Source organism: Sarcophilus harrisii, chromosome 3 (assembly GCF_902635505.1).
Source record: "Sarcophilus harrisii chromosome 3, mSarHar1.11, whole genome shotgun sequence".
Taxonomy (NCBI): Eukaryota; Metazoa; Chordata; class Mammalia; order Dasyuromorphia; family Dasyuridae; genus Sarcophilus; species Sarcophilus harrisii.
In genome coordinates this window covers 355,419,055-355,919,907 of record NC_045428.1, presented here as the reverse complement: position 1 = coordinate 355,919,907, position 500,853 = coordinate 355,419,055, and the positions used below count along the sequence as shown (strand labels likewise).

General features: G+C 33.0%; 2 protein-coding genes, 3 long non-coding RNA genes, 1 other non-coding gene and 1 pseudogene across 14 annotated transcripts; 3 read left to right on the top strand and 4 right to left on the bottom strand.

Moving 5' to 3' along the window:
- Window positions 1-28,083: 28,083 nt before the first annotated feature.
- LOC111719747 lies at window positions 28,084-30,020 on the bottom strand. The gene is made up of 2 exons (XR_002769746.2): window positions 29,897-30,020; window positions 28,084-28,240 (listed from the first exon to the last, which is right to left on the bottom strand). It is a non-coding gene; the product is annotated as an uncharacterized LOC111719747 (long non-coding RNA).
- A 1,017-nt stretch (window positions 30,021-31,037) lies between these two features.
- On the bottom strand, window positions 31,038-32,325 carry LOC100919057 (annotated as a pseudogene).
- A 24,281-nt stretch (window positions 32,326-56,606) lies between these two features.
- On the bottom strand, window positions 56,607-278,283 carry LOC111719746. 3 transcript variants are annotated; one of them, XR_004233042.1, is made up of 5 exons: window positions 277,420-278,283; window positions 268,144-268,211; window positions 149,808-149,863; window positions 79,050-79,143; window positions 56,607-58,210 (listed from the first exon to the last, which is right to left on the bottom strand). It is a non-coding gene; the product is annotated as an uncharacterized LOC111719746 (long non-coding RNA). The 3 variants fall into 3 exon arrangements; XR_004233043.1 differs by lacking the exon at window positions 268,144-268,211 and having other exon boundaries at window positions 277,420-278,276; XR_004233041.1 differs by lacking the exon at window positions 277,420-278,283 and having other exon boundaries at window positions 268,144-268,693.
- Window positions 278,284-278,364: 81 nt separating this feature from the next.
- Window positions 278,365-340,930, top strand: ORC4 (origin recognition complex subunit 4). 6 transcript variants are annotated; one of them, XM_012544706.3, is made up of 15 exons: window positions 278,365-278,640; window positions 285,583-285,666; window positions 301,780-301,851; window positions 306,695-306,771; window positions 307,018-307,108; window positions 316,569-316,644; window positions 317,680-317,765; window positions 320,007-320,055; window positions 320,613-320,764; window positions 322,958-323,131; window positions 326,608-326,694; window positions 337,828-337,936; window positions 338,486-338,581; window positions 338,683-338,750; window positions 340,375-340,930. In XM_012544706.3, exons 3-15 carry the CDS (start codon window positions 301,795-301,797, stop codon window positions 340,561-340,563), a joined length of 1,311 nt encoding a protein of 436 aa, XP_012400160.1. In that variant the 5' UTR covers window positions 278,365-278,640; window positions 285,583-285,666; window positions 301,780-301,794; the 3' UTR covers window positions 340,564-340,930. The 6 variants fall into 6 exon arrangements, with proteins under 6 accessions (XP_012400160.1, XP_012400159.1, XP_012400156.1 ...); XM_012544705.3 differs by having other exon boundaries at window positions 278,365-278,931; XM_012544702.3 differs by lacking the exon at window positions 285,583-285,666.
- On the top strand, window positions 310,244-310,349 carry LOC111719748. Its single transcript, XR_002769747.1, has one exon. It is a non-coding gene; the product is annotated as a U6 spliceosomal RNA (small nuclear RNA).
- A 4,684-nt stretch (window positions 340,931-345,614) lies between the features above and the next one.
- On the bottom strand, window positions 345,615-480,613 carry ACVR2A (activin A receptor type 2A). Of its 2 annotated transcripts, none has more exons than XM_003763845.4 (11): window positions 480,294-480,613; window positions 400,199-400,406; window positions 393,952-394,061; window positions 393,597-393,751; window positions 370,965-371,108; window positions 369,073-369,216; window positions 363,226-363,371; window positions 361,466-361,580; window positions 358,989-359,127; window positions 349,467-349,597; window positions 345,615-348,824 (listed from the first exon to the last, which is right to left on the bottom strand). In XM_003763845.4, exons 1-11 carry the CDS (start codon window positions 480,346-480,348, stop codon window positions 348,630-348,632), a joined length of 1,542 nt encoding a protein of 513 aa, XP_003763893.1. In that variant the 5' UTR covers window positions 480,349-480,613; the 3' UTR covers window positions 345,615-348,629. The 2 variants fall into 2 exon arrangements, with proteins under 2 accessions (XP_003763893.1, XP_031815897.1); XM_031960037.1 differs by lacking the exon at window positions 480,294-480,613 and adding an exon at window positions 468,474-468,579 and having other exon boundaries at window positions 345,620-348,824.
- LOC116422417 lies at window positions 378,648-383,953 on the top strand. The gene is made up of 2 exons (XR_004233040.1): window positions 378,648-378,719; window positions 383,616-383,953. It is a non-coding gene; the product is annotated as an uncharacterized LOC116422417 (long non-coding RNA).
- Window positions 480,614-500,853: the final 20,240 nt, after the last annotated feature.

Genomic DNA, 500,853 nt, shown 5'->3' with positions numbered 1-500,853 from the left:
AAGCATAAGAAAAAAGCCAAATCAATTTTGGTCACTGCATAGAGCACTGTGATCATCTTTAGGAATACACTGTCTATGTATTACCAAATGAAGTGCAGAATTAGTTCAATAAATATTTATTGACTGCTTAATATGTGCAAGGTACTCTGCTAGGAAGTACTGTTGAAATAAGCAAGTAAGTCCTTTGAAAATAATGATACTCATTTCACAAAAATAATAGCTTTCAAGCTGGAGGGGATCTCCATAGCTACCTAGTCCAAATCAAACTTCAACAGCATCTCAAATAAGTATAGCATTCCCAACATTTGGTCTATACATCCATCACATTAACTCCTGAGGCAGGACATTCAATTTTTAATAACTCTAATTATTAGGAGATTATTCCTAACAAATATAAATTTGCCTTTTTTAAACTTCCAACCATTACTCCTAGTTTTGCTCTCAGGCCAAAAAAAAAAAAAAAGGCTAGTTACACCTTCCAAATGACAATACTTTAAAGCCTTGGAGAGAGAGAGAGAGTTCTCATACTACTTAGTGTTTTCTTGACATCCCAATTCCTTCATACTAGTCTCCTAATACTTTCATAAAATTGTTTGTCCTTTGGCAAAAAAAAAAATAATAATAATAGTTGTTTGCCCTCCAATCCTTACAAATGGAATGTAATGCTATAAATGTGGTCTTACCAGTGCAGACCAATTTTCTTCTTACTTCTGGAAACTATACCTCTCTTAAAGAAGCTCAAGACCATATTCATTTTTTCTAGTAGGCACAGAACACAGCTGATTTATACTTTTTGCAGTTCACTAAAATCCCAAATTTCTTTCAAACAAACTTCCAATCTTGTCTTCACCATCCTGTACTTATGAAACTAATTTTTTTGAACCAAGGTGTGGAACTTTAAGGATTTCTTGATTTTCATCTTATTAAAACCAGTCTGATACTCTACCTTATCAAGATTTTTGGATTCTTCCAGTCTTGCAGAATCTTAGCCATATTTCCTATCAACATCTCATTAACAAACTGTCAAAGTGGTATTTCTAAAGCACAGGTTTGTCACTACTCTCTATCCCTCTTCTCTATCCCTCCTGGACCAAAAATTGACCTTTCTCTTTGGCACTAATGCCTTTAACAACTAAGGTTCAGCCTACCTTTCTAGACTTTTTATATATTCCTCTTCCTTTTCAGTCATTCTGAGTGACAGCCACATTGGTCTTCTCGCTGCTCCTTGCACATATCATTTTATCTCCAGCTTTAGATTCTCTGTACAAGCTGTCTTCCATACCTAGAATGCTCTCCCTCTTCCCTCCAGCCTCTCAGAACCCCTAGTTTTCTTCAGAGCTCGGCCCATAGCTGCTTCCATCTCCCACTAAAAATTACCCTGAGCCCTGGGTTTCTTTTGCAAATGCATATATATGTTTATATATGTACATGTGAGATCTACCAACAGAATCTGAACTTCTCAACTGCAAGGACTACTTCATTTATTTGTCTTTGTACTCACATTGCATAGTACAGTATATGGCATACTCTAAGTACTTAAAAAAACTAATTTATTGAAGGATCATCATTTATACTCATATCAAACTTATTGATAAAAATGTTGAACAGCACATATCCTTGAGGCACTCCATTGGAGGCCTCTTACCAAACTGAAATTGAAACATTCATTATTGCTTTTAGAGACCAGATATTCAGTTAGTTTTCAATTCACCATTTTATATTGTTACTTTTTCTAAATTATTCCATATTTTCTGCAAAAATAGTATGAGCTTTGTTACCAAATACTTGAGTAAAATCTAGATAAATTATCTCAGTGAGTTGAAGTCCCGTCCACTGGCATGTCTGGATTTTGTCAACTCCATTTCCTTTTCTTTTTTCAAAACTGGGACATCTGTCCTTCTCAAGTCATACAGGAATCCTTTCTCCTTTTCATTTATTTTTGGTCACTGATAATGACTTGATAATTCTACCTGCCAGTACTTTTAGAACCTTAGAAGATGATTTGAAGCCATCAGAAGTGATGAGGTACTTTCTATCTCTGGTCATCTAAGCCATACTTCCTAGCTGTAGATTCTATCTCCCTCTAACTTGCTCCTGCAGCTCCTGTCCTGAGTCCTGGGCTCCTCACTGTTGAGTTTTCCATAGCTAGACCGGACCCTGACTCATCATACCAAAGAATGTGTAATTCCAGCTCTCCACATACCCCAGCTCCCACTCTTATTTTGTTACACCAAGTTTTAGAAACAGTAATCAAATCAACCCTACCTATTCCTGAAAAGTAAATTGTACTCACAATTTCCTAGATGTATTTGATGAAAATCACCCTTCATTGCCACTACTCCTCTATGTTTTCTTTCACTATTAGAATATATAAGCCTTGTGACGCAGGAACTCTCTTGCGTTTGTATGTTTGCATGCCTACACTTTAGTTGATTTTTTTTCTTTTAAAATTTATTTTATTAAAAAAAACACAATAGAAAAACGAAACGAAACGAAACAAAACAAAACACTGTCAAGTATGCATCAGGGAGTATTTAAAATATATAACAACAAATTACCAGAAAGGATATATAATAGTAGAAGAAATTATGTTCATGAGTGTCTTTGCTTCCTTATAGAGTATTATTATTTTTTCCTGCTGTGCACATTTTTTACTTTATTCTCTTTTTCCCCTTTCCTGACATCCCCCACCTTCCCAAGCAGGCTATAGTTAGGCACAGAAATCTGTTATATACATATATAAATTGTATATTATATGCACACATACAAACACACCCTCCCCACAAGCCATCAACAAATATATCTACATATACATTCACACCCAACCACAGACCCTCACATATATATATCTATATACACATATATATATAGAACAATATCCATATATTTCTACATATACTCAGATACCCACCCATTTATGAATACATACATTTAGCCATATGTAGACATGTATATAAATATTACTGTGGCTGACATCTAACATAGATTTCTCTCTTGACTGAATCTTATCTCTTCTTTCCCATCCCTGCTAACTCTTCTGCTTTAATTCTGCTCCTTAACATGCCTTGTTATTACTTAACCTCCCCCTACCCAGGGATCCCCTTTCCTTATTTTCTTCCCCCACTCTTTTTATTTTTCCCTCTACCATTTCTCCCCCCCCCCCTTATTTCTTTATAGATTTTGGAGAGTGCTATAACTTTCATGGTATATATGTAGTGTTGTTTATTGAACCCATTTCCAAGAGTAGGTTTTCAGAACTATGAGCTCTCTTCCCCTGCACTAATACATCTGTGTCTATTTTTCCTTTGACCCTCATTTATATAACAGAATTACCAATTTTTACCTTTTTCTAGGCTGTTTTGCTTTTAGGAGTCAGATCATACTTAAACCTGGCACAATCTTTCTTTTGAGCTACCCAATTCTTAGTATCAATCTTAAACATATGGTACACATTTCCATTTAAAAAAATATAAACAAGTTGTGTATATTAAATTCCTTGAAATTAATTTTGGATATTGGCTCTTATATGTTAAATCTTCTATTGAGTTGAGGTTTGGTTGAAAATCGTTGGATGCCCATTTTTTTTTTCATTCAATATTATGGATAATTTTTGCAGAACATGATATTTTAGATCACAGGCCTATCTTTTGATTGTCAATAGATAAGATTCCAGGACCTACAATCTTTTATTGTGGCTGCTGTTTAGTCCTGTACAATTTTAATTGCAGTTCCAGTGAATTTTTTTTCTTTTTTCTTACAGAACTTTCTCCATGATATGGGGTTTTTGAAATTTGGCAATAACATTCCTACATGTTTTCCATAAAGAATCTCTTTGAGGTGATGATCAGTGGATATTATCTATTTCTACATTCCACTTTCGTCTTTTTGTGAATTATATAATTCTTATAATATATAATATAATTCTTATTCTTACATTTTCTCTTCTTGATTTGTTTTCCAATTCTTATGTTTCACATTTTGTTCTATTTTGAATATATCTACATTCTTTGTATTTTGTTTGTTATTTCTTAGTTCCCCTTGCTCAATTCTAATTTTCAAAGCATTATTTTTATCTTTAAGACTCTGTATCTCTTTTCCTAGATGAATAACTTTCTTCATAATCTTGTTTTTCTTAGATTTTTTTTTCAGCATTTTCCCAATGTCTCAATGTTTTGATTTTTAAATTCTTTTCTGAGTTCTTCTATAAATCCTTTCTGGACAGGAAGTCATTTAACACTACTCATTTATGTGAAAGAAGTTTTTTTTTTTTATTTCAGTGTCTTCTGAAGATGAATCCCTATTCCTATGGTAAGTTTGTAATGGTTGGGATCTGTCTACTTTGCCTTTGCCAGTTTATTTTTTTAATGAGAAGCACTAGATTGTGGGGTAGGGGGGAATGATGTCTCTGGCTTCACTTCAACTCTCCCCTCTGACCAGGAATTCCAACCCAAAAGCTCCCCCGTCTTGTAACTGCCCACAGCCCATGTCTCTGCCCCACAGCCACGGCTCTCTGTGCTGGTTCCTTCTCACCCAGGGTAGAGTCTCTACAGCACAGCTGGTTCTGGTATTTCTAATCAGCGGAGGTTCCCTCAGTCTTCCCAGACTCAGAGACCAACTCCACAAATAATTCAGGAGGTGAAAATTTCTAAGGTTCTCGTTGATGCTCCAATCATACTCAGGTAGCTTCTGGGGGCCTTTCTTGGTGTTTCCGTGGAGCTAATCTGGAGGTGTCTGCATTCCACATGGGTTAAGCTCTGGTCTGGGAGCTTTCTTTGGATCTTCTTGGATTGTACCAAGTTTGTTGTACCCTGTTCTGCATCAAGTGTTCTTGATTTTTCACCGGTCTATATTTGCCCTAAGGTGCAAATATGTTCTGTTTGTGGGAGAAAACTGGAAAGCATGTAATTTACTGACCTACTCTGTCATCTTCCCAGAATCTTGTCCTTTTTTTTTTTTTTTTTTTTTTTTTTTTTTTTTTTGGTATTCTAGCAGTTACATAGCACCTAGCATACAATAAGTAATTGAAATATTTTTTCATTCTTTCAATCAAGCTGATTGCCTGAGACAGGCAACTCACTTCCTATATATCTATATAAGCAAAACCCTAAAGTTCATATCCCAGTGAATAATCATCAATAAAGGCAGGTACAGTGGACAGAGCACAAGACCTGAAGTCAGGAATACCTGATACCTATAAAATCCTCAGTAAGTCACTTAACCTCTAAACCTCTATGCATCTCAGTTTCCTTATGGGTAAAATGGGGATGGTAATAGTGTTTATATATCAGGGTTGTTGTGAGAATAAAATGAGATAATATTTTTAAGGATCTTTCTTTTGCAAGCCCTAAAGCACTCTGTAAGTGCTAGCTATAAATTTAATGATAAATGATAAACCACAGAAATTCAATTCTTCCCTCTAAGAACTGCACAAAAAAGTCAGATACCCTCTGGGCAACAAGAAAGGGGGCTGCCAGCAAATCCAATGCCATAGCATGCAAACAAATCAGAGAAAGGCCTTTGAAAAGAGTCACCAGCAGGTCTTGCTATATGTGGGTAGTAAGATAGGAGGGTTCTCAAAAAAGACTTGACAACTTCTACTAAAAATTAGAGGAGATATTGGAATACAATACTGCAAAAGGCAAAAATTTGGGGTTTATGAAAAATAATAATTTATTTTACAAAGCTGAGTAGAATCATCAAATCAATCCTAAAAAAAAAATGGATCTTTAATTGAATAGAGGATTATCAAACATTTCTGATAAAAGACTTGACCTGAATAGGAACTACAATAGGAATCTGAATAGGAAATGAAAACACAAAAATCAAGAGAAACCTAGAGAGCCGAATTTATTTGTGCATCTGGAAGAGACTGTATGTAACCTTTTAAAAGAGAAGAAACAAGTATCCCTAAAAAACAAATGATCTTCCCTATAAGAAAAATAGAGTATTTAAGGAGTAGATTGTTTCTGTTTTCAGGGTTTAAGGAGAGAAAAGGCAGAGTAAATGAATCTACTAGTAAACAAAAGTAGGAAGAGATGGAAATTGCAGTTTCAAATAATTGGGGTTATTAAGAAGTATAAAAGGGCAGAGTATGAAAAGCAAAAGATGAAGGGCTTATTCTCTAATAACAGGCAAACTATTTGAATACAGAAGAACTGCACAAATAAAACTGAGAACAGTAAAATGAAAACACCAAAAAAGTGACCATTTGCCAGGGGCTCTTGGTGATCCAATATTTGATTCAAAGAAGATAGAAGAAGGTGAAAAGTAGACTGAAGAATAGGTAGGATTTCACAGTTGAAAGAGGACTTTCAGGTAGTACCATACAGGCAGAAAAGCACAAAGTATATTTTCAGGGATAACGAATAGGTAGTCTGATCAACTAAAGTGACTAATGGAAAAGGAAAAGGAGAAATAACGTCAAAAAAAAAGATTTGAACCAATCTATCACAGGATTTAATTTCCAGAGGAAACAATCTGAATTTGTCCCACACACGTCAGGAAGCCAAAGAATGACAGAATTTCAGACCCCAGAAGTCCTCTACAGCAAATGGGAAAGCAGGAGAGCTTCTTCCAAGTCATATATACCCATCTTCCTTAAATGACCTCATATAAACATGAACTGAAACCTCCTCATTACTTAAATCCCAGAAATGAATTGAATTCAACATCCCAGATTTGGAGAACGTGGGAGAAGTCCTGACCACAGCAGAGTACAATGCAATTATTAATCTATTATTTCAAGGTTTTCTATTTCTATACTACTTCAGATTGTTTTGAAGGTCCTTGAATAGGTAAGATGATCAAAGCTGTATCTTAAGAAAATTAATGTAGAATCATATAAAATGTACTGTTATGGTAAGATACTGGCAGCAAGAAGTCCAAATAAGAAGCTTGTCTAGGAACAAATTATGAAATCTGAAAGTGAGAATATCAACTGAGAAAATCACTTGAGAAAAAAGTGCTCAAAATTAATCTTCAATAAATTAAGGGATAGAAATTAATGAAATAAAATATTCTACATGGCACAAAAGTGTTCTGATATACTTAATTTTTAAAAATAGCAGGTGGCGCAGTAGATAGAGCACTAGCCCTGGAGTCAGGAGGACCTGAATTCAAATCCTTCCTCAGACACTTATTACTTCCTAGCTGTGTGACCTTGGGCAAGTCACTTAATCCCAATTGCTTCAGTCAAAAAAAAAAACAGCATTTGATAAAATGTATGCTAATTAAAAAAATTAATTAACTTTTTTCCTTTAAAGATTTAAGTCAACATATAAAATAAATGCAAGGACAAAAACATAATATATATGAATTAAGACAACAATAAAAAAAATCATTCATATGTATACAATTGCTCAGGAGAACCTTGGGAAAGTTTCTCTCCTGCCCTTTAACACTTCTGTTTTATCCTGTTGAGCTACTGTGGCAAGCATATCTGCTTGAGAGGTAGCTATAACAAGTTTACATATATTAGTTAATGAATATTACTTTCTTTGTTTAGAATCTTGCTTTTTACATGTTTAGAAAGATTTTCTGGCAGGGTAATCTTATTCTTTAAAGAAATGAAAGGGTACGAAAACACTAATGAAGGAAATATCAATTTGTTGGTTTTACTATTAGATATTTTTTGCAATGATTTAGTAAAATGCTGGGCACCTATGTGGCACAGTGGATAGAGTGTAAGGCCTGAAATCAGGAAGGCCTGAGTTCAAATTGGCCTTAGCCATTTACCAGTTATGGTACTATGGATAAATCACTTAACCCTGTTTGCCTCAGTATCCTGATCTGTGTAATGAGCTGGAGAAGGAAATGGCAAAGCACTTCAATATCTTTGCCAAGAAAACCCCAAATGCAGTAATGAAGAGTCAGATCCAACTGAACAATAAGAAATACAATGCTAAGATTCAGAAGACATAACTAGTTTGAGTTAATAACTTATTTTTGTTATTTGACTGGCAATATTTGCATTCTATAATTTTATTCCATTTTCCTAAGCTAAGATATAAAGTGGTACAAACTGTACATTTTCTTAATACAATTTTAATAAGGACTGAGGTAAATATTAATTTAGGCATACTCATAAAATAATTTTCAAAAATTAAAAAAAAAAAGGAGGTAAAATCCTTTTATATTCTTATAAGAATGGTTAAAATGAAAATTTGAATGTCTTTAATTTCTTGAATATCTTGAATGTACTGGAATATAATAAGAGTATACTCAAATGATGAATTTGTATGAATGCACATGGGCTGTCAAAAAGTACAAAGTATCATTAAATGTTAAATAACATTTAGAGAATAAAAAAATGAAATTTAATTTTATATCAAGAGAACTGGAGTATAGTTTGTGACTTTGTTAGATGACTAGGTACCACAGTAATACATATGTAGAAAACTTTTATATTTATTCCTATATGTTTATATATGTTCATAATATATGTATGTGTGTATGTGTGTGTATAGCATATATATACACATAAAAATGGAATAAAAGAATAAAGGAAAATGCCCTACCCATAGAAGAGTTAAGAACAAAATTTTAATAGGGAATATTTCAAAAGTTAGAATTAGATGACAGTTTAAAAAATCTGTACAAATGAATGCAAGCAAATTGTTGTTGCAAAATTAAAATGAAAATCTTAGACTGCATTAAAATAAATAAGAGAATCCCTATTAAAGGAGATAACATTCCCCCAGATTCAGAGCTGTCCACATGACATTTAGAGCACTGTGTCTGATTGGTATGATTTTTTAAAAAAAGGACACTGATAATTAGAATGTATCAGTTGAAGTGACCAGAATGGTGAGGTCCTATATAGAACTGAGGTTTGTTGATTACAAGTTCAATAAGGTAACAAATTGTGATGTGAAAGCCAAAAAAAAAGCGGATTTAATATTAGACTTAATTAAATATAAATGAATAAAAACAGAACAAAAGAAAAATTTTGTGGAATTTGATTTGGTCAGATCAGAAACCCTAAGTGCTCAGTGCTGTTGCTATACTTTGAGAGACACTATCAAGGAGAAATACTTAAAGAAAGAAATAGCACAAAAATGGGACTTGAATCTACTATGCCCAATAAAATGCAGGCAAAGTAATTTATTTTATATTAAAAAAAAAAGAGATGGGGCATAGGACATCTTGAAAATTGCCTTCTAAGTATGAAGGGTTATGGACTAGAAGAGGAAAGGTATTTATTCTGTATTACTCTGAGGGGCAGAATGAGGCATAATGGGTAGAAATTAGAAAGACACAGATCTAGACTCAGTAATAGGAATGACTTTCTAATAATCACAGAAAGGATTGACAAAGTACCATTTAGTTGCTAAAAATGTTCATTATTGTTTAAATTCTTGCTTTTTAAAATGTTTAAATTCTCTTCTGGCAGGGTAATTTTCCAGGCTGGATGACCATCTGTCATAGATAAGAGTAGAAAGGACTCCTACACTGGGAGGGTGCTAGACTAGATGTCAATATTCTAGAGAAAATATAAGTTATCCCTCAAAACCCCAAAGTTATCAACAGACATGGAGGGAGATAAATAGGACAGAGTTTTAAAAATATTTTGTTGAACTTATCATAAGAAAGGAAAGAAGGGAAAAGCAATACACTAGGGGAAAAGAAGTGAGAAGGTTGGGAGAAGTTCATCTCTTGTGAAATCAAAGAGAAGAGAATAAAAACTAGGTTGAAGGGGTTGGGGAAGCTATTGTTACTTAAACATTACGTTCATCTGAAGCAAACAAAGGAAGGTAGACCAAATGTGTGCGCACTTGCGCACACACACATACACACACAAACACATTAATGTAGAAATACAATTGATTCATCAGAGAACCAATGTGGAACAAGGGGAAAGGAAAGGAGGGAATAAGAGTGAAAGTATACTAAGGAAGGGATTAGTCATAAGCAAAACAAACTAAGTTAAGACGGTTAATTGTGAAGAGATTTTAAAAAGAAAAAAAAAAGTTAAGTACCTGTGACTGGAATAGGTGAAGAGAAGAGCCGTGCATATATGAAGGAAAGAAACAGTGGCAATTAAGAAGGAACACTGGTGCTAATTATCCTCTTTCAATCTTTGTTTGCTATAAAAACTCCACAAACATAAAACATGAGAAATATTGGGCTGTGATTGATCATATTAAAATAAAAATCATATTCAATAAAATGGCACTAAGAAAAGAACTGCTAATTGGCATAGTGGTTATAGTGCTGTACCTCAAGCCTGAAAGATGTTACCTTCCTGAATTCAAATTTAGCCTCGGACACATACTAGCTGTGTGACCATTGAGCAAGTCACTTAACCTTATTTATCTCAATTCTTCATCTATAAAATAAGCTGGAGAAAAGAATAGCAAACTAGTATCTTAGTCAAGAAAACTTAAAATGGGATCACAAAGAGTTGGATATGATGAAACAACAATGGCAAAGAAAAAAATTTAAAACTGATTGGAGATTAACTTAATCTTAAGAAACAAATTACAGAAACAGTAGATAAATTTATCAAAGGAGATGATACCAATGAGACAACATATCAAAATTTGTGAAATGCTACCAAAGCAGTCACAGGGGTGGGGGGTGGGGGAATTAATTTAACTAAACACTATCATCAATATAAGTTAGAAAACCGACAAATGAATTGGACATGTATGTAAAAAGAATTAGAACACTACCAAATCAAATACTAACGTATAAATTCTGAATATTAAAGAGATTAACAATTGAAAGAAAAAATCCATTTGAATTAATAAATAAAACTAGGAACTAAAAGATAAATCAACAAATTTGCTTTAAGAGGAAAACCAAATCATCAGTATTATAAATGAAAAAAAGGGAATTCACAATAAAATAAAATGAAATTAAGGAAATTATTAGAAACTATATGGCAATAAACTTACAATTCAAAAGAAAATCATTAATACAAGAATATAAGATTATCTGCTTATCAGAAAAAAACAATTTAATTCACAATTTTAGAAACAAATTGAAAAAAATTATAGATGAACTTCCAAAGGAAAAAACAAAACAAAACTTTAGGATCACGTGACTTTAAAACAAATTCTTGCAAAGAACAATATTATGCAAACCATGCACAAAAAGAAGAAAGCATTCTTTCAAATTTCTTCTATGATAAAAATATGGTTGTGATATTTAAACTGAGGAATGTCAAAACCTAGAAAGCCACAGATATCTCTATTGGCTAATAATCGAAAAATTTCTCTCTGTCTTTCTGTTTCTCTCTCTCTCTCTCTCTCTCTCTCTCTCTCTCTCTCTCTCACACACACACCACACACCCACACACCCATACACCCACACTGCAGCCTAAATTTGAATCATCCTCATCCTCATCTTTCTACAATGTGGACTTCTATTAAGCTTGTAATCTATGAAAACTTCTCAGATTTTTTTCATAATCTGGCTATTGAGCCAGACCTCTAATCTTATAATTATGAAGTTGATTTTTTTCTGAAACCAAGAGTATATTTATCCCTATTAAACTTCATTTTACTTGATCACAAACTGTCCCAAAGATTAAAGGAGCATAATTTACAAAGGATATCAGATATTAACTTAAATGTATATCCTATCAATATGTGCCAAATCAAGAGAAAGTATCTAGGCTCTGCTTCTAAGAAAATCCAGACTAATAGAGCATCAAAAAGAAACTGATAGGGCAGCTAGTTGGTATAGTGGATAGAGCACTAGGCCTGAAGTCAGGAGCACCCGAGTTCAAATCTGATCTCAGACACAGCACTTCCTAGTTGTGTGAGCCTGGGCAAGTCACTTAACCTCAATTGCCTCAGGAGGGGAAGAAGGTACTGATAACTTTGAGATGATGACTTTAAAGTTTTATAAATAACTTTGTGATGATTTGGATACATTAATGAACTAACTCAAGGTGGCACAAATAAAGAGTTGGACTGTCCCTCCCCCAAAAAACTCTATAAAAATGAGACGTCAAATTCCTGTCCCCAGAGCACTCTTCGATCTCCATTGATTCCATGCTGCCCAGTGCTTTCAACTCCAAGCCATACTTATCTGAGTGACAGTCTGTGCCTCTTGCCCTCTGAATCCTGTTCCCCATGCTGTCTTCCTTCATTAACCTTAACCCTTGTCACCATGCCACCAAGTGCCTCTATGCCATTTTTGTCACTTGTCTCTGGGTTTTATTAAAGTGTAATTGCTGCCCTGTTTCCCTCTGCCAATTGTGGGCTTTTCTGGTAAGTATCCAAAGAACCGAGGTATCTACTCCCATTGAATGTTTTCATAAATTAAATCAGATATAAATATCATCTGTTTAATAATATGTTCAATAATAATAGAAGGCAGGTTCACTGACTTTGATTATAAAAAAGAAAAAGAAATCGTTTTCAGCTGATCTCTGTATACACTTTACTCAAGTGTTTTCTCATCCTCTAGATTATAAAGAAAAAAATGCATTCTTCATACAATCATACCACTGTCTTTTTGTTTTCTGTTTTCAGATAATTATTTCTGCTTCTAATAGAGCCTTATTTAAATGGAAAATCCTTTGTGCATGTTATATCAGCAAAAGAATTAAAATAAAGTAATTTCTAGTTGCTTACATTGTATAGGATGATGAATGAGTTAGTTATTCATCATCTTCTCTTTTCTAGATCCTTTTAAATATCTTTCTTACTCTTTCCCACCTTTCTAGTCCACAGGGCTTTTAACATTCCCAATAAATGACCAATCCTAACAGGAGACACAAGTAACAAAGTAATGCTAAATGCTTTGGATCTTTTTTCCAGTCCAAAGTTATCAAATCAGGAAATTAAAAAGAAAAGAAAAATTAAAAGTAGATATCACATTTTAATCACATACATGGTATCATTTGCCTTCCTTATGTAACAATTATATATCCTTGTTTAAAGCAATATATTTCCCTCTAAGCAGATAAAGAATTGCTGAAATTAGGGAGAAATAACAGAAGTTCTACATTTCAATTAATCCCAATAACTATTGCTGAATAGCTATGGATGATTATAATTATTCTTCTTCAGTAAATAGACTCAAGGACTTATAAATCCTGAAAAATCCCTCATTATTTTCTTTTTCAACTTTTAAATACATTTGAATATGATACAAGACCTTGTGGTTCAATATTGCATTTCTACAATGTTTTACTTAATTGTGCTAATTTTAGAAAGTATGAACTAACTTAATTTTCTAATATCTTTATTTTATTGTCCTATGACAAAAACAATAGTTAAAAACTTTTGACCTCATATCTAGAAGTATATTGAAGCATGTTTAAATATAAAGTATATTTAAGTATAAAGAAGTATATTGAAGTATGTTTAAATGTATGTGTGTATGTGTATGTGTGTGTGTGTATGTCATATCAGCATCTAGAGTAGACTATAAACTCTTTAAGAAGACTGACTCAGCTAAAATCTTACTTTCTACAAGAAATCTTTCCCAGTCCTTTTAAGTGAATACTTCTTTTTTGAGATTATTTATCTTTTATGTATCTTGTTAATGAACAGTTGTTTGCATATTTTCTTCCCCATTATAAATTACTATGGCTTCTTTGAGGACAGAAACTTTTTTAGTCTTTTTTTATGTTCCAGGTGTTTAACACAGTGCCTAGGCACTTTTAATAAAAACGCATAAAATTCATTAAAATAATAGATATACCTTAGAAGCACAAAATTAAGTTAAATAAAGAACAAACTGAATTGTAGACTAGAGCTGGGAAGGACTTTGGCAACCATTTAAAGCTTAGAATGGGGAGCTGACATATCCAAGGTAATAAAGTTAGTGTCAAAACTCTATTTATAAGCAATCCCATATATCTATTGAATCAAATGAAATATTTCTTTACCAATTAAATTACTAATTAAAGTTATTAACTCTTTATGATGAAACTTGAAATGTCTGTAAAGTTACAAAACAAAAAATATCTAGCATGATCTATGTACATGATTGAGCTTCAAACAGCACTCACGGGGCTGAGTAAAAATTTAGAATAATGAAATATGTCTTCCTCAATGTTTTGGATAACTTCTCAATGAGGACAGGGTAGGGAGGAGGGAAGAAGTGAGATAATCTGGAATTCAAAGTTTTAAAAACAAATATTAAAACTTATTTTATATGTAATTGGGAAAAATAAAATATTAAATGAAAAAAGAGATACATCTCTCTTCAAAAATTTGTCCATCAAAATCTATTGATCATATCAAGATTTGGCAATAGAGCTAGAAGTGGTGAGCCATGAAACACTTCCTACTATCAGCTTACATCTTTGAACTCCAAAATGAAAACCAATGGAAAAGACATAGATTGGTTTTTTTATATCCAGGGAAGAAGAGCTTAAAGTGCTTTTGTCTTGTATTGGTCCTACCTACTATGGAAAAATGAATGAAATTAACTTTATTCAAGTGCTGAAGAACAGATCTATTCTGTTTGGTCTCTAAAACTTTATTTTGACATTTCTCAGAACATTCTCTTCTTAGGGAGTCAATAATAGTTCAGGTAAGGGCTGAAAGAGAGGAGGAAAGAGCAACATATGGCAAACATATAAAAGAGAGAAAAGGTCAACAAATTTAAAAGAAAACCAAAACAAGCTGACATATTACTCTGCAACAATGCCTTTAAAATATCTATTTTTTTGAAAATGATCTTTTAACAAATTTAAACTGTTTTATTTGCATATTCTTTATATAATAAAATGATTAATTTTATAATAAAAGCAAATTATGGATCTTTAGATTAAGACTGCCTGTTTAATTTTAATGAGAGTTGTTTTGTGACATTCTTGATTTTTCTTTTTTATTTAAAAGTAGTAGCTTATGTTATCAAATGGACCTATTTTCAATCTTTAGACAATTAAAAAAACTTTTAGACAACTATTTGATCTTCCTATGATATGGAGAACAGAAAAATAAAAATACTTCTCTTTGATAAAGATAAAATAAGCAAATTTAGAAAGAAGTAGGTCTATCTACTTTTACTGCCATTTGTTAATATTAGTTGAATACTGTTATTTGCTATCACAAATGTAAAAACTCACATGATCCTCTAATAATAAACTAAAATACAATGTGAGGAGAAACTGACCCAGAAAAGCACAAAATTCATCAAAATAATGGATATGTCCTAGAACCATAAAATCAAATGAAATAAGGAACAAAGTAAATATTACTTTAACATAACTTATTGACATGGATACTTGTTCTATGGAGTGAGAGATGGCAACTGTTCCCTGCTCTCTCCTTTTGTGCAGCTGTTTTCCATGTTCTTTTGCAAATCCTCCATAGGGAGTACATACAATATCATGAAAGCCTTTCTTTGGAAGTCTTGACACTGACATTGTGCAGCTACTAATGGAGCATGTGGGCTTTCTGTTTGTTATAGCATACTCTTGTAGTTAACCTACAATCAATCACACAGCATTCTAATCTGATTCAAAACTCTACCCATCGTGAATCTTTCTATTGCCCTAAATCGGATATACAACTTTAATTTTTAAGAGAATGTGACATTCTAAGCTTCACAGACTTATACAGCAGTACCAGAAAGAGATGGATAGAAAATGATGAACTTTTGTTTTAGTGTGAAGCTTGGTGAAATTAAAAGTACACAGGCAACTCATTTTCCTTTTTTTCTATCATTCAATTCTGGTTCATTGTCGAGTTTTACATAGCTTGTCCAAGATAAATGGATCAGTTCTATAAGCTATACATCTCATGGGGTAATATTCTGGACAACAAGCATTTTTCTGTTTTTTTTTTTTTTTTCTTATGTGGATAGTTACATTAACATTGTTTAAAATTATAGCTTTTTATTTATAAGATATATGCATGGGTAATTTTTCAGCATTGACAATTGCAAAACCTTTTGTTCCAATTTTTCCCCTCCTTCCCCCTCATACCTTCCCCCAGATTACACTAACATTTAAAGTAATATTTGTGAAATGTCTAAAAACAGTGTTTCTTATTACCTTATGACTCCTTTCCTATTACTCTGCCACTGTTAATACTCCACCAAACATTTACCGAACAAGTAATCCCAATACTATGCAAACTATTTTAAAAAATAGGGAAAGAAGTTGTTTTGCCAAATCCTTTCTCTGAACCAGGATCTCCTATACTAAGGAATTATTGTAAAAGCCATTTGAAGGAACTACAGCAGAATACCATTTCCTTACTAGGCCTTACTCCCAGAGTCCCATGACCATGACATTCTTCTCTACTAGGGGATAATCTCTATACTTCAATTTACTGTGGTATTACAAAGTACTTTATGAAAATTATAAAGTTTAATATCATAGGTTTAGAGCTAAAAGGGTCCTCTGAGGTAATTTTTACTGATGAGGAAAATGAGGCCTAGTATCTGCAAAGATATTACATAGTGTTGATGAAAATGAGACAGTAATAAGTAGGATATTACATATCTATTTTTATGGAAATTACTGCAAAACCTAAAGAAGATGAGCTTCAATAGTTTATTGATTAAAAAAAAGATTTGGTTTAGTAGAGCAAAAGATAAAAAAGAGCTTTAAAGAGCTTTCTCTAATAAGGTTTTTCTTTCCTGAATATTTTAAGAGAATACAAGTTTACATTAAACATTTAACAGATGATTTACTTTAAAGATGCACTGATCACATATAAACAGTGATTGGGTATATGCCCATTGAACATCTCTGATATTTTCATTGGGGAAGTTCATAAATAAGGTCCAAATGAAAAAGGGATTTTCTAGAAAGGGTTAAGTGCTTTAAATGCTCATGTTGGCTGATGATACTATGCTGATTTTATCAGGTATAAGAATATTACAGTCTCCGAATGAGATTTGTAAGCATTTAAGAATCTGATCTAATATTACAAACATAAAAAAATCAAGTAGGTGAAGAATGTTTATTGTATAGAATGTGATATATAGTTGGAAGGGCAGTCCAATTTATTGGTCCATTAATATATATTATTATATATAAATAACATATATAATACAATAATATATATTACACACACACACACACACACACACACACACACACACACACACACCAAAAGACAATGAGCTGAGCCTAGAATTTGAATAGAAAAAAGGAGAATGAATGGATTGTGCCGCTTTCAGAAAATATTGTATAGAACACAATTAATTCCATAAAACCTCTCTCTCTTTTTCATTTTCTTTCTTTTCTTTTAAAACAATAACATTCTTCTAATGATGACATGCCTATGAATCAAGGAAATGTAGCATACTCATTAAAGTATCAAACATATGGATTATCTCAAGAAAAATGGCAAAGCCTAAATTCGAAGTATATAGGTAGATAGGAACATATTACCATCTTTGACTTTCACATACAAAGTGCCATAAAAGATACCATTCAGGAGATGTATTATCCAAAAAGAAGGTATTTCACAGACATGTATTGAGAATAAGGGATAAGACAAATGATGTAATGGTATTGACATAATGTTAAAACACAAAGGGAGAGGCCTCCAGCATATCAGGGAGATTCCCTACAGTGGATTTATATGGTGCTTGTATAGGAAAACAGAGTGAGACAGCATAAATGTATTATAATCTAACAATGGAGAGTATATCAGACTGATGAAATCATTGCTTATTTGAAGCCTAAAAGCACATCCACTAAAATATCCAACTTGTTTCAATATCCAGCTCAAATGAACCTTAATTTGTTTTTAATACTCTCAAACATCTCCTCCAGAACTCACTTTTTCATTACCTGTCATGTTTATGTTGCACTAGAAGCACATTCTAAAAGGCAGTATTGTCTTTCAATATGACTGGTTTTTTTCTGCAATTCTAATCACAGGTTTCAATAACATCTTATCAATTTTCAAATGAAAATGAACTTGACTTGTAACTCTTGGATTTCTATGTTTCTCTTCCCATTAAAACTGGAACTTCTAAAAAGCACTGTGAAATCACATGTTGCAACTTGCTTTATTAAACATGTAATGTTTGGTAGCAGTTACACATATCCCACTTCATTTATAATTATCTTGTTTATTAATAAACAATTTAAGTATATTCAAAATGACATATCTTCACGTTTGACATTCTTATTTCTCTGATAAAACACTATAATCACAGGCTATTAACTACACTAGATGTTATTATATTATATTATTATTGTATAATAAGTATCACAACGTAATATACAAGTTTAAATATCTAATACAACAAAGTTTTAAAGTAGAATGCACTGATATTAAAGTCATTCAATACTAAATTCTGGCTATTCTTATACAACTGGGAAAAATAAAACCTCTATAACACGAAACTGTCCTCTGACAATATTATTCACATCTATTTTCTTCTTCAGAGGCAAGGAGACCAATTAGGAGGCACTGACCTGATAAAATGTTATGATGGTCTGACGAAGGGTGGTAGCTGGGTAGAGAGAAGGCTAAAAATAGGATACATGCCATGGAGGCAGTTATGTGGCTTTGAGGAAGTTGAGGAAATGAAGGAACTGGAGATTTCTGTTTTGTCTTATGTTCCCTTCCTACAGGTATAAATTGAGGATACTGAAATACCAAGATTTGAGGACTGATTAGAAATGTGAAGATGTGAAAAACAAAGTGCAGAAACCAGGATGATTCTGATCACTAACTAGGATAACTCATGGTATCCTTCATAGAAATTGGATTTTGTAGAAGTAGAGTAGATATTTTTGGGAAAAGATTTATTTTGGGATTTCACTATGTACATATGGAGTTTTAAATGGTTGTGGGACATCCAATTCAGAATTTCTGATGGACAGTTGGTGATAAGGGACCAAAGTTCAAGAATGAGACCAGGATTTGCTCTATTTATCTATCTACTTCAGAATCTATTTAGGGACTGAAAGAGGGCTAAGACCGATCCCTAGGACAGGAAGCATCTATATAAGAATGTTTGTCACCTGGAAGCTCTTGTGACCTGCCCTGAATTTGGGTCACAGGTCCAGCATGGATTGAGGAGGGGACTAACACCTAGAGGTGGTAAAGAGGAGTGATTGCTTTAGCTGTGTACTGAGAAAGAAATAAACTTAGGAACCCACAGGAGCTGTGTGCTCTGACTCCAAGGGCAGAGGAAGAGCTCCTTTCTTAACTTTAGCCCATACTGAAGCCTGCAAAAACAAGCGGGCAAGACCCCCAAAACAATGAGTTGCTCTAATCCTGGAGATTTCCTCACTAATCTAACATTGGCTGAATCCAAAACTGGGTATGAAAGTTACAGAGCTCAGGATGGGAAGCCAATGAGTAGACTTTACTCTAGATATATTGAGTGCACTCAAAACTAACAGGTCTCTAGCTCAGCTGTGAAATTGGCAGAGGAACATAAGAAAAATAAACAGCTCAGACAAAATATTCACCTACCTCCCCACTCTCATTTCCCAGCTCAAGAATACCTAGCTCAGTCCTAAAAGCCCAAAGTCAAATTCAAGAAGTAGACTAGAAGAATGAGAAAAAACAAAAAGCCTATTATTGACAATTATTAAGGCAACAGGAAAGCTCAGGACAAAAACCACAGAAAAATAGAATAACTCAAAACCGTTTACATGAACAGCTTCCAAGTAAAATCCAGCTTAGACACAATTACAATCTGGAAAAAAAAAGATTAAAAATTATTAAAAACAACAACAAAGAATGGCAGCAAAGAGAAAAAAAGTGGGAAAAGAAATGAGCACTATGGAAGAAAGATACATAAAAAGAATCACTAGCTTGGAGCAACAGGTACAAATTCTTACCAAAGAAACAACTGCCTAAAATTAAAATGAACCAAACAAAAGCTAATGACTCCATGATATATCAAAGTTCAAAAACCCAGAAAATGTATGTTCTTTTTAAGCAAAACAATTGACTTGGAAAACAAATCAAGGGAAGATAATTTAAGAATCACTGGACTACATGAAAATCATGTAGTCCAAAAAAAGAACCTAAATACGCTCTTTCAAGAAATTGTAAAAGAAAATTCTTAGCACCAAAAGATAAAATAGAAAAGGAAAAACTGTATTGGTTACTCCTGAAAGAAATCAATGCAGAAAGACTTCCAAAAACATTACAGGTGGGGCAGCTAGATGGCGCAGTGGATAGAGCACCAGCTCTGAAGTCAGGAGGACCCGAGTTCAAATTTGACCTTAGATACTTAACATGTCCTACCTGTGTGAGCCTGGGCAAGTTACTTAAGCCCAATTGCCTCAGCAAAAAATAACAACAGCAACAACAAACATTACAGGTTAAATCCTGAGCTCTTAGATCAAATAAAAAAAATAATTCAAGCAGCTAAAAAGAAAGAATTAAAGTATGATCTGTTACAATGGGTTCTATAAATTCCTGTTCCGGGTAGGGAAGAGCCTCATGATGTGGGAGGTGTGGGTGGGAAAGGAGGAGGCTGAGAGGAATTTGTTCACCCTATCTCTATCAAATTCTTGTGCAGTTCTGTTTGATGGAGAGCACAGGTGTTACATGTGCAGACCTATATTAGTGCCCAGGGCCATGAAAGAAGACAAAATGGCAATTCTACACAACAAAAATGTGAGTGCATTTGAAAAATCTTGAGCAACAGCAGATAAGAAACAACATACCTAAGAGTCACAGTAACAAACATGACTGGTGATGATGAAACATCATGTGTTTGGTAGAGAGGTGTTGAATTAAAATAGACATAAAAAGTGTATTTCAGTGAACAGTATGCTAGTCTGCTTGTTTTATTGTAAAGTTTTTAAAATAAGGGAGGAGGTTTCTGGGGGAGTAATTGTTAGGTGACAGCAAATTTTTTTTTTAAGCACTGACAAAACATTTATTAAAAAGTACCTGAAATCCTAAATTTATATCAGTCTCTTAACAGTCATGGCCACAGTCCAGTAGACTGACCAGCAGATGGCAGCGTGAGACACAACTACAGGGAGATAGGAAAGGGCAACAGAGGGGAAACAGCAACTGAAAGAAGCCCAGCAGAAATGCTAGCAGAGAGCAGAGAGGTGGGAAGGGACTAGCACTTAACCCAAGTCTCATTGAGAAAGCTGCATGGAGACACCTAGAGAAAACACCTGGGACTTCTAAGGGGGTGGGGAGGAGGGGAGAAGGTGCTCTACAAAAAAGAACTGGAAGTTACAGGGCATACGCCCTGTATGTATATTGCTACTATCCTGGTAGTGTGTTATCCTGGTATATATACACACACTGGCATGATCAGGAAACGAACCTTCTGACACTCTTCTCCAGAAACTGTGCTATGCATTTATATTAATCTCCCATTTCATGAGCTTTCTTTGACTCTATATATTTAAAAAGTCTAAATTGCTTAAGTTCCCTGTAAATAGACCTAGCAGGTAGACCTAGCAGGATAGGTAGAGTATTATGCTCACTCAAATTTTATTCTTAAGAATTTTTCATTTTCTTTCTGCTGATGATCTTCAGAGAATTCTAGTCCATGAGTTCCTAACTATTCCTCCTCTGAATTTATCAAAAATTCTAATCCATTATGCTTTGCTTTTCTCTTCATCAGAAATTCTTAAGATACAATCATAACTTTTCTCCAGTGTTCTCATAATTTTCATTTTATCAATGCCAATTCTAAAATTTTCAGTCATCACTCTTTCCATTTGGTAAGTAACCTAGTGTTAATTCAAATTTAGCTGACCAGTCAACAATATGTGTTGTATGAAGTACCTATGAGGCACAGTACATAGACTGCTGGGCTTGTTATCAAGAGAACCTAATTACAATTCCTAGGCAAGACATCTTTGTCTGTCTCAGTTTCTTCCTCTGTATTATTATTTCTTTAAAATGAGGTCTTTGAAAGAAAAGCACTATGGCTCAGAATTGGAAGAGACCTCAGTGGGCATCTGCTATATAATCTATGTCAGAACAGAAAAATAAAATAATAATAATAAAAATAATAACATACCTATGCTTCAGGAGAGGGAGAGATCCTTACTTGCTGAAGCAGGCCATCGCACTTCTGGAGATCTCTAATTGTTAGAAAGGTTTTCTTTTTTCCCCATGAAATTAAGCCTAAATTGACCTTTTAACAATTTGTACTTAGTGTTGTTAATTTTATTCTCTGGGATAAAATATAATCCTTCTTCTGCATATAAGTTCTTACATTCTTGAAGACAGCTAAGACATATATACATACATACATACATACATATAGAGAGCCTTGATTTCTACTCTGAGAGTTACAACTGAAAAGTGACTTGAGGCCTCCCCCATCTAGTTGCTCTTAATTGGTTACTCTGGTTATCAATGGCTTCTTAATATGGTGTTACCCCAAAACAAACATAATACTCTATATGTGTCCTGGCTAGGGTAGAATATGAAGAAACTACAATTCTTTACTTCTTTGGATCCTTTCAATATAAATACAAATCTCATTTTTTCCCCCCTGGCTGCTATATCAGTCTGAGGATTCATATTGTGCTTGGAGTTAATGAAAACCTGGGAATTTTGTTGAGGCAATACAGCTAATCTAATAGGTACAGTAGATTTATGGAGAAAAGCACCCTAAATTGTCAAATTTAAAAATGATTTCTAAAGTTGGATAGCTATAGAAGAGCGAATCAGATTATTCAGAGTGAGAAGTTATTCATCCAGCCAGGGTAAGGGACACTACTCTAAATGTATTATTAATCTATCAATTTTTAAAAAATTGATTGAAAAAAGTTATGATAGAAAGGAAGAATGAGAGTCCTTGATGGGATGTATAGGACTTCTATAGGAGACTAAAAGAAGAGGAACATAAAAGTTATTCTGAGTGAGTGCATAAGACAAGCTCCTGCAGACAAGTTTTAGGGGAAAAGTATAGTGTTTGTATTGGGAAAATATGCTATAAGTGAAAGTCTAATTCCCATAGAAACATATAAAACCGTAATCTGCTAAACTTGACAATGCTAAAATTGTTTCAATCATTCTTCACATGCTATAAAACTAAGTAACATTCTGTAAATAATATGCATGCTTTATAATCTCAATTACTCTATATTCATTTGCATGTTTTATTCTTTCATATTCTTTCAAAATCACTAATATAATTAAAGATCTTTGAATACGTGACTATTAAAAATATGTCACGTGCTACTTGGAGTCTTTTTATTTTTATTTCTGATACTGTATGTTGCTCCTCAAGTGAGATAAAATTAATTTGAAAGTGCAGCTTTCAATCTCAGATATTAATGGATTTGTGTTTGTGTATGCACGCGTGTGTTAAAAGATATATGACAATCCATATTATGAATTAGAGACCTAAATAGGTCCTTTGTCTACTTGATTAATAAGTTTCTATAAGAATAGGCATAATTATGCATCATAACTATAATATTTACAAAAAAGAAAGCTGATTCATTTTAAGAAGGAAGGGAGAAGGAAGGAAGGGAGAAGGAAGAAAGAAAGGGCCTATTATGTGCCAGGTACTGTGAAAATATTTTACAAAGATTATCTCATTTGATCTTCAAAACAATTCTGTGAGATAGATTCTTTTGTTAACCCCATTTTTACAACTGAGGAAATCAAGGCAAACAATGACTTGTTAAAAGTCACACAACTAATGTTTAAGGCTTGATTTGAGTTCATGTCTTCCTAATTACAGGCCCAATGCACTTTCTATTCTGACACTACCTGCCTCATTTTAAGCATTTAAATACTTCTAAGTATAATATTTTTCAAAACCACACCTAGAACTGTATACCTTAGTTGAAAAAAAATTAATTGACTAAAACATGATTCTTAAAAACGGAGAAGAATGTAAACCAATGAAACCACAAGACTGTTTAAAAAAAAAAAAAAGAACCAGGCACATAATAGGTCCTTAATAAATGTTGAATTAAATATTGTATATTCTGTTGGATGATGTTACTGTGGTAGTCTGTTTGGTGTAACTGAATTTCTTTGCTGAAAAGGAGCTTTCTATGTGGGGATATTCATAGGAAAAAAATCATAAGACTTCAAAGAAACACTAAAAAATAATATAATATTATATTTACTTTCAAATATTTAGCTTTTGGTGACTATATCATTTGTCTTCAGTTAAGTAGAGCAGGGGGAAAATTACAGAGCCACTTTCACTTAAAAAGCTTACTCTCTTTCCAGCTGCCACTCTTACACTACCCAAGACAACACCATCTTTAGACTACACTATTTCAGTTGTTAAGTGGGAAAAGGGTATGTATGAGCTTTCAATCATAAAAGTGCAACCCTTCTATTTTTTGAATACCATCTCAAACAATGAGAAAAAAGTGCCCATTATCCTCCTCTGCTTCATAATTTTAATGGTGATTATAACTATGATGCAGTTTGGAAAAATGTTACCAAGAAACAGTCTGTAATGGAAAACAAAAAAGAAACACTGGAGCTACTTCATAAAGAAGTGCCCATTGAGACTTATTTCTTTCCTTGAGGAAAAAAATGCCATTTTTCATATCTGTTTTCCTAATGAAAATCTTTGTGTTAGCATGGTATTCTGATTATAATAGAAACAAGAGGGACTTAAGAGGTTAATACTACTTGATTTTTAATAATTATAAATATTAATAAGTAATTGCTTAGGAATATAAAATCAATTTTTTAGCCTGTTAGTAAAATTTACACAGTGAAGATATATGTCATACAAATATGTAATAGTAATATCAGTTCATATAAGTAAAATTTGCTTATTCGCAGAACTGTTGTGAAAAAAAGTGCTATGTAAAACTGGGTGAGAATTATTACTCCATTTGAGAAAAGGAGAAAATTTCAAAATCCTATTTTGACTTTCAATGTAAAATTATTGTGATAGATTGAAACAATAATAAAATATTCTTTAAAAAATTTTAAATGAATAAAATATGTTAAATTCATGAAGAAAGCTAGCCTTAGGAAACCTGTGTTGAACTATTTTATAAGGATAATATTTTTATGTTTTACTCATACCTATTTTTAAAATATGGATTTTTGTATTTCAAGGCACATCAATCAATCAACATTTATTAAGTTCCTATTATGTACTAGGGATTTTGATAAGAGCTGAGGATATAAAAGGAGGCAAAAGACAGTTTTTGTCTTCAAAGAAGCTTGCAATCTAATAGGGAAGACAGCATACAAACACATTTATGTAATATAATATGTGATATGTAAAATATATGTAAAGTAAGCTATATATAGGAAAAATAGGAAATAATAGATGGAAGGTACTAGAATGAGGAGGAAATTGGGAAAGCTTTCTGAAGGTAGTATTTTAGTTAGGACTTAACAGAGGCCAGTAGTTGGAATGGAAGAGGGAGAGCATCTAGGGAAGGAGGAAAGTCAGAAAATGATGGGAAATGGAAAGATAGAGTCTCTTTTTATGGAATAATTAGGAGGCCAGTGTCACTGGTCTGAGGAATATGAGTTTTGGGAAATGAAGTATAAGAAGACTAGAAAGATAGGTAAGAGTTAGGTTATGGAATATGAAAAAGAATATTTTGTATTTAATACTGGAAACAACAGGGAGACAATGGAGTTTATAGGGAAGATGAAATGATTAGACCAGCACTTCAGAAAAATCACTGTAGTGGCTAAATAGAGGATGGATTGGAGAGTGGAAAGACTTGTGGCAGGCAAACACAGCAGGAGGCCACTATAATAGTCAAGATGTGAGGTGATGAGAGCCTGCACCAGAGTGTAACACTGTCAGATGAGAGAAGATGTTTTTGAGAGATGTTGCAAAGGTGAAATTTATAAACGTTGGCAACAGATTTGATATGGACAACGGGAAGAAGAAATACTGAGGAGTTCAGGATGACTGGTAGGCTGTGAGCCTATGGGACTGAGAGGATGATGTTGCCTTTTACAGTAATAGGGAAGGGGAAGGGAAGTGTTTAGGGGAAAAGATTATGAGCTTGCTCTGAGTATAGACATATTGCATTTAAGACGTCTACTGGGCATCTGGTTTGAGATGAGATGTCTGAAAGACAGTTGGAGATGCAAGACTAAAGGTTAGCCAAGATTTAATATCTTCAAGATAGGTAGATGTGAGAATCATCTATAATTTTTTTTTTTTTAAGGCAATGGAGTTAAGTGACTTGCCCAGGATCAGCTGTACCTGAGTGTCTGAGGAAGGATTTTCTATCTTCCAGGGCAAGTGCTCTATCCAATGCACCACCTAGTTGTGCCTGTAATCTTTTTTTTTTTTTTTAAACATTTGTAGCTACTGATACAGTGTGCAATAAGTATATTCACTGCTTATAAATAACCTCCTAATCCGATATACGGAGAAACCAAACACTGTATTGGAATTCTAAAAGTTTGTGGCAAACTAGAGAAGTTGTCCTAAGTGCATGAAACTAAATTCTTCTATTAGATTTTTAAACCTAAAAAGTATAGAGCATACACTTCTTTAATTGAACAGGACAAATATTGGGCAATACTTTCATAAGGAAATACAAATTACATTAATATAAAACAAGGCTATTTGCAGTATTAATTGAAAAAGATCTAAGGACCCAAGTAGATAATAACTTGAATAAGTTAATAATGCATTAATGTGAAAAGAAATATGCTATTTGTTTATCTGATACCTGCAAAGTTTGAGAACTATAATATTTCCCCTGTATTCTGGGAATTTACTGTAATTTAACTAACTAAATCATTTAACTAAGCTACTCAACATAAATAATATAGAAAACAGAATTCAGAAGAATGTCATACCATGACTAATATGTAACTGAATAAAGAAGATATTAAGAAAAGTCAAAGTGACTGAGGTTATTAGAGAAGGCTTAAGACTGATGATAAAAGAGCTACAAGTTGGAGAAGAGCTTTTATTCAAAAGTTGTCAGAAAGGATCTCTGGAAAATGAGAACAGAATTGCTGCACAAGATTAGTTTACTGAAGGAAGAGGTGAGATTTGTTTTTCTGGAAGTCCTGACAAATATTAGGAAGACTTCAGAAAGGTTAAGTGCATACCTATAAAAATATGGTGGGATAGAAGGGTGAAGTGGTGGTGAAATATAACCCAATAATTAAATGATAATATGTTAATTAAATATGAGACAGAGACATTTGGCTGCTTTACTCCCCCTTTTTTATTTTGGTGATCAGTCTTATAGTGCATTTCAAATGTAATTAGATATAATTCTCCTTATTAGAGTTAAAAGTTCAGTTGAAGAAAGGAGACTGGATTCTACTGAGAAATTGTATATGGCAGTAATATTCCATTGTTTCCTTTTCCTTAAAATAAATGTTTTACAACCAAAATTTTTAAAATATGTATTCACTACATATGTAATTCTTTGGAATTATTTTAAAATAATATGGTTTTAATTCATTCACATTTATATTTTAAAACCTTAATTTTGCATTTGGAGAGAAAAAGGCATTCTTTGTTAAGTTTTTTAAAAAAACATTCCTAGTTTTTCTAAGTTACATTTTTCTTAAAGGGTATTGTAATTAATCTAAATGTTGAAGGCAGATCTGTGGCCTATGATCCTTACCTGACTGCTCTCCTAGGAGTAATAGAAGCTGCCATGATTTAACTAAAAGTTTAATGAAAGCTTCTGATGCAGCATTACATAAAAATGGCTTATAAAAAGAACAGGATTTTAACTTTTTCATCAATTCAGAAAAGTTATAAACAGTCAAGAAAAAATTCTAGAATGCCATGCCATTGGAATTTCATAAATGGAATACTCTGATAGAAGTGATTCTTAAGTTTAAAAGAAAAAAAAATCTTATATTTTCTATTTGCATAATATTTGGAGTAAAAAAGATAATGCAACAAAGGAATTTCTAATTAGTCTGAATCCAATTTACAAATATTAGTGGCTAGTTCACATTATTAAAATTAAATCTGATGTTTAGGTGTTCAATGAGACCTTCTGCATCTCCTAATAATCAACAGAGTTTCAAAATAAATCTAGCACAGTGTCATTATTTATGACAGTAAAATTTAGTTAGGGTTTATTTAATACATTAAACATTTAATACATTAAAATTTAAATACATTAATAAATTAAAGTCATGTTTTAATAAATTTTACAAGATTATCGTTAAAATATTTTTATTTGTTGTTAAAATATACCTTAAACTTTTTATTATATTTTAATTAATATTTCATTCAGATTTGTTTTTCACTACTTGCCTTATGAGTTGATGTGACATCTGGAATCTGTGAATATAGGATGAGCTGACTCTTCTTTTTTGTTTGATAAAACTGAAGAAATGTCAGGTTTCTATGAATTTGAGAGAAGGGAAATAATCCTTGTTCTTGGCTTCTGGTATGATATGTTCCCTTGGTCCTGTTCAAAAGAAATAAAAAATGAATAATAGTACTGAATTGGATAACTTCCATTTATTTTTGCATTTCTAGGGAATCTTATTTAAACAAAACACTATTCTCAGATAATGGTTATCTGACATTAGATGCACAGGATTTTATGGCTCAGAAGATGTCTTGAAGGTCATCTAGTTCAATTGCTTCATTTTACAGGTAAGCAAAAAGAATTACAGAGAAGTTAAGGGAGTTGTTCAGAATTTAACAATTAGAGCTCAGATCTCCCATTTCAATGATTTTTCTGCTACATATTATTACTTCTCAACAAGACAGAAATAGAATGGGTTTCTCCTTAGGAGGAAATTTAAACCAAAAAACCATAAACATTATAATTTCTGGCATAAAATCTTGCTAATACTTTCATTCATGAAATAATATTTGATAATAAAGAAGAAATGTAAGTATTATATCATGATCTTGAATTTTTGATGCCAAATTATTTAAAGTTTTGTTTCCAAAAATAGTACTTTTTCTTCCTAATTTCTCTGTGAAAAAAGTGGAGGTAGCTTACATAAATTATATAATTTTTTCTTGATGCTAGGAAAAATGTTTCAAAAATCTTGAAAGTACTGTTGTCATATCTATAAGTCAGAAGGAAAGAAAAAGTAAGAATGTGATAAATATCCTAGAGTATTAGAATGATACAAGCATATTAAAACAATCTGAAGGTAGCAAATAAATCTTCCATAGAGACTGATTGACAAATCTGGAAGTAAGATGTTTATTGATGGAATAACTTAAAAATTAAAATTCTAAAAGTGCATTTATTTGAATATAACAATAAACAAATTAAGAGTGGGAAAAAGAAATAGCTAAGACAACCTAAATATTCATTAAAGCTTGCAGTATTAGTTCCTCAATTTATAAATTATACAAACCTAAATTTATTATACTGGTCTTCTACATGATTAAGGTTGTCTAGATTTTCTTACTTCATTACTTCAGTAATATTCCCATACAAGTGTAGATCATAGCCCCTTTCCATAGACAAGCACTGTTCTTTTTGATGTAAACATAATAAAAGCCTTCAAAATCATAGTACTTCATTGAAGCAGTTTTTTCCTTGAATGCAGCTTCCCATGGTCTTTTAAGATGCAATCAATTACTCCATGTAACCTATGTAGTCATTCTGACTGGAATTTTCCAGCTTTGGCCTGTACAAGGATCAAGATCATCTACCTTGGAGCTGGGATGTGCCTTTGTAGCTGTGAGGCCTGATTTCAATCTAGTATATACCTTTGTAATTTAGGAGAGCATCTTTGAAAGATATGACCAAAACAAATACAAATTCATCACCCTCAGGCAATCCTAGGTATAAGCAGCTTTATATTTACATTCACTGGTCCTCTGAGGACAGACATAGTCTATTACCAAGCATGTATCCTAAGTCTTTACAAATGGGAGAACCTGCTATTGCTTGAATCATACTGGCATAGTATTTGATAACTCAGGTTTTCACTTCCATACGAGAATGAAGCATAAGAATACAACTTTAGTGGAAAGATGTAATATTACAATTTCAAAATAATAAAGATCAGCTTGCTTGGCAGCATATTATAAATCTAAGATGGGAATAAATGGCTATTCTCAAAATCAGTAAAGATCTTGATTCAAGTCCCACCTGGCACATTCTGCTATGTGATATTGGGAAGGTCACTTATCCTCAAGAGGGCAGCTAGGTGGCACAGTGGATAAATTGCTGGACTTGGAGTCAGGAAGACATAAGTGCAAATCTGGTCTCAGATAATAGCTGTGTGATCCTCGACAAGTCACTTCACCTCTGTTTGCCTCAGGTTCTTCAACTGTTAAAAAAAAAATAGGGATAATAATAACACAATGCCTAGCACAAAGTGGGCAATATATAAATGGTAACTAGCATCAGCCTCTTTTTTCTCCTCCAGTGCCCCAAGAAATTATAAGACTATTAATTATAGAGAGGTAGCTGATCTACATTTATAGAGCTGATTGCACATATTTATCTTGCAAATTGGAGCTGACCAATTATTTCCAGATGTCAGTATGAATGAAATAAAAGTATTGCTATCACTAAAGCAAAACAGCTGTATGAATTCATAAAGTATAAGATCAAAGGACTATGTCTGTTACCTTGTTTTTATAAAGCACAGAATGACCCAAGTTAGCCATTTCTCATCTATCTTTTGAAGACTGGGTACAATTCTTCAATGTGGGACCCAACTAATTACATATCTCTTTTAAGTTGTTTTTAAAGTTGTACTGGACTGCATCTTTAGAGATCAAAATATTATCTTTAAAGTTATCCCTTACTTTTATGATGTTATGAGGATATATATAGAAAAAAGATGATGATGTGAATGATGTCTATTTTATTAATAGATAGGTAAATATGGATGTTGAATATAGAGCATAATTTTTATTATGTGATTTTGGAAATATTCACAATATTTTCAAAAAGGTTTTTATTATTAGACTAAAAGATGAGACAATATGGGGTGTTACTACCATAACATAGTATTTTCATCTCTGTTGTTGTTTTTCTTGTGGTTTTTTTTTTCTTTCACCTCTTGATCTGATTTTTCTTGGGAAGCATGGTGAATATGAAATATATTTAGAAGAATTGCACATGTTTAATCTATATTGGGTTGCTTGCTATCTATGGGAATAGGGAAGAAGAAAATTTTGAAACACAAGGTTTTGTAAAGGTGAATATTGAAAACTATTTTTGCATGCATTGGGGAAAAATAGAAAGCCATTAAAATGTTTTAAAAAAGAACATAACCTTTAAATATTTGGAAAGCTTCTAAATATTTTTAATAGTAATACTGGTTTGGGGAGGCAAGCTAACATTGCTCCTTTATGATATTTAAGCAGAGGACTGGTGGAGCTAGCTCATACTATCTAGCATACTGTTAAATTTTCACTGCGAACATTTATATCTTGGAATCTGCAGATATTACAAGTCAAATTTTGATGTAGTGCTTTGCCCATTATCTAGACTTAAGATAATGATGGAGAAATTGTTTTTGCCTTTGTTACAAAACAGTTTTATTTGTGGGACCTAGTGGGATGGGAGTGAGAAGCATGAGAGCAGGGTACTGTACTTGGGGCCAGGTGACCTTTTCAAAGAACACAGAAATATTTCAGAAGTGAATTAATTTTGTGTAGAGGAGAAAGGACAAAGGATTTACAGGAGTGTCAGGAAAGGGATATGGAATTGGACCAAAAAAAACTCCGCTAACACTCTAAGAAAGTGACCAGCCACAGATCACCAAAGCCAACTAGGAATGACTTCTGGGACATATGGGTCCTTCCATCTGCCACTGTTGAATATACAACTAAGTTGAATTAACAACTGAAGGAGGCATCTTTTAGGGATAGGAATTAAGAACAGAATTATAAGAAATTCAGGTCAAGTAGGAGAGATTTCAGGCCAAAATACTCAGGTCACCGACTGGCTTCAGAAGCCAATACAGTAAGTCATCTTCTCCTCAGATGCCAGCTCTTGACCAGATTGGGCACTGCCCAGAGTGATTGCATTGGCATTGGTACTGATTCCCACTGCTTGGAAACTGTGGTGAAAATCTTTTTGAGGGAAGTTTTGAAGGCCAACTTAAAAGCTGGGGTCTCAATAAATAAGAGTCCATTGTTTTCAGCAAACTTGGAAACCTCATTGCTGGGTACCCCTCTTGCATTGCTCAAGTCACTTTTGTGGCCCACCAGCATGATAATGATGTTGGTTTCTGCATAGTCATGTAGTTCCTTCAGCCAACACTCCACCAAAGTGTAGGTCTGGTGTTCATTTAGGTCACATACTAGCATGGCCCTAACTGCTCCTCTAATGGTATTAATATCGTTCCAGCTCTGCTGTGTGCCAGATTTGGGCTTTGACAGCAGCTATACCTAGCAGCACAATTTGAGTAGGGAATTCCACTCTTATGTCTGTCTGACTATCATGGCTGAACTCATTTCAAATGAATCCTGACAATACGTTAGTATTTCCAACTCCAGATTTCCCTATCAGTACTACCTTTAAGACAAAAATATAATCCTCTTCTGTACTACTTCCCATCTTGATCCAATAAGTAAGTGTGTGTGTGTGTGTGTGTGTGTGTGTGTGTGTGTGTGTGTGTGTGTGCATGCATGAATATATAGAGTTGGGATGAAAGGGTGGGGAGAAAATGGGGTTGGGACATTGGCTCTATGCCCTCAACCTTCTGCTCTAACTTTCATAACCTGATTCTCCTCTCCTTGGAGATAGTTGGCCTTTTCAGTGAGAAGGGAAAAGTCAGACTTGGTCACCATTGGTGGCCTGGATTCTCAACCAAGAAAACGATAATAATGTAAATTAAATTAAAAGTGGATTCATAGTACTTTCCACAAAATCTGCTCCTAAACATTTATCATCACACTGCTGAACAAAAGGTGTTTTCTCATCTTTTCTTCAAGAATAAGCAACATTACTATAATAACACAACATTTACATTCTATATATCATTGTGATTATTCTTTCTATTTTCAAAGTTATAGCCATTATTTTCTTAGTTATGCTTATTTTAGTCTATATCAGTTCATAAAGCCTATGTTTTTCTTTCCATTCTTCATGTTATCAGTTTATAATAGAAATTTACCATAATTTGTTAGCCATCCAAGTAACTGATGGCCATCAATGTTGTTTCTAGTTCTATGCTAGCATAAGAAGTGCTACTGTAAATAGCACTATAAAGGGTGTCATTGAGATACTTCTTTCAGAATTTGATCTTGTATGAAGTATGGCAATAGGATATGAATTAAAGGTACAACCATTTTGGTTACTTTAAACAAAATATACTCCTACATTATTTTCCAGAATGGTGGGATCAAGTAATAGTGCTATCAAAAGTCTATTAATATCACGATTGTCTATTCATAGCCTGTTAAACGTTTACTTCTAGCATTTTTTTTGTCATCTTTATCATTTTTCCTGGGTGTGCAGTTAAGTCTCAGGTGTGTTTAATTTTGTATTTCTCTATTTACTCAACCACAATAAGACAGACTTCAGAACTTTAATCAATGCAATGATCAATTTGTGATGTTAGAAAGCCAATGGTGAGGCATGTTGATCTCTTCAGGCAGTTAGATAACTATAGGACAAGATGAGACATACACCATAAAATATGGTAATCTCAGTTTGTTTTGCTTATTTGTTTCATATAACTAAATTTTATTAAAAGGAAGAGTGCCATTTGGCAGAGGAAACAAGGAAAAATTGAGAAATGACAGTGAGACTGAAAAGAAAAAGAGCATGAGTAAAACAATTAAAAAAACATGATTTGAACAAGGAATGATACATATCAGGAATAATTTCTCCAAGAAAAGAATCAGAGGTATTGGGCACAGGAGGCACCAAATGATATAACAAAGAAAAAAATGAAGTCAGTTTAATTTTAGCAGATATAAAACAATTTGTTACTGACAGAACAAAGATCAATTGATACAAAACTAAGTATAACAATGAGAATAGATGATTTGCAATGAAAACAACTCCAACCTGATCTGTTTTTCAAAAGTATTTGACAAAAAGAGAAATGCGTAGAAAATAATAACAATGATTATAACAATTTCATATAAAATTTAATTGATAAAAATTCAGGAGGCTGAAGGAACTTAGAAACTGACAGCAAACACCTAATTGTTTTTACCAAACTGAGTGTTATAACTGTTAATGCTTACAATGATTTAGAATATAAATTTATATTGAGAGTTATTTCAAAGAGGATAATGGAATATTATGAATATAAATACCTAGTAAAACAAAAAGAGAAGCAGTAGAGGGAAATATAAGTTAAAGGTAAGTGTGATTAGGTACCAATTAAGAGACCCCTGATGAAGTTTAAGGATGGAATGACAAGGTAGAGAACACTTTGATGAAAAAAAAAAAAAAAAAAAGCAAGATTTTTGTAACAATTCTTTCCCTCTCTAAAGTAGAGTAGGGCCATCACATCTGGACTGTCACATTCCACTCTTCAGGACCACTTGAAGAAGAAATGGCACTAAAGAATACAAAGTTCAGAAAAGCTGTGAGATTGGACTCATGCCACAGAAGAGGTTGACCTAAGATGTGACACAACATTCATGATACTGAAAAATGGGTTCTCGATGTACAAGAGTAAGTAAACATGGAAAAAAAAACTATTACTAAAAAGGCAATGGAAACAAAATCAGTAACTACTGAACTATTTCTGTCTTCTCATTTACACAGAATTTCTATAAGAATAATGTAGGCACATTAAAAGGGGAAAAGTAGACTTTCATATTAATAGAAGTAATATTCCACAACAGATCACATTTTGAAGATTTCAAAACTGATGTAACATTACTGCTTCTTACTGCATCTTATTCATTAACTCAAAATATAACCTGAAATGTTTTCTTCTTTGAAGGTATTACCTATAAATGTCAAAATTATGCAAGATTCCTGGAAAGATAAAATAGAGAAAACCTTAATCAACATCAGTCTGATAACAAAGAAAAAGATGAGAGATGGATACTTGCCAAAGTTGTTCATTATTGTCATGGAAATCCAGTGCAGTACAATTTGAAAATGGCTTCTCTACGTACAAGAACTCTCTACTTTGTAGATGGCCCTGTAGTTATTGCATGAAGCCCAAGTCATGCAAAGACTCTAAAATAAGAACTATCATCACTAAAAAGTTATATTTAAATTATTTAATGTATTAGTTTTAGAAAGGGTGATACATTATCTAGAAGATATCTTAGTCCAACTACCTGATTTTTCAGATGAGGAAATTAATAGATTAAGTTACTTTTCTAAGGAAAAAAAAGGAATATACCTCACCAGAGCCAAGATTTTTAGTTAGTATATTGACTCTAAATTTGATTCTCTTTCCACTACACAACTCTTGAAGATTCAGATAGGCTGCTTACTGTTCAAGAATAATATTTGAGTATAGAAGGAAATAGAAGGATGTTCCGATATTTGATATGCATATTGAATATACAGATAATTTAGCCAGGAAAAATTAGAATCCAAGTGAAAAAAAATGAAAAGTTTTCATTTATGAATGCCAAATCTCTATGTTGAAAAAGGCTCAGGAAGTTTCAGAAACTCTTTGGGTATCCCAAATGAAAATCTACAACAAAGAAAATATGTGAAAAGAACTCATAATTAAGGGGCTTAGTATCTAACAGCATTGAACTAGTTTTTAATACCTAATTATTTTCAAGTGGTAAAGAATTGAGAATTAAGGGCTTTAAATCCTGAAAACGGCAATAAAGACATTTTTCTTCCTTATTTCTTTCCTGATTTCCAGAGTCGAAGTTCCTTTCAAATCTAGATGAAGCATGACAAATGTCTCAACATAGAAATAAAGTATGATTTTTGCTAAAGGAGAAAACATAATGGGAAAGATACAACAAATTAACTAGAATCCATGTCAGAAAGTCATTTAGGTAGTCAGACATTTCAAACCAAAGGTAGGAAGATATCAAGTGGGAAGAAAAAGGAAAATAAAGGGAAAAAAGATAATGGGATAGAATAAGTTTACCTCTATGCAAAACAAAACTATTTCTTGTTGGTAATCTAAAATGTCTGTATTTGTCCTGTTTCTGGTGCTCTATATGTTGTGGGATGAAGTTATTATACACCCACTAAGGTTTAAAATTTAAACTGCTTGATGAATCGGGCATATCTGTAGAATGAGCTCTTCCCCTGGCAGATCACTACTATTCAGACATGCATAAAAAGGAGTAAATTACTTCAGCAGGCCAGCTAAAGTTTATATTGAGTGAAATACTGCATAGTCTTCTATTGTACATTAGGAAAAAAAACCCAACTGAAAACAGGGACATTAATATATAGTTGGTGGAATTGTGAATACGTCCAGCCATTTTGGAGAGCAATTTGGAACTATGCTCAAAAAGTTATCACACTGCATACCCTTTGATCCAGCAGTGTTTCTACTGGGCTTATCTCCCAAAGAGATCATAGAAAAGGGAAAGGGACCCACATGTGCAAAAATGTTTGTGGCATCCCTGTTTGTAGTGGCCAGAAACTGGAAACTGAGCGGATGCCCATCAATTGGAGAATGGCTGAATAAACTGTGATATATGAATGTTATGGAATATTATTGTTCTGTAAGAAATGACCAGCAGGATGATTTCAGAAAGGTCTGGAGAGACTTACACGAACTGATGCTGAGTGAAATGAGCAGGACCAGAAGATCATTATATACTTCAACAACAATACTATATGATGATCAATTCTGATGGACCTGGCCATCTTCAGCAATGAGATGAACCAATCAGTTCCAAGGGAGCAGTAATGAACTGAACCAGATACACCCAGCGAAAGAACTCTGGGAGATGACTAAGAATCATTACATTGAATTCCCAATCCCTATGTTTTTGCCTGCCCCTCTCCCTCCCTCCCCCCCCCCTCTATTTTTAATTTCCTTCACAGACTAATTGTACAATATTTTAGAGTCCAATTCTTTTTGCACAGCAAAATAACAGTTTGAACATGTAAACATTCTGTATTTAATGTATACTTTAATATATTTAATACGTACTGGTCATCCTACCACCTAGGGAAGGGGGTGGGGGGAAGGAAGGGAAAAATTGGAACAAAAGGTTTGGCAATTGTCAATGCTGTAAAATTACTCATGCTTGTAACTTGTAAATAAAAAAGCTATAATTAAAAAAAAAAAAACAACCAACTATAAAACCAAGAGGTTTTATGGCATTAAAAAGTAAAGCAAAATTTTTAAAACAGGCCTGACTGAAACTTTAGAGAGAACAAAACTAATACCACATGTAATAGCAGAGTACAACTTAAGATTCATATGAAAAATTTAAATTGTTATAAATTGAAATGATTTTCTCAATTCTTACTCATATTACTAATAATAACTAGTTTTGGTATTCAATTTACATGCTTTTTTGGGCAATTTGTATTTTTCTTAAAACTACAGCATGAAAATAGAACAATTTCATTTTGGTAATACATGTACTAAAATCCTGATTTGCTCAATCTAAGAGGTCCCTTTTGCTGGCATTTAAAAATCTACTAGTTTCCTGAATTTTATCACATTTACAAATTTTTGTTATTGTATTTGGCATAAAAATTGCTGTACAAAATAAATCTCCTACTTCTAATTTCAAACAAATCTGCAAAGATTGATTTTATTCTATTAAAACCCAATTTCTATCTAAAACATATTTATTTATTAAACAGTGGATCACTTTTAATCTTTTAAGTGGGAGCAATGACATTTCAAAAGAGCTATGCCAAGATTATGACTTTCTTTTAGTATGCAAAGGTGGGTATTGTGTTTTGATTGATTTTTTAAATAAAGTTCCTAAAGAAGGAACTTGTAAATTTACTGATCACTCAAAAAATAGAGAAGGAAGGAGTAACCTGCTTATAAGTCAATGAGAATGAGCTCAAGTAAAAGGATGGTAATCCTAAGTGCAATAAGAAAACTTTACTTAAAAAATGGAAAAGAGATTCAAGACCTCCAAGAGTTTTTATTTTAAAAATAAAACACTAAAACCAAGTAAATAACATGCAACTTTATGATAACCACACAGTATTTATAATGCACATTAAGTACAAAAAGTTTATATTAAAATTTTAAATCAAAGATATTATCTCAATTATTTTAACAGTGCCAAATTAAAAAAACAACAACATAAAACTATTATCAGAGGTAATCTTGATTAAAAATACAATAATGAAAATAATCAATGTTAATTATAAAATTGCTGAAGCCATGATAGTCTAAAAATATTTGTTGAAAAGGATAAAAATCAGGTTTAAATATGAGCAAAGGCAATTTAATAAACAGAAAGCTATAAGATAGTATATACACAAAATACACACTAAATCAAAAGTTAATTTTCTTCACATAAATTCTTTCAGTAATCAGAAGGACAAGAATGATTTTCATTCTTTTTAATTCATTAAAACTTTGCTCTGCAATTAAAAGATTAATTTAAAAGTTTCCTAAAACACTAAATGATGAAAAAGAACCTTAGTTCTATTTTTTTTTTTAAAGGAGTATTAATATTGAAAAGCTGCACATTGGCTGTAATTTACACCATAAGTAGGTATCAATATTGATGACAACATAGATTCTTGGAAATAGAAAAGTAGGGAAAAACAGGAATGACACAAAAATATCTGTAAGAGTTAAATAAGTCATCAATGGGAAATGTTACAAGATTGAATCTGAATGTTGCTCATATTTTATCAGAAACTTCTGGCCCTGTGAATGGACACAATGATTAGAGGGCAGTGCCATTGATTCCATGAATTTTATTTAAAGAGTCAGCCCTTAACAGTTTTTCTCACCACTTCTCTGAGCTACCTTGCTTCTGTACTTCTCTGGAATTTTCCATCATGACCCAGGGCCAGGTACTTGGAGGTCTTTATATTATTATATATTTGCAGACAAAAAATCATATTAAATGCAACTGGAAGTGTGATACAATTAATTCAAAATTAATTATATACAGCTAAGGTAGCCATTAGAGGAAAATTTATACTTGTGAACATGTGTATTTAACAAAAAGGAAGACTAATAAACTAGGAATATAATTTAAAAATTAGAAAATAAATAAAACAAGAAACAAACCAAAGGAACAAAACTTATTTCCTTAGTATAAAAAATAAAAAAACAAAACAAAACGGAATATTTAAAACCAAGAGTCACCTTCGAAAAAATCAGGGAGATTTCACCAATAAGCTCAAAAGATGCCTTGTCATTTCTACTATTGAGAAAGTAATAGCAACAATAGTTACAGCAGTAAGATGAGAACTAAAAAATTAAGGATACAAACTGAAAAAAGAGATGGAAGAATCATTGCTATGTAAACAGTATAATTGTAAACATAAACTTTAGAGATCAATACAAATATAAGTGACACAACTGATAGATAGATTCCTGGAAATACAGTAAAGGAATGGTTGGTTTAATCACTTTTTACTCTAAGTATACTTGCTTCTGACTTAAGTGGGGAACTTTCAGAATAGAAAAATGTAAGAATTAATAGTTGGTTTTAGACAAAATATCAGATTTTATTACTGGGTTTCATTATTCTCTTAACATTTTTTTATATGTTCCTTTTTCTATCAGGAAGTTTTCTAATTAAATTCCTGACCAGAAAAAAACCAAAGTATGAGAACAGAACGAGGGGGGAAGAGAACAAACAACACTGCCCAACTCAAATTGATCAGTTGTGATCCTACTACTACTCACTGATTATTTGTCCTTCATTCTCTCTCTATTTTCTAGTATAACTGCAATAGCTAGAGTTTCAAATATTTGTTAACAATGGTTTTCTTTACTTTTACTGTTAAGTAACTGGACATGATTTGAATTACTCATTATAGAGAAATGCCTGCTTTTTGTTTTAGGTAAGTACACATTATCAAACTAAGGATACGTCCATTTATTCTGTTTTCTAATGTTCTCAACTTAAGATATTAAATTTTCAAGACTTCCTATATCTAATGATATAAATACTGTTTTTTAATTAATTATTATTTTTATAATTTTCTAACACTGAAACAATACTATATTTCAGGTATAAATCCAATAATGAATTATTAATATTCAATTATATTAAAAATATTCAATTATAGTAACATGTTTTTAATTTGTTGGTGTTTATTAATATTTAAAAAAATAATTCATTAGAGATAATTGCTTTAAAAATTTTTTTCTGATACTTCTCTTTGGTTTAAGTATCAAGAACATATTTGTTCCACAGATAGAAATTTGGCATTTCTTTTCTTAATTTTATAAACAAATTTATGTAAAATTTGAATTAGTTGCTCTTTAAAAGTTGGCGGAACTAATTTTTAAAATCCATCATATCTGGAGTTTTCTCTTGGGAATTCATTTATGGATTATGCAGTTTCTTTGATAACGGGCTATTTAAAATTTAAATTTCTTTTCATGTTCTTCCAGGTTGTTCAGTTGTATCCAACTTTGTAACCTTCATTTGGGGTTTTCTTGGAAAACATACTAGGATGATTTACATTTCCTTCTCATCTTACAGATGAGAAATTGAGGCAAATTATTGGTTATTTTATTAATTTTCTTTATTTCTTCATCTGTTGCAACTATTTTGACAGACATTTTACTCTTTCTGATAAAACCAATTAACTAATTTTATTAGTTTTTAAGAAGTTATTTATCCATAAAATTTTTTGTTTTCAGTTTTATGTCTTGATTTTCACAATTTTTATTTTGTTATTATCTTAAGGCTTTTGATTATTGTTTTTCATGTTTCTTAGTTATATAATTCATTTCTTTCTCATATTTCTTTAAAATGTTTGCACATATAAGTGTTGATCAAGAATTGCTTTCACTGAGTACTTCTGATATGTTATCTTAGTGTTATCACTGCCTTAGATGAAATTAAGTATTTTTCAATGATTTTTTAAAAAATCCATCAAATCTTTAGGCCTGGATTAATCAGTCTTAATTTAAACTAGAATATTTTCATTAAAGACAATTTAGTGATCAATTTTTATTGCTTTGTGGTCAGTCATAGAAAAGTTTTGTTTCTACTTTTTTCCATTTGTTTATGGGATCTTAATGCTCTGAGACATGAGCAATTTTGGAAAGGGATCATGAAAAACTGATAAAAGCCGAATCCTTTTGAGTCTCCTTCATAATTATATCTAACTTTTCTCAATTCTACTCATATTCTTAACTTTTTTTTTCTTAAGATTCTTTTCTAAAAATGAAAAGGATACATATTAAGGTCTTTCAACACTTCTAGTTCCTATTCATTCTTGAAATTAAACTCGTTTTTCCCTTTAATATTTAAATATTTCACCTATCAAGAGATTAGGCTTTTATTTCATTATTTATGATGATATAAACAATATAGCTTAGTTGCTTTATCTTTTTAATCATGCCAATTTTTACTAAAGCTTTGTTTGAGGTGATATTAAATCTCTGGTTTAAAAACAAACAAGAAAATCCTCTTCCCCACCAAAACAAAAACAAAAACAAAAAACCAAAACAAACCCTAGAAGGGTTAGGCAGTGGAAAACAAAACAAAACAAAACATAACAAACAAACAAAAAACCCAAACTGTTAAGATTCTGGTTTCTTATTAATTTTGCTACCTTCTTCCTTTTTATAAGTTCATTTAACACATGGTTTATAATCAACAATTTACTGCATCCTCTTATACTATTTTCCCAATTGGTCCTCCAACACCCTTTACCAAAAAAAAAAAAAAAAAAAAAAAAATTCTGTGAATCTGTACTATAAGCCTATAATTGAAATGGCACTAGTTCTTTTTCCCTCTTTGTTTCTCCTTTTGATGTTAGATTATTCTCCTCTTTGTTTAACTCTCCTCTTAAAAGCTATCCATCAGGGTCTCTATCTGTTTTCTAAGGCAAATTATGTGTGTACCTCCATATTCAACTCTGCTTAACCTAGTTCAAGTAAGACTGGGTTAATGAGATATACTCTCTTGTATCCTCTTCTTCATGTTTATATCCTCATCTTGTTCACCCTAACTATTGGAAATTGTATCTACTTTTTTGTTACTTCTTCCCAAGTATATTCTTTCATTCCCGTTTTCCTACTTGCTGGGAAAACTAATAATAATGACACAAGTTCTTCCCTCTTGCTTGATTTTATTTTTTCAAGGAGTCAACTACTTGAGCAATTATTTTTTAATTAAAAAAATTCCTAATTTAAAGGCAAAAAAAAAAAAGGTGGGGGGGAGAATATTCCCATTTACAGATAGAATAGAAAATGAACATTAAAAACAAAACTGAATATTATGTATAGTTTAATTTTTTGAAAAGCATATAATTAAACATTTTACTTTCAAAGCTGTCCTGTTTATCTGTGTTTCCATCTGAACTTCCTTCTGTTATCTTCTGTGCACTTAAAATATGATTCAATTATCCTCTTTTCATTTTTGGGAACACCATCACTAGCTCTTCTCTTTTTACAGTGTCCTTCCGATAGAAGGGAATAAAGTATAATTCTTGTAACAAATAAGCACAAATAAAATAAATCCATACTTTGCTATGTGTAAAAAATATGTCACATGATGAATCCGAGGCCATCACTCTTTTAACACAATGTCAATCAAAATTCTAATCACCTCCCCCTCCCCCCCGTTTCTGTGATCTTTTCTATCATTTCACTGCTCATAAATTTTTTCCCATTCATAAGTGAAAAACTTATTTTCTTTCTTGACCCTATAACTTAAATATGTCACCTTTTATATCTAGGTGATGTCAATTTGGAGCTTATTAATAAGGTAATGTGAGATCTTAGTCTAAAAGTAACTTCTAACATGCTGCTTTCCAGTTTGGATTTTTTTTTTTAATAGCAGTTTTTGTTGAATGACTGCTACCATAGTACATGGAATCTTTTGGTTTATTGCTATATTTGCCAGCTTCTTTTATGTTTGAAGTATAATAAACTACTCTAACTTTACTTTGTTTTTGATTACTCCTTTGCAGTATAATTTGAGATCTGGTACTACTTGACTTGTTTTCCTTATTTTTTTTTTCTTTCATTAGTTTTGGGTTAAGACTTTCCATTTTCTGTTCTGAGCAGTTTATTTTCATTCTAATTTCCTCTTCCAAAGGTCTTATTTCAATTCTAATTTAGTTTTTTTAACCTTGGCTTGATTTATATTAGTCTTATACACAGTCCTTACGGCCAAGGGATTTTTTTTTCCTTCTGTATTTAATGCAGAATTTCTCTTTACTTCAGAGTTAATTTCTTGTATTTTTTTAATTCATAGTATTTCTTTACCAAATTCATCTTTTTCAATTTATATGATTAACCTCTGTTTCAGAATTACACCTTTGTGCTTAGGTCTGAACCTATGACTTGGCTCACAGCTTGTTCCCTCTTATGATCTAGATGAAAACTATCTCTGCCATACAGGATATAGTGGCTAGTTCTGGGCTCTGAAGGAAGGAATCCTACCTTCTAATTCTTTCTTCAGACATTTGAGCTTAGGTTTTAGGTTCTGCTTGGTCTCAGTCTCTTTCTGGCACAGTGTCTGATAGGGAGTTGGGTCCAGCCTTTCATGTGACCCTTACAGGCAACAATTAGACATTGTCGATTCAGCTACTTGAAGGGCTCCTGTAAAATCCCTAGTGTTTGTGCTTTGGAGATGCTCTTTTGGCTTTTATACTATGGCTCTCACAGCCTGCTTTGGAACTGTTTTTATGAGCACCATGGGAGTCTTTTCAGTCACTGTTTCTACTGTAAGGGGTGCCTGAAAATTGAAGGCTTCTGCTTTCCCAAATGCTTTTGGCATTTTTCTTGGATAGAATGGATGATTTTGTAGCCACTTCTCTGGCTGCCTTAATGTTGTTCTTTCTGGTGCATTTTTAGAAATTTACAAGAGTATTTTGGAAGGATTGGGCTCTTCTAGTAATTTTCATTTTGTCATCTTAACCAAGAAATACAAACAAGAAATCACAGTGATCTATTAACTGTTAAATCTAATAGTCTTTTCTTAGACTTACTTGACCTTTGTGCTGCATTTATTACAGCTGACTAGAATTGTCAAACTTCAGACCCATGAAAATGATCTGCAAAACTCCCGAGTTCTTGGGGCAGTTAGTTGGTACAGTGGATAGAGCACTGGCCGTGAAGTCGGAGGACCTGAATTCAAATCTGATCTCAGACACATAACACTTCTTAGCTGTGTGATCCTGGGCAAGTCACTTAACCCTAACTGCCTCAGCAAAAACAAACAAAAAACTCAAACCAAAAACTCCTGAGTTCTTAAAAACCAGATGAAAATATGATACTAGAAAAATGATGCTAATTTGTGGTTTTCTAAATTACTATATAGCCACTAGGGAATCCATTTCTATTTAAGTTTTATATCCTATCTGTTGATTAACTCTCTCCTTCTGGATATTCTTTCAAATTTTGTGAATTTATTACAATATTCTCTTTTTGTTCTCCTCCCACTTACTTATATACTTATTCTTCTTTGTTACGACATCATCCAAATCCCCTAAATATGAGTGTTCTACAAGGACATCCCTATCTTGTAGCATTTTCTCTCTAGTAATTTTCTTTTAGTTATCTTATTAGTTCCAGTTATTATTCTTATTAGTTATTATCTTATTAGTTCCATATATAATTATATGAAGACAACTTAGAGTTTGTACATGTCTAGTTCCAGTCTTGCTCCTGAGATTTAGTCCCACATCACCAACTGTGTTTGGTTATTTTAATCAAGATAATTGGGACACATCTCAATCTGAACATATTCAAAACATAACCTCTTCTACCCAGAAACCTACCTTTTATCCAAATCCTCCTATTTCTACAGAAGGGTCTTTTTTCCAACTCTTAGGTTTGTATTCTCACTTTCCTCCCTAACTGTCCCTCCCTTCCCCCTCTCATGTATCCAATAAACTGATAATTCTTGCCTTTTCTACCTCCACAATGTTTTTTTCTTCCCTTCTGTCTACTTATAGCCACCATCTTTTTGCAGTTCCCAATAGCACAGCAATCTCTTCTAACAATTCCCCTTTTGCTCCTTTCTCAAACTCTCTTTTACATTTCTAGAATTGTCTTTAAAACTTTCCCTTTTCTCTTAGGTTGACTTTCCCTGTAGTACTTTAGTTAGGATATAATATTTCTTCTCTGAACCTTTTCCAATCTATTTTCCCAAAATTCAGAACCCATGTAATAATTCTTGACTTTCCTTTCCTTTTCTGAAATAAACTGTAACATAGTGTGATCATTTCTTCCCAAAATTCCCATCATTTGTACCACTCACCATTTCTTCTCCATTAAGAATTGGATCCAGAATAAAGTTACTTTCTATTGGTATATATATATATATATATATATATATATATATATATATATATATATATATTTTTTTTTTTTTTTTTTTTTTTAGGATAAAATGAACTTTAGGAGAGAACATCAAGAAATCATTAGGCACTTTGCTTTGACTTAAGGATGTACAGGTATCTAAGTTTATAAATGACATGCCAGGATTATTTCCCCAGCTCCTCAATGACATAACAAAATTGTTTCCCCTGATTAGATCTCAAATAATTTCCGGGAGACTTTTCCCCTCTATTTCATAGATTTTCTTACAGAAGCAGATATTTTTGCTTTTTTGACTTGGTTTTGTTTTTATATTGAAAAATTCCACTACCTCTTCAAATGGGTAGGGTTGTTTTTTTATATCAAATCTTTGGGATCTGGCTTCCTCTTTATAATTTTCCAACATATACTTTTGATTAATTTGTGACAATTGTTCTTTCCATTTTCACTGTTATGTCACTATTTTTTGCTTTCTTTCTAAGTTCCATTTTATTTGTCATTCTTTATAAAATAGTAAATACTTCATTATTTTCATATACCATAATTTGTTCATTCTCCAATTAATGAGAATTTATTGTGTTTCTAGTTTTATTGTTATAAATATTTTGGTGTATGTGAGTTTTCTTGTCAGTCATCTCCTTGGAGTATTTTTTAATACAAAAAACTATGCTACTTCATTGGTCTTTTAACTTTTCCTTGTCATTCTGAATAAATAAAATTATTTTTAATTATTCTGATAAAATATTCATAGAGAAATCCTAGTTTATGAAAAACCTAATTTTTAGTGAAAAATTTTAAGTCAAATCACTCTCCTCATGTGTAGGTCATTTTGCCCATATTTTGTGCCTTTGTGAATAAGCATATGCAGGATTAGGATTTGGATTTTTTTTTTTTGTCTCCTGTGAATTTTTGGACTTTACATCTACTTCTGTTTTTCCTACATAGTTATTGTTCTCTACCTAACCTGGCTTGATGGATATAATAGAGGCAGATTTTGACCTTCTATTTCCTATTCAGTTTTAAATCCTTTTGATATTGTGACATTAGTCAAGTATATTCTTATTAGTACTTGTTAGATACACCTTCACTGGCCAAGAGCTTGGTATTTCTACATTTTAAGCCATGGCCTAGAAATTCAAAACCAATAAATCCTATTAACATTATAATCTTAAATAGATATCAACTCTCCAAATTTGCTTTTTATCTTCTAAATTCCTTGACTTTAATGGCAGAAATGATAAAAATTCCATGCACTTCTGTGATCTCCATTATTGGCCAAAACTTAATTATCTGTTAGTGCCTTCTAGAATTCTGTTAAGCTTTATCATGAAAAGTGGGTCATAATAACCTGTCCTTGATTTTACAAGCTATAAATGGTTCTCTATCAGTTCTTGGAAACATGTTTCTAGAAAGCAACAGAACCCTCTCTATTATTGTTTTTGATTGTACAAAAAGCTTCTGTATTCCTTGGTAGGGGTTTACCAATCATGCTGCTACTAGTCTCTTTGACAAATCCTTACTGTATGATTTCTGATTAAAAATAACACGAGTCTTTATTATTCCTGCTTCCTCCTAAACTTATTCAATTTCCTTTTTTTTTTTTCCAAAAACGACTTCTGATTTGAAATGAGTCTTTATTATTCCTGCTTCCTCCTAAACTTATTCAATTTCCTTTTTTTCCCCCCAAAAAACGACTTCTGATTTGAAATAACATGAGTCTTTATTATTCTTGCTTCCTTCTAAACTTATTCAATTTCCTTTTTTTTTCAAAAAAGACCAAACCTTTCTTTCTTTTTTTGAAGTTAGCATTAATTTCTTTGTGGCATCATAATAATTTTTACATATATTTTCCCCCCTCAACTACATGAACTTGCCTATATGATGAAAAAAAAAAGTTAGGCAAAACCAATTAACACAACAACTATATCAGACATCACCAGTGATCATTTATATTAAGGAACCTGTATTTCTACAAAAAAAAAAGTAGGGAGAAAGAATATCCTATTGCTTTTCTAGGATCAAATTGGTTGCTATAATCACCGTTGGTTTTGCTTCATTTTAGGATAGTTTTCATCTCTACTTTAATGAAATTACTATGTATATAATTTTATTGCTTCTTATTCTACTTTGAATCATTTCATACTGATCTTTCTATGCTTCTCAGAATTCTTCAAATTGTCATTTGTTACAGTACAAAATTATACTTCACTAATTTATATATAAACACATAAAATATAAACAGATGGTCTATTATGTGATGACACATATGCTACACACATACACACTGAAAAAACAAAACAAAACAAAACACCTGCATTTAGAGTCAGAGGATTTGGTGCACATCACAGTTTAGTACCATTTATTCTTAGAGAAGTTAGGTAATATGAGGAAAGAGTACTGGGCCTGGAGTTGAATAAATCTGAGTTGAAACCTGGATTTAGATATTTCCTAGCTGTGAAATCCTGGGCAAGTCAAATGGGAATAGTAACAGTCACTGAATCCCAGGATTGCTATGAAAATTAAAGAGATGATATTTGCAAAGTGCTTAGCATAGTACATAGTACACATAGTACAAGTTATATTAAATGCTAACTGCTGCTGCTCCCACCACCACTGTAAAACTAGATTAGTTACTTTATCTCTTGGGGCCTCCATTCTTAAGTGAGGATAGTAGAACAATTTGACCTCAAGGTTCCTGATAGCTCTAAATTTATGACTTATGACACTTATTCTTATGAGCCAGAACTTTGAAACAAGGATTCTTACAAGGTGTTAAGTCAGTGGAATTGATAATACAATGGTTATCTAGTTTAGCATGGTGATGAATAGTTCTCTAGTTGTACATGTACTTAGTTCTTAATATAGTTCCATAAGATGCACACCTATGATAATTATAATAGAGAATATAAGCTGGGAGCCTCAGCCAGGAGGAGAACCAGACACAGATTCAGAAGGGACTCAGAGCCAGATTCATTCATTCCATCTCACACCACTGTGGTGGTAGACCTCTCCTCCTTCCCTCCACTGAAACCAAGACTCCAGAAGGCCTCTAAGAAAGCTAGCCTGGGCCCCAGGCAAGGAAACTAGATTGTGAAGGAGATAATAAAGGATTTGGACTTTAACACCTGGCTATTCTTGTGGTGATTACTGAACTGAAAGGAAGGCTGCTCCCAAGACTTCCAGAAAACTAACAAGAACACTATATAATCTATAATCTTTTTTTATCCTTACATTAAGAATAAGGATCTGGGCATCATTTGGAGAGATGAAAAGTGAAGCCATGTGAATGCATGTGAGTATCAGACCACTATCATCAAAATTTATTGCAAACATCATTTCCCCAGATAACTGCTTGCTGTGCTAATTTTATTTGTGTAACCTTGTTTTTGCATAAACCTAGAATGATTTTCCAGAGGAAGCATCTCCAGAAAATTCCTGCTACATTAGTGAAGGATACACTAGATGGTACATATAAGGGACACATGATTTTACATTGTTGGAGGACCTTAAGAGAAGCAAGTGTAGATATTTATAAACATGGTAGAGAGATTCTGAAGGAATACCAGATAAAGAGATATTGATGTTAAACAGGTCCTTTGATTCCTGAATCTGTCACCCTAAAGAGTGCTAAGAATAGGGACGTCCCGCCAAGATGGCGGCGAGGAGGCACACAGCTGTGCAAGCTCCGCATTTTCTCTCAGAACTCATTTCATGACAAGCCTCTGAATTAATGCCTGACTGAAAAAAACCCCACCAACAGTTACCAAGAGAAGACATCCTTGAGATTTCGCCAGGAAAGGTCTGTTTTTGCTAGACAGCGGGGACGGTTTTAGATCGGGCACAGGCTGAGGGCACTGGCAGCGAGCACAGGCAGCTCAAGCCGGGAGACCGAGGGGGTTTGGGGGTGATTCAGCCATCCCCTGCAGGGAGAGCTTTGTACAGGGATTGGAATTTGCCCCCAGCAAGTCGAGCCCAGGAGAAGCTAAAAACACTGGGGGGAAACAACCCCAAACAGCTAGAGCTTCTCGGGACCTGGCCACCCCCTCCCCCACAGCATCTCAGCATGTCTCAGAGGTCCAGAGCACAGGCCCAGCAAGTCCCACTGCCCCGCTGCTGCCCCCGAGTCTGTAGAGGAAGCCCGAACACCACCAAACCCTCCCCCAAAAAGCAGATTCCATTTGAAGTTTTTTTTTTTTTCTTTGCTAGTTTGTCCGATTCTTCTGACAAAATGAGCAAAAAAATTGAAAAGGACCTTAACCACTGACAGCTTCTACATGGAAGAGAGCAGAATGAACCTGAGGAGACTAAAACAGACTGTCCTGGGGAATCCTAAAGGAGGAGGATACTGTTCCTCAGCACAGGTGAATCCTAAGAAGAAATTAAAAGGCTCCACAAAAGAGCTAAGAAAATGGGAAAAGGAGAGGGAGGCTTGGCAAGAGGTCTGAAAGTTATCCCACCCATTTAAAGACAAGAGTGGATAAAGAAATCAAACCTTGAAAAATAGGATTAGTGAACTAAACAGAAAATAGCTCTAAATAAAAATTGGCAAAATGGAAAAAAATCATGGGGGGGGGAACCCAATCTGACAATTAGAAAGATATTAAAAAGTGGGGAAGAAAACACTTCATTGAAAATCAGAATAGAACAAATGGAATTGAATGACCAAGGAGAAACAAGAACAGTCAAAAGACCAAAAAAACCAAACAATGGAGAAAAAATGTGAAATTCCTTCTGGGAAAACAAAGACCTAGAAAACAGGTCTAGGAGAAAAATCTTGAATCATTGACCAAAAATATGATGAAAAAAAACTTTCACATTTTCCAGGAAATTATCAAAGAGAACTGCCCAGAAGTCATAGAAACAGAGGGGTAAAAAGATTGAAAGGATTCAAGATCACCCACGAAAGAGATCCAAAAATCAAACACAAGAAATATAGTGGCCAAAAATGCCAGAACCCAAACAAAGGAAAAATACCCAAGGGCTAGAAAAAACCTAATTAAATAAAAGGAGCCCAATAAGGCCACCCAAGATCTAGAAACATCCCATTAAAAATCAAGGGCCTGAAATATGATATTCCAAAAGCTAAGGAACTCGGTATAACCAAAAAATAACTTACCCACAGAATGAGCATCTTTTTCCAGGGAAGAAGATGGACATTAACAAATAAGGAATTTCACCTTTTTTGGTGAAAAAGAACTTAGCAAGAAGTTTGATCTGCAAAATATAGAACTAAGAAAACCTTAAAAAGGTAAAAAGAAATCTTAGGGAACTATATTTCTGCTGTAAAGATGTATAAACAATACATGTATACCTTTGTTTAGAAATTAGAGGAGGAAAGGAATAATGAAAAAAAAGGGGGTTACATATCTCACAAAGAGGAAGGAACCTATTATATCTGAGAGAAAGAATGAGGGGGGATGAATATAGGGGATTTTTCTGACCCAAAATTGACTTTAAGGGAAAAATTTTAGACATATTAATATAGGGAAACCTTCCATCTATTGAAAAGGAGAAGGAAAAGGAAAAGGAAGGAATAAGCACAGAAGGGAATACTGAAATTGTAAGGAAAGGAGGATAGGGGAGGAACCCCCAAGGTGGGGAGGAGGGATACTAAAAGGAGGGCGGTGAGGAAGCAAGGGCTACAAGGTAAACTGGGAAGGGGGGAAGGGGGAAAGAAGGGGAGAAAAGCATAAATAGGGGAACAAGATGGGAATCAGAATTAGTAATTTTAACCATAAATGAACGGGAAACCCCCATAAAGAGGAAAAGCAATTAAGAATGGATTAAAAGCCAGAACCTACAATATTTGTTTAAGGAAAACACACCTGAAGCAGGGAGATACATGCAGAAAAAAGGAAAAGGATGGAGAAAACACTATGCTTCAGGTGGCAAAAAGAGGGGAGCCATCCTGATCTCAGATGAAGCAAAACCAAAATTGATCTAATTAAAAAGAGATAAGGAAGGGCAATTAATTTTAAAGGGAGATAAATAATGAAGCAAATCAATATTAAAATATACACCAAGTGGTGAGCGCCTAAATTTTAAAGAGAAATTAAAGAGCTGCAAGAAGAAATAATAGCAAAACATAATAGGGGATCCCAACCTTGCACCTCAGAATTAGATAAATCAAATCACAAAATAAATAAGAAAGAAGTCAAAGAGGTAAAAGAATACTAGAAAAGTAGATATGATAGACCCTGGGAGAAAAAAAATGGAGACAGAAAGGAGTACACTTTCTTTTCAGCAGTTCATGGAACCTATGCAAAAATAGATCATATATTAGGACATAAAACCCCAAACCAAAATGCAGTAAGGCAGAAATAGTGAATGCATCCTTTCAGACCAAGATGCAATAAAAAACACCAAAAAAAGGGAAAGTAGACCAAAAAATAATTGGTAAATTAAATAATCCATATTTAAAGAAATTTGGGGAACAGCAAATCATAAATAATTAATAATTCACCCAAGAAAAACAATAATGGAATCATATCAAATTGTGGATGCAGCCAAAGAGAATAAGGGGAAATTTTTAATTCTAGAGGTTACTTGCAAAAGTAAGAAAGAGAAAATGAATTGGGCTTTAATAAAAAAGAAAAGGAAAACAAATTAAAAACCCCCAGTCAAACACTAAACTTGAAATTCTAAAAATAAAAGGAGAGATCAAAAATTGAAAGTAAAAAAACTATTGAATTAATTAATTCTACATGGACAGAGAGCAGAGACCAACTCTTAGTTGGTTCTATGAAAAAACCAACAAAATAGACAAACCCTTAGTAAATCTGATTAAAAAAAGGAAAGAGGAAAATCAAATTGTTAGTCTTAAAAATGAAAAGGGAGAACTCCCACAATGAAGAGGAAATTAGAGCAATAATTAGGGAATTACTTTGCCAACTTTATGGCAATAAATTCGACAACTTAAATGAAATGGAAGAATACCTTCAAAATATAGCTTGCCCAAGAGTGCTAAGAATAGATCTTCTCAACTCAGATCAGACTTTTTGTCCTAATTGGAGCTGAAATTTTAGGTAGCTCCCAATCAAAAAGCTCATTTACTCTAATGTATTCACTTATCTATGCTAATATTTATTATTTTCTCTATTTCTATTTATTACTTACTTTAATAAAGAGGTTAACTCATGATATTCTTTTGGGTAACCAGAGCTGAGAGAGAAGGTTAAGCTGGTGATTATGTGATTATAAACTAAATATAAAACTTCCTTTTTGATTGATAAGGGAAAATGCAATTTATGCTGACATATAATAACCCTACAAAAAGATATGGTTCTCTCTCTTATAACCCAGGTGGAGATAGGAAAGATATAGGAGGAGATATAGAAAGATAATCAAGACAAGGTGGGCCTATGACCCTGCCTTTCTTACCCCTACTAGAAGCTCCTGGTGGTACTGGTTATGAGGCCTTATGATCTGTAAAGAAGGAAATCACTAGCTTCCTTGGAGACTAGGTGGATCGGATCCAAGGTCAGATATCTATACATAGAACTTAATAATACAATCACACTTATAATTAGAGAGCAAATGCATGTTTTTCAAAAACTTTTAAGTTTTACTTAATAAAATACTCTTATTTCCTGTGATCTTCCTTATCTCATGTTTGGTAAAACAAAACAAAACAAAACAAAATACTTTCTTCATATCTGACTCTAAAAACTTTATCCTCCAATATATTATGATATGGCCTTTAAATCATGGATACTAACAATATTCTCATTTCATTCTGACTAGAGCTTTGGACTTTGTTCCTAGGATACCAAACTCTGCTAAGTGAGATTATATCTAACCTTGCCAAGAAACAAGTATCTACACCAACTCCACTTCCACTGTATGCTATGTACACTCAGGGCTAACTCTCATTCTCCTTCCACTGGAAACTTGGACTTTCTTGTCTCTAGGACAACTAGATCTAACATGTGATCTTTCATTTGTTCTGAAACAAAGCTTCCAAGTCACTTCTAAGTCATCTCCAATTATAGTGTGTGGCAACTCTCCCTTTTCCAGCTCTTCTTTATGTTGTTGTCTTCTGGAGCAATGTCTGGGTTGTTCAGAAGTGAAATAGTACTTAGTTCACTTTTGGATACTTATTAAGTATTTAATAAATGCTGAATTTTTCAATCAATTTAGAGCATATACTCATTTCAAAATAATTTGGATATGATAGATGTTGACTTAAAACTATTAACTATCAGTTTTCCTTCCCTCAGGTTTCTTAGCAGTTTTTATGAAATAGTGAGTCTGTAGCCCAATAAGTTATCCTCAGATATAATGAACACTTGGCTATTATGTTTGATTGCTTCTGGGTCTGGTGTACTTAATCTTTCCATTCATCAACTATTTTATTTATTCACCAGTATGAAAGAGTTCTGATGATTATTACTTTACAGTAGCTTGAGCAGTGTTACTGCTGCTAGGCCCCTTTCATTCCTAATTAATTTTTTTCTTCTTTTGAAATTCTTGATCTTTTCCCCTCCAGATACATTTTATTACAATTTTATCTAGCTCTACAGAGTATGCTTTTTGTAGTTTGACTGGTATGGCACTGCATCTCTTAATTTAGTTAGTCATTTTGATTATACTGGCATAGTCTAAGGATGGGCAATTAATAAATCTTCAATTATTTGTCTTTATTTCTATAAAGTATATTTAGTAGTTGTATCCATATTATTATTTCTAAGTAAATGAACTCCAAGGTATATGTAGTTATTTTGAATGTAAACTCTCTCCTTCCCCCCAACTCATTCTGCTTTTAATAGCAGTGAACTGAAAAGATTGATGATTTCTATGAGGTTATTTTATACTTCTTGCTACTTTACTTAAGTTGGTAATTGAATTCACTTTTTTTTTAAAAGTTTTATCTGAGGGGTTTAATAAATAAAACATTACATCTACCAAAATGGTAATTGTTTTTTCTTTATCTATGCTAGTTTACTCAACTTATTTTTGCTTTCTTTACTTTTCAGCTAGCAATGCTAAAATATATATTAAATATAAAGTGGTAACCATGAACATCCTTCCTTTACCTCGGATCATATTTAAAAGGCCTCTATCATTTCTTCATTATAGATGCTAACTACAGGATTTAGAATGATATTATTTACATGTTAAGAAAAGGTCCAATTATTCATATCTTTGGTGTTTTAAAACTATAGTTAAATTGGTGTTTTATTTTGAATCTTTTTATTGAATGATTTGGAACATTCATATGGTAAATTGTGAATCATCTTTTGCAAACTGTCAGTTTATCTCTTTTGACAAAGATTCTATTTTGAATTCACTGCAGGTTATGTAATGTTGATTTGAACTGAATTTTGCTAAGACTGTCTTCTAATTCTAAGAGCTCTCACAAAATAAGGAATCCTTTACTAAGTGATTTAAATGTTATGACTTAATGCGTGTTAGTTTATTGAGTTCAATTACTTTTCTTTCTTCTTATCTAATCCATTTCATAGATTTAATTCTTTTTTGGGGGGTTAATACTAACTTGCTTTGGTGATTGTTGCTCTCTTTAAAGCCCAACACTCTTTTTCTTCCTTCATTTTTACCGTTTTTCAGCATTTTCTTTGATATTCTAGGCATCTCAACACAATACATGGAGTGCTAGATTTGAAGTCTAAAATCTGAATCTTGCCTAAAATAACTATTACTCATGTGACCCTTAGCAAGTCACCTAACTTCTTAGTCTCAGTATTGAGTATTAAATTATGAAATAGTGTATAAAAGTACTTCATGAATCTTAAAGTGTGTTATGAATATTAGCTATTATCATTATTTTTTATTTGATTAGATGGCACAGTGGATAGAGAGCTGGATCTAGAGTTAGGAAGGTTACTGTTCAATTCGGGATTCAAGACACTGAGCAGCTATGTGACCTTGGGCAAAATGTAAACTTTGCCTGCCTCAGTTTTCTCAATTGTGAAATAAGGATAATAATGGTACCTCCCTAACAGTGTTTTTATTAAGATTATTTGAGATAGTACTTGTAATGTACTTAGCACAATGCCTAGCCACTCTCAAGCCCAATCTAGCTTCATAAAATATCCCTTTGGTAATTTGATTGGTATCATGCTAACTGTGGCAAATGTTTATGGTAACATTGGCATTTTTATTATATAAGCATGCATGGCCCAGTCATGACTACAGAATATTCTCATTGATTTCTTTAAGAAGAATTTATTGACAAGTTCATTCATTTTCTTTGTTCTAAATAAGTCAGATGTTGTTACATTTTTGATAGTATCTGATGAATTAGCCAGTATACAAATAATGAAATGATATAAAAAAAATTTTCTAAGAACTGCAAATTAAAGCAAAATCCCTCTAATTCATAAATAATAAAAAATTGCAAATTAATACACTCCTAAAGTTTTACTTTAGAGTTATTCAACAAGTATTTAACAAATACTATATGCTAGATACCATTCTATGTGCTGATAATGAAAGAAAAAATGAACAGATAGCATCTTCCATCAAAGAGGTCACATTATAGTGTGGGAGATAAAATACAGATAATTGTACAAAATGTGTATGTATGTGTATGATATACATAGTGTATATATATCAACACATAAAAATAATATATGATGTATATTTATATATATCAACATATACACAAAATATCAACATGTACATATAAATGTAAAAAAATCTGTATCTCTTTCTCTCTCATACATCTAATCTCATAAGGAAGGCAATGGCTACAGAAGAGATTGGGAAAAGTTTCTTTTAGAAGGCAAAATACGAGCTGACTTCTTAAGAAATCCAGGGAAGGGAGGAAGAAAATTTGAGGAAAGAGTGTTCTTTCTAGGTATGGAGGGCCAATAAACACCAAGGCATGTGTTAGAAGATGAAGTGTTTTGATAGAGAAACAGCAAAAAGACCAGTGTAGCTGGATCACAGAATATGTGAAAGGGATGTTAAGAGTGGAAAGATAGGAAGGAAATATGTTGTAAAATGGGTTAAATCCCAAATAGGAGAGATTTTTTTCCTGGAAGCAAGGGCAAATCACTGGAAATTACTGAGTAGGGAGAATGACATTGTTAAACTTGTACTTTAGGAAAATCACTTTGATGTAAAACTACGTAAAGGACAGACAGGAACTAGCTACAGAAAAGACAAGGAGACAAAATTAGAAGTTTATTGCAAACACTATCAGAGAGATGTTAAGGATCGGTATGGGTGAAGAGAAAGGAGCATAAACAAGAAATATTGTGAAGAGAGAAATAACAAGATTTACAAAGAAATGGAATATATGGGATCAGTGTGAGTAAGGAGTGAAGTATGTATGATATGAAGGTTTTAAACCCAGATGATTTGCCTGAAACAAAAAAAGGAAAAGATGGGATCATCTTTCATTATTTTGAGTGAAGCACTGTGGGTGTCAAACATTACATATAATGTTGGATTTTCTTTGATGTTAGTTTTATGAAATATTTTTATTCTACTTTTAAAATTCTTTTATATTATAAAGATGGTTTTACATCCATCTATCTATCTATCTATCTAGGCATTTATATATATAACGATTATAAGAGATGGTTTCCTGGGAAAGTGAAGAGAGGTACAGTGGAAAATATTAGTGGCATACAAAACAAAAGGTATCAGTAAAATTTTATTCAAAAAACACGAAAGGATGTGGAATTTTGTTCAAAGCCTCTTATGTTTCCATTGATATAATGGGATTTTTATTGTTTTGTTATTAATATGATATGTTACAGGCATAGTTTTTACATTAATATTGAACCAACCTTGTATCCTACCTATAAATCCAACCTGATCATAAAGTAACATTTTAAAAATGTTTCTACAGCCTCTTTGCTAACATTTCATTTAATCTTTTTGCATTGATATTCCTTAGAGATATTGTTCCTGCTTCAGAGGGATCCAAGATGGTTCTGGTTCTAATATTTTGAATTAGTTTGAAGTTAACTGGCTTGTTCTACTTAAGAGTACCTATAAGCATGTAGCTGTTAATTACAACTCAGGCTGATTTTTTTTCTCCCTTTCTCTGAGGACTGATGGATTTCTGGCTGCTATCTTAAACAGTGCTCATCATTTTTGGCTATATTTGACTGAAGTATATGTCAGACAGCTGGGCTCCTCTACATGTTTTAGGAAGCTATTTTAACTGGAAGCATGTGTGTGTGTATATGTACAGTTATATCTATACAAATACAAATACACACCAAATATGGGCGAACCAACAATTGTCTTTCATTTTTGTTTAACTAGCAATGCTTTCTGAATGATAAATTTTATTTCATTGCTCGAGTAAAAACTGGTAATAATCTGTAGCCCACATAAGACCACAATGCACTTGCCATTCTCCTCGGGTGCCACTATTTTTCATCTATGTAGTTTTTCTCATGCATTTTGCTAGACTAAAATTTTCTGCATTATTATTGATATATAATGTTCTGGGGTTGACAGAATGGACATAATATCATATCTAATAAGATAAATTGGGGGAGGAAAGGTCCATGAACTTTCATGATAAAAAATTACATTGTTATTTTCAGTAACCTTTAACTCATATTTAGCATTTCCAACAAAACATTATTCAGAAAAGGGGTCCATAAACTTCACTGGACTGTTAAATGAGGTTCATGACACAGAAAAAGTTGAGAACCCTTGATATATAAACAGAATCTAACAGAGGACCTGGATATAGGGAATTCTTCTATATGACCTCAATTAAGAAAACATATTTTTGTAACATATATCTTCTAAATTATTTTTGTTACTGCAACTATGAAGGAATTCTATATATGTTCAGCATACTCAAGGGTGACAAAGTTATGGAGAAGAACTTTTAATCCATTTTGCTCAAACAAATACAATATTAGTTTCAAATGAACAACAGAAACAAACAAATTCTATAACCTGAAATTTTGCTTAGAATGTGATGATATGGTGAAATGTAAAAACTATTTTGAACAACTTCTGGTTCCAAATTTTGATCAAGGATACCCTCAATACATTTTGTAGATCATTTAATAGTATTAGATAAAATAAACTTGAGGATGAAATATCTATCCCGTGTCATTTTGAAACATCAGTGAATAGGTTCACAAAACTGGTATCTAGGATAAAAAAGAGGTTGACTACATTAGTCAAAACATATACCTTGAAGTCAATGAAAAGACAGATCTCCAATCTCCCAAAACTATGGATTTTTTCCAATGAAGAACTAAAATCACGTATATAAATGTTTAAGAACTTATTTCACTTCATTTTTTCAAGCACTGGATTAACATAGCAACATTAAAACACCTTCAGTATTTTATACACTTACTTGTTAACAATTTCTTCTTAGATTTTTTTTTTAAAGCAAAGAAAGTAAATTTTAATTTATAATCTTTTTACCCTCCCCCCTTAAAAGGTAGTCAAACTTGTAAGAGTTTCAAAGTGAGCAGAACTAGGAAAACTATATATATAATGATCATAAAACATGTAAAGGAAAATAATATTGAAATACAGCAGTATTTTGATCAATGAATATACAATTTATTTTGACAGAGGGCTTCTATTTTGGGAAACAAAAGGCAAGTAAGATGTTAGTGACAGAAATGCAAAAAAATAGAAAAAAAAAGAAAATTATCATAATATTAAGTAATTCATAGATGAAAATAAAAGGTTTTGACGGGGACACATTTTTTTTACTAATGTGTTAAATTATATATCAATATCTATATGTTTATGTTTATATATATATATATATATATACACACACATACACACACACACACACAAAGTACATGTTTACTTTTTTAGGCAATCTTTTTTTCTTAATATGATGTTTCTGTTGGGCAATTAAATTCATAATTTAAAAAAATAAAAAAAATTTGAATTGAATCATTTAAATTTTTAACCTTCCCCCCAAATTTTTATAACTTATTTTTTTAACAAAATTGATAAGCATTTTTATTTTTAAAAATGAGTATTAATGAGATATTTTAGACTAATCATCATAAAAACGATCCATTTTTCTCAATAGCTTATTTTCTGATGTTTCTAAGTCTCAATACTGAAGGATAATTCTTTAGGATTTTCTTGGTTTCTATGTGTCTATCTTTTATTTTCAAACTAAAGCTTTATGATACACTGGAAAATTATTCTTAGATTGAGTACTATAAACTTAAAAAAAATGTTTTTTTTATATCATCCAAAGTCTTTGTCCATTTCTGCGTTTTGCAGGGGAAAAAAATAAATTGTATTTATTTTGAAAGTGAGAAAGGCCTTTTTTTTTTTTTTTTTGGCTTCAACATCAAACTTCAAAACTAAGATGTGCTAGATGAACTGACTTGAGTTTCTCCTTTCTTAGGTTTTGTAAATTGTTTTTCTGTACAGAATGTCATTTTCATCTAGATTGCTTTCTAATCTTTTTCCAGTTGAAGTATTTTCTGATCTTGCTTTTCCATCTCAGCTGTACCATCTGCCATTCTCTCTACTCCTCTCTTGATACAACTTGATATTTTTATAGTTTTGAGCCATAGCCATACCTCTGAATTTCATTCTATGCTGTGAAGATTCTTTAGCTATATGTAGGTCCCCTTTATCCATCTCATTTTTTAAAATCAATTTAATTTCTTCTATCAACTGTTACATTATGCATGCTTTCTATCCAAACATTCATATCTTTTGTCACCTCAACTTCTTATGGATGTAAATTTGAAACTGTTTTTGTGTATCTTTCTTTTAACATTCTCTTCTACTTTTTACTACTTCTCTTACTGCATCATATTTTGTATTTTATCAGTCTCTTTGGTTTTCTCATCTTTTTGGTTTTAGTTTTATTGTTAAGAGTTTCTAAGAAATTTCTTTATCGCTTTATAGCATTTCTATTGCTACTTCAGAGTTATTAAGAAGTGATCTTGTTTTTATGATACTCCCAAAATATTTTATAAGATCATAGAATTTCAAATTATAAAGGACCTTAGAAATTATCTAGAAATCATATGTCCATTTTACAGATGAAAATACTGAAGCCCACAGAGGTTAAATGAACTCAAGTTTGATAAAAAGGTAAGTATAAGAACTGGAATGTGGAATCAGGATTTTGGACACCATTTCAAAACATCTTTTCACCAAACCACAATGTTAAATCACATTTAAATCTCTAAAGTTAAACCCAATGCTTTAAAAGATAAGTTATATAAAAAAAGATAGTTATTAGTCATTTGACCCTATACAAATCAATTCAACTCTTCAAATCATATTCATCTCTAAAAATGGATATAATACTAAATAAAATACTTGGCTCATAAAGCTGCCAGAAGGAAAACACTTTGTAAACCTTAAAAGTGCTAAGGAAATGTAAGCCATTATTTATATGCAAGTGTACAACAACAACAAAGTAGGCCTTTTGAGAGCTATAACCATCCTTAAACATTTTTGTGTGACTTGAGTTCCTAGACAAGTACACTGAAATTTGGCAGAGGCTCAATAAGATATTTCTGATTCTGAATATAATCTTTTACTAATTAAGCAATAAATAGAAGTAAAATATTTTCTTTTTGCAAAATGTTTTTCTCTAGTGATACTAATCTTCTTAAGGGGGGAGATCTATGATATCACTGGACAAGGAATTGGCAATTAGAAAAATTCATCTACCAAATGCAGGTTAGAACCTGCTTTATCATTCATAATGTTAGGTAGTTGTCTTGAAGCACTGAGGAGTTAAATGACTGGATAAGGGTCACAAAGTCATTATGTCAGATGGAAGACCTGATGCCATGGAGTCCTATCTTTCAAGGATAGCACTCTATTCACTATGCCAAACTTCCTCTCTATTATTCATCTTTAAATGTTAAAAAAAAATTTTGTAAATCATCTATTGTGAGAAATATATTAAACTCAGAGATAAGATAAATAAGATATGTTCTCAATTATAATGTACATGGAATAAGAATTACAGTATAAAAAAGCTAAAATTTCCATAAATATGAATGTATAATTCAGTAATAATTGTCTCTGGCTATTAGGATTGGGGGTAGGACATGCAAAAAGTATACTCTGAGATATCACATCAGTAAAGTCCAATGAATTCAATAGCAAATTCAAATCACTTATCACTGAATTACAAATTTAAGTATCTTGGTCCATCCCCTTACCCAATTAATGAGACACAGTCAGGAATTTTGCTAATATGGAACAGAGATACTTTGCTTCTGAAACATCTTCTGAAGCAATAATCCAAATAGAAAGACATAAAAGGATAGTACATGGTCCCTTACCAGACCCTTAAAATACTAAGTCCTGTAAAACAGTCATTACTTTGTAATATCTTCTCAGAAAAGTTTGGAAGGGAATAGACAAATTACTAGTATTGAAAAACATTCCTTATGGCTCATATAGTGTTGGTTCCATTGTTTCTAGATAGGGGCAGAAAACTAGAGAATAATCTACCAGTAGGTAGTTTGAAGAGGTTTTTGTTTTTCTTTTTTTTCTTTTAAATAGGTGGTCATTTCTATATCCCTAAGGTGCCAGGATTTCTATGGTACAGAAAATGACTATTGTAAGATACAAAAATCCCAACACGACAGTTCCATACTTATAGTTAGAGGAGAGACTATTTTTTTGCTGGGGGGACTAGTGGTTTGGGAGAGAGGAAAGAATAAGGGAAAATATAAGACTGTATTTCAAAGAAAGAAAAAACATGAAGAAAATGTCCATATATCAAAAATATTTATATCAACTCTTTTTGCAGAGGAAAATGACTGGAAACTAAGTATTATCCATTAAGTGAGGAATAATTGGATATATAATAGTAATATGAAAGTAACAGAATAGTATTGTGCCATAAAGAATAATGAAAGAGGAAGAGAACCAAGATGGTGGAATAAAGGTGGGAATTTATCTAGCTGTCCTCCAAACTCCCACAAAATCATTTAAATAGGATACTATACAAATTTTAAAGTGTCAGAAACTACAAGTGTCTTCCAGCTGAAGATGATTTAGAAGGTCAGCAAGTAAGGTCTGTGACACCAGCAAAGCAGAAACCAGCCTTGGGATCTCTGAATCAGCAGCAGTACCGGCAGTCTCTAGACTTCTCAGACCAAAAACACTAAAGACGACTTGGAAGGTCATCAGGAAAGGTCTGTCAATCAGCTAACCAGGAGTAGTGGGTCTGGGTGGTGGTGGCAGCAGCAGCTTCCTGAAGCTTCAGCTCAGAGGAGATCCCTTTACTAGTAGCCACAGTGGAGTGGGGACACTCCTCACAGTTGCAAGGTAGAAAAGAGCGTTTGTGGAAACAGATCCCTATTCTAAGAAAGAATTACAAGCCAAGTAGAAGGCTGGAATGAAAAGAAAAAGATTCTGACCATGCAAAGTTATTAGGGTGACAAAAATGATCAAGACACACACCAGAGGATAACAAAGTCAAGCCTCCAAGAAAAAGAAGAATTGGTCTCATACGTGGAAGAGCTCAAAAGGGATTCTGAAAATCAAGAGAGGGAGAAAAAAAAAAAACTGGGAAAAGAATTGAGAGCAGTGCAAAAGGAAATACAAAAAGCTAATGGGGAGAAGAATGTCTTAAAAAACAAAATTGGCCAAATGTGAAAAGGAGGTACAAAAGTTGACTGAGGAAAGTAATTCGCTGAAAATTAGAACTGAACAAATGGAAGCTAATGATTTTATGAGAAATTAAGAAACAATAAAAACCAAGTCAAAAGAATGAAAAAATAGAAAACATATGAAAATATGTCACTGGAAAAACAACTGACCTAGAAAATAGATCTAGGAGAAATAATTTTAAAATTATTAGTTTACCAGAAAATGATGATCAAAAAAAAAGAAGGTAGACATCATCTTTCAAGAAATTATCAAGGAGCGGGATAGAGCCAAGATGGTGGAGAGGACACATGCTTCTTTCTGAGCTCTCCTACTACCCTCACTCTAATTATGAAATTAAGCCTCTGAATTAGCTCTGGACTAGCAGAATCCACCAATATTGGGAGTCCAGCAAAATACTAGCAGAAGATAATTTCAAAGATTGCCAGAAAAGATCTGTTATGGTGGGACATGGGAAGAGATCAGGTGTAGGCAGGCAGGCAGAGGACAGAAGCCAGTTGACCCGGGGCGGGGTGTTGTCTCTATGGCGTGGTGCAGACCCTGCACAGGGGAGAATCTATGAGGTGGAAGCTACAGCAGTATTGGCCACTCTGCCCTGGCTGCAAGCCAGTAGATCAGCAGAGAAGTTATAAAACATCCAACACAAATGGAAAGGGTAAAGAGTGAATCCCAAAATGCCAGAGTCTCATGGAACTTGGCCACACCCACTCGACACTGGGAGTGAGTCAGCACAGACCCAACACAGCCACTGCCATTTCACTGACACTTGTAGAGGAAACTTGGAAAACCCCCCTTGCACTAAAAGCAGATACTATTTTTTTAAATGAGTAAAAAGGGAAAGATAACTCTAACTATAGATAGTTTCTATGGTGAAAGAGAAGAACAGATTTCAAACCCTCAGGAGACTAAAAGCATATTGTCTCCAGATGAAGTCACAAAGGGTGATATGATATAACCTGGTCCCCATCACACAAGGCTCTCAAAGAAAATTTTTAAAAATCTCAGAAGAGAGCTAGAAGAAAAATGGAGAAAGGAAAAGAAAACTCATTAAAAGATAGATTTGACAAAATGGAAAAAGAAAACAACTCCCTGAAAAACAGAATTTGTGAAATGGAAAAGGTAAATAACTCCCAGGAAAACAGAATTTGTGAAATGGAAAAGATAAATAATTCTCAGGAAAACAGAATTTTTGAAATTGAAAAAGAAAACTCCTTAAAAAAATTTGTGAAATGGAAAAAAATTTCCATAGAACAAAACAACTCATTTAAAAACTCAATTGGACAAATACAAAAAGAAGTAAAAAAAAAAAAAAAGTAAATGAAAATAATTCACTAAAAATCAGGACATTTCCAAACAAATGGAATTGAATGACTCAATGAGATATCAAGAATCAGTCAAGCAAAACCAAAAAAAAAAAAAAAAAAAAGAAAGAAAAATAGAAAAAATGTAAAATACCCACTTGGGAAAACAACTGATCTGGAAAATACATCTAGGAGAGATAATCTAAGGATTATTGGAGATTATTGGACTCCCTGAAAACCATGAGGGAAAAAAAGGGCCTAGCCACTATTTTTCAGGAAATCATCAAAGAGAACTACCCTGGTGTCACAGAATCAGAAGGTAAAATAGCCATTGAAAGAATTCACAAAACACTTCTGGAAAGAGACCCCAAAATTAAAACTCCAAGGAATATCATAGCTAAATTTTTAGAACTATGGAACCAAAGAAAAAATACAAGCAGCCAGAAAAAAACAATTCAAATACCGAGGAGCCACAATAAGGATTACCCAGGATCTAACAACTTCCAGATTAAAGGATCAAAGGGTCTAGAATATGATATTCCAAAAGGAAAAGGAATTGGAATGCAGCCAAGAATAAACTACCCCAATAAACTGAGTATTTTCTTCTAGGGAAGAAGATGGGCATTCAATGAAACAGGTAAGTTTATTTATTTCAGATGAAAAGACCAGAGCTAAACAAAAAATTTGACCTCCAAATATAGAATTCAAGAGAAGCCTAAAAAAAGTAAAAAGAAAAGAACTCTTGAGAACTGTATTTCTGTTATGGATACACATTGAGAGTGCATATAGAGTCTGATTTACTATTATAATATAAAAAAGAAACTAGAGATGGAGTGGGGATTGTACCAGAAAAAAAAAAAAAAAAAAGGGAAAAGTGGAGGTAAAAAGAGGGAAATTACATCTCACAAAGAGGCAAAGGAAACCTATTATATTTGGGTGAAAGAAGGGAAAGGCATAAACACTGTGTGAATCTTACTCTCATCAGATTTGGCTCAAAGAGACATATTTGGTTTACAAAAAGACTTCTATCACCTTACTGAAAAGTGGGAGGGGAAAGGCGAAAACAGAAGGGATAGGCTAAACAAAAGGGAATACAGAACTAATAGGGGAAAGGTATAAGAAAAAGAGAGGGATTCTAAAGGAGAAGGCTGCCTGAGGCAAGTGGTACTCATAAGTTAAATACTGGGGAGGAGAGAAAGGGGACAAGGAAAGAGAAAAATATAATCTGGGGATAATATAAATACAGAATTAGGAGTTCTAACCGTAAATGTGAATGTGCATTCTCCTATAAAGAGGAAACAGATAGCAGAATGGATTAAAACCCAGAATATGTTGTTTACAGGAAACACATTTAAAGCAGAGTGATACATACAAAATAAAGGTAAAAGACTGGAGCAGAATCTATTATGCTTCCAGTGAAGTAAAAAAAGCAGGGGTAGCCATCTTGGTCTCAGATCAAGCAAAAGCAAAAAATGATCTAATTAAAAGAAGGAAGGAAACTATATCTTGCTAAAAGATACCATAGATAATGAAGCAATATCAATACTAAATATGCACCAAGTGGTATTGCATGGAAATTCACAGCAAAACGATAATAGTGCAAAATCTCAACCTTATATTTCAGAACTAGATAAATCAAACCACAAAATAAATAAGAAAGAAGTTAAAGAAGTAAATAGAATACTGGAAAAATTAGGTATGATAGATCTTTGGAGAAAATTGAATGGAGACAGAAAAGAGTACACATTCTTCTTGGCAGTTCATGGAACCTATACAAAAATTTACTATATATTAGGATATAAAGACCTCAAAATTAAATACAGAAAGGCAGAAATAGTAAATGTATTTTTTTTCAGATCACGATGCAATAAAAATTACATTCAATAAAAAGTCAGGGGAAAATAGACCCAAAAGTAATGGCAACTAAATAATCTCATCCTAAAGAATGAATTGGTGAAACAGCAAATCATAGACACAATAATTTCATCCAAGAGAATAATAATTATGAGACAACATACCAAAATTTATGGTATGCAGCTAAAGTGGTAATAAGGGGAAATTTTATATCTCTAGAAGCTTACTTGCATAAAAGAGAAAGAGAAGATCAATGAATTGGGTTTGCAAATAAAAAAGCTAGAAAGAGAGCAAATTTAAAACCTCCAATCAAATACTAAACGTGAAATTCTAAAAATAAAAGAAGAGATTAATAAAATTGAAAGTAAAAATTGAAAAAAAATATTGAGTTAATAAATAAAACTAAGAGTTGGTTTTATGATAAAACCAGCAAAATAGATAAAGCTTTAGTAAATTTGATTAGACAAAGGAAAGAGGAAATCAAATTGTAAGTCTTAAAAATGAAAAGGGACAACTTTCCACTAAAAAAGAGAAAATTAGAACAATAATTAGGAGTTACTTTGCCCAACTTTATGCCAATAAATTTGATAATCTAAGTGAAATGAAGAAATACCTACAAAAATTTGGTTTGCCTACAAAAATAGGTTGCCCAGATTAACAGAGGAGGATGTAAATCACTCAAATAGTCGCATTTTAGAAAAAGAAATAGAACAAGCTATTAATCAGCTCCCTAAGAAAAAATCCCCAGGATCAGATGGATTTACCATGTATTCTACCAAACATCTAAAGAACAATTAACTCCGATACTATATAAAGTATTTGAATAAATAGGGAATGAAGGACTCCTACCAAATTCTTTTTATGACACAGACATGGTACTGATACCTAAACTAGGTAGGTTGAAAACAAAGAAAGAAAATTATAGACCAATCTCCCTAATGAATATTGATGCAAAAATCTTAAATAAAATATTAGCAAAGAGATTACAGAAAATTATCCCCTGGATAATAAATACACCATAACCAAGTAGGGTTTATACCAGGAATGCAGAGCTAGTTCAATATTAGGAAAATTATTAGCATAATCAATAACCAAATTAATAAAAAGCATATGATTATTTCAATAGATGCAGAAAAAGCATTTGATAAAATCCAACACCCATTCCTATTAAAAACACTAGAGAGTATAGGAATAAATGGATTTTTCCTTAAAATAGTAAGTAGCATCCATTTAAAATCATCAGTAAGCATCATATATAATGGGGATAAACTGGAACCATTCCCAATAAGATCAGGGGTGAAACAAGGTTGCCCATTATTACCATTACTATTCAATATTGTATTAGAAATGCTAGTTTTGGCAATAAGAAATGAAGAAGAGATGAAATAAATTAGAGTAGGTAATAAGGAAACCAAATTATCCCTCTTGGTAGATGATATGATGGTATACATGGAGAACCCCAGATAATTAACTAAAATGCTATTAGAAATAATCCACAACTTTAGCAAAGTTGCAGGATACAAAATAAATCCACATAAATAATCATTTTTATACATCACTAACAAAATCCAATAGAAAGAGATACAAAGAGAAATTCCATTTAAAATAACTGTCAATAGTATTTGGGAATCTATCTGCCAAGGGAAAGTCAGGAACTATATAAGCAAAACTACAAAACGCTTTCCACGCAAATAAAATCAGATCTAAACAATTGGAAAAATATCAAGTGCTCTTGGATAGGTCGAGTGAAAATAATAAAAATGATAATACTACCTAACCTAATCTATTTATTTAGTGCTATGCCAATCAAACTTCCAAGAAACTATTTTACTGACATAGAAAAAATAACCACAAAATCCATCTGGAAGAACAAAAGGTCAAGACTTTCAAGGGAACTAATGAAAAAAAATCAAATGAAGGTGGCCCAGCTGTACCAGATCTAAAACTATATTATAAAGCAGTGGTCATCAAAATCATAGGTACTGGCTAAGAAAAAGAGTAATTGATCAGTGGAATAGGTTAGGTTCACAGGACAAATGTAGTTAATTACTATAGTGATCTAGTGTTTGAGAAACCCCTTTTAAAGCGGTTTGTCTTATCCCAGCTTTTGGGATAAGAATTCATTATTTAACAAAAACTGCTGGGAAAATTGGAAACTAGCATGATGGGAACCAGGCATTGACCCATACTTAATATCATATACCAAGATAAGGTCAAAATAGGTTCATGATCTAGACATAAAGAATGAGATTATAAATAAATTGGAAGAACATAGGATAGTTTCCCTCTCAGACCTGTGAAGGAGGAAGGAATTTGTAACCAAAGAAGAACTACAGATCATTATTGATCACAAAATAGATAATTTTGATTATATTAAGTTAAAAAGGTTTTGTACAAACAAAACTAATGCAGACAAGATTAGAAGGGAAGCAATACACTGGGAAAACATTTTTACATTCAAAGGTTTTGATAAAGGCCTCATTTCCAAAATATATAGAGAATTGACTCTAATTTATAAGAAATCAAGCCATTCTTCAATTGATAAATAGGAAAAGGATATGAACAGACAATTTTCAGATCAAGAAATTGAAACTAGTTCTAGTCATATGAAAAGGTACTCCAAATCACTATTGATCAGAGAAATGCAAATTAAGACAATTCTGAGATACCACTACACACCTCTCAGATTGGATAAGACAACAGGAAAAGGTAATAATGAATGTTGGAGGGGAGATGGGAAAACTAGGACTCTGATACATTGTTGGTGGAATTGTGAATGAATCCAACCATTCTGGAGAGCAATTTGGAACTATGCTCAAAAAGTTATCAAACTGTGCATACCCTTTGATCCAGCAGTGCTACTACTGGGCTTATATCCCAAAGAGATCTTAAAGAAGGGAAAGGAACCCACATGTATACAAATGTTTGGGCAATCCTCTTTGTAGTGGCTAGAAATTGGAAATTGAATGGATGCCCATTAATTGGAGAATGGCTGAATAAATTGTGGTATGTGAATGTTATGGAATATTATTTTTCTGTAACAAATGACCAGCAGGATGATTTCAGAGAGGCCTGGAGAGACTTACATGAACTGATGCCAAGTGAAATGAACAGAACCAGGAGATCAACATACATGGCAACAACAAGAGTATATGAAGATCAATTCTGATGGACATGGCTCTCTTTAACAATGAAAGGTTTCAAACCAATTTCAATTGTTTAGTGATAAAGAGAGCCATCCACACCCAGAGAGAGAATCATGGGAACAGAGTGTCAGACACAACAAAGCATTTTCACTCTTTCTGTTATTGTTTGCTTGCATATTGTTTTCCTTTTCAGAATATTTTCTTTCTTTCTAGCTCAGATTTTTCTTGTGCAGCAAGATAACTGAATAACTATGTATACATATATTGAATTTGACATATATTTTAACATAGTTGACATATATTGCACTACCTGCCATTTAGGGGAGGGAGTGAGGGGAAGGAGGAGAAAATTTGGAACAGAAGGCTTTTGCAAGGGCCAATGTTGAAAAATTACCCCTGCATATGTTTTGTAAATAAAACCTATTAAGAAAAAAAAAAAAGTATAGTAACTGGTACATAAATGCTTAATAAATATTTAATGACTGACTGATTAGTAATTGACCAGAGCCTTTCAAATCAGCATTTCCACTAATACTTTGCAGCAAATATGTAGTTTTCTACTATGGGTACAATAAATATTCAGATGAAAACAAAACAAAACAAAACAAAAAAAGAAATTATCAAGAAAAACTATCCTGATATTCTAGAACCAAAGAGGAAAATAGAAATTAAAAGCATCAGTGATTCCAAGATGAAAACTCTCAGAAATATTATAGCCAAATTCCAAAACTCCCAAGATAAGAAGAAAATCTTACAAGCATTCAGAATGAAAATATTTAGGATATCATATAGTAATAGAGAAAACAGAATAATGCAAGATTTAGCAACTTCTTCATTAAAGGGCTTATAATATATTTCAGAGAGCAATGAGCTGTATTACAACTAAGAATTGCCTATCCAGCAAAACTATAATCCTTCACGAGAAAATGTGGATATTCAATGAAATAGAGGACTTTCAAGCATTTGTGATGAAAAGAGCAGAGCTGAATAGAAAATTTGATTTTCAAATACAGTATTCAGGAGACACATAAGAAGGTAATCAAGAAAGTGTTATCATATCATAATATACTTATTAATGTTTGTCTGTTTACATTCCTACATGAGAAGATAATCCTTGTAACTCATAAGAACTTTGTTAATATTGTGACAGGAGTATATATAGAAAGAAGGCATGTATCAGTTGAATATAAAAAGAAAATATGTAGAAAAATAAAATTAAAGGGTGAGAGAGGAATGTTGCTCTCATCAGAATTGGCTCAAAGAGGAAATAACACTTACATTCAATATCTAATTTACCTTGCAGGAAAGTTGGAGGGGAAGGGGACAGGGAGATAGAAGAAAGGGCACGTTGGACAAGGGAATAGTCAGTAACAATACTTTTGAGAGGATCCTTTTGGATCCTCTTGTACTGCCTGGTACAGCAGAAGAAAAACCTGGTACACTAAAGAAAAACCTTAGGCTGGGATTAACTTGTGTGAAGATGGATTAGCTCCATGGAAACACCAAGTGGGGATCCCAGGAGCTACCTGGGTGGCTGGAGACTCAGCAGGAATCTTAGAAACTTTCACTTCCTGGACTGCTTGAGGAGTAGAAATCTAAGTGCAGGAAGATTGAGGGAACCTCGAATGTCAGGCCCATTGATGCAGTACTTGATAAGTATAAAGGCAGGGAAGCAAAGATGCTGCTGGTTGTGGACACTTGCAGGAGCAAGGAGTTTTTGATTTGAGATGTCAGGTCAGAGGGGAGAACTAGAGTTACCATCCCTCCACTCCATGATTAGAGTTACTTACACTAATACTTCTCATTAAAAAGAAAAAACAAAACAAAACAAGAAATGAACCTGCAAAGAAGAAATAACCTAACCATACTATGGGAGTAGGGAAGACCTTCAGAGGAGAACACTGAAGTAAAAAGAGCTTCTTTTACCCCAAAGAATAAACATTAAATGGTTCTCTGCCCAGAGAGAATTTATAGAAGAACTAAAAAGAGAATATAAAAATCAAATGAGAGACACGGAGGAAAAACCAAAACAAACAAACAAACAACAACAACAAAAAACCCAAAGCAAAACAAAAACCATCCAAGAAAAAAAGATTATGAAAAAAAGTTATCCCACTAGCAAATGAGATGCAGAATCTTAAAGACAAAATATCTCTGAAAATTAGAATTGGGGAGGGGAAGTCAGTGAAGATTTGAGACCAAGAAATAACAAAACAATAGAAAGCATCAAAAAAGAGAACAGAATGTGAAACATATAAGAAAAACAACAGATCTGGAACAAGATCACAACAACAAGAAGAACAATTGGACTACCTGAAAGCTGTGACCAAAAAAATAACCTTGATACAATAATGCAAGAAATAATCTAAGAAAATTGTCCTGAAGTGATAAATTATGAGGAAAAAGTAGAAACAGAAAAATCCATTGATCATTACACCTCAAAAAGATCCATTGTGGAAAAATGTAGAAATATTATTGCCAAATTTTTAAATCCCTAGATCAAAAAGAGAAAAATTTGCAAGAAACAAGAAGAAAGCAATTCAAATATGCTAGAGGTACAATTAGAATTGTATAGGATTATTAGCAGCCATAATAAAAGACTGTGGGTCTTGGAATCACATCTACTGGCAATCAAAGGCCTGTAGCCAAAAATATCATAAACAAGATAATAATATTCAATAAAAAAGGACATTCAATGAACTTGCAGATTTTCAGGATTTTCTAATAAGCAAATCAGAACTCAGTTGAAAATTTAACATATAAGAGCCAATATCCAAGATTAATTTTAAGTAACTTAACATGAACAAATTGTTTTCTCCACAGAAATGTATATCATACATTTATGACTGATATCAAGAATTGGGTAATTCAAAAGAAGATTTATGCAAATAAGATGTAGAAGAGGAATAGACACATAAGTATTAGAGTAGGGAGGAGGGCTTGTAGTTCTGAAAAACCTACTCACATAGAGAATGGGTAAATAGGCAACATTACATTTATATCATGAACGGTATAGCAGTTTCCAAAATAAAGAAATAAGGGGGGAGGAAAAGGCAAAGGGAATGCAAAAGTGATGGAAGAGGAGAAGATAAGGGAGGGATCAATAGGTGGGAAGTTAAGCAACAGCAAGGCAAGTTAAGGAACATAATTAAAAGTATAAGACTGCAGAGATAGGAAAGGGAAAATGTACATTAACACTATGACATATCAGAAGTTGAATGTATTAGGGAAAAAAAAGTACTGTTAGTAGACATTGATCTTAAGACTCTACAAGCTTGAAGAGTCAATTAAGAGAGAAATTTAAATTATGCCAATCATACTAATATTGTTTTAGATGCATGTTTTCATATGGGAAAATGTATCCATATATATATATATATATATATATATATATATATATATATGTATGTATATATGTTTGAATTTATGTAAATACACACACACACACACACACACACATATATATACATACATATTGCTCTATGTATGATTGTATATGTATATGTATATATGTGTGGGTCTGCGACTAGGTATGAACATATATGTGTGCACATGTTTGTGAATCTATCAAATATAGCTGTGCTTAACTATAGCCTGTTTGGAGAAGGTAGAAAAGGTGAATAACGGTAAAAAAAGAACATATTTTTAAAAGTACACAGGAGAAAACCAAAAAACCCCCTATAAGACAGTAAAGAAAAAAATGGACTCAAAAAATCTCATAAATATAATTTCTTTTACTACTATATATCCTTTCTTAAACTGGACGTCCATTGTTATATTCTGAATCCTTTCTGATGTTCTGCTAGGAGACTGACAATGTTCTGCTTTGTTTTGTTTTATTTTTCTTTTCTGTACTTCTATTAAATTAAAAAATAATAAATAATGATAATAAAAAGAACTCTGATTTCTAACATTATGACTAATCATGATTCTACAGTACAGATGATGAAGTATTCCACCCACTTCCTGAAAGGAAAGTGATGGACTCTAGATGCAAAATGAAGAATACATTTATGGACATGGCTAATGTGAGAATGAGTTTTGCTTGAGGGTATGTATTTCTTGAAAGCTTTGCTTTTTTTGTGTGTCAATTGTGGGAAGAAGGTGAGAGGAAAAGGATGACTAGAGCTAGGATCTCCTCCAAAAAAAATGAGAAGATAAGAAAGGCCAGAGAGTATCACAGATAAAATTAGGTTAACATTGAAAGTTGTTGAATTTATTATTTGACCAATTAAAAAGAAAGGTAAGCTCTATATAAAAGAGAGCAATTTCATAGACAATGCTCATTTTATTTTGTAATTGTTAAATAAGTGTTATTATTTTTTTAAGAGTAAGGGTAATGTAAGGGTTGGAGGAGGAGTCAGACACTGCACAGTCAGGAAGTAAACAGGCAAATAATGCCTGAGATCCCAGGAAATGGTTTCTGTGAATAAGCAGGGACCACCTCGTAGTGGGGAACTCTAATTACATTGAGATCGCATTGTTAACGGGAGGCATCTCCTTCTCTGATTGGCTGTGCATATGACCTCATAGACCCTATTTAAGCTGTGCGGAGAGGAAGCAGGTCCTCTTTGACCTGGAGTTCATAAGGAGTCAGCAGGACGTCAGCAAGGGAAGAATGTAAACACGTGAATAAAAGCTGTTGCACATGGCTGTCCTCCAGCGCTCTATTGCGTATTTAAACCATCATTCCTATGAAATGATGGCCAGAGATCTCTGAAGACTTCAGACAGAGAGGTAAGCTTGGTAAAACTGGTTTAAGCACTGCAAACGACAGTAACCTGGGAATTAGGAGAGACTAGCAATAGTGAATGCAGAGTAGGCATTAACGGTATTCACAAAAGTAGTGAATGCCTTGTGGGCATTCACAAGGTAGATGTCATGTAAGAGATGTCATTTTAACTGAATCTTGAAAGACTTTAACAGGAAGAAATATAGATGGGGAGGTAATTCAGACACAGGAAATACTATAAGTAAAATTAGAGAGGGAGATTGATGCTATTTTTAAGGAATAGAAAGTATTCCACACTGGAATACATTTGAAAATACAGAAAAGGCAGATGATGACATAGTACCAGAGATCAGAAGCCAAGCTAAGATTAGATATCTGAAAACATATTCATGGAGAAGAACCTGTGGAAGATGGTGATAAACAGACTAAAGGATTAGAAATGAGAAAAGACCAGAATGCAAGTGAGAAATCAATAGCAACTCTGAAGAGAACAGACTGCAGAAGGTTAAAAAGAGGTTAAAAGGAGAGAAAATAGAGTTACTTTTCCTAGAAAGTAAAGAGATATAGCATGATAGCTGGCAGATGCTATTAACTATTTGTTTAAAAAAAAAAAGAAAGAACTGGGAGGAGATAAGGACTTAGAAAACAGGGAAGGGGCTTATGAACAGAGAATTATGGATAACTCAAGAGTAGAAATGATAGTGAGGAGCAATCTGCCAGAGAAGTATGGGGTTGGAATTAAGAGTGCAGATAGATGGGTTTGCCATGTCTAGGAAAGGACATAGTTGGGAGAGGATGCTGTAAGATGATTGCCTCAATTTTTACAATGAAATACAAAAAGGAAGGATAAAGTCTGGAGAAGCCATTAAGGAGAGAGGAATAATTTAATAGATTAGGAAGGAAGAGAAGTGGGCATTGAGGGCCCACTTCAGAATAAAAAAGAAACAAAAAACACAAATCTGAAATAGTCACAAAAATATAGGTTTATGATCTTTAATTATGTTCAACAGCACATATATAAAACAAAGTAGAAGGGAGGTTGAGAATTATACAGTTGGTGTTTAGCACAGTATGGCTGGTACCAGGACAAGGAAATAAGAGATATTAATGTAGAATAGAATAGAGCCGAACTGATTGATCAAAGAAATCAGATAATTTGCACAGGAGGACAGTAGGACTGGAGGGTCATGGTCTGGGAAAGAACTAAGGGATAAAGTGATGAAAGACCATAATGAACAGGATCAAGAGTCCTAAGGTTTAAAGAAATATGGCATAATATAGGATTATGATCAGAGAAAGACATCTAGGAATTCATGAACATGGAAATAAAACATTTTCAGAGTGAGGTCAAGATCAAGGAAATGACCATTCCTTTGGGTAACTACAGTGGAACGGAGGAGTAGGCCAATTAAGAGAATCAGTTAAGATAGAATGAGGAATTGAGAAGTTAGGAAATTTGCAAAAGTATCCATTTTTATGTTGAACTTCAAGTTGGGGAAAATGACAATATATGGAAAAGCATTTTAAAGATTTCTTTGACCACTTTTATTCTCCCATCAATTATGGAAAAGAGCATATTTTAAATGGCAAAAATGAAGACTAAGATAGGAAGTATATAGGTAGACTAAATCAATTATAGTATACTAATTATATTTAAATTAAAGGAGGTCTGTGTATAAAGCACTGAGAAATTGTTTCTTAAAGTACCTATAATTGGGAAGGACAAAAGGGCTTAGAAAAAAACATCTTATCATCAACAAAAAAAGATGAAGGACAAAAAAGCTGTAACCAAAAACTAATACAAATATTTTCTCCTATCTACTAAAAATAACAGGTAGATTTAATGAAAAAACATTTCATAGATGACATTTTTAGTCACAAAGTTGATTGAAATGCACACTTGCAATGTCTTTAGTCTTTTTAACTATACAACAGACAAAAATGCTATCTTAAAGGTAAAACAACAATAATCATCAAGTGTGGTGAATAGTAGTAAACCAAGTCTGATGATCTAGTTACAAGTCACCTAAAGGGCTGCATGATTAGCACTCAGCCAATTAATTAATGCATAGGAGATACAGTATAAAAGATGCCATTAGAAAGGTAATGACCAGAAAAATCAAATTATAAATCAATCATAAAACATTGGTTAAGTACCTACTATAAGACTAGGGATACAAAGGCAAAACAACAATTCCTACTCTCATAGATCAGACATTCTATTGAGGGAGACAATATACAAATAAAGATATACACAAACACAAAATATGTATATATGTATATATAATACAAATACATATATATATATGTGACAGAAGATATACATTACATATGTGGAATAAATTAAAAAATAAATACAAAGAGGTTTTTAAATATAAGACAGCTATGGAGGAATTACATAAGCAACTGGGGAAAGGAAAATGAGGAAAAGCTAAATGTAGAAAGTGGTTCTTGAATTGCATTTTGAAGGAACATAGGAATTCTAAGAAGAGGTGAGAAAGGTATATACATTACAAATTTGGGGGGCAAGAAGTATAAGATGGGATATGGCAAACAAAAGTATCATATGTAAGGAACTATAAAGTATGGAAGAGAAGTCTGGAAAGTCTGGAAAGATAGACTGGAGAGAAGTTATCAAAAGTTCAAAAAGCCAATCAAAGGAATTTATATTTTATGCTGAAAACAAAGGAAAGCCTCTAGAGTTTATTGAGTATGGGATAAGATTGTCAGATTTGTACTTTTGGAAGTTGTATTAATGATAAACTAGACCGAAGAGAAACTTGAAGCATGGAGACCAATAAGGATGCACGTTCAATAATCTAGACAAGAAGAGTTTGAATTAAGGTGATTTAAAAGTATTGATGAGAGATGTTATAGAGGTAGAAATAGCAATTTCTAAATATGCAATGTGAAATAGACAGGAATCAATTATGTCACTGAGGGTGATTTACTAGAGATTGGAAAAATGAAGGTACCTATGACAAAGAGAAAATTTTGGAAGGGGGTAGATTTGAGAGTAAGGAAAGATGGCAAGTTTTGTTTTTGACACAATGAATTTGAGCTGTAATGTGATGTGATAGAATGTAATGTAAGTGATTCAGGAATGAATTTTTTTTGGGAAAAAATGTAGATCTGGGTGTTAACCAAAGAGAGAAGACACTTAAAAATCATGAGAGCTGATGAAATCATTAAGACAAAAGATGTGGAAAGTGAAAAAACTTGAATACAGCCATAAGTGGACACAAAATGAGGAGTAAGGAAAGGAGGCAAGAAAGGTAAGAGGACCAGAAGGAAGTAGTACCATGAAAACCTACAGAGAGGAGAATATAAGGAAAAGAGGGTATTCAACAGCAGGAAATGAAAAAGAAAAAATAAATGAGAGAACTAAGACAAAACCTTCAGATTTTGTAATTTGGAGATTGTAACAGTGAGAGCAGTAGAATAAAAAGCTGTTGATAGAAATGTGGCTAAAAAAAGGGGAAAACTATAGGATGATAATCTGAGTGACCAGAAGGTCTAGTGAAGGCTTTTTAAAGATGAAGGGGACATGGACATATTTGAAGGCTTTAGGGAAGGAATCGGTAGACAGAAGACTGAGGGGGAGAGTGTGACAGCAGTGACAAAAGTCAAAATAGGAAAGGGATAATATATTTTAACAGTCAAGCCTCCATATCCCACATTGTAATATGAACAAAGAATCAGTTTTGGTTTTTTCTTTCAAGAATATATTTACTTCTGACATTCAATATTTGCTACTAGAAGATTAATTTCAAATACAGAGTATTATGAACGTGATCAAATGATGGCTATTTTCCCAGGGAAACAAAGCCTACTGGATATATATTTTTAATGATGACAAAAAAAGTTATCTCCTAAAGATATGTTTTTGTTTGTTTGACTACTCATCTTTTGGTTTCAAGGATCCCAGTTTTTATAAGAAACTTCTAGTTTATTTCAGTGAATTTACAACATGCAGTAATTATCTAATATCTTGGCTTATAAAAATACTTGCATGCATGCCAAAGAAATTTTTTCATGCTATAAGTTTAATCTGCCTATGAACTTTTCACGAATTTCCCTTCATGGCTGAACTTCTTCCTGACTGGCTGTTTTCTCCTAGAACCTCCATTTGAAGAACATTCAGGTTAGCATTTATTCACTCTTGGCAGCATTTTCCAGACTTTTTCTATGATGCTTCTGTCCCTTTTCTCCTTCTTTCCTACTTTTTAGCTTTCTTTTCTGTGTTGTATTTCCCCATGAGAAAGTAAGGTCTTTGAAGGTAAGGAATATCTTTTGTTGTCTTCTATTTGTATTTCCATAGTTTGAGACAGTGACCAGCATATACTAAAAGCTTAATAAATGCTTTTTGACTTCTTGTCAAGATTTCCATACCACTTGATAATATAAAAAAAAATTTAATCATACGATGTGCTCTTTATTTTTGGCAGAAACATTCAGAAGAAAGGGAACAGATGATGAATGGGTTTGAAATATTAAAAACAGATTTGCATTAACTAATCATCTATATGATCAGAATAGACATCATTTTCCCAAAGAACAATGAAATACTTTTCTTTTTCTCTCTCACTATGAATTAGAATAATAAATAGGTCTCTGAAAAGATGCTAAATTCAAATAATCATATTTCAAATATAATTTGAAATGTTCTTTATCTGAAAGTTTTAGGAAGCCACAAAGACAAAAGAGATTAAAAAAAAATCAGAAACATTTGTGAAAATAGTGTCAAATATCAACTCAAAATAACTAGGTGGGGATAAGAAGAAGAAATGATTGAGACTTATTTTATTAAATTTTTAGTTAGAAGTTTTTGATGATGATAATAGTAAAGAATGTAATGAGCCAAAAATATCAAGCTACAACTCTATCAATTAAAAGGTTAAAATGGATTATATTTTAAAATATTTTTTATTATTAAAACATCAGGAAAAGGGGGAAAGATTCAATTCTTTCCATATCTGACTCTGCATGAACCTGAAATCTCAGAATACTTTTTTGAAGTTAAAGCTAAAACCTGAAAATCATACTGAAAAAAGCTGAGAGCTTGGAATGGCTAAGTGTAAAATGAAGGGGAAAAAAAACGATGACAGGAATTTTCAAAGAGGGATTATTTACTTTTATTTTATTATTTTCACCTATTTCACTTCTGCATATTAATATGTCACTTACTTGGTACCTACTTCCTCTCAAGACAAGTTAAAGAGAAAAATGATGTGTTTCAATGTGAAGCCATAAAAGATATGACTAATTGACCATGCCAAATGAAAATAAGCCTAAAAATTTTAGGCTTATTACCTACCTTGGCTGGCTAAATTTGAGAGTTTTTGTTTATAAACAATAAAAGTTTCCACATCTGCTTCATATACCCAAGAAGTAACATTCTCTGTGAGTTCCTAAAGGAAAAACATAAAAGTTCACAATTAATTTGAGAGTAAATATATTTCCCCATATAAATAAACTCTATAACTGTCCTTCACTATTTTCTTTAACAAATCTGGGGAAAATATAAAGGTTTTTTCTTTTTATTTACTTAGTACAAAATGTTCTATTCAAAAGTGTAGGTGAAAGATTGCAGCTTCACACAAAGAAGAACATAACAGAAAGAGAACTAGATATGGGATGAGATTACCCAGATTTGAATCCTAGTTCTTCTATTTAATACCTTCTATTTTATCCTGGACAAATCATTTAGCCTTATGTGGATCTTACAGTATTTGTCTACCTACTAGATCGAGGGTTTATTCCAGATATAGAACCTTCTCCCCTGAATAGATTTTTACTTTTCCTGTAACTGATCAATAGACACCATTTAGACCTAGACTTTGACCAAATAACTTTTTCCCCCTTTTTCTTCTTCCTTTCCCCCCTCCTTCAAATGGCTACTAATATTGTAGTAGATCAAGAGAATTATGTACATATAAAATACTCTATTTTATTAAAGATACTGGTAAGATCCATTATGGTATTCTTGTAGAAATGATGGACAATGACTTGGTTAAAGGAAAAGGCAATACAACTGAAAAACACTCTACAAAAACAATGAAAAACTTTAAAAATTGGGGAGATTTTAATCACCTGTGGTTGGGCTGTGCTTAAGTAAGGAAAAGGACTTTATTTAGAGATTTCAATGTGATACTTATCAGAAGTAGAAAAAAAAAAGAACAATTCATTTGGCAGAAGCACAAAAGAACAAAAATAACAAAATGTTAAGAAAATGGGCTTGCATATTATCTCATTTCTAGAAAGCAATAATCTTTAAAACTATTTGGTTCTAAAGGAAAAAAGTAGAAAAGATAAGATATGCAAATTCGAAGAGTTAAGTGATCACAGTTACATAGTAATTGATAAAACCAAGCATTTCAACTACTAGGGCTAAGCACAAAAGATTTGTATCAACACCTTGCATCCTGAGTTGCATATCAAGGTATGACCTAAAAATAAAAAGTTGTATAATTAACAAATAAGAATTAAAGAGGTGAAATTATTTAGAGCAAAGTATAAGAAGTACATTTTTGATTGTCTATAAGAGACAAAGAGGCTAGCAATAGGTTATATAAAATCATAAACCTTTTCCACATTAAAAAAAATCAGTGCAATTAAAATTTAAAGAGAAAAAGTTATAAGGAAAAAATCTTTGCAACAAATCTCTCTAATAAAGATCTGAGATAGTAAGTATGAAATGATTTGATTAAAAAAAAAACATTCTCTAGCATTCAAATGGTCAAAGACATGATCAGCAAGTTCTCAAAAGGAAATGGAAACTATTAGCTACAATAAAAAAAGAAAATTATTAATGAGAGGTGTTAAACATGCCGCCCTCAGCAATCACTCATCAGAATGGACTATGGCCTAAAAACATGACAAGGTAATGTTAGTATGTGGTTTTCTAAATAATATGCAAGTAAAAATCTTTTGGCATAGTTTAGTGGCCCCATTTCAATTTGAGTTTCATATCACTGCTCTAAATCAACAATCTATATAAGATAAATCTAAAATAAAATTTACTAAAATTTAATTATTACAAAAATGAAAATAGTTTGATCCTGGTATCAATCATGCTTTCAGAAGATTAAATCAGCATATTTCCCAACTCTTGGCCAAGACAACGGAATGTAGATGCATTGTGTGTGAACTTGTTTGCTTGGCTATATATTATTTTTCATAAAGGAAGACTTCTAAGGGGAAAGGAGTCTGGGGGAGTTGGTAGGTAGCAATAATGCTTTTTAAAAAAGAAGAAGGAGAGGAAGGAATTTATGACCAAAGAAGAATTAGAAATCATTATTGATCACAAAATAGAAAATTTTGATTATATCAAACTGAAAAGTTTTTGTACAAACAAAACTAATGCAGACAAGATTAGAAGGGAAGCAATAAACTGGGAAAATATTTTTACAGTCAAAGGTTCTGATAAAGGACTCATTTCCAAAATATATAGAGAATTGACTCTAATTTATAAGAAATCAATCCATTCTCCAATTGATAAATGGTCAAAGATATAAACAGACAATTCTCAGATGAAGAAATTAAAACTACTTCTAGCCATATGAAAAGATGCTCCAAGTTATTATTAATCAGAGAAATGCAAATTAGTAGGTATAGTAAGAAAGATAAGACAATAAATTACCTAAGAAGGTAACAATTTTGTTATACTCTGCATTGGTCAAAGCACATCTGAAGTACTGTGTTCAATTCTCAATGCCACACCTTGTGAAGGATAGTGATAAATAGAAGAGAATCCAGAATGGCAAAGGACTTGAATTCATGTCATTTGAAAAATGGAAATCTGCCTTGGAAGATAGAGGATTTCTCTTCATTTGAAGTATTAAAGCAATGAACAACCATTATGAAGGTTCTATAAGTCTTTTCTAATTCTGACCTTCAGTGATCCTTCAAAATTGTAAATCACAGTCCTAACAAGCCACATGAAAATACTTTGGACAACATCACAAGACAGAGTATACTTTTAAGTTTGGATGCAGATAAAAGAATTCTAAGTGAAATTTTGAAACTATCAGTTTCTGATGTGCTACAAAAAGGCACTAACACTCACTTTCAAAAAAAGTATGTCTTTCAAAACTAGCCAATTTTATGAAGTAGTTGGATTAAATTTTAATTGCCCACAAAGACTAAATTCATGAAGCACTAATATAACCAGTAATTATTTTATCAGAAAAATAATCAATTTTTCATTGAAACAATCACCTACTGTACTTACTTAATAACTATTTCATATAACTCTAATCTAGTAAGGATTATATGCAATCTGTTTATCAGATGATCCATGACTTCATGAAACATCTCATTTTATGATTCAAGTTTTAAGAGATAATTTTCTACCCTTCATTTACAGTAACTTAGGAAAGGGCTTAAAAAAGCATGTCCATAAAATAGCAAAAAACCTGATTTATATATGGCAAATATGCTGTGTAATATGCTGAATTATAAAAATGACAACAATAACAATTCATTTATTTATGCTTCGGAGTTTACAAAGAGTTTTCCCTGACAGATGCCTTGTTAATAAATAGGATATTATTATCACCATTTTACAAAAAGAAGAAACGAAAGCTCAGAAAATTGAAATCACATAGCTAATACGTTTCTGAATTAAGACTTGGACTTTTGAAGAATTCCCAACAAACCATACTACTGATTTTAGGAAAAAATATATAACAATTTTCATTGCCTTCAAAAAAGACAACCAATATAACTTTTAACAGAACAAAAAACTCAACCAAACCAATCCCAATTAATTTCATTTATATGACTAAAAAAATTAACCTGAAACTTCAGATATACCTAAAATAATATCCTCTTATTGTTTCTAATTTTTAAATCTTTTTTATTTTACTTAGCAAAGACAAAACACCTGTTCCCAAACATATGAGCTGTGCAGATCTATTTTTATTTCACATTATACATAAAGTACAATTTAAAAAAAAGGAAAAAGGGTAGAATTATTTTTCTTGAATTTAGAAGGTACAGTCATACAAAGATCTATATAATACACTAAGAAAAACATGAAATAGAATGTTAACATTTTAGATTTTAACATTCTTATAAAGAGGTACAACTTTACTTTCTAATCAAAAATAACATATTTTTGTCTTTACATACTAAAAGATTTCTCTTGAAAAACTGCTGGCTGTTTCTGTTAAAGGCCTCATTTCTAAAATACATAGAGAAATGAATCAAATTCATAAGAATACAAGGCATTTCCCCAGTTGCTATAAGGTCAAAGGATATAACAGGAAGTTTTCAGATAAAGAAATTAAAGTAATCTATAGTTATGTGAAAAAATGCTGTAAATCACTATTGATTAAAGAAATGCAAATTAAAACAAATGTGAGATACCATCTCAAACCTATCCAATTGGTTAAGATGACAGAAAAGGAAAATGATAAATATTGGGAGAGATGTGGAAAAACTGGGACACTAATGCACTAACTGATACAACCATTCTGGAGAGCAATTTGGAACTGTGCCCAAAAGGCTATAAAACTATGCATAGATTTTGAGCCAGTAATATCACTATTAGGTCACTATCCCAAAAAGATCATAAAAAAACTCTGAAAAGTACCCACATATACAAAAATAGTTACAGCCACTCTTTTTTGTGGCAGCAAAAACTGGCAATTGGGGGCATACCCATCAATTGGGGAATGGCTGAACAAGGTATGGTATATGAACTAACAGAATACTATAGTTCTATAAGAACTATGCAGATTTCAGAAAAATACTGGAAAGATTTATATGAACTGATGCTTATTGAAGTGAGCAGAATCAGAACTGTGCATAGTAACAGTAACATTGTGTGACAATCAACTATGATAGACTTAGCTCCAATGATCCAAGACAATTCCAAAAGACTTGAGATAGAAAAATGCCATCCATATTCAGAGAAAGAATTATGGAGACTGAATGGAGGTCAAAGCCTACTCTTTTCACCCTGAAAAATTTTTTATTCTTTCTTTCTCATATTTTTTCTTTTTGGTCTGATTTTTCTTTTATAACATGACTAATATGGGAATATATTTAATGTGATTGTATATGTACAGCTTATATTGTATTGCTTGTTGTCTTGGGGAGGGTGGAGGGAAAGAGAGAAAAATTTGGACTCAAAACCTTATAAAAATGAATGTTGAAAACTATTTTACAGGTAATTGGAAAAAAATGAAATAACTATTAAGTGAGGGAAAAAAAAAGAGAAAAATTTTTGGCCAGAAAGGAGAAAAAAAAAGTTGAAAGAAAATTTCTTACATGTAGGAGACTTTGAAAGCTGGCTAGCACAACTGCCCCATTTTTACAGATAAGGAAAATGAAGTCAAGAAAAATCAAATGATTTCTTCAATGTTACACAGCTAATGTCTGGAAGAGCTAAGTGCGTATCTGTTACACTTTCCAAACATGTAGAAGTATGCATCATTCACACTGCCTTTCATATAAAGTAAAAGGAGATAGAGTAGGAATGGTAGTAGTAAAGTGCACCAGTTTTCTTTAAGGAAGACATCCATATTGACAAATCTGCTCTAAAAGAATGAGAAACTAATGCCTACTAAACAAACTGAGGAGATTGTTTCTAATATATTAAGCACCTTATTAACCTATATTTAGTAAATACTATTTCAAGGTGATCTTCAAGCTTTGATGTTAAATTATTTAAAAATTATATTCAAAATAATTTGAAATACTTTGTCAATAGCTAATCACCATTTTATATAAATCTACCAAAGAAGATAATGCCAAACAAAAGAAGAAATAGAAATGCCTTCCTCTCTTCCCCTCCTCCCCAAAATTCAGAAAATAACTTCAACATAAAATACTAAAAAATTTAACTTGTGGCTAAAATTACAAAGATACTAGAAATATTCTCTTTTTCCGATTTTAAACAAACTTTTGAATCTATACAGGAATGGAAAGAATAGACAAAATAATTCAGAATTCAAGAAAGTCCACTCTAACAGGAAAAGAACTTGATCATGCAGACATTTTAGACATCTCCACAAGAACAGTTTTTGCCATGTCACATTTTCGAATTACAGCCAAAGACAAGATTTTAAAAAGCGTCGGTGAGGAAACAGTTCTGGTTTATAGAGTGTCAATCAAGGGATTTATCTGATCTATCTTCACTGGTGCTTACGTGATTCTAAAACCATTCCTGTGCTAAGTAAGTAGAAATAAAATTATATAGACATGTAAAATAGTATATACATATACACACATTTATTTTTAATGTTTCTGATTAGGGGCTACCAGATGCAACTACAAGAAAAGGGAGAGCCACTGAAACAATTTAATTTTTCAAGAAAATATTAGATACTAAGCAAGCAGGATGAAATAAAGATTCAAAACTTTAAAAATAAGATTCAAAATTTAATTTTTTTTTAAAGTTTAAAAGTCTTTCTGCATAGAGTAATTGATGTAATCAAGATGTTTGGGGTTATAATAGTAATTATACTTTAAAACAATCATAAACTAGCACGTAAAGACCACAGAATAAAACTTTAAAATATCAGATTTAATTTTTTTCAAATATGAGGATTATATTGTTAAGAACAATGTTCTATTGTTCCAATAAAAAGGGAATATGGGAATTCCATAGATTTTTGAATCTTTATTTCATACTGCTTATTTTTTAAGGAATCTAATACATTCTACTATGACTTTCTGAATTGCCTTGTTCTTTTGTACCTTCTGAACTTCTTTGATTCTCTTTCGTCCATTTAAAAATGTTTCAATAGCTCTCTCTTTTGGGGGGAACGCTAACAGCCTTTTGTTCTACTATATTTTGGAAGTTTTCATTTATGTTACTTGAAATATGTCTAAGTTTAAAAAAAAATCCCATTTTTTGGTGGAGATCAATCTTTCTTAAATGATTGCTCTTTAGCCTCTACTTCAAGTCAGCTATTTTTTTTTTATATCAGACATTATATTTTCTTATTTTTAATGTATTTTGTTCTCGTTGTCTTTTGGAATCATTGATTTCTATTTGGTTTAGTTAAGTATTTAAAGATTTCATATGCTGGGTAAGGCTGACCACTTCCTCTTTTTAACCTACTTATACTCTGAATTCTTTTATCCAGAAGTTTTATTTCACGCTTTATGTGTGTGTTACAGGCATTCCTATAGTCTTTGTGGAAAATCTATTTCTTTGCCTAAGTCTCTACTGATAGCTGTTTCGGAGTTAGTTTTGCAATTTTTTTTTTTTTTTTGTACAAGTTGTTTTATTTATTTATCACTCTAGTTCTAGTTCCTGAAAGGGGTCTTTGTGTCAGGCCAACCTACACCCTTTACTATATTTTTGAACAAGTAGGTTTTGCTTTTTTTTAAAAAAAATTAAATGTATTCATTTTTAAAATTTATAGTATAAAACAAGCATTTCCATAACAGTATAATAAAAAATGATGACTACATGAAACTGCAAATTCAACTTGATAGTCATTTTAAATATACAACAAAATTATATAGGTTGGCAGAAAAAGAAACACTATTTTAATAGACTTATTTTAGAAAACTAAATTGAACAAACCATAAATGACCTTTCTAAGAAAAAAGCATCAGGACCAAATGTTTTTACAAGTAAATTTTATCAAAAATATAAAGATCAATAAATTCCAATATTAAATAGTTTGGAGTAATAGGCAAAGAAAGGATCCTACCAAACTATTTTATTAAAAAAATACATACTTAAACCAGAAAGAATAACAGAAAAAATGATAGAAATTTCAATTTCATTAATGAATATAGATACAAAAATCCTAATACTAGCCAAAAAATTATAACAATATGTTACAAAGTTTATACATTATGATCAAGTGGGATTTATAACAGAAATGCAAGGATGGTCTGATAGATAAGGAAAACTATTAACAATTGATATCAATAATAAAAGTTAAAAATCATGAAATTTTTTTTGACTAAGTACAACCCTTGTTTCTATTAAAAAAAAAAAAACTCTTGAAAGTATTGGTATAAATGGATTTTCTCTTAATAAAAGTCAGTTATTTAAAACCATCAGCAAACATTATTTGTAATGAGAATAAGCTAGAAGCCTTTCCAGTAAGATCAGGTGTGAAGGATGTCCACTGTAATCAACATTGTTCAATAATGTTTGCTCTTGCTCTGGGTCCAAAAGGATCTTATCTTAAGCTACGCCTTTTGAGACTTCTGAATTTCAGAGCCCAGAATCTTTGGGTTCCCATTGGTTTCTCAGGAGAATGTTAGAAAGGTGAAAGGGGAAGGAAATAAACATTTATGTAGCAGCTTTTATGTGCTAGCCACTGTATTAAATTCTTGATAAATATGATCTCATTTGATTTCATCATCAGTGTTGGTATTCCCCCTTATCATCACTCTATCCCCTTTGAATGGAGAATGGAATCATGAACTTCAAAACCTCCATTTAAAGACAGGCTTCCCTTCATCTCCTGTTTTTCAGTTTCTTTTTGTGTGCTGCCCCATTGGTTATATTATATGCTCCTTGAAAGCAGGAAATGGCTTTCTTTTTTTCATATTTGTATCCCTAGGTATTTAGTACAGGGCTTAGGCATAGCAGGTGCTTAAATAGATGTTTACTGACTGATCCTTACAACAATTCTATGAGGGAGATGCCATTATTAACCTCATTTTAAGGTGAGGAAACAGAAGCAAAGAGAAATTAAGTTTTATGCCAGGATCATATGGATAGTAAATGTCTGAGGTCACATTTGAACTTGTTTTCCTGACCCTAGGCCCAGTGTTCTAGACGCAAAACCACATGGTGAATGAAGTCTAGGTTGTACCCTTTTGTACTTCTTGAAAAAAATCTCAACTATCCTCTTTTGGGAGCGTTTGTGGTTGTTACTAATTATTAGCTCAAAAGGTATCTTTATTATTTTTTTTTTCTTTTTAACAATCTCTGGAGATGGAATGATTTGTTTCATTACTCTTATGCTTTCCTTCTCAGTTGTATTTATTTTTTTGTATTTCTGCTGCTTAAAGTATTTATACGTCATTTTAATTGTGAATTTTTTTTGTAGGGATGCTTTTATTGAACCATCCTTTTTTCCCAGTAAAAATCAGAGTCTAATTTAAAGGCCACGTCATTTGGGTTGTAGACTGTGCCCCTATGCTCTTCTGAAATTTCTTGTTCCATTCATTTCGTGTTTTTGGTTGACTGTGTTGAATTTTGTTTCCTTTATGTTTGCAGGTTTTTTCCAATTGTCTGCAGAATTTGTTTGTTATTAGAATTGTGAAGCTCAACCAATACTTGTCTTATAATTTAATTAATAGGATGCTTTCCTACAATTTGTGCCTACTTTTAAATGGTGCTTTGCTTTCTGTATTCAGAAGTTCTAAACAATTTTCTTACATTAATTTTCATATTACCATGCTCAAATTTTTTGACTTGTCATCTTGTCATGTTCTTCTGGGAGGCCTAAATTGTCTCCCCACTACATCCTGTGTTCGAGATCAATGTACTTTATTTGTAGATAAATTATGTGTTCTTTTGCATCTTTTGCTCAAATGGCCTTCACTTTATAAAGTCTGTATTCTCAACCTGTGCTCTCATACTCTCTTTTGGCTAGAATAACCACTGTGAAGTCAAGTTTTTCTATTTTGCTAATTATGCTGGGCAGGCCATGAAGCTTAACAGCTATTCGCTCAACTCTTCTCTCACAACTCTAAATTTTCTCTTGAAGCATTCTGAAACATCCTATTATGGTTCAATAATCTTTAGGGAACATATGGAATTCTGGGTTTTGTTGGATACTGACTCAATTTCTTATCTTGCAATAATTCTTTTTAAACTGGTCCCATGCTCAAGCATGTGGATTAATTTATATGATCTGCTGGACTACAGATTGTGGTGGGGGAGAAATGATGTACTGGTTGGGTAACAGGGAATTATTATTCTCTAATGTTAATTAATCAGACTGTCAACACATGTAGCTTCTTGGTTTTTTGTCCTGTGAAGATACTTATAATTGTTATACCGTTCCTTATTTTTAAATAGTCCATACTGTTAGTCATATGTCCTGGATGAACTATGCGGTTTTGCTGAAGCTGGTGTGGGCAGTTGGTTAGACTACCTCCTGTTCCTGCAGCCATGTTCAAAGAAAGTTTATTATATTTATTTCATCCATAACCATTGGATTCTTCTAGAAATTCTGATCCACAAATCTTATATATGGGTTGATTCTAGGTGTTCCAAAATTACAGAGGTAATCATTTGAAAATATTCTTAAAAAAACAAAATTTGTCTTTCTTTAGTGAAGACAACTTTAAAGTATTTCACTTAATGTTTACTTTAAAAGAGATTTAGAATTTCTGTCACAGAAACTCAATCATATAATTCATTAAAAGATTTATTTTCTTGATAAGCTTTATTAATTTACAATTTTAACTTTAGTATATCCCTAATCTTTTCTTGATAAATCATTATTTTTTACTAGGCCACATCCCAACTAAGCTTTTTATCATCTTTGTATTTCTTTTATTCAAAGCACATAAAGGTATAAAATAGGGCTCCATTAAGAAATTCTTAAGATGGTAAACTGACAAGAGGGTCCTTAGATCAGAGGATCAACACAGACTTTCTAGGGCTTTGAGGTCTCTAGTCTGTTGTTAGGTGATATCATTGAGGGTCCTAGAGAACCAGTACTTTCTGAATCAAAGATTCACACAGGAACTTAACTTTAAGGTAGGGTGAGTGGGGAAGTATTCTAGGTATTATGAAATGATGGAGTGAAATGAGAAGAACAAAGAATACAATTTATACAAGAACAACAATATAAAGAAAAATATCTTGGCAAGACATCAAAACTCTGATCTATGCAATGTTCAACCTTGTCTCTAGCAAACCTTTATGATTTATTCCTTAATATTTATTATTCCTTTTCTTGAGAGAAAGAACAAAAAGGCATGTTTTGGGGACATGGTCACTGTGTCATTTCATTTTATTTGATTGTGGTTTTTTTTTTTTTTTTTTAATTTAATAGCCTTTTATTTACAGGCTATATGTATGGGTAACTTTACAGCATTGACAATTGCCAAACCCCTTGTTCCAATTTTTCTCCTCTTTCCCTCCACCCGTTCCCCCCGATGGCAAGATGACCAGTAGATGTTAAATATATTAAAATATAAATTAGATACGATTGTGTTTTTTTAATAGAAGTATTCCTTCCCCCATTTCTTTGTTTTTTTAAATGACAGGTAGGTGGGAGAGGAAGAGTTAGTAATAACTATATGAAAAAAGAGGTCACTGAAACATTTTAAAAAAATATACAGAAGAGACCATATGCAAGTTCAAAAGAAAGTACAGACAACAGGGCAGTTTTGAAAATAATGTGTGGAATTTACTATATATTTTTTAAAAAGTGATATGAAATGGAAATTCACTGTTTCATGTAGAAGAGCCTTTTAAAAATTTCTGCCGTGTATGTAGAAAGGCTCTTTATTTAATGTTTAACTTTAAATGTAAAAGAAAAAAGGCCTCATAACAATCCCTGTAAATTGTCACAAGCTAAGTATGAGAGAAGCTCTTCACAAATAAGAAAGCTGGCTGCTTACTCAAACTTTTTGGCCATGGCAATCTGAAGCAAAGAGAGATACAAAATGGCTTCTAGTACTAGACAATTCCACTTAGTAGGAAACTAATTTTTTCATATTCAGTTGAATTCAGACCCACCAAACTGCCTGCTGCACTCTAGAGATTTTCATGGCATGTTTTCTTGCTTCCACCCTAACTTTCCATCTTCTGAATTAGACCTCTTTCTTCCAGATTGGTGAAAAAGTCCCCTTCAATTAATCTGAGCCAGAGAAATCAAAGTGCTTATTTCTGGTCATCTTGATGCCATGCTCCTAACCATGTTCTCCCCCTATGATCCCTTCTTTTTCTAGTTTTCAGGTGAATAAACATGCCTGGATTCCAAGAAATCACAATTTCTGTGACTTCCCAGGCTCCAATATTCATTCCTTTATATGTGTAGTCTTCTTTTATTAAAATATAAGTTTCTTTAGAGTAGTGACTGCCTTTTAATTTCTAGTGATAGCTTAAATGACTGACACAGAATAAGAGATTAAAATAAATGTTTTAATTCCCTCCCTGTCCCCATTCATCTATTCATTCAAGAGTTATGGGAAAGGGGAGAAGACTTGAAAATCATAGTATGTAGATCACCTATGTTGAGGGGTGGGGTGGGGTCACTCAAATCCCATTATCTTAATAAGGAAAAAAAATCACATTGCCATGTACATTGCAGAACATAAGAACATAAAAAACAATGAATTTCCATTTCAAGAAAACCAATCATAATTACTATATAGTTTTCAAAGTGGTCCATCTTTTCTTTGCTTCCTTCTAGTTTTTCTTTTGTTCTCTGCTGTATACTTTTTATCTTTTTCTCCCTTTCCTTCTACCCAAAAGGTTGAGTTCTGACAAAATAAAACTTGTAACTCATTGGACAGTTAATAAAAAGTGGTTTGCTTTGCCCTTATACAATAAAGATGTGCTTCAGAGTTACAATGGCATTTTGTTTCACCTTGGGCAGAAGTGACTTCTCTTGTCTTTATGGAACAGATTAAGGAACTGTGACTCAGGAGATTTCAAGTATTCAAGTAAATGTGAAAGGCCAAATCTTTATGGGTATGAGACTTTTTATGTCCCTTAGGTGACTGAGAATCTATGTCAAGGAAAATAGGGGCCAATCAGTGTCCAGAGATACTCTCCTCTCCTTTCAGGGAAATTTCTTCCTTCACCCCTGGGGGTGGGACAGAAGAGAAAGAATAGGCCTAACTCAGGCTTTCTTTGTGGGTGGTGGGGAAGCAAGTGAAGAGATACAATGACCCATGTTTTAGGGAAACCCTAGATCGGGGTCCTCAAACTTTTTAAATAGGGGGCCAGTTCACTGTCCCTCAGATTGTTGGAGGGCCAGACTATAGTAAAAACAAAAACTTTGTTTTGTGGGCCTTTAAATACAGAAATTTCATAGCCCTGCGTGAGGGGGATAAAACATCCTCAGCTGCTGCATCTGGCCCACAGGCCGTAGTTTGAGGATCCCTGTCCTAGATATTTGTCTTATCACTAGATATACCATATCATGGTAGCATGGAACCTTTTCATTAGACTTGCTATTGAAATCCCAATTAGTATGTGAGCTCCTTGAAAGCAAAGACAATCTCTATTTTTCCTATTTGTACCTGCAATGCTTAAGACAGAATTTTACACCTAATCAGGACTTAATAAAAATGTTTTCATTCATTGATTCAATAACGTATCAATTTTATCTTTATGTAATAGGTCATAACAAGATATTTGAAAATACAAATTAAGTGAACATCCCTGATTCGAAATTTTGTTTATACCATGACTGTAGTTAGAAAAAAAATTTTTTGTGGTACAATGAAAAAGTAAATTTTAGCTTAATTTCTGAAGGATGCCAAATTATTAAGGTTATATTTTAATGAAACCTTTTAGTGATTTCAATAAATTAAGATAAAGTAGATAAAAGAATGACACAAATGAACTACATGAATATAGAAATAGATATATTTTGATCACAGAGATAGAAAAAGACAGGAAAATGTCAAAATAAATACTTTAATGAGTAGCCAAAACATTCTATTAAGACTAAAAAAACACTTGTTATGACTATAAGCATAACTTAAAATCAAGGATCTCTATCACAGTATGGAAGAGCCTGTATAATATAAATGCTAGGTTCAAAAGGAGACCTGAGACTCAGTACTTATTTTTCTATTTACTACCTATAACATTTTGATTATGTCACTTTAGTCCATTTCTTCATATGCAATGCAATAATACTTAATTTGCATATTTCACAGATTATTAAACTGTAATAGAGAGGCAATTCAGTTGAGGAGGAAGACGAATGGATTTGATATATCCTTGGACAAATTCCAATGTTGTGCAAGGACTCCATTTACTCATTAGTAAAATGGGATGGCTGTACTAAGGATGTCAAAGATCTGTTTAGGTTCTAAAATCAGTGATGATATATATTCTTCTTCTTTTTTTTTTTATTTAATAGCCTTTTATTTACATGATATATACATGGGTAATTTTACAGCATTAACAATTGCCAAACCTCTTGTTCCAATTTTTCACCTCTTACCCCCCCCACCCCCTCCCCTAGATGGCAGGATGACCGATGATATATATTCTTATCAAAACTTGTATCATAACTTGGTATGTAAAAGTGAAAATCAATATGACTAACTCAAGAAAGATCAAAATTTCTGACAAATTTACTGATCCACATGACTAGCAAGATATCAAATAATTAAATTCAGCATAAATTTCAAATATAATCATCTCATAACAAAACAAAATGTGTGAAGACATGAAGGGAGGAGCATTTATTATGTACCACAAACTGTGCTCAGTTATTTTTACAAATACCTCATTTTAAGTCTTATAGTTATTCTGTGAAGTAAGTGTTTCATATTCTCATTTTTACAATTAAGGAACTGAGACAGTCAGAGGTTATGTGATTAGTCCAGAGTCATAAGGTAAGTGTTTGAAGACAGCTTTGAACATAGATCCATGATTCCAGAATCAGTACAGATCCACTGTGTCACCTAGATGCACAATACAGAAGAGTGATAAGGGATGGGGCCCAGGAAAGAAACTGAATGGTAAATATGAAAGAATCTGATCATTGGAAGAGAAATGAGTAGAAATGGACCAATGATTTGAGACAAAGCAATATTTTTTTTTCCCCCCATGGATAACAGTTATAACCACATTACTTCTCTCATGAATTCAATCTTTAAAGAGTGAAGCACCTAGAAAAAAGAAACTGGAAGCGTGGGGCAAGTTTCACAAGGCAATTAACACAGAGGCTGTTTAGAAGAGGGAGAAGAGAATTCATGAATAGAACAAGTTAAAAAAAAAATCAATCTTAGGAGAGAGAGAAAGAAAATCATATTAACAAAAAAAAGAAGGATGAGAATCTGAATTAACCACTTAATTGAGAAAGGGAAAAAATGAATTAAATAATCAAATAAAAGGAAGAAAAATAAATCATTAAGTTAAAGAACACTGTAAAATTAAGGAAATGGTTGACAAATGAGGAGAGTTGAAGAAGTAACAAAGTTCATGCCTAAAAGCAGATTGGACAAAACTAATTTAAGGGACAAAGTGCTTACAGAAAAGTGGAAGGAACAAAAAAAATCTTTTTCTAGAAAAGACACAATATCAGAGCCACAAATGGAGGAAAATATAATTTTAAATATGAATAGATAAAATGAAAACAAAGAGAAATACAGAGTAGAAGAGAAAACAATACCCTACAACTCAATGCTTAGAAGAAACATACCTAAAAAGTTAGACAGAGGGAATAAAAATAAGCAGCAGGAATAAAATTTACTATATGGCTCAGTTAAAGCCAAAAAATTAGAATGCAATCATATTATTAAATAAAGCAAAAACAAAAAACTGAAACATAAACAAAGGGGAATTACACTGAGAACCAGGGACCAAAGCAACAGTGCTTAGAATCTAAATGACATAGTACCTAAATTCATAAAGGAAAACTCAACTGAATTGCACCAACACTCTAATAGTAATATGTTAATAAAAGATTTTAACAATCATCTGTCAGACAAATCTAAAGGAAAGATTTTTTAAAAATAAGAAAAATGGAGAATTGAAAAAATTTCTGAAAAATCAGAGCTAAAAGACATAGTTCCTTTTGAATAAGAACATTAAGAAGTATACAATTTTTTTTTTTGGCACCTTATGGAATCTTCAAAAACTGGGAACTCAAAAAATATGCAAAAAGGCAGAGATAACACAAAAACTCTATAGATTATAGAGTAATAAAAATAGTAATTAATTCAGGAATGATACCTATCTAAAAGAAGACAATGCTGAAATCTGAATAATAAGTAGCTCAAAAAATTACAGAAAACAATTAAAAATTATGTCAGACAATGATTAAAACATAGCATTCCAAAATTTGTGAGTTGAAACTAACACAGATCTCAGAGAATAAAAGATTAAATCCCCAAATTACACATTAGGAAGTAAAAAAAAAAGATTAATTTGGACACACATTTAAAAAATTATAAACCTAACATATAAATAAAATCAAAATAATCACATGCGATGTAATCTTGAAAATTAAAGATATAAATGAGAAACCAAAAAAAGTATAGAACTGATTAAAAAACAACAATCTAAAGTTGGTTCTTTGATTAATGAAATTGACAATACTTTAACTAAACTGATTTAAAAGGAAGAAGGCATAAAAATCAACTTAAAATGAAAATGAAATTAGAAGAAGCAGAGCTGGGGAAAAATTATTTCTATGTAATCAAATGTAAGAGTTTTACCTGCTACTGTAAAAATATGAAATTCTTAAACTAAATGAATACCAAATACTAAATTAGGATATAATTATCTGTAAAAGAACTATGAAAGGGAAAAAAACCCCAAAATGCTTGATGCTGAAGGATTTACAGGAGAACTTTATGAAACTTTTAGAGAAAAAACTAACACCAATAACCTTAAAATATTTTAAAATATGCTACATTTTTTTCAAATTCTTTTTATGAGACAAATGTCATGTTAATAAGCCCAGAAACATTAAGCACTTCAATTGTGGAAGGCCAATATATTATTTATGAATGTTCATTCAATTTTTTTTTCTAATTTTCTGTTTATTTAAAAGAAACAGAATAGAAAGAAGAAAATCAGAAAAGGAAAATAAAACAAAACAAATCACAACAGAATATTGTCATGTGAATAGCAGAATATCAGGGAGATTCAAAATAAAAAACAATTACTAATTCAAGAAATAGTTGAAGAAATTATATTCATGAATGGCCATCTTTTCTTTGTTGCCTCATAGGTTGTTTTTTTATAGGAATACTTTTACCTCTGTGTTTATTCTTCCTCTGCACCTCATTTGTATAATATAATACTATTTTTTACCTTTTTTCTAGGCGGTTTTGCTTTTTAGAGTCAGATCATACTTAACTCTTCTACAATCTTTCTTTTGAGCTACCAATGTCAATCTTAAACATATGATATACATTTCCATGTAAAAAAAACAAACAAAAAAATCTGTCCATGTTAAGTTTCTTGAAACCTGCTCTTTGATACTAGCTCTCATATGTTAAATTTTCTGTGGACTTCAGATTTGGTTGAGACAAAAGCTTGAAAATCTGCAAGATCAGTGAATTTTTTTCCCCATCTAATATTATGGATAATTTTTGCTGGATATGATACTTTTTTTGGCCACAGGGCTAGTTCTTTTGAGTTTACTCATACATATGACTCCAGTACCAACAGTCTTTTATTGTCATTGCTGATAAATCCTGTACAATCCTAACTGTAGCTCCAGCATTTGAATTGTTTTTTGTTTTTTTTCTTGTTTTTTCGCAGAATTTTCTCTTTGATCTGAGGGTTTTGAAATTTGGCAATAGTATTCCTACATATTTTTCAAATAGGATCTCTTTGAGGCGGTGACTGGTGGATTTTTTCTATTTCTATTTTACCATTCTGTTCTATCACTCTAGGACAATTTTCTTGGATTATTTCTTGTGTTATTGTGCTAAACTTCTTTTTTTGGTCACACTTTCAGATAGTTCAATTACTCTTATATTTTTTCTTCTTGATCTGTTTGTTCTCCAGATCTGTTACTTTTCTTATAAGGTGTTTCACATTTTGTTCTATTTTTTCATTCTTTATGTTCTGTTTTGTTATTTCTTGGTCTCTTAAAGTTTCTATAGTTATGTTCTTTCCTCTTTGCTGGATCATGTTTTTTTTTTTTTTTTTTTTTTTTTTTTTTTTGTTTTTTTTTGTTTTTTTTTTTTTTTTTTTTTTTTTTTTTTTGTTTTTTTTTTTTTTTTTTTTTTTTTTTTTTTTTTTTTTTTTTTTTTTTTTTTTTTTTTTAAAGCGTATTAATATAAGCAACTCTAATCATGGGGTGAGAGGATGGTGTCTTTAGCTTCATGTTAGCTCACCCCTCTGATCTGGAACCCCAAACTAAAAGTTCTACCCTCCTGCAAATTCCCACAGCTAGCAGCATCCTTGCTCCCCACCCCCCACTTCTGCACTCATGGGTATGCTGGTTACTTCTTGCCCAGGGCTGCAACTCTGCAGCACAGTTGGGTCTGGCATTCCTAACCAGCTGAAATTGACTCAGTCTTCCCAGACTCTTGACACCCAGTATCCATAAGCTGTCTGGGAGGGGAAAGTTTTTATGGTTCCTGCTGAGGTGTCACCCAGATCCAGCTGGCTCCAGGGTTTCCCACTTGGTGTTTCTATGGAGTTAGCCTGAAAGTATCTGAATACAGTGGTTAATGCTGGGTCTGGGATCTTCTGATATTTTTGTGTTGTGCCAGAATAACTTCTATTCTGCCCCAAGTCTTGATTTTTCATCAGTCTGAGTTCACCCTGAGGCATGAATTTTTTCTATTTGTTGGGGAAATCTGGAGAGCTTGAAATTTACTAACCTATTCTGCCATCTTCCTAGAATCATACCCTTATCAATATTTTAAAATTATGAAAACATATTGATACAAGAGAAATTTTTCATTGTAATCAATTGGATTATTTGAAAGATGCCAAGGTGGTTCAACATTAGGAAAAAGAATCATTATCATTAATCACATTAAAAAGAAAAACATATTTCAACCGATAAAACATTTTTGACCAACACTACAAAATATAAGCACATATAGATCTTTTTTTTTTGGAGTCATTCAAAATGAATTCTCGCATCATTCATGTCAAAAAAATGTATGTCTCATTCTATACTTTAATTCTTACGGATTTTCCATTAGAAAGAAGGTATTCTGGAATCATTCTTAGTCACTGAATTGATCAGAGATATTAAGGTTTTCCATAGTGATTTTACCTTGGCAGTAGCTTTTTTTTTTTTTTTTTTAATATTAAAGCTTTTTATATACAAAGCATACGCGTAGATAATTTTTCCAGCATTGACTCTTGCAAAACCTTTTGTTCCAAATTTTCCCCACCTTCCCATCACCTTCTCCCGTAGCTGGCAGCTAGTACATACAGTACATGTTAAATATGTTAAAATATATGTTAAATCCAATAGATGTATACATATTTATACAATTATCTTGCTGCACAAGAAAAATAAGATCAAGAAGGAATTAAAAAGAAAAACTGAGAAAAACAAAATGCAACCAAATAACAACAGAGAGAATAAGAATGCTATGTTGTGTTCCATACTCTGTTCCCAGAGTTCTCTCTCTCTGGGTGTAGATGGCTCTCTGTCACTGAACAAGTGGAAATGGTTTGAATTATCCCACTGTTGAAGAGAGCCACGTCCATCAGAATTGAACCTTGGCAGTGTTCATGTGCAAATTATTCTCCTGCTTCTGCTTAGTTTATCTTCAACTTTTCACTATAACTTATTTCCCACATCCAATCTATTTTTGGGGTCTATTGAATTCACTTTTGCAATATTTCTCAAATATGTCCATTTATTCTACTTGGTGCATTACCTTGTCATCTCATTGCAATAGCCTAGTGGTTGGTCTGCCCAGGACAAATTTCTCCCTACTCTAGTTCTTCCTCCATTGAACTGCTAAAGTGATTTTCCTAAAGCCTAAGTCATCTGTCTCATTCTCCAAAATCTAGTGGCTTCCTGTCACCTCTAGGATCAAATACAAAGCTCTTCATCATATAATTTCCAATTACTTTTCCAGTCTTCTGACATCTTACTTCCTACCACAAACTCTTTGTGCCAGAAATTGTGGCCTCCCTGCTATTTCATGAACAAGACACTCCATTTCTGGGCTTGGAGTTGGAGAAATATTCTGTGCTCATGACTGGACCCTATGAATATAATTAAGATGACAATACTATAAAAGTTAATTTACGTTAACATAATAGCAATGAAACCACCAAAGGGATATTTTTTTATAGACAGATAAAATAATAAATTTAATCTGGAGAAATAGAATATAAAGGAAAATAATGAAAAAAAAAAAAAAAAAAAAAAAAAAGAAAAAGAAAGAAAGGAAAATAGCTTCCAGGTCTCCAACTATTATGAAGCAGCAACCATTAAAACTATTTCATATTGATGAGGTTTAGATTAGGGGAACCAAAATAAAATTAGGGTTTTTGGTGGTCAGGGAGTTAAATGAAGTCTAGTGGAAGGTTTGGGGTTCAGGGAATCAAATGGAGGAGTTTGTCTGCCCTGCAACCCCTTAGGATTTGGTGCAAGGGTAGGGAGTTTTGGGGACTCCTTTCTGGCGGTGCAGAAGCTCTCTGTAAAAGAATTTACAGATCTGAAAACTTAGATTGATAAAAGAGGTTTATTATGGGGATTGGAAGTAAGGTTAAAGTCTGGTTAGGGAAATAGGTGAGGTAAAGAGAGGATAGCACTGGAAGTGGGCAGAGGCTCCTTGGGATGCCAAGCATAGTTATAGCTGGCATGTTTGGAACCTCTGCAAAGCGAGGATTTTAGTTTGACTCTTTTTATAATGAGAGATTTAGCTAAAGGGGTCCTGTGAGTGGAGTCCCAAAGGCTCCTCTCTGGGTTTCAGCTAGGGCTAGAATTTGAATTGAATTCAATGAGTTTCAGGACTGAGCCAACCCCACCTAGATAACAAAGATGAAACTGTCCTTGGGGCAGAATCCCTCACTGAGGCAGAATTGAAGGAAATTTTCTCCTTCAAGGATTTTCAGAGTTCTGGGGTCCCCTCTTCATTCCCCCCTCAAGCAGTCAAACTTTAAATTCATTTAAGGGAAAAAGGACTTGGGGTAGGGTCTCTTATTTAGGCAGAGTTTAAGGAGATTTTCTCCTTCAAGGATTTTCAGAGTTCCGAGGTCCCCTTTTCAATATTGGTTAAAAAAATCAGAATTTAATCATATAGAATAGACAAGGAATAATAGCAAATAATAGAACTCTATAATCCTGTGTTCAATAAAACCCCAAAATAGAAATTACTTAGCAAAACAATTATATATTTGATAATAAATGATGGGGAAATTGAGAAGTAGGTCATCAGAAATTATGTTTAAACAAATATATTATCCCATACTATACAATAAATTTAAGATGAATATGTAGCCTGAATTTTAAAGAGAAGAAAATTACCTACCTTCTATATGTATATAGAGGAGATAAATTCTTAACCAAACAAGCCTAAAAGTGGCAATTGTGAAAGAGACTACAGATAATCTGGATTATATAAACTGAAAAGCTTCTGCCCAAAGTCAGTGTAGTTTGGAAAAGGGAAATTGAATGACTGAGGAAAAAGAAATCTCTACTACCAGTATTTAGCACAATGCCTAGTATATAGTAAGTGATTAATAAATATTTAGATATTGACTATCAAATTGTGAGCATTTCTAGAACTAAAATGGTTAAAGGGCATGAATAAAAATTCTAAAAAGAACTGCAAACTGTTAACAGTTATATAAAAGAATGTAATGAATGACTGATAAGAAGGTAATAAGGTCATGCTTAGTAGAGAGAAAATAAGCTTAGGGACTAGAAGAATGATTTAATCAGGCAAGGGTTTTTAAGATGGGATTTAAGAATCTCATTGATAAATTTCAGGAATTCCACGAATTGGGATGGGAAAAATATTTTTAAAATTTAATTTGATTAGTTTCCTTTGTAATTCTATATATTTCATTTTATGCCTTTAAAAACAGTGTTCTGGGGAAAGGGATATACAAAAAAACAACTGTTAAAAATTGGGAATTCCCAGGTGAGTAAACTCTGCCAATTATCTTCTACACACCTAACTGTTTTAGAGGATTGTCTAAACCACATGGAGGTTTAGTACAGAGTCAATAAATACAAGATTTTGAACACAGATCTTAAGGGCTTCATAAATCATTATCTATCCACTGTATACTGCTAAAGGTCTCAAATAATTCTGATCTGCTCAAGATCACACAGAATAACAGACAGGCAGTTCAGTGGACAGAGTGTTAGACTCAGTCAGGAAGCCACAAGTTCAATCTTGTCTCAGACACAAAGTGGCTTGCTGACCTAATCTGTTTTAGCCTCAGTTTCCTCTTTTGTAAGATGGGGATAATAACAGCTCCTAACTCAGTGTTGTCTTAAGGAGGACTGAAATGTGTGTGTGGAAAGGATGCTGCAAACCTTAAATGCCTTTATACATACTAGTCATTAAGCATTAGCAAAACATGGATTAGAACTGAAGGACTAAATCCATAATTCTTTCTGCTACAAATCAAACAATAAAAAGGATTAAGTACCTACTATGTGAAAAGTATTGAGACACTCATAAAAATAATTAAACAATCCTTACGCACATAAGAAGCTAACTTTCAAATAGAGGAGATAATAATTATTGTTAATAATGATACTTTTGGTGAGAACAATGTAACTGAATAGATTCTCAGTTCCTAAAATTTTGGTTGAATATTCTATGACAGTCAAAAGACAAAAGTTCAGCATACTCTTATATTTGCTTTTCATGACTGTCAACAAGACACAAAGACATGAAGATTGAGACGTAAGAATATCATGCCTATATTTATTAAATCATGATATTCATTCTACCATCCCATTAACCCATTATGTAAAGGGTTTTTGTTTAAATTACTCATTATATTTTCATTCATGTCAATTAGCTATTCTTGAAAATTAGCCAAAGGGTATTATATTTTTACATTTCTTACAAATTGTTCAATAGCCAACAAAACTCATTATCAGGAAGATTTTTAAGCAGGTTAGAATATGCTGTTTCAAACTTTTTTTTTTTAAACAGACAACAGGATCATAAATAGAACATACCAGGGCATTTCAAGACAACTATTCCAAATCCTGCATTTTATGATAAACTGAGATCTGAGAACTATTAAGTGCCTTGTCCAAGGTCACAACAGACTCCGCACCAGAGCTCTAACCATGAGGCAAGGTCTCAGACTTCTCCAAGCCACTCTTAAACACCTCTGGTTTTGTGTCTTCTCCAGGTATTGCAAATAATAAAGTCCACTACTAGCTTAAAGTCATTGTCACTGCATTCAATGTATAGTGTCTCAAGTGTTATGCAACCATTAAATATTTTGCCATAATTTCCTCAGGCCCTACTAGTATCTTCCTCTGGCAACTGTTAAACTAATGAATATCTGTTAATATCATATAAACTTTCCTTGTGGACCTCACTACTAGTGCAAGAAAAATCAATCTAATGCATTTTAATGGGAAAATTAGTTGCTAGGCACAAATAGCTGATTTACAAATTAACTTGTGGAAACACAATCCATTTCTAAGATGAGGACTTGCTATGTTTACTATTGAATAGTGTCAGGACATGCCACATCATCTTAACTGTGTACTTTTGTACAGGCTTTTTTGGTCCCCATTTTTCCTTCTTAGGATCCCTTCTGTCCTTCAAGAGTTAACAATTTTCAAGTTGCATGGACCTCCAATAGTGTTACCTACTTCAAGAGGCCTTTCATATTCTACCAACTGTTAGTATTAACTTGGTATATATTTAAATTGATTTATCTATACAAGCTATTAACTCTCAGTAGATTGAGAACCTTGAGGGCAGAGACCGTTTCATTTTTGTCTGAGCATTCTGTCTAGAACATTTCCTGACACAAAATGCTTATTTTGAAATATTGAAAATGACTAATGAGATGACTGATAGCACCTTCTTAATATTAAGAATTTTTGAAAACGAACAGAAGTTTGGACAGCTAGGTAGCTTAGTGACAGTGACAAACCTGGAATTAGGGAGACTTGGACCCTTACTATCTGTGTGACCCTAGGCAAGTCACTTAACCCTGCTTGCCTCAATATCTTGCCAAGAAAACCCCAAGTGAAACCACAAAGACTCAGATAAGAATGAAATGACTTTTCTTAAATCAAGTTTTTGTCCAAAATACTTATATAATTATCTTAGTAAGTACTTGAACTAGAGTAATGGAACCAAAGCAAACTAAGAAAATAAAAATCATAAGAAAAGTTAGAAACTCTAAGAAAAAATCAATGAATGTTAATAAATAAGATTTTCAGACCTTTTAAAACTAAACTTTCCAAACCAGTTTCAAAAGTATGTTCTGAATAAATTATTTATTTAAAAAAAAAATCAAGATGGGGGCTGCTAGGTGGCGAAGTGGAAAGAACACCAGCCATTAAATCAGGAAGACCACCAGACTTCAAATCTGACCTCAGACACTTAACACTTCTTAGCCCTGTGATCCAGGGCAAGTAGCTTAACCCCAATTGCCTCAGGAAAAAAAATCAAGACAATATCATGTTCCAGGACAGAGGAACTGGGATCAATTAACATAAAACACAAAACCACTGTGCATTTCTCCATGTACTTTACAATCTGACCATATACTTTTATTTCTTAGTAATGAGAAAGTGAATAATCAGACACATTATAGATGTTATTAACAAACAATGCTCAATTGGGTCAAAGATTACTTTTTAAAACTCCAACTCACAGCTTCTTAAGTGATTGGTATAGCAGAAAGGGAATGGAGGAAGAGGAGCATACCTGGTCATGAATATTTATGAGATATGTTATGGAGGGCATGCATTTTTTCAGTATAGTAGCTTACAAAAATTTGGTGACTTAAATTTTGTTGCTAGCTTTGTCACTGGACACTTGTGAATGACTTTTTGTGTTTTGCTTTATGCTTATATATTTTTTAAACCCGAAAAATTGGGATGATAAAAATTGATTTAAAGAAGGTCCCATGTATCCTATAACCTCAGAACATTTTTAGGGAACACTGTATGTTGACTTTTTTCCCTATCCATATTATTTTTCCAGCCTTCATATAACTTCTGAAATAATATATCCAGGAAATTAATTGCAACTGTTTCTGGAGACTGGAATTATTTTTTGTGATATGAAAATTTGAGAAAGCCCACAATATTAACTATTTTATATACCTTCTACTTAATGGAAACACTTTTAATTCAGTTATGTGCTTAACCTCTTTCTTTCTTCCTTGCCCACATCTCTTTTGCTGCAGATTCCTTTTGCTTTTACAGTTTAAACTCCTTGAAGGCAGGGGACACCTATTATATTACACAAAGATAAGAAATGTTTTTGATGACAACTGACAACTGTAATTAAACTAAGATTAATTAACTGTACCCATGGAAAAAGGCATCATGACTTCTAATGAAATGCCTTTTTATAAATGGATTATTAAAAACCATTTGGTACTGGCTAAGAATCTAAAAGAGTGGTAGATCAATGGAATAGATTAGATACATATGACACAATAATCAACACCTATAGTAATCTAGCTTTTTAAGTGATTGATATAGTAGAAAGGGAATGGAGGAAGAAAAGCATACCTGGTCAGAAATATTGATGATATTATGTTATGGAGTAGAAAATTGAATGTAAATCAATACATGCTATGTTCACTTCTTTTTGCTGCTTTTTTTTTTTTAATCTCCCATGGTTTCTCCCCTTTGTTCTGATTTTTTCTCCCAACATGATTCACAAAGCAATTACTAAAATTAATTAATTAAAAATGGATTTTAAAGGTACAGACCATTTTAAAGATGGATCCAGAATGCCAACATTGGTAGGCATCATTATGTTTATATTCAAATAACTATTATATTCCCCTTAAATGTTTTTAGATTAATAATAAAGTGTTTTAATCAGTGGTTATATTAAAAAACTTGCCTACACAAATCTTTGGCCTATGATTAGCTGAAGAATAGCAGAAACGACACTAAAGAATTTAATCATCAATTGAAACTTTATTGAGATTAAAAATGATATGGTTAATCAGTTCCAATAGAGCAGCAATGAACTGAACCAGCTACACTCGGTTAAAGAACTCTGGGAGATGACTATGAACCACTATAGAATTGCCAATCCCGCTATTTTTGTACACCTGCATTTTTTATTTTCTTCACAGGGTAATTGTACACTATTTCAAAATCCGATTCTTTTTGTACAGCAAAATAACTATTTGGACATGTATACATATATTGTATTTAACTTATACTTTAACATATTTAACATGTATTGGTCAACCTGCCATGTGGGGGAGGGGGTGGGGGGAAGGAGGGGAAAAGTTGGAACAAAAGGTTTTGCAACTGTCAATGCTGAAAAATTACCCATGCATATATAAAAAAGCTATAATAAAAAAAATGATATGGTTGAAATTTTGTTGTATTGGGATTCAGAGGATCTAAACTAAAATCTTCAGCCACTTGATATTTATGTGACACTTAAGACATTAAAGCTTTGTGACCTTCAGTTTTTATCAGTCTGATTCAGAATTTGAATCATATTCCTGATAAGGTCTTTTCTAGCTTTAATCTATGCCAGCAAAACTATGAGACCAGGAAACAGAAAGCTATGATCAAAAAAAGAATCTTGATGCAATAATACAAGAAATAATTAAGAAAATTGTCCTGAAGTATCAGAACCAGAGGGGAAAGTACCAATAGAAAAAAAAAAAAAATCCAACTATTACCATCTTAGAGAGTTCTTATTAGGAAAACCTGCAGGAATATCATATTCAAATTCCAGAACCTCAGCTCAAGAACAACAAGAAAAAAAAATTCAAATATGTCAGATCTACAAATAGAATCACAGAAAATCTAGCAGCAGTTACATTGAAGGACACAAATCTTGGAACACTATATACTGAAGAGCAAAAGAACTGAGACTGTGACTGGAACTATCATAACCAGCAAAGTTAAGCATAATCCTGAATGGAAAAAAAAATGGCCATTCAATGAATTGCCAAACTTTTAGGAATTTTTTGCAAAAAGTACTGAACTTAATAGAAAAATTGACATACAAGATCCGAGAGAAATAAAAAGTGAACATCAAATTCTAACTACAAGGGACAGACTGTTTACTTTTTATACATGGAAACATGTAAATCATATTTTTTTTAATGTGACATATTTATTGTTTTAAGAATGAAAACTAGCAGTGACCTTATTCATTTTCCCTACTCCTCCTCTAACTTTCTTGATCTCAGCAACCTTTTTTTCCTAAAAGATGCCTATATCCAATGTAGTCTTTTCAACTTGGATTTTCCCTCTGACTTTTGAGGCTCCTCTTCTTTTTTTTTTATTTATTTTATTTTTTATTTTTATTTTAATTTTTTAATAGCCTTTTATTTACAGGTTATATGGATGGGTAACTTTACAGCATTGACAATTGCCAAACCTCTTGTTCCAATTTTCCCCTCCCCCCCAATCCTTCCCCCAGATGGCAGGATGACCAGTAGATGTTAAATATATTAAAATATAAATTAGATACACAATAAGTATACATGACCAAACTGTTATTCTGCTGTACAAAAAGAATCGGACTCTGAAATATTGTACAATTAGCCTGTGAAGGAAATCAAAAATGCAGATGGGCAAAAATATAGGGATTGGGATTTCAATGTAATGGTTTTTAGTCATCTCCCAGAATTCTTTCGCTGGGCGTAGCTGGTTCAGTTCATTACTGCTCCATTGGAACTGATTTGTAAACCATATTTCTAAGACTGTCATTGATAATTGGGTAGTTTGAAAGAAAGACTGAGGTAGAGCTAATTATGATGTGATTTTTTTTTAAAAAGTAATACCACAGAGCAACAGGCGAAAAGTGTAATTATCTGATAAAAGTGAGGTGCAAGAAGTATTGACACAAAAGAATTAAATGGGAAGAGAGAACAGCAATTCTGGAATCTTACTCTGAGAATGAGTTAAAGAACGAACAATACATATACATATAGAAGGGTATAAAAATACAATGTTTATTATATATGTTTTCTTGAAATGGAAACTTATTGCTCTATATTTTGAATCTTCTCAAGTTCTGGTGTACATATAAAAATAAGAAAAAATTTCCATAAGTACTTAATAAAAATAAAAAAGAAAAAAAGAATTAGCAGCAGCACCATTCATATATGAGAAGTCAGATATTCATAAAATCTAGAATTGTCTTTAATATAATTTTAACAACTATTGGAAGTATTTCATATTTAAAAGAAATGAAGGATTCTTGGTTTTGATTTAGAAAAATAAACATTAAAAATTTTGTCACAGACAAAATTTTTTTATAAAAAAGTAATTTATAATGGGGCAGAGCATGACTATAAGGTGAATTATTACTAAATATCAATAAAGTTGAAAAATACAAAAACGACAAACTCAAATACCAAAAAAATATCTGTAGTATTTTCTAAAATCACAGACTTTATATGAAGAAATGTCTTTATGTCTACAGAAAACTATAAATACATAATAGAGATACTTATAACACATACTATTATTAAAACATATAATAGTTATTAATTCCAGGTAACATAATTTGGAGCACATTATAGAGTCAGAGGAGGTGAATTCTGATGTTTATTACCTTAATTACTTAACCTCCTTTGGACTCAGTTTTTTTTAATCTATAAAAAGAGTGGGTTGATCTAAGTTTTCTTTGAAGCCCCTTGTTAAATATATATTATCATATATAATTAAATTCAATTTGCCAATTCTTTACGTATTTAAAATAATTTTCAATATCTTAAATGAACATTAGCTAAGCTAAGCTTATATTCTTTTTATAGCCATACTTCAATCACTTGACATTCTTAGAGATTGTGGTGTTTCTGTCACTATTTTGGAGGAAAATATTTTTTAAATGTCCAAAATATTTCCTTGGCTTACTAAAGAAACTATAATATGAATATTTTCTTAGGACTTTGGAACAATTACACTACTTTGTAAAATAGTGAATGTTTCAGAAGTTACTAAAGTGTGCAAGTTGCTTGCTTATATATTCAGTGTTCCCAGGCTGCTGAAATTATGAGTTTTTGTGTTCTTTGGTATAGTTTTCCTATTGAGGCCCAAATAATAGATCACTAAGTATGTTTTTGTAGCTATGGTCAGCACATCTAACCTTCTTCTAAATGTTCCATCTCAAATAAAAATTGCTGCTTATAATAATTCTAAGGCCTCTACAAATTAATCAACTGAATTTGTTACAAACTGTTTCCAAATGATGAAAACTAATTATTTAATACTACAAGTATTGAGGATTTCTGATGTAACAGTTTAAATTACATGACTATATTTATTATCAAGCATTTATTTTTTCTCACTCCTGACTCACCTCCAGTTAAAAAAAAAATTTTACAAAAAAGCCAAGTAAATCAAAGTGAATTTTCACATTACCCACACACAAAGAATTCCATATTAGTCCAATACTTTTTTTTATTAGTAGGTGAGCTGCATTCTTCATTATGGTTCTTCTAAAATTATCATTAATTATATTGATCACAATTCTTAAGCCTTTTTTTGATATCTTTGGCATACAGCCCTAGTTATAGTACTGCTAGGTCACAGGGTATGCACTATTTAGCAATTGGGACAGTGTTCTAAAGTGGTTTTTTGTATGACTAAACCAACTAAAGCCTTCACTAATAATGTACCAATTTTCCAAGTTCCTTCAATATCTAAAATATTCCTCTTCAACTTTTCCAATCTGGTAGCTGGAATTGCTTCAATATTCACTTTTCTAATTATTTTGGCACATTTTTCATATGGCTACTAATAGGCAAACATATCTTTCTTAGTAATTTAACTGTTCATATATTTTGGCCAATTAATACCAGATGAATAAATCTCATAAAACTAGTAGAGCTAAGTGCTAAATGGCACAATACTGAGTGATGGCTCTGGCATCAGGAAGATGCATCTTTGTGAATTCAAATATGGCCTCAAATATTTAGAAGTTGTATGATAACCCTGAGCAAGTTATTTAATGCTGTTTGTCTCAGTTTCCTAATCTGTAAAATTAGTTGGAGAAGGAAATGTTGAACCATTCTAGTATGTTTGCTAAGAAAACCCCAAATGGAGTCATGAACAGTCAAACAAACTGAAAATGACTGTTTTAACAACAGCAGAAGAGCTAGCATTATTTGCAACGTAAAAAATCTTAGAACTTTCCCAGTAAGAAAGTAAAAATATCCATTTTAGCCACTGTTTTTTTTTTTTTTTTTTTTAAATATAATCTTAGAAATAGAAGATAAAGCATCAGGACAAAAAGCAATATTATTTTCTTTTGCACATATACTAGGATTATTTTTAAAAGAATCCAAAGTTCAACAAAGATTAATTGAAAATAGATCATTATAATTAACAGGATAAAAAAATTATCATAGGTTATTAATCTTTCTGTATTTTAGTAACAAAATTCTTACAAAGTCCAGGAAGGGTAACCAGGGTAATACCAGCTGATCAAAAATACACTAATCAGGATCCCTGATCCATAATAATGGGGACCATAACAATGAAGTTCATCAGGGTCACATGCAAAATATAATGGATTTAATAATTATAGCAATTAAGAGTGCAGTGTCCAAACTACAAAACCTGAAGAAAACATTCGACATAATGCCAGGAAAGGAGGAATTCTCTTCTGACTTCTTAGAGAAAAGGAAAGAAAGTATGAGAAAATACTCAAGTCTGAATCCCTCAAATCTGGCCAATAAGTCTATGCTGAAGGTACACTTTGTAAGAAACACATGGCCAGACATAAGAAGGAAGTTAGACAGATGGGTCTATGATTCCATCTGTCTGAGATCTATTGAAGAAGGCAACCAAACATATGTGAGAAGGGATGATGAGAAGCAGAAGCAAAAAGCTAAGATGTTAATACAAACAGGGAAGTTAATAAATCAATGGGAGGACAACAAAGAGTTAAACATTGGCAGAGCAAGAGGAAGGCCCACCTCCTAAGCGAAGTGTATTACCACCCAGCAGACAGAACCAAAGCAGCCTATTCCAGAACATGGGAGGAGACAAGAGGAAACTTTTAACCTGTTGGGAGTGTGGAAAGGAAGGAAATTTAGAGATTGCCCTGAATGGGAGCAGGAGCAGAATCTGTAATCCCTAAGAGAACTTGAAAATTGGAGAAGTAGAGGGCTCCAAGATATAGATAAACCCTACTCAAACTCTAGATAAATATAAGAGTGGGACCCAAAGGCAATGAATTGGAATTCCTGATAGATTCAGAAGCAGCCAGGTCATTAGGACCTTAATCACACATCTACCTCAAGGAATGGGATTATCCTCAAAAAAAATAATTATATCTGGAAGAAGAGTGGAGAACTTTTCAGTTCCCCCTCACAAAAATCAGAGAAATAAAGTATCATGATACTCAAGTATTAGGATAGTTACCCCTTGTTCCAGAAGCAGAGATTAATCTATTGGGAAGAGATCTAGTAACTAAATTGTCTATCAGCTTGATACCTTTGGGGTTTCCTCTTAGTTCCTACCAGATTGAGTCTGATGAACATAAGAAAACAAAATTGATCCTAGAGTCTGGGCCAGCTCACTATCAGAATCAGACTGAGGGATCCAAAGGCTATAATGAGAGTAAAACAGTATCCTGTCTCCTTTGAGAGAAGAAAAGGAATGAACCTAGTAATAGACTCCTTGTCAGGATTTACCTGCATTTTCCTATTCAACACCCCAATACTCCTTGTAAGAAATAAAGATGGGAAATACAAGAGGGTACAAGATTTAAGAGAAATCATTAAAATAGTATTGCCCTCTTACCCAATAGTTTCAGATCCCTACTCTATTTTGGGAAAGATTCTGGAAGATAGTACTTGGTTTAGTGTGGCAGACCTAAAGGATGCCCTTTGGAACTGCCTCCTCAACCCAGACAGCCAGGATATATTTCCCTTTGAGTGGGAAGATCCCAACACTGGAAGAAAATAGTAATATAGTTGGTGTCACTTATCATAGGGCTACACAGAATCTCCTAAACTTGTTTGGGCAAGTCCTGGGAAAACTCTTGGAAGACTTTGACTTCACCCAGGGATCAGAGTACCGTAATATACAGATGACTTAATAACTGGGAAAAAGAGAGAGGTGGTCAGCCAAGCCACTGTTAAGATGTTAAATTTCCTGGGATCACAGGGACTGAGGTGAATAGTAAAGGAAAAGAATTAACACATACCATTCTGCTGTCACAGGTTCTAGATAATTTATTGTTGTCAGAATCTGTAGCTATTATACATGTGAGAGGACACCAGCCAGGGGCTACTTTTGAGGGCAGAGGCAATCATCCCCTTGGTGATGAGGAAGTGAGAAAAGTGGAGATGGAGAATCTGGCCAACAAATGTTCCAATCCCCACTTTACCTCCAAGTCTGCTTTCTCCATCCTATTTTCCAAATGGACTGTTTACCCAGAGCAATCCAATGACTTGAAACTGCAAATCCAATGCAATTCTCTCCCTGGGTGACCTCTCCATAACCTATGAGAAACTGGAGTTGGAACTACTGGATTATTTAATTCTTGTCATTCTTATTCTGTTGACTGTATCTACTTTCCGCCTTTTTCATTTGTACATGCCATACATGACATAGGGGGTATTTACTGACCGTTTTTAATCATAAGCAGCCTCCCTTAAAGGAGAATTATTGGGTTTGTGGCCTGATTGCCTACACATACATCCCTGTCAATTGGATGGGGTCCTGTTATATAGGATTAATTTGGCCCAATTTTTTTTTTTTTTACCAGGGTTGGAAGGCCACATAGGTATCGAATTATATGATGATTTAAAGAGAAGTAAAAGCAGTATACATTTCTCACTAAAATGGGAGATAAAGATGGATTGGGGGTATACCTGGCCATCTGAAAGGATAATCCAGACATATGGACTGGCTACTTGAGCCCAGGATGGGAGTTGGAGGTACAGAACTCATATATATATATTTTCTAAACCAGTTAATAAGGTTACAAGCTGTAGTTGAAATTATCACTAACCAAACCACCAATGCTTTGGACCTACTAGCAGATCAATGGATCTAGGGAAACCATATTACAGTATAGATTAGTGCTAGATTATCTCTTAACAGAAGGAGGTGGGTTCTGTGGAAATTAAATTTATCAATTTGCTGTATGAAAATTGATGATAATGGGAAAGCAGTAAAGGAAATTACTAAAGATATTAGGAAAATAGCTCATGACCCTGTACAGACTTGGTCTTCCCTCTTTAATGCATCCTGGTGGTAATGGTTCGGTGGGAACAAGTCTTTTGGTTTTTACTTGCTATCCTACCCACTTGTCTGCCTTATATGATATAACCAATCACTAGGGTAGTTGAAAATTCTTTAGCTAAAATGGTCTAAGACCTCTGCTGAATGCTGGTCTTGAATGTACAAGGGTGGATTCCCATAGATACTGAATAAAGAAATGAACTGCAGAGTGAGGATAACACAGAAACCTTAGCAGAAGAGATGTATTAGGATTGGTATGAGAACTCTTCAGATGAGTATTAATAAGAGGAGGGACTGAATGAAATAAATGAATTTTCTCAAAAAGACTATGAGTTGGAGTGGTTCAGACCATAGGCCTAAGTCACATGATTCCTATTCTTAAAGGACTCTAGGACAGAAACATCAAAGCCTAGGGCTGAGCTTCAGAGGGTCATGTGACCCACAAGAAGCAGACAGCATCACTGACCATTCCAGTTCATTCAATGAATTTAAAAATCAATAGGAAGGGGCAAGTGTAATTTTTTTGTACTTCCATCCTACACATGGACCTTTGAAACAACATAAGGAATATGAAACAACATAAGGAATATGATCTAATAGCCTTGAAATAATGAACTACAGTTAAAGTGGAAGATTTACAATGAAGGACAGAGGAATATTGATGGGGGTGAACCCTGAAACTGGCCAAATGAGGAAGATGAACCCTGAAACTTTCCTCTGACAGAGACCCACCCTTCAGGCCAGTTAAGAGATCTGGCCAGAGATGTGGTCACACCGCCAACTGAGTTGAAGACTAGTCTGGGACCACTCCTGGTAACTCAAACTTCTAAAATAAGTGATGTCTTTTCTATTAGAGATCTAAGCCTGGGGACTGTGAACAATCAAGGAATTCTCATTCAATTTTGAATGGAAGCCCCAGCCTTAGATGGCTAATAGAAGACAACTCTGAACCTCCACATCTTTGCAGAAGTTTGAAACAGGAATTTGCTTTACCAAGAAGCTCTCTTCTTGGCAAAGCTGCCTGCCAGAACTCTTGCCCACTGTGAAGATATTCTCTTCTCAGTGTTAACCTTTGTTATTTCTCTGACAGAACCTTATCCACTGAAAAGTCTGTCTTCCTAGCAAAGCTGGCTTCTCAGTGCTAACAATAAATCTCTCTTGCCATACAGTTTTTGGGTTTGCAAATTTTTTTGCATTGGACCTGCTCCGACCAGAGAGGATTCCTCACCCCAATTCTCCACCACTAGCCTCATAATTTGTACCTAATCAATGTTAGGGTTGTTGTTATTTGTCCTTCCTTCTGGAAGAGCACTATGACATCAGGGAAGGGATGCCATGACATACAAGTGAATTGGATTTAAGTGAGGAAAGCTATGCAAGGTCACCTACCTCACTTTCCTCTCCAGAGCCACCAGGGTCCAGTGACAAGATAAAGATCAGGATGACTGGAGATGGCTTTGGGTGCAGTGGGAGACCTTGGCCTTTTTGAACTGAAATGTCTTCTAGAAATCTCAGTTTGCCTGAGGCTGAACCCATTCAGTGATTAAGGCTAGGTAGCAATTGACCCAAAGAATCTCCTCTTTCACTTAGTCCAAAACAATCCTCAACCAGCCACTAAGCAAAACAAACAAATAAATGAATGAATTTGGGAGGAGAAGATCCTCAGGGTTTCTGGCCAAAGTAGAAATGATTGCTATTTACATTCAATCAGAGTTAATCAGGACTTAAACAAGATCAAGCCCCATTTGGTCCTGATTTGTTTGGGGTGAAGAAGAAAAGAATACATATGAGTTTCTATTTCTGCCTTTTCTCTCTTCTTCCTTTTGAAGAGGAAATCCCCAAACTGAAAATCCTTAAAGGAGAAAACCTCCTTTGACTCTGCCTCAGTGATGGGACTCCACCCCAAGCACAAACAGTTTCATCTTTGTTATCTAGGTGGGGTCCACTCAGCCCTGAAACCTACTGAATTCAATTCAAATTCTAGCCCTAGCTGAAATCCAGCCAGGAACCAACCTGGGACTCCATCCACTAGCCCCTTCAGTGGAAGCCTCCTATTATAAAAGAGCCAAACTAAAATCCTCTTTTTGCAGAAATTCCAAACATGCTGGCTATGCCATGCTTGGCATCCCAAAGAACCTCTGTCTACTGGAATACAGTTTGCAGTGTCCCTTCTCTTTACTCTCATGTATTTCCTTAACTAGAGTAGACTTTAACCTTACTTCCAATCCCCATAATAAACCTCTTATCAATCTAGGTTTTCAGGTCTGTAAATTCCTTTACAGAGGACTCTTGCGCTGCCAGAAGGGAATCTCAGAACTCCCTACTCTTGCGCTGCCACTAGACCTCATTTAGACCTTATTTAACTCTCTCACCACCAGAAATCATAATTTCATTTGGGTACTCCAAATCTAAACCTCATCACTTTTGCCTCATTGGAATTACAGGGTTATAGAGGTAAGAAAATATATTAATAGGGAAATGTAGATATAGACCTTCACAATGGAAACTCTCAGAGAAGTCAATACAACCTTTCATAAAATGGCAGAGCTAGAAATCAAACCCATTTCTTTTAACTAAACCCAGACTTCTTCCTCCTTTATCAGTCTGCCTCCCATTCCAGAAAGACTGTAGTGGAAGAAATTAAAATTTGCAACCACTCAAACTGGAAGTTTAACCTATTCTTTCAAACTCTTGACTATCCCTACCTTCCAGGCCTTGCCTACTCTCAGTGTCTTCTGGCTCCCCCACATTCTCTTTTTCATTCTTACTCTATCTTTAAGCCCTCAAAGTCTTTCATCTACTCAAAAATCTAAACACAACTCCCATTTTCTGAATGTTATTCAGCTAGATATAAATATGATTACTTGATTAAAGCAATTCATTAGGAGATTTTTGCATTTTAAAAGGAGACTTCCAAATGAATCTCTTAGAGAACAGAGCTTGGAGTCAGAGGTCTTAGATGGAATCATGGCTCTGAAAAATCCTGGTTTAGTGACTTTGAAAAAGTTTATTCAGCTTTTTGCCCTCACTTATAAAATACAGTAGAAAAATCTTGTATAATCCTCCTCAAATATATTATGGGCAAATGGTAGCATTTAAGAAAATAGAGGATCCCAGATTCTTCCAAAATACCATAGGTAAAACTTTAATATCACACCAACAAAAACGAAGATCAAAAGAACATAAAAGACAGTCATACACTTTTCTGTCATGTACAGAACTGAAGAAAAGAATGCCAGAATCGCAGGAAAACTCTTAAGGAGAGACAAGTCAGAGTAGGTAGAAGGCAAAACACATTCTGGCAACTGCACAGCAAGTGATAAGGTAAAAGTAGTGTCCAGTATAATGTAACCTGGAATCCCCAGTCACAGTGATAAGGAACAAGTCAGGGTCTCTGACAAAAGAGAAAGCTGTGCCAGACCAGGATCTAAGCAGTCTGTCCAGCTAGGCAAATTAAGCTGATCTAGTATTTAGGGGGCTTGCCTAGCATTCAGGTAAACCTATGACCAAACCCAATATCAAGACAGCCTGGGCCTGAGCCACAGGAAGAGATAAGGATAAACAATTTCTTCAGTAGGAGCCCAGTCTTAGATAGGCTAAGACTTAACTGAATTCAGAAGTAAATAAGCTGGAAATACCCACACTTTCTAGGAGTACAAAATCATCCAGGAGTATGGTTTGCATTTGACATAAACTCCTTGTTGAGAAAACAGAGGTGAGGGGAACATATGAGGACTGTTGAAACCTCAAGGGATAAAACTCAACAGAGGATATTAAGCCCCAACAAATTCAAGTAGAGCATCAGAAAAAAAGTATTTTGATTACAAAACTGCAAGATGAAAAAATATCTGGAAGAAAAAAAAAATCAAAACTCCTAGGTACATAAAAGCCAAATACAAAATTTGTAGATCAAAGAAAATATACTGTAAGCAATCAAAAATAAAGATTTTAATTAAAAAGGATTCATAATCATGATCACAGAAGACTTAGTTGTTTATATGATAAAGGAAAGAAGAGTTCAGAATAGAGTATTCCAAGAGACAAAATATAAAGAACTTAAAACAGCAAAATTGAGCATAACACAATGGGGGTGGGGGAGGGAAGAAACAGACCTTTAATGAAAAGGAAGAATTTATATGCATTCTTGATTAAAAGTACAGAAATGATCAGACATTTTGAAATTGATAATTCAGGAAAATTGATATGTATATCTAAGGGGACACAGAGTAGCTTATAGTAGTTAGAATCCTTAAAAAGTAGAAGTGAGGGGATTTTGTAACTATTCAAATAATCTAGTACAAAGGCAAGAATTGATGAAGGTAATAAATCAATTGCTAAATTCTTCCAACAAATTTGGCAGAATGCCCTAGGAATAAGTACCCTATAGTCACCATAATTTAAAATAGGTAGAAAATTTGTATTTATTAAAGTCAAGGAAGAGAAGGTGGCCAAATGAGTACTGGAAGACTATGGTGCAACATTAGGAAAAGTACACTGTAGTAGAAACAAGAGGGATCAGGAAAGAACTCATGCAGGTAATGTTACTTCATATGACATTTCAAGAAAACTAGGAATTCTAAATTCTAAAAAGTGGAAAGAAGGTGAGAAAACATTGTAAGTATGGGAGCCAGATGATAGAAGATGGAATATTATGTACAAGAAACTATATAAAAATTAGTTTGATTAAGTTGTAGAGTATATGAAATGTACTTTTATAATGAAATTGAAAAGAATAGAGGAAAGATGCAAAGAGCTTTAAAAAAGAGTTTATGTTAGATTACAAAGTTAACCAGAGCCTATTGAGTTTGGATGGTAACATGATCCCTCATGTGCTTTTGGAAAATAACATGTTGCTTTGAGAGAAGAGATATTAAATTTGCTAAGAGGTGATAAAAAATTGAACTAGGATGATGATAGGAGCATTGATGAGACCATAATGTGTGAGAAGAATTTGTTTTGGTTCAGGATAAAGAAGATTTAGGCATGTTTATAGGCAGCTGGGAAGAAACAGTAGGCTGTGAGAGAAAGAAAATGGAGGAGTCATTAAAAGGGTAAACTGTTGGAGGAAATGGGAGGGGAATCAAAGGTACTTAAAAAGGATATATAGATTTACTGAAGAATTACCTCTTTATTGAAGACTAAAGAAAAAGAGATAGTGTTACATGTTAAAAGGTTTTAAGATAAAAAGGGAAAAAGAGACAACATATGAAAACTGGCCTAAATTTTATTGGTAAGGCCTCCAGGTGAGAGGCTGGGAAAACAATGGAAAAACAGGCCTGAGAAAAGTGGTTTGGAACAGCTGTTTTAGTTAAATGAAATAAAAGATGAAATGGGAGGAGTTAAAGAATTGCTTTACTACAAAAGGGGAGAACTGATATTAAATAACAAATTTATAACAGACTAGTTCAGCATGATGTAAGGAGTTGAAGGAAGAGACAGATGATGACAACAACAGTCATCATGGCTACAGTCTAAGTCTAATAAGACAGCAAGGGATTGGAGACTACTAGATAACATAAAATTGAAAGGTTTAAATAAAAGGTTCAATTTGTAAAGAAAGTATAGTAAAGGCAGAACAAGTTTGGTGGTATGGGGTAAGTATTGATGGTAGGAGGGAAGACAGGCATAGTGAGAACACAGATTAAGTTTTAGGCGGAGAAAATTTTTGCAAATTATGATCAGTTACTGAAAATTTTGAGTTCTTAGTAAGACATATGAAAAATTCAAAGATAATGGCAATATCAAAGATGTGATCATCTACTTTGTAGTACAGCTTACAAAGCTGAGTAATAAGTCATGGGAAGTAAGTAGATTAAAGAACTGTCACTTTAGACATGTACAAGTGATCAAGGGAAGCCAACTGACTCTTTTTCAGGGCTGCTCAACTACCTTTGATATCTACCTAACATCTCTCACCTGTGGCTCAAAGAAACTTTAGCATGTACAGTGGTCACACTGTGGCAAACCATTTTAGTAGATAGATAACACAGTTTGAGGGTAACTGACAAGCTAAAAAGAGTTGGGTGATGAGGGCTGAGATGTCTACCCAAGCATGTGAAGACTTCCTTCAAACAATGGGTAGATGAAAACAATTTATTTCAATGGGTCATTAAAGAAGTAGAAACAGATGCTGTGGAGGGCTTAGAGTTTAATTACACATCTAAAATGCTGCTAGGGCTTAGAGTTTAATTACACATCTAAAATGCTGCTAAGGTATGGGACCCTGTTGAGAGGAAGTACAGAGGCCACCTAGACCTTTGGTGCACAGTTTTCTGCCACGTTGCAGAAACACCCTTGTTGAGCAAACAGCAGTGATGCACAATTGGGAAAGGTTTGGTCTGAGGGTCACAGCATAGTTATTCATAAACAGGGATGCCTTGACAGAGACTCTTGCCTGTGAGTGGGTTGCTACAAGGCTGGATTGGCTCTCCTCCTATTGGCAGATACCATGCAAATGCAAAGCCCATGAGCTGCTTCTCTGAATGGTGATTGGGGATTGCCTACTGTTTACATGCTGATCATGCTTGCAAAAATGTCTATCAACAAAGCTTAATAGATTAATAAACTGGAGCTCTTATCACACTCTGAATCTCCCGCCTCATTCATCTTGCCTCTGAGATCAAAGGGCTCATATACTTTGAGTTTTCAATAAAGATAGCTGTAACAACTGGCGCCAGGGAACAGAGACTTCAAATGGCACCAGAGTGATCATTGTGTAGTCAAGCACTGCTATGTGGTCAATACAACCTCCAAGAGGACTCCAGAGGGACAGCCCGCCAAGCTGTGCTGTTTCTGGACCAGGTAGAGTGCAGTGGAGATGGTTAAGTTACCTAATGGGGCAGAAAATAGGCACTCTACTCAATTCAGACAGGGACGCACATGTCAGAGATATATATAAATATAAAAAAGAACAGGGATGCACAGTTCAATTAGGAGATATTAGGAAATTCCTGGACATTGCTCACAAAGTTTCTCCATATTTACCTGAGGAAGGCTGTTAATAATGATAAGAGATGGATTGTTTTTGGGGAACAACTCACTGTTTATGATAAACAATGCCCAGAAGAAATGGAAAAAAAGCCATTTTACTATATAAAATTTCATTAAACAAAATATCCTACACACTATCAAGACTGATCATGAACCCTCATATACTTCAAAAATATTAAAATAGTTCTTACAGGAATTCTCTATACATCATATTTTTGGGATCCCTTACAATCTCACAGGACAGGCCATCAAAGGACTAACGAGATCCTGAAGAGATTCATCAAAAAACAAAAAGAGGGAGATGGAGATGAGGTCACTCAAAAAGATATAGATAAAGCAGTGTACACAATAAATAACTTAAAATTTGATTCAAATGATTTAAGTACAGCTATAAAATACTCTCTGGTAAAAAAACCAGAATTAATAAAAGATAATACCTCATTTTCCTTAAGAAGGCCCCCTAAAAACTAGATCATGGTAATGAAAAAGGGTCCAGAAGGACAGGAACTCTATAGGGTTCTAATGTGAGGGCCAGGATATGCTTGTATCTCCACAGGACAAAAGCTTCAGCAGTGTATTCCCACCAGACATCTCAAAGTTGTCCATAAAACTGAAGAGAAAAAGGAAGGAAGAAGAGGCGACTGTCAATAGGAAGAGAAGACGTGCCTCCAAGACAGGTAACAAGATGTTTTCTCTATGTATATGTGGGTTTGTGTTACATACAATCAGGATTGGCAACAGAGGATAAAAGGTGGGCTATCATGACGGACCTATCATGGCCTAGGATTGTCTCAGGATGAGCTATCATGTGACACACATGCTGGGTATACAGGGGATGCCCTGACATAGCGACACACTCATCCATGTGAGAGGGTTGCAGTGGTGTGTCTACATAATGGGCCATCAGATTGGCACCTTAGAAAGCACAAATCTCCATGGGATACATTCTTATCATTTGGCACATGGAAAAACATTTTGGGCCCTGGTTCTTGGACAAATGGCACAAGAATTGAATACCAGTTCTACACTAAAGCCTTTCTGGGAGGGAAATATGCATTCATGTGGGGAGACTCTGTAACTGTTACCAAAGAAACATTAGATTTTTACAATGTTATTTGTTGGAATTGTACAGACAGTGATTGTTTAGAGAATGAAATTGAAAATCAGACTGTATTTGTTATAACTCACGTAGCAATGCTTTCTGTAAAAAAGTGACAAATGGTATCATACTAAGACTGATCATATGCTCAATACTATAATAGAAAAGAAACAGACCTAAGTCCCATTAAAAAAAAAGAGATGTATCAGCTGTATCATATCAGGTTTCAGTATCACTATGCTGATTTCTTGTAGTTTCATCAGTCTCTCTTGAAATGTCCATCTTTAATGTACAAAACAGTATAATACAAGCTAAATGTATAGAGGAACTAGCTAGAAATGTCTCAGCAGGTTTTGCCTGACAGGCTAAGATAGATGAATAATTGTATCAGATAATAAAAGATTTAAGGAAAGTATCACTGGAAATAGGAACAGAAGTGGAGTTATTGAAACTCCAGGCTCAATTACAATATGACTACAGATATACAAAGGTTTGTGTAACCTCTTTGCTGTATAATCATACAGGACAAGATTATGACTGGGACAGTATCAAGAGGCGTTTGAATGGTTTATTTCTCAATAACATAATGGAAGGTGACATAGAAAGTTTATATAAACTAACACCTGACATAGAAAAAGCTTCTTATAAAGATTTGAATCCAGATAAAACTGCTAAAAAAAAAGTCTTACACTTATGGTGGTTAAAATTAGAATCATGGATTGCCCTGTGTGTTATGTTGTTATTGCCCTGTAATATTATTAGAATATCTTTATAGATCTTTCTCTACTGTCCATTCGGAGGTTGCAGCTCAAGAAAGAACTTTCTATCTAAAAAGGAGGAATTGTCAGGTGTGGGACCCTGCCAAGAGGAAGTAAAGAGGCCACTTCAACCTTTGGTGCACAATAAGTTTTCTGCCACCTTGCAGAAATGCCCTTGTTGAGCAAGTAGTGATGCATAACTGAGAAAGGTTTGGTCTGAGGGTCACAGCAGAGTTGCTCATAAGCAGGGATGCCTTGACAGAGCCTCTTGCCTGTGAGTGGGTTGCTACAAGGCTGGATTGGCTCTCCTCCTATTGGCAGATACCATGCAAATGCAAAGCCCATGAGCTGCTTCTCTGAATGGTGATTGGGGATTGCCTACTGTTCATGTGCTGATCATGCTTGCAAAAATGTTTATCAACAAGGCTATATGGCATAATAAACTGGAGTTCTTTTCACGCTCTGTAAGTCTCCCTCCCGTCTAATATATCTTACCTCTGAGATCAAAGGGCTCACATACTTTGAACTTTCAATCAAGATGGCCATAACAAGATGCCAACATCATCTACTTTCATCCTAAGCCATCTCCAGTCATGATGACTTTTGTCTTGCCACGGGACTCCTATGATTCACGAAGGGATAAAGCTTATCCTAACCAAAGGTTTACAGAATTATGCTGACCTTATTGTTATATGATACTTGTGAAACCTGGACAATCACTTCCATTTGAACTGTCTTTGGAAGATTCTGAAATCTTTTGAGCAAATCAAAAGACATCACTCATATAGTTTTACTATTTTTTTACTTACCCCAAAGTCATATGGTGACAGACAAATGATGAAGCTGTAGTGCAATACACTGGGAGCTGTAGTCACAACCCACAACACAACTCAGGCCATAAGGTTGTCTTCTTATTGGATTAATGTGGCTGTGGAGCTTGGTAGGCAGCTAGGTGTCTGAGCAACCTTTTTTAAGGAGCACATTTAACCTTCTGGAGTGAGAAAAGGGTATATAAAATGTGCCCTAAAAATTGTCTATTTCACCTTACCTAATCCTGGCCTGCTTACCAGACAACAATTTTATCTTGAGATGAAAACAAAAAATTTACAAAAACTTCTGGGAGGATGATTCCAATCATCAAAAGCACATAGAATGCTTATGGAAACATGCTAATGGACAATGAGAAATTCAGTAGACCTGAAAGACAAACAGCTCTTCTTGCAAGAGAATTTAGCAGATATTGCATCCAAATAGCAATCCCAAGTAAAACAAGGCTGGCAAATGAAGGTCAGCTATTGAAGTCATAAATATCAGATAAATGTTTTCCTGGAGAGGTTACAGTGAGAGGGAATGCTGTGAAGCTGGTATAAGCTTTCCAATCAAAATTGGTATAGTCAACAAGCTTGCAAGCCTCTTAAAAAGAGATGAACTCCCAACATGATGAACTCTGATGGAGTCAAAGAAAAATTTCATCAAGACCTGGATTCTCTTATCATTGATGTGCCAAAAGAAGGCAAGCTTATAATTCTGGGTGATTTTAATGCTACAGTAAGCACAGACTAGTAGACATGACAGGGAGTACATGGGAGGACTGGAATTAGAAATAGAAATAGCATGGTCACTTACTATAGAAGATTTGTGTGTCTAACAACCTGTCTTCTATTTACCTCCACCTAATAAAACTCTGTGGATGTACCCTCAAAGCAAACGTTGGTATTTAATAAATGATGTTATTGTAAGGAGAAAAGAGACAGGATGTGAGTAATGAAGTTGACGTGTGGCACAAACAATAGATTTGTCTAACCTAAATAAATGCATTCAGCAAAAGTGATGGCTCCAAGGTAAGATGATTACCAGAAGATTTAATGTCAAAAGATCAAATAGCTTTTCTGAGGAACAGTTCATTATGTATCTGAAGGACAAGCTAAGACTACACAAGGTTGGCAACAGAGGAGCAGAAAAGGAGTGAGTAGCTTTCAAACATTTGGTATACAGCAGTGTTATTTATTCATCTCAGACAACATTTGTAAACATCAAGCCTGGTTTGAAAAAAAATTCTGTGAAAATTCAGAAGCTTCCAAATGAAAGAATAAGATCATCACAAGGTTTACCAATAGGATAGTTTGACCACTTCTAAGAAGGTAGCAGTGCTTAACTTCATTGAAAATAAAATGAAAATGAAACAGGATACATGGAGAGTTCTTGGCTCATTAAGAAGAAAGATGAAATTAATTTTATGCTGATATTAATAATCCAAAGTGCTTTTGGGGTGATGCCTTGAAGACTATTTATGGACCAAAAGCCCATGGTGCATATCAATTATGCACCATCAGTGGAGCCATTCTGCTCAATGATTAGGACATGATTCTGGAGAGATTCTTGAATACTTCCATAGTGTTCTCAACAGACATGATGAAGCCACTAACTGGTTATCTGGGGTTGAAATTAATCGCACTCTAGCAAAACTGCCAATTGACTCTTTGACTGCTCTTATGTGGCAAAGCCCTAGATGTTGTTTCTATTCCAGCTGAGCTTTACAAGCTAGGGGGTGTGTTGCTCATAGAAAAGCTGACTAAAATTTTCTGGGCTATATGACAAGAGGAGGTTATTCTCCAGGAGTTTGAAGACACTTCCATTGTCCATCTCTAATAAAGGAAAAGGAAATAGGTTGTAATGTGACAATCATAAGAGAGGAAGGTTCAAATTAGCCATGACCAGCAGGATTCTTGCTAGAGTCCTCCTTAATAGACTAGCTGATCCTTTACCTGAAAGATGGTTATCTACCTGAGAGCCACTGTAGTTTCAAGAAAGCTGAAAAACATGGTTTTTGCTGCCTGATAATTCCAGGAGATATGCCAGGAGCAGAACAAAGGTTTGTATTCAGTGTTTGTTGATCTGACCAAGGCCTTTGATCCTACTAGTTATGGGGGCTTGTGGAAGATTATAACAAAATTTAGTTGCCTAGAGAAGTTAAACAGTATTGTAAGTTATTTTTATGATACTAGATTTGCAAAGGTTATAGATAATGGACGATGCTCTCCTAGTCATCAATGGAGTGAAACGGGGGCTATGTTCTTGTTCCCCATGTTTTTAGCAAAATGCTTTCAGCAATGTTAGATGAGGATGAAAATGGCATTAATATCACCTACCACACTGTTGACAAGTTATTTAATTTGAAAAAGCTATAAGCTAAGACCAAAATGCAGGAAGAGGTAGTGTGTGATTTTTCTATTTACAAATGATTATGTACTCAGTGCAGCCTTTTAGGCTAAGATGCAACACAATATGAGTCAATTCTTTGCTACCTGTTTTAGTTTTGGCTTCACAATTAGCACCAAGAAAACAGAAAACAGAAATTATCACTAGCCAGCACCACATTATCCATATATGGATCCACTGGATATACCAAATGAAGAAATTCTGAATTCTATGGATAAGTTCATTTTCCTAGGTACTATACTTTCCAGGTATATATACATAGATGATGAAGTTGATATATGTCATATTTGAGACAACTCAGTGTTTTGAAGGCTCCAAGGGAAAGTGTGGGAGAAGAGGGCTATTAACTGAAGGTTTACAGAGTTGTGCTGGCATCATTGTTGTAAGTATACGAAATCTGGATAATCATTTCCATTTGAAATATCTTTGAAAGATTCTGAAGGTCATTTAGCAAGATAAGTTATAATGAGGTCCTTTCTCAAACTAAACTACCAAGTATTCAAACTCTACTACAGAAAATGCATCTCTGATGGGCTTGCTAAATTGTTCAAATGCCAAACACAGGTTTGCCTATTAGATTACTGTACAGACAACGCATAGAAGACAAATGCTCATGTGGAGGTTAGAGGTAGTGATGCAAGGACACCCTCAAACCATTGCTAAAGATCTCTGGACTCAACTGTGAGAATGGAAGATATTGGGACAGGATCACCCAGCATGATAGTCCGTACTGTACTCTAATAAGCAAAGCAGAATTGCAGTGACTTAAAGAAAAAAAGTGAGATGCACAAATTTAGAGACATCTCTATTCTAAATATTCCTTTGGATAACTGTGTCTAAACTGTGGTACAACTTTCTGAGCTTGTGTTAGTCTGAACAGTTGGATACACTGTACCTTGATGCCAACACAAGGATGTCACTTTGATCCTATTCCAGCACAAAGGACAACTGGTGACTGTCACTTCACTCACACATATAGATGATTACAAGCAAATAATCTCATGATTACCTATAATTGGCATTACAGAAACAGCAAGTAACCTTGAGGCTGAGACAAGAGGGTAGCATGTGCCAGGCAAGTGAAATACCTACCATCACTTCTCCTCAAGACTCTGATGATCCCATGATCCCAATGTACATCTTAGTGAATTCCTTTTTAATTCTCCACATAAGGAAGTATCCACACTAGCTATGCTAACCCTCATTTCTTATTCATGTGTTGCCCCCTCTTTCTGCTCTTGCTTTACTTCTCTCTCCTAAAACCAATCTTTATCTTCATCAAGATTTTAAATCTGTACATCTCTGTACCTTCTCTGTATTTTCTCACATCCCTTATCCCCCTCTCTAATTTTACTTCCCTTACCTTCAAATGCTGACATGATAGCCAATTCAACTTGTCACTATACTCTCAAATCCCATACCTCCTTGTTCTATCAGTGCTCATCTTCTGCCAAACTTCAATTCTGGAATATTCTCACAATCTACCACTTTTGCTTCATTTCTAGTCTGATGAATTAAAATAGAAAAATGATGACTTCAACTATATCTTGTTTAAAGCATACTTTCCTCTTCCAAAATTCCCTATTTCAAAGGGACCTGTATGTGCACGAATGTTTGTGGCAGCCCTTTATGTAGTGGCTTAGAAACTGGAAACTGAGTGGATGACCATCAGCTGGAGAATGGCTGAATAAATTGTGGTATATGAATATTATGGAATATTATTGTTCTGTAAGAAATGACCAGCAGGATGATTTCAGAGAGGCCTGGAGAGACTTATAAGAACTGATGCTGAGTGAAATGAGCAGGGCCAGGAGATCATTATATATTTCAACAATAATACTATATGATGATCAATTCTGATGGACATGGCCAACTTCAACAATGAGATGAACCAAATCAGTTACAATGGAGCAGTAATGAACTGAACCAGCTACACCCAGGGAAAGAAATCTGGGAGATAACTATGAACCACTACGTAGAATTCCCAATCCCTCTATTTTTGTCCACCTGCATTTTTTATTTCCTTTGCAGGCTAATTGTACATATTTCAAAGTCCGATTCTTTCTGTACAGCAAAATAACTGTTTGGACATGTATACATATATTGTATTTAACTTATACTTTAACATATTTAACATGCATTGGTCAACCTGCCATCTGGGGGAGAGGATGGAGGGAAGGAGGGGAAAAGTTGGAACAAAAGGTTTTGCAATCGTCAATGCTGAAAAATTACCCATGCATATATACCATTTCTGTTGAAAGTGTTACCATTCCCTCAATTTTGTAGGTGTGTAACCTTGGTATTATTCTTGACTATTGATTTATCTTTATCCCACAAATCTAATCAGTTGCCAAATCCTGCCATTATGAACTCCACAATATATCTAGTATTGATAATGTTTCTCTGTTCACAAAGCTATCATCTTAGTTCAGGCACTTCTGTTCACAAAGTTACCATCTTAGTTCAGGCACTTAGCTCCTCAGCCCTAAATTATTTTAAGAGCTGTATAATTGATCTCCTTGCCTCTAGTCTCTCTCCACTCCATGACTTCCTCAAACATGTCACTACAGTAATTTTCTATACAGATCTGACCAACTAAATCCATTCCTGACACCTGATGTAATAATATTTTTCTACTCAATCCATTTATAATGACTTACTCCTGAGGGAAAAAAGAATCAAAGAGTGTTGTCTCACATTTTAATGGATCGTACCTTTTAAGAAGTCCTTAATTAAATCCAGGAGCTGTGACTGAAGATGAGGATAGAAAAAACTGCTATGACGAATACAGGTTTTCATTTTATCCTAGCACTGATTTGTTTAAAAAAAAAAAAAAAAAAAGGTGTTTATGTGTCTATATATATGTATATATATATATATATATATATGTATCAGAAATGTTTATTTATGAAAGGAAATCTCTTTCATTCTCTTCATACATGGAATGTCTAAGTCCAACTTACCTTTGATCTTAAAAGTTCTAAATGAAAATATCACATTCATAAGTCCTGCTTTGGGAAAATAGTAACAAAAATACTTCCTACTCAGTTTCCATGTGAGCAAAATAACAGGTAGAATAGAACGATCTCTAAAATAATTTCTGGTTCAAAAATTCTATTCATAGCTTACAAGTAACTCTGCAGTAAGATTTCCTAATCAAAAATATCCTGTGTATATAAGGCAACTTTAACCTTGCTAGTAAATGGAAGGGGAAAAATCTACAGAAAAATGAAGAACTTCAATTATTATGTTGAATGTGAAGTACCTTTACTTATAGTAATGGTATTTGTATTATCCATGTAAATCAATGAATACAATGAATGATATATAGTATTTTAAATATGTTAAACTCATCAATATATCTTAAGAGAATCTAGCTATTGCTTACTTAGAAAATTCAGTCAAAACTAAGAAATACTAAATTAAAAATTGGCAATTACGGGTATTTAAGTTCTGTTATGCCACAGTTCTCTTTTATTGTCTTGACTCAGTTTCCCTAATTATCCTGACCCAGTCCTGACTCAGTTTCTCTAACTGTTCTGCTTCAGTTTATAATTGTCTACTCAAAGTTCAGTCCACCCCTCCCTCTTTATCAGAATATTTGATAAGAATAAAAGATCTTATATTTTAGAATATCAGAATGCCACTTCCCATTCCCAGCTATTAGAATGTCAGATATCGCCTTATCAAGATGCCTCTCCTCATCTCCTGGGTTCCTCCCCCCATCTCCAAGGTTCCCCCCCCCCCCCCCCATTCTGGTTCTCAACATCTTGACTCCATCCCTGCCTCAGTCTACCTCCCTATGTCTGAGCCATGTGTATAAAGGTCATTGAGAACTTACATTGTTTGCCGGATTCTTGGAGACAATAGTCTCATTCAGCCCTGGAACCAAACCATGGATCTATTTGGTCCCATTAAATCTCTCCCTTTTAAATAAATTAAATACTCTCTAATCTTTATCATGCCTCAGTTTCTCCAGTATTGCATTTATTCACCTCTATTCTTATTCTCTTTCTAAACCTTTTGCATTCTGGCTCCCAAACTAACCATTCAACTGAAACTGATCGCTCCTTTTATCAATAGTTCAATGACTTCTAAATCTTTGCTTTTTCTTAACTTCTCTATGGCATTCTACTATTTTTTTTCCTTTCAGACATTTTCTTCTCCTCTAGGTAATTGTTTCATTACTTTCTCTAGGAAACACACAGACACACAGACACAACTATTGCTACTACTATTACTACTACCACCATCTATTTTATTTAATATCCCACAATACTAGGCATCTCCAACTCAAATTGTTTAAAAAATAATTCATTCATGCTCCTCCTGAAACATGCTTCTCTTCTGAATTTCTCAATATCTTCAGAGACACTGAGGCTCACAACTGTTATTTTAAAACACTTCTCTTTCATCTGCTTATCCAATGTTCACAAAAATTCTAATACACAATTCCTTCTTTGAAATCATATAATCCCTAATTAAGACCATCATTGCTTTCTTGGACAAGATTATTATAAAAGTACTAATTAAGCTCCACTTTCAAAATCTGTCCAGGAGGGCCGTAGAGACACCTTCCTTGAAACTTATAACTTCTGAAGATTTTTTTTAAAAGAAAAAAAAAACCTTAAAAAAGAAAAGCAAGAGCTATGGAAGAATATTGTAGAAATATAATTAATAGCATATGAAGAGATAAAAAAACATTACTAAAGAAAATATCTCTTCAAAAGTTAGATTTGGTCAGACAGTAAAAAAGAAGTAAAAAACCTTAATGAAGAAAATAACTGAAGCATTGAGCATCACAATAAGGATCATACAAAATTTAACCTCCACCTATAAAGAAAATATGACCTTTTGGAAAGAAGGATCTTGGATTATAGTTAACAATAATTTATCTAGCAAAATCTGAATATTTATGGTGGAAAATGTACATTTAATGAAAGAAAAGATGTTCAAGCATTTCCAATGAAAATAGCAAGATGTAAAGAAAATTCGATATTCAAACACAGGACAAAAAAAAAAAAGGCATAAAAAGGCAAATGAAGGTGAAATCAAAATGATTAAGTATGGCTAATGGGGCACATTTGTTTTCATGATTATAAATATTTGTAATGGTTTTTTTTTTGTTTGATGTTCTTGCCTCAACAGGCAGAGGAAGTTGGGGGGGGGGGAGGGTAGGAGTGTTTGGATATGAAAATAAAAAAAAAATTAAGTCTGCTTACAAAAAAAAAATTCAGAAAAGCTTTGAGAATGACTGTTATAACTAATGTAGAAAAATAGACAGAACCAATAGAACGATTTAAGAAAGAACAGAAAGTCAAAAGGAAAATAGCACTGAAAGACTGCAAAAATTTTATCAATGTAGAGAACAATCATGACTTCAGAGGCCTGATCTGATAGTGAAGGATACCTCATTTCCACAGAGAGGTAATAGACTACTGCAAAAGACAAGATGTGTTTTCAGACATGGTACAGAGTTCTGAGAGGGGAGGGTACTATGATATAAAAAGTTAAGAATATCAGTAAAATGCATTTAAAAATCTACTAGATGTTTCCATTTTATAAAAGTAGTCTTCATTTCATCCCTTTTTATTGATTTTTAATAGCATTTATATGTCAGTTGATAGAATCCAAAAAGTATCCTTCAACATGGGTATCTGTTATTCTAATCACTTTAAGTGGCTAAGAATAAGCCAGAAGTTGCTAGGGTAGGATATGTATCATAACTAGTTTTTGTCAATAGAGGCTAGCATTTAATCAATATTTTAACAAATTTAATCTTAACATAAACATACATATACACACATTTTTAAAAATCCATGTAGGTGGAAGAAAAAAATCCATGTAGGTAGGAAAAAAAATAATTTCTATAGGCACAAATTCATTCTTTTGCAGCTAAGTGAACAATGAAATAAAGAAAAAAGTTAAAAATGAATGTCTAAGATAACAAAATCTAGAATATCTTTAAAAATAGTCCCTGAGTAAACTGATAAATTATAAAAGCCTGTCAGGCTATTTTCATTGGCCTAAACATACATTAAGAGCCTTATATTTCAGTCAAAATGTTTATATTTCACTTCCTTATAATTTTTTCTTTGGGCAATGTCTCATCCTTAGTCACCATCCAAATGTGATTTTTTAAAGGAGAGAAGGCAATTAGTTATTTTTGTGTTATGCAATAGGAAAAAGATAAATGAATATTCCTTTTTAGGTACTAATTTTGTTTTCTGCTTATTGAATATAAGAATTTCATTCTTAAATTTCAGATTTGCTATATAAATAATTTCTCACTGAAGACTGTTGTCTGTTGTTATCTTGCCCCAAATCTCCTTACAACTTATCTTTCTGCTAATGGCACTGCTATCTTTTGAATTACATTTCCTGAAAAAATTATACTTTACTCCACTGCCTGCCTCACCTTAGACATCCTATTAGCTGCCACTTCTTTTCTATTCTACAATACACTAGCTTTCATGTTTTCTATTTACTATTTCTATTTCATATAGTCTATTAAAGCCCGAGTTACTTTCTTGTTGGGACTACAAGTTCAGAAACAGCCTTCTTGTTTTTAACCCATTTTCCACACCAGTTCTGAGTGGTCCCCTCCCACTACATAATCTGCTTTCTAAAGAAACTTTTCAGTGGCTCCTCAATGAGGTTAATTAGGCAAAACATGCATTTCTATTTCTTTCATTAAATGCCTCCTATAGGCTTGTCTGAATCCTAATTTTTCACCATTACTACTCAAATTTTGTTACAAGCCTAAAATCTGAGGCAGAAGTTATATGATATTTTTCAAAGAAGCCATACTTGAACTGATATTAACCCGCCTCCTCCAAACACCAGCTACTCACTTCCCAGGCCAGATCAGAGTTACTTTTCCTTTCTCAAATTCCTCATTATAATTCTTCCCTAACTTTTCTTCTCTTCTTATGTTTTCAGATATTGCTGTTTCTCTTCTACAGAACCATAAACTATATGGAATAGATTAAGAATCATAACTGTTTTTACTAACAGAGGTTAGCACAATGACTCGAATTCAGCAAATACTTTGATATCTTAAACATTCTTATGCTGATGCTTTAATCATGATTTTTGGTACTTGAAGATTTCTGCTAACAGAGTACAAAGACCTGAATGTTCTTGCATGTCAAGGAAGTAATAAGTATGGACCATGAGACAGATTACAGAGGCTTCCAGAGGAGAATTTAAGTACAGAAGTGCAATACTAGAAGATGTGTTACTGGATAATGATTTTTTTTTCACCATGACAATCCGTGAAACAAAAGAAAAATGGAATAGAGATCTTGAACTCTCTACTTCTGTGTCACACTTAATCTAGTGTTATTATGAGGAAAATGAGGGAATAGGCTTCTTAGAGTCTCTTGAGTTTTTAGGTAGTTTATAAACATAAAACTAGTTGTTGATACTCTAATTATGAGAACTTTATCTAAGGTCCAACTGCTAGACAAAGAAGTGAAAGAACCGAATACTATCCTACCAGTCTCTATATGAATTAAACCAGAAAGAAAAAGGAAAATGAAGGATGACTCAGAAGTTTCTATAAGAGGTAAATAAAGGAATTGGAGAAACTGGCTTTATACATATTTTAAAGAAAAAGGAAGAGGAACACTGGGGCAATTTATAGTGTAGTAGTCTTTATGGGGTTAGGTTAAAAACATATCTTGAAATTGCTGCAGAGGATGAGCATGTTTTAAAAAAAATTCTAATGGTCAAGACTTGCTAATAAAAGTTACGATGTTATACGGCAAAAATGTCACATGAAAGCCCAGAAAAATCATTTCCTCCCTCCAGTTGCCATTAACTCAGTTAAAGACCCTAATAAAATGAGTTATGTGGTTAAAAATAATTTCTGTGTTAGGCTAAGAAAACAAGAAGTCTAACATGTAACAATATAAGGAAAAGTGGAGAAATCTCATTCCTGGCACTTGGAATCCATCTCTTTACCTCCACTCCAGGTGTTTTACTTGCACAGAGAACAAATTGTCCTCTGAGAAACACTAGACATTTTGCCTTCTGCAGCTGAACTGTCCATGGGCCCACATTGTCCTTACCCTAAACTCAATCTTAGGGTGCAACCATCAATAGATATTAATTCTGCCCATCCAGCTAAGAGGTAGAAGAGATTTGAACATTTGTAGAAAGAACTCGGTAAAGGTGTTAGTATTGTACAGAGATTCATCAGCCAGGAAGAAAAGGGGACTAGCAAGCAGATGAGGACACTTTTTTTTCCCCACAAGACAAGAATAGAGGTGGGAAAAGTGATGGGAGGAGGCTGAGAAAGATATGAGGTTATTTCAAGGATAAACACAAAAAATTAAAGAAGGTGTAAGAAAAATAAGACTAAATAACCAAAATCTCTGAAGAAAAAATTTCTTCATTATCTTATTTCTTCCTCTTTCTTATTCCTATAGTTAGTGTTTCTAGAACTATATCAGATTATAGTTAGGATGAATTTACTAGTTTCAAACATTGCTTGCTTTCAATTCTATTTTTTATTATACACCTATATTAATTTTTAAAAATACACATTTTTTTATGAATCATGTTGGGAGAGAAAAATCAGAAAAGGAAAAACCATGAGAAAAAAAAATAACAGAAAAAAAGTACATGTGGCATGTATTGATTTACATTCAATTTCCATAGTTTCTCTTTCTGGATGCTGATGGTATTTTCTAACCAAAGTTAATCAGAATTGCCTTGGATCACTGAGAATCACGGAAAGCCCATAACTGATTATCACATATTCTTGCTGTTACTCTGTACAATATATTCCTGGTTCTGCTTGTTTCCTTCAGCATTAGGTTTATATAAATCTTTCCAGGACTTTCTAAAATCAGCCTGTTCATAATTTTTTAATAGAACAATAACATTCCATTATCTTTATATATCATAACTTATTTACCATTTCCCAATTGATGGGCATCTACTCATTTTCTAATTCTCTACCACCATAAAAAGGGATGCTCCAAACAGATTTGTACATGTGGGTCCTTTTCCCTCCTTTATGATTTCCTTGGGATACAGACTCAGTAATGGCACTGCTAGGTCAAAGAGTCTGCACAGTTTTGTGGCCCTTTGGGCATAGTTCCAAATTGCTCTCCAAAATGGTTAGTCTCAAACTCTACCAACAATGCTTTAGCCAGTTTTCCCACATTCCCTCCAACATTTGTCACTAAATTTTCCTGTCATCTTAGCCAATATGAGAGATATGAAGTGGTACTTCTAGAGAGATACACTTTATAATATTAAAAACAATTCCATTTATGTCTATACTAGTTTTTTTTTTTTTTTTAATCAATGAGTATTGTAATTTGAAAAAGGATATGTTTTATCACCGACAAAACCATGAGGTTTGGGATCTTTCTTCTTTTCAATATTATGATGTCATTTGTTTTTATAATGTTGATACTTCCTTGCATTGCTGGTATAGAGATAACTTGGTCATAATGAATGACTAATTGAATACACTGCTGTCATATATTTGTCAGAACATTACATAAAAAAATTCAATTCAATGTCCATTAATGTTATTTGTTAGGTTTTAGATTTTGGTATTAAGATTATATTTGTCTCATAAATGAAGCATGGAAGAGTACTTCAGTAACAGTAATGATTTTTTAAAAAGTTTGATAATCATTCTATGACTCAGGAACTAGAGCTTGTGCTTTAGTAGAACCTTTACAAGTGTCTATTTCCTTATCTGATATTGGTCACTTGTTTTTTTTATAATGCTTATTTTATATTTTTGGAGTTACATCTATATTCCTTTCATGTTCTCAATTAAGTCAGAATCTAACTTTTTAATACGTCATAATTTTTTTTTTAATTTCTTTTGGTTCTGTTACTAATTTACTTATTTCCTTACTCATTTCCTATTTTCTTAATTCATTTTTCTGTTCCCCTCTTTTTAAACCTTAAAGGTTGATCAAATTTATTGTCCTTTTCAAAGAATCAGCTTTTCATTTTGGTTATCATGTCTATAGACTCTTTCAAATTTAACTGTTTCTCCAAAGCTTTCTTTTTTTTTTGTTTTGGGGGTTTATTTCTTGGCATTTTTATTTTTAAAATCCATATTCAGTTCATTAATCTTCCACCCCTCTCATTTTGCTAATGATGTATGGAGGGATATAATTTTCCCTTAAGGATTGATTTTGGTACATGGTTGCATCATAATCTTTATCTTTCACATAATTATAAATTATTTCTATTTGTTTGTTTCTATCGTAAGTTATTTCTAAGGTGTTTGGCCACCTCATCATTTTGAAATTCATTTGGCTCTTTCTTTTGTTTGTGCTCCCGCAAGAGTTTAAAATTTTTATATTCTAATGGCCTTAAAGATTTGTTTATATTTAATTGTAAAATTTCTGTGACCTAATCCCATGGCATGTTTTTGTAAAAGTCTAAGCGAGGTTAAGAAATAGAGTATTTAACAGTCACATTCAGAAAATTAAGTGTTTAAGCTCTTTAGATTCATCAGCAATTTTTAAAAGTCTATTTTCTTTTAGCTCTGTCCAAAACAGGAAAACATTTAATTCCCTTAATAATATTATTTTACTATCCTGTGTTCTTGTAAACTAGATAAATTTTGAATTTAAATATTAAAATTGTTATCTGTTTGTGGTTTATGGCTTTCCCCTCCAGTATTTTGTAATTTCCTTATTTATCTGTTGTAAAGTTTTATTTTTGATGTCAGATGGCATGATTACACTTCTGTTGTGTTATTTTTTTTAAATTCTCCTGACACATAGTAAACTTTTCAGGCTGGGGTGTGTGTGTGTGTGGTCACGTGTTTTAGGTTATGTTTTTCAAAGCAACACAATGACACAATTTATTATTTCTTCATTTTGTTGGATTATTTAATCCATTCACTTTACAAATTGTGACACACACACACACACATAATTGTTCATTTGTTTGTAATTTTTTTTAATTTAGGAATTTTTTGTTCCTTTTCTCATGTAACTTACAAAAATTGACAGAAATTTTAAAGCATGGGAAAACTACAAGTAAATGAATGAAGTTTGAAATTTTAAACACACCCTATAAAAACAAAGGATAAAAATAATAATCAGTACAGAGAGCCCAAATAAAAGTGACAAAGATAACAATGAAATCTTAATAAGTGATGTAAAAATAAATACAAAATAAAAAAGTTATTTTGATAAAGAAGACAATAATGAAATGACACACCAATAATTTTTGAATGAAGTAAAATAAAATCCTTGAGGGAAATTTTATACTGTTAAAATAAAAGTTTAGGAAATACAAATGAACAATTCCGGCATAAAAAAATTCCAGAAAAATTCAACAAAATCAACAAATAATAACAATAAAACATAAATCAGAAACTCTGTAAATCAAAAAGATTTAAAAAATTGAAAATAAGATTGAACAAGTCTAAAAATGGAATTAATAAAATTAGGAGTTATTAAAAATCCAACAAAATAGATCTACTATTTGATCATTGTTTTAATAGGAAAATTAAATTAACAATATTACAAATAAAAAGCAGTAGCTCACAACAATTCATAAAGCTATAAAGGTAATTAAAAGAAAATATTCTGTCTAATTAAATGACAATAAAATTGATAATTGAAATGAAATATTAAATAAAATACAATATTAAATAAAATACAATATTAGCAAACAGACAAAAATATATCAAAAAAGATTATCCATTATTATTATGAGACTGAACTTATAAAAGAACAGTAGGCTAGTTGAATATTAGGGAAACCATTATTATAATTAGACTACATTAACTACAAAAACAATAAAATTCCTATGATTAAAAAAAAAAACAGATGCAGCAAAAAGCTTTCAGCATAGAAAACCCATTCCTGTTTAAAAAATAAATATAAAATAGCAATAAATGAAGCTTTCCTTAACATGGTAAATGTAAGGAAAGTCAACATGGGAATAAACTAGAGTTCCTTTCCATAAGGATCAGAAAGAAAGGTATGGTTGTCCATTATCATCATTACTATCTAAAATTAAGGTAGAAATGCTGATTATAGCAATAAGAAAGAGCAATTGAAGGAATAAGCATAAACAAGACGAAATAAAATGATCGCTTTTGCAGAGATGATTAGTTTAGAGAATGCTAGAATCAATTCAAAATTAAGCAATACAATAATTTTAGTAAACATAATACTTGAAAGTCTATCTCAATATAATAAAAATGACAATATTGTTTTTTAATTGTTTTGGTTGTGTCCGATTCTCTGTGACCCAATTTGGGGCTTTCTTAGCAAAGATAATGGAATGATTTGCCATTTTCTTCTCCAGTTCATTTCACAGATGAGGAAACTAAAGCAAAATAGGTTAAGTGACTTGCCCAGGTTCATAAAGCTATAAAGTATAGCAAGATTTCGGGAAAAGGAGTCTTTCTGATTTTAGGCCCTTGCTGCCACCCTAGCTGTCCCTACCTCCCACCCTGAAATAATAATACTATCTAAATTTATTTATTCTATACAGTACCAAACTAGCAAATAGTAATTTTATATAGCTTATTATGTTGAAATAAATAAATTACAGGCACAAAGGAGAAATTACTTTCATAGCAAAGAAAATGGAAAATTTTGATTACATAAAAGTTAAAAATTCTTATATCATATAGAGAAAAACACGTAGCTAAAATTAGAGGAAAAAGACAAAAGGGGAAATGATTTTATAGCATTTTTCTGATAAGGTTCTCATTTGCAAGTCATCTGCAAGATTTGTAAGGACTTGATTAAAATTTACGAGAAAGTTACCCACTCCATGAAGAGAAGGAAAAAATCCAAGCCATCAACAGGCAAATGAAAAAAATATTCTAAGTCTAGCCTAAGTCACTAATAATTAAAGAAATTCAAATTAAAATAACTCTAATATTCTACCTCATATCCAGCTGATTGGCAAAGATAACAAAAAAGAAAAATCACCAATATTAAGTTAGAAGAGTTTCGGGAAAACAAGAAAATTAACAAACTCTTGGTTGAGCTCTTAATTAATCTGGCCATTGTTCAAAGCAATATGGATCCACATTTCTTAAATCACTAAATTGCATAAGTCCTTTGACCCAAGGGCACCAATATTTGGCAAATATTGGAAAGATATCGAATAAAGAGGAAATGGACCAATGTGTAACAGCAAAGGGAACAGGATTTTTATATATTTATATCATGTCTACTATATAACTGGCATTGTGCTAAATACTTTCTTCAAGTGTTATCTCAGTTGATCCTCATAACAATCCAGTAAGATAGGTATAATTATTATCCCAATTAAAAAAAAAATTCAGGAAATTGAGGCAAATATAGGTTAAATGAATTGCCTATGGTCACACAGCTAGTAAGTGACTTGGGACATCCTAACTCTAGGCCTAGAACCCTATCCTCTGAGCCATCAATTAATCTAAATGTAGCTGTTTCCACAGGTGACAAATAACTAGAAAATAAGATGCCAAACAAATTAAGAATGGCTGAATGAATTATATTATATGAATAATAAAATATTATTTTGGTGTAAATAAAAGCACTTAGCCAGTGTAAAGAGAGTAGAATCAGAACAATTCACATTATAACAATATTTTAAATAAGAACAACTTAAAAGACTTAAGAACATGATGAATGTAATGACTAAACATAATTCCACAAGATCTCCACAAAAAAGATCATAAGAGATGACAGAATGAAAAAGACTTAGCAGATATGAGGAAGGGAAAATAGATTTTTAAAAAGTAGAACAAATTAAATTTTTATAATTACAAAAACAATGAAATATGTAAAAGAAAATTATAATGAAACAACATAGCAAATTTTTTGGATTTGCTAAAGCAGTTTTCAAAAAAAAAAAAAAAAGATCCCTACAAACATGCATCAACAAAATAGAACAAGTGAAGATTAAAGAATTAAATACGAGTATTTTTAAAAAATTAGAATGCCAATAAGCACATTTAGAATAAGCACAGAAGTGAGTTATCAAAAACAGGAGAAACAGATAAATCGAAAATCAAGATAATAAAAGCTACAATCTGTTTCTTTATAATGAAAATAAAATTGATAAGCCTGTAGTCAATTTAAAAGTTCACAAAAATCTAATAAACATAAGAACAAATTAATAAGATGAAATCACAATAAAACACAAAAAAGGGAATTTTCAGAACCTATTCTACAGAGATGTCAATAAAACTGAAAACAGAAAAAATAAAGATTACCTTAAAAAATATAAAATAGCCAGAATAGAAAACCTAATATAGATCTTAATGCAAGAAAAGTAAAAGAATTGTGTGTAAAAGATCTAACAAAGAGGAGATGAGAAGAATACCTCCTACTAAGGCAGTAAAAATTTTTTAAACTAAACTTTTAAAGGAGAATTAACATTAATTATACAGAAATTATTCTAAAATATTGAGAAACTAATTTACCTGATTCTTTTTATTAGACAAATATTGTCATAATACCCACATGAGGTAAGTATAATGCAAAGAAGAATCATAGGCCAATTGTATATTAATTCAAAAATTTTAAATAAAATCCTGTTAAAAAGATTACAACAATGTATACAATAAAGTATTCATTGTGACCAAGTTGGATTTATATAAAAAATGCAAAAAAGTATCATTATTATGAAAAATACTATTAAAAACTTATTAAAAACAAAAGCATCAAAACATATAATTATCAAATAGTTCCAGAAAAAGACTCAGACCAATTATACATGGAGGAGGTGCACATTAGAGTAATGACCCAATTTGGAGAATACTGAAGGATCACTTTTCAAGGTAAATTAAACAAAGAATGATAACACAGAATAATATTGTTTAGTTTTTAAAAAAGCATAATGCTACTACTTTGCCCCCCCCTCCCCAAAAGGAAGTATGTAATGCCTAACTTATAATTCTTTCCCATCTAAATAAGATCTTTATTAGAAAAATGTACCTATACATAAAGATAATGTTTGAAAAGAGAATGGATATTCTATTATAAAGAATATTCTGTAACAAATCTTCTAGTAACATATTAGAGCTTAGTTAGACTGAAGACACAACGGTTAGGTTATCCACTGCACTTTGAGCAGCACCAATTGTCTTGACTCTGTTCTACCACTGTATGGCGATAATTCTGGAAGACAGAGTGAGGCAGATGACTTTATTCAACCTCCTCTTTAGTTAGAATTTCAGTTAGGGAGTAATTGATTTCAACTTGAGGTGGTCATTTCAGTGGCTTCAGTACCGATTGATAATCTGTTGAGAACACTATATTCAGCCCATCTCTATAGGATCATGTCCTTATTACTCATCACTGTCATTTTGTCAGCACTAAGTAGTTGAGATGTAGCATAGGCCTTTGAACTATATATAAATAGCTTTATTTTTTCATTATTTATTTATTTATTAAAATTTTAATAGCTTTTTATTTACAAGTTATATGCATGGGTAATTTTACAGCATTGACAATCGCCAAACCCTTTGTTCCAATTTTTCCCCTCCTTCCCCCCACCCCCTCCCCTAGATGGCAGGATGACCAATACATGTTAAATATATTAAAATATAAATTAAATACAAAATAAGTGTACATGTCCAAACCGTTATTTTGCTGTACAAAATGAATCGGACTCTGAAATATTGTACAATTAGCCTGTGAAGGAAATCAAAAATGCAGGCGGGCAAAAATATAGGGATTGGGAATTTAATCTCCTATAGTCTATAATCTCCTAGTCATCTCCTATAAATAGCTTTTAAGGCATCATAAAAGTGCGTTGGATTTTTATTACCAGCATAAAACTGAATTTCACCTGCTTTTATACTGATCTAGACAACACTCTAAGCTTTGTTTAATCTTTATTTTTGATGAAACTGAATGCTACTTTCTTAAAGATGGATGAACTATCCTACAGGTATATCCTGTAATTTCTTTCTTTTTTTTTTTTTTTAATAGCAGCTTCTGAATTTCCTCATCATTTTCACCAAACCAGTCATGATTTTTGCAAGTGTTCTGACCCTGATAAGGAAATGCAGTACTTTACACCTAATCTCTTAAAGCCATCTATTCCTTTTCTGCTCCATTGTTGCCAGCTGTATATTAGCTCAATTTGGTCAAAAAGAAAAAGAAAAAGAAAAAAGAAAAAAGCAATACAAGGACACTTGCAAAGTATCTCTTAAGCACTTTAGAATTGATTGTATGACATAGGAGACACTGGCACAGAACTGCCCAACAATCTGTGCCTTTATCACAGAAAGTGCTGTCTTCTATGAGTAAAGTAGAATTGAATTAGTTCAGAAGAAACATGAGTTGCACGAAGTTAGAAAATCTACCCCAACTATTTATTTATAGGGACTATTTATGTTCAATCTGTAGCAGAGCATTTTGAGCTTGTATTGATCTGATCAGCCATAGTCAGAGACACTAACTTGACTCCAATGAAGAGAAGCCATTTTGGTTGTCTTCAACAAAGAAGGACAATAACTCTTTTCTCTGTTTCTGTGCTCTGTATTCATCTTAATATATGTAACAACTATGTAACAACAATAAAAAAAAATTACCCTCTGGGCTTTGTTTCTAAGCTATGGAACTCTACCAAGGCCACCTCCATCTTTGGTGCACAATAAGTTTTCTGCCACGTTGCAGAAACACCCTTGTTGAGCAAGAAGCAATGATTTGTGATCATGGGAACGGGGGGTGTGAGCCTGAGGGTCACAGCCAGTGGCAGTGGCTCATGAAGAAGGATGCCTGAACATTGCCTCTTTCCTGTGAGTGAGTTATTGAATTGCTTGCTGGATTGAGTCTTCTCCCATTGGCAGATACCATGCGAACACAAAGCCCATAAGGTGCTTTTCTGAATGGTGATTGGGGATTGTCTACTGTTCATGTGCTGATCACGCTTGCAAAAATGCATATCAATGAGCTTGTATGGCTTAATAAATTGGAGCTCTTTTCACACCCTATGAGTCTCCTGCCTCATTCATCTAGGATCAAAGGGCTCATATACTTTGAGCTCTTAAAAGATGGCTGCAATAACTGGTGCCTGAGCAGGGACTTGGAATGGTGCCAGAGTGACCACTCCGCAGTCAAGCACTGCTATGTGGTGCTATGCCTAGCATCTGAAACTTAGCAGGAATTTAATAACTATTTATTGATCAATAGGCTGAAATAGTACATACTTAAAATTGTGTAGACCATGTTGGTATGAGAACACAGAATTTAGAACTGGAAAGGCCCCTAAAGATGTAGAATATAAAATTGTTACAAAAAAAGTTGCTAGTTATAGAAAAATATACAGTTTTGTTAGCAAGATAAGAATTTGGACATATAAATTATGAAAAACAAAGAAGTGTAAATTAATGAAGATATCATGAAACTATGATAGTGGTGAACAGATTTCATTTATTCAGAGGACATTGTTTCCTACCCTAATTTGGACAGTTTCTGTTTTTCTTTTAGCAACTTACAACCTCTTTAGTGTTATTTTTCTCAACATGTAAAATGAAGCTGTTGGACTATATGATCATTAAGGTCCTTTTTCAGATTTAAAACTGATTCGATGTATTAAGCTGCATGGCTGTTCTATAAGCACTATAGTTAGTAGAGAGTATCAGGTTTTCAAGTATTCAAAGGCAGCTTCATAGAAAAAGATTGTTGAAGATTGGATGGGATTCAATAAGCAGAATATATGAAAGGTCTGCACAAAGAATTGGAAAAGTCAAGAGATGGGGATAAATAAAAATTGTGTGATAGTGTGTTTGTAGATGTATTTGTATATGTATGCATATTAACTGTCAAGTAGAAAAACAAAGGAGTGTAAGGAGAAAGAGAATTTAGAGAAACTACCTTTATTAGTGTAGAGCAATATCAACGTTGGGTAACAGAAGAATATAAAAAACATTAAGTAGATAAGGCCAAGTTATGAAGGGTTCTGCTGGCTATCAAGCAATTCTCAAATTTTGCTAGATGTTCCTTCAAGAAACATTTATTTAACTTACTAAGTGTAAAGCATGGGTTTGATGAAAGTAGTTTTAATGAATTTTTTGGCAGCTGTGTGCAAAATTGATTTTGTGTACAGACACACAAACAAAATCAAAATAAAAGTCAAGGTTAGAAAACAGGAAATTAAAAAAACCCTAAAAAACAAAACAAAAAAATCTGGTCAGTGTTGTATCCCTACTGGCCATTTAGCTTAAATTATAAGTTTTTATAAAACTTCCTAGGTGAGAATTGGGAAGAAGTAATATTTGAAAGTGAGCTCCTGAGGCATATAGACAACATGAAAAAGAGGATTACTCTGAGTATTTTGCCAATAAATGCAACTTCAGTCACTTATCATTTTATTAAATTAGAAGTTTTCAATTTAAATAGATATCAAAAATGGACATAATTATCATATAAATAGGACAACAAATAAAAAATAACTTTTAAAATAATTTGTTACAAATATTTTATAAACAAATTTAAAATACTAATAAAAAGATTCTATACAATTGTGCATATGCAGTTACCAAGTTATATTTTTATGTAAGATTGAACAATATATTATCAATGGAATATCAAACATTAAATTTTAGTGTATTTTTTTAAACCAACACCACACCAACACTTATATATGTTACATATGTTCTCTAGAAGGCAGGTAATATTTTTATTTAAATTTCTTGGAATAGCACTTAATATTGACCTTTGTATAAACAGGTACTAAAGAAAGGATATTTTCAAGATGATTCTAAGGATATACGAATTTATCTGAAGGGATTACTTTACTCTTTAGATATTTAAAGTGTTGTCCTGAATCTTTAAAGAGATTCTTATAAAAAAACAAGATATTAGTTATGAACAGTATAATGGTCATTAATATGCTTTCATTGAAAAGCAAGGATACTTAAAACATCATTTTTTTTTTTAACTGTTAAAGTGGGATTTTTAAAGAAAGCAGTCTAATTTATAACTTATGAAAGTAAATGAGATTTTGTGGAGTTCCTAGGGCAGAGTCAAGATAGTGGGGTAAAGCCAGGAAGCTGATCCAGCTTTCCCAGTTTCCCTCAAAAACCACAAGCATCTGGACAAAGTCGGATGGAATGAAACCAATCTCCACTTCAAGACAAACTGGAAGGACTTCAAGAAAGGTCAGTCCCCACTAAGGTGAAAGAAGTGTTCAGTCCAGTTCACACAGTATCCAGGAATGCCAAGTAAAAGATCTTAATCACAGCAGGCCAGCAATTGAGATCCTCAGTTCTAACTCAGTGGCAGAGGAGACAAGAGGGATATATCATCTAGTCCTGGTGCAAAAGGCAAATTGCCAGCTCAAGAAACTAGGCTGTTTCTTGGAGAGAATAAGTAGGGCTATCTCATGCTATGAGAAAGATACTAAGTACAAGGGGACCCTGTACTAAAGTCAAGGCTCAAAATGGCACAAGAAACTTGGGATAGGACCCTCTGTATCCTAGGAACAGAGATTGATCTTAAAAGTCACAAAATAGGAAAAAGGAAAGAAAATTAGCCAGAAACAGAAAAGAACCTTAACCATAGAAAGCTACCATAGTGACAGAGAAGACCAAAATATCAATTAAGAAGAGGACAAAAAGGTAAATGAGAAAGGTAGAAGAAAAATTGGGAAAAGAAATGAAAGGTATGTAAGAGAGAGTCAACAGCTTGGAAAAAGAATGACAAGAAATTGGCTGAAGAAAACAATTCCTTAAAAAATTGCAATTGGCCAAATGCAAAAATAAAAAATCCACTGAAAAAATCAATTCCACAAAACACACAATTGGCCAAATGCAAAAAATAAAATAAAATAAAATAAACTGAAGAAAACCATACAAATGCTAAAGAAAATCATACATTAAAAACCAGAGGGTAGCAAATAAAAGCTAAAAACACTATGAAACATCAAGAATAAGTCAAATAAAATAAAAAGAACAACAACCAAAAAAAAAAAATTAAAAAAAAAAAGTAAGAAAATATAAACTACCTCATTGGAAAAACAGCTAACCTAGAAAATAGATCCAGAAGAGATAATTTACAAATTATTGATCTACTTGAAGGCAAGGACCCAAAAAAGGAACAGATCATCATGGAAAATCTGTCCTGCTTTTCCAGAAACAGGAGGAAAAAGTCATTGAAAAAATTTAAAGAATTCATTAATCACCTCTGAAAAGAGATCACAAGAAAAACCCTAAGAAACATTGTTGCAAAATTACAGAACAAAAGCCTCAAGGAAAAAATACTGCAAGCTGCCAGAAAAAACAAACAAACAAACAAAAACAAAAAACAACAACAAAAAACTAACCAACCAAGCAAACAAACAAACAAACAAACAAAAAAAACAATTCAAGTTTTGAGGAGCCAGAGTCAGGATTACCTAGGATTTGGCAGTTTCTACAATAAAGGATCCTGGACATGGAATACCATATTCCAAAAGGCAAAAGACATAGGGTTACAACCAAGAATCAATTACTAAGAAAGACTGAACATCATCTTTCAGGGGAGGAGATAGATTTTCAATGAATAAGAGACTTTCCATCATTTCTATTGAAAAGACCAGAACTAAAAGAAATTTTGATCTTTAAACACAGGACTCAAGAGAAGCATAGAAAGGTAAACAGAAAAAGGTTAAAGATTAAAATATTTACATTCCTCGGTGGGGAAATGATACTTAAACTCTTGAGAACTGTATCTTTTATTAGGGTAGTTAGTGGGGGCATATGTAGACAGAAGGTGTGAGTTCAAATTGACTAATGTGATGATATGGAAGAAAAAAACATTAAGGGGTGAATAAAGAATTATACTTGAGATGAGGAAAACGAGGTAAAATGAGATAAATTAGATCCCATGAAGAAGCATAAAAGACCTATAACAATGGAAAGAAAGAGGGGAAGAAATTGATGCTAAATGAAATGAGCAGAACCAAGAAAACACTGTATACAACAACAGCAAGATAATGTAATGATAAATTTGAATGGATATGGCTCTTTTCAACAGTAAGGTGATTCAGGCCAATCTGTATCCAGAAAGAGGACTGTGTGGATAGAGTGGGGATCACAACATAGTATTTTTACTTTTTTGTTGTTTTGTTGTTTGCTTGCATGTTGTTTTGTTTCTCATTTTTTTCCCTTTTTAATATGATTTTCTGTGTGTGTGTATGTGTGTGTGAGTATAGCATGATAATTGTGGAAATATGTATAGAACAACTGCACATGTTTAACATATATAATCACATGCAGTATAGTGAAGGAAGAATAAAAATTTAGAACATTACATTTTGTAAGGGTGAATGCTTTTTGAAAACTATGCACATGTTTTGAAAATCAAAAACTTTATAATAAATTAAAGATAATAAAATTTTCTTTAAAAAAAGGGAGGTGAATGAGCATCGTCTGAAGCTTAATTTAATCAGTTTTGGCTCAAGGAGAGAATAACATATTCACTCAGTTGAGTACATAAATTTATCTCATCCTATAAGGAAGTAGGAGGAGAAAGGGGAGAGAAAAGGGAAGGATTGGACAGAAGGGAGGACAGAAATACTAGGAGAAAGGAATAAGAGAAAAAAAGGAGGAGTGACAAAAAAGGGAGGGCAGGTAGAGGGGCTGGGTGGGTTAAAAACCCACTAAGGAGGGACAGAATAGAAAGAGAAAACAAAAGTATATGCAGAAGAGAAAATAGGATACATGGAAATACATAGCTGATAATCATAACTGTGAAGGTGAATGGGATAAACTCTCCTATAAAGTGTAAGCAGACCGTTAAGTGGATTAAAAACCAGAATCCTACATATGTTGTCTACAAGAAGCATATGTAAACAGAAAGATACATACAGAGTAAGGGTAAAAAGTTGGAGAAGAATTACGCTTCAGCCAAAGCAAAAAAAAGTAGGAGTAGGAATTATGATCTCAGGTAAAGCAAAAGAAAAAAAATAAATGTAATTAAAAGAGATAAGGAAGGAAACTATATCTTGATACTAAATTTATATGCATCAAGTGGAAAGGCATCCAAATTCTTAGAGAAGGCAGGTATCAGAAGCAATAGCACAAACAGACCAGCAGGGGACCTCAATTTATCCTTCTCAGAATTAGATAAATCTAACCACAAAATAAATAAGAAAGAAATAAAGAGTTAATAGATTCTTAGAATACTTAGAAATGATAGACTTCTGTAGAAAATTAACTAGTAATAGAAAGGAATGTGGTTTCTTTTCAGAAGTATCATGGCACCTACATACAAACCAATCATGTATTAGGGTGTAAAAATCCATAGAGATTGACCAAGCCATCAATGAACTCCTTAAGAAAAAAATCTCCAGGACCAGATGGATTTACAAGTGAATTTTACCAAACATTTAGAGAACAATTTATTCCCATACAATGTGGAAAAATGGCAAAATAGTCCTGCTAAATTCCTTTTATGACAAATATGGTGCTGATATCTAAACCAGGAAGAGCTAAAAAAGAAAATTATAGACCAATCTCCTTAATGAATACTCATGCAAAAATTATTAAAAAAAATTTAGCAAGGAGATCACAACAACTTATCAGCAAGATAATACACTATAGCCAAGTGGGATTTATAAGAAAAATGCAGGGCTGGTTCAGTATAAGGAACCATTGGCATAACTGACTACATTAATAACAAACTAACAAATCTTATGATAATCTCAATAAATGCAGAAAAATATTTTGACAAATAGAGCACCCATTCCTATTAAAAACACTAAAGAGCATAGGAATAAAAGGAGTTTATCTTAAAATGATAAGCAGCATTCATTAAAAACTCAGCAAGAACCTTCTGTAATGGGGAGAAGCTAGATGCATTCTCAATAAGACTAGGGATGAAAGAAGAATACCAATTATCACCACTATCTTTTAAAATTATACTAGAAATATTGGCTTTAGCAATAAGAAAAGAAAATTAATGAAATTGGAAAAGGAGATAAAACTATCACTCTTTGCACATGATATGATGGTATGCTTAGAGAAACAACAGCTTTAGCAAAGTTGCAGTACATAAAATAACTCTACACGTTATCAGCATTTCTATTGTTAGTAACAAAAGTCAGCAGCAAAAGATAAAAAGGGAAATTCCATTTAAAATAACTGTATATTCAAAAAAAATATTTGGGTGTCTACCTGTCAAGATAATACAAGAACTATATGAACACAAGTATAAAATACTTCTCACACAAAATCAGATCTAAACAATTAGAAAAAATCAATTGCTCAAAGGCGGCTTAAGCCAATATAATAAAAATGATAATTCTATCTTAATTGTTGTCTCCTTGTTCAGTGTCATACCAATCAAAATACCAAAAGTCATTTTATAGAGGTAAAAAAAAATAATAAAATTTATCTGGAAGAATCAAGGATCAAGAATAAAAAGAGAATTAATCAAAAAATTACACAACACAGTAGCCTAACAGTACTAGACCTACAATTCTATTATAAGGCAGGAGTCATCAAAATCATATGACACTGGGTAAGAAATAGAGTGGTGGATCAGTGGAATAGATTAGATATACATCTCACAATAATCAATGAGCACTGTAATCTAATATTTGATAAATCCCCAAACTCCAGCTTCTGAGATAAGAACTCATTATTTGTGTGAATAATAGTGGTGATAATTGGTAATCTGGTCTTATTGGGAATGCATCTAGCTTCTCCCCATTGCAAAAAAAAAATTAATAATTACTGGGAAAACTGGAAAAATAACATGTCAGAAACTTGGCACAGACCTACATCTCACACCCCATACAAAAATTCAAAATGGTACATAATTTAGGTATAAAGAGTGATACTATAAACATATTAGGAGAGGAGCAAGAGATAATTAACCTATGAGAGTGTTGGAGAAGGGAGGAATTTATGACCAAAGAACTAGAAAACATTATGAAATGCAAAATAGACAATTTTGATTACATTAAATTATTATTTTTTTAAAACAAAATCAACAGAAACAGGATTAAAAAGGAAGTACAAAGCTGCGAGAAAATTTTTTAGTCAGTGTTTCTGATAAAGGCCTAATTTTTAAAACACATGATGAACAGAGTCAAATGTATAAGAATACAAGTCATTCCCCAATTGATAAATGGTCAAAGGATATAAACAGACAATTGCCAGCTGAAGAAATTAAACCCATCTATAATCACATGAAAAAATGCACTGATTTGAGAAATTTGAGAAATTAAGACAACTTTTGAGGTACCGCCTCACAACTTGCAGATTGGTTAAGATGACAGGAAAAGATACTGATAAATGTTAGATGTGATGTAAGAAAACTGGAACACTAATGCATTATTGATGGGGTTGTGAAATGATCCAATCATTCTGGAGAGCAATTTGGAAGTTATGCTCAAAAGCAGAAAAACTGTGCATAGTCTTTGATCCAGCAGTGCCATTCATTACTGGGTCTGTATCTGAAAAGAACCTACATGTGTAAAAATGTTTGGAGCAGCTCTTTTTGTGATCGCAAAGAATTGGAAAATGAGTGGATACCCAACAGTAGGGAAATGGCTGAATAAGTTATGATAGATGAAGATAATGGAATATTAGTTCTATTAAAAAATTAAGAATAGGCTGATTTTAGAAAGGCCTGGAAAGATTTAAAAACTGATGCTGAGTGAAATAACCAGGAATATATTGTACAGAGTAACAGTAAGAATGTGTGAAAATCAATTATGAAAGATTTGGTTCTTCTCAGCTGTTCAATGATCCAAGGCAATCCTAATAAACTATGGATAGAAAATACCATCTACATCCAGAAAAAGAACTATGGAGATTGCATGTCAATCAATATATGATATGTATACTTTTTTCCCTGTTATTTTGTTTCCTCATGGTTTTTTCTTTTGTTCTGATTTTTCTCTTCCAACATGATTCATATGGAAATATGAAAAAAAACCAAACCAAAAAAATAAATGTACCTGTGTAACAACAACAACAAAAAATGTAATTAGGGAAAAATAATTAAAAAAAAATTTTTTTTAAACGAAACTTTGTGAAAAATACGTACCAGAATCAAGTCAATAAGTATGGACTTCAAAAGAAAGTTAAAATAAGCTTTAAACATAATTCTAGCATTGTATTTGGTATCACCAAGTGATATAAACATTGAAAAATAAGTCTCCTGTCCTTAATTAATTTCAAATCTAAATCACTGAGGCTACAGTCTAATTATTTTTTAAAGTAAAATGTTTAAAAGAAATTTTGTAAAAGCAGCAAAAATTAAATCAACAATATTTATTATAATTGGTCTCCATATTGTTTTACATTGACAAAGGTGGGTTAAATATTTATTGAAAATGTTTATGATTTAACCTGATTTGAATTTTTTGTGATTTTACTCTTAAGTAGAAAGTGCATTTCAATGTTATTTTACCTTAATAGAAAGGCTCAAGAAAACTAAATTTAAAGAATGTTAATCATGAGAGGAATACCATATGAGCCACTGAACAGAATTACAAAACAAGTTGGAAAACAGTTCCTGATCCTTAGGACATACTTGCCTAGAAAATATTCTCTCCTTCCCCTCCCCACCCCACTCCTTTTTTTTTTTTTTTTTTAAATAACTCAGTCCCTCGAGGGAGACATATCATATACAATAGATATTTACAACTCAGGTAAGAAATGTGGTTGCTAAACTTTTTTTTTTTTTTTTAAAGAAATAAACATAGCTATTTAAAGAAGAGAGACGGAGAAAGATGATGATGAAAAGTAGCAGAATAGAAAAAAAAAATTGGGATTTCTAATATACCAAAGAATCCTTTAGTTGGCAAGATTGTTACACAAGAAAATGAAATGAATTTGAAAAAGAAAAAAACCAAAGCTCAAAGTAACTTAAATGCTGGTGACAGACATGGGAAAAATGCTTCAAGTTTCCTTGAAAATACTGAAGAAAAAAATCTAATCACTCTATTTTGGGAAATATGCAAAAATCTTAAAAACAATTAAAGAAACTAACCAAACAATTTTCTGGAAATAAACAGGATTAAGAGATTTGTAACAAGAAGAGACTCCAAATTCAACTTACCCAAGCACATTATCTTCAGACTTCAAAACTGGGATGATAAAAAATCTTTCAAGCTGCTAAAAAAAAAAGAAAAGATATAATCACTTAAACAAGAAGCAATAAAACTATCAAATAAATTTTTTTTTTAACAAAAAGTAAAAATGACCAAAGATATTTTTAAAAATTTTATTCACACTCCTATTATACATGTAGTGTCTAACATATTCTCAATTTCTAAGTAAAGTTAAGAATTCTTTTAAAAAAACAAAAACATGCATAAAAAACCCAGAGAAGTGTGAATGATATGTAGATCAAGCTAAATAATGTTAAAAAAAATCTTACTTGCAGTAGCACAAGAAGCTTATGAACTTAACTGTAGTTTTAAATAGTGATTTAGCTGCTTTAATAGTAGACATTTTTTCTATAAGATAATACAGAATAACTCATCTTACATTGGTTAAATTATTGATTTTTATAGTTGATTTAGAAGAATAACAAGTATGGCAACAGAGATGAAAAACAAAAAAATAAAACGTGCTTTACAATTACATGTAAGTTAAAAAGATAGGTGAATATGGAGAAAAGTCATTGTTAGAACTACTCCTTCATAAGAGAGTGAGGAAAACATGAGTTTTTATATGTATTTGAATCAAAATTTAAAAACAGTACTTTTTCCTTGTATTTTTAATTTTTGGCTTAGGACTAGAAATAATTTTTAAAATTAATTTTAAAAATGTGTACAAAAATCAATGCTAAAACATATATAGATTTAAATAGAAATAAAGGAATAAGTATTATAATTCACATTAGATTAAAAAAAAGTACAATAAAAATATGTGACAAAATGAGATGCAAATCAGTTTTTTTTTTAAATCACAAAAATTAAAAGTAACACCAAAAAGAGTGATTTTTTAAATACCATCAATTATGAACATTGAAAAAATTCAAATCCAGACATCTCATTTCATTATGTCGGGGAGACTGCCATAAGGAAACTTTCCATATCTCTGCACAGCTGCTACCTGATATTCTAGAGAGGATTTAGGGGTTTGAGTGGTTAAGTAAAAGTTTGCCCTCAGTTATAAAGTTAGTTTCATTTAGAGCAAAGACTTGAAGAAGCCCTGTTCAATCTAGGTTGATTTTAAGAGGAATAAGCCCTTTTTCCACTACCCATTCTATTTTTCTATTAAAACATATGCTACAAATAATATAGAAATTAAATTAATAAAGAAGAATCGTAACACTGAAGAATTATAAGAAAATCAGTAATAATCTGGGAATTTCAAATCACACACGAGTGGAACATAATAAACTAAGAAAAAAAGGATAAGAAGTTGTATATTTGAACAGGATGAACTAGATTTAATGGATATATGGAGTTGTACTTAATGAAAAAAAAAAAAAGATCACGTAATTAACTCTCCCTCCCTGCCCCAACAAACATGTAATATTCACTAAAAATGATCACCTTCTAGGTCATAGCAAAGTCTTAGGAAAATGCATAGTAGCAGAAATTTTAAATATTAATTCATATATGGAGTTTCAGGATATGCAACTTAAAACAGATATTAATATGATCAAAAATTCAGTGGAAATAAAAAAAATTAAATAATGATTTTTTTGGGTTAAGGAAGAAAATAATTATAGCATATTATACAAGAAATAAAATAAACATGAATATAACATATTAATGGAATATAGCTAAAGTAGTGTTAAAATATTTATAATACTATTACTACGAACAAATTAGAAAGAATAATATTATTATCAGAGACTACTTTTATATAGCTTAATGGTAATATATTTTAGAATTTAAATGATATATCTATAAATATGTGAATGTACATCCACAAGATAGCAAACATAACGTACATCCACAAGGTAGTAAATATAACCGAAAAATCTATAAGGAAAATGGAAATAGGTTGTTGGTTAACAAACGATGTACTTATATTAGAAAAGGTAGAAAAACAGCTCAAATAAACATAGGGATAAGATTTGGAGGGATGAAATTAACTGAAGACTTTCAAGCCATCAAGGGAAAAAAGAATATTTAGATACATTTTTCTTAAAAACCAGGAGAGAATGGCATATTCCTACTTATGAATCAAGTGTGGTTTTATGACTAAAAGATAGCAAATGTAAGACTTAAATAGGTAACTATGGGTTAGTATCAGTAATGAACATTTTTTTGACGAAAATTATTCAATAAAACATTGGGAAATAAGATATAGCAACATCTTCAAAAATTATTCATTATGACCAATTGGAATTTATATCAGGTTTGCAAAATGCTTTACTAATAATGCTTTATAACACAATCATTTAAGTAAAAAAAAATGTCATCATTAAAATTGAATATTTAATTATGCAAAAACAGTAATCTATTAATTTTATCTTAATATATTAAAAAGTACCTATTAATATAACCAAGAAACAGTAGACAATTTCACTAAAATAGGTAAAATAAATTATATCTAATTTTAGTGGATGAAGATTATAAAGTTTAAGATAGCAGAAACAAAATTAATATAAATTGAAAGAACACAAAGACTTAAAAAATGGAAAAAAAAAGAGAATGGAAATATGGCATGACATCTATGGAAGTGGATGAGATCACCAACGAAGTCGTACCAAATGAAGGAGAGGACAAAAGGACCAAGATGCGTCCTTGAACAACATCCAAAGTTAGAGGGCTATGTCAAAAACAAAGAAAAACCCTTTAGGAGAGCCAGTAGAGAGCTAAGATAGAAAGAGAGTTAATAGAAAGTACTAAAGAGAAGAGGGAGACAGACAGATGTCAAAGGCTGCAGGCAATGGAGACTGACATTTAAGAACATGTTGGTAACTTAAGAAAGAGTGGTTTCAAATGAATGATGAAGTCAGAAGACATACTACTGTTTAGAACAGAATAAGAAGAAAGTAGATATAGATATTTTAGATAGTTTTCTCAATAAATTTACTATCAAAAAGGAAGGGGAATAAATACTAGCAAGGATGGTCTGATTAAGTAAGGAATTTTAAAAAATTTATTGCAAAAAATATTATCAACACATCAAAATGTATTAGTATTTACTAGTAAAAAAAAGATCAAGAAAACATATTTGGGGAGCTCTCTGGTTGGAAAATTTACTTTATCAGTTCAGGTCAGTGACTTCTTAGCTATTCAAAGAACAGGCATGTTTTGCTTAAGGGCACCACTGACTGTCATGGCCAGGACTTGAAAGTGGTCTTCCTCAACAGGAGCATTGCTTTCTATCCATTACATGACTCTGCCCTATAGAGATCAACATTGATTTAGTAATAATCATTAGTATCCTTATTGTTTTGTAGTTCTATCTATATATATAGTTCTAACATTTACCTCAACCATTTTTTTTCAATTGCAAACAAAAAGAAAAAAAAAAGGATTTAGATTTAAGTAGTAAATAACAACAACAACAAAAACCTCATTGCACCAAATGAGCAAATATTGGGCAATTATATTTATTATTCAGGAAAAAGATAGGACTTACATGGAACAATTAGTAAACTATATTACCAAAATAAAGATCTAAGTAATTGTGAAGGAATTCAGTGTTTTGAATTAGGTGCTTGAATTTAGACATTTTGAATATAAAAATGCAGTAATATTCCCTAGGACAATATAATAAAAAGCAGAAATGCCAACAAAAATGCCACTTTTACCAGATAAAATTTTAATAAAGTTTTATGGAATCCCCTCCATTCCTGACACTTAAAAATTTTAAATTAAATTTTATTTTTCTCATTTAAAAAAAACTATTTTTTATTATTATAGTTTTTTATTTACAAAACATATGGGTAATTTTCCAACATTGATCCTTGCAAAACCTTCTGTTCCAAATTTTCCTCTCTTTCCCCCCATCCCCTTTCCTAGATAGCAGGTAGTTCAATACATGTTAAATACATTAAAATATATGTTAAATGCAATATATGTATATATATTTATAAAGTTATTTTACTGCACAAGAAAAATTGGATGTAGAAAGAAAAAAAACAAAAATAAAAAACTTGAAGAGGAAAACAAAAATACAAGCAAACAATAAAAGAAAGAGTGAAAATGCTATGTTGTGGTCCACACTCATTTCCCATAGTTCTCTTTGACTCTCTTCATCATTGAACAATTGGAACTGGTTTGAATCATCTCATTGTTGAAGAGATTCCCAACACTTTTTGTCAAGGTGGATAGGCTTGCATATATGAGCTATGCTTTGCAAGGTTACATGTGAGATTACATGTGAGACAGACAGGTCATACTGGAGAATTAAAACAAAAATTTGTTTTCTCCATGGGAGAAAAAAAAAAGTAAATCATTCCAATATTTTTGTTAAGAAACCCCAATGGACATCTTTTAACATCACAATGTTAAAAGAGATGCTTAAGATTGGAAAGTGTTCAATAGACTACAGGGGAAGAGTAGAGGACAACTATAATTAGCTCCAGTAATAAGGAAGCACCTGAACCAAAGCTGAAAGGAAATTGAATTACTGATGCATTTAGAGATGAAAGTGAGATGCTGTAAAGATCACAATCACATAGTAACCTGGAATGTAAGATCTATGAACCAAGGTAAACTGGATGTGTTCAAGCAGGAGATAGAAAGAGTAAACATTGATATCTCAGGTGTCAGTGAAGTTAAATGTTTAGGTGTGGGTGAATTTAATTCAGGTCATCTCTACTTATAATTCTGTGGTTAAGAAATACCTTAGAAGAAAGGGAATAGCCTTCATAGTCAGTAAAACATTGAGAATAGCATTGCTGGTGTATAATTTCAAAAATGATAGAATGATATCTACTTGAATACAATGCAAACCATTCAATATCACAGAATGCAAGCTGATTCTCGAACCACTGATACCAAAAGGCCAAAAGTGACCAGTTCCAATGAAGGCCCACAATGAAAACAAATAGAAATGAGAGGCCAAAAAAAAAAAAAAATTGCCCCCCCAAAAAAATTTGTCACATTCACCACAGGGGATTAGAAGGTAAAATAAAAAATCAGAAAATAAGTGCTCTAATAGGCAAGGTTGGTCTTAGAAGTCAAGAGAAATGAAGCAGGGCAGAGACCAATGGAATTTGTGAAGATAACCTGCTAGTCATAGCAAAAACTTTTTCAACAACCCAAAAGGGACTCTTCATGGACTGCACCAGATTGGTCAACACAGAAATTAGACTAATTATATATACTTTGTAACTAAAGGTGGAAAGACTTTACATAATCAGTTGAAGCAAGATCTAGAGCTGACTATGGATTGAATTATGAGCTTTTTGTTGCATCCCTTATGCTTATGAAGTAGAGGTGGTAAATATATTTAAGAGATTAGATCTGATATATGTAGTGCCTGAAAAACTATGGACAGAGGTTGACAATATTTTACAGGAGGTATCACCAAAAAACATCCCAAAGAAAAAGAAAAGCAAGAAAGCAAAATGGTTGTCTGGTAAGACTTTACAAATAAAGAGAAGTACAAAGTAAAAGGTAAATGGGAAAGCAAAATTTTTATCTCAGTGAATACAAAATCCAAGGGAATGACAAGCAGTGATAAGATTATCTTAAATGGATAATGCAAAAAAATTAATAATAATAGAATGAGAAAGATGAGATCTCCAAGAAAATTGGATATTGGGGAACATTGCACACGATTAAAAATCAAAAATGTCTTAGACTTAACAAAAGCAGAAGACAAAAAAGGGGAGTAAGAATAAACAAAACTATATAAGATCTTAATATCAGCAATAACCTGTGAGAATATGATAATTGATTTACAGCCCAACATGCTAGAAAATGAAATCAAGAAGGTCTTAAAAAGCACTGATAACAAAATTATAATTAGTGGAGTTAATGGAATTCCAGATAAGCCATTCAAAATCCTAAAAGATGATGCTTTTAAAGTATATCACTCAATAAGTCAGCAAATTTGAAAAATTCAATAGTAGTCAGTAGACTGGAAAAAAATTGCTTTTTGTCTCAATCCTAAAAAAGAGCAATGCCAATTAATATTCAAATAACTGAGCAACTGAGTTAGGAATTACCAGGCTGGTTTTTGATTAAGCAGAGAAATTAGAAACCAAACTGTCAACATTTGTTAGATTATGGAGGAAGCAAGGAAGTTTCAGAAAAACATCTACTTTTACTTCATTGACTATATATAGTAAAAGCTTTTGAATGTGAGTCAGCCCACAAAATGTGAAGTCCTCAAAGACATGAGAATACCAGGATCATTTTACTTGTCTCCTGAAGAACCTGCATGTGGGCCAAGAAGCAAGTTAGAATCAAACAACTGATTGATTCTGAAAAAGTAATACATCATGGTTATATATTGTCACCTTATTTATTCTATTTACATGAGAGCAGTACATTGTATAAAATTCTAGGCTGATGAATAAAAAGTTGTTATTAAGGTAGCCAGGAAAAATATCAACAATTTCAAATATGCATGATAGCACTCCGATGGCAGAATGTAAATAGGAATTGAGAAGCCTTTTGATGAAAAAGAAAGAGAAAGGTGAAAAAGCTGGCTTGAAGTTTAATAGAAATAACATCAAAAAAAACACCTAAGGTTTTGGCAACTAGTTTGGTGTCAGATTTTATATTCTTGGGATCAAAGGTCACTGTAGATGGTGTTTGCAGTCATGACAGTAAAAGAGGCTTGCTCCTTGAAAGCAAAGTATGACAGCATACTAAAATGCAGATATTTCCTTACCAACAAAGGTTCATATTGTCAAAGCTATGACTTTTCCAGTAGCAATATATAGTTATGAGAGTTGATATGTAAAGAAAACAATGCTGCAGAACTGACACTTGAAATGTGGGGCTGGAGAAAACTTTTGAGAGTTCTTTGGACAGCAAGGAGATGAATTAGAAATTATTTCAGACTATTCATTGAGAGGTCAAATACCACAGATGACGCTTAAATATTTTGGCCACATAATGAGAAGATGGCACTCCTTGAAAATGACGGTGATGTTGGGAAAGAATGAAGGCAAAATAAAAAGGTGATGGCAAAAGAAGAGGTGGATGCCATCATGGAAAGAATGAACATGAAACCAGGATAGATTTTGAGAGATGGTGGAAGAAAGAAAAGTGTGATATATTATTGTCCATGAGATCATAAAGAGTTGGACATGACTGAACAAAACAAACCATGGAAAAACAAATAGGAAAAATTATGAAGGGACAGGCTTTAAAAAAGTTCATTTGTTTCAGAATCAGTGAATCAACCCATAGCTACACAAATAATGAATTAGTATACCCACCTATCTATAACTTCTTCCACATTGATTATTTCTACCTTTTCTTACCTCTGCAAATTTAGTGAGTGTAAAATGAAACTTCAGAGTAGTTTGGTTTGAATTTCTGTATAAATGATCTGAGCATTCATTTATATGATCTTTAATACTTTATCATTCTTCTGCAAAATGTCTGTTCATATCATTTAATCACCTGTAGTTTCGGAGCTTATATTATTTCTATCAGATGTCTATATACTGTAAATACCAAAAGCTTCCATTTGATACATAGTTTTTTTTTTACTGTTTTGATTGCTATGTGGTTTTCCTGTACTCTGTGAAATGATTACAATTTTTGTTTTATTAAGGTTTGTTCTTAATTGTCGGAGGATCTTAAAAGTCTTTTACTTCTAAGAAGGAACAGAATGATTGCAGAGAGACATGTAAAGATTTATAAAAACTGATGCAAAGTGAAACAGAGACAGGTAAATAATATACACAATTAAAGCAGCAATGTAAATGAAAAAAAAACAAAAACCCAGCACCATAAAAAATTCAAGATGAACACTCCAAAATAAGTATGGACAAATTTAGACTCAAAGGAGTTATGAGAAGACTTATTTCCTGATTCCTTTTGGTAGTATGGGTCCAGGAATGTGTAATATTGCACATATAATGCTAGCTATATTGGATACAGTAATTGGTTTGATGAATTTTTCACTTCTTTTTCTTTCTTAAAAAAAAATTAAAAGCATTCTTTGTTATATGCATAACAAGGGCTCCCTCAAGTAATCACAAATCTCTTCTAGGAGGTTCTTAAATGGCTTGGGACTGTATTTAATCAATATCATGTAATCAATAAATAGGAGCTTCTGGAAGATTGCATACCATTCATTTCTTCAAGACTCTCTCCTGAAAATCCTAAACAACAGTGGTGAGTACTATAGAAATCACATGTTATTTCCATATTTTATACCTCACCTAATATTTATTGATTCATTGCCTTCAGTTAGCTTTCTTTAGACTCAATTGCTTTCCCCACTTCTGGAGGATTGAATACTTTAATTCATTGTTGACTTTCACATCCATTTTCCTTGATCTGACAAGTTGTTTGTCCTTCCTTCTCAAAGTTGACCATGATACCAGAGAAGTGATTCCATACATGACATGCAAAAGAAATTGAATTTATGAGAGGGCTAAACTCAAATTTCACATCTGGATTCAGTGGCAAGATTTAATTCGGGACAACTGAAGATGGCTCTGGATGCAGAGCAAGACTTTGACTTTTTACTTATTTGTCTTCCCCCCCCCCCAATTATTTATTTATTTTTGCATTTATTTATTTTTTTTTTTTAAACAAATCATGTTGGGAGAGCAAAAAAGGGAAAAAACATGGGATAAAAAAAAAAAACAAAACAGAAAAAAGAAGTGAATATAGCATGTGTTGATTTACATTCAGTCTCTTTACTTCTTTTTCTAAATGCAGATGGCATTTTCTGTCCTAAGTCTATTGGGACTGCTTTGGATCACTGAACCACTGAGAAAAAATCAAGCCTTTCAATTGTTGATCATCACACATTCTGGCTGTTATTGTGTACAATATATATCTGACTCTTCTTGTTTTGCTCAGAATCAGTTCATGTAAAATGTCCAGGGCTATCTAAAATCAACTTGTACATCATTTTTTATAGAATAATATTCCATTACCTTCATATACTCCAACATGTTCATCATCCATTCCCCAATTGATGGCATTTGCTCCTTTTCCAATTCTTTGCAACCACAAAAAGAGTTGCTACAAACATTTTTGCACATATGCATCCTTTTTCCTTTATTATTTCCTTGGGATACAGACCCAGTAATGGCACTGCTAGCTCAAAAGATAAGCCCTTTGGGCATAGCTCCAGATTGCTTTCCAGAATGGTTGGGTTATTTCACAACTCCATCAACAATGCATTAGTGTCCCAGTTTTCCCACATCCCCTCCAAAATTTATCATTATCTTTTCCTGTCATCTTAACCAATCTGAGACATGTGAGGGACTACCTCAGAGTTGTTTTAATTTGCATTTCTCCAATCAATTAAAGCATTTTTTTCATTTGACTATAAATTAATTTCATTATCTAAAAATTGTCTGTGCATATTCTTTATTTATTAATTGGGGAATGATTTGTATTCTTATAAATTTGATACAGTTCTTTATATATTTTAGAAACAAAACTTTTATCAGAAACACTGGCTGTAGTTATTTTTTTTCCAGCTTTGTACTTCCCTTTTAATCTTTTTTCTGTTGTTTTTTTTTTTGTGCAAAACCTTTTAAATTTAATGTAATCAAACTTGTCCGTTTTATCTTTTAGAATATTCTCTAGTTGTTCTTTGGTCATAAATTTCTCCCTTCTCCAAAGATCTGATAGGCAAATTATCCCTTGTTTTCCAAATTTGTTTATGGTATCCTCTTTTATGCCCAAATCTTGTATCCATTTTGACTTCATTTTTGTATGAGGTATGATGGGTCCATGCCAGGTTTTGAACATTATTTTCCAGTTTTCCTAGCAATTTTGGTCAAATACTGAATTCTTATTCTAGAAACTCTAATTTGAGGTTTTATCAAATACTATTATAAGCAATGATTATTGTGTCATATATACCTAATCTATTCCAATGACTTACCACTCTATTTCCAATACCAAATGGTTCTGATGACTGCTACTTTATAATATAGTTTTAGGTTTGGTACTGCTAAGCCACCATCCTTTGTATTATTTTTTCATTAATTCCCTTGAAATCTTTAGCCTTTTGTTCTTCCAGATGATTTTTGTTATTATTTTTCTAGTTCTATAAAATAATGTTTTGGCAGTTTGATTGGTAAGGAGGCACTGAATGAGTAAACTATTTTAGGCAGAATCGTCATTTTTATTATGTTAGCTCAGTCTAGCCATGAACAATTGATATTTTTCCAGCTATTTAGATCTGCCTTTATTTGGATGAGAAGTTTTTTATAATTGTGTTCATAAAGTTCTTGGGTTTGTCTTGGCAGGTAGAGATACTGACTTTTTAAAGTTAAAGTTTTTAACAAATTCCACCTTGACAGAGGTAAAGCCTAATCAGTGATTAAGGGTGGGTAAGAAAAAGATGAGACAAAGAATAATGGCCTTTTTCACCTAGTCAAAAAATACAAGTGTAGAAGAAGCTCAGAGTTTCTGGCCAAAACAGAAACAATTGCTATTTACAATCATCCTGTGCCTATCAGCACCCAAACAATGACCAAGAGAGCTTTAGTCTTTTTTCTTTTTTCTTGGCCCATAAATGCGAGCCAGAGTGACTTGGGTTTAAAGCATGGTCCTTAAGTCCCAAGATATCTAGCCACATTTCAGTGATCAAAGACATATTTCCTGATGAAAATATTTCTTGGGTTAGTTTATCTTTTTGTAAAGTGAACAGTTTATGTTTCTGTAACTTCTGCAAAAAAAATATAGTTGTCAATGTTACTGGTATTTCCCATTTCCCATTTCTAATTTTCAATAATTTGTTTAAATAATTCAAAATTAATTATTGTTATAGACCATATCTTCTCCATTTCTAACTTCTTTCTTATTAATTATGAAATTCTGATGATCTAATCTGTGTATTATTAGCCAATGGTCTGACTGTGCAAAGAAAACTGACTCAAGAATATCACATTCAAAATAAGGGAATTCGGTATTACAAAAATTACATTAATTTAAAGAAAAACAACAGATCTAAAACATTTATGGCAGTTATTATTGTTACAAACTTGACTTATTCATACACACACACACACACACACACACACACACACACAACAAGAACTGAAAATTTACAAAGGTATTTTCCAGTACAAAATATCTGAATTTAATCAACGAATAGAAACAAAATTTTCCAAAGAGGAGAAACAAATTATTGTTATTTTATTAAAAATATTCTCTCAAATACATGAGCATAGCAATATAAATTCAAACTGAGGTACCACTTCATACATATGTAAACTAAAAAGCAAAGAAATACTAAGTCAAAGAGAAATATGTACATTTATACAGTGATCACAGAACTGAAAAGGTAGAATCTGTTAAAAAATAATCATACTCTTTTAGCGAAAAATTGAATGATTAGAAATATGTCTTGAAAGTGCAAGTGAAAAATAATCTAGCCAAACAGACATGTATGAATAAGAATTTAAAATTCTGAATAATTCTCATGAACATTATTTGTAATTATATAAAATTGGGAAAAACCAAAATGTTATGCAACAGTGCAATGGTTTTAAAAACTGGAATAATATGCAGTACTATAGTATAATGAAATTAAGATGGGCCAGCATGAAAATATGAAGGAATCTAGATAGATTTTGAATATTGCAAAGCAACAAAAAAGGAGGAATAATAACAGAGTACATATTATGAACATACATGAGAAACAGAATGCTGATAGAGATTTAAAGGGAGTGACTGAAAAGTTTTCCTTACTTTAGAATTAATATATTTAAGTGTAAATATTTGTAGGAGACATGATAGAGGAAAAAAAAAGTATAAATTGTTTTTCTGACAATTACAATCCATTAAATACAGAAAAAGGAAAATTAGGCATGCAAATGTGACTTGAATACAGGTACATATATGTCAGTAAAGTGAAATAAATTTGGAAAAGATCAACACAAGTTGAAGGACACTATATTGCTTTGTTTATTGATTTGATAGAATATTTTCTATAAAATAACAATAATTTGCTTTTCCTCTAGTAAATTTTTTGTTCCTGTTCATTGATCAGTTTCAACTATTTTGTACTGGAAAATACCTTTGTAAATTTTCAGTAGTTCTGTGTATGTGTAAGTAACATGTCATAACATGTCATCACATAACTGTAAGATGAAGGAATTGTTCTTCTTAAGCCAAAAACTTCAGAAAAAGAAGCTGTATCTCAGATAAAGAATAATTAAAGATGAATCCACAACATGAGAAGATAGAAGCACTATAGAAAGTTTTAAAACATCATGTAAATTCATAATTAAAGCATTCAATAACCTCAAAAACTCAGGAATTCATACTCATTACAAAAGGAGTTATCTTTAACTAAATAAATTCAAAATAAATTCAATTATAATTTTTTAAAAAAAGTTTAAGAATGTAGAAGAAATAATTATCTACAAAATATAAAACACCCTAATTAGGATAATATGAAAAAGAAATTTTAAACCAAAATTCCAAAAGTAAAACTGAATGTTTCAAAAGGAATTAACAAAGAAAAAAATACCCAATCTAGAAATATTAAATGGTTGAATTCTATCAAATATTTAGAGAGCGATTAATATTTGTAGTATGCAAATTATTTCCACATTTAGAAAAAAAAATGCATCGAAATTTCTTTTATGTATATAGTCATAATTCCTAAACTAGAGGAAACAAATCAAAGAAAGAAGAGAAATCAACATCACAAAATAATTCTTATAAAAATATTTAAAATAATAATATCCTAGCAAAAAGAATATAGAGACATACCCAAATGACCATGACCTAATAGCTCTAATAATAGGGATTCAAGGATGATTTCAAATTAGAAAAAACATACTAAGTCACCACAGAAACATTAAAAATGTCTCAGCAATTAAATAAATAAATATATGTATATCTATACATATATATTTAAAGTTTAACATTTTATTTTCCTCAGTTCTATGCAACACAACTTTTAAACATTTATTTTTAAATTTTTTGAGTTCTAAATTCTCTCTCTTCCTCCCTCCCCAACCCAACCTTAATGAGAAGGCACATGTGAAGTTTTGCAAAAAAAATTCCATAAAAGTCACTTTGAATCACATTATATACATCAAGTCTTTGACAAAGTATAATAGACATCTAAGTTAAAAATCCTACACAGTATAGAAAAAGAATGGGTTACCTCTTAATATAAGTTCATATCTACAAATAAAATACAGACAATTGCTGTGGAGAAAACACTAGATGTTTTCCCAAAAATTAAATTAGCAAAGCAATGACGGTTCTTCTCCCCCATAATAAAGGGCATAGTTCTATAAATGAATAAAATATCTGGGAACCAATTTACATATTTAAGACATCTAAATTCATTTACAAAAACACTCTTTAAAGACATAAACAACAGTTTATATAATTGTAGTTATTGTTCAACAGTAGGCTATACCAATATGATAAAAAGGATTTATTAAAACTATACTAATTTATTTGATTTAGTTCAATACCAATAAAATTATCAAAGATATGACAGAGCTAAACAAAATATCATTCAATTAGAGGAATAATCTAGAAAGGTTTATTTTTCAAGGGAAATACTTTTTTTAAAAGTAAGAATGAAAGCAAATTAGCACTTCTGGTACTCAAATTATACTATAAAGTAGCAATCATTAAAAATAATTGATCTAGTCAAAAGACAGATGAGCAGGGGAATGATTGAACAAATGTGGCATATTAATGTAAAAATATTATGTACCAAAATACATAATGAGAGGGAGCGAATCTGAATAATCTGGAAATTCTTGTACAAACTGACACAGAATAAAGTGAATCGTTTATAAAAATCAACAAATTTGAAGTATTTAAATTCAGATTAATTTAATCATCAATCATTATTTGATTAAAAATGATGATTAAATATACCTACGTGGGCACAAAATAAAAATGTTTTCAGACACAAACAAGAATTGCTTCTGCCTGACCATTAAATAGGAGGTAGAGGGAGCTAAGAATAACAAAAGTAAAAAAAAAAAGAGAGAGAAAAGAGAATTTAATGAAACACTTAAAAATAAGCAAAAGTGTAGAGGGCCAGAACTTAGGAGAAGTATACGTGAAACAAAATGTTAACTCAGTGGAGATGACGGTTCTCTAGTTCACATATGTTCAGTATGATGTAATTGTACTAAGGTAGTTAAGGGCTGAGAGTACTGGAAATGAGACATTCTATCTTTTACCACCCTCCTGGTGACTCTCCTGCCTTCTGCCCTCCTCCACTGAGACCAAGGCTATTCCAGGTCCTCCAGAAAGCTAGCCCAAACATTACACAAAAGAGAATGTGGAGGGTCAGAAGAAGTTGAACCATATATTAAATTTATGTTTGTTTGTTTTTTTAAAACTTTATATTAAGCACTTACTCTGTGTATAGCACACAGTGCTAAACTCTGGGGACACCCACACAAAAGATAGTCTGTTTTCAGGAATCTCATATTATAGTGGAGACAGCACATGTAAGGAGTTGTAGGTACAATTCAAATGGAGAAGGTACAGTGATAAGATGGATGGAAATACATCTTATTTAAGTTATTTATACTGCTAAAATCATATCAGTTTCTGACTTGGGCTGCAAAGAACTTTCTTTTCTGAAGCTGTAGTAGCAATGGCTGTGAGTTAAAGCCCTCACAGAAGCAGATGCCAGTTCACACTGAGGTGTGTGCCACCACTAGAGTGGGTCTGAGGCTTACATGTTTGTTGCTGAGACTCTAATGAGAGAAATGATAATTCCATACCGAGTTTTCTATTTTACCTAACAAATTTGCAAATATAATGAAAAATAGAAATAGTTTGTGTTGCTGAAATGTAAGTACATTAAGACCTTACTGGTAAAGCTGTAGTTTATGTATAGTCTAAATCATTTATTAATTACAATAAAATTTGTGTAAAAAGGTACTCTTCTTGACTAAAATCCTATTCTTATATATATGCCCAAAAGAAGTTAAAGAAATAACCAAAAATTAAAGCAGAATTTTATTTATATTTTATATTTTCCCCAATTAAATGTAAAAACAATTTTTTAACATTTTAAACGATTCTGAACTCCAAATTCTATCATTCTATCCTTAACTCCCTCTCCTTTTCTCCCCTCTCACTAAGAAGGCAATTTGATGTAGATTGCAACAAACATGTACATATTTCCATATTAGTCATGTTTTAAGGGAAAACAAAGACCTCAAGCCCCCAAAATCCCCACCAAAAGGGGATGAGCATAAAGCAACACTTTCAGTAATAGTGAATAATAGGAAAGAAAAGTAGGACTATCAATTAGGGAATGGCTAAATAGTATATGAATATAAGCCATGATGAATATGTAGAATTTATAGAAAAACAAATACAAAATAACTTTTTGAACTGATAACAGCATGAAGTTAGCAGAACCATGAAAACAATTTATATATTTGTTCAAATAATGCAAACCAAAAGAACAATGAAATGAAAGGGAATGCTAGGTTATGTTAATCAAGTTTTGTCTCAGAGAACATTGGGAAATGGTTAGCTAAAAGAATTCTTAATGAAACAAGGGATATTGTTCATTATAGAAGACAAAAATGTATAAATTTCAATGAGAAAAAAGGAAAATCTTTTGCATAAAGAAAATTAATATATGTACTTAGAATTAGAAGGGAAAAAGTAAAGTGGAGAACTTTTTTTTTTTTCTGAGGAGCAAATTTTAATAGGGGCCTGATATCGATCAAAGTGATTTTTCCTAAACTGAAAATCCAATCCAATCTACCAAACTTCCAGTGTCCCTGTTACTTCTAGGACCTAAAATAAACTTGTTTGGCCTTTAAAACTCTTCACAATGTAGCCCTTCTTATGTTTCCAGTCTTTGTACTCTGTACTCTGCCAGTTGTCATCTGTATCTTTACACTGGATCTCGTTTTTTTAACCAACTTCTTGAATTCTCTAAATTCCTTCAAAACTCAGCTTGGACAATTTTATTTGAATTCTTTTTTTTTACATGAGTTTTACATGAAGTCTTTCCCAATCCCACTTTCTAGCCACTGCGCCCCTTTCTCCAAAATTATCAAAAATTCATTTCATATATTTTGTACATACTTTTCTATATGTATGCACACATATCTCTATATAATCTCTATATGCTGTCTCCATCATTAAAAGTTAAGTACCTTAAGTACTGAGACAATTTTACTTCTTTTCTTGCACATTCAACACTTAGTATGATGTTTATGCTACCAATGGCTATATTAATAATATGCCCCAACTCACTAATAAGAAAAATGCAATTAAACTTGAAACTCACACACTCATTAGACTGACAAAAGTAACCAAAAAACAAACAAACAAACAACAACTACAAAAGAAAAAAGTTGTGTGAATGGATAAAGAAAGAAAAACACTTAACTTGGGATGTAGCAATTGGAATTTATCTTCAAAGTCATTAAACTACTCATATCCTTTGATTTACTTTTACCAAGAAGAAGCACATATCCCCAAATGATCTAAAACCTAGATTAAGCATATATAAGCACAAAAACATTTATAGCAGGTCGTTTTGTTGTAGAAAAAAGGATATACAATTGGATGGCCATCAGCAAATGGCTAAGCAAATTGTGGAACATGAATATAACAGAATAATTACTACACCAATCTATCCAGGATGCTAACATTACTCTGATTATCCAAGTTCATGAACTGTGAATGCTTCCTTTTTTTTTTTTTTTTAAACTGTTCCTTTACCCCATATTCAATCAGTTGCCAAATCTTGACAATTTACCTTAACAGTAATTCTCCCATATAACCCTTTTTCACAATTCATTCAGCCCATACTTTGGTGTAGGTCCTTATGTTTTCAAATTTGTCATTCCAGATAATCCTACAGGGATAGCTGTCAGTGACTATCCAAAATCCCAGATACAATCAAATTACTCCCTTAATAAATTCGAATGGCTCCCTATTGCGTCTACCTTTTATTTTTATATCTGGTATGCACTTAAGCATTTGTTTTCCTGATAAGATTTAAGCTATTTGAGATCATGAACCATTTCATTCCTTGTATTTGTAATTATTTTCTACCACAATGCACTATATCAAGTAGAAGGAAATTAATTTCATTATGTGACTGATTTCTAGGGCCAAGACTAGTCACTGTAATTAATCTGGTGTCATCTGGTTTTCATCAGTGCAATTAGTTGGCATAGTGCAAGAGTGCAAGATGTGGAATCAAGATGACTTGAGTTTAAATTCTGACTCAGACACATCTTAGTTCTATTGACCCTACACTTACACATACTCTTTCATTCTCAATTTCCTCATCTTTAAAATGGGTAGAACAGTACTTACTTCAAAGAATTTTTATGAGAATAAGGTGAAATAGACACAAAGTCCTCTGTAAACATTACAACACTAAATTAGTGATTATTTTTACGTTGCTATATTGTATAGGCAGATCATAGGATCATAGAGCTAGAATTAGAATGAGCCTCAGGATGAGTTAGTCTATTCCCTGGCTGCCTCTTTTGACAAATAAGAGTAAAGAATTTGCCTGAACTCATGCAGAAAGAAAGCATGGAATTTTAACATTCACCTTAGCTAGAGTAAGGAATCTTTTTACTTCCATAAATTGTTTGTCTTGCTGACATTATTCTCTCTCTCTTAATCGTCAATTCACACAAATCATTTCATGATTCTACAAATTCTGAATATTCAATATTTTTAAATTCAAAAAACATGTATATTTTTGCATGGCAATTTGGTCTATTATTTTTTTCTTACCAGAAAAAAGTAATGATATGAGTTGTGTGTGTGTGTGTGTGTGTGTGTGTGTGTGTGTGTGTAATTCAGAAAAAATTCAGTCTAACAGTATATGGAAAATTTCACATCCAAGATGTCCTATCTTTGCATCAACAACAACAACAAAAAAGAATAAAGCACTTTTCCTCATTTCTAATTTCAAATTGGTTCATTATAACTATGTAGCATTCAGATTTTTAAAAATTCTGTTCATTCATATCGTTTTAGTCACTCTATTTATTGTTTTGCTGTTTTTGTGCATTTCATTCTGAAATTAGATGCCAACTTCTCTTCTCACATTGGGTGTTTTATTGGTTGATGTCAAAAACATAAAAGTGTCCAAGACAGTTTCTACAACAAAGATTACTTTGTTCAACCATCTGTGGAGTACTGAATATATAGCAAGGTTTTTTGGAGAAAAATGTTTGTGACAGGTATTCACTGTTTCAAACAAATTCTTAATAAAAGATGGGATGAATTGGTGGGCAATACTATTAGATTATATCTAGAAAATTTCAGTATTTCCTATGATAATGAATATGGCCATAAAAGTCTTTTTATCATTATTCTTCCAGTGATCTGATATGAATGCAAATCATAAAACAACATATATAAGAAGCACAATGACAGACACCACAAGAAAACCTAAGGGTACACAATAGACAGATTCTGGTACAGAGACATGAAAAGAGCCAACTAAAAGACATTCACATGGACATGTGTATAAGAAGAAAAGAAATCTGCTAATTAAGATGGCGATGTGAATGATGGTAGACTGATAAGATAAATGCAGAAAAACAGAAATAAGCTCTTCCATCCAGTCTAAAAATGCATAAAAAGAGAGCCAGAAGCCAAAGAAAAGGTAAAAGATAAGTATTGGAGAAGCTAGTGCTTATTTTAGCAAGCAAGTTACAAATACAGATGTTGGGAAAAAGGCACCAGCAGAGAAATCACTTCAGGTAAATGGGATGCCAGGTAAAGGCTCAAAGAAGTATTATATCAAGGAGTCTAGCATAAAGTCCAGTAAACAAGCCAGAAGGCAGAAGCTGGGAGAGGAGTCCCACGAGGAAAGCCAATGCTGTCTCTAGCAAATAGATCTGAAGTATTCTGAAATGCTGATGGAAGAGGGTCACAAGACAGTGTAAGCTACAAAAAATTGGCATCCTGAAACCAGACCTAAGTTCTTCCCTTAAGAACAGAAGTTGGGGACAAAATCAAACCTTCTAAGTCACGAGTAGGAGAAAGTATGATCATATATTTCATATAGTACTGAGAGGCAGAACAGGAGAGAGAAACAATTCAAAACCTGAATGCCAACACAAGGAAGACAGTACACCAGTGTGATCTGAAAAAGGACAGCTCCCAAATGTTGATTGCAAGATTAAATAGAGAAAAAGGCAAAGCAGCATTAAGACCCAACAGTAGACCATAAGAAGATTGAGACAGTAGTGGATTAAGGATAAAGATGTGACAATGTCAGCCTCCTATTTATGTGAACAGAAACAGCAGTAATGACTACAGAAAGGCCAAGTTAAAAAAAGGCATAGAAAAAAGGCATATCCAAACCATCTAACACTTTCAGAACATACATACAAAGCCTAATCTAAGAATTAAAGCTACAAATGAGTAAATAGAAGAAAACACTGAAGGTAATGAAGAAACATTTTGGATTTCGTTAAGAGATGCCCAAGAGATAAAGAAAATAAACCTGCATTAACTGTAAGCAGAGCTTCAAAAGAAAAAAAAAAAGTGGTTTGTCTAGAAGGACTTATAAAAGTGAATATAAAATATTATGAAAACTAAAACAAGGAATTGAAAATGTAATGTGACTTTGAGGTAAAAATTAAAAGAAGAAAAAAAAGTAGGATGATAGATAGAATTGAACAATATGAAATCAGTGATTCCATGAAACAATAATTAATATTAGAACAAAATTAAAAGATTAAAAAAGAAAAGTTACCAAAAACAACAAATTTAGAAAGTAGGCAAAGAAAAGATAAATTTAAGAGTCACTAGATTCCCTACAAATTATATTTAAACAAAAAAATGTTTAAGTATCATATTTCAAGAAATTATAAAATATTACCCAGATACATTAGAAAATAGTACAAAGTAAAAACAGAAAGACTCCAGTGTTTTCCTCCTAAAAAAAATTTCCAAAGAAAATATTCTGAATGTCAGTTAAAAATGAAAGCTTCCAAGTTAAAAAAAAAATTCTTGTAAACATTCAATAAGGCAGATAAATATTTAGATAAATAAGTGACAAATGCTTACTGATTGAAAAAATAAATAAAAGAAGTGAGACCATGCCTAAATGAAACAGGAAATATGAAATAACACCATTGCCTAAGAAATATAAAGCATCTGAATACTTGAAGGTAAAATTAAGGAAATTATAGAAAAAAAATAGAAAAATTATGTATAGCTGAAGAATTTAATAAGTTCCCTTTAGAGTTAAAGAAATCTAAAAAGTAGTAGTAATAGAGATCTGAAAAAAGTTTTTAGTAAGCTAGTTATATCAGATCTCAGGCAATTAATGAATAGAAGATACCATTTGACATGGAATACATTCCCTGTGGGGGGGTAAGTCAATACCATTGCACAAGGAAACTGGTTCACTATTGCCATTATTATTCAATAGAGTTCTTGTTGGTTTTTTGCCAGATAATTAGGGTTAAGTGACTTGGCTAAGGTTACACAGCTAAAATTTGTTAGATGTGTGAGGCGTCATTTCAACTCTGGTACTCCTGACTTCAGGGCTGGAATTTTCTATCCACTGGTGGGGACATCTAGTTGCCCCGAATATTCAATACAGTTCTAGAAATACTAGCTATAGCGACAGGATAATTAAAAAAAAAAAAAAAGAATGAATAAGTAAAAGAAGAAATTAGTTCTATGATGACATCAAAACAGATGTAATAATAATAATAATAATCAAAACAGCTTGCATAAGTTTATTTGCTTTAAGAGATTTTTATATGTGTGTGTGGATGGGGTAGATAAAGACTACTAGAGATGTAAGCTAAAATGACACTAAAATAAAACAAAGAAAATTAAGAGCATCAGTGAGTTATTCTTAAAAAAGTGGAAGAATGAATTTCAAGAGAGAACACAAGTTCTCTCTTGAGCAAGTTTAGACCTACTGTGTTAATTCAATATATAATAAAAATACTTTAAAATTATTCATAAGCACTAAATAGTAGTAATGGTTTCATATGCAATCCTATCTTTTCTATCTTTGGCTTCTTTTATATCTGTCAACTTCTAAGGAAAATAAATCTTTATTTAAAGTAAAAGAATAGATAGGTGCTCTCTTACAACATTCCAAGGACATTTTAAAACAGCTTTAACTTAGAAAAAATGTAGTAATGATTTTAGAATTTTGATCTAAAATTTATATAGATGTTTATTTTATATCAAGTACATGAATTATGGTAATATACAGACTGGTTTTTAAATATAATATAATTTTCTAACTTTGACTAAGTTGAACAAATGTTTTATGCACCTACTTGAATCATATAACTTAAGTACCACTAATACTAATAATGATTCAAAGATCAAACTCTATTATCCAAATGTTCATAGTTAGTTTTGAAAATTCAAACAATGTGGTCTCTGAGTTGTATAAGATTTCCCGACAATCTGAAATGCAAGGGCTAATATTTTAAAAATATTATGAGTTGAATCCTTAACTCTGGTCCAAAATAGCTGCCTGAACTGAGTTCCCACTGGTAAAACTCTAAAATCTGACCAGAATAAATGATCAAGAAATCCACTGAAAAAATTATAGTGACTTTCACATCAGAGTTGCACAAAAAGTCACACAGGAGATGCAGGCTAAAGGAAAAGAAACTACCAGGAGAGCCACCATGAACACTCTTAAGATGTGTATCATTAACACCAATATAGAACATTGACAAATATCACCTTGCAAGGCCTTGAAGTGAAAGCCTTCAAGAAAACTTCAGATTGTTCAGAAACTTAAAATGGGAACTCTGAAAATGAACATGAGTAGTAATAGTGAGTGCAAATACAGCAGCATTCAGATGTGGATGCCCCAGGTCAGACACTCAGAGGTCAGTGGAATCTGAAGATCAGGTCCTCTGAACCTCAGAAAAATAAAAGATGAAAATTTTTATTTCCTTTAAATTAGAAGCACATCTATATGTATATATGTACGTATACACATAAATGTGTACCCGAAATGTGTATTCGGGTACACACATAAATGCATTCAAGTAGCCCAGTCAAGAACAAATGACAAAATTACCTCACACAAAAGGGCAGATGAGGTGGAACCTGGTCCTGGAAAAAAGCCACAATTACAGGATTAGGCTGAAAAGTTCAATAATATGAAGACACTAATGATTATAAAGAATTAGTGTAGATCCAAAGATATCCAAAAATCCAATCTAGAAGGAAATAGTCAATATTTAACAACTCTAAAAAAAGAGATTTAAAGGAAAAAGAATGGATTTTTATAATAGGCCAAGACAATATAAAGACATAAAATAAAGAATGAGATTAAAGAAGAAAATAAAAGGAAAATAAGTAGAAGGAGAATAAATACATTACAATGGAAAGTAGAGAGAAAAAAGGGAGAGTGAAACCCTTAATGTTTGACTCAGGGAAATTCCAGAACTGTAACCTCAAAAACCAGATTAAAAGTCATAGGTAAATGTTTAAACATAAGTAAAAATACAATACCGATAATGTTCATTTGTGATCTTCTAAATCAATAAGTGGTGAGCAGATATCCATTTCTATTTGACTTTGATATCATAGGCTGATTGTCTTAAAAAAACAAACAAACTCCAAAACAATATAATGGATATGATTTGAATAAACTGAAACTACTGGTTGTTATTCAGATTAGTAAAATGATTGAAATTAGCAAAAAGGCAGTAAAACTTAAATTCTGGTACCATTTCTCTTTCCTTAAGTCTGCAACCAGAAGGCATTTCTATATTATTTCTCCATTTCTTTATTATATTTCCAATTCTTTATTCATTGCATATAAAACTGATGGATCACAACTTCTTAGCACTTCATGTCTGTTAATTGACTGCAGACAGGTGGAATGAAATGGAAAAAGCCAATGACTCGGAATACAAAAAAACTAAACACAACAGAAGTTTAACCAAAATGCTAGGGCTTCCTTCCCCCACTTAACTGAAGTTTTAAGTGAATGTTAAAGATTTTGATTTTATCAAAAATCAAAATTATAAAATACATTTTGCTTTTATTAATCATTCTTATAAGCACTAAATATCAGAGCAAGACAAACTATGGAAATCTCAACCATTGATCTCTAGTAGAAGTCAAAAGTAAGCATGATTCATCTAGATGAGAGCGATTGACATTTCACTGAAATATGAACTAAAAAGAAGGTCATGTCCATGGAGCCAAGAAGTGTGAATAGAAATGTAGGTATGGTCTGGGAATATGGGCATTCGGGGACTCTTTACCCACAATTCCAAAGGCCATAAGTGTACATCCATCATCACCTATGAACCCAAACTATTCCATAGTGCTGCCTAATACTTGAAAATAAAAAGGAGGCTTGATGGGGGGAACCCTGAAACTGTCCTCTGACTTTGGGGGGGAGAAATTTTCCTTGAACTCTTGAGAACCTCTCCTCTGGGAGAGGCCCAGCTCAGGGAATCAAGAAAAAGTGTATTCATTCTGTTATCTTGGTGGGACTATTGAGTTGAGTCCAGGACCATTCCTACTTAGCTGAAACTTAAATGGTCTCATTCTACTGGAAATCTAGGCCTGGGGGAAGTGACAATTTTGAAGGAATTTCATTCAATTGATCTCTTATAAAAAAGGCAATTTTAAACTCATAATTAGAAGAGGTCTGAAGTGGCACAGCTGCCTACCAGGACCCCTGATCTCTGAGAAGAGACACCCTCTTCTCACTGTTAACACCTTTATCTCTCTGTCAGGACTGATTTCTCAGTGCCAATAAAACTTCCCTTTTGCCAGTCAAACTTTTCGGGTTTGTGAATTCTTTCACGTTGAACCTGTGCTGACCAGAAGGTGATTCTGTGCTGCATCTCTTACAGCATACATTATAGTTCAAGTGAGCTATCAATAAAAGTTTATCAAATTAGAATGCATCTATTTATTAGTATATTGTAAATTATGACAATAATATTGAAACAGGTCTTAGATACCGTAAGATTAATTTAACATTCTGTTTGAATTTTGCTCCAAAACAAGTAGATCTCAAAAATTATTGAGGATTTGCTCAAATTAAAAAAAAAAGTCTGTCAAAAAGTTTTTTTTTTGGTTCTTGATTTTGAAATTCTTTTTCTTAATTATATGCATCTTGAATTTTTAAAATAAAAATGCTCTTTAAGTAGTCATAATTCCAAATTCTGATATGGAAAAAAAATTATTTTTTCTTGATAGGAAATTAGATGAAAACAACCTTTTATTTCAGAAGTTTCTATGAGTATTACTTCTATTACTTTCACTAACCCAACAATACAAGAAGATTTTTCTTCACTTCTAAATAACTTAAACCTCCTAAGATTATGTCATAGATAGTCCAAGTAATTTTATCATACAATATAATCAAAGAAATATGTAAAGAGTTAAATGACTCATCTAATATTAATAACAAAGTAAGAAAAAGAACTTTACATTTGACTACATTGAGTACATTAAATCACTACATAAAAATCTTTTAAAATATGAGGTTAAATATCAATCTGGAAATCGTTAAAATCAGAAAAACTCTTTAAAGATGTTATTTAAAACATGTTATTTTTTTCTTTCTTTTTTTTTTTTTTTGTATAATCAAAGATATAGAGAAAAACAACAGTTTTGATTCATCAAACTAATCCAAATGAAAAATGCCATGGGATGTTTTTCATGGGAAACGACAGAATAATGACCAAGTATTAAACTTATCCTAGAATACTGCACTTATCCCCTTGGTGGGAAAACAAAAGAAAGATATCCTGACAAACACATATTATACATTTCTACTTGATGTTTTTTCTATGGGTTCTGTCATGTTACTATCATATTTTACAGAACTAACAGCCTTCTTACTTGTCAGGAATCAAGCATACACAATGGCTGACATAGTATAAATAATAAGGAATCAGCTTTTCTCAAATTTAAAATTTAATTTAATTTAATTTTTGCTTCCAAGTTCTCTTCTGCCCACCCCCTTCTACTCACTGAGAATGTGAGAAAAAAGTCACAAATATGCATAGTCATGAAAAACAAATTCCCACATCAGCTATGTATGCAGACTAAAGTTGTTGCACAAATCTTGATTTAAAAGTCATAATCTTATTCATCATCTTAGAGTCCCATATCGTACCAGACCCAGAAAGTTTAAAATTAACATAGCATTTTAATCATATTTTAAAAGCTAAACCTTGTAAATATTTTACACTTTAGAAACAATGAATAAAATTAGGGAGAAAATATAGAAGATTTCAGTAAAAAACTCATGACTTTTCAGATACTAACAAAGAGAAAGATTAGTAGAGCTAATCAGAGTAAAAAGACTAGTAATATGTTAACTATAGCAGGATGAAGATATGGCTATTTTACTTTAGGGGGTCTTGTGACTTTCAGGGTGAACAATAGGAATAAGGATTACTTGCTAATCTGTAGTTAGACACTTAAGGAAACCTTTCTACTTGAAATCATTTGCTTCTCGCTTGGTATTTTTCCTTATTTTGTTTTCCTCTTATTACTCTATTAAGAGTTTCTTTTGAAAGTCTAACTTCATCTAACAAAAACTAGGGACAGAATAAAGAAGTAACACTGTAATTTAATCTTGTTATTCTTAGTTGAGCTTTTTTTTTTTTTAAATTTTCCTTCCTGATTGGCATTTTCTTGGAAATTCTGTATTTAGAGTCAGAACTGTTGAGTGTACTCAATAGAGTAGTTTAAACTTAAACCAAGGGGAAATTATGGCTAATCAGAGAAAGGAATTTGTTTTCTCAGGTACTAATGGAGTAGAGAGAAATAGTCCTAGCACTAATGCATGGAGGTTTGCAGAAATGGATTGAAATTATCCAAAAGATTGGATAACAGAAAGAATGAGATAAAGTCTGGAATTGTAATTTGTTGAATGAAGTTTAAATGATTTTCTAAAACAAAGAATTAATGCTATTACCTACACTAAAATATTTTCCTTGTTGCATTTGGGGGGAAAAAGTCCTCATCCTTGCATTTAAGGTCCTTTACAATATGGATCCCACCTACTTTTTAAATCAAATTTCATTTCATTTCAAATACTCTCCAGCATGTACCTTCTAGTCAAAGAAGCCTGCTAGCTCTTTAACCAAAACAATATTCTACCTTCCATTACATCTAGACTGTATCTGCTCCAAACTGTTACTCTCTAAAATCCATAGTTTCCTTCAAAAAATAATTAAGGTGCCGTCGTTCACAACTTAAATGATTAACACTCCCTCTAAAAATTACTTTGTATGTATCTGACGCAAATTTGTTTATGGACATATCACATTCCTAAGTAGAACATAATGCAGTGTATGAGAAAAGTATTATTTCAACTCTGCGCCTCACACAATTGTATAGTGGATAGACACTGGACTTGGAGCCAAAAAGACTGAGGTCTTCCTGATCACTTACTAATAATGTTACTGTGAGCAAGTTAATTTACCTTCCTTGGAGTTGTTTCCTCCAATGGAGGAATGAGAGGATTAGATTCAGGCTTTAAGATCCCTTCCAATCTTACATTTAAAATTTATGATTTATATAATGTCTAGATCCCATGCTTCCAGAAGCATGGACGTCAGTAACATCAGAAAAAATACTTTAAGCTGAGGCTACTTTAGGAATCTTTATAAAAGTTATACAGATGCTGTGACCAGGGAGGAGTTTGGACAATTTAAAGCTAACATTTGATGCACCTTTACTTAACTCCAAAACTGTATTTTTGATATAAAATTCCTGACTTTGGAGAACTCTTTAAAGTCAGAAAAAGATTTCATATTTTAACCCTATGAAACCATCTTTTAAATTTTTGGCTGTGTATGTTTTATTTTACCTTAAATTCAATATATACTGAAAAATTCCATATTTTGCTCTCATAGAACAATAGAATAAAAGACTGGTTATAATAAAAGAATAGGATTTTACTTCCATGGGCAGCATGGGGGTCATTATATAGGAGTTCCGGAAAGTACTGAAGACAGTCTGGCCTCAATTTTTCTTTTTCAACTCTGGGTCCAACTCATTATGCATCCATATAATCAATGCCAGAAATTGTTACATTCTAATGGATAAGCTCTATAGCTTACCCATGCATGTGAATTTCCCCCAGGTTGCAACTAAGAAACTTTGATTCATCATCCAACTGGCCTTTCCTATGTGGACAATAAGGATAAACTATTGATTGATTACAGATCTCATGGTGAAGACTCTTGCCACATTGTGGGATTTGATGCAACTAGTTCAAATAATGTCATTTACAAACAGAAACAACTTGAGAACCTTGTCATCCACAGGGAATCACTCTTCAACTAGAACTTTGCATTAATTCCTTCCATGCCAGTGGCAAATAGCACTGACATGTACCTATCTTCCTTTATGTTTTTTCATAAGTTTATGATTAGAGGAATACTGAATATGGTCATTTCAATAGTTAAGATCTTTAGAAGAATCTTGACAAATTTCAAAATGTGAATAGGAAAAAGAGCCTATAAAAATGGCTTTGTATTCTACTGAAGGAAATGTTCCCATCTCCCTACCTTCACTCCTTACCCAATTCAACAACAACAAAAAATAGTAGCCTCTTACATTTTTTATATTTTCCAGTTGGCTGTAAAATGGTAAAAGATGTGTATATCACCTGAAAAAACCTGACTGTTCTCTACTAAAACTCTTACTGAAGACACCCTTAATTTATATATATACAACTCTTATAAAGATTTTGTATGGATGATAAAATAGGCATAAATAGCAACTGATATTTTCGTGGTTGACTCTTTTTGGTATTAATACTGGTCCAAGAGTTTTCCTATAAACTAATTATCTTCCCTTGCTGTTAGACAACGTATAAATTCCTCAATACTGTTAAAAATATGTTACCTCTCTCAAGGATATCTTCCATATACACTTAAATTCAATTACATAATGTTCCCGTCCTTGTTCAGTTTAGTGTCACATTTATTTCAAAATGTGTTATTAGGGTCAACATGTGATAGTTTCACTGTTATTGATAAAAGCTATAAACTTTTATGCCTTTTTTTTCCTTTTTCTTGTCCTTTCATTTTCATTTTAAAATGTTCATGGGATGATTCTCATAGATGGATATGTAGCCAAACTTGCTTTAATCTGATTTTGGCCTATGCTATTTCTCTCTTCTTTATGAACTGATATTGCTCATAATACTTCATTTTTCTCTGTAAAAATTTAGAAATGAGTTTACATTCTTACCTGATATTGCCCTTGATAGTTACTTCTTCTTCTTCTTTTTTTTTTTTGAAATTATAAATTTGCTAAGGCACATCTTGGGATCTTTTATTATAGTGATGCAACCAATTCATATGGTAAAATTTCTTATAATTGCTGTGAAGAATCATTTCTGTTGTTCACTTCCCATAAAAGATATGTAACACACACCACACACATACATAAAGTGATGGGGAGAAAAGGAGAAAGGAGAGGAAGGAATAAGGAAAAATTTCTTCAAAGAGATAGCAGTTTAGCAAAGTTTTAAAGAGATGTATGAATTCCAAGAGAAAAGGAAAGAAAATTTAGGGGAACATTAAGGAAGATAGAGTAAAATGTATTGTGTGAGGAGTAGAAAGGCTAGTTTATTAGAGATGTACATGAGAAGTAATATGTAACCAATTTGGAAAGATGAGGTAGAATGAGATGTGAAGGATTTTAAACAGAAATTGGAATCTTAACCTAAAGGTAATAGGTGGCTACCGAAAGTTTCTTTAACAAGCGATATAAGGGATATAATCAGACCTGCTTTAATAATTTAAATTCTTTAGCTGTGGGGACAATAATATTTGAGAAAGAAGAGACTTTGTTCACTACTGATAGTGATATACTGGCTCCTTTATGGAAAATGTAGTTTCCTCATCTCCTTTAGTTTGTTGTTTTCCTTTTTCTAAGATCAGGATGGCCATCTGTTTTTTTGTTTTTTTTTTTAATTTAAGTTGATGCATAATAAATTCTGCTTTTGCCTTTTATTTTAAGTGTTTCAAGTGTATTTCTTGTAAACAAGATATTGTTGGATTCTGTTCCATTCTATCCTCTTCTATTTTATGGGCAAGTCATCCCATTCACAGTTATGATTGCTAACAGTGTATTTCCCTCCATTCTCTTCTCTTATACTTTTTTCCCCCCCTTTTTTTATTTAATCCCTTCTTTGAATCTATTTTGCTTCTGACCACTGTTTTTTTTTTTTTTTTTTTCCTTTCCTTCTGCATTCTTCTCTCAACTCAATCTCCTTTCCATTTTCCTGTTTGGTAAGATGAGTTTCTGTACCCAAAATATAATGTTTATTCTTACCACCTTGAAACAGTTCAGATAAGAGTGACCTTCATCAAGTATTGTCTCCTTACTCCCCTGTCAAATTTAGCTTTATTTAACAAACATAATTATTAAGAATCTATTTTGTGGGATGGAAGAAAAGACATTCATTTAGTGGCTACTATATGTTTGGCATTGTGTTAAGTGTTTTAAAAATATTATCTTATTTATGTCCAAAAACAATGTTTTTGGCCTTGAGGGAGATTCAAGTCCTTATTAAATCTTACTTTTTGGGAAAACTAACTTAAATACGTTCACAAGAAAACAGTGAAGACTAAAGATGAATGATGTCAATAGTTCTTACCTCTCCAGGAGAATAAATTATCTTTGAGACAAAGGAGCATGCAGTTTCCAGTACAGAATTAATTGTCCAAGTCTCAAATGCTGAAGAAAAGTCAACAAATATGAGAATTGAAAAATAGGATTTAATGATCATGAGATCACTGTAACCTTTGAAAGAACAGTTTTCATAAAATGATGGAGATTTTAAGTCAAGACTGTAGAAGGTTAAGGAAAGAATATATATTATTAATGCTGAGACAGTGGAACACATTAATGATATAGAGACTATTTTTCGGAGGGAAGATCTGACATTGTGACTAAATTCAAAAAGGAAATGCAATGTTATCATCAGACTAAGGAAAAACAATCTCCTTCCAGCTGTTAAACTTCCTGAATTTGGAAAGGCTTTAATTCATAATACCTTTAATTAAAATTCAAAACCATTATAATAACTATTGGATGCCATTTTAACTTATTGGTTCTGCAGTTGTTCATTTATACTCTAGTCCTCTGTTCCCATATATTTATGAAATAAGTTTTTCCCTATCTCTCATTTCTGAGATAACCCAATAAGTTGAGAAAAAGATCCATTCCAATATCAAATTATGATTAATAAGATTATTTCAACAAAGGTCTAGTGCTTATATTGAAATAGTATTCCAGGTCAAAGGTAAAATACATATTAAGGATATTTAGATCTTGTATAGCAATTAGGAATCTTTTATCTGGCTACAAGTAAGTTGAATTAGCATATTTTTTTTTCATGAGTATCACTTTAAAAGATAATCCTTTCATAATCAAGGCTTAAGTTTTTAACTACTGAATACAGGAAATTTAATCAATAAGATAAGCTATCACAAATTTTATTGTTTTCATTAGGATATTTTTTGTTGGTTTAAAACTAGGACAAAAAACTATTAAGTATAAAAATCACATATGGTATTCTACTAAAACTAAAGATACTAGAGTCCTGTCTCATCTCTAGTGTATAACTTATTATCAATCATGTAACTTAAAAAGTTAACCCTATAGATAAAATAAGTGATACATGGGTAACATTGAGACTTTATCAGATTTTTGAGGCATATCAAGAAAACGAATTAGCTATATAGAGAGTCTGAATGGATGAAAGAGTTGATTGAAACCAGTTCTATCATTTAATAGCAATGTATATTTCAGAAAATTCATAAAATAATAAATGAGTCAATTACTCTACTAATTCCTGAATTTCTAGGTATTTTAGACAATGCTTCTTAGATAAACAATTGCTTTGCTTGTTCTAGGGAATGAAAGATTGGACAAGATTCCAAGATACTGACCTTAAAAAGATTTAATATCTGTGTTAAGGAATAGTATTTTCTGATGTAGCTAATTCCTTCTATGTTATCTTCCCTTTATCAAAGATTAGGAAATTTAACCAGAGTCTATAGGAGTGATCCAATTTATTTTTCAGACTTAGGCAATGTCTGTAAGGCCTTTTAAATTACTTTTCTTAATTGTCCCATATCCCAAGTCTTAATTTAAGGCTAATTTTGCAATATTTCTCATGAGCTATGCTACTACTTCTAATCCTGATTATATTCAGAAGAAATGTCTTAAATTACTCAAAAAATACATTGCATGTGTGTTATGGGCCAGAACTTGAAACAAGGATGCTTACAAGGTACTAAGTGGAATTGATGAGACAATGGTTATCTAGTTTAGAATAGTTCACTATGACTGATTTAATCCTACAACAAATAATGGTTTCCTAGAGATATAATGACTGGTTGATACTCAGTGTGGAGCATATAAGCAGGGACTGAGAGCTAGAAAAGACAAGCGTACTAGAAGCTCTCGGAGCCAAGGAGACAGAAATTCATTTCACCTTCTCAGACTCCTGGTGGCTGGCCTGGTCTCCTGCACTTCCTCCACTAAAACCAAGGCCAGACTGAAAGGCTCTCCAGAAAGCTGCCCAGACCCAGGCAAGGAGACGATAAAGACTTTTGGACTTTAACACCTGACTGTCCTTGTGGTGATTACTGAACTGAAAAGAAGGCTGCTCCCAAGAACCCAGAGACTCCAAGAAAACAAGAAACCAGAGAACATTACACACGTGCAATTTTTAATAGAGATATGTATTGATTATTATTATTTCACAAACAAAAATATGAGTTAATAAATAAATGAAGATTTTATGATTTATTATGTGGCAATACTGTGTTTTAGGTTAGGAGGATACAATTGTAAAAGTAAGATAATCTTTGCCCTCAAGTACATTACATTCTAAAACTAAAAAACAACACATATAAGAGGAGGGATCAGGTAGAGGTGTTTTAGCTTGCAAAATCACAGGAATGAAATAAGTGTCACAGGGAAGCAAATTATACTTTATTTTGATACACAATGGTGGTTGTTTTGATGTAATTACTGTTCCTTATCCCTACATACCAAGCATTGCTCAAGGCAATAGTGCTAAAAAGTTAAAAAAAAAAAAAAAAAAAAAAAAGCACTGAGCTGAAGGATCTCATCCTGATCCTGATGAGATCCTACACAATAAGTTTAGTAAACACTCAGCAATGCCAGATTTTAAACAATATTACAAAGTGGCTATTATCAATAAAATATGGTATTGCCTAAGAAATAGAGGGGCATGGATCAGTGGAACAGAATATATACACAAAACATAGTAGTCAATGACCACAGTAAACTGGAATTTTGATAAAACTAAAAATCCAAGATTTGAGAGCAGGAACTCACTATCTTCCAAAAAATTGGTGGGAAAACTTCAAAGAAGTCTGGCAGAAACTAGGTGTAGATCAATCTCACATCATATTCTAAGATAAAGTCAAAATGGGCACATGACAGACATAAAACATGATATAAATTAGTATGAAAAATTTTACCTGTCACATCTATGGATAAGAAGTTTATAAGCAAAAAAGAGATCGAGAAGATCATGGGAAATACAATTTGGATGCCATGAAATTTAAAAGATTTTTGCACAAACAAACAATGCAGCCAAAATTAAAAGCAAAGTAGGAAACTGAAAACTTTTTTTTTTTAAACAGCAAGTTACTCTGGTAAAAGTAAAAGAAAAAATATTTCTTAAATATAAAAGCAACTAAATTAAATTCATAAAAATAAAGTCATCCCCCCAGTTAATAAATGATTAAAGGATATAAATTGACAATTTTCAGATGAAAGCGAAGTTATTCAGACTCATATGAAAAAAAAGTCTGAATCACCATTGATTTTAAAAAAGGAAAATTAAGACAACTCTGAAATAACCACCTCACAATTAATATTGGATAACATGACAGAAAAGGAAAAGGACAATGCTGGAGAGGATGTGGGAAAACAAGGACACTACTGCATTGTTGTTGGAATTGTAAATTGGTTTAACCATTCTGGAAAATAATTTGGAATTATGCCCAAAGCGATTCAAAATTTTGTGTACCCTCTGATATAGCAATACCACTATTAGGTCTGCATTCCAAAGAGAACAAAGGAAAAAGGAAAAGACCGATATTTACAAAAAAATTTATAACAGCTCTTTTGTTGTTGTTGTTGTTTTATTTTGCAAATATATTTTTTAAAATTTTATTTTTTATTATAATAGCTTTTTATATACAAAACATATGCCTGGGTAATTTTTCAACATTGACCCTTGAAAAACCTTCTGTTCCAACTTTTCCCCTCCTTTCCCCCACCCCGTCTCTCCTAGATGGCAGGTAGTCCCATACATGTTAAATATGTTAAAGTATATATATAACAGCCCTTTTTATAGTAGCAAGGTGGCTAAAAGAATGTCCAGCAATTGAGCAATGACGGAACAAACTGTGATATGATTGTACTTTGAGAAAGGATGATGGGTGTGCAGCAAGATAACTATAAATATATACACATATATTGGATTTAATATGTATTTCAACATATTTAACATGTATTGGACTACCTGCCAGCTAGGGGAGAAAGTGGGGAGAAGGAGGGGAAAATTTGGAACAAAAAGTTTTGCAAGGATCAATGTCGGAAAAATGGGTCCAAATTACCCATGCATATGCTTTGTAAAAAAAAAAAAAAAAGCTTAAAAAAATGATGATGGGGACAGCTACATGGTGCAGTGAATAGAGCACCAGCCCTGAAGTCAGGAGGACCTGAGTTCAGGCCTGGCCTCAGACACTTAATATTTCCTAGCTGTGTGACCCTATGAAAGTCACTTAACCCAAATTGCCTCAGAACAAAAAAAAAAAAAAAAAAAAAAAAAAAAAAAAAAAAAGGAAAAAGAAAAGAAAAAAAAAGAAATGACAGTGAAGGGAATGATGTTAGAAGAACTTGGGAAGACTTACATGATAATTGATGCAAAGTGAAGCATACAGAAACAAATATTGTAATAATATAAGTAATATTCTATAAATAGAATATTTTATTAATAATATATTATCAACAAAAAATAATTAACAATAAGTCAACACAATACAATAATTCAACATAATTGCAAAGAATTCATGATGAATTCCTCTACGAGAGAGAGAGAGAGAGAGAGAGAAGGGGAGAAATGATTAACTCAAAAGAAGTTAAAGCATTTTTTAAAACTTTATTTTTCTTGTCTAAAATTTTTGTATTGATTTTGTATGATTTACCAAAATACAAATGATACAACACTACGTGCCTTCTCAATGGGATGAGAGGCCTGAAGAAAATCTGAAAATCAAAATTAAAAAAAAAAAAGTAAAAAATAAACAAAAAATTTCAAAAAGATACTATGCATATGCATGAATGGACACAGGCATATACAAAATAAATTCAGGATAATTTTTTGTGTGTGTACAGAAGGAACTAGCAAGCAGCTGGGGACATTAGGAAAAGGCTCATGTAAAAGATAGCAATTAATTGAATTAGTTCAAAAATACATGGCCATAGAAAAAGACATGTAATATTAGGAATTGAAAGAAAACCATACTGACCTATCTATGGAGTGTGAAGGATCGTTCTAAGTAACAGGGTGAAAAAAAGTGATTTGAATGCCAAACAGAAAAGTTAGCATTGGATGTTAGAACAATAAGGAGCCAAAGGAGTTTATTAAGTATGGTCATGATTTACGAATATGACTTCAGCATCTATGTGAAGGACAGGATGGGGAAGGGAACAAGGAATCAAATAAGAGGATAATTTCAATAATCTAGATGAGAAGTAATAAGCAAGAGAGCCAAAATGATGGCAATTTAAGCACAGAATACTGGGAAAACATAAGAAATGCTCATAAAGATAACTAAAATAAAAGTTGGTAAATGACAGGATTTGAGAAAGGAGAAATTTTGAGAAGTTGATTGTGACATTTGAGGGTTTACAAAGTTGGGTGACTGGAAAGATGGTGCCTTTCATAGATAAAGGAAAAGTTAGAAGAGGAATGAATTTAGAGGGAAAGATGATTTCAGTTTTGGACAACTGAAGTTTGGGATACCTAAAAGACATCCAGTTTGAAATGTCCAGTGGAGAGTTAGTAATGTTTGGGAGTGGGTAGTGAGTAAGTAGAGCTAGATAAATATCTAGAACTTATCTGACTAGAAATAAAAATACAATGAATGAAATTATAATGTGAAAGGCAGAGCCAAGATGGCAGAGAGTAGACAGATCTTTACCTCAGCTCTTCCAGTCTTTCCTCAGATCCACACCAGATTCAAGTCTCTGAACGTGTTTTGGAGTGACAGAACCCACAAATATTTTGAGTGTAACAAATTTCCAACAGAAGTTATTTTGCAAAAACTTTAGAAAAGGCCTGCTTCAACCAGGCGCCCAGGATGGAGAGGTCTTAGTATGCTGGGGGAGGTTCTTAGCCAAAATACAGCAGCATTGGCTATTCTGCCCTAGTTTAGAAGCCAATGAATCAGCAGACTAGCTGTGAGAACTCCAACTCAAATACAGAAGGCAAATATTGTACCTCTGAACCCCAGCGTAACAAGCAGGACTTGACCACACTCACTCAGCACAGAAAAGAAGCCATTAGCATCTGCTCCAGGGCACCATGTAGTCCCACTGTTGTGATGTAGAGGAAGCCAGGGGATAATCTTCCCTGTGCCCTAGGACCAGACCTCAACCTTTAAAAATGAGCAAATAAAGCAAAAAGATCTCTGACTATAAATAACTAATATGGAGACAGGGAAGAACAGATCTCAAATGCCCGAGTATACTAAAGACAAAACGTCTCCAGATGAAGCCTCAAAAGGTGATATGAATTGGTCTCCAAGACTCTCTTGTAAGAATTAAAAAAATGATCTTAAAAGACAAAAGAAAAATGAGAACAGGAAATGCAAGCATTGCAGGAGAGTTTGGAAATAGAAACACAAAAATTGTCTGAAGAAAACAACTTTGAAAAAAAGATTTGGCAAAATGGAAAAAGAGAACTGTCTACATTGAAAACTAGAATGGGGCAAATGAAAGCTTATGACTCTATGAAACATCAAGAATCAAATCAACTAAAAAGAATGAAAAAATGGAAGAAAATGTAAAATACCTCATTGGAAAAACATCCGACCTGGAAAATAGATCCAGGAGAGACAATTTAAAAAGTATTGGTTTACCTGAAGGTAAAAAAACCCCAAAACAAACAAACAAACAAACAAACAACAACAGCAAAAACAAAACAAAACAAAACAAAAAGGCTTGATAGCATTTGTTAAGAGATCATCAAGGAAAACTGCCCTGATATTCTAGAAATAGAGGGGGAATAGCATTGAATGAATTAAAAGAACCCATTAATCACCTCTGAAAAGAGATCTCACAAGAAAAACCCCAAGAAACATTATTGCAAAACTATGGAACAATAATCTCAAAGAAAAAATATATTGTAAGCTGTCAGAAAAAAACCAAAACCAAAACCAAAAACCAATTCTAGTATCGAGAAGTCACAGTCAGGTTTACCCAGGATATGGAGAAGCAAAGAGCAGAGTGAATTAAAAATCTGAATCCTAAAATGTGGTGTTTACAAGAAACACATTTGACACGGAGAAACATAGAGAGTAAGGTAAAAGGCTGGAACAGAATTTATTATGCTATTAAACTGAAGTTAAAAAAAAGCAGGAGTAGCAATTCTGATCTCAGATAAAGCAAAAGTAAAAATAGATCTGATTAAAAGAGATAAGGGAAGAAAATATATCTTGATAAAGGATGCTGTAAACAAAAAAGTACTAACAATACTAACTGTATATGTACCAAGTGGTAGAGCATACAAATTCCTGGAGAAGATTTAAGCCAGCTACAAGAAAAAATACACAGCAAAACTAGTGGGAGACCTCAAACTTCCCCTCTCAGAATCAGATAAATCTAACCACAAAATAAACAAGAAAGAAATAGAAAGGTTAATACAATCCTAGAAAATCAAGCTATGATACACCTCTGGAGAAAATTGAATAGGCATAGAAAGGAATATACTTTTTTCTAAGCAGTACATGGCATCAACACAAAAATGGACAATGTTATTAGGGTATAAAAACCTCACAATCAAATGTAGAAAGGCAGATATAGTAAATGGTTCCTTTGAAGATTATGACGCAATAAAAAATACATTCAATAAAGGGCCAGACAAAGATAGAATAAAAAAATTAAATAATCTAATTATAAATAATGAGTGAACAATACATCATAGAAACAGTCCATAGCATCATCCAAGAGAATGACAATAATGAGACAACATATCAAAATTCATGGGATGCAGCCAAATCAGTTATTAGGGGAAATTTTAGAGAAAGAGGAAACAAATGATTTGGACATTCAACTAAAAAAGCTAGAAAGAAAAAGAACAAATTAAACCCTTCTAATTGAATAGAAAATTAGAAATTCTGAAACTTAAAGGAGAGATTAAAAAATTGAAACTATTGAATTAATTAATAAAACTAAGAGTTGGTTTTATGAAAAAATCAACAAAATAGTTAAGTTGATTAGAAAATGGAAAAGAAAAAACCAAATCACCAGCATCAAAATGAAAAGGTTGAACTTACCACGAATGAAAAAGAAATTAAACAAATAATTAGGAACTATTTTGCCCAACTGTATGGCAGGAAACCTGACAATCTAATCCAAATAGATGAATATATATACCTTTTAAATTAAAGCCTTTTATTTTTCAAATCATACACATGGACAATTCTTCAATATTAACCCTTGCAAAACCCTATGTTCCAATTTCCCCCTCTTCTTTCACGCCTTCCCCTAGATACTAAGTAGCCCAATATATGTTAAACATGGTAGAAATATATGTTAAATCCAATATATGTATACATATTTATATAATTATCACATTGCAAAGAGAAGCAAAATGAAATGCAAGCAAACAACAACAAAAAGAATGGAAATGCTATATTGTGAACTACACTCAATTCCCACAGTCCTCTCTGGGAGATGGCTCTCTTCATCACTGAGCAATCGGAACTGATTTGAATCATCTCAAAATAGATGAATATTTACAAAAATGTAAATTGCCTAGATTAATAGAACAGGAAGTAAATTATTTAAATAGTCCCATTTTAGAAAAAAAAAAATTGAACAAGCCATTAATGAACTTCTTAAGAAAAAATGTCCAGGATCAGAAGGATTTTTAAGGGCATTCTACCAAAAATTTGAAGAACAATTAATTCTGACACTATATAAATTATTTGGGAAAATAGGTAAAGAAAGAGTACTACCAAATTCTATGACACAAATATGGTACTGATAACTAAACGAGGAAGAGCCAATATAGAGAAAGAAAATTATAGCTCAATCTCCATAAAGAATATTGAAGCAAAGATTTTAACTAAAATATTAGCAAAGAGATCATAACAACTTATCAGCAGGATAATACATTATGACCAAGTAGGATTTATACCAGGAATGCAGGGCTGGTTTAATATCAGGAAAACTTTTACTATAAGCTACCATAACAATAACCAAACCAACAGAAATCATATGTCAAAAGCTTGTGACAAAATACAGCACCCATTCCTATTAAAAACACTAAAGAGGGGCACCTGGATGGCACCAGACTTTTAGTCAGGAGGGCCTGAGTTCAAATTCAGCCTCAGACACTTAATGCTTCCTAGCTGTGTGACCCTGAGCAAGTCACTTAACCTCATTTGCCTCCAAAACCAGAATAAAACACAACACCAGAAAGCATAGGGATAAAAGGACCCATCATTAAAATAATAAGTAGTATCTATCTAAAATCAACAGTAGGCATTATTTGTAAAGCAGAAAATCTAGATGCCTTCTCAATAAGATCAGATGTGAAACAAGGATAAACATTATCACCATTATTATTCAACATTGTACCACAAAGGTTAACTTTAGCAACAAGAAAAGGAAAAAAAAATACGGGAATTAGGATAGATAGTGAGGAAATAAAACTTTGCAGATGATATGATGATACACTTAGTGAATCCTAGAAAATGATCCAAAAACCTACTGGAAATAATTTGTAAAGTTGCAGGATATAAAATAAACCCATACAAATCACCAGCATTTCTATATATTCTGTACAAAGCCCAGCAGCAAGAGATAGAAAGAGAAATGCAAAATAAAATATTTCGGTATCTACCTTCCAAGACAAACTCAGAAACTATATGAACACAATTACAAAACACTTCTTACACAAATAAAGTCTTAAACAAATGGAAAACTATCAATTGCTCATGGGCAGACTAAGCTAATATAATAAAAATGACAATTCTGCATAAAATGGTGTATTTGCTCAGTGCCATAACAATCAAACTACCAAAAAGTTATTCAATAGAACTAGAAAAAACAATAGCAAAATTCACATGGAAAAACAAAAGGCCTAGAATATCAAGGAAATTAATGAAAAAAAATTTACAAAGGATGGTGACTTAGCAGTAATAGACTTAAAACTATATTATAAAGCAGCAGTCAACAAAAATCATTTGGTACTGGATAAGAAATAGAGTGGCAAATCAGTGGAATGGATTAGATACATACGAAACAATAGTCAATGCCTATAATTAATACTCTAGTATTTCATAAACACCCAAACTCCAGCTTATGGAATAAGAACTTGGCATTTGACAAAAGTTGCTGGGAACACTGGAAAATAATATGTCGGAAACTTGGAAGAAACCATTTCAAACAATACACTAAAATATGGTCAAAATGGGCACATAATTTGGGCATAAAAGGTGATATCACAAGCAAATTAGGAGAACATAGAATAATTTACCTATCAGATTTTTGAAGAAGGGAGAAATTTATGACCAAAGAATAACTAGAACAAAACGGACAACTTTGATTAAATTAAATTAAAAAGTTTTGTTATAAACAAAACCAACAGAAATAAGATTAAAAGGAAAGTACAAAGTCGGGAAAAAACTTTTACAATCCAGTGTTTCTGACAAATGTCTCATTTCTAAAATATGTAAAGAAGTGGACCAAATTTATAAGAATACAAATCATTCCTCAATTGACAAATGGTGGAAGAATTGAAGACAAAAAATGTCAGATGAAGACAAAATCATCTATAGGTATTTGAAAAAATGTTGTAAATCACTATTGATTGGAGAAATGCAATTCTGAGGTACCACCACCTCATACCTTTTAGACTGGTTAAGATGACAGGAAAAGATAATGATAAATGTTGGAGGGGATGTGGTAAAATTGGTATACTAATGAATGCCTTGTTGGTGGAGTTGTGAAATAATTCAACCATTCTAGAGAGCAATTTGGAACTGTGCCTCAAGAGCTATCAAATCGTGCATACCTTTTGATCCCAGAAGTGCCCTTATTGGGTCTGTATCCCAGGGAAATAATAAAAAGAAAAAGGACCTACATGTGCTATGTAGCAGCTGTTTTTGTGGTAGCAAAAAATTGAAAAATGAGTAAATGTACATCAATTGAGCAATGGCTGAACAAGCTGTGGTATAGTAAGGTAATGGAATATTACTATTCTATAAAAAATTAAGAACAATCTAATTTTAGAAAGGCCTGCAGAGATTTATGTGAACTGATGCTGAGCAAAACAAAAAGAACCTAGAATACATTGCATACAACAATAGCAAGAATGTTCAATGATGAACTATGAAAAAAAATCTGGTTCTTCTCAATGGCTCAGTGATCCAAATAGACTTTGGATAGAAAATGCCTTCTGGATCCAAAAAAAGAACTCTGGAGATTGGATGTAAATCAACACAGGCTATATTCACTTCTTTTTTCTGTCTATTTTACTCCTTCCCACGGTTTTTTTCCATTTTGTCCTGATTTTTCTTTCCCAACATGATTCATAAAGCAATGTGCATGAAAAATAAATTTAAAAATATTAAGAAAAAAATGAAACAAAATAAAATATTAGCAAAGAAATTACAGCAAGTTATCACCATGACCAAATAGGATTCATACCAGGAATGCAGGGGTGTTCCAGTATTAGGAAAACTATTAACACAACTGACTATATCAATTACTAATCTACAGAAATCACATGACTACCTCAATAGATGAAGAAAAAACAATTGACAAAATCCAACACTCATTCCTATTAAAAACACTAGAGAACACAGGAATAAATGGAGTTTTCATTAAAATGATCAAAAGCATCTATCAAAAACAAACCCTCAGCAAGCATCATATGTAATGGGGATAAACTAGAAAAATTCCTAATAAGATCAAGGGTGAAAAAAGGTTGCCCAATTGTTAAGGTACAGGTCAGTTCTCCAAGAGCCTCCACAGCTGTGGATCATAGCATCTGAAGGAGTTGCAAGGCAGCTTTTGCTGACACAGGTGTTGCAGACTGGGAATGAGATAAATTGGAGGCAGAGGGAAGAGGAGGGAAGTCAGACAATGCAATGGCCTCTCAGCCAGAGAACAGCAACTGCCTCTCAGTCTCCTTGTATCATCCTCTCACAAAAGGAGATTCATTTTGGGTTGGATCTCCAGCAGCCACTGTCAGGTGGCTCCTGTGTATTCCAACAACCGCTATCAACCATTAATATTCAATATTGTAGTACAAATATTAGTTTAGGCAATAAGAGAAGAAAAAGACATTAAAGGAATTAGAGTAGGTAATGAGGAAACAAAATGATTCTAAGTATGATGGCAAAGTTAGAGAATCCTTGAGAATCAATTAAAAACTTACTGGATAACAACAGCTTTAGCAAAGTTGCAGGATACAAAATAAATCCACAGAAATCATAACCATTTCTGTATGTTACCAACAAAGTCCAGCAGCAAGAAACACAGAGAGAAATTCCATTTAAAATAACTATAGATAACAGAAAATATTTGGGTGTTTACCTGCCAAGACAGTTAGGAACCATATGAACACAATTACAAAACACTTTCCACATAAATAAAGTTAGATTTAAACAACAGGAAGAATATCAAGTACTCATGAGTAGGTCGAGCTAATATAATAAAATGACAAGAGTACCTAAGTTAATCTACTTATTCAGTGACATACCAACCAAACTGCCAAAAAATTACTTTACAGAGCTAGAAAAAACAGTAATAAAATACACCTGGAAGAACAAAAGGTCAAGAATTTCAAGGGTATTATTGGGAAAAAAAAATGCAGGGACAACCAGGTGGTACAGTGGATAGAGTACCAGCCCTGAAGTCAGGAAGAACTGAGTTCACATTTGGCCTCAGCCATTTAACACTTAGTAGCTGTGTGACCCTGGGCAAGTCACTAAACCCCAATCGCCTCAGCAAAAATAAAATAAAATAAAATAAAAATTTAAAAAATGCAAATGAAGATGGCCTAAAACTTATTATAAACCAGTGGTCATCAAACCCATTTGGTCCTAGCTAAGAAACAGATTAATCCATAGTAGTCCCTTGACTACAGTCAATGATATAGTAATCCAGTGTTTGATAAACCCCAAGATGTCAGCTTTGGGGATAAAAACTCACTCTTTGACAAAAACTGCTGGGAAAATTGGAAAATAGTATGGCAGAAACTAGACATTGACCCCCACCTCACATCGTATACCAAGATAAGATCAAAATGGGTTTATGATCTAGACATAAAGAATGATATTATAAACAAATTAGAAGAACATAGGATAGTTTATCTCTCAAAACTATAAAGAGGAAAAAATTTATGGCCAAAATGAACTAAAGAACATTATGAAATGCAAAATAGATAATTATGATTATATTAAAAAGTTTTTGTATAAATAAAACCAATGCAGAAAAGATTAGAAGCAGAAAAATGGGAACATTTTTTAATATCCAAGGATTCTGATAAAAGCTTCATTTCTAAAATATGTAGAGAAATGACTCAAATTTGTAAGACAAGTTATTCTCCAACTTATCAATGATCAAAGGATATAAACAGACAATTTTCAGATAAAAAATTAAAACCTTATCTAATCATATGAAAAAAATGCTCTAAATCTATATTTATCAGAGAAATGAAAATCAAGACAATTCTGAGGTACCACTACACACCTCTCAAGATGACAGGAAAAGATAATGATAAATGCTGGAGGGGATAAACTGGGACACTAATACACCCTTGGTAGAACTGTGAACTGATATAACCATTTTGGAGAGCAATTTGGAAATATGCCCAAAAGGTTATCAAACTATGCATATCCTTTGACCAGTAACACTACTACTGGGTCTGTATCCCAAGGAAATCATAAAAAAGGAAAAAGGATCCATATGTACAAAAATGTTTATAGCAGCCCTTTTTGTAGTGGCAAGGAATTGTAAACTGATGTCCATCAGCTTGAGAATGGCTGAATAGTTATGGTATATGAATATATGGATACTATTGCATGGAATATTGTAAGTATGTAATATTATTGTTCTGTAAGAAACAACCAGTAGGATGATTTTCAGAAAGCCCTAGAGAGACATGAACTGATGATGCTAAGTGAAGTGACCAGAACCAGGAGATCAATGTACACACAATAATAGCAAGATTATGTAATGATGGATTCTTATGGACTTAGCTGTTTTCAACAATGAGGTGATTTAAGCCAATTCCAATAGAGAGCCATATGTAACCATAAAGAGGACTGTGTGAACTGAATATGAATCAAAATATAGCATTTTCACCATTGTTGTTGTTGTCTGGTTGCTTTTTGTCTTTTTCCCCTTTTCGATCTGATTTTTCTTGTGCAGCATGATAAATGTGGAAATTTGTTGAGAAGAATTGGACAAGTTTAACATATGCTGGATTACTTGCTATTGCAGGGAGGGAGGAAGAAAAATTTGAAATACAAGGTTTTGCAAGGATGAATTATGAAAACTATCTGAATATATTTTAGAAATTAGGAAGTTATTATATTAAAAAATAAAGTATACTGTGAGAAGTCTTTAAAACATCAAATATGACATTGATGCATTGTTGGTGGAGTTGTGAACGAATCCAACCATTTTGGAGAGTAGTTTGGAACTATGCTCAAAAAGTTATCAAACTGTGCATACCCTTTGATCCAGCAGTGTTACTACTGGGATTATATCCCAAAGAGATTATAAAAAAGGGAAAGGGACCTGTATGTGCACGAATGTTTGTGGCAGCCCTTTTTGTAGTGGCTAAAAACTGGAAACTGAGTGGATGTCCATCGGTTGGAGAATGGCTGAATAAATTGTGGTATATGAATATTATGGAATATTACTGTTCTGTAAGAAATGACCAACAGGATAATTTCAGAAAGGCCTGGAGAGACTTACACAAACTGATGCTGAGTGAAATGAGCAGGAGCAGGAGATCATTATATATTTCAACAACAATACTATATGATGACCAGTTCTGATGGACCAGGCCATCCTCAGCAACGAGATCAACCAAATCATTTCCTATGGAGCGTAATGAACTGAACCAGCTATGCCCAGAAAAAGAACTCTGGGAGATGACTAAAAACCATTACATTGAATTCCCAATCCCTATATTTATGCACACCTGCATTTTTATTTCCTTCACAAGCTAATTGTACAATATTTCAGAGTCTGATTCTTTTTGTACAGCAAAATAACATTTTGGTCATGTATACTTACTGTGTATCTAATTTATATTTTAATGTATTTAACATCCACTGGTCATCCTGTCATCTGGGGAGGGGTGGGGGGGTAAGAGGTAAAAAATTGGAACAAGAGGTTTGGCAATTGTTAATGCTGTAAAGTTACCCAGGCATATATCTTGTAAATAAAAGGCTATTAAATTAAAAAAAAAAAAAACAAAAAACAAAAAACATCAAATATACTTTGAAATATGGACAGTAAGTAATTTCTTAACTTTAATTTTAAGATAGTTTTATCTTATCACTTTAATTTAAAAATATATCCTTCTCCCTTTCAAACAAGGCAGTAAAGACTAGAAAAAACTTTTTTGGAGGGGAAGTAAATAGTTCAAGAAAAATAACCACCAGACAAGACTGAAAATATACTCAGTATTGTAAATTCAGGTTGTAAATCCAACCTTTGCAAAGATGTGAAGGAGGTAGATTTTCTTATCATTTTCAAGAATAAATTAAAATTAAAATATTCAATTGTGTTTTATTGTTGTTCTTTCCATTTATAATGCTGTAATTACTTTGCATAATATTTTTCCTGGTTCTGCTTAATTTACCTCTCAATTCTTAAAATTCATAGTTCCCTTAGATATAACAGTCCATTACATTTATGTATCACAATTTGTTGAAGGTATTCCTCAAATGTTGAGGATCTACTTTCTAATCATTCCTGACTAGCATAAAAAGTGATGTTAAGAATATTCTGGAGTTTATGAAATCTTCCTTTCTCTGATCAACACAATGTACATTTGTAGAAATGGAATCTCTGAGTCAAGTAACATGGACATTTTTATCTACTTCACAGGGAAAATTCATATTGTTTTTTAGAATGGCTGGAGCACTGCTCAAGCAACCAAGTACTTTGTCCTATCTTTCAAATTTCTGGTATTTGGTGAATCCCCCTAAAGTCGTTTTGATTTTCATTTTCATTTATTTTGAATTATTTAGAGAACATTTTTCTTCATAGCCACTTATCTGGGAAAGACCTGATGATCTTACACATCTCAGTTCTCTACATATCTTGATGTTAAACTAGTTTTAAGTTGAGTTTCTCAGACACCACTTTAAATGTATAACATCATTTAGATTTAAGAAGGTTAAATATATCTGAGACTTCACAGTGAGATATTAGGATGACTTTTCCTTATTCAGGTCTCAGAAGAAAGGAAGAAAAACTGGTCACCATCATAACAACCCATAATATACACGAACACAACTATTATTAAGTCAATCGGCATACTTTTCTTTAAACTTAATAATCTCAGTTCTTTTATCTTTTCTTCATTATTCATGGTCTTCAAAAGATCCTTTACATATATTACTACTCTCTTATTAAACTTCTCCCTGAGCTGCCATTATTATGCTAGATTACAGAATGGAAAGTGTTAGTACAGTGAAAGCTTTTGATTTCTAAAACATAATGTGCCCTGTATTTATGGATCCCAGTTTTGGAATAGATTTTCTAACAAGTTTTTTGAGGCATGATTTTATTAGAATACTGTCTTTCTTCCCACCTAGAAAATACATACACACACACACACACCCAGACATCCCACCAACTAGATTCTTTATATAAAACTGAGGCCAAGTGATAGAAATTATTTAAGAAAAAGAGAAGTAAGGTACAATGGCACTTAAGTCACTAAATTTTTTTTTTATTTCAAGCCCTTCTTTGATTCTTCCAATTAGTAAATCTATGTACTAAAAAAATTAGTACTCTATGTAACTAACAAAAAGGACAATGCTGAGACACCCATGAGTAAAAGAGCAATGAGTTTAGGTAAGCTAAATGAATCAATTAACTGAAAAATATTTATTAAGTGTTTAGTGTGCCTGCTAGTATAATGTATATTAGACCTCAAGATTCTCTTTTTATTTCCATAACCCTAGTCTTACTTAGAATGATCAAAGCAGAACACTGGGGAAATAAAATGTTGAAAAGACAATTTGTAGAATACACTTCACAAAAGAGAAAAAACAGTCAATAAGCACACACATACTTGGTTCTTGTTCTAAGTTTCTAAATTCAGGAATGCATTTTTTTCCAAAAGTCTCCTATAAATTGCCACTTAGCTTTCCTCACTTCAACTGAAAACAAAGAAAAATTAATTTGCTCCCCTAAACTAGTTCCAGTTCCATTTCTCCATTTTTTGTCATTTTCTCAATATAGTATTCCATTTTTGAGGTCTTTTACTGAATGCTTTCTCTTCTGACAGTACCAATGGAATTGATATAATCATTTTAGATGACAAAGAGCAAATTCCTTCTCAAAGTTCTATCCTCCTCTTTCTCTTTAGAAAGCCCTTCTTAACTACCAATGTTCAGTGGTTGTTCTTTTTCTTTTTCCTACTCTGAAAGCTCTTAAAGTATATCAGAATTCTCTTTAGCCTGTTAAGATCCTTTTACTTATTTTCACAATAAATTCCTTCTTTTTTATTTAAAGAATACTTTAGATTGCCATTTAATCTAGAAAATGCAGAGGCATTCTTTGAATACTACTATTAACTTCACTTTCAAAAAAAGAAAATGCTTATGCCATAAGAAAAAGACATATATCATGCTACCTAAATTACTATAAAACTCCTTCAGCTTCTGATACTTCCTGGAAGCATGATCCCCAGTTATTTCTGTTATTTAGAATCCCATGCTTTTAGCTCCTAAAATACAAAGTTGACTTTACTATCATATTAGAAAGGATCCTCCATCTATCTGTAGTTAATGAATAAATAACGTTAACAGGACCAAACTTTTTAATTCAAGAAAAAGTTCTTCAAGATTATCAGGGCCAACACCTTCATATTTATTATTCCACCCCTACTTTAACAATCACTACATGAAATTCTCTATAACAAAGAAAAACACTTTATAAAACTACCCAAATAAATATCCAAAAGTACGTATACCATTTAATATATCTGTAGTTCTGCACATCTCTTTCATAAGAAACAAGGGCACTTGATAATCATGTGGGAACAACAGCAAAAAAAAAAAAAAAAAAAAAATAACAACAGCAATATAATAATGGCTAGCATTTAAATAATACTTAAGGTTTATAGGTATTTTATATAATTAGCTTATTTTAACTTCACAACAATGCTGTTAGGAAGGTGCTATTATTCCCATTTCACAAAGGAAGGATTTGAGGCAGACTATTATGGAATATTATTTTTCTGTAAGAAAGACAAGCAGGGTGCTTTCAGAAAGGATTGGAGAGACTCACATAAACTGATGTTAAGTAGAGTGAGCAGAACCAAGAGAACACTGTACACAGCAACAAGAGGATTATGTGATAATTAAGTGTGATGGTCATGGCTCTTTTCAACATTATGAGGTTATTCTGGACAATTCCAATGGTCTTTTCATGGAGAGAGCCATCTGCATCCAGAGAGAAGACTGAGGACTGAGTGTGGATCACAACATAGCATTCTTACTCTTTTTGTTGTTTCTTTGCATTTTGTCTTGTTTCTCTCTCTTTTTTTCTTTTTTTGATCTAATTTTTCTTGTGCACCTTGATAATTGTGGAAATAGGCAGAGAAGAATTGCACATGTTTAACATATACTGGATTACATACCATCTAGGGGAGGGAGTGGGGGAGGAAGGGGAAAAAATTTTTGGAACACAAGGTTTTGTAAGGGTGAATGTTGAAAATAATTTATGCATATATTTTGAAAACAAAAAGCTTTAATAAAAAATAAGAGAAAGACATTAAATTTTAAACAGTTACAGTATGTATTGACAACAATAGTTTCTTCAACTGGGAATTCCTAAAATTTATGAAATCACAAGTCCAGTCCCAATTTTATATAGATATATATATAGATATATATCTATATAAAAACATATATGTTTAAGTACATATTCATATATGTGGGTATGCATACACTCAGATATAAGTATTTCTTTGAAGACAACTAACATCACGAACAATGTTTTTCCCAAATTTTCCAAAATGACAAAAATTGGATTTTATATAAGGAAGACAAATGATCAAGTCAAGATCTTGGAGAAAATATCCTTCTAAATTTAAACGAATATTTTAAAAAGCTTCAAAATGAACTTAATTTATTATGTACTTAGATTTCTATATGTTCCCAATTATGAGATGTTTAAACTTTTGTAATATTTCCCCAATTTATACATTTCATTTTTTGTCATATATTTTAGTTATTGCTTTTAAGTACATAGCATTTTGGGGACTGAAGTAGTAGTAAAATTTCATCCACACTTGTAATGCCATAATCTCCTTGAATTACCTTACCTCAGTTATTTTGTCCCAAACCTCAGGCTATCATACCACTCTTCCCTGTTGATCATCAGAATAACTGATAAGGATAAAAAATCTTATATTTCAGAATATCAGATACTGCTCCCCATCACAATCTATTAGAATATCAGATACTTTACCCCATATGAGATAACCTTCCCCATCTCCAGTGCCTCCCCATTATGTCATCCCCATCCTCTACCCATTATGTCATTGTTTCTGTCACCCTATAAAGAATCTCTGTACCCCACATTTGATACTGGATACTTGGAGATGAGAGCCTGATTCAGTCAATTGATTTACTCTCCAATAAATTAAATTATTATAACTCTCTAACCTGTATCTTGCCTCAGTTTCTCTGGCATTACATACTTTTATTGTCATTTACTAATTTATTGAAAATATTGGCAATGTTATATAACAAACACTAGTAATATGATTCTCAGGAAATATTTCATGATAAAAATCAATGTGAGGTCCATCATGTGGTAATGAATCTTGACATTGTATTACTTTGGTGAGTAGATATACACTTGCCATGGAAAACAGTGGTGAGAACTCTCCAGATGAAACAACTTTAAAAGAAACTGAGGGGAAAGCTGACATGTGGTTATCCTTAGAAAGAGCAATGCATTTATTTACTTAAAATTTTTATTTCCAGTTCTGAATTCTTTCACTTCCTTTTATTCCTCCTCCACCCACTGAAAAGGCAAAAAAAAAAAAAAAAAAAAAGATACCCATTATATTTGTGAAGTCATGCAAAACATTTACATATTAGATATGTTGTGGAGGGGAAAGCAAGAAAAATAAGGAAAATGAAAGCAAATATGCTCTCTCTAGAGGAGGATAGTATTTTTCATTACAAGTTCTTTGGAAGTGCTATAGATAATAGTTTTGATTAGAGGAGCTAAAACTTCCATAGTTGATCATCGATACAATATTGCTGTTACTGTATACAATGGTCTCCTAATTAAAACAGAGATTAAAACAAAACAATATTATTTTATCAACGTATCTAAAACAAAAGCTTCCAAAGATATCCCTGTAGATAAGAAATGTAAATAGTGGTGAATTCACAGAAGAGAGATTGTGTTAATATGAACTGGCAATAACGATGATAACAATATCTAGCATTTACACAAAAGTTTAAGGTTTGCAAAATTTCACAAATCTACAAAAGTGATGTCTCTGGGAGATAGCTCATTGCCTTAACCCTAGGCCTTAACTTGATGGATACTTCACAATTACTGAATTAGATAAAGGCACAAAATAAGATGAAGGTAAAAGGGGAAACCTGGCTTCTTGATCTGTAGGTTTTATCTGGCCAGAAGCTTAAGATATACCTTGTACCAATCATGTGGTACTAAAAATATAATTTGAGGCTTAAGTTGCATCAATAGGAAGATTATATCTAGATGTCAAGGGGCAGGTCAGAATATCTATTGGGTATTGTGTCCAAATCTGAATGGATATATATATATATATATATTTTTTTTTTTTTTTTAAAGGGACAATTGGGGTTAAGTGACTTGCCTAGAGTCACACAGTTAGGAAGTGTTAACTGTTTAAGGCTGGATTTGAACTCAGGTCCTCTTGACTCCAGAATCTGTGTTCTATCTACTGTACTTATCTAGCTGCCCCATGCCATTCTTTTTTTAAAAGGCACTTTGACAAATTAGAATGCATTCATGTTGACCTGAATTGAAGTGACCTCAATTATAAATATGAGAAATGGTTGGAAAAACAAAAAACTAAGGAAAAGACAGAAGCATATTCAAATATTTGACAGGCTGTAAGACATAAGTAAATAAGGTAGCTATTTCTTCCAAAGATCTAGCATCTGTGGTTTAGATATCATTGTACCAATGAAAACTACAAACTTAAGAAAATGATTTTCACTAGCTTCCCAATGTGAGGGGCAATATAATAGCTCAAAAAGGTCTTTAAAAATATAATATTATACATTGATATGTGTGTATATGTATGTAAGTTTACATATACACATATAGCTATTATTGTAAACTGGGCTTGTTCGGGAAGACATGAATCAAATCTAGCCTTAAGCACTGACTAGCTGTGTGACTCTAGACAAGTCACTTAATCTTATTTGCCTCAGTTTTCTCATCTTTGAAGGTGATGATAAAGAAAATGTCAGACTATATCTTTGCCCAGAGAGCCCCAAATGGGGTCACAGAGTTAGACACAACTGGAACTTAAAAACAAATGTCCGTCTCTGTGTATGTATAAAAATAAATTCAAGCTTCATCAAAATATATTTTACCATTGAAGACTCTGGCATAATACAAATCTATTTCAATCTTAATTCAGTGGGGAGGGGGAATTAAATTGCTGCAAAATTTATTATAATGCAATCCAACAGCATGAATTAAAATATGATATCATAATGACAAATATAAAGTGAATCAACAAATATTACTTAATATCCCCATATCACCAATAAAAATATATTAGGAGCACTATTCCTATATCAATCACCAAACATTTCTTAGAAATATTTAAGAAGCAAAAGGAAAAACTATATATATATATTGTTGATTTGACATTCATACAAAATAGTTGTGATGATCAAGAGAGTAGTAGCACAATAACTTTTAAAGTTTTAATAGTAGTTTTCATCTCTTCAAATATGAAAAATCACAGACTATTGAAATTTCCCAGGCACGTTGAACCTCTTCGCATTACAACCTTAAAACTTAACATGTAAATAAACCAAATTAGGAATCACTTGATTATGTAGAAGAAACAAGATATATTGTAGATCCAGACAAATTCTATTTCAAATAGTAATTCACCCAGAACTTCTACAACTTGGTTTGTCTTTTGGCTCATTGCTCAAGAATATTACAGAAAACATGGATGTTGGCTTCATGTCAATTAAGATAAAAATTAAGTTTATTGTAACTTTGGACTTTGTTCCTGATTTATGTCAAAATTTGTATTTGGTCATTTGTAAATTAGTGTTTTATTTGAAATAACAAAATTATGTAACTCAATTTGAAGCTAGTGCTACTCTGTGTGATATATTATATCTCACATTACACTAGTCATTAATCCTTTTATATTTTATTCCATGTATTTTTGTATCTATTATGCCTATACTGCAAACTCTACTCTGAACATGCTATCTGTTTACAAGGCAAAGAGACTTAGTTAACTAAAATGGATTTAATTGTTATTACTAACAAAATCCAATTCAACAAAATTTTACTAATTTCTATTGCACAGAGGGTATTGTATTTTGTACTAGGAATACAAAAATAGATGCAATACATTTTATTCTCCAGGAATTTATAAAAATAATAGAAATCTTTATAGCTTACAAAGGAAGAAAGGTATTTTTAAATTGATTAATGTGTACACTGATAATTATAATATGGAAGAGAATGAAATATATGAAATGGAGAGATACAGGATAAGTACGACAAAAATTTTGACAACTATTCTTTAAATGAACCAACAATAACTACAGCATATATACTTCTATCTACTTGTCCAATATTTAACAGTATTTATCTAATGTGTAGAATAATTGGATTTCACACTTTTGCAGAAAAATATATGTGTAATCTACTTACATGTTATGATTATTTGTTTTACATATTTTTGAATTCAGCACTAAATTTTTGAACAAAATCTTGTTAACATAGACTTCACATTTTAAATAGATTCATGTGAAAGTCTATATTGATATATTAGACTAAGAAGATACTGCTGGTGAAATTATTTATTCCCATGAATTTCATTAGTTTTCTTAAATGTTAAAAGTTCTCAAAGGGATGTCTATCATTTTCTGTAGCATCTTTTAACCCAAATACTTCATTCCATAATCTACATCTTTCCCTATATTTTAAGGCTTAAATAACTCATTATCATATTGTTTTATTAGCGTTATACCTTAATACGAAAACTAGTTAGGCCACTATTTTTATATATGACCATCCTACAGATCAGTCAAGCATTTTCTCAGCACCTAAAATATGCCAAGGGCTTAGGTTTTCCTTCTTTAATTTAACTGACAATGGCAAAAGAACTCTGGAAAAAAAGAGTGAGTTAACAGAGAACATGTACTTCCAATGAAGTCCCACAAAAACCAAGCCTCCAACACTTTTTTATATTAATGAAAAATGACACGTTTAAAAAAATACTAACTACATTAATGGCCAAATTACACAGTTGACACAATAAAGAAAAATTACAGAACTGGGAATGACAAGATTTTTCATGGACTTCCATAACTTATTTAGTCAAAATCAATTAGATTACTTATCTATAATGTAGGGACAATGATCCTTCTCCCTTTTAAATATGATATTAGTAGATTGTTGTGAGAAATAAAGTAAAATAATACCTGTGAAAGTTTTTAAAAATTTAGAAGCATAAAAAACAAAGAATTCAGAATATCTAGAATTTGAAGTCTTTACTGATATGATGCAAACATTCAAGTATTCTAAAGTGTGGGTTTTTCAAGCTGAATAAATCATACAATGATGGAGGATTGCCATTTTTAAAGTGATTGTTGCAAAGGTCACCAAGGCTATATTTCAGAGATTTCTCTCACAAATTTTTGAATAGCCTAACAACTGGCATTAATGTCTGGACATTGTTGAGTATTAGTACAGGGAGTATTCCCTATAGAAGACATATAGAAAAACTTCTGAAGGTCTCCCAATTATCACACACTTTCTTCCATATGAACACCAAAAAGAAACAAACAAACAAGATAACAGTTATCTATTTTTAATTTCAAAGGAGGGGGTATTAAAAAAAAAATCTTGAATACATCTAACAGAAGCAAGATTTACTCTAAAATCAAATGGGTAGGAATGCACTAAAAGTCTAGCCATTTCATAAATGCATTCAAACACAAACTACTACCAACATTTATGAAGAATTTTAAGATTTACAAATAATTTTCTCTACAACAGCTTTATTGTAGGTAGTTTCAAAGTATTATTACCTCCATTTTAGAGTTGAATAGATTGTGTTATAGAGATACACAGTTGTAGCCAAGTCCACTATAATTTCTATTTCACTCTACTCTCTCAATATGTAAAATAACATGCACATTAGTAATAATACTGTAGATTCCTTCCATCAAAAGAGAATATAGTCAATGATTCAGAATTAGTGATTGACCCATAACCACATATTACGAATTTAAAGGTGGGATAAGAACATTCTTATTTAACTCGTCTAACAAGTACTCACTACCTTATTTCTATTTGTTGTATTACCTATAATCTCTTGTTATTTACTTATTACATTATCTATAAATAAGTATTTATAAATGTAAGTACATACAAATTTCCAAGAAATAAAAAAAAATCACTGATATTACATTTAGTTTTTAAAAAACACTATCCCAAATACTTAAGATAATCTGAAAGTAACAATTAAAATTCTACTATTAACATGACTATATTATATATTATTAACATGACTGTATTATATATTAACTTGGCATATTAACAAGACTTATTATGTGCTAAGTAATAAAGGCTAACTATCATTAATCTTTTCATGAGAACATTGGACCTCAGAGAGGCTACAAGATCTAATCAAAGCTAATAGATCAACAGAGGCTAATGAATTTGATGAAGCTAGCAAAAAAAAAGAGTTTAAAACACAAGAAAAATAGTTTAAACTGAACTTTTGCCTGTTTACAATAAGTGCAAAGTTCAAACGATATAAACTCCATCTATTTTTAACAGAAATATGCACGACACATAAAAAACCCAGGTTTTATTTCTTGTAGCATAATAATGTTAGAGCAAATGGCATTAAAACAGTGAGATTAATGAAACAAATTTATATTTGTTATATTATTTATATAAGTACCCAACAAGTAGAAGTCTGTAATTATATTTTTAAAAATTATGTTAAAGGCTGTTACTGTCATGAACCTGGAATCATTATAAAGCAGATACTGTTACCTGACATATCACCATTAAAATGGTGATGCCATTTTAAAGGTACATCAATCAATCCATAAGCATCTATTAATGATTAAGCACTATAGCAGGCCCTAGAAATATAGAAGCAAGTCCCAAATATCAAGAAGCTTATATTCTACAAGGGAAAACAATACATATAAGTAAATACCAAAAATAAAATAGAATAAAAACATGACAGATGTGGGGAATAAAAGTTATTAGTAGCTGGATTGATCATAGAAGGATCTGTGTAGAAGATGGCACTGGAGCTCAACTCTGATGGCACTGAGATTCTAAGAAAAGTAGATGACTGTCCAGGCAGGAGAGACTACCTGGAAAAGGAACAAATATGAGGGTAGAATGTCCTGTGTGAGAAATGCCAAGTAGAGACCAGTATGGCTTGAACGTATAATTCATGAAAGGGGTTAATGTGTAAGACTAGAATTATCTACAAAGGTAGGCCAGACATAGGAGGAGAATCAATCAACCAATAAACATTTATCAAGTGTATACCATATGTTAGGTATTGTGCTAAGCACTGGAAAGATTTATGGCTTTAAATGCCAAAGATCCTATTCTGATCCTAGAAGAAATTGAAAGGCAGCAGGCATAATTAGACTTGTTCCTTGTCACATATTGTTTCAGCAGTTGCATGGAGGGACGATTGTAAAGAGAAGATATTGGGGAACAAAGTGAATTCGAAAATATGCTATATTTTTTATCTTTAAATTTTTATTATGTTTTTGCTGAAATAAGAATTAAAGAAAACAGTAGATTAAAAAAACAATAAAAATGGAACTGAATATGATCAGCAAATTACAAAATGGACTTGATTAAAAATTCTACTCTTAATATAAATATATACTTCTTTAACTGATGGATGTTGTGATAAGTTCACATGAGAGATCTGACATACTTAGTGATTAAGTTATGAACACAATAATAGAGTCATATTCATCAAAGAATTCCTTAAAAAACAAAACAAAACAAAAAAACAAAAAACAAATAAACCTAAAGCCTCCAATACAAACTTATAAAATATGGATATATATATATATATACATACATACACACACACACACACATATATATATACACACATATATATGTATATAAATTAACATCAGAAATAGCACGTCTGAAGGTCTGAGTCACATGACCAAACAGATGGAGGACTAGACATTTTCCATTGGACTTATTCTGAAAAAAACCTGCAGAAGAGAAATCATGGACTAGAGGATCACAATCATGGGAATTTCACAGACCAAGAATGCAAGTAGTTTAACAAAGTAAAAGTCTTATGGATTAATATTAGAAAAAAATAATCCCTAATGTAGCTCAATATGTCTTTCTGATCAGTTTTATCACTTCAGGAAAGTACACAAACTAATCCACGGACTTCTACTTTGAGATCCACCAAAGATTCTTCCTGCTGCAGTCTCTGTTGGCATATGCCATCCTGCTTCCCTTCCCCCAGAATCCTGCTGCAATCAGTAGCAAACAATCAAAGTACCCAGGTTACATAAAAAGGAAGAAGATATATAGGAAGAAGAAACTACAGCTTCCTCCTGCATGGTGAGGCTTAAGGGAACTTTAGCTTGGCAGAAACTACAGTCAATATGTTCCCTCCATTTTTCCTAAAGTCCATTCAGTCTAGTCAGAAAATTAAGAAAAAGGAACCAAGGAAGGCCAAGTTTTTTGGGCAATTTCAAGCATGAAAAACTAGAAATCATTGGGTATAAGGCTGTCTTGAAGTCTCTTCCCTCTACTGTCTGAATAAAAAAAAAAATATTGATGGAAAGAATCCATAGATCATCTTATTGAGGGCTGGGAGGGAGAAGAGGGGAAGGAGAACAGAAACAAAAAACCAAAAAATTTAGTTGTAAATTCCATTTTCCTCTTTTTTTTTTTAAATAGTACTTTATTTTCCCAGATACATGTAAAGAGTTTTCAACATTTATCAGTACCAAATCTTGTGTTCCAAATTTTTTTCCCTTCCTCCCTTCCATACCCTCCCCTAAAAAACAAGTAATCCAATATTGGTTAAATATGTGCAATTATTCTTAAAAACAAAAACAAAACAAAACAAAACAAAAAACCAAGAACAAGAACAAAAAAGATGAAAATAGCATGCTTTGATCCATATTCAGTCTCTATAGTTCTCCCTCTGAATGCCAAAGGCACTTTGTATCCCACATTTATTGGAACAGCCTTAATTTCAATTGTAATTGCCTCATTGTTGAAAAGAGCCAAATCCATCACAGTTCATCATCACATAATGTGGTTACTGTGTACAATGTTCTCTCAGTTTTGCTTCCTTACTTAGCATCAGTTCAAATAACTCCAGGTTTTTCTAAAATCAGCCTGCTCATTATTTCTTATAGGACAATAATATTCCATTATATTCATATATCATAATTTATTCATTCATTTTCCAACTCAATTTCCAGTTCCTTGCCACTACAAAAAGGGCTACTACAAACATTGTAGCACATATGAGTCCTTTCCCCTCTTTTATGATCGCTTTGGGATATAGGCCCAGTAGAAACATTACTGGATCAAAGGGTATGCACAATTTTATAGTTCTTTGAGCATAGTTTCAAATTATTCTCCTGAATGGTTAGATCATTTCATAACTCCACCAACAATGTATTAGTATCCCAGTTTTCCCACATCCCTTCTAACATTTATCATTATCCTTTCATCTTAGGCAGAGTTGTCTTAATTCACATTTCTCTAATCCATAATGATTTAGAGGATTTTTTCATATGAGTAGAAAATGCTTTAATTTCTTCATCTGAAAATTGTCTGTTCATATCCTTTGACCATTCATCAGTTGGGGAATGGCTTATATTCTTATAAATTTTAAGTCCATTCTCTATATAATTTAGAAATGAGGCCTTTTTCAGAAACAGTAGGTGTAAAAAATTTTTCCCTTCTAATCTTGGCTACATTGGTTTTAATTGTGTAAATTCTTTTAAATTTAATGTAATTAAAGTTCTGTGGTCATAAATTCCTCCCTTCTCCATAGATCTAAGAGGTAAATTATCCTTTGTTCTCCTAATTTGCTTATAGTATCACCCTTTATGTCTAAATCATGAACCCAAAACAATCTTATTTTGGGTGTTCGGATATTGGTCAATGCCTAGTTTCTGCCACATTATTTTCGAGTTTTCCCAGAAATTTTTGACAAATAGTGAGTTCTTACCTCAGATTGCTGTAAATTCCAAGACACAAAGTGGTTAAATTGAATAAAACTACAAGAAGATAAACATTCAAATACAAAAGAAATTAGAATGACAGAAGAATATTCTATATCCAACAGAAACAGCAGAAGGAAATGTAAACAAAGAGGCACAAGAAGTAAATCAAAATAAGATATCCTATAAATAGTAGTCTTATCATCAATGAAAAAAAAAAAAAAAGACGACCATTTAATGAAAGAGAAGTATTATGAACATTCTTGGAAGACAAAACCAAAAAAACCAATTTTACCAGATTATTTGACAGGAGTCATTCCACCCATGATTGTGAAAGATAAATGAGCTGTTTCTCTTCTATAGGGTACGTAGAACAAGTGCCTACTTGCAGAACAAGTTAGGTAACCATCAACATGGTCCAAGACCTTGACCCCTTGGGAATTAACGCTTCTAGGCAATACCCTTAGTTATCATCCTAAGATGATAGGCAAATATTATGATGTATTTAATAGCCACAGTTACTGAAGATAAAAAGAATAAAAGTTCTAGTGATCAAAGTCTTTGGCAATGCTAAATGATTTGACTTTGGAATCTGACAGCAGTTCACTAGTGAAAATAACATTGAAAAAGCATCATTCCTATCTCTTTGGCCAGTGTACCTTAAAGACCCTGGAACATTTCCACTTCCTTGCACCTAAAACCTTTGATAAATGTTCTTTCTCCCAATAAAACTTGAGTTCTTCTTGATAGTAGGAATTGTTTTATTTTTCCATTTGTAACACCTGTTGTTAGCACAGTGCTTTTAATAAATGTTTTATTTAATCATTCATTCCATCCACATGATTTTTAAAACTTTACAATTTGATGAATATTTTATACAAATGTTCAACAGATAATTAACTGTGCATAGAGCATAAGCAATTCATAAATGATATTACTCTCAAAATGCAAAAACACCATGTACTTCTTCCCTGAGGAAGCTATTTTTATAAGAAACAAATAAATGATCAAATGCTTCATGAGTTTGTAAGGCTACTCCTTGTTGATTTCAGATCTAAAGGTTAATGAATATGCTCTCATGCTATTGACTAGGTCTTAAATGATTATGAATGGAGTGGAATGGACTGTCAGGTTATTTTAAGTGTTTTTGTGAAAGCTAGAAACACAAGGGACTTAAAGCAATGCTTGGTCAAATGACAAAAAATAAATACCAAGCAAGCTGTTACATAGTATTGGCTTAATAAGCTAGATATCCACAATGGAGAAGGATATAGAGTTCTTTACTGGAATGCGAGCTTTTTTTTTTTTTTTTCTATAGCTTTTTATTTACAAGTTATATGCATGGGTAATTTTTCAGCACTGAAAATTGCAAAACCTTTTGTTCCAATTTTTCCCCTTCTTTCCCCTATCTTCTCCCCCAGATGGCAGGTTGACCAATACATGTTAAATATGTAAAAATATAAGTTAAATACAATATAAGTACGCATGTCCATATAGTTATTTTGCTGTACAAAAAAAAATCGGACTTTGAAATAATGTACAATTAGCCTGTGAAGGAAATCAAAAATGCAGGTGGACAAAAATAGAGGGATTGGGAATTCTATGTAGTGGTTCATAGTCATCTTCCAGAGTTCTTTCCCTGGGTGTAGCTGGTTCAGTTCATTACTGCTCTATTGAACTGATTTGGTTCATCTCATTGCTGAGGATGGCCACGTCCATCAGAATTGAACATCATAGTATTGTTATTGAAGTATATGATGATCTCCTGTTCCTGCTCATTTCACTCAGCATCAGTTCATGTAAGTCTCTCCAGGCCTTTCTGAAATCCTTCTGCTGATCATTTCTTAACGAACAATAATATTCCATAATATTCATATATCAGAATTTATTCAGCCATTCTCCAATTGATGGGCATCTATTCAGTTTCCTTTCTGGCCACTACAAAGAGGGCTGCTACAAACAATCTTGCACATACAGGTCCCTTTCCCTTTTTTAACATCTCTTTGGAATATAAGCCCAATAGTAATACTGCTGAAACAAAGGGTATGTGCAGTTTGATAACTTTTTGAGCACAGTTCCAAATCTCTCCTGAAATGTGAGCTTACAAAAATTATGTAAATCTGGTCTCTTAAAATTTTACTTTAAACTATAAATATCAGCAAATTTTATGGGATATATACATCAGAGCAGGTCTGAGACTAAGGAAAACTTGGGTTTAAGTACTGTCTATGATAATGAATGAGAGTAATGCCCCAGCAAATTTCTAATACTAAGTTGAAGTTGGTCATGGGGCAGCATGCTATACCAAAGGAATCATAGTTCTAAATAACCACACAACAAATAATTTAACTTTAGGTATTTTACATAAAATATAAGGCCTGCCAAAAGAATTTTGTTAGTACTTAAATATGACTTTTGATGAATCTGTGAAATAATTTAGTTGTGCTAAAAAATTATTTGGAACTATGCTCCCCTCCAAATACTAAATTATGCTTGCCTTTTGATCTATTGATACTGATACTAGGTCTTTATCCCAAAGAGATGAAACACACACAGAGAGTTAATAGGGGATGCCAAACAACTATGGAATGTTCTGTTGTATTAGTATTTTGCTGTAAGAAATGATGAGAGGGATGGTTTCAGAAAAAACATGGGAAGACTTATGTGAACTGTGAAGTGAAGTAAGCAGAACAAGAACACTGTGTACATCAGCAATATTTTTAAAATAATCAACTTGAAATACTTAGCAACTCTGATCAACACAATGAAAAACCGCAATTCCAAAGAACTCACTACCTCCAAAAAGAGAACTACATTATCCATCTCCAGAAAGAGAATTGATAGACTCATAATGCAAGCTGAAGCATATGTTCTCCTCTTTCTTTTTCCTTCTTGTTTTTGGATATTGCTAATGCAAGGATTTATTTTATATTCGTATACATATTTGTAATGGATTTCTTTTTTCTTGCCTTCTCAGTAGGTGGGGGAAAAGGGAGAGAGATAATTCAAAACTGAAAATAAAATTGAATTTAAAAAACAAAACGATACAAAAAACTGTTAAAATATGAAGGCATTTATTCCTAAATTTGCAAATAAATCATTAAACTATATTTCCCATCCCCCTCTCTAATAAAAATTGTCACGCCAACTATTACTTTACGTGTAAATAAGCTATGGAAACAAAACTAACATGATTTGCAAATACCATCAAACTAAACGTATATTTTAAAATGCTACTAAGACGACCAAATATATTTTTGTATATAAGACTTCTCCTGCAGAAAATAAAATCCTTCTGAGAACGATGATGAAGTAATTACAAATAGCCATTTCCAGTGTTCTTTATTCAGAAGTCATGTCTCTGCTATTACTTCTATATCATCATGATCACAGTGCTTTGAACACTGTGTGAAGTATTTTCATGTTATTTCATCTAATTATAATAATGTGCTGGCCAATGCACATCCTCAGGTATATATATACATGGACATGCAGCAATATTTAAAACAAAACAAAACAAAAATATAACAACAAAACTCTAAAGAATTAGATGAGTTGGGTAAGTTATGGTTTGAATATTTTAATATGGGGGTGAGGATAAAATAAAATAATTTTAAAGCACTTCCCAAACTTTAAAACACTATTTAAATGCTAGTTACTATTATTGTTACTACATTCCTTATCAAATAATAAATATACACTTAGAATCTCTAAAATATTTGAGTTGGTTGATTGCCCTATATAACTTAAAAAAAAAAAAAGAAAAGAAAGGAAATTGAAAGATTTTATTAAGAAATGGAAAGAATTTTCTGCTCAGCCAATTCATGCAGTTGCAAATTTCTTGGACACAAGATTTAAAGACACTTTGAATTTGGACTTCTTTACCTATTAGCTATTTTACTAGGTTACAAAATAACTAACAAATATACAAGATCACAATGCTAATATTTTACAGCACTGCAAAAGAATGAAAGAATCAAGAATTCTAGAAACAATTCGGCAGTAGGTATTTTATGGAACAATATAGCTTCCAATTTTTTTTCCCCCTTCCTGACTGATCTGGATTCTCCTACCTTCAGCAATATGATTCTCTGGATATATTCATAACCAAATCAAGAAATGAACTAACATGTAAAAAGGAAACATCTCAATCCAAGGAAAATTTCCAGTTTTCTGAATTCTGAGAAAATACTAAAAATGAAAAAGCAGATATTGCTGGCAGAGATTGCTCAAAAAACTGTGATGAACTACATATAATTCTAAATTGGTTAAGTTAAAATGAATAAATAAAAGGGATTTTTACCCTATTTTTCTTCACTTCTGACAATCTCTTCTATTCCTCCAAATAAATGCAATCCATAAGAACCTAAAACTATAGCAGATACTTAGTTAAGAAATTATAGTAATTTCTTTTATCTGTTAGGAGATTGAGAGTTCCTTCTCTTTCTCAAAGGCAAAAAAAAAAAAAAATTAATTTGGTAGTTTATTATCAACATCTAAAAAAAGGAAAAAACTTTCAAAGCAAAAGATTATTAATTTTGTAATTTCTGTGTGAAATTATAGTTTTAAAATATATGAAACAGGATAATTATATAAAAAGTCAAGTGGCATTTATTAAGCACCTACTATGCTTTTCAGGCATTGAGCTAAATAATTGGGATAGGAAAGAGAGAAGGAAGGAAGGAAGGAATGAGAGAAGGAAGGAAGGAGGGAGAAAAGGATGAAGGAAGGGAGGGAGGAAGGAAGGAAGGAGGAAAGAAGGAAGAAGAGAGGGAGGGAGAAAGGAGAGAAGGAAGGAGGGAGGAAGGAGAGAAAGAAGGAAGGAAGGAGGAAGGAAAGAGGAAAGGAGGGAGGAAGTAAAGAAGGAAAGAAGGAGGGAGTAAAGAAGGAAAGAAGGAAGAAGGGAGGGAAGGAAAGAGGAAAAGGAGGAAGGAATGAAAGGAAAGAAGGAAGGAGGGAAGGAGGGAGGGAGGAAAGGAGGAGAGAGGGAAGGAGGAAAGAAGGAAGAAAGGGAGGAAGGAAGGGAGGGAGGAAGGGAGGGAAGAAGAGAGGGGGAGGAAGAAAAAAGCAAGAACAGTCCCAGCTTTCAAGAAGCTCAAAACATAATAAAAGAGGCAACATGCAGACAGCTATATAACTAACAAGATACATACAGAATAATAATAATCTCTGATGGAAAGCATTAATTTTTTTTTTTTGGTAGAAGTTGAAACTTTGGCTAAAACTCAAATGAAGACAGGAAGCAGAGATGAGGAGGGCAGCCAATGAAAACTCAAGTTGGGAGATGGCCCTGTAAAAAGAACAAACATGTCGGCATCTGTGGATCACAGAGTCCAAGATGGGAAGTAAGGTATATGAAGACTCCAAAGGCCAAAAGGGATCAAATCTGGAAGGACTTTAAAAGCCAAATAGTGGATTTGATATTCAAAATTGGAGTTAATTAGAGATACTAAACGACTTTGTTGAAAAGGGAGTATCCTTAAATTTGATTAAAGAAGATTAAATTTGTAGTTGGGTACTGAATGTATCAGATTTGGAGGGGGACTTGCTTCGAGACACTTGGCAGTGTTGTAAAAGTCAAAGTGTGAGGTGGCAGCGTCAGAGGAAAGAGGATAGGAACAAAAGATATAAACAGAGAAATGATGGGCCTTGACAAACGATTGACTATGAAGGGTGAGAGAGAACAGAGAAAGGGTGACACTTTGATTGCTAGAGTGAGTAGCAAAGAGCATGAAAGTGCCCTTGGCAGTAGGATGGAAGCTTAGAAGGCTGGAAGTTTTGGGGGAAAAAGATGAGTTCAGCTTTGGACATGTGACACTGAAAATGTCTACAGAACATGCAGTTTTGAGATTTAAAGATGTAGACAGAGATGCAAGACTAGAGATTAGAGGAAAGAAAATGAAAAGAAAAGTAGATCTGAGAATCTAAATGATAAACCATGAGAGTTAATGAGATCACACCAAGTGAAATGTTATAGAGAAGAAGGTGCAGGACAAAGACTTGGAAAAACCTCAGTTAATAAGTGTGAACTTGATTACAATCCTGCAAAAACTGAAGAGAAATGTCCAGATGAGTAAGAGGAAAAAAGCAATGTCACAAAAAAACTAGAAAGAAGAAATTATCAAGAAGAGTTTGTGATTAGTCATATCAAGAGTGCAGAGTGGTCAAGAAGGATAAAGAAAGAGAAAAGGCCACTAGATTTGGAAATTAAGAGATCATTGTAAAATGATCTCAGGAAAATGATGTCCTCAGCAAATAATAACTACCAAAATCTTGATTAAGGATTGAATAATCCTCAAAGAGGCAGAGGTTACTGAGTGATGGTGATAGATGGGAAGTCTTGAAGTAACCATCAAGAGGATTAAGAAAAAAGATACAACTTCCCCACCAAAATCAATGACTTAGGGGATATGAGTGAAAATGAGTCATCAGTTCTGGAAAGGATAACCAAGGAAGCTGTCATTAGGAGGGAGCCTGGCTTCAGAAAGTACAAGATGAAGTGATATAGAAAAAGTTTAAGATGAAATTCAGTTTGCTATCTCTGAAGCAGGCATTTCAGAGAACAGCAGAAGTACTAGGTTGCTTCAGAGCAGGAGGTTGAGAGGCTGGGTTGGGAAGGAATGAGTGAAGAATAAAAGATGACACTTGAACAAGGGTAAGCAGGGAATTAGAATCCCTGGAATAGGGATGGTATGATGGGATGGAAGTATATATAATCACAGAAAAATGTGTTCACATATATTCACAAAATTAAGAAGCCTTCACTTACAGGATATTATCAAAGCAACAAGAAAACAAAATAACAAAAGAACAATGACAACAACAAAACCATATGAATCAGTTATATCATTTGAAAGACGAACTACCAGACACAGAACACAGACAGTGTTCACTGTCTTCAGGTATTTAGCTAGAGTGGCTTGAGGGTGTCAGGAAGCTTTGGTGCTTGGAAGATAGGAGAAATGAAAGGTACCCAGGCAGGGACAGCCCTTTGGCTGTAGCTGGATCACAATTTAAGGGCTCACATAGGGTAGGCCTTGAGGGATTGTAGGTGACACAAAGTAACTGTCCAGAGTACAAGCAAAAAATTTCTGTGTTTATTATAAATAATCAAAATGACTTAACTGTAAAGGAAACTTAGAAAAGGTTTTATAACTCAATGGTGCCAAAATTATTTTAAAAATTATCTATAAATTTTACAAACCCAAAGTAAAGTTCTCTGCCTTCTAGCCTATCCATATTACCTCCATTCAATTCCCCCAACACATTCTCCGTACAAGATTAGATTGATGTTTTTCCTGAGAATTTCACAATTACCTGTGAACTATATAAATCTAACAGGGACTTTTGCAACTGTTATATCCAAGATCACAGCTTTCTATGTCTTAAATTAATAATTCTCTTTCATAAGAATACTACAAATAAGACTCTTAATTTATTTGCTCATTGTTAATCTATATTAATAGTTTAACTGTGACCAAATTCTATGTATACCAACAGCCTTTTCCCACTCTAAATAGCTCTCCATCCTCTGTCCTTCTGATCAAAATTTGGAAAAACAGAAAGAAGAATTCCATTATGAGAAGATGCATCTATGATTCTGATACTACTGGAAAGGTAGGTTATCACCTAAAACTTAAGGGAAAGAGAATTCTCTTAACTAAAGAACAGTGAAAAGAAAAGGTCATCAAAAAAATGAACTTGACTAGAAAGGTACTTTGCCTCATTTTGAGTAGAGGAGTCGCTAGTTATATAAACCCCCTAGATTAGATTTTTAAAATAAGATTATTTGTAAATTATATTTATAAATTCAACTGGTTTAATTGACACTATTTTCCATATTTACTTGTAAAAAGAAAACACCTCAAAAGTACACAGAATGTATAATGACTTTCAAATGACTAAATTGTTCTCATAAATATAAACATTCCATAATGTTTAAGATCAGTACTGTTTTTAACTCATTTATGTGAAATATTTTTTTTTCTTCAGTAGTTCTATGCTGTTGTCTACAAAAGGTGCTTGAGCAGCTTTCTTTTAGTGTTTTCTTTTGCACTAACAATCAATTATTCTACCTTATTATATATTATCTTTATTAACTGAAGGAAATCAAATCAAGTAAGAGTTAAACCAAATCCAAAACTTCAGTATTTTACAAACCCCAGGCAATAAGTAATAAAATTTACTGATCTCCTTTCCATAAATATCCACTTTTGTGATATGTCCAATATATATACGTGTGATAAAAAGGAAGACAGCTTATTAGAAAAGGTAAAAGGCATGAATTGTTCTATTTCTTAGACTTAAATTTCTTCAACTCCAGAATTAAGGGTAAGAAATGAGAAATAGTTATGTATACTCTTTACTGTGATCTCTTAGGATATCAGTGGTGGTATTCTTCCATGCTATCTATAATATCAAATAAAGTTTGTGGCCAAAAATTAAAAACAAATTAGAGGCAGAAGAGTAAAGTAAGAAAAAAAACAAAAACAACAAAATAGTACTTATAGTAAGACGACATTTAAAAGCTGTATGACTTTGTCAAAGTCTCTGAGCTTCAATTTTGATAACTAAACAATTTGATTTATGTCCTTATAAAGTGATTGTGTGAATCAAGTGAGGAAATGGCAAAGAATTTATAAATTTTGACACATTATACAAATAATAATAATGAATATTATTATTTTTAATTATCAAGGTTAAATTTCACTGGAGGGTTCATCAAACTGATACTTTTTTATTTCCCTAAGAATAAAGCTATTTTTCAAATGTGAGCCTTATACTCCACTGCAGTTTTTTTTTTTTTTTTAAGTCTTTGTAAAGCAGTAATATTTCAACCTACTGGGGAAAATATGGGGCCTTACAGAACCTCTTGAAGAAAGGGTGCCCTAGGATAACTGGTAGTTGATAGTCTTAGATCTCTTTTTTGTGCGGCTTCAAGATATACCTTTCTTAAAAATCTGAGTTGGGAGATTTTTCTAGGATGTTTTTGGAGTTTGGGAAAAGATACTTTACAGAATCTTCAAATCTAGGATCCATGATGCTATTTCAGCTCAAATGAGTTAATATTTATAAAGCTTTAATGAGTGTATCTCTTCCCTCAATTCTAGCATCTCTATATTTGTAAAGTTAGTGACAGGAAAAAAAAAAGTGGAATGATTTCTTTACTCTTGACTCTTTTCACATCTGCAATTATACATTTTGTGGTCTTTAATAATGCAAGCTCCTTTCAAGGCAAGAACATGTCCTGTTTTTCTAGCTAAGAATGGCACACAACACACTATCAATTAACCTGATTTTCTGAAATCACATAATACATGTGAATTTCTACATTGTAAAAATGCTTACATTTAATTTTTCAAGCATTGGCCTGAAGATATGGGGGCAATAAAGTAAGATGGATGACAGGTTAAAGGGAGGAAAGAATTAGGAGCTCTGGAGTAATTATGTAATTTTCACTGACTGGCTGTTGTGAACACTAGGTAAAATAAGTTAAGTGGAACAGATGATGTTAAAAACAAATGCAGAGATTTGAAGGATATAAGGGACTTAATGGGAGCATCCTAGACCAGGATTCAAACTCAGTAACACTATATTCAGAACTATTTCATTATGATTCTTGGCAAGTAGAGATCTGAAAGCACTTTCCACCCATACATATCTATCGGAACTTATCTCCACAATCATAGTTTTCCTTTTTTCTTGTTCTAAAATAACAATTCTTTTATTATACTCTGAAAGCACTTGGGATACAAAAGGAGGCCAAAAAAAAAAAAAAAAAAAAAAAAAAAAGTCACTGCCCTCAAGGAGCTTACCATTCTTGATTATTTTTGGCAGTACTATTTAGTTGTTTGATGTTTATGCCTTATTTCAACTAGAATGAAAACTTCTTGTGGATAGGAAATATATCTTATTATTTTCTGCCCTGTAATTCCTATAAGATCTGGCACTATGCTACACATATACTATATTAGTATTAATACAGAATGCACTTTCCCGCAAATACGGCATGTCAAAAACCCAAGAACAGTTCAAGATGATCCCATTAGTACTGGAGAAAGTATTTCAATTGTCTTTTGGGAATACATGCCCCTATGCTAGGTAAAAAAATTAAATATCTATGTATGAAATACAATCTTCGAATGGAATGGGTGCTAGTAAAGATAATATATTATTGGAAAATGGGAAATTGCAACAACAAAGATAAAGACAAGAACAGCAATGGTCAAAAGAAATATCTTTATTTCAATTGAAAGTAAAGCAAAAACTTTACAGCAAACACATAAGTAATTTTATATATTTTTCTAGAATATACTTATATAGTTTTCATCACATTAAAAAAAAAATCATCCTTGTCAAAAAAGATCTGATTTGGGTGATGCGGACAGAATTTCTATGAAACTGCATTTCTTAAATGAATTTGGCCATGAAACACTCCTAAAAATGGACAGAACCCTTAATTTTGGGATTACATATTTGGAATGGTTATATGAGACAAAGTCAGAGTTAGGGAATAGATAGACTAGAGGATAAATACATGAAATATAAATAAACAGAAGTGAGGGCAGAAATCTTCCTCATAATTTTCTTTACATTTTTTCTTTTAAGGCAAAGGAATATGTGGAGGAACAGAAAAGGCAGGAAGGCAGAAAGGAGGGAGATAGAATTAATGACTTCCAGATTAGTGAGACAGTGGAGAATAGTGATGGGGAATGTTTCTTTCCCCAAACTGCTTACTTCTACATACCTGGCTTGATTTGGTTAGAGATGGAAAAAAGCACAAAATCTGGCACAATACTCTCAGGACCTGATCTCCTCTGCTTAATGGGTATGTGGGGGAAGAGAGATTCTACATGATTCACTGGCACCAGAATTTTGATACTACTTCCATTCATATTACACAAAATAGCAGGGTTCCACAACATACAATTTAGAACCACTATAACCTATCATTCAGTGCAGGTTATTGTGTTTCTACATTAATAGGCAGCATATTTCTTGGGTGGAATGTAGGCTAAATTTTTTTCAGTTACTATAAATCTCATTTAGGGTGCTTTGCAATGTTGCATGGCCTGATGCAATTAGCAAAATGAATTCTGCAAACAAATGACTCTGGAGTAGATCACCATTTATCCCTCTTCAATTTTGACTATGCTTTGAAATTATTTTATGAAAGAAAAATACCTGTGGCAACTATACATCTGGTTTTATACCTTGATTTCTACTAATAATTGAAGGAATGAACAAAATTATTTCTACCTAGTTCTTTCAATGTATTCGGCATGATTTTAATATGTCTAAAAGACAACTATTTGAAGGAAAGCCTTTGAGACAGTTTTCTGCCCTACCAAATCAAATCATTTATTTCATGGTTAAAAAAAAAAAAGTAGCAGAGTGGTATCTAAAATGCTTTATATTGTGTGCAAATTGTGTGATTATAAAACTGTAATTACTGCAGGATATTCCTTGTGATAAACTATGTATGTTTCCAATAGCTACAATGAGGATTCTTTTTATATGTGTACAGATTGTTCTCATAAAAATTTTCTATAGATGGCTAAGTATATGAAGGAAAGACTATTATCTATACCATAATAGTTCTAAAATTAAAAAAAAAGTCCGTGGTACATGTTTGGAAATATAGATATCTATTATACATACTTCAAATGACTACTAGTACGAGTTCATTGCAAAAAAAAAAAAAGGACATTTATTACTAAAAGAAGTTACTATGTCTTTAGGAAAGAACAAAGTTCTTTTACTGACTACAAATTACTCCCTAAAACAGTTTACCTTTTTAACATCATCATTATCCCCATGATTATTGCATAGCTAGTCTTCAAAAAAGTCACACTGAAACTCAAAGATTAAGAAACACAAGGTAGCTATGGCCAGATTATAAAACATTACAAATTAAGGAATCCTGCAGGAGAGGTGGTATAAAGCAAAGCTTCTTAAACTGTAGGTTTCGATCCCATAAGGAGTGATGTACTTGAATGTGGGGATAGCAAAAAATTGGGCAACAGTAAAAGGTATCAAATATTCCTCCAAGATTTAATTCTTTATGTAAAAATTTTGCACATTCATCTAATTAAAATGCAAATTTAGCTTTCTCTTTCATAAATGTAAAAATTATATGGACAGAAAAGAATTGTTTTAAAATAAATTTCTTTATGATTTATTATCAGTAAATGTTTGATTTTTATACCTATTTTATATATCCATATACCTTGGATAAAAATTTCTCCGGTGAAAAGGTTGTGAGTAGAAAAAAATTAAGAAGCCTTCACTTACAGGATATTATCAAAGCAACAAGAAAACAAAATAACAAAAGAACAATGACAACAACAAAACCATATGAATCAGTTATATCATTTGAAAGACGAACTACCAAAAATCAACCTGTGCAAGTCATCTAATATTTACCTAATGTGACTTGAATATTGAAAAGAGTCCCAGAATACTTGATAGATACCCTATGGCAAATTTGTAGGCGTATACAGGTACAATCAGCACAGAATGGAAAGGGACAGACAGGCTGTAAGCTGAATCTTTAGAAGACATAACCAATATAGAAGGAGATCACAGATCCCTTGCAGTATAAACAGCAAATGATTTAAATTCCTAGAAAACTTGAAATGTCTTTTTTTCTGAACTCAAAACAAGTTTCAATTTAAAAGATAAGTAATGATTTAAAAAGGAGGTGAAGAGAATTAAAATAAGTTTTGTCTTTTATTTATACTATAGGACAGAAAATTCCAAAGGATTTTTTTCACTAACTTATGGGGAAAGCTGTGTGCTTTACTTTTTTTTTTGGCTGGACAATGGAGAGGGAGAACAGCAAGAAATCCTGAACTTTTCTGTTCTCATAGGAATTTTCCCAGTCCACTTGGTGGAAACTAAACAAATGAAGCTCAACACTTTATTTAACTACCAAGAACATGCAATTCTCCCTCTTCTGAAATTTTTTCCAAAATGTTACCAAGGAATTTGCTAACTGATTCAATTCCAAACATTTAGGGGAATCATCAATCTAAATCAACTATACTTATAAAATCAATTTAAAAGAAAGTCTTTTTCTCAATTATACTTCTAAATGTAATATAACAACAATAAAATACAGTCAACTAGTTTTAAGTAACCTGAAAAGTAAAAATTAAAAGGAAACATAAGTTAAATTCAACAATCAGTAAATATTACCCTTGAGTAAGAATGACTTTCTTTTAGAAAAAAGTTATACCTAAGTTATTAAACAAATATATTATCTTGCAAAAAAGACTACATTAAAAAAAACCATTTGTTTATCTGAAGTAATTTAATAATCACAGGAAGCATGAGCATTTTTTATGCACATTTTATTTTACTAATGTTACTGAACCCAGTAGTTTTTATTTAACTTTTTATGGTACTAATATAAATTTACTTGAAAGAATGGATAAGGATGTATAATTAAAAAAAAATAAAATGTACACCAAAGACTAATATAACAATAATATTTTAACTTATAGAAATTACTTTTTAAAGCTTTAGCGAACAAGAACATATACTTTTAAATACACGCATTTGTGAAAAGACTAGCATTGCTACCAATAATGAGAATCTAAAGGCCATCCCAGAAAAATTGAGAGGATCATAATTGAAAGGTTAGTCAACCAAATTTTTCTGAACATAAAATCTCACGAATATGGCACTACAATGAGATACTGAACTTGATATAATGATATTTCTGAGATTCTGGTGTTCATTAACATTAAAGGCATTACTGCTGACAATTTCATTGTATTAAAGAAAGAACAAGTTAATTTTTGCAGACTTGTAAAAATTTAATGGGTGACACATTTGCAACTTCAAAGATGATTTACCTGATGCTGATACAGTGTTCTCTTCTTCATTTAACCTTTTGGCCTCAATACAATCTTTACTATTATCAAATGCTGACAAAGATACTTCAGAGATATTACAATTGTATTTCCAAAAGATTTAATAAAAGCCAGGGTTTTTCTTATTCCATGTACTTGAATATGGTAATTTCCAAATTAACTTTTCTCCTCCTCCAAATTTGAAGGGATTATTTAGCATAAAAAATTTCTGTTTTGATTACTTTTCTTAATCATTTATTTTAAAAGGGAGAAAAAGTCCTTGTCCTTCAAAGGATTTTTTGAATAAAGTTTGAGTATCTGAGCATATGCATCAAAAAAAGATTACTTGGTTCTAGCACTTAAGGCTCCTGAAACTTATAAAGGACTGTGAAATTTTTTCAATGAACAGTAAACATTTTTTCCTTCACATATAGCTATGGGTTTCTCATTGGTCATTTAAGGAGCACGCAATTCCAAAATAATATAGCCACACTCTTAAATCATAGTAGGGAAAATTACCAACAGAGGGCAGGATAATTGCAATTAGTTTAGCCATGGGAAAGCAGTTCTTTGAATTTCAACAGATAGTAATTGTTGATGACTATTATGAAATTTAGAAAATTAAATAAAAAACATGCACACCTTTGTTACCACAGCAAACTACCTACTAAGCAGAAAATGACATCATTTGCCTTCAGACTCACAAGGGAAAGTTATTTATTCATTATCATTAAATAAAATGTAATACTTTATACTTGTATCTCAAATCGCAGTGCTTTTAACATTGTTTAATTCATACAGAACTTTGCAAAATAGTTTGTGTATATTTAATTTACCTAGCCTAGCTGAATGTAAACAGAACTGGCCCTTGGTACTCTACTATAGGTATTCTTATCTTCAAGCTCTTTACTACTTTACTTGATTTCATCAGCTTCCATGGATTTAATTACCATCTCTAATGCTGAAGATTCTCAAGTCTACTTCTTCTGTCCTAATCTCTCTGTTAACTTCCAATCTCATATATGTTTTTCAAACATTTTAAACCACGTGTCAAGGAGACATTTTAAACTCAACTTATCCAGAATGGAATTAATCTTCCCAATTACCATAAAGAATATCACCCATACTCCCTTTTCAACTTAGGAATCATCTTGGATTCTTCATTATCTCTCTTGCATACCGGGTCTCCTTCCATAACTAATCTGTAGTCAAGCCCTGTGGATTTCACCTTTGCAATATCTCTTAAATACATCCCTTCTCTTCTCTCTTCTCACACTGTGGTATGGACCTTTATTAATTCATGCTGAGACTGCTGGAATAACCTGCTGTTGGGTGGGTTTGCCTGCTTCATGTACTTCTCCAATCAACTCTCCATTTCATCACCAGAGTGATTTACTTAAAATGCAGGTTCAATCATGTCACCTCTCTAACCAACGAAGCTCTTTACGATATCCAGGATCAAATACAAAATGCTGTTTGGTATTCAGAGTTGTCCATAATTTGTTCTTCTTGTAGTTTTCCAAACTAACATCCACCACATACTCATATCTGTATATTTGCTTGCATGCCTCCCTCCTTTCTTCATTAAACTGTAAGCTCTTTGAGGATAAGAGTGTCAGTTGGAAAAAAAAAACAACAAAAAACAAAACAAAAAAAAGGTCAGTTGGCTCTTTTTACATGCCTAGAGCTTAGCACAGTGCCTACCACATAGAGGATGCTAAATTAATGTTTACTGATTAAAATTGTGTAGTTGAGGGGGTCTGAGCCAAGATGGCCAGAAGGAAACAATTCAAATACCAAGGAGCCACAATAAGGATTACCCAGGACTTTTCAGCTTCCACTTTAAAGGATTGAAGGGCCTGAAATCTGATATTCTGAAAAGCAAAGAAACTTGGAATGCAGCCAAGAATAAATTACCTTGCTAAACTGAGCATTTTCTTTCAGTGAAGAAGATGGGAATTCAATGAAACTGGCGAATTCCATTTATTTTTGATGAAAAGACCAGAGCTAAGCAAAAAAAAAAAAAAAAAAAATTGACCTGCAAATATAGAATTCAAGAGAAGCATAAAAAGATAAAAAGAAAGAAAAACTTTTGAGAATTATTTCTGTTATGAGTATACACAGAGAAGAATACATGTATAATATGATTTTACTGTTATAAAAAAAAGAAATGAGGTAGAAAGGGGATTGTAACAGAAAAAAAGGGGAAAGCAGAGGTAAAATGAGGGAAATTACATCTCAGGAAGAGGCAAAGAAAACATATTATAACTGAGGGAAAGATGGGAGGGTGACGAATATTGTGTGAATCTTACTCTCATCAGATTTGGCTCAGAAAAAGAATATTAGATATATTTGATTTCACCAAGAAACTTCTCTCACCTTACAGAAAAATGGGAGGGAAAAGGCAAAATGGGATAGGCTAAATCAGGGGTCCTCAAACTATGGCCCGCCGGATTATGGCAAAATCAGAGCGGAAGTGATGTTCGCCTTAAACTCGGGCACTTCTGGCACTGGGCAGAGGCGGAGACAGTGTGAGGCGATACCAAGGTGAGGCGAGCTCCCAGGCCAGGGTGTGTGGTGTGGTGAAGGGAGGGAGATGCAGAATTCGGAGAATTGATGGCCCGAGGCCTTGTACAGTAATGGCAGCCACCACAACAAACAGGTGTGGGGGATGTACAATGCATGCTGTGCATGTCACAGCCACTGCAGGGGGAATTCACTGCAGCAGTGAAGGTTGGAAGCAGGAGTGCGAAGAGCGGGAGAGAGGGTGTGGGAAACGGAGGCATCACAGCACAGAGGCAGCTTGGAGGAAGTTGGGCATTGCAGTCTGTATGTCTTTGTGTGGGCAAAGTTATTGCTGGTATATTGTTTTTGTAACACTGTGTGTATGTACATATATATGTATGTATTTTACTAATAGCAATTTGGAATCCCTAGGAAATAATGATGTCAAGAAAAAGAAAAATTGACTCGGAGGGTAGGATATTCAAAGAACAGTGGACTTATGATTACTTTTTCATGCAGTACAAGGAAAGATCTGTATGGCTGATATACCAGACACTACATTCTGTGTTCAAAGAATATAATTTGCGTGGACACTATGAAACTCAACATAAAGATAAATATGATTGTTTGGTTGGAGAAGTGAGAAAAGATAAAATATTAAAACTGAAAAATACATTGACAACTCAGCAAAACACTTTTGTGAAGCAGAAGCAGCTAAATATTTCATCACTGCAAACAAGTTTTCAAGTTGCCAAGCTAATAGCTTGCACTGGCAAACCATTTGTGGAGGGAGAAATTGTTAAAGAATGCCTTCTTTCTGTTGCTAAAGAGATGTATCCAGAGAAGGCCAATTTATTTAGTACAGTGAGTCTTTCAGGACCTACAATTACACAGAGGATTGAAGAAATGGGAAACAATCTGCATCAGCATTCGCACAACTCCATAAAAAAATTTCATATTTTTCCTTGGCACTCGACGAAAGCAATGATGTTTGTGATTCTGCACAACTTCTAATTTTTATTCGTGGAACGAATGATTATTTTGAAGTCATAGAAGAGCTTGCTGCACTGCAAAGCATCAAAGGAACAACTATAGGAAAGGATATATATGAAAAGGTTTGCCAAACTATGAATGGTTTGGAGCTGGAGCTAAACTAGCCAGCATGACAACTGATGGTGCTCCTAGCATGGTGGGGTTTAAGAAAGGAGTAATTGCTCACATTAACCAAGAGATGGATAAGCATAACCATTCTCATCCAATAGCCATACACTGCCTCATCCACCAACAAGCACTGTGTAGTAGTAAATCACTGAAGTGGGACTCTGTTATGAAAATTGTTATATCTTGTGTTAACTTCATTAGAGCTAATGCACTAAATCACAGACAATTTCAGGAATTTCTGTCTGAGCTAAATGTTGAGTATGAACATGTTCTATATCATACAGAAGTCCATTGGCTGAGTCGAGGGAGAGTTTTGAAACGTTTCTATGACTTACTTCCACAGATTACACCTTTTCTGCTTTCAAAAAACAAAGTACCAGGGCTCAATGATGCAGAAGGGAAATGGCACCTTGCCTTTCTGACAGATGTAACAGAGCTACTCAACAATTTCAATATGCAACTTCAAGGAAAGGGGAAGCTCATCTGTGATATGCAATCACATGTCAAAGCATTTGAAATAAAATTAGGCCTCCTCATCAAACAAGTGAAGGAGGAAAACTTCTGCCATCTCCCCACAACTCAAAATCTGTTAGCAGAAAAATCACTGATTGCATTCCCCCCCTAAAAAACATGGGTGGATTCACTGGAAAAATTGCAAAAGGAGTTCCAATTTAGATTTAAAGAGCTTCATCTCCATGAAAAGGACATATTTCCTGTCCTGTTTTTCCATAACCAATTTTCTATTGACATTGAAAATGAAAAAAAATAATAATAATAAAAGAAAAAGAAAATGTGGATACAATTTACCAAATGGAACTGGCTGAAATGCAGAATTGTGACTCTCTGAAAGACTCATTCAAGTCAAGCAGCCTTCATAATTTCTATGCATCTCTCCCCTCTGAGACACATCCTCATCTCAGGAACCATGCACTCAAAATGGCAACCATCTTTGGCAACACTTATGACTGTGAACAGACTTTTTCTAGAATGAAATATTTTAAATCTCCAACCAGATCAAGACTAAACAGATGCACACTTGCATCACTTGTTACGACTAGTAGTGAGAAATATGGAACCAGACATTGACCATCTCATTAGCCAAAAGCAGGCCCATAGTTCCCATTGAAATAATGGTAAGTTTGTTGATTTAACTTTACTTCATTTTAAATACTGTATTTATTTCCATTTTCTTTCTTCACTTCAAAATTAGATATATGCAGTGTGCATAGGAATTTGTTCATAGTTTTTGTTTTTACTATAGTTCGGCCCTCCAACAGTCTGAGGGACAGTGAACTGGCCCCCTATTTAAAAAGTTTGAGGACTCCTGGGCTAACTAGAAAGGAAAACAGAACTAGTAAGGGAAAGGTATAAGAAAGGGGGAGGGTCTCTAAAAGGGAAGGACTGCTTGATGCAAGTAGTGATCTTAAATAAAATACAAGGAAAGGGGAAAAGGAAAGAGAAAAGTCTTATTTGGGATTAATAAGATGGCAGGAAATACAGAAGTAGTAGTAGTAAATGTGAATGAGGTGAATTCTCCTATAAACTATAAGTGGATATCCAACTGAATTTAAAGGCAAAATCCTACAAGAAACATATTTAAAGCAAAGTGAAAAATACAGAGTAAAGATAAAAGACTGGTGCAGAACCTATTATGCTTCAGGTGAAGTGAAAACAAAACAAAACAGGGGTAGCCATTCTGATCTTAGATCAAACAAAAGCAAAAACTGATCTAATTAAAAGAGATAAGGAAAGAAATTATAACTTGCTAAAGGGTACCATAGATAATGAAGCAATATCAACATTAAACATACGTGCACCTAGAGGTGTAACATCTAAATTCCTAAATGAAAAGTTAAGAGAATTGCAAAAAAAAAAAAGATAACAAAACTATAATAGTGGGAGAGTTCAACATTCCTCTCTCAGAACTAGATAAATCAAACCACAAAATAAATAAGAAGTTAAAGAGGTAAATAGAATAGTAGAAAAGTTAGATATGATAGATTTTTGGAGAAAACTGGAGACAGAAAGGAGTACACTTTCTTCTCCGCAGTTCATGGAACCTATATAAAAACTTACCATATATTAGGACATAAAGACCTCAAAATCAAATGCAGAAGGCAGAAATAGTAAATGCATTTTTTTTTTTTTTCAGATCACAATGCAATAAAAATTACATGCAATAAAAGGCCAGGGAAAAATAGACCAAAAATGTATTTGGAAAGTAAATAATCTCATCTTAAACAATCAATGGGTGAAACAGCAAATCATAGACACAATCAATTTCATTCAAGAGAATGATAATAATGAGACAACATATCAAAATTTGTGATATGCAGCAAAGCAGTAAGAAGGGGAAATTTTATATCTCTAGATGCTTACTTGCATAAAATAGAGAAATAGGAGATCAATGAATTGGGCTTGCAACTAGAAAAGCTAGAGAAAGAATAAATTAAAAACCCCCATCAAATATGAAACTTGAAATTTTAAAATAAAACTGAAGATTAATAAAATTGAAAGTAAAAAAAAAAACTACTGAATAAATAAAACTAAGAATTGATTTTATGAAAAAACCAACAAGAGAGATACTTTTACTTAATTTGTCAAGAAAAAGGAAAGAGGAAAATCAAATTTTAGTCTCAAAAAGGAAGAACTTTGCACCAATAAAGAGGAAATTAGAGTAATAATTAGGAGTTATTTTGCCCACCTTTATGCCAATAAACTTGATAACCCAAGCAAAATGGAGGAATACCTACAAAAATATATATTGCTTAGATTAACAGAAGAAGAAATAAATTACTTAAATAGTCCCATTTAACAAAAAGAAATAGAATAAGTTATTAATCAACTCCCTAAGAAAAAATCCTCAGGACCAAATGGATTTACATGTGAATACTACCAAACATTTAAGAACAATGAACTCCAATACTATATAAACTATTTGAAAAAATAGGGAATGAAGAACTCCTACCAAATTCCTTTTATGACACAGCCATGGTACTGATACCTAAACCAGGTAGGATGAAAACCGAAAATTATAGAGCAATCTCCCTAATGAATATTGATGCAAAAATCTTAAATAAAATATTAGCAAAGAGATTACAGAAAAATCATCCCCCAGATAATATACCATGATCAAGCAGGATTTATACCAGGAATGCAGGGCTGGTTCAATATTAGGAAAACTATTAGCATAATTTACTTTATCAATAACCAAATTAATAAAAAAATATTATTTTCTCAATAGTTGTAGAAAAAGCTTTTGATAAAATCCAACATCTATTCCTATTAAAAACACTAGAGTACAGGAATAAATGGACTTTTCCTTAAAATAGCCAGTAACATCTATTTAAAGCTATCAGCAAGCATCATATGTATTAGTGATAAACTGGAACCATTCCCAATAAGATCAGGGGTGAAATAAGGTTGCCCACTATCACCATTACTATTCAGTATTGTATTAGAAATGCTAGCTTTGGCAATTAGAGAAGAAAAATAGATTAAAGGAATTAAAGTAGGTAATGAGCAAACCAAATTATCAATCTTTGTAGATGATATGATGATATATTTACTGAATCCTAGAGAATCAACTAAAAAACTATCAGAAATAATTCACAACCTTAGCAAAGTTGCAGGATACAAAATAAATCCACACAAATTATCTGCATTTTCATACATCACTAACAAAATTCAACAGCAAGAGAAACAAAGAGAAATTCCATTTAAAATAACTGTCAATAGTATAAAATATTTGGAAACCTATCTGCCAAGGGAAAGCCAGGAACTATATGAGCAAAACTACAAAACAGTTTCCACAAAAATAGTCAGATCTAAACAATTGGAAAAATATCAAGTGCTCTTGGATAGGTTGAGCAAATATAATAAAGATGACAATACTACTAAACTTTATTTATTTATTTAGTGCTATACCAATCAAACTCCCAAGAAACTATTTTATTGACTTAGAAATAAAAACAAAATTCATCTGAAAGAACAAAGGTCAAGAATTTCAAGGAAATTAATGAAAAAAAAAAAAAAAAAAAAAAGCAAATGAAGATGGCTTAGTAGTACCAGACCTAAAACTATATTATAAAGCAGCGGTCATCAAAACCATTTGTTGTACTGGTTAATAAATAGAGCAGCTGATCAGTGGAATAGGTTAGGTTCACAGAACAAAATAGTCAACGACAATAGCAATCTAGTGTTTGACAAATCCAAAAACGCCAACTTTTGGGATAAGAATTCACTATTTGACAAAAACTGCTGGGAAAACTGGAAACTAGTATGGCAGGAATTAGGCACTGATACACACATAAAAACCACATACCCAGATAAGGTCAAAATGAATTCATGATCAAGACATAAAGAATGGTATTATAAACAAATTAAGAACAACATAGGATAGTTTACCTCTCAGATTTATGGAAGAGGAAGAAATTAGTAACTAGCAATTAGTAACTAAAGAAGAGCTAGAGATCACCAAATACATAATTTTTATTATATTAAGTTAAAACATTTTTGTACAGACAAAACTAATGCAGACAAAATTAGAAGGGAAATAATAAACTGGGAAAACATTTTTACATTCAAAGGTTCTAATAAAGGCCTCATTTCTAAAAGATAGAGAGAACTGACTCAAATTTGTAGGAATTTAAGCCACTTTCCAATTGATAAATGTTCAAGGGATATGAATAGACAATTTTCAGATGAATAAATTGAAACTATTTGTAGTCATATAAAAAGGTGTTGCAAATCACTAGTGATCAGAGAAATGCAAATTAAGAAAATTCTGAGATACCATTACACACCTCTCAGATTGGCTGAGATGACAAGAAAAGATAATGACAAATGTTGGAGGGGATGTAGGAAAACTGGGACACTGATACGTTGTTGGTGGAATTGTGAATGGATGCAACCATTCTGTAGAGCAATTTGGAACTATATGCAACCATTCTGTAGAGCAATTTGGAACTATGCTCAAAAAGTTATCAAACTGTACATACCCTTTGATCCAGCAGCATTACTACTGGGCTTATATCCCAAAAGATCTTAAAGGAGAGAAAGGGACCCACATGTGCAAAAATGTTTGTGGCAGCCCTCTTTGTAGTGGCAAGAAACTGGGAACTGAATGGATGCCCATCAATTGGAGAATGGCTGAATAAATTATGTTATATGAATGTTATGGAATATTGTTCTGTAAGAAGACCAGCAGGGGGATTTTAGAGGCCTGGAGAGATTGACATGAACTGATGTTAAGTGAAATGAGCAGAAGCAGGAGATCACTATACATGGAAACAACAATATGATTATCAATTCTGATGGATGTGGCTCTCTTCAACAATGAGATGATGCAAACCAATTGCAACTGTACAGTGATGAAGAGAACCATCTATATTCAAAGAGAGGACCATGGGAGTTGAGTGTGGACCACAACATAGCATTTTTACTTTCTGTTGTTTGCTTGCATTTTGTTTTCTTTCCCAGTTTTTTTTTCCTTCTTGATCTTATTTTTCTTGTGCAGCAAGATATTTGTATAAATATGTATACATATACTTGATTTTACATATATTTTAACATATTTAACATATCTGGACTACTTGCCATCTAAGGGAGGAGGCTGGGGGAAGGAGGGAAAAATTTGGAACAGAAGGCTTTGCAAGGCTCAGTGCTGAAAAATTAATTACTCACGCATATGTTTTGTAAACAAAAAGCTTTAATTTCAAAAGAAGAAATTGTGTAATTGAAATTAATCTTCAGTGTCCTAAGCATTTTTTCTGATTCTTTTAAGCTCTCACTGCCTTTCTGTTCTTTAATACCACCCCCATTTGAAAATAGGAAAAGATCTGTCAGTCATTTATACCTGTTGATTACATCTGAAATACCCAATTAAGGAATTGGAGAAATCATTCATCCAATCCTCTTATGTTACAGATGACAAAAGATTTTCAACCTGTTCAATTGTTTCTATTTTAAGCCCTTATAAAATTATGGAAGAATAAATGATGTATTTTTATGCAATTCCATTTATTAGGAAATAGAAGGGGATTTGGTGGAAGTTTAGAATTAGTTCTTCTGTCTTGAAAATCTATGACTACTTAAAATAAACCTTATTTAGACATTCAGATTCAGTTGATAGGGTTTTTAGGGATGAATAGGAAAGATATAATTTATAATACTCATGTACTAGTTCTCTACCTTCAAAAAGGATGATGTAAAAAATTTTTAACTAAGAATATCTAAGACCATTTCCTAGGACTTGCTAGGAAAAAAAGAAGCAAGACTCTACTTTCAGGTGCTCAACTTTTTATTCATTCCTCTTTATCAATTATATAGAGCCAATTACTCACTGTGACCACTTTTCCTAATCACTGCTAATTTAGTCTCACCATTTCAGGTCATCTCAGAGAAGAAAACAAGTCTTTATTAAGTACCTACTATGTGCCAGTCAGTGTGCTAAGCACTTGGTTAGGTATTAGAAGTTTCATTTTATAAATTTATCTTACCAATAAAGAAACTAAAATAGATGGGTTAAGTAATTTACTCAGGGTCACAAAACTGAGTCTCTACAATTAGATAATAACTCAGGTTTTGACTCTAGGTCTAGTACTTGTTCTATAGTGTCACCTAGATTCCCGGGAGCCTAAGGGCATAATTTCCTCCAGTCTTTAATACTAGATCAGTTGGGAAGTAGAAAGTGGAAAGAAGAAATGAGAGAAAAATGGCAATTTCTACTAGGGATAGGAAGGGAATATTGGGACAAAGGGAGCATTGGATATTGGGGTATTATATGCAGGATAATCTTCTTTTAGTGTATATGTATGATAATAATTTAAAAATATAGTACCAGGAAAAATACTTAACATTGAAGTAAATGACAGACCTTGAAAGACTAACAGTGAAGAAAATACTATATAAAAATTTGGTTTGGCAGTAGAAAAATAATAATAAATCCTTTCCCTCAACTACTTACCAAGCTGAATTCCAATGCAACAAAAGAATATTATACAGATTATCCTGATATAAATAGAATGCAACAAATGATTTATTTGATTACAAGATTAAATTCTGTTCATATATTCTCAATCTTCACTGTTTCCTGCTATAGATCGTCTTTTCACTTATTTCTATGAATCCATATCATTCCTCTATCAATATGTATTGCAAATTTGCCATCACTTTTTATTCCATAAATTCTACATATCTTCTCACGCCTTTAAAGTAGTTCTCTAAGCTTTTCTTATAAACAAGGATAATGTTCTAGCTATTCAATGGTTACAGCTCACTCTTCCTATATGACATAACAGTCTTCTGGTCACAGGTATGGTAAGCTTAATGAGTTTTTCATCACATCTCATGTCTACGTTATCACTGTTAACTACAAATACCAATCATATGTGCTTTGTGTTATCTGAAATTGACTGAAAAGTATAGAAGTTACAAAATGCAACTTTGCTGATAATTTGATTATAAAAATTATTTTGTATAACAAAAATGTGGCTCTCTTCCATTATGGAGTTGTGTTTATGTATCTAATCATATGATTTCTTATTGGATTATTAAATAATTTCATTTTATTCAAGTATCAGCTGAATATCAACATAAAATGAGAAACACATATGCTTACCAATTAGGTTCTATAATTTAAAAGAAAATATTCTGTACAAATTCAAAATGGATGAATGAAAAAGCATTTAAGGCTTACGATATGCTAAACACTGAGGACACAAATAGATAAAGTGATAGTTTTTGATTTCAAGGAGCTCACTTTCTAATTAGAAAGTCCCTATAAATGGTGAGGTTCTTTAAATATTTTATTTTAGAAATGATACTGTAATGATTATCAAGCTTGAAAATTATAAAGCTTCCTCAATGAAATCTATGGCTACTCAAAAGAGAACAGCTTAGCAATACACTATGGAAAAATCAAGTAGATAAAGACTTTCTTTGACCCAGATTATAACAAAAAGATAATATGAGTAAGTTCATAAATGTGCATAAAGTAGACAGAAACACAATGAACTGAACTCAAAAGTGAATAGGGGAGCTAGCTGGATTTAAATATAGGACATCATAGCATAGTACTTTTAAGGAATCTAAAATCATTATTATCTTCATCACTTTTCTAAAAAATATATATTAGTGAAATCACCTGAATACCTGGGTCCATATGGCTTCAATGCCTATGGGATCATCTATATCCTTTTCATTAGCCAATCTTGAGTAGATGGGGCAATTCCAAGTCTATGGATTCCACTCAATCACTAAATGTGCTTAAAAAAAAGTAGAGACTACTTGAGCTACAAATAGTAACATTTAAGTCCTTGAATCCATCAATCATCATTATGGAACCCTTGAAAAAGGAAGAAAAATCCCTAAAATGCATAAAAATGGGGCTTGTAATATACAAGAAAGGAAAGTTGATAAGCCATCTTAAAAACTGCTATATTTCCACTTCATACTGGGTACCAACTGGGATAGGAAAGGAGCATCCCTCCTCTCGAAAGTCCTAAGATTTCAATTGGTTCTAGAATATCTTTTAATAAATCTAATTTGAATATCTAAAAAAAAAAACAAAAAAAAATTTGATCAGTTTTCTAAATTAGATGGATGTTTCTAATAATGTTTCATCTACTTTGTTTTTCTAGTGTGAATTGTTAGTTCACTCTTTTACTTAACTATGGATTTCATTATACTATATACAGTTATAGTGTTCCAATGCAATGAATACAATATTACTAGCAATGGAAGTGTTCTAAAAATTTGTGTGATTATCATTTTGTAGCAGGTTTATCCTTATTTTTAATAATGTTAAATTAGCAGTGGCTAACAGTTTAGATTTAATTTTTTTTTAAACTTTGCTGTTCTGTCCAGGGAAAATAATGGTCTTACAAACATTTAATAGTAAAAATAAATTTTAGATTTCCTTTTTAAGAGAAATCTTTACAGAATCATTCTATAAATAAGAATTTAATTCAAAAGGCTAAAATTCAATTTAAACATGTTCTTAAGTACCCACCCTCTACTCTTAAAGATGGGCAGAACCATGTTCAGTTATTGGAGCAAAATGAATAAGGCCACCTTAGCATGATAAAGTGGCAATGACACAGATTAGAAGGCAAAAAGCCTACCTTTGAATCCCATCTCTTGCCACTGTGCAACCTTGAACGTAATCTTTCTAGGCCTTTGTTTCCTCATGTGTGAAATGAGGCTGAACAAGATGGCCTCTAAGGATTCTCCCAGCATTAAATCTATGGTCTTAAGATCCCTGCCCTCTAGCTAAGGTATGTCACATATACAAACAACTATACAAAAGTTCTATTGAGTAAATCTATAGGAAATGCTGGAAAAATGGATGAGATTTTGGGAGAATGATATTACATGCAGTTGAATGTTTCAGATTGTTTTTCACAGAAGAGAGGGCACCTAAACTGGCTCTTAAAAAACATATATCAAGAGGCTGAGATAGTGAAAGAAATTCATTCCAGAGATCAGGAACATCATGTGAAAATACAAATGCAAGCAAATAAAAGACAAGAAAAGAAGCAAATAAAAGACAAGATAATAGTCCAGCTTAGCTGGGACACAAAGTACCTGAAAGAAATCATTGTGAAACAGAAGTAAAAAGCAAGATTGGAGACATTGTAGAAGGCCTTGAATATCAGGATAAGAAGTTTATATTTTATTTTGTAGTGAGGGAATATTTGGGGGAAGAGGGCTGACTTGATCAGACCTGTTCATCTGAAAGACTAATTCCTAGTTTCAGCAAAAGAGATTAGAGACATATTCAACATATATAGGACTGCTTGCCATCTAGGGGAGGGAGTGGAGGGTGGGAGGGAAAAATCGGAACAGAAGTGAATGCAAGGGATAATGTTGTAAAAAAATTACCCTGGCATGGATTCTGTCAATAAAAAGTTACTATAATAATAATAATAATAAAAGGAGATTAGAGAATTCCTTATATCAATTCTATTTCCACAGCCGCATTCTACATTGCTAGTTCTCATCCTTATTTCTCAAATACTGAAATAGTCTTTTTGCCTCTGATATCTCTTTTTTATTTCATCTCTACATTCACTGACCAAAGTGATATTCCTCAAGTGAAGTTTTGACCACATTTCTATTTAAGAAGTTTCTATGAGGGGGAAAAAAAAAGACAAGAAGAAGCTTCAACAGAGCTCTGAGGCTTTTTAGGAACAAATATAAACTATTTGTATTTATGTGATATTTAAAACACTTCACAAAGTGACTCCAATCTGTCGTTTAATGACACATTACTCATTATCCTCCTGCACTCTATATTCCAATGAGACTGGCCTCTTATTGTTTTCGATATACAAATCAATCTCCTACCACCAGCCCTTTGCAAAGCTATACTCTATGGCTGAGATGCTCTCTGTTTTCTGTAATCTCTAGCTCCTTTAAAAGTCTGCCAAGTTTAATTCAATTCAATAAGCATGAAAGTGAAATTTCCTAATTGTTTAAGAAATTGTTTGGTGAAATAAAAAAAAAATTGGTAAAAAATACAAATGTGTGATCAGGAAGTGGAAGCAGTGGGCACAGAACTTTCTAGAAAAGGGGAAGACAGAACATGGCAGTAAGTACTTAATGTTCACTAAATCAAATGACAGATTCAAAGAAAGGGTCAAAGAAAGATTTTTTTGATGTATGTTTTTAAGACCTGTGATTATGATCAGGTTTTTAGGCAGAGGGGAATAAGCCAAGAGATTAAGATAAAAAAGAGCAGATTTCATCAATTAGTACAATATAGCTTCCCAAGATGTAGGATCTAAGTCAAAGTTGTAGGAGTTGACTTTGACAGTAAGGATAACTAACACCGCATGTGAAATAAAGCATAGATAATAGGCTATATTGACTGCTTCTGATATGATGATTTCAGAATGATATTGTTGTGAGGTCCCACCAGGAAAAGTGGGCTTTTTCTGGTCTCCCCATATGCTAATACTTTCTTCACATATACTGCATATTTCTTGTATATAGAGATTTACATGTCTCCAATCTTAGAATGAGACATTTTTGAGAGCAGAGACTATTTTTTGTCCTTATATCATGAGAATTTAATACAATGTCACTATAGAAAATACTTAATATATGCTTGTTGCCTTACTGATTAAACAAAGATCACTAAATTAAATAAAATTTAAAACTTAAAATATAGCTAAATTGTAAAAGACACAATTGGGGAAAATCATCTTCAGTAACTAGCAATGACAAAAATTTAATATCCAACATACAGTAGAAAATTTACAAAAATATGTAAAATAACAATACCTTCATAGATAAGAAGAGAATGAATATGAGAAAAGTTTTCTAAAAAGGAAGAGTAAACTGCTCATGAAGTAAAAGAATGCTCCAAATCACTAATAAGAGAAATGCAAATAACTTCTGGTGCAAAATGAAACAATTTTCCCTTGACCTCAAGCCTTCCATCTCTGGCTAGGCCTGTCCCTTGAGGGAAGAAGAGGAAAGTAGGTGGTGAGTGGAACTGCCAACTCCAGTTTCCCATCCATGGAAGGGATGAAGAATTATAAAATTAGGCCTTCCATCTAATTATCTGACTCTGTGTAGACTTTGGGAAGAAATGAACATTTTCACAAGTGGTATTCACCCAGTGAATATATAGTCCAGTAGATCATCATCTAAACCTTATTTATAATAGCAAAAAACTGGAAAAAATGTTGTGGCCAATAAACTGGGAAAGGACTGAAAATATTGTAATGTGTGAATGAAGTCTCATTACACTATAAGAAATGATGGATATGAATTCATTACTGCAGAAGACACATATGAACCAATACTCAAGAGAACAAATAGCATAGTGAATACAGTAATGTAGTGACAGAATACAGTGACACCTATTTCTGTACAGAAAAGAAGTGAACTAAAGGTATGGGATGAAGTCTATATTTTCACATAATAAATATAACTTTTCTTTTAACATATTTGTTAAAAAGAAAGATTTTATTGAGAAAGATCAAGGTGCGTGAATAAGATGAAATTAATACAAGTTACAACAATGCAAAAAATAAGCAAAAAACAAAATCAAATACTGAATGTTGAAAAATTACATCTAAAATAACATTCTAAGAATTTTTAAATATCTCAATTTCCGGAGGCTTTACTGATGATTTCCCACCTCTTAACACCTTTTTAGTCATAAGTTTGTCTCACTTTTTTTCTTTTTCTTTTCTTTTTTTTTTTTTTCTGAGGCAATTGGGGTTAAGCAACTTGCCCAGGGTGACAGAGCCAAGATGTGTTAAGAGTCTGAGGCCATATTGGAAATCAGGTCTTCCTCACTTCAGGACTGGTGCTCTATCCACTATGCACCTAACTGCCCCTCACTTATTTCTTGATTTTTAAAAATGCTATCCTTAATATAATCTAAATTATCTCCTCACTTATTTCCATTAACAATTATTATACTTACACCAAAAGAAAAATCTGTTTCCTACTTAACAATAATATTTTCTAAAATTCTGTTATCGTGCTATCATTTAAATGGAATTGTATAGTCTGTGTTTGAAGGGTCCAATTAATTAGGGGAAAATATTAATTCTGATTTCTTTTCCATGTCACATTTAGTTAACAAAGATAATATGTTCATAGCATCACTAGGCATAATTCTGTTTCATAATTTTTACTTCCAATGGGCACTGTTCTAAAAACTTTATTTTTTTTTCTTTTGACTCATTTCTCAAATTTCTCCCAGCTCTTTATACTTCTTCTCTGTCATTTTAGATATTTTCATTCTAAATTGTTTCTCAGTAGAAGTTTAATATTAGGAAATAGTTATTTTGTACTATTAAATCAACTTATTCTAGTACTCACACCATCTTCTCAAAGGAAAGGCAAAAAAGAATCAACACTTGCAGGCAACAAGGAAGCTCATACATTCTAAAATCTGTGAGAAGTATCAAGAAGAGCAAAGCCATAATGATTTATCACTATAAACCCTTCAGTGATTCTCCTGAAACTATCTTTCGCTACTGGAGAACAGTCTTATCAAGGCTGGTTTCTTTTCCCAAGATGACTACTGTGAGTCTATTCTCTGGAGCAAAGAGAGCTACTCCAGAAAATGTGGGAGAGGGTTCTTTTTTTTTTTTTTTCTATACCAATAACAAGATGTAAAGGGGAGACTAATTCAATATTCAGTAAAAAAAAAAAATCCATAAAATTTTGAATGTAGGTCAAAGGATTAAGATTTATTTATTTACTATAGGATTTTAAAAATGCATTTACTTTATTGGAATCTATATTGAGAAAAACAACATTTTTTAACAATGCATTTTAAAATGGATCCTATTAAATTTAATTTGTAGTAATACCTGCATTCTTATGTAATTTAATCTGAAATAAGTGATGAGTGTCTCAACAAAATTAAAAATAGAGAACTGCATAGGTGTTCAAACAAATCATTTAACACAGAATGGAATACTGTCAAACTTCACTAAATGAAAAAAAAAATATTTACTCCCAAAATAATAATTAACTACTATAGTAATATAGACCATAATTTTGAAAATTTAATACTGATACCTGTTTTAGTACCAGACTTCCCATTAAAGGCAGCAGGCAGTTTAAAACAACCACAAAATGTAGATAAGTCTTTTTTTTTTTTTTTTTTTTTTTTTTTTTAAAAGAGAAGACTCTTTAGAAAAGATGTAAAACTATCATTTTAAAGTTAATGGGAAGTCAATACAAAAAAAAAAAAAGCCTGTCATTTGAATGAAAAATTGGATAAGGTCCTCTATCACAGACATAAATATCTAGATGGACAGTGCAATTTATTAGTCTTAATGCCATTTGAAACCATATATCTTCATTAAATCAGCTGGGTGAGTAAATGCCAAACCACATGAAACATTCAAACTGAGAAATTTATTTTTCTCCACCATATTCAGATGAATTTTTGGAGGAACATGATAAAATATCTACAAATATTCTTCTGATATCTTGCAAGCTGGCTGTTTCAATCCATTTTAGGGGTTGGAGATAGCTTGGCTCAATGTACTGGCACTCAGAGTATTTTGGATTCTAATTTTAGCCTTTTTTATGACTCATTGTACTAGTCTTTATAATGCCCCTGAACTTTTCTTATGCCTCAGTTTCTTTACTGGAAAGAACAGGGATATTTACATGCACAGCACTATTTTAAGGAATAAAGAATCTGAAGCACTTAGCAAAATACAAAGTGCTACAATAAATGATTAATTCAAAATTATTTTATAACTCATATCAAAGAATAAGAAATATCCAAATTTAAATTCTATATTCTCCTTAATGAGAAGCATTTACTTATACTGCATTCCTTTCCCTTTTCTTTTCATAAAAGGAAAACTACAATTAATATATGTACAAAGGAAAATCTGTTTTCTGTATTTCTGCATTATATGCTATATTCACCAAAAGCTCAGAGAAGACTGTCAAATGCTTTTTCTACATCTATTGAGATGATCATATGGTTTTTGTTAATTTGGTTATTAATATGGCCAATTATACTGATAGTTTTCCTAATATTGAACCAGCCCTGCATTCCTGGTATAAATCCTACTTGATCATGGTGTATTATCCTGGAGATGATTTTCTGTCGTCTTTTTGCTAATATCTTATTTAAGATTTTAGTATCAATATTCATTAGGGAGATTGGTCTATAATTTTCTTTCTCTGTTTTCAACCTACCTGGTTTAGGTATCAGTATCATGTCTGTGTCATAAAAGGAATTTGGTAGGACTCCTTCATTCCCTATTTTTTTCAAATAGTTTATATAGCATTAGGGCTAATTGTTCTTTAAATGTTTGGTAGAATTCACATGTAAATCCATCGGGTCCGTGATAGCTTGTTCTATTTCTTTTTCTGAAATGGGATTATTTAAGCAATTTACTTCCTCTTCTGTTAATCTGGGGAGCCTATATTTTTGGAGGAAGTCATCCATTTTGCTTAGGTTATCAAATTTATTGGCATAAAGTTGGGCAAAGTAACCCCTTATTTCTTTAATTTCCTTTTCATTGGTGGAAAGCTCTCCCTTTTCATTTTTAAATCTACTCATTTGATTTTCATAGAGGAAGACTGTCAAAAAGACAAAGTCAGTCAACCACTATCATGGAAAGTATGAGACATTATATTAAGCTTTTCGCAAAAAAAAAAAAAAAATTAATTAATTAAATTAAATTAAAAAAAGGCAAAAACACTGCCCCAGTCCTCAAGGGCATCACTATTCTTACCTAACCCAACAACTATTTCAACTGTAAGAGTCTAACTCCGGTCTCCCTATCATATCCTAACTTCTCTTTGGTAACCTTTGATCTGAATTACTCTCACCATCTGCCACTGCCTCTTTTCATGTGCTGAAATCGATTGGATGAAGTAGCAAAATCTGGCTGATTGAGTCTATTACAAATTCATTTTATCTACTCTCAAGTGTCCTCACTAAAGCAAGGCAATTGTTTTGTTCCTCCCAGATTTCCTATCTCAATTCCGGGAGAAATTATTCCAAACCTTTTCTTCCCTTCTCAAGTCTTTCCCTTTTTCCCCATCCCCTTTTACCCCTACTCTTCACTTTGGTCTGATCTCTCTTTATCAAAATTGATTCTGATATGAGCTTTCTTTCCTGTTGAATAGTTCTCTATTTTCCCATTCTCTACCCATCAAAACCCTTTGCTATTTCTTAACACTTTTCTTCCTTTTCCTCAGTATTTTGACAAGGAATGGATATGTGATCCCGCCCACCTTTCTCAAATAGACTACATCCACAATTGCCTCTCTCAAATCTTCAAGTTCAAGTCTTGTCCCCCAACTCAGCCAAGTCTCCCATATCCTTTAAAAACCCTTCATTAGATCCTCCTATCATTCAACCTATCTTCCTATATCTCTCTTCCCTTTTACAGCAAAATTATTTGAAAAAAAAAACCTGCACCTTTTCTAGCTACTTCCACTTTCTCTCCTTTAAAAATCAGTCCTGGGGCAGCTAGGTACCACAGTAGATAGAGCACCAGCCCTTATGTCAGGAGAAACCAAGTTCAAATTTGGTCTCAGACACTTAACATTTCCTAGCTATGTGACCCTGGGCAAGTCACTTAACCCCAACTGTCTCAGAAGAAAAAACAAAAAGTCCTAAAATCCTTGCAATCAGACATCCAAACTAGTAAAGAAAAACAGCAAAGTTACCAATTTACTCAATTGGAACAGACAAAGGATTTTAGGCAGTTCTCAAAGAAAACATAGCTATGAAAAAAATGCTCCAAAATCACTAATTAGAGAAATGCCAATTAAAGTAATTTTGAGGCTTTTCTTCACAACATATTAAAGATGACAAAATAGTAAAATAATGATCATTGGAGGGACTGTGGGAAAACAGACATAAATAGATTATTGGGTGGAATTGTGAGTTGCTTCAGCTATTCTGGAAAGCGATTTAGAACAATCCTCCTTGAGTTACTAAACTGAATATCCTCTGACCCATTGATACTACTACTATGTTTATACTGATGATGATGTTGATGATGATAATAATAAGGCTAATAATAACAATAATAACAGTTAACATTTATATCATGCTTATTATCTCCCAGGTACTGGGTGAAATACTTTAGAATTATCTCATTTAATTCTCATAACCACCCTGGGAAGTAAGTGCTGTCATTACTTCCAGTTTACAAATGTGGAAACTGAGGCCCACAGAGGCAAAATGACTTTTCCAGGGTCCTATAACTAGTAACTATTTGAAATCACATTTGAATCCAGGTCTTCCTGACTTCAGATCCAGTATTCTACCTACTGTGCAAGCTAGAGGTCAAGTATATATACACACACACACACACACACACACACATATACTGGTTCCCTTTGGAGTAGCACAGGTCTGGGAATTAAGAATGCCCCCATGAACAAGTTATAAAAGATGAATGTAATGGAATACTATTGTGCTGTGATGAAAAGGACTTCAAGAGAAGCCTAGGAAGATTATGTGAAGTGAGAAGAATCAGAAGAAAAAAAGAAAATTCTGAAAGACAACCCAGAAGAAAAAATTATGTAATAACAACAATATTATAAAGAGAAACAATTCTTAAAGACTTAACATAACTCTGATCAATGAAATGACCATCCACAATTCCAAAGGATCAATCCTCTTTACATAGAGGTGGTAGATTCAATATCAAGAATGAGATCTCCATTCTTGGAAATGGACAATTTTCTTTAATTGAATATGCATCTTTGTATGAAAGATTTTGTTTTTCCTTCTTTTGAATTGCCAGATTTGTCTTTTCTTAGTCTGAAACTTTCTTCACCCATCTCACTTCTACATTTTATGCTATTTGTCATACTTTATTTAGTCCTTGAAACTCTCCTCTTTTAGTTTTTATGGCATTATTATGTCCTAGCTAACCTATCTGCCTCTATGCTATTTTTCAATCTTTTTCTAGTATATTATCTATATCAATTCCCTAACTATAGATGCTTCTTAGGGTTCTATCCTAGGTGCTCTTCTCTATATTCTCTTTCATGCTAACTTCATCATTATCTGTAGGTTTAATTACTCTCTGTGTGTAAATGACCCCAGATATATTTGTCTAGCCCCAGTCTCTTTCCTGAACTCACCAGCCAATCTCTTACTGAATATTTGAAACTGGGTGTTCTGGAGAGATCTTGAACTTGATACGCCCAAAATTAAACTTGGTATCTTTTATCCTAAACCCTATTGTGGCTGTTTAGTCAATCATTTGTGTCTGACTTTTTGTGATGCTGTAGAGCACAGGACACTAATACTGTCCATTGGGTTTTCTTGGTAAAAATACGGGAGTGCTTTGTCATTTCCATCACCAGTGGACTAAGGCAAATAGAGATTAAATTAATTGCCCAGGATCACTGCTAGTAAGTGTCTGAGTTTAGATTTGAATTTTGATCTAACCTTCTCCAGGCCCAGTACTATCTACCAGACCACTTAGCTGTCATGCCTTAAACTTTACCTTCTTTTGCACTTTTCCCCCAAAAAAGCAACAATGATGTTCCTTTCTTTTGTTTCTTGTCTTGGCATTTCTTTGATTGCTGATTCTTCTTGATTACTCATTCTCTTTCATTCCCCATATCCAATCAGTTGCCAAATCTTGACATTTCTAAACTTTTATGACAATCTCTCATGCATAAAAGTCCTATTTCTCCTACTAACATCACTACCAAAATGGTTTTTAATAATAATATTGAGTGTTCATACTGAGGGGGAAAAAAAACCTACAAATAATATTTAAATAAGTTTTAAAATTTCACAAAAGAAAATTCCAAATAAAAACATTTCCCAACCAATATAGCCATAAAGAATAATATCAAGCATTTATTAACAATGTTTGAATCTAACTGATAAAATGTTTAAATATAGTCAATTAATTATCATCTGTGTTAATAAAGAATAAAATGTCCTATGAAATAACACAAAAAATTTCAAATTTGATTTGACTAACCTTTTCAAATTCTTCCCTGACTTTGCCTAATTTAAATCAATAAAGCCCTTTGCCTGAAACTCTAATTTTTAGGATCTGTGTAACTATGGGCAAGCAAATCATTTTATTTATCTAAACCTTAATTTCTTCATCTGTAAGAAAGAATAGTAGTTCCTACTAGAAATGGGTTATCATGGGGATCAAATAAAATGATATGTATAAAGTACTTTATGAGCCTTAAACAAATTAAGATAGACCTAGATCTTTATTTCATAGGTCAAGAGAACTCTGAAGTGAGAAAATTCCATATACCAATATGGATTATATACCAATATAGAGTGGACCTTTTCTGTAATATCTTAAAGGGATGCCTATAGCAAAGATATAAAAATTCTATATTTTTATAGAATTGGGACACAAGTCAGCCAGCAACAATCCAGAGTTCAGCTGAATCAGATTTAAATGTAATTGGAAAACATTTAACAAAATAAATAAATAATGCAGTAGAAGACAGAAAATGTAACTATGTGGCTTCCTAAGTCAATGTACTGCACAGGGAACCTTATACAATTTCGTGGCCCTGTTTCTATTTGTGTTTAACACCATTCAGTCAAGAAAACTAAGAGATCAGACAAGCAAGGTCACAAAACAGTACCTGTCATAGGTAGTACCTGACCCTAGATCTTCATGAGTCTGAAGTTAGCTCTCTTCCCATTATACCATGCTCTTCTCAGTAACCCATAACACACAATATAAGTAATTCTTTTGCAAAATCTATGTTCAAATATAGAATTCATCTTCTATAAGGAATTACCCTCAATTTCACTATTCCTCCCTTTCTGCCCTGTCCCCTTAAGTATTGTCAATTTTACTTCCAAAATGTGTTTTTTCTCTCTAAACGATCACCTCAATTCAAAAGCCTATATCAAATTTCACCAGTACAATTACAATAACTGCTCTTCCTGCTTCTCTTCTCTCCCATCCATCTTTTGCAGGTCACTCCCTAGCTCAAGAAGGTTCAGGGGCTGGCCATTTCTTAAAAACTGAAGGTTCGAGTCAACCCTACATTGAGCAAGTCTGTTGGTATTTGTATTGTGTGTCTGTATCACATTTTGGTAATTCTCACAATATTTCAGACTTTTTCCTTATCATCTCTATTTTGACAACCTGTGATAAGTGATCTTTGATATTACTATTTTAATTGTTTTGGGGTACCATATGAGATAGTATACTTAAAGGATAATCCAAGTGTGTGCTCTGATTACTCTATTTGCTGGTCTCCATTCCCTAGGGCATAACATTATTGAAATTAGGCCAGTTCATAATCCTACTCTAAGTGTTCTAGTGAAAGAGAGAATCAACAGATGCCACAAACTTCATTGTTGTTTTGTTTGAAGAAATTGACAGAGTCACACCAATCTTCAGCAAATACTATCCTCAGTAGCCATTAATACTGAGGGAAGACCCTCCAAAAGCAAAAAGACAAATCACTGAAGGCTCAGATGATGATAAGTATTTTGTAATTAAAGTATATAAATGGGCTTTTTAAAAGACATAATAATATTACACAATTAATAAACTATAGTCCAGTGTAATCATAACTTTGATATGCATTAGGAAACCCAAAACTGAGGGATTCACTTTATTGTGATATCTATTTTATTGCAGTGATTTAGAACTGAACCCACAGTATCTAAGGTATGTCTATACAGTCAAATTGGCCCATGTATTTTAAAATGGGAATCTCATTCTTCACCTTCATGCCTTTGGTAGATCCTGATGCTAGCATTCATTTCCTTTTCACCTTCACCTACTAGAATTTCAAGATTTTCAAAGATCAGCTCATGTACTGCTCCATGAGTATCCTTTCTGACACTCAAACCATGCTTTTTTGGTAAAGGGATAATTTTCTATTTTGCATATGTATTTCCACTATCTCACAGAGATCTTTGCACAGTAGGCCATGAATAAATATTGAGTGACTGATTAAGTCTAGTATTCCCTCCCTCTGAACTACAAAAGGTTTTCCTGTTAGATTCATAGGGAACTATTCCCAGATTCTGAGGTGAGCTACAACTTTGTTTTCCAGAACTATAGTCCATAAGCCCCCACCAGTGTGCAAACTTTAAAAGTAAGCAAAGTCAATGCCAAGAAAAGGAATTTACTAAGATAGTATAATATAATAATATCAATAAACCAGTTCTTTTATTAAAAAGGCTCATAGGCTCACAAATGCATACAGTATCTTTGGAAATAGCCAGCAAAAATTTGTAATTAAAGTACCATAACAGTGAGGGCATGTTGAGGCTGCTGGGCCCAGATACCTTTTCTCTTCTTTTGAAGCAACTACACTTCTTTCCTGAGGAGTATCTATTCTGCTAGACTTTGCTCCATAGCTCTGATTGTGCCTGCTTAGTTGATTCTCTCTTCAATACACTCACCTTTGTTTACAGCTGACAGAGGATGAGGTAGAGATGGCTTTAATTCCTAAAGCTGCTTTCTAAGTGGAATATAACTCTTCTCTGTGTCACTGTATAGAGGGGGTCTCCCTTTAGGATGGGCTTCAATTTCTTAATCTAAAAAAACTGTTGCCAGATAATGTTGAGTGCTATTACTAGGCTCCATTGACCCTCTCTTAAAGGCAAGGATCAACATTCACAAAGCTATTCCTCCCCCAGATCTCCTTAAAACTTGTTCCATTTGAGATCCCCTTTTGCTAAGAGAAATTTTTATATGACTTCAAATATAGAGATATATAAAATAGGTATACAAATCAAATATTTACTGATAATAAATAAATTTATTTTAAATTATTTAAAAATTTTATTTAAATTATCATTTTACATTTTTATTTTAAAAAATCTTTGGTATACATATACTTTTATCATTTATTAAAGACAAAGGCAAATTTGCACATTTATGAAATGGATGTGCTTGTTTATTTTTACATAAACAAATAAATCTTGGAAGAGTATTTGGCATCTTTTCTGTTGCCAAATTTTCATGATCCCCATATTCAGTTACAAACCCACAGTTTAAGAAGGTTTGCTCAACTCCAAGCCTCCAATTCTTGAAGCTGACTATTCCAAGGGTATGGTCAATCTTTTCCCTCTCAGATGCCCTCCTAATTTAATCATATAATTCCTTCATATTTCCATACGGGATGATAGTCTATCAGACCTATTTAAGTTGCTAGCACATTAATAGCAAGTTTCCTGTTATCAGCTTCTTAATTTCTATGAATATATCAATTGGGGGGAGGGAGAAGAAACAGGAACAAATCTTCTTTTAACATCTCCCCCTCAAAAAATAAGGGAAACTTGGAAGGAGAGGTAGGAAGGGGAAAAATAAAAGTGCTCTAATAAATTCTCTAATAATCCAAAACTAAATCTTCATTAAAAAGGGATATTAATTCTTTTTGGCTCCAAAAACCATTCAACTAATTTCCTGGAAATCACCAATTTTTGAAATATTTCACTAAGTTAGCAATAAAAGAATGACAAGATATTAATTCTACTGCTAGATTGTGCCTATTATCTATGTTTTTCATATTAAGTACACTAGCTGAGGTTCCACTGTATGAATTCCAATTTTTAGTTCATAACCTTGGCTACAAATGCCCCTATTATCCCTTTTCAATGACCTTTGGAATGCCACAATCATACCTTCTCAACAAATTTCCTTATATATTATGACTTTTCTTTCCATTCCCTTACTTTTAACCTAAATCTGGATCCAACCTGAGACTATCTCACTCTTTGCAAACCTCTACAGTGGAGACTAGTATCCTTCTCCTACTCATTATAGCCAAAAAGAGGGATGAATACTCTACTGCTCCTTATCACTTGGTAAAATTCTATAACCACTCTTCAATAAGTTTCCTCTTGCTTCATCTAAGCAACCTATTTCTACTACTATTATTTCCATTCCTCTTCCATAGCTTCCTCCTTCTCTTCCACTCCCCACCCCCTCTGGTCATTTAAACTACCTTTCTTAGAATATTTAGCATTCTGATCTTAGTCTTAACTCCATTCTCTACCATTACTCTTGGGGGCTTTCATATTCATTTTATGATTCTTTAATACTTCTCAATCTCAACACATGATTCTTCAGCCTTCTCAATTGAAATAATCCTTGATTTCCAATCACATGGTATTTTTGGTGATGCCCTTGGATAATGCATTGTAGCCTTGGGGTTGCTAGTGACTTTTGGTGATTAAAAAACTGCCTCAATATGGGGGGGTCCAGATGGGTCTCTTCAAACACAGAGATAAAGCAGTAATGAATCGGGCACATGAAAACGATTCAGTGTATAGACAGATCCAATTAATGAAGCGGTAATTATAAGGACTTAAAGAGAGAAGAGCTTGGAGAGAGAATAAAAGTACAAATCCCAGACGTGAGGAAAGAAATGGAAGGGTTGTTAATGGAAGGAAGGAGTAGAACCACTACAGGGTGACCTTGCTTACATGATATTACCTCTGCATCTGACTTTGTACTCCATAGATTGTTGTTATTAAACATTACTAGCTATGCTCTACAATTTCTTATCTCTCTTTTTTCCATTTCCAATGTTAGAATAATTATCCCTAGGTAAACCTTACCATCTAATTTTTCTGCTCTACATTAACTAGTAAAAGTCATGAAAACAAAGATGATTCTTTCCCATCCGCACCAAAGTGTGATAGATAACTTCATCTCTGTTTCTATCCTTCAACAACCCTCTTCTAAGCTTACTCTCCATCTTATCTAGCAATCTTTTCCCTCCTCTTAAACTCAATAACTGCATATACCATAATTATCTTATTAATAAACTCATAAATTGCTCTTTAAGATTTGCAAAATACTTGCCTCAGAACAACTTTATGAAGGAAGTGGTTTAAGCACACTTACAGAAGAGGACAATGATGACCTTTGTTTACCTCTTTCTTCATTGCCCCAAATTTCCAGTACTATATCATTAGCCACTCCCTCCTCCTTCCCTTCAATAACAGAAGAAAAGTTATCTCCAATTCATTACAGAGATTAATTTTTTCAATCTTATGCCTTGATCCAAAATTCAGTTAATAATCATTTGTCAAGTGCTCTTTAGGTTCCAGGTATTATTCTAGGTAGATGGGGAAAGAGAGACACAAATAAAACTACCCCTGCCTTTGAGGAGCTTATAGCTTACCATAGCAATCAATGTATGCATATTTAAGTACAGACATACATACAAAGTAAACACAAAGCATTTTTCTGGTGGTGAGAGCCACTAGCAGCGGATGGGAGATCAGAAGCTTTCCTTCGAATCTGATCTTATTTTTATTGTTACTGGAAACAAGTGAAAGCAAGTGCTGAGTTGAGAAAGGAATGCATCCTGGATGCATTTTGGACTAGGAAGCAGTTATTCCAAAGACCCAGATCTGGGAGATAGAGAAGGATGTGTGAGGAATAGTGAGAGGGAGGATAGACAAATTGGTGGAGTAGAAACAAGTAAGAAAGTCTGGATTCTCTTTCTTAGTAACTGATAATTCCAATAAAGATCTAAAAAAACCCACGAGACTCTTTATTTGGACAAACAAGGAATTATTTTTTCTGTTTGGTTCATCATTGGGAGCCACAGGTCTGGAGAAGCCAATAAATAGTAAACAACAGTCTAAGGCAAAAAAAAAAAAAAAAAAAAAAAAAGTCTAGATTAGAGATGGTAGTAGGAACAGGAATATACACCAACTGACAGTTGTTCTGTTGCTTGTATTCCAGAGTTGGATCAGAGATCCAATGTAGACTGAGGAGAAAAACCTAACCCTAGGGGATAACAGGACAGGGCATAATAGTAGTATTGGAGTCTAAGGGTTGTAAACTGAACATGGAGAAGAAACAGAAGGAAACAGTATCAGTGTGACTGAATCTGAAGAGCCTGCCAGTGAATAACTAGGAAAGGAGCAGAAAATGGGGCAGAGAAAGGACTGGGGGATTCAGGAGTGAAGTTAACAGAAATAGTAACTGTATAAGTTTTAAGTTAGCTGACAGTGGTGAGGGCCAGCAATAGTCTGTTAGATGTTGCCCAGACCCAAACTTAGATAAGGAAGGTAGCAGTCAGACTTCATCCTGGATCAAGTAGATCTGGGTTCACTGAAAGCTTCCAGCTTCTCAGACGGAGATACCCAAGATCCTTGAAGAACACAGCACTCAATACTTTGAAAAAGCTGAAGCTGTGCACAAGGAATACAAAACAGATCATCTCCTTGAGAAATGCTTAGAACCTGGTCATAGCACAAAGTCTTACTTCAAGAACACTGGATGAAAAAGTAAACACAAAAGCTATTATGATGATAGGGATGTCCCATAGACAAAGAAAAGAACTCTAAAACATTTACCAGCAAACTCTCAAAAACAACAACAAAAACAACCACAGTTTGGACACAAGTTCAATAAGAATTCCTTTAAGAAATAAAGCAAAAGTTAAAAAAAAAATTAGAACTTATGAATGAAAGGAAAGCCCTGGAGAAAAGAACTGGAAGGAAATCAATAGTTTAGTATAAGAGATAAAAACCCTATCCAAGCAACTAACAAAGAAGTTATGTGGCTCTGATCCCAGGAGTAGAATGGAGTTTCATTTCTAGTCCCAAAGCCAAATGAAGCCTACAGAGGAACAATCAGGACAATGGTCTCAGAATAAAGGGAAGCCTATAATCTGTAGGAAGGACAGATAAAAAAAGGACAAATGGAAGGTAATGAACATTTATTAAATGTCTACTATATGTCAAACACACTTTGCAATATTATCTCATTTAATCCTCACAACAACTCTGGGAATTAGGTGCTATTATTATCCCCATTTAACACCTGAGAGATGTATGTTACTTCTACAGAGATTAAGTGACTTGCCCAGGATCACAGAACTAGTAAGAGTCTCAGTCTTCCTGACTTCAAATCCAATTCTATCTAGCTTTTCTGCAGAATTAAACCTAGAGTCAAGAGCAATCTAAAGGAACTTGAAACAATGACAACTCAGATCATGAAGAGAGTGAGAAGCCTTAGCCTTGGGTCAGCCCACTTTGAGCCCACTAAGAACTGGCAGATACTCATCAAACAGAGCAGTCTCTGTGAGTCTTAAAACACAAGAGCAAAGAAAAAAGCAGCAGAATCCTAGCATGTCCAGACATACTTTCCCAAAGTGCTCATTGCCTGGCCCTAATACAAATTCCAAAGTTAGGAAGGAAATAAGAATTCCACCATAAACAGTAATTATGTTGAAAAGGAATGCTAAGAAACAAACCCAAAGGAATATAATAGCTATGAAACATGGGGGGGGGGGAGAAGGAAGAAGTGCCACTGGAAACAAATTTAACTCGAATTCAGAACAAGAGGTTTAAAAAACATTTAAAATTATTTTCTAAGTAAGAAAAAAACCCTAGTGACTTAGAAAGAACTGGAAAAGAAACAAACAGTAAGATGGAAAAAGAATGCCTTACATCAGGGAGCATAAAATCTTATTTGGGAAAATGGAGTACTTGAAAATTAAAATAAACCAAATAGACATCAATGCGTCCACTAAACAACAAAAAATAAAAAAGTCTAAAAGGTGAAAAAAATATAGAAAAAATTTAAGGTAACTCAAATAAAAAAAAAAAAAAAAACTGGCTTAGAGAACAGACCAAGGAAAGATACTTTAAACTGAATCACCTGAGAAAAAGAGCTTTGAAATCATATTTCAAGAACTCAAGAAATAATACTGACCAAATCTTAAGAGTAAGAGAAAAAAGGGGGGAGGGGAAATAAAAAGGTCACCTCCTGAAAAAAAAAAATTCTAAAATGAAAAATTCTAGAAGCAAAACAGATAAGACTCAAAGTTTCCAGATTAAAAAACTAAACAAAGAAAAAAAAAAAAAAAAAAAAAAAAAACACTACAAGCAGCCAGAGAGAGAAAATTGGTGCACCAAGGAGCTGCAGTCAATAATACAAAATTTATTAGAGGTTTCACCATATGGAAGTAGGAAGCTTAAACTATAATATACAAAAAGGCAAAAAAATACACAATATACAAAAAACATACAAAATAGTATACCAAGTATAACATACCCAGAAAAAAATGAGAATAATCTTACAGTACAATTGAATTGTTCATAAAATAAGCCTCTGATAAATAACGACCATTTCGAAACACTCCTAAATAAAAGACTAAAAAAAAAAAAAAGTTTGAAATACAAACAAAGGCTTCAAAAGAAACATAAGAGTAAGTAAATATAAGGAACTAAACAACGATGAAAATGTTTAAATTCTAAAAGGAAATCAACACTTTCTGAGTATTTGCTATGTGTCATGCACTGTGCTAAGCACTGGTGATACAAACTGATCTCTGCTTTAGGAAAACCAGGCTGGCAGGTTTGTGGAGAATGGATGGTAATACAGAGAGATTAGAGACAGAGTGACCAAACTACTGCACTATTCTAGATTAAAGTTGATAAACAGGCTATACTAGGGTTGATGTTATGTTAATGGAAAGAAATGAATTGATGAGAGTATGAAGGTAGAAAAGAGAACATCTGATAAGAGGCTGGATATGGGGGTAAAAGAGGAGTCTAGAATTATTCTGAGACTGTAAACTTGGATTACCTGGAAGATATTGGTGTCCTTGAGAAGAAAAGTTGGTTTGGGTGAATTGCTTCAAATATCTTGATCTAGCATATATACCCTGTAGCAAACTCCCAAAGAGAAAATTCTTTCTACTAATGAAGACCAACATCTATGATTCATAGTCCTGGAATTATCTGAGGCACTGAGACTTTGAATGACTAGTCCAGAATCACATAATCAGCATGCGCCAAAAAGCTTTGCTTGCCTTCAGGGCTAGCTCTCTATTCATTAGTTCACACTACCACTAATAACCATAATATTAACTACAATAATCATTTATACAATGTTTTAAAATTTTTTAAACCCCTTATAAACACCTTACAACAAACTTGTAGGACTGGTCGGCAGAAGAGGTACTATACAATTTTATAAATGAGGAAACTAAAACTCAAAACAGGTTAAGGGATCTACACGGGATCACAAAAAAGGAGCAAAAATAGAATTTGTCTGACTGCAGAAAAATATATTTAGAGATGCAAAGACTTTGGAAGCAATAGAATCCAACCCCCTTAATTTTACATATGAGGAAACTAAAGCTAAGAATGCATAAATGCATAAAAAGATTGAAGTAGGTTATGCACCTAGTAAGTAACTGAGAAACATTTGACTTCAGGACTTTTTGACTTCAGGTCTAGGCTTCTATTCATTAGGTCACACTTATCTTCTTGAAACTAAAAAACAAGCAAGTAAACAAAGAAATCATCACTTGACAGTCATATTTTACCCATATGTCATCTTATCCTTTGCCCTTTTATTCCTGAGTCAAACTCCTGGAAAAAATTACTATTTTTAATGTCTTTGATTTCCCCAACTAACAACTATTGCCTTAATTCTTTGCACTTGGACTTCTGCTCCTAATACTTTACTGAAACTGTCCTTACACACAATGATACTCTTATTGCCAAGATCCATAGATTTTGTTTAGCCCAAATCCTCTTGGTCTTGTGCAGTATTAAAAAGTGATCGTCTTCTCCAATAGATAAATCTTTTCTACTTTGGATTCAGAGACATCATTTCTGCTTCCTACTTTCCTAATATTTTATTTTTCACTGACTTCTTATCACACTTCTCATTCTTCAAGGCAATTGTTGCTTAACTTTATGGAACAATAGTCTCCCATTTCTTTTTACCCTGCTCCAATTGTACACTCCATGCCCTGTTTCTAAAAAGAAAAAAAAAAACTTAAGTTTTTAAAAATAAATTATAACAAATCTCATTCATACAAAAATAATCTAACATACAGATATTTATTTGTTGATAAGATCATTTACAATTTCACATAGCTTCTCTTTATAGAGGATTCAAAATCTCAATCATCTCTTCAATATCTACCAGACTTTCTGTTCTTTCTATGCTACAAAACCATCACCATCATCATAACACGGCTTTTCTTCTCCTTTCACTTCCCCATAAGTACTTCACTAGGAAAATCATCATGGAAATTGCTTCAGTTTTGGTATTAATACTTCATCAGTATCTTTGATTGTTTCTGTCCCTCTGATTGAAGAGTAGAACAAAATACTCCAGGGTTCAAAATCCTAGTTATCTATTTATTTGTCACCAGCTACGGTGACAAATACCATGCTTGGTTTTGACTTTATCATCGTCATTTCCCTGTGCCAGGCAACTTCTGTCTCTTCCTTTTCAGCTTCCTTTTATATACTGTCTTACCCAATTAGACTGCAAGTTACTGAAGTGCAAGAACTGCCCTTTTCTTATTTGTATCCCTAATCCTTAGTTTAGTGCAGGGTACATAGGCTCTTAATAACTATTTATAATGGGTCTACTTACTGGACTGTGTCTGCGATCTCAGCAAGCTGAATATTTTTCCTTAATGACTGTCATCCATTTGGACCAAATTAATTCAAAAGTTCCTTAAATAAAAGTGGAAGATGGAGACCTTTATAGATTTCTCAAGACATCACAAGGACATCAGCAGAGTATTTGGGCTGTTTTGTTTTTTAATACATTCAATCAATTATTAATCAACAATACCAGTCCTTATTCCCAACATGTTTATATCCTATCAAAGGATACTATCTGTACATAGATAAGTACATACAAAATAAATATAAAGGATAAAAAATTTTGTCAGAGGAGAGCAGTAACACCTAGAAAAATCAGAAATGGCTTAAAAGAGGTAGCTTGACAATATAAGAAAGCAAAGAGAGGATTCTAAAAGGTATAGCTGAGACAAGAGTACATTGCAAGAATAAGGGAAAGGCCTTAAATAAACTGTATTTGATTTTCAGGTCTTAAGTTTTGATTTTATATTTCTGTATTTCTTCTTCAGTTGTCCTTATGGTCTTTGACTGTATTAGCTTTAATTATTACAGAGCATTTTTACCTTCAAACTGGTTAAGTATATCTATTATGATGTGACATTTCACTTTAAAAAAATGAGACAATAAAATATTTAGGTAAATAAAATTTAGTCTTTGCTAAAGTTACAAATGAATATGTGTATATATATATATATGTATGTATGTATATATGTATATTAACTTTTAGAAAGTAATTGCAACTTTTTAAAAGTTGAAGTTGCATCCTCTTATTAAACTAGGTATCAAGCATATCTACTTATTAAACATGCAAACTCTTATTAAATTAAATGAATGATTTTGAGAAATAGATTGTTGAGAAATAGAAAGTTTAGAGACTTTAAATTCAAATAATCAAGCTTTTAAATTATTATATAACTCATCAATATTTACTATAGAGCTTGCAAAGATAGTGATGAAGTTAAAACATGCCCACATGAAAATTTGACATTCCCATTCAAACTGACTTCATTTGTAGCATATTAAGTAATCACTTCACTGTCAGAACAAATTTGCCACTTCAGTCTCATCTTTGTTAACTTTGAAAAATGTAGGCATATTATTGTAGGAATTACTATTGAAAATATCCAGTAATGTCTATTGTTTTGCCTACCCTATCTCTTCACTACTTACAGGATTTTACATTCCATGACACAGTCATAGTAAAATCCTAGCCCTCTTCTCTACTTTATAGTCTTTCCCCTGGCAATCTCATTCACTGCCATTGCATCAAATACTTTCTTTATGAAAATGACACTGAAATATATGTCTCTAGTCCTGAATTCTTTTTTCATTTCCAAACTTAGATCTCCCAACTACCTACAGATGGATTATGTGTTATACATGGACACATCACTTCAATGAAAGTATGATGAGAAGCAATTTTATCTTTTACCTAAAAGCCCTCTTTTTGATAATTTTGATGTTCAAACCTTGGTTGTTATCCTAAATTCTTCCTTATGTCATGTTATCTCTTAATATCTTTCTGAAAACCTTTAGTGGCTCCCTATTGCCTACAGAATAAATAGCAACTTTTTCAAAACCAATATTTAAGGCCCACTAGCTTTTATGTTTATTACCTCCCTTTTATCTTTTATGTTCACACCAAACATAAACTACATTTTGCTTCCCAAACAGGTTTTGGACCTTTCCTCATACTATATTCCCCCATTTCTGTCACTTTCTCAGTGCTCTTTTTCATAGGTAATCCCAACTCAAAGGTCACTATAGTAAGTCATTCTTAAAATCCTCTCAAAGAAATTTTTCCCTCTTACCTAACACTTTGTTTGCATCTTCCTAAAACAAATATTAGGTAACAGCATCTATTATATATAAAACTATGTTTGTATCCTTTTAGCCTGTAAGAGGATAAGCTTGATAACTTTTCACATCCTTAATCAGCACAGGAATCAAGGAACCCAAAAATTCAAGAAGCAAGGGAATGAAGAATGAATAGTTAAAATACACATACTAGTATATACAATTTATATTTATAGGGTTGTATACCACTTAAGAAAACTTCATATGTTAAAATTTTTAACACAAACATTACTGGCTTTCATATAGATTTTTAAAAATGTACTTGCTGTTTGTCATATTTACATGCTTGCCATAAACTGACATAATAATTTTGTGGAAGGGTCTAGAAGTCATAACTGAATAACCACTGCCTTAAAAAATTAAGATTATCTCTGAGATTTTTTTCTAATTCAATGATTCTAAAGTGGGAAAGGAATGACATTTTCAGTAGGTTAGTGCTTAAAAGTGTTTTAACTCCAAAATATACAATTTACTAATCCTTTTTTGTAGAGGGTCACACACAGTCAGTGGGGAAACTCTGGGTGAGGTACAAGACCCTTCAGCCCAGAGAGAACCTACTGACAATGTCTGGTTTAGCTCCCCATCTCCCCCAAGGGCTCTTGACCTTCCTGAGGAGTCATGGAGCCGTGTTGTGATTGAAACAGGGTAATAGCAGATGAACGAGTAATACCAGGTAGCAAACTACATACAACAGCAAGGTGTTTATGTGGTCCTACGTGTCAGAGTTGTTTTTGTTACATTATATGAAAGGGAAAGTTCTTGAAATAAATGGACTCCATTTTCCCACCATCCTCGGGAGTCCTGCCTCATCACTTCTCCACTATAGGAAGATATAGTTTAATCACCCCAGTATGGGGGCTCTAGAAAGCATGGTACGTTTTGTCACCCCAACTTGGGGGCTCTAGAAAGCAGGACACAATACTTTTTTCACTTGTGGAATTAAAGAACCAGCATTTCTGACATTATTTTTCAATTTCTAACAAAAATACAAATAAGTCACACTTTTCTACACTCTAGAATGCTGCTCTCTCAGCAGGCAAATGTCCCAGGCCAAGTACACCACCTATGTTAACTTCTCTGATCTAATATTTATTCAATACTATCTTCTTTCATCACATACAAAATTCTTAAAGACTTTTCCTATTGCCTTTTCTCTTTCAAGACCACCAAAGACAAACTTATTCTCTCAAGTGTATACACAAAGATTTGCCCCTCCCTACTCTTCCACCCCTTACCTACTTTGAAGCATTCATTTGCTACAGGAAAATCTCTGCCATCTCTTTTACTCCCTTTGTTCCAACAATAAACCTAAAAAAAAGATTTTAATTCTTAGAAGTAAAGTAGTCCTAGTGATATACCTGCAACATGTAAAATCCAAAGTTTTGTCAAATAAAAAAATAGGTCCAAGATTAAAAACGAGCAATAAAAATTATTTCCTGCCCAATTTTAAGCGATTCTTGTATCAAAAAAATTCATTAAATACTATTTATATTGCAACCAATGTTAAGTTTTTGTTTTGTTACTAGTGCATAAGTTTTTTGTTTTTGTTTCTGCTACTATTTCTATTATATACTAGCTTTTTTGTACTGTCTTAAGAGCACCTTTTAAAACATGATTTCTATATGAATATAATATTTCAATATTCAAACAATAAATATGCAAATTAAGTTTTAAAACACAAGCCATTTGTATGTGGGAGATAACCAGAACTAATATTTTTCCTGTTGGTGATGATGGGTACTGCTTTTATACACACACATACACACACACACAGACACTCTGCACCAATTCTTAGCAACATTCTTAAGACACTAGTGAAATATGAGTAAAGAACTAAGAATTGATGGCCTTTATTCCATTTCATTAATTAAAAGTCATTTGTACTTTTGATATAAATTTAAAGACATTACCCTTGTACAACTTTCTATTAAAATACCTCTTAAAACATTTATGAGCACCCCACATTCTACTCCCTGTAATGGTCCAGAACTCTTGTACTTGAAACAAGAATTCTGACAAGGTATTAAGTCAGTGGAATTGATGAGACAATGGACATCTCATTTAGCGTGGTGATTAACAGTTCTCTAAGTTCAGTATGATTGATTTAATCTTACAACAAATAATGGTTCCCTAGTGATATAATTGGTTTACACTTGGTATACTACATATAAACTGGGTCAAACTCAGACAAGAACAGACTCGGAGAAGACAGAGGACTGGAGGCTAGAGCACAAGCTCTTGGACTGAGACAGACTTCAAAAGACAGAGCCTGTGGTGGTGGTCCTCCCAAGACATATTCTGAAGGACCTCAAGAAAGTAGGCCCGAGCCCCAGGCAAGGAAACTAGACTGTGAAAGAGATAATAAAGAATTTGGACTTTATCTATTTATGCTACAATACCCCCACCAAAAAAAAAAAAAAAAAAAAAAAAGTTCAATCTTAGAGAAAAAAAGTATGTATTTAATCTTCTACATACTTATACTGATACTTATACTTAAATGGTACTTGAAAATCTGCAAAATACTTTACACAGAACTATCATTTGATGTTTATAAATCTGTAACAGAAGTAATACAAGTTATTATCCTTCTTACAGAAGAAATTGTGTGACTGGGAGTACACATTTGGTCATTTAGTATCAGAGGCTAGGCACAATTCTTCATCATTTTCTTTTCCATTTAATAAGAAAAACATCAGTTTGAATGTAGTCTCTGATATGTGCTAACTATGAGATCTCGAGCAACTTCTGGATGTAGGAAAACCAGATTCTTATATTTCTATGCTGCTTATACAAAGTGATAGAAAATTTACCTTAAGCACTATAGGAAATTAATTAGGAAAAATAATAAAGACAGTAATTCCAAAATAAGTGGAATAAAGTTTGATTTAGGCACAGTTCCTTGTTCAGAACATAAAATGAAAATATCTGTTACTGAGCCTCAGTAATAGCCCATACTTTGTAGCAGGTACTAACTAAACTTAAAAGGAAAAACAGCACTTCCTAATTATTTTTATAGTTTAAATTGGCTTTAGATATTTTTAAAAAGTTTTATAAAGCTATTTAAAAAAATGAACTTTTTGTTTGGCCTTATGATCTATATTTTTCTATTTCTATTTGTAGGCATTTAAAGCTTTATGTCCAAACAGAACTCATACTTTTCTCCCAATCCCTATATCTTATAAATTTCCTTATTACTGTCCAGTGAACCAAACTCCTTTCATTTACACAGGTTTATAACTTTAGTGTCATCCAAACTTCGTACTCCTCCAACATATCAATTCATATTGATTTAACATATTCAACATATCAACATAATCCAATTACCACATCATGTCATTTCTATTTTTACAATATTTCTCACATATATATCCCTTCCTCTCAACTCAAATAAAGAATAAAGGAGAATAAAAGAGGTCAGCAGTACTATACTACTGATCAGTAACCACCAAAATTATTTAGTTCTTGTTTTAAAGAGAACATAATGTCTATGGAAGAGATCAGGTGTTTTAACAGAAGAAAATGAACATAGAAGCACACTAAATGAGTGATACATGCAAAGACCTCAGCTTTGCAAGTTAAATTCTTATTGGGAAGGGGAAGGAGGAATGGAGGGGAACTTCCGGAGAAACTGAAAAGAAATCTGACAGAAACCAAATAGAGTTCAACAAATCATAACATGTATACAAAAAAGTTCAATATGAATACATGACTTAGGCATAAAAAGTCAGTCATATCATAAACAAATCCTAAGAACAAAGGAAGAAATTACCTTTTCAGATGTGTATAGGGGAAAAATTCATGATCATGCAAGTTATTGAGAATTATATAATAGAAAACAGACAATTTTAACTATATAAATTTAAAAAGTTTTTACATACACACACACACACACACACACACACACACACACACACACACACACACACACAACCCAATGCAGCTAAAATTAGAAGGGAAACAGTTGGGGGAGGAAGGAGCTTTGCAAATTTTTTTAATAAAGGTCTCATTTCTTACAACTATAAGAAAATGACTCAAATTTTTAAGAACAAAAGTCATTCCCCAAAAGACAAATAGTGAAAACACACTGAAGCAGTTTAAAAAGGATGAAATCCAAACTATCAAACAGGCATAAACCAAAAAAAAAAAAAAAAAATCTCAAAATCACTAATAATTAGAGAAGAACAAATTAAAATCACTGCATCCTTTCTCTCAGACTGGCAAAGATAACTTAAAAATGAAAATGACCATTGCTGGAGAGGCTGTGGTAAAATAAGCATATTAATCTACCACTACTAGACCTCTGACTCCATCCAGCCATTCTGGAAAGCAATATGCCTTCAAAGTCACTATAGTGAGATTGATCCATATATGTCATTATTATTAATCTATACCTCAAAGACAACAAATGAAATGAAAAAAGATCCATATAAACAAAAATGTTTATAGCAGCTCTTTTTGGGGTAGCAAAGAACTGGAAATTAAAGAAATACCCAATGTGTCTGGAATATTAGTGATAAAATGACAAAAAGGACATTTTCAGAGAAACCTGGACAGATTTGAGAATTGTTCTGGAATGAAGTGAGCAGAATCAGGAGAATAATTTATTCAGTAACAATAACATTAGAAAGACAATTATTTTTAAAAATTTAAGGATTCTGACCAATGCAATGACCAACCACAATTCCAGAGAAGCTATTAATTGTATCTTAACAAATAGTCCCTTATATAAGGGGAATTATCCCAATGCAAAATAAGACATTTTTGGATATGGCAAATGTATTTTTCTGTTTGTTTCTCTGTTTTCACTCCATTTTTCCTCTTCTACTCTGCTATGTTTTAGCTTTAAGGAACAAGATGCCCCATCCAGAATACTCCTCTATCTCATCTGATCTCATTACCACACTGCTAAGTAAAGGCTTGACTGAGACCACTCTCTTCAGCCTACCCCATCCTCTGACTGGAAGGGTTAAAAATACACTAGGGGAAGATACTGGACTTTCAGCTTATTCTACTCTATCTGCTGCTCTGCCTGATGTCAACTTCATGGAACAAAATGCTTCCATGCTGGTACACCCTTCTCCCCCTCGACTTTCTTGCCTCCTTTGCACATATGTTGTTTTCCTTCCCCAATTGGAGTCTAAGTTCTTAAAAGGGGCAGGGACTACCTCTCTTTTTATTCATTGTATCCCCAGCTTTTAGCATAGTGTTTGGTCACAAGCAGGTACTTTAATAGATGTTTTATTAGATTTGTTACGAGAGTTTTTTTGTTTTCTTCTCATTTCAAGAAAGGGGGGAGAATGAGAAGGCTATAGAAACATGGTCTCCAACAAACTAAAAAAAAAAAAAAAAAAAGGTTTAACAGAAAGGTCCAAAGGAATTACAAACTAAACTAATTTAAAATATGCTGAAATTACAGACTTTCATGTACAATTTCCTACTGTTCTACAACACATATGGATATGCTATTTTATTTGGTGTTTGTTACAAAGAGAATAACAATGGGGAAAAATTTAAGAAATAATCAAGAAATTAATCAAATAATTTTTTTTTTGTAAAAAAAAATGGGAGTTTGTTAAGGTACAACTAATAGTCAAGGCAATAAAAGTGATGAATTTTGATGTGATTAATGAAAAATCAGGGAATATATGTCAACGAACTCAGTGACAAAGCATGAAAAACAAGTGATCACAGCAAAAGAAAGGCATATATAAAAAGTTTTTTCCAAGATATAAAAATATGTAACTTTTTTCAATATATTTATTTTACTTTATTTAAAGTAACTTACACAGCACAATACATGATAGTTTACAGTGAAAGCTTCAAAGACTAAGAAAAATTAGAACTAAGAAAATGTTAGAACATTTAACATTTAACTTATGAGAAATCAGCTCCAATAAAGAAGTAGGGATAGAAAACATTAAAAATCATTTTGCCAGGAATGAATAATGGAGAAATGGAAAGTCTAAACAATTCTTCCTAGGAGTTTTATATTCACAGTAAAAGGGCCTATAAAGATAATAGCTAAAAGTTAAAGCAGAGTCAAGTGACGGTTTTCTTTAAGTATAGACTAAGCATAGACAATGGGAGAGTAGCTAGGAGAAAGAGAAACTGAAGATGCAAGAGAATTTTCAGTGGGAGAAGCTCCTAGAGGAGACAGAGAATGATGGGATCAGGAGCACACAGATTAACTATGGCAGAAAAGGCAGAAGAAAATGGAGAAATGGAAGGGTAACAAGATTTAAAGTAAAAGAGAAGAGGTTATGGGCTTAGCTTACTCTGATCAACACAATGATCCAAGCAAGACAGCTCTGAAGGACTCATGATGAAAAATGCTATCTCCAAAGAGAGCTAATGAACTCTTGAGTGCATAATGAAGTATAATGGTTTTTCATTTCCATTTTCTTTTTTGGGCAACATGGCTAATATGGAAACATATTGTATGATTTCACATGTATAACTAATATCATATTACTTGCCATTTCAATGGAAAGAAGGCCTACTGGGAGGGAAAAAAATAAATTCAATCCTTAAAAAATGAATGCTAAAATAAATAAATATGTGCGTGCGTGCACACACACATGCACATACACATACACACACACACACACACACACACACACAGTGTTTTCTTTTTTCTAAAATTTTGTCCAAGATAGTTGAACAAAAGTAGCCATTTCTTTGATAGCTATACCTTCCTCCCTTTCTGGAAAATTAAGACATATGCCTGTCTCTAGTCCTGTAATGCTTAATATTTATTCAATTTAATAAAAAGGAGAAAAGAGCTTATGACAGGCAGAATCAATTTTATCAATAAAGTAGGAATTGTGATGATCTGCTACAGGAATAGAAAAAGAATAGTTTTAAGGATTTAAAGAGAGACGAAAAGGTTTGAAACAATTGCTGCGAGGAGCACATTTAATTGGGGAAAAATAAAAGGGCTGTCTTACATTTAAGGTCCAGTTAAGATTAGATCATATAATTTGCAGTGGACCAGATGTAATTTTCTCCAATAGCATTCAGTAGCTTTCAAATATAGACAACTCAAAATTCATAGCAAAACAGGAACAAGAAAAGGACAAGGAGCTCAAGGTAGAGGACATTCCACAGCTGAATTCATTACTTATAAAGCCTGGGAAGGAGGAAAGAAAGCCAAAGAATCAGGTAAAGCTTGGAGAGAAAAGGGAACGTTCAAGAATGAAAAGGTACAATAAGGATGAAGAATAAGTTTAAGAGGAGTGAGACAACAGGAAAGGTGCCAGAATACATAGATATGATCAGTGAAGGAAAGTTCAGACCTCATCAACCTGAGCTTTGTTTGGAGAGCACTTTGGGGTAATGAAAAATCTAATGTTGGACTCTCTATGAGTTGCTAAAATGGAATGGATATGGAGATCTAGGAGTTGAGAGAGAGAGACAAATATGTCAACATATTTGAGGAGACATTAACATGAAATGTAAAGGAGTTTTCTACCTCAGTAAATGATAATTTTAATACACAGAGATTAGGGGAACAAGAGGTAAGAATTTACTACTCAGAGAATAGGGTTATTATCAGCTGATTAGAGCAGAGAACAGTCGAGCTAAAAGCAATGGTGGCCTGGATAAGCAAAGGCAGCCATGTAATGATAAACAACACTCATCTCCTCACTAAGATGAGACTTTTGCTTCTTTGGATGTTATGAAAGAGGGCAGAAGAACAGACACTAATAGCAATGAATTTTTAGTAAAGGAGGCTACTAATCCTGAGAAACAGGCTTTTTTACTCAGCAGAAAGGAAAAATAAAATCCTTTGTTAAAAAATATTCAGTGGTTCTCTAATGTCTACTAAAGTTCAATTGCCTCTACCTAATATTCAAGACCTTCTCCATTTGGGAAGGCACTCTTCCTTTCTAGGTTTATTCCATGTTACAAAAAGTTTAGACATTTTACACTTGAGCCAACCTGAGCTCTTCTGCTTCTGAAGTGCTCTATGCCATCTAATAGTTCCATGCCTTTGCTCACATGTTCACCATGGTTGGAATTTTTTCCCCTCCCCATTTGTGAGGCCTAATTCAAATGCTACCTCCTGGAAGAACCTTTTCAGTTAGTGATGACCTTTGCCCTCAGACCCCACAAAGCACTTGGCTTTGCACCTTTTAAAGCATTTCAAAATCAAAATTAGACTGAGAACTCCTTGAGAGCAGTGTCTGGCACTTAATAAAATGCTTGTTGACTGAATGCTGATTGACACAATGGTATGTTATGGTTGTATCTGTGTTGGCTCCCAACCTTGCCTAGAAGGACAGTGGAATAATGTTAGCTGAACTTGTTTATCTTCTTAATTGCCAAGCACAAGAATTTGCACTTGGAAATAGTTAATGTTTATTGTATAGTGGATTTTTCAGTACAGTACATGTTTGCAAATGTGTAACTATGGATAGCAAGGTTGTCTCAGGGATAGAATGCTGGATTTGGAGGCAAGAAGATCTAAGTTCAAATTCAGCCTCAGCAATGTACTGTTATCCCAAATAAGTCATTTAAATGCTGGTAGCCTCAGAACGGGTTCCTCATGTGTAAAATGGGCATAATATTAAGATGAGATATTTGCAAAGTGTTTTGCTCTCTATAAATTTTGGCTACTATTATTAATTCTTTACTTTGTACCATTTTTGTAAAATATTGATAGCAGGAAGAAAGGAGACCCTAGATTCCTGACACACCCAAGGATATTTGCAGATTACACTGGTATGATCTATTGGGCGGAAAACAGCAATAATAACAATAAATAACAATTAAGCAGTTTCTAAAGACTTTGCAAAATAATTTACATGTTATTTCATTTGATCCTTTAAATAACCTAATGAGATGAGTGCTATTATTATTTCCATTTTACAGATGAGTAAATAGACTGAGAAAGGTTAAGTGACTTGGCCAGGGCAACACTGGTAGTGTCAGAGGCAGAAATTAATTTGGTTTTTCTTGACTCCAAAATTGATAGTTGTATCCTCTATTTCACCTATTTGGTCATTATAGATTGTCTTCAAGAGAAATTCAATAAATAATGTCCTTAAGCAAAACATAACGATGTCAGTCAAATTTAAAATTAAGAACAAGAACGGAGACTGCAAAAGGAAATTAATTTATTTCCTATTCTCTTTAACCATAATTCAATTAATTATAATGTTATAATCATGAAAACTTATATTTCTAAAAGAACTGAAGGAAAAAATCCGATAACATTTCTATTATCCATTCTGATGACTAATAAATCTTAATAAAATTATACTGTTAATTGGATCAAATTTAAGCTTTTCATGTTGTTACTTACATATATTTTCATACAGACTATTTTGGTGAAAACTGAAAGCAGCTGGCTATTCTCTTTAAGAAAGGGTCTTCCTGTAGGTAAAAATGTATTTAACATTTCCTCAAACTTCACTAAAGCTGAATAAACCATCAATTTAAATTTTGCTCTCAAACTTTATTTTCGTCTCTTTTAATAATATTTGTGACTCATCTTTAGTTGTAATACCCAGAACGGGACATACTATTATGTTAATGTCTATTACCCCACTTTTAGACAGCTAGATGATAAAAGTGCCTAGACTACTAAAACTGGAGTTGGAAAGAGATCAATTCTAATCTGATTTCATTCACTCATTTGCTGTGTGACCTTAGGGAACTTTTCCTTTTAGCCTCTGTTTCCTTAGCTATAAGATGGGGCCAATAATAGTATCTATCTCCACGATATTATATCAGTACTAGCTATTATTATCCACTTATTTTACATTATGTAAATGCTAGCTATTATTTACATATTTAAACAATTCAAGAAAATATATATTATTTTAAAAAACAACTAACTCCTTTTGTTTAATTGCATTTCAAATTAAAATTATATATAACTATTTACTGTATTATATTTTTGAAGATGGTTTTCTCCCCTTAAATTGATTGTTCTGAAAAATGACTAGTCTATGGAAAATCTTAGAAAAGTGTTAAGTGCTAAAAAGTGTAAGATAATATCAGTAAATACTTTCCCCCTCTATTTCCTTACTTCCCAAATGAAAATTTACTTTATTTCAAATTTTTTCTTAAGTACTATCCCATTGATACATAAAATTTCTTTTATTTGGATTATTTTTTATGCCCAATTCTTTCATTTCTATTGTCTAAATTTTGATAAACTCCAATGTCCTTTTAGTTTTCTAGAGTTAACTCCATATAATTTTTTACTATTCTCTTGCTCAGGATATTTAAATTCTATTTTTTTTTTTTTTACATTAAATACATGTTTATATGTTGCTTTAAAAACACTGTGCATTTTCCATGTTTATGTTCTCTTTCCTCAAAGAAAGGTAATATTAAATTCAAATCCAAATCTTTTTAAAATTTGCTGCACACAACTGAAATGACTGTCATTGCAAATAAACCAAAGATGCTCTAGTTGTTCCTGTACTGATGGAAAGCACAGTAAACAATACACATAGCAAACAGAAACATCTAGAGGACTTAACTATTTATAGTGATTATACACTACATACCTTGGATTACAATAGCAAACACATGCCTACCTATTTTATGCCAATAATCAAAGGTAATCAAATAAAGCTATTTTTATTATTGTGTCTTTTGGGCACTCTTATGTGATTTTAATATATGAATAGGAGATACATGATAAGAAGTAAACATGAAGACACTATTTGACTTGGCCAAGTCAAAAATTTTTTTATAGTTAATATTTTCTAGCCCTTTCAGTCAATTATGTGATTAGATGTGATTTGCTGTATAAAATCATTTACAAAACACTGCCTGTTCCATTTTCATATTTTATCAAAGATGCCCTTGTATATTATATATATATACACTGTGCAGGTAATTATTTTCAAGATTTTACAGAGATGGCAAAAGCAGGTCTGGCAACAAGTTAACCAATTTCATTATCTTTTGTGGGGTAACGAATCCCATAATTGTTTTAAACTATGTTGTCCTGCTATTTTAGATATTTTGAGAACTGATAAATCCTCAACTTGCTTAACTCATATTACCTTCAGCACAGTGTATTCGAATCTAGTCTAGGTGTTCTTTCTATCCTTTTATTAAGTATTTTCCTCAAGCAATATGTTAACATATTCCTTAAAAAAAAAAGTCAGACCATCAATATTCTACTGGTGATACTATATTGAACAGCTTCAACTCATCGACGACCATTCTCTAAAGAATTAAAATCGTGGGCTACCCAAAAGACAGTGCAGAGGCCCATGACAGGTTGTAGGAGGATCCAACAAAGAGAAATGTATAACTAGACAATAAAGTGGTCCAGGAACAGAGTGAGTGTAAAAGATGGTTAGTTGGTGGAGAGCACACATGTTCATCTAATAGCTATGTAATATCCTCTCTCCACCACTTTTCCCCCTATCAAAATTGAACCCCTGTTTCTTTCTATGAAGTCACAGACAAGAATCAGACAGACTGACAAGGTGTGGACAAGCTGCAATCTACATCACTAAAAGGATTATCAACACTGATGAGAACAAATTGAGTGATGTATTGTAAAAGCATTGATTATAAACATAACATCAAGGATAATGTGATCAAATATAAAAAGCAAGGTCAAGACACACTTAGGCTCCAATTCCACCTGATACTTATTATAGCTCTGTGACAATGACCAAACCCCTCTAAGCTTCTTTCTGCATTCACAATATGGTAATAACATGCAGAGTATCTTCTACCTAATAGATTTCATGAGGATAAAATGAGATATAATAAAGGCATTTTGTAAACCTTTAAGTCATTAGACAAATATCAGTTAGTAGCATAATAATCCCTCGCAAATCTAGGCTTTTACTTTGTTTAAGACTGACCCTCTTGATTCTTGACAAAGTCATGCTGACTTTTTGGCCAACACTATAGCTTGTTTAAAGTGATGATAATCACATTTGACATGTATCTAAGGCTTTTAAGGTCTGTATAACATCCCAGAGAAGTGTGGGATATCATTTAATCTTTATAACAACCCTGTGAAATATATACCATGGATATTACTATGCCCATTTTCAAGGTATATGTTAGGCTATGTTTTCTATGTATTATGAAGTCAGGCAGGGCTGCAATTTGGAACAATACTCACTTTTTATGTTTTTCATGGTTCATTTCTAATCTTCATTCTCCAATATGATTCTTTATTTTTCAAAAAGTCTTCTCATGGCCCAGAGAAAATGGAGAGTTATTTCAGTATTTAGAGTCTTGTAATCTGAATATATACCTTTTAAAAATAACCTTTTGCCAACTCTTCACCTATATCCCCCCCCCTTTTTTTTTTAAATAATAGTTTTTTATTTTCAAAGTACAGCATAGTTTTCAAGGATAGTTTTCAACATTTGCTCTTGCAAAACCTTGTGTTTCAAATTTTTCTTTCTTCTTTCTCCCACTCCTCCCTTACCCCTCTCTTAGAAGCAAGTAATCCAATATAAGTTAAACATATGCAATTCTTCTATACATAGTTTCACATTTATCATGCTGCACAAGAAGTCAGATCAAAAAGGGAAAAAAATTAAGAAAAAAAAGCAAGTAAACAACAAAAAAGTTCACCTATATTTCAATGAAGTTTCTCCTATTTCCCAGAATACTTTTTGTATTTGTTTGTGGATATAAAATTTAATGAAAATCAACATGCCTTATATTTTATGTTGTTTAGTTGTTTTCAGTCATGTCTGATTCATGACCCCTTTTGAGGTTTTCTTGGCAGAGATATTGGAATAGTTTGCCATTTCCTCCTGCTGCAAATTTAATAGATGAGGCAAACAGTATTAAATGATTTACTCAGGGTCAACAGCTAAAAAGTTTGGAAAATCTGAATTCAGATCTTCCTGACTCTAGGCCCAGAGCTTCATCTATTGTGCCACCCAGCCACTCAATAGACACGTGTATATATGTGTGTATGCATGTGCACATATATCTTCTATATGCAAAATAAATCACTTTTGAAAAAGTCAATCAAAATAAATTATATAATGAATGAAATGTTATTTCATTAAAATTATGTTTTTTAATATTATTATTAATATTAAAAAGTCAAACATAATTAATAGCAAATTCATCAATTGTTAATGGGAGAAAAAAAAACTTGCCCATTAAATTCATTTATTGACTCATAACATAAAATTTTATGAAAGACAGAACTAGCCTTGGACATAGCACTGTTTCTTGACTTAGAAAATTTCTATTAAAATCCTATTTTTTATCTTCCCTTCTTGTATAACTCTGGGCAAATTAATGCTCCTGGGCCTCAGTCTCCTCATCTGTAAAATGGATGTTAGATTATATGGCCACTAAAGTTCCTTATAGCTCTAGGTTAATGATATTATAATCAACAAACAAGCAACAGAAAAGTATCAGACACTGACTTTAAAAATCTTTTGAGTCAATTTACCAACTAAAAAACATAGAAATCACATCAGTAGCATCAAACCCCAAATGCACAGCAAACATAAATTCAAACCTATTATTACACAGGGCTAGAAAAACTTGTTTTTCTTTCCATACACACAACATTCTCAAATAGACTAAAGTTCTTAAAAGTAACAATTGTTGATGTAGTCTAAATTTGTGATATTGCAGTGTATTTTTCAAACTGCAAATCAAAATCAATAATCAACAATATAATATAAGCTTATCAATGTCAAATCTATTAAACTGTAATTTCAATTTCAGTAACTAAAGTGGTCATGTTACTTTCTGACTAATAAATTATTATTATTTTTAAAAACACTATTAATTATGGGTCAAATCTGCCTATATTTTGTTAAAACACAAGCCTCTGATTTAGAATTTTCCAAAATGAGTTTGAGCTGAAATATAAAAGGTAAAAACAATATAGAAAAAACATTTGTAAGGCAGTGGCAAAGTTGGAAAAATTCTACATCTATGCATAAAACAGCCCTGTTATTTTTGACAATTAGCTGTAGCTTTATGAACATCCTGATATATCATAAACTGAATGCTACAGCTTTAATTGGAAGTTTGAACATTATAAACAGTTACATGTCTGGCTCTAGCCTGTATTCTAATACCATCAGCAGAACAAGGATGGGAAGCATAAACAAACCTTTTAACTAGATTACAGTCTCAAAAATGGCTACCAAACCCTTAAGCAAAAATTCCTATTTAACAAATCTTAACAAAGGGAAAAGTATTCTGAAAATAATTTTAAAATAACAAATCCTGGAATGATTGCAGTATGTGTTTGATTCTGTATAGATTTCAATGCCATTTAATATTATTTGTGATAATCTTTAAATTTTACAAATAATAAAAAATTTTTATTCTTACATAACACCCTCATAATCAGTTTGTCACAAAAAGGACAGAAATTTTTAAATTATTTTTCCTTCCCGCCATAATATAAAATACTTATTCAACTCTACTTATCATGTTTATTAATATTATGCATCTAACCGGTTAAACTTATCAGATTAGCAGACTCATCAAGGTAGATATGATTTACTAATCTTCATTAGATATTTAAGTAAAACCAACAACCTTGGAACCAAAAGAATAAATGCAGTGGTATAGGTTTCTAATTGAAATGGCAGCCCTGTTATTATTGTCAAAATAAAATGTTACATTAAGAAATGTTTGCAACATAGGATCATCTATTAATTCCTGATACTGGTAGAAAATCATTAATGAACTTTAGAGAAAAGCAGAGGTAAGGACAGGTATACATATCTATCAACTAGTCTGTTCAAGGGAAGAGAATAATTTAAAAAATAACTACAAAGCACAAGTAATAAATAAATAATAAATAATAGTAAGAAGATAAAGTTTTCCCTCTGTTACATTCACCTTTTGATCTGGTACATCAATATCCTTACTCTTTTGTGAAAGAATGTTATTCACAAAATTCTTTAATATTTGTTTTTCTGATTCTTACACTCCTTTAATTAGACTCCACTTACCAAAAGGGCTTGTATATGCAAAAGACCACAGAATTTACCACCACTGCAAATAACTACAAATTCATGAAATCGGGGTATTTCAACAATTAATTTCTAGAATGATTCAGGATTAATTTTTAAAGCTTTTTTGTTTTGGCCTTATTTTTTTTTTTTTTTTTAATAATTCAACCTGTTATTTTCAGTATGACTATACCTATATAGATGACAAAATAACAACAACAACAATAAAACCAAACTTGGCCCTTAAGGACAAGTGGGAAAATAGATTCTTTTCTATTATATTATTACTTTAGGGATATTTGTTTATTTTTTACTGAACTGTATATTTTCCTCTCTTTTTTATTTTTATTTTTTTGTCTTCTCCCTATAGAGGGGAAAAGGACATATTTGGAAATAAAGGTAATATAAATATAAACTATAACAATAAAAATTAAAAATGTTGGATTTGGAATTTTTTTAGTGTAATCTTATATTTAACAGTATTTGTAGAATTTTATAACTGAGAATCTCCTCACAGAATTCACTACAAACTGTACTTGACAAAATAAAATACAAATCAATACAACAGTTATTTAATCAGTGTCTCTTATAAGCAAGACACTGGGCTGGGTTCAGGAGAAATGAAAATAAAAACAAAACATTCCCTTCCCTCAAACAACTTACATTCTACACAAACTATCTTAATAAACATTTTAAGGGTTTTAGAGAGAGATTTATGTTTTATAATTTAAAAGGCTGCAAAACCATTGGGTCACCACTATCAATTAGTTTTAATAGCATAATAGTAAAGTTATAGGAGATTTGGCCCAAGTTTGTTTGAAAGTCCATTGTTTGTCTTGTGATTTATCTCTCTCTCCTGCCCCCACCACAGAGGTGGAAAAGTCCAGTTTTAATTGTGTCGTCTAGTTAGCTGGGTTAATATGAACACTTAGTGAATAAGTCAAAGATTGCTTTCCAAATACTATAGTCATTCCAAGATAATAATTATTTTCCTGCAAAGAAGAAGGAATGGAAACATCAGAAGAAATAGAAAGAAACCTTAAAGTTAATCTTATAGATACAATAGAACATTCAAAACAAAAAGGCCTTTAGGTATTAAAACACATGCACACCTATTAGGCACTTCTTGGCCATTTTTACCTTATTTTTTAAGAGGACGGTAAAGATTAATTTGCTACAATCAAAATCTCAAATGCTTTGTTTTAAAATAGGAAATACTGGATCAAACTACAGAATTTCTAAACCATTTGATATGTGAAATTATGAAAAATTCAAATGTATTAGTGTTGTTGAAGGCCTGGTAATTTCTCTTAAGGCATAGTAAGGATATCTTCACTTCCATAAAAAAGAAAATAAAAGCAGATTAATTGTATTCTGGTCTTATATACTTCACAGAAAAAATATCATTTTTCACTATTATAAAGATATATTTTTTATTAAAGGTATTTATTAATCACTACTAATTATATTTTATTAGTAAATTAAATGAGCAAATAAAAAGTATTTTTCTAAGGGTAAAGATGAAAGTTTTAATAGTCTTAGAATTGTGCAATATGAAGTCACTTGAAAACAGAAGAATACAGCAGATATTTACTTGTCTCCATAAAAGTACACAACTTATGCCTCAGATATTGTTCTCAAACAGGGAGTCTTGACCTTTTTAATATGGAAATCTTCAAAGGTCTGATGAAGCCTACTGACCCTTTCAAAGAGTAATGGTTTAGAATATGTGAAAGATAAGATACATAAGATAACAAATGAAACCAATTATATTAAAATATAGTTATCAAAATAGTTTAAAAGCAAGTTTATGGACCCCAGGAGCAAACACTTCAAAAAGAAATACCATAAAAGGGAATAACATGAGTTTAATTTTTTTGTTATCTAATGGGCAATTCCACCAGAAGTATTAACCATGATATGAAAATGGTATGACATTCTCTGTTCCTTGGGCATCCAACTATGGACTTATTATCAAGTAATTTTCTTAAGGTTATATAAACACCATCATATAACCATTTTAAAGACCTTAGTTAGAATCGAAAAGCTTAGCTTCCAATTCTAGCAGACATTCAATATGCTTTAATAAAAATTCCAAAATAGGGCACAGCACTACTTAATTAAATCATACTTAAGAAATGGTATACTGCCAGGTATTATATAAATAAAATCAGTACAGGAAAAAACCCAAAAGCAAAATATATAAGAATTTCATGAAAATAAAACGTTAAATCATTATGTGAAACAAACTGCTAAATATGAGTTGATATCAGCAATTTCACTCCTGAGAAAAGTTTTCTAGTTTACTTTTTCAATTAAAAAAAAAAAAGGATCATTTTAAACTATTCTGATATAGTATTTGTATAGTATAGTCTAAAATTATTAACATCATTGTGATTAGTTCTGGAGAACTAGAAATGAAAACCATAGAGACTATTTTCATTGTCCAAAGGGAGCAATAGAAATACCCAAACTACTGTTATTAAGTGGAACATTCATTTAAAAATCATAGTATTTTAATAAGATAGAGTAATACTTTTCTAAACACATGCTTTTCCCACTTAATAGCATCTATCTAATTTATATAAAAGACACATTATATAGAAACATGAAAGCATCATAGTCAACAGACTCAGAATACATAAAAAAAATTTCTTCAGGTAAACATGCTATGCAATCTACTGGGGTTTTCTGACACACTTCAGGTATGTCCAACTGATGATTAGAAGTGGGTCTGCATATCCAGTGCAAAATGTGAAGTTCATACTATAAGAAATGTCCACTCTATCTACAAAAACAAACAACAACAACAACAAAATCCTCTAGGGAGAAGGACCCTCTAAAGGACCTCTAAAAAAACTGCTATTTTGCATAAGTGGGGCAAGAGGTCTTATTACTCCCATGAATTATCATTGTATTCATCACATTATAAAATTAAAGTCAACTGAATTAGTTCCAAATCAAAATTTTCTAGGACATTTTTTTCAAGTTGGATCAACAATCATTATCTATTAATATCTTATAATTTATTTAAATTTCTTTAATGATATTATTAAGATGGACAGTAGTCTTTCCTATAACAAGTAACAGTAACTACTGTGTAATTTATATTCCAACTGTTAAGAAAAGATTTGAAATGGGGAGGCCGAGGGAAAGACAAATATCAGAAAATGAAATTATTATTTGAATAAAAATCTAGGGAGAAGGGAAAGGTAGAAGAACACCTAAAGACATAGTATTTTAATTTTTGAGTTTTATAAATTATTGCAAAAAGTCAGTTATAGATCTTTTTAATACAATGGTGGAAGGAAAACACTGCTTGATTAAAATAGAGGGGTAAAGAGAAAATTTGGAAGGAAAATGAACTGATTCTCAAACAAAAGCGATAAACCTTTTGATTATTCAATTTATTAAGTAGAAAGTCTATGCCAAATTACTTAAATTAAAATAAAAATGCATTGTTTATTGTCATGACACAATAAGTTTTATTTTTGCTTTAACCTCATAGAAATTCCAGTTTCACATCTAATTTCTTGATTTTTTTGTAAAGATCAACCCTCCAAATGCAGTATTTGATAAAAACTGGAAAAGTTAGAGAAACTTAAATAAGGCAGTATGATCTTGTGTTAAGGTCATTTATTGAAAGTAAATTTTAGTCCTGATTTAGCCATTGAATGCATTATGACCTTGGACCAGTTTACTCAATCATTCTAGGCCTCAGTGGATACATTTGTAAAATTGGAGCTGCATGAAGAAAAGTATAGAGGCTAAATTATAACCAAAATCTGAAAAAGAGAGAGGAGAGAGAGAAGAGAAAGAGGACAGGGAGAGTGAGAGGGAGAGGAAACGGGAGAGGGAGAGGGAGAGGGAGAAGGAGAGAGAGAGAGAGAGAGAGAGAGAGAGAAATGGTTTTTGAGTCAGAAATCTTGGATTTGAGTCCTAATAGTTACATGACTTTAGTTATGTGCATTAGTTTCTTTGCATCTCAGTTTCCTCATCTGTAAAATGGGGTTAATTAATATTAGTATTCTCTCACAATGCTGTGTGTAAAGTTTTTGGTAAATCTTAAAGCACTATATCAATGTGTGACATTATATTTCGATGATACTAAAAGTACAAATACTTTTCCCTTAAATATGATAAAAACCACCACCAATAATATTGTCAAATATCAATCTGCTTCAATTTGGAAAGTTTGGAATAAACAGCTCACAAAGGGTTACTCAGAAATCTACACAAAATACTGGGGGAGGTTTTCAGAGACCCAATTGAACAGGGAAAATAAAAGGTATTGTACTCAAGATACAAATTTAAGAAGTTTTACTTCGATGCCCACTGGGCAACTATTGTGAACCACTCCTGTTATCTACACAATTTTCTTCACTTTAAATTGATTTCTTCACTAAAGTGCCACCCCATGTCTCATAAGTTACAGGTTGCTCTGGTTCTTACTAGAGGACAGAAAATCATAGCTGGACCTGAAGTGATATAGATGTTAGAGGAATAAACTTGAACATGGCACAAGTTTCTGCTTACAAATGAAATATATAATATCACCTCAAATAAAGAAAAGAGGACGATACTAATTTGTAACAAGAGAAGAGGAAATAGAATCATATGTTTATTTCAACAGCTTATTTTTTCTTGCATGTAAATGACTACTTTTGCCCAAGTTGTTAATTACAATTTTACAGAGCAAGTTTCTACACCTATGTATGTCACATATAATTTCCTTTGATTTAATAATCTTAAAAACACAAGATTAAAATTAAAACTTGCTAGCTGTATTTATTTCTCTAATCATTTATTCATAATATTTATGTTACATATCATTCTAGATTTATTTTTCTCCTATCCTTTCCAAGCTGATCAAATTGCTGTTTTCATATTGCTAGTCTGATCACAAAATTGCTGCTTTACAAAAGAATATTTTTTGCTGACATAAATTATGGGATCAGAGATACCAATGCATTTACAAAGAAAGGATTTGTGTGTGTATATGTACATGTATATCCCTCTTCAAATAAAGGATAAAGAACATGTATGTATGAGAAACTGAATCCCATTTCCTAACTCAAGCCTTACCAAAAGGCCTACATACTAGCGTTCAGAAATATACTTTCTAGCATCTGAAAGGAAAGCACTCACCCAATTTTAAGGAATATCAGTAAACAAAGATTTTTAAAAAATATATAAAATGGTATTCTTTAAATAAAAAATAATGGCTGAATAAGCTTTAAGCCCATATATACATTTGCTATTTTTTGTCTGACACCATGACTCTTACACTTTGTGATTTCCTTGACTCTCAAAAGCATCTTTGAAAAATCTTTCTTTTATATGTAATAAGCAAATAGGTTCACAACCCCAAGAGATGAAAAATTCATCGCAATTTACAAGAGTAAATAAATAATTCAGTTAAAACTGAAAGTGATACTCAATCCAACAAACTACTGATGGAAAAGCTTGGCTTTACTTGAAATCAAAATAACAAAAGTTTTCAAGTGGGGGTGACTTGTTTCTGCTAACTTAAAAGGAGTAGAATACACAACTTAATTACATAGTAGTTATAATTCAAGCCTTTCTGAAAACAAATTCCATCAGAAATCAACGTGGAAAGAGGAAAACATAGGTATTATTTAAACTTGGCCTTTTGAGCATTAAACTTTATATAGTGATATATGGACCCAATTAGCTAAAAAGTGAAGGATAAAAGATAAACCATTCCCTACCACTTCTATTAGCAAATATCTTCAATGCTTTACAAGGGAAATTTATATCTCTGAGAAACAAAAAGAAATAAAAACTGAAATTTCAACCACAAACCCAAAAATACCAAGTCTATTCCAAAACTGTAGTCAATATCCAAATTAGATACAGGGCCAAGAAGGGAAAAACACTCACGTCTATAAATGGGCAAAGTAGTTCTAATACAATCCATACTATGACATTTACCCACTCAGAATCAAACCCAGTGTGTTTTCTGGGCAAAAAAGAAAAAAAAAAAAAAAAGGTTCTGCAATTCTTTTTCTGCAATTCTTTTTAAAGTGACAGATCTAAAAAGTCAGTCTCTCTCTCTCTCTCTCATTCCCTCCCTCCCTCAAAGACCCATTGCAGGAAGGGGTTTCTTTTCTGTATTACCCCACTGTAGCAAAGAGATACAATAATCTGCCAGATGAAGGGGAGAAATCACTTTTACAAACAACAAATAAAAATAAAAGTGTCCTTTTCCTGACTAAACAAGAGGGAGATGGGCATCCCACCTCCCTCACACACTTTCTAGTCCATCCCCTTCTTCAGTCCCCCCCCCCATCTCCCAGCACCACCACCTACGCCCCCCACTTCACCCCCCGATCTCCACTGCGTATGTGGTTTGGTGCTACTGTTGCCCCGAAGTGAAAGTCAGAGCCAGAGGGAGGCAATGAAACCCCCACAGACACACTTACCTTTCCTGCCCCCCACTTTTGAGTCCCTTCCCTGGAGCTGTGGAGGATGACACAAAGGGTAATAAAGGGGGGGAGTGGAAGAGGAGGAGAGGAGGAGGAGGAGGAGGAGGAGGAGAGGAGAAGGAGGAGGAGGAGAAGGAGGAGGAGGAGAAGCAGGAGAGGAGGAGAGCTGGGGGAAGTGGCTGCTCCTGGGTGTAGTGAGATGTCTCCAGCCAGGGCCAAGCAACAGCAGCAGCAGGAGCAGCAATAGCAGCAGCAGCTTTAGCAGCAGCAGCAGCTTTAGCAGCAGCAGCAGCAGCAGCTTTAGCAGCAGCTTTAGCAGCAGCAGCAGCAGCAGCAGAGAAGGGGCTGTGTTGCTAAGAGGCTTTTGGTCTCTTTCTCTCCTCCTCTCACGGCCAAAGAGAGAGGGGGTGGAGGGGGTTGAGGAGAGAGAAGGAGGGGGGCAGGAGTGGTAAGGGGGGGTTAGAAGAAGAAGAAGAAACTCCTTCTCTCAGGCTCAATTCCCCTCTCTGAGCTCAGGGGTGGAGGGTGGGGGAAGGAACTCAATCGCCTCCCCCCTTCGCAATTCAAGGTTGAAGTGGGGTAAAATGAGTGTTCTGTCCCTTTAAAAATAGAAATAAAAGGTGCCCCCCCTTAGCCTCTGCCTCTCTCTTCATCATCAGCTGCTGCTGCTGCTGGGGTCTCTCTGGTTTGGGGGGGAGGGGGGTTCTGTTAGAAGAGATGGGAGGTTCTCACTGCGCATGTCCCTCCCTGACGGGAGGCTGGTTGGTCGAGGGCAGAAGGAGGGGGAGGGGAGGAAATGAGATGGTTACCCAGAGGGCACCTCGGCGCCTATGACCCGGAAGGTGTTGGAAAGAAGGACGGGGGTGAGGGATAACGGGGGAAAGGGGCGGGGGACGGGAGGGGGAAGAGACGAGGAGGAAGAGGAGGAGGAGGAGCAGAAGGAGGAAGAGGTGAAGAAGGAGGAGGAGGAAGTTGAATTCCTCAGTTTACCCCTCCCACCTCCAGGAAGGCTGATGAGCGGAAGTGGGCGGGCAAGGAGTAGAGGGAATCACGTGTGATGAGAGAAAGGGGCGGGCAGTGAACTGGGAGGTTCTCGCGCGGAGCGGAGCATGCCGGGATTAGTCGCGGGCTGGTCTTGGCTAAAGCAGAGGCTAAGTCGTCTGGCTGCGGAGAAGCGGACGCCGCTGCTCTCTGTGGACACGCCGTCTTTGCTCTCCGGTAAGTATTGACCCAACCGGCGAACGCCGTGAGTCTAGGCCGAAGGAGGGAGAGGAGCGAGGCATGCCCGATTCCACCGCCCTTCTGATGACTGGAGACCAGAGGAGGAAGGAAAAACGAGGAGGAGGGGAAACAGGGTGGCTCGCTAGGCCGGACGGACCTCGGCGGGACCAGCCAGCCCCCCACTTGCATCGCAGAGGCCTTCTCCCCCTGACGGTTGTGCAGGCTGCCATCGTCGCGGCTAAGCTGCGGCGAAAGAACTATGCTTTGAGAAGGAGATGATGGCCTCAGGTAAATGTCCTGAGGCGGGCAGAGCGGGTAGGGGATGGAGCCCAAGTTCATCCTGGCCGAGGGAATGTAGCGTGAGGGAGAGCTGCCTGCGAAGGACAGGCCGGGGAAACCTGATGCGGACGTGTGCCTTTTACCCTAAGCTACAGCCCTCCCGAGTATTTATTCTCTGCGCCATTCCCTCGTTACCCTTGGTCGCCCCCACCGTCTCCATCTGGTCCCCGTTGGGGGAGGGGGCCTCGCGTCTTTCCCCTGGCCTGCTGCTCGTGGAACTCCTACTCCTACGTTTTCCCTTCTGAAGTCAAGGATGAGACTGTGTAGCTATAATGACGATAAATAATGGGAATTGAGAGAGCGTTTTAAGGAAACCTAGAGATAGACTAGAAGGAAAGGATGATGTTCCCTCGGCATCATTAAAATTTGAAGAAAATAAAATGTACATGTTGAGAATCAAAAAAAAAAAAAAGGCGAAAGGGGATTTTTTCCTGATGGTTTGATGTCTTTGGGTTTTAGGTTAAATTTGTTTCCAGACTTAGATGCTGAAAATTTCGATGGGGAGAGAAGAGGAAGGATGCTGTTAAGTACTTGTTCCAAAGGTCACTTTTAATCTCTACTAGAAGCGAATGTGGTTGAATAAGCTGGGGAAGCTTCTTGTGCAGTACTTGCATAGTACTGCTTTTTTCTCCATTTTAAAAAAAAATCATCTGATGGAGATATTTTTTTAGAAACCTTTAAGGATACTTATTTTCTAAAAGGTTAACATCACCATCATGGGAGTAATTTCTCCCAAAACAAAAAAATGTGGTATGAAGTTTTTCTTGTGAAACAAAATCTTTTACGTGCATTGCCGCTGCCATTTAGAGGTTCGTCTGTTGTTACAGAATCTATTTTCAAAGTTGGTGTTGTATTTTTAATTCATCAAAACTTTAAGTCATTAATACTCAAAGCTTACCTCTTTCTATAAATAAAAAGTTTTTAGGTTGAGTTATAAAAAAGGTTGGTTGATTTAAAGTGACCATCATATTATGAGAGTCATGTCTGAAGCAAAGAAGTGTAGTGGTTCTTGAGTCTCCTAAGCACTAAGGGAAGTTCCAGGATAAGCCATTAGAAGAGAAGGGATCCCCAAAGAAAATGCAAAATAAGATTGCTAGATAACCATGTCACAGGGTTGATGCCTGTTGATTAAGCCTTGAATCTTGGACAGAGTTAATAAGTGAAGGATATGTAGATGTCCATGAAACTTTTTTTTTTTCTTGTTTGTTTACTGTTGAGTTCCTTTGTAAAAACAGCAGCTTTTATTTTGTTTTCCTGCAGAGCCAATCCTTATAAAGGGATATTGTATGTTACTCTTTGTAGGTTTTGGCAGAGAAGCAGCATTCATTTTTCGTTCAAACATTTCTCTAATGCCAATTATTTTGGTAGTGATATTTGGATTGGAAAAATCAATTTGAGAAAAAGCATAATAGTTATGAATGAATTGCAGTTATTACTAATGGTGACTTGTACTGAAAAAGGGCTACAAGAGACAATATGGTGCAAAAGAAAAAGTGGTAGATTTGGAGTTAGAAGCTGGGTCCAAATCCCAACTCTGTGGGGTTGGTCTGTTCACTTAACATTTTGGGTGGGAATCACAGATTGGATGGGGAAGAATTATCCAGAGGCTGGACTTGTTTTTCGAAAAAGGGTTTTATTGTCAAAAGCATATTGAACCAAACATTAAGGAACTAATTGGTTAGAGAAAGTTGCTTGTGAGGGATATTTTTAGGAAAATGATTGTCTCCTGGGGGTGAGGGAAAAGAGTTACTTTTCAACCATTTTTTGTGGACTGATTAAGACTTTGAAAACGAATAAAGCTCTGCTGGGGCTACAGATTTTGAAACATTGAGCATAACCCAAATGGCCTATACCTGGATGAGTAGACAGTTGCATCCTGTTTACCACATCCCAAGCTCCCTGCAGCTGGATGGTTAGGCATCTGCATCCTATGTTTCTGTTCCCTGTGGTAAATTGCCACATGGGAACTAACAAAGGCTCTGCTAGGGCCTATTCTACTAGGATCTTAATTGTATATGAAAGGGATGGACCAACTCTAAATTTATAGTTGAGATCTAGATGACTGGAAAAGGAAATGAGTTGTTCTTTCCTAGAGAATAAGAAAAATGAATGAATGTTGCTAGGTAATAATTTCTGCCTTGATATGTTAAAAGAATTTGAGTTAAGTACAACAGTCTATTGGATGGACCTTCAATTAAGAATTTTTGAACAACATACAGAAAACATATGAGATTGTAAGGGGGGAGTATGATCTGTATGTTGTAGAATGCTTTATTATGATGAAATCAGGGTTCCATTAAATTATACTAATCAAATAGGAAAATAGCTAAAGATTTGGAAGGGATTCAAGGGATTATTTAATCCAATCTTTTCTTCTGCCACCTCATTTCACATATCAAATCATGTAGAAATCAGTCAACAAGGAATAAAGTGCTGCTATGCTGTGTTCAGAATACTGTGCTAGATCATAGGGATACAAATACAATAAATAAAATAATCCTTAATCCAAGGAGCTAAGACCCATAGAAGTTAAATTTTTTGTGACAAATCATCATAGTGCTAGTAAGAGAGCCAAGATTTTGACCCAAATTCCCTGACTCAAAACAGGTTACTCCGTCTCTGTTTCAGATATTTTCTCTCTGATCCCTGTATTGCTCTCCCTGTCTCCCTTCTCTTTTAGACTCCTCCTTTTAAGTCCCAGTTAAAATCTCAACTTTTACAGGAAGATTTCTTCAAACCCCTTTAATTTTTATTTCTTTTCTTTGTTAATTATTTCCTTTTTGTGCTATGTATAACTTGTTTTGTATATTTTTGCATGTTGTCTCCACCCTTAAGATTGTAAGCTCCTTGAAAACAGGAACTGTCTTCCTCCCTCTTATTGTATTCACAGTTGCTTGGCATAGTGCTTAACACATGGTAGGCACTTAATAAATGTTTTTTGGTTGATATTTTACAGGATGTTGTATGCTATTCTAGTAGAATATGAATTCCTCAAGGACAGGAAATATTTTTCATTTTCTTTAAGTGTCTTTAGCACCTTGGACAGTTCCTTGTACTTTGGTGCTTTATGAATGCTTGTAATTCATTAATATTATATGATTATAAGTGGCTAATTATATAGCACTTTATAAGTACGCATAGAGTGCTTTATGGTTACAAAGAATTTTACAAATCTCATTTGTCCCTCAAAATAAACCAGTAAGTTTAGTATTCCAAATATTGCTGTTTTATAGATGAGTTTCAGAGCCAAAATTGAGGAAACTTGGTTATTTACATTAAAAGGAGTAGATTTGCAGCAGAGTGCAATGTTCTGTTCCTGGATTCTTACAGGAATTCCTGTAAGAATCCGATTAGATGCAAAGTTCTCATTGAAAAGGCTGAGGTTCTTAAAACAAAACAAACGAAAATACTCCAGTAATTACCCATTGATTTCAATAGATACATGATATCACCTTGTGTAGTATGTAATACACCATTTAGATAAAGTTTGGGAATTCTTAGATGTATTAGCCAATCATGGATCTTATTGCCAGCCCAACCATACCTATCGTTATGAACACTCTCCCACTTGGGCCCCTTCCTGCTGGGCTTGCTCCAGATGTCCTTTTTTTCTTTTTCTTTTTTTTTTTCTTGGCAAGACAAAGATTAAGTGACTAGCCCCAGAGTCACACAGACTGTAAGTATTAAGAGTTTGAGGCTGGATTTAAAGCTCATATCTAGTTGCCGTTATAGAGACCCTGATTTGAGCCAGTTTATTCGGCCCCCTTGAGCCACTTAGTTCCCAGTGCCTCTGGAAAAATTCCATAGCCATTCAAATAAAAGCTACAACAGGCAGTCCTTTGGGGTCCTGTGCTCCAGAATAATGACAATTTTTTACCAGTACAAGACTTGTATCAATGTGCTTATCATACAGTGGCCATTTTTTCTTTTTTGTCCTTTGCAAAGGAATTGGTTTTAATTTCCATTTCTCTAATAGTAATTTGTAATTTTTGTTTTATATGACTTCATAATTTGGATTTCTTCCTTTGAAAATTGCTTGCTTATATACATTGACCATTTGTATATTGGGAAATGATTCTTGTTCTTATACTTTTGAATCAGATTCTTAGAGTTCTTGAAAATGAACCTTAGAGAAATCTGCTTCAAACCTCTCCCCCGCCCCCTTTAACTTTTCCCTTCTATTTTAGCAGCATTGGTTTTGTTTATGGCAAAACTTTAATTTTATGTTGTCAAAATTGTCTGTTTTCTTTTATGTAATCCTCTTATTCATTTTTCTCCCTCCATAAATCTGAAGAAAAAATTTCTTCCTTGATCTCAGTTGTTTATAATGTAAACAATAATTATATCATGTGAGGTGTTAGTTTTCACCAATTTGTATGGCACTACAGTTCTTTCAGTTCTCTAATTCCGTAATAGTCTTCAAACTCCTCACTTTCTCTCACCCTGTATCTGCATATCCAATCAGTTGCCAAACTCTTTGAGCTCTTTCTCAGTATCTCTAACATCTGTCTCCCTCTCTACTCACACAGTCTTAACTAGTTCACATCCTCAGGTTCTTTTGCTTAGACTGTTGCATTAGCCTCCTTGTTGCTCTCCTTCCTTCAAGGTTCTTTCCACTTCGGTTTGTCTTTCACACAGCTTTCAAAAGCAACTTTCAATGAAGTATATGTCTAACTCTGTCAAACGCATGCATAGTAGACTTAAGTGGCTCCCTAATATTTATATCTGTATCTAACCATATATTGATCTAGATAGTATTACTTATTATTACTTACTATAGTAAGTAGTATTTTATCTTTATCTCATTCTTTTAGATTTCTGTTTTTATAAATTCCATGATGTACACAATTATTAGTACAGCAGTACACATATAAAGAATGGAGATAGACATTTAGTTTTCTTATATTATTATTATCATTGGCTTTGATAAGATAACTTCCTTTTACCAATGCAGGTCTTTACCTTTTTTGCAACTCAGAGTTGCTTAGAGCAAAAGCAATCAAACAACAGTTTGAACCAAATTAAAATGTAAATGGGAAGTATTTTACAAAAGAAGTAAAACTACAATAAAACATGTTATATTTTTAAAATGAAGTAAACATTTAGCCCATAGAGTTCCTTATGTGTGGTTTAGGTGTCCCTGTTTCTATTTGATAGTACTACCCTACAGCACTGAAGAGACATCAGTTGACTTTCTAAGGCCACACATAGCAGTATGTCAGAAACAGGGCTTGAGTCCAGGATTTTATGACACTGAGTCCAGCTCTCTATTTGCTATTCCACACATCCTCTTTGTGGGTATCTCATTTACAAATAATATGTATAATACATAGATAATATATATAAATTTATTTTTAAGAGGAGGTATGCTTCCTCTCCCTAGAAAAATGTGTGATTAAAAAAAAAAAAGTGGAGTCTATTCTAGAAAATTGAGATGTGCGGTTTTTTTTAAGGAGGACGGGGAATGAAACAAGATAGTCAGATGTGTGATATTTTTACTGTTGTCCTTCCTTCTGGAAGAGGACCTAAATGGCATCACTATGTTTTAGAAATGAGTTAGAGTGTGTGAGTCTGTGGCTGATCAGAACAATATGAATTTGAATTGCTCGGCTACAGGTCAGTCACAAATAGCCCCTATGAACTTGGTGCATCTCAAATTTCTTCTCAGCTACCTCAATTCTGCTTTTCTCATAGAGCACCCTTTCTGATGAAGGCAGACCATGCTGGACAGTCTTGTGCCAGTGTATCCCATGTCATACAATCATTTCTTGAGTTCTTAAGAGAGACCTTGAAAGTGTCCTAGTCTCTCTTATTCTGACCCCCTTCTGAATGTTTGCCCTGTGTGAGTTCTCCACAAATATATGTGTGTGCTTGTGCGTGTATGTGTGTGTAGGCATTTGAACAATGTGCCTAATCTAACTCTATTGGAGTTGTGTTATAGGCCAGAACTCTGAACTTGAAACAAGATCCTGTCAGTGGAATTGATAGAGACAATGGTTATCTAATTTAGCATGGTTCAGTATGATTGATTTACAACAAATAATGGTTTCGTAGTGATATAATGATTGGTTTATACTCAGTATAGAGCATATAAACTAGGATTCATTCTGAAGAGATTCAGAGGGCAGAGAAAACAAGTGGGAGCTCAAGCTCTCGGAACCAAGGAGAGAGATAGGCCTCTAAGAAAGCTAACCGAACCCCAGAAAAGGAGACAAGATTTTGAAAGAGATAATAAAGGATTTGGACTTTAACACCTGGCTGTTCTCAGGGTAATTACTGAACTGAAAAAAGGGCTGCTTCTAGAGACACCCAGGAAAACCGAACAAAAGAGAACTTACAGAGTTGTCTCTCTGCAGTAGAGGGAATGCTTGGCCATTTGGTTTGAAAAAGGACCTCTGTGTTTGGTACTTTATCCTGCCATGTCATCTTCAGAATCTTCCTAAAGCAATTCAAATGGAAGCAATTCAGTTTACTGGCATGGCACTGATAATACTACCCAGGTTCCTCAGGCGTACAACAATGAGGGCAGCACAGTGGTTCTGTAAGACCTCCAGTTTGGTAGTCAGTCTAATACCTCTCCTCTCTTACACTTGCCTTCAGAGCCTCCCCAAAACACCTAGCTCCAGCAGTGGGTGTGTGAATCTCATTATCAATGTGGACATCCCTGGAAAGTATACTGTCGAGGTAAGATAAATTATCCACAGCATTCAGAACTTCACTATTTGCTGTAACTGATGGTTCCACATATGAATGGTGTAGTATTGACTAATGGAGGACTTGTATTTTCTTGGCGTTAATCATTAGGCCAAAATTAGCACAAGCAGCAGAGAACCAATTCACATTTTGTTACATCTTAGCTTTAGAGGTTGCATTGAGTGCACAAACAAATAATTGTACTAAAATTTCCTCTGTACCAAATTCTATATGCTAATCTATTCTATATGCTTGTCTATTCTCTTCTTTCCCAGTCTTTGGTCAAAATGAGGCATGTTACCAAATTTAAAAATAATACTGTAAATGTTGTAGTCCGTTCAGATGTCAATCCTGCATATGTAGGCTTTAGTACTTGTAAGCATTCAGTTAATTATTGTTAAGTTCTTATACTTTGTAGCCCTTTGCTATATGCAAAAATTATTAAGAAATATTATCGGTACTGTAGTATAAAAAGATCAAATGAAGTTGTTATATATTTGACTTTTTTTCCTGAAAATAAGAGTGTGACAAAAAAAATATTAATACTAATATTGTGCTGTTTTTAGGTTCATATTTGCCAGTTTTATTTAGCTTAACATTGATCTACTATCCAAGCATTTCTAATTTGGAGAGAGAAATATCCAAACTGGCAATCCTCCATGACATGGTCCTACCCCAGAACAATTTTAGGTAATTTTTATAGGAATCCCTAAGAAGAAAACCAAAATATTTAAGAATACAGTTATGGGTCAGGTTATTGTCTCAATTCTTCCTGGACCATTCCCCTCAATCAATAGGAGATATAGAGCAAAGATCTTTTCTGAATAAAAGCTTATACTTCCCTTCTTATGTGCTTAGTCCAATTGCTTCAGGTGGATGGTGAAAGCAATGTTCTTTTCTTGACAAGAGTTGAATTTAATTATCATTAGAAAAGCCTTTTGTTAGAAATGAACTTTTCCAAGGTAGACTATTATTACTATTTCAAAAACACAAAATAAGTTTTTATTATCTTCCACAGTAGTTAGGGTTTTGTTTTGTTTTGTTTTTTTACAAGATTTTGCAAGTGTGTGTGTGTGTGTGTGTGCGTGTGTGTGTATACACACACACACGCACACACTCTTCAGGAAAGATTGAATTTGGTATTTTAATCCATTTTATGAACTTCTTTCTGAGTAAACTTTGTATCACTAACTTATTTTTTATTGACAGGGGTTTCAGAAAATTATTTTGTCTACAGTTAATGCATATAGCTAAGAGGCATCTTGAAGTAGTGAATAGATTGGTAGGCTGTAAGGCAATAGGGTATACTGGGTCCAGTTCTAATATTTAATAGGCTATAGAACTTAACATCATTTTTCCTCAGGAAACAACTTAGGATTTATCTACTATGTTTTCAAGAATCTCTCACTTAAGTTGAGAGCACCTTAAAAACTATTTCACCACCATCTTGTAATCAAAGTCTAAAAACAATTAGTTATAAATTATTAAACATTTGCCATGTGCTAGCCACTGTATCAAAGGCTGAGGTTGCTGACAGTGTGCCCTGATGGAGTTTGTGTATTCTTTTAGAAGAGCTGATATGCTTGTGTATGTGGAGATATATATATATATAGTAAATGCCAAGTCCTTTCAGTGGTTTCAGATGAGATTGAAGAATACAAAAACTCTGAATGAAAATGTGTGAAGAATAACTGTGGTGTTCTCTTTTAAATATAATGGTTCTCTCTGGGGGCACGGTTCTCGGGGAGGTTTTCTGGAGGCAGCCTTAGTTTCAGTTAAAAGTAATAATCACTCCAAATACAGCCAGCTGATAAAAGTTCAAACCTTTATTTCTTATCTCTTTCCTTGGGCCCAGTTAGCTCAGAGGCCTATTTCTCTGCTTGGTTCCAAGAGCTCTTGCAGATTGTCCCTTGCTTCTGCCTCTGCTTTCTTCAGCCTCCAGCCAGCACAAAGGTGGAAGATAGAATGAATCTCTTGTCTCCTTGCCTGGGGCTGGGCAGCTTTCTGGAGAGCCTTTCAGACCAGCCTTGGTCTCAGTCAGGGAAGTGCAGGAGGCCAGCCACCACAGTGAAAGTTGGAATGAATGTGATTTCACTTCCGAGAATGGCCTTGTGGGCTTCCTCCCAGAGTGCTCCTGGCTCTCAATCTCCAGAATGCTAACTAACCTGAAGCTCTAAGAGCTTCTACAAATATGATCTCCCAAAGGTTGACTCTGCCTCTGAGAGAGTGGGATTATGGGTTTCCTCCCAGAGTGCTCTCTGGCCCTAAGAGCTTTTTGCTTATATGAGCTCTCTAAAGATGTGAATACAAGCATTGTTTTATCAGTTCTACTTAGTACTTGTTTCAAATTCTGGCCCATAACATCTCCTCGTAGGATCAGGTCAATCATACTGAATGATGCTAAATTAGGTAATTATTGTCTCTATCAACTCTAATGACATAACACTTTGTAAGGATTCCAACATAACAAGAAGGCTATTTTGACTGTAATTTAGGGTATAATCTAAGTCTGGATATGAGTAGGTTGAATGGAGGTTTTAAAAGCATTTTAGATGCCAAGCAGACGAGTTTATATTTACTCCTAGAGGTAAGAGGAAAACCTTATGAAGTAGTAATAGTAATAGAGATGCATAATTTGAAACATTGTCTCAGTTGCATGTCACAGAATGTTCCCACTCTCATAACCCCCCCCAAAAAAAAAAAAAAAAAACAAATGCAAAACAAAACATTTTCTGCAAACAGACTTTATTTGGTTTCACAGAAGATTTGGCTATAAATGTCAAAATTTAACTTGAATACCTAATCTCTGAGAGGCAAAGATCTAACTGGTTATTTCCTTTTGAAAATGTTAACACTTTAAATTGCATTAGAAACATGGATAAGTCTTGCAAACATATCTTTGAAGCTATTTTAATTTTTACCTAACCCTTGCATTTATGCGTATCTGGGGGATTTTTTACCTGCCTCACTCTTTTAAAAGGGGGGAAATTTGTTGCTTGTTGCATCTTTGTTCAGCTTAACATGGTTTTCTTTCAGTTAGTAGCATTTGTCTTGTAACTTGAGGTTACAAGACTTGAGGTCTTTAAAGATTCCTGAAGACAGGTAGCATTTCAGTAGTATAATTTTAACTTAGATAATTTTTTCTATGAAAAAAATCCTTTTCCTTCAAAATGGCTGTGTATACCTTAGTTCTTTTTGAAGAATGGGAATTCTTAAGACATCAACCTTTAATCATATTTTCCCTTTAGTCAATAATTCTCCAGACCTTTTTCTACTGAACCACACTGCTTTGTACAGCAAGCAGTCCAATACATGCCAGCTCCAGTACAGCAATAACAGCAATCATTTATTAAAAGTTTTCCATGAACCCTTTGCTAAGTGCTGAGGATACAGAGAAAGCCAAAAAAACAACAATCCCTACCTTCAAAGAGCTTCTTACAATCTAATGATAGCATCAGTGTCTAGACAAATACATAGTTTTTATAGGTTATATTCAGGGTAAATTGGAAATAATCTCAAATGTTAGGTACTATCATTGAGCAAGATCAAGAAAGGCATCTTATAGGAGGTGGAATTATAGTTCAGATTTGTAAAAAAACACAGGTCAGGACATCTGGTTCAGCCTGAGATACTGTCCCTGGAGTAATTCAATCTGGTTTCAAATTCTACTTTTCTTTCTTACCTGTATGACTTGGGATGTTTAATTTCTTTAGGCTTCCCCTTCCTTGACTGCAAGTGAGAAATTTGCACAAGATTACCTCTGAAGTCCCTTGCAGCTCAAGAATTAATGATCCTGTGAGCCCATTAATTTATTAGTTGTCTGATCATGAGCATGTTACTTAAACTTTTAACAACTTCAGCCTAATTGTCTTTGAAATAATAATGAAAGAGACTTTAGATCTCAGTATTATTTTGTCACAGTCTTTCTTAAGGATAATTCTTTCTTTGAAGTTTACCCTGCAGATAGCTTGTTTGTACATGGTTGTTCGTAGACTGTTAGAATGTGAGCTCCTTAACCAATATGGTAAAAACTAGGCATTGACCCTTACCTAACACTATACCAGAATAAGGTTGAAATGGGTTCATTATCTTTTTTTTTTTTTCTTTTTTATTCACAAAGCATATACATGGGTAATTTTTTCAACATTGACCCCTGCATAACCCCCTGCTGCAAATTTTTCCCTTCTTCCCCCATCCCTCCCTCATCCAGCAGGCAGTCCAATACATGCCAGCTCCAGTATTTGTATACATATTCACACAGCCATCCAGTTGCACAAGAAAAATCAAACGAAGAAGGAAGAGAAAAGAAAAACTGAGCAAAAAGAAACAAAATGCAAGCAAATAATGACAGAGTGAGATGCTGTACTGTATTCTACCCTCTATTACATGGTTCTCTCTCCATGTAGATGGCTCTTTTCATCATTGCACAAGTGGAACTGGTCTGAATCATCTCATTGTTGAAGAGAGCCATGTTCATAAGAATTGATCATCATATAGTCTTCTTGTTGCTGTGTATAATGGGTTCATGATCTAGACATAAAGAATGGTATTATAAATAAATTAGAAGAACATAGGATAGTTTACCTCTCAGATCTGTGGAGGAGGAAGAAGTATGTGATCAAAGAAAAACTGGAGTTCATTATTGATCACAAAATAGATAATTTTGATTATATTAAGTTAAAAAGTTTGAAAAGATTCTCTAAATCGATATTGATCAAAAAATGCAAATTAAGACAATTCTGAGGTAGCATTACACACCTCTCAAATTGGCTAAGATGACAGGAAAAGACATTGATGAATGTTGGAGGGGATGTGGGAAAACTGGGACACTGATACATTGTTGGTGGAACTGTGAACTGCTGTTGTCAAACTGCATACCCTTTGATCCAGCAGTGTCTCTACTGGGCCTGTCTGTATTCCAAAGAGATTTTGTAGTGGCAAGAAATTGGAAACTGAGTGGATGCCCCTCAGTTGGAGAATGGCTGGATAAATTATGGTATATGAAAGTTATGGAATATTATGGAATTCTATAAGAAATGACCACCAGCATGCTTTTAAAGAGGCCTAAAGAGACTTATATGAACTGATGCTAAGTGAAATGAGCAGGAGATCATCATACGAGGCAACAACTAGATTATATGATGATCAATTCTTATGGACACGACTCTCTTCAGCAATGAAATTATTCAAACCAGGTCCAATTGTTCAGTGATGAAGAGTCATCTACACTCAGGACTGTGGGAACTGAGTGTGGTTCACAATAAAACATTTCATTTTGCTTCTCTTTTTTTTTTTTTAACTAGTTTGATTTGATTTTTCTTGTGCAGCATGACAGTCGTATAAATATGTATGCATATATTGGATTTAGCATATTTCTATCATGTTTGACCTGTATTGGGCTACTTGCTATATAAGGGAGGGCGTGGAGTAAGGGGGGGGGAGGGATTGGAACACAAGGTTTTTCAAGGGCTAATTATTGCAGACAAGTTACTTTAATCAGTTTCAGTTTTTGCTATACCTTATAATGCTTTGCAGTTTATACTTGTTTTCTTATAAAATTTTTAAACTTTTCAGGTACAATTACTTTACAGATGAACAAACTGAAGGTTCAATAAGTTAAATAAAATAAGAACCTTGATTCAGATTCAAAGCTCTCTGACTTGACTCTATTTAATAAGAAATTGATTTGATTATGGCTCTTGTAACAAGATTTTAAAAAATAAATCAATGAGTATAAAACACATTATATATAACATATACAATATCTAACACAATATAAAACACTGAGGATACAAATAGTAAAATCAGTATAGTCCTTTTGCTCAGAAAATTTAGTTTTTATTCCTTTTCCACAGGTGCAGAAAAGATGAGGTTTACTAGCAATTTAAGCTTGTTCATTAGATTTTGTTTCTTTATTTGAAAATTGACTCAAAAAAGTGAGCCTTTATTTTTTACCTTTAATGTAAAGTCAAGAATTACAAAAGGGAGATTCATACTAGTCAAAAAAGTTTCTGCCATAACTTCTGGGATTGATGGGGTGAAACATGAAGGTAGGAATATAATTTACTTGTAGAAAGTTTAAGTGAAATGATTTATAACTCCATAAGACTCAGTTTTTGTCTCATGCTTTAGTTTTTAGTTAAGCTGGTACTTAAAATTGGAAATACAAGGCAAATAGATACTGATTATTAAATTTATGTGGTCCTTAAGTGTTCTTACCATCATATGTTCTTTTTATTTCCTATTTTTCAGGTCTTCTAGGTGAAAGTTTTAGTTTTCTGTTTTTACTAAATCTACTTCAGCCTTTAATAATTACTAACTTTGTATTATGTAATATATTTTATTTTTGTTTTAACTTGACATTGTCTTCTCCAAATTAATATTCCTTCATCCATGACAAAAATTCTTTTAGCTCTTCTCAAAGTTAAATATTTTTTTTTTCCCAAGAAGTCTTTTAATTTCTAGTTATTTTTAGATCTCTTGGTATTTTAATAAGTTCTAATTCAATTTAATTGCATGAACATTGGGAAAATGCTATATAAATGAATAATACCATTATTTTTGTTCTGCCAAAAAAATACATTAAAAAAAACTTGTGAGGAGTTTTGCCCCTCCCCAAAAATGCTGTTTTCTTTGTTTTGTTCTTATGGAACATGAACAAAAGCAATGATAGATTTGCTGAATTTCTTCAACACTTATACTGTTTATACAAAATTGGTGTGGAGAAGTTATTCCCTCAATGCATAATCTTAGTTTAGGTTATTTCATTTCTCTGGGATTACCTTCAGGAATGGTATATTATTATTTTTCCTTGCCTAATATTGCCATATTCTCAGAGGGACCAAACAATAAAAATGAATGTGAACTGTTGTAATTTTCTAGTGTCTCCACAGTTGAATTATATTACTAGATTATATAACTACTACTAAATCTAGGTCTGAGTTAAGACTAATTGTAGTTTACAGAAGAGAGATTTATCCTTCTTATATGAATATAGCTACTTTCCTCATAATATATATGGGTTTTCCTTATCCTCTCATCTACTTGCTTCTGGCCATTATTGCATTAGTGTTGTTCCTACCGACTTTGATCCTTACGTTCCCATATTTACCTTGTCCTAGTGTGAATAGTATTTGCAAAAGTTAGGACATGGTTCAAGAAGGATCTTCCTAGTCCTCTGCCTCCAGGGTCTTAAACTACATTCTACTTAGGTATATCATTAGTTTTATGTACCCAAAGATCTACTATTGATGGATAGTCTCAATAAAAGTCTTCTTTGATATAGGTCAAACATATATTTTTTTAAATACATACATACATACCCCCTTTACATTGCTTAGATTTTCCCCACATACAATTTTTTTTTCTTTAAAATAAAAAAAATCTAGTTTTATTTTCTTATTTTCACTTCATTTCTCCAGTTTCTTTAAAAAAAAAAGTTCCCATAGGTTTAAAGGTCTTTCATTTTTTTTATAGCACAGTAATACAGCATAAAATTCATTTTTTTATTCATTTTTATATGCCATATTTTGTTAAATCATACCTTAAGTGATAACCTCCTTATTTAATTTTCCAATTCTTTGCCACTAAAATAAGAGTTGTTAAGTAAGTGTTGTTTGACTATCTATGGCATTTTTTTTCTTTGTAGCATAGGCCTTATAGTGGTATTGCTAGATCAAAGAGTAAATACGGTTTGGTAATTTGGGAAGAATATTTTCTAAATTCTAAATTCTTTCCGGAAGGGCTGTATCAATTTACAACTTACACTAATTGTGCATCAATGACTTGTTTTCTTGTAGCTCCAAAGTAGTTTAATCTTTTTCTTTTTTTAGTGGAACCTCAGAGTTTTAATTTGTGTTTTTCTAATTATTGGTGATATTCTAATCTTTGGCACTTTTCTAGTTGAGCATTTTTTTTCTCTTTATACTTTGGTTCTCTTTCATTAAGTCCTATATAAGATCTTTAAAATGAATTTATTTTGTAAGCACATGTTGCCCATTTAGATGCCTTATCTTACCTCTTGGCAAATCTATCAAGTATTTGCTAAGACAATTTTAGATTTTTTTTTAACTCTCTTTGTTGTGGTAATTGATTCATATTCATTAAACTTCCTTTGTTATGATAATTTCCCATTTTCAGCATCAAGTGCTTGTTTTTAAATAGGTCATTTCACTTATTCAGTATTAGTATCTACAATGTTTCAAGCATATGCTTGGTAGGCATTATGGATAGAAAGACAAAAAATGAAACTCGATTGGAGTCAGATCAAATTAATGTCATAACTTTACACATTTAGTCTTCAAATTCTGTGGTGGTTTTTTTGGTGATGGTGGTTTTTTAAATCTTATCCTTAAGAAACTGATATAATTTCATGCTGACAGCAGATTGTAAAAAATGTGGCAGAAGTACTAAGAATGCTTCTTAAAAGTCCAGGTGAGTTGAAGATGTCTTCATCTAAGAAAGAAAATGTTTTATGTCATGCATAAGACTCCTAGGCTAAGAATAGTTTTATAGATTATAATCAAATTTTGCTGTAAAAACCCATTTGTAGTTCCCTATGAAACTAACCACCTCCTTAATTTTTTTCTAACAATTTTCATGGATGCAATTAGACAAGATATACTTATATGTCAAACCTGAGGTGCTTGGTCTGTTATTAAAGTCTTTTTCCAGAATTGCTTAGTTTAAAATATGACGAGAGGATTTTACATTTCACCTTAGAATTAGACTCTTCAGTTTACAAATATGTGATTTAGTATTAACAATGATATGGTGTAGTAGAAATAGCAAATAGCACTACACTTAAAACATAAAAAACCTCAGTTCATTTCTAAGTTGCTGTATTTAATAGCTATGTGAGCTTGGATGTGTAATTATTTCTGTGAGCTTCAGTTTCCTTAACTGTAAAAGAAATTGTTGGATTGGATAATGCCTAATTATGACTTTTTGTGACTTTGTTATATAGAAAGACTCTTACATTAGGAAAGATTGTCTTTATTTTGTTTGTATTCTTAATGTTTAGCATAGGGCCTGGAGTTTAGTATACAATTAGCAAAATGTTTCATCTGTCTAGACCTAAGAAATCAATTATTATATTGATTTTAAGAGTTTGGAAATAGGAAACAAATAATCCAAAATTTACTTTTGTCTTTAGAACGTTTAAATTAAATAGTTACTATGATAAATAAAGAGCAACATAAAAGGTCTTCATATTTAAGTGTTGGGTATTTACTTTGTTACTTTGCTAACCTTTGCTTGGATTACAATTTCTTCTAGTATACATCCATTTTTTCTCCCTCTCAAAGAACATCTCATGTAAGAAATAGTAAAGGCATTTTTAAATTTTTTTAAGGTAAATTTTTTTTTAAAAGGTAAAAAAATCTGAATTGATTAATTTCTTTAAAAAAAAATTACATATGTGAACCTTACAATTCTGCAAAGTAGTAGAGTGAGAATATCTTCTAATTTTTTCTTTTTTTTCTTTTTTGAGTAATGTCTGCTCTTTGATTTTTGTTTTTGTTATAGTCTTTATATGTATATTGTTTTCTTAGCCTTGCATTATTCTTTATCATTTCAAGTAGATCTTTCCATGTTTCTCTATATGATTACTATGATAAATATAGAGCAACATAGAAATTTTACTTATTCTATGACATTTTTTTTTTTGACACTTATGTGTCAAAAGTTGTTTGTTCCCCATTGACCAAGTGACCTAGCTGTGTGACCCTGGGCAAGTCACAACCCCAATTGCCTCAAAAAAAAAAGTTGTTATAAATATTTAGGTGAAAATAAGAACTTTACTCTGATTAGTGTCCTCCTTAGAGTATAAATAGTGGGATTTCTGGATCACATTATTTACATAATTGCAGGCTGCTTTTTCAAATGATTGCTGATTCAAATAGCTCTACCAACAATGCCTGTGAATGTTTTCAATGACTTTTCCCAATTTTTTCATCTTTGCCAATTTATAAGATGTTAGGTGAAACGAGGTTTACTTTTATTTACATTTGTTTTATTAGTGATTTAGAGCATTCTTTCAATTTAGTTATTGACAATTAATTATTTGAGATTTGATATGCTTTGATCATTTAACTATTGGGAATAGTTAATTTTATTTATTTCTTGTTATGGCCAGAACTTGAAACAAGGTACTAAGTCACTGGAATTCATAGAGACAATGCTTATGTACTTAGTTCACACCTTTATAGTTCACACCTTTAAGAGAGTTCACACATTAGAGTTCATACCTTTAGAGAACATATATAAGCTATGCGTCAACTAGGATTGACTTCAGGAGATTCACAAGTCAGAAGATACAGAAGCCCACCTTTGTGCTGTCTGGAGGCTTTGGATTTAGAGAGGGCTAGAGAGTGAACCTGGAAGAGGCAAAGGACAAGTGGCAAGAGCTCTGGGAACCATGGAGGGAGAAAGGCCTCTAAGAAAGCTAACCTTAGGGCTATATTGAAGGAGTCAATAAAAGATCTGAACTTTTAGCTCCTGGCTGTATTTGGGGTGATTATTGATTTGAACTAAAACAAAGGTTTCCTCCAGAAGCCCCCTGAGAAACTACTCCCAGAGAAGGGTCATATTTTAGAGAAGATAACATTGCAATTTCTTAATCTAATTTCCTGATTTTAATTTTAATTATATATCATCTTATATCAACATATGTGGAGCTTGGATTGAGGCAGATTTATTTTTCTCATGATTACTTCCCTTCTTATCCTAGTTGTATTTTGTTTCTGCAGAAGGTTTTCAATTTTATGTAATCAAAGTTAATCATTTTTTTTTATGATTGACTCTGTCCTTTATTTGATGGTTAAGAATGTATCTCCTACTCCCGCTGTAAAAGAGATAAAATCTGCTATTATTCTAGTTTTTTGTATGTATGTTTTGTTTTTATCATGTGATTTTTAATATTAAGGAGGTTTACTTTTTTGTCAGCATATTGTCTAAGGTTCCCTAGTGTTTCCTTGTAATTATCAAGGACTTGGGAACCAGTCCCTTTTTCCATTCCATTCCTCCTAACTTTCCTAAATTTTTTTTTCTCCACTGCTCTAGAAATCTCTTTACCCCAGAAGTTCATTGCACATCTGGACTCCACACAAAAGTTAGAAGTTCTTAGTGGACTTTTTAATCCTGTAATTTCTCTTGTATCTTACTAATATTCAACGTGTATACCTGTAATACTTATGTTTTAGCAATTAGAAAATGGGTTTTCTCCATTTGCAACCATCCTGTACACCATATGAATATATATGTAATTGATATCTTTTTCCCTTCATTTTAAATTGTGATTGTGTATTGTGTTTCTTCATTATCTTATTTTTCTGAACATAACCCTCTCTGGTACTTTTATCTAGTGAGGTATACCTTGCCTTATAACAACTAAGAAAATCACAAAATATACTTAAGAAATTAATTTTTTAGAAAAACCAGAATTGGATAAATAAGTAAAAGGTGCAAAATATTATTTTTAAAAATCCTTAAAATTTAGGCTTGTTCATGTGGAAGCTAAGGACTTCATGAGAAATCAAAAAAAAAAACTAATAAAAATAGAAAGAATGGGGAAAAGTGAATATTTTATCAGCAAAAAAACAAAAAAACAAACTGACTGGAAAATAGGTAAATTAAGAATTAACAACCTACTTGAAAAAACAAAATCTCTAGGAATACTGTAGCCAAATCCACAACTCCTTGGTTAAGGGGGAAATGCTGAAAAATTCCAATAAAAAAAATTCAATACAGAGGAAACAGTCAGGATCACAAACGATTTAGCAGCTTCTATAAAAACGGATTAGAGGACTTGATACTCTGGAAAGCAGAGGAGCTAGGATTAGAAACCAGAATAAATGCTTCAGAAAATCCAAGTGACATAGACTTGTGGAGGTGAGGGTAAGAGAGGCAAATGGGTATTTTTAATCAAATAGATTAGGGCTTCTTAAACTTTTTCCTTATGGGGCTCCTTTTTTTGCCTGGGATTTAAGTATATAAATTTGTCTCAGTATATAAATATATAAAATTTCATGATGCCCATAGTTAGGCAATCCCTTAGAGGTCCCAACTCACAGTTTTAAGAAACTTTGAAATAAGACTTTGAAGTATTCCTGATCAAGAAACAAACACAAAATTGAAGAGAAGCCTAAAAAAGTAAAGTTGCCTGAAATCATGAGTGGACTTAATAAAATTGAACTGTTTAAAAGAAGTTTGCATAGATGAGGGAGGAGAAGGGTGTTAGTATAAGCTAATGAGGTTGGTATAATTTCCAAAATAATAATGGAAGGATTAGAAAGAGGGGTACAGGGTACATTGGGGGAAGGGAAAAGGGAGAGGAAGGCAATTTTCTCTCAAGGTATTAAAGGAAGAATTTTTATACTGAATGGCAAAATGGAGGTAAAAGGCAATACTTGAACATCACCTTTATCTGAACTGGTTCAAAGTAGAAAGAATATATAAATACACATACTCAATTGCTATAGAAGTCCATATCCCAAAGAAATCACAAAAAAAAAGTAGAAAGACTGATACAAACAAGTACATATTTTGTTAATGACAAAGGGCATGGTTTAAAAAAAAAAAACCTTTTATTTGAAGAGCATTCTACATAGGAGCCGCTACATTGTGACAATAATCAATTGTGAAAAATTTAGGTTATTCTGATCAGTGTAATGAACCGTGATATTTCATGATGAAAATAGCTATTGACCTTCAGAGAGAGAAATTATGAACTTTAATTCAGAGTGAAGAATTTTTTTTCATTTGCATTTCTTTTGTTTGGTATTTTTTAAAAATTGAAATATTTTGTAAGACTTTATGTTTGATAGGTATCCTATTGTTAGTTTCCCCTTTGAATAGGAGAGATGAGGGAGGGAACAAAAGAATTTGAAACTCAATTTTTAACAAATGATTGAAAAACAAGCATAATTTTAAAAAAAAAATTCTTAATGACAATAAAAAGAACATTTTGCCCTAGAGTTAGAAGACTTAGCTTGAGATCCCATCTGTGAAGCCTGCTATCTAGGTAACTTTGGGTGTATCACTTAATTTTCTTGGACCTTGGTTTCATCAGTTCTAAAATGAAATATATGAGCTATCTAGTCTCTGAGATGCCTTTCACCCTTGATCTTGGATCCTATAATCTTTGACTTTTCTTTCACCAAATTACCTGGTTTAGTCTATCCCACCCAATAAGTTCCCTTAGCACTTAACCCTATATTACTTAGAGTGTAAAATTTGAAATTTTGTAGCCATTATCGAAGCCTTTTATAGCTATAATATCAAGTCTCTTTCTTACTTGTGATAAATGTCTTTGTCTTTTTTGACTTAATATGGTAGAAACTCTTGTGAGGATCAGAGTAAGAGATTGTCAGCCTCTGTTGATTCCAGTCAACCTCAGACTATTATTGACTTAAATTTTCTTTGGGTTATAGCTTAGTTTTATTTTTATACACAAATTGAACACATTTCATTCTCTCCCCTCCTTCCCCCCCCCCCCAACACAACAGAATCTGGAATTGGGAAAGGCAACACAAGTTAACTTTTCACTCAGAGCAAATCAAGGAATGACATGGCATTTTTCGATGTAATTTTAATAATTGCACACATTTTTAATACTGGAAAGTTTCAGGTTATTAGTCCTTATTTTATACTGTTACATCAAGAATTATAGTAAAGACTCTCATATCCCTGCTCTAGGAATGTATATGTGTTGAACAAAACTACTATAACACTTTTATTTTCTTTTTTATTCTTCAGGAAAATGGGGAAAGGAGTGGTGGTGTTGGGTTCTTTGCAGGTTTACATCTGAGTTTATGATGAAAGATGCTGTAATTCAAGAGAAGCCCTAGAGTTTGAGTGGAATATGTTTAGATATAAGCAAAGTGATATACTCTTAGCATTGAATTGATAGCATTGTGACTACAACATAGGAAGAAGGCAAGAGATTTACTTAAGCAATTTTGAGTATAGTAGTTTGGCTACCTGCTAATTATTTTTTAAAGATATTATTTTCTTCATCTACTTTAAAAAGTATTTTTCAATTGTTTTAGTTTCAAGTCTGAAGTTTTATGTACATTTTTCAATCTTGGTATCTTAGTTGAAGGAAATATAATGTCATTTAAAAAATAATATATTATGTGAAAGATGTCATTTATTAAGTAGTAGTTAATAGGAAGCTATCAGTTTGAGAAATTCTAAAAAAGTGTTATTTTTAGACCTGAAAGATTATATTTTCTAAGTATTAATTCTAGAGATACTAGAATTTGAGATATTAAATGTAGCCATTAGATTTAAAATTTAGTGAAATTAAAATATTTACTTATAAATCTTTTGGGGTTCCAAAAACAAACATAACTTTTCAGCTATTTAGATACAATCTCATTGTTCTGTAAATCTGTAAAAGCGCCAGTATTCATACTAGATAGTCTCCTTTATTTGAAAGGTGTCAGTTACGAGTGGATGCCCAACAGTTGGAGAATGGCTGAATAAGTTATGGTATATGAATGATATGGAATATTATTGTTCTATAAGAAATGATCGGGAAGATGATTTCAGAGAGGCTTGAAGAGATTGAGCTAATGAGCTAAATGAAATGAGCAGAACCAGGAGATCATTATACATGGCAACAATAAGATTGTACGACAATCAACTCTGGTGGACATGGTTTTTTCCAACAGTGAGATGATTGAGGCCAGTTTCAATAATCTTTCTATAAGAGAGCCATCTACACCCAGAGAGAGGACTGTGGTGGGAACTGAGTGGGGATCATAACAAAACATCCTCGCTATTTTTGTTGTTGTTCGTTCGTTCACTTTTTCTTATTCATTTTCTTTCCTTTTTGGTCTGATCTTTCTTGTACAGCAAAATAATTGAGCAAATATGTTTACATATATTGGATTTAACATATTTTGACATATAACATATATTGGATTACTTGCTATCTAAGGAAAGGGGTTGGGGAAAGGAGGGAAAAATTTGGAACACAAGGCTATGCAAGGATCAGTGTTGGAAAATTAGCCATGCATATGTTTTGAAAATAAAAAGTTTTAATTAAAAAAAAAGAAGAGAAAGAAATCTGTCAGGGGCTTGACCAAATTTTTAAATTAAACTTTTTATTTAAAATAGTTCATTATTCACTATACCTACTTCTGCCTTCCAGAACACCAACAGTTATGTTTTTGAAAAAGTGAAAAGGAATTTAAGAAGCTGAAGAATAATTTGCAAAGAAAGACAATTTGAAATAAACAATTTAATGTATGATAAAGCTTTTAAAAATGATATGATGTCTACTACTTGCAGCAATCAGTAGTTAACCATCTTTTAAAACATCTATATATTAGAGTAAAAATTATAACACAAGTGTGAAAACATTAATATAATATACATGAGTATTCATTCACACACTGCCTACTCCTACCCAGCAATTGAAATCAATGAAGGGAAGCCATACCTAGTAATATGGAAACCAGGAATATTTTACCCATGACGAAGCATGTTATCTCTCTCCTCACAAAATAAGAATGGATTTAAGAGTATAGAGTGATGTGTGTATGCTTGGAATACATGCCAAATGCAAGAATATGTGTTGCTTGCTTATGCATACTTTTTAGAAGTACTTCTCTTGAAGGTGGAAGATGGAGAAAGACAAAATAGATTTTTAATTTTTTAAAAAAACTAACTTAAAATAAAAATTTGCTTTATGCAAACAAAATATATTTTAAAAAATCTTTTATGATACTGAAAACTTTCCCTTTATTTTAAACATTTCTCGATTTCTTTATAATTTTTACAGTGAACATCTGTCTTTTTTTCTCTAGTTTCTCTAGATATTAAACTAGATACTAGTATCAGTATTACCTGACACTAAGTAATCAGTAAACAAGCCTTTTTGACTTGGCACTTTTTTGGGAATTAATTCAGGCACTGTACTATGTATGAGGTCTCAGACAAAAATGAAGGTACTCCCACTCCTCGAGAACCAACATTCTAGCTTTTAACCTAGGTGAATTAGCTCCAGGTCTTAATGATAGAACAAAATAGGGACAATAGAATATATCATACTTGTTACAATATAATATATTTTGCTTTTTTTTTTTTCTTTTAAAGAACTGAATTGTTGAAATGAGCAGTCGTAAATCGAAAAACAGCAATCTAAAACATGGAGAGTGTATTTCACAGGTTAGTATATGTGTTGAAATTAGTATGCACTTAATGACATCTTTTGATAACCTTAAATTTGTAACATCCTTGTAAGTGATGTTGGATATCCAGCAAAAGAAATTATGTGTACACAAATAATTTTAACCTATATGGCACTCAAATGCGTATTGTAAAGTTATAGAGAATATTAGATGAGAGAATATAATTTAGAAGATAAAGCAAAACTGACTCAAAGTATTTAAGCTAGTAATATTTTAGCTTTTTTGGCTAATTTATGACTGAATTTATTCATGCTGAGTTTCTAATTCATTAAAACTCAAAAAATGATTTTCATGGAAATTGCTCTCTAGTCACTTGTTAACATTTTTTTTTCATCCTAAAAACTTTGTCCCGATAATCTTTTAAGATATTTGTGGATTCAAATTGTCATTAACATGTTAGTTATCTCTCCCACTTTTACACACACATAAGATGATATTGCTGTATACATTAATTGGAAAATTAGAAGGTGAGGTAAGTTATATTTTGAATATGTTGTTTAAGATATCTATTGAGCATTCTTGTTGGAAAAGTATTTTTATTTGCAACATTAGAAGTCAGCAGAGAAATTGAGGCAGGATAAGTAGATTTTAGAGTTTTCAGTGTAGAGGTGATAATTAAATTCATAAGAGCTGATGGGTTCACCAAGAGAAATAGTATAGAGGGAAAACAGGAAAGTGCCAACAATAGAATCCTATTGAGATACTTGTGGCTAGATGATGTGATCTGGATCAGGATCCAGCAATGGGAGACATAGGAGGACTGGTCGTATAGGCAGAGAACCAGGAGAGGAGTTTCCCCAAGAATCTATAGAGAAGAGAGTATCAAGGAAGAAGTGATACTTCTGGCAAAAAGTGCCAGAGTCTGCCAGGAAATGAGGATTAAGGAAAGGCTATTGGATTTGACAAGAGATAGTTGGTATCTTTTGAGAGAATAGTTTTGGTGGAATAAGATTGAAAACTGGATTGTAAGAGATTACTTAAGAGAGTGAGAGGAGAGAAAGTAGAGGCATCTATTGTAGCTGGGCTTTTCCAGGCATTTAGCCATATTAGCCATAAGAAATATAGTATTGTGGCAGGATTAGAAGGGTCAAATAAGGGCTTTTTTCGGAAGGAGATGGAACCAAGATGGGGAACTGAGGGGAATAACAAAGGAACTGAGATGAATAATGAAGTGAGATAGTATAGTTTGAGAAGAGTGTCTAGAGCAGAGCATTCCAAAATATTCATATTTAAGGAAGGAACAACCATTTATTAAATATCTATTTTGTATGAGGCCATATGCTAAGCACTTTCTAAACATACTATTTGATACTCAAAACAACCTTGAGCAGTAATTTGCAATTATTTTTGTCTCCATTTCACAATTAAGAAAGATCAGGCAGGTAGCAATGAAAGGACATGCTCTGTGTTACATAGCTAGAAATTGTCTTTAGCAGAATTGGAATTCAGGTCTTTCTGATACAGGCCTAGCACTCTCTCTCTCCACGGGGCTAATAGTCTTAGGGTGTGAGAGATTAAGTAACCAATTCAGTCTCTTGCTTTTCTCCCTGCTTTTTGTGTTTTCTTCCTCTTTAAATTGAAAACTTGTTGAAGGCAGAAAGTTTTTTTTTTTTAATTGTTCCCTGATCTTTAATATGGTGATGGAACAACTTAGCTGCATAATAAATGCTTTTTGATTTGGATTGGAGAAGAGAAGGTCTTTTTTTCAGTACTCTCCTACTATGGAAAAGTCAAGGAGGAAAATGATTGAGGGGTATGTAATGCCAGAGAAACTGAGGCAAAATAGAGATTAGAGATTTTTTAATATTTTAGTTGGATTTCTGAGAGGGAGAGATTTTGCTGGGGGCATGTTGCCCCCAGGGCTGATGTTTCAAAGCATCCAGCATGGAATGTGAGCTCTCAATGACATATATATGGCTCTAAGCTGGGGTCTGCAAAGGTGGGTGGAGTCTGGTGAACAGGAATCTCCAGGCAGGGACCATCAATATGGTTCTGACAGGTTGGGGGGTAGGACCATAAATTCTTAAAAGTTGGGAGGATTTAGGAGGTGTCCAACTAGAGCAAAGAAATCTGAAACTTAGAGATACCAATTAGGTATCTGAGATAGGACATCTGGAGTTTTATCTTTTGGAATGCCAGATCTCCACAGCTCTAATTATCTCAGTTCTAATGAGCCAAAAAGGAGGGGCGAGGGGGTTGCTATCAGCAGGACCTGAGGCAGGACACTTGGGGAAACTGAGGCAGGACAATTGGGGAAACTGATGCAGGACATTAGAGGAGACTGTGGCACAATTGGTATGCTATTATATAATAAAAAAGAGCCCTTGATTTAAAGTCAAAGAACCTGGGTTCAAATCTCAGCTCTTCTTGTTTGGTCTTTGGACTTCAGTTTCTTGATCTGAAAATTAAGGAATTCATACATGATTTCTAAGGTCTATTCTAATTCTAAACTTTAATTCTTATAGAGATTATTAGTGACGTTAGAGAACAGTTCTACTACTGTGGTTAGAACATAAGATAATTGGTAGGCTAGATTAAGGAGTAATTATGTTATAAATAAAAATAGCTACTTTAGACAAGTAATTTGGAGAAGTTTAGTTAAGAAAGTTTATAATGAAATAGCATGATTACTAAAAGAGCATCAGAGTCAAGGAAAGAGCAACATACGAAATAATTGTTCCTAAGGACAGAATGCAAGGATCTTGTGAAGGAAGATTGAATCTCCTGTGATGGAATAAATATTAGGGCATATTGGAGGTGATCTCGAATAGATTTTGGATCCAGATGGCAGTTAACTGAGGAAAGACTAGCCAGAGGGCAGAGAGACAGTCTTTACTATTTGCATAATTTTTCACCCATTATAAACAAAGCAGAGTTTATATAGAATAAATTTATTTTTTCAATGTTATAAATTGCATATTTTGTGTGTGTGTGTGTGTGTGTGTGTGTGTGTGTGTGTGTGTGTTTAAACCAACATGTCCTGGCAAAGTTAATAGAAAATAATAGTAAAGCCAGATTGATCAAGACTCACCTTTGATAAATACTGATTATTTGAACCTGGGCAACTTGTTTGAACCCTAGGAAATTCTCTGAGATGTTATGTTTCAGAGAAGGGACTGATGTGCATTGGTAGAGAGAATTTTCTTACTTGTGCCAGTCAAATCATAGATCTTTTCGCTATCCCCAGTCATGCAGAGGCAACTAGTTGGCATTGTAGTTAGAATGCTGAACCTTGGAGTCAAGAAGAACTGAGTTATAATTGTTCCATAGAGATTTAGCTATGTAATTCTGGGCAGATCATTTAATCTTTTCTTCTGTTTCCTCATCTTTAAAGAAATAATAATAGTACCTACTTACCAGAGTTGTTGTAAGGATAAAATGTGATTTTAAGAGTTTGGCTACATAAATGATAGCCATTATTATTATTTCTATAGTCATAAATGTTTCTCCTATTGTTGGTAATATGTAGAGATTAGAAATTGCTTACATATAGCCATCCTGGAAAGCAATTTGGAATTTTAATTGCAAAGAAAGTGCCAATTTAACAGAATACATACTGGGGGAAAATTATTAACATGATTTAATACAGAGAAGCATGGGAAAATTTGTATGAATTGTTGATGCACTCAAGTAATGAGTACCGTGAAAATATTATACACAGTGGTTAAATAACATAAATGGAAAGAAATTAAAACTCTATTCTGTGAAATTATAATTACTAGGATTAAAGAACAAAAGTACTTTCCCACTTTCTTTACATAGGTATGGGGAGTATAAGTATGGAAATCTGAATACAATGTCAGGGTTTGATAATTTGCTAATCAGTTATATCAAACTAAATTCCCCTTCGCCTAACCCCTTTTATTTTGGTTATAAAAGAATACTTCTCTTGGAGTGAGAGGCTTGTAAATATTTTAGAAAAATGTGGTTTAAAAGTGAGTTGATAATTGAATTTTAATTTAAAAACTTGGTAAAAAGTTTTTTGTGATTTTTTTTTTTTATCGTTATTATTCACTAGTGATAATATTTTTATCCTCAGTTCCTTAACTGAAAATTGAAAAGTTTTACATTGGGTGAGAGATTGAAGTCTAGTTCTGAAACTCATTGTTTTATTCTATTTTTAAAAATTGTCAATGAATGCCTTTTGTGTCCTTGCTACTGCTCAGTGTTGGAAATTCCTCTTTCTTTTCAAACACTGATTATTGATGACGCTATTGACTGGAATGGAATAAAAAAAATCTTAATTTTGACCAGGCTTGAACTTCATTGGCTTCTTTGCATGGAATATTAGATGAGTAGCCATTCATCGTGTTAAATTTAAACTGTCTAAGCATCCAATATGGTTGGCATACTGGTGCAAAATCATATATTCAGTGATTAACTTATACCAAGATAACTTTATAGTCTACCTCTACATTGCCAGCCACATTCATTTGTTTGATACTGTTTGACTGGAAAGAGTATTGTTTCTCTTTTTGATTATTATCATTTTGTACTTCTGCCTCAGGGATTTCTGTTAGAACATCAAAAAGACTAAGTTTAGAAAAGGGGGAGGAACTAGCATCATGATTGTTAGCACAGGTTTGTTGGAAATTAGGAAGGTTTGGAAGTGTAAAGTACATCACAGAATTTTAAAATAGCAAATTTTACCAATCATTAACACTATTTTGTAAATTAAATAAGTTTATACAGGGTTATAGACTTGCTTATGGCAAAAAATGGAAATATTGGCATTTAATTCTGATACTCATTTTCTCAGTATATTTCAAATTTTTATTTGTAGACAAAAATATATTTTAACTTTCCCTGCTATTTTATAGGTGCAGAGAATTTTACGTGAAAGATTTTGTCATCAGATTCCCAAGGGTAACCTATTTGGAGTTCAAGCACAATACAAGTAAGAAAAGCATTAGTAGCCTTACACATGACTTATTTTTATACTTTTGATTAGAGCAAATCAAATTTTTTTTTGTCTTGGTCACTGCTAAGAACTTTAATACTACTTTTCCTTCCTCTGCTTGTTATTAGAAGTATTGAGGCTAAAATTACTACATTTCCGTTTAAATTGTTTGGAGTTTATGGTTGTGGGTTTTTGTTTTTTTTTTACTTGATAGGTCTTTATTTTTATCTTTTTAAATTTCAGGCATTTAATTGAACTGCTAAAACGAACAGCTATTCATGGAGAAAGTAATTCTGCATTAATTATTGGACCAAGAGGATCAGGAAAGACTATGGTAAGAATATTTAACAAAATTCTACTGGTTTCATGGAATTGGTGGGAACATATTTTGAAGAATTCTATAAATACATATCTTGAGCTTAATATCCTTATTTGGCCAGTTTATACATGGAAGTCAGTGAAAATCTATTTATTGTACTTAGCATTGTAATAGGCACCATATAAATGTTTATTCTTCTCCTCTCTACTGTTTGTTCAAGATGTTCCCCAGTAAGTAAAGAGCATCTTTTTCTTGTCTCAATATCATTTGGTTACTTTTGTATCTCTACATTTGCTCTTCTTCCTACCTTTGACCATTATCCTTCTGCCATACCCCCACCCCATCATGGAATGTGAAATGTGTTATGTGAAATAGTACATTTTTTTTCCTAGATCCAGAAAAAATGTTATTGCCAGCTTTTTTCCTAGATGGTGCTATTGTGCTATCACAGTCTTAAATCCTAATGCAAACTTGTATTTTATATCGCTGAAACCTAGTAATGACCAAATGCCAGAAGGGGACTTTTTGGTTCCAGTGTTCTTTTTTACTATGTAGAGAGTTATTGTCCTGACTAGTACAGTGTCTGGCCAAGAGTAGGTAGTTAATTTTTTTAAAAATATGATTAAAACATAGAAGTGTGTGATGCATACCGATGAGAAAAGTAATATGGATTCACTCTAGAAGTAAAGGTTGCAACCAAGAGGCAGTGGGCTTTAAATGTGAAACTAAAGTTTGTATTTTATCCTAAAGCTAATAAGGTACCAGTGAAAATTTTGAGAATGGAAATTATATAGTCAGACTTGTGGCTTATTTATGAAAATCAAGTCTACAACTTTGTAGAAGATTGATTGGAATAGAGAGAGATAAGTTGTAGAGAGACTAAGTTGGAAGGTATGGCAGTAGTTTACATCAAAGATGTCAGACTCACCTTTATGAACTAGATTGAAATGTAAATGGGACAAAAATACAATACAGTATAGATAGTGTTAATTTGTGAGTTTTTAAGTCAATTTGAGATTTCAGGGATCTTTTTCTGTTGTGTTTCTTTGTTCTGTTTTGATATCATAAGTCCAGTTGAGATCATAGAAGCCTATATTAAGACTGATCTTATGTTACTAGAAAGTGGAATATGAGAGATGCAGAGATAGAATTAACAAGTCTTAGAAATTTATTTGGATTACATGCTGTACCAGAAAATCAAGAAGAAATCCAGGTTCTGAATCTCTAAATGTGGATTAAGCATGTGTGGGAAGAGAGTTATTGAAGAAAAGGAAAATGCTAGAAGTTAGGACATGACAGAGTAGATGACTGAAGTTGTAGTTTGTAGGAGAATACAGGTGGGAATAGGATTATGTTGACCTTTGGCAATCACTCTCTTTTGTTCTTTCTGTGAGGTGATAAAATAAGAGGAAAAATGGTATGAGGGACCATCCTGCTGAGACAACTAGGCCTAAGTCTAGAGTTATCATTGAGCCTGACAGTGCTTTAGGTATGGTTCTTCTCATAACTTAGAACATACACTTTCAAATCCTTTCTCTCTCAGTTAAGGACCTCACCCTTTACTTCTCTGGGAAAACAGGTCATTCAATGGAAACCTCACTCTTTCTCTTCGTCTTCTCATTCCCTTACCATCATCCCTTTCTCTCCCCAAATCTCTTGATAATAAAGTGAACCTTCTTGCCAAAGGTCAACATAATCATATTCCCATGATTTTCTGGTATGCATGTAATCCAAATAAATTTCTAAGAATGACAAATAGTTAGAAAAGTGAGAACAGAATTGAAAATTATAATGGGGTATTTCTGCAATTCATGGATCAAAACAAAACAAAACTCAAGTCAGTAAGATGTATTATTGATACGTAGAAAAGAGTACAAAATCTTGCCACAAAAAGTTTTGGGTTTAATACTAATAATTAAGGTATATCTAGTCTTTCTTTTTTCAGTGACCTCCTTAGGGTATATGCTGAGTAATGAAATTTCTAAGGTTTCGGTTTAGAATTTTTTCTGACACTTTTTCCTCTTATTAGACATAAAATAGAATTGTAATGAAAGTTTGAAGTATCTCAAGAGTAAGAATCAATATTTTGTACTTATATTTAACACTGTATTTCATTCTGTTACACCCATGGTAACTTATTAAGTTGAACTGTTTGTTAGCTGAGAATAGAATCTCTTCATTGAGAAAAATATTCTGGAGATAAATATAGTAGAGTTTCAAGAACTAAACATTTTGCATTGTGAAAAATCTTGTTTAGCAAATGGAGAATTATGATATTAGTAATCTAGCCTGAGCCCAATTGGAAGTTCAGTTCTGTAACGGACAAGTTTGTCTACACATTTATAATTTATTAAAACCATAATTTAATCATATAAAAAACATTTATTCACTAATTTTTATGTGGTCTAATTATTATTGTTATTATTAAATGTCTCTAGAGCACTAGAAACTTTGCGAGGCACTGGAATTACACAAAATGAGTGCAACAGTCTGTTCTCATAAAGCTAACATCATAGTGAAGGAGCCATTGGAGTTGACCGAGAAAAAGAATCACATGGGTGCTTCTTCCCTTAAAGAAAAACATTTTGGCTCCATTATGACCTGAAGTGAATAGAGACTTGAATTAGGGAGAGTAGGGAGGATGTTACAGTCTAGATATACATAGATAGTAGATGGTAGGGGACTGAACTCTTGTGGTAAATGTATGAAAATATAGTTATTCTTCCAGGTCCTTAACCAAGTTTTTCCATTATTCTTCACTACTTTTCACTTTCCAGAGAGGGAACTTGCATATGCCTTATCATTTTTGCATAATTATTTTTTTTCTCTCTCTTTTTTTTATTTTTTTTTATTTAATAGCCTTTTATTTACAAGATATATGCATGGGTAACTTTACAGCATTAACAATTGCCAAACCTCTTGTTCCAATTTTTCACCTCTTACCCCCACCCCCTCCCCCAGATGGCAGGATGACCAGTAGATGTTAAGTACATTAAAATATAAATTAGATACACAATAAGTATACATGACCAAAACGTTATTTTGCTGTACAAAAAGAATCAGACTCTGAAATATTGTACAATTAGCCTGTGAAGGAAATCAAAAATTTTGCATAATTATTAACTTGGTCATTTGAAAAGGTCAGAATTACTCATAACTGCATCACATAAACTGAAATTATATAATGATGTAGAAAAGATTAGTGTGGCCCCTGTGCAAATATGACATGCAAATTTGTAAAGCATTTCATGTTTTTATAAAAATAGATTATTCTGAAAAAGAAGTAGTTGTAAAAAAACAACAACAACATTCTAGATTTGGACAGATTTCAGAAGACATTAAGATATCCTGTGGACATTTTAAACCTAACATGTTCAAAACATTAATTATCTTTCCCTCCAGACCCTTCCCATTTCTAAACTTTCCTATTTCTGTGAAGGATATCACCATTCTTCCAATAGCTCAGGATTACAACCTGTACTCCTCCTTACTTTCTGTCATTCCTCATCCTCCATATCCAATCTATTGCCAAAACTTATCAGTTTCACCTTTACAACATCTCTCAAATACAACTTGGTTCTCTCCTCTGATAACTGCCACAACTTTGTTGCCATCTCCTCACACCTAAATTATTATAATAGCTTGCTGTTTGGCATGCTTGCCACATGGTTGCCCCCAGTCCAATCAGTTTGCCAACATGATTTTCCTAAAGTGCAGGTCTGACTTTGTCACCTTGCTACCATTGATTTCATTTTCAAATATAGACTCTTCCAAACATCAGAATCCTTGATTACATAGTACCCCACTCTTTGCTTATCTTTATTCATCTCATTGTCCTCCACTGTTCTCTACCATTTCAGTCTTGCACCTTACTCCCCTCCACATACTCTTTGATCTGATGACATTAACCTTCTTGCTGTTCCTTGAACCAGAGTTCCAGTTCCAAATCCCAGGCATTTTTACTGGCTGTGCTCTATGCATAAATGCTCTCCCTCCTCATCTCTGTTTTTTGATTTTTCCTCTTGATTCCTTCAGGCCTTAGCTAAAATACCACCTTTTACATGAGAACTTGACCAGTTTCTTTTATTATACTCATTTGTGGCTTTTTTCTATTTATTCTCTCCCACTTGCTCTGTCTCAGTCTTTCTCTGTTTCTCTTTTTCTTTCTCCCTCTCCCTCCATCTCTTGTTTGCATATTTTCCCTCATATCAAATTGTGACTCTCTTGAAGTTCTGGGAATGTTCTTTGCATTTCTTTCTATCCCTAGCACTTAGCATAGTGTCTATTTTATATGTATATATGTACTGACATTTATAGATACAGATTTGTGTATATATCTATATCAGAACCTTTAAAAAAAGATACTTGTTTCTTATAAATAGACCATTTCTGCTTTGCATGATAAGTGTTTGAATTTGTTAACCTGCAATAAAAATGGATAAAATCATAAAAATAGAAATGTCAATGTGTGCAAAACAGGAAAATAGATTTTTGTTATGGGCATTTCCAATTTTTTTATTAGTAAAATTGCACTCTATGTCTCTTTAAATGATTTTACTGAGTAGATTGTGTCCTTAACCTTTGTCATTTTACCAACTGTACAAAAGATGGTTTACTTTTAAGATTATTAAATTTTAGGTTATATAAAAGTAACTTCGAACACTTCAGTATTAATAGATATTAATTTGGATATATTATTAAAAAAATTTTAGTAATGGATTCAAACATGTAAATAAACTTTTTAATCATACAACAATACTAATATAGAAAAGTAAATGAGTCATATCAATCTGCTTTCATTTTAGATCAAACTACAGTGGAATTTAGTTATTTTCTCTTTCACTGACAAAAATAAAGTAAAACTTAAAACAAATCTTTTAAGAGTTGTACTTGGTGTTTTTTTAAGCAGCAGTGGTGAATGAACAGAATCCCAAATAAAAACTAGTGATCATAGTATATAAATGTTTCAGTGTTAAGTTATATCTTCACTTAATTAAAATTTAGGTAGTTAACTGCATAGCCTATATATTTAATTGCCAAGTATGTCTAAGAAAGCTTGCTATATAAAATCATAAAAGTTCTTAATAATAGGAAATATTGATCTATGGTTAAATTTCCAAATTTAACAGCATTCAACAGTTTTACTATGCTTTATTTGGAATTGTGTTCTTGTGTGTGTGCGCCCCCCTCTGGATGCCTTTCTTCAACATTTATTAGCATTGGCAAATTGAGTTGTCATAGAGCAGGTAAACTACTCCTTTTATAATTAAGTTGTAACTTTATAGAATTAGAGTTTCCCTACCACTTAATCTCAAACCCCAGCCAATGAGCTCTCCATTAATAGCCAGAAAGTAAAGAACTATTGATTAAATATCTTCCCCCAGCCTTTTTCACTAAGGGCACTTTCTTCTTCACTGAGGGCCCAGGGTAGAGTGAGTTCTAACTTGAAATAGTGAGACATACATGTAGAAAACACATGACAAAGTGGTATCTCCTTTCATCTAGCCTTTAAATTGCCTTTTTTTTTTCATAGAGTTCTCATAAAGTTCCCTTTATATTTACTCCTTCCTATAGTGAGCAAACTAAGTGGACTGGGTATTCTTATCTTATAATTAATTTTCCTTAAGTCAGGGAAAAATTAACATAATGAGACAAAGTTGTACATGTATTCACTTCCACTATGGTGGAGTTCAATACATAGCCAATACCGTTATTCCATCTGATTGACTGGGACACAATTTGAGAATGAAAAGAGACAATTGTTTTAAAGAGAATTGAGATGGCACACAGAGAACTTGCCATCCATTTTAAATTTGTAAGATTTTTTATGAGGATCAAATACATGAACAGTAATAGAGAATAATAGAGAAATACAATTTAGTCCTATAAAAATAGTACAAGGTTCTTAGTGCTAACCAGTTAAGGTTAATAAGGAAAGTTATATATAATAAATACGGATTTAAAAAAAAAAAAACTGTTTGGAGGAAGAGAATTGGAATGATGATATTTAGTGAGCAGAACTGTAAGAATTGGTAAGAGCAGAACTGTGGGCACCTTAAATCTGCTTCCTTTTTTGTGCCTAACAGAATATTGGGAGTACTGAAGGTAGAATGAAAAAGGGTTAATGTAATGTTGCTAATTAATGATAAATAGAAAAAATAGTAGGGACTCTACTTGCTAGAATAAAAAAATAATCATTGATGGTTCAATATCAGTTTTACAAAGGTTTCCATTAGAGGATTCTAGAAACTGTGCTATTTTATTTGATGCAAATCAAAAAAAGGTATGCTAATCAGATTAACATGACAAATTAGGGAAAACTAGTATTCAAAAAGATTTAGATAACCTAGAACATTGAGGTTTTTCTGATGTGCTGAAATTTGAGACAAAGATAAAATCTTACAATGGGCTCAAAAAATATACTTTCCTAATGTGTTGGGATGGCGTGACAGTTTGTCTTCAGGGATCTGAAAGATCTAATGAACTGAACTCGGTCTCAATAATGATGGCAACTGAGAAATTCTAGTGTACTCTTAAGCTAACATCAGAGAGACATAACTAATAGGAATAAAGGGGTACAATAATTCTGTTGTTTTTTAGTCCTGGACTTAAGTTTCCAGTAAAATTAAAGAATTGTAGATTTTTTGTGATGGAGGAAATTTTTACAACATAAGTTTCCACGCAGATGAAATTATAGTTCTACATCCCTGCCTCCCCTCTCTACTTTCCAACCAAAAAAATCATAGATATTACAAGGCAAAAGGACCCAGAATCCTTTGTAGTGATCAGTCTTGCTACACTTAAACAGACACCTTTATTTCCTTTCCCTAGGAGAATTTATAATCCGATTCTCCATTAGGTGTAGCTTCTTATTGTCTTCTGGAGCAATTTCTGTAATTGGAATCACTTTGGATATGATGCAGTTCCTCCAAGAGTGTACTTATTGATCAATAGCCACATTGCCTATATTAGTTACATTTGTAGGCAGCATAATAGTTAGGTGATTATTAGCATCTTCTGCCATAGTAGAAACAGTTGGTATTCTCACATCTGTTTTGTGGTTCACCATGGGGGAAAAGAATTTCCTTGTGATCAATTTATTGTATATTCTAGATTGATTCTCACACAGCATACTTTGTCTGTTTCTGTGTCAATAATAAACGCTTTTCTTCTTAAGTAGATTATTCCATAGCTTATAATGCACTCACAAAGATCAGTTCTGATGTTAACAGAATTGGTTGGTTCTGTTGGATATTTGGATATATTATTTAAAAAAAATTTAGTAGTGGATTCAAACATGTAAATAAACTTTTTAAACATATAACAGAATACTAATATAGAAAAGTAAATGAGTCATATCAATCTACTTTCATTTTAGATCAAACTACAGTGGAATTTAGTTATCTTCTTTCACTGACAAAAATAAAGTAAAACTTACTTACCAAGTAAAGCTTTGTAAGCCTTTTACCAAGCCTTTACCAAAGGTATAAGCCTTTTTGCTTTTTCTTTATGTCATGAAAACAAATATTTTCAGTCGATGACCAATTTATGATGTAAGCTCAGATACCTTTAACACAAACTTTATTTAGTTGGCATCAACTCATGAGGTAAAATCAGCATTTTAGTTTATCTTGTCAGCATCTCTTTTTCTTGATAATATTTTTCCACTAATTCAACTTTTGTTTATTGAAAATGAGACAAAAGGGATACAAAGAATAAGCTGTACTTACTGCTAAAAAGCTCACAGGCCAGTTGAGGAAATGTTAAAAGATAGCATAAGACATAAGCTTAACTATAGGTCATACCCTATATGGAGTCACATAATTGTATATAGGAATGGTGAAAAAATATGGATATGATAAACTGTTTGTGAATGCACCAACCCAAAATTAATTCAAAATCATTTGTATAATGAGTCCAACATGTTCTGGCAGTGCTTGCCCATATTGCATTGTATGACTTCACTGCAGACTTGGTTCTGAACATAACAACTTTGTAGTGCATATGCACAAATGCTGCCAGAAACACCTCAGCTCAGATTCAAGATTGGAAGATGAAAAAATTTATTTGGGAGAAAAGGGGTCATGAATGGAAAAAATTTAAGAAGTTGTGGCATATAAGATATTGTATAATATGAAAGAATAATATGAGATGCACATAATAGAAGTGATAACATTTTAAACCTGGTCTTGCAAGGATAGAGGGAAATGGACAGGTTTGTACAGAAGATGTTTTGTTATGATTTTAAAAGAATCAAGGACTTTTTCAGCATGAATAATCCTTGTATCTATACAGAATACAGACAGTAGCTCTTATTTTAATACTCATAGAATCATAGCAATTGAAGCTGGAAAGAACTTAGGTTTAGTTTTACATATTTAGTTTAGTTTTACTGATTTTACAGAAGTCAAAGAAGTAACATGATTTGTGTATGATCACACAGGGCAGCAGAGAGAACCTAGTCTTCATTTGAGGTTTGTTGATTCCAAGTCCACTTAATTTTATTTTCATTATATCTTTATTCACTTTATTTTATCTTAAGACATACTAGAAAAGAGTTGCTGTAGGCAGATTTCTGAGAAGCTTCTCTGAATTTAACTAGTAAGCTAGTTCTTGGATAAGAGACATGGAATACTTCATTGGGTCAGTCATAAAGCCTTTCTAGTTTGGTAGAACCCACCCTAGTGTGTGTCATGCTGATGCAGCCTTTAAAATTCAGGATAATATTGTCTTTCAGAATAGGTCTTTGAGAAAGAATTTAACCAGTATCTCACTGAATTGAACAGCTTATGTCTAAATTAAGCAAAATTTGAGCTAGGATTTAATGATAAAGCCTATATCATGTAAATGCTTGTGTACATATATATGTTTACATACATTCATTCCATTGATATTCATTCTAATGGTTTTGTAGCTGAAAATTTTCAGAGTAAATATTTTCTTTCTTTAAATTGATTCAATGTAATTTGATACTATAGAGGTCAACAAAATATGGTTAGATTTGAGTTTATAGAACCACTGATTTTTTTTCTTCAGAGCATTTAAACAACATGTCTTATAGGACTTTCTTCTCCCGCCCCTCCCCCCAACAGCACTAGTTGTCTTATAAAGAATAAAGAACTTAAGAGTCTGCAGAGACCAAGGTCAAAATCCTGCTTTCTGCTTTTTTTAGCTGTGTGACAATGGCCAAGTCATTTAACCTCTCAACTTACTATTTTAATTTGTAAAATGGGGGTTGTGATGTGGAATATCTACTTTATATGCCTGTTTTCAGGGTCAAGTGAGATATTAAGTATAAAACATGTTGCCATCTTAAAAATATGGAAAGCTAGCTGATCAGAAAATTTTAAAACTAGAAAATGGGATGATTATACCTTCACAACACTATTCTTATAAACCTATAAATTTAGACCTCATTAATTCTTGTTCAAGAAATTTTGTAAAGTACTGATTCTTTTGGCTTTTTTGGGGGTAGATATTAAATCAAGCTTTGGAAGAACTCATGGAAATAAAACAAGTGAGAGAAAATGTTTTGCAAGTTCACCTAAATGGTAAGTGTATAATTATTATGTAGTGAATTTGTATTTATAGTTATAATTTAGACCTCCAGATTTTATAAACAATTCCAAGATTTGCTTTACCAACTTGTCTGCACTATACCATTTCTTAAGCAAGAAAACACTAGGCAAATGAAGGAAATCTGAAACACAAAACTCCTTGTTGCACATCAATAATTCCATCAGCAGACATTTACTAAGTGCTTGGTCCTGTGATAGGTCCTGGAGATGCCAGGAGTTTACATTTTATTCAAGGAAAACAACTTTCAAACACAGAATATATCTAAGGTGGGTAGGTGCCTGGGTGGGTAGGCAGGCAGGCAGGTAGATTGGGATGGATGGATGGATGGATGGAGAGAGAGAGAGAGAAAGAGAAAGAAAAGAAAGAAGACTTGCAGCTGCTGAGATATAGAAAAAATTTGCAGCTGCTGTGCTCAGGAGAGACTTTATATTGGAAATGGTGTTGAACTGAACTATTAAAGATCTTCAAGATTCTGAGAAATTGGAAGTGAAGCAGGAGACTAGGGAGTAAAATATTATATGGCTTACTTCAGGAAAGTTACTATGAGATGAAATAGTATGTAACAAGATAGTAATTTATAATAAAGATTTAAAGATAGATTTGTGTTAGGTTGTAAATGGCTTTTAATGCCAAACAGAAGAGTTCATATTTCATCCTAGAGGTTATAAGGAGCCATTAGATTTTATTAAGCAGAAAGGTAACTTGTTTAAGACCTGTGTTTTAGGAATACTTGCTATATTTATCTCACTTCTTTAATTGTATCAGATCTAGAACTGGAAGAGACCTCAAATGCTTTCACTGTTGGTAAAAAGAAGAGGTTAGAAAAACTATTTAAGTTAATTTTTTTCTGACAGCTAAAAAACATTAATAACTTGTTTTGATCATTTTTAAAAAGTACCACATTAAGTGCAATTTTTTTCCCCCCTGAGGCAATTGGAGTTAAATGACTTGCCTAAGTTCACACAGCTAGGAAATGCAACTTTTAAAAAAATAATATTTTATTTCAGGATTACTGCAGATCAATGATAAAATTGCTCTGAAGGAAATCACAAAACAATTATGTCTGGAAAATGTAGTTGGCGATAAAATTTTTGTAAGTAGCAATTTAATATATTCAAGTAGAATTTCTGCTATGTATTTATGATGTTTAGGGGTGGGTTTACAAATTGGGTTTTGCTTCTGGCCAATTATAGACGCATGTACATATTTTATATTAAAACTCTGAATTTGGTTTTCTTTATGAAATTTCTATTTTAACATAGCAACCAGAATATATATAAAACTATGGCTTAAATGTACATTAAATTGATAATATGGCCTCAAGAAAACCATTTCTCTGGGTCTCAATTTGCTTATCAGCAAAATACATTCAGATAATCTCTTAGAAAATTTTCACAGGCCATCAATCCTAAGTATTGTTGGTGGCTTTTCTTTTTATCTTTAATTTCTGGCTTTTGGACAAAGTACGAAACTGTTGGGATATTAAAAAGTATAAAGTTAAATTCATTTGAATCAAGAATCTTCTAAAGAATCTTACTGAAAAAAATGATCCATCCTGTAATTGCTTTTAGATAAATCAGTCATCTGCCAGTCAATATTTTGGGAGTAGAGGTATTATTTTGAAATAATTAACATGAGATAAAAATTTGTTATTTTATTTAAAAAATCAAAAAACAAAACTACCACAGGCTTAATTTAAGAAATCTGATGTATTTTGGAAACATAGGGATTGTATTTCATTGTTATTTTGACTTAAAATATATATTTGACACTAAATAATGTATGTGAAAAAGTTTTATATTGTTGCATAATCAGTTTTATTCATTCTCTAGAAGTAGATCAGTTAGTGATTATTCATTTTCTTTCTCCTTACTGTTCTTTGCCTTTTGTGTGGTTTTCTTACTTATTACAACCTCATTCATCTTGGGAAGGAAAAGGAAAGTTGAAATGCTAATAATTTGTTCTATTATCAGTAATATTGGGTAGGAAGAGGAAGTGAACTTAATTTTCCTCTTCCCCACTTACATCTGCTGAATTTAAAGTTGTTTGCTGTGGTTCTTTAAATTAAGCAACATAAATGAAGTAAGAACTAATGAACTTTTAAAAGGATAAAAAGGAATATATTAACAAGGTCTCCACCCACAAACTGCAGCATCTGGATAACACATCTGCTCATCTTTTCATTCCTATCTAAGATACTGAAATGGCATGCAAAAATATTTTGGGTATAAGCCAAATACAAATAGATATTGATTTCCTTTACAAATTCCTCATTCCTTATTTTGAGGAAATAGTATTTGAGGATTAATATTTGAAGAAAGTTCGTCATCTTATAACTTATTTGAAAGCCAAGGCCAATCCTCTAGCAAAATAGTTTGGCTTCAGTGAGCATGAAATATACTGACATGTCTATACAAAATATAGAATGAGCCAAAATTTTGGAACAATATTGATGAAGTTAAGAACAGTGTTTAAAGTTTGTAAAGCACTTAAAGAGACATCTAACCAGTTTCTTTCAGTATGTGATTTGCTTAGGAAAAATTTCAAAATTCCCCAAAATGTCACATATTACCATTTACAAGGAGGAAGAAGGGAGCTTCTAGAACTTTGACATTTTATAGCACTTTTTTTAAATAGCTTTTTATTTACAAGATATATGCATGGGTAATTTTTCAGCACTGACAATTGCAAAACCTTTTGTTCCATCTTTTCTCCTCCTTTCCCCCATCCCCTCCCCAAGATGGCAAGTTGACCAATACATGCTAAATATGTTGAAGTATAAGTTAAATACAATATATGTATACATGTCCAAACAGTTATTTTGCTGTACAGAAAGAATCGAACTTTGAAATTGTGTACAATTAGCCTGTGAAGGAAATCAAAAATGTAGGCGGACAAAAATAGAGGGATTGGGAATTCTATGTAGTGCTTCATAGTCATCTCTGAATTCTTTTGCTGGGTGTAGCTGGTTCAGTTCATTTCTGCTCATAGCACTTCTTTTCAGATGAGATGTTAACACTAAAATGCTATGAATTAACTTCTTTTAAAAAACCTAATCAATCATATGTCATTGTATAATTGTTTTTAACCAAGCCAGTTAATGTATGCAGAATGATGATGATGATGTTCTGTATGTCTTTTTGTGGAATTGGTTCCTTTTTAAAAGTTAAGGTTCATTATATTCTATTGATGTTAACCAATTACTTCAGACTGTCTCTTCAGACATAGTAAAAAGGACAAAATTTATTAAGTCTAAGGGAATATGTTCTCTCTCTTACCTTTTCTTTTAGACTCCTCATCTTAATCTTTTTTTTTTTTTTTTTTACACTTATAGGGAACCTTTGCTGAAAATCTTTCTTTTCTTCTGGAAGCTTTAAAAAAAGGTAATTACAAGCAACAATAAGATGCAGCTTGGAAGGTAAATTGAGACAATTTTCTCACAGACATTTATTTCTATATATGTGTACGTGTGTTTCTTTTTGATAGCTTTTATTTTTATATTACATTTATTATCAAATATATTCTCCTTCTACCTGGTGAACCATCTCTTATAACAAAACTTTAAAAAAGAAAAAGGCAGTTTAGAAAAATCATACATATAATGATGTTTGAAAATACATGCAATTAATCGATACTCATAAGGTGCCTCCCACACCTCTTTTGAGTTGAGAGAAAACCTCAATATTTAAAAATCAAAAGTATGGATTTCTACACAGCTATTAATAAAACTATATCTGTCTTATAAATTTTAAATAAGATACTATTTAACAAAAATTTGACACCAATTTTGATAGTATTATTAGTTCATTGCAGGAACATTTTTTAATGGTTTTTCATTGACATTTATAATGTGTTTATAAATTCCTTTAATGAATAGTTTGGAAATGTAAAGAAGTTTTATGTACTTATCTTTCCATTTTAAACTCTGGTTTAATCTTAGGTGACCGGACTACCAGTTGTCCTGTGATCTTCATTCTGGATGAATTTGATCTCTTTGCACATCATAAAAACCAAACACTCCTCTATAACCTTTTTGATATTTCTCAATCAGCACAGACTCCTGTTGCTGTTATTGGTCTTACATGTAGATTGGTAGGTCAGTTCTTTTAAAACTTAACATAAATAGCCTAACTTAACGTTTGCTTAACGTTGATATAATCTCATCCATGCATACTTTGAGTACCATTTCCTCCTAATGTCAAGGCTACATATAAGTTAACTAAACTTGAAAAAAAAAATACAGAATCAAAATATCCTATATGACAGTCAAATGTGAAAGCATGGGATGGTATAGACAGTACAGAGAGTTGTTTATCAAAATAATGGGTACTTTTTATGCATCAACCAATATAGATAAGCACTTATAATATTCATTTGAAAAAGGAAGATTTTCATTGATGGAGTGCTCCCATTGAGCAATTTTCTTCACTTCAGCTCAACAGCTATTACTTATTCACTGATTTCATGGACGTATATCAATCATAAACAAGAATGATAATCGAATACCGTATATTTCCCCAAAGATAGAGATTAGAACAGCTGATACAGTGGGGAAAAAAAAAATAATAATGAGGAAGAAGAGTACTAGTAGTAGTAGTAATAGTAGTGCTTTTTAGTTTTACAAAATTTTAAAATATATAACCTTACTTCATCCTCAGAGCAACCTTGTAAGACACGTATAATTATTATTTCTATTTTACATATGAGACAACCTTAGAAAAGAGGTAATTTGGAATACCTACTTGTATATAGAGTGTGATAATGAAGAATTAAAGGAGTTCTGGGTATCAATGAAAGTCCATTTGAATTTAGATTATAATTGTATGACTTTTTCTAGGTGTCTAGTATATCATGATCATAATCATCACCATCATCCCTAATATTTATATAATCTCTGCCAAGTATAATTATTATGTCACCTGAACCTCACTTATAACACTAGGAGGAGGTAATGCTGTTGTCTCCTGAGCCAGGCCCAGGGTGCTAAATTGTGCCACGTAGCTACCTCATAAATAGCAACCAAGAAGACAGATGATTTGGGTCTTTGGAAAGATGGGACTGGCTATAAGAGAGAGTCAGGATATTCAAGAATATCCCAAAGCTCCAGCTGAGCTAGTTAATGAGTTTCAAGAGTAAAGAGAGAAGGACAATCAGAGGATAATAGATTAGGAGAACTGAGAAAAGTATAGGAAATAGAGGTCATAGTGAAGAATAGCTTTAGAAAGAGTGATATATCATTTAAATGTTATAGCCAGAGAAAGGACAATCTGTATTTGTGACTGGAGTAGAGTGAAGATAATACTCATCGAATTTTAGGAAGTTGCTGAACTTGGGGACCAGAGATTGCTGAGCAGTAATGCCAGAGGAATAATCTGGAAATGGGATTAAGGCTTGAGGATTATTCATGTTCTTCCTGGTTCAGTGTTTGAGATGGCATGAGAGAAAGAATTATCGGTTTTGTAGAGAAAAGTGTTGCCTTTTGCTTTGTGCAGGATTCTGTTAGTGTAGAAAAGTGAAAATAGTTTAAAGAAGAAGATTTTTTGTTTTTAATGGAATAAGTATTCTAGATGGCAAAATAGAACGGGGAGACAAATGGTAATGTGGCTACTGGTAGAGTAGAGCATAGGGAAAATTCCAAGAGAAAAAGTGAGGAGATAGTTGAGAATTTGCCAAAGGATGAATATTGAATATAAGGACCACTTTCCTATATAGTTCCATGAAGACTGAACATAGCAGATCATTACTATCTCTCCTCTTGTAGGAAACCTCTATCTTTTATATACTTGTTGATTATACATAATAAGGTTATTTTTAAGTCTGTATAGGAGCACTATCCCAAGATGGCAGGGGATGAGACACATTCATGAGAGTCTTGAGTCTTACTGAGATAATGCATGAACAGAAAATAAGCATTTTTTAAATTTTGTTAAACTTTTCTGATTGAAAAGTAGCTGGGTAAAAATGCCTTACCCATATTGAAATTTTGGATGTATATTCATTAGTCACTGAAGTGTTAGAGTGGTAAAGCTGTGAATAAAGCTGTAAATATATCCAAAGTGAGAGGCTGTGACAATGAAAATCACTTAGAACCTCAGAGAGTAATTTTTTTACAAAGTTGCATTAAAATTTTAAATGACATTGATTTTTATTGTTCTCCTGTCTTGACACATGTATTTCTATTGTTCAATGAATTTTGCAAAATGTATCTTAACAATTTAAATATTTCTTTCAATGTGACATTTATATAACACTTTATGACATGAATGTTATTGTTACTTTTTTAAGGATATTCTTGAGCTCCTGGAAAAAAGAGTGAAGTCACGTTTTTCTCACCGGCAGATACATTTAATGAATTCCTTTAGTTTCTCACAATATCTTAAAATATTTAAAGAACAATTAACACTACCTGAAGAATTTCCAGACAAGCACTTTACTGAGAAATGGAATGAAACAGTTCAGGTAATTTTAAACAAAGGCAATAATATGGAGATTTGATTTATGCATTTTAGAAAGCAATTAAAACTTGCACGGTACTTCTAATATTACTGTGATATAAAATGGAAAAAAACATTGTTTATTTACAGAGTTGAAATATCAAACTGCATATTTCTCTTTAAAGTGCCATTTTTTTAAAAAAAAAATTATTTATTATAATAACTTTTTATTGACAGAACCCATGCCAGGGTAATTTTTTTTACAACATTATCCCTTGCACTCACTTCTGTTCTGATTTTTCCCCTCCCTCCCTCTACCCCCTCCCCTAGATGGCAAGCAGTCCTATATATGTTGAATATGTCGTAGTATATCCTAGATATAATATATGTGTGCAGAACCAAACAGTTTTCTTGTTGCACAGGGAGAATTGGATTCAGAAGGTAAAAATAACCCGGGAAGAAAAACAAAATGCAAACAGTTTACATTCATTTCCCAGTGTTTTTTTCTTTGGGTGTAGCTGCTTCTGTCCATCATTGATCTACTGGAACTGAATTAGATCTTCTCTTTGTCAAAGAAATCCACTTCCATCAAAATACATCCTCATACAGTATCGTTGTTGACATATATAATGATCTCTTGGTTCTGCTCATTTCACTTATCAGTTCATGTAAGTCTCTCCAAGCCTCTCTGTATTCATCCTGCTGGTAATGTCTTATAGAACAATAATGTTCCATAACATTCATATACCACAATGAACCCAACCATTCTCCAATTGATGGGCATCCATTCATTCTCCAGTTTCTAGCCACTACAAACAGGGCTGCCACAAACATTTTGTAAAGTGCCATTTTTGTTATTGGGTTAGATATGCAATAGTTAGTGAATGTAATTGCCTCTGTGTGTGTGTGTGTTTTTAGTAGCATCTTAAGGAAAAATACATTTGTATACATGGATTGGATGATGGAAATATAGATGCATAATCTCATATCAATTTCTTAGGTCAATGATTGTAATTCATTTCTCTATGGATACAGGAATATTTGTACTATAAACTAATTCAGATTATATACATTTGTAAATAACATCAACATGTACTAGTGAACTCTACCATATGCTTTGGGCTTTGAGCTTTTCATTTTGTAAGCAAGATCTAAATATCAAATAACATTTGAGATAAGTTAAAAATATAAGGGAAGGGAATAAACATTTTATATAGTTCCTCTTATATGCCTGTTACTGTGCTTGGCGTTCTTTGCAAATATGATCTCATTTCTTTCTCACAAAAACCCTGTGAGGTATGTGCTATTACTCTTTACATTTTAGAACTGAAGAAACTCAGGCATATGGAGATTAATGACTTGTCCAATATCACAGAGCTATTAAGTAAATGAGGCCAAATTCTTGCCACCAGATGCCTTTACCAGGGATTGAAAGAATAGGGTTTATCTTGACTCTTAAAGTAGTTCCATAGTAATTTGCTACTATATTCCCAAGATCTTTCCTTCAGTCTTAAACCTTTGATACCTTCCTTTTAGGCAAGTCAGTTTGTTTTCTCAGAACCTCGTTTTTCTTAACTGCACTATGAGTAGTAATATAGACTAGTTGATCTTCAAGTCCTTTATTACTCTAATAAAGTTAGGTCCTAGATTTTGCTAATTTGAATACATTTTCTTTTTTCTAATTATTTCAGATGAAATGATTACAGGAAATAGTAATGAGTTGCAGAGAATAGCAAGCGATAGGGGATTGCAACATGTTTAACATATTGTAGGGAGGGAATGAGGGGAAGAAAGGAGGGAAAAAATTAGAACACAAAAGTTTTGCATAGGTGAATATTGAAAATTATCTATGTAAATGTTTTGAAATTAAGCTTTAAAAAAAGAAAAATGGATTGTAAATTCAGTTGACAATTGAACTGTATGTAAAGGAGGACCAAGATTGATTGAAAATAATTAAAAGTTCTTTCAATTCTAGTTTATTATTATATTATAAACCCAATTCTGAAAAACTAGAGAGAATTCCAAATTTTAGGACTATTAATGCTATTTTTCAAATAAATAACTGAAAATACTGGCAAGGAGCCAACTGCCAGGGTCAACTTTACTTAAACTAAAAGTTACTGAATCATCCCATTTTGTCATGTTACTTGCTTTTCATTCATTTCTCTTCCCTTAACAAACACTCTGCCTCACAACCATTCCTATTCCAGTTGCCTTCTTTTAAAAACCATTTTACTTTTACCACTAATTCTTGGGGGACACAACTTTCTTTCCTTGAAACTTTTGTGATGTTAGCATTCTCTAATCAGATGACAAGGTTTTGGAACTGTAACTGATTAGTCGTTATTTAGAAAGAAATAAAATAATCATGTTTATTTAATTAAGCCTCATCAATTTTTAAATATTTTTTGGGAGAGGAAGGGAGCCAATAGCAAAATTAGCTTTTAATCTTAACATTAAGTATCATGCTACATTATTTCTCATAAATGCTTCAGTGAATTTAGATGACACAGTCCATAGAGCACTGGCCCTAGATTGAAGAATGTCTGAACTGAAATTTGGCCTTAGGCAAAGACTTTTAACTTCGTTTTGCCTCAAGTTTTCTCGACTACAAAATAAAAATAATTAAAACACCCACCTTCAAAGGTTGTTTTATGAATCAGATGAGATAATCACTGGTAAAGTGTTTAATGCAGTGCCAGGCACATAGTAATCACTATATAAATGTTAGCCATCATCATCATCATCTTATCAATATGCATACTCTCCCTAGCAGTGCAAATTGCATCCCATATGTTCCTAGCATTGTGCAAAGTGCTTTATATTAGAAAAAAATATCCAAACTAAAAGGTTCTAACTCATCTTATTAACCATCCTGTTAAAATAATAAATACATGTCAAAAAAACATTTAAGTGTATTTTCTATTCAAGTACCAATCAAATGGTTAAAAAGATACTTTTCCAACAGGATGTCTATCATGTAGTCAGCCTTATAAGTCTTATATAACTTAAATGTTAATATATTTGACATTGTATACAACATAACAGTAAATTTTAGGAAAAAAGATTTTTAAGGAACAAACTTCCTGTTTCCATGATTTAAATTGTAAGTTTAATTATCATTCAAAGAAATTTTTTACTCCTTCTGGTGGTTCATAATGAGAAATCATCATTTCCAAATTCTCTGAGGCAATGGAAGTTAGGGGCTGGCATGTATACTTAAGCTCTTTTGAATGACAAAATATTAATTTTTGTTTTATTTATAAAAGGAATTATCAGTATTTAGTTCATTTCTTTGACACATTCATGAAAAAGTAGACATTGAAGTTTTGTTTCATTTTAATTTTAGCATTTAGTTACCTAAAAAAAAAGCCACCAGTTTTTATTTATTAAGAAATTATTGTTCATTATTATTGTCAGCCATACATCTTGGCATGACCCTGTTATGTTTCAGATCTTCAGCTGTAAATGATATCGGCTTCCATTTTTATTTTATTTTAGGGTCTCTCAGAAGATAAGAATGTGAAAGATGTTCTGCTGAAACATTTCCATGCTAGTAAAGACCTCCGATCATTGCATATGTTACTGGTTTGTATTCATCTGTATCATTGCTTTTGTCTTTATGGAATTATGTATGATTGTTTATTACTTTATTTCACAAATTAATTGGATTTTGGAAAAATTTTTCCAAGTATTTTAAAATATAGAGACTTTTGTGATAAAGATTTCTTTTCTAAGAATATTCAGTAATTCTAAGGAGAAAAATTAATATGTAAAATAACTTTTGAAAATATGAAGCTCTTTAATTCATTGTTTTCAAATCTTTTTTTCCAAGATATATTATCTATGTGTCTTCTTTATTGGCTTCTTATACTATTTTTATACTCTCTTTCTTATGGCCATTTTTAAGGACAAAATATGTTTTCTCCATGCAGTTGCTAATTGGCAAAGAAAACATTAGAAATCTCGAATCTTTGAAGGTTTAATAATATTAGGCTTCATTCTTGTGGACAAATTTTGGTTATTCTTGGAGAATAGCTGTGTTGCTCTTGAAAAGTTAGTTAAATATCTGTTTCACAGCTCTTAATAAATGCTTGGCTGATATCACAAAATATATACCTACTTCCCCTTGCAGTGGCATTTTCTGGCATTTAAAGTAGTATTTATTAAAATTTCCTTTTAAAAATATATTATTTTATAGTATTTTTTCCTAAGCAACAAGTTTTTCCTGGGTAGCCTATAACCTTAGTCCCAGCTCTGAATATGGAATTTTTTTTTTCTTCAAGAAAATCTGTGATTTCATTTGTAGTAGAGATTGAAGTGAAGAAACTCCTCCTAAAGTAGATCAGCACATGTTCTTCAACTAAAAGTTCTAGACATATGCAATGAGTTAGTTCCAAGAGAAGAGATTGGTGACTTGCCCAAGACCACAGGCAAAACTTAAACTCTAGGTCTTCCTGATAGACAGCACTAAAAAAAACACCACTCCCTATCCCCAAGGTCTGCTTTGTATGTACCACTAGAGTGGGAAAAAAAAAATCATTTGCTTTTAAAATGTGTAGAATACATTAGCAGCAGCCACATTTTCATTGGGATGTATTTTTTTCCTGCATATGTTAGTTCTTAAAGTTAACTTTTGTAAGTATTAGAAAATGGTTAGTAAAAAATTCATTGGTCTGATCTTGTGATTTCCTTAGTGTTGAAAACCAATGGGGGAACCTCTTCATATTGGCAGCTTGTCTTTATCTTGTAGTCTTAGAAAATTATCTGGAATCTCTAAAAGCTTCAGTAATTTGAACCATAGTCACAAGCAGAACTTGAAATCCTGATTTGAAGTTTGTTCCTCTAATTAATATGCTGCCAAATTTTCTCTCAATTTATAGTAAAATAATAGAAAATTTTAAACCTCTTACTAAAACATCATCAGTTTTATTTAAAGGAGCACTTCCAACCTTTTAAGTTCTCAGACTATAAGTTTGTGTGCTCTACATTTCTGCCAGAAAACTTGAAAGTCATTGAACTAATTAATAAAGTTCTGCTTTGACTAGGCTATATATGTCTTAAAGTATTTTACCCATTTTTTCCTAAATATTATTTTTCCTACTTGTTAAGAAAGTTTTTCATTCATTTAAAAACAAATGTTTGCATTTCAAATTTTTTCCCTCTCTCTGACCACTCTTCTTCCCTAAAAGGGTAAGAATTTTAAATAAGTTATATATGTGTACATGTAAAATATTTCCATATTACTCATGCTGTGAAAGAAGAAACAAAAGAAAAAAGAAAAAACCATGAAGAAGATAAGTGAAATTAGTATGCTTTGATTTGCATTCAGATTTCATCAGTTATTTTTTTCTGTATGTGGATAGCATTTCCCATTTTAAGTCCTTTGGAATTGTCTTAGATCTCACCGTACTAGAGAAGTGGTATGTTATTCACAGTTACTACTACTGTGACTTGTTTTCCTGGTTCTGTTCTACTTCATTTTGCATCAGTTCATGTAAGCCTTTTCAGATTTTTCTGGAATTGTCGCTCATTGTTGCTTTTTCTCCCTCATTTAATATGTTAATTTTTTTCAATTTCATGTGAAGATAGTTTTCAGCATTCCTTTTTTTTTCTCCACCTTCATCCTCCCCAAGAAACCAGAAATCTGGTATACTTGTACAGTCATGTTAAACATGTTTGTACATTTTTGTACATTAGTAATATTGTGAAAGAAGAATCAGAACAAAGAGACTTGCTTAGAGTTGCAAAAGATTTAGATTTTTCCTTTTGTTCTGATTGTTCTTTCAAGAAAGAAAAGGACAAAAAAGTAAAAATAGTATATTTCAATCTACATTTAGATTCTTTAATTCTTTCCATCCCAAGTTTTCCATCATCTCTTGGAATTGTCTTGGATCATTGTATTACTGAGAGACCTAAGTGTATCCTTGACAATCACAGAGTGGTATTGTTACTGTGTACAGTGTTCTTCTGGTTCTGCTCACTTCACCCAGCATCAATTTATTTAAGTCTTTCCAGGTTTTTCTGAAATCCACCTGCTTATTATTTCTCATACGACAATAGTATTCCATAATTTGTTCAATCATTCCCCACTTCATAGGAGTTGCTTCAATTTCCAATTCTTTGCCACCACAAAGGGAGCTGCTATAATTTTTTTTTTTTTTTTTTTTTTTTTGTACATGTAGGTCCTTTCCCCCTTTTTATCATCTCTTTGGGATATAGATCCAGTAGTCGTATTGTAATGCCGGAGAAACTGAAGCAAGATAGAGAATAGAGTGTTTACTATTTTATTTGAAAGGGAGAGATTTACTAGAACCAAATGGATCCATGGTTTGGTCCCAGGGTTGGATGAGACTGCCATCTCCAAGAATCTAGCGAACAGTTCTCAATGATACAAGGGGTAGACTGAGGCAAGGGCAGAGTCAGGGTGCTGAGAGAGGGAATGGGACTCTGACAGGATGGGGGGAGCTGGGGATGATATAATGAGGAACGGCATCTCAATAAGATAGTATCTGGTAGCTTGGGATGGGAAGAGACATTCTGATAATCTAAAATATAGGATTTTTTTTCCTTATCAAATATTTTGATGATTAAGAGGGAAGGGGTGGTTTTGCAGGATTGAACAGAAGAATTCAGGGACAATTTAGGAAAACTGAGTTAAGATAATAAGAGAACTGTGGCACAACGGTATTGCCTAGATCAAAAGGTATTTATAGTTTAGTTGTCCTTCAGGCTTTGCTCTACAGAATGGTTGGATCAGCTCACAACTCCACCAAGACTACATTAGTGTCCAGTTTTCCCATATCTTCTCCATTATTTATCATTTCTCTTTTCTGTCATAGTAGTCAATCTGAAAGGTATAAGATGGTACCACAGAGTTGTTTTGAATTTGCTTTTTTCTAATTTAGTGATTTAGAACATGTTTTCTTTTCTTTTTTTTTTTTTTTTTTTAAATTTAATAGCTTTTTATTTTACAGGATATATACATGGGTAACTTTACAGCATTAACAATTGCCAAACCTCTTGTTCCAATTTTTCACCTTTTACCCCCCCCCACCCCCTCCCCTAGATGGCAGGATGACCAGTAGATGTTAAATATATTAAAATATAAATTAGATACACAATAAGTATACCTGACCAAAACGTTATTTTGCTGTAGAAAAAGAATCAGACTCTGAAATATTGTACAATTAGCTTGTGAAGGAAATCAAAAATTCAGGTGTGCATAAATATAGGGATTGGGAATTCAATGTAATGGTTTTTAGTCATCTCCCAGAGTTCTTTTTCTGGACATAGCTAGTAGAACATGTTTTCATATGACTATAGATAGCTTTGATTTCTTCATCTGAAAACTGACTTTTAATAGCCTTTTATTTACAGGTTACATGTATGGGTAATTTTACATCATTGACAATTGCCTTTTATTTACAGGTTATATATATGGGTAACTTTACATCATTGACAATTGCCAAACCTCTTGTTCCAATTTTTCCCCTCCTCGTCCCGCAGATGGCAGGATGACCAGTAGATGTTAAATATATTAAAATATAAATTAGATACACAATAAGTATACATGACCAAACCATTATTTTGCTGTACAAAAAGAATCGGACTTTGAAATAGTGTACAATTAGCCTGTGAAGGAAATCAAAAATGCAGGTGGGCATAAATATAGGGATTGGGAATTCAATGTAATGGTTTTTAGTCATCTCCCACAGTTCTTTCTCTGGGCATAGCTGGTTCAGTTCGTTACTGCTCCATTGGAAATGATTTGGTTGATCTCATTGCTGAGGATGGCCAAGTCCATCAGAATTGGTCATCATATAGTATTGTTGTTGAAGTATATATGAAGGATATAATGATCTCCTAGCCCTTCTCGTTTCACTCAGCATCAGTTCATGTAAGTCTCTCCAGATCTTTCTGAAATCGTCCTCTTGGTCATTTCTTACAGAACGATAATATTCCATAATATTCATATACCACAATTTATGCAGCCATTCTCCAATTGATGGGCATCCACTCAGTTTCCAGTTTCTGGCCACTACAAAGAGGGCTGCCACAAACATTCGTTGCACATACAGGTCCCTTTCCGTTCTTTATGATCTCTTTGGGATATAAGCCCAGTAGTAACACTGCTGGATCAAAGGGTATGCACAGTTTGATAGCTTTTTGAGCATAGTTCCAAATTGCTCTCCAGAATGACTGGATGTGTTCACAATTCCATCAACAATGTATTAGTGTCCCTGTTTTCCCACATCCCCTCCAACATTCCGCATTATCTTTCCCTGTCATTCTAGCCAGTCTGACAGGTATGTAGTGGTATCTCAGAGTTGTCTTAATTTGCATTTCTCTGATTAATAATGACTTGGAGCAACTTTTCATATGGCTAGAAATATGAAAACTGCCTTTTCCAAGTCCTTTGACCATTTATCATTTGGATAATGACTTGTATTCTTATGTACAATTCTCTGTACATTTGAAAAATGAGGCCTTTACAAAGCATAGACAATTGCTATAAAAATTTTTTTCCCAATTTTCTTTTTCCTTTTAATCTTGGTTGCATTGGTTTTGTTTGTGCAAAATCTTTTTAATTTAATCAGAATCATTCTTTTTATATTATAATGCTCTCTCTGTCTTTTATTCTAAAACCTGGGTTAAATAAGAATAATTACACTCTGATTGATTTATTAAAGACACTTAGATTGTCTTAATTCTTTTCACTTCCTAGCATTGAATATAAGGAGGGAATGCAATTGGAGGGGCATGAAGTAAAATTAGTTAATCCAAGAGAGTAAATGTATATAGTATTGATTCACACATAAATTATCAGTACATGTAGTTATCACCATAATATCTGACAATGTCATTTTTGAATAGAGTGATGAATTGAGAAAGCAAGAGAAAGAAATTTTAAAAGCAAGAGGGGATTAGAGGTCAAAGAGAACAGCAGTGAAGATGCTAGACAACAGTATATTTGGAAGAAAAAGTTATACCTTCATCATATTCATTCTGACTCAAATCTGATGGCCTATTTTCTTCATCCCACTTGACTTTTCTGCAGCTTTTAAAATATCTTCCTTAAAATATACCTTCCTTAGGTGTTCCTCTGTCCCCAGTTTTCTTCTCACCTGTCTATTCCTACTTCCAGTTCAGAAATTTTATTTATTTGGGTTTATGAATTCTTGAAAGGATTGGAGAAAGGGAATAATTTCGGATCTAGTTTAGGAGAATAGTGTTGTTTGAGTTGATCAGCTAGCATTCATTATTAAGTAGCTATTTGGTGCCAGATGTTTTACTAAGCACTGAAGATAAAGACAAATGTGAGATAAATTCTAGGCAGTTACATTCTATTGCTGGAGACAGTATATAACAATAAAACCAATACAGTATGATTTGGGAAAGAAAACATTAGTAAATGAGAATGGAAAGCTGAGAAGAAAGCTTTTTGTAGAAGGTGAGACATGATTTGAGGCATGAAAGAAACTAGATTCAAAATGGAGGGGATACTTAGAATATATTTCAAGCATGTGAGTTAACCAGTGTAAAGGAATGGAAATGGAAGAATATTTTACATGAAGTCAGTGTGGCCCAAATTACAGTTTGGGCAGCAGTGTATGTATAAAATATCTGGAAAGGCAAGAAGGGACCACCACATTGTGAAAAGTTTTAAATGTTAAAGAGATGACAAAGTTTGTTAAGTTGTGTGATTACATGATCAAATTTGCACATTGGGCATCTTGAGTGGAAGATAGATTTGAATAGAGAAAGAGCTGATGGGAGATGAAATGGGATGCTATTAAGTAGATGTATTGCAGTCATATTAGACATTTCAAACTCATTGTCCTAGAGACCTCTCAAAGTCATTTATTCTCAAAGTTATTTATTCTATTAAAGTTATTTATAGTTATTTATTAAATATCATTATTATTAAAGTTAAATATTAAAGTTATTTATATTATTCTATTAAAGTTATTTATTCTATTAAACATTTCTCAATCATATTTTAATCTGTATCAGGCAGCAAGATTGATATCTGTGGTTTAAATCATGAGCTCCGAGTTTTTTTTTTTTTTTTTTCCAAATGCATTGGTCATCCCTTTTCAATGTTTCTTCAGCAAGATCTTTTCTTTTTGGATATGTTCATCCTTCTTCCCTCCCTCTTTCCCTCTCTTTCCCATTCCTTCTTATGTAGTGATAGAATTGTAAAGAAACTGTTTTGTAGTTCCCTGACTTGCATCTACAGATTTGAAGTACTTTTATTTATGAGCAACATTAATAGATAATGAAAGTAATTTATTCCCAAATCTACTTGTTTTTTTTCCTAACTTAATTGAATTGTCACCTCATCATAAAATATTTAATGTTCATTGTTTTCCCTTTCACCTCTTGATATAGGTATTCTTCCATTATTTTATTCTTTGCCTTCTTTTCTTTCCCTTTCATTACCCCTTTTTCTTCTTTCTTTTATCCCTTTTATTTCTCTCCCCCCACTCCCCAATGCTCAGGACTTTTGACTCTTACCTTTATGCAGATGGTTCTTAAAAATATTATCTCCTTCCATAGTTCCAATGTAGAAAGAACTCTGTTTTCCCTCCAGGAAGTGTAGAATCATCACAGATTGAGGGTCTTCCTTGCTGCTTCTCTCTTTTTTCTGGAGTTTAAAGACAGGCAACTGCATAGTCAGACACAGAAGTATTCCAAAGATCTCAGAGTGTTGTGCTCGTGAAGCCGATCTGCCAGACTACCAAGCTAGACAGAGCCAACCTAGTTAAGTATGGTGAACATAGTCACCTGTAGGCTGCTCAGTTGGTGATAAATTCTTTGATCATGACAACTCAAAAATCGTCAAACTGCAGTTCTATGCTTTTCTACTTCTAAGTAACATGTCAGGGTGTCAAAGAAGGAGGGGACCAGATTTGCAAAGAATCATCGAATTTATAGTTAGTATCGAAATATTTCATTTCTGCCCCTCTAAATGTGAAGCCCTTGTTTATTAAATCATATGTAAGACATTAAATCAATATAGACATTGATGCCATAGGTTACAGCTAAGTAAAAGAAGGACAAAGTTTTTTTTGGAAGAGGCAAATTAGTGAGATGGTGGAATTTGTTTTATGCATTAAAGACAAGAATAAATACATACATCATGGGATGCTTCGTGATGTCATATTGCACTGCTTGTCATAAGCATTTTTTTTTAAATGCCACCAATGAAAACAATTTCCAGTTATATATCAGAATCTGTTGTCATGGATGAAAAGGAAAACTAATGCTTCAGAATTCAGTCTCCAAATGAAATCAGCTTCTACTTTGATAGTAATTTGTTGCAAAGGTAAAAAAAAAATATATTAGCACATATGGCTAAAAAGGGTATATAACGTTCAGGAAGATATAGTTTGAGGTGTCTGATTTATTATAGAATTGAAAAACTTTATACCAACGTATTGTTAGTATTTTCAAGTAAAGAATTTGGAGGCCCTGGATATGGAAAGCACCAAATATCAAAAAATGAAATGGATTTTTATTAGTAAACACAAGACTATTAAATTAGGAGTGTATCTGTTGTTACAGAAAAGAATAAAATGTAAAGCACAGTGAAATATTTAAATGAGAAAAGGATGTTAAAATAACTTCAAACTAACCTATTTAAATGAGATATTGGCAGAAAATAAGAAATGGATAAATATTTGGACATGAATACAAATTATTTCAATAAACTGATGTAAAAAAATTTACCATAAAGAGAAGGCTTGATCTCTTTACCATATAGGAAGAGAGAATAGCCATAGGTAATATGTTTGGGGGGGGGGGGTATGGGGTTGAGGTATGGGGAATTGATACTCAGTTATCTGATGGAGGAAAAGGTTATAAAAGTGTAGAAAAATAATAATTGCCAATTTTCTTACCAACAAAACAGAAGACACATTTTATAAACATTTATTAAATTATTGATGTATCTTAGAGTGCTAGATGGTAAAGATAATAAAGACAAAAATGAAACAGTTCTTGTCCTTGAGCCCTCATATTCTATTTGGAGTAGGGATGTTCCAAGTGAAGAAATTGGGTAGGAGGAAAACTTTTGACAGCTGGGAAAGCTTCATGTAGAATCCCATGATTGAGCTAAACCTTGAGGGAAACTAAGGATTACATTACAGACATGGAAGATAGAAGCAATAAAAAAGGTCTTGATGTGGAAGAGAAATGGTATCCTCTGTGATACCATTAAGAAGAGTACTGTAAAAGATTTTTGGAAAGGCAGTCAGTACAGGGCTAAGTTAAGAGCACATCCCAAAACACACTGGTGTTTGGTGCTTTGGTGAAATCAGGTAGCTGCAGTTAAAAAAATTGATTGAAGTGGGGGACATTATTGTCTTCAACAAATAGTAGTTTGGGAGAAGAGTGAGATAATGGAGTGAGACAATGAGTTCTGATCTGAATTTTTTAAATGTGAGCTACAGATTATATGCTTATGTTCAAAATATGCAAAAGGTAGATGAAGCTCAGGAAGCCGATAAAGGCTGTATCTCCTTATATCTGAGCCATCATTATAGAGAAGATAATTTAACCCAAGGGATTGGTGATTTCAAGAACAAGTAGAGATAGAAGAGAAAAGGTTTAGACAGGACTTTGATGGGATATGGGTGATCCAACACAGTTGAATGAAAAGTTGTCATACATAAGAAAATCAAGAGAACATTGTCAAAATAACCAAGAGAGGAAAGAGAATTGAAAGGGAAGTGGTTCAGATGTTATATAAACTGCAGAGGTTAAAAAAAATGAAAATGAGGAAAGATTATATTAATTTTTTCAGTTTAGGGAGAACAAATTTCAGTTGAGTGATTGAGGTCAAAAGCCAGAAATGCAAGGGTTTGGAAAAGAAAATGAAATGAGAGTAGCGATAAGTCTTTTCTAGCAATTTGGCTGGGGAGAAAAAAGGGAAGAGATACGGGACAGTGGTACCAAGGATTCTTGTTTTTGTTTTTGCTTTTTTTAAGAATAGTGGGGAGAATGATGTGTGTAGGCAACAGAGAAGAAATCAATAATTGGGACAAATTGTTGAAAACTATGGAAAAGGAATTGGGGGCAGAGACGGGGAACTATCAGCCAAAAACCAAGCCATTAAAACAACAACAACAACAAAAATAACGAATGGTAAACTTTTTGGAGGGTGGAGTGAGGCATTTGCTCAGAATCACACTGCTAATGTAGGAGGGGATGTGGGAAAACAGGGTCACTGATACATTGTTGGTGTACATCTAAGCCATTCTGGAGAACAATTTGGAACTATGCTCAAAAAGTTATCAAACTGCAAACCCTTTGACCCAGCAGTGTTACTACTGGGCTTGTATACCAAAGAGATTTTAAAGATGTGCAAGAATTGTATGTGCAAGAATGTTTGTGTCAGCCCTCTTTGTAGGGGCCAGAAACTGGAAACTGAGTGGATGCCCATCAATTGGAGAATGGCTGCATAAATTGTGTATATGAATATTATGGAATATTATTGTTCTATAAGAAATGACCAGCAGGATGATTTCAGAAAGGGCTGGAGAGACTTACATGATGCTGAGTGAAATGAGCAGTACCAGAAGATTATATATTTCAATAAAAATACTATATAATGATCAATTCTGATGGACTTGGCCCTCTTCAACAATGAGATGAACCAAATGAGTAGAGCAGTAATGAATTGAACCAGCTACACCCAGCGAAAGAACTCTGGGAGATGATTAAGAATCACTACATAGAATTCCCAGTCCCTTTATTTTTGTCTGCCTGCATTTTTGATTTCCTTCACAGGCTAATTGTGCACTACCTCAAAGTCCGATTCTTTTTGTACAGCAAAATAACTATTTGGACATTTATACTAATATTGTATTTAATTTATACTTTAACATATTTAACATGTATTGGTCAACCTGCCACCTTGGGGGGAGGAGGAATTGGAAGGAGGGGAAAAACTGGAACAAAACGTTTGGCAATTGTCAATGCTGTAAAATTACCCATGCTTATAACTTTTAAATAAAAAGCTATTTTAAAAAATCACACTGCTAGTATCAAATGTCTGAGGCTAAATTTGAACTCTGGTCCTCCTGACTCCCAGGTTGGTGCTCTGTCCACTGTGCCTGGTCCAGCTCACAAATTTTGTAGCACTCTGAAATTTTGCCACATTCTGTTTTGATTTATAGTTGTGTAATTTATCTTTACTAATAGATTTAAGTTTTTCATAAGAGCAAGAACTATTTCATTTTTATAGGCTTCATGGCTCCCATGGCACAGCACCTTTACAGAGATGATTAGTAAACACTTGTCAAATAAGTAAATGAGTTCTTATATCCACAAAAAGTAGAGAAATTGAGTTTGTGTGGACTTCAGTCCACAAATAGGCACTTCGTTTCTGTGAGGGATTTTGAAGCTGGAAACAAAATTTTGCTTAGTTGTCTTTTCTGTTTCTTCTTCTGTTGACCTCCTCCAAAGCCCTTGGTTAAATTAAGTGGTTTTAGACTTCATAAGCAACTCTTGTTTTTTAGTCTCTTTTTTAAAATCACCTATGGTTAGAAACACTTTGATAGGGAATGAAATCTGAGACTAGTTATCCTAGCCATTCATTTTTAATCTTTCATTAGGAATAAGGCTCCAAAATAAGAACTGGTGCTTATTGTTTTCACCAAAGTTCCCACATTAAGTAATTTGTTTTTTTCTAATTCCCATTTTTTTCCTTAGATGCTTGCTTTAAGTCACATAACGTCATCTCGTCCATTTATTATTCCAACAGACCTGATAGAAGCAAACCATTTGTGTAGTATGGACTCTAAAGCAAATATTGTACATGGTAAGGTAGCTAACTTTTTTGTGCTTGTGATATGAAATTATATTTCAGTTTATAAACTTAGTGGTTTATATGAAATCAGAGTGAAGGCCTCTTTAATGAAAGCTATTTAAAGCTTTTCTTTACTCATTTAGTTTACTTATAAAGAAATGAGTAGGGTTAATGGTCTTATAGAAACTACTTTTATCATCAATGGAAAATAAATTGGATGTGGAACAAGACTTCTATGATCAAACCAAATCACATCTCTGAAAGTTTATCTGTGTGACCTGTGGGTGCAGGTACTTTTAGTTTTCCTCATCTGTAAAAGGGAATTAGACTAGATGGCCTTAAAAGTTCTTCCAGCTCTGTATTCATTATCTATTAATTATATCTTTTATATGAATTTGGACAGTTACAGCATAGTGCTTATTTCTGTCTACTGAATAGAATTCCGTTTCTTTGCCAAAAAAAAACCCCATTGGACAATATTAAAATGCTATGGTCCATGAAATAATGAAGAGTTGAACATGATTGAATAACAACTTAAATTTTGCTTCTTTTTCATTTCAGGTCTTTCAGTGTTAGAAATCTGTCTTCTTATAGCAATGAAACATTTAAATGACATTTATCAAGATGAACCTTTTAATTTTCAAATGGTATATAATGGTAAGATATTTTAATAATTTTGTTAAGACTTTTCAGTTTTCTTTTCCTTTTGTTTTTTTTTAATCCCAAGCATACCTAAAACCTCATTTATTTTATTGCAGAGTTTCAGAAGTTTATCCAAAGGAAGGCCCATTCAGTTTATAATTTTGAAAAACCTGTCGTTATGAAGGTAAGATTTGTTTTTGTTCAATTTTGTACAAAAATTTGTGCTAAGAGAGAACTTTTTCACATGAGGTTTGTTGAAATAATCCTTTGCATGAAATAATCACTAGAAAATTGCTTTTAGACAAGCAAAAAAGTATTTAGGCTATTGTATAACTTTAATAAATAATCATGTAAATCATTTTCTTTTTTGGAGGTATGCTGCCCTCTGCTGTCTAATTGTAGGTACATATAGTCATGGAATTTAGTCCTTGGTGCAAACTATCAGGTTCCTTTCTCTTCTAATTCAAGATCCATTTTTGTCACTTCTAGCAGCTAATTTAAGAAGCCAGTGTTTTCGGGAAGAAAATTCATTAAGATGTAATATTAATATACTTATTCATATAGCTTAGGTTAAAAGCTTTGGGGTTTTTTTCTCAGCTCTCTTGAGAGAGTAGCAAGGCAAAATGGAATTATAGATAAATTGAATTTCATTCAAAAGACTTTGTGGCAAGTGCTCTCGGGTCACTACTAAGAAGTTTTTAGATTAGGGCAGCAAGTAAAATGTGTTAACCTCATTATCCCACCAATATTGCTTTAAAACAATGTTATATAGAGTGTATCTACCAAAAAAAACCCAAGTTAAAGTGTAAAAGTTGAGAGAAGAGCGAGCAGGAGAGTGTTCATTGTTTTTGACATTTCTCTTGACATAATAGATTTCTTAAGTAAAAGATATGTGTGTGTGTGTGTGTGATATATTTTCGTATACATTTGTTGTGTGTGTGTGTGTGTGTGTGTTAGATACACTTATATGTAAACATTTGTCTTTTGCAGTAGTGCAGTCAGAAACTTTCAAGTATTTTGGCATTATATCTCCAGAATTTTACACAATACTTACAAAAACATTTGCTACTGAATAAATCCTTACTGATTGATTCAAAACAAATACAAAATAATAAAAGACATAAGGATGAATTCCAAGGTATCAGATTGTAAGAAATACATTCTAAAATATTTTTATGTAGAATAACAAATGTATTAAAACACAAAGAGGATATGTGGGACTCTTGAGGCTGAAGTTTCAAGTTAGGCAAAAAGAGTGGGAGTGGCTATCTTATGCACATAAGCATGTACTTTACTGGTTCCCTCAGTTTTTTCCCCAGCTCATCCTCCAGCAAAATGGAGAACTTGTTTGAAGGAGATGGATGAAAAATTATTCCGTCCAGTCCTCCATTAAATGAAATTATTCTTATCCCTAGGAATTATATAGAACAAATATTATATATATGCTGCCAGTCCACTTTCACCTCACAAAACTCTCTCTCCAAAAGAAGCAAACACATAAAACTCTTTGCCACTACCCTTTAACATTTATTATTGTAGCTATAGATGAAATTTCAGTATGAGTAAATAGGATTTACTGGATATTAGTAACGGATTAATAATTTCCTTTTTGATAAGAGATAAGACATGAGATTTTTGTCATGCAGTACAAATCAGTACAAAAGTTAATAACAAGCCTCTTTAATTCTAGAGATATTCTTGAGTCTGGATATCAAGCAAATTGTATTACCCATAGAACCAAAAAATAGCAATGTTCACTGATTAATTTTTATTTGTCTGTTTAACTTGAAATATTTCTCTCCCTTTAGGCATTTGAACACTTACAGCAACTAGAATTAGTAAAAGTGATGGAGAGAACATCAGTAAATACGCAGAGAGAATACCAACTGGTGAAATTGCTTTTGGACAATAATCAAATTATGGATGCTCTTCAAAAGTACCCAAATTGCCCTACAGATGTTAGACAGTGGGCAGCTTCTTCACTGAGCTGGTTGTGAATCTGACCAACAATTTAGGTATCCGAATAAATCAAATTATGTTGCCTTTAAAGCTGAGAGATCTCAATATTGTAAAAGTTTTAATAAAGCATTATGACTTATAAAATTTCATATGATAGAATACATATATGTAGCCTTTAATTTAGTAAGCCCTTTTTTTTAAATATAAAAGAGAATAGAAATTTGAGTTGTTTCTTAGTTCATGTCATTTTTAAGCATTTGACTTACTGAACTTTTGCATTTTGTCTACTATATATGATTTTTGTTGTTCAAAGTTTGTGATTATGTTTGACTTGATACAGTGTTTATGTTCACTTAAGGAACGTGTTTTTAGTTACAAAGAATAAAATTTAATCATCTTATCAAATCTTACTGTTTTGATTTTCCATATATTTATAAGTAGAAAACCAAACTTTTAAAATTAACCACAAGGTGATTTTTCCCCCCTTTATTAGTGTCACAATATTAATCCTAATAGTGGAACTGATTTCTGACATTTAGTAATAATTCTCCTGAGCTGCCTTTGTGTTATGTCATGCACACACAATGTTTCTATCTCTTTTTCTTAACCTCAAGTGGGGAATGATAATGGAGATAGCTTCCTTAGGAGCCATTCATGTTTCTAAATAAGGGAGGAGAAAAGAGAAACTGCCTTTGTGCCAGGTACTGTGCTAAGTGTTTTGTAGAAATAAAATCTCATTTTATATTCACAACAACCCCAGTAATATGAGGGCATTTTTCTGGAATATTGAACTTTACATGTTTTGCTTCAATGACTTAACAACAGAATTAGAGATGATGATTTAGATCTGTTAACTTTTAGTAATTTCCAAAATAATTCTTTAATGTACTGTAAATGAGAGGATTGTCTTGTCCGTGGCTAGTACGTTGGTAGGTGTCAGTGGTGGAATTTGAACCCACATTCTTCCTGATTCTTTGGTATATATAACATGTTCTGAATCCAAATTGCTCCAAAAGGTACTAGGAGAACATGTTAGATTTTAAGTTAGTCAAAAATATATTTTGTATTTTACAATATGCTAATGATCATTAGATAGATATACTATTCTCTTAACCCTTTAAAGTGTCATACATTCTTTTATTTTTTTTGGATTATCTTTAAGTGGCACTTGCTTTCTGTGGACTGAAAATCTTTATTGACATAACATACCTTATGTTTTCTCCTCTTTGTTCCTGTGAAATAAGGTACAATAATTCATACACACATTTAATCAACAAAATAGTATTTCTAGACTAAAAAAGTTAAAAACCAACTATGAAAGTCATCAATTTCATATCATATCTAGTATGTCAGGAATTTAAGCTGATCTGTCCTTTTCCATAAATGCTCATGACCACAGAGAAGAGACTTTTATACTGAAAATAATGCCTTATTAAAAATAATTCACTGAAGTTCGCTTTCATCATATGCAGTGTTAATAAGTTGAAAATGAGCTATTAAGAACAACTGATTTTTTTAATACATTGTTTATGTTCAAATAGCTAATTTCTCACCTCTAGAAATCTTTCAGTTGGATAAAACGGATTTTTCAGTCAGAAATATTTGCATCCATGTGCTGTTTTATTCTGCATTTATTTTTGCAGAGCCTATTTGTTAAGGTATATGAATTAAATGACAATATAAGATCTTTTATACTACCTGGTCCAATATAGTTACTTCTCCCATTGCTATCACTTCTTAGAAGAATTGTGCACATGGCCTTGAATTGCAAATTGGGCAATCCATGAATCAGTATGGGTATTATGTGTATGATTTAATTCCTGCATTAAAGATTACAGGAAAGAAAGAAAAAGAGAAGTCTGACTTCTTCAAACATCTAAATCAGGGATCCTCAAACTTTTTAAATAGAGGGCCAGCTCACTGTCCCTCAGACTGTTGGAGGGCCGGACTATAGTAAAAACAAAAACTTTTTGTTTTGTGGGCCTTTAAATAAGGAAACTTCATAGCCTTGGGTGAGGGGGATAAATGTCCTCAGCTACTGCATCTGGCTCGCAGCTGTACTTTGAGGACCCCTGATCTAAATAAATACTATCATTAAAAAAAGGGGGGGGCAAGATTGTATTCTCATCATGTCCTCTGAGGCATATACCCAACATGCAAGGTTTTGTCTTAAGTTCTAATATCTCAGGATGCCAAAGAATACATGCGCCACCCAGTGGTTATCATTTATTCTCACCATAACAAGCCTATACTTTTGTTTCTTTTGTGTACATATGTGTAAGACAATTGGGGTTAAGTGACTTGCACAGGGTCACATAGCTAGGAAACATTGTCTGAGACCAGATTTGAACTCAGGTCCTCCTGACTCCAGGATCAGTGCTCAAACCACTATGCCATTCTAGTTGCCTCTAATCATTTCTTTAATCATCCTTTATACCTATCTTCAATAGAATTTCTTTTCTATAATGTATTGTGCAGCCTGCTCACAATCACTGTTTGTTTATATGTCCACTGTGCTTCAGATTAAAGCAGAAGCAGTTTTTTTTGGATACCCAAGTTGTATGATTTAAGTTACACAATATCACCAGAAAATTGAAAACAGGCATTTTTTTTTTTTTCAGGGAGAAGTTAGGAAACTATTAAAATTTTTTTTTTAATTATTCCAAACTAAATTCATCCACTTTCTTTTTGATTAAACATGGAAGCAAATATGACTACCTGCAAAAGCATTTATACTTATGCTTTATGCTTTAGTACACATATATACTGAAGAATATGTCATCCAACTGCATATTTTAATATGGAATAGGCATTCTTCATTCACTTGGTTTTTTCCTGTATAAGCTGTGAAGTAAATCTCTTCATGATTACAAATTTTCTTAGGGTTGGGATTTGATGCAATAATTTTGATTTCAGCTACAAACCAGGAGTATATCTAGAACACTTCACAATCTATAGGAAAACTCCTTAAGAGTTGGTGAATTTCTCTATGACTGCAGCAAACACTTTTTGGCAAGCATCATATGTATCTCTTCATTTTATACTTCATTTGATACTAATGATCAGAGAAAGTCACTACGCAAAGTTATTTGAAATTTGTAAAATTTTGACAGGCAAAATGGACAGTTTTGGGGCTATTCATTGCAAAAGGTTTAATTTTGTTTTTAATAGTAAATAGTGTGGGTGATGTTAAGGACAAATTTCAAGGTACCCAAAGAATAGAAATTTCGGAAAATTGAGGGGGGAGAGGAGCAAGGTTAACATTCTAGAAAGGTGAATGAGGAAAGATCAATAGTTTTTGACTCGTTTGCCTCCTTTTATAACAATATAAAAATTTTATGAGAATAACCTACATTCCATAGCTGTCATTTAGAGAATACAAGATCTCACTGTCCTTATTGTTTCTACAGTAAAATCAAGCAAGTGAAATCAAAGAAAAAGGTTAAAAAGAAAACAAGGTAATATATCCTTTATACTCTTTTTAAATATTTTTTAATATTCATTATATCTGTAAATTTAGGTCCCTGCCTGATTTTAGAAAACATACATAGAATGCTAATGGTTGACAATAATTGGTGAAAAGCAGTGTACAAATTAGCAGGTCGGGAATCTCACTAGCCATTTGTGGCCCTAGAAAAATCTCAGGCTTATGGGGTCCTTTATCTGTGAAATGAGCAAATTCTTTTATCTGTGAAATGAGCAAATTCTTTCAAGTTCTATCTTCCTATAACTAAATTTTCATTTTGCTTAATGCTGAAGAATTTCAGAGGGTGAGGAAAGTTATCCATAAATATAGAAGTTAAGCAAACCTTTGTCAAATGAGGGGAGGCAAACTTAATGCTAAAGACCTGCCTAGTTCTAAATCTAATCCTTTAGACAACTAAAAGTTATAGAGTAACATCCTGAATTCCAACAACAGAACAAACAAAAACATTTTATATCTTAGTCTCATTGCCCTACAGTTTAAAAAGTAGAGTAGTTTAGTAGGTATAGGATTCCTCCACACAAATAATTGTACCCAGTCTTTGTGCATTTTTACTGACCAAAGTGTTTATATTATAATTCTGATAGCCAAAATCCCTATGTAACACTTTTATTTCTGAACTAAAAAAGAATACTTGATCTATGCCAGATTCAATGGCTTCCACCTTAGGAGAAAAAGAATCATGCCAGCTGAGCTAAAAATAGTGTTAAAGTTTAAGGGAAAGAGTACATAAAGAAGATATGGAAGAAAAGGGTTAATAAATACGATCTCTCCCCACTTAAATCCCCCCTGCCTAGCTCTATAAAATCTGAATGTTGAAACATCTTTATGAAAATACAGTGCCAAGAGCTTATCAGTATATTTAAGCTGCTTCTAAGAAGCACATACAACTAAAAGGGGGAAAAAAAAACTGCATATGCAAATCATACAGTAGTCACTTATTTTTATTTAACTTTGGGGGAAGTGGAGTGGGGATAGCATACATTTTGTTTTTTACAATATTTAACAATCACTTTTATTCAGGGTGGGGTTTTGTGGGGCTTTTTTTTTTTTTTTTTTTTTTTGTATTTTTTGCTATATACTTGCAGAAAAATAGCAAGTACAGTTTGACAGTAGTACAACAACCTGTGCCCAAAACACTGACAAGAAATACAGAGAGTAAAGCTCAAATAATTGCTTACCAATATTTTGAGAGGTAACAAATAGTGTATGGATCGAGACTGCATAAAAAACGTACTGCTGGTTGGATATCTGAGGTAAATGATGTTCAATCAAGGATGCTACTTGTATCATTTTGCCCATGAATCAGTTAATTTTATGCATATTATACCAAATATTCCTAGAAAGTAATTTGCTAAAAGTTTAAAAAAAAAAATGAAGTGGAAAAATTAGTGGTGAAACCTTTTTTCTTAAATAGTAATCAATTTAGTCTAGTGAACCTAGTCAGAGTATATTTCCCTACCAATATTTTGGGATAAATTTAGAAGTTATTTTGTTGGAGTGGCAAGGGTTAGAAAATGAGTGACATTTTAAAAATTCCATGCACAATGGATTTTGTTTCTGAATTCCCAAGAAATTAGTAAGATAGTCCCATTTCTTTCTTGATTTTTTTTTTTTTAATATCACCATAAAGGATAGTGCAAATTCAAGGGATCAACAATTATGAGGCACAGTCTCTGTTCTGGAATTCATAAGGTACTTGTAATAAACGTTCAAATAGTAATCACACTTCACATGCTATAAACTTCCTAGCATCTAAATACATACAAGAGCTGTGCAGGGCATAGACTTCCAGTAAAGCCAAACACTGGTTAATCCATCAGTCCTATGGCAGTTGGTCATACAGCAATCCTCTTTCGGAGATCTGGGCAAGGTAAAGAATGTAAGTTAGAGCAGCAAGTCTGACTTGGTATCAGAAAGGCAAAATACATGATGAGCCATGAGGAGCACCATTTACATGAGGAAAAAAGTTATCAGGGTCACAAAAAAACCCCCACAACAAAGGTCATAATTTTCATTCTCTTCAATCTTCCTTTTTTTTTTTTTTCTTTTTCCTGTATTCCTAGGCCAAGCTCCCAGACTTTCCTTCTGTTAGCTTGCCCACTTCCATACTGACTGTAAACCAAACACAAAATGCCCTGCAAAACAAAGTCTTAACATGACTAGGAATCAGGACAGGTCACTGAAGCATTCTTACTTCACTAGTTATAAAAGTATTTTTACTACCAACATAGTTTTCAAAAGGATACAAGTCATAAAATTGGCTAATTACAGTTAAGTACAATATCCAGGAGTTCTAAAAACAGGGTTTGTTTCTTTTCTACCATGAAGAGAAAAACATTTTTGCTAATGAGTTTTATAAAAATTTACCTCTAGTGCTTACATAAGCCAAACATTCATAATACCCCTTGGTTTTTTGTTTTTTTGTTGTTGTTGTGTGGTTGTTTTTTGTTTGTTTGTTTGTTTTTTTAAAAAAAGGGCTAAATAGTGAAAACAAGTAGAAATAAATCTTTAAAAAGTGGAAACATTTCCATCATGTATTCAAAATTTCCTCAACAGGTTCCCTTCTTGATTTCTGTCAGAACATGGAAGCAAAACAAAATTCATATCAAGAAATCAGGAGGGAGCCCAAGCAGTTTGCTTTGCTAAAACACATAAAGCAGATGCATTTAACATTGAAATGGGCATTTTATAGCTACAATGAAACCCAAGTGATGAGAAGGACAAACAGCAAACAGAATAATTCTGGATGGGATGTTAAATACAACATTGCTATTACCCTTCTTCCCCTCCCTGCTTAGAGTATGTTAACCTATGTCTCATAAATAATTAATTTGTTATTGTTCCCAGAGATTAAGTGCATATCATATGTAAAATGAACTATACTGTGTGATCTTAAATAACCATCTGAATATAACACATTCACAGTGAGCTCCTGATAGTGACATTAAAAAAAACTCCTTTATAAAATTAATGCATGATTTTAAAAAGGCCTGATAAAATTATAATACTGGCTAGCACTGGTTAGTAATTTAGAGATTTTAGAAACCATTACATCTGAATTTAGCCTTTATAAGCTGAAGGACCCAATCATTTTCCTATGAAAAGTTACTTTGGCACCTATTTATTATCAGTCCCGGTTTGTTTGTTTGTTTTAGCTAGAATAAGCCATGGATTACCTTAAATTAATTTTTGAATTATTTTTGAAAATAATTTGAATAGTTTTATTTATTTTGTTAGGCCATGCTACCTATCAACATTGGTTACCTGTAAATTCATTGCATATTTGAAGTTATAAGCTTGTTATCCCTGATTTTTATTTTAGCAGTAATATCTGAAATCTGTGTCTAAAATGTATAACTTATTCTAGGTAATCTTTTACATCACAGACATCATATATTACTCTGACAAGATGGCACCAAGTAAAAGTGTACCTAGTTATAAGTCTCAAAGCAGAGAGTGAGGAATTCTGGGTAATGAAGCTTCCTGAGGTGATCCTTGAAACAGTGATACAGAATGCACTGCATACTGTTAGATGAAAGAAAATACACTAAGACTGTACATACATAAATAGGAAAGTCTGTTTAAAAAAAATTAATAAGAAAACTAAGAGCTTTCCAGTGTCACAGCTCACTTAAGAAACACTTAAAAAAAAATCATGCTTTACATTTTCAAATATTCCTCAGACACAGCAAACCTAAATAGTATTTAAGTAAAATAAGTATATGTATTATTTTGGGAACTGGAGGTAAGAAGCTTTAAACTAAAAACAAGAAGAAAGGGATGGGAAGTTGGAAAATGATATTAAGATTTTCATTTCAAAAAACAGCACTTTTTTTAAAAACATGAGCTAGCACAAGAAAAGGCTTACAACACTGCTTTAGGAATGGCCACTTCCTGTTGGCACAAAGCATAGCTTACCCTTTTGTTTTATTTAAATAACACAGTGAATTTGTAATACGTCTTTACAAAACATGGATTGATTTATTATTCAAATTTTGTTAGTGTTTTCAATCATAATTTAGCAACCGTGGAACTGAGGTATACCTTGTTGAGGGAGGTTAAAGTAATGCTTGGAAGCCTCTTTACTGTATCCCACTTTGATGACTGTTTTATGTACACAGAACAGCAGCACACTAAACATTCACAAGCTGTGTCATATTGGCATTACAATAGTCATTGATATAAACACAACAGCAAATGCAATAAAAACAAGTTACCCTTTTTAAAATCTGAAATGAAAAGTTTTTGATTTAAAAAAAATAGCAGTAGTTCATTTAAGGAATTAGTGTCTTCTGACAGACATTAAGAAATTTGATGTCAGTTTTTAAATGCTTGATTAGACAGGTCCATATGATCCATGGAGGGCCACATTCTTCATTTACATCTGAAAAGTTTCTTGATTGAGTTTGCCTCTTTTCTTGGTCATATGTCCTTCAAGTCTATGTAGGGAATGCAGTAGGTCTTTTGGATCCACATTTTAAAAGGACTCCTTACCACCATTCCCAAAAGACTCACCACTGTTTCACACAGAAAACATTTTAAACTGTAAGCAGTCTCATTAGCTTAGCAGCTCTAGTTCTGAGTCCTGTTTCTCAGTGTGAACAAGCAATGTAATTATCATAGACTGGATTCTTTGGGAGGAAAGTCAACATTTGTCACCATAGTGACCACAGTCACAATGTCTTCTGTTGTGATAATATTTGTTAGTCTTTGCATTTGAATAATCCTTTCTCCTACACAGCCAGCTGATAACCTGGCTTCTGCATCGTGATCCCAACATTCTTCTATTGTTTCACAGAGCATTGCCATTCCCTAAAAAAGAAAAAAAAATTGGTATAACATCATTCTTCTAATTTCAAAATAATCCAAGATTTAACTTGTCAGTCAATGTACTTTACTGAATCTGTACCACAGATGTGCCAAATCTAAAGATTTGCTCTATCTATGGAACCAAATGATCAGGAACTTTATTTAGTTGCCAAAGCTGACCTGTGAAAGATATGTCAAGAGCAAACAAACTCCCCTTATTCATCCAGATCCAGAGCTTGGGAACAAGGGTTTTATGATCCTGTACCTCAGCAAAACACAAAATAAAAACCAGAGAGGGCTGACCATTAAACCCTATACACTTTAGGATAAAAACATTTATGTCTCTCTGCAAGGGAACTTTAAGGACTGTTTGGTATAGTCCCTACCTCCTAAGCACAATACTGAACAAAAAAATCACTCAAGAAAGAAACTCACTTTTTTCTATTTTAAAGAGACAAGACCAGAATATCATGGTAATAAGCTATTACAGTTTCTATAGGCCCATTCCAGCCACTTGGTTGCCAATACTCCATTACTGATGATACAGTATCAAAATAACTTTTTCTTAAAAGCGTTCACAAATAAAAGACTTGGAAAAAAAGGATTTTATTGAAATTTCAAGTCAATTTCACTTCAGAAACTTACAGCATGTTTCTGCCAACACTCCCTTAAAATAGGTCTCTTTTTTTTATGCACAACAACTTCCTGCATATCTTCAAGGGATGGATGCTGGCCAATTTCCTCTTCAAATGGCAACATGTACTCATCCACGGGACCTGCAATTTTAAAAATAAGGTTATTTTAAGTCATGCTGACTTCTATAAAAAAAAAATGATACAAACTTTTAACACATTCTGTATCATCCTTTTAACTGTTACAAGGAACTCCTTCACTGATGAGATAATTACATGAGAAGTGGGCAAACAAGTAGGTCTCTTTCACAAGGAAACTAGCATTAAACAGAATGACATGTCAGTTATATACATTGGGCATCTATTATGTATATTGGTGAGAGAGAAAACTTTAAGTTAAGACATTGTCCCTGAATAGAGCTTAAGAGTCTCCTTAGAGCTTCAGTAGGAGATAGAACATAAGTTAATTTAGACTTCAAAGATGTGTAACTTCATCAATCCATCATCGGGCCCCTACTTTAAATACTTCTAGCTAGAGAGGATGACCATTGTTTTTGTCCCATTGGCAGAATCTTTGGAGAATCCATGATCCTCTCAACACCACGATGAGGTATTGAGCTAAGATTTTAACAGGGGACAATAACTAAATTACAATGTGTATTATGTAACTGAATGCTTTTGAGCATTGCAAAGAAAATGCTATATGAGGCATAGGTGGAAGAGTTAAAATAAAAATCTAAGAAGGTATCATAAAGAGAAAAGCATTTTAATTATACTTTAAAGTATGATGTCAACTCAGGGTCTGTGAATTTTTTTTTTTAAAAACTTTGACAAAAACATTTCAGAATAAGTGGTTTCTTTTGTTATCCTATGTGCTTTATTTAAAACATTTAAAATATTATTCTAAGAAGGGGGTCCAGAGACTTCACCAGACTTGCTGAAAAAGTTCATGATTAAAAAAAAAAAAAGTTTAGATTCTCTTTTCCACAAGATAAACAGGGTTAAGTCATATAAAAGAGAATACAAAAAGAAAAGGAAATTCAAGGCATAAGGAACAGCATTAGTAAAAGCAAGAAGATAGGGAAATTCAGGGCATGTAAAAGAAAAAAAAAAACAGGGAAGGCTAGAAATATAGGATGATTATGATGGACCTTGAAAACTAGCTAAAGAATATAAACTTAACTGAGAATTTATGAAGGACTCAAAACTTTTTTGTTTGTTTTTTGAGTAAAGGGTTAACATTATTACATCTCTGCATATTAAAGATGTATGTAATACTGAGTTATTTAGAGTTTGAAGAGAGTGGAGATGAAAAGACCTCTCAGAAGTAGTCCAGATGGATGACATGTACTAGAGCGGTAGCATTGTGAACAGAGAAGAAATGTTACAGATACAGAATTGTCCAGTTTTGGTTAAAGATGAAAAATAAAAGAAAACCAAAGAGAAGCCAATGGTTCAAATAAGGAAAACTAAGAAAATTAGTGATACCACTGACAGACATAATTAATTAGAAGAGCAAATTTATTTAGGAAGAAAAATAACAACCTTAGTTTTTAGACATATCAATGGTACATCCAGGTGGGGAAATGTCCTTTATATAGTTGGCCTAGAACTCAGGACAAAGTCAGGACTACACATACAGGTTTGGAAATCACTCTAGTTATAATTTTTATGGCATAAATTTTGCCATCCATTTAAATTCTCTTAAGACTTGAGCTCATGTCCTATTTATTTTTATTTATCAGGAATTACTTTGCTTTTGTATGTTATCGACACAAAGATAATACAATCAGTTAAGGGTACTAATACCTTAGCTGGACCCCCATTTATGCAACTTACACCAAGATATCAATAGAGATTTTTCTGGCATGAAAGTATTTGGACTAAAATTAGCTTGACCCTCTTCAACATTAATCAGGCTTTACAACTCTACATCTTAGCCTTCACACAAAACCCTACAAGAATCTATATTTAAAAAAAATAAAGCAACAACAACAACAACAACAAAAAACCACCATTAAAAAAAACACCTAAATTATATCTTTCAAGTGCTTGTTTAAAAACAAAACCAAAAAAACGCCCTATTTTGGGATACTTTTTAATCAACAGGAAACATTCAATAACAAGCCCTCAAATATTCTAAAACAAAAAGCATTAGGGTTAAGATTGTACAATATGACAAAGAATAATCTTAGTAACAAAATGTACACATAATTTGGACATGCATCTAGTCTAGAAGTTTAAACAAATATCTACAAGAGTGATATAATCACAGAATCTTATTTGGTAAAAGGAATCTAAAAAGACATTTTAATTGTACCACTATGACCTTGGGAAAGATTTGTCTGGCTTTCAGTTTTTTTATCTATAATGTTACTTCTAGCTTCTAAAGCCCATAGAATCACTTCATTGCTGAGTTTGTTTTCCTAATCTAAAAGGGTATATTTACCCTACCCTACAATGCATAGAAATGAAAGTTATTACTATTAGTCAGTCCAATCCCATTATACTAATGGAAGACTTCCACAGTGTCACGGGTAGCCATCCAACTGCTACTTGAACTTGACCACATTCAGCCATAGAAAGCTTAATATGTGACAATCTACTCTGCTGTATGACATTCCTATTATGGAGTTTTCCCCTTATAATTATTTGAAATTTACTTCCCTATATATTCCACCTATTCATCTTATTTCTGTTCTCTGAAGCTACAGAATAAATTTACTTCTTTATAACAGACTTTTAAATGTGTAAAGACTACTATTGTAACTCCTCTCATAATCTTCCTTATTCCAGGAAAACATTCCCAGGTCCCTCAATTCTTCCTCAAAAGACATGTCCCCTTCAACCTTTTCCAGAATCTTTGCCATCTTGGTCACATTCCTCTCTGAAAGCCATTTTGTCAATATTCTTTTCATTAAAAAAACAGTAACTGGAACTGACCATATCTCATATTTGTACAGAATTAATTAAAAAGCATTTATTAAGAGTTTAGTTATGTGCAAATGTGCAATTTTGTGCAAAGCACCTGGTTAAGCTCTGAGGTCACACAAAGAAAAGCAGGCTAGTGCCTGTTCTCAAACAATTCACATTCTACTGAGGTAGACAACTACTTAGATAGAAAGCTTGTATGATCTAGATAAAGCAGCAAAAGAAACAATAATAATAACAATTTTATCAAATGTCATTTCTACAAATAATCACTCATTTCTATGTGAACCATTTTGGCAGTGCCAAAGACTTTGATAAGGAAAGTTTTTCATCTGAGTTTTTAGTTCCTGTGGTTTTTGTACAGGCAAGGGATAGCACCCACAGAAACAGGACCAGAATGAATATCAAGGGCTAGCTGAAACCAGGATTCACTAGTCTGGAGATACTATTATTATTGGGATTTATCTGCCAGAAAATATGGCATTTGGACAACTGTTAACTTAAATTGTTGGGCAAATTATAAAGGGCACAGTTATTCTCAAGGTTCTTTGGTTTAGGATACTGAGTTATTTTCATTTGGGTTTGAGGGGGGATGGTAGCTGAAATAGTAGCAATTGTTTGACTTGCCTAGCTAGTATATACTTCCTTGTGTCTTTGAGTACCTTGGTACTGCAACTCCTTGGGCTTACCTAAGAACTAGTTGAGATTGGTGGGGTTGAATGATCCTTGCTCTACAGTAGTTACTTCCTTGAATTATGGCTGTGGGGTCTAGGCTGTAGAACTAGTAAATTAAGGTTGGTTTTAGGGCTTTTCTGCTCAGTCACAGTAGTTGACAGGTCATCAAGCTGGTATTGAAGGTAGTAAGACAAGTGAGCCTTTTCTCCACAATGAGTGCTCCCTTCAATGATAGCTATGGAGCCTCAGCTTGAAGTCGCTTAATCTTAGTATCATATTTTTATTATTGTACCTTAGAAATGCAATTTTATTTATTTATTTGCTTGTTTGTTTATGCTGAGGCATTTGGGGTTAAGTGACTGGCCCAGGGTCACACAGCTAGGAAGTGTTAAGTGTCTGAGGCCACATTTAAACTCAGGTCCTCCTGACTTCAGGGCTGGTGCTCTATCTACTTACTGTACCACCTAGCTGCCCCAGAAATGCAATTAAAAAAAAATCAATGAACTTCTTAAAGGATATTTAAAAATCAAGCTATTAACACACATATTAAGCTAAGTTTATATATGGCTGGGAAATGAAGCCTGTACTTTGCATAGCTGTTTTCCCATATATCTAATATTATATATAGATAATATAGCAGATACTTTGAGAAATGGAGCAATGAAGATAATTATATCCAGCACTTTCAAATGTATCCATAAACTTAACATTTCACAAGTTTGTGATCTATTAACAATGCAGACAGCCATCCATCTAGGCATATCCAACCTATGTGACTCATAAAATTCATGACTTCTAAAAGTCTATCACAGGATCTATCTATTCCATGACTTTCCTCAGTCTCTCTTCAAACTGGATAGTGGCCATCTTTCAGTCTTACAACATGACTGGCCTACTTTCTCTGTAATACAATTCCATAATAACTTTATGCCTATTCCTGGAAGTTCCTCATTGATTATATGTTGCTCATCTATACTATGTACTTTTCCATTTCCCCTCTCTGTGATACTTAGCTTTAGCTCTTTGAAGGCAATGATGCTATAAGCCTCATTTCCATAATACAGTAGAATGTTTTTATTTTTTAAAATGGGTCTTTAGAGTTATGGGAAGCCTGGGATCTGGAATAAGGTTCTTTCCTATCCTAAGCAGTCACTTAACTATTCTAAGCTCTGGGGATAGAAATAGCAAAATAAAAAAAGTTCCTGCTATCAAGGAACTCAGATTCAAATAAAGATATTTAGATTCAGCTGCAGATCACATGGAAAATTCCATACTCCTAAGGGTACAGCAGCAAATTATGTAGTAATGCTTCTTCTTTAATATCATTTCTACTGATTATATCATTTTCTGATGCTGAACTATTTAATGGTGGCAAAGACTTGGATGACACAAGAACCATTTTTATGCATCTTCAATAGATATGGCTGTGGCATCAGCAGGAATGGTTGCTAGACTTAATCTCTACCAGGTTGATAGCTAAGGGTACTCTTTTGGAAGCAATATCATTCCCAAGGCTCCTCCATTCAGGGTCCTGAGCTGTCTTCTTTTACCTGTTTAATTCTGGGTCCATTTCATTGTCCATTTGAATTACTTGCCACAGATTCACACATTATTAGACAAAAGTTTTAGTGATAACCATTCAGAAACATGTTGAAATTTGGGCACTAAATTTCTTCAACTACTTGGTCTTTTCCTTGTAGACAGATGGGCCAAACATTTTGAATGATCCACCAGGTCCTGAATTATCTTTGAGTTTAATAAAATCAATATAATGTCATCTCTCTCCGATATCCCCCAAAAAACATCTGAGGGAGCTCATTCTTCACAGGAAATTCCTTTTCTACCTGGACTTTAAGTGGATCTTCCCCTACACAGAGGCAAGTACTTTCAGTGAACATATATTCATTCACCTTCTTGTTTTATATCTCCCCTGATGTTCATTATTAGAAAACCTTTGGACAAGGTTATTTATATTGTTGCAATTTCCAAGAGATCATGAATGAAATCTTGCTGTAAAGCAGCCAAAGAGTTACATTTCCCCCCTCCCCCCACAATCAACAAATATAGTTTGTAAATGGGATCTTACATCCTTTTGGTCAACTGTGAGATGGTAAAGATGCACTTCATTACTGAATATAATGATGCAGAGGTTCACACAGTATTGTACAGGAAACAGGAACAAAAAATATTCCAAAGAAAAAGAGCAGCAAGAAAGCAAGCAAAATAGCTGTCTGATGAGACTAAGAAGGGAAGGAAAGGGAAAGAAGGAAGTGAAAGTTATACCCAATTGAATGCAGAATTGCAGAGAATAGCAAGGAGAGATAAAGTGCTTTTCTTAAATGAGCAATGCAAAGAAAGAGAAAACAAACAAAACAAAAAATAGGAAAGAGATCTTTTTGAAAAAAGATATCAAGAGAACATTTCATGCAGGAAAAATGGGCACAGTAAAAGACAAAAATGGTAGAGACAAAAGAAATAGAAAAGAGTAATAAGAAATGATGTATACAGAATATGCAGAACTATATAAAAAGATCTTAACATATTTATGATGGTGGAGTAACAGTTACTGATCTAGAGTCAGACATCCTGGAGAATGAATTCAAGTAAACCTAATGAAGCACTGCTTACAATAAGTAGAAGTGATAGAATTCCACTTGAGTTACTTAAAATCCTAAAAGATGTTAAAATGTTGCACTCAATATTTCAGCAAATTTGGAAATCTCAACAGCAATCACTGGATTGGAAGAGATCAATTTATTTTTTTTCAATCCTAAAGAAGAGCAATGGTCAAATTACTGAACATCTGACACACCAGCAAGGTTATAAGATTCTACAAGCTAGGCTTCAGTAATTCAACTGAGAATTACCAGGAGTGCAGGGTGGTTTTCAGAGAGGCAGAGGAACTAGCGACCAAATTGTCAATATTTGCTAGATTATGGAGAAAGAAAGGAAGTTTCAGAAAACATCTACTTTTGCTTCATTAACTACACTAAAATCTAGAACACAACAAAACGTGGCAAGTCCTAAAAGAAACTAAAGTACCAGATCAATTTACTGGTTTCCTGAGGAACCTGTATGCAGGTCAAGAAGCAAGAGTGAGAAATACGAAATGCAATAATTAACTAATTTAAAAATCAAGAAAGGAGTACACCAAAGCTGCATATTGTCACCTTAATATTTAACTTGTATGCAGAGTATATCATGCAAAATACCAGGCTGGTTGAATCAAAAACCAGAATTAAAATATAAAGACAATACCACTGATGATAAAAAGAGAAGAATTAAGAAGTTTCTTGATGAAGAGTATAAAACCTAGCTTGAGGCTTAACATTTAAAAAACAAAACAAAACAAAACAAACAAACAAAAAAAAACAAAGATCATGGCAAGTGGTCCCTTCCTACTAAATAGAAGAAATGGAAGCAGTGTCAAACTTTATATTTTTTGGTTCAAAAATCAATGGTCACTGAAATTAAGATGTAAGGAAAACTATGGTAAATCTGGGCAACAGCAAAAAGCACAGATATTTCCCTGCCAACAAAGGTATGTTTTGTCAAAGCTGTGGTTTTTCAAGTAGTAATTTATGGCTGTAAAAATTGTACCCTAAAGATAGCTGAAAGATAGCTGAGCAATGCAGAACTGATGCTTTCGATTTGTGCTACTGGAGAAGACTTCTTAGAGTCTCTTGTATAAAAAGGAGATCAAACCAGGCAATACTTAAAGAAATTCATTCAGATTATTCAGGACAATACAGAAGATGAAGGTTAAACACTTTGACCAAAAAATGAGAAGACAAGGTTCTTTGGAAAAGACCCTGATGTTAGAAAAGACTGAAGGCAAAACAGGATGGCAGAGGATAGGATAGATAGTTAATGTCATGGAAGTAACAAAAATGAGTTCAAACAGACTTCAAGAGATAGTAGAGGACATGAGGACTTGGTGTGCTATGGTCCACAAGGTCACAAAAAGTCAGACAACTAAACAACTGAACAACAATTTATTCCTTACTAATTCTTCATCAAAATGGCCCTGATTGAATGTGTGGATGACTCTCACAAAGATCATTACAGAGATGGGAGAGAGTAGGGACACAGATTAGGAGCTGTTCTCTCACTTATAAATAAAATCTTTTTTTATATATACTTTTGGTATTGTCCCCTCCTTTAGACAGCTTGTAAATTGATCCCTCATTGCCCTCATACTTGTATCACCACCAATCCAGGTCTCTTCTGTACATACATTCTATACATCCACTTTAGTTGTTCTTCCTTATTGGTTCTCTTCAATGCTATTCCTACTTCTTTTGTAATAACCAGAGACTGACATTAGGGACCAAGTATGGTAGTTTCACTGTTCTTGACAGAGAGAAGGATTTATTGTAATAGTTTTTTGATATTTTTTTCCATTTTTCTTCTGTTTACTTTCCTCTTTCCATTTTTAGCCTTCAGTTCACTTGGGATAGTACTTTAATTAGTTGGACATTTTATCAAGTTGGCTTTTTTTTCCCCCACTGGTTTTATCTTCAATTGTTTGTTTATAATCACCTTCTTCATGAGTTTTATAGGTAAATTTATATTCTCATTCAGTGGCATCTTTGGAAACCATTTCTCTTCCTTTGTTAAGTCAAATGTTTATAAAAGCATTTTCTAGACCTTTTGGTTTTCTTATTCCACTAATTTATTTACAACAACCTAACTTCTGGATAAATTATTATAGTTGGTGTCAATGATAATTTCTGTTGATCATTTCTAATTTTTTATTTTCAGTCACTTGTTTAAATAATTCATAGTTAAAGCTTTCCAATTGCATGACATATTTTGATTACTGTTCTTTATTCTTATTTACTTATACATCCTTCTTTCCTCTCTTACCAATCAATGATTGATTTTGGGTTCCATATTATCTTCTTCCTATATGTTTAAATGTAATTATAATTTGTGGTATTATTTAGTGCTTGCCACATCCACTACTCATCAATTCTTTTTCATTGTTTATTACATTGAAGCATGAGACTTTACTATTACCTACAAATCTTTAATCTTCTATTTCTTTCACCTGATCATACATATCCATCCATTTCTCATCATCCTCTCTTTTCCTACCTTTGTACTAAAGTTACAAAATATCAATGTGCATGTCAATTTGATTTAGTGGGTCTTATAGAATGTTACGTAGAATTTCTCTACCACTTCGTACTCAGCAAACATACTGGCATGTAATCTGTGATATATATTGAGCAATTATCTTGTAACTTTTGGGTCCACTATAAAACTTATTTCAACTCCTCTCTTTGTTTTCCAAGGAGTACTTATGTACTTTATAACTAAAGTAACTTTAGTTACTTTAATTAACTAAACTTTATACTTTAACTAAAACTTCTTTCTTCTGCTTTTAATTATATAAAGAATGTCAAGATTGATATATGTTTCCTTTCCTCCAGCAATATATCACTTGTTGGTCAAGAGACAAGGATTTTGTATTTAAAATACTTAAAGAGTACAAATTAAAGTTTGTTGGTGTTACCAAAAAAACTAGTAATTTTTAGAACTTTCTGTTTCCTTTCTAACCATTCTGACACTGTCACTATAGAAGCAAAGTGGGAGCCATTTCCATTTCATTTTTTCTTTGTTTCACAGGCCGTCATACCCCAAAAGAAGTTTAATCACTAGGTGGCCATGCCTCTCCAAGATATACTAAGCTGGTCTTAAAAAAAAATTAGTTCTGTTACCAAGACCATGTCTGATAGGGAAACTCGGGCTCCATAAAGCAAAAAAAGAAAATATATATATATCTTGTATACACATACAACACATATGTGTCCTCAAGAAACTAAAATTCTGAGGAAAGCAGCAATAAAGTGAATAATATTATACCTTAGTCCACATATTTTATGCTACTTTCTTAAAAGAGACAGGCAAAACTTTTGCTTACCATCTGCAGCAGTGCAACGAGAGGCAAGTTCCCACAGGACTAATCCCATGGCATACATATCTATTCTCAAAAATGCATCCCTCTGAAAGTTTATAGCACCCTCTAAAACTTCTGGAGCCATATATCTTCGGGTGCCAACCTGGAAAAGATATTGAAAACAAACAGCATTTGTTCATTAATGCTTTTGAACTTTCATTGGTAACTTAATCATTAAATATGATTGGTCGAGAACTCCTAAAATTTTGTTAAGTCCCTATCATTGAATTTCTGATCATCTCAGTTTCCTAGAAAGAAAGTATAGGATAAAGTGAAAGAATGTTGGTTTGAAACTAAGATTTAAATCTCAGCATAAATACTTAATGTTCTATGTAACTATGGGCTAGCACCTCATCTCTTACCTCAGTTTTCTCAACTGCAAAATGTAAATAATAATATATACACTAAGTTATGCTGACAAAAATTAACTCTTTCCCTTCATTGAAGAGATGGGCCTAATAGGAAAGGAACACTGATTATACTGCAGAAGAAGCTGATGTGACAACTGCTTTTGATGAACTACTGAGGGTTTTGTTTTATGTTTTTAATATTTCAAGACATTTCTTAAAAGAAAAAGCTCACTGGCAGGGTAGAAAGGATATATTTGGAAATGAATGTAATACAAAAAATAAAGGATATTAATAAAAACAAAATAATAATGCATTTTGCTCTTTTTTCATAGTAAAATACTTTATAAGCCATAAATTACTATATGAATGCAAACTATTGGTGTTTTCCTTATCCTGATATTGGACAGAGCAAAGCCTACCATCTAATATGGAATTGAGATAAACTAAATGCCTTAAGTTAAACATTCCTGTTACAAGTTCTTCATTGGTAAATTTTTGAAAGAAAAATGATTATTTCCCAAAGCATAAAAGTAGCTGCAATATACAAATCATGCATTTATTAGTATGAACAAGCTGAATAAAATGAAATATTTTTAGATAGCTAATTTACCACCCAAAAGATCCATTAAACCAAAGCCCAATTATAAAACTTATCATTCTAATTTTACTTAGTAGACAAAGAGGGTAAAGGGAAGGGAATAGGTCAACAATGGAGCTATTCTATGACTTAATTAGCCACAATTATTCTTTTAGAAAAAATTTCAAGATGAATATTTGCCTTCTGTTCTGTTCTTCCTGCTTCCCTTTCTTCTCTAATGAGAAGCAAGAAAAGCAAAACACCTGTTACAAATATGCATAGGCAAGCAAAACAAATACATCACAATTGCTTTCCAAAATGGCTAAACCAATTTACAACTCTATCAATAACGAATTAACATATTAGTTTTCCTACAGCCAGTTCATCAAGTATGTCATTCCCCCCACCCCAATTTTTACAAAATGAAGTGTGAAATAAAGTGTCAGAGATGTTTTAATTTTCATTTCCTTAATTATTAGTGATTTAAACCATTTTTTCATAATCCTACTGAGTATTTAGATTCTTTCTCTGAAAACTGCTTATTCATAACTTCTGATCATTTATCAATTGGGGAATTTATGATTTATTCTTATAAATTTGAATCAGTTTTCTAACTTTCATCAATGAAGCTTTTATCAGGGAAACTTGTGGCAACATTTAGTTTGTTTTTTTTTTTCTCTATTTACTGCTTTTTTTTTTTCCAATTTTATTTGCTTTGGTTTTATTTGTGTAAAAACTTTTTAATATAATCAGAATTATCCATTTTACTTTCTCTAACCTTCTCTATCTCTTGTTTGGTCCTCCCTCCCTATTCATCGATTTGACAGATTAATTTCTCCCTGGATCTAGATTGTTTATGACATCACTCTTAATGTCTAAGTATATCTTGATGCAGCTTATCTTGATATACAGATTGATACTGGTCTGGAACTAGTTACTGCCAAACTGCTTTCCAGTTTCCCCAATAGTATCTGTTTGCTTTTTGAACATTGTATATAAAATTTGTTCTACTAATCAATCTCTCTGTGTTTTAACTAGTATTAATATAGAATCTGACACATAGCAGGCACTTAATAAATGTTTTGTGACTGATTAATCAGAACCACATGTTTTTGGTGATTATTGCTTTGTAGTAATTTGAGATCTTGCAAAAAAAAAAAAAAAAGGCTGAAACATCAAGATTAGATGGATTTTGGGGGAAGGGAATCTTTTTTTCCCCCTTTTAAAAATGAAGAGAAGTTGTAAAGTACCTCCCTCTGTTGAGTTTTAAATACAGGACACATTCTCATCTATTGGGCAGATATGATTAAACAAATGAAGGACTGTGACAACTATATTTTTAAAAAGATATGTCTTAAAAAGCTCACTGCATGATTCTAAAGACTAATAAAAATAACTTTGTAAAGTCACTGAAAAAAAAAAAGATACATGTTCCCAAGGCATCTTATATAACAAAAATAAATGACATCCAATTTAGGTAATTACTGTAAAATATATTTTGTCATTCTTCTCACCTGTCCATGGGTATCACCAGCAGACTTCCCTGCCTCAAATTTTAATGCCAAACCAAAATCAGCAATACAAGCTGTAAGATTGTTTTTCAACAATACATTTTTGCTTTTGATGTCCCTTTAAAATAAAAGATAAGCAAGTTACTTGAAATAAGTTAAAACAAGTTATCTGACCATGAAAGTAATAGGAGTATTAAATATAAAATTAGAAAATATCAAAATTGACAGAGATGAAATAAAGCTTAACCTGATAATAAGTAACAAGTTAACTGTAAATTTCTATTCTTAAACTGAACAATTAAATGAAAGCCTTCCTTAAAGGAGTTTTGTAATAAGAATCAAAGAGTCTAAGAACAAAAACACTCGTACTGTCTGTATTATCTATGCTATTCTCACTCCCCATCCCCCAACTCCTGGATTAGAATAAGTGTATTCCTCCAGTTATTTTATTCCAGGTTCACATTCAAATAAACACACATATAAAAGAGGGATTGGAAATAGTTATAGCAAATTCATTTTGGATTTCTACAATGTTTCAGGATATTACCCTACTATGGTTAGTTACTCTTGCTTTCTTCTTCCCTAAGGGTTTAATTCTAGGGTAAGGTAAACTGGCACTCTAGTAGATTCAATGACAACCAGATTCACTTCCCTATCTCTAATAGTTATTCTGAGTCTAAAAGGAGAGGGCTAAATTCTCTTCTGTTTTAACTCAGTGTACCTATAATTCCTTAGTCACATGCATCTATGTAAGTACACTAAGGAGGATATGGAGATAGTCACATATATTTGCAAAAGATAGATTGAAATATATGGAGAGAAGAAACAGAAAAACTAGAAAGAAACATAAAACAAACATGGTTTCAGGTGATGTACACCAGAGATTTACTCCTTGAATAGCTTAAAGGAGTTAAGGAGGAGCTATGATCTTGGAATATCAAGTGGGACAACAAAACATTAAGAAGACATCTATAAAAGCCTATGACAGAATTATAGATACAAAACTGCAAGGTATCTCAGAGGTAATCTAGTTTAACCCTTCCATTTTAAAGATCAACAAATTAAGGCCCAGAAAAGCCAAATGACTTGCACAAGATCACACAGGTTTTAAGCATCAATGGCAAGATCTGAATTCAGGCTTTTCCAAATACTTTTATTTTGACTTAGCACAACTGTAAATAAGACAAGTGTCTATCTTTTAAAAAAAAAACATCATCCAAACTGAACATCATATTTGAAGGCAAGTTAACTGTTTAACATGGAACAGGAATAGTTCTTAGGTCAAAGTATTCTTTCTTTTCTGAAAAAGCAATTTATTAAAGATATGCTGTTTGTTTACTCTGTGCTATTCTTGATTCTTGACTAGAGAAATGTTTAGATGATAATTCAGATTATCAGGGAATTAATATGAATTATTTACAATCTCCTTTCTTAAATGCATTTCATTCTCAATTTATATTTTTTAAGCTAAAACACCAATTTCTACCTTTTTTTTTTGACAAAGCAAATACACATTAATGTATCTAATTTCTGCAAGAAAGAACAAGAAAGTGAAATTCATTAACAATGCTAATGTATAGCTATTGAAGATACTTACTACAAGATACAAAATTGAGAATCAACCTAAAAAGCAAATATAAAATAAATGCTCCTGGCATTATAATGCCATTTGCAAAACTGGAAAAGGTATATTTGATCTAAAGGTGAAGTTTAAAAATATTACAAGGCTCTAAACTACTTAAAAATAGCACAGACTTATCTACCTGTGTGATATAGCAGGTTTGTGACCATCTTTTAAACCAGGTATATCCTCATGTAAATATGCCAATCCTCTGGCCATAGTTTCAGCAATATGGCACAATTCATTCCAAGAGACCACATTAGCCTTGAGAAAATCAGTTAGTGAACCCTTAAAGAGGAAAAAAATAAAAATATTGAGATACATAAATATAGATATGAATTCATGATCTTAATCATGTGGATAATCCCTCTCCCCAACCCCATTTCCAGCCTTATTATCTTGCAAGATTTTGTGATACCAGTGCAAAACTCAGGCTATTCCCATCTGTTATCTCTCCTTCTTACTTTTCTGTTATATAATGAAAACATTCTCCTATTTTTCCTTGAGAAGTAGAAAAAGGGGAGCACCTTGTAAGTACTTTCAACAAACAATAAGTAGAAAGTTATCCTTTAAGCATGGTTTGAAACGTCTCAAATTTCCACCTACCTTCTTCCATCATTTGGCCTAAACCTGGGGACATGATGATTCCTAAATTTTTGTATACAAGTACACCCAGTCTAGTTCTACTTTGATGCCTCACTACAGTATGGAGGTATCACAGAACCCATGTCAGCAGAGTGCCTAAACAAACTGGAAAGGTTTTAAATACTGATCTGGGGACACCATGTCTGTTATTTGAACATCAAACTAATTAAGTTAGGAAAGCCTTGTTACTAGAAGGAAGGTCACCAAGTGATTAATATTTTCAGCCACAACTCAGACAGTCTTCTAAGACATCAAGGAGGTACAATCTGCCCCAATGGAAGGACAAGACACCTTCTGGCATCATATAAGAATGCCACCAATTTCTTTTAAGAATGGGTATAAACAAAATAGTTATAATGTGTTTTTGAGTGGATGATTACAGAATAATGAAAATTCTTACTATTACTTGCAATGATAAGGTATACCTAAAATATTAAGGCAAAGGACTCAAAAATATAAAATCAAGAATGACGGAAAGAATGTTGCATATACAGTGAAAGATCCAGGTTTATAAAGCCAGCTATGCCATTAATTACTTGTATAATAACTAGGAACTCAGTTTCCTCATCTGTAAAAAAAAGGAATCTAACTAGATAATCTTGAATGCCCCTACTGGTTTTGATATATTATGTTGTAATAATATTGAAGAACTTTTTAAAAATATATTTCTGGAGAGAATTATACGATTCTTGAATGAAAAGAACAAGCCCATTTATAGAGAAGGAAACATCACAGAATAAAACAGTTCACCAGTGGAAGGTGAACAATTTTGCTAATGTAATTTTTCTTAGTTATCTCAGCAGCTTTATGAGTAGAATAGATAATATCTTTCCTATTGTATATGTAGTAAAGCTGAGAGGAAACACTATCAGTTATGGTATTTGTAATGATTAGTCAAAACATGTTTTTCCAATAAACAGACTGCGCACTCCTCGAGGCAAAGATTGCTTTTGTTTCTCTTTGCATTCCCAGCACTTAGGCTAGGAAATGAGCAGAAAACAAAAAATTTTTCTGACCATTTCAAGTTATTATGGTGACAAGGAAGATCAAAACACACACGCAGAAGGTGATAGCAAAGTCAAAGCTCCAAAGCCTCCAAGAAAAATAAGAATTGGGCTCAGACTTAAGAACTCAGCCTACAGAGTATGGAAGACCATGGAAGGGATTTTGAAAATCAAGAGAGATAGAGAAAAAATTAGGAAAAGACTTGAGAGAGGTACAAAAGGAAATTAAAAAAAAAAAAAAACAAAACTAATGAGGAGAAAAATACCTAAAAAGCAAAATTAGTTAACTGGGAAAAGAAGTACAAAAGTTCATTGAGGAAAACAATTCCTTAAAAAATAAAATTGAGCAAATGGAAGCTAATGACTTTATGAAAAATCAAGATACCCATAAAGCAAAACCAAAAAAATGAAAAAAAAAAAAAAAACAAACTGTGAAATATCTCATTGGACAAACAACTGACCTGGAAAATAGATCCAGGAGAAATAATTGAAAAAGTATTGTTCTACTTGATAGTCATAATTAAAAAAAGAGCCTGGACATCTTTCAAAAAACAGTCAAGGAAAAGTGATCTGATATTCTAGAACTAGGAAGTAAAATAGAAATGGAAGAATCCACCATTCATCTTCTGAAAGTGGTGAATAAATACAAAATAAAAATTCCCAGGAATATTGTAATTGAATTCACAGGTCAAGGAAAAAATATTGCAAGTATCCAGAAAGAAACAATTCAAGTATAGTGGAACCACAGTCAAAATAACACATGATTTAGCAGCTTCTACATTAAAGGACCAGAGGGCTTGCAATATGATATTCTGAAGAGCAGTGGAGATTGCAACCAAGAATCACCTATCCAGCAAAACCGAGTATAATTCTTCAAAGGAAAAGATGGTTATTCAGTGAAGCAGGATTTTCAAGTGTGAATTTCAAATATAGGACTCTGGAGAAGCATAAGGAGGTAATCAGGAAAGTGATATCATAAGGAACTTAATAAGGTTTATTTGTTTACATTCCGACATGGGAAAATAATACTTGTCACTCATTAAAATGTTCTCATTATGGGTGGCTCAGTGGATAGAGCACCAGCCCTGAAGTCAGGAGGAAGTGAGTTCAAATCTGGTCTCAAACACTTAATCCTTACTAGGTATTTGTAATGATTAGTCAAAACATGTTTTTCCAATAAACAGACTGTGCACTCCTCGAGGCAAAGATTGCTTTTGTTTCTCTTTGCATTCCCAGCACTTAGGCTAGGACCTGGGCAAGTCACTTAACCCCAATTGCCTCGGGGGGAAAAAGTTCTCATTATTATGGCAGTTAGAAGGGGTATGCATACACACACAGAGAGAGGGCACTGGTGTGAGCTGAATATGAATGGATAATATCTTTTTTTTTTTTTTTAATGATGAAATTAGGGGGTGAAAGAAAAATACTGGGGGAAAGGGAAAGAGAAAAGTGGAATGGTACCAATTATCTGCCATTAAAAAAAAAAGAGGCAAGAAAAAGCTTTTATAATGGGAAGAAAGAGGGAGAAAGGGTGACTGAGTAAACCTTACTTTCATCAGACAGGAAATAACATACTCAATAGGGGTACAGAGAAAGCTAAGTTACCCTGCAGGAAAATAGAAGGGGAATAACATATGGGAAGGGTCAAGAGTGATAAAAGACAGGGTATACTGGGGGAGAGAGTGGTCAGTAGCAAAACACTTTTGAGGAGGGACAGGGCTAAAGGAGAGCGAGAATAAATGGGGGAATACAATTAGCAATAGGAATTGTAAAAAAAAAAAAAAATTAAGCAGGTTTCCCTGATGGAATATTACTTCTCTGGAAAATGATGAGCACGATATGCTCCAGAAAAAAATGTACTCAAAAAGTCCTCCATAAATAAAGTGAAATATACTTTATACAAAGTAATAGCAATGTTCTGGGATGACCAGTTGTAAAATGACTTTATTGTTCTCAGTAGTACAATCATCCACACCTACATTTTGAAGGACTTATGATGAAAAATCTTATCCATACCCAGAGAAGGAAATGATCCCGTCTGAATAAAGATCAAAGTGTTCTCTAATACTCTCTCCCCATTTTTAACTTAATTTTTCTTGAGGGTTTTTATTTTCATTAGGATAGGAGATCTATATTTTCTTTTACTACTTGACTTTTATGAAAATGTTTTGTGTAACTTCACATGTGGTTTCTTAATTGTTGGTGGGAAGAAGAGAGATCCTAGAACTCAAAAATCTTAAAAACAAATGTAAAAAAACTGTTTTGAATGTAACTGGGGAAAATAATGAATAAATAATTTTTTTGAAAAAAAATTTTAAAAATGAAAATTAGAATTGGATAAAGGAAAACTAAAAATCAAAAAAAGGAAAAAAAATAGAAGAGATTGTGAAGCATTTTATCAGAAAAATTGATCTAGAAAACAGATCAAGAAAAAACAATTTAAGAATATTTAGACTATTTGAAAATATTGGAAGCATCAAGAAAACAATTTGATTATAGAGCTACAAGAAGGATCACACAAGACCTACTAGGTATTGCATTGCAGGACCATAGGTCTTGGAATACTATATTTTGTACAGTAAAGGAATTGGAATTATGAACAAAGGTAATTTACCCAGCAAAGTTTAGTATAATACTTAATGGAAAAAAAGGACATTTAATGAATTGAAAGACTTTCAGTTACTTGTGATAAATGCAATATAGCTAAAAGGAAAACTCAATATATAACATCTAAGAGAAACATAAACATTAAGTACCAATTGTAAAGGGCTCAAGATCAAATTGTTTACTTCTTGTAAATGAAGATATCAGTTCTTTTATGACTGTCATTTTTACCTGGATAGTTTGAAAGGCTTAGATTGAACTGCATATGATGAGGAAATTCTACAATAGACAGATAAACACATACTACTGGGTAGGAAAAGAAATAAAGGAGCAAATATCTCATACAAATGAGACAAAAAAGGAAAAACAGATATAAAACTGGAGGGAGGTCAGGTAGTGCTGAAACCTTTCTCTCATATGGAACAGGTTAAAAAGGGAGCAACATATATCTAGAAGTTAAAAATCTTCTAAATTTAGAAAGAAGTAAGAAGATAGGGTAAGGGAGGAGAATAAATAAGGGAGGGAAAAGGAAGACAAGATAGTGCGTAGAAGTAAAGTAGAGGAGTTAGGAGGGATAGGAGTAGGGTGAGAAAGACAGTGAGGAAAATAGGAAAGAGGAAAAAAAACCAAATAATTATAGTGTAGAATGTGAATTGGATGAATTTACCCATAAAATGGACACAGAGAGTAGATTAAGAATCTAAATTTAACAATATGTTGCTTTCAGCAAATTGTATGAAAATGTAAGACACACAAACCGAAAATAAAGAACAGGAGTAGAATTTATTATGTAAAAAAAGCAGGGATAGTAATCACGATCTCTGATGAAGTTAAAATAGATGTCAAAGGAGAGAAACAGGGAAACTATACTATATGTCAGCCATATTAATTAATATTGTTTTAGACTACTTAAATTACCAGACAGTATAAGGTTAGAATGTTGTTGTGGTATATGAAATGACTGGTGGATTTAGAAAAATATGCAAAAAACTTGGATTTATAAACAGGAAGATGCTATCCACTATTAGAGAAACAGAGGACAAGTAGAAATAAGAATAGTATAGTCTTATATATGTGTATATGAATGTATGTGTATATATTTGTGTGATTATATATATATACATATATATACATGTATATGTATTTGTATTGTGTACATATTTGTGTAAATCTATCAATCTACATAATAAAATATATCAGCTTTAATTGTAGCCTTCTGGGGATGGGGGAGAGGAAATAAGAAGGAAGAATAAAGCAAAAAGTGCATAGCAGAGAATAAAAGAAAACGTTCAAGCAAAAAAAAGATGGACAGCTATGAATACCAAGTATATTATTTATTATTTAGGCATTTTTGAAATTGTAAACTTAATGCTTTGTATTTTGAATTTTCTTTTACGTTCTGCTGTACATATAGCAATTGACTTTTTTTTCCTTATTTAATAAAATTCATTAAAAATTTAATTATGTAAAATATTAGAATATTAGCTTTTTTCAAATGAATTTTAGGAAATCGTTTGCTATACTTCCATTTTGAGAATGTCTACATATAAAGAACAGAAGTTCTTTTGCTCTTATGGCTCCTAAAAACTATCTAATGTCTGAGCTCCAAAGAAATTTTTATAGTCTATTTCACAGAAGTAGTACAGTCTAAAAATGTATTTACAGGAAGTGGGTAGTTTTTGAGAGAAAGACATTTCTCTTTGTGGAAATAAAAGTGAATCACTGGAAATACTTACCTTTTCATGAAATGCGGTGATTAGCCAGAGATCAACATCAACACTGGTGCCTCGTTTTTCTGCACCAATAAACTGCAATATGTTCTCATGTTTCATTCCAGGAAGACTATATACTTCATATTCATTTTGCCATGACTGTTTGTCCTAAAAGAGAAAAAAATATTTAATACAAAAGGTAGGGATGTTTACTAAGCTAAATGATTCTGGGACAAGTTCCAAAATAAATTAAGCTAGCATTAAAAAAGTTTCTCTTTCAAAAAGATGACCAAAATCCTGACAATGGCAGGATTATTGCACTCTGAGTACCTGTAAAATACTATAATTACTATAATTAAGATGCAGAGTTTATAAGTGATCAGAAATACTTGATTGCTACAATTATGCATTGGTAAAAAGCTTTATATGTTTGATACTCAAAAAGGGAAGAAACTGTAGTTCCTTCATGACAGGGATGTTTCATCTCTGTCCTTGTATTCCCAGTCCCTAATATAGTACCTGACACCTAGCAGATGTTTAATATGGGTTTTCTGATTTGATGTTAAAACAAATATTATCAGCTAATTTCTGATGCACATGTGTTATGTGTTAAGACACTCTGAAAATGAGCATTATAATAGATTCATATCAATCCAGACCCAAGAAAAGTTTGGGATTTCAGTACATATTTCTACATAGTTTTAGAAGGTCTATTTGTTATTACTTACCAGCATGAGGGCTGAGACTTAAGCATTCCTAATTTAGAATAATCTTTCTTAAAGAACAGAAATCCAAAGTGTCCCAAAGATCTTAATATTTTAATTTTTAACAACTTAGTAAGTTTTAAAATGTTAAATACTAAGGCTTTGGGATACTCTGATTTAAAACAGATATTGAACCAAAAATATATCCCATCACAAATTATGACTAGCAACATAAGTGGCAAACTTGACATCCACTACCTTAGCTGAACCTGACAAAGTCATAATGCCATTGCAGATTCCTTCTCTATTATTGAGAATTAGTGTTCATTCTCTCCTATGCCCAAGAGCAATCACCAGTGCAATGATCTATCAGCGCATGCCCTAGTCAATGATATAACTGAGCAAATCACACAGAAGTCACTCAAAAATTTTATTTCTGAATTGACTATTTAAGGTCATCCATTTTTGAATGAGATAACAAAGGGAAGATTCTAGTGGTGATAAGTCATGAATTTCAGCATAACACATCAAGTCTAGTAGCAATTTTTATTCGAGGCTGTGGGAGAGTGTTATATAGAAAGAGTGTGGGAAAGTCGCCATATTCTATCACTAACAGAAGAATCTAAGGCTGAATGATTGTGTTAGGATCATTTGTTGCGTGGTTAAAGAATAAAAGCATAAATAAACAGTAGAGGTATTTTATTTCTCTTGGAATTCCTTACAACAAGCATCCATGCACATGGTAGGCATTTTTAAAAGGATTTGTTGAATTAAATTTTAGCCTGACATTTAAATTCAAAATGGCTATTTCCCTGAAAGCCAACCTACTCTCTTCTCTAAATTGTTTGCTTTTCTGGACTATAATTACACATCTCATTGGAAGAGCAATCTAATTACCAAGACAACAAGATATATTGGGGGCATCACTTTCACTTAGCACTTTTTATTAGTGGAGAACTAAAAAAACTAAACCTTTATAAGTTTTCTTTCCACTATAAAGAACAGAGGAAGACTAGTACTGTTAGTTCCATTTTCTAGATAGGGAAATAGAAAAAAGAATAATCAACAAGAACCTTCAGACAATTAGGGCAGAACTACCTTGTAAGTTAAAACTTTTCTCTTTCCAGATCACTTCTGAGTTGCACAGGCTACCTTGCAGTCATATGTATTTAAATATGACATATGTAGGATTGAAAATGAAAATTAACATACCTGTATTGGAAATATCTTAACAGCTACATACTCATTGAGTAATTGAGCTTTCCAGACACAACCAAATCTTCCCCTTGCTTTTATTTCTAATAACTGTAGAGGCTTCAAGCCTAGTAGAGGAGAAGGTGGGGGTGGTCCTGGATCCTAAAAAAAAAAAAATATATATATATATATATATATATATATATATATATATATAATAGTCTGAATAAGCAACATAGCATAATGTTAAACTTTGAAAATATAGAAGAAAATAGAAATGTATTAATTAAAAATAGTAATGTGACAAAAGACTAGAGATGACATTAATTAAAATTTTACAAAAATATTCAAAAGTAGATTCCTCAATTATTAACAATTTGCAGTCATCACCACAAAGAAGGCAACCTAAAATTTTAAGTGACAAGTTTTCATAAGATCATTTTATACTGGAGCTAGAGTCAAAAAGTAAAAATAAAAGAACATGGAAAAATTCTTTGCTATACCAAAAAAATAAAATTTCAAAGAAAAACACCTTCTATGTGAGACTATATTAAGAAATTTTGTACTAACAGGTTTTGTCCACTTTATGATACCTAATATTTAATATTAAAAGCACAAAGAATAAGAAATTATCAGTAACTTGTAGTTACCTCTCAAAGGACCTTCCTCAATATCTACCTTTTATTCTAGAATGCCTAGTAAAGCTTTAGATCTAATTTAGTAGATAAAAAAATGTCAAAAAGATTTTATATCTATGTGTACAAAGGGATAATATGCACAAACTAATATGAAGAAATAAATGTTTTCACACATATCCTTCCCTAACTAACCTAAATCTAATTTTCCAACTAGTATTTCATGCCTTCACAATGAAGAAGATACAGAACATGAGATTTGGAAGCAGTAGATTTAGGTTCAAATCTTGAAACTGCTTCTGTGGAGCAAAAATCAAGTCACAATTTCTTTGGGCCTAGTCTAGTCACCTGTAAAATAAAAGGGTTGGATTAGATTTAGACTCCAAGTCTATGATACATAAACAACCGTTGGCCAAGAAGTACTCTAGAGGCATATTGCTATGAAATAATTAGCTGTTAATGGTAAGCAAAGAAGTTTGGGCATTTCATTTATTTATGTATGTATGTATGTATGTATGGGAGGTGAGAGGTGATTAACAGAAAGGGGCTATCAACTAAAAAAAAAAAAAGCGATGCTATGAGTACAAATAAAGTAATCATGAATGTTGTCTTTCACTCTTATTCCACAATTTCATTTTAGCACATAAAAGTCCCTTGTTTCTCAAGGGAATACTAGTATAGTGGAAAAAGCACTGGACTTGTAGATAACTGTGTGATCAGGGCAAATCAATTAAATACTAAGAATTCATTTTCTTCCTTTACAAAGTGGGGAATATTACTATATTACAACCACCAAAAGGTTGTTAGCAAAAATGTACTTTGGCAAATCGATAGTGCCATTGTGTAGATACTGCTTCTATCACTAAACAACTTATTCATACATTCTCATCTCATTTATTTTTTGTCCACATCTTCCCATCAATCCTATGTAGGGATTCCACCAAAATGTCTAGAGGTTTTCTTCACTAATTTTCATTTTTGTCATGTCAATGACCCATATCCTTTTCCAATCATGTAAGTCTCTGAGAGCATCCTTACCTCACTTCTTTGATACAATTCTTCATTAGTAATAGGTTGTAGCCCACTCATATAGTTCCACTGTCCTTTGATTAATTGCATCTTAACACCTATTGGCTGCATCTTTCTGATTCACAGTCATATAGAATTACCAAAAGACTATCAATATTACCAAAATTACCAAAAGAATATCAATATTAAAAAGAACTGTTGTTTTGGGGAGAAATCTAGTCATTAAAAGTACTGGGCAATTTCCCAAGGCAATTCAGAATATTGTTTTTCTAGCATTCAATTTTGTTCCCAACTTATTATCTGTCAATATTGCCAATCTACGAGAGACAAACTTCATGGACTCTTCAGCCAACTATTGCCCAAACTCACAAAGAATCCCTCTCCTCCACACAGAATCCATGCTTTATGACAATGACAAATATCTATGGCTAGCTTATTTCCCTGTTTCATACCTTTCTTTATATTAACAGGCAGATTCGTTGAACAAAGTCATCTTTTAATGTTAGAATTCTCAGGAAATATCATACGACCCCAAAATGTTCATTGAAGACATTCTTTCCATTAGAGAGCCTATAAAGCATTTTGTTCTACCATAACAAAGTATTTTTATAGGTCCTTAAAAAATGCTATGGAAGTTATTATGGATCTCCCTTAATAAGCTCTGCAAAGTTTCCAGATCTGATGCATCAGCTCAAGGTTATCAGAGAATAGAAACATCTGGAAGCCCTCATTTATAAGGACCTTTTTAGCCCTGGAACTGAACATTCTCTATGACAGTGGCAAACATTAGGAAAGATAAAACTCCCCAGATTATTTGATAATTTGATAATAATAATCAGATAATCATTAAATAAATTTATCTGTTACATTTTTCAAGCTATTTTTTTTTGGAATTGTGACATGTGGGAAATGTCTTGCTGGAAGAAGGCCTTTTTAAGATGGCATTGTTCTACCAAGTCAAATGCTTTCTTAAATAATCCAAAAACAGTAAGCACAGTATTTTTTATACCCTTTCTATACTACATTTCTATACTAATAAAGCAGTTTACCAGAGACTATAATTTGCAAAAGCCTACTTCTTATATATTTAAAGATCCCCTCTTAGATGTTCAAAGATGCCTCCAAATACTGTCAGATTGTTTTCAAAAAAATTTTGGAGAGATGGGGAAAAAAGGCAAATGAATCAAGCAGTTGTTATTATTTCCTCAGCAGTCTTATTTAATAATGGAAGGAAAATGATTTTTTTGCCTAAGCAACTAGTTATCTTTCACCAGAATCAACCTGTCAAAAATACCCTTATATTTCCATTGCCCCTAGAAAGGATTTCCTTTGCATATACTTGGTCCAGCACAGCTACTCTTCTCATATTTATTTTAGTAAGGGTTGTTTTTACTTTCTTACAATGATGTTAAGATTTTATCAGAGATATTATGAGTTCAAATGTGGTAGCTCTACTGCCATTGATGAAGAAAGTTTATTTCAGAAATCTTGACAAGTACTTTTATACTTTTTGTCTATGCACTGCATTCTTTCCAATTTCATCCTTAAATGCCTTCTGGATTATCTGCCTTAGTTGGACCTCTTGCCAAGTTTTCTGACAACTTGTTTTTCTCTCTACTGATTCTCAATGTCTTATGAAGCGAGACTGCTCATAATCTTCCATAACCTTCTGTAAGATTTTACAAACAAATGTGTATTCTAAACTGGTATTGCCTGTGGGTACCAAATCTCTCTGCCTGGCAGAGATCAAATGTTTACAGGCTGAGGCAGTTCCTAGGTTCTTGTAGTCTGTTAATTGTGTCAAGCGAATTATACTGATTAAACTTAACTACTAAAATAAGAATAGTGTTTCAATATTCACCCTTTTACCTATTTTACATTTTTTTGTCATTTGTATCTTGTTTAAATAGGTCAGGTTGAAGTTTCCTGAATTTTCTCACACATTATTTTTGAGCCTCCATATTTATTCTTTCTTCTTCCTTGGTACTGATTTTGATCTTTAATCAGTGGGGTGACCATAAATAGATCAATGATTATTTCCTATTTGTCAAAAGATAATAAATTTGTTTGTGTTTATCTGATTCTTATCCTACATATTTTTTCCAAACACTGTTCTTAAAGAAAAATATTCATGAAATGTAGGGTGAGCCTTCTATAACATCTTCAAATCTTTTACTTCTTTCATTTATTACATCGGAAATACATTTTCCACAATAGTTTTTGCTGCCTTTCCCTGTGCCTAGACTGGCTTTGCTCAAAGGCAAAATGCATTATAGTATATGCCAATTTAATTTTGAGGAATTTATCAAGCTATTCATAGTCTCTGACACTTGCTCTTCTCTCCCTCTCCCTCTCTAATCTTTGATATTGAGAATGATTCTCTTCTTAATACTCTCTTCTAAATTTTTGGGACACTTTCCCTCAGTTCTCCTTCTACCTGATGAATCTTTCTCAGTTTCCTTTGCTCCATCCTCATCCAGATCACACCCCTGTTTTCCATAGGGTTCTGTCTTGGGGGAACCTCTGATCTCCTCCCTCTATAATACTTCATTTAGTGATTTCAGCTCCCATGGATTTAATCAGCATTTCTAATCTGATGATTCTCAAATTTATCTATTCCACTCTAACTTCCCTCCTGACTTCCAATTTCCTATCTCAAGATGCCTTTAAACATCTCAAACTAAGTGTCCAGTATAATAAAGCCAGCATGTCTAAAATAATACTCATTATCTTTCCCCAAAACTCTCTAAACCTCCTGTCTCCTATAATTATTAAAGGTAACTCATTAACTTTTCTCTTAAATCACCCACTCTCTTTTACTTCTATATTTGCTGGGGGTGACACCATCCTTCCAGTCCCTCAGACTTGAAATCTAGGTTTAATCCTTGACTTCCTTCCTACTATCTCTCATTTCCTACAATCCAATCTGCTGCCAAGGCTTACTGATTATCTCATATTCATCCCTTTCTCTCTTCTGACACTGCCACCATTCTGGTTACAAACCTTTATTATTTCACATGTGGTCTACAACAACTGCTTGCTTTAATTTTTCCCCAATTTAATCCATCAACTAATTAGTCATTAAAGTGATTATATTAAAACATAAGTCCAACCATGTCACCTTTTCCCCTGCCACTCATTCAATAAACTTCAAAAGCTCCCTATTCATCTCCAGGATCAAATAGAAAATCCTCTACATAGCATTCAAATCCATTCATAAATTAGTCCTCCCTTACCTTTCCAGTCTTTTTCTACCTTATTTCTTACCATATTCTCTTCCATTAAATGTCATTGACATCCTTGTTGTTCTCCAAAGACAGTTCATCTATTGGTTCCAAGCATTTTTTTCTGGCTGTCCCATCACCACCACAACCTCTCTGTCCTTCCCATACCTGAAATGCTTTTTCTCCTCAGCTTCACCTATTGGCTTCCCTGGCTTCCTTTAAATCCCAACTAACGTCTCACTTTCTATAGGAAATCTTTCCTACTCTCAATTCTAGGGCTTTCCTTCTTTTAACTTTTCCTGATTTATCTTGTTTACATATTTGTTTTCTTTTTATCCCCCCTCCATTATCAGAAAAGTCCTTGAGAAAAGATACTTTCTTTTGCTTACTTAGCACAGCACTTAGCAAGGTACTTGGTACATATCAGGTGCTTAATAAATGTTTATTAGCTGACTGATTCTCCTTTCTCACCTCTACTTCTTGGTTTCTATAATTTTCAATCAAGATTCAGTGGAAATTGCTTCTTCTATCAGGACTTTCCCAGTCTCCTCCCAGCTGCTAGTGCCTTTTGGTTGAGATTATCTTCCAACTATTCGGTATGTATCTTGTACATACCTAGTTATAGTTATTTCATTAAAAGTAGGTATTATTTTTGCCTTTTTCTGTATTCCCAATACTGAAAACAGGACCTCATAACACATTTGGTATTTGCTGCATAGTCATTTTTCAGTCCTGTTCAAACCTTTGTTGACTATTTGGGGTTTTCTTGGCAAAGATATTGAAATGGTTTGCCCTTTCCTTGTCCAGTTCATTTTACAGATGGGGAAATTGAGACAAATAGGATTAAGTGACTTGCCCAGGGTCATAGAGTTAGTTATGTATATGAGGCTAGATTTTAACTCAAGAAGTTGAGTATTCGTAACTACAGGCCCAGAGCTGCTCTATCACACACAGCAAGTGCTTAACAAATATTTGTTGACTAACATCTAAACCTATTCTACCAACTTATTTATTTGAATCTCTAATGAGGATCTGACTCATCCTCCCGTTTAGTTGCAAGTTTCTTTTGTCTTCAGATTTCCTTTAAAATCAAGACTGATATGATAGGATGCCTACATTAATTGATATGATTCAATTTGTAGCCTCACTGGTCATTAGATAAAAATTACAGACTTAGAGTAGGTAATTAACAATTATATTAATTTCCTGAGACAGTTTAAAAATTGTATTATTAGCAACTACTTCCCTGCCCCTATGGCTTTTCTGACTTCACAGCTATCAAAGAAAACTACAGGTCATTTTGCAGTTTTCTTTATTTCATCAATTGCCAAGACCAAGGAATTCATCACCAAGTGGCCAGAACACTGGTGATAAGATTCTTCTTAACTAGATAGGTTGGTCTTTGGAAAGCACGTAAAAGTATGTTGCCAGGACCATTTCTGAAGCCTTCAAAACATAGCGGAGAAATTTTAAGAAATTACACTCACTGGCAGAACCTACAAGAAACCATCTAGATGTCATCAGAATGGGATTTAATAAATGATACTTATATAAATATTTAAGGCTTACACAGTATTTTATGTGCCTTATCTAATTTGAGTACTACAACAATCTTGTGAGATACTAGAGGTATTACAAGACTTATTTTACAGAGCCAAAAAGGTTGTCATTTGGCTTACCTATAGCCACCTGGATACAAAGTGCGAGACCAAGGATCTGAAGCAAGTCTCATTGACACCAAATCTAGCATTACACCATTATTATGAGGAGGAGATTTTTAAACATTCAATCAAAAGATGTACATAATAGAAAATTACAACCAAGTTGATTATGAATAAGTTTTGAGTATGGGTGCAAAAGAGAAACTGTATGTCTGTCCTCCTAGGAACAGCAAATTTAAACCTGGAGGCTCAATCCCTAGTAGTCTTGCTACCATGTGATGAAATTTTTCCATTGTAACCACTCCTTAAGATTAATCACTAATCACTAATAATGTGCAAATAACAGTGATAGGGACTTTCAGGGAATGCCCAGGTGAGGAAGTTCCCTCTACCAATGTAGATCAGCATCCTTTCTACAATTTATAAGAGTTGTTTAGAGCACTTTGCAGTTAAGTGAACCATGGTCACAGTAACAATATGTATCAGAAGCAGGATATGAACCCTTGAAATTAACTTCAAAGCCAACTCTAGATCACCAGGGAATCTTCCTTTATTCCAAAGTATGCCTTGATACGATACTTTGCTTACTTTGGTATCTGCAATTAAGTGGGAAACTTAGAAAAGAGACAGAGAAAAATCACTGAAATGATTAAAAGATTAGATTAAGAGCACTGAAAGGCAAAAATTAAGTAATGCAGTAATTTAGTTCCCCCAAAAAGAGAAGGCCAAAGGAGGATATACTTAACAAAAGCTTCATAGTATATGAATTAGTTCTTTACTTTTGATGTAAGAAAGGGCAAGGCAAAATTATTGATAGAATAAAGGGGATTTGAGCTAGATACATGGGTAAAAGAGATAATTAATCAACAGCATTGAATGTCATTCTAAAGCAACTGTATACTACAAAATACAAATTAGAAATCTTTCTACCCTGCCCCAAATACTAACGTTATGAAATAGTGAATTGGATTTTAACCGAAAAATTTAATATTTTCCTTCCTGAACAAGAGCAAACAATTATTTTTCCAAGATACTTTAAATGAAATCCTACTCTAAGGCAAGAGAATAAATTGAAAGAACTTTTGTGATTCTTTTTAATCTAATTATTTCATAGGTGGGGTAAATTAACTTTTTCTTTTCTTTCCCACCTCCAGTACATATGGTTACCAGAGAAGAAGATAGCAATATTTAAAATTCAATAGCATCAATGAACATGTATGTCAGGTAAAAAGTTTCTCAACAAACATGATTTCTAGAGAAGAAGAAAACTGAACATTGGCAGTCTTTAGGGTTCATGTATGTACAAAAACAAAATTAAGTACAAACAACTGCAAGGTAAATATAAACGTTTAATGTATGAAAGGACTAAGGATACATTAAGTTCAAGACTTTTCTCTTTTAGGAATGGATTCCTCTGCTCACATGATATGAGACTAACTATTAGGTTAGGCTAAGCTTTCAAAAGTTTTACCAACACAACACAAGGTCTGGCAAATTAATAGAAAGTACAGGTCTGATAAAACATTATGTTGGCCTAAGGATTGGCCAACTTAAGTTTGGAAAGAATCATTGTTGCCCAATAAGTAACAACAACAACGACAAAACCCAAAAAAATTAAGCTCTAATTCATGATGACATTAAGATATGAATAAAGTTATCACATCCCTGAAATAACAGATCTTGAAATATTTAAATGTGGATGAATTAAAAAAACTAATCATGGTTTAGATTATGAGAATTCTGGAAATTAAAGAAAACACGAAGAAACTTTAAAACAAAATATTTGGTGGTATATGATGGAGAAAGAGTCTAAAAGATCTGAAGTTAAAACACTGAGTTTTCTACTCACTATAGCTCATATGTATAAAATTAGCTAATGACTATATCTTTAACAAGATCTACTAGGTATTTTTTGAAGATGCTAAGGGTAAGGTATTGGTTGAAACAAAATTTCAAAGGGATTTAATTTACCCTTAAACATAAAAGTTTTTCTATTATCAAAAATTTGTTGTGTTATTAAGCAACTTTTCCTATTTTCTATTTTTAAGAAACAAAATAATTTTTAGTTTCTGTGTTTAAAAAGAAAATTTTGCTAAAGAGCCCCTCGCTCCCCACCATTTCTTGCTAAACTTTCAAGCTTTGTTAAGGTTCCAAATCTATGTTAACTCCATTTCTATCTGTTTTTTTAAGACTGGTCAAAATCTAGTTCTATTTTCTAAAGACACTACTACTATCTTGTGGTACCTCTATTAGTACTGTTACTAGTATTACTCTCTACTTTCCAAATCATTATATATAACAGTTCTGTTAAATTTGTTACCAACTATGAAACTAAAATCCAATTGAAAAGGAAGATCAATTAATTTTCATAGACTAGAACAATCTACTTTACAAAATAAAAAATTAGAAATACTTGAAATTTTTCTCAAAAGTTCTAAGAAGTAACAATAGAGTATGTTACCCATAGAACCCACTGAATGAACTAAAACAATAAACGTAATTCTGAATTACAATGCCTTTCAATATCTGAGGGGTTTAGAGGCTAACAATAAGTAATTATGCAATACTTAGGGAAAAAACTATATATCATAACACTGATCATGTGTATTTTTTAACATGTAAATATTCTGAAAAATCCATCCCTTCTGGAATGTGGGATGGACGGGAGTAAATCAGTGGATAAGTATCTAAGAGATCAAGGGATCTCTCAGCACTCTTTAGATGATTAATTCTATTTCTCTATGTATTAGTATTAACTGTATATCCTAGACTGAGAAAAGAGAAATAGAACATACATTAATTTCTACATGACCACTGACTCATTCAATCTAATTGGGCCATAGTTTCTTTTTCTTCAAAACAAAAGAAGTTAGACAAGATGAGTTTTAGAAGATATTTTTAAGCCCTAAAATTCTTTTGAGCCATTGGTGCTCTTTGGAACATTAATATATGAAATGTTCTTGAGTAATATCAAATATATCAATTTATACCAAAAACTTTGGGATTTTATATATGGCATCAAGACATTGGAAGAGGCCTTTCATAAATTCACAGAGAACCACAATTTTGTTATGTATATACAAAAGCAAAAGGTTTCACCTGGAAAAAACACTCTCCCTACAACTAAAAATAGAAATCTGTACAGGTACACACAAATGTACACCTATACTTTTTTAAAAAGTCTTGAGCAAAAGAAAAAAAAAAACAACAACAACAACTTAAACTCAATCAAATTCAATATTAACATGTGTACCTGCCAATAGCAGTCAGAGAGCAGCACATGAAACACACTTTAATCCAGCCATACAAAAAAACATTTTTTCTTCTTTTAGAAAAGCTCTCAACATCAACAATATTATCATAGTGCTTATAATACAAACCCCAATACTTGGGTACCAGTATATTCTCTGTTATATAATATCTGTAAAGTCTTAGCTGGTCACTTCTCTTCTGAGAGCTATCACTTTCCTCATAAAATGGATAGATTCAGATAAAAAATCTCTAAGAGCATGGATCTAAATCCTATGAATCACTATAAATTTCCTATCTGGGTTTTAAATTACCATGTGAAATTTTTGTCATTTTCAAGATTTAAAAATGGATACCTCTAAATATGTCTTCCTTCCAGATTCATCTAGTCTACTATAAATAAAGTTCTGCTTTGTGGAAAACATGAGCTAATTTTTCTGTTTTATCAGTATTTTTCTAATAGAGGAATAAATAATTATCACCTCTTCATTTGGTGTATATATTATGATGTGAGTCTTTACCACATTGTAGTTTCTTCTATTTAAGGTTGAATTTAAAATAAATAGCAAAACACCCCAAACTAATCACCACAAATTCTTTGGTCAATAGATTTTTCTTACTAGTACAAAACTTGAAAATATAGACCTGAAGCTGAAAGTTAATGAGACAATGTGGTAGATTCGGAACTTAGAAAACCAGTGTTCAAATCCATATTATATTTTTTACTTTATCTTTATTTTATTTATTCTATTTTAAGTAACTTTGGGCTAAACATAACCTACAAAGTAAGTAAGTTGGACTAGATTACCTCTATGGTCCCTTTTAGCTTTAAGTCAACAATCTATGATATGATGCTGAATCAAAGAGACAGCATTTTAAAAATGAGTGCTCAATGACATACTAAAAACTTGAATTTGGATTAAGTTCCTGAAAAGTAGCCAATAAGAAGATTTTGAAAAAATAAAGTTTCTTTCTTAACTTAACTTTTATTTTATTTGATTAATTTTTTAAAGCTCATTAGTTGCCACATGCTAGAAGTAGAGGTTTCTATGTGATACTATAAATATGAAAAATTTTGCTAAATTCTTAAATGACAAAAATATTTGTGTGAAAATAACCATGTTTTAAGCACTAAAAGGTATACAGTAAAATTAAACTTAGAATTTTTAAACGATGAAAGATACACAAGAAAGCAACAAATCTCAGAACAAAATGTATTAACAAAAAAAAGTCACAACCATAACATAAACAAATAATGCATCTTACCTCTATCATTATATGAAAGGCGTGCTTGTGAAGAAAAAACACAGGCAAAAGAAATTACGATTTATATTCAAAATGAAATGAAAAACGACATCAATTATGAAAGAAAAGGAAGGAAAATGTTGGATTTATTTTATAAAAAGTTAATAATGATTCAAGTTTTGCAAGATTTTTTTGGTCCTTTAAGGAATGATAAGAAAGTTTATTCTCAGAGGAATTAATTACATCAAAAAAGATTCTTGGATAATATTAGGAGCACTGTGAAAATTTTCTACACTCAAAAATACCTGAACCAAAAATATCTGATATTTTAAATATCAAAATAAGTATTTATCTTCATCCTATGATGTTACTACTGCTAATTTTCCTAACATGTTCCAAAAATACACTAACGTAAGTGTTATTGTAATTCAATAATTTTAAAAGGAATTAGCTTTTTTCTTTTGTTTTCAACACCAGATGGCAGTATTGCTTTATCCAAAAGCTTTAAGTTACCAGTAAAAGAATATTTGCAGAATACTTATCACATGATATAACTAAACAGCAATAAAGTGTACATTTCTGTAATAGAAGAAAGAAAAACTAAATTTGAAGGTCTTAATTCACTATTTCATGGGTGAACCTGATTTCCTAGCCAGAATATCTTGTCACTTCTGGGATAAGAAGAGTGGGTCACAGAATCACAGAATGCTTCCTGACTTTCTGAATTTACTGATTCCTCTTTGGTACAGATGGTGAAGGAAGCAGAAAAGCTGATGTTGTGCGTGCATGCATGTGCACAAGCACAAATGCATATACACAAATGGCATTGTAAATTGTGGAGTGAGTGTAAGATTTTATTTTGTGGGGAAGAAGAAAGCATGAAGAAAATAGAAATACAAAATAGGCCTGTCTTTAATTTATTGTCCTGACTATATCTAGCAAGGAATTTTAAATACTTCACAAAAATTTAAACCAAAGTGCCAAAGGTCTCCTCACAGATCTTTTGATATCACATGGCTACTAGTAAGTTGGTTGTCTATCTATTTATTATTACTCAAAATTGCCACACGTCTAGCTCATTTCTTTTTCTAACCCTAAATCTTTCTGACAACAAACACTGCTTCTAAACAGTTAATCAATAACCATTTATTAAGTACTAATTATGTTCCAAGTCCTAAAGTGCAAAGACAAAAAATGAAATAGCTCTTACATTGTACATATAAAGACATATACATGGAATGAATATAAGATGCCAGGCCATGGGCAGGGAGATAACACATAGATAAGAACTTCTAAAATCTAAAATCATTTGTTAATAACACCACCAAAACCATTTAGATAAAAGCACTAAAACCTCTAAGAACAAAGTCTCCATTGTTTTGTCACCTAAAAAGCTGATATAGCTCACAAAATTCAAATATCCAGAAATGTATGCTCCATGTGTATATAAAACCTGAACTAAAAGTATGCTGTGTAAAACTAAAACATATACAAATGATTCTGTTTTGAGTTTTAAAGATCTGTATAAAAGGTAAATTTAAAAAAAAAGAATATCACAAAATTTGGGGTTTTATTCATCTATATCACTACTGTAGGCTTAATTTTTTTTTCTTGTCTTCTTTCTAGATCCCAGCCATCACATTACTTCTAGATCATTTGAAATTCATCCAGTAATCAAAATCTATTTAACTAGTTCTGGAATCAAACTACTTTATCAACTCCATAACAAAATTCATACTGTAATTAATACCAATTGGACATACCATAACAAGATTGGACAAAGCTTTTAAAAACTTTTAGGTCAAGCATATGTTTAAGGACAAAAATATCATTGTATTCAAATACAGGTATCATCAATAAATCTTAGCATAAAAAGACAGTAGTTTTGTTCAATAATACCGACTAACAAATGAACTAAAAGCAGATTTTGCTGAATCCCCATAAGCAAAGTGCTGCTAAATGTGGATCATGAGAAAAAAATAGCCTTGTTATCTAAACTTGAATATTAAAATGAAATTCTGCTTGTATGAAACCTGAAAAGAACAATGCTGTAAAAAAGGAAAAATATACCTGGAATGTACAACTACATGTTCTATTAAATTTAAAGTAAAAACATAGTCATTCCTCTGGAATTACTTTTAATCCACACTGCATATATTTTGTATGTACATAGTTTTTTGCATGACCATTAGCTCTTTCAGAGAAAGGATAATGTTTCTGCCTTTCTTTGCAACCCTAGCGCTTAGTGTGGTGCTGCTTGAGAAATGATTGCTGACTGACTTGACTAAAGCAAGTCAAGAAAATTAACTTTCTAGATGATAAATACCAAATTCAAAGATGACAACCAAATACAACAGAAATACACTGGCAATATGCTAAGGAGGTGTAGTCGACAGAGAGATGGCCTCAGATTTTGGAAAACTTGGACAGAGTCCTGTCTCTGAAAAGGATTGTGTGAGTCTAGAGAGTTCAACTAACCTCTTGATGCTCCAGGCATCCCTCTACCATAACTTAGCAGACTTGCAATTCTATAATGAAATAGAAATTTCTTCATTGAGAACTCTCTACTCCCTCCAATGATGAAATTTCCTCCATTCTCCCTTCTCAAACAGCATGGGAAAAGTGGGAAAACTGGTGAGAATACAGAATGCCTCTATATTTGGATAATCTTTTTAAAGGAAAGAAAAAGAATTTTGGTAAATTCATTAATTCTTCTAAAGACTACAGATATGCAAGATGGTATCTTCTAACAAGACAGCATAAAAATCTTTCCACATATTAATGTTTCCTGAGCTACTATGGCCTAAAAAAGATCATCATCAGTCAGCTCATCTTCTCAAGATAAGTCTTTCTGAATTTAGAAAGGCTAGTATACAACAGTAAGTATGCACTTATTGTACCGAAAAATACACGTTTATTTTGGAATTTTACTTTTTCCCAATTTGAATAATAATGTTCACACATATTTATCATCACTACTCTATCTTTATCACTTTTTTGTTAGTTTCTTCCAGATGTTCTCATAACATGTCACTTTCATTACTATTTGCATTTAAAAGAAGGCATTTTTTAAACCATTAAGACAAATTTAAGAGATTCCTTCCTTTACTTAAAAAATCACTAGAGTTGGGACAGTTAGGTGGTGCAGGAAATAGAGCAACAACCCTGAAGTCAGGAGGACCTGAGTTCAAATTTGACATCAGAAACTTAAACACTTCCCCTGTGTGAGACCCTAGGCAAGTCACTTAACCCCAACTGCCTCAGCAAACCCCAAAAAAACAAAAACAACAAACTACTAAAGTTTCATATAAGCTTCTAAGAGGTTATCTTAAATCATAAATTCTCCACTGAAGAATACAATTATAGACTGCATCCCAAGTTGCTGGCTTTTGGACACCTTCAATATCTGCAGCTGTCTATATTTGAATCAATAATCACCTTAGTTTAAATAACTATAGTATCCATATTACCATGAAAATAAGATTATTTTTCATCCACTAAAGAATGTATGATGGAGCAAAAAAAAAAAATCAAATATCAAAATAGGATAGACAATGCATATATTTGATTCAACAATACAAATATCTTGGAAAAACACTACAGATTCAATTCATTTCACACATTTGCTGAACACCTATTATGTTACACGCACAGTGTTAGACACAGAGGATACCTAGATAATAACAGACAGATGTTGATCTGTCTTAGACCTTATCTAAAAAAGAATACAGAATATTGAATTGCTTTGGGAAGTTAAATAGTAAGCTTAATGACTCCATGCTTTTTCCAGAACCAAAGCATATCTATCCTTCTATGGCTATGAGTCATGAAGAACCACAACTTCTGAAGAATTAAAGTTTCAATTAACCCAAAAGGCAAGAGAGAGGCTATGAATGAGTAGCAATATATGAATTGGGTAGGTTTCTCATTCAACTCAAACTACTTTGTCCAAAGTTAACAATGATCTTTTCACTGCTAAATCTGATTTTTGGTAATTCTTTATTGTTTTTGAAGTTTCTGCAACATGCAGACCACCTTCCCCTATAGATTTTGATGATAATGCTCTCTTGGTTCTCCTATCCATAGCTACTCCATCCATATTATACCTCCTAACTTTGTCTGTCATTTAATGTCCTCTCCAATTCCCATGGGTTTAATTGTCATCTCTATTCAAAATAGTACCAAGTTATATCTGGAACTCTGGTATCCCTGGAGCTCTTGCCCCATGTGATCAACTACTAACATATTATTCCAAGAAATATCTCATACCCAATTCAAATTCAACAACTCTAAAACAGAACTCCATTATCTTTTGTGAAAGTCTATCCCTCTTCAAACTTCCCTATTTCTATCAAAGATACCATCTTTTTCACAACCTGACCTTATTATACTTTTTTCTAAGTTATATAGAATAGCTAACTATACTATAAAGTCTAGCTAAACTGGACTTTTTGCTATTCTTCTCATGATATATTCTATCTCTTTTCTCTGTTCCTTAACTATTACCCATGTCATAAACTAAGTATCATGCACTTAAAACTTTACTTCAATCTCTTAGAATCCCATTTACTTCAAAATTCCTAAGAAGTGTAGGCTTCTACATGAAGGTTGCTACTATAGTGCCAGCTACCAATGACCTTCCCTATCACAAAATTTAACTTGTACTCATCATATATTTTGTATATAGCAACAAGATAGAGACAGAGTATAGTCAGTTATTCTTAGGAGTCAAGAAGCCCTGAGTTTAATTAAGTCTACCTGCTGACACACTCTAGGTAAGTTATCCTTAGCAAATCACTTATTCTTTCAGTGGATTAGACAACCCCCCAAATTCCAGAGAAGATGCCCACTTGTATTGGTAGAGGCAGTTTCATCATCCACAATATCAATTCATTCCAAATTCATGTATATTTATATAGGCTTACTTATGTAAATGTCCTTTCAATGCAGGAACTGTTTCATTTCTGACTCTGTAGCATAGTGCTAAGCACATAGTAAGAGTTTAATAAACAGTTATTGATTGCTTGACTAATAAGTAAAAAATGTCATCCGCCAGTTATGATGTATAAATCAAAAAAAGAGATGGACCAATCAAATCATGTGGCAATTTCAGGACAATCAACTGGTATCTACATTATGCCAAAAAATCTAGTAATGTCCTTAACACTTCAATTGAACCCACAGTGAAGAACTAGAAAAAGAAGGTTTTAGACAAGTGTTACATGAAACTAGAAGATATAGATTATACTCTACACTAAAGGAAGTATATTTCTTTTGTTGCTTATGTAATATTCATCTACAACAAGTGATAAATTTATAAAGAAGGTATAGTTAAAGGAAGCAAATGCTCAAGTTTGGCTACATGAGTACAACTTGCTAAAGATCCATCAATAATGATATTTTCAGATACCTCAGTAGAATCATGAATTTAGATATGGAAGGAGCCTAAGTTATCATTGAGTTAAACTCTCTCATTCTGTAAATGTGGAACCTGAGGCCTTGGAAGGTTAAGTGTTTTGCCAAAGTCACATATTTTAGATGTATCTGAGGCAAGATTTATATGCAGAACTTTCTTATTTCAAATACAGCATTCTATTGCACCACACTAATTTAAATTCTATCCAAGTATTATATCTCAAAATTATTATCTACTCCTTCCAGTTCCTTTTATTTAACACCTTTTCTAGATTCCTTTAATTGATTTTTAATTTAATCCTGTCTTACTATTTCTAAGATTATAGTGAGGTTCCAAGCACCTGACTATATCTTGATGAAGAACTTTAAGGACGTTAAGGATTTCTTTGCTTAATCAAAACCATCAAGTAAACTGAAACTGAAAGGAAATGTAAAAAAGCTATTTCATACATGTATGTCAAACAGATTTTGAGATTTTCAATGATTTATTTTAATAGCTAGGGGGATGTATTCTCAAAATTTCAGGGCAGTTAAAGTACTAAAAGTAAATTAGGTAATTGACTTGCCTTAATGAAATCCTTATTCTTCCAGAGACAGAAGAGATAACAAGGAAACTACTAAGATCTTATTCTGATCACTAAAGAGGAACTGGTCATCAGAGAAGAAATAATAGGAACCTTGGAAGGAAATGACTATTCCATATTAGAGTTCTTGACATATTACAGATAAAAATGAAGCAAATATTTTATCCTACTGTACCTCAGTTTCCTCCTATAAGATAAAAGGTGTAGATGAAAAATCACTTAAAGTCCTTCCAATTTTAAATCTATGTATTATTCTACAATCCCAGATTCTGGGAGATCAAATTTTTAAGAGTCCAGAGAAAGAATAGGTAGAATCCTATAAGCCTGAAATTATATAAAGGGGAAGTTAAGGAAAATGCTTTCAAGAACAAAATTCTAATGGCACAAACAAAAATGAAAATGATATAAGTCTAAAGGGAACCATGTCTTTATAGAGGAAATTAATTAATAGATAATGGGGAATAAATATAAAATTAAAATAACAAAATGGAGAATAAATATAAAATATAAATAACAAGATGTCTGCCTGAACAGAAGTTGGTTATTCAACTGCCCAATTGTTACCCAGCAAAAACTTAAAAGTTGCTCTAGGCAAAATAATGATCAAGAAATCCAAAGAGCAACTTGTTATAGTTGCTATCCATCCAACAATTGTACAAAATTAGCCAAGATCTTTGAGCAAGAGGAAAAGAGCCACTAGTACTAGCATAGGAGGGGGAGGGAAAAACTGGCAACCTCCCAGTTAGAAAAGAGATGAGCCAGAGATATGTACAGCTCCAAGTCTCTATGACTGGAGGCTGCAAAAATGGAAACCTCATCCAAGAAATCAGTGAGGCCATCAGGAATCTATAAGAGAGGATGCTGGAATAGCATTTATGAGGTTTCTGAAACTCTATCCTGAGATGCCATAAAAAGCCCTAAATCCAGTGCTCTGACCCTCAATGACCCATGGGGGACCAAACCCTAAGATCACCATAGAAACCCAAGTGACTCAAGTCAAATCTAACAGGGCCAACTATTTCATCTAAAAGCCCAGCAAAGAGCAGAGGTTGCTTCTGGTACAAAGGCTCAGTTGAGGAAAGAAGGCTAGAAATAAAAATAAACTAACAAGATATAAACCTCATCTATATTACTGTTTTTAGTCATAATTCTATTCTCAGGCAGGCAGGTCAGGTAATAGGGAGAACAATGATATATCAATCTAAGGACAATAATAGAGCTTGAAGTAGACCCCAAGCCAGAAAGTAAGTACCCCCTTCACAGTCTCCATTAGAACTTTAAATTGAATGAATTGTGTATATCCCCTGGAAAAACAAGAGGAATGAGAGTGCTACAAATGAGGAAATGAAGCAAGATCTTTCCCCCCTCTCTCACTCCAAATTAGTCATCCTTTCTTCCTCCCATGGAAGAACCTAAGTCAATTCACTGACTGAACTGATGATCACAGAATTTCCTTTTTCCTTCAGATGATGGCCATCCTCAGCTTCTGACTATCCATTGATCCATCCATCTATCCATCCAATTTCATAAAGTCCAATTCAACAGAGGAAGTATCAGAACTCTTGCTCCTGCTCACTGACCTTAGTCTGGGCAACAAGATATAAAGGACATGACTTTGGATTTTTTCAGTAACAAGTATGTTTCAAATATAGCAGCAGAAACAGCCTGGGTACCCTGGTTATTAACCACAATCTCAAATGTTCTGGGTGAAAAGGGGGAAGGAGAAGATGAAGAACCAAGTTATCTGCCAGAAAGGATGCTGGTGTTTCATTTGTGAAACGGGTCTCCTATGAAATCACAATTTCCAGAGGATATCTTATGATAAATGATCCATATAATTTTGTGGGGACAAGGGGGAATACAAAAAAAGGCAGGAGCATTTTAATAATTTCAAAATGCAGAAAAGAGAAATGAAGCACTAGTGTTAAAGAACTGGAAACTCAAAGATACTCACAAATTGAGCACTGGTTATCTGATTTATTGATGTTACAGAATACTATTGTTCTGTAATAAATGGAAATGTTTTCAGAGAAACCTGGGAAGATTTGAATAAACAGATGCAGAACCAAGAAGATAATTTATACTTTAATCTTAATATTGTTTAAAAAAAATAATTCTGAAACACTAGCTTAAGATTTTTAATAACTCCAGAAATCTGATGGTGAAAAATTCTGCCCATGTCATAACGGAGTAGACATAATAAACTAAAATAAAGAATGAGGCATGAGTTTTTAGAAGTGGCAAATGTAAGAATTTGATTTGATTGATCATACTTATTTCTTATGAGGATTTTGTACTGAGTGGAATACCAGACTTCAACATTATTTGAATTTATTTTTCACATGAATAAAATGCCAATGGGATATAACATCATTGTAATTCAATCTTAAGTTGTGTTAAAAGAATAGTATTTAGAGGATGAAAGGAAGTTGTTCCACTCTATTTTGTGTTGAGGAGATGTTTTCACTTCTGAAGCCATAATTTTAGATATGAGATTGACAAGCTATTGAATCCCCATGAATGATGAAAGGACTTTGAACTACATCACACAAGGACCTGTTGAAGGAACTGGAAATGTTTAAAATCTTATTGAAGTAAAGAAATGGAAGGATCATTATAGTCATCTTCAAGTATTTAAATTTCTTTATCATATAGTAAAGTGGGATTATATTTGTTAATTTGTTAGTTATGCTTGGCTCCAGAAAGTAAAACTAGGAGCAAAGACTAAAAGCTACAGATAGGCAGATTATAGTTCAACATAAAAAAGAAAATCTGAGCTATTAAAAAGTTCAGTAGTTAATGAATTTCCCACTCCAGGAAGTGTTGAAGGACAGGCTTAGATGACTAAAAATCTCTGTGCTCAGGTATTGGTTCAACAAATGACCTAGAAATTTCCTGCCAAATTTACATTCTGTGTTTGGGAAGCTTAACTTGGCCATTTTAATAAGAATAATGAAGAATATATTATATTTAAGGGAAATAAGTAGACCTTTGATTATTAAAATTGTATTCCTACATCGCTAATTTCTAAGCGAAAATTATCATACATACTCTAAAAGGAACAAAAAGGTTAACCAAAACAAACAGTTAATGATGTAAAAGAGATGATAAGTGAATACATTATATATTCCCTTACCTATAGACCATTAAATTTATGATAGAATGCAATGGAGAATTTGTATTTCATCATTAATTATACAAGTCAGGTTATTAAAAAGAGAAGGATATAAACACATCTTTGTGGACTAGTAAAATTATTTATACCTATTTGTAAACTATCACAAACTCACCAAAATTACTGTTAATTCAATGTACAACTCTTCCCTTCGACCTCTATTCTTTTTTCATAAAGTATTCCCAGTCATTTACTGAATTAAGGCATGTCAATGAAGAAAACTTCCCTGCACAATATAGTTCTTGGATTAAAGTAGAAACATAAGAATTTTAATATGCATCTCTTAAGATGTCAAAACAAATGTAGGTGTCCTTTTAAATCAATTAAATCAATTTAATGTATAAATAATTCTTTAATAAAATACTTCCAATGTTATTTTAGCATATCATATTCTTAACTCAACAAAAGTGCTGTGAAGTTGACTCCCCAGAGTCTAGATATCTCCCAGTGCTATCTTACTCTATTAGTAAGTTCTTCTTAAACATACCAACCCACCTCTCCAATATCAATAAAAATCTAGAATCTTTGTATTAAAGTATTTATATTCTCCTTCCTCATATTCTATTTATGAACCAAAAAAGCTGAAGCAGGGTGTTCCTATAATTCATCCCAAGGATGAGATGATAAATTCTTTGGATTTCCTTTGGAAATTACCAACAACAAAAAATCTAAGTGATCCTTTACAAACAGGCATCTAATCAGTTAAAAATTAACATTTATTTGTTTAGTCCCAAGGTAACAGAGGAAATGGATCTATAAGGAATAGCACACATAAGGGGGAAAAACCAGATAGGTCCAGAAAAAAAGAAAGAGTACAACTTTCCCATCTTCATAACATAGAATGGCAAGGCACAAAGAACCCAAAGTCCATATCCATAAACCTATTTCATTAATAACCAAGAAAACAGGGGTCTGTCCAGGTCTGATGGGGAAAGGGGGAAAGGGGAAGAAATAAATTCAAGTTGTTTTTTTTTTTTTTTTAAATAACTTTTAAAAATCCTTTTAGTTGTTCTTTAACTTAGTGCTTTAAAAATTACTTTGAGTCCTGAGGCAGCTAGCTGGCACAGTAGAAAAAGCAGCAATCCCTGGAGTCAATATGCCTCAAACACTCAGAAACATATGACCCTGAGCAAGTCAATTTATCTCAACTGTCTTCACCCCCAAAAAATTACTTCTGAGTCCTGAATTAAGGCTTCCTTTGTAATTGAGCAAACTCAGTCTGCTGAAGAGTCCATTTATGCACAAATGCCATAGCAGATTCTTTAGTAGAAATAACTGAGTAAAAAGCTACTCATACATTTCACACGTAATTCACTCCTAAATAAATAGGGTAGAAAAAAGCAAGAATATAATTTGTTGCCAATTTAAAATTAACCATTTCCTTCTGTATTCTTGGTATGTGGTTATTTTATGTATTGTCCATGGACAAAAGTTCAATGGGTAAAAGAAGTTTCAAAGATCATTATGGATTTCCCAGTGCATAGTAATCTAAGGGATAAATATATATATATATATATATATTTTTTTTTTTTAATCAGAAGGATTGGAATTTGTCCAATTCAGAGTTTCAAAACACCACAAAAAAGCTAGGTAGGAAAATTCCAATATCTTTATTAGTCTTATTTGGAGAAAATCCTAGACACTGTATTACACTTAATTATTTGTAAACAAAAACAAACAAAACCCACTTGATTGGAATGGCTTTCAAGAAAGAAAACATTCATGTGTCAACAGTATAAGGTCATTTATTAAGATGCAATTAAAACATTTGTTTTAGGAACAATCCTTAATGTTATATTCCTGCCGCTGTAAAACAAGCAATTTCTGGGGACCAAAATCCATTTGCTTATTACTAATATGAATCTTTCACGTAAGGAATTTGGATTCCCATGTAGGTCTCCAGAAGAAACAAAAAGCCTCATAGAGATTATATTCGTATCCAACATTAAAAAGAACTTTATTCTCTATTTGATATCAGATGTTAATGCTGAATTTTTAATATGGGAGATGGAGTAAAAGTGTTCAAAATGCAAGGTATTAGCTACACAGAGTTAACTTCTCAACAAAAAACAGAGACTTAACAGATTCTAAGCAAGAAAAGACACCATCCATTCAACCTCAGATTCTAGGAAAAAAGGGATTTTGATACGACAAATTCATAATCAAAATCTCCATGAAACTATAACTCTATAAGCTAACTCAAAACAGTGAACTGCTTTAAGTGACCCAAAAGGTTTTCATTAAGCTACTGAATTTTTCTGCATTTACCCATATTTAGTGAGAAAGAGAATCAGACTTCCAATTTTTTAAAAATTCTAGAACAAAACCTTTCATACAAAACAAACAACCAGACAATAATCAAACCAAACCAAACCAAACAAAACCTTAACATATAGAAGCAGCATTAAAAATAGGCATAAAAGAATAACTTACTTGGGTTGGAACAAGTACAGGAGGGTATGCCAACTTGTGATGCCTATACATCCAAAATGAAAGTAGCACAATTCCTGCAATTAGCATGATAGGTACCAATGAATACAGCAAGGTGCTGAATAAAGGTGGTTTCGGTGTAACTGGATTGGAAGTTGCTGTGTACGAGAAATAATCACATTTAAAATTGATATATATAACTCTGAATTGATATTTACTGAAGGCTCAAAAGCTAATAAAGGAAAGAAAAGAAAATCAAAAAGGAATATATCTAAATCTTACCTACCACAATCAATATTATAAAGAGTAAATTTTAACTGATTGATTGATTAGACTTTCTTTCTCCCTGCCAACTTACGTATTGTAATCTCCATCTCCGGAAAATAGAAAAACCTTTCATTACACATGTTGCCTTCACAGCAACAGAAATAAACTTCGGGGTTGTCCTTTTTTTCAATGCAATCATTTCTATAACAAAGAGAAAAAATAAAGAATTAGAATTGCAGCTTTTTGACTCATGCACTACAAAAAGCTTTATTGAAAAATTGTCATCATTAAATTAATTAATATATTTATGTTAAACCTAATCTTTTTTTGTAGTGCCAAGGAACTAGAAATTGAGTGGATGTCCAACAACTGGAAAATGGCTAAATTAGCTATGGTATATGAATGTAATGGAATATTATCATTCTATAAGAAATGATGAGCAGACTGATTTTACAAAAGCTGAGTGAAGTGAGAAGAACCAGGAGAACATTATATACAGCAGCAAGATATGATGATCAACTATGATGAACTTGACTCTTTTCAACAATGCAGTGATTCAAGGAAATTCCAACTGACTTATGGTACAAAGTGCCATCTGCATCCAGAAAGATAGAGAACCATAAAGACTGAATGTGGATCAAAGTATAATATTTTCATCTTTTTTTTGTGATTGTTGTTATTTGTTTGCTTGGTTTTTTTTTTCCTCATGGTTTTTTCCCCCCCTTCTGATCTGATTTTTCTTGTACAATATGACAAATATGGAAATATGTTTAGAAGAATTAAACATGCTTATCCTACATCAGATGCCTGCTGTCTTAGGGAGAGAAAAGATGGGAAAGGAGGGAGAAAAATCTGGAACACAAACTTTTGCAAAGGTGAGTGTTGAAAACTATTTTTGCATGTATTTGGAAAATAAAATACTACTGAAAACTTTTAAAAATACTTTTATTGATTATGGTCTATTAATTCATTTAGCAAAAATTAAATAGCATTCTGTTCCTGGATCTTTTGTGATCAACAGACGTTTCCACCTTTAGTTCCTTAAATTTGGTTCCTTGCTTCGTTGAATGATTTTCTCATAGTCATTATTAGAATGATCTAAAAATGTTACTTTCTTTTGTTTTTTAAGTTAGGAAGTTGTGAGAAAGTGTCCTCCTATTAAGTAGTATTAAAAAAATTTTGAAATACCTCACTGTGGTATAAATGTGATTCCAGATAATCAAGGAAGTGCAACCCTCTGAAAGGTTTTATCAACTTGATGTCCAGCAAAAAGATTATAGTCTGATTCCTTAAAACTAAGCTAAAATCAGAAAGATTTCTTAAAAGAAGGTTGAATACCAGGTTGTTGGCAATAGCAAAATATGAAGGTAGTGAGGGATGGTAATATGAAGCTAGTAAAAAGAAAAGCAGTATCAATGAAAAAGATGGATCATGTGAAATCCTTGAGTATGACAATGTCTAAATATTCAGGATGTTCTAAGAATATCTTACTCTAAAGGATTATGTGAAATTAAATTCCCTTTTCCACCTGTCAAAAAAAAAAAAAAGCACACTATCAATTCTATAATTCAAGTTAATGGAAGGAAACATTAGATACCAAAACTCAGTTGTGTTGGGCTTTGGAATGTGCTCTGTCGTTTTTACAGTAGCAGGTTTACATTCCCTAAACACATGGGGCAGTGTTGGAGTAATAAACATGCAGATACCACTCAACTGTATAAATAAATAACTAAAGAAGCATTCTGTCTTTTGGAGAATCCTACACAAAACAGAGGTATAAATGAAATTATTAAAAGATGTTTTTATACACAAACATCAAAATAAAGCACATGGACTCTACTGAAATAAACCCAAGTAATAAAGTAAAGCTAGGCCTTCAACATCAGATCTGCATATAACAAGCACAAAACATTTAAATTGAGTATTTCTACTTATTTTAAACCAAACATTTATCAAATAAATTTAAGATATATTTTTAAAATAATCTGTAATCTCATTTGTGTAAAATGTTGAATTCATAACTAGATGTATATTCAGTTCTAAAGCTCATACCTTTTTGAAAGGAAATCTCCATACATTTTAGCAGAATTAAATAATAATAAAAAGGTAATAGCTATGGTCATATATAGCAAAGATGAATGTAGATTCAGTTAATAAACAAACATATAAGTTGTAGAATTATAACACAATTTCCCCTACAGCATTTATATTTAAGTCTCCAACTGCTTATCAGATGACCAATTTTAATGAAACTTACTTTTCCTCAATTTAAATTGATGTTTTATTCTTTGGTTACTTATTTTTGTGCATTTTTTAATCCCTGCTTTTCATGTAGTCCTATTCACTTTTAACTTTAGACAAATTAATGCTTCAGATAAGAAGTAGCAAGACAGTGGCAGAAAGCTACCTTTTGAGTCAAAAGACCTGGGTTTAAGTCCTTGCCTCTGCCACACTAAAGCTGTGTCATCCTGGGCAAAGCACTAGATTAACTTCTCTAAAACTAAAAAGAAGCTTTGCATTAGTAGTTTCCTACACCCAAGAAATTATAGTTCCTTTTGAAAAGAAAAAAAGACACAAACTTTTAAAAACTATAAAACTCAAAAGTGTTCAACTTTTTCCCCAAAAAGAAGTCTAAGGAGTATTGTGTCACTGAACTGTTCATTGTAGATATTATAGCTGACTTTCAACGAGTGGGCTAAGCTTTTAATATTTTATGATTCTCTTAGTATCAACAGTTTCTAAAATGGTCCTTCAGGAATGTTCAATCAATTGAGAAGGCTTACAAGTTGTGGTTTAACTTCTGCTTGAGACAGACATTCTACTTTGGGAATATCCTAATTATTAAGAAAAGCCTAATTTGGACCTTTTGCACCTATGTACTGCTTTTGATTCTGACCTCTGGGGCCAAAAACAAATCTGATTTCTATTTAAAAATGCCAAATCTTAAAATTCCTGAAGACATTTACACTGTCCCTTTTCATCTCCAGATTAAATATCCCCAGGTCCTTTAACCAATAGATTAAATGGATTAAAAGGTCTTCACCTTTCCCTAGTTCTCTCTTCTGGACATTTTCTAGCTCCTCAATCTCCTTGTAAAGCTTTGTTGCTGAACCAACACAGAAGGTCTGATAAGGATAGTAGTACAGGTGGGCTCTTCACTCCTAGAAGATATGTCTCTGTTCTTCAAGCCCAAAGCTGCACTAGGATTTGGCCCAGATGTCATCCTATTGACATATATTGAGCTTGCAATCCACTAAAATCCATAGATTTTTTTTTTTCAGGACAACTACTAGTCAACATTACCTTTCTCAACTTGTACTTATGAAGTTAAGGTTTTTTTTTTTTTAAACTTAATATTAAGACATTTATGCCTTTTGAATTTTATCTTATGAAAGAGATTCAGTCCTAAGCCTACAAGTCTTTTTCAACTCTTATCTAGTGTATTTGCTATCCTTCCCAGATTTATCACCTACAAATTTGATGAGAATACTACTATCCATGTCTTTATCCAAATGGCTGATAAAAAAAGCAAACCAGCACAAGGCCCAGCAAAGATTACTAAAGTACATCAGAAACATTCCACATGCTGTTCACTAACACATTACAACAACACTTTTAGTAAGGCTATCTAAACACTTCTAAATCCATCTAACTGAACTGTCATCTAATCCAAATTTTTCAACTTTCTTCACAAAATTCGTATGAAATAATTTATAGGCAAATATATCCACAGCATATTTCTCATCCCCTATTTTAGAAATCCATCAAAAAGGAAAATGAGGGTGGTGAGGTATAAGTGTTCCTGATAAAGCCATGCTAGCTCTCTGTAAACATGGCTGTTCACCAAGCAAATCTTTAATGAGCCATTCTTCAATTTTCCCAGGAAGTAAAGTCAAGTTAACAAGGATCTATAGTTTGCAGATATTGTTTTCTCCCCACACTTCTTCAATTTTGTGGCATGATTCCCATTTTCTATATCTTTCAAATTTCACTGACAGTGACTGCACAATCAAATCTGTCTGTTCTTTTATTACTCAAGATGTAATTCATCTGGGCCAGGCAAGCTGAATTCATCAAGGGAAGCTAGCTAGACATTTTCTTACTATAGTCTTACTTATCTTGAGTATAAACTCTTTCTTAGTCATTTCCAGGGCAAGGGTCATTATTTCTAACAGAGAACACAGGAGTAAAATATGAACTTGAGCAGCTCAGCCCCACCTAAATAGTATGTAATCATTATCCTGTCCAACCCTCATTAAAGGTCCTCTCATACTTGGATGCTCTTTTCTACCCTACTATAATTGAAACAACCTAAATCCTTTTGTTGTCCTTAATGCTTAACTCATTTTGATTTTTAGCCTTCCTGACAGTTTTTACAGCACTGTGCCATCTTATATTCACCCTTTGTTATCTAGCTTAGTTTCTATCATTTGTGCATTTGTATTTAAATTTGAGTTGGAGAGGTCTTTGTGATTTCACAAAAGTCTCTTCAAACTAAATCCTTTCCTCCTCATTTGGAATTCCCTCAACTCATTAAAACAGTAAGGAAACCTGGCTTAGGATCACCCCACTCCACCACCATAAGCTACCTATGTAACCTTAGGCAAATCATTAACCTCTTCTAGCCTCATTTTTGTCATCTTAAAATAAGGGAGTCAGTGGTTTAAGAGGCTCCTTTGAACTCCAGATCTATGATCATCTAAAGCAGAGATGTCAAATTCAAATAGAAACACATACTTGTGGGCAGTAGGTTGACTTAAAAAACAAAACACAAAACACAAATTAACATTATCTATGTTACTTATTTTTACTTATTTTGTTTAAGCATTTCCAATTATACAGTAATCCAATTCAGAAGCTGGGACAGAACTTTGACACATCTATTCTAGATTTCTCCGAGGTATAAGTCTCAGATGGCAGAGATTCCAAGCCATGCTCCCTTCTTTGCAGTATGCTTTTTTGATCAAGACCAAGCACAGGGCCCTGGCCCTGGATTATAGATGTTTAAAAAATCCTTGACAATACCCCAACCCTTCAAATCAGAAGGCACTCAAAGGGGAAAAGAAAAACTTTACCAAAAAGCATCAATGATAACTTGTAACTTGAATACTTTCTGATTCATTAGCTGTTTTTCAATAAACAACAACTATTAAAAACTAGTAGATTTATTCTATTCCATTTTATTTTACTTTTAGTTCTATATTCCACCATCCATCCAATGAGAAGGCAAAAAAATACAAAATTAATGACAAATATGAAGTAATGCAAAACCCATTTCCACATTAGCCATATTCCAAAATGAAAAAAAAAAAAAGAAAAAGAAAAAAAATATGCTTCAATCTGTATTACGAGTTCCTATCACCTTTCTAACAAGACCACATGACCAAAGAGAAAAGATAGTAGAAAAATAAGATGAATTTAGAGACCAAGTATAAATGTATTCATACTTTTGAACAGTGTTGTTCATTATTAATAATATATGGCTAAGATCTGATCTGTGATGGCTAAATGATGGCGGTAACAGGTGTTAGTTAACTAGTGTTAGTACTCATGTCACATGATGATGCAGCACTTTTTAGTTCTAAAATGTAAGGTAAACTAACTAAAGATTTTCTTTCTTTCTTTTCCCCCCCATGATCCTTAAATCTCTTTAGCATTGCCCTCATAAAAATCAAAGGGCTAATTCTAATTCTCACCAGTAAATATAAAATACCTATGGAAATTAACTACAGTATCTTGCCGTCAGTCAGAAACCCAACCACTAAGTCACTCTACTCCAACCTGAAATATTTGATCCAAGTTCATTTAATGAAATGGCTTTTTAAATAAGATGGTTTTGTAATATAATTTCTAATATTGAGTTAAAATGTCTCTTGGGAAAGAAAACAAAAAACTCTCTTGAAAGAAATAGAGTAAGATTAGCTACTTCAAGACATTTAAGGAACAAAACAAACAAACAAAAAAAGAAAGACTGAGATTTGTAATATTTTTCTTTCCCATATAGGTTGAGCAAAGAAATCTTTAGAACAATTGGAAAATCTATTTTCCTTGAAAATGGACAAAAATAATTTAATTATGCTGAAATTTTGGGTGGGAGTGATTCTAGGTATAGGTATTAATTGCACTTGCTATTTAGGTGCTGATTTAAAACATACTGAAGATGTAAACTCTTTATTGATCTTTAAAAATACAATTACTATTTTTATCTTAAGAAAAAAAGGAAATATTATAGAAATATAGCAACTAATTAAAAATTCTTTGTATTGATATTCCTTTGTAACAATTACTCAATAAAAATTATTTTGGAGGTTCATCATAAAATAGTTTTGCTTACTTACCTGTCATAACAGTTAATATCATCCAACCAACAACCTTGCTTTACTATTTCAATTGAGCCAGAAATATTTTTCCACGTTGCAAAGCAGTGTCGTCGTTTATCTTTGTCACCATAACAAGGTTCAACACCAGTACGATTCGTTCTATCTTTTTCCCAATTAGCATTATAGAAGATGCACTCCTGCGTTTCTGATCTGCCAAGTATAGCACCTGCCAAGTATAAAAAATAATTAACTGTTAGCATCAGAAATTAGTTTCTTATTTAAAATAAGTATTCAAAGTCTTCTTATTCATATTTTAAGATATGTAGGTTCACCTCCTACTTTCTACTCCCATCCTTTTTCCTATTTCTATTCTTTGGTCAGCATATATTGATTGACACAACTCGTACCAATTCAAACAAATGGAATTTGTTCTCTCTCTCTCTCCTTTCTTTCCTTCCTTTCTTTTTTATGCTGTGGCAATTGGCGCTAAGTGACTTGCCCAGGGTCACACAGCTAGGATGTGTTAAGTGTCTGAGATCAAATTTGAACTCATGTCCTCCTCATTTCAGGGCTGGTGCTCTATCCAATGCACCATCTAGCTGCCCCAGATTGTCTGTTTCTTATTCTGCTTTTATTCTCTTCTTCAGCCTGGATTTCTTCATGAACTCCATTCTGATGGAGGATTCTGGCATACCCAAAAAAATGACCATTTTTTGTTTAATTTTTTCAGTTGCATGCAACCTTTATTATCCCATTTGAGGCTTTCTTGGCAAAGATAGTGAAGTGTTTGCTATTTCTTTTTCAAAGTTATTTTACAGATAGGAAAATGAAGTAAAGAGCGTTAAAAGACTTGTTCAGGGTATCACAGCTAAGAAAATAACTTAAATCATGTAGCCTGAGTTACTCAAGTGTTTGTTTGGCTTTTATTTTTTAAGGGGTTGGTTGGTTTTAAATAAAAAGGACACCATAGCACAGTTCATATGGGTGTTGCAAAAGATACTTTACATGTAATACCAAAATCCTGTTTTTACCATTGACTTCTTATAGTAACCCTGGCTATGTCACTTCTCTTCTATGTTCTTCACTATCTCATTATCTGTAACTTGGAAAATTTATTAAGTAAATGATTTCTAAAGTCCCTTCCAATTTCAAAAGTGTCATGATTCCAGGAACCTCACGGTGTCTTCTAAGATATTTAAAGTTCATATTCCTGAAAATAATTCTAGAAACAATGACAATAACAAAACTAAACAACAACAACAAAAAGGAAGGGCAAAGGGAGCTTAGTACTGCCACACTGATTCAAGGAGGGAGCTGTGTATCACTGAAATAGTAACTTGAACAGAGATTTAGATTGTTTTGTATATTATATTGTATTAGAGATTTATCGTGTATTGTATTCAAAGTAGCCCCTGCCAGATGAAAGCCATGCATTAGTGGAAAATTTCTGAGTTAGGTCACCTTTTCTCCTTTATATAGGGCCTCAATATATGATTCCTAGCTAGTTGTTGGAATAATTAAAGTGATTCTCAGTGGATCTCCAATTTATCTGTAATAAGAAAGTCCATCCATGCCATTTTGCTATAAGATTATCTTGAAATAACTTGTACAAATATGAAATAACTTGTACAAGTAGCTTAAACCATGGATGATAACATATGGTAATCTATACTTAAATGGCTGAGATTATTATTATTAATCAGTACAGAAATAATGTCTTCCTTAAAAGTAAAGGATCTTTTTATAAGCTTGGGGGAAAGGGAGAATAATCAATATTAAAGGAAGAAAAAAATTGCAATAGGCTAGTTACTGTCACTCCTCTAAAGGAGTCAAGCAACCAATATGCACTGCATTGTTACCTAAAAGAATACTTTTTTTCATTTTATTTTTCTTGTTTTGTTTAGTTTTGTTTTTGGCAACACGACTAATATGGAAATATGTTTTGCATGACTTTATGAATGTATAATTGATATCATATTACTTGCCTATTCAATGGTTAAGGGAGGAGAGGGAGAGAATTTGAAATTCAAAATAACTTTTAAAAATTAATGTTAAAATAAATAATATATTACATATTGTATAATTATAATTATAAAGCAGCAGTTCTCAAAACTTTGAGATATCAAAACCCCTTTGCCATTTAAAAAAATATTTTAAAATGTATTCGTATTTTATTTTTATATTAAAAACATTAATAGATTACTTCCAATTCCTAAGGGTTCTTTTATAATAGAGAAAAAGAATTAAGTAAAATTAATAATATAACATCCGTTACACTCTTAAAAATTGAGTACCTCAAAATCTTTTTTGTTATAGCTCTAAATAGCTACTGTACTAGATATTAAAACATAATTTAAAAAAATTCACTTAAAAATAAAAATAATAAATCTAATGCATGTTAATATAGGAACAAAATTTTTATTAAAAAACACATTTTCAAAGAGTGGCATTGCTTTGCATATTTTTGCTTCTCTCTTTAATGTCTGGCTTAATAGAAGACAGGTAGATTCTCATATCTGCTACTTCATTCAATTTGTTGTAATACATTGTTTTGGTTGAAGTATATGAAGATCTGCCATAACACAGATGTGTAGTTGGAAAATAAGAGAAAGTATTTTATTGAGGGAGAAGGAAGGGAACAAGCACTTATTAAGCACCTTTTAAAGGCTGGGGATTGTGCTAAACTTCTTAAAAATATTATCTCATTTGATTCTTTCAACAATCCTGAGAGACAGCTGCTATTATTATCCCCATTTTAGAGATGAGAAAACTGAGGTACACAGAGAATAAGTGATTTTATTAAGTCATACAGCCAGGAAATATCAAAAACAAAATCTGAACTCAGGTCTTCCTGATTTCAGGCTCTGCACAGCACTCTGCCACTGAGAAGGGCATTATTACTATGAAAATATGGATTCCCCAATCACACTTTGAAGACCATTATGCCTGAAAGCAATATTCTAATTTAGACCCATCTTGACTGTCCATTTTTAGGGAGGTAATAGTTCAATTAATAAAGTTTTCTGATATATTAAGTGATCTAATTTCAAAAGTAGTATTAATGTTTCTGGATTTGCAAAAGAAAAAACCCACAGCAAAATCAAGGATAAACTTTAGGAAGGGATAATATTGAGATGATACAAATCTACACTTAAAACTCTAAAAGACCATGGTGGGGAAAGTATTCAAACTGTCCAGGAGAAAGGTAGATAGTATATCTTTTTAGAGGAAAAAAAGAACTATGGGGGCTTTCTGAAGGGAGAAAAAAAACACATCAAAATATTATAAATAAGGTAGCAGCACCTGAATACTCTATAATTCAAAAGTCTAATATTGTTCATATTAAGTGAAGGTCCCAGGGGAAAAAAAAAAAGTGGAGAAAATGGAGAATAAGAAGAGAAAAAGGGGAAAGTGACATATTTTCTTAGGGCTAATTCATTATAAATTTAGGGCTAAAAGTAACCTGAGAATCCATATAATCTCAACTCATTTTACAATGGAAATAACAATGAAGAACAGAGATATAAAAATGACAAATGTATACAAATGTTAGCTACGCCCTAACACCAATTTAAAGTTAAGAACAGATGTGCAACTACAAAACACACCATTTTTTTCCAGAATGATTTTTCAAGGTTTTTTTCCAAATTAGTCCTAGCTATATATTTGCAATAGTTTTTTGTTTTGTTTATCCCCAGCACAGAGGACTCCCAGCAAGGCCTAGGCAACAGTGATCACACTAAAATAAGGACTAGTATGTCAGCGTTGATACATCCATACATCCCAGGCCCAGAATGAGAATAAGGGATCAAATTAACTAACCTGTGTAAAGTACTATGCAAATCTTAAAAATGCTACATAGTGCTAAAGGAATTATTCTTGTTATTAGAATCTTAAAACTGGACCATAAGGAGAGAGAAGTTTAGATCAAAAAGAGGCAATATAGGAGCCCAGCCCTTGAGAATTTTAGTTTTTTAAAAAGCTGTACTTTGGAACATAATTAAATCCTTTCCAACTCAGAAGCTTTTATTCTTTTTCATATGTTCATACGTCATATGTTTATCCCACCAATTTCCCTAAGAAATGTTTTTATTAACTTTTAAGGTCCAAAAATACTTTCTTAAATATCTTTTAAAGACAATTTTAAAAATATATTGGGTAAGAGGCGAACAGAAAGTCTAGGCCCTGTGACATACACTACTGGCATCAGATATACTAATTTTATTAGAAAAAATACATACAATATCCGCTTATTTCTTTTCTAATTTCCTCATCTTAAAAATAACTGTAAATGACACTAAAAAAAGATAAGATTATCTTTCTTACTTGTTTCCACTTTCTTCCACATTTAATTACTATTTGTTCAAAATTTTTTGTTTCTACATGAGTTTTTACTAAAAATATCAACTGAAAAATAAAGTGATAAAAACAAAAACCTCTCCCTCATTTTTATGAAGATGGTGGGGGACCAATGGGTACAGAAGAATACAAATACTTGTTGATTAATAAGCTGCTCAGTTTTGCTGAAGTGACTTTACCCTTACTAGTTGAAACTTTGTTATGAGAAAATGTTTTTTTGGATTTGGGTGTGGGGAGAAGAAAATTTGGATAGACAATATGCAAATTAATGAGCAAAGGAATATTACTATTTTAAAAATAAAATCAAAATCTCCAAGCACATTATGCTGCTATATCACAGGAAGCCAGAAGATGGCTATATGCACAATGTTCTGGCCATCTTTATGTCATAACATTTCATTCTAGGCCCGTCCTCCAGTCAATCATCCAAATCTTATCCTAGGAGTCCTAAACTGCTGAGTGATGAGAGTTCTCCTTAAATAGCCTCCCCAGACCCATTCTCAGCTGTTCTCCAATCATCTTTAAGGCATACCACCTCACTCAGCCTAATGGCACCTCCACTTATCATCCCTGTAACTATCCAGATCAAAACACCTTGGCCATCACACCCATCTATAGATTATTTTCCATTATTAGACTATAACATCCTTTAAATTTTTTATTAAAAAATATTAATCAATTGCTAAAATATAAATTATTAAATTATTTTTAAGCTTTTTTATTTTCAAAATACATGCAAAGATAATTTTCAACATTTACTCTTGTAAAACTCTTGTATTCTAAATTTTTCTCCCTCCCTTCCCCCTATCTCCCTCTCCTAGGCAGCAAGTAATCCAATATATAGACTACAATTTCCTTAAAAGGTGCCTACATATTTGGACACCAAGGCCTTAGTATGGTACCTGGCTTTCATTAATTTATTAATTTCATTAATAAATGTTTTATTACATACTATCCATTTTCTAACAGAAATAATGGATTAAATTTAAATATGCTGAGTAAGAAACATTTTTAATATAACCAACAAGAATTTGTGTGGTTTAATGATGAACACTTATAGAGAATTTTATTTTGGGGGAAGGGAAAAATGCGGAAGGGAACAAAAGTGGCTGATAATAAAATGTTTTTAATTTAAATAATAACTTCATCATTTGCTTGGAAAACATATCCTAGGCTATAGTGGAATTAGGACACATGTATTCTACTTGTGGTTCTATAGAAATATGTCTGGAGACGCTGCTTCCTTCTTCCAGGCCAAAGTTTCCTGTTACCTATATAATTTTGGGCAAAGTACTTAAACTCTACTGTTATGGGCCAGAACTTTGAAACAAGGATTCTTAAAAGATGTTAAGTCAGTGGAATTGATGAAACAATGGTTATTTAGTGTCCTAATGTGTATCCTAATGATAATGGTTTCCTAGTGATATGATTGGTTTATACTCAGTGTAGAGCATATAAGCTGGGACCCTCAGCCAGATTCAGAGGGCAGAGAACAAAGGACTGGAGGCTGAAACACAAACCCTTGGACTCAGACTCACTTCATCTCCCACCACTATGGTGGCCTATCCTACTGCATTTTCTCCACTGAAACCAAGCAAGTCCCCTCTGAAGGCTACTAGAAAGCTAGCTGAGCACCAGGGAAAGGAGACAATAAAGACTTTTGGACTTTAACATCTGGTTATTCTTGTGGTGATTAATTTGCTAAAAGGAAGGCTGCCCCTAAGACCTCCATAAAACCAAACCAAGAACTTTACACTCTACAATTCTAACAGTTGGATTGAGTGACCTCTATATTCCCTTCCAATTCTAAATTTATGATTCTTTGAGCCTCATTCAATAATAAGGGAAAGAAATTACTACTGTACATACATGTCCTATATGCAATTCTCTGTCTTAATGAATAACAACTATTACATTGTCTCTACTTTAAAATGATAAAACACTTAGCCATAAATATTCACTGCCAACATAATTTTCAATTTTATAATGTCCTTAGTATGAGTAAAATTTTAGTTCAAAAAATTTTATGTCTCTTTTTTTAGTTCTATTTTATAAAATAACAGCCAGACTTCAAAATTCGCATGCAACCTTGGAATAATTTAATTCAATTAAATAATTACTGAGTACCAAGCAATATATTTTAAATTTTTTTGCATCTCCAACTGCTTACTGAGATCAAACTAGAGATCCCATAGATATCTTAAACTCAACATTTCCAAAACTGAACTCATCATCTTTTCACCTCCACTTCCCAATTCCACACCAAACTGTTTGCCTATCTTACTTCCCTATTACTGTTGACATTATCACCTTCCTCCCATTCATAAAAAATTTATCTAGAAATTCCTTTCAAAATAACTATAAAGATATATAGCAGTTGGCTTACAAAAAACTTTAAAAGTATTTTCAATGACTATATCTCCAAAACCCTTATAGAAATTCAGATAGACTAAAATATTTGGAAAAAGATTAAATGTCTCATGACTGGGTTGTAAATATAATAAAATGGTAATATGAACAAAATTAATTATATATAGAATACCATTATAATTAAATTACCAAAGAGTCACTTTATGGAATCAGACAAGACAACAGATTTCATTGGAACAAAAGGTCACAAATGGAAAAGATGAAAAAAGAAAATCAAGTTGTTTTAGTGTCTGTCACCTAGCATTTATTAAGCACCTACTGTGTGCCAGGCACTGAGCTAACCTCAGGAGATATAAAGGAAGGCAAAAGACAGTCTCTTCAGTCAAGAGGCTCACAGTCTAATGGACGAAACAACATTTAAACTACTATATGACAGTCCCAATCCTCATACTGTTATAATGGAAAAGATAATATAAATCATGAACCAACAAGATATACACAGGATAAATTAGAGATAATCAACAGAGGGAAAGCACTAACATTAAAGATGAACAAGAGAAAAGAAGGAGCTTATAACAAAATGAACTCATTTTGTGGCTTTTATAAAATATGAAGCCAAATTTTATATTTATGAAAATTTAAACAAGCAATAAAAGGTTTAGAAAAGCTACTGTGGGAAGTGAGATAGTAAACTGATTAGAAAGATTTAGTAAGATTGCCTACCAGCAGTAAAAGTCCATTTGAGGTCATGTAACAAACAAATATTTGCAATAGATACAATTAGAATAGCTACATAATTTTCTCTACCACCTTCTCCCTCCCTCTCTTTGGGAATGCACATATCTCTTAATCATCTAGCTCTTTTCAATTGTTCCTTATAGTATATTTTCCTTTGTAGTTTTCTTTTAAGTCTTGTGTTTGCACTTACAATTTTTTTCTTCCAGAATCCTGATTTTATTTCATTTCTTTTCTTTTCTATCTCTTTCTCCAGGTTCATTTCTCCTAGACATTCTTGTAATTCTTTTGGCCAACTCATGATTTTTTCTCTGACTCTCTGCCTGTTCATATTGCAGAATTAGTTTCTTCTTTTCTGTTTGCCTTTGGGCTTTCAATTATCACATAGGATTTTTTTTTTTTTGTACTTGATGTTTTCTTTTGTTTACTCATGTCAACCCCAGTTTTTGTTTTGGAAATTTTTGCCAGGATCTCCTCCCTCGGGTACAGTTGCATACATAGGACAGGCCTTGTTTGGCTTTGTTTCCTCGTTAGTCTAAATGCTGGTATTGCTGCTTCTTTGAATGGGATGACTGGTACTAGGTGCCACACTCTGCCTCAATCCCTGGTCTCCTAGTCAGTCACTCTTGATGTTGGGTTATGCCCTTTCCTTCTTTCTCTGTGAAAATTCTCAGTAAGAGTTGGTTTCCTCTCCTACTGTGGGTTTGAAAGGCTCCTGTTCAATTTTGGAGATCATAGTGTTCTGCAACTTCCTAAAAGACCCCCAACAATGAGAGTACATAAGTGTTGAGTTGACCTTGTTCTCCTTTCAGGACTCCTAGTGCTTCAAGAAATCCATCACTAAATGTTCTGTGCCTGTGTAATCCCCTACAAGGCCTGGCTCAGAGAAGGGCTCAGGAGCCCACACTGGTTTACAATCCCTTGGTGTTTTCTTGTTAAAAATATCCACATGCTTCATTTACATTTGCTGAAACTTATATCAATTTCCCTTTTACTATCACTTTTCATTCCCGAATTTTCAGACTCATTCACAAAAGTTTTATCCAATTTCCTTGGCAAGACTCATTTGGCCAGTCAGCCCCTGTAATGGGCTGAGGCTTGAGTTGATGCACTGAGGTCCCAAGCATGTAAGGCTAAACAGTAATTGGACCATACTCTCATTAATATATATACTTGGAGAAAGAATGCCCCCCCCCCCCACTCTCTGTTCAAGTCCTGATGTGTTGTATAGGAAATGACGATTTTGGTGGGTGGAAGCAGAGGGGCAGGAAGAAAGGCAGAGAGAGAGACTGCTGGCTGGGTTCTGCTCTGGTAGCTTCTGGTCTGGCTGGCTTCTTGACGTAGCTGCTGACATTGCTAATTTCCCTTTACCTCAGATTCCCTTTTACCTCAGATTCCCTTTTACCTCCGATCCTTCTTCACCTCTACTGAGAATAAAGATTGAAGATTTTCCCTTAACCTGAATTCCTGACTCTGGCTGATTTTAAAATATGCGGTCATCACAAGCCCCATTTTTGGTGTAGTTTGGACTAGATGGGCAACTTCATTTCTGTTTCTCCTTAAGTTTCTTTATTACTATTCTATTTGGGGACTTTTTTAGATATTTGCTGGGATGAATGTAGGAGAGATGTATTTTCCTACTTTTTACATCATCTTAACCTGAACTTAACCCAGGAGAATAACAATCTTCTTCCAAAATGTTTTATATATCTTGAATATCATCTCTTTTTTTCCTCCTTTCTCCACCTCAGTGATATCAAATGTGATATCAAAATGCTTTATTCAAGCAGGTCCTGAAAAGCCAGCTTCCCTCAAAATTTTCTCAAACTAATAAACCTGTGAAAAGTCACTATTTTTCAATTACCTTTCCTTGATTGTTTTTCAAATGAGTTATAAGTATAGAAACTTACTATTTTCTTCTGATTTTTTTTTAATCTTTTGACTTTGCTCTAATATTTCTTCTTGCCTACTGGAAATATTTAGTTATAATTTATCCATTCTATTTTTTTTCAGTTTTCCCCAAGTTTATTTAATTTCTAATTATAAATCAATTTAAATATTTTAACCTTTTAGTAATTAAATGTTCATATTCAATTGTCTATATACAAACAATACTGTCTCTCTTAGAGGATAATGTATTCAATGACTTCGAAAGTAGGAAGTCCTAACTTGGGTTTTGTGGACCCAAGTAGCCTGTGAACTTGAAAGGAAAAAAAAAACACTTTTATTTTCACTAATTTCTAATTTTTTTTTGCATTTCCTTCTATCATAAATATTGTCAATAAAATATTAATTCTGAGGACTCCATGCACTTCACCAGACTTCCAAAGGGATCAAGAAAGAAGTTAAAAATTCCTGCCACAGAAGAAAACATTACCCTTATAAGAACACACTTGGCATTTAGTAGGCATTTAGCAAATGCCTGTTGATTTATAGAATGACAAAAATTCAATATAAAGTAAAATAAGAAAACTGTGGGTGGATTTTGTTCATTTATTGTAAGTCACTATTTAATTTGTTTCCTTTCTTAAACAATGTTTGATGATGAAGAAATGCTGGAAAGTCATCACAAGGGAGCCAGGGACCATGATCACAGTTCCAAGGTAAAGCGGAATACTAGCACTTGTGGCAACAGAGGATCGGAAATATCTGAGAGAACACAAGAGTAGTTGAACAAAGATCAAATCTTTCCCAGCATTATACTATCTTAATGCATCAAAAACTTGTAGACCACTAAAACTAGATCTGAAAACAGCACAAAAGTCTAAAGCTTAGGACAATACCATCACTCCTCCACCCAGGTGAGCCCAACTTTAACATAAAACTTTATGTAAGGAAAAATATAGAAGAATGAGCAAATGACAAGAAAAGAATTTGATCATAAAAAGCTACTATTACAGTGAGAGAAAAGACCAAGACATAAACTCAGAGAAGACAGCCTGTGAAAACAGCTAACAAAAAAATGCCTTAAAGAAAAATGCTAATTCTACCTAAGCCCAAAAAGAATGCCTGGAACAGTTGAAGAAAGAAATAAGAGTGCTAGGGAGGAAATAGGAAAAGAAAGAAGAATGATGCAAGAAAAATATGAGAAGAGAATTAATAGTTTGATAAGAGGCAAAAAAAAAAAAAGGAAAAGAACACCTGTAAAAAAATATTTGGCCTAATGACAAATGAGTCACAAAAATTTAATGAACCCCTTAAAAAGAAGAATGGGTCAAATGGAAAAGGATATTAAAAAATTCACTGAAGAAAAGAACTACTTAAAAAATATAATTGACCAAATGGAAAAAAGCTCAAAAGTTATTGAAGAAAACCATTTCTCAAAAATTAGAATTGGATAAGTGAAAGCTAATGATTCAATGAAACATTAAGAAACAATAAAACAAAGGCAAAAAATTTTAAAAAAGAAAATGTGAACTATTTTCAATGGAAAAATAATTTGAAAGACAGATTGAGAAGAGATAATTTAAGAATTATTAGATTACCTAAAAGTTATGATCAAAGAATCTAGACAACATATTTCAAGAAATTATCAAGAAAAACCGCCCCAACATCTCAGCTGCAGAGGGTTAAATAGAAATTAAATGAATCCACCAATCACCTCCTGAAAGAGATTCCAAAATGAAAATTTCATAGTAGCTTTCAGAGCTCCCAAATAAAGGCCAGAATACTTTTCAAGCAGTCAGAAAGAAACCATCCAAACACTGTAGAGCTACAGTCAGAATCACACAAAATTTAGCAACTCCCAAATTAAGGATGTAAAAGACTTGAAATATGATATTCTAGAAGGCAAAAGACCTGGGATTACAACCAAGAATCACTTACTTAACAAAAATGAATATAATGCGTCATGGGGAAAAATGCATATTTAATGAAATAAAGGATTTTCAAGCATTCCTGATGAAAAATCCAGAGCTGAACAGAAAATTTAACATTCAAACACAAGACACAAGAGAAGCATAAAAAAAGTAAACGTGAAAACATAATCATAAGGATCTCAATAAATAAAACTGTTTATATTCTTATGTGGGAAGATAACACATGTTATCCCTAAGAAATTCATCATTGTTAGGATAGTTTAAAGGACTTTAACATAGACTGAGGACATGAATGTGAGTCCATTATATTAGAATTATCTCAAAAAAAAAAAATAAGTGGTAAGAAAGAGGGATGGATAAAGCAAAGGGATAGAGAAGAAATGAGTAAAATGAAAATTTTTTCTACCATGAGTCAAGCAAGGAAGAGTTTTATGGTGGAGAAAAAGATGGAGAGGGGAAAATGCTTGAACCTCACTCTTGTCAGAATTATTTCAAACAGGGAGGAATACATATGCACACACAACCAATAGTCTAGAAATTTAACTTATCTAAGAGGCAAGTGAGAGAGGTAAAAGATAACAGAAGAAGACAGTATTAAAAAAAAGAACAAATTAAGAGAGAAAGTATCTAGAAGAAAAGCAGTTGAGGGGTAAAAAGAGAAAGGAAGAAGAAACAAAAGAAAATGGGATGAAGGGAAAAAAACAGTAAATCATAAATGTAAACATGAATAAAATGAGCACACCCATTACATAGAAGAACTGGGAAATCATTGTACATAGCAACAGCAATGTTGTAATTATGTAATCAATGTAATGATGATCAACCATGAAACACTTAGCTACTCTAATCAACATAATGAACCATGACAATTCCAAAGGTCTCATGATAAAGAAAATGCCATCTTCCTCTAGAGAGAGCACTGGTGAGCTGAGTGCAAATATATTTCTCACATTCTTTTTCTTTCTTTTTTAAAAAATATGGGTAATATGGAACTGTTTTGCATGATTTCACATATATAGTTGATATCATATTGTCTTTTCACTGGGTAGGAAAGAAGTAGGAGGTAGGAAGAAAATTTCAAAATTTTAAGAGTATTATAAATAATTGAGAATATTTTTTAATTTTTTAAATTTTAATTATATATTTAAAATTACATATATATGTATATATATATGACAGTAATTTATATCTGTTTCAAAAATTATTTGCTGATATGAAACTGAGTATGCTACCCTAAGGTAATCATATATTAATATTCTTTTCTCTTTCATCCCAAATCACAACTACTCATCCTGAGTCCAGATTTCCCCAATTACCTGAATGTGGTATGGGGGAAGGGCAGCTATGTATAAAATCACCCACTATGTTGTTGTCAGTTTGCATCATACCACCTGATTATACAGGTATGACTTGTGTAACTCAGAACAAGTATAGTGATTACAAAATAATCACTTAGCTTGGGGGTTGGGGGAAGTGCCACATGGTCTCTCATGTATAATACAGCACATTATGTGACTTTCCAATGCAGACTGATTCTTAGATATGATCAAGAATATTCAGAGAAGAAACTCAGATCAGCAAGAATAGAGTAAGTCCAGAAATGGATCCTTACTTATCTCTAAGGGGGTCCTAAAGTCCTGATATAGCCCACTAAGTAAACTAGCTTGTTAGTATTATTTTGGGCCTAAGCAGAGATTGCCATTAGTTGGCCAGATGGCAGTGGCAACAGCTTCTTCTTCTTCTTCTTCATCATCATCATCATCACATTTATATAGTATTTTAAGATTTGCGAGGCAGCTAGGTGGCGTAGTAGATAGAGCACAAGCCCTGAAGTTAGGAGGACCTGATTTCAAATCTGGCTACAGACACTTAACACTTCCTAGCTGTGTGACATCGGGCAAGTCAATTGCCTCAGCCAAAAAAAAAAAAAAAAAAAAAGATTCGCAAAGTACTTAAAATTCACATAGAGGTTAAGTGACTGGCTCAAGGTCATATATTGGATTTGAATTCTGATCCTCTTGTCCCCAAGTCAAGAACACTTTCCATCCACTACTCTTCCTAATTTTCCTTAGCAAAATTTCATTCACCATTGTAAATACTTCCAAAAGTTCCAGCCAACATATATGGTTTACTTATTTTATATGTGATATTGTGACCATACATTGAAGTCTTTACCAAAAAGGATTAGGATCTGAAGATTTACCACACATGATCTAGCTCCTTCATTTTACTTAATGATTAAGGGATCTCTAAATTTACACAAGCACTAAACTTATTATCATTCAGTCACTTTCATGACTCTTCATGATTCCATTTGAGATTTTCTTAGCAAAGATATCAGAGTGGTTTTCCATTTCCTCTTCTAGCTCATTTTACATATGAGGAAATTGAGGCAAACAGGGTTAAATAATTTGCCCAGGGAAACAGAAAAGTGTACCCTCCAAATTTAAGGCAGACACAATTCTTGCCTTTCTATGCTTCCTTAATTCCAATTTCAACTACCTAAAACAGAAGAGATTAAAGAGCTGGGCACATATAGGAAAAGGACAAAGAGCTGCATTCCCACAATTCTTCAGAGGAACTCCATTAAACACCATCAACAAATATTTGTTGGTTACATATAGGGTACAAAGGGCAAGATAATATGAGATAATAAACTGACAATCTTTCTCAAACCTTCACCCTCAGAAGCACTGTTAAAGTAATGGAACTATTGTTCTCAACAGAAAAACTACACTTTCCATATCTAATTTACAGCTGGAATTTTAATTTCAAGTCAATAGTCTTTTGAGGTCCTTCTGTGTATTATCTAAAATTTGTATCTATATAAAATCCCTTACTCCAATATTACTTTAACTAGAATCTATCCACAGGCTATTGGTAAAAATGTTGGCAACAATAATACAATATGCAGACAGGGTTTGCCAGCTTCAGGTCTCTAGTCAACAAAAATGAAAATAAGGCTGACAACATTAGATTGATGAAAAATAGTGATTTCAGGTGGTTTCACTAACTCTGAGAAAGGCATAAACAATTTAAAGGAAATGTGTTGGAGGGGTGTAATTTCCTATATAGTATAAGGTCAGGCATAAACTACTCCAAAAACACCATTTTATCTGCATCTATTTGTCCACTTGAAAATATAAGATTATAGGTTCTAGAACTCAGAGATCATTTAGTCCAACAATTCCATTTTTTAAAATAGTATTTTATTTTTCCAAATACATGCAAAGATAGTTTTCAACATTCACCTTTGCAAAACCTTGTGCTCCAAATTTTTCTCCCATCTTCCCCATCTTCCCCCTCCCCAAGAAAGCAAGCAATCTGATATTAAACATGTGCAAAAAATTTTCTAAACATATTTCCATATTCATCACACTGAGCAAGAAAAATCAGATTTTTTTTCTGATTTTTCAGAAAGGGGGGGGGGTGAATAAAAGAAAGAAAAAACCAAGCAAACAAACAACAACTCTGCTTTGATCCACATTCAATCGCCATAAGTGCTCTCTGGATATAGATGGCACTTTCCACTACATGTCTATTGGAATTGTCTTGAATCACCTCCTTGTTGAAAAGAGCCAAGACAATCACAGTTGATCATCGTATAATCTTGTTGTTACTGCAACACTTTCATTTTACAGCTTAAAAACCCCTGATTTTTCAAAACATGAAGTAATTTTCCCAAGCAACAAAGATAGAAAAGATAGCATAGCTGATATTCCAAGGTAGGTACTGGCTCCAAATTAATTGCTTAAGTCTATAGGATTCTATTTACTTTATATCATTTGAGATTATACCGTTTTCTTTCAGAAATGCTTACTCTATTCTATTCTCTATTGCTTTAGCCTAATTTTGCTCACATGACTGTTTTAAATGTTCATTGCCTAAAAAGTTACAGTACAGTTACTTGAACTCTTCAAAAGAAAGGTACAAAATAAACCCAAATTTTCTGTTTAAATCTTATGAGAGAATATTTCTGGGCAGCCTCATTTTGTGACATTCATCTATAAAACTAATTATGTCAAATCACAATAAAAATGAAGAGGTACATGATGGTATATGTGACACTTAATCTGCCCAATAGCATTTAATGATATTAGTTATTAAATATTTTAGCCAGAAAGGGGTCAACCTCCTTCTCTCCCCCAACTAGGATAAATGGATTATTTTTAATGTCCTAACATAAGAAATGCCTTTTTTTTTCTGCGAAATACAAAAGGTCTTAGTTAACAGAATCAAATGGGAATAAAATGACTGTCACAAGGAGTTGAGGTGAGAGAGCGTAAATATGTGTTAGAACCAGTCAGCAAAAAGACATAGTTTGTTTCACCTCAATTTTCCAATAAGGGAATAGAGATGGTAAAGACAGAAGGTTTAAATAATTCATATTGGAGGCTTTACTGGCAAAAAAACAACAACAACAACAACAAACCAGAATTGAAAAGTAGACTGTGTAGAATTGAGCTGATTAACTGTTTTAGAGAGGAGAACATAGTTAAAAACATGGTTATGGGCTTGAGAAAACACTGAGAGGTTAGAGGTCACACAAGAAAGAATTAAGAATAAGACAAAAAATGAGTAGTGGTGAAAATGGGACTTCTAATCTGCAAATATGCCTTCCCCTTCATGTGCTACTTATCTCTAGTCCAGTCTCCAACATCCTCTGAGGAGTGGTGCCTTCTACTGAATGATGAATATCATCTTACTTGGTCATACTCTATACACTCCAGTGATTCTGAACCCCTATAGGGTATTCTCAACCCTTTCCCTGAAAGTTCCAACTTAACACCATCTACCATGCCCTCTGAAATGCTTGTTCCAAAAGTAAAAAACTTCCTTTCATTCTATAGATTTTTATTTTCCAGTCTTTCCATCTGTTACTGAAATCTAGCTTCACTGATTACAAAGCTTTCCTAGCCAATACCAACTATCCCTTCACTCATTTCCCTTGGCTAACTAGTTGAGGCAAGATAGTTGTAATATTCTTTGCTCTCCCAGATTCTGCCTCTACCACCATCACTCAGTAACCTCTCCTCTTGTAAGGTATGTATGCAATTGATATCTACTACACAATCAAAATCTTGATAGCAGTTGTTGACAGACTTCTAGGTTATTCCCCTTCCTTCTTCAATGAGTTCAATAGAGTCTCACAAATTTTCCCTCCTCTCCAAATCCTGCCCCCAAACTTGGGTTGAAAACTTCAGCATACATACTGACTCTTCCTCAAGAATACTAACCATTCAATTTCGACCTATTCCTCACCTCATCTCATCCACAAAGACAATCATGTCCTTGAATCTTTTCATTACCATAAAGACACTACCTTCATGTTCAAGAATTTCAAAATCCCTTTATAGGACCAAAACCTATTGTCTTTAAATGTCTCCTCTTCTTTCCTCAATTACAAATTTTATACTTTGATCATACCATGATCTTCAGACTCTTTACCCCTCAGTTCCCTTTCAGGCTATCATTCCCCCAGTCTAGTCATTCCTCTTTTTCCTATCTCTACCAAGTCTCTTGAGTACCTAATCCTCTTACCACATTATTGACTGTGCTGTGCTTTGCCAAGTTTAAGTCTTAGATCAATAGTGGCTATGAGTGTAAAGAAAATTATAAAACCATTGTGAAAAGATCAATTACAAATTTAACTTAATTGGCCCCTCATTAGCCCAATCTCTAACATCCTCTGAGAAGAGGAGTGGTACACCTTTTATTGAATAATGAATATTGTTACACTTGGTCATACCCTACAAATTCCAAATTTTGTACATATGTATCCTTTTCCTCTTTTTTTGAACTTGTTGGGGTTTAGATCCCCCCCCCAACTTCCTGATTCTTTTATTGTAGTTGAATTGGTTTTGTTTATACAAAAACCATTTAATTTTCAGTTATCAAAATGTCCTTTTTAACCACCTGTGAACCTGTCTCCTATTTAATCATGAAGTCTTTTTGATATTTCTTTCATGTTATCCTAATTTGTTTATGATGTTATCCTTTATGTACAAAGTGTTTTATACTTATGTTCAAGTAGCCCTCAGAGGAATGACTGAACAAATTATGAAATATGAATGTGACAGAATACTACTATACTACTCTGCTGTAAAAAATGATGAAGAGGAAAAATTCATTGAAAAATGTGAAGATCTGTATAAAGTAATGCACTTTGAAGTAAGCAAAATCAGCGGAACAACTTACACAAGATAAACAATTATGAAACACTTTAAAACTGGAATTAAAGCAATGTTCAGATATGATTCCAAAGGACCCTAGATGAAGTATGCTACCTAAATCCTAAGAAAAGAAATAAACTCAGGGGGGTACAGATTAAGACATTTTTTAACTAAATCAATGTGGGAATTTCTTCTTCTTGACTGTAGTTGTCACAGTGATTTTGAATTTTTTCCCCCTCTAGTTAGGTGAAAAGATAAAGAAAATTATTTCTATTCACTGAAAAATTAATTTAATTTTAAAAAATAAAAGTTCTGCATGATGATACTAATAACTAGATTCTACCAAATTGAACATCGCATCTAAAGGAAACCATATACTTTCTGGCATTTTCCCCAGAGTGGACAGTTCTAAAAGATTTCTTCTAGTCCAATAAGAGTCCAGTATTTGCTTATGCTCAATTTCGACATCAAAAAAACATAGAATATCACAGTACTACACAATAACTCACAAGCTGCAATCTTTCTAATGCTGATTTCTACAAGCAAATTTCACATCTTTTGTCAGAGTAAAATGCTGATCTTCTAGTACAGTGAGACCTGCAGTCTATGTCCCTCTTCTATCCCCTCACCTTCTACTGCATGGTACACTTGCATCTTCTTACCCAGGGGTCCTCAAACTATGGCCCGAGGGCCACATGAGGCTGCTGAGGATGTTTATGTGGCCCGCCGGGTTATGGCAAAATCAGACCAGAAACTCACGTTAGCAACGCACACTTCTGGCACTGGGCTGAGGCGGTGGAGACAAGAGTGTGAGGCAATACCGAGGTGAGGCAAGTTCCCAGGCCGGGGTGTGTGGTGTGGGGAAGGGAGAGAGATGCAGAATTCGGAGAACTGATGGCCCACAGCCTTGTACAGTAACGGCAGCCACCACAACAGACAGGCGCGGGGGATGTACAGTGCATGCTGCGCATGTCACAGCTGCTGCAGGGGGAATTCACTGCAGCACTGAAGGTCAGAAACGGGAGCGCGAAGAGCGGGAGAGAGAGTGTGGGAAACAGAGGAATCACAGCGCAGAGGCAGCTTGGAGGAAGTTGGGCATTGCAGTCTGTATGTCTCTGTGTGGGCAAAGTTATTGCTGGTATATTGTTTTTGTAGCGCTGTGTATATTTAGATATATATCTAGATATATCTAGATATCTATCTATCTATCTATATATATGTATGTATTTTACTAAGAGCAATTTGGAATCCCTAGGAAATAATGATGTCAAGAAAAAGAAAAATTTACCCAGAGTGTAGGATATTCAAAGAACAGTGGACTTATGATTATTTTTTCATGCAGTACGAAGAGAAAGCTATATGTCTGATATGCCAGACACTATATTCTGTGTTCAAAGAATATAATTTGCGTGGACACTATGAAACTCAACATAAAGATAAATGATTGTTCAGTTGGAAAAGTGAGAAAAGATAAAATATTAAAACTGAAAAATACATTGACAACTCAGCAAAATACTTTTGTGAAGCACAAGCAGCTAAACCTTTCATCACTGTGAGCAAATTTTCAAGTTGTCAAGCTAATAGCTCGCACTGGCAGACCATTTGTGGAGGGAGAGTTTGTTAAAGAATGCCTTCTTTCTGTTGCCAGAGAGATGTGTCCAGAGAAGGCTGATTTATTTAGTACAGTGAGTCTTTCAGGACCTACAATTACATGGAGGATTGAAGAAATGGGAGACAATCTGCATCAGCATCATTCACAAAATTCCATAAAAAAATTTTCATATTTTTCCTTGGCACTCGACAAAGTAATGATATTCGTGCACAACTTTTAATTTTTATTCGTGAGACAAATGATTATTTTGAAGTCATAGAAGAGCTTGCTGCACTGCAAAGCATCAAAGGAACAACTATAGGAGAGGATATCTATGAAAAGGTTTGCCAAACTATGAATGGTTTGGAGCTAGACTGGGCTAAACTAGCCAGCATGACAACTGATGGTGCTTCTAGCATGGTGGGGTCTAAGAAAGGAGTAATTGCTCACATTAACCAAGAGATGGACAAGCATAACCATTCTCATCCAACAGCCATACACTGCCTCATCTACCAACAAGCGCTGTGTAGTAGATCGCTGAAGTGGGACTGTTATGAAAATTGTGGTATCTTGTGTTAACTTCATTAGAACTAATGCACTGAATCACAGACAATTTCAGGAATTTCTGTCTGAGCTAAATGTTGAGTATAAAGATGTTCTATATCTCACACAGAAGTCCATTGGCTGAGTCGAGGGAGAGTTTTGAAATGTTTCTATGACTTACTTCCACAGATTACAACTTTTCTGCATTCAAAAAACAAAGAAGTACCAGAGCTCAATGATGCAGAATGGAAATGGCACCTTGCCTGACAGATGTAACAGAGCTACTCAACAATTTCAATATGCAACTTCAAGGAAATGGGAAGCTCATCTGTGATATGCAATCACACGTCAAAGCATTTGAGGTAAAATTAGGCTTCCTCATCAAACAAGTGAAGGAGGAAAACTTCTGCCATCTCCCCACAACTCAAAATCTGTTAGCGGAAAAACCGCTGATTGCATTCCCAAACAAAACATGGGTAGATTCACTGGAAAAATTGCAAAAGGAGTTCCAATTTAGATTTAAAGAGCTTCATTTCCATGTACAGGACATAAAGCTTTTCTGTAACCCATTTTCTATTGACATTGAAAATGTGGATACAATTTACCAAATGGAACTGGCTGAAATGCAGAATTGTGACTCTCTGAAAGACTCATTCAAGTCAAGCAGCCTTCATAATTTCTATGTATCTCTCCCCTCTGAGACATATCCTCATCTCAGGAACCATGCACTCAAAATGGCAACCATCTTTGGCAGCACTTATGTCTGTGAACAGACTTTTTCTAGAATGAAACATTTCAAATCTCCAACCAGATCAAGACTAACAGATGCACACTTACATTCACTTGTTATGACTAGCAGTGACAAACATGGAACCAGACATTAGCCATCTCATTACCCAAAAGCAGGCCCATTAGTTCCCATTGAAATACTGGTAAGTTTCTTGATTTAACTTTACTTCATTTTAAATATTTTATTTGTTCCTGTTTTGTTTCTTCATTTCAAAATAAGATATATGCAGAGTGCACAGGAATTTGTTCATAGTTTTTGTTTTTACTATAGTCCGACCCTCCGACAATCTGAGGAGCAGTGAACTGGCCCCCTATTTAAAAAGTTTGAGGACCCCTGCTCTTACCTATATTAATAGAACTTTTCTGGCCAGTATAGACCAGGCAGAAGATCAAGGACACAAGTACCCCTACAAGTTTAACATGTATGTATTTCTCAATCATTTAGCATGTATAAAACTATGCTACCCTTTTTATTAAACTTTTTTTAAAAAATATGTCACTGATGGAAGGTTTTGAGCATTCTACTCCAAACTTCAGTTTCTCTATAACTGTTGTGATTTTTTTCCTGAGATTTTGCATATGTAGCTGATTTTTAGGAACATATAACAGAACTTACCATCTCTGAAAAACATTAGTTACAATATTCAAGGTGTTTAGAAATCTTAAAAATGTCTTATGCAAAATGGGTGTCCAAGATGATGTCTCTCTAAACTTGGCACAATTCAATTCTACTGAAGCAGATAAAAGTCAAACAAAATTTAGGAAAAATGGTACTGCAGATTGTGTAACACGTAGCATGTATAGTATGTTACTTGTATGTTAAAATTATTTATTTCACTTTCACTGTCAACATAAATTTTACAAATGCAAGTTCAAATTTTAATAAAACGATAGCTGATAATCTCCCTTTTTGTTTATTTTCATTAAATTTGGTGACATTTTGCTTTTACATGAAATAATTTTCACCTACATCTGTGGAAATGATCAAAAAATATCAATTGTTAACAGAAATGAGTTTTGAAAATATAGTAATAATGTAGTATTTGTTGTTGTCTCTAGATGTTATAAACATGGTATGTATCATTCATTCTTTAGTTCTGTTTTCTTCACTACATCATTTCAAATAAGCCTTTGTTTTCCCTAATTCTTCATGTTCTTAATTCTTTATGTTAATTGGATTTGCTTTAAAAACAAAATTATCACTCTATATAATAAGTGGGCTGATCTATATTTTTCTGTAAGCAAAATGTGTCCCCAAATGCAATTTGAATATTCATTCATTAAGCCTTTCCAGTGTCCAAGGTACCATACTAGGTTTTAGAGATACAGAGATGAAAATTGTACTCCCTGACCCTAACAATTGACAGTCTAATAAATATGGTACAAAGTAGAATGTAATATGGGAAAAGTAGAGATCCAAAAAAAGTGCTGAGAACATCTAAGGAAGGATACATCATTTCCCGCAATAAGGATCCTGATTAACTAGTTTTAAGTTAGTAATCTTAATTAAGTAATTATCAATCATTTCATTATCACTCTTCTTCCATCTTTATCTGTCTTCACTTAATTCCCTCAACTCCTCCCCACCAAAAAAACAAAAAAACAAACAAATAAAAAAAAAAAACTCCAGAACAGAAATAAACATTTCTTAGAAAATAATTATTTGGCATTCTATGTAGGAAAGAGAAAGTAACAGAAAGCTAAAATAAGGAGACAAAATATTTTAAAATTTGCATAGGAATAGACAAACACAATAACTATCAAAAACTCCCTGGGTTTGAAAAACATTTAGAAAATACAGATCTTCTCCCCCTTTAAAACCTTATTTCAAAATTCCCTCATTATTGTCAAAGTTACCACTATCTTTCCTATTACAAAACTCAAAACTTGGATATCATTCTCAAATTCTCACTCTCTCTCCATCCCAAATATCCAATCATTTGGCAACTTCTTCTGTTTCTACTTTCACAACACCTGCATGCATCCCCATAGCAGCTCTGTAAATGCCACCATTCTGGTCCAGTCCCTCATCACCTATTGCAATGGTCTTCTGATTTGACAGTCCTGTCAAAGTGATCTTTCTAAAACCTAAGTCTAACTATATCATTCCCTCTATTTAATAAAGATGGTAGTTCTCTATTGGCACAAGATCAAATATAAAATTCTTTGGCTTTTAAAAGCTCCCCTCTCTCTATCTTTCTGTCTTCTTACTCCTATGCCCCATACCTCCTATCTCCCACGTTCCCAGCACATATTCCTTAAATCCAGAGATACTTAGCTCTTTGCTGTTCTTTCCTGACAGTTCACTTTCTCCACATTCCAGGCATATTCACTAGCTGTGCTCCTTATCTGGAACTCTTTCCCTCCTCATCTTCACCTCTTAACTTCCTTTAGTTCTAAGATAAAATCCTATTTTCTGCAAGAAACCTTTCTCTGACATCTATAATCTTAGTACCTTCCCTTTGAAATTATTGCCAACTTATTTTATATGTGCATGTGTGTGTGTATGTGTGTGTGTGTGTGTGTGTGTGTGTATATATATATATACACACACATATATATATATATATATACTTATATGCATAGTTCATACATAATTATTTCCCACATTCAATTGTTAGAGGACTGTTTCTTGCTTTTCTTTGTATCACGAGTACTTAACACAGAGTATGGCATGTGATAGGTGCTTAATAAATGCTTGATTTTGTTAAATTTACTAAAATGAATATTATTGTTCGGTAAGAAATGATCAACAGGATGATTTCAGAAAGGCCTGGAGAGACTTGCATGAACTGATGCTGAGTGAAATGAGCAGGGCCAGGAGATCATTATATACTTCAACAACAATACTATATGATGATCAATTCTGATGGACCTGGCCATCTTCAGCAATAAGATGAACCAAATCAGTTCCAATGGAGCAGTAATGAACTGAACCAGTTACACCCAGCGAAAGAACTCTGGGAGATGACTAAGAACCATTACATTGAATTCCCAATCACTATATTTTTGCCTGCCCACATTTTGGATTTCCTTCACAGGCTAATTGTACACTATTTCACATGTATTGATTATCCTGCCATCTGGGGGAGGAGGTGGGGAGAAGGAAGGGAAAAATTGGAACAAAAGGTTTGGCAATTGTCAATGCTATAAAATTACCCATGCATATAACTTGTAAATAAAAAACTATTTTAAAAAATTACTAAAATGTCTTATTTTACACTGGAACAGAATTAATGATCAAGTTCTTGTCTGTTTTTCTTGGAAAATCTTTGGACAATAGGTGACCTTTCAAAGTTCTATTCTTTTATTTAAAGAGAGAAATGGTAGAAATGAATTATTCTTTTAAGACACCCATAATACTATTCTAACCTGAGGACCAAAAGTCTTGTTTTTTATATAATTTTAAATGAAATAGTAGTTTCAAGAAAAAGATAGGGAATGTTTTGTTGGTGCACTAAAACATAGATGATTCAAAGAAATTCTTCTTTCCCACATATTTAGGCCTGAGAATACTCCATTTCACATTTGAAGCCAATCTAATAGAAACAACAGCTACCAAGAAAATAGCAGTAAACTTTTAACCTTCTAACAAAGACAGAAAGATAAAAAAGCCAGCTTTAAAATTCAATGAAGGGAAAATAATGTTTAAGACATTTTAAGTATAAAGTCAAACACTCTATGAACATCAAGAGCACTGGACAAAAGTAGAAATTTTCAAGTATATTTTCCCTTAGTATACTTTATCAATATGATTTCTTTTGAAGACTAAAATTATGACACTGCTTGAGAGAAAAATGGGACTTTTGGAAATTTCCTGAAGGAAAATAATAGAGAAGGGCCAAAAATATGATTACAACAAAATTAAATGAGTTGTCCAAAAGGGGTGATTTTTTTCAACACTCACTAATGAGCATTGATCCACATTATGGAACATCCTAAAAACATTAAGGTTAAAGAAACAGAAAAAATTCCTGTTAATTCCCTATACATACTTTAATACAAAGCTCTTAGCTTTATAAGCAATTAAGCAATATTCTAACTTGATGACAAGAAAGTGAATTTGTAGTTAAGTAACATGAGAGAAGACAGCAAGTCAAATATCATTAACTCCAGTCACTACATATGAAAGAAGACAACACATCAGAATAGTGTTTCTCAAACTAACAAAGTTTGAATTAAAGGGATTAGGAATGTTACTGAATTTCAAGGGTTCAAGAAAATGGATCTGCCAAGGATTTCATATTGAAAGTCATAAAGTCTACCTTTTCTGACTTTCTTTCTATTTTATTCTTTAAGTTCCACTGAAATCAAAATGAAGAAGAGTACTGAAAATGTGATGGATGACTTATAGTGTCTGTAAACTAAAAAACAAAAAAAAAACAAAAAAACAAAAAACAAAAAAACTTGGGCTGGGCTTACACATCCTCCTGGGGTAGAAACTAAGTACAAAACCAAAAAGACAAAAATTGAAAGGGCCCAAAAAGAAGTCACAAAAGGAAAATATGTAAAAAGAAAAATAACTTTCAACTTCTGCAGTGGATTTTAAATAACTACAAATAGCTTTTTCCTTAGATTTCATAACTTTTCCTTTTAATAAATTAATCTTTTTTTCTGTTTCTAAGAAGCAAAAATTGAAATAAGACTTTCCTTTTAGATATTATATTCATAGTCTTACTTGTCTACCTCATACCTAACATCTACATGAAAAAAAAAAAGAAAAGAAACTGCCTATGTGATGCTTATATTCCATAGAAAAGGCAAGTTCTTAAGTCCAAGATACTTTAATTCTTTCCAAAAATATCTACATTGCAAAGTTTATACATAAATAATGACAGAATTATTATTTTTTGCTGATGTATATTCTATCTGGTAAAGCAAAATCAGAGTTAGAGATCTACATAAATTCTAGTTCTGGAATTCTTCCTCGCCAAAATAAATTAAAAATCTCTCATTTTTAAAGCAGGAGTTCTTAAAACTAGTTTATGACATATAACTATTTTTTGAACTCCTTAGAATAATGTTTTTAACTGCACAAAATAAAATAAATAGGACTACAATGGAAAAATTATATTTAAAATATTAAAAAACTGATATATGTATTTCTTTGTTAACACATAAGACAATATATTTAAAATTGGGCAAGTTAAAGTTAAATCTTATTTTTTAAGACATATCAATATGGAATCTGTTGTCTACTTTCATAACTGAATTCCAGTTAGAAGTTAATGAAAAAGGAACACCTCAGAATAGTCGATATTTCAGTTAAAATAAAATGTTGTTTTAGGCCACCTACTTCTAAAAACAATGTCCAAAGAATTCATGACATAAAATGCTACTCATCTGCAGTGAGATGAGCTCAAGAATGCAAATAGTAGCATTTTTTCTTAATTTATAATTCTTGCTTTGTTTGGTTTTTTTTTCCCCCAGAACATGGCTTACGGGGAATTTTTTTACATGACTTCATATGTATAATGGGTACCATATTTCTTGCTTTCTCAATGAGTGAAGAGAGAATTAAGAAGAGAATCTGGAGTTGAAAATAAATTTTTAAAAAACAATTTAAAGAACAGAAAAAAATAAAGCATTTAAAGGTGAATAATTGGAATATATGCAACAATGTCAAGATTTATAATTAATCAAACTGTTTTACACACATACACAAAAAGGAAAACTTCTTTATCCCTAAGCTTTCACACTTCCTTCTAACTTGATTTCTCTTTTCCTGTTCAATCTCATCTTAGAAGCTGGACCTAAATGGAAGCACCACAAGAAACACTGCTTACAGTGTTTGGAAGAGATAAGGGTAAATTAAGTGAGATGAAAAACCACCAGGTATTTTTCTTGCCATATTCGTTGCTTCTATAACCCTTCAAGTATTTGGGCACTACATTCTCATCCAATAATAAGGCCTAAGGTCCTATGCAACTCACCATCAAGCCTCATTGCTATACTCAGGATTTCTGGCTTTATATGCCCCAAAGGGGACCTTTTCTTGTATGTTTATTATGTCTTCCAAGCAAAGCCTCCTTGAAAGCAGAATATTTTCCATTTGGATATCTCCATTAAAACTACATAGTATGCACTTAAATGCTATTTATTTAAATGACATTCTTAATTGCATCTGAATGACAGTTTTAAACTTATATTATCAGAAAAATGAAATTTTTCTAAAAACTGTTAAAATAACTTTTGTTTTCTGTTACCAGAGAAAATATAGAACTTCACTATAGCAGTTTTTCCTATAGTAGTTATTCTGATTAATATATAATTAATCAATTTTCAGAAGTTTAAAAAAGCAACATGGTAAAGGCTAACACTATCAGTTTTAATCAAGGATCACAGCTAGAAATATAGTCTAAACCATTACTGTAGAAAGCCTGTAACACATGTAAAAACATCTGTAAAGCACATTAATTTCATTTAGTTCACAAATCTTATCTATGCAAACCTAGAGAAGGTGTCACTTGAAATAGCACTTTTAGATTATGCATAAACTATGCTTAATTAAACTACTAATTGGTCATTTACTAGGGACATATAAAACTTAAACTATTTTCCAAAATGCTATCATGCAGCACAAAATCAAAAGAGTTTTGATGTGCCAAACAGTAAAAAAGGGCTTTTTCTTCTAACACAACGATAAATATATATTGTACAATTTCAGGTAAAAAAGACTATTTTTTTTTTAAAGTTGCTTGACTCTTATAAGTGATCTCACAAAATAAAATAAAGACAAAACTCCTCCAAACTGGGGAAGTGATTCAACCAAGTAAATGTTTTTGTCCAATAAATTAAGTATTTTGACAAGGTCTTTGTGGCTTAGATAGCTCACCTTGAAAATTATGCCAACATATATCCTCCATATCCTTCTACACATTCATCATTATAACCATCAAGCTCTTAAATAACAAAGATCCACAAAACTGTAACATAATTATAAGAATTTTTTTATGTATTACTGTATTTGTGAAAAGTTTAAAACTAGAATCAGGAAACTTGTAGGCCAATGAAGTTACTGAAATTAGTTTTAAAAGTTGTGTGCCAGATATTTTATTTTTTGATATGTAAGATAATAATCAATTACTATTCCTAAGAGAAAACTACTAAACCACAAGTAAGCAAATTTTTTTTTTTTTCTGGGCCAGGGCAATACTCTCAGCAAACTGAGTAGTTCTATTTATTATTCCTTTCCACACTTTATTAAACCCAAATATCAGTATAGTTTAGAATAACAAAGAGAATTCGAAAAATAACAGCTAACAGCTTTAAAGGTTACCTGCTTTCAAACCTTGTAAGATGGGGAGAGAGACTAATTATACCCTGTAAATACAGTGCTGCTAGTTGAATTAAGCAGTTGAGTAAGCCAACTTATTGGTATCTTATCCTTCCAAAGAGTCTGATGACTAGTTTTTACAGGTGCAATACACATACAAAACTTTTTCCTCTTCCTTTTAAGAAAAGAAGCATTTTTCTCTGTGTCAGCAAAACAATAGTCCCAGTTCTCAAAGAATTTACATTTCAGTGGAAGAATGACAACATATAATAATAACGGCTAGCATTTACATAGCTTAAGATTTACAAAGTGCTTTACAAATATCATATCTTTTTTATTCTCCCAAAAACTTAGGGAGAAAGATGCTATTTTTATACCTATTTTACAAGAGGAAAAAAACTGAAACATAGCAACTGACTTGTCCAGTGTCACACAGCTACATGTAAAGAAGCAGAAATGCACCAAGTGGATAGGAATGGTATTATAGCAAGATCAGGCACAATCAGGAGGGGAATATAAAAACGAATGTGGTCTCCTGAATCCATACTCAAAATGGAGACCCCAGAAGACAATGGGTGCTAAAGGAATCCCAGAGTAAAAAGGTATATAAATTATGGTGTCACTAAACGCACTTGCCTTCAAGTACACCATGTAAAACACTTGGTTTTTGGAATAAGAACAAACTGAAGTCAGTCCTAATTCATTTTTTTTTTAATTTAATAGCCTTTTATTTACAGGATATATACATGGGTAACTTTACAGCATTAACAATTGCCAAACCTCTTGTTCCAATTTTTCACCTCTTACCCCCCCCACCCCCTCCCCTAAATGGCAGGATGACCAGTAGATGTTAAATATATTAAAATAGTCAGTCCTAATTCAATAGGAAAACCTGTAAATGCAGAAATTTAAAATTAGGATCCACTTCAAAATCTTAGTCTTTCAAGTTATCAAAAAAAAATTTTTTTTTAAATTCATGAAACAAAAGCTAAAGAAATAGACACGTATGTGTACATATAAAGATTCTTCAACACCAAACTTACTTTTATTCCTATGCAGTTATATACCCTATCTTTTATAAAATTTGCTGCATTTTCTGATCATATTTATATAGTCAATGCAGAAATCTGCTTTGCTTAACCATGCACGTGTGTTACAAGAGTTTTGTTGTCCTCTGGGGAATGAAAGAAAAAGGTGGGAGGGAGAAAAAAATCAAATGCCTGTTAATTGAAATAAATTAAAATTTTAAAATAATCATATTGAGAAAGAGTACAAGAGGTGGCAGAATAAAACAAAAAAAAAATGGTTTACAAAGGAAGAAATAAATCAGAAAAGAGAGTGGGTAAATATAAGGAGGTAAAAGAACACCCAAACAGCTACTATTTGGAAGAACAGAGGCATAGCCAATACATGTGTGCATAACAAGTAAATTTCTAACTGTTCATTTTGCTCTATGATGATCTCCAAGATTCAATTCATTTTACCTATTAATGTAAGCTGGTTTCTAGTTTTCTAATGCTAGGGACTTCCAAGGGAAGGAGAAAGAACAAAAAAGAAGTTTGAAGTATGTAAAAAGCTCTTTCTGTAAGCAAGCAGTGGCCTACAGATTTCACTTTCTGAATTTTACCCCTCTAAAACATGTCTGTGCCTGTGCTCTTACTTTCAAATATCAGTACATTTAAGTCTAGAAGAACCAGATAAATAATCTAGTCTAACTCCTCTTTGCAAATGAGGAAAATTTGGCCCACAAAGCTAAGTGACGTAAGACTAAATAATGCATTAGTGACAATGCCATGATTTTTGTCCAGTGTTAAAATACCCTTACCCTAAATGCATGTGCATATGCATGCATACACACACACAAACACCTTCAAAACTCAGCTCAAATGCAAACTACAAGATGACTTTTTTTAGAAATCGAACTGTTAATGGCTCCATTCCAAAATTTTCCTATATTTGCTTTGCATATATTCCCTGGATAGTCTGAGTACTCAGGTCCAAAACAGTACAGAGATGCTATTTATCTTTTTTCCATAAACCATTCCTAAAAACCATTTCCTAAAACCAATGTCATCATCATGGAAATAATTATAGTTGATGTTTATATAACACTTTAAAGGTTTTCAAAGTGCACTTTATCTACATAACCTATTTTATCCTAACAACAATTCTGTGAAGCAGATGCTACAGATATAATTAAATCAATCTGACTGATGTGGTACGTGAGGCAAAAAAACAACAAAAAAAAAAAAAAACAAAAAAAAAAACATTAAACAATTTACTGATATTCCCAGATCATAAACATAAAATAGTATTTGAACCTCACTTTGTCTTGATTCAAAGTCTACTATTCTTTTCTCTACCCTACAATATGTCACTAAAAACAATTGTTCCTGCTGCCAATTTTCCCATACCAAGGGGAGTGAGTCTTAGTGAAATTTTGCCTTGAATGCCATGGTGTCCCCCACCCCCAACCCCTGCTTTTCAGCTTCCTCTTGTTTGGAGCCATCTCTCATTACATTGTAAGCTATCCACCTTCAGATAAGAGAACTGATGGATGGACTCTAGAATAGAGATAAAAGCATGCTGACTTGATTTTTTTTAATTGGCTTAATACAGAAATCTGTTTACATTTGACTTTATATTTGTAATGGGCTTTATATTTCTTGCCTTCTCAATAGGTTGGGAAGGAGTAGGACAGGGAGAAAATTTGGAAATGAAAATAAAAATGAATGAAAAAATACAATGAGGCTGCAAATAAAGCACATGATTGGTTTTAAAAAGGGAAGAATGGGAGGAGGGAGAAAGAGTCCACACAGGAATTCTGAACTAGATGTTTCACAGTAATTTCTAACTCAACTTGTCCAAAACCGATCTCATTTTTCCCTTCCCAAATTCATCCATTTTTCAACCTTGACTATTTTTCTCCAAGGCACTATCATCTGAGTCACTGAGATTCAGAACTTGGGGGGTCATACTCAATCCTCATGTTCTCTCATATATCCTAACAGATACCAAGTCTTACTGATTCTAACTTTTCATCATCTCTTACAATCGAATCTTTCTTTTTATTCACATGGCTGTCACTGTACTTCAGACTTTTCAACCTTTCACCTGGACTACTGCAATATATGTTAATTGATCTTCCTACTTCAGCAATCTTGAGCCATTCATATTATTCCTTCGCAAAGCTGCCAAAATAAGGATTCTTAAAGCACAGATCTAATAGCAAGTTACTCCCCATCAATAAATGCCACATTAACTACAACTCCTTTAGTGTTTAATAACCTTCTTCCAATCTACCTTTCCAGATGCATAACCCATTCTGTGCTAAACATTTGGTCTAGCCATAATGACCTTCTTGCTACTCCTTACACATGATATTCCTTTTCTATACTTTAGTACAGGCTGTACTCCATCCCTAGAATGCAGATCCTTCTCATTTCTGACTCTTAGAGTCACTAACTTTCTTCAAAGTTCAAGTCAAAAGTCTCCAAAAGCACAAAATCATAGAAAACATTTATAGCCAGTGTTTCTGATAAAATCCTCATTTCTCAAATATATTGAAAACTAAGTAAAATTTCTAACAATACGAGCAATTCCCTGATTGATAAATGCTCAACAGATATGAACAGGCATTTTTCAGTAACCAAAGCTGTCTAGTCATACAAGATGATCCTCTATATCACTAATGATTAGAGAAATAAAAATCAAAACAACTTGAAAGGACTATCTCATATCTATCAGATTAGTTAATATGACAGAAAATGAAAATGACAAATGTTAGAGGGGACATGGCAAACGTGGAACCCTAATGTATTGTTGGGGGAGTTGTAAACTGATCCAACCATTCAGGAGAACAATTTGGAAATATGCCCAAGAGGCTAGAAAACTATGCATATCCTTTAACCCAGTAATATCATTGTTAGGTCTCTCCCCAAAAAATGGCTAGGGGAGGGAGAGGGAAGGAAGGAGGTCTGGAGATAAAAGGACCAATAGTATAAAAATGTTTCTATAAGCTCTTTTGTAGTAGCAAAAAATTGAAAATTGAGAGGATGCCCATCAATTAGTTAAGGAATGGCTAAACAAGTTGCGATTCATGATTGTGATGGAATACTATTGTGCTATAAAAAATACCAAGCAGGATGGTTTCAGAAAAAACATGGGAAGACATTTAAACTGATGCAAAATGAAGTAGGAAGAACAAGGAAAACAATGTATATAGTAAAAGAAATATTATATGATGATCAACTGTTAATGACTTGGCTATTCTCAGCAATACAAAGATCCAAGACAATTCAGGACTTATAATTTAAAAAAAAAAATGCTATCCACCTTAAGAACTGATGGAGTCTGAAAGCAGATCAAAGTGTCCTTTTTTTTTGCTTTATTTTTCTTGAGTATGGGTTTTTTGGAGGGAAGGTATGTTTTCTTTCACAAAATGACAAAAGGAAATATGTTTTGCAAGATTGCATACGTATAATCTTTATCAAATTGTTTTCCTTGGGAGGGGGGATAGGGAGATTGTAGGGTGGGATAGGAACGGAGGGAGACAGACAATTTGTAACTCAAATTTTTTTTAAAATGAATGTTAAAAATTGTTGTACATGTAATTGGGAAAAACAAATTTTCTCCAAAAAAAAAAAAAAAAAAAAAAAAGAGCTACTTCCTATAAAAGCACCCAAGCATTAATGCCTCCTTACCTTAATTATCTCATATTCATTTTGTTATATCTTTTGTATATACTTATATACAGAAAGATATACACACTCACACACAGCATAGTGCCTGGCACATAGTAAGAACTTAATATATTCTTGATGATTGTTTCCATAGGTTCTTTCCCTATATTAAAAGCCTACCAAAAAAACTTCAACCTCATAATTCTATCATCCTTTCTACAATTCTTTTTCAATAGGTACCGATTCTGGGTATCTCATTACATTGCACCTATCTAGCCTACTGTCTTTCTAATCTCTCATTTAGGCCTTTATTATAGCTTGTCTGCTAATATGAATAAAGAATTTCTTCTGATTTGCTAACTGTAATCAAAAGTTAACACGTACATTCTAATATCCTAACTGAATAGGCTATCATCCCATGTCTGGCTCACTCTCACTTCCTCTTGAAACTGGGTCCCAAGGATCAAATAAAGTATTTATTTACTTTAAAAGATCTTTCCTGATTCCAACAGTTGCTTCCCAACCCTAAAATCTATTGGTATTTATCTTATGCTTCTGGTTTAATGTATAACAAAAATGTCAAGACTGACATAATCCACTTGATCTACATATTAGGATTTCAATAGTCATGGTCAAAGTTATAGACTTCAATAAAATCATTCTCAGCATCTTCTGCCCCACTTTCTGAGTTAAGCTGAGACTATCCCTGCAAAAAGAAAAAAGGATACCTGGACTGAGGACAGTTTTGTATTTTTTGCTATAAGGGTTTTCAGCTGAAAAATTCATCACAAAAGGCTGCCTATTGGTCATGGGACCCTCTGGTCTTAGTTCTGATAAATTATCTACTTTATAACTCTCGGTTACCACAAAAGATGATACAATATTATTGTCTAAATAAGACCTTTTTCCCAATTAATCTCCTTGATTCTTATGGGATTTCTGGGTGAAAGAATATGGGCATTTTGGTTAATTATTTAGCACAACTGGAAATTGTACTCTACCAACAGTGTGCTTTCCTGAATTTCTATCAACATCACTTTAAGCAACCAAGCCTACTAAAAGGACAAAACAAAAAACAAAAACTTGTGCTTCTCAATTTCACAGTAGAACATTCAAATATTGGTTATAATAAAATTAATTTTAAAAGATTCTATATGGATTTTTTCCCTTCTTAAGACAAGTTTGGGAAACAGTCCCTAGATTACCCTTAAAAATCTTTGCCTAAATTTGTTTTAAAAAGGAAGGTTATTGATTTATTTCACTATGTGAAAGTCTTTTGAGATAAAGGCAATGACTCATGCTGATGCTCTCTGTATGCGTATATATACATATTACACAATGTTAGATATTCTGATGAATTTTCTATTAAGAGATAAAGGCCATGGTATCTCCTCCTTTAGAAATTCTCCAACAACTGTAGGATAACTAAGATGAAACCATCCTTGAAAGAGATATGAATTAAATGATTTCCCAGACCAACTAATAATACATCATATATTGTAGAGAAAAGTAACCAGCATAGTGGAAGTGAAAGCTATTTAACAATTAACTTGGGTCATATTAAGATCATTGGCATTTATTCAGCATTGAGTGAAGGGAGATAATTCATTATCCATAGGCTAATAATACATCAAATAACTTTATGTAGAATTTTTAGGTAATAAGAAATGTTAAATTCATAGCTAACTGTGATGTTTAACAAAGTAACATTATATTATGTCAAGCATGTAGAAATTATTAATACTAATTAACAGTAATTAGTCTTCCAGAGGCCAGGTGATAAAAATATAATCTAAAAAGTCAAATGGATCATTTGGTTAGGGCAGGAAAAGAACAGAAGCAGATGTCTGGGAAGGCAAATGTCTGGAAAGACTTCATGAAAGAAGAAAGACTTGATCTGGGTAAGCAATGAGAAATGAAATTTAGGAGAATTTCATAATAAGCAAAGGCACAAAAAACATGAATGAAAATGCCTTAGCTGAGGGCCAGTAAGGAAAATATTCTCACTGGGATGGAAGATTTCTTAATAAAGATTTGACTTGAAAGTTAAAAACATATCTTATACACTTTATATATCTCATATAGTCCTATGCTTTATACAACTTAAACAATAGAATTATTATAACAAAAGTAATTTTACAAAAATAAATCTGATAGTCCTGTGAAAAAGATTGCAGGGTCAGTGAATATGAAGGATAATTCTGGTGTGGGAATGGGATATATACAACATAGTGCTGACACTTGAATCAGAGGACATGGGTTTAAATGTCACTTTTGATGTTTACTGCCTCCATTTCCTCAACTGAGGTATGATGGCAATAGAAGAGCCTCTGAAGTCCTTTCCAGATCTAAAGTTCCATGATTAATTTTTAATTCAAATTTAGTAGATCAGGACTAAAACTATGATCATTCTCCTCAAGGTTCTATAGCTTTAGAAAATAAGAGTTTTGATCTGATGGAAAATATTTACTCAGTATCTAATTTTACTGCTAAGTGATTGAAAGGCAACCTTAGATTTACATTTTTGATATTGCCTTTTACCCAAGATATAAAAGGAAAAGGATTTTTATGGCAGTTTTTTAACAGTGGTAAAGAAATGAAAAGTATAAGGGTGTACATCAATTGGAGAATTGCTGAATATGTTACGGTAGATGTATGTGATGAAATACTACTGTGTTCTAAGAAATGATCAAAGTAACAATTTCAGACAAACTTGTTAAGACTTATAGGAAGTGATGCAATGAAATGAGCAGTCACGATTACAATTTATACAATAATTTCATAAAATATATTTATGACGGTCAAAGGATATGAACAGACAATTCTCAGACAAAGAAATTGCAATTATTTCTAGCCATATGAAAGGATGCTCCAAATCATTATTAATCAGAGAAATGCAAATTAAGACAACTCTGAGATACCACTACACACCTGTCAGATTGGCTAGAATGACAGGGAAAGATAATGCGGAATGTTGGAGGGGATGTGGGAAAACAGGGACACTAATACATTGTTGGTGGAATTGTGAATACACCTAGCCATTTTGGAGAGCAATTTGGAACTATCCTCAAAATGTTATCAAACTGTGCATATCCTTTGATCCAGAAGTGTTACTACTGGGCTTATATCCCAAAGAGATCATAAAGAAGGGAAAGGGGCCTGTATGTGCAAGAATGTTTGTGGCAGGTCTCTTTGTAGTGGCCAGAAACTGGAAACTGAGTGGATGCCCATCAACTGGAGAATGGCTGAATAAATTGTGGTATATTATTATTATAGAATACTATTGTTCTGTAAGAAATGACCAGCAGGATGATTTCAAAAGGCCTGGAGAGACTTACACGAACTGATGCTGAGTGAAATGAGCAACACCAGGAGAACATTATATACGTCAACAACAATACTATATGATTATCAATTCTGATGGATATGGCCATCTCCAGCAATGAGATGAACCAAATCAGTTCCAACAGAGCAGTAATGAATTGAACCAGCTATGCCCAGCGAAAGAACTCTGGGAGATGACTATGAACCACTATGTAGAATTCTCAATCCTTCTATTTTTGTCTGCCTACATTTTTGATTTCCTTCACAGGTTAATTGTACACTATTTCAAAGTCCGATTCTTTTTTGTATGGCAAAATAACTGTATGGACATGTATACATATATTAACTTATACTTTAACATATTTAACATGTTAACCTGCCGCCTGAGGGGAGGAGGGGAGGAAGGTGGGAAAAAATTCGAACAAAAAGTTTTGCAGTTGTCAATGCTGAAAAATTACCCATGCATATAACTTGTAAATAAAAAACTATAATAAAAACTAAACTAAAATATATTTATGAAAGATTAGAAAACTTTGATCATGTAATGACCAACTACTCTTCCAGAGATTTGATCATGATCACATATATTAACCTCTTAAAAGAAAGGTGGAATCAGGGCGTGGATCGAATGATATCTTTTCTGGATATGGGCAATGAAGTTTATTTGCTTATTTGACTATATATGTCTTTAATGTGGTGTGGAGGATTACTTTTGTTTCTCAATGTAGTGACAGGCAGTGAGAAGGAGGAAGATAGATTTTTATAAACTAAAAATAAAATGAATTTTAAAAGAGATCTTTGGGACTTCAGAAAGTTCACTTTTGGAAAATATAGTAAACAGCTTTTACTAGGAACATGACTATGAAGGATAAAAGAAATAAAGGCAGTTCCAAATTAGTGCAATTAGTGCAAATCTTATGAAGTAAGAAAGCTAGGTGGTTTGTTATACAGAGCACAGAATATGAAATAAGGAAGTTTTTAGTTCAAATCAAATTAGCTGGATGACTTTGGGCAAGTCACTAAACAACTGTTTCCCTCAGTTTCCTCATCTTTAAAATGGAGATAATAAACAGGAACTACAAAACTGTTCTGAAGACCAACTAGCTAATCATTTTTAAGTGTTTAGCCAAGTGATTGGCATACAGTAAGTGCCATATCATCATCATAATAATTATCATAATTATTTGAATTCACAATATTGTTAATATTGTATATAAAAATTAGAAATGGAAATATGCAATGAAAAATAAATTTTTACTTTGTTTAGTGATGTAATATAACAGTAAAATATAAGAAAAAATATTTTAGAGTCAAGTTAATTTTTAAAAACCAACAGAATATTTATAAAAAGCAAAATTTAAAATCAACTAATATTGTACCCAAACATAAGTGTATACTAACAATGTGACCAAAATGTCGTTTTTATTTTACCATCATAGACTGAACTGTTTTCTTTTTAAAAAAAATTAATATATGCTGGTATGTTCATTAACTTTGTCTCAGCAAATTTTCAGGCTTACATTCTTACAAAATGAACAAAATATAGTTGAATGACCTGGGCATTAACTAAATTCAGTAATGCTTTAAAAGCAATATCACTCTTCTCATAATATTTTTCAACAGCTGGACTAATAATCTGAAAACCTATCTTTTAAAACTATTTTAGTCAAACATGCTTTCTCATCAAACTACCAAAAAAGTGGAAATGACCAATGACTGTAGCCTCTCAGCGTTACAGGATTTTAAGACCAATGAATAAACATTGGTTTTCATTTAAAAACCCCTTCTCTGTTACCTCCCCCCTAAAAGAGCTGGCATTTTAAATCCATGTTAAGTTTTTCCTTTCTTAGAAATATAAATTCTAGAAGGCTTTCTTTTCCAGAATAAGACTGTTTCATCAACATTAAAATTTTCTTGATCAATATACTGATCTTTTTTCAATTCTTTTCTTCTAAATATCAAGATATTTAGTTGACCTCATCTGCATTGGCCATCTCTCTAGTAACTTTAATGTTATATAATTGAATTAAATTTTTAAAGTCATCAAACACATTCTTTCACTGAGTTGAAAAAACTTGAACCTTTAGTTTGAATGGCTGTTCCACTGAGAGAAAATCATTTTTTATTGCAATCTTCAATCCACACAACTAAAAGACATTCCATTACATACTATAACACTTCTACTCATAATTGTTTGCAAACCACAAAAAGACAATACAACTTTGGCTTTTTCCTTTATTTTTTTCTGTTTATTTTATATTCTTCCATATTATAGATTCAAATATTAAGACATCTTTTCCTATTTTGACCACATTCAAGTCATTGATACACATCAATTTTTTTGTTCAAATTTTATAGTAAATCTTTTTGTTGTTGTCTCCATTTCCATTTGAAAATATTCTTCCATTTGTCCATTTTGTTAGGAGCTCTGAAAAAAATTAACCTAGTACTAGAAATATGATATACAGCTGCATATCACACTAATATATGATAGACAAGCAAACACTGATAACATAGCATTCCTGACTTACTTGCATTACCTGAATTCTGGTTCACATTAAAATGACTGCTATAATTTTATAATTTGCATTAAATTGAAGTTCACATCATTCTAATTTGCATTAATCATAACCTTGTTGACCAGGATGGCAAGATAGAAAGAATGGTAGGATCAAGTGATAGGGAAAACCAAGACATTTCTGCAGGCATCAGGAAAGAAAAGAAGTGAGGAGAGAGATAAGAACAATCAGTTCAAAGAGATGGGATAGGATGGGATAAAAGTTATGTGTAAAAACTTTATACAAGATATAAACCTTTCTATAAGAGGTAACAAGGAAAAGAGTCATCTCTTTATTATAAACTGAAGTAAAGGAGACAATGGAGAATAAGGTCATGAGATTTTAACAATAAAAGAGAAAAGAGTTTAATTTGAAGATCTTCAAATTGGGAAGATAGACTAAAGAGGGCATTCAGAAAGATTAAAGAGAAAAAGCCAGTGTGTAGAGGAAAAAATGCTTCCAGAAGAACTACCTCAGCTCTGAGTATCTCCCTCTGAAAATTATATTGTATTTACTTTCTATGTTCTTATGTACATATACGTTTGCCTCCTACAATAGAATGTAAACTTATCTCCTGTAGGCAGGGATTATTTCATTTTTGTTTTTCTCTCTCCAATGTCCAGCATAGTGACTCATACATACAAAGTGTTTACCAAATGCTTAATTCATTATTTTTTAAAAAGACACTGTTCTCCATAATTGCTTCATTAACAATTAATATTTATGTAATATAAGCTGGCACTACTACTAATAATCATATTTATCTACTCAATCCTCAATGATTTTCCATTTCCTATCCCCAAAATTATAAACTATTAATGTTGGCAATCAAATTGAGGGACTAAAAAAAAAAAAATGACAGATTTCAACAAGACTTCAAATCAGGAGAGTACTGACTTCAAATCTCACCTCTAATACTGCTTACCTGACTCCCTGTTTCTAACTGTAGAATACTCTTCCTTTGATTGTTAACAGGATCAGATGAATCTGTTTATGTACAATGCTTTGCAAAACTTCAAATGATATGTTAAACATTACTAGTCTTTTATACTACTTGTTAATTTTTTATTGTTAACATGCTAGTTTAGATAAAATATTAATTATAGCTGACATTTTTCTAAAATCAAATGTTTCCATAACTTAGTAAATAAAACATATTCAATGTATTTTGAATATTCTTTAATATGATTTTTTGATAATACAAAATCTTTTCCTTTTCATGTATTTAGAATTATGTATCTTTCATATTTACTTGAATTTCTTACATAAGAATTTGCCACCCCAACTCCTAAATCCCAAGCCACAGAAAGGGACCTGATCTGGTTCCCTTTTAATTAGTTTGTTTTAGTATATGAAATTTAAATTGCAGTGATATATCAATTTTGAGTTTGTGGTATATAGTATAAACTTGGCGGTCTAAGTCAAATTTCTGCCAAACTGCTTTCCAATTTCTAAAGCAAGTCTGGTGAATTAGTAAGGTCTATCTTAAGTTTTAATATTTATCAACTATCAAGTTAATAAGATTATGTATTTCTGATTATTATTAATCTAGTGTGATCCACTAATCTGCTACTTTTAAAAAAATTTTAATCACTAGTAGTTTTTGCTATTATTTTTGTATAATATAGTTTGAGTTCTAGAAGTGCTATTTCCCTTTTGTTCCTTATATTTCATTTTTTTCTCTTGATATTCTAAACCTTTGTGCAGTCAAAAAAAATTATGTTTTTAGCTATGTAAATAATCTCCTCTGAGAATCTGATTGGTATAGCACTAAATCTGTGAGTTAAATTTTAGTAATACTGTCCTTTTTGTTACTTTAGTACAACTTTGTATATAGATGATCCCTTCCAAATTCTTTAAATCGTTCTTTCTTTCTTTAAGGATTATTTTGTAATTCTATCTATATAAATATCAAGTATGCTTTGGTAGAATGACTCCCAGATATTGTATGTAGTTAGGAACTATTTTGAACAAATCTTCCCTTTCTAAAATATCCCTTGGATTTTTAATATTCTTTTATATGTATATATACACATATATATTCTTACGTGTACTATTATATTATATTCTTATATGCTGCTGATTTTGAAGGGTTTATTCTGCATAAAAATCAAAACAGAAAAAGAAGAGAAGAAAATATTGGAAAGAAAATACTGTGTTGCTAAGTCTGATCAATGTCTAAATTAAGCAAGAAATACACACACACACACACACAATTAACAAAAAATATGTAAGACCAAAAGACAATCAGATAAATGATCAAAAGAAGACACTATCAACAATCACATGAAAAAAGTGATGTCAAAACTGAATAAAAGAAACATAATAAAATTAACTTTGAAGTTTCACTCAGTATTGGAAGGACTGTGGAAAGTCAGGAATATTAATATATAGATGGTAGAGTTGTTAGTTGGTCTCGTTACTTTAGAAAGAGCATAATTTGCAATTATGTCAAGGTAAATAAAAAAGTCTATACTCTAGGAATTAGAGATTTCACTGTTAAGTATATACCAAAAGAAGCTCAATGAAAAAAGAAAGGCCCCATTTAGACCAAAATATTTATGCAAACACATTTTACATCAGAAAATTGCAAACACAAAATGCCCATAATTATGGAATGAGGAAACAAGCTATGGTATATGCCTATAATAGATGAGAATTAAAGAAAGAGAAATAAAAAGCATTGTCAGACCTACATGAGCTGATAACAAAGTGACACAGAACTAGAAAATTAATAATCACGAAGACAATAATAAGATAAATGAAAAGAAAAAAGGCAAAATAATCAAAATCAAATATTCTGAAATTATAATAATTAAAGATGGCCTCAAAGAAAGAAAATGAGAAGATCTTGCTCTTTTTTGATGTTAGTTTTGCTCAGCTGTTCTTCCTTCTTTTTTATTCTGAGGGACAGCTGGAGACAAGAAATGACAAAAGGATACACTAGGAAACAACAGAGAGATAGATATAAAACAAATAACCATTATTTTTTAAAGGGGATATAACAAGTAGATTAAGTTCTGAAACAAAAGAAGCAGTTTTCAATAGGTCAAATAAGTTTCAACTATTTAATTATGCAATACTTATTTTGGTTCTTCAAAGACCTTTTAAATGCATTAAAAAAAATTTTTTTTTCCAAAAGCAAAAAGTTTTTTCTCAGAAACAGATTGCCCTTATTAATTCCACCTCAGATATAGTTATAAAGGCAAGAATTGAACACACAAACCATCCAAAACGGTAATGGCTGGATCCAGTAGAATAATAGTTCTTTGAGGCCAGGAACTGTTTTATTTTCTACTTTCTCTTTCCAACCCCTAACTCAGTGCCTGGTACAAGGATATGGCAGCCAGGTAGCATAGTAAATAGAGAATTAGACTTGGAGTCAAAAAGACCTAAATCTATCTATTTCAGCCTCAGTTTCATAATCTGTTAAAAAACAATAACAGTCAGTTCTGCTGTAAAGCTAGTTTTGAAAAGATGAATTTGCCCACTCTGTCCAGAAATGTGCTGGGCTCTAAAGGAGAGACAAACTTGCATAAGATAGGTCCCATCTGCATGGCACCCACCATCTAGGGGAGAAAAGTATATCAGGAGAGAACCACTCCAGTTCTTGCCATAGACTGAAGCTTCCAACCTTGGCTCCCAGCTAGACAGAGCAGGGCCTGCTTTCCCCATTCCCAGGGCTGTGGCAGAGACCAAGCAGGGAAGCTCCAAGCCCTTCGAGACTGGAAGTCAGAAACCTGGAGTCAAGGCTGCCGGATGATTCTGGGCAGGTTACTGAAAGTCTCTGAGCATGTTTTCTCAATAGAAAGGGTATATCATGCTTGTACATCCTCTCTCAGAGGAAAAGCATTTTAGAAACAGTGAAGCTATATTAATATGCCTTATAAATTGCTGTTGTCTCTAGTCGCTGTTGTCTTGTCATCATCATAACGCTGTTTTTGTCTGTTTAAATAGAGAAGGATTTTCAGTGGTGCTTAGTCGCTACCAGGGCTCTAAGCAAACCGCCAAAGTAAGAGTTTTCTCTTTCCTTTTTGTTCTGTTCATTTATTGTTTTCTTCTAACCTTAATCATTAACCAAATAAGCATTCAAGAAAAACAAGCAACATAAAAATAATAAGGCAGAAACATGTAAGCACCAATCACGTTTGTTTTCAAAATGTGTATGTTAACCTAAAAAAGAAAAAAAAAAAAATCCAGTCTTAAAAAAAACATGAATTTGTTCCAATTAGAATGACATATCAGAGATCAAATTCAGCATTAACATGAATTTCTAATTTGCTTATGAGCTATTTTCTCCTTAAAAAAAAAAAAAAAAAGAGCAAGAATGAAGAAAACCAAGCCATTTCCTAATAACTCACAAGATGTAGCTCTTCTGAATTCAAATTCCATAAGGTCTTTTTCAAGATGATTTTTATAAGGTGATATGTAAGTGTATTTACTGTATATCTTCTGGTAAAGTCAAAGTTATAAATCGAGGCCACTCAATCTCCACTCTCTCCACTTTCCATTGTAGCTGCCACCCTTAGGAAATTGGGCACAGGTCAAACAGCAGGCTAAAGCCAAGGACAGACCACTATTTTAGTATTTATGTATTTCTTAACCATTTAACATATATAAAACTCTACTGTCTTTTTTTTTATTGGATTCCAATCTTTTTTTTTTTTTTTAATTGAGTACTGTCTTATCCCCAACTCCATTTTTCCAAAAAGCACTGTGGTTTTTATGGAAGGGTTATACAAGGTGCAATTATTTTTAGGAACAAACAGACAATATTACATTATAGCAAAATTGACTATACCTGCTTTCAGAGCATTGGTATGAGGCTAAAATGAGATAATTTATGTAAAGTGCTTTCCAAACCATGATGTACTATATAAATACTACCTTTTTTATTACTACCAATAAATGCTTACTGAATTAGTGGATTCCCACCTGGTTCTGATTTCGGCTTATGATGAGCATGTCTAACAACTTCCTTTTCCCATCCCCATATTTAAAAGTCCTACTTTAGCATACATAATTGTATTTAAGTTTTGACTAAAGTTACCCAGCTAAACATCTATGAAACATTGTCTATGATAATCCTTTAAGTAAATCAAAGGTGGCACAGTGGATAGAATGCAGACCTGAGTTCAAATCCAGCCTCATTGTGTGACTCTGGACAAGTAACAACCATTTGTCTTACTTCCTCATCTCTTAAATGAGCCGGAGAAGGAAATGGCAAACCACACCAATATCTTTGCCAAAAAAAACCCTGAGGTCATGAAGAGTCACACTAACACTGAAATGAATGAACACCAACAAAATCAAATTTGCCTCTATTCTTCAGAGTTCTGGGGACAGCACTGTTTTCCTAATCAAAAACTGAGTTTTACTTGCAGTGTGCTAATAACCATGTGTGATTACAATTAACGTCTGTGGACCAAAAACAGACTAAGAAAAACAGAATCAGCCTCAGGATTTGCAGTCACTTCTCTTTCATACTTGTTAGTATCACTATACCCAACTTTGATTTCTCAGAACCTCACCTATTATCATCCTTATTAAACCTATGACTAATCCTTCCTGACTTTTTAACTCTTTTAGAGCTCTGTTCTTACCCTATTCTAACCTGCAGGACCAAAATGAAACTTTCATTTTGATGAAAGGATGAACTCCTTTCAAACCTGTTCACACCAGAAATATTCATTTGAGTTGGAAGGGTTCTTGAAATGTATTGTAGTTCAGTACCTACTAGAAAAAAAAATCCTTTCTACATCTCCAATAAGTGGTCACTCAACCTGCACTCTAAGACTTCTATGAGAAACTCAATCACCTTATAAATTAGCACATTCTATTTTGGCAATCATTTCTATATTTAGAAAGCTCATCCTTATAATGACATAAAATCTCCCATTTATTCTTGTTCACTATTATTATCCAAAGTCTTTTTTTCTATAAGTAAACTATTCAGAGTTACTTCAACCAATATTTTGTGGTATCATTGCTTCAAGTTCTTTCACTATGCACTCTAGATTTTTGATCTATGTATTCTCATCTTCATCCTGACCACTTTCTACCCTGGTGCTACTATTATTCCATTACTTAAATTGGGCTTCCTAAGATCATATCCATATGAGCTAAGGCACTTGGCTTATCACCATATGGTCTCATCTTCATCCTACCCATTTTATGCCCCTTTTCTATCTCTTGTTCTAAGAGCTGTAATCAACTATAACATTATTTCAGGAAAGGGAATGCTTTTTTCAAAGGCAATAGCACTATCAAAGGACTGCCTTATTATTCATTCGCCATCTTAATAACTTTCCAGACCAAAATAATCTTCCCTGGTCACCATTTCTTGATATATAACTCCCTCTAACAGAATATAAGATCCTTGATTAAGCAAATAATAAAATGCTTAAGGTCAAATCAACAAGCATTTACTACATGCCAGGCATTAAGCTAAATTCTAAACATATAAATAGAAGCATAAGATAGTCCCTGCCCTTGAAGAACTTATATTCTAATAGGGGAAAACAAGATATAAAAGGGAACTGAAAGAAGATGGAGGGAGATGGTAACTGAAGTGGGAAGAAGGATGGATGTCTTATCGAAATCTGTCTTCAATATGGAGATTCTTAAAGAAACTCACCAATGGAAGAAAAGGGCCACTGGATGAAAGGAGAAGGCAGACAACACACAGTAGTAAAGTTGGGAGAGTAAAGAAAGCATAATTAGTCTAAGCTTTTCCTCAAAAAAACAGCTCCAGATGAATCTCAACAATTGAAGGGTGTTCTCAGAAGCAAAAAGAAAGGGCAGCTCAAGTATGGTGGCCAAGTAAAGTGAAGAGATTAAGGCATAACCAGTCTTAATTAAGCACTTATTAAAATGTTTTTTCATTCATCTATTCCACAAGCATTTGCTAAGGACACAAAGAAAAAAACAAAACCCTTTAAGAAGCTTATATTCTATTGTGGGAAATGATGTATTAACAAATAAATATACATATACACAGCAAATACAAAATAATTGCAGTGTGCTGACCATTTGTGATTACAATTAACATCCCTGGACCAAAAACAAGCTAGAAGGAATCACTTTTCTTCCATATTTGCTAGTAGCACTATCCAAGTCTAGCATCCTGTCCATTTTTCAATAGAAGAGTCATGGAATTTCAGACTTGGAAGGGATATCTTCATTAATCAAATAGTTCTTATGGGACTTTTATAAAATACCCCCAAAAAGCGTCATTCAGTCTCCGCAAGAAAATTTCCAATATGGGGAAACACCTCCAGAAGCAGTCCAGTCCATTTTTGAACAGTCACCATTGTGAAGTTTTACCTAAACAAAACAAAAAATTCACTTTGAAACTTCAATGAAATGCTTCTTGCTCTTCCCTTTTTAGGTCAAACAGAACAAGAGTAATCCTTCTTTTATATGACAGCTTTTCAAATATTAAAATTAAAACTATCACATTCCTCTTCAGACTTCTATTGAACAGGTTAATTATCCTTTGTTTCTTCCAGCGAACCTTATATGACATGGACTCCTAACCTTTTGCCACCTTATTTATTCTTCTCTAGATGTTCTTCTACTTATCAACATCTTCTTCAAATGTGGCATCCAGAACTAAACACAACACTATACCTGTGGCATAAAACCTGGCAATGATAGACGCTCATCTCCTTCCTTACTTTTAGAAGCTATGGCTTCCTTAATGAACACAAGATCTAATTAAGTTTGCCTTCCATTTTACACTTTTGACTCATAATGAATTTGCAGTCAACTAATACACCCCCAGATCTTATTTAGACAAACTAACCATGCCTCTTCCCATCTTGTAGTGAAAACTGATATTTATTTCTCTTATATCAGCATCTTACATCAGCTCATTTTTTCATTCAAGTTGTGTTAAAATCTTTTTGGCTTCTGTCATTTATTGAGTTAGTTATCCCTCAAAATTTTCTATCAGCTGTAAATCTGATCTAATTTTCTATACCTTCATCCAAGTCATTACCAAAAAGGCTTTAAAAAGCACAGAGTGGGGCAGCTAGGTGGCGCACTGAGGGCACCAGCCTTCAAGTCAGGAGGAGCTGAGTTCAAATATGACTTCAGACACTTAACACTTCCTAGCTGTGTGTCCCGGGGCAAGTCACAAGTCACTTAACCCCAATTGTCTGGTGGGGGGTAGGGAGAAAGATGGGAAGGAGAAGCATAGAGATTAGAACAAATCTTTGGAGATTTTCACTAGAAAACTCCTTCCAATCTAACACTGAACCATTATAGACTACTCCAAATTTAGCTTTTCAACCAATTCCAAGTACATTGAATTGTATTACTACTTTGCCCACATTTCTTTAAATTTTCCACAAGAATAGGAAAAAAAGACTATCAAAAGCTTTGCTAAATAAATTCTAACCAGGTAGGGGGAAGGAGGGGAAAAATTGGAACAAAAGGTTTTGCAATTGTCAATGCTGTAAAATTACCCATGCATATAACTTTGTAAATAAAAAGCTATAATTAAAACCAAATAAATAAATAAATTCTAACCAAGTTTTTATCAACAGCATCTCCCCTCTGATCTACCAAGTTTAATAACTGGCAAAAAGGTGGGGGGTTGGCGAGGAAGAGAGGAAAGAATAAGGTTGGTCAGGCATGACCTGTTCCAAATGAAGCCATACTGACTTTTTATTATTGCTATTTCCTTTTGTAAGTGTTCATTAATCACTTATGTTATAGTACATTCCAGGTATCCTTAAGTAGTATCCAGCTAGCTGATCATGCTAATTTGCAGTTTTTCCTCCCACTTCAAATACAAAGTGAGGCAAGGAAGATCTCTCACCCCCATACCAAGTATGCCAAGTGTTAGGCACACCTAAACTCAGCATCTAAAGTTAGCACCTTGTTCATGTTCAATCCAGGAAGTATTCTAAGTCATTAAAGAATTAACAAAAGTAGCTTTACTCTGCCCTTAACACAGCAAGAATATACAAAAAGTCCCCAACATCACTTAGCTTCAGCTTTGGTAGATGGGGCCTCCCTCTTTCACATTTGGTAAAATGTCAAATTGGCAAGGCAGGATATGTGTTTCATATTGTATCAAGTACCACCAAGTTTGAGAGTACCACCATATGGATGGTAATTTTTATGCCCTTGTATAATCAGAACATAAAGGAAAAGGCATAAAGCTATATCAGGGAAAGAAGAGGACAAATCAGATCCCAGGGACAACTTTATCTATTTTGGAGGGGAAAAAATCCCTTTAAAATGGAAGAAGGGAAAGAAAGCGTGGACCTAATTCATAATGGGCAGGGGAGAAAAGTGGGGAATGGGCCTAACTGCATACATATTGTTGGGAAATGCTAATATTATTCCTCCTATCATAAGACACATTATGGAACATTCTAAGAAACGGAAGTCAAAAACTGGTTTCTTTCTATTTCTTTTTCTGAAATTAGGACATTTGCCCTTCTCCAGTCCTGAAGCAATTCTTCCATTCTCCAAATTCTTTCATATATCCCCAATAGTGATTTCCATAATCACATCTATATTAGTTCTTTTTGTGCCCAAAGGTGTACTTTATCTGAGCCAGGAGATTTGAATCCATCAGCAGCAGATAACTGCTCTCATACTAGCTCCTTACTTACTTTGTATATCAACTTTCCATTAGACATTTTTGTTGTCATTTCCAGGTCAAAGGTTACTCTTCTTGGCAAAGAAAACAAGCAAAAATAAGAGCAGAACAGCTTTGTCTTCTTACTATTGTCTGTTATCTCTGTGCATCAATCGCACTTATTCCTTTCTTGATTCTCCTCTTTTCTCCAATGTAACCTTTTTTAAATGCCTTCTTTTGTGGTCCTTTCTTTTCCTTACCAACTTCAACTTATTATGAGCTCTTTTGTACTCATACCATTATTCTTACAATTCTATGCTATTTTTTAAATATATACATCATTACCTGCTCTTCTTCCCATCTTTTGGACATGTCTTTAAGGGGAAAAAAACCGAATTAAATACAATATTTTCTCATCATAACCAATCTTGTCATAAAATTTTCAGTCTTATTAGTTTCCCATGCCTTCTAGGCTGACTTCTCCTGTAGAATTTTAGTCCCTGGGGATATAGACATTCTCTCAAGACTGTGAAATCTGCTCTCTCTAAATTTAAGGAATATATCATACTATGTTTGACCTTTATCTCTGTTTCTATTACAAACTCTGGAATGGTCTGCTTACTATCTTGCAAGGTTCCCTCCATCTAAGGGAGCAATTCTTCCCTGTTGATGAAAATAAGATCCAAAAAAAGAGAAAGAAAGAGAGTAATAAAAAAAGATAATATGGCATTTTATATAGGCAGCTTGGTATCATAGTAAGAGTTCGGAGTTCAGAGTCAGGAAGACCTGTATTCAAATCAACAGACATTTACTAGCTGTGTGGTCCTCCTGCATAAATCACTTCACCTATTTGTCCCAGCATCCTCATCTGAAAATTGGGGATAATAATATTTAAATTACATATTGTTGTGAAGCTGACATGAGATAATAATTAGAAAGCATTTAGTACAGTGCTTTACATAAGCACAACATAAATGTTAGCTATTATTAATTTTAGTGCTTTGAAATTAGCAAAGTACTTTGTATATATTATCTCTCATTTAAAATATGATATGAAATTCCATTTTATTAGCTCCTCTACCTTTTAAAGTAAGAAGTTATCATTAAGGTAAGCCAAGAAGTTTCTAGCTGCTCTGCTTTTGACAGAAAGAGAGCTCTAGCACATGTCTGGATAAGTGGAATCTCCAATTATTATCCCAGAACCATGTGTGTGATTTGTTAGCTAGACTTATCTATTTCCTTTTTCTGTGCAAATGGTGATCTTCACTCATTCCCCATACCCACTATATGAACCAGTTGTCAAATTCTGTCATCCCTCATATCTCTTCCCTTCTGCCTACTCACATGGTAACCATCCTTATTCAGGGCCTAATCATCTTTTCCGGAGTTAACATCCTGCAGGCAGTTGGCTCCTAATTGATTTCTCCACTTCAAATCTCTCCCTTTTTGAATCCATCCTCCACTTCCACATAGCTGCCAGAGCGAAATATTCCTAAGGCATAAGTTGGACTATGTCACTCACCTGCTCAAAAAACTCTAGTGGATCCCTATTTCTTCTAAGGTAAAACATAAACTACTCCTCTTGGCATTTAAATATCCTTGAATCTAATTCTAGTCTATCTTTTCTGGCTTATTACATATTATTCCCCTTCATGTACTCTGTAGTCCAGTCAAACTGGTCTATTTCCTGTACCTGACACACAAAATTCCACCTGCTGTTCCTCATACTTCTTTCTCACTTGTAACTCTTAAGAATCTTTACCTCCAGTAAAAACTCAATCGAATCACTACCTCCTACATGAGGCCCTTCCTAATCTCCAATCTATATTAATGCCTCCCTACTCCCATTCTCAATACCTGCATATTACTTTTATTTGTTATGTCAGGAGTTTTTGATCTTTTTTTGTGTCATGGACCATTTGGCATCATAGTAATGCCTATGGATCCCTTATTAGAATAAGGTATTTAAAATACAAAATATACAGTATTATAGGAAAACCATTACGTTGAAATACTTGTAGAACTATTTTAAAATAAGCTCAGAGATTCAAAGTGAAGAATACTGAGTTAAGTATATGTTGCTTTCTCTAAGTGAATGCTAAGGTACTTGAAAGCAAGGACTTTTTTACTTTCCCATTGATATTCCCCATGATTAATACAGTACCTAGCATATAGCTGACAATAAATAAAACTATGTTGGTTTATAGTATATTCTGTTATCAAAATCATTTGTTTTGGAGGAATCACCATTGGGTTTTAGTCACTCTGATTCCTGGATTTCTTCAAACAAGAGCGCAGCTTCTAAAAGCTATTCTACATTTTGAACCAGAGATGCTGCAAGATATACAAATCCAAAAGAGGTTAAAGATGGGGAGTTGGAGATGGAGAGTGTCATATAAATCAAGATATCACAGCACTTTTTTTTTTTTGAGCATCAAAAGACTGGGAAAAAAATAAATGCCTATCAACCAAGGAATGGCTAAATAAATTTTAATACATGAATGTGACAGAATACAGATACATTACTGAGTTTTAAGAAATGGTGACTATGAAGATTAAAGAAAAAATCATATGAACTGTTAGAAAGAAAAGTCACAGAATCAGGAAAACAATATGCATAGAAGAGCAATTGAAAAGGGAGGATGTAATGGGCTGAAGCTCGAGTTGATGCACTGAGATCCCAAGCACATGAGGCTAAATAGCAATTCGACGATACTCTATTAATGTATGCTTGGAGAAAAAATGGCCCCGTCCACTCTCTGCAAGTTTTGATGTGTTGTATAGGAAAAGGAGTAGAGACGTTTTGGTTTGGTTTGGTGGGTAGAGGGAGAGAGGCAGAGAGAGAGGCAGAGAGGCTGCTGGCCGAGTTGGTGTCGTGGCTGCTCACATTCCTATAGCCTTCGTCTCCACAAAGAATAAAGATCGAGGATTTTCCCTTAACCTGAATTCCTGACTCCAGCTGATTTTAAAATACGTGGTCATTACAGGAGGGATAAAAAACTCAATGCTTTGTTAATTATGAAAACCAAGTTTATCCCTGAAAAGAAAATAAACAAAAAATAAGAATGAACCTCCCCATTTTTTTTTTCTTTTGCATATGTAGGAGACTAGAGATATGGAACACTGCATGTACTGTTGATCTTGGTTGATGTGCTGATTACATTTGTTGAATTACTTTTGTTTTTCTATTTCTTTTCTATTCTTTGTTGATGGCTCTCTGAACAGAAAGAGAGAAAAGAATATACTGAGAAATGAAGTTGACTTAAGTCATCAATAAAAATTGAAAGAAAATGCTACCCCTATTCTTTTTACTTATCTTCTTACATTTGAATGATATACAAACTCATGCAGAGCCTCATGGATCGGATTCCATTAAGTTTTGGTAATATTTGTGAGTCAAATTTGCTTCTTTTCATTAGGCGCTCTAATTCATCTTGCTTACTGTGGCAAAATCTGACATATATGCTAGTTTTGCAGCGCTGTGTCTTTCTTAAAATGTAATAATTTATACCTTCATGTAATTTAGGACTTCTTAACAGGGGGTCTGTGAACTATCATTTTTAATATTTTGATAAATGCATTTCATTTGATTTTTTTGATAATTATATACATTTATTTTTTGAAGTGAAAAACATGACTACTCTTCTCTGGTCAAATTCCCAATGCTCTTTAAATGCCAGGACTATTCATTTTTGACTTCATATCCCTGGTATATTTTAAGCACATAATAAGTATTTGTTGAATCCAAAGGAATTCTGGTAACTAACTGGCTAGGCTTGTTCTATTGATACTCATATCCCATAGATAATGATGGAACAATATTTGGCAATCCCGGGTTCTGTTTTTATATTTAAACAACCTAAAAACACATAAGAAAATATTCTAAGAACATAAGGGAGTGGAGTCCTTAAAATTACTCTCTATCATCTCTAAACCTTAGAAGTAGAAAGATGACACAAGAGTAGGTATCAAGGTCTAAGGTTGGTGCTATCTTAAAAATAAAACCAAACAAACAAAAAACAAAACCCACAATTGCATCTATGTTAATAAACTTAAGCAATTAAAGGAAAATGTATACCCAAGTAAGAAGTTGCAAAGAAAAAGTCTGCATTAATTAATTTAGGTGCTACCCCTCACACTAGGTGGGGGGAAATGTTAAATCTTAAATGCTAGAAATATTGTTTTTAACAAATTTGTACACACCAATCAGTTTCTTTCAACTGAACAAACAATAAATCTCAATTATGTAACATATACTATCAATTGCTAATGTATGAGGTAGATTACTTTCAATTTGGGGTCATAAATGGTTTTAATATTCTTCTATTTTCCAGATCCCAAAATCAACATGAAGGGGTAGGAAAAGCAACAGACCAGAAATGTAAAGACCTGGAATTTTTCTAAGCATATAATCTACAGCAACTCACAAACCTTCTGAATCTTACTTTTATAATGTATAAAAAATTGGGAATAATAGTTTGCCAGCCTACCTCACAGGATAATTTGATGATAAAATGAAATGTGAAAGTCACTCTAAAAAATGTCAAGCACGATACAAGTTTAAGGAATCATTTTATAACTTTTAACATACTTCATTACACATTAGTGCTGCCCCCAACATCCCCTACAATTGACACAATTTGTTGGTCAGTATTCACATAAAATCATAGTCCATGAGTCTCCACTAATTTATTTTTTATCATTCAACTCAGAGGACATATTATTTTAAATTTAAAAATCCATTTAATCAAACAGCATAGCAAACAAGGAGACACGCATCCAGGAAGTACTCTCTTCCATAAGTTACTTAATTACCATATAACCAAAAGAGTATACATATGTAGGGGCATGTGGACACACATTTGGCCAATTCAATTCCCACCTCAAACAAAAATTGCTCTTGAAACATTGCAGAATCACCAGGGTCTTCTGATGATCTATTTCTCTCCTCAGTGGGTACTTTTCAAAGGTTATGGGTCTTTGCTGGGCAACCAATTAATTGTTTCTACTGGTGCCATGGTCACTGAGCACCAGACCACAACAATCTGCAAGGCTACAGCTATTCAGTCTCTGCAAGGCCAGCTAGCTGTTCTTTCACCTCAGGTGCAATGGATAGAAAGACACTCCTGGGCAAAGACAAACTGATCTCTTCCTAATGCATAGCCCATGGCTATAAGCCATCTCTCCTAGCCAAGCAGACAAGAGAAGAAAGTACAAATACTGAAGCTAAGATTTTTAGCCTGATTTTACTTTCAACTAGTTTTCTCCTGGTAAAAGTTTAAATTTTTTGGTTACTGACCATCAATTAATATGCATTTATTAAGTACTTAATATGGTCAAGAAACTAGGTTTAGATCAATATAATATATCATATCAAGATAAGATCTAAATGGATATATGATTTAAACATAAAGGGTCTAACACCATAATTAAATTAGGACAAAGAAGAGTTTACCTGTCAGATCTATAAAGAAGGGAAGAATTTATGACCAAACAAGAGAAAGTACAAAATCTAAAATGGATATATTAAGTGAAGAAGTTTTTATATAAACAAAACCAATGTTAAAAAGAAAGAAGAAAGCTGGGAAAAGATTTTTATAGCAAGTGTCTGATAAAGGTTCATTTCTCAAATATATAGAAAGGTGAATCAAATTTATAAGAAAATAAGGTATTCCCAAAATAATAAGTGCTCAAAAGATATAAACAGAAAGTTTTCAGATGAAGAAATTAAATCTATCTGATATGAAGAAATGCTCTAAATCACTACTGATTAGAGAAATGCAAATTAAAAAAATTCTAAGGTACCACCTCATGCCTATCAGTTAATATGATTAAAAAGAAAAATGATAAATGTTAGAGAGAATATGAGAAAACTGGGACACTCATGCAAATGCTTGTGGAGCTGTGAACTGAACCAACCATTCTTTAAAGCAACCTGGAACTATGCCCAAAGGGCAACCAAACTGTACATACCCTATTGATTCAGCAAATACTACCACTACTATGTCTGTATCCCAGAGATTACGAAAAAGAGGAAAAGGACCTACAAGTACAAAGATATTTGTAGCAGCTCTGTTTGTTATGACAAAATACTGGTAATTGAAGTGATGTCATCACTTAATTAGGGAATGGATAAACAAGTCATGGTACAGCAATATAATGGAATACGACTGCTATAAGAAAAGCAGGCAGATTTCAGAAAAACCTGGAAAGACTTTGATAAAATGATGCTAAGTGAAGTGAGCAGAAACAGGAGGACATTGTACACAGTAACAGCTGCCAAGTATAATGATCAGTTAAGACAGACTTAGCTCTTCTTAGCTATATAATGATCCAAGACAATTCCAAAGGATACATGATGGAAAATGGCTATCCAAATCCAGAAAAAGAAATGATGGAGTGTGAATGCAAATTGATGCATACTATGCTCACTTTATTTTTTTTTTCATGGTTCTTTTCTTTTTGCCCCGCCCCCAACATGGATAATAGGAAAATGTGTTCAATATGATTGCACATATATATCCAATGTTAAAAAACTTAGGGAAGGGGTAGTGAGGGAAGAAGGGAGATAATTTGGAAGTCAAAAAAAAATTTAATGAATGTTAAAAATTGTCTTTTACATGTAATTAGGAATAAAATACTATTCAAAAGCAAACAAATAAATAATAGACAAACAAATAAACAAGTAAATAAATGATGATTTTGGTAGAGAGTAAGGGTAAATTCTACCCTCAAAGTACTTAACATTATACTGAGGAAATGAAAATAGGCTATAGGAGAGAATTGATTGGTACAAAAGAGAGTTTTAAGGAAGCAAGGAAAAGGAGAAGAGGTATTTTCAATTGATAATAACTAAGGAAGACTTTGTGAAGAGAGTGGCATGTGAATTAATACTTGAAGGGTAAAAGAATGATTTTGAAAGGCAAATATAGGAAGGGAGTACATTTCCTGCAGAGCAAATGGACAGTATACATATATGAAGACAGGAAATAGCATGTTGAGTTGAGATGATAGTTAGTTTTCCTAGAACAAAGGATAAAGGTAGTAATGTAAAATAAATTGGAAAGGGTAGGCTGGAAACAAACTGTTAAGGGCTCTAAATGCCAAGCAAAGAAGTTGATAATCTATTCTATGGCAGCAAGTATAAGAAAGTTTTTGAACAAGGGTGGGTGTTTCATGGTTAAAATCTTTTCTTTAGAGAATTTTTTGGGAAGTCAGATGTGGGAAGGATAGATTACAGAAGTCCACTTAGGAGGTTGGTGCAATACTTCAGTTTAAGAAGAGATAAGAGCCCTAATATAGATTCATGGCACTAGACTGAAGGAACTGGTGAAAGAGATCTAATAAGAGTTAAAACTTACAAATAGTACTTGGCAAGTCATAGATGAGGCATAAAAGAAAAGAAAGAGTCAAAGATCAACCCGGATAGTGAGGGCATAGAGGGAGAAGGAAGCTAAGTTCAGTTTTGGGATGAACAAAGTTTAAACTGCAGAGGTCCTCAAACTTTTTAAATAGGGGGCCAGTTCACTGCCCCTCACTGTTGGAGGGCTGGACTATAGTAAAAACAAAAACTTTGCTTTGTGGGCCTTTAAATAAAGAAACTTCATAGCCCTGAGTGAGGGGGATAAACGTTACTGTTCTCAGCTGCTGCATCTGGCCCGTAGGCCATAGTTTGAAGACCCTCGCAAGAAGCTGAATAAGTGATTGGAAATACACAGGACTGCATTTCTAAAGGTAGTACACATCTGCATATACAGATACTTAAGGAATCACTTGGATAGAAATGATAAATGAATCAACCAATGGGAAAGATAGGGTCAAAACAGTATAAAGGCAACACCCATGTGAGGAACAATGGAAGCTGAAAAACAGGAAAGGAGACTAAAATGACAAGTTAAGAAATAATCATATACTAGCAGCCCAGAAAGAAGAAAACATCCAAAGAGTCTGGTCAAAAGTGGTAAATTCAGCAGAGAGGCCTTTCAATTTGGTGACTTTTGAAAGAGGTCTGAAACCAAATTACATGAAGTTAAAAAGTTAATGCATAATAAGGAAATAAATGTACAAAGTACAGACTAAACTTTCTTGAAATTTGATAGTAAAAAGGAAAAGATAGAGGAACATCATTTAAAGTTGTGGCTGGGTCAAGTTGAAAGGGAATGAATTTGTACAAGTCAGTTTAAAGAAATTCAATTTTATTTTATTTTCATATACTGAATTAGAACTATATCAACTATACTGCTCACTAAAAGTCATGTCTTAATGACAAGAATGGTTTCCTATTAGCACAGCAAAATCACCAACATAGGCAGGAAAGATCACTGTATACATGAAAATTACCTGACTGAGGAACCTAGATAGAACACAACTTGGAGACAGGAAAACTTGACTTAGTTCAACTTCTGATCCCAATCAAGTCCCTTAAATTCAACCTCCCTCTACTTTTTTATCTATAAAACTAGAAATGATAATAAAAGTAGCTACCTTCTAAAGTTACAAGAAACAAATGAGATACTATTAGTAAAGCATTTTTCAAACTTTAAAGGACTTTATAAAAAGCTAGCTATTAATGCTATTTTTGTTTTTATTATTCACTCAGGTCCTAAAGGGTTAGCTAAGTTCTCTTTTCTCTCTCTGATACTTGAGAAATTCCTCATTCCCAGTGTCTATTTATTTATACCTGTCAGCATACCTACAATACATCTTTCATTCAGTTCATCTTAGAAAAAGCTCAAGATAGCTAACATATCACAGTCATGGTTTTCATCTGAAATATAGATTAAAGTCTCAATTTCTAGTTTTTAGAAGCAGTAAAAATCCTTAGATGTTTCAAAGGAACCACGTGCTTTTTCCAGTGATAGAAATCATAGGAGAGAAGCCTGAGTCTGCATTCTGTTTCACAGTAAGTATAGAAGAGAAATTCTGATTTCTGATTAAATACAAGAATGGCTGAAGTGGAAGATAATGTAGGCAGATAAACCTCTGAAGACAAAAAAAAGGGAGGAAAAATAGAGGAGAGGAGGACTATTAGCCTTGGATTAAAAAATGTTCCTGAAGAGAAACTAATATCCCTATAGTTCTATGTTTTATGACTAGACCTCTTCCATTACTTGACTACCAACATCCCATAAAGTGGGAATGGGAATGGTGGGATGAGATTGATAATTCAAGAACCATAGTCCAAGAGCCTTATGTCCTCTCCTCTCCGCCTGTGGCCCCTAATACTGATTTCAACCTGGGTTCCCACAACTATCATCTAGGTGAGAAAACCCTGAGAAAAAGGAATCCACCATCACTGTCATTACCACTTCCAACTGCCAACCAAATACCACCAACAGAGCAAACAAGCCAGTTTAGTTGAAGCCACAAGACATTCTAAGGAAGAACAGGTGGCAAGTAGGTCAAATCACAGTCACTTCCTCAACCATTATCTTCCCTTGAAGGCAATGTAGGATACAGAGATTAAGAGGCACAGGAATAGCAGTCCTCCTTCTTAATAGCAGGAATCCTCTTTTCAATCCAGCCCCACAATCATTAAAAAGAGGAAAAATCTAGAAGGACATAACACACAGGTGCTACAGCTCCTGACTCCTCAGATGCCTAGAAAAGACCTAGAAAAGAACATACTTAATAAAGTTATACATACTAACAAGTGATTCAACAACTAAGAGAGAAACTGTTTTGTCAGTGGAATTTGTGCTAAAGAAGGCTTATGTCTATTTGTTTTTTATCTATACCATAAGGACCATTAGCTTTTCCGTATCTGAAACCTTCTATATGTGAAAGTCCCTATTAGAATATGAGCTCTTTAGCAGTTACCAAAACCATTTGGTATTGGCTAAGGAATAGATTAGTTGATCAGTGGAATAGGTTAGGTTCAAGGGACAAAACAGTCAACAACTACAGCAACCTAGTTTTTGACAAACCCAAAGACCCCAGCTTTTGGGATAAGAACTTACTGTTTGACAAAAATTGCTGGGAAAATTGGAAACTAATATGGCAGAAACTAGGCATAAAGAATGAAATTATTAATAAATTAGAGGAACACAGGATAGTTTACCTCTCAGACCTGTGGAAGGGGAAGGAATTTATGAACAAAGAAGAACTAGAGATCATTATTGATCACAAAATGGAAAATTTCAACTATACCAAACTGAAAAGTTTTTGTACAAACAAAACTAATGCAGACAAGATTAGAAGGGAAGTAATAAACTGGGAAAATATTTTTTCTGATAAAGGTCTCATTTCCAAAATATATAGAGAATTAACTCTAATTTATAAAAAATCAAGCCATTCTCCAATTGAAAAATGGTCAAAGGATATGAACAGACAATTCTCAGATGAAGAAATTGAAACTATTTCTAGTCATATGAAAAGATGCTCCAAGTCATTATTAATCAGAGAAATCCAAATTAAGACAACTCTAAGATACCACTACCACACACCTGTCAGATTGGCTAAGATGACAGGAAAAAATAATGATGATTGTTGGAGGGGATGCGGCAAAACTGGGACATTGATGCATTGTTGGTGGAGTTGTGAACAATCCAACCATTCTGAGAGTAGTTTGGAACTATGCTCAAAAAGTTATCAAACTGTGCATACCCTTTGATCCAGCAGTGTTACTACTGGGATTATATCCCAAAGAGATTATAAAGAAGGGAAAGGGACCTGTATGTGCACAAATGTTTGTGGCAGCCCTTTTTGTAGTGGCTAGAAACTGGAAACTGAATGGATGCCCATCAGTTGGAGAATAGCTGAATAAATTGTGGTATATGAATATTATGGAATATTATTGTTCTGTAAGAAATGATCAACAGGATGATTTCAGAAAGGCCTGGAGAGACTTACACGAACTGATGCTGAGTGAAATGAGCAGGACCAGGAGATCATTATATACTTCAACAACAATACTATATGATGACCAGTTCTGATGGACCTGGCCATCCTCAGCAACGAGATCAACCAAATCATTTCTAATGGAGCAGTAATGAACTGAACTAGCTATACCCAGAAAAAGAACTCTGGGAGATGACTAAAAACCATTACATTGAATTCCCAATCCCTATATTTATGCCCACCTGCATTTTTGATTTCCTTCACAAGCTAATTGTACAATATTTCAGAGTCTGATTCTTTTTGTACAGCAAAATAACAGTTTGGTCATGTATACTTATTGTGTATCTAATTTATATTTTAATATATTTAACATCTACTGGTCATCCTGCCATCTGGGAGAGGGAGTGGGGGGTAAAAGGTGAAAAATTGGAACAAGAGGTTTGGCAATTGTTAATGCTGTAAAGTTACCCATACATATAACCTGTAAATAAAAGGCTATTAAATTAAAAAAATTTTTTTTAAATTTTAAAAAATAGAATATGAGCTCTTTCAGAACATGGCCCATACCTGTTTTCTATTCATAATCTCCAGCACTTCACCCAGTGGTTAGCAAAAAAGTAATTAATTAATGCTTTTTTTCGCTCTTTCAGTACCTCAGAAATAGATGTTTTGGCATCCTTGATTGAAATGCAATGCATTGTGCTATGAAAACTGTTATACAGGATAGTAAACATCTACAGAACTATTAAATTCAGATACATAATGGATCAAATATGGTTTTCTGTGAGTTAGAATGTAAAATTAACCAAGAGACATTTTACACAGAAAAATTTATTTGAGGTTCCAAACAGCCAGATTTAAAAACTAAATTTCAGAATAGAACTCTGAGTAAACTGTATCTGCTTTGTTTGCAAGCAAGCCAATGTTTCTAAAATCCTTAAAACCAGGTAGTTTTCTTAAGTAAACATTCACTGGATTAATAATTTTATATTATCCACTACTTCTTTTTTTAATAAATTGTATAAAAATAATCACACCTGAATTCTGAATCAGAAGTTTTAATGTAGTTTGATTCCTCTTTTTACCACCTAATTACTACCTGCACTTTATTTATTTCTATTAAAGCTTTTTATTTTCAAAACATGCATGGATAATTTTTCAACATTAACACTTGCAAAAATTTGTGTTCCAAATTCTCTCCCTCCTTTCCTCTACCCTCTCCCCTAAGTGGAAAGTAATCCAATGTATGTTAAACATGGAAAAAATATATTAAATCCAACATATACATACATATTACTGCATAAGAAAAATCAACTCAAGGAAAAAAATTAGAAAAAATAAAATGCAATCAAATAACAACAAAAAGAGTGAAAATTTGAGGTTGTGGTCCATACTCAGTTTCCATGGACCTCTCTCGGGGCAGATGGCTCTGTTCATCGCAAGATCATTGGAACTGGCCTGAATCGTATCATTATTGAAAAGAGCCATACCCATCAGAATTGATCATGCTATAATCTTGTTATTGCCGTGTACAATGATCTGGTTCTGCTCATTTTCATCAGTTCGTGATTCTCCAGGTTTCTCTGAAATCATCCTATTGATTGCTTCTTATTTGAACAATGATATTCCATACATACCATAACTTATTCAGCCATTCTTCAACTAATGGGCATCTACTAAATTTCCAGTTCCTTGACCCTACAAAACAGGCTGCCACAAACATTTTTGCACATATGGGTCCCTTTACCTCCTTTAAGATCTCCTTGGGATATAAGCCCAGTAGAAACACTGTTGGATCAAAGAGCATGCACATTTTGATAGCTCTTTGGACATAGTTCCAAATTGTTCTCCAGAATAGTTGGATCAGTTCACAACTCTACCAACAATGTATTAGTGTCCCAGTTTTCCCACATCCCCTCCAATATTCATCATTATTTTTTCCTGTTATCTTAGCCAATCTGAGGTGTGTACTACCTGTACTTTAACTCATTCTTAGGGTAGTGAACTTTCTTCACATATTTTTTCTCAGATTTTTCAATTTTTATGCTATTTTTAAATGTAAGAGCAAACCATGTTACATCAACAAAAACTTGTCTTTCTTTTCTCCTCTTCTAGAAATTCAGTACTATCCCTGTAAGTAACTCATTTACTCTTCAGCTACTCAGAGATAAAGTACAACTGTGAGTATTGGGTTGCTTTTCTCTCTACATATGTAACGCAACAAGATTTTACCTTATTAATACTAAAAATACAACTCAAGGTTAAGAAGTTTTTTTTTTTTTTCCCCCAATACATTTAAGATTACTGTAGCTTAAAAAGACAGCTACAATTCTGACTTTATTTAATGAAAGGGAAAGTTAGAAGCTATGGATTTATAGACCATATGTCAAAAACATTATTTATGGATTCAAATAGTAAATATATATATAACATTAAAACCCATCATAACTAAATTCTGTCTATCTAAGGCTTTTCTGATCTTTTATAAACACTCACCTATTCTTTAGAGGTAAGGATCAGCAGAATTATTTTTTTCTTCAAGATGTTCTAACACTTGCCTTAGACTTCTGTTCAAATATAATAGATAATATAATTGTCCGTTGGGCAATCAGGGCTTTTCAATCAATAAGCATCCATCAAGGGCATCTTATTATATATAAGAAAAAGAGCAGGATACTGGGAATATGTGCTAAAAGCAAACAATCCCTGTCTTCAAGAAGCTTATATTCTAATTGGAATAAGTTATATGTGAAAGTGTATGTAGTCAACTAACATGGGAAGAATCAAGAATGACCTTATCAAGGAGCTGGCTTTTAACTAGAGCTTTAAAGAAATGTAGACATTTCTAAGTGGCAAAGTTTGGAGGAAGCACATTCCAGGCACAGAGGGGCAGATACCCCACACAAAATCATGAGACAGGATTAATAGTTGTGGACGGTACTAACAAACAGCAAGGTCAATTTGACTGGAACACAAAAGTTGTGAAGAAATGAGTGTGGAAAGGTAGGCTGGAGCCAGATTGAGGACAGTTTGTATATCCTAAAGCTACCAACACTTTTCAAGTAGGAGACTGACATTGTCGTCCAAGATGCACTTTAGGAATATCACTTTGGCAGATGTATGCAGGAAAGACTGGAAAAGGGAAAGACATGAGTCAGGCAATACTCCCTAAACTATTCTATTTATTTAGCTCTATACCAATCAGACTTCCAAGAAAATATTTTAATGATCTAGGAAAAATAACAACAAAATTCATATGGAATAATAAAAGGTAGAGAATCTCAAGGGAATTAATGAAAAAAAAAAATCAAATGAAGGTGGCCTAGCTGTACCTGATCTAAAACCATTAGATTTTAGCAGTCACCAAACCATTTGGTATTGGCTAAGAAATAGATTAGTTGATCAGTGGAACAGGTTAGGTTCACAAGACAGAATAGTCAACTATAGCAATCTAGTGTCTGACAAACCCAAAGATCCTAACTTTTGGGATAAGAATTCATTATTTGACAAAAACTGCTGGGATAACTGGAAATTAGTATGGCAAAAATTAGGCAGAACCCACATTAACTCCATATACCAAAGATAAGATCAAAAGGATCCATGATTTAGGCATAAAGAATGAGATTATAAACAAATTAGAGGAACATAAGATAGTTTATCTCTCAGACCTGTGGAGGAAGAAGAAATTTGTGACCAAAGATGAACAAAATAGAAAATTTTTATTAAATCATCAAATTAAAAAGCCTTTGTACAAACAAAACTAATGCAAACAAGATTAGAAGGGAAGCAACAAACTGAGAAAACATCTTCACAGTTAAAAATTATAAAAAACCTCATTTCCAAAATATATAGAAATTGACTCTAATTTATAAGAAACCAAGTCATTCTCAATTGATAAATGGTCAAAGGATATGAACAGACAATTTTCAAATGTAAATTGAAACTATTACCACTCATTGAAAAGAGTGTTCCAAATCACTATTAATAAAAAGAAATTAAAAGACAACTCTAGGATACCACACACACCTTAGATTGTCTAAGATGACAGGAAAAAAAATGAAGAATGTTGGAGGGATCGGGAAAACTGGGACACTGATGCATTGTTGGTGGGTTGTGAACGAATCCCAACCATTCTGGAGAAGTAGTTTGGAACTATGCTCAAAAAGTTATCAAACTTTGCATACCCTTTGATCGCAGTGCTACTACTGGGCTTATACCCCAAGGAGACACTAAAGAAGGGCGGCCTGTATGTGAAAATGTTTGTGGCAGCCCTGTTAAATAGTCTAAAACGGGAAAAATAAGGATGCCCACAATTGGAAATGGTTTGGGGTAAATGTGGTATATAATGTTATGAACATTATTGTTCTGTAAAAAATGCCACGGATGAATGCAAGAGACTTGGAGGACCATGAACTGATCTAAGTGAAATAGGCAACGAGGAGATTTATACTTCAACAACGATACTGTATGAAGATGTATTCTGATGGAAGTGTTTCTTTGAAAAGAAGATCTAACCAGTTTCAATTGATCAATGATGGACAAAAACAACACACCCAAAAGAAAAACACTGGGAAATGAATGTAAACTACATTTTTTTTCTTTTATTTTACCTTCTGAATCAATTCTCCTTCAACAAAGAGAACTTTTGGTTCTGCAATATTTATCTAGGATATACTGTGACATATTTAACATATATAGGACTGCTTGCTATCTAGGAGAGGGAGTGGAGGGAGAGGGAAAAATCGGAACAGAAGTGAGTGCAAGGGATAATGTTGTAAAAAAATTACCCTGGCATGGGTTCTATCAATAAAAAGTTATTATAAAAAAAAAAAAAAGACATGAGTCAGGGAAACTAATTAAGAGTCTATTATAAATAGATTAAAGGAGACTCTGGTGCCTTTTTATTGCAAAATGGGTCTCTTGGGCATTTAAGGACCTTCATAACCTAGCTCCTTCTTATCTATTTGCCCTATTCCCCCCCCCCATATTCTTAGGTCCAGTAACACTGACTTCCTGGTTGTTCAAAATTGATGACCTGATTGGTCATCAAATGAGATGATACCTCATCTCTCAGCTAGCAATATTTTTTCTAGCTTTCCCTCAAGCCTGGATTGCTCTCCCTCCTCAATTCTGACTACTAGCCTCCCTGACTTCCTGTAAGTGCCAACTAAAATCCTACTTTTAACAGAAAGCCTTCTCTATTCCCTTTTAATTCTAAGCCTTTCCTTTTTAAATTATTTCCTAGTTATCCTGTATGGGGTAGCTAGATGGTGTAGAGTGCCAGGCCTGGGGTCAGAGAGACTCATCTTCCCGAGTTCAAATCTGGCCTCAGACACTTACTAGCTATGTGACCCTGGGCAAGTCACTTAACCCTTTTGCCTCAGTTTCCTTGTCTGTAAAATGAGTTGGAGAAGGAAATGGCACACTATTCCAGTATCTTTGCCAAAAAAAATTCCAGATGAGGTCATTTAGAATCAGACAAAACAACTGAACAATTATGCTGATTGTAGCTAACACTTTGCATGTAACTGTTATTATTCCCCATTAGAAGCTCATCATGATAAGGGACTGTCTTTTTCCTCTTTGTAACCCCAGTACTTAGCCCAATGTCTGGCATATAATAGGTATTTAAATGGTTTTTTGATAGATTTATAGGATACCAATTATAATCACCTAAGGACAAGATGTTAAAAACTTCAGTTTTACTGAAAGCCCAAAGAAAGAAATGGAAGCAAGGGATATTTAAATCATCTTAGTCACCTGTCAGTCCAGATAGGCAACCTCCATTTATTTACAGTTTTTGCAAATATCCCTGGCTAACTTAAAGAACAAACAAAGAAAAAGGCCAGAAAAGTTGGTCCCACCAAGAGATCTGTTAACTACAGTATTCTGCAGAATATAAAGAGGTAAACAAGGCTTAAGTAACTTTTCATCATTACCTGGAAAGATAGGGATTTCAAAAATTCTTATGCTCCAATGAAAAGCTAAGGTTACTTGTTATACACTAATTATGCAATATAGCCTCTACAGAAGTAATAATGTAACTTCTGTGCCTAAGGATGATAACAGTTTTGCAACTTTATTTCAGGCCTGCAACTTTACATTTCTCTTAGATACCATTTTAATAATGCACTTTTATAAGTCAGGACAAAGTCCTGCCTTAAATGTAAAACATTAACATACTCTATTCATCAGTCACAAACTGACAATAATTTTAAGTTTCACTAATAGATAACATTAAAGCCAAAAAGGGCTACAGAAATTCTTAATAGTTGACATTTGTGCCTCTTACTTATCCTTACTGAGGATAAAGAAAGCTAGTTCTGCCTAGAATTCAGAAAATGATTTTACTATGAAAAGAAGTTATAAATGTACCATTTGTTTGATTTTTCCTTGCACAATTTGTTCTCGCCATTTCAATAAAGTTTAACTTGATTATTTTGGTTGCATGATCAATATATCATAAATAAAAAATAACATGTTATCTGAAGCCAATGCTACTCACTCATCAGTGGGACAAGGGGGTATAAATAACTTCCCTTGTTCTTAGTAGTGATAATGTTGAAGATAACAATTTTCAAACTGAAGAAGGGAGGAAAATTGTAGCCATGGAACAGAATTAGGTAGTAAATTAGAAGTTATTCATCCAAAGATGTACTCTCCCCCAACTCTGTAGTTTTACTGTAGTGTTAAATGTCAAATTCTTAAATATCCTACTCTTCCCTTCCAGTCCTGAAAAAATTCTGAATTCTTTTATCATTTTCAAATTATTAATCAATATATAAGTTTTTTAAAAACCTTATAACAGTATTTTGGGAAAAAAAGTAAAACCCAGGTTTTAAAGAAAAGTAAGAATATTTTAATAAACTAGAGTAATATACATCAGCATATGCTGTTGGCTAAAATAAAAGTGTCTTCATTTTATTTTGTTCTGTTGTTCTATCTAAAGCACTGAATTTAAGGCTGTTTGCAAGATATATATCCATCGGTGTTTTCCTGAGTGTTACTGTGAGACAGGGTCACAGTCAATAGAACATGGGGCTCAGAGTAAAGAATGCCTGGGTTAAAATTCCACCTCAAACATCAGCTGTGTGGCTCTGAGCACACCTCTCTAAATCTCAGTGTCCCTGTCTGAAAATGGAGCCTACAGTAGCATTTATATCATAGATCTACTGAGAGCTATCAACCAATTAGAACAGAACTTAGAATCAGGTCACAACATTTTTAAAGCTAGAGGGAGCTCTAACCACCACATCAGCCAATTAAGAAAATGAAGTCCATTAAAGTTAAGTGATCTGCTCAAAGTCACACGGTTACCCGTAGAAACAGATCCAAAACTAGTTTTCTGACTCAGATCATTGGTCTTTCAACCACCTGTTTCTGACAACTGAAGCTTTAAATTTGATAAATTATGTTTTCAGTGCTTAAATAGTCGATAACTGTTGGCAAATTTTAAGTCTTTTGACAAAATGCAATGATTTAACAGTTTTGAAAGTCATATTGACAAACATTTTAAATCTTTATTTTTATTTAAATGAAGGCAAAAATCTTAGTATATTTCTAAATATATGATAAATAAGACTATAAAAGGATGCTTTCATAGGGACCATGTTCTCTGTTAGCTGTGGGGAATATGGAACTTTCAAGCAAAACAGATTATTTCATTTTGGCTGATTCCAAGTTCTTCTTTAAAAAATAAAAATAAAGGCCAGTTTCTAACATATCTACTTCCTTAATCTCCAAAGAATTAATGTTATTAATGTTAATAAGCAATTGAGAAACAAATGAGTAGACAGAAATAGAGAAATGTATGACTAGAAATGAAAATAGACCTGCAAAAGGAGATAGGCTGGTTTTGTAGCAGTATCTCTATATAGTTGACAACAGGCCACCCATACCACATACCTAAGAGAATGAAGAGATCTAGAAGAAAGCAATTACTACCTCAAATGAATTAATCCCTGATGAAAGATTTTTGGGAAGACATGAAGTCCAAAAAGAAGTTATCATCTATATTATAGTAAGAAGAATCCAAATTCAATGATATATGGAAAAGATTCTGAAGAAATGGGAGATGACAAACAGTACAATTTGATGGGATTCAAAAATCCCTCAATGAATTAGAAGAGAAATAGCTCATATAGTCCTCACAGCTATAGATAGGAGATATATTTTAAGTAAAAGAGAGATAAAGGTAAATAAAGAAGATAAAATAGATAATTATGATTACCTAAAACTGAAAAGCTTTTCATAGCCAAAATGAACTTACTTAAGAAGGTGTAGAGGGCCCCAGATAGCAATTTTGTCTGTGGCCCTCTACAAGAAAGGAAGTGGTCAAATGGGAGAAAATCTTTGTATCACTTTTCTCTGATATGGGTTTGGTATTCAAGATATAGCATCAATTAGTAAACACACACACACACACACACACACACACACACATTAAGAGGAATAGTCATTCTTCGATAGATAAATGGTCAAAGGACATAAACAGTTCTCAAAAACAAGAATTACAAAGTATTTTTAAAACTCCATGAAAGAATGCTCCAAATTATTAATCATAAGAGAAATGCAAATCAAAACAAGTTTGATGTTTCATCTCACATCCTATAAATTGGAAAAAATTATAGAACTGGCAACAATAAATGCCAGAGGGGTTGTGGTATTTACTTTTGTTGGTAAAACTATGAAATGGTACAACCAACCATCTTGGAAAGCAATTTAGAATTATACAAATAAAATAACTAATATGCCCATATCCTTTGCATCAAAGCCTCCATTCCTGGACTTAGCCTCCAATGAAGCCATAAATAAAAAGGCTATTTCCATACATTTCAAAACTCTTATAGCATGAGTTTTTATGAGACCTAAGAATTCAAAACCGAGTAGATGTCTAATAACTTGCCCATCAAATGAGAAATGATTAAACAAATTATAGTACAAGAATACTATGGAATATTACTGTGCTATAAGAAATGATGCATGTGATAAACACAGAGAATCATATAAAGATCTATATGAGCTAATAAGAGAACAACAAAGTAAGCAGAGTTAAGAAAAAAATACTTAACTAAAATAATAAATAAAACTAAATAACTAAAATAATGTAAATGGAAAGAACTACACACCAGAAAAAGAGAAGGCAAATGTAACAAAATTTAAATGATCAAATAGTCTTCAATGACGAGATATGCAAAGATAGTCCCAACTCACTCCTTCATGGAGATGGAAGTATTACACATTACATGTTGGCTTTTTCTACATATTAATTAGTTTTACTGCCTTTTTTTTTTCCTTCTAAAAATATTATTTGTTATATGGGATGGTTCTCGAGGAGGAAGATATGAAGGGATATGTGTGGTAACTATGATAATATAATCAACACTGACCTAAACCTAGTAAGATGAAAATTTAAAGACACAAAATGTTAAAGTCTTGCATTTGGGCTCAAGAATTAAACTGCAAATACCTCAGCAGATCACCTCAAAAAGATTTTTTTTTAGTGAACATTTTAGCAGACAACAAATTCATTTAGTCAACAGTGTAACAGAGCAGACAAAAAAGGCTACTACAGTCTTAGATTATGTTAAAAGAGTTCTAGGTTCATGAAAAAGGAAATAATTCCACAGTATACTGACCTAATCAGTCATGTGGAGTACTGTGTTGATTTAGGGGTACCAAATTTTCTGAAGAATCTTGATTAACTGGATACATGTCCAGAGGAAAGTTAACAGAATAATAAAAGGTTTCAAGTCCTAGCTATATGAGGATGAGTCTAAGGAACTATAAAGAAAAGGCTCAGGGGCAGCTAGATGTCACAATGGATAGAGCACTACCCCTGAAGTCAGGAGGACTTGAGTTCAAATCTGACCTTAGACATCTAATACTTCCTAGCTATAAGACCCTAAGGCAAGTTACTTAACCCCAATTGCTCAGCAAAAAAACAAAAAAAACAACAAAAAAAGGCTCGGATGAGACAAGATAAATGTTTTTAAGTATTGGAAAGCTTGACAACACAGAATAGTGACCACCCTTTTTCTATTTTACTCTAGAAGGCACAACTATGAACAATTAGCAAAAGGTATAAAGCAACAAATTTAGGCTTGATAGAAGGAAAAAATTCTCTAAAAGCTCTAAAATGACTAAAATGGAATGGAATGCCTTGGAAGGTAGTTATCCTTCATGGAAGGTCTTAAAGCGAAGGACCACTTCAAGCAAACAGATTATGACTTGTTGGATGTATAGTAAGTATTCTCTTTCATGTACAGATTGAACTAAACAGAAACTGTTCTTTTCAACTTTGATCCTGTGGATCATTATCTTTACTACAAAAACTTTACTACCAAAAAAAAAAAAAAATCTATACCATGCTTTAAAATGGGTCTCTTTGTAAAAATTAAGACTTTTCTGATTATGAGCCCCAAATGAAAAAAAAACTGAAAAAACAATTAATGAAAAATAATTCTTACTCTAAGCTATACAAAATAAAACTACCAAATTTTATAATATTTTAGGTAAATAACTGAACCTTAAAGATCTATCCATCAATTAAAAACATTTTCTCTCCTTTATCATGAAAGGTACTGTAGGGGATAAAATGATTCCTTTATGACTGTACTTTAAAAAAAATGTTATTGTCTTTAAAAAGTTATGTCTACTTTCAAATGGAAAGGTCTCTAAGAATCAGTCAGAAAATGTAGCACAGAAAAGTCTATAAATTTTATAAAACAATATATACAAAGACCACATATAAAGCAATAATACAAAGACTACAATCTACATGATAAACACATAGAGGATTTAGCAATGACTGAAAACTTTAAAAGTATGCTGAATCATTATACTTGGAATTCTATAACAAAAAGAAATATCACAACAGAAGCATTTCCAATGTGCACTATTTATCCACCCTTTTTCCCACATATATTTTTCTCAAACACTACTCAAAAATATCCTCCCTCTTCTGGTGGTTTAAAAAATAACTTTAATGTCTATAACATTGAACTTTTTTTTTTGACTTAACTGGGTATTTTTTTTATTATAATAACTTTTTATTGACAGAACCCATGCCAGGGTAATTTTTTTACATTATCCCTTGCACTCACTTCTGTTCTGATTTTTTCCCTCCCACCCTCCACCCCCCCCCTCCCTAGATGGCAAGCAGTACTATATATGTTGAATATGTCATAGTATATCCTAGATACAATATATGTGTACAGAAACAAACAGTTTTCTTGTTGCACAGGGAAAATCGGATTCAGAAGGTAAAAATAACATGGGAAGAAAAACAAAAATGCAAACAGTTTACATTCATTTCCCAGTGTTTTTTCTTTGGGTGTAGCTGCTTCTGTCCATCACTGATCAATTGAAACTGAATTAAGTCTCTTTGTCAAAGAAATCCACTTCCATCAGAATACATCCTCATACAGTATCGTTGTTGACGTATATAATGATCTCTTGGTTCTGCTCATTTCACTTAGCATCACTTCATGTAAGTCTCTCCAAGCCTCTCTGTGTTCATCCTGGTGGTCGTTTCTTACAGAACAAAAATATTCCATAACATTCATATACCACAGTTTACCCAACCATTCTCTAATTGATGGGCATCCATTCATTTTCCAGTTTCTAGCCACTACGAACAGGGCTGCCACAAACATTTTGGCACATACAGGTCTCTTTCCCTTCTTTAGTATCTCCTTGGGGTATAAGCCCAGTAGCACTGCTGGGTCAAAGGGTATGCACAGTTTGATAACTTTTTGGGCATAATTCCAGATTGCTCTCCAGAATGGTTGGATTCATATAACATTGAACTTAAGATTTGGGTTCAAAAATCCCACTTTATACACTTAGCAGTTGTGTGATCCTGGCTGGACAGGTCATTTAATTTCTCTGTGGCTCAATTTCCTTGTCTGCAAAATGAGAAAGTTGAACTCAATAATCTCGATAGCCCATTTCAACTTTAATCTATGACCCTACAAAGTTATACACACAGATTATTCCCAAATCTATTTTAATTTATTCATACCCAAAATCATCTCTCAAATTGTCTATAAGACACTTCCATGTGATGAAACACACAGCTTCTCATACACTCTACAAAACTCTTTTCTTTGTTCATTTTTAGAATTATTACTGGTGATGATGATGATGATGATAGCCAACTTGTATATAGTGCTTTAAAGTCTGTAAAGCACTTAAGAAATATCTGATTTGATACTCACACAATTATGGTAGATTAAGTGCAATTATTATCTTCATTTTGCAGAAAAAGAAACCAAGGCAGACAGAAGTGACTTGCCTACAGCTAGTAATTATCTGAAACAATATTTGGACTCAGGTGTTTTTACCTCCAAACTCAACCCTCTATTTTCTATACCATCTAAATTCCTAAAGCAGTTATATGCTTCTTCCAAAACTTTATATGGAGGTCCCAAAATCCCACCTATAATCTTTGAATTATTTAATGTCACACTGTCTATATACAATAAATTTCATTAGCTGTTCAAATTTGGAATGAAGAGAAACAGCATTTTCCTTATATGCCTCTTCTAACTTCATTTAAGTGTTCATTATATGAATTCTAAAAGCAGTTAAGGCCTCTCTTTAATCACAACTGGTGTTTCAGGGAGAGTGATAAAGTATAAAAAGTGCAATCAGAAAATTTAGTGTTGTGATATGGGAGTCAACTGTCAGTGGCTGCTGGAGGTCTAACTCAGACCTGTAGGATGGATCTCTTCATGTGAGAGGAAGATGATGATAATTCAGGGAAACTTGAGAGGCAGTTACTGTTCTCTGACCTCTCCAGTGAGAGGCAGTTGCGTTGTCTGACCTCTCTGCTCTTACCTCTTGCCTCTAATTTATTTCATTCCCCATCCAGAAGGAACATCTGCATAAGCAAAGGATGCCTTGCAACTCTTCCAGATGTTATGATTCACAGCTGTGGAGGCTCTCGGAGAATTGACCTGCCCCTTCACCAAGGCATGGTCCTAAGAAATGGGAAATATAGGTACTACCTACCTATTATTGTGAACAAATTGAGTTACCATTATACTAGCATAAAGGGCTTCTAATCACATTTTTTTTCCTCAATGCTATTCAATAGTTCAGATTCCATTAAATAACCACTGCTGTACAAGCTAGTCTTTATATATTATTTTCCTGACTCAACTTTCTTTCCCTTTTATCCACACAGCTCTGCTGAAATTAAAACAAATTCTTATCCATCTACCAGGACACATTCTTTCTAATTGTAAAACTTATCCTCATCTTGCAAGTGTTTCCCCAGGGCATATACTGAAATTTTCCTTATTAATATGTACATATATCTTAACATGTAACTTTATATTCACTGTCTTAATTTTGTTAAACTGACAATATAAAGCAGAAACTCTGATTTTTATGTGATTAATAATAATTTTTTTTTAAAGGCAGTCCAGTTTAGAGCAATGGATTTCAAATCAATTGGCCTAAATATGAATCCTCTCTCTGTCACTTACTACCTGTGGGATGTTGGGCAAATCACTTAAGCTCCCTGAACCTCAGTTTCTTCACTAGTAAAACAAGAGAAGTGAACTTGCACTTCTAAATCAACCACTCTGAGCACTAAGTATTTCTAAATAATAATCAGTAAAATTTTACTTAGACTCCTTTGCTCTGCCCCACCCCACAAAGACAATGACTTAAATGACTCAAAAACTTCAATCTACTTCTGCTTTAATACAACTATTATACATCAGCAACTTTTTGTAAATGAGGACAGGCTTTATCAAGTAGGTTGTTATCCCTGATAATGAGAATGATTATAAAAAGTCAAATTTGAGCCTATATTTTGAAAAAGATTTTCAAATTAATGCAGACGAAAGCTAAGCAAATAATACAGTTTTTAAAAAGAGGAAGAAGAGGGAAGAAAAAGGAATGTGGAAGGACAAGAGGAGGAAGGAGGAGGGAATAAGGAGAAGGGGAAAAGGAAGAGGGAAAAAGGAGGAGGAAGGAGGAAAAAAGGAGGAAGGAAGAGAAAAGACAGCAAGGAGAGGGAGGAGAACAAGGGAGGGAGAAAGGAAAAGGGAGGAGAGAAAAGAGGGAAGACAGAGAAGGAAGGAGGAGGGAAAGGAAAGGAGGAAAATGGAAGGAGAAGGAAGAGGAGATTATGTCTACCCCAAAATAAAGAAAAACAATATCCCCTTAGGATTTCTCAAATCAAATCTTTAAAAAAAAATCCAACCTAAGGACCCTGGGGATGGAGGGTGGGGGAGTGGGGGTGGAATGCTTAGAATTGAACTTTGAAAAACAATATATCCCTTTTTCAGTTGTCTGACTCTTCCAGGTCCTATTTGGAGTCTTCTTAGTAAAGATACTAGTTTGCCATTCCCTTCTCCAGTTCATTTTACAGTTCACGAAAAATGAGGCAAACAGGGTTAAGTGATTCTCTCAAGGTCACACAGGTAGGAAGTTTTCAGAAAGATTTCAATTTGAGAAGTTGAAACTTCCTGACTCCAGGACCAGCACTCTATCTACTATACCACCTAGCTACTCAGTGCCCTTTTACTGCTCCTAACAAGCATATAGGAAGATCCAGGAAAAGTTAAGAGATTCTTAGCCACTATACAACCAAAAATGTTTCTTTAAAAACTGTTTCCACATGACAAATAGTTACAGAAGCATGTATTTATGTAGGACAAACATGTCCTGATAGGAAAAGAAATTTAACTCTGTAGCTACCAAGGAATCTTTTTTACCTTCTGAGATTTGGCCCTTATTCAATGTGTGACTATGTAAGGGCTGATTTAAGTAAAATATCTCTTCTAATATCTAAACTCAATTGGAGATATCACAATTTACAAAGAACAGTGACACAGGCATGACCAGAGTGGTGAGGTAATGCAAAATCCTGACATTTAAAAATCAACTGAAGAAACTAGAAATGTTTAAACTGCAAAAGAAAAGATTAAGGGGGCTATGCCAATTGTCTTCTAATACCTGAAGGAATATCACTTGTTCTGCTTGGCTCAGAAGAATAAAATATTAGAATCAGAGAGGCAGATTTATAACTTAGTCCATATAAGAAAAAGAAAAATTCCCAACAAATTAGAACTAACCAAAAAGGGAATAGAATATTTTCTAAGATAGTGCTACAGAGCTGCATGAAGAGGTTCATTGACCAATCTCTATCAGAGATATTATAGAAGGTATGTTTTAGGTATGAATTAGACTAACCACTCCAAAGTGATTTGTCTTCAGTCATGCAGGTAGTGTTCAAATAGCGGTGCTCCGTTATGACCTCTGGTCCACTGGTGCCAAATCCCACCACTTCTTCCACTGTCCCATACTAATTCTTCAAAAAGAGAGACTTGGAAGCCAAATTACATTAACAGCTGATGAAACCAAGGCTATTTCAACATGGAAAAGATTTCAGTTGAAATAGTAGATGCCTTACCTTATTTGAGGGAGTATGACAAGGAAAAAGAGAGACTTATTTTATGTAATCCAGACAGATGCAGGGCCAATAGGTTGAAATTCTAGGAAGGCATATTTCAGCACACTAAAGGGAAGAATTTCAAAGCAATAAAATCATCCAGCAGTGAGATAGACTGCTTTATAAGTTCACTGGAATTGTTCACACAGAAGCTACATGACACTCAAGGCTACTGTAAAAAGAATTTCTTCACGGAAGGGACTTTACACTTTCTAAGGATAAGACCATAACATATGGGGCAAACAATGAAGAGAGTTAAAGATATTGAAAACTTTAGGACCAAATCTTAGTAAAGTGTCTACTGTACATTCAAAGCATATAATCATAGGATTTTTGAGCTGGAAAAACCTTTTGAGACCATCCAGTTCCAATCCCTTTCATTCATTCATTTAGCTGACAAAGAACCATAAAGAATACTGAAGGTAAGGAAAATAATATAGGATCCCTGTCTGCAATTGAGGCCAAGAGAAATGAAATAATTTTATCAAAGTTATATGGTTACTATCAGAAACAAGACTAGGAGGTTCTATCTCTTCACTCCCAATCCAATACTCTTTCTGTAAGACTCTTTTGTCATCAGTGCTTCTGCTTTCATAAGAATCAGATGAAAACACAAGGTAAGAAGCCCTTATTTATACTTATCATCAATCCAGTCATGCCTACTAAAATCCTTACTTCAAATCTGAGGACATCCACTATATCTATAATAAATTCCGAGTCATTGTGCTAAATGAAATCTGACTATTATATGCCTTAGATGGGTCACAAATGTGAGTTATTATTACTAAATGTTTAAAAGTGGTCAAGAGAAACTTAATTTGGAAAAAGAAGGAAAGTAAGATCAATCTTGAGAATTTTTTCCCCAGTTATTCTCTTACTTTCTTCATTTCTACTCCTCACATCTAAATATACTACTCCTGGAATCTTCAGGTTCAGTCTTTAAGCTGAAATCAATGCTTTGTCTAGACGTCACATTTAAAACCTAACAAAGTGAAATCTGCCACGCAGGACTTCAAATGTAATGTGCACGCTCACTAGGCAGATTTGGGCTATAAAAAGAAACAACCATTGAACATTAAAAGACAATTTAGTTTTTAAATGTCACAGAAGAATTAAATGAAATCTTAAGAAAGGAATTTTATACACACACACATTTTTACACATACACATATACATACATACACACACACACACACACACACACACAATACACTAAGAGATTACTGAGAGATGTCCAATCCATTCAACTAGGGGTAAGAAATACTATTCCCAAGTTTGTATGTATAAATGCATGTGTCACTCCAAAGACCAATGAATGATTTGTTGAAAGAACAATTGGAAAGTAGTCAATTTTCAATTATATTAATTTAATCTGTTTTAATCTATTAAATTATGTGTCAAGACTTTTTTGGAGGGAAGTCACCAGTGTAGATAAGCCTTGACCAATCTCAGACATCGATAAAATAGATACAAAAAAGGCAAAAAGGGACAGGGGGGTTAAAAAAAAAGGGGGGGTGAATTAAGAGTGGGGGAGGGAACAGGAGACAATGAAGAAAGTATATAGAGGGACACTGCTAGAGTGCTCTCCAACAACTTGGCTCCTACTACAACTTAAATCAACTTCTAAAAGACAAGACAAAACATTACCCTCTAACATCAGTAAAAGAATAAAAAGGCAAATTTAAGACACAGATATAAAATAAAAAGTCAAGAGAATTCCACCAATAAAAGCAATCAATAAAAGCAACACACAAGAATCTTAGAATAAGAAAGAGACAAAAAGAATCACAGGTATCCAGATCCTCATGTATAAGGACCACAGAATTTTAGAACTGAAAGAGTATCTAGTTCAACCTCTTCATGTAATAGAAGAAATTGAGGCCTAGAAAAGTGATTTGCCCACAACAATAGAGCTTGTCAGCATCAAGACTAAGATCAAATCAAAGTATTTAGTCCTATACTCTCCATGCTTCTCACCAATTAAATTTTTGTGAGTCAAATTTATTTGAAAAATCATCAGCAATATTAAGACAACATTGCTGAGAAGCTGTTATTAAGGTATCAAAATAAGACAAGCACACCTTTTTTTAAAAAGTTACTTCAGGATTTTCTTTTGTGGGTACCTGCTGCTTAATGAGTATGAGTTTCATTAGAATTCTCAATATGGTTGGTTAAGATTTTCTTAAAAAACCAGAATTCCACCACAAAGTGCAAGCACCTCTAATTATGACTAAATCTTATCCTTCTAAAGAGCAAGGGCACTTATTAGAGGTTTATTCAATGTAATTACAAATGTTGATAATAATTCTAGGCAACACACACACACAAAGAAATCATACAATGCAATAATTTTTAAAGGTCTTTAGGATTTAAACTACTCTTTAAAAAAAACATGAATTTAAATTGTCTTCCATAAAATGCTACAATGAAACACTAAATAGTGCTAATTAACCCAATCCAACTGCAAAACTTGCAACCACAATGTTAAAAATAAAAACAAACAGAAATCAAAAACCTCAAGACATCTCAACAAGAACATAGAAATGAATCCTTTAAGTTGACTACCACAGCACATGAGATACAGGTCCAGAGCAAACATAACAATACATTTAACCCTTGATAAAGGTATTCACAAGTATTCTATCTTAATTTTTAAAAAACAAAACAAAAAACATATACTATATTTATGGTGATCATCACAATATATGATAGAAAATCTTAATCATATAATGAACTAGAGTTCATTTTCTAGTATATTTGGATGAAATCATTCAAGAAAAGATGATGAAAAGTCTTCCTATAAAAAGTTGACTAGCTGTTACCAAAACAATCTACTTATAGGTTCTTGTTCGTTCTCTCTCTCTCTCCCTACACACACACACACACACACACACACACACACACACACACACACGAGATTCCATTCACTGGCAAAATAGTTGCTTTTTTTTTTTTTTTTTTTTTTTTTTAAAGGTTGGGAGATTCTATAAACCAGAGAAAATTAAAGTGTTTCTTTGCATCTGAACTGGATGTCTCTGGATATACAGTTTGAATTTGTGTAGATACAATATTCAAAGATTCTGACTCCCAGAATACAATAAAGCATTTCAAATAATCTACTCTTTTACAAATGGAAGGATTTACTGTTACAGAAAAAAAGAAAACTTGAAATGCCTACCTGAACTCATAAATGAAAATACCTGCTAATACAATGTTTTTAATTTCTTGTTTTATCAAAGATAGCAGCTAATAGATGTCTTGTTCTCAATGAAATCCTAGGAAGTTTTCAACTTATTTCAATATATTTCACATATTATAATAGTGTAAGAACTCATGATGAACTCAGGTTTTTAGAGCACAATTATAATCATGCTGATATTTTAAAATTTTCTGGAAAGAAATATGAAATAAAATGTTAAGGATGAGGTGACAATCACATTTTTATTTTGTCACATTTTAGAAGATAAAAAAGAAAACAGACTAAAACATTCAAAACCAAGGAGATTATGAAGGGCATTCTAAGATGGTTCTAAGTACCTAAGATATCTCTCTTAGGAGATTAAAATAATAAATTAAAAGTTATACACATATCTATAAATTGACTCTGCATAGCCTGATCTCTGAGTATAAATAAGTAAATATTTAGAGAAATTAAATAAGTTTGTGAGACTTAAGAAAATGTCTTAACAGAAAACCTAACATAGAATAAAACTTTTCTTCTCTCTGACTCTTATTTTTTTAAAAAAGGAATAACTTATAGAATATATACTAGCCCAGAAAGATCAATATTAAAAACAAGTTTTTAAGAAGAAAAATAATCACAAATATTTCAATAATGATAGATTTTATACCAAAGATAAAAATCAACAATAGGGGCAACACAATAAAATACTCAGCACATCTACTTGATAAAAGAAATCCTTTAAAAATCTACTATTTTAAATTATAAAATTGCTCAAATATTACTAACAGATTAGATTTTTAGTATTTTTTAAGCTATGCAATATTTCTTTTCTTTTTTTCCTACCAGTTTTATGTAAATGAAACATTCTACAGCAGCAGAATTATGGCTATTTACCTGCTGGCCTAGTGAAAATGATCTTACAGGAAAATCGCTGCTCAATTTCTCTTCTCTTACTCCCAAGCTAAGTGGAGAAAGCTGCAAGAACTATACAGCAAGCCTCTTTATTCCAGAAGCAATGCCTTATATATCTGCTCAAGAACAACCTTGTTCACCAATTAGTATGACTCAGGTGGGTTTGGAATGGAGTAATGTCCACAATTCCTTGGGCAGTTAGAGGCAATCATGCTCCTCCTCCTTGAAGGCAGGAGGACTGAAAAGGGGGCTCAATAGAAGATTCCTAAGAACAAGAGGAATACACCAACCAGAGCATATGAGGATAGAATAGGAGTACTGGAGAAAATAAAAATCACAACATTAAAGCACTTTGCAAGCAAGAGCAAAAGATTTAATGTTATCCAGGCCTTCATTTTTTTTTAGCCATGCCATTGTTCATCTTCCCTCCCAAATCATGCACAAAAAGAGCTGTCAGCCTGCCTTAAGCACGTTCCTTCTTCCATTTAAACAGACATGATTCTTTTGGTTAATCTCTGGCAATGATCGCCATTTCACAGCACATTCAGCCCACCCGGAACTGATCAATACCACTACAGACATAAGACTAGACTTTATCCATTTATTAACCACAAGGAAATGTACCATTCAGCAAAATCCTATAGAATTCAAAGGTTGTGTGTGTGAAGGGGGAGAGAGGGAGAAAGAGAAAGACAGAGGGAAAGGGAGAGAGAGAAGGGGGCAGAGAGAGAGAGACAGAGACATTGAGAGACAGAGACAGACAGAGACACACAAAGAAATGACTACCACCCCCTTTGGCAAGTAAGATTAAGATATGGCCACAAAAATCCAACTGTCAAATGACAGATATGTAATGGTCTTTTCACTTTACAACCTACGCAATTAAGTAATAGCTGTATGGTAAACAAATCTAATATATGTTAAAGTATATTTAATCTATTTTATATATACTGTATATGAATGCACACCTTGACTGTTTAGTAGTACAACATTAATATTCGAATGTAAAAGACTAGACATCTTTTCCAACCACTGGTTGCAACTATAAAGCATTCTCTCAAAATCAAAATTTCAAATAGAAAAATAGTTAGATCATCCTTCCAAACACTGATATCAATCCTAAAACATTCGCACCAAAGAATTCAATTTTTTGACCATAGGTTGTTTTACATAAGCAATTTTCTTTCTAAGAAAACAGTCTCTCTAAGCAAGAATTTTAAAACAGGTGAGTAAAATCTATATTTACAAAGGGTATTCGAAAACCCAGCACATTACCATAACACAGAGATCAAATACATCCTCTGCATACAGTACTAGTTAATTACTCCCAGAACAACAACTATTTTTTTTAAACGCTGCTGGACACTGAAGTTTAAGATGGGTGACCCAGATGAAATAATAAGATTATTGATTACAGATGAAGGTTTCTTCTACTATCAAAATTAGTAGCAGTTGGCTAAATTTCCACAAGAATGTCCACGAAAGATGCATTAATTTAAAAGCATTTGTTTTGAGAATTCCATTTCAAATGAAGCTACATATTTTGGAATCCGCCTTACCAGGTTTCAAATATTTACATAAAATGTCACCTGTGGTATTTGCGGCTTAATTGAAACCCCACAGAAGCTGTCATCCAACATTATGACCACAGACCATTTACTTTCTCACTCTGACAAACAGAGCTTTCACTCATGTCAGCAAACCAAGCTAACTCGAACCGATTATAAAAAAAATTTCATGGAGGTTTCAAGATCATAATCAAACGGGGGTGGGGGGTGAAAAGGTTTTTTTTTTTTTTTTTTGAGGGGGGAACCTCACCAATCTCCACCGAAGCAAAACGACCCGACCACAACAAGCCACCACCACCACACTCGTCCAACTCCAACCTACCTGAAGAACAAGAGATAAGAAAGACAGCAAACGCCAACTTTGCAGCGGCTCCCATTTTCCCGAGGCACCGGGGAATCCGTAGCAAGTTCTGGCGAGAGCTCCAGTGCCCTGGGTCTTCCTCGGAGCCAAACCCCCCGGTGTCCAATCAACCGTCATAAGGCATAGTCGGAGCTCCCTCGATCGAAACGCTCCACGGGGTGGGCAACACCAGCAACAACAATCACAACAAAAGGCAACACCAGAAACCAAAAAAAACAAAAAACAAAAAATCCCAGCACCACACACACAGGCTCCAAAAAAATTTTTTTTAATAATTAAAAAACAAAAAAGGCACCACCGACAAAAGCAAATTTAAATCACTGTCAAATTCACTGTCAACTCGTCTCCCCTCTCATAGCTCGCTGAACAAAACGCCAGCGGAGGGGAGGAGGCGGAGAAGCAGGAGGAGGAGGAGAAGGAGGAGGAGGAGGAGGAGGAGGCGGAGGAGGAGGAGGCGGAGGAGGAGAAGCGGGAGGCGACGGCGGCGGCGGCGGCGGCGGCTGCCGCCCGGACAGTCCGGCGATCGTGGACTCCAGTCCGATGTCCGGACCGACCTTCAACCCGGACGCCCAAAGTCCGGGAACCCTCCGGACGAAACGCCTGCAGCGGCGGCGGCGGCAACGGCAGTCGTAGCGATTGGTTGTGGTCGCGGTGGCGGCGGTGGGTGCTGCTGCTGCGGCGGCGGCGGCGGCGGTGGCGGCGGCGGCCGTGTCCAGGGCTCCGGTTCCGAGATCGGCCGAGTTTTTTCGGTCCCCGGCCTCCCCTTTGGCGCCCCGCCCCCCAAACTTCCGGTTCCGGCAAAAAGCAGGAAAGCAAGGAGCGAGAGAGGAACGGCCGGTGGCGGCCGGGCGCGGCAGACGCGCGTGTCTGGGCCGGGAAGGAGATGAGATGGTTAGGAAAGGGAGGTGGCGAAGGAGGAGTGCGGAAAGCAAGGCGAGGGGAGGGGATGAGGGGCGGGACGGCGGAGGGGGGGACGGAGGGGGGCGGAGCTCCGCCGGACTGACGAGGGGGAAGGAGTGGAGCAGGCCGCCCCCCTCCGCACCCCTATCCTCTCCTCCCTTTCTCTTTCCCCCTCCCCCCGCCTCACTCAAATACCGCGACGTCTCGACGCCGTTGTTCTATGGGGAGATCCCGCGAGACCGAAGCGCGGGCGCCCCTCGACCCCTGACCTGTTTGCTGCAGTTGGTGCTGCGTAGGGGGGAAGTGACCCAGTACTCCTTCAGCCGCTAGGCTTTTCCTGTGCCTCCCCGCCCTAGCCGCTATAGATGATGCCCTTTGCCTCTCCGGACACCCCATGCCTGCCGTCTGCTCCGGGACCCAAGGGGGCGTTGTCTTGGGGCCCTACCTATAGGGGTGGGCCTTGTTCTGCCCGACCCAGAGATCGGAGGACCCAACGGCAATCCCCTCAGATCCCGCGCCCTTCCCGGAGCCCTCTCTCGGGTGTTCCGTTTGCCAGGTGTCAGACTGCTTTTTAAGCGTTGGAAGGAACCTCTCGCAACCAACCCGACCACTGTTGAGCGCTGACAGGTGTGCCGTGTACCCCCGTCCGGGATGCATCTCAGACTTTTTATTCTCGTATGTTTAAATAAAAGAAAAAAAAAAAATCGGAGGCGGGGAGTCTCTTGTGGTTAAGCACGCTAGAATTTCACAACCTTTATGGCCGGGAGTGAAGTCTCTGTATGTAATCTTAATCCTCCCGGTGTGCAAATTGGATACACAATCCTTTCTGTGTTTTTACTCCTGTCGGTCCTCATGCTCTTACTATTTGAATTGCACAGTGTCTAGTAGATATTCTAATACTTGGCTGAAAGCAGAATGAGGATAACTGCTGCCTGAGGAGCTGCAATTCTGTTTCTGCTCTTTGCTGGTTGTGTGAAAGTGGCAAATCCTTTTAATTTCTAGAATCCTCGGTATCCTCTGTAAAATGGCAATAATTCGTGGGTAAGCTGCTTTGTAAGCCTCTGCATAAATTACAGCTGTTTTAAACACTTGAATTTGCCAATTTCTAAAAATCTTTTCAACAGGACTATCTGTGGTCTGATCTTTTCAGTCGGTATTTTTTATTGTATAGTGTTACTCTAGAAGTAGGGAGTGGGGAGATAAAAGTAAAAAAACCAACTTCTTGCCCCTTTCTATGGTAAATACACCTTCCCTTGACCTTAATTTCCTCTTAAAGTTTATATTTCTCCTCCCATTCACTGACTGTTAACCAGTGACTTCCCCTTTCTCCACCTAGATATTCCTAAACACCTTGCAATCAAACCTGTCTCTACCAGTTGACCATAATCTCATGGTCAGTATCATCTCTAATGAAGTTACCTACTCTGGGGGAATAGTGGTGAAGTGTCAAAGTCTAGAAGAGTCAAAAGCAGAGCATAGAGAGGAATGAAGTGGGAACACATCCCCTTAATTGAGGCTTCTTTGGAAAGAACTTGCCAATGAGAGAAAGAAAACAAAATTCTGGAGCTATATTCCACAGTGAAAAGGGCCCAAATTCCCAAATTCCAGGGTGAGAAAGCAGCTGAATAGCAATGTCGAAAGCCTGGAAGAGTCAGAAGAGAAATTTGTTGATTGATTACCAGAATATTTTTTTCCTAATGAATAGTTATGAATATTTTGCTCCCCTGTTGAAAAAATGTCATTGTTTCTCTGAAGCACCTTTATTGGATATCCCCTCCATATGACCCTCTCCATGTCATAGTGACTTACATGGCATTGTTCTCTCCTGCCTAATTACCAAAATGTTTTGGATTTAAGCTCCACTGCTTTATCTTCCCCTTAATGTAGATGCCTATCAGTAATATGTCACTATCTTGTGAGAATAGATTCACTAAATTGATAAACAATCACCAAACAGTTGGAAAAGTTAGATGGAATCTAACTAGTAGTGAGACACAACATGGAGTATTCCAGGGCAAAATAAGGGCCTAGATCCATATAGGGGCACCAGTACCTCAGGTAGGACATGGAAGACTACCAAATGGGAGTTCCATTGCTCATTACTCACTTCCAACTTAGAGATCCACAGTAGTCTGACAAGGCAATCTGTCCTCAGAGGTATTCCAAGGTAAGGCCCTAAGCTATGTGCTAATAAATAAGGAACAAATTCAAAAGCAAATAATTGTGTGCTTCTGAAGACAAAGAGCAGAGCATAGTCTTAAATTCCATCTAATGAAGTCTGAAGGAATGATCAGGGCAGTAAACCCAAAGCAAAGGGAAGCCTATAGTTCTGTGACTGAACCAGGTTAAGAGTGATGGACTCCAACAGCTGTCTACTGGAACTCCAAAGGAGGCAAGTCCACAGTCCTATTGCTCATATCCAAACCCAAAACACTGAAAAAAAAGCACAGCAGAAAAGAAAGATTCCTAAATATCTCCAAAGTCTTAAGATATATATATACATATACGTGTATGTGTATTAGAAAATATATATATTAAAAAAACTTAGGTATACATTTCATCTAGAATTCCTAGGAAAAACTAAAAAAAGTTTCAAAAATTAAGATTTTTATAAAGGAAATGAAAGCATTAGAGGGAAAAATTGGAAAAGAAACTAGTAATGAAATAATTGGAAAGGGAATCATTAGTTTGTCAGAAGAGGTACAAAACTTTAACCAAGTAACAGATTCCCTGAAAATTAAAATGGACTATGAGACATCTGTGAAATAGAAATAATATTAGAATGGACCATAACACCATAAGAAGAAATTTTAAAAGTCAAAAGACTAGAAAAAGTAGAAGGAAATATATATGATATCTCTTAGCAAAAATAACTAGCCTGGAAAACTGAGATAAGAAAATTTAAGAATAAAGGTTCCATCTAAAAGACCAAAAAGTTTAAACATTGTGCAAGTAATCATTAAAATCATAGAACAAAAAGATAGAAATAGAAAAAAAAAATCTGTCAAATCCTGAAAGAAAACCCCAAAATGAAAACTTGAAGGAATATTATAACCACAATCCAAAGTTTCCAGGCCAAAGGAAAAAAAAAAAAATAGTGCAAGCAGTGAGAAAGAATTCAGGTACTGAGGAGGCCTGTAAAGAATCACACTTATTTAGCAGCCACCATTATAAAGCATCAAAGAGTTTGGAATATGGTATTCTAAAGGTAAAAGATAAGTGTTTATAACCAATAACTTACCTAGCAAAACCGAGTATTTTCTACAGAAAAAAAAAAAAAAGGCTTTAGTGGAAGACTTCTAAGTACTCTTAATGAAAAGGCAAGAACTGCATAAAAACTTTAAGGTTCAAACAGAATTAAGAGAAACTTAAAAAAAAAAAAAAAGTAAACCTATAAGAACAATCATAAGATCCTAAGGAATGAACTTACATTCTAATATGAGATGATACATTTGTCTCCTATGAGCACCATCATCAGAGGTCATAAAAGAAGTCTAATTTGACAAAAGACTTGGGAGTACTTCTGTAATATCTTGATCTTAAGTGAACAATGGAAAGTATAGAGAAAGAAGGCTAAGGAAAATTATCTCATAATTGAGATGCTCAAACAGAAGTCCACACAAACAAGGAGGAAAGGTCTGGAAGTAGTTAATACTTCATTTTCACTCTAATGTGAACTGTTCAAAACGGAATAATATACATACTTATTTATATACAGAAATACCCAACAGTATATATCCAACTCAACATATATATCTCAACAGAAATATATTACACTCAATAGGAGGGAAAGAGGAGAAGGGAAGAATTAGATCTAAGAAAAAAAGCTCTAAAGATATGTAAGGTGGGAAAGAATTGGAATTTGAGGGGATATTCATCAACTGGGGAATGTCTGAACAAGTAATAGTGTATAAATGATAAAATACAGTTGTGCTATAAGAAGATCAAAGGAATGATTTCAGAGAACTCTGCCAAGACTTACATGAATTTATGCAATATCAAGTAAATGGAACCAAGAGAACAAGCTATATAAGGACAATATTAAAATCAAACATGTTCGAAAGACTTAAGAACTATGATCAGTGTGATGATCAACTATGATTCCAGAAGACTAATGATGAAACATTCTATTCACCTGCTAATAGCAAAGTGAAAGACTCAGAGTATAACATGAGACTCATTTTTGTACATAGCCAATATAGACATTTGTTTTGCTTGATTGTGGTTTTTAACAGAGATTTTGGTTTTCTTTCTTAATGGTTGTGGGAGTAGGAGGGAAAGATAGTGAATTTTTACTCATTGAAAAGAACAAATTTAATTTTTTCCCCAAAATAAATAGGAAGAATATTAAATGCTTCTTCCATCAAAATAGTACTGTGATAGAAAGAGAAATCAGATTACAGAAGGTAAGTGGATTGATGTTTTATGAAATTGAGCTGCAAGTGTAGCCTATTTAAAAAGAAAGGAAGGAAAGTAGGAAGGAAGGAAGGAAGGAAGGAAGGAAGGAAGGAAGGAAGGAAGGAAGGAAGGAAGGAAGGAAAGAAGAAAGAAAGAAAACAGGAAATTATGAGGCAAGGTCATCTGCTAAAAAAATTCAACTTGATTCTAAATTATGTTCTCCAATGACATCTATTACATGTAGTCCACATTCTAGCCAATATTCATTTTTATTCTACTTTCTTGTGCTTCTTTTCTTTTACATTTTGCTGCCTCCTCTGTCTCTCTCCCTTACCATCTCTATCTGTTGAAATCCTTCCATCTTCTAAAACCTAATCTTAGTCATGTTTTTTCTATGAAGCTCTTTCTGATCTCCCTCTGTCAATATTTGTTTCTTTGTATTTTCTTTTTGTATCCTCATAGCTTAGCATACTTTATTTGTTCACCTTTGTATTTGTTAATTTCTTTTTTGATTATTTTTCTCCATGTCTCTTCTCATTCTGGATTATAATTTCTTGAAAGAAGGTGACTGTATCTGATTTCATATTTATATTCCCAGTACCAAATATAATATTCTCCTCATAGTATGTGCTTCATGATTTTTTTGTTTAATTACATTGGACTCATCACACATTTCTTTATATTGGACTTAGTTACATGATAACAGTCATTCTGTTGTGGAGAAACTAACCAATTAGAGAAGTGTTACCTTCTAATTCCTACATGCAATTATACTTTGTTAATATTTTAAAATGGTTTCTTTAAAATAAAAACAAAATTAGCTTGATAAAATGCACATTATTAATTAGTGTTTTATTTCCTAATTTTCCATTTTTTCCCATCCATTCCCTATCAAGATAAGCATTCTTCCTTTTTGTTTCCATGTTGTTTTGTCATTCTTTTCCACTAAACTACTCAGTATTGGTGCTGTTAAACTTATCCTTTAATTAACTGTCCATTTCTTCAACTTCTAGAAGTCCTTAATAGTGGTTGCGATTCCTTAAACTCTCTTTAAAATTTTTGTGTCTTAAACTGTGGGTTTTCATGAAGCCCAAAGCTCAGGAATTGGCTGATCTGCAACAGTTTAAGAATCTAAATATGTTTTTTAGTGTTTTTTTTTTTTTAATGTGATTGTCGGTATGTGATATTGCCTGAACTTTTGCTCCAAAGATATTCAGGAAGGTCTGTGTCCTATGTAGGGACATAAACTGATAAGAACAAGATACAGGTCTTTATGTATTACTGTTTGTTTTTCTAGTTCAAATCCAATGTTGCCATCTATCCATGTTCTTAGGAGTTGATATCCATTTAATGACCAAAATACCTTCAATCCATTAAAAAATTTTATAGTAGTTACATCTCAGTTTCAGTTTGAAATTCTGCTTTGCCTTTTGGTTCCTGCACTGTTCGATCATTTATGTTTTCACCTCCACATGTGAATCCAGGATAATATCAAGCAAATTGACTAAAAGAGCCAGTAGTAGTTAAATAGGAAAGATCGACAGATTCCTACAATAGAAATAAAAAAACAGAAGGGGAAACTAGGTAAATGTAATACCCTTCTACTCTCTTGAAGAGTATATTTTTCTTAAATCACAAACCTATGGGTTTAAATACATGGGTATTAACTTATAGTCTTGGCTTTACTATCAATATTCTGGACAAATGGAATTATGCTATTTCCCTCTGACACTGGAGGAAATGGGTGTGAAGACATAAATTATGAAGTTTGAAAGAAGCAAGTTGAAAGGACTTTATCAATCTGGATCCCTACAGTCAGACATTTCAACAATCCAAAACTGATTTTCACTCTTCTAATCAATTCTAAAAATTCTTCACTAGTTCATCTACTACAAATTCTTGATAACCAATCCCAGACTTCAATGGCTTCTTAGCAACTTTTTAAAGTCAATCTGTAGCATCCTCCACCAATGATCATTCCAAACATTTTCCTCACCAAAGTCTCAGTCCCACCTATCTCTCTCACTTTCAGCAGATGGATCTTTACTGAGAATGATATATCATCTTCTTAGTTTTTTAAAAAAAATGTGCTTTTCCCCCTTGTTGTAACCCCCCCCCCTTTTACCTGCTTGAGCTATTTCCTATCCATCTTTCCATTCTTCAACTTCTAGAAAGACTAAACTATACTCCATACTCTACATGCCCAAAACCTCAGAAATCTTTCTTCAGTTCATTCCTCTGCTGACTTCAAAGGTGCTAGTGAGCCCCTTGTCACAAAATCTAATGGTTCATTTTTCATTTTTATTGCCTTTGATTTCTTTTAAACATTTGACACTTGACTACTTTCTAAAACTTATATTTATTTTATATATATAAAGTATTATGCTAAGCTCTGAAGATACAAACAGAAAAGCACAACCTTTCCTGCTCTCAAGAAGCTCATATTTGAAGCAGAGACAAGATATGTAAGAGACTTTGGCTTCAAGACAAATGGAAAAGTTACCATGGGATGCATATAGAACGTACAGTGGCAAAATATGAGATTATGAGTCTTCATTCATGTCACTTCCACTGACAAAAACTGTATCTGCTTTAAATATTGAACTTCTCTACAATGCCAACGGCTTTGGTAGTAAAATTTAGTAATTATAGCTGTTAAAGCAGGGACTGTGGCTTCCTTGTTGTATAAGAAATTGCCATATATGTACAAGTGTTGCTTTCCTGGACATGGCTTCAAGAGCTGGGCTGAAAGCAGAACAGTTGAGCCAAGCATGCTGTTATTCCTTCCTAGAGGAGAGGGGCTTTCACTTTTCTCTTTGTATCCCAGCATTTAGCATACATAATACCTAACACATAGTTATCACTTAATAAATTGATAGATAAATTGACTACATCCTTCTTTTTTAATATTCTTAGTATCACTAATATATGGTTGATAATACCTCATGATGTAGATGAGTGGACATTTGACAGATGTAAACACAACTAATACTAATAAAATGTTAGACTGGAAGGGACTTTGTATCATTTAGTTCAATTTTCAGATGAAGCAATTGTGTCCAAAGCGGTTAAGCAACTTGCCTAAGATCCTGCAGGTAGTAACAGAATCCAGGTATCTTGATTCAAATTCTAGCGTTTTTAATATTGTATCACACTGTGTTCTTAACTATATACGCTCAGTTAAAACAGAATCAGGAACCTCCTTGAAAAAGAACCTATTAATCTATGTTTTTCTGTGGTTGGTAGGACAAAAATAGGAAATTAATTGGAGCTAATTAGATTATGGGGTAGATAGCCATTGTTGATAAAACCTGACTTCAGACTAAGCCAAGTTATTTCTTAAATCTTTGAGAAATCCCTTGTACTCTACACATCTCAAAATATACTAACTTCTTCATTTTTCTCTCTGCCTCTCTGATCTCTTTTCTGTGTCCTCCATTTAGTTCATTTCCCAACTTCCTAAATATACTTTAAGTATTTTCCCCAAGGCCTTCTTCTCTACTATCTTCTCTTTCTTCTGTGTATCCTTTTTCTTGGTGATAACTATTCCCATAACCTAATTCATACACTCAATGCAAATGATCCCTAAACTTTTTTCCTTACTTTTTTTCCTGAGTACCAAAATATATCTGACCACTTTTTGGGCATCAGAAACTAAACCTCAATATATCAAAAACAAATTATTTAGCTCTCCCTTCTCAAAGTGCTCCATAGAACCATTATATTCTCACCCCTAATACTAACATCTCAATGTCCTTTTTCATTCTTTCAATGTTTTTAGAAAATAGTTTATTAAGTCCTAAATGGTACCCCCTAAGTGGGATCTCTCTTCCTACTGCCACTAATGCTGCATTAGTCCAGATCCATATTACTTCTTCCCAAAATTATTGCAATAATCTCAATCAGTTTCTGTATCTCCATGCTTGGGTCCCTTCAATCCTTCACATCATTCCCAGACTAAATTTCCTAAGGCATATATCTTCAATCATATACCTTTATTTCTAATAGTTCCTCACCATTTCTATTCAATAAAGCCTAAACCTTCCAGCTTGGATTTTGAGGTCAATGATCATCTGAATCTAAGTTTCCAGATTGATTTCTCACTACTGCCCTTCACACTCAATGGTTTTTAACAAAGCTAGACTATTTACTCTTCCATGAGCACATCTGAAGATTATCTACTTTTGTGCCTTTGCCTGTACTATTCCGTGTACCTAAAATGTCTTCTTTGTATCCCTGACTACTACAATTCTATAAATACCGCAAGACCTACCTCAAATGTTCCTTTTTCTGTGAAGTTTTCTTGATTTCTCCCAAATGCAGTCAGAAATTATCTTTCCTTGAAACTCTCATGTCATTTTCTGTGATCTTCTTTCATCCTTATCATTTATAAAATTATTTATTTTATAAAGAAGTCAATCTATATACAATATTTCAGAAAAGTTCATAGGTTGTGTGAGTTAAAGCTATATGTGATTAACAAATCCAGACTAATGTATGATCCAAACATTGGCTAGCTTTTAAAATATTCACACAAAAGGTATTTGCATTTTAACCATATAAGCGTTGATTTAAAAAAAAAAATTTATTTGAACAGTTTCTAAGAATCATGCCTTCTTTGTGTATATTTCCTTTCTACAATGGCTTTAACTTCATTTTTTCCTAAAGTTTAGCTACAATGAATTATCTCACAAGTTTAAGCATGAAAATTAAAAAAAAAAAACCTTCTTGTTCTTGATTATATTTCATTTTTCCTTTGACTTGAAAATTTTAATCAAAAACAGAATCTGATCTTTTTGAAAAAAATACTTTTAACTATTAAGAATAATTAATATCCATAAAATCTGCAGGTTTTTTTATGCACAAAGTGTATTAGTCATTATTTATCTCTACAAATAAGTGAGTATTTTAGGTTTTACAGGTGAGTAAATAGAAAAGCTAAATAGTTTGGTCAAAGATACAAACTAAATCAGCAGCAGACTTGGTATTATAATTTGAAACTCCTGAGTCAAAAATTAGTCCAATGAGCCATGCTGTTTCTAAAGTAATAAGCATATTAATTGTCCCTTCAAGCAGTAAACAGAGCACTAAATAGAGCATGCCACATCCAGAAGACCTATGCAACCAAAGAGACCTATTTCCTTCAATTAGAAAAGGAGAATGTTCTAGAAATTGTCACTCACCTTTTCATTAGGGAAAAGAAAATGTTAAGGCCTAAACAAATTTGTGCAAAACAACTAATTTTAAAAGCACAGAAATATGTGTTTACAAAGCTAAGTGATGGATGTATTCATTTTTTTCCAGTTATGATTGCAAACTAGGTATATGTAAAAAAAATAAGTGAAGGCTTGGGCAAATACCAAAATAAGATAAAATAAAGTTAGAGGAGGGAAGTAGGAAGAGCCACCATATTTCCCTACTTTCAAGTTATTCAAAGAAAAACATCCCTTGTTACCTATATCTACATATATGTATATAGTTGCATGTTTAATACATATTAAATTTGCACATTTACTATTTATTATCTTTTGATCCTAATAATTGCAAACTACCTGTCATAATGTAGCATCTCCTCTGTGGTCATCCCTGAAACTTGTACTTATGGGTGGGGCTTACAGAATACATTTGCTATTCCCATAGGTTCCCTATGGGGAACCACTTCTAATATTCACAGATTTCTATGGGCATACTTCCCATTAACAGATAGTAATCACAAATCGTTCTTGTCAAAAGCGTCACTAAAATTGTATAGTAAAAATAGTAGCTACAAAACAATTGCCTCTAAAAACCTTGGGTACACTCACAAATATACACAATGTTCTTGGGAAAAGTAGGTTCAAACTTAGAATTAAATGGTATTTAAGTTCACATATAGGATATAGATGTGCCAGAGGCATTTCATATATTTCATATGAAATAATATTGATACTGCTTCTGTATGGTTTGGAAGTTCCTGAGATATATTGATAGTATATAGCTTAGAAGTTCTTTTTCTCTTTTTAGAGGTAACTCCCCTCGGATACATAATCTCTCTTGGAAGGATTGTACAGCTAGGTTCCTAGGGTTTGCTCATCTTCATAGCTGTCTTCCCTGCTGACAAAAGTCATAATGTTTAAAGTTGCTTCCTTCCTTGAGTGACTATCTGTATCTGTATGGAGTGTTCATGCACCTTTGTTTTGGGCTAGATACAGTATTTTCTTTTAATTGAATAGCTCTGCTTCAAATTACATGCCTGATGGAAGGTAGGGGAAAGAAAAAAGGTCTTGTCCTTCATGCCAAGAGTGATTTCTTTTAAGGGTCCTGCTTCTTCCTTAACTTTTGGCTTAGTACAGTATACCTCTAACTCCCCAAGTATATGTGATTTAAAACCCCCAAGGTGTGGCTAATTTGTTTGGTCAATCAATCACATTGTTGCTTTTGGTTTCATTCAAGGAACTTCTTCATACTCATAAAGGCATGGCAGCAATTTTACAGTTAGTTTAATGCCTTGTTGCCACATTAAAACCTCATCATCTATGTCTGAATTTTGTGACTGTATAACTGAGTTATAGGAGGAATCATATACTCCATTATCCTAATAATACTTGACTCTAAACTAAAAGAAGCTGCCTATGTATGTCCATGAACATAAACACTGAATAGCTTACATTGTATGAAAAGAATTAGCAACTGGGATAAGTAGAAGTTCTTAGGAGATAAACTCTACAAAAGCTGTAGACAAAAAAAAAGATGAATTTGAGATGCTAACAATGAGACAAATTTAATATCATAGGTATCACTTGATGGAATGAGACCCATAATTGAAATATGGCTCTATATGGTTATTAAAAAGGAGAGAGAGATTTAAAAGGAATGGAATTCTATTGTTTTAAGTATACATACACTTGTAAAATAATCGATTAATTGAGACAGAAACATAAATAATTTTGTCATTGGAATTTACTATAGAAAAACTGATCAAAAAAGCAAAAGTAGTTGAAAGTTCAGGAAATATATCACAGTCCTGACAAGAAAGTTTTGACAGGTTACTTTCATTATCTAGGGATCTGATAGAATTTCTTCTCTCCCCCCGACCCCCCGTTTCTGTGTGTGTGTATGTGTGTGTGTGTGTGTGTGTGTGTATCTGTGTCTGTCTGTCTCTCTGTCTCTGTCTCTTTTTCTTTCTCTCTGTCTCTGTCTATCTGTGTCATTCTGTATGTCTTTCTGTCTCTCTGTCTCTGTGAGTCTCTGTCTCTCTCTATCTCTCCTCCTCTCTCTCTGTCTGTCTCTGTTTCTGTCTCTCTGTCTCTCTCTCTGTCACTGTGTGTGTGTTTTTCTCTCTCCCTCTCTCTTCTCCTCTCCTCTCCTCTCCTCTCCTCTCTTCTTTTCCTCTCCTCCTCCCCTCCTCCCCTCCCCACCCCTTCTCTCCTCCCTCTCTTCCTTCCCTCTTCTCTCTCTTTTTTCTCTGTCTGTCTGTCTCTGTGTGTGTATCTCTCTGTATCTCCATATTTCTCTGTCTCTCTCTTTCTGTCTTCTTTGCTTCTGTTTTTGTCTCTGCTGTCTTGTTCTGTATCTGTCTCTATCTCTCTTTGTCTTTGTTCTCTCTCACTTTCATAGAAGAGAACAACTAATAAATTCTTAACATTCTATAATGATAATTTCATCCTTCAAAAGCTGGTGACATCCAAAAAAAGGGGGGAAAGGAAAAGAAATTCTGTTCTGCATCTGATTCTTAACAATAGAAAGTTACTTTTATAAAGTTATTTTTTTCCTAATCAGTAAATCCTTTTGTCTCTTCCATTTCCTACCACCAATTAAGAACACAAGAAAAATAAAGCCCTTGTTACAAATATATGTAACAAATTGTTACAAAAATAAAAATACACACAAACACATGTGCTCATATATACCACACAAGCAGAACAAATATTTACATCAACAATGTCATGTATATATTTATAATACTATTGTATATATTCTTCTCCTAATTCTACCCACTTCATTCTGTATCAGTCATGCAATTCTCCTCAGGTTGACTGCAGTCAAGAGAGTAGGGTGAAAGGAAGCAACTGAATGTAACTCATCACTATCCTTTCTCCATAATGATCTGGAAAATGCACAAATCTGAATTCTGATCAGCAAAGCCATTGAAAAATGATTCACAGTGAGTCATTTTTATAGCCCACGGAAGCTTAGGGAAACAAGTAGGTCTGCAGATTCTGGGGGTGAGGATATGGCCAGAGCATGCAGAACTTGGAGCATTCCAATATGCAGGGACAGAAAAAGTGTCTAGGTAGGGCACCAGAATAGGAAGCATTAGAGCAGGAGTTCCCAGGCTTCTTAACTAGAGTTAGATGCAGGAATGGGTGTTATTTGACAACACAGTGGTCTACTTAATTCCAGGTCACAGCTGCTGAATAGGGAACAAGTTTATGAAATATAGCAGTGGGCTCTAGTTCCAGAAACAAAAGCATACCATCTCAGATCAAAAAGGAGCCAGCAGATCAGTTGCTCCAGCCCTGTAGAACCCCACAATGAGCTAACAGTAACTGAGTCTAGCAGTAGCTTACTAAAACTCTCAACCAAGTATAAAACAAAACAAACCCTAAGTCAGAATATGCAGAGTTAAAATTATAAATAGTTCTGTCCTTGGATCACACCACTTTGTATGGTGAGATCTGAAAGCATGCAAAAACAGCAGAAAGTTGTTAAGAAACAGAATCTCATATCAGATATTCCCCCTCCTCTGCCTCAACACATGTGCAGAGTTTAGCACTAAGTCAAATTCAAAAAAGAGACTGAAACAATGAATGAATAAAAAAGGAACTCGGACACTAAAAGCTACTGTCAACAATCTGTCAGATTGGCTAGAATGACAGGGAAAAATAATGCGGAATGTTGGAGGGGATGTGGAAAAACTGGGACACTGATACATTGTTGGTCAACATGTGAATGTGAATACATCCAGCCATTCTGGAGAGCAATTTGGAACTATGTTCAAAAAGTTATCAAACTGTGCATATCCTTTGATCCAGCACTGTTACTACTGGGCTTATATCCCAAAGAGATCTTAAAGAAGGAAAGAGACTTGTATATGCAAGAATGTTTGTGGCAGCCCTCTTTGTAGTGACCAGAAATTGGAAACTGAGTGGATGCCCATCAATTGGAGAATAGTTGAATAAACTGTGGTATATGAATGTTATGGAATATTATTGTTCTGTAAGAAATAACCTGCAAGATGATTTCAGAAAGGCCTGGAGAGACTTACATGAACTGATGCTGAGTGAAATGAGCAGGACCAAGAGATCCTTATATACTTCAACAACAAAACCATATGATAATCACTTCTGATGGAGGTGGCCCTCTTCAACAATGATATGAACCAAATCAGTTCCAATAGAGCATAATGAATTGAACCAGCTACACCCAGCAAAAGAACTCTGGGAGATGACTATGAACCACTACGTAGAATTCCCAATCCCTCTATTTTTGTCCGCCTACATTTTTGATTTCCTTTACAGGTTAATGGTACACTATTTCAAAGTCTAATTCTTCTTGTGCAGCAAAATAACTGTATGGACATATATACGTATATTGTATTTAACATATACTTTAACATATTTAACATGTATTGGTCAACCTGCCATCTGGGGGAGGGAGTGGGGGAAGGTGGGGAAAAATTAGAACAAAAGGTTTTGCAATTGTCAATGTTGAAAAATTACCTATGAATATTATCTTGTAAATAAAAAGCTATAATAATAATAAAGAGCTACTGTGTTGACAGGAAGCTTAAGACACATTGTGCAATGTGTAGAGAATTGCATGTTTACATGCAAATTCAAAGAAAAAGTTTGTACACAAATTCAGCATGAATTTCTAGAAGAGTTATTTAAGAGTTAAACATAATTTTTTAACCAAATGAGAGCTGTGGAATAAAGATATGAAAAGAAAATCAGCAATTTGGAAAGAAGAGATGCAAAATCTTACTGAAGAAAATGATTCCATAAAGATTAGAATTAGCCAAATGGAAGCTAACAATTCTGTTTGACATCAAAAAATAATAAAACAAAGTCAAAAGCCAGAAAAAATAAAAGATAATGTGAACTATCTAATAGGAAAAACAACTTACCTGGAAAACAGATCAAGGAGAAATAATTTAAGAATCATTGGATTATCTGAAAGTCATGAATAACAACAAAAAATAACTTAAACATCATCTTTTAAAAAAATGTATTTGAAATAAATGGTAAAAGAAAAAATCATATTTGTAACAATCATGAAAGGAAACTAACTGCCCAGATATCTTAAAACCAAAGGACAAAGTAAACATTGGAAGAATCCACTTGTTACCTGATGAAAGAAAACTCAAAATAAAAACATTTGAGAACATTATAGCTAAAACCCAGAATTCTCAGGTCAAAGAAATAAAATGTTACAAGTAGGCAAGAAGAAAGAATTTAAGTACTAAGGAGCGATAATATCACGCAAAATTCAGCAGCCATCAGTCTAAAGGAATATGATATTTCAGTACTAAAAGAATTTAGAATTTTCCATTAATGAAATAAGAGAACTTCTAAGTATTCCTGAGTAAAAAATTTGACATACAAACAGAGGAATCAAGAAAAGCATAAAAAGGTGCATATGAATAAGAAATCATACAGAGCTAAATAAGATTAAAGTGTTTACATTCTTATATGGGGAATTGATTTATATAATCCTGCAAAACTTCATCAGTAGCAGGGATCTTAGAAGGAGTCTAATTAAACAAAGAGCCTATTTTTGATTTTATGATGTTTTGTGGTGTTCTCTTCTTTTATATAATATAGAATGGTTCTCTGTGAGCAGGTTTCTTGGGGAGGTTTTCTGGAGGCAGCCTTAGTTTCAGTTCAGAGTAATAGTCACTTCAAATGCAGCCAGCTGATAAAATCCAAACGTTTATTTTCTCCTTCCAAGTCTTTCCTTGGGCCTGGGTAGCTTTCTTAGAGGCCTATCTTTCAGTGGAGAAGAGAAGGAGGAGAGCCTGCCACCATGGTGGTGTGAGATGGGATGAATGAATCTGGTTCCACCTCCAAGAGTGGGCTTCTTCTGAACTGACTCTCTTCACTAACTCAGCTCCTTTTTATGATTTTTTTAGTGGTGTGAACTCAAAGGTTGACTCCTCCTCTGAGAGAGTGGGATTGTGGGTTTCTGACTTGTGAATCTCATACTGAATACTGACTTGTGAATCTCCCAAAAGTGTGAACTCCAATGAGTACTTAAATACATTAGTGAGCTAGAGAATTTGCTAAGTACCATGCTAAATTAGGCAACTGAGTTATCACTTTGTAAGGATTCTAACAATGTTTAGATGATCTCAATAGATGAAGGGAAGGGTAAAGGAGGGGAATGCATTGGAAAAAGGGAAAGAGGATAAGAAGCATGGAGAAAATTATTTTACACAAAATGGGATACAGAAGAGTTTAAACAATGGAAAGTACAGTGGTTGGAAGAATGGATGGCATTTGAACCCCACTCTTATCTGAACTGGTTAAAAGAAAGAAGAATAACAATTGGTTATATATTACAGTATGGGATATAATAATTTTATCTAACAGGAAAATAAGAGGGAAAGGAGTCTAAGGGAAAAAGAAGAATGAGAAAGAAAACAAATAAAGGTAGGTAATAGGCAGAGGCAAAAGGGGATAGAGACAAGGGAAGAAGAAGAAAACATATAAAATAGTTTGGAGAAAAATACAAGTCTTCCCAGGTTTCTTTGAAATTATCCTCTTATCATTTCTTGTTACACAATAATATTCCAATATTTTTGTATCATAATTTATTGAGCCATATCATAATCAGTGAGTGCTTCTTCAAATTCTAATTCTTTACCACATCAAAAAAGAGCTGCAAATATTTTCATACATCTTTAGTTATATTTTGTTTTACTTAAGCCTAAAGCCTCCCTTAATCTACCCTCTTTCTTATTTCTCCTTTCTCCCCTCTCCTTACTATTCCCTTATTAAGTGAAAAGTATACTCAACTGTATATGTTCTTTCCTCCTTTAACAAAATCCTATTAGAGTTAAGTTTAAGTGTCCTTCTTATTTCCACTTTAGCCTCTAATTTGAAAATAACTGTAGTTTTCTTTTCAAATTTCTTACAGTATGATGACTCTCAGAAGATCTAATGATTTTTTTTGCCATTATAAAAAGAGGACCATTTAAAAATCTTTTTAGACATTTCTTAAACCCACAATTGTCTTTCCTGAAAATATAATGTTCTTTCAAATCCATGTACTAATTACCTCTGAAAGAAACCAAGCTAGTTCAATTCAAAATACACTTTGCAAGTGTAGGCAGTTATTTGATAAAGAGTTCAGATGAAGCCCAAAATGTTGCCATTTGTTAAGAAATACAATTCTTTATGTGTGTGTGTGTGTGATGAAATCACTGGTTTATTCAATATATGCAGAATTCTAAAATATATTGCAATTTGTTCAAAATCATATAAAGCAAAATATTTAGAATTGAGAAACTGCATATATCTTTAGCATATTATAAAGATACTTAATATTAATTTTAGTGACCTCTAACCTTTAATCAAATTCATTTTCATTTTCTTACTCAACCTTTGTAAGAAAAATGCTGAAAAAGAGCAAAAAAAAATCTTAAAACATTAAAAAAAATTTTAATTTATAATAGATTTTGCTCTTATGATTTTCTGTGGTTGACAAGAATAGTTTCTTTCTTTTTTTTATTAAAGCTTTATATTTACAAAAAATATGGATGGGTTTCAACATTGACCCTTGTGAAACTTTCTGTTCCAAATTTGTCTCTCCTTCCCCCCAACCCCCTTCCCTAGATGGCAGGTAGTCCAATACATGTTAAATATGTTAAAATATATTAAATCCAATGTATGTATACATATTTATACAATTATCTTGCCACACAAGAAAAATCAGATCAAGAAAGAAAAAAAATCTGAGAAGGAAAACAAAATGCAAGCAAACATCAACAGAAAGTGCTATGTTGTGGTCTGCACTCAGTTCCCACAGGAACTTTCTCTGGGTTGTATATGGCTTTCTCCATCACTGAACAATTGGAACTGGTTTGAATCATCTCATTGTTGAAGAAAGCCACATCCCTCAGAACTGATCATCATATAGTCTTGTTGTTGCTGTGTATAATGATCTCCTGGTTCTGCTCATTTCACTTAGCATCAGTTCATGTAAGTCTCTCCAGGCCTCTCTGAAATCATCCTTCTGGTCGTTTCTTACAGAATAATAATATTCCATAACACTTATAGACCATAATTTATTCAGCCATTCTCCAATTGATGGGCATCCACTCAGTTTCTAGCCATTACAAAAATGACTGCCACAAACATTTTTGCATATGTGGGTCAATTTCTCTCCTTTAAGATCTCTTATGATCCCGGTCAAAGGGTATGCACAATTTGATAACTTTTTGAGCATAGTTCCTAATTGCTCTCCAGAATGGCTAGATCCGTTGATAGTTCTACCAACAATGTATCAGTGTCCCAGCTTTCCCACATTCCCTCCAACATTTGTCGTTATCTTTTCCTATTATCTTAGCCAATCTGATAGTGTATAGTGGTATCTCAGAGGTATCTTAATTTCAGTTTCTCGGATCAATAGTGATAGTTTCAATTTCTTCATTTGAAAATTGTCTTTTATCATTGTGTCTTTGATCATTTATCAACTTATTTATTGATTTCTTATAAATTTGAGTCAATTCTCTGTATATTTTACAAATGAGACCTTTATAAGAATCTTTGAATTTAAAAATGTTTTCCCAGTTTATTGCTTCTCTTCTAACCTGGTCTGCATCAGTTTTGTTTCTATAAAACCTTTTTAACTTAATGTAATCAAAATTATCTATTTTGTGATCACTAATGATCTCTAGTTCTTCTTTGGTCACAAATTCCTTCCTTCTCCACAGATCTGAGAGGTAAACCATCCTATGTTCTTCTAATTTGTTTGTAATATCATTTTTTAATGTCTAGATCATGAACCCATTTTTACCTTATCTTGGTATATGGTGTTAGGTGTGGGGCAATGCCTAGTTTCTGCCATAGTAGTTTCCAATCTTCCCAGCAGTTTTTGTCAAATAGTGAGTTCTTATTCCAAAATCTGGGGTCTTTGGGTTTGTCAAACACTAGATTACCATGGTTATTGTCATGTGTTTTGTCATATGAACCTAATCGATTCCACTGATCAACTACTCTGCTTCTTAGTCAGTACCAAATGGTTTTGATGACCAGTGCTTTATAATATAGTTTTAGATCTGGTAGAGCTAGGCCAGCTTCATTTGCTTTTTTTTTTTTTTTCATTAATTCTCTTGAAATGTTTGACCTTTTGTTCTTCTGGATGAATTTTATTGTTATTATTTCTAGGTCAGTAAAATAGTTTCTTGGGAGTTTGATTGGTATAGCACTAAATAAATAGATTAGTTTAGGTAGTATTATCATCTTTATTATATTCGCTCAACCTATCCAAGAGCACTTGATATTTTTCCAATGTTTAGATCTGACTTTATTTGTGTGGAAAGTTTTTTTTTTAGCTTTGCTCATATAGTTCCTGACTTTCCCTTGACAGATAGATTCCCAAATATTTCATATTATTGACAGTTATTTTAAATAGAATTTCTCTTTGTATCTCTTCGGCTGGATTTTATTAGTGATATAAAAAAATACTGATGATTTATATGGATTTATTTTGTATTCTGCAACTTTGCTAAAATTGTGGATTATTTCTAATAGTTTTTTAGTTGATTCTCTAGAGTTTTCTAAGTATACCATCATATCATCTGCAAAGAGTGATAATTTGGTTTCCTCATTAACTACTCTATTTCCTTTAATCTCTTTTTCTTCTCATTGCCAAAGCTAGCATTTCTAATAAAATACTAAATAGTAATGTTGATAGTGGGCAACCTTGTTTTACTCCTGATCTTACTGGGAATGGTTCCGATTTATCACCATTACATATGATTTAAAAACCAACAATGCTGATGGTTTTAAATAGATACTACTGACCATTTTAAGTCCATTTATTCTTATGCTTTCTAGTGTTTTTCATAGGAATGGTTGTTGGATTTTATCAAATGCTTTTTCTGCATCTATTGAGACAATTATGTTTTTTGTTAATTTGCTTATTGATATAGTCAATTATGCCAATAGTTTTTCCTAATATTGAATCAGCCCTGCATTCCTGGTATGAATCCTACTTGGCCATGGTGTATTATCCT

Coding starts and splice junctions, on each gene's coding strand:
- ORC4 (XM_012544702.3), top strand. CDS start 301,795: ATGAGCAGTCGTAAATCGAAAAACAGCAATCTAAAACATGGAGAGTGT. Junction 307,109..316,568: donor GAGGATCAGGAAAGACTATG/GTAAGAATATTT, acceptor TTTTGGGGGTAG/ATATTAAATCAAGCTTTGGA. Junction 323,132..326,607: donor AATGGAATGAAACAGTTCAG/GTAATTTTAAAC, acceptor ATTTTATTTTAG/GGTCTCTCAGAAGATAAGAA.
- ACVR2A (XM_003763845.4), bottom strand. CDS start 480,348: ATGGGAGCCGCTGCAAAGTTGGCGTTTGCTGTCTTTCTTATCTCTTGT. Junction 371,109..393,596: donor CTGTACTTGTTCCAACCCAA/GTAAGTTATTCT, acceptor TTTTTTTTTTAG/GATCCAGGACCACCCCCACC. Junction 363,372..369,072: donor TCACCGCATTTCATGAAAAG/GTAAGTATTTCC, acceptor TTCCTCTTTAAG/GGTTCACTAACTGATTTTCT.